General features: G+C 45.7%; 2 protein-coding genes, 1 long non-coding RNA gene and 2 other non-coding genes across 28 annotated transcripts; 4 read left to right on the top strand and 1 right to left on the bottom strand.

Moving 5' to 3' along the window:
• Positions 1-76,682: 76,682 nt before the first annotated feature.
• LOC144579058 (uncharacterized) lies at positions 76,683-79,920 on the top strand. Its single transcript, XR_013525888.1, has 2 exons — positions 76,683-76,761; positions 77,097-79,920. It is a non-coding gene; the product is annotated as an uncharacterized LOC144579058 (long non-coding RNA).
• A 41,401-nt stretch (positions 79,921-121,321) lies between these two features.
• Positions 121,322-509,690, top strand: ZBTB7C (zinc finger and BTB domain containing 7C). Of its 24 annotated transcripts, none has more exons than XM_035270996.3 (8): positions 121,322-121,479; positions 192,526-192,751; positions 276,658-276,795; positions 356,153-356,214; positions 376,285-376,410; positions 477,762-477,889; positions 495,948-497,174; positions 507,116-509,690. In XM_035270996.3, exons 7-8 carry the CDS (start codon positions 495,964-495,966, stop codon positions 507,765-507,767), a joined length of 1,863 nt encoding a protein of 620 aa, XP_035126887.1. In that variant the 5' UTR covers positions 121,322-121,479; positions 192,526-192,751; positions 276,658-276,795; positions 356,153-356,214; positions 376,285-376,410; positions 477,762-477,889; positions 495,948-495,963; the 3' UTR covers positions 507,768-509,690. The 24 variants fall into 24 exon arrangements, with proteins under 24 accessions (XP_035126887.1, XP_035126882.1, XP_078203069.1 ...); XM_035270991.3 differs by lacking the exon at positions 477,762-477,889 and adding an exon at positions 171,584-171,721; XM_078346943.1 differs by lacking the exon at positions 276,658-276,795.
• ZBTB7C-AS2 (ZBTB7C antisense RNA 2) lies at positions 276,139-276,655 on the bottom strand. Its single transcript, XM_035271001.2, is given in 4 exon segments — positions 276,139-276,294; positions 276,296-276,366; positions 276,369-276,532; positions 276,534-276,655. Coding segments are annotated over 4 exon segments (513 nt in total).
• LOC118147003 (U6 spliceosomal RNA) lies at positions 371,019-371,125 on the top strand. Its single transcript, XR_004733186.1, has one exon. It is a non-coding gene; the product is annotated as a U6 spliceosomal RNA (small nuclear RNA).
• Positions 509,691-557,650: 47,960 nt separating the features above from the next.
• LOC118147093 (U1 spliceosomal RNA) lies at positions 557,651-557,814 on the top strand. The gene has a single exon (XR_004733257.1). It is a non-coding gene; the product is annotated as a U1 spliceosomal RNA (small nuclear RNA).
• Positions 557,815-575,809: the final 17,995 nt, after the last annotated feature.

Genomic DNA, 575,809 nt, shown 5'->3' with positions numbered 1-575,809 from the left:
AGTGATTCTCCTGCCTCAGCCTCCTGAGTAGCTGGGACTACAGGCATGTGTCACCACGCCAGACAAATTTTTGTATTTTTAGTAGAGATGGGTTTCACTGTGTTAGCCAGGATGGTCTCCATTTCCTGACCTCGTGATCTGCCCACCTCAGCCTCCCAGAGTGCTGGGATTACAGGCATCAGCCACTGCGCCTGCTGACAACACTTTTGTCTTCTTATTGAGAACTCTCTTCAGTGGCCTCTGATGATGGGCGTTTCAGGCTGGAATGGAGATCTTTGGGAGGAAGGCCTTGTAGATCCCTCAGACCAGAGTTTCCCAGGTAGGAGGCCTGGAGGTTATGTGGCCCTTCGTCTGTTGTTCCTTCTCTGCTCTGGGACAGATTTTATGCCCAACCTGCAGGCTTGGGTTAGAAGAGCTGCTGGGTACAGAATGAAGGAACTGGAGATTCCTGAAGCAAATGACACTGGCATTGGTTTAATTGTCACAGATTTTGAGTGGCCAAGAGGAGGAGTTGCCCCTGTCTGCCTAGGAATGAAAAGTTAGAATGTTTCTCTTTGTTTTAAGGAGTTGCTTCACCTCATTCACACTTGCCTAAGATAGTAGCAAAAAACACTAGTTCTCCTTTCTTCCCAAGACTTCTCTCCACCCACCCTCATAGCGGTTCCAGGGAGAAGTTACTGGTCAGTCCACACGACTGAAGGCCTGGTGGGAGCCCACCAAGGTGCTGGGAGATAGAAGCTACTTACCTTCAGGAGCTGAGACCAGGCTAATGCCCAGCAGATAACAGGAAAATGAATGAAGTGCCCCAGTGTGTGTGAGTGGTGTCAAATGAACTAAGAGTTCCCAGTCAGAGAAGGCTTCTGGGAGGAAGGTGGGGCTGCATCCACGTGTGACTTCCCACTAGGAGACGGTCAGCAGTGGCTGAAATTCCTGTTATTCAGTGTTGGCCAGGGAGGTATTGCAGCACTAGTCACTTCGGTGGGATCTAGAGAGTGGCTTCATCATGCAGTGTGGAGGCCACTGAGCCCGCAGAAGGAAGGGAGTTGCCAGTCTAGTGTCTACACTCTGTTACCGTGGTGTTGGCCTGGAGAGATAATGGCTTGATAGAATCAGGTGAAATTTCACCCATGCCTCATCTCACCTTCCACTGCACAACCCCAAAGACCAACATCTGAAAGACACATGCAAAGTGATCCCCTAAGGTTGAAGTTGGTGGTGGAGAAGGGATGTGAGAACCATGAGCTTGAGAAAAGCAAAAGCGAAATATGAAGTAAAGCAATAAATATTGATTGGGAGCATGCTGTGCCTAAGGCGTGGCAGGGCAACTGGGGGAACACAGTGTGTGAAACAGGGTCCTGGGTCCCACCTGCCCCTCTCCTGCTCTGTGATGTTTCCTCTCTCTGGGCCTCAGTTTCCACACCAGTAAAATGAGAAGGTTGGCCTTGATGATCTCTAAGATCTTCTCCGCCCCTGAAATTCTCCCTTCAAGAATGTTACAGTCTCACTGGCAAAAGAAGCAAGAAAATTAAGTAGCCAAAAGGATACATTTTAAGCTGCTTAATTCCAGCAGAGCAGGAAAGGTTTGTAATATTTGTTAAACAAAGCCCTGAAGACCATGAGGGAATATAAAACAAGCAGATTTCCTTTCGCAAGATTTAAGGACATGGACTGATTCAATGTCAGCCCTCGAGTCCTCAGACATTCCTGGTATCTCCCAGAGTTCAAGGTCAGACCTTGTAGTCAGTGGCATGAGCACCACAGCCTTGTTCATGGTGAAGCCCTGGGCAAAGATACACCCCACATCTCTGCAAGAGACAAGCTTCCTTGTTTGCCCGTCTACACTCTAGAAAAACTGGGAGGGGCAGGCAACACTAGTAAGACAAGAGGTATACACCTGCTCTAAGGGACCCTAGACTAAGCTGGACTTGAGTGGCCCTGGCCACTCAAGTTCCTCCATCAGAGGAACTGAGCCAATCAGATTTCCTCTTGTAAGAATCTGAAATAACAGGCTGAGACACCTCTGCTCATTGGTGATGGCTGCTCAGATCAAGGCTTGTGTTTTAGGTGGGTCTGGTTCAAAATAAGTAAGCAGAGGAAGTGAGTGGAGTGGGGAAAGAGGAGGGAGAGGGAAAGAGATGTTTAGAGTAGCCTCAGTTCCTAACCTGTTCAGTTCTCCCTCGCTGGGTGCTAAGCTACGCCTCTCTTAGACTCCTGATACCTCTGTGATAATGTTTGGATCTGGGTTCCCTCTGAATCTCATGTGGAATTGTAATCCCCAGTGTTGGAGGTGGGGTCTCATGGGACGTGGTTGGATCATGGAGGTGGATTTCTCATGAATGGTTTGGCACCATTCCCTTGGTGCTTTCCTTACAATAGTGAGTGAGATCTGGTCATTTAAAAGTATATGGCACCTCCCCACCCCTCTCTCTCTTTCTTGCTTCTCCTTTCGCCATGTTACTTGAAAGCTCTCGTTTCACCTTGCCTGTAAGTAAAAGCTTCCTGAGGCCTCCCCAGAAGCAGATGTCAGCATTATGCTTCTTGTACATCCTGCAGACCCGTGAGCCAATTAAACCTCTTTTCTTATGAATTACTCAGTCTCAGATATTTATAGCGATGCAAGAACCGCCTACTACACTCCGTATTCTTGTAGTAATCCCCTTTAATTTGCACTAGGTTGAGTGACTTCTGATCTTTGTAGTTTGAAGACCCACATTTGGAGTGGCCTGAGAGACAGGAAGTGCAGACAGAGGAGTTATGCCATTGTGGTCCCTCTAGCTGGAACTGTCCCCCTCCGGCAGATGTCTTTCCGTTTTTTATCCTAGTGTCTCACTCTTCAGTCAGTTCATAAATTCTGTCTGCTCAAGTCTTATTCTGAAATAGCTGCAAAATAATTGCCCTTGAACCTTCCAGGATCCTAAGTTCCCTTTCAAAGAACAATAGCTACGATGTTAATTGAGCTATTACTATTTGCAGGGCAACAATCTAAACTTTTTTTTGTGCTTTGTCTCACTTAGCAAAGCAACTTTTACAGTGGAACAAACTGAGACGGGAAGGGGTGAAGTAAATTATCCAGGGGCACACAGCCAGTGGGTTGGTGGTGGTCCACCCAGAGCTGTGGGCCTCAGAGCCAGTGAGCTTAACCGCGCCCCTCCTCTCAAGACATTCGGATCCACTTTCCTTAAGACCCTGGCGAGTACCTGTACTCCTGCTGCAGGAAATATTGGAAACATCATTCTTCTTCAGTGCTGCATTTATAATACAGTATTGTTTTCTTTTAAATTGAGACTTCTGAGATGTGTATGTGTTCCTTTATGTTAATGATTAAAAGGGTCTTTTGCTCTTAGGGAAGCTTACTTTTTTGTCTATTTATAACATAAAAATAAATTTCAGTAAATATCACAATAATTTTTCAGGCACCCTGGTGGATCGTTTTGGGACCTACATAGTAGGGGGTCCACATACTATATTCTGGATTTTGAGTGTTTGTCACTTTCTCTAATTTGTTAATAAGAAAATGATTGTAGGAAATAATGAAGATGCAGTCACTAAATCTGAATGAGGTTCCATGCGTTTCTAGCCCTGTTTATTAACCTGTATGTTTTTATGTTTTACGTTTTCACCAAGCGTTTTATCATGTGTAGTTATAATAGTTGAGATAGCATTGCTTATGCATGTTTGCATGTTGCTTTTCTCATGTAATAAAATTAAATACATATTTTCTGTTACTAAAAAGTCTTTGTAGATAACATTTAAAAATTATTTAAATGACCCTTTTTACCATAGTATTTATTATATATAATGCATTTGTTTGAAGTTAAATATGAATGACCAGCACACACAAAAATGGACATTAATCTAGGCTTATGGAAACCCACAGTTGAGTTCAGATGACAGACACATTTTTAAACAGGAATAGCAATATAAGATTAAAATCTGCTGGGCGCGGTGGCTCATGCTTGTAATCCCAGCACTTTGAAAGTCTGAGGCAGGTGGATCACCTGAGGTCAGGAGTTTGAGACCAGCCTGGCCAATTAGCCTAGTGAAACTCTGTCTCTACTAAAAGACAAAACTTAGCTGGGGGTGGTGGCAGGTGCCTGTGATCCCAGCTACTTCGGAGGCTGAGACAGGAGAATCACTTGAACCTGGGAGGCAGAGGTTGAAGTGAGCCAAGATCGTGCTGTTGCACTCCAGCCTAGGCGACAGAGCTAGACTCCGTCTCAAAAAAAAAAAAAAAAAAAAAAAATTAAAATCCAAGGTGTGCCATACATGTAGTATAGACAGAGTGGTTGTTCAGAGAAAAGGCAATTCTTGAAAGCTAGAGCAGCAGAGAGAGATCCGAGGGAGAAATGGACCTGAGCCAGGCCTGAGTGTGATGAGATGGGACCAGGGCTGGAAATGGGGCTTTCCCAGTGATAGGCTGGTAGAACCTTAGAAGATGAAATTCACACTGGGGAGGGGCCGAGGAATGGGAAGGAGGAGACACGAAGACTAGAAACTTAGTTATATGTCATTGGTTCAAGGCTGGACTCAGGAGGCAGACACCAGGATTTGCATCCTGCCTTCACCTTTTATAACCACTTGACCTTGGGCAACTCTCAGCTTCTATTTCCTCTATAAAATAGGGAAATAATAGAACAGATCTTAGTAAGTCATTATAAGGATTAAAGGATATGATGTATGTAACACACTCCACCCATAGTAAGGGCTTATAATAAAGCTAGGTTTGATTTTTTTTGGTTATTATTGTTGTTATTTTTGCTGTTACCCCACGGTTAGGCTGTGTGGGACTAGGAAAAAAAGTTTTGACCAATTTGGACTTCATTCTATGACCCAAGAGGGTGAGATTAGATTTTGTTTTTCAGTTATAATTCAGGTAGACAGTGAAGTGTGGCTCAGACTGTGGGAGCCACTCCCAGCCTGACCCAAACTGTGAGATGCACTCCCGGCCTGCACCCTAATCCCAGTAATCCTCATCCTCATCTTCAGCAGGGCCTCTGAGGGTTCAGTGGAGCTTGCAGAATCAGGAGCTGTTCTTGTGGTTCTTCATGAGCTGACATTCTGTCCCTCTCTCTCATGCAGACATGCATATCCTTACCCCATCTCTTTTTCTGTTTTGACAATATTATCAGATTTACTTATACTCCACTCTTTCCAGAAAGAACTCAAGACAGCTTTTTAAATTCTAAAATGTAGCTACTAGTATATAAAAACAGGAATTTACACAAAAGACACTTTCTAAGATGGTTATCCCTTTTACAAAAGGAGTAACCATCATTTCTTTAAATAGCAGCACATCTGCTGCATGCAACGTCAGATCTGATTGACCAAATGTTGCCTCATCAGCAGCTTTCTGGAATGTGTCTTCAGTATCAGTGTGGTTCACAGCATTACTCCCCATTATTAACTTCACAGGAGTCAGCTGATTTTCATCAAGTTTGTGACTTGAACAAAGGCAAAGGGTATGGGAAGCCCTTGAATTTATTTTGTGCAGAGCTAAGTGATTGAATGGGATCTGGTCTAGAAAGCACCAAGCTGCCATTTGGTCAGCTTCCAAGAAATCCTGCTTGGAAGAGGTGGCAGAGGAGGTTTTCAGAAAAACAAGGGAATATGCCTATTAGCTGAGTGGACAGGGAGACCATCCCAGGGGAAGGGAGCAGTGTAGGGGAAATGCCAGGCTGCTGTGCTCCCTGTGGGGCAGTGGCAGAGGTGGCCAGGCAGCCTGGGACCTCAGACTAAGTCACAGAAGAGAGGAGAGCTGGTTGGTGACAGTTCACGTGTCCTCCCTCCTAGGAAACAATTTTGGCTTGACACAGAGATAAGATGTGAAACATTCTCTATTTGCTGTATCTATATTTTTAGGACTTAGCAATCATACCCTATGCTATAGTGAATGTGTCCCAATACATTAATCTAACACACTATTCTTTTTAACAAAAAGCATGTAGTGGGAACTTAATCCCTAATGCAACAGTGTGGGGTGAGGTGGGGAGGGCAGGTAGGGCCTAATAGGAGGTGTTTAAGTCATGGTGGCTCCACCCCATAATGAATTAATGCTGATTATGAAAGGGCTTGGGCCTGTGAGTTTGATCTCTTGCTCATATGTGCTGCCTTGTCCCTCCACCTTCCACTATGGGATGACACAGCAAGAAGGTCCTTGCAAGATGTAGACCCCGATACCTTAGATTTCCCAGCCTCCAGAAACGTAAGAAATAAATATCTTCTGTTCTTTATAAATTAGCCAGTCTCAGATATTCTGTTAGAGCAGCACAAAATGGACTAAGGCAACCTTTCAGTGGGTATGTTGCTGTGGCAACCTTAAAGTCACCGGAGGGCATCTATAATTGGTAGAAAATGGTATTAATTTAGTTACAGGTTTTTTTTTTTCTGGGGAGAGTTTTTTAGTCTTAGGCTACTTAAAGTACTTACATGTGATGTTTTTCCCTGAGCAGACTAATAATCAATCACCTTGTAATTTAATTACTAAGCCAGTGCCAGTGAGCTCTTCTCCTATCAATTGAGTTGTAATTTTGAATACCAGCTTCTTGGGCAGGGCCTATCTCTGGAAGCTGTGGTTATCCAGACACAAGTCATAACCAGTGCTGTGCTTTGTGAAAGCAGCCAACTGTGGATCGGCTGGAGGGATCATTGACAAATGCAAGTACGTTCTGAGTGGTTCACCTGTCAGCTATGACAGACATTCAGTGCTGCTAAAGAGCATCCTGGGTGGCCACACTGTCACTTCTCCATTCCCTACAATGGTCTACCACCGGATATGTTCCCGTTTCCCAGGTACAGAAAACTCCTAATCATGGTGGTTATTTTACAATTTTAAAATAGTAAACATCTTTTTATTTTTAAAAAATCATGGTAACATACACACGACCTAAAATGTACCATCTTAAGCATTTAAGTGTATGCTTACTGCACACTGAAAATTGGCATCAGAAAATTCACACTGTTGTGCTTCCATCACTAGCATTCATCAACAGAACTCTTCATCTTGCAAAACTAAAACTGTGTACTCATTAAAACACAACTCTCCATTCTCTTCTGTCCCCAGCCCACTAGTCTACATTTTGTTAATATGAATTCGGCTAATCTAAGTGCTTTATGTAAGTGGAGTCATGCAGTATTTGTCCTTTTGTGACTGGCTTACTTCACTGAATAATGTCCTCAAGGTTAATTCATGTTGTAGCATGTATCCGAATTTCATTTCTTTTTAAGGCTGAATAACATTCCATTGCATGTATATACCACATTTTGATTACCCACTTATGCATGGATGGACAGTTAGGTCACTTCTACTTTTTGACTGTTGTGAATCATGCTGTTATGAACATGGGTGTACAAATATCTCTTTGAGTCCTCACTTTCATTTCTTTTGAATATATACCCAGAAGTAAAATTGCTGGATTATATGATAATTCTACTTTTAGTTTTTAGAGGAAATACCACACTATTTTCCATAGTGGCTACACCATTTTATATTCCCACAACAGTGCACAAGTATTCCAGTTGCTCTGCTTCCTTGCCAACACTTGTTATTTTCCATTTGTTTGTTTGTTTTGGATAGTAGCCATTCTAATGGGTAAGTGATGCAATCACAGTTATTTTTTTAAGGGGTGGGCTTGTCTAATCTGACCATTTAATGGTAATATGACTTCCAAAAGCAATTATAGTAGCTAATATTAATTGAACACATAACATAGCATAGACATTCTATCTTGCCACATTTGATCCTCAAATCAACCCCATGAGTAATGTGCCATCATCATTCCCATTTTACAGATGAATAACCTGAGACCCAGAGAGTTTATATAATTTATGATTTATCCAAGGTCACTTAACTAGGTAATCATTCTGTACCACTGAATGTAGACACTGAGGAAGCTATAGGATTCCTCAGCACAGACCAAGACCTGCTTATGGGTGGACAGAACAACCTCTGGTAAGGCAGCTCTTTTCATATATTTCTAAAATTTGCTGCCTTTCCTGGTGATGACAACAAACAACTTTGAAGACAATAATGATGATGATGTTAAAAAAATGAAAAAGGAATTGAATATAAGCAAACATTCAGCTCTAATCTCCATTGTAAAAAAACCTAAAATCCTCAATATTTGAACATTGCACATTCATAGAGAACTAAATTAGTGGGTGATTATTCATATAATGGAATTATTTGCCTTATAGAAGGATCCACTGCATTATCCTTTTCTGTGACTAGCTTTCCCATCTAATTCATTTAAGATAGGAATTACTTTACAGCAGAGTGATGTATATGTAGTTTTCCCCAGAACACATCTATTGCTCAGCATGAAGCCAAATCAAGTTGCTAAAATGATTTTGATTACTGGATAATGATAGTGGGGAATATTTGCTCACTTCAGCATTTGAGGATTCCAACTAGAAGAGGATTTGTAGACCCAACTGTCAAACCACTATCCTTGGTGGAATTTAGAAGACCAGAAAAATGCCAAAAGATGGGCAATGTATTATTTAAAAAAAACAAAAGTTTGCAAGCACTTATGAAGAAGTAATCATATCAGGACTCCTTAACGGGACCTTAAAAAAAAAGATAGGCCAATCTTTTCTTATCATTGTAATGTTAATAGAAAATTAGAACACAAAGAGTCATATATTTGTTATGTATCTGATAATCTCATCTGACCTCATGAAAAAAAGAAGTAATGCTGATGGGTAAGAACACATGACTAGATGAGCAGTTACTTCTGGTTTTTTAGTGTGTTGGTGGAAGATTTCTGTCCAGTTAATCAGTACTCAGTAGCACATTCCCACTCTATCAGTCAGGAATTGCATTCAGCAGCTAATCACAGAGACACAAATTACAGTGACTTAAGGAAAGATTTCTCTCTACATTAAGAAAAATGGTACTGCCACTTTGGAAGACAGTTTGGCAGCTTCTTACAAAACTAAACACACTCTTACCATACAATAAAGCAGTATCTCTCCTTGGTATTCACCCAAATGAGTTGAAAACTTATGTCCACACAAAAACCTACACATAAATGTTTATAGCAGCTTTATGCATAATTGCCAAAGCTTGGGAACAACCAAGATGTCTTGCAATAGGTGAGTGGATAAACAAACTCTGGGACATTCAGACAATGGAAAATTATTCAGCGATGAAAAGGAAGAAGTTATCTAGCTACAAAGAGACATGGAAGAATCTGAAATGCGTGTTGCTAAGGAAAAGAAGCTAGTCTGAAAAGGCTACATAATGTATGATTCCAACTATATGATGCTATGGAAAAGTCAAAACTGCAAGAACGTAAAAAGATCAGTGGTTGCCATCTGAATAGCAGGGAGAGAGGGATGAACAGGCTGAGGATTTTTAGGCACGAAACTACTCTGTACTATATTACAATGGTGGATAAACGTCATCATGCCTTCATCAAGGCCTGTAGAATCTACACAAGAGTGAACCCTAAGGTAAACTATGGATTTTAGTTAACAATAACATATAATTGTTGGTTCATCAACTGTAAGAAACGTATCACACTCATTCATGATGTCAATACTAGGGGAAACTATGGGAGTGGTGTCAGGGATTTGGGAAGTCTGTACTTTCTGCCCAATTTTTCTGTAAACCTGAAACTTCTCTTAAGTTTAAAAAAATCCATTGATTAAAAAAAATATAAAAAGAAAGACTAAAGAAGAAAAAAGAGCAGAGTTAGGCAGTCTCATGTTGGTGTGATGGCTGCATGGCCATCAGGGTCCCAGCTCCTCCCGTCTTCCCACTTTACCTTCTCCAGTGTGTGGCTTCCCTGTCAAAGTTTGCTCATGGTCACAAAGTGGTCAGTTTGTGAAAGTGGGGACTTGGGTTCAGGCCATCTAAATATCCTATAACAGCAGAAAGAAAGGGGACACGGCAAAGGGCCATCTAGTTTTCTACCAAGTCAGTCCCCTTAAAGAGATTTCCCAATTGAACACAGACTGCATATTGGATGATATTAAGGAATTATTATTAATCTTGTTAGGTATGATATTGGTATTGTGGTTATGTTAAAAAAGAAAGTTTATCTCTTAGAGAGACACACTGAAATATTTATGGATGGAAATAATATAATGTCTTGTCTGTGCTTTAAAATAATCTAGAAAAAAAAAGACAAGTGGAAGGACAGATGCAACGAGAATGGCAAATGTTGATTCCTGCCATACCAAGTTGATAGTTGATAGCTATAAAACTGTGTCAAGAGTTCATGGAGGTTCTTGCACAATTTTCTGTACTTTTGCATATGTTTGGGCTTTTTTTTATTACAAAAAGTATTTTTAAAAAAAGATCAGGTGTAGTGGTTCATGCCTGCAATTCTAGTACTTTGGGAAGCTGAGGTGGGAGAATTGCTTCAGGCTAGAAGTTTGAGACCCTCCTGGGCAACACAGTCAGACCTCACCTCTACAAAAATAAAAATCAACAATTAGGCAGGTATAGTGGTGCATGCCTGTAGTCCTAGCTTCTCTGGAGGCTGTGGTGGGAAGATCACTTGAGCATGGGAGGTTGAGACTGCAGTGAGCCATGATCACTTTACTGCATTTCAGCCCGGGCAACACAGTGAGATCCTGTCTCAAAGCCAAAAGAGCTTTTTAAAAAATCTGCACACATTTCACTGTCCATCTCTGTTTGCTGGGGAGAGGCTGGGAAATGGATTTTTACCTGGGCATTTGTCATATTCAAGAACGTGGAGTCCTGTCGCTGAGGAAGAAGGAGCATGGATGTTTAGTAGACAGCCAGCATACCTGCCACACTCACTAAAGATAAGCCATCCAAAACTGCTGTTCTGGCATAGCCGTCATACCAGATGGACCCTGTTCACCAAATCGTATTTTCCTCATTATTGCCATGGTAGCCCATGGGTTGGGCTTGTCAGAAGACTTAATCCTGCCCTCTTTCCTACTACCTGGAACGTTCTCCCTGAGCCAGAATTCATTTCTTCCCTCTCTCCCATCCCTTCACTGGGCTTTACTCTCCTTGTTTTTAGGACTTGACTCACAACCTGTGTCCTCCAAAAGCTGCCTGCCTCCTCCTCGGCACCCCCATGGTGTTAAACTCTCTTCTGGGCTCCCACATCTCCTGTGTTTGCCCCTAGGACAGTATTTATACTTCAAATGTGGCATCCTCTTACTTATTTCCTTCCACCACCAAACTATAAATCTCTGAGGACAAGTACTAGATCATCTGTGCCTCAGTACCTCCCGTACCTGTCAAACTGAGACACAGCACAGAATGAAACTCGTGAGCTGGATTACAGCACTTACCCTTGGAATAGTAACATCAACATCATAGTAGCCAGCCTTTCTTCAGCATTTAATATGTGCCAAGTTTCATTCATACGTTATTTCATTGACTCCTCAGGACACCCTTGTGTGGTGGGCATCATTTCTGTTTCACAAAGGGGAAAACCGAGGTTCAGGGTGGTCATTAATATGTGGTTTTGTAAGAGGTGGGTCCTGGATTCCAACCTCCTCCCTGCACCAAATGCAAGTACCCATCACTCCCTTCGGCAGCAGCAGGCCCCAGGAGGCAGCATGTAATAGACCCAGGAAATATATGACCTTGGTGTGGGAGCATTTCCTTAATTGGTGATGGGGCTGGATCCTGGCACAGATGTGGCCCCACCCCCTGAGTAAGAACATAAAAGGTCAATTCCTGCCCCACCAAGTAGGTCCTTCAACTTGGCAAATTCATCCCTGTGTGTGGTGTGTGGTGTGGTCTGTGGTGACTAAGACCAGTGGCCACTGCACTCCAGGCACAGGTGTGTGAGAGGAGGCAGGGAGGCAGGAGGCTCACCTAGGGCATAGACTCTGCCACACCTTTGCCTTCTGGTTGGAGGTGGTGATCCTAGGGGTTGTGCCATTCAGTCCTGCAGGCTTGCCCTGGTGCAGGGCTTGCACAGATGGCAGTGCATAAGTGCAAGGCTCAGATGTGAGGCAGATTCTATTGTCAGTTCCTCATCATCCTCTGGCACGTGCTTCCTAAAGGAAATGGATGGCAGGCACCAAGGAGGAATTGTCTCCCACTTCTCTCACTCTGGGGAGCCTCTGTTGACCAACACTGGTGATGGAGGAGAGGAAGAGATAGCTGTAGAATTTCATGGTCTAACTACATCCTGTCTTCCATTTCATGTTCCAGCAATATCAAACAATCAATTCCCCCACCACCCTACACACATTTAATGATCTGGTTCTTGCCCCTGGTTCTCGTAAACCCTGGTTCACCCAGTTTCCTTTGCCTAAAATGCCATCCCCACCCCACCTCCAGCCCTCTGTTTATCCTACACTCAGTTGTCACTTCCTTCAGGAAGTCTTCTTGGGTTTCTTGCTCTGGACTCTCCAAAATACCCTGTCTGTATCTCTACATTGCAGTGGTAAAAATACTATGTAGGAGTTCTTGATGGATCTGCCCCTCCAATAGATTATGAGTCTCAATACCACACATTTACTTTTTCTCCTTCATATGCGCAGTGTGATGCCAGTCAAAAAATATGTAGGTATTCAATAAATATTGATAATTATGCCTCACTTTTTAATTTTTATTTTTTATTATTCATTATACTTTAAGTTCTGGGATACATGTGCAGGACGTGCAGGTTTGTTACATAGGTATACATGGGCCATGGTGGTTTGTCGTACCCATCAACCCATCATCTAGGTTTTAAGCCCCACATGTATTAGGTATTTGTCCTAATGCTATCCCTCCCCTAGCCCCCCACCCCTTGACAGGCCCTGGTGTGTGATGTTCCCCTCCCTGTGTCCATGTGTTGTTCTCATTGTTCAACTCCCACTTATGAGTGAGAACATGCAGTGTTTGGTTTTCTGTTCCTGTGTTAGTTTGTTGAGAATGATGGTTTCCTGCTTCTACCATGTCCCTGCAAAGGATATGAACTCATTCTTTTTTATGGCTGCATAGTATTCTATGGTGTGTATGTGTCACATTTTCTTTATCCAGTCTATCAGTGATGGGCATTTGGGTTGGTTCCAAGTCTTTGCTATTGTGAACAGTGCGGCAATAAACACACGTGTCTTCATAGTAGAATGATTTTTAATCCTTTGACTATATACCCAGTCGTGGCATTGCTGGGTCAAATGGTATTTCTGGTTCTAGATCCTTGAGGAATTGCCACACTGTCTTCCACAATGGTTGAACTAATTTACACTCCCATCAACAGTGTAAAAGTGTTTCTATTTCTCCACATCCTCTCCAGCATCTGTTGTTTCTTGACTTTTTAATGATGGCCATTCTAACTGGCATGAAAGGGTATCTCATTGTGCTTTTGATTTGCATTTCTCTAATGACTATGCCTCACTTTTATCTAGCATTTACCATGTACCAGGCAACATGCTAATAATTACCTGCAGTATGTCTTTTTGTTGTTGTTTTAAGACAGGGCATTGCTCTGTTGCCCAGCTAGAGTGCATTGGTTTGGTAATAGCTAACTGCAGCCTCAATCTCCTGGGCTCAAGTGATCCTCCCACCTCAGCTTCCCAAGTAGCTGGGAACACAGGTGGTTGCCACCATGCCCAGCTAATTTTTTAATTTTTTGTAGAGACAGAGTCTTCCTATATTGGTCTTGAACGCCTGAGCTCAAGTGATTCTCCTGCCTCAGCCTCCCAAAGTTCTGGGATTACAGGTGTGAGCCACCCCATCTGGCATGCAGTATGTATTTTAATCTTCATAGCAACTCAAGGCGCTAGGCACCAATGTTATCTTCATTTTACAGATGAGAAGCCCAAGACTCGAAAAGGTTAAATTACTTGCCCAAAGTAACTCAGGTAGCTAGGACTCAAAATCCAAGCAGAGGACTCCATAGTCTTATATACTGCAGGATACACCTTCCTCCAAGTACTTGTAGAATGTAGGGATAAATGCTTTTCATGGGCTGTATGTGCATTGCTAAAACTTAAATGTTTCTAGGGGCAAAAAAGAGGATAAAATAAGCCCAGAGATTCACATTTGGAGGCCAGGAAACATCTTATCTCCCAATATATTAGTAAATTCCACAAATATTTATGACTGGGTTTACCGTGAGCTCAGTACTGTGTTAATCCACTTGGGGAAGCAAAGCTAGACAAGTAGATGATGTGTTTCCTGCTTTGCAGACTTGCTAGTGTGACCGATAGACTCAGTGACATAAGGGCGAGGACAGAGCACAGCTCAATGTGGAGTCTGATGATAAGAGAGGACAGTCAGTGCTGCTAAGAGAGGACTGGAGTGGTTCTGGGTGAGGGGTGGTGGTCAGAAAGGAGTTCACAGAGCACAGAGCAGTCTTTGATGGTGAGACCTCCTGGCTTGGACTTCTCTGTAGGTCTTAACCAATGGAATTGGCTGGAAGGCACCTGATGTGATGCTGAATTTCTGCAGCAGTGCTCCCATCTTCATTTCTATGGCTAAGCAAGAAAGTTGGGGTTCTCTGGTTGGGCTGAGACAGGGAGGAAGGCTGTTCTCCCAGCCTCAAAGAGCTGCCTCTGTTGCCCCGTGTCCCTGTGACCTCCTGTGCTGTTTGGAGAAAGGAGGCTGTGTGAGTCTCCCCATAATGGAGCCTGAAGGGATGCTGGCCTTTGAAAGCCCTCACCTCTCCATTCTCTCCCCGGGGGAACTGGGGGATAATTGGGGATTATGTGCAGCCTCTAGGACACAGGGCCCTTTCAGCATGACTGTCCCCTGGGAGTGGCTGTATTTGTGTCGACTGCAATTTTCCCTGGGCAGGAGAAGGGAGCAGGTCAGGCCCTGTGCGGCCTTTTCAGAGCTGGGAATTGTACCTGGGTTTGGGGACTGCGGTAACATTGACAGTGATACAAAGCTGGTAACAGTGGAGGCTGCAACAATGACCACAGAGTGTAATCTTAGGACTAAACTACTTTCTTCTTCCCCTGGTAGAGGCTGTGCAAAATGAATGTGAACATGGTTGCCTGCCAGCACTGCACTCTGCTCTTGTAAAGTGGGGCACCCTTGACCACGGTTTCGCCACCCTGGGTACCTTCTTTCTCCTCTCCTTTTCCCAGACATCTGTCACCCTTGGACCTTCTCCCCATCCCTTCTCTACCAGAAGCTGCACTCAGGAAGAACATTGTCATCCATCCTTACAGCTGCACAGTAGAAGGTGACATTCTGAGCAGGAACCAAGGGGCTGAGGGTCTAGTGCTGGCCTTGGCTCTACCTGGCTTTATAAATGGGCAAATCCTGTCCCCCTTCTCTAATCCTCATCTCCTCCTGAATAAGTTCAAGGAGTGGGGGCAAGTAGGGATTACACCAGTGATTCTCAGTCTTAGCTGAACCATCTGGGGAGCTTTCAAACTGCCAATATCCAGGATCCATCACAGCCAGTTAAATTGTAATATTTGGGGGCAGAGCCAAGGCATCAGTGTATTTCAAAAGCCTCCCAAGTGGTTCTAATGTGAAGCCAGGCTTGAGAACCCCAGATGTGCTGATTTCTAGGATTGTGATTATAGATGACTTTTAGATTATAAATCCCTAGATTAGCCTTACCAATGATATCAGCATTTTATATATTATTTCTAATGGTGAAATTCAAATACAATTGACTCTTCTTTAAATTTTTTTTTTTTTTTTTTTTTTTGAAACAGAGTTTCGTTCTTGTGGCCCAGGCTGGAGTGCAATGGCGCGATCTCAGCTCACCACAACCTCTACCTCCCAAGTTCAAGCAATTCTCCAGCCCCAGCCTCCCAAGTATCTGGGATTACAGTCACGTGACACCACACCTGGCTAATTTTGTATTTTTAGTAGAGACAGGGTTTCTCCATGTTGGTCAGGCTGATCTCAAACTCCCAACCTCAGGTGATCTGCCCACCTCAGCCTCCCAAAGTGCTGAGATTACAGGTATGACTCACTGCGCCCGGCCTACAATTGACTATTTAATCATGTGGAGTTAGGGGTGCCAACCCCTTCAAGAAAATCTGCATATAACTTTTGTGTTTTGGGGGGCTTCTCTTTTTGAGATGGAGTGTTGCTCTGTCACTTAGACCGTAGCACGGTGGCATGATCACGGTTCACGGCAGCCTCAAGCACCAGGCTTAAGTGATTCCTCCACCTCAGCCTCCCAAACAGCTGTGACCACAGGCGCATGCCACCATGCCTGGCTAATAACTTTTGCTTCCTCAAAAACTTAAGTACTAATAGCCTACTGGTCAGTGGAAGCCTACTGATAACATAAACTAGCAACTAACACATATTTTATATGTTATAGGTATTATATACCATATTCTTACAATAAAGTAAGCTAGAGAAAAGAAGTGTTATTAAGAAAATCATACAGAAGAGAAAATTTATTCACTATTCATTAAGTGAAAGTAGATCATCAAAGAGGTCTTTATCCTCATCGTCTTCACATTGAGTGGCTGAAGGCAGGGAAGAAGAGGAGGGGTTGGTCCTGTTGTCTCAGGGGTGGTAGAGGTGGAAGAAACTCTGTGCATAACTGGACCTGCATAGTTCAAATCCATGTTATTCAAGGGTTAACTGTACTGATTTCTTTTGTAAGCATGGGGAAAGGTGGTATAATTTTTGTGAAGAGTCTTTCTAGTTATCTAAGAACTGTGATGTTCACAGAGTAGCCCTTTCACAGAGGCTCTGAATACAATCAGCCTCATCTAGCTTCAAAATTCCCAGTTGCATTCAGGGTAAGGAGAAAGGCATTCAGCATATTCCCCAAGATTGTCAGGCATGGAAAGGGAAGGCCTTACCTGAGGGCAATAGAGACACTCAGGCAAACAAAGATCATTAGTCACTTGATATTAATCAGCAAGTGATTCTCACACCATTTGACAAGAAAGATTTGGAAGTAGGTAATTTAAATATATATATATATATAATTTAGATATATACATATATAATTTAGATATATATATATATATCTAAATTATATATATGCAGAGAGTTTATTTGGGCCAAGTTTGAGGACATCAGCCTGGGAACATGGATTTATGTCCTGAATATATGCTCCCATAGGTAGATTTAATGGTGAGTGTGGGAAGTAGGAAATGGGTTTAGGGTATGACTCATTGCCCAGGCCGTGCTAGTCAAGGGATACACTGGTACAGAAGCTCTGAGCGGCTGGAAAGAGCGTCCTAGTACCTTAGAATAGCAAAATTCAGAGGGTCCTAGAGGGATGTTAAGATAGCGCCAAAGAAACATTCTATTTGTTTCCCTAAGGTCAGGCTCTGGGTGTAATCTCCTATAGGGTAACCTATGATTTTATTTTTTTGTTTTCTCATTAAATAAACATTTAGACAACTTGTGTGATGAGCTATGAGGGTCACACAGGTGTTTACCTTAAAGTCTAAGTCACCTGGTTTGACTCAGATCCATAATATCTTAGCTGGTTCTTCGATCGTTTTCTGTAGATTTGATTGTTTTCTGTAGATTTGTCCCTTTCCCCAGTGAGATTATCAGCTTTGTGCAGGCATCAATCTTCTATATTGCTTCTCAGGTACTAATTGGTGCCGAGCCCAGGATGCTTGATAAATGCTTATTTATTTACTTCATTATAGCCCCCAAATAGGAGCCTATATTCTGGACATAATAATCCAAAGCTCCTAATATGAACATTCATTCATTCAACAAATATTTATTGAGTCTTAGGAGCTGGACACTATACAACACTTAGGGAAGGGATGGATTCTTGTTATAATTTCAGGGTTGACACCCCCTTCAACTGAATGTTCTCATAGTCATGGATTGTATTGTATATTTCTTTGTATTCTTCACAAAACCTATGCTATAGGCTGTGAGGCATATAAGAAAAAGAATCGACGTGGAAGTCCTTAAGGAGTTTAAAATCTTATGGGGAGTTTGTCAGACCTTCATATGCATCACTCCAGATCGTCTAAGCTTTGCTGCCTCTTATTTTAGCCGTTACTATAGTAAGCTGTTCTAAGGGCCTCAGCCAGCTTCCTATGGGACCAACCTAACAGTGTGGCACCTCCAACTCATGCCCAATACCTGGTACCACCCTTAGATCCAGGCAAACAGGACCCACACATCGACCTGACCTTCAGGACCTACCTACCCCTCCCAACTCCTTCCTTGAAACTTCCTAAGTACTATTGAACCTGGACTGAGACCTGCATGGATCTAGGTTCCAATTTCTCCCATGGTATGCACACACACACACACACACACACACACACCACACATACAAACACACACACACACACACACACACACACACACACACACACACATGGGTGCATGTATCATGCAAGAAGTCAATCAGATGTTCCAAAGAGCTCCAGATGTCCCATATGGAGCCCGACTGTGGCTGGTTCCAAGGAGGCAATTATCTAGGAACGGCCCTTTCTGTCTCCTTCAAAGTCTTTTACAACTCTTGTTTCCCTAGCCAGTGGGCCCTTCTGATTGATGTGGTGACATCATGCTCTCCTGGTCAGTCTGCAGCCCAGTTGAGTGGATGAATGTTCCTTGTGGAAGCTGTTCTGCTCTTCTAGCTTTCCCCACAGGCCTTTCATCTATCCTCCATTTTGATGGTGGTGTGTGGAAGGCTCGGGTGAAATCAGCATTGAAATAGATCACATTCTAGGATGCAGTGATTATGGCCAAAGGGAAGACACGTCGTAGGGAAGACATGGTTGGAAGACATGCTGTTCAATATTTACATTACAAAATTCAGAGGGAAAATTTACCATGTATGTTCAGAAAAGAATTCTCATTCACATTCCCCTGCATACTATGAAGAAGACTTGCATTTGTAGTCATCATCAGTGAAGCACATAAATAATCTTTGAGAGAATCATTGGAAACAAGTATCCTATCCACAGGTAGCTCAAAAGATGATGCAGAATTATGGGTAATGATGTAAACAGCATTAAATACTTGGTATTAGGGACGTTCAGAGGGAAGACCTGTACTACTTCGATACAGATAGGTTCTAAAGAACCACAGCACTGTGAGTAATGACAGTCATTGCTACCTTTTTCTCAATGGAAGATATGATTAGTCAGGAATGAAGCATTTAACAGTAATGAGCAGGAAGGGAATACTTTATGGTCCTGAATAGGAAGAGATGAAGCCCAGACACTACAAAAAATCTTCACGTATGTTGATTGGACGACAAAGTCAGTACCTATTGCCTACCCATGACTCTAAAACTTCATTGACAAATCACTCTATCTCATGTAGGCCTATGAAATTTGTTATATATATGTACACTTACACACACACACACACCCACATATATATATATATATATATTTTTTTTTTTTTTTGAGATGGGGTCTCACTCTAGTCATGCAGGCTGGAGTGCAATGGTGTGATCTCAGCTCACTGCAACCTCCTCCTCCTGGATTTAAGCAATTCTCCTGCCTCAGCCTCCCGAATAGCTGGGATTACAGGCACACGCCACCATGCCTGGCTAATTTTTGTATTTTTAGTAGAGACAGGGTTTCATCACGTTGGCAAGTCTTGTCTCGAACTCCTGACCTTGGGTGGTCCACCTGCCTTAGCTTCCCAAAGTGCTAGGATTACAGGTGTGAGCCACCACATCCAGCTGAAATTTGTAATATATTTTTAAATCAGATTGCTTATATATAAAGAATATTTGTCTGAGGCGCTGTATTCCCTGAGGACGGCCCCGTATTCCCTGAGGACGGCCCCACTTGTACTGCTCACTTCCCGTTCTGAGGTTGCTCTGGCACTGCCAGGTGGGACTCATGGGAACACACTCAGTGCCCCTGCACACACAGGAAATGCAGATGAGTCAACACCCACCCCACAGAGCAAAACTGCCAGTGGTGGTTAGGAGCCAGTAAATAAGCACTTTCCTCCTTTTTCCCCAGGGGAAGATCCTGAATGTGTTTCATATGAGTTCTCAAATGGACCTGTGGGGACAGACAAGTAATCATCCATAAAAAGGACCGAGTCCACCCTGCATCCTTGTATTGGCTCTCCCTCTAGCTCAGCTTTTCTCCCCTGTCTTTTACTTTTACTCCCTGTAAGGGATCACTTTCTCCAATGAGATTCTCACACCCAAACCCTTCTCGCAGGTGCTGCTTTCTGGGAACCCAGGCTAAAGCAGGGAGACAAATCAAACAGCTTGAACTAAATAAATAAGCCAGATGATAAAGAAGTATGTCACAAGTGCTTAACTGTTTGTGTTAAACTGTATAGCTGTGCTTTTCAGCTTGGAGATGGTAAATCAAACTTGGGTAGGGAGTTTTGTCAAAGCATACTTGTCCTTCCTCCTAGATCTGATTCGTCACAGCTGGGGGATCACTTCTTATTGGAAACTGCTGTTTGTATGGGCTAGTGTGGGACAGAATTTTCTGGGTGGGTTTCCAGGGACTGCTGCTATAAGGATTTGTTTGTTTGTTAAAAAAAATTGGAGATCCTCATAATAGTAACCAAATACATTAGGATATTAAAAAAAGGTTTCATAGAGGAAATACGGCTTGTATTAATTTGCTGGGCTGCCATAACAAACTATCCTGATTGGGCGGCTTAAACAACCGAAATGTATTCTCCCATTGTTCTGGAGGCTGGAAGTCAGCAGGACTGGTTCCTTCTGAGGCCTCCCTCCTTGGCTTGCAGACAGCTGCCTTCTCACTGCATCCTCACGTGGCCTTTCTCTGCTCATGTGCATCCCTAGCACCTCTTCAAGCTCTGTGTACATGGACATCAGTCCTACTGGATAAGGGCCTTCCCACAGGACCTCATTTTAACCAAGTTACCTCTTTAGAGGTCCTTTCTCCAAATACAGTCACATTGAGAGGTGCTGGGGGTTAGAACTTCAACATATGAATTTGGGAGGATGCATTTCAGCCTATAACAGGGCTTGAGGGGCCTTAAGACACCAGATGCATTGGAGCAGGGCAAAGGACAAAGGGCAAAGGAGCCTTCCCCTCCAGCATCCTCATTGTGGTGTATTCAGATGCCCTTATGGAGATTCAATATCCTTTTTTCTCTTTTTCAGCCAGAAAAGGGCAGAGATTCACCCTGGTTGACCTCAGGAGCACGAATCCCCTCTGAGACAAGGAAAGTGCCTCTTATCCCAAATTACATCCCTATGCTGTGACCCTCTGGGTCCCCTTTGGGGCATTATACACCCTTCCTCCAGTGTGGATTAACCAGGCTGTTGTGCTTAAAAGTCCAAAGGAGAAGGTACCAGATAAGTAGCACAGCCCCCAGAAGACAACCCAGCCAGTTCCTCTGTGGGGCAATGGCTTCATCGGAGGTCATCCCACCCTGACCCTACAAGGCTGAATTGAATGCTGGTCCTGTGGTGCTAAAGTGTGTAAAAGGAGGAAAGAAGGATGGGAAGAGGCCTCAGGACTAGGTCAGAAGAAGCACCTAAAACAGAAGATCCAGCCCAGCAGTGACCACTCCACTGTGGGTCATAGGTTGAGCTGCCACATAACCATCACCTGGCACCTCTGGTGTTGGAGGACGGGGCTTGAGCTCTGTTCTCTGGGGACCTATCGGGGCATGCTGATGCACACGGTGCTGAAGGGAAGAGGGAAGACAGCACCTATCATTCCCACACGTCCACATTTCTCCCCCATGAATGGAGACAGCGCTTCCTCATCCTGGTGAACCCCCTTCAACCCCTCCCAATACCTTCCCCTCCCTCCCCATTGTCGTCCCCATCAACTTCCTGGTTGTAGCCAAAGCCTGACACACGACAGGTCAAACTTTCTGGGGAGGCTTCCTGGAAGAATGGGGTCATTTTCATATGTCAGGGAGATGCTCTGCTTCTGCTACAAAGCAGCGCTGCCTTCCCATCAGACCCAGCTCTGACAGCCTTTTGTCTGCTGCTTTCATTTCTGCCAAGTTTTTGCCACATCCTGCTGAGCCTGATTAAGAAATCTGGGGCCCACTTTTCGGTTTCTGACCAATAGAGAAAGCCCTGAGAGCCAGCAAGGATGTTGATGCTTTCTTGCCAATGGCGGCAGTGGCAGAGGCAGAGAATTCTCCAGCTGGGCGGTTTGGACTGGCGCGCGGCCTCATGCTGGGCCAGCTGCAGGTGTTCCAGATGGCCAGCCTGGAGTCTGCTCAGCTCCACAGCCAGCCTTTGTTCATGGCCCACTGTCCTCACCATCCCCATGAAATGCACATCGAGTATACTGGCACACCTAGAAGTACAGCAGAAGGCTTCTTGATGGCGCTATTTCAAGGCATGTTTATTTATTAGTTTATTTTTTTGAGACAGGTTCTCACTCTATCACCCAGCCTGGAGTGCAGTGGTGTGATCACAGCTCACTGCAGCCTGGGCTCAAGCAATCCTCCCACCTCAGCCTCCCAAGGAATGGGGACTAAAGATGTGCACCACCATGCCTGGCTATTTTTAATTTTATATAGAGAGGGTCTTGCTATGTTATGTTACTCAGGCTGGTCCTGAACTACTGGGTTCAAGGGATCCTCCTGCCTTGGCTTCCCAAAGTGTTGGGATTACACATATGAGTCACCACTCTCAGTCTCGTATTTCTTTTAAAAAGGAGAACAGATGAGAAAACTTTATTATGGAAGTGTTGCACACCAAAGGGAATTGGGTTATATAATGTCTGTTGACAGCATCCAGGTATTCCAATTAGGAACCCAATATTCTAAAAGTAAGCTTTATAACAACAACTTATTTGAGGTGAAGACTAACTCAGAACATCTGGAATGGATGGTCGCTTTTTCCAGAAATCATTCATTGGTTTGGCTAAAATGCCATGTGCCGTATGCTTTTTTTCATGTGGAGTTCATGAACAGACCAAAGTACTTGGGGTGAGAAAAGTCAGAATAGTGACTACCTATGAGAGAGTTGAACAGGAAGGGGTATGAAGAAATCTAGAAATTGCATCTTGATCTGGGTGGTGGTTATACAGGTATAGTCATATGTGGAGATTTATCAAGATACACAGTTAGGGCCGGGCGCGGTGGCTCAGGCCTGTAATCCCAGCACTTTGGAAGGCTGGGGCGGGTGGATCACGAGGTCAAGAGATTGAGACCATCCTGGTCAACATGTTGAAACCCCATCTCTACTCAAAATACAAAAAATTAGCTGGTCATGGTGGCACGTGCCTGTAATCCCAGCTACTCAGGGGGCTGAGGCAGGAGAATTGCCTAAACCCAGGAGGTGGAGGTTGTGGTGAGCCGAGATCGCGCCATTGCACTCCAGCCTGGGTAACAAGAGTGAAACTCCGTCTCAAAAAAAAAAAAAAAAAAAAAGATATACAGTTAAGATGAGTGTACTCATGTATGTGTGATAATCTTCCATGCAAATTAAAAAAATTTTTGGACTCCCTACTGTGTGCTGGGTACCGCATTAGGTACTTGGAGTACACATTCTTTCAGCAAAGACAGACAACCAGGCAAATACAGTATGGCGCATTAAGGGCAGGTTGGCAGGAACTACTGGCTGCTAGCCTGTCTCCATTCTCCCCTTTGGTAGTAACAGAAGCGTGGCTTTTAGCTGGGAATGTTGCCACCCAGGATAAAAATGACATCTCCCAGGTTTCTTTACCAAGGTGTGGTCCCCCGATTAGCTCCTGGCCATAAGATGTGAGTGGAAGTGCTCTAAAGGACATCAGGGAAGACTGCTTAAAATGAAGGCCAACTTTGTTACCTTTGGCCCCTTCTGGCGTCTGAAATGTGGATCAGAATGCAGCATTTCCAGCTGACATTTTGAATCATAAAGTGACCTTGATGATGAAAATCATGCAGCAAAGATGCTGGAGAAGAAAGAGGAGGATGGGTCCCTAATGACCTTGAGGAACTACCACACCAGCTTCAGGCTGTCTCCTTCCAGACGGTTTGTACATGACTGAGTGAACTTGGGTGCATTGAAGTCATTATGTTTCAGCAGGCTATTACTCACAGCCTAAGTAATCACATGTTAAGATAAAGTTAAACACAGGGTAGGATTCCATGGGAGACACAGTAAGGCACCAGCTCTGAGTGGGCAACAGGTTATCATCAAGACAATTTCTTAGACAAGGTGCCACTTGAGCTGAGTCTTGAAGGAGAAGTAAAATTTAGCTAGGAGATATAATGAGTCTTTTTTTTTTTTTTTTTGGTACAGAGTCTCACTCTGTCCCCCAGGCTGGAGTGCAGTAGCGTGACCTCAGCTAACTGCAACCTCCGCCTCTGGGTTCAAGCGATTCTTGTGTCTCAGTCTCCTGAGTAGCTGGGACTATAAGCACATACCACCATCCCTGGCTAATTTTTATATTTTAATAGAGACGGAGTTTCACCATGTTGGCCAGACTGGTCTCAAACTCCTGACCTCAAATGATCCACCCACCTCAGCCTTCCAAAGTGCTGGGATTACAGGCATGAGCCACCATGCCCAGCCATGATGAGTCTTTTTTTTTTCATAAGTTATTGGAATACAGGTGGTGTTTGGTTACATGAATAAGTTCTTTAGTGGTGATTTGGGAAATTTTGGTGCACCCATCACCCGAGCAGTCTACACAGCACCCTATTTGTAGACATTTATTTCTCGCCCCTTCTCACTCTTCCCTCCCATGCCCCCAAAGTTCATTGTATCATTCTTATGCCTTTGTGTAGCATAGCTTAGCCCCCACATATCAGTGAGAACATACAATGTTTGATTTTCCATTCCTGAGTTACTTCATTTAGAATAATAGTCTTTAATCTCATTCAGGTCACTGCAAATGCTGTTAATTCATTCCTTCTTATGGCTGGTAGTATTCCATCATATATATGTATCTATATAATATATATATAGATATAGATGTATATTCTCTCTATATATGTATGTGTGTGTGTGTGTGTGTGTGTGTGTGTGTATCACAGTTTCTTTATCCACTTGTTGATTGATGGGCATTTGGGTGGTTCCACAATTTTGCAATTGTAAATTGTGCTGCTAAAAATATGTGTGTGTATCTTTTTCGAATAATGACTTCTCTTCCTCTGGGTAGACACCCAGTAATGGCAGTTCTACTTTTAGTTCTTTAAGGAATCTCTACACTGTTTTCCATAGTGGCTGTACTAGTTTACATTCCCACCAGCAGTGTAGAGTGTCCCCTGTTCACTGCATTCACTCCAACATCTACTGTTTTTTTATTTTTTTGATTATGGCCATTCTTGCAGGAGTAAGATGGTATTGCATTGTGGTTTTGATTTGCATTTCCCTGATCATTAGTGATGTTGAGCACTTTTTCATATATTTGTTTGCCATTTGTATATTTGCTTTTGAGAACTGTCTATTCATGTCCTTAGCACACTTTTTGATGGGATTGTTTGTTTTCTACTTACTGATTTGTTTGAGTTCATTGTAGATTCTGGATGTTAGTAGTTTGTCAGATGTATAGATTGTGAAGATTTTCTCCCACTCTGTGGGTTGTCTGTGCATTCTGCTGACTGGTCCTTCTGCTGTGCAAAAGCTATTATTAGGTCCCAGCTGTTTATCTTAGTTTTTATTGCATTTGCTTTTGGGTTCTTGGTCATGAAATCCTTGCTGAAGCCAATGTCTAGAAGGGTTTTTCCAATGTTGTCTTCTAGAATTTTTAGTTTCAGGTCTTAGGTTTAAGTCCTTAATCCATCTTGAGTTGATTTTTGTATAAAGTGAGAGATGAGGATCAGTTTCATTCTCCTACATGTGTCTTGCCAATTATCCTCGCACCATATTTGTTGAAAAGGGTGTCCTTTCCCCACTTTATGTTTTTGTTTGCTTTGTCAAAGATCAGTTGGCTGTAAGTACTTGGGTTTATTTCTGGGTTGTCTATTCTGTTCCATTGGTCAATGTGCCTATTTTTATACCAGTGCCATGCTGTTTTGGTGACTATGGCTTATAGTATAGTTTAAAATCAGATAGTTTGATGCCTCCAGATTTGTTTGTTTTTGCTTAGTCTTGCTTTGGTTATGTAGGCTCTTTTTTGGTTTCATATGAGTTTTAGAATTGTTTTTTCTAATTCTGTGAAGAACGATGGTGGCATTTTGATGGGGATCGTATTAAATTTGTAGATCACTTTTGACAGTATGGTCATTTTTACAATATTAATTCTACCCCTCCATGAGCATGGGATGTGTTTCCATTTGTTTGTGTCATCTGTGATTTCTTTTAGCAGTGTGTTGTAGTTTTCCTTGTAGAGGTCTTTCAACTCCTTAGGTATATTCCTAAGTATTTTATTTTATTTTTTTGCAGCTATTGTAAAAGGGATTGGGGTCTTGATTTGGTTCTCTGCTTGGTTGCTGTTGGTGTATAGAAGAGCTACTGATTTGTGTACATTAATCTTGTATCCGGAAACTTTGCTGAATTCTTGTATCAGTTCTAGGAGCTTCCTGGAGGAGTCCTTAGGGTTCTCAAGGTAAATGATCATATCATTAGCAAACAGTGACAGTTTGACTTTCTCTTTACTGATTTGGAAGCCCTTTACTTATTTCTCTTGTCTGATTGCTCTGGCTAGAAGCAATATGTCCAGTAATATGTTGAAGAGGAGTGGTGAGAATGGGCATCCCTGTCTTGTTCCAGTTCTCAGAGGGAATGCTTTCCACTTTTCCCCATTCAGTATTATGTTGGCTGTGGGTTTGTCATAGATGGCTTTCATTACATTAAGGTATATATGTCCCTTGTATGCTGATTTTGCTGAAAGTTTTAATCATAAAGGGATACTGGATTTTTGTTGAATGCTTTTTCTGCATCTATTGAGATGATCGTGTGATTTTTGTTTTTAATTCTGTTTATGTGGTATATCACATTTATTGACATGCATATGTTAAACCATCCCCGCATCCCTGGTATAAAACCTACTTGATCATGGTGGATTATCTTTTAGATATGTTGTTGGATTCAGTTAGCTAGTATTAGGTTAAGGATTTTAGCATCTATGTTCATCAGGGATATCAGTCTGTCGTATTCTTTTTTGGTTTATGCCCTTTTCTGGTTTTGGCATTAGGGTGATGCTGGCTTCATAGAATGAATTGGTGAGGGTTTCTTCTTTCTCTATCTTGTGGAATAGCGTTAAAAGGATTGGTACCAATTCTTTGAATGTCTGATAGAATTCTGTTGTGAATCTATCTGGTCCTGGGCTTTTTTTTTTTCTTTTTTTCTTTTTCTGTTCAAGGGATAAATCCAAGAGGTCCTGGACTTTTTTTGTTGGTAATTTAAAAATTACTGTTTCAATCTCACTGCTTGTTATTGGTCTGTTCAGGGTATCTAATTCTTCCTGATTTAAGCTAGGAGGGTTGTATTTTTCCAGGAATTTGTCCATCTCTTCTAGGTTTTCTAGTTTATGTCCTTAAAGGTGTTCCTAGTAGCCTTGAATGATCTTTTGTATTTCAGTGTTGTCAATTGTAATATCTCCTGTTTCATTTCTTAGTGAGATCATTTGGATTTTCTCTTTTCTTTTCTTGGTTTATCTTGCTAATGGTCTATCAATTTTTTTATCTTTTCAGAGAACCAGCCTTTTGTTTCATTTACCTTTTGTTTGTTTGTTTCAATTTCATTTAGTTCTTGCTCTGATCTCCATTGTTTCCTTTCTTCTGCTGGGTTTGGATTTGATTTGTTCTTGTTTCTCTAGTCCTTGAGGTGTGGTCTTAGAACTTCAGTCTGTGCTCCTTCAGTCTTTTTGATGCAGGCATTTAGGTCTATGAACTCTTCTTTAGCACCACCTTTGCTGTATCCCAGAGGTTTTGATAGGTTGTGTCATTGTTGTTGTTCAGTTCCAAGACTTTTTAAATTTTCATCTTGATTTTGTTTTTGACCCAGTGCTCATTCAGGAGCAAGTCATTCAATTTCCATGTATTTGCATGGTTTTGAAAGTTCTTTTTGGAATTAATTTCCAGTTTTATCTCACTGTGGTCTGAGAGAGTGGTTGATATAGTTTCAATTTTCTTAAATTTATTGAGACTCATTTTGTGGCCTATTGTATGGTATATCCTGGAGAAACTTCCATGCATTGTTGAATAGAATGTGTAGTTCTTGGATGAAATATTTTGTATATATCTGTTAAGTCCATTTGTTCCAAGGTATGGTTTAAATCCATTGTTTCTTCATTGACTTTCTGTCTTGATGACCTCTCTAGTGGTGTCAGTGGAGTATTGGAGTCTCCCACTATTATTGCGTTGCTGTCTATCTCATTTCTTAGGTCTATTAGGAATTGTTTTTAAAAATTTGGGAGCTCCAGTGTTAGGTGCATATATATTTAGGATTGTGATGCTTTCCTGTTGAACAAGGTCTTTTGCCATTATATAATGTCCCTCTGTCTCTTTTAACTGCTGTTGCTTTAAAGTTTGCTTTGTCTGATATAAGAATAGCTACCTCTGGTCACTTTTGGCGTCCATTTGCATGAAATGCCTTTTTCCACTCCTTTACTTTAAGTTTATGTGAGTCCTTCTGTGTTAGAAGAGTCTCCTGAAAGCAACAGATAGTTGGTTTGTGAGTTCTTATACATTCTGCCAGTTCTGTATCTTTTAAGTGGAGCATTTAGGCCATTTACATTAGTAATTATGAATGTTAGTGTTGAAATGTGAGGTACTGTTACATTCATTGTGTTTTTTGTTGCCTGTGTACTTTGTTTTTTATTTTGTTTTGTTTTTGGTTTTTGGTTTTTAACTTGTATTTTTGTTCTATAGATCTTGTGTGATGTATACATTCTTTAATGTATACATTTTGTTTTGATGTGTTTTCAGGATTTGTTTAAAAATATAGAGCTCCTTTAGGCAGTTCTTCTTGTAGTAGTGGCTTGGTAATGGTGAATTCTCTCAGCATTCATTTGTCTGAAAATGACTATATTTTTCCTTCATATATGATGCTTAGTTTCACTGGATACAAAATTCTTGGCTGATAATTGTTTTGCTGAAACAAAGGCTGATGATGGGACTCCAAATCTCTTCTAGCTTGTAGGGTTTCTGCTGAGAAATATGATGTTAATCTGATAGATTTTCCTTTAAGGTTACCTGGCGCTTCTGTCTTATAGCTCTTAAGATTCTTTCCTTCATCTTAACTTTGGAGATAACCTGATGACGGTGTGTCCAGGCAAAGATCTTTTTGTGATTAATTTCCCAGGTGTTCTTTTTGCTTCTTGTATTTGGATGTCTAGGTCTCTAGTGAGGCTGGGGAAGTTTTCCTTGATTATTCCCCCCAAATAAGTTTTCTAAGCTCTTAGAATTCTCTTCTTCCTCAGTAACACTGATTATTCTTAGGTTTGGTTGTTTAATATAATCCCAGACTTCTTGGAGTCTTTGTTCACATTTTCTTATTCTTTTTAGTTTGTCTATGTTGGATTGGGTTAATTCAAAGTCCTGTCTTTGAGCTCTGAATTTCTTTCTTCTGCTTGTTCAATTCCACTGTGGGGACTTTCCAGAACATTTCACATTTCTAAAAGTGTGTACAAAGTTTCCTGAATTTTTGATTTTTTTTTCTTTAAGCTGTCTAGTTCCTTGAATATTTCTCTGTTCATTTTTTGTATTTCCTTGCATTGGGCTTCACCTTTCTCAGGTCCTTCCCTGATTAGCTTAGTAACTCACCCCCCCGAATTCTTTTTCAGGTAAATCAGGGATTTCTTCTTGGTTTGGATCCATTACTGGTGAACTCATGTGATTTTTGGGGGGTGTGGAAGAGCCTTGTTTTGTCATATTACCAGGGTTGTTTTTTTGGTTCCTTCTCATTTAGGCAGGCTCTGTCAGAGAGAAGCTCTAGGGCTGAAGGCTGTTCAGATTCTTTTGTCCCATGGGGTGTTCCCTTGATGTAGTACTCTTCCTCTTTTCCTATGGATGGGCTTCCTGTGAGCCAAACTTCAGTGATTATTTATTGTCTCTATTCTGGGTCTAGCCACCTAGTGAGTCTGTCTGGCTCCAGGCTGGTACTGGAATGTTGTCTGCACAGAGTCCTGTGATATGAGCCATCTATGGATCTCTTAGCTGTGGATACCAGCACCTGTTCTGGTGGAGGTGGCGGGAGGTTAGGGAGGGGGCTTGCAATGGACTCTGTAAGATTCCTTAGCTTTGGTGGTTTAATGCTCTATTTTTGTGCTGATTGGCCTCCTACCAGGAGGTAGCACTTTCCAGAAAGCATTAACTGTAGTACCATGGAGAGGGTTAGGTGGTGTGTGGGGCTCTAGAACTTCCAAGATTATATGCCCTTTGTCTTCAGCTACCAGGGTGGATAGGGAAGGTGGGGGCAGGGCTAGGTGTATCTGAGCTCAGACTCTCCTTGAATGGGTTTTGCTGTGGCTTTAGCTTCTCCATTGGGGGAGTGTGTTCAGGAAATGAGGGTCTCCCTTTCCCACTTCCAAAGTTGGGGCACTCACAGTATTTGAGGTGTCTCCTGGGTCCTACAGGAGCAGTCTGCTTCCTTCAGAGGTCTTTGTGTCCTTTCATAATGAGTCTTTTAAAATGCTGCTATGAGAGTCCTATCTGGGTATGAAAATCTGTTAAGTGTTGTTCAAATCCAGCCAAAGAGACACTCTTACCTTCACGAAGCTAGTAGTTTGATCTGCTTATTGGATAAGTAACAATTTTTATTGCCTTTCTTTTAGTGGTTTTGAATATTTATTGGTAAAATGGATGAGGGAAGCTTTATTTCTTTATGTGATTTGGAATCTACCCCATAGTAAATATAAAAGCCATATTTTATGGTCAAATGTCATTTTTTAACTCAAAACTTTATGGTGAATTACATGCAAGACCTCTATTCTAAATACTACAAAACATTGCTAAGACATATTAAAGAAGACCTAACTAAATATATTAAGTTGCTCAATATTGTTAAGATATCCATTTTCCCAAATTGATTTGTACATTTAATACCACCACTATCAAAATCCCAACTGTATTTTTGGAAGAAATTGAGAAGTTTATTTCAAAATTATATGGAAGTCCAAAGGACCTAGAATAACCTAAATAATCTTGAAGAAGAAGAATTGTGTTAGAAAACTTAAACCTCCCGATTTCAAGGGTTACTCATAAAGCTTATAAAATACTGAAAGATAGTGTGAGGTTGGCATAAAGATAGATATATAAGATCAATGGAATGGAATATAGATTCCAGAAATGTACCTAGACCTATATGGTCCATTGATTCTCAGCTAAGACACCACGGCAATTCAGTGGGAAAAAGGAAAATCTTTTCAACAAATGGTGATGAAACAACAAGATATCCATATGGAAAAAATGTAAATTTAGCCTCTACCTCATACCACATGCAAGAATTGACCCAAGATGGATCACAGAACTTAACAAAACAGGTAAATCCATAAAGCTTCTATAAGAAAATTTTTACTGCGAGAATATTTTTACTATTTATGGACAAAAATTTCTTAAGTGGGTGACAGAAAGACATTAAAATATTGTTAAATTAGACTTTATCAAAATTGAAAACCAGCACCCATCAAAGAAAAAAAGGATAGCATTAAGAAAATTGCTGGACAAGACACATACAGAAAGAATATATCTCAAAACAAAGACATAGGATTTGTATTCAGAATATTTAAAAAACTACTATAACAAAGTAATAAAAAAATGCTAATGACCCAATTAAGAAGACATAATGGCTTTAACAGATATTTCACAAAAGAAAATATATGAATGTCCAATATGCATGTAAAAAAAGTGTAAAAGTGTTCATTAGTCATCAGAGAAATGCAAAATAAAATTATAATGAGTACAATTGTGTACTCACACACTAGAATGGCTAAAATTTAAAAGACTTAACATGATTTTTTAGTGAAGATATGAAGTGACTGGAACTCCCATACATTGCTGATGGGAGGGTGAAATGGTAAAACCATTTAAAAAATAATTTGGATGTTTATCAAAAGTTAAACATACACCAGCCTCTAGTGGTTAACTTTAGAGGTCAATTTCAGTGGGATGAAAAATGGCCAGAGAGTTGGAAAAACATATTTCTGGGAGTATCTGTGAGGGGGTTTCTTGACAAGATTAACAGCTGACTCAGGAGACTGAGTAAAGTCACCAGTGTTGGTTGGCATGATCAACTCACCAATGTTGGTTGGCATAATCCAATCTGTTGAGGACCTGAATAAAACAAAAAGGCAGAAGAAGGGTAAATTTGTTTCCTGTTTGAGCTGTGCTGTTCATATTTTCCTGCCCTCAGACATGGAAGCTCCTGGTTCTCAGGCCTTCAGACTCAGATGGAATTATACCACCATCTTTCCTGGCTCCCCAGCTTGCAGATGGCAGATTGTAGGATTTCTGGGTGATAACTGTGTGAGCCAATTCCTATTGTAAATCTCCTCATGTGTACATCTATATTTCCTTATTGGTTCTGTTTATCTGGAGAATCCTGACTAATACACTACCCTATGACCTACCAATTCAAGTACTGTTCAAAATAAATGAAAGTATATGTCCACACCGATATCTGTAATCAAATGTTCATAGCAAATTTATTCATAATAGCCAAAACTGGGCTTGTGATATATCATTTGCAAATATAGTTATGTAGTACATAGCAATGTTTAGGTCAATGATGGATCATGTATATGACAGTAGTCCCATAATATTATAATACTCTATTTTGACTATGTTTAGATATGTTTAGTTATACAAATACTTATCATTGTATTAAAATAGTCTACAGTATTCAGGATAGCAACATTCTATACATGTTTAGAGTCTGGAAGCAATCAGCCACCCCATATAGCCATTATCTAGGTTTGTGTATAATGATGAAGCTGCCTGACACAGTTCTCGGAATGTATCCCTATTGTTAAGCAACACATGACTGTACTTTACCCTAGTGTGTGGCTTGTCTTTACATTTTCTTACCATTATCTTTTTAAGAACAGTTTCCAGTTTTGCTGAAGTCTAATTTGTCATTGTTTTCTTTTATGAGTCATACTTTTGATGTCATATACAAGAACTGTCACAAAGAGTTTTTCCTGTTTTCTTTTGGGACATATTATAATTATAGGTTTTACATTTAGTCTATTATCCATTTTGAGTTACTTTTTGTATAGAGTGCAAGTTATGGATCAAGATTAGTTGTTTTTTGTTTTGTTTTAACATATTAATATCCAAATGTTTCAGACCGTTGTTAAAAGACTTCATTCTTCATTGAGTTTTCTCTTTACCTTTGTTTATATTCAGCTCACTCTACATATGTGTGGGATTGTTTCTGAACTCTTTATTCTGTTCCACCGATCTATATGTCTGAAGTTTCTGAATACTACAGTATCTTAATTATAAGAGCTTTAGAATAAGACTTGAAATCAGGTAATGTGAGTCTTCCAATTTTGTTCTTTTTCATAATTATTTTTACTATTATAGATAGCCTTTCCAGATACATTTTAGAATCATTTTTTCTGCATCTACAATAAACTATGGTGACATTTTGATTGCAGTTGCATTTAATATAGAGATCAGTTTAGGGAAAATTGACATTTTAACAATACTGAGTCTGTAAATATGGCCTATTTCTCTATTTGTTAGGCCTTCTTTGGTTTCTTTGTCAGTGTTTTATAGTTTCCAGCATACAAATCCTGCATAGGTTTTGCAAGTTGTATACCTAAATACTTTTTAAAATTTTGGTGCTATTTTAAATGGTATAAAAATATTTTTGGAAGGTCAGGCACAGTGGCTTATGCCAGTAATTCCAGCATTTTGAGAGGCCAAGGTGGAAGGATCCACCTTGAGGCCAGGAGTTTGAGACCAGCCTAGGCAACATAGCAAGACCCTGTCTCTAAAAAAAAAAAAAATTCCTTTAATTAAAAAATTCAGTTCATTGCTAGTGTGTACAAATACATTTGATTTTTGTATATTGATCACATATCCTGAAACCTTGCTAAACTCACTTATTAGTTCTAGTAGCTTTTTTAATAGATTCAGATTTTCTGTACAGTCCATATCATGTGAGGATAAAATGCTATTTTTTTCTTTCCAAGCTGTAGACCTTTTATTTCTTTTTCTTGACTTATTGTACCAGCTGGACATTCCTTATGATGTAGAATAGGAGTGAAGCGTGTGAGAGTGGACATTCTTGCCTTGCTACTAATATTAAGTGGATATTAAGTTTTTTTCCATTAACTATAATGTACGCTGTGGGTTCTTTTGGTAGACATGCTTCATCAGATATGAAATTTCCTTTTATTCATAGTTTGCTAAGTGGTTTTTTGTTTTTCAAAATATTGAATGAATATTGAATTTTGTAAGATTTTTCTGCATCTATTGAGATGATCACGTGGATTTTCTTCTTTAATCTGCTGTTATGGTCAATTACTTTGATTAACTTAGCATTGAATCAACTGTGCATTTTTAGGATGCATTGTCCTTTTTATATATTGCTGGGTTTGATTCACTACTATTTTGTTGAGGATTTTGCATCCCTGCTCATAAAAGATACTGGTCTTTTCTTGTAGATTTTTTTCTGATTTTGATATCAGAGTAATGTTAAATTCATAAAATGAATTGGGAGGCACTCTTCTATTCTATATTCTGGAAAAGTTTGTGTAGAATTGGCATTTTTTTTTCTTTAATGTTTGGAAGAATTCACTGTAAGAAGCCATTTGGACCTAAAGGGTTTTTGGCTTAAACGTTTTAAACTATGAATTCAACTTCTTTAAAAGATGTAGAACTATCTGTATCATCTATTTTTTACAGTGAACTTTGATAGTTTATGTTTGTTAAGGACTTTGCCGTGTCATCTAAGTTGTTGCATTGATTGACCTATGGCCATGATCCTTTTAACATCTGTAGGTTCAGTAATGATGTCTCTCATTCCAGATATCGGTAGTTTGTGTTTTCTCTCTTTCTTTCTTTGTCAGGCTGGCTAGAAATTTATCAGGATTAGTGATCTTGTCAAAAAAAATCCATCATTAGTTTCATTTATTTTCTCTATTGTCTTCGGTTTTAAATTTCATTTATTTCTTCTTTGATTTTGTTTCCTTCCTTCTGTTCCCTTTGGGTTTAATTTTCTCTCTCACTTTTTAGTTTATCAACATGGAATCTTAGATTATTTATTTGAGACTTTATTTTCTAGTATAATCATTTAATTCTATAATTTCTAAGTTCTACTTTTGCTGGATTTCACAAATTTGATTTGCTTTGTTTTAATTTTCATTCCATTCAAAATATTGTTAATTCTCATGTGACTTCCTCTTTGACTTATAGGTTACTTGGAAGCATGGTACCTCATTTTCAGATATTTGGGGATTGTTCAGATATTTTTCTGTTACCTATTTCTGGTATAATTCCAATGTGGTCTCAGATCATACTTCCTATAATTTCAATTACTTTAAAATAGTTGGAAGTTTGTTTTCTGTATATTCCATATGTGCTCGTTTTTTTGTGTTTTGTTTTGTTTGAGACAGCACCTCCCTCTGTTGCCCAGGGAGAAGTGGCACAATCTCAGCTCACTGCAACCTCTACCTCTTGGGTTCAAATGATTCTCCTGCCTTAGCCTCTCAAAGAGCTGGAATGACAGGTGTGCACCATCACTCCTGGCTTTTTTTTTTTTTTTTTTTTTTTTTTTTTTTTTTTAGTAGAGATGTCATTTTGTCATGTTAGCCAGGCTGGTCTTGAACTCCTAGCTTCAAGTGGTCCACCTGCCTTAGACTCCCAAAGTGCTGGGATTATAAGTGTGAGCCACCATACTAGCCTTCCATATGTACTTGTAAAGAATGTGTATTACCTTGTTGTTTGGAAGATTCCATAAATTCAATCAGGTGAAGCTTGTTGATAATGTTGCTCAGGTCTAATACATTTTTACTCATTTTCCTTCTATTTGTCCTATTGTTTAGAGAGAGAGAAGTTTGGAAACTTCTCTCCAGCTATGTTGTGGATTTATCTATTTCTCCCCTCAGGTTGGTCAGTTTTTGTTTCAGTATTTTGAAGCTATTGTTAGGGACATACACATTTAGGAATGTTGAATTAAGATCTTTATCATTATATAATGTTTCTCTTTATTTTCAGTAATATTCTTTGTTCTGGAGTCTATTTTGTCAGGTATTATCATAGATACTCCAGCTTTTGTTTAATAAATGTCTGCATCGTATATATTTCCTGCTCTTTTCTTTTTACTTATCCATGTCTTTCTATTAAAGTGAGTTTTTAATATAGTCAGATCTACTTTTAAAATCAAATCTGACAATCTTCTTTTTAAACATTTTTATTTTGAAACACTTTTAGATTTACAGAACAATTGCAAAAATAGTACTGAAAGTTCCCATATATCTTTCACCTAGATTCTTCTCATGTTAACATCTCGCACAGTTGATAGTACAATGATCAAAACCAAGAAATGAACTCAGACTTTATTCAGATTTCACCAGTTTTTTTTTTTCACTAATATTTCTTTTCTGTTCGAGAATCCAGTCCAGGATTTCACATTGCATTTAGTCACAATGTCTGCTTAGTCTCTTCCAGTCTTTGATGGTTCCTAAGTTCTTCCTCGGCTCATAACCTTGACACTTTGGAAAGCAATGGTCAGTTATTTTGTAGCCTGTTGTGTAATTTGAGTTTACCTGATATTTTCTTATGATTAGATTGTGGGCATGTATTTTGGGCAAGAATACCACAACTGTAATATACTCTTCTTAGTATATCATATTAAGATAATGTTTCTGTTAATTGGTGAGGTTAGATGGTTTGCATTTAATTATATATATAATTGAATTAGAATCTAATATTTTGCTACTTGTGTTCTATTTATTCCATCTGTTCTTTGTTGTCATTTTACTCCTGTCTTTTTAAGAATTATTCTGTATTATTCAATTTATCTTCATTAGCTTATTATTTTTTCATCTTCTAAAAATCCTCTTGTTTTAGTGGTTGCCCTAGGGTTTACAATATACATCTTTGATTAAGCAATTTAACTTATCTCTATAACTTTGGATCATCAGTCTGCCTTCAGATACATTTTATCACTTCATATGTAGTATGAGAAGCTTACAGAAACATATTCTCAATTTCTCTCTCCTATTTTTTGCACTTTTATTGTCATATGTTACGTTTACATATGTTATAAACATACAGTGCTTTGCTACTATATTTGCTTGAAACTGTTCTCTACCTTTGAGAGTGATTATTTAAAAATAAAAAACTGAATATTACATTGTCTTTAGTTTAAACATTTTTGTATTTTTTTGTAGACTCACATTTCTAGTCTGATATTATATTCCTACTTTCTACAGAACTTCTTTTTGCATTTTTAATGATCTACTAGTAACGAATCCTTTCAGTTTTTATTTGTCTGAAAAAAATGTTTATCTTTCCTTCATTTTTGCCTGATTTTTTTGCTGGATATAAGTTTATTGTTTGACTTCTCTCCCACCCCTTTGGCCTATTAAAGATGTTGTATGGTTTGATAGTTTCTGATGAGAAATTTGCATTTTTCTTATCTTCATCTCTCTATATGCAGTGTGTGTGTGTGTGTGTGTGTGTGTGTGTGTTTTACTACCTTCGAGATTTTCTCTTTAAGTGGATTTTCAAAAATTTGAATATTATTTGTCTAGGCCTTTTTGGCAGGCAGAGTTGGTGGTATTTATCTTGCTTAGCATTCTCTGAGTTTCTTGGATCTGTGATTTGGTGTCTTATTGTTTTTGAAGTTTTCAGCCATTATATTGGACTGATGGGAACTATGGACCCCACAGGTCTTGGGTGTACTGTTTTATTGTTGTTGTTAAAACAAAACAAAACAAAACAAAAAAACCTTTTCAATCATTCTTCTCTTTAGCTTTCAGTTTGGGTAATTTCTTTTGACCTATCTTTACATTCACTAATTTCTTCCTCGGTTGTGTTTAATCTACTGGGAAGCCCATCAGAGATACCTTCTTATTCTCCTTAAGTATTTCACAACATCCTTTCTCATAGTTTCCCCCTCTCTACTGAAATTGCTCATACATGTTTTCCAGTTTTTCCACTGGATCTTTTAACATACTAATTCTAGTTATTTTACATTTTCTATATGATAGTTCCAACACCTAAGCCATTAAAAGTTTAGTTCTGTTGATTGTTCTGTTTCTGTACAATGGAGTGTTATTTCTTTCTTCTTTGTGTGCAGATTCCCCATGTCTGTGATTCCCAGGGGTTTTCTATTTTGTCCTAGCCCATATTTGGCTTTTAGAATTTGTTTTAATGGAGCTGATTTTTTAAAAACCCAGTTTTATGGAAGTCATATCTTTCTCCCACACTCTGCCCAGGTAGTTCAGTATTCACATCTTGTCTCTTCTTAGATGGTCCTTCCTTAGAGATTTCATGCTAGTTGGTTCTCTTGTAACATCAGATCTCTGAAGTGTGCACAAAAAGTTATAATTTTGTAGATTATCCAGTCTTTTTTATTGTTAGGGTGACAGTGATCTCTTTCTAACTTTCTACCTCTTCAGTAAACCCATGTTTATGGGTTTTGTTTTTGTTTTGACAGAGTCTCACTCTGTCACCCAGGCTGGAGTGCAGTGGTGCAATCTCAGCTCACTGCAACTGCCACCTCCTGGGTTCAAGTGATTCTCCTGACTCAGCCTTCCTACTAGCTGGGATTACAGGTGTCTGCCACCACACCTGGCTAATTTCTATATTTTTAGTAGAGATGGGGTTTCACTATGTTTGTCAGGCTGGTCTCGATCTCCTGACCTCAAGTGATCAGTTACCAGTCTGTGGTCCAGAAGTTGGGGTCTTCTGCTCTAGGGGCTGTCAAGTTGCTGCCCTTCCCCCAGTGGCTTAATGTCTTTCTTGGGATGGAAGGATATACGTGGAGTTTCATGCCTTTCCCATAGCTATATCTACTCCCTCCTTCTCCTCTGAACCATAGGGATAGCTTTTCTCTGTCCCTTACCCTACCCAGCCCTGTTTCATGAGTTCCTGATGGGGGCTTAGGGAGAACAGCTGCTGAGGTGTCTGAGCTCCCTGTATCTGCAAGTATTCTGTGGTCTCATACTAGCCCACTCTCAGCCTTTGTGATTCTTTACGCATTTTAGCTGGATGCTGCTTACTGGCTTGTATGCTGGCCCTGTCTTCCTCCTTTGCTCTGTTACAGGTGAACTGGTGCTCACATCCTGTCTATCTTTGGGAGAGATTGTCTTTCCTTAGATTTCGTGCTAGTTGGTGACATCGTGTACCCTGTGACATCAGTTTTTTATGGGTACAAGAAAAGTTATGCTTTGTAGGTTTTTTGGCTTTTTTTTTATTGTTGAGGCAGAAGTGACACTCTTCAGCTTTCTACATCCTTACTGGAAGCTAGATGTCAAAATATAGTTTTAGATAATTCACTTTTATCCTGAATCACTTTGGACTCTTTTCAAAAATCATATTTATCCTGAATGGATTAAAAACTTTCTGCCATAAATGATTCTGAGGAATATGTGCCTCAAGATTCATGGGACATTCCAAAAGCACAATTTCAAAAAAGTTTTTAGTAATGAGAATCATCTGATGATTTGATATCAAATTATGGTCTAGGACAGCAGTCCCTAACCTTTTGGCACCAGAGACAAGTTTTGTGGAAGACAATTTTTTCGTGGACCTGGAAGGGAATGGTTTCAGGAAGATTCAAGCGCATTACATTAATTGTGTACTTTGTTTATATTATTATTACATTGTAATATATAATGAAATTATTATACAACTTACCATAATGCAGAATCAGTGGGAGCCCTGAGCTTGTTTTCCTGCAACTAGGTAGTCCTATCTGGGGGGTGATGGGAGTCAGTGACAGATCATCAAACATTGGATTTGCATAAGGAGTGTGCAACCTAGATCCCTCACATGTGCAGGTTCGCCAAAGGGGTGCTGCCATGAGAATCTAATGCCTCCACTGATCTGACAGGAGGCAGGGCTCAAGGGGAGCCCAACCCTTCATATAGGTTCTCAAGATGAATGCTCCCACAAGGATATTCACCTGCACATTCAGTTTCTAATGGTTCTTTATAGGTTCATTACTGTATCGTCACAGGAAAATAAACATCTCCTAGATGTTGAGAAATTTAACTTCTCCAAGTCTCAGTTTCCTCGTCTGTAAAAATTAGAACAATAATAGTCTCCACACCATAGAATTCCAGTGAGCTGAACTGAACGCAGTCTAACAATAAGTACTGAAAGCTGTTCGGTGCCACTAACGTTGTTAAGAGCCACTAAAAATACAAGTATTTATCTCTGCGCTTATGAAAACAACCACCATAAAGTAATGAGATTCTAATCTCATGGCCTGTTCCCCAGTTGAAATGATTGATAACATCCCCTTTCATTTTCAGAAGTGTCCCGGACAATACATCACATATCACCTTGACAAGATCACAGTAAGTTGGGGCAACAGGGATTTGTATACAGGTCACTCTGAATCAGAACTATGGAAAACACAAATTTAAAAGTGAGAGCAACCTCTAGGGCAGAAGCCAAGAATTCTCTCTTCTCTTTAGCGCTCTGCACAGGCTTCATTTCAGGATGCTCTCCAGACCAGGAATAAAGGATCCAGTATATTCTGTATGCAGAAGGCCTCCTTGTCTTCTTATCGACTTCCTGTCTGTCCTCTTCTGTTTTGTTTTTTATTCTTTTCACTTTCTAATCTGAATAGTTTTCATTTTGATCCTTTCACAATGTCCTCATTTAGGATTTCACAGTTAGCATTTAAAAACAATATTGCTTCAGTTCAAAGAAGTACCCCCAGACCTTATAACACAAAAAATACTTAACTGAGAAGTGCATTTTAGCCTAGAAACTTCTAATCAACACAGGGGGAGTGAGGAAAGGCGTACAGTTGCACAGACATTGAGCGGCTGTCTCTGTGTCCTGTTCTCTTTCTCTTGACAACATGGTGAGCTTCCTCTGGGAGAAGCCCCTGCTTTGTTGGACCTGACCAGTCAGTGACTGTGAGGACTTGTGGATTGGGTCTGGTTACACCACCTGAACTGGTGAGATGTTCCAGGGCTTCCCTGGATGTGTTGGGATAGAGACATTCTCTTTCAGCCAGGGGAGACTGATGGGGAAAAGGGAAGCCTGGAGCTACTGGTGGTCATCTTTGCCCACTCCTGGGATGTGGGAAAAGAACAGAGAAATGATAGCCAAAGATGGAGGAAGTTGTCTCTATTCCCTGTAGCTGAAAGAGTCCTGATTACTACAAGCAATTCTCTAGGCAACTTAGTGACAGTGGGTTTGTCTGATGGATATTGTCCAAAAATATCTAAGAGTAACCCTATCTGCTATTTATTGAATGCCTGTTATCATAGACTTATCGCAATGACAGCTTCATTACTAACCTCCCAGTATCTATCTCATCCTGTGAACGTGCCTTTGCAGCACCTCCTAACGAGAGGTGGATCCTGTTTCCCCACTTCTTCAATCAGAGCTGGCTTATGACTTACTTTGAACACAAGAATGTGACAGTGTGCTAGTTCTAAGCCTAGGTCACTGCCATGGGGGAAAACCTGGGCTGGCCTGCTGGAAGATGAGAGATACCAGGTGGAGGAGAGCTGAAGCACCCCAGCTGTGTACCCAGACCACATCCCGTTAACTCACACAGCAGAGCCACCTAGCCAACCTGCCGCTGACCACAGAAGCATGAAGGACCCCGGCAGAGACTGGAAGAGTCATCCAGAAGAGCCTAGCTTAATTTGTTGGCCTACAGAATCATGGACTAAATAAATGGTGGTTGTCATAAACCACTAAGTTTTGAGATGATCTGTCTCCTAGCAGTTAGATAACTGATACTCCTCTTATGATGGAAGTACTGTATAAACATTAAGCATACGAGCTTTGAAGACGGATCTGATTTTGAGTCCTAGCTCCACAACTTACTAACTATGTGACCTGGGACAGTTTTTAAAAACTGTTCAGATTTCTCATCTATAAAATGGGTACAATAATATTACTTATGAAATTTTGCCCAGATAAATGAGATTATACATGTGAAGTAACTAGTATAGTGCCTGGCCTACAATAAGTCTTCCTGTATGGAGTGCATTATTACTATTACAAACAATACTCATGATCTGTCTTACAAAGTTGCAACTGTTGCACCTGTTTTACAGGAGAGGAGAGTGAAAGTCAGAAGGCTGACTTGATGATAGCTGCCATGCACAGAGGGCCCACAATATCCTGAAATTGTCATTTGCATCTTCCAGAATTGGGGCCACAGGACCTGTTGGTGCAGCACAACCTAGGTGAGCCTAGGTGAGCTGAGACCTGGCTAGCACCAGGGCAGGGAGAAAAGCCCACTCCCTTTCCCTCCTGGGGAGGAGAGTGATGGCTGGACCTGCAGACTTTCCAGATCAGTGTTCTCTGAGGGAGGAGCTGAGCCTGAGAGCGGGAGAGTAAGGAACGCCATCGGGAGGTGCCACTTCCTCCTCATTTTAGCTTTTACCAAATGCTGAGAGGAAAGGTGCTCTGACAGGTGTAATTCCCCAGTCACTTTCTCATTCTGCTTCCCACAATTGGGTCATCTGCTACTGAGCCCCACAGGGCACGTTATTGAGACTCTCTCCCGCCTCAGTCCAGACAAAGCCGGAATAATGAATTACAGAGTCACTAGGTCTTGGACTCTACGTTCTTCCAAAAGTCAGAACAATCCCATCCCATTTCATACCACCAAAATTGCACACATGTACATAAGTGGTATATTCACCCCCAGTTTCAACTCCCCCTTCCTCCCAGTCTTTCTCTCTCTGCGTGCTCTATCTCTACACATAAACACTTACACACATACAGACACACATTTGCACACACGATTTCTCTTACCACAGTAGTATTTAGACTTTGGGTTTTTGTTGTTTAGTTAACTTTTCACCACATTATTTATCGCTGCCTATTGTCATTTCCTATTTGTCTTCTTCAACTAAAATATAAACAGAATATCTGGGAGGGATATTTTATTTCTGATGTAGCCCCAATGTCTAGAACAGTGCCTAGCACATAGTGTGTACTAAATAAATCTTTTTTGAATTGAATGCATGAATGAATGAATCATACGTGTGTATGTGTCAGGGTGGGGGTGGGGAGGAATCGATGATAAGTGGAGAATCAAAATATCGTGTGTTTTTGAAGCATCAAGACCCAGACAGGTTGAGTGTCTAAGGTCCTAGAACCTGTCGATGGAGAGCTGAGACTAGCTCCCATGTTCTCCTGAAGTAGAGATGAAGAGCCAGAGCTTACTGATGATAAGCAGTCAAGAAATGTACTGCCATTTTCATTTCATTGATCATTTCTGTCTCTTCTTGTAGATGAACACCAATCCCCAAACTGACTTGCCCACACACCAAAGATAGGCCTCACTGTCCTGAACAGCTTTTTGTTTTCTTTTGCGCAGGACTTAGGAAGGGATCATCTCCTGTATGTGCTACCATATAAATCAGGGTGATGTGTTCCGCCTTCCGGGAGGCTTTTGGAATAGTGACAGCACAAGCTTACTATTTCATTTTCATATTTGAACAACTTTGAATGAGGTGTCTTGACTGGAGCTGTTTTTAGAAACACTAATAAGAATGCTTTCCCCTCCTTTTTCCCACTTTGTTGTTAAACTAGCCTTCCTCTCTCCCTCTTTTCCCTCCTCCACATTCTCTGGAAAGTGTTAGTTTCAATCTCCACCCAAATGCATATGGGAGCTTCAGCAGGGAGTGCAGAGTGATGATCTGAAAGTGTGGGGAACCTGAAGATTCCACTGACTCAGGCCTCAGCCAGACTGGATATGTGCCAGAGAACTTTCAAAAGAGAACACACAGACGGAGTTACAGTGTTTCCCCAAGTCATGATATGCTGGCACTTGTAAGTAATTTAGAAACCCAGATATGGGAATTTATTCATGTTGCCCTTGTAACATCTCATCTCTTCCATCCAAGGTTTAATCATCTATCTTTCAAGCTGTGAGGTTTATCAGAATTCTTGTATCGTTTTCATTCAATTCAATTCCTGTTTATTAAACAAAATGTAAAGGAAAACTTGAATTTGGCCAAGGTGTAACTTAACTGGAACAGTTAAATAACCAAACAATCTGGTGCATACACTTCTTGTTCTCGGTAGTAATTCCTAATGCCTACAATATTGCCTGACCCATGTTAGGGACTTTAATATTTGTTGAATGAATGAATGAATGAATGAATATGTGAAGTACCAAAAGGGGACAGTGCCTCCATTAGGCTTCTTAACGTCACCTTGGGTGACCGCAATATTTTCCCAATTGTCTCCCACCCTCTAGTTCTCTCCCAAACTAATCCATTCTCCACTTGACTGCCACTGTAAATTTTATAAGCTGAAAATTTGCATGTGTCATGCCCAGGTATAAAGGACTTTAACATTTCTTTATGACTCTCCAGTGCCCTCAGGACAAATTTTATTTATTTATTTTTATTTTTTGTTTTAATAAAGAATACGTATCTTTTAGATTTTTAAATTTCTAATTTTTATGGGTCCATAGCAGGTGTATATATCTATTGGTACATAGGATAAAGTTTATTTTATTTTTTTACCACTACAAGTCCACCCACTGTCAACTTGGTACCCACATGCATTTCTGTAAATCATGCTTTGTTGTTTTTAAAGGAAAGAAGAAAAGAAAGAAAAAAAGGAGTGAAGGAGAGGAAGAAAGAGGAAGAAAAAGAGGGAGAAAGAATGGGAATATTGATTTATTCTAAAAATGGGTATTAATAATGGCCGATCAATATTTTGTGTATTTAAAGTGGAGAATGTATATTTTGTGTATTTAAAGTGGAGAGCTCTATAAATATTTATTAAGTTTACTTGTTCCGGATCTGAGTTCAAGTCCTGGTTTTCCTCATCAATTTTCTGTCTCATTGAGTCTAAATCTCTTTATGTGTGTTATGTATCTGGGTGTTAGGATCGTTAGCTGTTATTGTTGCATTGATCCTTTTACCACTATATCTTTGTTGCTTTGAAATCTATTTTATCAGATGCGAGAATTGCAACTCCTGCTTTTGATTTATTTATTTATTTTTGCTCTCCATTTGGTTGGTAAGTCTTTCTCCCTCCCTTTGTTTTGAGTCTTTGTGTATCTTTGGATGTGAAATGGGTCTGGATGCAGCATACCATTAGGTTTTGGCTGTATCTTTTGATTGGGGGATTTAGTCGACTTAAATTTAGGGTTACTGCCATTTGATGTTAACTGGCTATTTTATCCATTCGTTGATATAAATTCTTCTTTATGTTGAAGCTCTTTACTTTTTGGTATATTTTTAGAAAGGCTAATGCTGGTTGTTCCTTTCTATGTATAATGCTTCTTTCAGACGCTTCTGCAAAGCAGGCCTGGTGGTAATAAAATCTCTGAGTACTTGCTTGTTCATAAAAGATTTTATTTTTTCTTCAATTGTGAAGCTTAGTTTGGCAGGATATGAAATTCTGGGCTGAAAGTTCTTTTCTTTAAGGATATTGAATATCGGCCCCCACTCTATTCTGGCTTGTAGGGTTTCTGCTGAGAGATCTGCTGTAAGTCTAATAGGCTTACCTTTGTGGGTAACCTGACCTTTCTCTCTGGCTGCTTAGTATTTTCTCCTTCATTTCAACCCTGGTGAATCTGACGATTATGTGCGTTGGGGTTGCTCTTCTTGAGGAATATCTTTGTGGTGTTCTCTGTATTACCAGGGGTTGAATATTGTCCTGCTTTGCTAGATTGGGAAAGTTTTCCTGAATAATATCCTGAAGAGTATTTTCCAGCTTGAATTCATTCTCTCCGTCACATTCAGGTACACCTATCAAACGTAAATTAGGTCTTTTGACATAGTCCCATATTTCTTGGAGACTTCGCTCATTTCTTTTAATCCTTATTTTCTCTATTCTTGTCTTCTCATTTTATTTCATTAAGTTGGTCTTCGACCTCTGATATCCCTTCTTCTGCTTGATCAATTCGGCTATTCAAACTTGTGCATATTTCGCTAAGTTCTTGTGTTGTGTTTTTCAACTCCATTAGTTCATTTATATTCCTCTCTATATTGTCTATTCTTGTTAGCATTTCATCAAACCTTTTTTCAAAGCTCTTAGTTTCTTTACATTGGGTTAGAACAGGTTCTTTTAACTCCCAGAAGTTTCTTATCCACCTTCTGAAGCCTACTTCTGTTAATGGGACACAGTCCTTCTCCATCAGGGCTTGTTCAGTTGCTGATGAGAAACTGTAATCCCCTGTAGAGGAAGAAGGGTTCTGATTTTGGGTATTCTCAGCCTTTTTAGGCTGGTTTCTTCCCTTTGTTATAAATTTATCCATCTGTCATCTTTACAGTTACCACCTTTCTAATTAGGTTTCTGAGTGGACGTCCACTTTATTGATTCCCAGCGCTGGAATCCGAGCAACCCACTGCGCCGGCCAAAACAGCAGCGATAAGACTGAGGGTACTCTTCTGCCCGGGAATCTCCAGTCTGGCTTTCTTCTTGAGTCCATAATAAGCGGCTCTGCCTTCCTGGAGCTCTAAACATTGATCAGAAGGGGAACCAATCCCGTTTACTCTGCACGAAGAGTTGCCACGCAGAGGCACTGGCAAAATCGCTGCACCAGCCACAAGAGTTGCGCTGGCGACCCGTGGGGCTCCTCCACTGGGAATCTTCTGGTCCGTGAATGACAAAAATTCGTCTGAAAGTGTGGCGTCCTCTCGTTCTCTGCGCTTTCACTGGGAGCTACAATCCTGAGCTGTTAGCGATCAGCCATCTTGGATTCAGTTTGTTATGAATAATATCTAGGATATTATTCATCTAGGATAAAGTTTATTATGTCATTTATTTATTCACTGAACTGAAGGTCTCCTGAGGAAAGGTCACCACTGAGCCTTGAGCAGAGATTCTCAATCTGCGGGCTGTGAGAACACACGATCAAATACCATCTTTTATTATTGAGTGCCCAATGCAGAGATTGAAATCTGCTGATCTAGAGAGAAACATATGGAAAAAGGGGGTATGACATTATAAAGGTATATGCATATAAGGGTATATGCAGCATGCAGGAGACAAAGCCTGCTTGTGAGAGGTAATGCTGGAAGTGAGCATTTCTTTTTTGAGAAGGCTACTCCAGGATAGGCTTCACCCAAGTGAGGGCTAAACTAACAGAGACAGAAGCCATGCCACTTCACCACTTAGTGTCATATCATCCTGCCCAGGGTGATGAAATTTCTCAGGCTAGGCTCCTGCTTTCTCCTGGTATTTCCATGTCACAATCTGGCTGATTTTTGCTTTGGCCAAGCCTCTCTTCTGGGGAAGTTGTTCAATGGAGCTTGCCTGGAGAAAACTGTATATTGCATTGTTGCATATCCAACCCAGGAGGGTCAAGAAGGGAAACCTCAGGCAGCATACCCAGAACTGAGTGGGTCAGGATATCAGAGTGGAGGTCTCCAAGAAAAGAGATATCTGAGAAAGATGTCTGATATTATTCTTGGTAATTAAGACATCTTAACAAGGGATTTAAGATGAACAATGCAAGATAATTAGCAATTTCAAAATTCTGTGCAAGAAAGGAGTAGTTCCTGGTACAAAGCTGACTTTCAGAAGCCAGCTCTCTGCTTGGGATGAAAAGTGTAAATACAGGCAAAGAGTTACCCAAACATACCATGTAGGACACGACTCCAGCTATGTCTCTCTTTTTCCACCTTGCTCAGGATCCTCTTCAGCCAGCAGGTTTTAGTTCTGTCCCCAGCACTCCTTGCTCATTGAGGTCTTTGGTGACCTCCTATTCTTGACAGCTCTTCCCCTAGGACATTTACAATCCCACCAACTCCTTAATGCCCAGACTATATTTCTCAAGAGGTCTCCCTGAACCATTTCACCCAACAGGGCTATCATTCTCTTCTGAAATTCATTAGCACTTATACTCTTAAGGAAGTTATCACTAACTAGTCAAGATTTTAAATAGTCTTTTCATGGGTATGTATCTTATGCAACCTTCCAAAGGGAAGGGATACCCCTCTTCTCAGGCACACCAGGGACCTAACAGAGGATGCTCAGTCAACATTTATCTGATGGTTGATGTTAATGCCTAAACCATGTGGCAGGGCCCCAAACATCACAGGCATTCCAGGAAGGAATGCAGAAGCTGCTAACCATGTTATCTCATCAAGTAAGCTCAAGATAATATAGAAAGCTGGGTGGAGGCCAGCCCTGGTCCAAATCTCTGTGAGTGCCCTCTTGTCTTTTAAGAAGGCTGTTCAAATCCTGACCTGGGTGACAAAATTTCTGAGGCTAAAGGCCTCCCCTCCCCTTGGAATTTCCAAGTCATAGTCTTGTTGATTTCTGCTCTGGCCAAGACCATCTCCTGTGGAAGGTGTTTGTGTGAAGCTGGCTGAGAGTGAATGTAGACCATGCTGTTGTATATAACAGCTCAGGCAGCAGCTGGCACAGGTGGCCCTGACTTGGCAGTGGGCTCTGAGTTGCTGCTGAAGTCCCCAGCTCCTTCCTGACTGTTGGCTGTTTATGTCTTCATTGAGTGCCTCTTAATTTCCTCAGTAGTGTAATTCTTTGTCATAGATTTAAGTCTTTGATTTCACAGGACAGGGGCAATACAAACTGGCTGGCTTCTCAGTGACCACATACTCCTAGTACCCCTGGGTTCTTGCCTTGGTCCTATCTGGGGAAACATTTTCCCTGACCCAGGGGAGCAACCTGGTTAGACTAGAATAGAGTCAAGCAGAGTAGGCCAACCTAAGTAAGCTGAATTGTTGTGGAGGAGGTGGTGGGTGATGGTGATGTAAGAGGCCTTAGCTGACATTTAGTTCAACCTTCTTGTCTTATGGATGAGGAAACTAGTGCTCAGTTTTAATTAATTTCCATGAGTAACAATATAGATTCACTAAATCTCAATGGTTAGAAAGACACTTAAAATTCTTGGGAGGAAGTCATGTCATTCAATAATTTATCTAATGCTCAGCTGAGCATAGGGGCTCACGCTTGTAATCCCAGCACTTTGGGAGGTGGAGGCAGGCGGATCACCTGAGATTAGGAGTTTGAGACCAACCTGGCCAACATGGTAAAACCCCATCTCTACTAAAAATGCAAAAATTAGTTGGGCTTGGTGGCGGGTGCCTGCAATCCTAGCTACTCTGGAGGTTGAGGCAGGAGAATCGCTTGAACCTGGGAGGCAGAGATTGCAGTGAGCCGAGATCGCACCATTGCACTCCAGCCTGGGCAACAAGAGCAATATTCCATCTCAAAAAAAAAAAAAAAAAATCATGCAATGCTTGAGTCCTTTCCACAGTGTCCTGGCCAAGTAGTTTTCTCAGTTGTGCTTGAATATCTCCAGTGACAGAAATCTTACTATCTGCTCATCACAATTTCAAACAACTTTGGTTATTTAAAAAGTGAGTTAAAGAGCTAGGACTAGACTCAAAAACTCCTGCATCTTTTCCCAGTATTCTCTCCATTCTACCAGGCTGATGCTCACTTCTTTTGAGGAAGCTTAAGGGATGGAGGCAGGAAAGATAGTTGCTTGCTTCTCAGGGGAGAGAGGCCAGAAAAACTCAGAGGGGAAGACTTTAGGCTGAGAGGGAAAAATCCCCTTCGTGAGCTCTGGTTTAGGTGGGGCACAGTTTTTCTAAAAGAGGAGAGAGACAAGGAGAAAAAAAAAAAAACCATTCAAATCATTCCCTTACTAATGATGTCTTAGAATGTAAGGAAAAACACTGTTTTAGTACTCTTTTAGGAGATTGTTTGGTGTGGTACTTAAAAACTAGAGAGAAACTCCAAAGTCAGAGGTCCTTGGGTGGGAATGTTGCAACCTTATCTCCTGCAATGGTGGAAAAAAATAAATGGTCAATGGACATTTATGGAATGTCTCATGGGTCCCAGATCTGTGCTAGTTACATAAATACCCTCCCACTTACTCCTCACAATAACCTTGTGATGTGGGGGACAATGAGGCTCTAAATCTAAGTACTTGCTTAAAGTTTTACAATAAGTGATTGAGGAAGGAATAAATCCAGACCTCAAGACTCAGTGCAGAGCAAAAGCTTTTCCTGCTCTGAGCTTTCTTTTTGTGGATCCTGGCATAGCCAGTGTGCTGGTAGAAAACACAGACTTGTGCTCCCATGACCTGTATTATGGGATTCCTGGAGTCAATGTGGAGGTGCGGAGAGCTGCTAGAGATTCCAAAAATGGAGACAGTCAACCTCTTTGGGGCAGGCTTTTAGAGGTGGCCATTATATTAGGGTAGAAACATGTGGTTGTCTTGGAAAGGGAAAGTCTTGTTACCTGAAAAGTATTGGAGAGCTATGGATTAGAGAGAGAGCAGGATGAGAAGGGAGGCTGCCTGAACCCTGAGAAGGAAGCTCTTTAAGTTTCCCAGGGTGAGAGGGTAAGGAAGGTCCCCAGACACACCCCTCTGTCATGGCCAGGGCTAACTGGTGACACAGTTTTGGAAACAGCTGTGTGCTGGTAGCTGAAGACAGCCAGGCCTTCTTGAGGCTGAGAAGGATGAGAAATCTATTCTTACAATCCCCACTTTGATTCATTAATTTGCTTGTTCATTCAACAAATACTTAACATCTATTATGACAGGCATCTATCAACCCTCTTTAGCCCATGGTACCCTGATGCATTCCTTTGATGTCTCAAAGCTGGTAACACTCATTCTCTGGATCTCTGGTTCAGGACTCATATCTGAGAATGAGTCTGGCTATCTACTGATGTAGCATACCACTCCCAAACTTAGTGACTTAAACCAGACAGTATTATCACTCATGATTTTGTTGGCTGGTTGGGCTCAGCTGGGTGGTTCTTACCCAAAAGTATTCCATTGTGTGTGTGTGTATATATATATATATATATATATATATATATATATACATTTTCTTTATTCACTTGTTGATGGTCACTTGGCTTGATTCTGTATCTTGACTATTGGGAATAGTGCAACAATACACATGGAGTGCAGATATCTCTTTCATATACTGGTTTTCTTTCCTTTGTAGGGGGATTACTGGATCATGTGGTATTTCTGTGTTTAGTTTTTTGAGGAACCACCACACTGTTTTCTGTAATGGCCATTTTAATTTATATTTGCAGCAACAGTGTATAAGACTTCCCCTTTCTCTGCATGCTTGTCAACACTCGTTATTTTATTTTTTTTTTTGTCTTTTTGATCTGGATATCTCATTGTGGTTTTGATTTGCATTTTCCTAATAAGTAGCAATGTTGAATATTTTTCATATACCTTTTGGCCATTTGTATTTCTTCTGTTGAGAAATGTCTATTTAGATCATTTGCCCTTTTATGTTTTTGAATATGGAGGTCTTGCTTTGTTGCCCAGGCTGTACTTGAACTACTGGGCTCAGACAACCATCTGCCTCAGCCTCCCAAGTAGCTGGGACTGCAGGCACACAACAACCAGCTCATGTGCTCATTTTAAAATCAGATTATTTGCTTTTTTGCTGTTGAGTTGTTTGAGTTCCATATGTCCTGCTTATTAATCCCTTGTTGGATGCTCAGTTTCAAATATTTTCTACCCTTCTTTTTTTTTTTGAGACGGAGTTTCACTCTTGTTACCCAGGCTGGAGTGCAAAGGTGCGATCTCGGCTCACCGCAACCTCTGCCTCCTGGGTTCAGGCAATTCTCCTGCCTCAGCCTCCTGAGCAGCTGGGATTACAGGCACATGCCACCATACCCAGCTAATTTTTTGTATCTTTAGTAGAGACAGGGTTTCACCATGTTGACCAAGATGGTCTCGATATCTCGACCTCATGATCCACCCACCTCGGCCTCCCAAAGTGCTGGGATTACAGGCTTGAGCCACCGCGCCCAGCCCTAGTTTCTACCCTTCTACAGGTTGTCGCTTTATTCATTGTTTCCTTTGCTGTGCAGAAGAGTTTTAGTTTGATAGAATCCCATTTATCTATTTTTGCTTTTGTTGCCTGTGTTTTTAAAAAACTTTGCCTGGACTAATATCAGAAAGCATTTCCCCATATTTCTAGTAGTTTCATAGTTTTGTGTCTTCGGATTAAAGTCTTTAATCCATTCTCAGTTGATATTTGTATATGGTGAGAGATAGGGGTCTAGTTTCATTCTTCTGCATACTTTCTTAGCACCGTTATTGTAGAGACTGTCCTTTCCCCAATGTATGTTCTTGGTGTCTTTGTCAAAAATCCATTGACTGTAAATACATTCATTTATTTCTTAATTTATTCTTTTCCATTGGTTTATGTATCTGTATTTAAGCTAGTACCATGCTGTTTTGGTTGCTATAGCTTTATAGTATATTTTTAAGTCAGGTAGTGTGATTATCTCCAGCTTGTTCTTTTGGCTCAGGATTGCTTTGACTATTCAGGGTCTTTTGTGGTTTCATATCAATTTTAGGGAAGAATGTTATTGGTATTTTGATAGAAATTGCATTGAATCTGTTTATCACTTTTGGCAGTATGGACATTTTAACAATATTAATATTCTAATCTGTTAACATCTTTTTATTTTTGTGTCCTCTTAAATTTCTTTCATCAGTATCTTATAGTTTTCATTGTAGGGATTTTTCATCTCTGGTTAAATTTACTTCTGGGTATTTTTTATTTCCTAACTATTGTAAACAGGATTACTTTCTTAGTTTCTTTTTCAAATTGTTCATTATTGGCAAATAGAAATGCTACTGCTTTTTGTATAATGAGTTTGTATCCTGCAACTTTGTTGAATTTGTTTATTAGTTCTAACAGTTTTTTGGTGGAGTTTTTAGGTTTTTCTAAATCACATTGTCTGTGAATGGGGACAGTTTGAATTCCTCCTTTCCAATTTGGATGCCCTTTATTTCTTTCTTTTGCTTAATTGCTCTGGCTAGGACTTGAAATACTATGCTGAATAACAGTGGCAAAAGTGGGTATCCTTGTCTTGTTCCAGATCTTAGAGGAAAAACTTTCAACATTTCCCCATTTGGTATAATATTAGTACTTATATGTTAGTTGTGGGTTTGTCATATATGGCCTTTATTGTTTTGATATATGTTGAGACCTAATTTGTTGAGATATTTTATCATGAAATAATGTTGTATTTTATGAAGCACTTTTTTATTAAAATGATCATGATTTTTTTTTTTTGAGACAGAGTTTCGCTGTTGTTACCCAGACTGGAGTGCAATGGCACGATCTCGGCTCACCACAACCTCCGCCTTCTGGGTTCAAGCAATTCTCCTGCCTCAGCCTCCCGAGTAGCTGGGACTACAGGCTCGCACCACCATGCCCAGCTAATTTTTGTATTTTTAGTAGAGACGGGTTTCACCTTGTTGACCAGGATGGTCTTGATCTCTTGACCTCGTGATCCACCCACCTCAGCCTCCCAAAGTGCTGGGATTATAGGCGTGAGCCACTGTGCCCGGCCAATCATATGATTTTTGTTCTTCATTCTGATGATGTGATTTATCACATTTAGTGATCTGCATAAGTTGAAATATCCTTGTATCCCGGGATAAATTCCACTTGATCATGGTATATAATCTTTGTGATATGCTGTTATATTCAATTCGCTAGTGTTTTGCTGAGACATTCTGCAGCTATGTTCATCAGAAATATTGGCCTATAGATCTACTTTTTGGTTGTATCCTGGTCTGATTTTGGCATCAGGTTAATGCTGGTCTTGTAGAATGAGTTTGGAAGAATTCCTTCTCATCAATTTTCTGGAATAGTTGGAGAAAAAAATAGTAGAACTTACCAGTGAAGCTAATCAGTCTAAATGGAGCAATTTTGAAGCCTTCTACAGATACTCTCAGATCCCACCTATGGCCACCTCTGCTGGCTTCGACCAAAACCTACCTCCTCTAAGTCAATTCTCCCTGATCCTCCTGAATTGTAGTGGGGAGTTGCTTCTCTCTACATATCCATAAAGGGATTTTACATGCAAAGATGACATTTTTGTTGCCCCTCCCTTACTTTCAAAGCGATTCCTGGTAGAGTTCAGAACATCTCAGCCCTGTCAACAGAGAAGAGGGTCTGCACAGTCCTTTGTGGAGTCTGCAGGGCTGTGCATGTGAACCACGTGGGGCCAAGGACACAAAATCCTAACTATGATCTGGTCTTCACTCCTCAGGAAATGGGGCCAACTCAGATTTTAGCCTGAGTCAAATAGATCTAAGTTTGAATTCTACTTCGGCCACCATCTAGCTGTATAATGTTGTGCCTCTTAATTTTTTGGAGCCTGATTTCCACATATGCAAAATAGGGATAACAACATGTATTTTGCAGGGTAGTTATGAGGCCTGAATGATCCAAATGACCATGCAGTGCACTAGCTGTGTTAAGCAAGTCATTTAACCTCTTCGTCCCTCTGTATGTATGGGTGTTAGGAGGTATGAGTGAGTTAATGTTTGCGAAAAGCACATGACTGTGCCTTGGGAATACGAAAGCATCACTTCGTGTTGACTATTGTTAATATTAAGGCATATAAACTGGCTGATGTGCAAAAGGCCTTCAATAAATATAGATTCTTTTATCTTCTCCTTCTCAAGCCCACAGGCTCTGGCTAGAGGAGTCTGGTTTCTCTGAGGCCACTATAGAGTTCCAGGCAGCCCGTTTATCTGTATTTGAGTAGTTTTAAGTAAGTGGCCTTGGTTCACCTTTGAGCACCCAAAAAATAAAGTAACAGAGACACCTAGTGGGAGCTGGTAGCAAGTGCTCCAGCAAGTTTGAGTGCCAGTGGCAGCCTGGGGTCAGGTGGAGACCTAGAGGATGGTACCGCTGTGGCCCGTGAGTGCACAATGAGACTACCAGGCTCTCTGGAGCCATGCCAATGCAGCCTTCACTAGTGGGAAGCCCTGCTCATCCACCCTGCAGCTGGGCCTTGTCTCCAAGGTTCTGTTCTGAACAACCTCCAGGGGCAAAGGGTCTGTTGCCGTATCAGCTCACACTAATGGACCTAGCCTCAGGTCGTGGTGGGGGATGTAGGAGAACAGACAGTTCCTGCTTTGAAGAGCTGGAAGAAATGATTGAGCTTAGCAGTTTTTTTGCTGTGTGACCTTGGATGAATCATTTAGCATCTCTGAGCTCCACTTTCCTGGTTTGCAAAAACAGAGTTAGTAATAGTGAGGATGGTTTAAAATGATGGATGTGGCCAGGTGTGGTGGCCCAAACCTGTAATCTCAGCACTTTGGGAGGCTGAGGCGGGCTGATCACCTGAGGTCAGAAGTTCAAGACCAGCCTGGCCAACAAGGTGAAACCCCATCTCTACTAAAAATACAAAAATTAGCTGGGCATGGTGGTGCATGCCTGTAATCTCAGCTATTTGGGAGGCTGAGGCAGAATAGCTTGAACCCAGGAGGTGGAGGTTGCAGTGAATCAAAATCATGCCGCTGCACTCCAGCCTGGGCAGCAGAGCAAGACTCCATCTCAAAAATAAATAAGTATGTAAGTAAATAAATAAATAAAATGATGGATGTAGAAAGTGAAGCACTGAGTCCACGGCCATACCTTCTTGAATGCACTCAAACTTGTCTAATCTCAGAAGCTAAGCAGGGTCGGGCCTGGTTAGTACTTGGGCGTGACAAAGTTAAGCACCATGTTGGCACACAGAAAGCACCCAAGAAATAGTAGATAGTGTTGTCATTGTTATTATTTTGTGGCAGATAGATGCACATGAAATAATTAGGGAATAAGTCCACACAATATTGAACCAAGTGAAAATCATCATAGTTTATAGCAGGTGAGACAGGGCTCATTCCGGAGCTGCAGTGGTTAAGTGAGGCCTCATGGAGGAGACCAGATCTCTGATGAGCCTCTGACTGCAGCACGAACAAATCATACTCCCATTGGCTGAAACAATTGTGGGGTGTGTTGGCTCATATAACTCGGTGAGACTTGATCCAGCACCTTGATGATTTCACGAGGACCCAATCTTTTCTTTTAAAAATATTCTTGTGACATAAAAACATTTGAAAACAACATAGCATTCCCCTTAGGAAATAAAATAGTAAATATAGTTGAGGCTTCCTGTTCCTTCTCCAGTTGCATTTCCCCTTCCCCTACCCTGCAAAGAGAACTACTCTCCTAAATTTGGTGTTTATACGTCCTGTGATGCATTTATGCTATTATCACATATGTGTGTGTTCCTAAACAACATATGGTAGAATCGCATGTTTTAAATCTTTCTATAAATACATCACAGAGTATGCATCTCTATTTGTCTGTTTGGGATACATAAAAAATACCATAGATTTGGTGGCTTAAACCACAGAAATTCATTTCTCACAGTTGTAGAGGCCAGGAAGTCCAAGCGCAAGGTGCCAGGCAGGGAGGTTTTATTCTGAGGACTGTTCTCTAGTCTTGCAGGCAGCCACTGTTTCTCTGGGTGCTCATATGACCTCTTCCTTGTGCTTGTGCAGGGAGAGAAAGAGAGAGAGCAAGTGATCCGATGTCTTCTCATAAGAGCCCCATCCCCAGGGCTCCATCTAAAGCTAATGATCTCCTAAAGACCCCATCTCCACATACATTCACATTTGGGGTAGAGTTTCAATATGTTGATTTGGGGGAGATACAGATATTTGGCTCATTTCATTCCAATTCTGCCCCCCACAAAGTTCATGTCCTTCTCACATGCAAATATATTCATTCCATTCCAGCCATCCCAAAAGTCTGAATTCATTCCAGCATAAACTCTAGTTTTAAAGTCCAAAATCTCAACTAAATATCACTGAAATTGGGTATGGATGAAAATCGAGGTACAATTCATTATGAGCAAAACTCGTCACCACCTATGAGCCTGTGAAACCAGACTAGTTACGTGTTTCCAAAATACAGTGGCAGAAAGGGCATAGGATGAACATTCCCATTCCAGATGGGAGAAATCAGAAGAAAGAAAGGGTGACAGGTCCCAAGCAAGTTCAATACATAGCAAGGCAAATTCCATTAGACCTTAGGGGTTGTAGTAAAAGAGAATGATCCCCTTTTACTCAGTGCTCTGTCCACCCCCTATCCCAGCCCATTGGAGTGGTAGCTCTGCCCCTCCACTCTCTGTGGCAACCTCACCTACACAGCTCTGTGATGGCCATCTGGTCCACTGAAACTAAGAAGAAACCAACATTGCTTCTTGGTTCTGCAGCCCTAATGATCTCTGAATTGCTTCCAAGGTCATTCTTGCCTTTTCTTGAAGGACAAAGCATATTTCTCAACTGAGAGGTTCTACCATCCTGCTCTGTAGAATTCCAATGTCTGACAATCTTTTTTCAACCTGTCTCACTCTCTCTGTCCCCTTTTGTTGAAACTGGCAGTGCCTAACTTCTATCCCTGGCTCCTACTGAGCTGGCCAGCTAAATCCATGAGTTGCACCCATGATGTCTTTATCAAATGGCTGACCAGCCACACCCTTAGTGTTCCCTGCAGAACCTTCTCCTCCTCCTCCTTCCCTCATCGTCCTCCTCCTCCTCCTTCTTCCCTCCTCCTCCTCTTTCTTCTTCTTCCCTCCTCCTCCTCCCCCTTCTTCTTCCCTCCTCCCTTCCTCCTTCTTCTTCTTCCCTCCTCCTCCTCTGTCTTCTTCTTCTTCCCTCATCATCCCATCCTCCTCCTCCTTTTCTCCTCCTCCTCCTTCTTCTTCCCTCCTCCTCCTCCTTCTTCCCTCAACCTCCTCCTTCTTCTTCCCTCCTCCCCTTCCTCCTTCTTCCCTCCTCCTCCTCCTTCTTCCCTCCTCCCTTCCTCCTTCTTCCCTCCTCCCTTCCTCCTTCTTCTTCCCTCCTCCTCCTCCTCCTTCTTCCCTCCTTCTCCTCCTTCTTCCCTCCTCCTCCTCCTCTTCCTCTTTCTTCTTCTTCTCCAATATGGACAGGCTGAGAATCTTCCAAATCTTCAAGCTCTGGGTCCTTTTTGATTAACCATTTTTTCAACTTATCTCTCTTCTCTTTCATTTTACTATAAGCAGTGAGGAGAAACCAAATGACTCCTTCAACATTTTGCTGAGCAATGCCCTCAGCTAAATATCCAGTTTCATTGCTTGTAAGTTCTACCTTCAGTAAAACACCAGAACACAGTTCAGCCAGGTTCTGTGCCACTTTGTAACAAGAATCGCCATTCCTCCCATTTCCAATAAACCGTTTCTCATTTTCAGCTGAAACCTCACCAGTGTTACGTTTAGCAACCGTGTTTCTATCAACAGTTCCTTTAAGGGAATCTAGGCTTTTCCTAGCACGCACCTCAAAACTCTTCCAACCTCTATGCATTACCCAGTTCCAAAGCCACTTCCGCATGTTTAGCATTGGTTATGGCAACTCCCCGCTTCTCAATACAAAAATCTGTTTTAGTCATCTTGGGGCATTATAATAAAATGCCACAGATTAAGTGGGCTAAGCAATAGAAATTAATTTTCTTACAGTTCTAGAGGCTGAAGTTTCAAGTTCCAGCTGATTCAGTTTCTGGTGAAGCCTCTCTTCCTGCCTCACAGATGGCCACCTTCTCACTGTGTCCTCACATGGACTTTCATATGTGTGTGTGTGTGTGTGTGTGTGTATGTGTGTGTGTGTGTATGTGTGTTTGTATGTGTGTGTGTATACAGAGAGAGAAAGAGAGAGAGAGAGAGAGAGAGAGCGAGCCAGAACACATCTCTAGTGTCTACTCTTTTAAGGACATTATTCCTATCAGATCAGGGCCACACCCTTATGACTTCATTTAACCTTAATTACTTCCTTAGAGACCCCATCTCCAAATGCAGCCATTCTGAAGGTTAGGCCTTCAACATATAAATTTAGGGAAACACACATTCATATCCAAACATGGATTTATACAGATTAAAGAGAAATTGTAAATGGTTTGATCAGATGGTCAGGTAGTTGGAAAGAATAGGACTGGAGGATTGGGGACAGGGAAGTCTGGGAGAGTTATGTGGATGGACCTCTCAGCATGGGCAGACTGAAAATTTTCATGTCCCATGGGATTGCTCATCAAAAGACATCCTTTGCAGATCAGAGGAGGCTTTCAATAGTCAGGAAGACCAAATGATATACTCTATCAGTGTCAGTCAGTATATTTTCCCAGCCACCCCAGGGCTTGTTCAATGGACTTATGGATAAACTGGTCATGGCAGTGGAGATAGAGCTGTACATAAGCCCAACAATGTGGATTTCCCCTTACCAAGGCTGACCTGGCTATAGCTAAGTGAATGCTTAACTTGCCAACAGCACAGATAAACACCAGTCCCCGATATGATACCATTCTCTGAGGGGACCGGTCAGCCACCCAGTGGTGGATTGATTACATTGGTGCTCTTCTATCCTGAAATTGGGCAGCGATTGTTCTCACTGGGATAGACACACATTCTGGACAAGGATTTCATTTCCCTGCCTGCAATGCTTGTGCCTGTCTCACCACCCATGGGCTCACAGAATGCCCCATCCATGTTCAGAGCATTCTCAAAGGCAGTCTGATCAAGGAATGTATCTCTCAGCCCAGGAAGTACAGCAGTGGGTTATTGCTCTTGGGATTCATTGGTACCTCCACATACCCTATCACCTGGAAATAATGGCCTTAATGAAAGGTGGAATTGCTTCTTGGAGACTCAGTTGCACCACCACTTGGAAGGCAGTGTCCTGAAGGCATGGGGTTCTGTGTCAGAAGGTGAAGTATGTCCTTGGAATCAGAAACCATTATATGGCATTGACTTCTCCATGGCAAGAATTCATGAGTCTGAAAATCAAAGGGCAGGAAGTGGAAGTTCCTCTCTCCCTTATACCTAGTCTCCCACTCACAGAATCTTTGCTTCCTGTCCTGGCAACTTGGAGCTTTGCTGGTTTGGAAGTCTTAGTTCCCAAGGGGAGAATGCTTGTATCAGGGGTCACATCAGTGTAGGGTCATTGATTGGGAGAATGCCATCCAGCTATTTTGGGCTCTTTGTATTATGGTTCTAGAAGAACAAGGGTTTTAGCTTTTGTTTTTTTCTATTAACAGGAGTGATTTATTCCAGTTACCAGAAGAAACTGGTTTGCAGCTACACAATGGGGCAAGGAGGGTTATGTGTGGAACTGAGGAAATTCTCTGGGGGAGGAGAGAGTTTGGGAGAGATGTGCCGGGACAGCACCCCAGATCATGGCTTGAGGCCACCTCTTCTGTTGACACCATGAATAACTCAAAATTAGGACTGTCTCTGTAGCCATTTCTTTGTCTCTTTGATATGAGCCGGGTTTCCTGCCTCCAGCCCCAGCCCCAGCCCAGCCCTTGGGCACCCTAGGTTTGGCCTTTGCCATGCTGCTTCCCAGGTGAATGTTGATGCTGCAGTGTTTACAGAGACCTCCTTCCCCAGGACCCTCCTCCCCTATGATCTATGCTTTCTCTTTCACTTACTCAAATCAAGCCCAGCTCAATGTTTTTTCTGTTTCCAGTAATTTTCCCTCAGACTGTGGCTCTTTCCTTCTGGAATGAATTGTTTGCCGGATATTCCTGAGACTCTCAGGAATTTAAAATGTTCCACCCTTTCCAGCCAGAGCCAGGCCCAGTTATCTTCACTGTGAGCCCCTGGGACTCTTCTCTGCTCAGGATGTGCTCAGCTCTGCTCAGGGTGTTGTCTTCTCCTTTTGGGGGTGAGAATTTGTGGGTGATTTTATCATTTTGTGGCCAAGTCCTGCTGTGGCTGGTTTGGCGTATTTGTCCATGTCCTCAGATTTGATAGGTCTTCTGTCACCTAATTTGGTTGAAAAGATTAGAGGTGGAATTTTTGTTGTTGTGGCTGGGGTAGTGGGTAGTTGGGGATATCTGGTCTACCTGGTTGTCCCGAGAGACTGTAGGGAGACTGGGAAACCCACTGCCACCACGACCTCATTGCCCTTGAGTTGGATTCTTAGTTGATTGATTTTCTTTCTAAGGCTCTGATATATATATTTTAAGGCTATGAATTGATCTCTAAATTCTGTTTTTTAGCTGAAGTCCATATATTTTGATAGATAAGGTTCTGATGTTGCTTTATTTTTAGTGATTGGTTCATTTCAGCTTTGGTTTCCTGTTAGACTCATGATATCTATTTTCTAGATTGTGTTTTCCTTGGAGGTAGAGACCTCATGGTCATATCTTTAGTAATGACGTAGTGTCGGAGCTGTAGAAAATGCTCAATAGTTTTTGTTCTTGAAATGGAATGAAAATAATTTTACACATTCCTGTTCTCTATTTGGTCCAGCATACAAATGAGAAGCAACAGGAAAGAAGGAGTATTTAACATAGTAGGTCTGGAGTTCTTGGATCAAAGTATGTTCTGATACTTCCAAATTAGAGTTAATTTGCCTAACTATTATCTTTTTGTAGTGGTAACTATCCCCCAGGGATATTGATTGCAACAATACATCTTTTTCTTCTTTCCTTATTTACTGAAACAGGGTTTCACTCTGTCACCCAGGCTGGAATGCAGTGGCACGATCTCAGCTCAATGCAACCTCTGTCTTCCGGGTTCAGGCCATTCTCCTGCCTCAGCCTCCCATGTAGCTGGGATTATAGAAGCCCGACACCACACCCTGCTGATTTTTATATTTTTTTGAGTAGAGATAGGCTTTCATCATGTTGGTCAGGCTGGTCTCAAACTTCTGACCTCAAGTGATCTGCCTGCCTCGGCCTCCCAAAGTATTGGGATTACAGGCATGAGCCACCGCTCCTGGCACGGCAATACATCTTTGAAGGAACAGCATATATTAATCAGATTGCCTTCCTTGTAGCCGAGAGTAACTTCACTGAGGTAATGAGAGTTTGGATGCCTATGAAAAAGAAATATTTTTGAAGCATGGTTCAAAGCTGGAGAGGGCTGACTTTAGGAGCAGGAGAGTCTAAAAATGTTTCTGAATCCTGACTACACCTTAGAATTCGTTGGAGGGGAGTGGTAGTTTATAAAATATTCTGGTCCTCAGGCCTATCCTAAAGGATTGTGATTTATTTGATCTCAGGTGGGGTCTGGATATAATAATTGAGAGGATGGAAGAAATTAGACAGCCTAGACTTAAGTGTATCCATTTTGCAGTTTTTTCGAAGAGCACTATGAAGACGGCGGCTGCCTGGTGCAGCACTGCGACCTACCCATGGAGCATCAGAAAACATGGCAATGCATTCCTGCAGGTGCATGGGAAACTGAGTGGCAGGAAAGGGGGCTACTGGAGGAAGATGGTTGGATAACACTGTGGACTGGGCAGGAGTGCTGAGCAGGTGGGTGGGACAAGAAGAGGCTTGCTGCAGTAGTCCAGGCAGAGACAGCTTCAGCCACAAGCGCCCTGGGTTAGATTTTCTCCCCTTCTGTGACCTAGCATAGCTCCCCTTCATGCTGTTCTCAGGCCTGGGATAGCAGTGGCTCGGGCTGTTGTAATAAAGCACCACAAACTGGGTGGCATCAGTGAAGAAATGTATTGTCTCACAGCTCTGGAGCTAGAAGTCTGAAGTCACTGTGTGGGCTGGATTGGGGTTCCTCCTGAGGGCTGAGGGAAGGCTGTGTCCCAGGCCGTTTCTGTGGCTTGTCAGGGGCCATCTCCTCTCTGGGTCTCTTCACATCATTTTCCTTGCCACATATTTTTGTCCAGATACCACCCCCCACACACTTTTTAATCTTTTTTTGATATAGGTCTTGCTCTGTTGCCCAGGCTGCAGTGCAGTGGCACGATCTCAGCTCACTGCAACCTCTGCCTCCCAGGTTCAAGGGATTCTCTTGCCCCAGGCTCCTGTATAGCCAGGATTAAAGGCATGCTCTACCATGCTCAGCTAATTTTTGTATTTTTTGGTAGGGATGGGGTTTCATCATGTTGGCCAGGCTGGTCTTGAATGCCTGACCTCAAGGAATCCACCTGCCCCGGCCTCCCAAAGTGCTGGGATTACAAGCATAAGCCACTGGCCCAGATTCTCCCTTTTTATAGGGACACCAGTTCTATGGGATGAGAGCCCATCCTAATGACCTCATTTTAACTTGATTCCCTTGTAAAGATCATGTCTCCAAATAAGTCACATTCTGAGGTAATGGGAGTTCAGAACTGAACATATGAATTTGAGCAGGACAGAGTTTATCTCATAAGAGCTGACAAAGCCAGGTTTCTTCATTTCTTTGGTAGTACCTACAAATCACCAACCCAAAATGGCTGCGTCCCTTCCCTAGGAGTTTGGACTGGGTCCTCCTGATTGACTTTCTGCTCTCCACGGGTGGCTCTCCATTGATGCTTTCTCCGAGTGCTGCCAAAATGTGTCCTGTAACCATTTCCAGTGTGGTCACATCATTCTTTCTTTCATTATGCTCAACAGCTAAGTGACCTGGATGGTCCAAAAATTCCCCTGAGCTCGTGTGACCCAGCCATGCAACGCAGCTGGCAACTGCCCACCCTGGGAAATCTTGTCATTCCAGGCTGCTTTATCTGAATCCTAGTTCATACACTTGTATGACTATCTATGCCTGGAATTGCCCTTAGAGACTAAATATCCTAGAGGTGTTCAACCAGTTTTCACAAATACACTGTTTTTGGAGGCAGGGTCTCACTGTTTCCCAGGCTGTAATGCAGTGATGTGACAGCTCACTGCAGCGTGGAACTCCTGGTCTCAAGCAATCCTCTCACCTCAGTCTCCTGAGTAGCTGGGATAGCTGGGACTACAGGTGCACACCATGACACCTGACTAACTTTTTAATGTTTTGTAGAGGCAGGGTCTTGCTATGTTTCTTAATGTGGTCTTGAACTCCTGGCCTCAGGTGATTCTCCTGCTTTTGGCCTCCCCAAATTTTGGGATTACAGTCATGAGCCACCAAGTCCGGTTCAAATAATCCCTTTTATTCAAATGAAATCTTTGGTAAATCCTCAATGTAAAACAGGTAAAAAGAAATAAATGGATTAGAAGTTCTCATTTTTGTAATTTGTGGATGTTGCATCACTGTCATAGACCCCACAGAGTCCTGCCGTGGAGCCCCCAGTTTCTCTGTCTCAGAGAAAATCACAGATCTCTCCAAACTCCTCGGTTTGCAGGTAAGGAAATGGACCCCAAAGAAGTGAAAAGAACTAACCAAAAGCACACATACAGTGGAAGATCCAATTGGGAAGTCTAGTATCTTGAGACCTAGATTAGTGCTATCACAAGGGCCTGTCCTCCGGTAGCCAGGACCTTAAAAAGAGTGAGTTTACCATTGTTTTAGGAAGTTTTTCTCAAGTGAGTTCTGGACAGCATCTTGTAAGTAGGTATGATTCCCAAATAAATTCTGGAAAAGCTGTTCTATAATTCTGTCTAGCTAACTCTCATAGCACATTAGTGTAATTAAGGCTCAAAGATATCCTGCAGCATAGAAAGCCATTTATCTTTGCTTATTCCGAATTTTCCAAAATTCTTAAAAAAAAAAAAAAAGGTGTTGCCATTTCCTAGGACTGCTTGTACTCTGCTTTGGAGCCCAGAAGAGGCTTTTCTCAAGGAGTTAATCTCTACCGGGAGCAACTCAGACATGCTAACAGTGGGTGTGAGATTTCAGGTATCATGACCTGCACCATTTCCTTAGCCTGGGAGTTGTTGGCCAGCATCTGTGGCAGGTGCAAGGATGGAGGCAGATGAGCAGGGAATTGCAGCGTGGTAGAACTGCACGTGCTGTCTTCAAATTGCCCCACGAAGTTTTCTACTTCTTGTATCTTTCATGAGAAGAATAGCCTTCAATAGCTGGCCGTGGCCAGTGGTCTGGAGATATTTCCTAGCCAATTCTTTCATTGTGTTGCCTCCTTCCTGTAATGTACACTTACTTCCAAATCTTCCCTTGAAATGCTTGCTCCTCTCCATTCCTGCCAACACCTTTCTGAGGCTCTCATCATTCTCCTATGACCTCCAGGCAGGTCACTCTGAGGTCAGTCACCCTTATCTTCCCTGGTCAGTCGGTGTATGTAAATGTGATTACCAGAATCTTCTGCAAGGGTGAAGTTCCAATGCTCCAGCGTGAGAATTTCCATAATGCCTTTAGAGTCTAGGAATAAATGGACCCAATTAAATTCACAGCCACCACCAGAGGGCGCAGCGAGACTCATACAGGAGTAAAGGATGTTGAATAGAGACTGCAAAAACTTACCCTGCAAATGCTTTTATTTATTTATTTATTTATTTATTTCTGTTCATAGCTGGTTCACACAGTCTTAGAAACAGGCAACGTTTGGCCAGGCACAGTGACTCACGCCTGTAATCCCAGCACTTTGGGAGGCCGAGGCAGGTGGATCATGAGGTCAGGACATCAAGACCATCCTGGCTGACACAGTGAAACCCCATCTCTACTAAAAATGCAAAAACTTGGCTGGGTGTAGTGGCACCTCCTTGTAGTCCCAATTACTCAGGAGGCTGAGGCAGGAGAATGGCTTGAACCTGGCAGGTGGAGGTTACAGTGAGCTGAGATCACGCCACTGCACTCCAGCCTGGTGACAGAGCAAGACTCCGGCTCAAAAAACAAACAAACAAACAAACAAAAAGAAAATAAAGAGACAAAATTTGAAAAGTTTGAATCTAAAAACTGCGGAGTGAAATAGTGAAATACTGTAGCTTTGGTTACTATTTGTGACTTCTTCATTGCCTTTATTCCAAATTCAGTAGAATTCTCTTATAACTAGACTCATGCCACACCATTTCAGTTGTGCTCTGGACCTAATCCCTGCCTTTCAAAGATGTGCAGGCAGAGTGTTTGTAAGAGGCTTCCAGCCTTGTTCTCACAAACATGAATGCGAAGGGGGACTCCTTTATAATTAAGACGTTCAATCATAAAGCAGGGCTGGGGAAAAACAAGGTGTATAGTAGAGGCTGTTCTGGGTTGACCTTCAAGAAAATGGGACTCTGACCCCAGCTCTGATGTGATTAACCATGTGAGTCTATGATGTAACAATGAGAGCGATGTTCACTGAGAACCTACCATATGCCACCTACTGTGTGCCAGCCTGGCACATTATAAATATTATTGCTCATTCTTATGATAAACCTGTTATCAGGTTTGTTAAACCCTTTATTTAAACAAATACAAAAACTGATGCTCAGATATGTTAAATGATGTGCTTAAAGACACACAGCCAGCAAGTGATGGAACCATGAAGCCATTTCTAGGTGTGTTTGGCCACAAACCAGGTGATTTTTCATTTCCACTTTTTGATGTTTCAGTTTTGGTACATACTTTGTCATAAAATTCACTTGTCTTCCTGCTTTATTTAGGCTTGGCTGTTGCCACAATCTCAAACTCTGAGTGGTTGAATAAGATAAAAACCTTTCTTGTTTATGTACATGTCCAATGCAAGTCAGATAGGGGCTTCTGCTCCAGGCAGTCATTCAGGCACCCAGGTTCCTTCCATCTTTTGGAGCTGCCATCTTCAGAATGTGGCCTTCAAGGTCTCCATAGATCAGAAGGGAGAGTCATTCATGAGAGATTTGTATGTGCCAGGCCTGGAAGTGGCACACATCACTTTCCATTTGTCTGAACTACGTAATCCAGTCCTAACCTGTCTGCAGAGAAGTTGGGAAATAATATTGAGCCCTGTGCCCAGGAAGAAGAGAAAATGGAAATTGATGAGCCTGTCCCTCTCCACATCCTTATCTCATGAGATTGTGGTAAAGAGAAAATAAAATAATATCTGTCAGAGTACTTTACCAACAAGAGAGGTGTGGCAGTGTAAGCCTGCAGGGAAGGAGCTGTCCGAGAGATTGCAGATGGGGATCTAGATGAACACGGATTACCATGGCCCAGTAAAGGGCTTGTTCTATGTCCTGAGTTGAGGAATAAGGACAAAGAGAGTAGAGAAGCTTTACTCATCTTCCCAAATTTATGTAAGCCTTTCAATCTCTGGCTCACACTCTTATTTCTAGTATTCATTCATTTATTCTCCAACGAATTGTTACAATACCCTAGGCATTGTGTCATGTGCTAGTGTGTGTGTGTGTGTGTGTGTGTGTGTGTGTAATGTATCACACTAAAGAAAATCTCTTTCTGGAGCTGGCTTCAATTCTAGGAAAGATGCATTGCTGCCTGCTCTAACACGGAAGCTTTCCAGTGTAATTGACTTGTCACCAGTTTGCTAGCTGGTGGATGTGATGAATGATGCCACTTCAAGGACTCAGCAATGGTCTTTTTTGGTAGCAGGTTGGGTACTCAGCAATCACAGTAATAAGTCAGAGTCCCTGTCTGGGGACTTTTGTAACCTGTGTTTTTGTTACCTTGACCACTCTCTTCATAGACACATTGAAGAAATACTGAGATACCTGAGGGAAGAGATCGAAGGACAAACTCACAGGACAGGCCACCCTGTCCAGATGGTGGCTGAGAACCTCAAATATGTATATGGTCTTTGGTGAGCACTAATGTGTGACCCAAAGATCTATCCATGAACTTCCATAGGTCTGTCTGAATTCCACTTCCCCAGATTTCCTCAAATCTCATCTTCCAGTCTGCTCCTTCCAGGCCATTAGCCAGCTGGCTGAGCCATCTAATCCTGCCACGGAGAAGTATACATCCATGTCTCAGGCCACATCCTCCTTCCATATACAGTATATGATCAAGTGTACTGGTTCCAGCTTGTCCCATTGGAAGAGCAACCTATGGTTGTTCTCACCAACAACGATGGTAAACATCATCCTCCAGGGTCACTTTTGATTGGGGCAACCATGCAGCAGCAATCCCATTAAATCAACACCAAGCTCAGTGAGATGTCGGGTGCTCCCAGGAGGCTATGAGTGTGGATCAAGTGGGAGTCAACAGTATAGCAGAGATGGGTGAAATGGGAGTCTGAACCATTCATTTATATAATTTACTTAATATTTCTGGACCTGCTACAGGTTAGATCCAAATGTACCACTTCTGTTGCATGATAGATTGTTGTTACATGCGTCCAAAAGTAGGGCTCCGTAGGTTAGATAACACCAAATCACAATGGAAATCAGCTGACAGGGTGCCCATGTTCAGCTGCTCTGTCTCCACTAGGGTCCAGTAGTATACCAGGAGCACTTTCCAAACAAGATCGTTCTCTCCTGTTGCATGGCCTTGTTTCAGAATCCAAGGTCTCTGTGCTATGACTCTTCTATTTAAGACTGCCACATCCTTATCTATCACAGATGCCCCTAGCACCCCTGGATCTATTTGTTACATGGCCCAAGAGACAGAATACCTGGAACTGCAACTTGGATTTGCTGTCCACACTCAACACTGGTGGTTTTCTGAGGCAACAGGAAACTGGGAGAGAAGTTTATACTATGTCATTTTCAAAAATCCAAAGAAACTACAGTATGATGTCTCCTTTTCTTTTTTTTAAGTGAGACAGAGTCCCTGGGCTGGAGTGCAGTGGGGCAATCTCAGCTCACTGCAACCTTTGTCTCCTAGGTTCAAGTGATTCTTCTGCCTCAGCCTCCCAAGTAGCTGGGATTATAGGTGTTTGCCACCAGGCCCAGCTAATTTTCTGTATTTTTAGTAGAGACAGAGTATCACTATATTGGCCAGGCTGGTCTCGAACCAGCCTGCCTTGGCCTTCCAAAGTGCTGGGATTACAGGTGTGAGCCACTGCACCCAACCTGATGTCTCTTTTTTTTAAAAAAATCATAGTTAACTGTTCGAATGATGTATAAGATAGTGTTATGGATTAGTATCTCTCAAATAAAAGAATATGGCCTCTCTTTTTAAATTTATTATTTTAAAAAAATGTTATTTTAGGTTCAGGGATACATGTGCATATTTACTATAAAGATAAACTGTGTATGTTTGCCATGAGAATTTGATGTACAGATAATTTTATCATGTGGATAATAAACATAGTACCCAATACTAGGTACTTTTATCTGATAAGTATTTTTTTCTGCTCCTCTCCCTCCTTCCACCCTCCATCCTCAAGTAAACCCAGTGTCTATTGTTCCCCTCCTGGTATCCATGTGTTCTTGTCATTTAGCTCCCACTTTTAAGTGAGAACACAGCATAATATCTCTTTCTTGGCATTATGAGATGCAAGGTGCAGCATATGTCCTTTACCTTAGAGGGGTGTCCCAACATATCCCAGACAGATGGACTCTGAAAAGCTTACCAATGTAGCATGTTTCTTAATCTTTGTGGGGTTTATTTTTTACTTCCTGGCGTGCATGTATCTTTTTTTTTTTTTTTGAGACCAAGTTTCACTCTTGTTACCCAGGCTGGAGTGCAATGGCGCAATCTCGGCTCACTGCAACCTCTGCCTCCTGGGTTCAGGCAATTCTCCTGCCTCAGCCTCCTGAGTAGCTGGGATTACAGGCACGCACCACCGTGCCCAGCTAATTTTTTGTATTTTTAGTAGAGACGGGGTTTCACCATGTTGACCAGGATGGTCTCCTTCTCTTGACCTCGTGATCCACCCGCCTCGGCCTCCCAAAGTGTGCATGTATCTTATGAGTGCCTTGAGGACACTTGCTAGTTACTGATTACTAATTCCAATTAGCATGTTCATTACTATAGTGGATCAACATGATGTTCTGCTATATCATGACAGAGAGCAAGAAGGTTAACATGGCCTTGAGGCAAAACAGTAAATGTGTACTGCCGTCCCTGCTAAGTAAAGGTAAACTTTTTTGGTCCTACTCTACTGATGGATTGCCTGAGGCTGTGTTGATCTGCCCCAGTAAAGATCCATAGTCAGTGGCATGTGCCTAGTAGTCCCAGCTACTTGGAAAGTGAGAGAAGCACTTGACCGAGAAGTCCAAGAGTTCAAGTCCAGCCCAGGTAACAGTGAGACCCCATCTCTAAAAAAGTAAGAAGTAAAAAATTTATATCTTGACCAGCAGCTTAAATGGAGTATTAAGCTTGCAGTGTCCACTGTCAGAGGTGAACTGATTGGTAATACAACAGGGACCAACACTTTCATCTCTCAAATCTTGAATGGTGATGCTAATCTCTAAAATTCCTCCCAAAATGTGGCATTGCTTCTGATTTTTCTTGGAAGCTAGTTTTGGGGATAGGAAAATGTCAAGAGCTTCCACTTGGCCTTTCAAGGGCTTCCATTTCTTCTCATAATGATTCTCACTCCACAAATCAGGCCACTAATGTGAGGGATCCACCAGCTCATAAGTATATGCTAACTACATCTATCCTAACTATGTACTTGGGCACTGGGGAAATAGCCACAGGGTGGGTTTGTAGATGCACTGGATCTTCTGTGAGGCTGATTTTTACCAGCACTTATGGTTCTAGAATTCCATTCTTAATGGGCTATGGGTCTGCAAACTGACTTTGAGGAGTAGGCCTCAATTTTCCTTTTCAGTGGTTAATGTCAGCCTTTCATTTGCCAGATCGAGATATTTTCTTGTTTGTATAAATCCAATAGCACCCTAATTGGTTTTCTATGCAACTCACTCCTTGGACTCTGTAATCTATTAATTACTGTCATAGAGCCCTGTGAACCAAGGCACTCTGACTGAACCTAGCACTCTGGCTTGCTGCCTATCAAGTAATTGTGTTTGTGGTGTGTGCCTTTGAAAGCCACCATTGAGCATCTCCAAGATGCTGGTATCTTGCTCACCAATGTGCTTTCTACTGTCAGTGAAAAGTATGTATCTTATGTTTCTAGATGCTTATGTTCTTGGTCCAAACATAAGAAATCCCTGTATAATATTTATACAGGCTCAGTTCTCTGAGCCTTCTATTCTTTTCTTCAACACTATGCCCAGGTATTTCTGTGGTCTCCACTTTGTTTTCTGTAGTTCCTTGTGGAGTCAAGGCCTCATATTCATCCCACCAAACTATCCATGTGTTCTTGATACAAAATTAAATTATGAGTTATCCCATGTCAATGAACACCCCAGTATCCAGCTCTGTATCTGCCCCCCTCTTTGGGCTCAATATTCACTTTATGTTCAGCAGTTCTTGCCGGGGTTTGTAACCTTTTTCTTATCTAGACAATTTCACACTGAAACAGGATTTTGCATGTGTGCCTGAGCTTGCCGAGACCTGCCTCTGGCTCTGGGTCTGGAGACAATGAGAGGTGGTGGAGGTTGGACGTCATCTTGGGAAGCCACTGTGTCTGGTGAGATTATTATACTCTACAGCCAGCAAGTAGAATCTAGTCTTCTCTGGCAAAGGTGAAGGTGTCATGTCTTTGGGGAACGAGGACTTACAGGAATGTGGAGTTTCTAGATGCTCAGTTTTATCCACCTAAATGTCTCCATCCCAAGTCTGAGATTTCTACACTTTCCCTATCAAGACCCTGACTTGACATAGAATACTTGCTAAGGCTACACATTTCATCTTCATGGAAGCCCCAAAACTCTTAGAATCAGATTCTGAACCTGATATTCACACTTTCCCCTGATGTTGCAGGAAATAAAGACCTTCTTTAATATTGCCATAGAAGTCATCTGGCTTTTAGAGCCATAAATCAACTTCCCTGACCGATTACTTATTTAAATGTCTTTAGTGCGGCCATAAGTAGCCATCCTCGTTTAAAAGTCTCGTTGGTAACATTACTTCTGTATTAGTCTGTTTTCATGGTCCTGATAAAGACATACCCGAGACTGGGAAGTTTACGGAAAAAAAAAGAGGTTTAATCAACTTACAGTTCCACGTAGCTGAGGAGGCCTCACAGTCATGGCGGAAGGTGAAAGGCATGTTTCACATGGTGGCAGACAAGCGAAGATGGCTTGTGCAGAAAAACTCTGTTTTTTAAAACCATCAGATTTCATGAGACTTATTCAGTATTGTGAGAACAGCATGGGAAAGACCTGCCCCCATGATTTAATTACCTCCCACTGGGCCCCTCTCACAGCACGTGGGAATTCAAGATGAGATTTGGGTGGGGACACAGCCAAACGACCTCAGCTTCTATACTGGTTGGAGGTCATAGCCACTTCATCTTTCAGTGCCTTGGCTTATGCCTGACCTGCACTTTATCCCAATTAACTACAGTGAAACTTGAGAAAATAAAGAGTCTACCAAATGCCAAGGAGTTGTTACTAGCCATGTACTACCAGCAATGGAGTACCTATTACCTTAAGACAAATGGGACATTCAAGTCATAATCTCATCCTGAGAATTGTGTTCTAGAATCACTTTTGGACAATTGTTTTAGCCTATGTCTTCTAGAATGCAGAGCTTTAAGCAAAGATTAAAGTGCTGACACTGTATTTGCAAGGTATAAGGACGGGGAGATAAGGGTGGAAAAAAATGGGAAGTGAGGCAAAGATACATGTAAAACAATGCAGTGTGTTACTGTGCTGGCCACTGCTTCACGATTAACCACGAGGAGACATGCAAGTCAATTGGCATGTGTGTTCATGCTGCATGCTGGATTTTCTCCTAAATTTCAAGGGAAAGCCAGTCCTCAGAGTTATCCACAGAAAAGGAAATGAAGAGACATGTATTTTGTAGCTCTCTTTTGTTTTCCATTTCCTAGAAGACACTAACACCCTTATCTTACATTATTTGGTGCTATAGCAACTGGTTAGAAAGCTAGATGCCATGGTCTAGGTATAGCAATGTAGCCAAGTCTAGGAACAGAGGAAAACTTGGTGTGGCAAATGGTATGGTTGGTCATGTAGGCTTGGGCCTAATCTAGATTCTTGCCAGCCTGGACAAGTTGTTACAAGCAGTGGCAGCAGCATTGTTCAGGCAGAAACTTGGGAAGGATGCCAGGGATGGTGACCCCAGAAAGCCAAAGTCTGTGTCAGACACATGATGCTTCAGGATAACAGGGACAAAGCAGGTGCATGTTACTCAATAAGTCTTGCCTCAGAGACTATCTAGCCAGCTCCGATTTTGGGCTCTACACATTATAAACTAGAACGTAAGTGTGCTGACACTGTTCATGCAAGCATCCATGTGTACCCAGTTTCATGTAATAGCTCTGGTCCTGAAAAGTATGGAAGAGCTCCGTATTTCAAGAAGTCTGGTAGAAAACCCTTTTGTAAAAGTGTGGATTTCTTTGCCAATGTGAATTTAGCAATAAGGAGAGTTCAGTTTCAACATAATAGATTTGAGGTTTCACACAACCCAATGTATCCTGATCTAAAAAGTCGAATTTCGGCAGGGCACCATAACTCACGCATGTAATCCCAGCACTTTGTGTGGGCTGAGGCAGATGGATTACTTCAGGTCAAAAGTTCGAGACCAGCTTGGCCAACATGGTAAAACCCCATGTCTACTAAAAATTAGCCAGGCGTGCTGTTGGGCATCTGTAATCCAGCTACTCCGGAGGCTGAGGGAGGAGAATCACTTGAACCTGGGAGGCGGAGGTTGGAGTGAGCCGAGATCACGCCATTGCACTCCAGCCTGGGTGACAGAGGGAGACTCCATCTCAATAAATTAAAAAAAAAAAACCAAAAAGTCTAATTTATTATTTGCCTCAGCCAGATTAAATTTTACTTACTAGGGATAAAGCTAATGGCTTCCAGATATAATGCATTCTCAAGCGAAGTTGAAGGGCATGGACTTTTCTCATGAGATGGTTCCTGGCTTGAAGTTCTGTACTGGGGTTTGTGGAGCTCCTCAGGCCAGGAAAGTGACAGCAAGTTTCTTAACCTCTCTGGCTCTCAAGTGACTCTTCATCTTATTTCCTAGAACAAATAAGGAAATACATGGAAAGTGCTAATCAAAAAGGCCAAGGTGCGTCTTATTATTTTGTTGTTGAGATAGTCTTGCTCTGTCACTCAAGCTGGAGTGCAAAAGCACAATCATAACTCACTGCAGCCTTCGCTCCTGGACTCCAGTGAGCCTTCCCGCCTCAGCCTCCCAAATCGTTGGGATTATAGGCATGAGCTATCACACCCAGCATTTTGTTTTCTTTCTTTTTTTTTGAGATGATGGTCTTGCTGTGTTGCCCAGCCTGGTCTAGAACTCCCGGGCTCAAGCTATCCTCCTGCCTCTGCCTTTTGAGTAGGTGGAATCACAAGCCTGCACCACCACGCTTCGCCCTGGTACAGATTATTATTCAATATCACTTCTCCAGTGTCGCTTCACTCTCAGTAGACTCAGGAGCTGGGCCAGGTAGTAACAGCCAACACCCACTAAGCACTTACTCTGTGCAAAGCACCATGCTCAGTGCCATAGCAGCTAAGCCCCTTTGAATCCATGAGCTTCGCATTTTTATTTACTCGTGTCAGAGCACGAGTGATGGGCTCTAAGTATGGTCTTTGGGATTCCAACATTCTCTTTCCACCCACTGTGCTGCTTTGCGGGACCTTAGAGGGTCTCCCCACTCCCCATTGACTTTAGCACACCTTGTGATGTGAGAAGAGGGGAGGCAAGAGGCTACTGGAGGGGCACTGGGGTGAGGGGCCAGGTGTAAAGATTGCCTGCAACTCAGTTCCCACAGCCTGGGGGTCAGCCGAAAGGAAACCCACAAAGTATGTGTCAGTGTTTGGCCAGGGGCTCTGTTTTGGGCTGACAGGGAGCTGCCCTGCTGGTGGCCCTGGGATTATTCCTACACGGTCATTTGAAGGAGGTTTCCAGCAACGACACTCAAAGCTAACAGGGTGTGTAATACCCAGATGTTACGGTTTATCAGAAAATTCCACTCCCTCAGCACCCTCTTCACAGTAGAGGTGTATTCAAAGGCTGCTCAGTGCAGTGGGCGTCTGACTCGTCAAGCCCGCCCCTCTAACCAGTGCCAGTCCTTGTCTCTCAGACAGCACAGGAGGCTTCTGCCTTCCTCTGGATCAGGAGCCAGGGCATTGGCCTCTCTGGGGGTGACCATCCTCTTCTGCATTGGCTTGTGTTTATTGTGGGGAGGAGGCTGAAGGAAGGGCCTGGGCCATGGGAGCCTGTGCCTTGGGATATGATATTTGCCCCTGTCCTGAACATTCTCCCTTCTCCCTAATGAGCCAGTGTATCATCAGTCATACAGACGCAGAGCCCACTCCCTGGACCCACAAACCAGCAACTCACTCAGCCTCTCTGTGCTTCAGTTTCCTCCTCTGTAAAACAGAAGTCACCACAGGACCGACTTCTTAGAATGGTGAGGATTGAATGAGCTAGCAGAGAATCTTTAGGTGTGTCTGGCAAGTGAGCAGGGCTGCATGCCTTTAGCTACTCTCATGCTGTACCTTGGGGTCCTTCAGAGTGCTGAGAACAAGAGGTAGAAAGAAAAGCCACACCCCTAAAGAGAGGTCTAGAATCTTAGAGAGCTAGAGCTGCAGGTGACCCGGTCCAAGCTCTGAGGCTTGGTGCTGTGTTAGCAAGTGTTCCAGCATGAAGATCCCAACTCTCATTTCTGGTCTTTCTCTATGGCACCTTCATCTACTGAACCCCAAATCTGGCTCACATAGGGAGCTACATTCTGTCGGAGGCTCCCCTCATGCAGTGCTGTCCCCAGCCATTGTGAGAGGAGTTCCGGGGTGAGTCATACTTGTGACGGCTTTTGGGTAGCCCGGAAGCCTGTGCCCAAGGAGGGCTCCCACAGGTGAGTGGGGCTGTCCCACCCTCTGCTGCCTGCTTTTCCCCCTGGGCAGGGCACCCTCAATAGGCTCTTTGTTCTCGGGACTCGCCCCTGCTCCTCCTAGTCTTTAACTGTCCCACAATCTGGGCTCAGGGCTTTACTTAAACCACCAAGCCCTTGCATCAAACCACAAGAAGAAAACCACACGCCTTTGGAATTGCTCAGTGCTCTCTTGTTTTTTTCCCTTCCTTTCTTCTTCCCTCCCTCTTCCCTCGCTTCCCCACTCCAGCACACACACACACACACACACACACACACACACACACACAGAGCAGTTTTCCCATCAATCAACTGTTTCCTGGTGTCATGAGACAGGCTGCCCAGGACTTGTTTTAGGAACGTGTGACCATGGGGGTACCCACAGCCCTTAGGACACTCAGGGGACCAGCCACCCCCCTCCCTTGGGCCTGGGGCCCTCACCTCAGCTGCAGTTGGTGCTGTCCTGAAGTGCAGCAGAGCTGGGATGGGAGCTGCCCTGCATTTGTAGGCTCTCTGGACTAAGTGGCAGTGGCCCAGCCTTGAGCCCAGTGATCTCAGTCAAGGCCAGGCCTTGTGGACTTCTGGGTCCACTGAAGATCACGAGGTCAATGCTGGCAGCCCGGCCCCTTTGAGCTGCCCACACACAGTGGACTTCTGGCCCTGGGAACACAGGCTCCCTTGTCGGGGACTGTGGAGTCTTCGGCAGGGTGGGAAGCGGGAGGCAAAGTTGGGTGAAGTGAGGAAAGGCTAAGAGTCCTATCTGTTTTTCTGGGCCCTCAACCTGATTTCTCAGTGCCGATGAGGCGACCCCAAAGTGCCTTCCAAGGGAAAGAAGATGAAGCACCTTCAAAACACAGGTGTCCTAAGGCATCAGCCCTAACATCACAGTGAGGGCGAGAGATGGGCTCTTACGGGGTCACAGATTCTAATGCTTTCCAGGGCAGACAGGTAATTAAACATTAAAAAGGCCAAACATTGGGTACACATTAGGAAAGACATTTAACTTAAATTAAAATGTTTTAATTTTAAAAACATTATTTTAGGGCTGGGCATAGCACTTTGGGAGGCCGAGGCAGGACAATGACTGGAGGCCAGGGGTTTGTGACCAGCCTGGGCAACATAGCAAGACTCCACCCCTACAAAAAACAAAAAAACAAAGAACAAACCCACACACAATAAAACATTCTTTTAGCTAAATGAAATGTATTTTTGATCAGATGCAGCGCCGTGGCTGTGAGTTTCCAACCCTCTTCTCTACAATCCACAGTTCTAAATGGCAGAAAGGTTCATAAAGAAAACTACTGGAGTCCGTTAAGGGCTTCTTAAAACAGCGCTGGCTTGTGCGCTGGCAGAGCCGTGGTTAAAAGCACAGGCTTTGGTGTCCAGCTCTGATAAGCATTCCTCACTGGCTTCATTTTAGCTGCATGAGTATTAGACAGGTTATTAAACCGTGTTAAGTTTCAGTTTCCTCCTCTGAAAAATAGGGAGTCTATCTTCTAGCATAGTGAGCTGCCTCACATAGTGGATGACGCTTCATAAATGATCACTGTGATGTGCCCCATGCAAGGAGCTGGATGCCTTATGCTCAACAGCAGTGGTTTGGTGGACTGAGGGTTAATGCTTCTGTGGCTCTGCTCTGTGGCAAGACGGGGTGGAAGTCAGAGCCAAGGTCAGATCTTCACAGGCCATTTCCCTGTGAACACAGAACAAATTTTCTCTTTGCAGTTGGGCTGTCCGTTTTAAATTCAGCAAGGGAGGGCTGGTTGGGGAAGTTTTGCCTTGGAGTCTTGGAATTTCTCACCAGATCTCTCGCGCTCACTTCCAGCTGCTCCCACTTTTCCTACCTTTGTATGCAGTGGACAATTTGCCCTTGATTTTAGCAGAAGAAGCAGATCTACCCAACACCATGGTGTCTGGGGGTTTGGGAACCCATCCTTCGCAGCGCTTTGGAGGCATTTGAGAGAGGTGCTGGGTTAGGCTTCATGAAATCACCTTCTCCCACAGGGCTGTGCACCTGAACTTGCAAACTCCTTGAAGGTGGAAGCTACCTGGTCTGTCTGGATCGCCACGACTCTGAGCATCAGCAGTATTGGATAAATCATGTGCTTAATGGATACTGGACTAAATCTATGAAATCTAGACTTGAAAGAAGAAAAATGGGAAAAGAATCTTCACTTTTTTTTTTTTTGAGACAGTCTTGCTCTGTCGCCCAGGCTGGAGTGGCGCAATCTCAGTTTACTGCAACCTCTGCCTCCCAGGTTCAAGTGATTCTCCTGCCTCAGCCTTCTGAGTAGTTGGGACTAAAAGCATGTGCCACCATGCCCGGCTAACTTTTTGTATTTTTAGTAGAGACAGGGTGTGTCTGTATTATCCAGGATGGTCTCCATCTCCTGACCTCATGTTCTGCCCTCCTCAGCCTCCCAAAGTGCTGGGATTACAGGCGTGAGCCACTATGCCTGGCCAGAACCTTCACTTTTTAAAAAAGAAATGTTCATTTAACAAAACATTTTCCCACTGAAGCCCTTAAATAGAAACTTCCTTAGTTACCTAAAATGAGCTATTGAGTAGCTCAAACCTAATCTGATGAGCTGATTGCCCTGTACTGTCCCTGGCTCCTTCCTTTCCCCACCTCTTTAAATTCAGTCCCATCCACCGTCAAGCACAGTGAGTATTGTTGAGACTTGCTTTACAGACACCCTGCTAGGTGCTGTCAACATGATCTCATTCCATCATCATGGCCACAGCATGGCCAGATACATTATTTTCCTTCTTTTATAGATGAGAAAACAGGCTGGGAGAATTCAAAACTACTTGTTCAGAGGAGTAGCAGACTCAAGACCCAAAAACCCAGCCTCAGGGCCAAACCAGGGCTCAGAAACATCTCTAAGGAAACTCTAGCTTCACAAAGGCCTTCCTGACCTTCCCCACCTCTCCTCAACAGACAGGAATGTCCTGTCTCTCTGGCTCCCGGTGCTCTCCTGGTCTCCTGGAACCTCATGTTCTGCCCTGGGGGCAGCCACCTGGGTGTTTGCTGCTTCAGCCTCCTGCCACCCTTCCTCCCCAACCGCTCACACTGTACTGGAATTGCCTGGAGAGTGAGCAATGGGTCTGAGTCCTTTTTGCATTCCCAGCAGTGCCAGGCTCAGTGCCAGCCCCCGGGGGCTCTCTGGGTATTTCAGTTCATTTGACATATTATTTGTCCCTGAAGAAGGCACTGAGGGTCTCCAAGGAAGAGCCTGACAGGCTTCAGAGGACCCCAGAGGTCTCTGGGGGAGATCAGGCTGTTCTGGTCTAGCCTGGGCAACCCTGGAAGCTGCCCCCTCAGGGCTGTTCTACCCCTAAGAAGATCTAGGAACAGGCAGGGAGGCTCTCAGATTGCCTCATGGTCCCCTAGCCTCCAGCATGTTCCACCTGCCTGGGCCCTGAGAGGCTGAGGCCCCAGACAGCCACTTGGGCATGATCCTGGCCACTGGCCATCCCCCTCGCTGCCCTCTCTCAGCCAGTGGCTCTCATTCTTCTGGGATGTGGGCCTGATACTTCTTCCTGCTTGCAGACCTGCTGAAATAGAATGAACAGATTCCAGCCAGGCCTCAGTCTGATCACAGCAGGCCTGTCTGAGCATGTGACGTCTCTTCTTCCCCTTTCTTCGTCAGTCAAGCAGAGGTAATAACAATAATTAACCTGGAGCCTCTGATGGCTCCTCCTGGACCTTGCACCCAACTTCTCCCTGGATTATGCTAACAGTCCCAAGTAGAAAATCAAGGTTATTATTATCATTCCCATTGTACACCCAAAGGAACCGAGGCTCAATCTAGGTAAAGACAGAGACACAGAGGCAGCCTGGAGCATCCCCGGAGACAGAGACCTGGGGTGGAGAGAGAGCTTGCCTGGGCTAAGAGCTAGGAGTGTCTGGTACCCAGGCTGGCAGTGTAGGGTTTTGTGCCCTGTCTTTGCAGCCACCAGAGCACTCCTGGAAGAGGGAGAGGTGGCAGGGAGGAAGCTACTGGGCTGGGACGAAGGTGTTCCTGCCTGATCACCTGCCCCAGAACCTACCTAGGGGACCCCCTATTATATGCAAGGCATGGGAGGTAAATGACTCCCCCAGCTCTGCCCCAGACCAGCTCGCAGCTGCTGTCTGGACTGGATGAGCTTGGCAGCCAGTCCCCAGAGGGGTCTCTTGCCAGCAGCACCTGTATCATCTGTTGGACCTAAAGGCACATTCCTGCAGAGTGCAGACTGAAGACAGACATCTGAGCTGCTGCCTTGACTTTCCTCTTCTGTCTGTGTCTCTTTTCTCACTTTGTTGTGGCGAAGGGTGTGAACAGAAGGAAGGGACACTGTTATGCTTCTCTCTGCAGTTGCTGCCCTGCATTTGGACTATTCCCAGTGATATGGGAGGAGGGCAGGGAAGTGCTGGGAAGGGAACAGCATGGTCCCTGGCAAGGGCTCCATCCCTGGGCCTGTGCCAATGGACCTAGGTGAGGACAGACATTTCTGTTTTTATGCCCAAATGTTGGATTTCCCAAGACCACCCTGGCCTGCTGCACCCCCATTATGTGTCTATAAAACCCCCCAAGACCCTAGTGGGCAGAGACACAAGCAGCTGGATGTCGAGAGAAGAGGAAGAACATACCAACAGGCACTAGCAGACATGGACAGGCCGTCGACCAGCAGAACAACGCAGAGTTCCACCAAGTGCAGTCGGAAGAGAGCCTGGCCGCTGATCAGCCTGACTCCAGGGAAAACCACCTTCCCACTCAGTCTCCCTTCTGGCTCCCCTATCTGGTGAGAAATACTCCTACTCAGTAAAACCTTGCACTCATTCTCCAAGCCCATGTGTGATCCAATTCTTCCCATACACCAAGGCAAGAAATCCCAGGATACAGAAAGCCCTCTGTCCTTGCAATAAGGCGGGGGGTCTAACTGAGCTGATGGGCACAAGCTGCCTATGGATGGCAAAACTGAAAGAGCATCCTGTAACACATACCCACTGGGCTTCAGCTGTAAACATTCACCCCCAGATGCTGCCGTGAGGTTGGAGCTGCCCCACAGCCTTCCTGCCTGCATGCTTCTCCTAGAGGTCTGAGCAGCAGGGCACTGAAGAAGCGAGCCACACCCCCATTGCACGCCCTGCGAGGGGGACCAGGGAACTTTTCCCGTTTCACCAGTTCAGAGTACCCATGGATCAGATGCTCCAGGAGAAATGAAATTTTACAACTCTGGGAACCCACTGCCCACCAAGAGAGATGAACCTTGTGGGGCCTCTGCACAGCCCGGCCCATGCTCTGAATTAGGCACCCCCTTTCCTGAAGACCCTGGTCCTTCCCAGATGCCACTGTGCCCATCCATCCTTACATGAGTCATTTGTCAACCATGAGGGGCTGTGCTGGACTCCTCCCAGCTTAGCTACATGGAGACGACTCTCACTGTACATCTTGGGTGTGACAGGCCTTTGGTGGCTGTCTGAATTTAGACTCCTTTCTTAGGCTGCAGAATCTAGCCTAGCCGGTGGGGCCATTTTTTCTTAGGGCCCCTCCTGCATACATTTTCCCTAAACCCAGGGTCTTGGATGTCCCAGTCTTGTGGGCTATGGAATACTAATTAGTAGGTGTGAGATATTCAGTTCTATCCAACCTGTATTTATGAGGAGTCTGCCACTGTGCTGGGATCTGAGGATGTAAAGATGATCCCTGCATAGGTATATGACTGGGGCAGACCCAGAAGCCAGGCAACAGGCATACCCTCTCTGTTATGCCTCTGGGTGGCCTTTCCTGTAATTAACCAGGATTAACTATGAGAACCCCACCAGGGGACTGAACCACAGGAAAGGGCTGATAGGATCTTAACCAGTCACTCCTCCTGATACTTTCTGAATTGGTTCAATTTTGAGAACCCAACTCAAAAGGAATGGATGCCTTCCTACCATTCATTTCTTTAGCCAGCAAGTAGTTAGAGAGTGCTAAATCTGAGAGGTATTGGTAAAGGGACAAAGGAGTATGGACCACGGCTCGGTACATCTAGGATATTGCATTCTAGTAGGGAAAATTCCTTTATTCTCTACAGATTGACTGAGGACCCACCATGGTCTAGGCATTGTGCTGGACACAGGGAATATAGCAGTGACCCAGACCAACAAGTGGTCCTCCCCTCCCAATGTGTTAGACCTGGTGAGGGACACAAACATGTTGCAGCTGGCTGCACTGACTGTGGCCACTGTGGCTTCATGGCTGGAGCACAGTGGGGAGTCGGAGCACACAGAAAAGCTTCCAGCTCCTGGCCAGAGCAGGTGTCTCTGTGCCCACATAAACACTCAAAGCTGGTGACCGCTCAGTATCACCCAGGGGTGCGATTAGTGCAGTAGGAACTGAGAAGGGGAGATCCCCTCCAGCTGTGGAGAAGGCTTCCTGGAAGAAGTAGGCATGGTTGAGCATTCATTGAATTGAGCTTCCTGAGTGACTGTAACCTACCCAAGTCTGGAACTGATGAGGCACTCCCAGCCGGTCTCATCTAGTTAACTCATTTGTTTATGCTGTGACCACATAATTGTGCTCCATTCTGCTCTGCTCTGTTGCCTGTGTCCCTTATCCCCCTTAGCATCATAACCCTCTTGAAGCCTCTGGGGACTGAGGCTTCCTGTGTCCCTTTGGATCAGCTTGGTGCTGGGGAGCAGACAAAGTGCACTGTCTGGGAGGCTGGGTCCACAAGCAGACGTTCCTCAATGCCCTTTTATGTTCCTCTTCAGGACACACTGTGTCCAAGGAAAATCAGTGCAGTTTCTTGAGGCAGGGATTTTTAAGTGGATTTGGTAAAAGCAGAGTCCAGGCTCTGCCCCAGAAGGGTCTTTAAATAGAGGAGAGAAACACTGTCAGGAGAGAATTCGTTTATGCTTTATATTATTCACTTATATTGGGAACATTAACAGAATTAAGCTTTGAATAAAAAGGACTCTATTTTCAGAGTAGTCTTGAGGACAATTAAAGGGCAGCATTTCCCTCCAGAGAGCTGCCATCAAACCATGTGACTCCATTTTGGAAGCCACCAAGTGTTCAAGTAATGCGATGTAGAAATAAAAAGTGAAAAGAGGCACTCCTGTCTGCAGCAGGAGAACTCAGGCTGGTCACCCAGCCTCTTGTGACTTCATCCTGCCTGGGGCAAATTTCCAGGTCCCTGGAGGGAGGAAGGTGGGCAGCGCGGGTACGGGGAGTCCAGAGTGCTGTCTCCCTTACTGGAGGTCTTTTAGATGGTGCCTCCCGTTTTTGGGTTAAGAGATGTCTTTCCTGGATGTTCCTTGCTAAAATAATTTCCTCTGTTAGGCAAGCCAGCATCCTTTACAGATCCACACAGATTTTGAGCACCTATTTTGCGCCCAACAGAGTTCCAGGAGCTGGGGACACAGCAGGGAGCAAAACACAGCCCCTGTTTACATCACACATAGGGAGGCGGACAGTGAACCAAGTCAAATCTGCATGTGTGGTTTAGTGATGGCGGGCCATTAAGAAACATCAAGCAAACCAGGGGCTAGAGTGTGCTGGGTAGTGTTCTGTCACCTGCAGGGAAGTTAGGGAAAGCCCCTCTCATCATGAGACCTTTGGGCAGAAGCCTGAAGGAGGCAAGGCTGACCAGGCAGCTCTGAGGGAAGTGCTCCCAGCCAAGGGAACAGCAAAGGCAAAGGCCCTGTATTAGTCTGTTCTCACGCTGCTATAAAGAACCACCAGAGACTGGGTGATTTATGAAGAGGTGTAATTGACACACAGTTCTGCAGGCCTTAGGGGAAGCATGACTGGGAGGCCTCAGGAAACTTACAATCACGGTGGAAGGAGGGGGGGAAGAAAATATGTCTTACCATGGCAAAGCTGGAGAGAGAGTGAAGAGGGAATTGCCACACTTTCAAACAACTCTTTCTTGTGAGAACTCCTTCACACTATCACCAGATTGACAGGGGAAGTTGGCCTCCATAATCCAATCACCTCTCACCATACCCCTCCTCCCCACCCCGCATATGGGGATTACAATTCAAGGTGAGGTTTGGGTGGGGACACAGAGCCAAAGCATATCAGGCCTTGTTACAATTCAAGGTGAGGTTTGGGTGGGGACACAGAGCCAAAGCATATCAGGCCCTGAGGCAGGCGAGGGCTGGCATCCTGGAGGCAGCTGAGGCAGGGAGCTGGGAGCAGTGACTGAGGTGCTGGGGAGGGTGTGGGGCCGAGGCAGTAGGAGCTGAGGTCAGGCTGTAGGACCTGGCAGCCTGTGCAGAGGACCTTGGACTTTACTCTCAGTGGCATGGGAAGCCTTTGGAAGGCTCTGAGCAGAGGAGGGACGTGATCTGATGGGTGCTTTACAACATCACTCATCAGCCATCATCATCTTGGGTCTTGCACGAAATGAGGCCTGAGTGAAGGGCAGGGGCTGAGGCATGAAGGGCATTATAGGCCAGGTGAGGGAGATGGGCCTTTAGCATGAGGTCAATGGGGAGCCATGGAGAAGTTTAGAGGAAGGAGTTAGTCCTCATCCTCATCTTAGAGCAGAAAGCTCTAAGCACAGAGAAGTGAGGTCACCCTTCTTGGAACACACAGCCGGATAGGGTGGTGCTGGGATGGAAAGCGAGGTCTTCAGATTCCTATCCCAGTTAGTATGAGCGTTCTCCTGAATAACAACAGGAACATTTACTGAGCATTTTCTCAGGTACCAATCCACTTAATTTTCAAAACAACCCAGGAGGTCGGCAATATTATGACTCTCATCTTAAAGACAAGAACCCCAAGGCACGAAGCGGTCAAGTAACTTGTCTGAGGTTACGTGGTTAGTAAGTGGTAGAGCCGGGATTGGAACCCAGGAAGCCCGGATCAGGAGTCCATGGAGTCAACCAGTGTGCTCCAGGGCCTTGCTAAGTCCTCCAGCCACGTGAGGAATTGGGTGGGAGAACCGGAACCAGTTTCTATGGTGCTTCCGGAGCCGAGCCAGCTCTGGACTCAGAACCCCGTACTTTAGCGAACACCATCCTTAATCCTTTCCCACTGAGATCCCCACTGCAAGAGACACTGAAGGAACAAGAATAGGAGCGGAAAAGTAGGCCCGAAGAATTGCCTCCCCAGGAAGAAAATTCAAAGCTGTTTGTTAACCTGTCGGACCCCCAGATCCCTCAGATCTCCAGTGCCCTGGGGGGCTGCCGTGCCCTCTTGGCCATAAGCAGAACGCAGAACGCCGGCCTCTTGTGCGGTTTGATCATGTGAACCACCCGGTTGAAAAAACGAAGGGTATCGAATTAGGAATGAAAATGATTCCTTCCCCAAGCTCTGAATGCACTCCAGATTCCCTAAAGGGAGGCTTGGGTTTGTGTTGGCAGAGGAGGAGCGAGTGGAAATGTCTGTAACTCAGTCTCACGCTTCCCCCTTCTCCCTGACTGATTGCCTTAACAGGCGCCGAGGCTCTCCAGCCGACAGGCCACCAGAGGGCACCCACAGACTAAGCCGGCAGTCTCTCGGGCGGACAGGCGGGTTAGCGTCCTCTGAGAATGCCGGGGTTGGATGTCGTGGCACTGCAGAGGGAAAAGCGTACACAGAGGCTGAAACACACTGAGCAGGCCCAAGATATGAGAACGTGGATCTGGAGCCACACCCAGCCCGTGGCTTTCCCATACAATAGCTGTGACAACTCTTCGGTTCTGTGGCGTATGCACCAAAACAATACCTGTAGGCTCTGGCTCAGTGACAAACGGACTATGTGTGTCTGTTTCCAAGATTAATTTGAAAAAGGTGGCTGGGCATGGTGGCTCAAACCTATAATCCTAGCACTTTGGGAGGCTGAAGCAGGAGGATCCCTTGAGCCCAGGAGTTTGGGCCCAGCCTGGACAACATAGGGAGACCCTGTCTCTATAAAAAATTGTTTTTTTAATTTTAAAAAATAATTTTAAAAAAGAAAAAGGCAAGTCCTCTATAGATGTGTAAAGACCATGGCTGGAAGTTACTACAGATCCTACTTCATTTACCACCGTGAGGGTGGTTAATTATCTGAATCCTGGTGACATTGGCTAGTGATGGTTTTAGCCCAAACACACACATATGTCCCCACATCTCCCAGGTGCTTCTCACACTGAATGAGAATTACCTGCTTATTTACACGGGCACCTTAAGACAGGAACCATGTCCTATGAATCTCAGTTCCCAGTTGAACTAGAATGTATGTCAAACATACATAGAACATTTCGTTCTGTTTCTCCAGCAAAGCCTGGAAGACAAGAAACATGATGCCTTCTTGGATTCAAAGTAGAGAAAACTATCTGGTTCTGTGGCCTGGGATCATTTCCAAGTAGGCTGGTCCATGATTTTAGGACAGAGGTCAGCAAGCTACGTACCTAGGCTGTATCTGGTCCGTTGCCCATTTTTGTAAGTAAAGTTTTATTGGAACACAGCCATGCCCATTTATTTACTTACTAGCTCTGTCTGCTTTTGTGCGACAGCAGCAGGGTAAAGCAGTTTCAACAGAGACCATATTGCCCACCTACTCTGAAATATTTGCTATCTGGCCCTTTACAGAACAGTCTGCTGACCCCCGCTAGAGGAGAACACAATAGCAGCCTTGGGATGTGGCTGGGAGGAGGGCTCCTCCCTGCTTCACTGTGGGACACAGGGATGATGGTGGGGCCAGCAGGGCCTTCGAGGGCTGCTAGCTGTGCCCTGGGTGTGCTATGGGTGTGTGAAATCTGGTGGGGACAGCCTTGCTGAGAAGCCAAGGGTCCTGCACGAGTCCATCCAGTTCCTGATATCCAGCTGTGATGCTGGCATACCCTAGCCCAGCCTGGGAGGGTCTGGACATCTTAGATCAGCTTCATTCTCTCTCTCTGTCTCTAAACATTGTAAAAAACCATTTTATTGAGATACAATCCACATATTTAAAGTGTAAAATTCAATCCCTTATGTCTTAACCTACTTGTCTCGTGACGCTTTCTCCTTTCATTTCCTTAAGCTACACCTGTATAAACTTGTTCTCTGCGAATATTTCAGTGATTGTATTCACAATCAGGTGTAAGTGAAGAATAATAGTATAACTAGACTGTCAGGATGACCCATCTCATGTGGTAGGCTTTTGTCTCAGGTGGAGTTTTCCCCAAGTAGATACTGAGCTGGAGTTTGGGCTACAGAAGACGTCAAACAGTGAGGCAGACCCAACAAAGCCTGAGCCAGCCTAGCTCTTGCCTACATGTCCAGGATTCTGTGCTTGTCCAGACCTCTCTCTGTCACCAGTTGCAAGTGCCCCTGGAGAGGAGGCTCCCTGCAGGGGAGGCCAACTCTGAAGAGCTGACCCTGGAGGCTGTCTGCCATCATACTCCCCATAGCTGGATAGTGAGTCCTTCTCTGAAGGGGATCTAGGAGCTGTGTTTCCATGTGCACCTCACTGTTTTAAAGGATCCCCTAACTCAGTGACTCTCCAGCCCCCCCAACTGAGAGAAGGACTCTCCCAGGACCAGGGCATCCTCTTTCTACAGAGGCAGCCCATCCTCATTTCACAAGGTGCTGGGCTTCCCTCTGCTGAGCTAAAACCTGCACTCCTAAAAGGCAGGAGCGCTAGTCTAGGTTCTGCCTAGCCCAATCCCCTTCCGGTCTCTCCATTCATTCCCCATGTGACACGCGTCCGTGATCTCTGTCCAGATAGTTGCTGTTTAGTCCAAATCCCCCTGACATATGGTTCCGGTTCTGAGTGCAGCTCTCTAGGGGGCCTGCTCAGTGCTGAGACTATGTCCTTCTTGCTCTGAAGGACACAGTCAAAGCACGGTGTTGACTCAACTGAAGTTTACCAAAATCCTCAGCCACCAGCTACTGCTGATCCAAACAGCCCCAGACTGTCCGGCTGTAATTGACTTCTCAGACACAAGTAAAGAATTTTATATTTGTCTCAGTTTTTTTCCAATTTTTAGCCCCTTACCAAGGAAATTTGCATTTTAACAGACAAGGATGAATATCTGAGAAGGGATTCCTGGATGGATCAAAAGATGAATTTTCAGCTCTGGAAACTCACTGTTCCTGCAGGCAGCCACAGATTAGTGCTTCTTAAACCGGTTTCAGGGGTATGCACAGTTCATTACAGGAAGCTCAAACAGTTTTAGCAAGAAGCGCCCTCTCAGAGGGTCACTTTATCCTAAGATTTGGGGACAAAAATTTCTATGTTAAGTCAGTAATAAATAGAAAAGAATGCAAAATATACGTGAATTTCTAAGGGAAATTATCAATGTTAAAGACATTTCATATCTCTTTCTGTATGCCTTAGGCCCACCCCAGGCCTCCCTGGATGAGGGCCACATAGTCACTCTCTAGTTATGGGGTGCTTGATGTAGATAATGATGCTGTCCAACCTGGGCCAAAATGGCCATGCATGGGCCAAGACACACACAAGAACACCAGCGAAATGAGAACCAAACCCACATGCTCCCTGCCAGTCTAGACGATGCAGTTTTTGAGGTAGAGGGTCCCTCATAGATAGCCAGTCTGATTTTATTTTGTTTTACAAAGATACTAACACCAAGAGCCAGAGAATAGAAATCATTTGCTCAAGGTCACAGATGGGGCAGATTTGTGGTCCCCTGAGTCTGAGACTCATGCATGGCTTTCCTATGGGTCATGCCAGGGACCTGAAATTGGCAGGCTGTGAGTCTAAAACAGGGCAGGTAGACTTCTCGGGTTGCTGTTCCAGGTGCTCATGGGGCGGTGGGCATAGGTGCAGCTAGGTGTTTCCGGCAGGATAGCTGCAGGAGAATTCCCATGCTTGATGTGCTGGGCGGCTCCCTGTGGGTTGAATCAGCCTAGGTCAGCTACCAGGGATTCACCTTGGATCCATTCTCTTACATGTGAAGCTGACATCAGAACCACCTTCTATGACTCCAAGAGAAAACCACACTTCTTTGTCAACAGTTATTTCAGACATTGACTTTTTTTCCCCCTGGTTGTTTCTTATGGAAAACAAGACTGCTCTCCCCCAAGTCCCAAGTGACTGCCTTCTTTGATCCTGCCCCTAGGGCTATGTGTGTGACACCATCATTTGGCAAACAGTGAGAAAACAAAAGAGAAAACCCAGAAGGGTTGGGGTTTCTAAGATCTAAGGCACAATCCATCCCTTGAGAAGCAGCAAGTGATCTAGCTGAGAGAGTGAAGACCAACATGAATTTGAAAAGAGAATTTGAAGGGTGGTTCAGGCTGTGATTGAGGGAACAGCTCTTAGGGGGGAGGGGTAAGTGGGGACAGGAGTGATCACGGAAACCTTCCTGGAACTGCCATCTCTTGTACTAGGTTTTGGGGCACCAGCACAAGAGTACTAGACTGGGAGGTGAGGATGCATGTTTAAATTTGAGTTCACCTAAATAAATTTTGTAAGTGGGCCCATCTCCAGTTCCTCCTAAGTCCCCTCCCATGGTGTCCTCCATGCCCAGTGATTGTATAAATCTCTAAAGTCAGGAAAAGACTATCTCATCAGCATGCATTTTCTCAGATTGGCTCTGCTCTGTGGCTTTTTCTCTAGTTGTCTCTGCCGCTTCCCTTAGCCTCAGTTTCCCCATATGCAAAAGAAAAGGAGATTTGTTCTTCTGCTCCTCTCTAAGAAGGTTGGGAAGATAAATGGCATCACAAGCTAGATCAACTCAACACAAGCCCAGTGAAATATTGTGCTGGGAAGTTTCATTCAAACTGTTCTCCAATCTGTTAAGCATCACTATAAAGACAGTGGGAGGAAGAATTTCTGATGGGGAGAGGGGCAGGGAAAGGGGCAGAAGCCTTTGTATTCATTCATTTATTCCACAAAAGCAAATATTTTTGGGTTCCAAGAAATGGAGGGAGCATAGGACCAGGCAAGTGTGCAAGGGGGCTGCCTTGTCACCTTTCCTGAGTGTCCTGGGCCGGAGCAGCTGGTGGAGGACGTGGCACTTGGAACCCGCTCAGCTGCAAGGGCAAACCACAACCAAACCAGTAACTGCTTTTCCAGACGCTGCAAACAGCTTTGCCGGGCTGGAGAGTGTGAAGCAGCTGAGAGACGGAGAAGGGCCTGCAGTTTCCAGCGCTCTGACCGGTGTCAGAAATCCTCGGAAGATTGATGGGCCCTTTCCAAAGAGGAGGCCAGAGCACTTCCAGGATGAGAGTCCGGGAGGAGCCAGGCTTTGGAGAACTTGGCACAGAGCTGCCTTTTGCCCCCAGGGACCTGGATCTGAGCGTGGTCTTAGAGTCTTGGCAGAGGTTGTGTTTCAGTTGGCATCCTCTGCCGCAGTGGAGGAAGCCGACCACAGCCGGACATCCTGTGCCAGTTTGGGAGGGTTGGGAGTGCCTTTCAGAGAAGTCCCAAAACCCTGAGCACACACAGTCACACTGCATGCATTCAGCACACAAGTGCTGTTTCTAAGGTCAGCAGCAGATGTGACTTTAAAAGTGTACAAAAGGAACACAGATTTCAACAAACGGAATCCTGCCTGGCTTTAAGCTTTAATGGAACAGCCCTCACAGGCCAACCTGGGAGGGTTTAAATTCATTTAAGCCACCTTCCTGATAGAGGGCTCTGACTGCAGAGAACTCAGCCAAGGGCTTGGAGCATTTCTTCCTGTAGTTAGATTTGGTGGAGGACTGGTAGGGCCGAGTCCTCAGTCCCATTGAGCAATGAATTGGGACTTGTTTCCCTGAGACCAGGGGTGATGGGGACGGGGTAAGTTTGTGGCAAGGTCTCTGGATTGGAATCAGGCATTCTGGAATTGAGTCCTTTCTAGGACTTTAACTAGCATGTGATTGCAGGCAGTCAGTCTCCTCACTGTCCAATTCTGATTCCCCCAGTTTGAAAATTCTAAATGGGAGTGTTCCAAGTGCAAGCGAAGATTAGATTTTTAATGTGAGTGGAGGGTTCCTCATAGCCTCCAGGTAAAGGAAAGAGTTTTCTAAGTCCACAGACTTTTGATTTCCCTTAAATTAGTATGTTAGTAGCAGATGTAAAGACAGTTCTAGTTGGAGTCAGGTAGATTGGAAGAACTGAAATTCATTCAACTCAGTTTACGAGGCCAGGCATGATGGCTCATACCTGTGATCCCAGCACTTAAGGAGGCCAAGGCGGGTGGATCATGAGGTCAAAAGATCGAGACCGTCTTGGCCAACATGGTGAAACCACATCTTTACTAAAAATACAAAAATTAGCTGGGTGTGGTGGCACATGCCAGTAATCTCAGCTACTTGGGAGGCTTAGGCAGGAGAATTACTTGAATTGGGAGGTGGAGGTTGTGGTGAGCCAAGATCGTGCCACTGCACTCCAGCCTGGCGACAGAGCAAGACTGTCTCAAGAAAAGAAAAAACAAAACAAAAAAAAACAGGTTTAAGAAAAAGGGAGTTTATTGGTTTCCATGAAACCTAAGATCAGGGTGTGTCTTGCAGGAGCTGAAGCTGGAAGCTGGAAAGTTTTCTGGAATGGAGATGGCCTCTCTGCTTCATTCTCTTTTTCTGTCCGTTATGAGTTTCCTTTGTTTACCCAGAGTCCCTGTCACTCATAAATGTCACAAGCCTTTGTCTTGCCACGGTACTGACTTCTCCCTCCCTCTTCTCTTCCTTAAAAGCTCACCACTAGTGAACACAGCCTTGGGTCAGGTGCCCATCCTTGGTCTAATCAGCCTCTGTGATGTGGTACCTGTGTACTGGGTGGTTTCCCTAGAGAGGGCTGGGCTGGGAAGAGGCAGGTGCAAAAGCTATGTAGGACAAGAACATCTTGACCACCTGAGCACCCTCTACTCTAATCATTCTCTCTCCATTTGGGTCCAGGGACTCCACATCCCATAGTACTTCTCTTTCTCTGGTGATTACTTTGACAACTTCTCTGATGGTCTTTTTTTGCTGCCTACCCCTTTAGTTTTGATGTTCCCAAAGTCCTGTTCTTGATCATCTTTGCTTTATTCGTTTCTCAATAATCCAGGTCCTTACTCCAGACACTAAGCATACAATGGAGAACAAGACAGCCTCCATCGTCATAGGATTCATAGCCTAAAGAGCAAACAAGTGGTTTCAACCTCTCATGACAAGCTCTGTGATGGGAAGTGGGGAGAGGGTCTTGAGAGCACATATCAGGGGACTTAATTCCATCCACCGAGGATTCCCCAAGTATGTTTCTGGCTCCAATTCTCCTTTAACCTGTATTTGTCACTGTATTTATTTGACATCTCCATCTACAAGTTCTGTAGCAGTGTTAGATCTAAAATATCCATAATGGAAACAATTGTCACCCACCTAGAGCTGCTAAACCTATATTACTGATAGCTATTAACACTGGCACATCCTTCAAAGCTCTAAGGCTGGATACCCGAGAGTCCATTGACATCTCTTTTCTCTGATCATCAAAATCCAGTGAGTTGCTAGGTCTTGTCAAGTTGCCCTTAGTGATGTCTGCAGGACCCGGTCTTCCCCTACATCCCCACCACCATTTCTGGTTCAAACACACGTCTTCTCTTCTCCTTGGTGTTGCAATAGCCTCCAGTTGTTTCCCTTGGCTTGATTCTCACCTCCCCCTCCTCAGTCTGTCAACAACACAGCACCCACAGTGAAGCTTAATTTGTCTGGAAAAAAGAAACAAACATTTTTTTCCCTTCTTACTATGTACTTTCAGAACACAGAATGCTTTCCCTGTGGTCACCAAAATGTGTGTGGGGTTTTCCCCATCAAGCAATCAATCCTCTAGCCACATCAGCTAGGTGTCCTGTAATTTAACTCAGTTCTGACACTTCCTGGAGACAGCATCAGATCCCACAGGTTAGGGCTTGGTCGCACAAGACTGCGCCTTACCTTGAGGGGGCAGACGTAAGCCCCAGATTGTGATCTGTGCTCCTGACCGACTGGTTATAAATCCCACTACCCCCTCCTTGGGTTCAATTAATTTGCTAGGATGACTCACAGAACTCGAGGAAACACGTGACTTAGGTTAACCCATTTATTATACAGGGTGAACAGCCAGATGGAAGAGATGTATGGAGCAAGGTACGTGGGAAGGGGCATAGAGCTTCCATGCCCTTTCCGGGGATGCCACCACCCTCAAGACACCGCCACGTGCTCAACTATCCAGAAGCTCTCTGAACCCTGTTCTTTTGGGTTTTCAATCAAGGCTTCATTACATAGGCATGATTGATTAAATCAAGTTGGTGATCAACTTAACCTTCAGCCCCATTCCCCTCTCTGGAGGTTTGCGGGGTGGGACAGAAAGTTCCAACCCTCTAATCACATGGTTGGTTCCCCTGGCAACCAGTCCCCATCCTAAGGCCATCCAAGAGCCCATCAAGTGTTGCCTCATTAGAACAAAAGATGCTCCTATCACCCACGAAATTTCAAGGGATTTAGGAGCACTATGTCGATGCTCCTGCCACTCAGGAAATTACAAAGGTCTTAGGAGTTCTGTGTCAGAAATCATGGTCAAAGACCAATTATTAGAACAACAGATTTTTCTAGTGCTCTATCTGCAAGGGTTTTAGGAGCTGTGTACCAGGAATCAGGGGCAGAGAATAAATGTATATTTCTTATTATATCACAATATCAAATTTTGCTTTTCTGTTTTTACTTAGGTCTTAGTCTGTCCAGGCAGCTATAACAAAATACCATAGACCAGGTGGCTCATAAACTGCATAGACGATGTACCAGTATTAACAGGTAGAAGGATTACTGGATTTATTTCTCACAGTTTTGGAGGACAGGTGGTCTAAGATTAAGACACTAGCAGATTTGGTATCTGATGAGGGGCCACTTCCTGGCTCATTGCCTTCTTGCTGTGTCCTTACATGGTGGAAGGGAGTAACTAGCTCTTGGGGCCCTCTGTTGTGAGGGCGCTGATCCCAATCATGAGCCCTTGTGGTCTAGTCACCTCCCAAAGCCCCCACCTCCTAACGCCATCACCGGGGGCTTGAAGATTTCAACATAGGAATTTGGAGAACGACACAAATATTCAGACCATTGCAACCTAACTCTCATTCAGCTTCTAAAATCTGGAATCTTAGTATTTGCTATTTGTTTTCACTTCTCCCTTAAAAAACAGAATAGAACATTAGAGATAACACGAATGTGTCCTTTTAGATAACCAGTCATCCCAAACCCATTTGTTTACAGCAGGTGCTTTCTTAGTGTTTGCCACATTTTGGGGCCCCATCCCTGTGTTGGGGTGTCTTTGGGGCCTCTATTTGATTGTATTGGTGTGCTGCTTTCTTCCATGCCAATACCATACTTAATTAATACATTTTTTTTTCTACAAAATCTTACTAGCTGGTGAAGCAAGGCCTCTGCTATTTTATGATACAATTGTCTTGGCTATTCTTGTCTCTGTGTGCATGTGAGCGTGTGTGCATGTGTGTGTGTGTGTGTGTGTGTGTAGCATGAATGTTTCCTCAATTTTAGAGCAAGTTATGCACAATTTGGAAGATGGAGCATATATGACAGAGGTGTGACATTTCAAAATATCAACCAGATGATAAATTCTGACCTGCACATTGTTCCTGTGCTTCATTAGCCAACAAATACCTTTTACTTGTGTGGCAATTTATAATTTCTCAAACCCAGTAGAGTGGTAAGAGGCAGCATTATTGCCACCATTTAATTATTTCTTAATTTTATGTTAAAAGTTTTATATTTCAATCAAAGCTATATGTGTGCATAGTCAGACCCGTTTAGAAGCTTCCATGTGAAAAAGCAGTCTCCTGCCTTTCCTTCCACTTCTTCCTTCCCAGGGGCAACCATTTCAACTCTGATTATTTTGGTAATTACAGTCACACACCACATAATGTCAATGATAAGCCACAATGATAGCGGTACCATAAGATTAATAAACTATTTTTGTTGTGCCTTTTCTATGTTTAGATACACAAAGACTTACCACTTATTACACTTGCCTACAGTATTCAGTACAGTAACATGCTGTACAGGTATGTAGCCTGGGAGCAATAGGCCGGAACATGTGGCCTAGGTATAGTAAGTTGTGCCACCTAGGTTTGTGTAAGCACACTCTATAATATTTACCAGTAATTATATCATTTAACCACACATTTCTCAGAATGTATTCCCGTTGTTAAGCAACCCTTGACTGTATTTCCATGTCCCTGAATAATATATTTAAACTTGCCTTGCTGCCTGTTAAGATTTCAGTTGTAAGCTTTAAGGTTTATTTTTTTGTTGTTTATTTATTTTGAGATGGAGTCTTGCTCTGTCACTCAGGCTGGAATGCAAACTCTGCTCACTGCAACCTCTGCCTCCCAGGCTCAAGCGATTTTGGTGCCTCAGCCTCCTGAGTAGCTGAGACTACAGGTGCATGCCACCACATCCATCTAATTTTTGTGTTTTTAGTAGAGACAGGGTTTCACCATGATGGCCAGGCTGGTCTTGAACTCCTGGCCTCAAGCAATCTGCCTGCCTTGGCCTCCCAAAATGCTGGGATTACAGGAGTGAGCCACTGAGCCTGCTAGCTTTAAGCTTTAAATGTTAATCTACTGTGGATTTCTCTGCCCCTCCCACCCATGTGTACCCTTCCCTTTCTCCATTCTGGCTATCTGGTTATGTCGCAATTTCAGTTAGATCAAGCTTTGGGGTTTACGTGCACACAACTGCATAAAAGCCCTGTTTACAGCCAAACCATATAGTGAACCACGATGACTTTTCTTTATCCACATAACTTTTTGTTCCTCCTGGAGGTAATGATCACCTGCTTTTTTGTTTGCTTGGTTCCAATTTAGTTTACACATATCTTATTCAATTTTGAGGCCTTCATCAATTGTCTAATTCCTCCCTTTGCAATCATCTGGTGCCAATTTCATCTTCTGGGACATCTCCCCTGGAGATTTCTGATGTGCTCCAACATGGACTGGAAGTCTCTGTGCTGAGTGCGCAGCTGTCACCCTGGGCCTGTCATCCATTAGCAAATCTCTTTCATGTTGGATCTCTGTGTCACGATTGTGTTACCTTCTAGCTCTGGGGACACTTGTCTTTAAGGAGCTTCTGGGAAAGGGGTGCATGGGAGGGAAATATTTTGAGACCTTCTATGTATAAAAATATCTATCTTCCCTTTTCTTGATTAATTGGAACTTTAGAGGATTATGGAATCTCAGACTGGAAGGATTTAAGCTTCAGAATTTTTAAGGTATTGACCAACATCTTCAAGTTTCCGACATGTGATTGAAAAGCCCAAGGCCTTTTTGAACTTTGAAAACTTGTAAGACTTTTTTTTCTTTGCACGCTTAAAATTTTAAAAGCATTCTAAAAACAATGTTTTAAAATTTTAGTGTTCTAAAACTTTATCGTGTTATTTCATCCATCATGCTGGGCACTTACATGGTAGGTCCTTAAATCTGTAAACTCAAGTCCTTCCATCTTCCTTCCTTTTCTCCTTCCTTCCTTCCTGCAATTCTTCTCATCTATTTTCTGTTGTTTCTTCCTGGAGCTCCTATAGTTTGTATATTGCAACTCCTGAACTAGTCTTCTGATTTTCTTTCTTCTTTTTTTTTTTTTTTTTTTATTGAGATGGAATTTCGCTCTTGTTACCCAGGCTGGAGTGCAATGGCATGATTTCGACTCACTGCAACCTCTGCCTCCTGGATTCAGGCAATTCTCCTGCCTCAGCCTCCTGAGTAGCTGGGATTACAGGCACATGCCACCATGCCCAGCTATTTTTTTGTATTTTTAGTAGAGACGGGGTTTCAATATGTTGACCAGGATGGTCTCGATCTCTTGACTTCGTGATCCACCTGCCTCAGCCTCCCAAAGTGCTGGGATTACAGGTATGAGCCACCATACCCGGCCCCTAGTCTTCTGATTTTCTTATCTTGACTTTTCTATTTTTCATTTCTTTTTCTTTGCCCTCTTTCATCAACTTTGTCTTCTACAAAGTCTGAGATTCCCATTCTTCTCCTGGAAAGGGTCTCTGGTCCCCTCTCGGGAGGAGACAAGTCCCACTGCCTTGTTGCAGTGGTCTTAGGGTAAGGAATTGGGACCCGCCCAGTGTGACAGATAAACCCAGACTATCAGCAATTTGGGCAGAAAGGATCCTCACATGCCGTGGTGACCAGGTAACTCTGTGCACAGACCAAGGTAAGAAATGTCATGGGGGTGACAGAGTTTCCTTGGTGGTCAGGATAAAAGCAAGAAATCTCCAGTAAGGGGGGTTGAGCCTCTAGAGAAAGGAAAGGCAAGAAATCTATAGGACAAGAGATTGATCCTCAGGTCAAATCTCCAGGATGGGAAATACCCAAAGTCTCAACTCCTCAGAGAAGAATCAGATCCCTACTCCCAAACAGGCCACTAGCTTATGGGATCCTGTAGACCACCTTGTCCTGCTTAATACCCCTGATCTTAACCTCGCTCCCTCTTAGACAACCACTACCACCCTAGACCCTGCCCCAGATCCTGCCCCAGATCCTTCCCCTCCTCCTTACAACCCTGACTTTTGGGAATCCTAAGTACCCTTCCCTAGAAAGCAGAGGCTGACTTCTTTGCCTCCTTACCCCTAGTTACGGTAAACAACCTTCCAGCCATTTCCAATCTGTAACCCACATCCATTCCCAATCTGTAAACTACATCTGTTCCCAATTGGTAACCCAATCTGTTCCTTATTTGGAACCAATGCTGTATCCACAGGTGGAAGGAGGGAAGGGGCAGACTCATACATTTAATCTCTTTATAAGGCACTAATTCATTCAGTGCCTTATGAAGGTGTTCTGATCACCTTTAAAAGGCCCCATGTCTTCGCTGGGTGAAGTGGCTCATGCCTGTAATCCTAGCAATTTGGGAGGCCAAGGTGGGCAGATCACTTGAGCTCAGGAGTTCCAGACCGGACTGGCCGATATGGTGAAACCTCATCTGTACTAAGAATACAAAAATTAGCAGCCAGGAATGGTGGCACTCACCTGTAATCCCAGCTACTCAGGAGGCTGAGGCAGGAGAATCATTTGAACCTGGGAGGTGGAGGTTGCAGTGAGCTGAGACTGTGCCACTGCATTCTAGTTTGGGTGACAGAGCAAGAAAAAGAAAAGCCCCATGAAGGCCCCATGTCTGAATACATCGTTTTGTTTGTTTTTTGAGACAGTCTCACTCTGTCACCCAGGCTAGAATGCAATGGTGTGATCTTGGCTCACTGAAACCTCTGCCTCCTGGGTTCAAGTGATTCTCCTGTCTCCGCCTCCCTAGTAGCTGGGATTACAGGCACAGACTGCCATGCCCAGCTAATTTTTGTATTTTTAGTAGAGATGGGGTTTCACCATGTTGCCCAGGCTGGTCTTGAACTCCTGAACTCAAGAGATCCACCTACGTCAGTCTCCCAAAGTGTTGGGATTATAGGCATGAGCCACTGCGCCGGGCCTGCATACATCTTAATATGGTTGCATTGAGGATTAAGTTTCAACATGAATTTTGGAGGGGACAAAACATTCAAACCCTGGCCTCACCCAGGATGGCTTGCAGCTTCTGCTTTTGCCTCTTGAAACTCTTGCTACACGGTTACAGAAGGCAGCCCAACCAACAGTCAGTACCAGCCACCAGATATGTGAGCGACGCCATCTTAGGTCACACAGCCCATCGAGACGACAAGTAACTGCAGTTGCATGAGTGAGCTGGGTGACACCAGCAAAAAAAAAAAAAAAATCCCAGCTAAGCCTGGACCAGATTGCTGACCTGCAGGAACATGACCAGATAAAATGGTTGTTGTTTCAGGCCGCAAAGTTTTAGGGTGGTTCGTTCCACAGCAATGGAGAACTGCTATGATGTGCACATTGATTTGTGAATCGCTTGTGCATATTTCCCTTGTCAAATGTAGTTCTATTTTCCTTCTAAATTGGATTGCGCTAATGAATGGGCTCTTTTTCTCTACTAAATTTTGTAATTGTCAATTACCAATTTGTAGAAATGCACTAATTTTTATATTATTGCATTTCTACAAATTGGTAATTGACAATTACAAAATTTAGTAAAGAAAAAAATATAAAATTTAGTAGAGAAACTTGCTTTTAAATAGCAAGTTTCCTGAATGAAATTTCTTATTTTCATACTTTGATAGATTTTGCCTTGTTAACAAATCCTCTACAATTCCTAGTTTGCCAAGGCTTCTTTTTATATATTATGAATTTAAAACACCAAAGAATATTTGATGTTTATTTAATGGTTTTTCTGCATTGACATGAGCATAACAGTTTTCTCCTGTAATTAGCTAATATGGTGTAGTTCATTAAAAGATTTCCTGATGATAAGTCAGCCTTGCATTCCTGGATTAAAGCCTACTTGGTGATGTTATATTTTTCTTTATACACTGATATATTCAATTCGTTAACGCAGTTAATTCAGAACTATTGTGTCCAAGTTAATACATGAGCCCGATCTTTGCTTTTCATTCTTTGTATTGTCCTGCTTTTGGAATGAAGATCATATTAACCTCATATGATGAATTAGTTGGTTTTCTTACATTTTCAATGCCCTGAACGAGTTTATACATGATGGTAATAATGTATTTCTGCAAGTTTAATAAAATTTATGTAAAACCACTTGGGCTTGTCATTGTCTCTTCCTCCTTCTCCTCCTTTATTTTGAAATAATTTTTAGACTAATGGAAAAATTGCAAAATGTTGCAGAGAATTCCCATAGACTCTTCACCCAAGCTGAGTCAGAGTTTTTCCACAGAACTCTCGAGTCCCACCACACTGCCCGAGGGAGCAGTGTCCAGCCGGTTGCTTTAAGGAGCTTATTTCCTCCATCCTCAGGAGTCTTTAGATCTTCCTAATCCCACCCAACATTTTTAGAGACTGTGCTAACATGCAAGTAGCTGGTAAAACAAACAAACAAAAAAGCCCAGCACATTATTGAGTGTTCCCGGAGCAGCCTTCATGGCCCTGATACTACTGGGCTCTGTGTTGGCTGCAATGAGGACCAGACACAGTCCCCAGCTTCAAGGAATCTGCCCTCTCCCTTTTGGAAGGCAGACCTGCACTCAATGATAATATGGAGTGGAGTTCAAACTCTGTTACCTGAAAAGAGCAGATCAGTGCTAATATGATCAGGGACGACATATTAGCAGAGCTGCCGGGAAGCTTTCATGGAACAGGGGGTTATTGGTGGGAGAAGGAGTAGGACCATGAGGCAGGAGAGTGGAGAAAGACTCAGGTCTGTGGCAGGCAGGTAGGATCCCAGAGGAAAGTGTGGATATATCAGAGGACAGAATGCCAGGGTAGGAGGGGTGTGTGTGTGCGTGTGTGTGTGTGCGTGTGTGTGTGTGTGTGTGTGTGCGCGCGCGCGCGCTGCAGGGGTAGGAGAGCGGGGATGGAGAGGATGATGAAATGGAGCAAGTGACAGCAATGAACACAAACTTTCCTGCTGCACAGTTTTGCCCAGGGCCAGCCCTGGGCCTGTGAGCCATCTGGCAGGACCTGCAATTCTACATGCATAAAATTGTCTACTTTCCCTTCCCTTCCCTTCCCTTCCTTACTACAACCCATGGGTGTATGTGTGATTGCAAAATGCAGTTTACAAAATTAGAGAATTCTCTCTGACCCCACCCTGTGCCACCCTCCTGGTGGCCTTGTGATTTCATGGGTGATATGTTTGCCAAGCCCACGCAATGCTGAGAGATGGCAGGGCCTTCAGAGCTGGAAACCCACAAGAGTTACGGATTCTTTTCCCTCTCTCTCCATAACCTCGCTTGTGCATATTTCCCTTGTCAAATGTAGTTCTAGTTTCCTTCTAAATTGGATTGTGCTAATAAATTGGCTCTTTTTCTCTACTAAATTTTACAATTGTCAATTACCAATTTGTAGAAATGCACTAATTTTTATATTATTGCATTTCTACAAATTGGTAATTGACAATTACAAAATTTAGTAAAGAAAAAATATAAAATTTAGTAGAGAAAAAGAGTAATCTCAGCAAGCATTTTATTGAGCACTGAGTGTGTGCAAGGTACTAGCCAGGTGTCGGAAGGAGATAATGGGGATAAAAGAGGTAGATAAGAAGATGAACAAGATCTGATCCCTGTCCTCAGTGTTCTCCTGGCCTTGCTTTTCTTTTCTTTTTTTTTGTTTTTTTGAGATGGAGTGTCACCACTCTGTTGCCCAGGCTGGAGCGCGGTGGCACAATCTCAGCTCACTGCAACCTCCACCTCCGGGGTTCAAGCCATTCTCCAGCCTCAGCCTCCTGAATAGCTGGGACTACAGGTGCCTGCCACCATGCCTGGCTAATTTTATATTTTTAGTAGACATGGGGTTTCACTATGTTGGTCAGGCTGGTCTCAAACTCCTGACTTCAAGTGATCTGCCCTTCTCAGCCTCCCAAAGTGCTGGGATTACAGGTGTAAGCCACCACACCTGACCTGGCCTTTGTTGATAAAGAAAGGGGTCATGTGTGTAGGGCACTTTGCAGTTTACAAAGCACTTCCTTTTTGAACTTTACAATATTCCTGGGAAGGAGGCAGGGAGGGTTTTACTGATCCCATTTTACAGGTGAGGAAAGCAAACAATATAGTCAATGTCATGTTGCTGGCAAGCAGGAGGCTCAGGGAAGAACTGGAGCTCCGAGTTCAGAACAGAGAGCTACGGTGTCCCAGGCAGGAAGAACTGGTCAGATTGCAGCCTCCAAGGCTATTCACAATCCACCATGTCAATCTGGTAAAATACTGCACTTCTTCCATCTCACAATCAGTTTGAAGTATTTTTTAGAAAAAGGAATTGAAAAGGCCCAGAAATGAAAGATATAAATAAGGGGTGATGAGCACTAGGAAAACAACCATGTGCCTCTTTCTCTCTCTGATTTTGTACCTTCCCTAGTTTTTCCACATCCAGCGTTTCCTGCAACCTGCGATATTATAGCCAACATTTAGTGAGCTCCTACTCTCTGGCAGCCACTGCTTGACCTGACTCACTCATATTACTTCAATTCATTTTCATTGGCCCTGTAAGGAAGGCACTTTATTATCCCCATTTTATAGTTGAGGAAACAGATAAGTTGTGCCACTTGCTCAAGGCCACACAGCTACTAGGCAGGGGAATCAGAATTTGAAACCCAGGTGGTCTTCCCTGGAGCCCAAGCCTGCAACACCATGTTGGCAAGGGAGGTAGTCCCAATGCACAGCAAGGTGAAAGGACTTGCTCGAGACCCCATTATTAGCCCTGAATTGAGACTTCGCCTAGTCTTTGCAGGCTGAGCTTCTTTCCTTTCCTTCCCACTACACCATGGCCAGAGGGAGAGGGTGCAGTGTGGGCAAGCTCTTGCTCCAGCTTCGTGAGATGGGGAAGGTGGCTGGCTGAGAAGCATCATGAGGAACAATGCAAAGTGGGTGGGGGGAGAGATGGAAAGCAAATTGGACAGGTGGGCAGCTCTGCTGCTGCTGTGGTGGGTTCTGGGCTCTGCTAACATGGATGGGCAATCAGGGGGCCATCTGACTCAGAGATCCAGCATTCCAACAGCTGTTACACTCCTTGGTGTGTGATTGTGTTATTGCTGCTGTGTAGCCTGGCTGGATAACTCATGCTTCAGCTCCATGCGAACTCTAGAATCAATAAAATGAACTTGCATGCTTGTGCAAGAGAAGTAGAGATTTCTTCTTGAATAAATTTTAGATTTATAGAAAATCTTCCCAAAGAAATACTTTTCACCTTTTTTTTTTTTTTTTTTTTTTTTTTGAGAAAGGGTCTTGTTCTATCACCCAATCTGGAATGCACTGGTGCAATCAGAGCTCACTGCAGCCTTGATTTCCCAGACTCAAGTGATCCTCCTGCCTCAGCCTCCCCAGTAGCTGCTACCACAGGTACATGCCACCACAGCCAGCTAATTTACTTTACATTTATAGAGATGGGTCTCACTATATTGTCCAGAATGGCCTTGAATTCCTGAGCTAAAGTGATTCTTCCACCTTGGCCTCCCAAAGTGCTGGGATTAAGAGCATGAGCCACCACACTCACCTCTAGTAATTTTGAATTAGTTAATTTTATCTAAAAATAGAGAGCTTGGAGGAACAGAGAGAAGAAACAAGATGCCAGGATCCTGTTGCTATTGAACACCTGTTGCTATTGAAGTCTTCTGATTCCAGGATATGTCAGACAGAATGAGGCTCATTCCATGGGGGAAAACCCTTCCGGATGAGGATAACCATTTTCCAGATGAAGATAAGCATGGAGCAGTTTATTCACTAGAGCTAATGTTAACTAGCTTATGAGACCAGGGCAAAAAAAAAAAAAAATGAGTGAACTACCAGAGCATTTTCACTGGTACAAGAAAACCTGGGTTTTGGCAATAGATGTGGTCCGGCAAACTCAATCTTGGGAAAGAAAATGTATTTTAAATGTATGAAGGAATCTTGATGATATGGTTAGGCTTTGTGTCTCCACTCAAATCTCATCTTGGATTATAATCTCCATTATCCCCACGTGCCAAGGGAGAGACCAGGTGGAGGTAATTGAATCATGACGGTGGTTTCTCCCATGCTGTTCTCATGATGGTGAGTGAGTTCTCAGGAGACCTGATGGTTTTACAAGTGTTTGGTACTTCTTCCTGCATTCATTCTCCTTCCTGCCACCCTGTGAAGAAGGTGCCTGCTTCTCCTTTGCCTTCCACCATGATTGTAAGTTTCCCAAGGTCTCCCCTGCCAGGCAGAACTGTGAGTCAATTAAACCTCATTCCTTTATAAATGACCCAGTCTCAGACAGTTCTTTATAGCAGTGTGAAAATGAACTAATACACTTGATTTCTAAAGGACTCTTGCAGACAAATTATTTGCAAGGGAGCTCTCTGTAAAAAATACTTTGCAAAGCAAAGTGTCTTTGTGTGTGTGTGTGTGTGTGTGTGTGTGTGTGTGTTTGTGTGTCTATGTCTGTATGTTCTTCAACTGGGGCCCCTGTCTTTTAATCAGTCCTCAGAACATTTTTGAGGTGAAGAATTTGCCTTCAGGGTTTCTCCTCCTCTATTGTGTTGTCCTGACTTTCCCTCTATGCCTGGGTGTCCCTTCTGTCACCTCCCATTTTTCTTTCGGTGGACTGACTGGGATGATTGGGGTTGGGGAGACAAAATCATTAGATAATAACAACCTAAGTATGACCTTGACCAGGAGCACTTTGATTTTTATGGTGCCTCTTCACAAAATGGAAACTCTTTGAAGATCACTTAATAGAGGCTTTTGATTAATTTCTGCCACACACTGCTCCTTGTATTAGTATTTTGATCTGGGGGATGTTCTGCCTATGGCTCAAGGTGACCCAGAGAACTTACCTGCTTCTTTGTGTACTGATTTTACAAGTTTAACCCTTAGGGAGGAACTGTCTCCACCTTCTTGGATCCTGAAGTGGATTGAATGGTGGCCCATAAAGATAGGTCTACCCAGAACCTGTGACTATGGCTCTATTTGGGAAAAGGTCTTTGAAGATATAATTAAGGTAAAAGGATCTCAAGATGAGATCATCCTGGATTGGTATAGGCCTGAAGTCCAACGACAAGTGTCCTTAGAAGAGGAGAGAAGGGGAAAAGTCACAGAGGGCAAAGGCAATGTGAGGATGGAGACAGGGCTTAGAAATGCATCTGAAGCCAAAGAATGCCGATGACTAGCCACTGGAAGGGAGGAGAGAGGAAAGACTCTTGCTCAGAGCCTCCATACGAAACCAGTGCTGCTGACACCTTGATTTTAACTTCTGGCCTCCAGAACTATGAAAGAATAAATTTTTGTTTGTGTTAATTTGCTATGGCAGCTGCAGGAAACTAATGAAGGTCCCCGAATTTGTAGCCTCACTTATAAATGGCAAGAATAAGAACCAAACTGCATGCATGTATCATAGTTGGCACCCAGAGGGGGTCCCCTGCTAAAAATGAGTCATTTCTCCCACTCATTATCACATGTGCCCCCAAGTCTACAGTGAGACCACCCTGATGTAGGTAGCCAACAGAACCGTATATGCATGTGCACACGCAAGAATGTTCACAGCAGCCTTTTTTTTTGTCTGTTTGTTTTTGTAATCACCCTGAATGACTATCCATGGTAGAATAGGTAGGTACACTGCAGTATATCCATACAATGGAGCACGACACAGCACAAATTAAGGAACTGCACCCTGTGCAGCATATAGGTGAATCTCAACAAACACTGTTGACTTAAAGAAGTCACACTTCAAAGAATATATATTAAATAAGTGCATTTATATCAAGTTCAAAAGAAGGCAAAGTTATTGATGGTTTTAGAAGTCAGGATAGTGGCTAGGGAAGGATAGATGAGAAAACATGCACTGTGGCTTTATACCCTAACGGGGAAAAATAGACCATAAGAATAAGCATCATAAATGAGTGATTTAGACAATGTGTTCGAAGCTGATAAATGCCCTAAGAACAGAGCATGGTCTTGGTGGGATAAGAGGGCGTTTTTGTTTTGTTTTGTTTTGTTTTTTTGAGACAGAGTTTCACTCTTGTTACCCAGGTTGGAGTGCAATGGCGTGATCTCGGCTCACTGCAATCTCCGCCTCCTGGGCTCAGGCAATTCTCCTGCCTCAGCCTCCTGAGTAGCTGGGATTACAGGCACACGCCACCATGCCCAGCTAATTTTTTGTATTTTTAGTAGAGACGGGGTTTCACCATGTTGACCAGGATGGTCCCGATCTCTTGACCTCATGATCCACCTGCCTTGGCCTCCCAAAGTGCTGGGATTACAGGTGTGAGCCACCGCGGCCGGCCGGGCGTTGTATTTTTAAATGGAATGGTCAGATCAGGCCTTGCTGAGGCATCAATTCCCAATTAAATGACCTGCAGTTGGGTCCTTGTCTGCAGGTATGATTTGGGGGGAAATCAAACTAACGGAGTCTAATACACGTCTGTTCACGGAAAATGAACCCAGGTAGAACCCAGCTCTGGGGAAGTGTAAGCTGACTTTTGCACACATTGTGTTTGAGACACTTGTGCACTATACGAGTGTAATGTCAGCCAGAACCATAACGTTGACGGTGAATACCACATCTTCACCTTCATTTCCTCTTCTCCTGTCCCTCCTTGAGCTGAAGACCCACTCATCTTTTCCCTCCTCCAGGGCACACATACCTCTAGGAGGAGAAGGAATAGGATAAAGAGACCAGGGCACAGGTCAGCATTCCCACCTGTACTTTTTTATTGTAGTGACATAAATTTTACCATTTTAACAATTTTGAAGTGTACAGTTAGTGACATTAAGCACATTCACAATATTGTAAACCACTGGTACTACCCATTTCCAGAACCTTTTTTTATCATCCATAGAAAACACTGTACTCATTAAACAATAACTCTCCATTTCTTACTTTCCTTGGCCCCTGGGAACCACTCATTTGGCTGGATTTGACTCTGAATTAGACTACCGTAGGTCCCTTATCTAAGTGGGATCATACAGTGTGTGTCCTTTTGCATGTGGTTTCTTTCACTTAGCATAATGTCTTCAAGGTTCATTCATGCTTTGTAGCATTTTCAAGATTTCATTCTGTTCTGTGGGTAACCACCCATATAGGCACCGAGGAACAAAAGCTAAGTAGAATGCTGGCACAGTTAGGGCTTGAAGAATATCTCACTTTACAGTGTTACTACTCAGCAATTGCCTTTTATATAATCCTTTGTACAGTCATATATTAGTTTATAGAATCAGGGCTTGAAGAATCCCCTTATATAATCCTCTATATATAAAATCATATAATAGTTGATAGTATAAGTGCCTAAATATTTCCGTACATATATATATATAATTATATCTTAGTTCATAATCGGAGGAATGCCTAGAGTGGACACAGTACAGAGCATGAATTAAGGAATAAGCAGCTTGTAATCGGAGGGATGCCTAGAGCAGACACAGTGCAGAGCATGACTTAAGGGAAAAACAGTTATACCCTGACAAGAATCCATGGCCCAGGCAGCAGCTTCAGTATTGTAAAGATACCCGCTGTATGGCAGGCTTGGGGCAAGAGCCACTCCTCCTGATAAAGGAGCGGTAGGACCTTGCTCCAGTTCTTGTGGAAGGCTGCCCTCAGAACGGCAATCCACCTTGGTGACTGTGAACTTTATCAGCTCTTGCTACTACTGTGCTGCTCAAAAAGCATCTTCCCATAGAACTCATTGGAAGCTGCCAGAAGGTGGCGGTAACCTTGACAGCTCTGTCATTGCTATGTGACTTAAAGCATCCTCCTATAAATCTTCTTAGAAGTAGTTTGCCCATAGGTAGAAGTATTGCACACTGCACTCTCTTCACTGCGCACAGCCCACCTTCAAGCCTCGGTGACCTAATGGGGGTGGACCCCTTACTGCACATGGCCCTTGCCTTCATGAGAACGGGCCCCTTGCTGTGCACTGTCCACCTCCTGGTCTAGGTGACCTAATGGGGGTGAACCCCATGTTTTATTGCTCATGACCCTATCACTATCCTTAAAGATGATTTCACTAACCTATTCACAATAAATACTCACGGTTCTGGACATTCGGGGCCTTGCCTGACTCCACTTATACGTGGCATGGCCCCTCGAGCCCAGCTGCGTTTTCCTTGTACTTCTGTGTCCTGTTTATTTCTTGGATCCTGCGCCTCAGCACAGCATAAGGCTCACCCCATGACCTTGTGGGGCCTTCAGCCCTACGTGTTCAAGGTTGAATAATATTCCATTGTATGAATAGACCACATTTAGTTTATCCATTATTCATCCATGGCTGGCCATTTGCATTGCCTACCTGTTCTTTTTGAAGTGTTTCTGGATAACTCATTTTGAATCCAGGAGAGAGAAAAAATTAATGTCAGACCTCCAGGTGGACGGGATCTCCTCCCAACTCAGTAGTGACCTAAACCAGCAGGAACCAGCAGGAAGCAGGGGGCATGGGAGTAGTCTTTGGGGGCTACAGGATGAAAGAGAAGGGGCGGACAAAGGCGACCTTCAAAGGGAAGGGAGTGGGTGGGGAATGGCGGGAGTGGGGTGGGGCGGGCGCGAAGAAGAAGGCTGTGGGAGGGGCTCTGTGAAAGGGGACGGGCGAAGAAGGAGATGAAAGGCTCTCCAGGAAAGTAAACGGAGAGACTGATAGCTCCTCTCTTGCTCTTGATTAAGGAAAAGAAAGGCAGGCGGGAAGAACAGGGAAGGAGGAGAAACTGGAGGGAAAAGGAGCGAGCATATGTATGGAGGGTGGTGAGTGTGGAGGCTGAGGAGGCAACCAGCGCGCAGGAACTGTGATGTTGATGGACAGCGAGGACCCAGCTGGCTGCGGAGTGGGCGGTGTCAGCGCCAAATGACAACCCAGGGGCGAAATGACGTTAAAGGTACTCAAATACAAAGCTCTTTTCCTTCTGTAATCTCTCCCAATTTATGAGTTTTTGAAAACGTTGCTATTGTGATTATAAGTAACGAAAAATAAAACGCAAATTATTAGCATGAATTTTGCCATTTATCTTTATACTGTGCCATTGATTCATTGATTGATTAATCACAGTAAAACACCCATAACATAAAATTTACCACTTTAGCCATGTTCAAGCGTATGGTTTCAAGTGCATGGCTGGAAGTACTTTCACCCTGTTGTGCAATCGGCACCACTCAAGAACTTTTCATCTTTCCAAAGTGAATCCTCTGTCCCCATTAAGCACCAACTCCCGAGTCTCCCCTGCACCCATACCAGGCTGCCACCCTTCGACTTTCTATCTAAGAGTTTCACTGCTCTAGGCACCTCGCTCATCCCTAGATGGACATCTGGGTTATTTCCTCCTTTGGCACAAGCAATGCCAATTTTAAGTGCAAATGTGAAGGCATTTAACTCATCTTTAAAATCACCAAAATTACACAATTCGTGTTTCATACCCTACATATTCATACGTGATTTCTTTTCTTTTTTTTTTTCTTTGAGATGGAGTCTCGCCCTGTACCCAGGCTGGAGTGCAGTGGCACGATCTCGGCTCACTGCAACCTCTGCCTCCCAGGTCCCGGTTCAAGCAATTCTCCTACCTCAGCCTCCCAAGTAGCTGGAATTACAGGCATGAGCCACCATGCCCAGCTAATTTTTGTATTTTTTAGTAGAGATGGCATTTCACCATATTGGCCAGTCTGGTTTTGAACTCCTGACCTTGTGTTCTGCCTGTCTCAGCCTCCCAAAGTGCTGGGATTACAGGTGTGAGCCACCTCTCCCGGCCCATATGTGTTTTATTCTTATCACAATAAGGGAGATGCTGGACAAAAGCAACTCAACCATGTTTATTTCATGTTTTGATACATTCCACCTCTACCTTCAGTTCACTGACAAGGAAGGAAGGACTTACAGGATGAAGAGCTTGGTCTGCCTGTCTTTTCCTTTCTTTGGATGTCACCATTTTCAGTATAAGTGTCTGGCTAACACAGAGAAGCAACATTAGTAAAAAAGGAAATGATAAGATTCCTTGGTCATTTGTGCTTCTTAGAATGTCATTGTCATCTTTCTAAACTGGAGGCAAGCTCTGGTTTGAATGGAAAGCTGGCTTCTAGGGGCTGTCAGTTCCCTGCTCACTCAGTTGTAGATGAGCAAATATGGAACATAAGCACAGAACTCTTGTGGGCTCATGATACGTGGGAGTCCAGAAGACTCAAAGGGAGGGCCTGGTAAGGGTGTCATGGAAGCAGCACAGTGGGCACAGCAGGCACTATGTGTGAGCAGGGCAGCCAAGAGCAGATGATACAGAGTAACTCTCCTCTGCTCCATCGTCCCATGGGACTTCACATATAAAACACAAATCCCAAAATGAGATTATTATTAGGAATTTCAAGGTGGGGAGTGCTGGCTGCCCAGTGTAATCCTGGCACTTTGGAAGGGTGAGGTGGTCAGATCACTTGAAGCCAGGAGTTGGAGACCAGCCTGGGTAACATGGTGAAAACCTGTCTCTACTAAAAATGCAAAAATTAGCCAGGTGTGGTGGCAGGTGCCTGTAATCCTAGCTACTAGGGAGGCTGAGGCAGGAGAATTGCTTGAACTTGGGAGGCGGAGGTTGCAATGAGCCAAGACTGTGCCACTGCACTGCAGCTTGGGCGACAGAGTGAGATTCTGTCTCAAAAAAAAAAAAAAAAAAAAAAAAAAAAAAAAAAAAAGAGGCCGGGCGCGGTGGCTCAAGCCTGTAATCCCAGAACTTTGGGAGGCCGAGACGGGTGGATCACGAGGTCGAGAGATCGAGACCATCCTGGTCAACATGGTGAAACCCCGTCTCAACTAAAAATACAAAAAATTAGCTGGGCATGGTGGTGCGTGCCTGTAATCCCAGCTACTCAGGAGGCTGAGGCAGGAGAATTGCCTGAATCCAGGAGGTGGAGGTTGCGGTGAGCCGAGATCGCGCCATTGCACTCCAGCCTGGGTAACAAGAGCGAAACTCCGTCTCAAAAAAAAAAAAAAAGAAAAAAATTTCCAGACAGCCACAGCAGAGTATTAAAGCAAGTGTAGGGCCCTCCTGAGTGTGGGGTGGGGCGGGGTTGGGGCTTGACCGCACAGCTTTTATGTTCATGTGTTTATGGAGCTGATTCAATAGATGACCTTAGTAGAGGAAAGGAAGCAGAAAAAAGCACAGAGCTTTACCCAAAATGGCCCTTTTGAAGAATACTGGGTGGAAACAGAAAAGAGGAAAAAACAAAAAATAAAAAACCAGGACGACCAGCAAAATGAAGAAATGACAGTCCAGCCAACAGTCTGTAGCAAGAATGGTGGGTATGCAATATGTTTTAGGACATTTTCTTTCTAATATATAAATAACATGTATATATTATAAGTTCTGATATCTTAAGGTTAAGTTTTAAATTTCTAGAAAATCTGCTTCCATGGCATAGCACACAAATGAGATGCTGTTACAGCTTTGACAGCCCATGAATACGTTTAAAGCTCTAGGCAATTATAGAGCTCAATACTTGGAGGGCATGGGTTGTGTATTCTATCGCTTTTGTATCACTGTTGATACTCGGCTAAAGCACATGTTAGATTGTTGGTAAATTCTTGTTGAAATTCTTGTGCGTGGGTGGGAGAGGGATTTAAAATCCAGTGAACCTGAGTTGGGGGATCCTGCTAGTTCTGCCAACAGTTAAGGCTGGTTTTGTCTAGCAGATCACAAAATGTAAACTAGATATCAAAACTCTAAGAAGTATGGTTTACTCTGTGTTCTTCCAAAAATTATCTGTAATACATTGTTTTTATTATTTTACTTTAAAATACTATCATTGAATGAATGAATGAATGAAATGGAGAAGGAGATAGCAACTCTGTCAATTATGAGTCTCAGTTTATTCATCTGTTAAGTGTTTTAAACTGTATGACACATTATGAAAAAATTCTATGATTAGATTAATATTTAGAAATTGAATTAAGATCATCACTGTTTGCTAAGAAGAAATCAGATACATTTATGTAGCATGGGAATCCATTTGCTACCAGATATTAAACCTAATGAAGAGTGTTTGAAAACAGAAGAGCAAATGACAACTGGAGAGTCAGAAGACAACACATTTATTCATTTAGCCAGGAATGGTTAAGTGCCTCTGGGTGTCAACACACTGGGCACAGTGTAAGTTAGAGGAGAAGCTACCATTGCTAACCTCAAGTCATTAATTTGGAGATATACAAATAAAGCTATAAAAATACATGGTCAGACAACATATCATCAGGAATAAGATTACAAGAGAGACGACAAGTATCCAGAGAAGGAGGGGCCTCTCTGTGGTAGGGCTCAGGGAGGCATGGCTGAAGAAAGTGGAGTTTGCATAATTTCTACTTGTCAATGGTTAGGCCACATGCATCTGCTTCTCATGCTATGAGAAGTATTATGGGGTCCTTTAACCAAACATTCATTCGGCAAAATATTTCCTGCACACTAAGTGCCAGGCACTATGCAGGGTCCTGGAGATACGAAAGTGAAGAAATGCAGTCCTGTCCCCAAATTACTCATATGGTTATTGGCGGTTGGTGGTGGTGGGCAGTTGAAGTAACCAAGGGCAGTGCAGTGAGGAAGTATGGGGAGGTAGCCACGTGGTACCTGGCCGTGACCACTGCAGCTGTCTTTTCTACCAGGTGGTGACAAGACTTCCTGCTGTGCCTACATGTGGCCTCAGCTCTTTTCTTGAGACAGCTACCAGATAATCACTACCCATAAATCAGGCCTGGCACAGAAAAATAGAATGTATTTGCTTTCCAGGTAGCAAGGGCTAGAATAACACTATACACATTTGCTGTGGGAATTCACAGTGCTTTTCTGTGGATTTTGGTTGTATTGGGTCTGTTCTTACTCTGCTAATAAAGGCAAGACTGGCACTGTGTAATTTATTGAAAAGAGAGGTTTAATTGACTCACAGTTCCACATGGCTGGGGAGGCCTCACAATCATGGTGGAATGTAAATGAGGAGCAAAGTCACATCCTACATGGCAAGAGAGAGCATGTTCAGGGGAATTCCCCTTTATAAAACCATCAGATCTAATAGGACTTATTCGCTATCACGAGAACAGCATGGGAAAAACCCGCTCCCATGATCCAGTTACCTCCCATCAGGTTCCTCCGACAACACGTGGGGATTATTACAATTCAAGGTAAGATTTGGTTGGGGACACAGAGCCAAAGCACATCATTGGGAAAAGGCACAGGTAGATGCACAATTAACTGGACCCCAATGGATGGATAGATTTCTGTATGTCAGAAACTTCCAGGTACCCTTTCACTCCCTGTGCTGTTGCTGCTTTACTTGCAGCTTGGAGAGAAGGTCATGGTTCTTGGGAAACACAACTTCCTTTTGGTAACCATGGACTCTGCTCACGAGTTCCCAGATAGAGGACCCAGTAGGAGTAACAGACCCCAGGGAGGACAGGGCATACAGGTGTGGTAGTGGAGCTGGGCCAGCGTTTTGGAGGAAGTCCAGGTCATTAGCCCAGCCTCCGGGTTTTCTTTGGCTGAAAGAAGAAGGCACATGAGCTCACAGTGTTCCATGAGTCCTGGCACTGGAGACTGGGGTGGAGGGAGGTAGATGGCTGGGGTGGCTGCAATGGCTCCAGGTCTGCAGCACACAGGGCACCAGGCCAAAGAGACAGGAAATATTCTGGGCTTTCAGACATTGTGTCATATGATTGTTTATTTAAGAAGAGGAAGCCACCCAGGGAGCACTGGTGCCCATCACCACTTCTTGAGAGAGAAATTCATCAGTGCTTGTGTCACCCTATTCACCCACACATGCCTATGGGCACAGACACACACAGGAGCACGTGTCCTCATCCCTTGCCCCACCACCCCTTAACCCCCTGCACACACATCAGGCAAGCTCATGATACTCAAAAAGGAGCAACAGAGCTCCAGAGCCCTGCCCCCTACAACTCTGCCAGGTTCTGCAATAGGGACCTAGCTCTCCTATTACTCTTGGGAAAGTCGCTGAGTTCCAGAACCCCAGTCTCTCCACCTGTAAAATGAAGAAAGGAAAACTCCTTCAATATTTCATGTGGGGAACCAGATGGAGAAGAGCTGGAAGAACAGAATAACATCTGTAGCTATACGATAAGAAATTTCTGTCCTCCTAAGAACTCATGCATGAGAGTTAGTCACCTCTGATTCCCTCTTTCCCCTCCATATTCAGTTGTTCTCCGAGGCCTGCTGACCCCCTCCTCCAGATCTCTAGCAAACCTCCTCTCTGGCCCCACTGCTACCATCCTGAGTCAGACTCAAGGCGCCTTCACCTGAGCCACTGCAGTGACCTTCTCACATCTCTGCCTCATGCAGCCAGCTCCCATCTGCTCTCAAGCTGCCAATGGTGTCATCAGCAGACTGGATGGCTCTGGTTGGATGCTTCTTCCCAAACTCCTCAGGTCTCCTCCTTGCCTACAGATTGAAATTCTAAATTTCAAATTCCTCTCTGTTCTGAACTCACCTACATAGAAAATTGTATTTTCTATTTCCTCACATGATATAACCGTACTAGATCCCTATTTCTTGAACTAACTTGGCAAATCCTTGCCTTTGTGAATTTTTCTGTTCTATTTCCTTATTCTGAGGTGTGCTTTTGTTCAATATTCATCATATCTACATCGCAATTCAGAAAAATAGAGTAAGTTCCTTACCTCAAATAATACTCTACATAAGTTCCAGATTAATTCCAGATTTAAATGTGGAAAAACAGATGAAATCATAAACACACTGGAAGAAAATATGGGTGGGTATTAACATACCTTGGGGCGAGGTCTAATATGACACCAGTCATAGAGTGGATGACATCTCAACCAAGCTTCAAGAGACGAATAACTTAACCAAGTGAAGTTTAAAATGTTTGTGCATCGGGAGGAATCTTAATAGAAATACATGGAATACGGGTTGGGAAGCAGTCAGTAAACTGTGAAAAGCAGTTATCTCTAAGGAGAATAGGAAAATTCTTGTGTTTTGTAAGTGTTAAAGGGAACTTAATTCTTTTTTTTTTGCCACAGGAGTTTCACTCTGTCACCCAGGCTGGAGTGCAGTGGCATGATCTTGACTCACTGCAACCACTGCCTCCCAAGTTCAAGTGATTCTCCTGCCTCAGCCTCCCGAGTAGCTGGGATTACAGGCGCATATCACCATGTCTGGCTAATTTTTGTATTTTCAGTAAAGACAGCATTTTACCATGTTGCCCAGGCTCGCCTCGAACTCCTGACCTGAGATGATCTGCCCACCTCAGCCTCCCAAGTGCTGGGATTACAAGTGTGAGCCACCGTGCCTGGCCGGAACTTAATTCTCCTAACCTGATATACTTATATATTATTAGAAATTTATAGAGATAACACATTACTCATACAATTTAGAATTTTAGAGACACCAATAAGAACAAAATATAAAAGCTAATAGCAAAGCGATAAAAAATAGTTGTAATATATGTGACAGTTAAAGGGTTAATATCCTCACCATGTGAAGAGTTCTTACAGGTAAGTAAGAAAAAAAAAGGAACAACCCATTAGAAAATGGGCAAAGGACACAAGCAAGCAATTACAGAAAAAAAAAAAAGAAATATTAATGGCCAGAAATCTTTTTAAAAATATCAGCCTCATTAATGATTTTAAAATGTGAATTAAGACAAAAAGTTTGGCAAAGACATCTTCCAACATTTGGCTGTCACCCACACCCTGAATAGACTCCAAGTCACTGGTCAGGCTGGCCTCTGCAGGTGGCTATTTCTTCTGATGACTTTGAGACCACTGTTCCACAACACCTATGAGTCTTTCTCTTCAGTGTCCTCTTTTGCCTCCAACTGATATGGTGCTGGCATGTTTTTCCAGGTGAGTCTTATTCTATGCTGGATCAAGGATGGACATTCCTTCTCACTGTATCCATGGGTTCCTGGCCCATCCTTCCCATCCACTCTGTAGAAAGCCAGGTGTGTTCATTTCCTAGGGCTGCTACAACAAATTACTACTCACTTGGTGTCTAAACAGAACAAAGCTTTGTTCTCTCTCAGTCCTGGAGGCCAAAAGTTCAAAATCAAGGTGTCAGCAGGACCACTTCCTTATGGAGGCTCTGAGTTAGAATCTGGTCCATGTTTCTGTTCCAGCTTCTGTTGGTTGCCAGCAATCCTTGGTGATTCTTGGTGTGTAGACACATCACTCCAATAGCTGCCTGTGTCTTCACTTGGCATGTCTCCTGTGTGTCTCTGTGTTTCCAAATTTTCTTCTGATAAGGATACCACTGTTTGGGTTTAGGCATGCCCTCCCCCCACTCTCCCACATCCTGTGTAACCTTACCTTAACTTGATACATCTATAAAGATCAAATATTTCCAAATAAGGTTACATTTGGTATAACCTTATCCTAACTTGATACAGCTATAAAGACCAAATATTTCCAACTAAGGTTACATTTGCAGGTTGCAGGTGGATATGAGTTTTGGGAAAACACTGTACAACCCAGTACATGGAGGTTGGGTCAACATGAAAAGAGACCACATTCTAGAAACATAGTGACTATAGCCTAAAGACCTTAAGAGAAGACAGAGGTAGCAGATATACAGTTTTATATTTATTTTACATAACTCCAAATGTTAAATTTATCATGAACAGAGATTAAACCATTGGCGACCTCTTTCTGCATACTCTGGCTAAGATTTGCATTTGAGGTTCTCATCTGCAAAGCACAGTCTTTGAGAGTCATCAGAAGCCAGTATTCATGGACTGCTGGATGTATGATGCAGCGTCATGAGTAATTGGTAGTTGGAAACTGCAGAGGTAAGGAGAGCTATATTGTTTCAATACAAACAGGTTCCAAAGAGCCATGGCATTATGAATAATAACAGTGTTACTACTTTTTCTCAAGGTAGGAGATATGAAATTAATGAAGAATAGTGCATTTGATAACACTAAACACGGAAAAAAAAGGAAAAACGGGTTCTAAATTGGAACAGGAAGAGAAAGTGCCTGGACATTACAAAGCCACTGGCCAGGAGTGGTGGCTTATGCCTGTAATCCCAGCACTTTGGGAGGCTGAGGTGAGTGGGTCACCTGAGGTCAGGAGTTTGAGACTAGCCCGGGCAACATGGTGAAACCCCATCTCTACTAAAAATACAAGAATTAGCTGGGCATGGTGGTGCACACCTGGAATCTTATCTACTTGGGAGACTGAGGCAGGAGAATCGCTTAAACCCAGGAGCTGGAGGTTGCAGTGAGCCTAGATCACACCATTGCACACAAGCCTGGGTGACAGAGTGAGACTGTCTCAGAAAAAAAAAATCTTTACTACAAATTGGTGTTATTGACATAAATACATATGTAAATATATCTTTTCTACTCATTCTTCTTCTAAATGTTCACTGTTAAATCATGATACTTCACATGAGCCATGAACTTTATGACACATTTTAAAATCAAATTGTTTATATAGGTAGGTACTCTGCAACAAATATTTGCCTGGTGCCCTGTACATCCTGAATAAAAGCGCCCTATTCTCCTTCCACACAGCCTCTGAGTGCGGCCAGGCCTCTCTGCTGAAGGTCTAATCACATCCTCATCCTTGCACAGCTCTGACAGGGTGCTTGGCTGACCAAGGGCAACCCCAGTGGGTCCCTATCTCAGTGATTTTCATTCTTCATTCTCGCAGGAGGAGTGGAGAGGGGCAATTAGACAATATAAATTCCAGGGAGGGAAGACGAAGGCAAGGGACTAACATGGTTGCATTTTGCAAAAGTTGAGATAATTAACAAATTGTTTCTCTGATCCTCATAGACTTAGACTGAGTCATCTCCATCTCTGTAGATTTGTCTTTGGAAGGAGTGTGTTGAAGGGTACATGTGTAGACACTTGGTTCCTGAATAGTTGTTAGAATACGGGCATATGTATAACTCAAACTGCTGGGGCGGTCTTGAAGTGGGCTGGACTTCCCTGCAGACCCAACTTTCCCTGGCTGGCTTAGCTGCTCAGCTATACTGGGGATGCCAATGATCATCATTAACATTGGTGTTGGTGACCAGCCGACTATCCCAGAGTGTTTCTTTAGGTGGCTAGATGACTGAAGCTTGGGAAATGCATGTTTGAAGGTGTAAGGAGAGGGATCCCAGGGAAAGTCCTTTTCTGAGATTAGGGATTGGTTCTCCTGTGGAGTCATGTCAAAAGGTCGATGAATTGCCTGTGAGGCAAGATCTCCTGAAAGCTGGGGAGTCAGGTTAGAAGCAGGGGTGTACCATCAAGTGATCCTGTATGGAGAGTTGAACCCCTGGGTGCTCTTCCCTGGAATATGAGGGAAGTCATATCTCATGCACATCTTCAAGTTGTCCAGTGTTACATTCTAATTCCCTCAAGCTACAACCCCTTTGTGAAATCTGTTATCCAGTAGAGCCTTTGTAGGCCCCAGTCTGGCAAACAAAAGAACAGGTGTATAGAAGAGGCCCGGCCTGTTCCCACCAGCTTCTTCATGGGGGCCGTTGGGGACGCAGCATTTTCTTGAGGGAGGTCATAACTGGAGTCTAGGGTGGAGAGCAAAAGGGTGAGGTGGGTTATGGCCAAGTTAGGGACAGCAGGATCATGCTGGACACTGAGGAAGAACTTCAGGAGGAACAGAGAGTAGAACTTCCATATCCTTGGTATTTTCTAGGGGAAGCTGGCCCCTGGAAGGGCATGGTAGTTGTATGGTTGGATTACACATGTATATTTTTAAAAAGTGATTAATATTGGTTATAGCTGCTGAGTAATTACAATTGAGTTTTGATATTTCTATATTTTCTTTGGCCCTTCATAAAAATTACCCTGACACATATTAAAGGGGTAGGGAAATGGTAGACTTTATTAAAGACTATTGTAATCGAAGTGTTGCAGTTGGGGGAGAGAGAGCTCAACAAGGGGAAGTGGGGATTAATAGTCAAGGAATAGAGTAAAAGGGTTGGTGGATGGAAAATGACTAAGAGGAGACATTAAGGGTAGGTGGATTGCTAGACTAAACTAACAGGATTCTTGCTAAAGGCAGGCCAGGGTGATTGGAGATCAAGGGTCAGGGGAGTTCTCACTAAATGGACTTAGCAAGATTTTTTTTCTATGACTGCACTAGGCTAGCTGAAGAGAGGACCCAAGGGTGAGAGCCTAGTGGAAATGAAGGCTCAAAGGAGCCTGCCTCAAGTGTAGTCAAGGAGAAAGTCTTTGTCATCCCATATGGGCCATAAATGTATGGCCACTAACATGAGAAACAAATATTAATAAAATAAAAAATACTCTCTCAAGAGATATAAGTGAATGCAATATACAATCCTGAATTGAAACCTGACTAGAGTTTACTTATTTTTCATTTTTGCTACTAGTGAGACAGTTGGTGAAATTTAAATATAGCTCAGGCTAGAAAATAGTGCTGTATTGATGGTTAAATCTGGATTTTGATTACGTAAGAATGTCCTCATTGTTAGAAAACACTCACTGAATAATTTTTCAGTAAAGGAACATCGTATCTTCAGCTTATGCTCAAATGGTTTAGGAAAAAAGTATATACAGAAAAACAGCAGGGTAGGCAAACATGGGCAAATGTTGGCACATGGAGATTCTGGGTGAAGATATATGATGATTCTTTATACTATCTTTTAACTTTTCTGTGAATCTGAAATTGTTTCAAAATAAAATTTAAAAAAATTAACAAAAAATTTTAAAAATCATGCAAGCTTAACTACTAAGTCCAGTGCTACCTTTTCCAGGAAGGCACTTCAACCAATCTGCCTTAAGGTAGGTAACACAGACCATGATTTCCTTGAATTTCTCTTCCGCTCTGATTTCTTCAAAGCTTCTTCTTCCGTTCTCCTCTAGAGGCAGCATAGCAGGAGAGGATGATTGTGAACTTCTGAACTCACAAACCTGGATCCAAATGCTGTCCCAGCCACTACCCACTGGTGGGAACATGGTCATCACAGCCTCTATTAATGTCAGATTTTTTAATCTATACAATGGTCACAACAAAATATATTGCATACAGTTGTCATGAGAAACATAAGCATACCATAAGTTCTGATCTAGAAGGAGCTCTTAATTTCCCTCTTTTCTCTTTTCTTGAATCAGTCTCTCAACCTCCTTGGGACATAGGTAAAAATTTGATAACGATTCTCAGAAAATTTCTTTAGAATTTATCACCATAATTAATATTGACAATTTACAATGTACTCTACAGTGCTTGATACATAGTAGCCCCTTTGCAAATGTTGTTCATGGGGCAACACTTGCCCTCACGTTTTCTCACCTGACCATTCCAGCATCCCTATGGAGTAGAAAGGGACCTATTATTATCTCCGTTTTTACAGATTTGGAAATGGAGCCCCTAAAGAGTTGAATGACATGCTTTACTTCTAGGATACCTGTCTGACAACTGGTAAAGTCTGGAAGTAAATTTTATTAATTATTGCAAAGTCAAGTTTACCACTGCACTTACATCCAAACTAGAACATGGCAAATAAATCTTACAGCCTCCATTAGATGCATGAATCCACTGGATCTCCTCCATCCTTTCCAAGCTATTCCACAAACTAAAGCTATGGAACATCTACTTTGAGCCAGAGAAGAGAGGAGAAACTTTCCAATTCAGACCCATGTTTATATTAGTGTCTATTTACTATTTGCTAGCCATCCCTCTTTTCTCAATCCAAATGTCCTTTTCATGGCTGTAGCTGCCCTCACTCCCAGAACTACATTTCTATCTCCTGCAGGTGTCTGGGCATCATGGGGCACAGCCAGACTTACAGCTTGGAAGCTGGACCATATCAGCTGAGTCCGCAGCATTCCAAATTGCTGAAGACCCTTTAATAAAAGGAAGCAAAACGGGCTACTTAATTTAACAGAGAAACAGACAAACCTAATTTGGGAGGGCAGTGGCTCCCAGAGCTGCTGAAAGCGGGATATATTATTTTGCCATTCTGGAAGCTTTAGCAACTTGGAAATCTAGCATCTTGAGCCTGAACATACCTGAGTTTTCATGATAGACTATCTTAGATTTACATGCGCTTTTGAATAGTTTGGATAAGATGGTTGTCCAAACTGTTCACTTAGTGACATTTACTTAGTTGGAAAAACCAGACCTCTTTGGCTAATTAAACATGACATAATCGTACCCAAACCCTACGTTTCAGATCCCTCTGTTCATACCTACTGTCCACTGGGATAGGTACATACCTAGTGTCCACTCTGGGATAGGTACAGCCTTGTTTTCACTACTCCCCAAAGTACTATCTTGCAATATGCGTTTTTACACGAATGAAGGAAATGATTTTAAAAATCCCAATGAGTGATATTAGGAAGAAGTACCAAAAGTTCACCAACTTATTTTTGTGAATTCTGTAAAGGATGTCATCCAGTTTCTTCAGCATTGAAGGACATTACGCAACAGCAGCAGCCCCATTGCCCTTTTATTAACCTGTAGCCAGAATGGGACTAGGCGGCTGGGATTCGCCTGCTCGCCTCTCCTGGGCGCCCGGTGCAGCTCAGATTAAGCGCAGCAGGGTAGGAGTTTGAGGACGGCAAACCTTCCTGCATCCGAGGGAGGAGTCCCGGAGAGGACCCCCTAGGGTGCAGCCTCCGATGTAGTACCAAGGAGGGCCAGGGTTCCTGTGTCTGCCTGGAGCGCAGAGGACGGGACTGCAAAAAGGTAGGAGGCAAAGCCAGCTCGAGTGTGCCACGGCCCAAGTGTCGCCTCGTCGGCGAATGCTCACGCCCACTCCAGGGCCGAGACCCCTCCTCCTCCTTTCGCTTGAGCCCTTCGTGGCTTCCAGCACCACCGCGCGCTCCTAGTCCCAGCGAGACTCTCCAGCCGGGACAGACTCTGAGGGAGCGGGACCCGGCAGGATGGGCGGGGCCAAGCCCTTCCCGGGCCCGCCCCTTGGCAGTGCGGCGCGGTGACTGGACGCGTCGGAAGACTGCCTTCCAGGTCGTCCCCGAGAGTGACAGGCGGCCCGCCGCTGCTCCCGGGCGCGCGGGGTGCTGAGTGCGGGGCAAAGGGCCCAGAAGGATGGGGATCCCGGTCCGCAGCGCGGCCGGCTGGGAGTGCCCGTTGGGATTTGGGTACCCTGGAGCACGGCAAGCTTGCGGTTTCTGATGCCGGCTAGGCGTCTTGCTGCGCTCGCTGGAGTGCCAAGAGCATTTGGGAAACTAACTTCTCGCCCCCACTCCTTGCTCCCGACTTTCGGGTGGAAAAGCAGTTGCCGAATTATTTTATTTCCTCCCCCATCGGACTTTGCAAAAATAGCCGTGCGCCGGGGCGGCCGAGTCCGTCTCTGCCGCACCGCTGCCCCGGGTCGGGTGTGGACCTAAAAATACCCGGCGGTCCCGAGCCTGCGCTGGGGGTGCAGGTGGGTCCGGCCGGGCCGCAGAGGGCGTCTGGAGACCAGAGAAACGGCGGCCGCCTGGCCCCTCGCCTCGGCCGGGGCTGTCCCTTTAAATCCTGGAGGAGGCAGAGAGAAAAAAGCAAAGAAAGAGAAAAGACGCGGAGACCCGAGAGGCTGGCAGCGGTGCCCGACCCCCCACTCCGCCCCCGCGCCGGGGCCCGACTCCCGCCCGCCGCCTCCGTGGGTCCCGGGCGCCCCCCGCGGCGCCGCCCACTCGCCACAGTTACTGTCAAAATAGAAATTAGCGGAGCTGGAGGGGGCTGGGGCGCAGCAAGTGCATGTGTGGCGGGGAGGCGGCAGGCGCGAGTGACAGGCGACCGCAGACATCCGGGCCCTTTAGCCCCGTGCGATCCCCGAGCAGGCGGCGCGGGCGCGGGGCTCCGGGCGCAGGGCGCGGGGCTGACAGCCGCGGCGCGGGAGGCGGGGCGCGGGGAGGGCGGAGGCGCGGCGCGGGGAGGGAGGAGCTGCCCGCGCGCCCGCCGCCGCTGCTCGGCTCCACACCCGCCGGCGCAGCCCCGCCACGAGACTCTGACAGCGGCGCGGCCGGCGCTGCTCCGGCGCGCAGGGACCGGCGGACCCCGGCGGAGAAGGAGGACGCGAGGACCGCGGCTCGGGGCCAAGTGCGGGAGGCGAGCAGGGCCGGAGGCGCGCGGAGGTGAGCGGCTTCGCGTGTTTGACTCGGGCTCCGGCTGCCAGAGTCGCGGTCTCCCTTGCACCTCGGCAGCCGAGGAGGGTCGGGAGGTCGTGGGGCGCCGGGAGGGTAGCTTTGCCACGGCCACGCAGGAAAGCGGTCGCGGGGGCGGTTGCTAGGAGGCCGGCGGTCCGCGCTTTCCGGGGCGCAGGCGGGGCAGGGGCGCCCTCCGCGCGGCGGGCAGGAGGCGGGGGGCTGCGGTGGCTATTCAGGGGCTCCGTGCGGCAGCCATGCAACCGAGGAGGCGGGAGGAGGGAGGGAGGGAAGGAGGGAGGGGAGAGCCAGCGGAGAGCGAGCCAGCGAGCGGGCGCCGTGCCTCCTGGCTGGCACCGCGGCCCGGAGCGAAGTGGCGCGCGGGGCTGGAAAGGAACTTATGCGGGCGCGTGCGGTCCGGGGCTCCGCGGCGCCTCCGGGCCCGAGCGGGGCGGGCCGGTTGGCAGCCACAGGTGGTTAGTGCCAAAAGTTTTACCGCACTTCTGCCGGGAAAGCGTGGGAGCGTTTTGGTGAGTGATGTTTTCCTGGGAGTTTGGCAACCGCACTTCACGCTGTCTTTTCTTCAAAATTGGAAACTGAGCTGGAAAGGCTGGGATCCCGCACCTCGCGATGAGATCTGAGCACCGAGTAGCGGTCCCTGCCCAAGGCGGCGCTCAAACGGGACTCAAAGATCTTTGCTGCTGTCAAATTGTGAAGCTGGCGGAAATGGGCGCGCACACACAGCTCCTCCAAGCCTTGGACAAGTGAAGCAGAGCCCGGCCCAGTACCTGTCAGCCGCGCAGGGTAGTGCGGGGTCTAGTCCCAGCGACACGCAGGAGAACTGCGCGCGTCTTCACTCAAGGTGTGCACGTCTCTTGCTCCGTTGAAAGCGAATTGTCTCCGCCGCTGTGGTGCTTTGTTTTTCCGGCTGTTTGTCTGATTTTACTAGGATGAAGGCCAGGAGGAGCCAAAGAAAAGCGAACCTGCAGCTCTCCTTATCTTTGCAATTTGCAAAGCTGTGGAGGCTGGTACCCAAGCTTTCGCAGCGCGGGCGCAAGGCGGAGGGGAGCTGGGGGTGAGTGGTATGCGCTGCCTGTCTAGGAAGCCTCGCCGGACCATGTGCAAGGCTAGAGCTGGAGTTTCTAGTGCTTCTAGGACGGAAAGAGGGGTGGGAGTGGGAAGGGAAGACCCCTTAATGGAGGAAGATATACTGTGCCCAGCCCTGGGAGAGAGGCTCCGAGAAGTCCTGTGGCTTGGCCCTGTTCCTCATTGACGGGGTCGAGGAATCCAAGGCAGCCAGATAGAACCACCTCGGTAGGTCGTCCTGGTCTAAAAGACATCATTATTCCCAGAGCGTCCGATACCCGGGTGTTGCAAGTACATACAAAACTGCTTGAGAGGTGGAAACTCTCAGTCCTTCGTTCTCCTTGGTCCAGCAGCTCCCGCTCCCTGCTCCCTGCCCCCTGCCCCCACGAGTACACGAGCAAAAACCATTGCTCTTTGCTTTATAGAGGCCACAGGATTTTGAAGTTGAAAGTCACCCTAGAGATATTAGGAGCATTCATTTTACAGATGAGCAAACTCAGGCCCAAGGAAGGAAAGTGACCTGCTGCAGTGGCTAGAGACCCAGTGAGACCAGAAATGACATCAGCCTTCCAGGCAAGGGTGGAGAGACTTCCCTGGGCAAGGCCTGGTAGGGCTTGAGACCAGAAATGCCATCCCCATACCCCAAGCCCATCATGGACTCATTATCTGGTACTTTCTAAATCCATGCTTGCCAGCTAATGTGATATATTTCCTGTCCCCTGCCCTTGCCTTATAAAAAGCAGGACTGTCACTGCAAAGTCCAGTCTGATACTATCCCAACTTTTCTTGCTCCCTCATTATCCCAAATTCCTCAAGCTCCTTTTGTAACATAATGCAGCTTGATTAGCCAAGAAGTGTTTGCAACCTTTTTCACTGAAGCCCCACTTTCCATAGGATGCCAGAACTCTGTTTTCCTGGTAATTAGATTTTACAGATATTTTTGAAAGGGAGCCCAATTTTGGATCAATTACACTTGGACACAAATGCTGTGCTGTTGTGGATACCGAATGAGAAAGACGAGCAGTTATCTGGGGGTGCTGGAATAAATGTTGTTACGGGTATTTGACACAGCCATTAAACATCAATGAATGGGTTTTCAGTAAATGTTTTTTACTCTGCATTTTATTGAGCAAACAAAAGCGTCTAAATTAAAAAGAACTCCAAGTTGGCCACTTCGATTTTAGCCACTTATTTTGTACCAGTGTGTATGAGTAGGAAGGAATTGAATGATAAACAGAGTGATTATTACATGAACTTTTTACTTCCAAACTATAATATTCTAGGGTGATGCTAGATTTCAGTCTATAATGTCATCTACAGTCCAGCAGAAGTTTATTAAAATAAGCTGGATGCAGTGTGTGTCAATCTGTATTAGTCAGAAATGACTTGCAAGAGAGAATATTTTTGTAAGTTAGATTGCTTTCAAGGACATGCAGTATCAAGAATTCAAGGCTAGCGCAGAGCTGCCGGGTAAAATTCTTCTGCTCTCATGAACAGATAAGAATCAGTGCCCTCCCCCCCGCCCCCTGCATCTCCACATCTCCTGTGTTTACCGGTTCTACAGAAGAAATTAAGATCTGATAACCCGATGATAATACAGTGTTATAATGCTTTTCACTTTCATTGCATGCTAATTACATCAGCATTCCCACAAGATAGATAGTTCAGCTATTTGTTCATATCACAGAGGGAGAAACTGAGGCAGAAAGATGGGGAGAGTATTATTCCTATAACTTTTCCCACTGAATTAACATTCTGAGCACCTTTGGGCTTTCTGGGCTGACCAGGGTATAAGAGACCCCCTAGTAATGTTGCCGGCCCCTCAGCCCTCTCCAGCATGGGTGGCGTGGAGGGGGTATGAAGGAATGGTGGGGTTGTAGTTACAGTTCACTGGAGGCTGTCACTAGGGCATTCTTGTTCCCTGCCCCCGGCTGAGGGTGGGCAGTTGTCCTCCCTCTCATAGCAGGCTGTGGGAACTTGGGCGCGGAAGGACCAGCTGGCTGAGGCTGGGGCGGGGGTGTGGGATCTGTGCCTGTGTAGGGCTGAAGGAGTCCAGGCTATTTATAACCCCTCCTCCCCTCCTGGGAAGAAGAGACTCAAGGGTCTGAAACCATCTGCAGCACTGACTTCTCCCAGGATGGCTGTGTCCCACTGGAAGGAAACCTATCTACTAACCACATGGACAGAGGACACCTGGGTCAACCCCTACCTGTGTGTGGTGTCCTGCAGGGCTTCTTGGAGTGCCAGTTGCCCTGGGGGAATTCAGGATACAAGGATTTTCCACACTTGATCTTATCCAGAAGGCTGAGAAATGATGGGTTACAAGGATTTTCTAGAGCCACTGTGTGTACTTTTTGTCAGATACTAATCTCCCATTTGCACAAAGTGAGCTACACCTCAGAAATCTCATAGGGGAGAACTCAAGAACTCATTAACACAAGGGTAGTTGGCTTTTCTAAATAATGACAACTGATTTTTATGCAGGAGATTTTGTAAGTGGCGAATTAGCTGTGGTTCCCTCTGACTCCAAGCTGAGTCATTTCTGTGTGGGGCTGGTCGAGGAGGTTTGAGGCATGCATTCAAAGCTCTTTCCTTCCTCCCCTGACTGCCCCAGATAGGTTCCCGATGGCCCCTCACCCACCCACTCTTCAAACCAGCACCAAAGTCCTCCCTCCTTTGTCTGGAATAAATAGTACCTGCCATGCCATCAGTTACAACTTCATTTCTGAGGCCAAACAGATTTTTTTCCCTGGGTTGGTGGAGAGAGGAATGAGGTTGGGGTGGAGTGGAGGAAGCTGGCAAGGCACTGAGCTTGTCTTTCTGTTTAACCCTTTGGTGTGAATTGATCCGCCCATCGGAACTGTTTCAGGGGCTCACAGCAGGTTTTATCAGGGTGAACTTTAGTAGAAGGCTGTGGATGGAGAGGTCAGGGCAGGACAGCTGTGGCTGTGGGTGGCACCTGGCCAGCTTTTCACAGGCCTCATATGCTGAAGTGTTTGAGGGCAGGGCTGGCATGTTGCTTGTCTTCGTGTCCTCAGCATCAGCAAGGCCTGGACATGGAAAACGTTTGCTGAATGAATGCTTCGGGCTGGGCATGCATGGATGGGTGGACAGCAATTGGATTTGCATCTTCTTTGCTGTACTCCATGGCAAGGTGAAGGGGGTGTTGGGAAGTACTAACCCCCTTCTAAAGTAATAGAAGCGGAATGTAGATAAGAAGAGATGGGGTTCCTATAGGCATTGTGAGAGCCCTGAGGCCGAGCTGATTAGCCTCTCCGTACCTCTTAACCCCAGTGGATGTTGGGGAGCATCCATTCATCAGTTCAACAGGTAGTGATGAAATCCTTCTCTATAGGCTGTCATGGCACATTCCAGTCTCACAAAGCAGGCAGAGTGAATTTCCTTTAGAAAGGCAGACCAGGCCACTCCCTTTCGTAACCAACCATGGGCATGAGGGATCTGGTCCCTGCCTGCATCTCTGACCTCCCCTTCACTCCCTGTTCTCACCCTTCTGTCTCTTTTTTGATTCTTAAACATATTGAACTCATGTGTTTCTGGCTCGCCTGTTCTCTTTGTCTGGAATGTTCTTCCTTCAGATTTTCCCATAACTGCCTTCTCCACTGACACATCACCCTGGACTATATTCTTTACAGCATCTGACACTATCTGGGATATAAACTGTCTTTTTTAAAGGCTTAACATCATTTTTTATTTGACAATGCTTCCCTTATAATTTAACATACCAAGTAGGCCTGTTTATCAGCTTTCTTTTGGATGCTTCAGGGGCCCTTTTTAATTTTTTTATTTCGTAGGTTTTTGGGGAACAGGTAGTATTTGGTTACATGATTAAGTTCTTTAGTGGTGCTTACTGAGATTTTGGTGTACCCATCACTAGAGCAGTGTACACTGTACCCAGTATGCAGTCTTTTATTGGATATAATCTTAATTCTCCTTTTGTTTATTGTCTGTCTTCCCCTACTAGAGTGTAAGCTCCCTGAGGACAGGCACCTTGTCTGTTTTGCAACCTGTTGGTCTCCTCCTGGGCTATCCCTGGGCATATTCATTTACCAACTACGTGCTCAGACACTGTTATGTGCTAGGCACAGCAGAACAGTGCCTAGCACACAACAGTGTCTGAGCACGTAGTTGGTAAATGAATATGCCAATCAGTGCTGTTGGGGTATATGAACATGAGTCAGCCCAAGGCCCTGCCTTCTGGATCTTTTCAACCTAGAGGCAGAAATGAAGCTTGTTCTTACGTACACTCATGTAGGCAGGGAAGGAAGGTAACACTCAAGAGGTATAGCCCAGGAGGGCCATTGCTGAGAAGTGTTAGCCCTGATTTGACAAGGTGGTTGGCTTAGGTAGTTGGGGTCTTCTTTCAGATGTTCTGTTGGGAGTGTTGGAGCTCTGGCAGCTGACTCACCTCCAGGGCTGGAGTTCCTCTAGCTTGACTGGCCACCACCTCTCTCTCTGTTTATTTAATTCTTTGGTGGGCAAGAGCTCCAAGCATAATGCCATCCTTGGAGAGTCAGGAATGTTGTGTTTTTCCACCCGCTTCATTCATTGGCAGCCTCCTCAGAACAGCTGTGGACAGCTGTCTGCCAGCGTGGATGTAGGGAGGGTTTCTCTTTTGGGCCAGGGGCACACTCAGCTCTGCAGGAGCAGGGAATTCATTCGTGGTTCACACCCTACTGATTTCCAAACCCCACTGAACTGGTGCCTGTAAAAACAGATTCATGAGCAAATTAAAAAACTATTAGCATTCAGTTTACTGCTTATTTTCTGATTATGAAAGCAATAAGACTCATAATAGAAAATTTGGAATATATGGAAAAGAATAAAATCAAAACAAAAACCTGCTACAACACCCACAGTTTGATGTATTTCCTTCCAGTCTTTTTTTCTGGAACCACCAACACACACGCACATACGCATAAATACACACATAAAATATAATCTGGAAAACATTGTTTTCCAAAACTGTTAAAACTCATGCCGTCTTTTACTAAACAGAAAGTTTCCTTTCTCTCGAGAGCCTGATATTCGCATTACCACTGTAAATCACTGATACTTAGAGGAAAATGCCAAGGTTCTTCACTGACTAAGAATATTTTAGCAAGCTTTGCTTCTGTACTTTGGATAAGGAAAAAAGTTGTCCCTGCCCCTTCCAACACATTGTGGATGTGCTTAGAAACATGCCTCTCAAGCTCACCTGTCTCTGTCAGTGTATTAAGGAGTGTGGGTGTCTGATGTTGCAAGTTATCCCCTTAGTGAGCATTTGATCATATTACCAAGTCATTATGTTCCTTAGAAACTACTCGTAATGGATGTGTAGTATTTTTTTTTTTTTTTTTTTTGCCAATCAGTTTGAGCTTATGAGGTTGCTCAGGTTAGCCTTGAACTGATGACCTCGCCTTCGCGAGCGCCATGACCTCTGGCGGGAGCCACTTTGGACCCCAGTATTCTTTAAAGTAATGTAACATACCTTATTTAACCATGACAAGAAAAGAATCAGTGCCCATTAACTAATCTTTCTTTGACCTAAAATAAGAGAGCAAGAGGAACTCGAGAAATACGAACCCGCATTATCGTATTCATGTGTTTAGGGCATCACCAGGTGGGGGACATCTTCACTCCTGCAGGAGCCCCAGGACTTTGTTGCTTGCATTGCTCTGTTCCCAGAGGAATGTGCCTAGAGAAGCATAGGACTCAGAAACTATTTTGCTCAATGAATACAGAATTCTGCCTGTGGGAGATGAGACCCTGATTAAATTCATGGAGGCTTCTTTTGAAGGGCGTGTTTGGGGCCTTGGGGGCTTGAAGGGTTGGAGCATGTTGCATCCTGGGAAGAAGAGCAGGAATTGGCAGCATGGGATAGTTGATTGCGAAATAGTTCTCTGACTTATGAATTTTGGTGGGTTTTTGGAGGAGCCGAGGCTTAGGGGGAATCTTGATTTAGGGGACTAGAAGCACTTAACTCCCTGGAGACAGAAACTGGAGAGACCCAGGCAGGAGGGTGGCATGGGTGGAGCCTCACAGAGTCATGCCTGGGACCAGGGGTTGCAGCCTAAGCCAGGGAATGGCAAGAGATGGGGACTCTTCAAACTGGAACCTCCTCAGGGCCCAGAACCTAGTCCCATGGGAGAACGGGTCCTTGGGGATTGTGAGGCCCCTCCCTGCCTCCAGGCATATACTATCCCCATACTGCAGATGGGGAAACTGAGGCTCTTGAAGTGAAGGAATGATGAGGAGCATAGGTTTTGGGGTTGGTCAGAGCTGAGTCCCATAGCTTAGAGGCTACCCTGCTTCAGCTTGGGCACACCACATAAGCGCTCTGGGCATTGATTTCCTCACCTATGCAATGGTGTTAATAGCAACTTGATAGAGTGGTTGGGAAAATGAGATGAGATAATCCATACAGAGCGCTTAAAATATCTCTAGGCAAAGAATGAGGGGATCCGTACAGGGAAGCCACTGTTATTTATGTTTTGTAAATTTCTACTCCTAACATGAAGGGAGAGATGAGAAAAGATAGGATCGGTGCCAAAAAATGAGAAACAGTTAAGGCTTTGTTGTCTTGCTTCTCCTCCCTAAGCAGCTACCCTATTTCAGGGAGTGAAATCCCAGCCTACAAGACTTTGGACTCCTGGGTGTCACGAACTCACACGCAGGTGGAATTAATGCTACCTGAGGGGTGCTAGGATCCCTCCCTCCTTCCCGAATGGAAGGAGAGATGCGCTTGTTAAAATCATGCTATGGCTTCAGAAGCTCAATCCAGATGTCACTGCTGGGGGCACTCTCCTTACTCAGCGCCTGGGCATGGATTGGTCTTTGTAGTGGATAATGTCTGGCCACACAAAGCTGGGGCACGGGGCGGGTCAGTTTTGCTGACTGGGAGCTGAGTGGGTAAGCAGCATATGACCTGGCACAGTGTAGCATAATAGAAATATAGCAAGAGTCACCTATGTAACTTTAAGTTTCCTAACAGCTACCTTTCTAAAAAGTAAAAAGAAGTATGTAGAATTAATTTTAATCGTATATTTTATTTAACTCAATGTATCCAAGATATTATCATTTTAATATGTGACACTAGTCATACTTCAAGTGCTCAGTAGCCCCACAGGGCTAGTGGCTGCCTATCAGACAATGCAGTGAGGCCGGGACACAGGTTGTAGGGGCCACCCCAGGGGAGGCTGTGGCTACTGGGGGACTCTGCATTGGAAGGGAGATCAGCAGGGCCTCTGGGTGGGGACACATCAAAAGCAAGCGAAGTAGAGAAACAGCAGAGGGGCCTGAGACAGGGCTTTTGTCCTGGACCACTGATAAGCGTATAGTATATTCCCCAGGGAGCCATTCCTCTTTTATGGGCCTCGGTTTCCCCGTTTGTAGCATGAGGCTCTCTTTAAGAGCCATTTCAGCTCTGATGTTCTTTAATTCCTCAGAGAAAGACACAGGAAGCAAATTTAGTCCCTTCCCAAGTTTGAGGAGGTGGCTGTAGAGCTTGGAGAGAAAGTGTGGGACACAGAGAGGACGGAGAGGACCGCTGGCCCTGTGTCTGAAAGGATGCCTTACAGAGTTCTGCCTGGACCATTTTTACAGTAGGTCTCTCTGAGAACTGACAGTGTCCAGCCATCACCATGAGTTGCCTTTTTCAAACAATGTGTTTTGGAGATGGGGTGGGGGCATTGTTACTTTTGAAAGGTGACATGGTTTGATTGTTTCAGTTCTGAAGCTTCCTCTGGTTTGTGGGTCATCCCAGATGGCTGTGAATAGCAGCCATAAAAGAGGGGCGGGGCCCTACAGGAAATATTGGAACAAAAAAGGACATTTTTCAGCTCTGTCATAAATGGGCACTTGGCCTGTCAAGAGAGGATGTGGGAAGAGGGAGGAAAAAGCAGCAGGTGTGTTTGGGGGGAAGGGTGTGTCCCTGAATGTATTTTAAGCTCCCGAAGTCAGTGGCACTGGTGTCATTGGACTCTGGTGAGTTGGGATTTGGGGTTTTAATCTCCCCGCCACCAACTTCTGCAGGGAAAGAAGCCTTCTCTTCTTTTGCGGAGTGTCTCCTTTTATAAAAATGAGATTGTCACTAAGTAACTGGCTTGTGTCTACCTGACGACCCCCAACTCCCAGACAGTAAAGGGGCTTGCATGCTCTAAGAGCTGCCTCAGATGAGGCCCAGGAAGGCTACCTTGCTCTCAAATCCCTCCGGAAGGCAGCCGAGGTGCCCAGGGCCAGAACCTGCTGCCACCCGCCTCCCCTTCGGCCAGCCCTTCCGCAGCCACTGTGCCTCCTCAGTTTTTCTCCTGCAGCTAACAGATGACGCAACAGGCTGCCTTGAACTGTTTTTAAATGAGGATTTCTCTTTTATGTTTTTCTAAAGCAGATTTTTTATTACTTTTCCACACATTGTTTGCTTTGAATTTTTAATTTAATTTTTCCGAATAGGTCAACACCTCCATGGTTTAAAATTCAAAAGGTACAAAAGGGGTTTTAAAGTGAAACATCTTTCTTTCACTGCTGTTTCCTTACCCTGAGGCAACCACTATGAATGGTTTCTTCGGTTTAAAGATGTTTTATGCAATACGTGTGTGTGTCCATCTATGTGCATGTGTAGTTTTAAAAAATTTCTCTACTCGAATGGGAACTTATCACACACACTGTATCTCACTTTGCACTGAACGTCTTGGAAAAAGCTGACTGTCCAGCAATTGTATCTTGACTTATTGAACTCACATTCCTATATGGATGTTTTGGTTGTTTTCAGTCTTTTGCTGTTACAATACCCAGTGATTTTTGTATGAAAGTGATCCTTGATTTTTCTGAATACAGGAAAATTTATAGCACTCTAAGAATAATTTTGCTGAGTTATTGTTCACAAGATACTTCAAAGAAGTTGCTTAATTGTTTAAGGACTAAGGTAGAATAAATCATTTTTGGCTGAACTTCTTAAAAATGAATCTTGCATTCAACACTGATTTATTTTTTTATTTTTTATTTTTTTTGAGACGGAGTCTTGCCCTGTCACCCAGGCTGGAGTGTGAGGGCGTAATCTTGGCTCACTGCAACCTCCACCTCCCGGGTTCAAGCAATTCTCCTGCCTCAGACTCCCAAGTAGCTGGGATTACAGGCATGTGCTGCTTCACCTGGCTAATTTTTTGCATCTTTAGTAGAGATGGGGTTTCACCATGTTGCCAGGCTGGTCTTGAACTTCTGACTTTGTGATCTGCCTGCCTCAATCTCCCAAAGTGCTGAGATTACAGGTGTGAGCCACTGTACCAAGCCAACACTGATTTATTAAACCAATGTTTGGAGAGTTCCCATTATGCGCTGGATGCTAGGCCAGGCAATGGGTGGGGGTGGGGGAACAAAGAAAAGGGTGTGAAGGATGGTGCTCACGTCGTGGGGGTGGAGAGGAGGTGGGGTTTGAGATAAGCTGGTGACTTTGATTGGAAAAGAGAACAGATGCAGCTTCATACTGGGGAGAGCAGGTTAAGGCAGCATCAGGCATAGCCTTGACAAAGGCAAATGGAAGCCACAGAGGTCGTGTTGAGCCCTTTGACTTGGGGTGTGGTGCAGGGCATCAGGAAAGGGGCTCTGGGCTAATTGGCTGTGTGGGAGCTGCAGGCTTTCCTGACCCCAGTCTGTGGCACCATGTCCTTGGTCTCCCTACCTCAAGGTCACTGCCCATCTGCAGAGTCCTCCAAAGGGCAGCGTCTTCTGACCTTATGGGCCTTTGAAGTCCCTCTGGCTTCAGAGTCTGAGCAAAAGCTCAGTGAGCAAAGCTCTTTCTCTCAGGCTAATCCCTTCACAGCAAACAGGCAGCAATGGCTGAGCAGCCCTGTGGACAGAGGGGGCTGTGGACACTGGGGAGAAATCATCCTTGCTGTGTGTAAGAAGGCACACTTTGTCTGCCTGACCTGCAGATCCCAGGACCTGTTCCTGTGTCTACATAGCTCCATGTTCCCCTCTGAGTTGAGGGAGATCTGCTTCTAATGAATGCTGTCCCTAATCCAGGCAGCCTGCTTTTTGGGGGGGCTCAGGATGCTTTTGGAAACAGACTGCAGACTGAGAGTACAGACCTCTATCAGCAGGCTTGAAGGCAACAAGCTAAAATTGCTGAATAGTTGTGGATTGGCCCTGGAAATGACTGGTCACACAGAAGCTTTGCTGCTTTTGTGTGTGCGCAGGTAGGGACACTGCAATCCCATGGGGAATACAAGGAGCGTTAGGATTCTGATGGGGTCTTTAGTCCTGGTTGAGGTTCTGCAGGGGATTAGGAGACACTCAAGACATGGTCTTGCCTTCAAGGATGCAAAAATCTATTTGGGAAGATGAGGATATATGCAAGACATAGACAAGCTTATGCTGAAGAGCTAAATGACATAGTATACCTTGTAAGATTTTAAAGAAGAGTCCTAGAATCTATGTGCTTAGAGTTGGCAGGCTGTGAGACTTGCGATGAACTTGGCAAAGAGAGCTGGTAGGCAGATGAGAACTGACATTACTGAGCAGCCACAACTAGCACTTCTTATGTGTGACATAGCCACTAATTCTCACAGCCACTTTCGATTAAGTGTTATTATTCCAAGTTAGCAGATGATGAACTGTGGCTTGGAATGTTTAGGTTAACTTGTTTGAGAGGACGTGGAAGAGCTCTGATTCTAGAGCCTAAATTCTCTCCACTGCACCTAAATTAACCCACAAGTTCCCAAAGGGTATTCAGGTGGGGCAATGGCCTGTATGAAGTAATGGCAGTGGGACCAACATGACGGGGGCCAAGCTCAGTGAAGAACTCTGTGGGTATGTGCAGGAAAAAGGAGGAAATGCATTTGGTTAAGGGGGTCAGGCATGGGGAATTAATTGCAGCAAATCTTAACTCCCAGGCTGGTTCCCTGCTCTGTGCAGTTCACATCTGGCTTTCTGCCTAGTTTAACTGAATATACTTCTGGAAATGGCATAATTTCCATGTTAGCCTTAAACAATGAGAATTTAGGAAGAGATAATCCACTTGATACCAAGTACTAAAACCATTTATTTTAGTCCAGTGCCAAACTGGAATGATTTTTATTCATTGACCAATATCTCTTCATAGGGCATTTCAGGAAATTGCTTTTGGAGCCACCTAAAGCACTGTTGTAAAAATGCAACTACCAGCACCAAGAAATATCAGATCACTAAATTCAGGTGCTAAGACAACCAGAGGTAGGCGTCCACCCATGCTTTATAATTCTATAGATGGATACTTCTATATTTCAACTTCTATGAGAGCCATGTGACTTGCTGACAACCACCGCTGTGGCTCGTGGTTCAGCATAAGAATTCCTCTTGTATTATATTCACTCTCTGTGTGATGTGGGCCAAGTAATATGTGTTGTTAGGGGTGATGAGTGGACAGGCAGAGAGGGAAGGATTTGAAGGCTAACAGATCTTGTGTAATGATTAGGCCGTAAAATGTGGCAAGGAGATTCAAGGACCTTATTCAAAGGCTCACGTTTGCATATACTTCCTTCAGTGGATTTATTATCCATCTTTGTAATCTCAAGGTTTCTCTGTCCTAGTCTAGCTTACAAATAAATATAAACCACTTAAACAAACAAACAAAAAAGCCCTCCTATTTTTCTGTGTGTCTTTAGCCCTTGAGAACCTGTGCCTTAATGAAGTATGAGTAGGTGGTGGATCGGGAGCTTGCCTGATGAGGTTTTGTTCGTGTCAGGCTTCTTGTCTCGGCTCTTGCAGAGTATTTATTGAAAGCTCCCTGAAGGCAGCGAAGGTGCTTCCGATTTCTCGTTTAGCTCCGATGTTACATGTGCGTGTGCTTGTTTTGCAGACCATCTCCTAATCTGGATAATTTCCAAGAACTCAGAAATCTTGCATATAAGCTGGGTAGCACAATGACAAAGCAGAGGGCAGCATCCTAGTTCCTGTTCTTGCCCACCATTGGAAAATAGGTGTGCCCTTGCCTCTGTCTCTACCTGGAGTACTTGGATGTCTTTCTAAACTGCTTTGAGTGGTGGGTAGGGATGGAGAGAAATGTTGTAAAAGTGAATTATTTGATAAAATATTTCTGTTTACTTTACAGAAAGCTAAATCATGCTATATTCTACCCCTGTTGCTTTGCCGGAATTTCTTGTGACAGATTCTAATGCAACAGATTCCACTACCTCCCTGAGAGTCACCTATTTGTAGAAGTCATTATAAGCCATTGTTTAATTAACGGCTTTTTTCTTTTCCTTCCTTACAATTTTTAAGACCCTGCATCTTTATAGACCTGACTCACCAACTTTCTAAGTTTGGGAATTTTTTGCCTCTTCTCAGATTCTGGATCATACTTCCCTAATCTCCTGTTCTTTGTTTAGAAATGGCTGAGACCAGCCCAGACTTTGGCTTTAGGTGGGAAGCAGTCTCACCACAAAAGGACATAATTTTGTATGAGGCCTCTGCTCCCAGTTCCTGGGTACCTGGAGACTGAGCTCGCCTTCCTGCCTGCTTCATGGGCAGACTAACATTTTTACCAATGTCAACTGTTACATTGCCTGAAAAAGTAGCCATTTGTCAGTGTAGTAAAGCATTCGAATAGAACACATGTGCACACATCCACTGTCATACACCTCACCCCCACACATGCATTTAAATAGAGCATTTGAATAGAACACATGTGCATACCTCCACATTCATACCCATTGCCCCTAACCCTCTGACACTCTCTCTCTCTTGCGCTCTTTCTCTCTCTCTCTCTCTCTCTCTCCCTCTCCCTCTCCTCCCTTAAATAAGATCATGGATGGAAGGCACCTGGCACAGTGACTGTGACAGAGGCCAGAACTCAGTAAATATGATTGACAGTCACTAATGTTATAATGATCATGCCCAGGAGGAAAATAGAGCCCCCAGACCCTTTGTTGTCACGCTGGAGATTCAGAAGCCACTCTTCCTTAGCTTAGTGACCCTTCCTGATGCTTTTTTATACTCTATCCTTCACACACACACAGCACATTAAGAGTCAGTTCATTCTTGGATGTGTGCAAAATTCCAATTCCTGTCAGGAGAATTTATGTGTGGTTTTAGAGGGGATAATCGACCAGTTAGTATGTGCGCGCTGATTTTATACACATACGCGTCGCCGTTTACAGCACACATTATAACATCTTCAGTCTCTGCCAAGAACGTGTATTTCTTAGCCCCGTGCATTTGCATATTATGGGTTCATAATTTCAAATAGCTGTAAAGATCTCTATAGAAAAATGTAGTCACTGTACTCTAATGTTCTAAATCTCAATATAGTAGTAGAACCTGGCTAATTTTTACCCCTGCTAATGTCCTAGCCTTGTAATTTTTATACACATACGCACACACGTAGACACACACAGATCTCTGACGTTACCCTACTTCTAAGCAAGGATTTAATAGCAGGGAGCTGAGTTACACTGCCTACTCCCCAGACTTCATTACCTTTCCAAAATATATCATACACATGGTGCAATGTACTGCGGTCTTATTACAGATTATTACAAAGAAAAGATTTGTCAAAATGAATGAACCCATTGCATCTGATCTTTCCCTGGTTCAGGTCCCTCACCCCAACCCTTCAGCTTGAGTCATCTGCCGAACCTGTGGCTTAGCTGAGCTAAGCTGATGAGGCAAAGAGCTCTTCAAAAATTGTTCTTTCAAGCTAACATCACCAGAAAACCCAGCTACCTACACCCTACCCTCTAATCAATCGTTAGAGAATCTGCCAGAAGCAGCACTTGATTTGACCAAACAAAATAGAGCAGCAGGACAAAAATAAACTTCTGAGACATTTCTTAAGGTCTTGCAGGTACAATGCACCTGCATTTTAAAAATGGTTACATTTTTGGAAGTTTAGAAAAAAAAATTATGCCAACTTGAAATCTAGTCTATTCTACCCCATTTCAGTGTAGGGAGAATTAAATAGCTGAGCCATGGAAGTTTTCAAGTGCAATAGCTATGATAGAAATACTGCAAAATCCACTGTAGCATTGCCGACCTCAGGCCACGGAGACTGGAGACTGGAGACTGGCCAGGGCTGGGAAGGGGAGCTGGTGGCTGCTTCGTTGTGTCCTCTGCTTTGCTCTTTTGATGCTCAATCAGAAAGCAAATGCTGCAAAAGGCACCTTGAAGATTAGGAGCTCTATGTCTCTTTGGGTATCTGGGAGGGTCTTGGTTTTCTGAAAGCAAAGAAGCATTATTTTTCAGTGGCTAAAGCAGCACGGTTCCTGACGCTGGTGCCTGAGGCTGATGACTTCGGCTTAGTTATGATTATCTTGGTACCTCTCAGATTTTGCCCTTTGTGGTTTATTTTTAATTAGGGATGATTGCTGTAGTCCTGTGTGTGTGTGTGTGTGTGTGTGTGTGTGTGCTCACATATGTGCATATGTGTTACCATTTGGAAGGTGTCCTGACCGAAATGACTTTAGTTTTGATTCAGAGCTTAACCAGAGAAGAATCAAATGAAATATTTACGTTAAGACATTCTTCTAACACTGTTAACAGCTATATTGAAGAATGATTTATGTGCCATAGAATACACTTTTAGGTGAATTTAGAGTGACCGACTTTAGAGTGAGAGACAGGGAGAGAGGGTATCGGTGAGGCCAGAAAGGGGAAGAAAAGGGAAAGGAGTCTCTTCGTTCCAGGCCTGTGCAAGTGCGTTGTCTTGCATCACCTTCCCTGCAGAAGGGAGCCAAGGGAGTGGCTTGGACTTTTGCACTTGGACTATGGTGGCTGGAGCAGGCCCAGTGGGATGGCAGGGGTTGGAGGTGCAGAGGTGGGGGTGGGGATGTTGGGGGCAGCAATACTCTGGGCCGGGCCCCTCGTGATTCCACTCAGCTCCCACCATGGCAGGTGGGCTCTTCAGGGCTTGGACAAACATTTCCTCCCTGGTTACCTGGCACAAATGCCAGGTATTGTCACATCAGAAAGCATACTTATCAGCACATTTGGTAAAAACCACTTCCAGTTCTCACTAACAGACAAAGCTGAAGGGAATTTCTGAGGTCATCCGGGCCAGTTTCCTCTATATCCACACAACCAACCACTGTCCCTGGAGCTGAAGTAAGAGGTCTAGGGACACTCACTGGTCAGCAGTAGAGCTGAGCCTGGATGATGATCTCCCAGTTTTCCAGGCCCTTTTCACCACACTGTCCTGCCAGAATGACCCTAGTGTGGGCATTGGAGGAAGAGGGCAGAAAGGCAACATGGAGGTCACCAAATACTCATTTGTCTTTTTTGTAGGTTTCTTGCAAAGCACTTCCCTCCCTCAGCTCCTGAGCAATTATTCGCTGCCCACAGCAATCTCAGCAAAGTTGCTCTGCTTTCCCAGTCTGATCTCTTCATTGTTTGTGGGATGGGGGAGAGATTTTGGTAAAAACTGGAAAAACTGCTAGATGAGTTCTAAAAGAGCTGTAACACTCCCAGACTGATTTTCAAGCGGCTCTTACCATTTAGCAGCCCTGAAAGGATTGGAGCTCAAGCATGGAACTTCCTCGCTTTGGCCTTTACCCAGTAAGCAGCAATCTTGATTATACCTAATAACTCCAAGCAAGAAATGAGGCCAAGCAGAGAAACACAGCCATAGCTTGCACTTGGACTTCTGGGCAGAAACCACAATTCTAAATCCCAGTTACATTCTTTTGGGGTGTGTCTGTGTGTTTTGAAAGAAAGTTCTGAAAAACTATATTTTGGGACAAAAAAAAGAGCATTTCATCTTTAAGAATTCAAAGCTTTAAAAAAAAGTTGGTGAAGAAACCAATTGTATGTATATGCAAGTATTTGTTAGACATCCAGTGTGGTGGGAAGGGAAGATCTTGTGCTTTGAAAGGGGACCAGTCTTTCCCTCTGATTTAAGGGACGGGCACAGGGAATTCACCCTGCTGTGATTCTTACTTAGAGCCTTTCCTTTCAGCCTTTGCCAGCTGGTGTGGAGCAGAAAGCCAACGAATGGGGCAGAAAGCCAAGCTCTTCCTTGCACTGAGTGCCAGAGAGAGGAGAAATAGGTAGCAGACCCTAAACAGAGGCGCAGTCCTCACAGTGGCCGATGGCAGTTGTGAGGCATCTTACAACTGAAAAGCTGTAAGAATTTTAACTCCTTGAGGAGATAGCTAGAGGTCTTAGAGCTTTCCTTGAGCTCTAAGACCTCTAGCTTAGAGGTTGGATGAGCCAAAGAGACAAGAGTGCTTAAGAGTGGTTTTCTAGGCAGGGCCCTAGACTACGCCAGCATCTGCTGGGATCTTGTGAGAGATGGGCATTTTGGGGTCCCACCCTACCCAGACCACCTGAATCAGAAACTCTAGGGGTTGACCCAGCCATGTGTAGTTCAACAAGCCTTCTGGGAGGTTCTGATAAACTCTCAAGTTTAAAAACCACAGCTGTATCAAGAAGGAGGGTTCAGTTCAGCAGTGATTGTTAACAGCTGAAGATCAGAATACTGATTTTGTATTATTTTTGTGAACATGGTAATTTGTTAAGCTGTGTCTGGTTAATTTAATAAAAGATTTGATTATTCTGTAGAAAATATAGTTGACTGACTTGCATATCAAACATTCAATGAACTCCACTCAGAAAGAGAATAAAAGAAACGTTGGGAGTCAGATAGATTGGGCTTTCAACCCTGGCTCTGCCACTGGACCATTTCAAGTTGAACATGTTACTTCAGATTTCTGAGCTTCATTTTTCTCCTTGAGTTAAGATCAGAGTAACAATGACAACTTCATGGAGTTCTGAACAGTAAAGGAGAGACATCTTCTAGGCAGAACCTAGCTCGGTACTCGAGCCCACCGGGCTTATAGAGAGGACATCCCTTCACTTGGCTGGCTCAGTTCTGAGGGTGCTGCATCACGTGGCAGCACCTCACTGCACAGGAATGTGGTTTCAGCTAGGCTCTTCAGTGATGAGCAGGCTGGGGTTTGGGCTTAGGGTAGCCTGGACGGAGGTGAGGCTATGAGCCTACCCTGGGGAACACCCAAGAAAAATTCTGCCCATTATAACTGATGTTTTCCTACATCAGGCACTGGGCTTACGCATATTTTTTCCTATATCAGGCACTGGGCTTACACATATTTTCAGTCTCTACAAGGACCCTTTAAAGGCAAAAAATAAAATAAAATAAAAATCCAAGAGTCACAAAAGTAAAAGGCCTGGCTCTGGGTCATACCTCTAGGAAGTAGCAGAGTCAGGAATTGAATCCACTTTTTTGTCTATCTTTGAAGCTCTCTGTCTCCACCCTGTTCTTCTATAACCCCATCTACAGGGTGGTGTAGACCCTCAGGTGCTCACAAGACCTAATACGCATGCACGCACGCACGCATGCGTGCACTCATGCACACGTGCGTGCAAGAAGGGGAGGGGGGGAGAGAGAGAGAGAGAGAGAGAGCGAGAGCAAGCGCGAGCGCGAGTTTGTTAAAGGGCTCTGAACATCACTCCATGAATAAATGACGGAATGTGGTTTTGCAGCCTGCTACTCCCAGCCTGAAGCCTCCACATTAGTTCAGACTGCAGGGCAATTATTTAGAAAGTGTGATGACTCAGACAGGGTTGGGCTGCAGTGGAACCTGGTCCAAATAAAGACTCGGGGGCAGAGGAGAGGTCAACTTAATCCTGTAAACAAGACAATACAGAACAAGGGGAGTGCAGTCTTTGAACTCTTAAGAACATAGTACTGATATTTACTTCTAAGGAATCTCTTTGTCCCTACTTGTTCTAGATCAATCAACTATCCACATACTACCAATTACTTCCATATAAGATGGTCTGAATTGCACAAATATCTCTCTTCCAGCTCCAGCTTCGATGATACTAGTGTTTGCCAGTTTATTTTTATTTTTTTTCTCTGTTGCCCAGGCTGGAGGGCAGTGATGCATAGCTTTGACCTCCTGGGTTCAAGCAGTCCTCCTGCCTCAGCCTCCCAAGTAGCTGGGACCACAGGCATGTACTACCGCTCCTGGCTGTCAGTTTAAATAAAAGAAGATATTTCAAAATCAGTTTGCTAAAGCCAACTTCTCTCAGGATTTCCCATTATAAAAATGAGAGCAAAGATAAGCACTGCTATCTTTTAAAAATATTTTCAAACAATCAGTTATTCAATAACAGTTTATTCCATTCTTTCTATATACCCATACACTGCTGTGTGCTGTGGGGAAGTCTGTGGGAAACCTGGGACATAATTCCTGCCCTTAAGGAACATGTTCTTTCACTAGGGAGAAGAAGTGAATATCCATTGAGACAAAATGAAAAAAAAAATGCAAGATAGATTTGTATTTATATTTGGCATTGAGATTAAGTGGCAGACTGGTCTTGAGGATGTTCGGGAGAGGGACACCAGAGAGGGCAGGGATACTTAGGGTGGTTTTGTGGCTCAAGTGAGTTTTAAAGTATGGCTGGGATTTCAATTGGAGGGAGGCAAACAGGCTTATAAAACAAACCTACAGGGGCCAGGTGCAAGTGGCTCAAGCCTGTAATCCCAGCACTTTGGGAGGCTGAGGCGGATGGATCACTTAAGGTCAGGAGTTTGAGACCGGCCTGGCTAACGTGGTAAAACCCCATCTCTATAAAAAATACAAAAATTAGCTGGGCATGATGATGGGTGTCTGTAATCTCAGATAACCTGGAGGCTGTGACAGGAGAATGGCTTGAACCCAAGAGGCGAAGGTTGCAGTGAGCTGAGATGGGGCCACTCCACTGCAGCCTGGGTGACAGAGCAAGACCCTGTCTCTAAAAAATAAATTAATTAAATAAACAAACAAGACAAAGTAAAAAAACCTACATAGCCAACTAGACCAGCATAGAAGCCGAAAACCAGGCGTTCTGTTAAATGGTACCGTTCATTCTGTTTTGCTGTCAGCTGGTTGGCCTCTTCTGATAAAGCTAGCCCTTGCTGTGTGCATGCAGGTGGTTATAGTGCCCAGGCTCGTATTTTCTCTTTTTGCTGCCCCTCCTCTCTGGCCCATCTTCATGTTAGTTTCTCTGTCTCAAAGGAAGATAGAGGTAAAGAGACGTGAAGGTCAAACTCATCTATTTTGCAACTTAGTGAAGTTCACGGAAGAGATTCATGGTAGGAGGCAGCTAGCTGTAAGTGATGATAAAAATGAGACCTGGGAGTTATCTGTGTATTTCAGATGACCGCGTTTTCCAGTAGTCTCCATTACAACTGCCTCTTCGAAATAAAACCCCATTCATTTTGAGTATCTATTAAAGTGGAAGCTGGTTTGGTAGATTAATGCAATACATTCCTTACTGGACTCTTCTTTTCTAATCTGCCCAATGGGGCTTCCTGGAATGCTGTTTGGCACCCTTTACCTTTCTACCAAAAAAACCTTCTGATGAGTTCAGAAATCTGACCTCCAAATCCACTCTTGACCAGGCTTTGACTGCCTCTCTAGTCTCATTGTCTCTGCATCTTTGCATACTCTGACCCCAGCTACTTTGCTGTTACTGAACATGACACGATATGTCATTCCCTGTCCTGGTTTTTACTAATTGCAGCCCCTTAGCCTGAAATTTCCTTACTGTATTTCTGTTGAAATCCAACTCATCTTTTGAAATTCACCACACGTGCCTCCTACTCCGAGAAGCCTCCCTAGATTATTCCACTGAAACTAATTACTTTGACAGCACTGTGGAGTGAAAAAGCAGAGCAACAACAGAGAAGCTGCCTGCTGGGCATCTGGGAAGGTTTGGAAGATTTGGCGAAGGACAGACTCCGGAGAGGTGTGGGAGACTTGGGATGATACAAAGGGCAATTTGAGTGATATTTCTATTGGTTATCAAGTGGTATCTGATAACATTCTTTGAGATGAAGCAAAATAAGGCTAGAGTTTCTTTTCAATTACCTTAGGTTGCTAGACTTTGAGTCATTGATGGAGAGTCCTTGCAGACTCTGGACAGTGTGCGGCTCTTGAATTTATTCACGTAACCAATTGCATTCTCCCAGCACATCTGTATACATGGCTACATCCCATCATCTTACACTCAAGGTTGTTTTTGTATATTTCCTGCTATTCTATGACCTGGATTTTCCAGAACCACACATCAGGCTCTGATGTGTGGTTTGAAAAATATGGTCACTGTGGGTAAACCCAGCCTCCTCAGCTTGGATTGCTTTCATCTCTTTGGCAAGTATCAGTACACTTCGTTGGCATCTGCTCAATGGCTAGGATGGGCACTGTACTTGCTGAGTGGATGCAAGCAGTAGGCTTAGCATCCGAGTTCACCTGGATCTTGGACTGGTGCATGTTCATCCCCTGTGGATGTTCAACATTTGGCCTCTGCTCTTCTCTATTTTTTCCACCTTTCAGCATCTGACCTAGAAGATTCTTGTTATTAGTGCTGGTTGAACAGGGGTTTGCAGGGGCCAGGGAGAAGGGCAGGTTTTCCTGAGTCAAGCACAACAGCACTGATATCCTTGGGATGGATGGAGAAGCCTTTTTTGACAATCAGAGTTCAGCCTACAGTGTGCTAACCAAAGAGAGCAGCCTATTCTTAGTAGACAGTCTTCCTGATTGCAGTCGACAGGGGGTGGGATGGAGGATAATGGGTAAGGAGCCAGCAAAGGTGGAGATTAGGTGTCTCAGACCCCTGCTTTCTAGTTCATCTATCCTGTAATGTCTGTAACTAAACCATAAAGGGTTAAAAGTGAGTGGATTTGTTGGGAGGGGGAGAATCTCTCCATCATGGAATCAGGGCAGCTGAAAAGGCCACTCTGAGGGAGCTTTGTAGAGACACATGGGCCGTGTGTCTGCCACCCTGGCTGCCAGCAGCACGTCGTGTGGGCTGGCGAGGAGTGAGGAGCAGGCAGCCTTGTGCATGTTTGAAACCACAAATCACGACTCGGCAAATATCGAGGGTTTCCTGTGTATTTCTAAACCGCTAGCTGGAAGAGGTTAAAGGGGCCTTTTGTGTGCTTCGGTTATTTCTCTGCATATGTCTATCTCTTCCCTGCTACCTTGCACTCTGAATGGTGTGTGCATTCTGGGCAGACCTGCCTTTGTGTAGGGCACGTTTGCCCACTTTACAATAGCACGTGCATTTAGACTTGCAAGGCGGGTGACTTTCTGTGATGCCACCCATCCTCTCCAGCTGTACCCCCAAATGAAATCTGTGATTGCTGAGCTGGGCATAACCAGTTGGCTGGGACAGGAACTGAAACTTGTTCTCATCAGTGACCCCCATCAGCCTCAGCAGAGGTCACTGCCGGCTTCCTGATTGCCACACAGTGCACGATATTGTAGGTGCTGTGGTGTGTGTGGCCTATAAAAATACTTGAGGCCCAAACAGAAAAATATTGACTCCAAATTGAAAAAAGAGCTAAAGACCAGAAAGTAGTAAAGACTGAATAATGTATATTCAAAATATCATGTCAGGCCCTGCTGCTCACCTCAACGCCAAGGCCATCGTAGTCACCCCATTTGAAGGATGTGGGTGCGTTTAGGTATGTCAGCTGTGACATGAGATTGCACCTAGCAGCATGAGTCATCATCTCACATGACTTTCTGCTACTTAGGGGTGTCCAATCTTTTGGTTTTGCTGCGCCACAGTGGAAGAATTGTCTTAGGCCACACATGAAATACACTAACACTGGTTGGGCGCAGTCGTTGATGCCTGTAATCCCAGCACTTTGGGAGGCTGAGGCAGGTGGATCGCTAGAGGTCAGGAGTTCGAGACCAACCTGGCCAACATGGTGAAACTTTGTTTCTACTAAAAATACAAAAACTAGCTGCACGTGGTAGTGGATGCCTATAATCTTGCTACGCGGGAGGCTGAGGCATGTGAGGCAGAGGTTGCCGTCAGATGAGATTGTGCCATTGCACTCCAGCCTGGGTGACAGAGCGAGACTCAGTGTCAAAAAAAAAATACACTAACACTAATGGTAGCTGATAAACTAAAAAAAATGGCAAAAAAAATCATAACGTTTTGAGAAAGTTTGCAAATTTTCAAAGTGCATGCAGCCCACAGGTCTTGGGTTGGGCAAACTTGTACTACATCTCACCAATCCTTCTCCCATCTTTCTAACCACACCTTCCAGTCTCAAGTAGCCTCTATTCTGGGAGTGTAGTGACAGGGAGAAGGGGCAGATTGCTCTTTCAAAAACAAGTCTCTTCCTGCCTCTCTTGCCTCACCAGTCGTGTTCTCAATCCCTCTGTTCCCAGTGCAGTGGGAGCCCCAGGAGGCAATCTGGCTCCTAGGTATGAATGCAGGTGGATTTATCTTAAAGCTGTGCTTGCCAAGTGCACTTCAGAAGACTGGACAAAGCGCCTTCTGCCTTATTAGAGGCTGTCTTGGGATGGAGACTAAACCCTAAGCTGACCCTTGCTCAAGCCTTGTATCTTATTTCCATCCTTCTTCCCTTCACCTTCATCACTGAAGCAGTTCCCTACTCTTGTTGATTTGACCCCCTGAGTATCTTCTGACTTCTTCCCACTGGCTCCACTGTTGTTGTTACTGCTGTAGTTCAGGCTCCTGTGATTTCAAATGGGGCAATACACAAATGAACAAGAACACAGAGTCTGTCCCCACTAGTTCTGACCCCTATAATTATTCCATCCCCAGGATTATCTTTCTAATACCCATGCTTAGGTCCAGACTCCATCACAGTCATGAGGCTCTTTCCAGCCTGGCTTCCAGAGCTCCCTTCCAGCCTTACCTAGGCACCACGACCTCAATCACACTCTGCCATGTGCTGTTTCTACAACATGCCAGACTCTTACATGCCTTTCTCCCCGCTCCATCTTTTTTGATACTTAAAATATTTAACCTAATTTTAGACAATCCAAACATCAAAAAGTATGAAAAGAAATGTAGTGAAAAGTATTCTCCTATCCTTAAGCTCCATCAGTTTGAGAAAGATTATAATTGGCCAGGCACGGTGGCTCACATGCCTGTAATCCCAGCACTTTGGGAGGCCCAGGTGCGTAGATCACTTGAGGTCAGGAGTTCGAGACCAGCCTGGCCAACATGGTGAAACCCTGTCTCTACTAAAAATACAAAAATGTGTTGGGTGTAGTGGTGTTTGCCTGTGATCCTGGTTACTTGCAAGGCTGAAGCAAGAGGATCACTTGAACCTGAGAGGTGGAGGCTGCAGTGAGCTGAGATCATGCCACTGCACTCCATCCTGAGTGACAGAGTGAGTGAAACCCTGTCTCAAATAAATAAATAAATAAATAATTATAATTGAATTAGTTTCCTACATAAGTTCTTGTTTTTTGTGAGGGGGATTCTATAAGGGTCTATTAATGAAGGGGAATTCTGTATTGACCTAGGCGGGTAGGCTGGTGGGTCTGAGGGTGGACAGGCTGACAACTGGACTTGTGGTCTTCTGAGGCTAAGATGCTATTACTTTGAGTTCTGCTCAGGGTAAGGAAGCAGGCAGAGATCACATGTGGCCTGGTGAAATTAAGGAGAAAAGATCAGGACAAATTTGAGTTCCTATTATTCAGCAATCAAAATGTTGACCTTGCCTGTCATTTTTAGACTTTTCAAGATGCAGGTGATACCTTGAGAGTATAGAAGGCGAAAACGAATGTTAACTCATGATTGGCTGCTTATGTTATATCATTTTAGGTGATTTTTTTGACTTCTAAGCTGTGCTATTCCATGGGCCATTAGTATACTTTGTCCTAACTTAATCTGTGTACAGGCAGAGAATTTAAATGTTAACTGGAGTTATGCATATTAGTAGGGCAAATTTTCTGCACAGCAATAATATAAAGTCATTTGTGTGACTTTTGAGTTATATTCTATTAGGGTTTCTGCATCATCAACCTTCTTTTGTGGCTTGGATAATACAGAATTGACTGAGTAAAGGAAAATATTTAGCTTTCTGTTGTATAGGAAGCAGGTCGTCACCGAGGATGTGTGACACTAAGTGGTGGGTTTTGAAGGAACGTTGTGATAATACTAGCTATAGATGACTTCACTTTCTTTGTTTTAAATTAAAGAAATTTATATATTAATACTTCTTACTATCAAAACAGTGTAGAAAGTAGTCATGGCATAGTGAAGTTTAGCAATATTGGCTTGGCCTTGTTATTTGTCTTTTTTTTTTTTTTGAGATGGAGTCTCGCTCTGTCACTCAGGCTGCAGTGCAGTGGTGTGATCTTGGCTCACTGCAACTTCTGCCTCACGGGTTCAAGCAATTCCCTACCTCAGCTTCCCTAGTAGCTAGGATTACAGGCACCCACCACCATGCCCGGCTAACTTTCATATTTCGAGTAGAGACAGGTTTCACCATCTTGGCCAGGCTGGTCTTGAACTCCTGACCTTGTGCTCCACCCGCCTTGGCCTCCCAAAGTGCTGGGATTACAGCGTGAGACATCGTGCCCAGTCTATTATTTGTCATTTTTAAGTAATTCTTAGTAAATGGTTTTTTAAAACTTATGGAAGAACAATAATCCCTTGCTTCCCTAGCCTATCTCCATCTTCAGAAGCTACTGTTTTCCTTCTTTCTCCTGAATTTTTGTGCATGTAGGCATTTATACATGTGATTTAGAAATGTGGCTATAAGCATAACTTGATTTTTCAGTTTTAGGCACTGGTTTCCCACTAGTATTGGCTTCCTACTAGTGGACGGTGAGAATTTAGCTCTCTTTTTTGGTGCCTACAACCACCTTGCACCACAGTACACATATGGATTAATCAATTGTATTGTTGTTTCCAATTGATTTGTTGCCCTTATCAATGGATAACAGGCCTTTTCCATAGTTATGTGACTTTCGTCCCTATGGAGGGAATAATTGACACTGAGCCTGGTCATGTGATTACTTGGTCAGTGGCATGTGAGTGGCACTGATATATGCCACTTCTGATCAGAAACTTAAAAGCCTTTATGTGATCAGGTTAAGTTACTCTTTTCACTCTGTCAAGAAAATGGACATTTCCAAAGAGTGGTGGGTTCTTCTGCCTAGATCCTAGAGTGAAGAAGACACATGTAGCAGCAACAGCCGACTCCCAGCTCTCTTTTAGTGTTACATGAGTGAGAAATACTTTTATTCTTGTAAGTTATTGTGATTTCTTTTATTACTGCAGTATAAGCTAGCAAAAACTGATCCATTACCTCCCTCATCCTCCCAACATATTTATGTCATAATTTTGGTGAAATAAATATTGAGTAGTTACATTGCTATGACTATGTATATAGTCTTCCCAGGTAAGCCATCTAGTATCTCTGTGATTCTGTCCCTTTCTTGAATTACTCTTTGTTTTCCCTAGAGTTGATCATTGCATTATTTTATTTGCTTATGATTCCATCTACTTATTACTGCTTCCATTTCTGGATCTCTACCAGTTATCTGATTCTCTTCTTAAAATGTTCAGATTTTTTACAGACATTTCTCTGTGTCTCTGATGTGCTCCAATCTGGACTGATTGATACCTATGCCTGGCTATCATCTTGGGGATGCCTTTTACCGTCATACCTGGGATTCTTTGATTCTCTCCTGTGTTGGATCTTCTGTTTCATATATCTTATGGCCTCTTCTTTCTTGGTTATCCCTCTGTATTTGTGGAGCATATCCTCCAGAAGCTTCCTAAGAAGGAGTATATGGAATGTCCATTATTTGGAACTTTGAATGTCTTCAAGTATCTTTATTCTAGCATCATACTTGATTGATAGTTTGGTTGGATATAGAATTCTAGCTTGGACATAATTTTCCTTCATAATTTTAGATTTTACTGAGAAATCTGGAGCTATTCTGATACTTGATTCTCTGTACATGCTGTGCTTTTTCACTCCAAAAGATCGTAGGAGTTTTTTTTTTTTTTTTTTTTTTTTTTTTGAATAACCTATTTTAGAATAGTTACAGGTTTAGAGAAATATTGTGATGATAGTTTGGAGAGCTTTCCCAACCTTCATACCGAGTTGCCCTATTATTCTATTAGTATGGTACTCAGTCACAACAAATACTGACATGTTACCATTAACGAAATTTCATTCTTTATTCAGGTTTTCTTAGTTTTCCCCTAATGTTCTTTCTTGTTTCAGGATCGCTTCAGGATGCCACATTACATTTAGTGGTCATATCTCCTTAGACTCTTCTTGGCTGTGACTGTCTCAGACTTTCCTTGTTTTTGCTGACTGACTGATTCGAGGAGTACTGATTATGTGTTTTGTGGAATATATCCCTCAACTGGGATATATGAAATGTTTCTCTCATGATTAGACTGTATTTTCGGAAGAAAATCACAGAGGTAAAGTGCCATGGTCATTACATCATATCAAAGGTAAATACTATCAATGGGACTTGTTGTTGCTGATGGTAACGTTGCTGATGGTAATGTTGCTGATGGTAACACTATCTCACCTGGCTTGAGATAGTGTTTGTTAGATTACTCTACTTCAAATTCATGATCTTCCCCTCCATTTCCATAATTTTCTCTTTGAAAGAAATCGCTGTGCTTAGCAATGTTGTCCATTCTTAAGGAATGGGAGTTATCTTCTACCTCCTTAACAATGGAGCATCTATGTAAATTATTTGGAATTCTTCTTCATGGGAGATTTGTCTGTTCTCTCCCATTTGTTTTACCTATTCAATGATTTCTATTACCACAGACTCATGAATATTCATTTTATACTATGATTTATAATCCAATATGATTTTATTAACTTTTTTGCTTAAGTTGTCCCAGATGAGGCCACTGGCAGATCTTTGAGTTGGCTCCTGTGTTGCTTTGACATAACCCTCTAATTATGTATGTGCATGTGTATGTGTGTGTCAGCCCTTTTCAACTTTCCGACACTGCTAGATTATCTGGGCTTATCTTGCATATTTCCTGCTCCAGTGCTGGAATCACCTGGTTCTCCAGGGAGCACTGATTCTTTTGATTTAGAATGGTATTAGAACAATAATTAGATATGCTCATTGCTACTGGGATGTCATTCCTTCTAGGCCCTCTCAGATAACAGAACACAGATATATATGTGTGTGTACTAAGCGCTGTAAATATGCATGTCTGTAAATATTTTATATGTAACCATCTGTATTTGTGTTCAGGTAAACATGAGTTCATACTGACATCTCCAACACTAATCCATCACCACATGGATTGTTTTAGTCTCCTCTCTTTGCTTATTTGTAACTTCCCATTCCAACAGTGAGAAACCTGGCTCCCACCATCTGTCATCCATTTACTTAATATTCAATTCCCATATATGCATGTAGCCATTTCAGAATTGTGAACCTATATCCTCATGGGAAAAAACTCTATCAAACTAGAGTACTGTTCCTTTTGCCTTTAGTCTTATATATTCCGCCTATCTCCAAAGCTAATACTGTCTGTACCTTATTCCCTGACCTCCTCAGTGAGTTTGTTTTGTATTTTTCTAATACATTTAGACTTTTTGTCAAATTATGCATTCCATCCTGGAATTCCTCCACCTCCTAAATGATTTAAAAACACTTTTCATACATTATGGTTTACTCTTTGTGCTATTAAGTTCTGTGGGTTTTGACAAACCCTTATTCTCTGTCTTATACTCACTGTTACAGTATCATACAGAATAGTTTCATGACCTGAATAGCTTACAGGTGTGTCGTAGTATTTTATTGTTTAAATGTGCAATTTCCTCACCAAAATTATGTTGCACATCTTTTCAAGTACTTATTCGCTATCTGTATGTTTTCTTGATGAGGAGTCTGTTTGGATCTTTACCCATTTCTTAATTGGGGCATTTGTTTTCTTATTGCTGAGTTTTAAGAATTGTTTGTGTATTTTAGATACACGTCTTTTTTCGATGTGTGTGTTGCACATATTCTCTTTTAGTCTGGGCCTTGTCTTTTTTATTCTCTTAACAGTGTCTTTCATAGATCTGAAGTTTTTTATTTTAATAAAGTCCACCTTACCGATGTTTTTTCTGTTAAAAACCTGTGCATTTTCAATACCTTAGATAAAAATAGAAGCACAACTGATAAAAATAGATCCCTGTGAGGCAATGCACAAGCATCATGACGTTTCAGAACACTGGTTAAAAAACAAAAACAAAACATGTTTATGGATTGGAAGACTCCACATTAAGATATTGGTTCTTCCTGATTTTATCTATAGAGTCAACACAATCTCAGTCAAAATCCACGAAAGCTAATTTGTAGATATTGGCAAAGTAATTCTAAACTTTATATTGAAAAGCAAATATCTGGAATAGCCAATACAATCATGAAAAAGAACAAAGTTGAAGAACTTGGCCAGGTGCAGTGGCTCATGCCTGTAATCCCAACCTTTGGGAGGCTGAGGCTGGGGGATCACGAGATTAGGAGTTTGAGGCCAGCCTGGCCAGCATGGTGAAACCCCTAAAACACAAAAATACTGAAATTAGCCAGGCATGGTGGTGGGTGCCTGTAATCCCAGCTACTCAGGAGGCTGAGGCAGGAGAATTGCTTGAACCCAGGAGGCAGAGGTTGCAGTGAGCCGAGACTGCACCATTGCCCTCCAGTCTGGGCGACAGAGCGAGACTCTGCCCAGTTCCCAGGCTAATTTAGGCTATGGTAATCAAGAGAGGTGGTATTAGCAAAAGAATGGACAAATAGGTCTATAGAACAGAATAGAGAACCCAAAAATAAGCCACACAAATGTAGTCAACTGATCTTTGACAAAGGAGCAAAGACAACTGAATGGAGAAAAGATAGTCTTGTTAACAAATGGTGCTGTAATGGTTTAATGCTCTACAGATGCTCCTTAATTTACCATAGGATTATGTCCCAATAAACTCATCATAAGTTGAAAACGCATTTTTGAAAAGCTACCGAACACAATTATAGCTTAGCCTCGCCTACCCTAAACATGCTTAGAACACTTACATTGGCCTCTAGTTTTATTGACTGTTTTCTCCTCTTTTCCATCTCTTCATCTTTTTGCTTTACTTTCTGGAAGATTTCCTCAGTTTTATGTTCCAACGCCCAACTGAGTACTTCATTTATTATATTTTTAGTTTACAAGAATTTTCTATTCTCTTCACATTCCGTTTAGAGCCTTCTGTTCTTGTTTCGTGATTGCATGTTGTCTGTCTGAGGAAATTAATGGGAAATTTTTCAAGTATTTTTTTTTTCCTGCAGTTTCTCTTCTTGCCAAGTTGTTTGTTTTGGTCTCTGTTGTTTGATTTTGAAGCTTCCTTCAGTTGTTCAGTTATTCTTGTTTATCTGCATATATTTAAAAGTCTCATAGTGCAGGTGGGATTTGATGACAATGGGTTTTTTGGAGAAGCATCTGGTTGGGCCTTTTTCTCGTGGAATCTTCAATGTCAGTATCTTAAAGTCTTTTAGCTGGGTTGGGATCTTCAGAGAAGGCTCATCCATCTTCTGCCTGGAGGGTAATGTGCTGAGAGTTGGTGCTCTGAGCACCTAGTAGTTGAAGACTGGAGCCTCAGTAATGGGAATTCACATGGGTGTTCTTTAATCCCTCTGTTTTCAGTGTGGCAGATCTCTCCTCAATTCTGCCTGGTGTTTCACAGTCCAGAAAGCCTCTATTTATCCTTTCCAAAGAATAAAACTCCATCTTCTGCTGGACTGGGCAAGGGGCAGTCACTATTCAGAGAAGAAACTCTAACTGCTTCCTAAACAGACTGCTAACCAACCTTCCTTTTTTTTTCTTTCCCCAAAAGTTTCATTCTTGTTGCCCAGGCTGTGATCTTGGCTCACTGCAACCTCTGCCTCCCAGGTTTAAGAGATTCTCCTGCCTCAGCCTCCAGAGTAGCTGGGATTACAGGTGCATGCCATCACACACAGCTAATTTTGTATTTTTAGTAGAGACAGGGTTTTACCATGTTGGCCAAGCTGGTCTTGAACTTCTGACCTCAGGTGATCTGCCCATCTCAGCCTCCCAAAGTACTGGGATTACAGGTGTGAGCCACCGTGCCAGGCCTGAACTTCTTTATTTTACCTCTGTTCTTTTTTACTCTTGCTTTCAAGAAGGATTGGTACCACCAATTTCTGAGCTGTTAAGAGGATTTTAGAGTATAAATGGGGGTGGTTCTCAGCTTCTTCCACTGTTGGCTTAGAGTTCAGCATTTTGGGATTTCTAAGCCATTTACCACTTGTCCATCTGATCTCCAGCCTCCAAAACTGGTATGACTGTGTTTCACCTCCATTTCTTCCCATTCTTGTGTATTTATGCTTAGTTTTTAAATACCGTCATTGTAAAAGGGTTTGGGGAGGAAGTAAAAGCAGTTGAACATGTTTAGTCTTATTTAATCAGCTTCTGTTCTGGTAGGGCCCAGCATGGGCCTTAGTACTTGTTAAACATGTTTTCTCTTATTTGTCCTTTAGGTCCAGTTCAAATGTCACCTCCTCTGTGATGCTCTCTCTTCCTTCTCCCACCCTCCTCCCCAAGCAGAGATAACGCTCTCCTGAGCTCACATAGACTCTGCATTCATTTCCCTCACTGCATTTTTGATGATAATTCATACAGCTCTCTCCCTGTGTTAGATCAGGAGATTTTGGGGGCCACCTCTTGTTCATCTTTAGATCTCTAGCACCTGACCTAATACCCAGACTGGAATAGACTCTTAATAAATATTTGCAGCGTGAACAAACAACAAACAAGGTGCTCTGTGGGGGGTGGGGTAAGCTTCCCAGGGGCATCCCCTCCCCCATCCTCTGGAATCTGCATGAGGCCTGGTGTGGGGGCCCAATCTGGGTCCCTGTGGACTTGATCTCAGCCCTGCTTTCAGCTTCTGGATTCTTTTGGGAACCTGCTTTCTCAGTCTAGACCTTCTCCCTGAAGACCTTGTCCACGTGCTTGTGTTTGTGATTGGAAATATTGAGACTATGGTGGGGGTGCAGGTGTTACAACCTAACAATGTCTGCCCTCTTCGAGTTTCTTTGCACTGGAGGCAGAAGGCTCTGTTGGGTGGAGACAGGTGAGAAGCTGAGGAGGAGGGTGTCATTACTCTGTAACTGATGCCTAGGGTAGCTCTCTTCCCTGAGGCAAGGCCCAGAGCATCAGCAGAATGACAGCAGCATTTACAGAGCTTGGCCACCTGGCTGGGCAGGCCTTTCAGCCACAGAAAAGCAGGAAGTGAAGCAGAGAGGGCTTGTACACCCAGACTGCAGAGCCACTGCAGAGTGACCGCCTCCAGGCTGTAGGCCCTGGGGTCTGCTGGCCACTCTAGGCAGGAGGCTGCTCTCTAGGGCCCTGAGAGAAGTGGGCGGAAGGGGACTAAGAATGTCACCGGCTGACTGACAGTCATGCTTCCAGCAATAGGGCCTGGACATGGGCTGATTTTAGGCAACCAGGGGCCTTCCCTTGGCCTCAGACAGTGTGCCCCAAAATGGTAATTAACCAACTGCAGCTGAGTCACGTGGGAAGCTGGTTTTTCAAATGATCTGCTTTTTAGAGAGTATCTACACAGCGCGGCTGGAGAGGCCCAAAAACTCTTCCTTCTGAATCATCTTTTCTGTTGCAGACTCTAGGGCTCTTTTTTGCCCAACTTAGAAGTGGATGATTGCATTAGGTTAAGATACTATTCTCTTTAAAAAGCAAATAGCCATTAAGAAGAGCACATCAAAAAAGTATCAGTCACAAAACTCAATATGGATTCATTTAAAATACTTATTAAACCGTTAGAACTGGAAAGAGTTCTTAGATTGCCTCTGCTTCTCAAAGTATGGTCCCAGGACCAGCAGCATCCACATCACCTGGGAGCTGGTGAGAAATGCATATTCTCCAGTCCCACCCCAGAACTGCTGAATCAGAAACTTTGGCTATCTGTGTTTTACAAGCCTTCCAGGCAATTCTGATGCACACTGCCCTTTGAGAAGCACTGCTCTTAAAGACCAGGAGGCAGAAAAACACAGAGGGTAGATGACTTGCCTAAGGTCTCCAAGCTAGTAGTCGATGGCAGAATTGGGACCAGAAGCCAAGTCTTCAGGTTCCTAGTGTGTCATTTTCAAATGACAACTGCTTGCCAGGATCTGGGAATTCACGTTTATGGAGTGCCCTCTCCATGCAAATCTCACAGCAGGAGCTTTGTCTTATTTAATTCTCACCACAGTTCTGTAAATTATCTCCAGTTTGCAGAGGAGGAAGTTGAGGGTCAGTGTGGTTAAATATTACCCAGACAGAGACGGCATTTCAACCCAATCTCACTTTTTCTCTGCCACTCCTACCTGCAATTGCTGTGTGTATGCATGTGTACACACACAGAACATGGAGAACTACATCCAGAAGCTGCCCAGAAAGGACTTGGTCATGGCAGCCTTCTGAAAGCTCTCTTCTCTTGAGGAGGCAGGGAACTGGAAGGTTCTCTTCCACCCACCAGCTTCCCAGTGTTGCTAGAGGGAGAGACCCACCCAGCTTTTCTTCCCACTGTATATCTAGCTCAGCCTGGGAATTGAATTTCCTGGTTGAGCTCATGCTTCCAAGTGTCCTTGCTGCCCAAGGGAGAGCCAGAGCTTTGCCAAATGTGGCCAGCACACCAGGCAGGAGAGACTGTGGGTGGGTTTCCCCTACATCTGGGTTGGGAAGTAGCTCTGCTTTGCAGTTGTGCCCAAGGGCACAAAAGACTGTAAGTAGGGTGGGTGGGGGGAGTGCACACAGCAAAACAGAAGAGGAAATTAAAGAGAGGCTAGAGTCTCCTTCTAGCTTCCTTCCAGCTTGTGTTGCTGCATTTTTGGCAGGGATTGGCAAAGCTGTCCTGTAACTTTCCAGTCTGCCTGCTCATTGTCTTGCCCAGAAATACCAGATAAAAGAAACCGTGGAATGAGGAATGAAGAGCTTGGGTCCTACCCTCAGGATATTCTGCCAGTATGAACTCTCTTCCAGGCCAGCACCCTGCCTGCTGCCTGTTGAGTTCTAGCTGTCCTCACAGTTCTTGTGTCTCCTATGTGATGGGTGGTGGGAGAGGTAGGTACAGGGAAGGCATGTCTCCAGAGAACCCCTCACCACTGACCAGATGTCTGTCCCACTGCCTGTTTGTTGGCTAAAACCCCCCATTGGCACCAGTCCATGGAGTCTTAGTGGCCCTGTATTAAGGTAAAATACCCAAGGAAGGGTATTATCAGACTGGTGTACACCTTATCAGATCTTGGTTAAACAGATAAGAGGCTCAGTGGAAATGAGCCAGGAACTCTTAAGTGGAGTTTTCTGAGGAAGAGAGGGACCAAAAGAGAAGCAGGGAAAACGGCAGAGGCAGCCTTGCCAGCGCTCAAAGCTGCACCACTCGGTGCTGGGAGGGACCCCGGAGATGACGAAGAAGGAACTGCCTCACCCAGGAACACAGAGCCCATGGCAGACAGAGCTGGCCAGATCAGAATAAAGCATTTTCTAGAGCCCAGTGGAATGATGGATCATTTTGTTCCTCCCCTGAAGCCTCCTCCTTTTGTGGAGAGATCCTGCAACTTGACTGCCTCTCTCCTTCCAGAAGAGGTGGCCTTCTCCAGAAAGTGGGCTCTATTTGTGTGATCATAAACATCCTCTGATGGCCTCTAAGAACTGGACACTGAGGTGGGCTGTATGAGGCCATGCTTGCATTTCTATAAAGAAATACCTGACACTGGGTAAGTTGTAAGAAAAGAGGTTTAATTGGCTCATGGTTCTTCGGCTGTACAGGAAGCATGGCACCAGAATCTGCTTCTGGGAGGCCTCAGGAAGCTTTTACTCCTGGTGGAAGGCGAAGTGGGAGCAGGCACTTCACATAGCGAGAACAGGGGCAAGAGAGAGAGTTTTAAATGACCAGATCGCATGTGGACTCAGAGTGAGAGCTCACTTACCAGCAAGGGGATGGTCTAAGCCATTCATGAGGGACTTGCCTCATGATCCAAACACCTCCCACCAGGCCCATCCTCCAGTGTGGGGATTGCAATTCAACATGAGATTTGGGCAGGGACAAATATCCAAACTATATCATTCTGCCCTGGACCCTCTAAACTCCTAAAATACCTGAGACTGGGTAATTTATCAAGAAAAGAGGTTTAATTAGCTTATGGTTTTTCGGGCTTTACAGGAAGCATGGTGCTGGCCTCTGCTCAGCTTCTGGTGAAGCCTCAGGAAGTTTGCCATCACGGCGGAAGGTAAAGGAGGAGTAGGAACATCACATGGCAAAAACAGGAGGAAGAGGGGTCACTTTTAAATGACCAGATCTTATGAGAACTCACTATCACAAAGATAGTACCAAGCCGTGAGGGATCTGCCCCTGTGATCAAAAACTTCCCACGAGGTCCCACCTTCCGCCTGGGGATGAGATTTAGTTGGGGACAAATATCCAAATGATATCATAGGATTTGGGGACATAAAGAGGAGGAAAACACTGTCCTTGCTTGTGCAAAATTTACAACTCAGTGGGTAACACAAAAAGTAAAACAAATAAGCTACAATGCAGTGTGAAGGAATCTCTTGGAGCTCTTGGTGCCTGTGGTCAGGAGGAAAGGCCCCAGCATGTCCAGGAAGGGTGGGAGGTGGAGACATGTGAGCTGGGTATTGAAGAACGATTGGGAGTTTGCCAAACACATAGATGAGATGGCAGTAGGGAGAGGTAAAGGCATTCCATGTAGAGGGGACCTCTCAGGTGGGATGGGGCATGGTGCCTCCAGGACCTGCCTATAGGATCAAATCATGATTATTGACAGGGTGTATTTAAGGAAGCGAAACGGCCAGGAGACAGGCCAGAGAGGGGGCTGGGGCAGATCGTTAACGGCCTTGACCATGGCCATGTTGAGGAGTTTGGTGCTTCTCATATCCTGAGGGCAGTGGGGTGCCACTGTAAAGTTTTGTTAGTCAATCAGTGCTAAGTGTCCAGTAAGCAGCTCCTAACATTTTAACAGCTTAATCCCCGTTAATGTTTAATTTTACTTCTGTGAGGTCTGATGAGACCTCTAGAGTCACAGTGGCAGGGAAAGAGAAAGATGGAGAAGGCACTTCAGCTCTTAACTTCCTCAGCCTGGAAGTGACACAGTTCCACTCATAGCCTATTGGCCAGAACTGGTCACATGGCCCTGCCTAACCACAGAGGAGGCTAGGAAACGTCAGGAGGCACATGCACACTTGTTGACACTGACTTTAGGTTTTAGTCAGAAAAATAAATGATCTGATGTGTGATTTGGGATGTTCCTGTGTCAGTGCAGTGTAGAATGAATTAGAGGGCTTCAAGCATGGAGGCAGAGAGGCCAGGCAGAGGCTCTTCCTATTGTCCAGTGAGGGTTCTTCAGGCTCCAAAATTCTCTTCAGACTGCAGCCAGGTGAGCACTGGGGCTTTGGAGAAGCCATAGCTTGAGATGGCAGTGAGGGAGGGAATAGCCCTGGGTGAGGGAAGGTTGGTGAAGGGTCAGTGTGTCCAGTAGGTGGTCAGACACAGGGCTGTCGGTGCACCTGGGCAGAGCTGCAGGTAGATGTTACTGGCATCTTTAGAGTTCAGGAGGGACCGTGTCTCCTGGCTTCCATGCCCTGGCACTCAGTAGGTCCTTGGTTAACATATGTGGTGTGAGTGATCAGTTGGTGGTTGCAGCCATGGATGCTGGGGGCAGGACAGAAACCTCTCTGGGAAACAGCGGCAATTAATAGCCTATCTTCCAGGGTAGTGAAATCTCTGTAGGGTGTCTAACATTCACTATCACCTATTTGCGTCTCTTAGAAATGATGAAAGCTGCCACATCAGAAATACTGCCCGGCAGTTTCAGGGAAACCTTTTGCTCATTAATGTCTGCATATCTGTCCTATTTTAATCTGGTGCCTGGCCCTGCTCTAACTGAGCTCTTCCCCTGGCAATCATGTGGTGTGGAAGTGCTCCTGCCCAGCTCCTGCCCCCTTCCTGGTAATCCTGCCCAGTGTTGGGCTCTTATGTCAGGCTAAGGGACAAATGTCCCCAAACCAGCAGCCAGGAGGATGAGATCTGAGCTCTGGTTTAAATTTTGCTAACTGTCTGACTGATCGTGGGAAGTCATCCTGTGTCCCCGGGCCTCAGTTTCTTCTTCTATAAGTTGTGTGGGCATAGGCATTTTAAATGAGATGATCTTCAAGCTAGTTTCCAGCCCTGACATTTCCAGTTCCACAGGTTAGAAACAAAATATGATGAGGGCCCAGCAGTCTTCAGAGCAGTATTTTTTCAGCTGGGGACAGGAGCACCAGGAGCCTTATGAGGAGTTTCTAGAAGGTGGCCTGCAGCTTGATGAAGCTGGTCAGTTGTTCCTGGGGCTGCAGAAACTATAGGTTTTGAGTATCAAGTGTAGGCCTCTTCCTCTCCCCTCTTTAGGAAATGAACCCTCTTGAGAGATAAGTGAAAGCCACATACTTTCTCTCCAGAAAAACTTGAGACATACACAGAACCACGTATCACACACCTACCGTTTTGTACACTTACTTTCAGGGGCTTTGTGTCCTTCCACAAATGCATCTTGAATCTCCTCCTGCCTTGTGCTTGCTTTTCTCTCCTTAGTGGGTTTTGGGTTTCTTTTACAAATTCAGTGATTGTTGCTGAGCCACAATGTGGAAGATACTGAAGAGGCCAAGTGAAAGATCTCAAAGGTGCTTTCTCTGACCTTACAGGAAACTAGATGAGGTCTCTCCAAAGAGAAACAGAAAAATCACAACAGACTTAAAAATCGGTGCAAATGTGTATGGTGACTGCTGAAGGACCTCGGAGGGCGTGAGTGTGTGTGTTTTGGCAGTATTACCTTGTTACCTTGATCAACACATCTTCTGGGAGGGATTCTTTACTTTTTTAAATTAAGATTATTATTTTGCAGTAATTGTAGATTTGCATGCAGTTGTAAAAAAATAATACAGAGGGATCTTGTGTACTTTTAACCCAGTTTCTCCCAATGCAATATCTTGTGCAGCTATAGTACAATATCACACCCAGGATATTGACGTGAATATTGCCAAGATGAAGAACATTTTTTTTTTTTGAGACTGAGTTTCGCTCTTGTTACCCAGGCTGGAGTGCAATGGCATGATCTTGCCTCATCTCAACCTCTGCCTCCTGGGTTCAGGCAATTCTCCTGCCTCAGCCTCCTGAGTAGCTGGGATTACAGGCACGCGCCATCATGCCCAGTTAATTTTTTGTATTTTTAGTAGAGACGGGGTTTCACCATGTTGACCAGGATGGTCTCAATCTCTTGACCTCGTGATCCACCTGCCTCGGCCTCCCAAAGTGCTGGGATTACAGGCTTAAGCCACTGCGCCCGGTGATGAAGAACATTTTTATCACTACAAGGATTCTTTCCTGTTGCCCTTTTATAGCTACCTATTCCCCTCTTGCCTTCATTCCCTGCTTTACCCTGTAAACCTGTTCTTCATTTCTATAATTTTGTCATCTCAAGAATGTTATAAATAAATGGAATCATGTAATACATATGTAATTCTTTCAGATTGGATTTTCTTCACTCAGCTTAATTCCCTGAAGATTTGTCCAGGTTGATACATGTATCAATAGTTCTTTTTTATTGCTAAGTAATATTCCATAGTATGTAGGTCCATAGTTTGTTTAACCATTCACCTGTTGAAGGACATCTGGATTCCTCTTTGGCCCGTGGATTGTTCAGAAGTATTTTGCTTTGGTTCTAAGTATTTGGAAGTTTTCCTATTATCTTGCTATTATTGATTTCCAGTTGATTCATTCCATTGAAGTCTGAGAACACACTGTGTAATTTTAATTTTTTTCAATTTGTTGAGGTTTGTTTTATGGCCCAGGGTATGATCAGTCTTGGTAGACATCCTGGGGCCACCTGAGAATAATGCGTATTCTGCTGTTGTTGGGTTGAGTGTTCTATAAATGTTGATTAGATTCTATTGGTTGATGGTGTTGTTGGGTTATTCTGTATGCTTGCTGATTGCCTCGTTGTTTTATTAACTGTTGTGAGTGTAGTATTGAAATCTGAACATACAGTTGTGGATTTGTGCATTTTTCTCTTTAGCTCTATTGGGTTTTGCTTCACATATTTTGCAACTCTGTTGTTTAGTACATATACATTTACAATTGCTATATATTCTTAGTGGATTGAGATTTTTATCATTATGTAATATCCCTCTCTGTCTCTCATAAGTCTAAATTATCTCATTTATCTTCTCACTTCTATTTTCTTTTAATGTTTGCATGACATACGGTTGTTTTTTCATCTTTTCACTTGTAACCTGCCTATATTGTTATTTTTGAAGTGAATTTTCTATAGAGTCATGTTTTTTAACTGGTATCTTTAGATTATTTACATATACTGTAATTATTGATATGTTAGGTATCAATTTAATTTTTTGTTATCTATTTTCTCTGTCTTTAATTTGTTTCCTTTTTCTTGCCTTTTGTGGGTTACTTAAGCATTTTTTAGAATTTCACTTTGATTTATGTATATATTTTTTAGTTTATTTTTGTATAGTTTTTTAGTAGATACTCTACATATTACATTATGTGTACATTATCATAGTGTACTGGTGTCATGATTTTACAACTTGAGTAAATGTAGAAACTTTACTGCCTCTTACATTTCTTTACCCTCCCCCATTTATGTAATTGTCTTTTATGTATATTTTACATACGTTTAGAATGACATCAGACAATATTATGATTTTTGCTTCAACTGCCAAATATAATTTAGAAACTCAAGAGGACAAATAAAGTCTATTGTACTTGCCTGTGCTTCTGCTTACTGTGCTTCTTCCTTCCTGTTGTCCTAAGGTTACTTCTTTTATCTTACCTTAGGTTTAAAGACCTTACTTTAGCCATTTTTCTCCAGGGGATGGGGAGGGAAGTGAGTCTGTTGGTGACAAATTCTCTTAGCTTTCCTTCTTTTCAGAATAACTTGATTTCCTCTTCATTCCTGAAGGGTCTTTTCATTGGAAATAGGATCCTGAGTGGATAATTCTTTTCTGTCTTTTCACACTTGAAAACTGTTGTGCTACTTCCTTTTCATCTCCATGGTTTCTGAGGAGAAACCTGCTGCCCTCCTAATTGTCTTTCCCCTAATAGCTAAGATTTTATTTCTCTCTGAATGTTTTCAAGACTTTTTGTCTTTAATTTTCAGAAGTTTGACTGTGATATTTCTTGGCATGGGATTTCTTTGAGTTTGTACTGTTTGAAATTTTCTCAGCTTCTTGAATCTGTAGGTTTATATCTTTTTCCAAATATGGAGGTTTTCCACTATTGAGCACCTTTTCAACTTCACCCTTTTTCTCCTTTTTTTGAGACCCCAGTGACAGAAATGTTAGAACTTTTGTTATAGTACCACAAGTCCCTGAGGCTTTTATTTCCCCTAGTCTATTTCTGTTTTTTTGTTTTTGTTTTTTCAGATTGGGTAACTTTTGTTTTTCTATCTATCAGTTACTGATTCTTTCCTCTGTCTCCTCTATTTAGCTATTGAGCTCCTCATTGAGTTGAGTTTTATGTTTTGGTTATTGCATTGTGTAAGTTCTAAAGTTTCCATGTGGTTCTTCTTTATATTTGATTTTTTTTTTCTACTAGGCTTTCTTCCTTTTCATTTGTTTCAACATGTTCGGGGTTTCTGGCTTAAGCATTTTTTGTGGTGGCTACTTTAATATCTTTGTCAGATAATTTTAACATGTCTGTCATATTGGAGTTGGTACCTATTGATTGCCTCTGCTCATTCAGTCTGGGATCTCCCTGGTTCTTGGTATGATAAGTAATTTTTTACTGAAACCTGGACATTTTTGGTATTATGTTTTGAGGCTGTGGACTGTACTTAAACCTTCTATTTTAGCTGTTTCTTTTTTTTTCTCCAGCAGGAGGCTGGGGGCACTGTGTTATTACTGCCAGGTGAGGGTTGAAGTCTAGGTTTCCTAGTCTCCCTCCAAGGATACCTTCCTTAAAGGAATTGGAGTCCTTCATTACCACTCCTCCTGTGATCTCCACTGACACCACATGGGGTTGGGGTGGTCTCCTTACTGCTGAGTGGCAGTGAACATCCTGACTCTATTAGGCCTCCTCTGACACCAGCCCAGCAGGGAGTGCTGGATTGGAGTGGAGGTCTAGGCTCCCCATTTGACCTTTGCTGGCATGGAGAGGGTGGGCTGCAGTTTTTCCTGGGGTGTTTAGCTGGACAGAAGAGTTATTGTCTAACAGTTTTGTCTTTTTAGGCTGCCTCTTTCCTAGTTATTTGGCTGGAGAGAGCAGGCTTTTATTAGGGTTTTTCTTATCTGTGCCCATTTATATTTCTAGGTTGCTGACTTCTTCAGCTCCAAACCTGGGATAAATGAGGCCAAAAGAAGACTCAGGAAACTCACCATCCTGCAGTCCCTGCCCCAGGTCACACAATCCCTAGCCAGTAGCCTTCTTCTCGTTACCTTTTAGAATGTTCTTATGTTCGTGTTTTTGTATCACATCCCTCTATATATGTTTATTTATTTTGTACTTGGGGAGAACAGGGGAAAGCATGTCTACTCCATCTTCCCAGAAGGGGAAGCCCTCCCTACTTCCTTTTCTTTATTATTTTTTAAAATTGCTGAAGACATCATAAATACACTGGGAAAAATTTAAATAGTACAAAAGGGACATAGCAGTGAAAAATGTCCTTTCCACTCCTGTGCAGGGGCAGTAGTCACACGGTTCCTTTAGCAGAGGCAGTTTCTGTCACCAGTGCTCTGTGTCCTTCTCAAGAGAGTTCATGTGTATATTCACATGTCAGCATGCACATGAATATGTGTGTGTCCCCTTTCACGTAGTTGGTAGTGGCACTGATTTAAACTCCACCAGCCACAGATAAGAATTGTTATATACTCGCTGGTTTAGAAAGCACTTAAATTTATTGATGTTTGCCAACCTGATATATGAAAAACTGGATCTCCTTGTAGTTTTAATGTCCTGTATTGTGTGAGCATGAGCACAATTTCAAATGTTGAAAATGCATTTATGTTTCCTGTTTTGTAGATGGACAATTTCTTCTTTATTTTACATTTCCCTTTTGGGTTGCTGGCCTTTCTTATGGACTAGTACATGTTTGTACATGCACAGTATTTACATAGCAAGGAAATTAGTCCACTGGCTGCCATGTATGTTGCAAATATTTTTTCCTATTTTTGTCATTTATCTTTTGGCTTTATCTTATTTTCCAGTGTTGTATATTTTAAAATTATTGAACTCAGATGTAGCTCATTGTTTAAAAAAAGGATATGTGGGCTTTGGTTATGCTTTGAACGTCCTTCCTACTTGAATATTACATATATTCGCTCACATTTTTCTTCTAGTTATTTCTATAGTTTCCTTTTTCGTTTAGGTCTTTGATACATGTCATCCAAACTTTTTTCAGGTAATTCCTGAGTTGTCTCAACACAGTTAGTTGAAAAGTCTATCTCTTCCCCACTGGTTTGAAATATCACCTTGATTTATTATGAGTCTTCTCTATGTGGGTGCTAATCTGCCTTGTCAGCAAACTGCAGACAGCAGCTGGTGGCCTGGGTAGGCTGCACCAAGGTAATCTCAGAACCATCTACAAGGGAAGGTACACTTTTAAAGAGGAACAAGGTGGAAGAATATCAGTTTCTCCACCTTTTAGACTGCTGTGTGATGTAATCTTATGAAAATGTATTGAACCTGTTTCAGGGACATTGGCCAACAGTCTTGCCCCTGATAATAGGAAGCCCCTGTCTACTCCTCCATGAACCTGCAGGACCTGTTCTCTACTGAAATATCTCCTACATCTTCTCCCTTATCCCTGTTACCCTCTTCTGCCCCTGTTCACGTCAGGCTTTCACTATTATGGCCTAGTTTTTGAGCACTCTCCTAAGTGTTTGTTTTTGTTATCCGTGGCTGCCTAACAAATCACCACAGATGTAGCTGCTTAAACTAACACATTTGTTATCTCATGAAGTTTTTTTTTTTTCTGTGGGCTAGGAGTCCCAGCATGGCATAGTTGGGTCCTGTGCTTTAGGATTCCTCATAAGACTGTGATCTAAGTGTCAACCTGGGCTGGGTTCTCATCTAGAGGCTCAACTGGGGAAAGGTCCACTTTTCTATTCTCATGGTTATTGGTGACATTCAGCTCCTTTGGCTGTAGGATTCATGGCAGCTTGCTTCTCAAAGCCAGAAAGGGAGAAAGAGAGTCTCTAGTGCCAGTCTACTAGCCAGACAGAGTCTTATATAACATGACATAATCACAGAGTGACATCCCATTACCTTTGCTATATTGTATTGGAAGTCATTCACAGGTCCCACTCACATTCAAAGGATGCAGTTTCTCAAAGGTATGTCCCCCAGGATGTAGGATTCAAAGGCCTCTTATTGTTTGTCTTCTATGGGGTTTCTGCTCCGTAGGCTCTCCTCACTCTAGTTCACACGTCACCTGGAGCTAGATTAATGTTCATAAAGCATATCCTTGTCCTTACCAGTTTTCTGCTCAAAACCCTGTATTACTTAAAATTCAAAAGTCCTATGTTAGCATTAGGCTCCCCCCAAGAGCTATCTGGCAGTATCTGTCAAAATTGCTAGTGCACATACTCTTTGATCCAGCCTTTATCCCAGATCTCTACTTCCACATGAGTTGGAATAATGAATGCACCAGTATAATCCCTGCAGAACTGCTTGAAACAGTAAAAGATTGAAAACAACCGAAATGGTAGAGACAGACTAAACATATCACTGTATATGCAAACGATGGACTACTACACAGCCGTGAAGATGAGTAACTGTGGCTCCTTGTAAATCCATGTAGCATGATGTATATCAGGGTTCTCAAAGGGTGATTCCTGGACCAGCAATACCAGCATCACATGGGAACTTGTTGAGAATACACATTCTCAGGCCCCACTCTACCTCTGCTGAATCAGAGACTTTGGTGTGGGGCCCAGCAAACTGTGTTTAGTAAGCTGGCCGGGTAATTCTGATGCATGCTCCATTTTGAAAACTATGGGTTTATAATTTCTGTAATTCCATGGAAAAAGGCAGAACAATGTATTATGTGTATGGTATGGTACCATTTGTGCACACAAAGTAAAAGAGGTATGTATTTACTTGTGTTTGCATGCAGTATCTCTGGAAAGATATGCAAGAAATGAGTAACATTGGAAATAGGAAAGCTGGGGGACAGGGATGGCAGGGTGACTTTTCACTGTATCCCTTTGTATCTTTTGAATTTGAACCATTTAACATGTTACTTATTTTAAAAATTAAAATGCAAAAGCCTCATCAATCTGACTTCAGCCTTTCTCATTAGCTTTCCTCCTCACCTCCTATATGTCCTTTTCATGCCAGTCAGACTGGTCTCTTCAGTGTCGCTGGGATTTGGGTCACATTTCCCGGCCACAAGCCTTTGCTTAATTCTGTGCTCCCATCTGGAATCCCCTGTACTCTTTGCATAATCAAGCCCACTCACCCTCAAAGGTCAGGCCCACATGCTGCCTCCTGTGGGAGGATTTTCCTGATCCTCTCTCTGCATGGGTGAGCCAGCCCTTCTTTGCTCCCACAGCTTGTCCCTCTGCTGTGACCCACTGTTCCTTTGCTTGCTGTACATCTGTGTTCTTTATTGAACTGTCAGCTCTCTGAGGGCAGGGATTTGACCTTCCATTCTTTGTGTCTTCAGCACCCCCTGCAACCTGCACTTTGGCATCTAGGAATCTTTTAATAACTGAGCAGACAAGTAAGTGTTGGACACAAAGACAGGGACACAAGGATACAAGATGGCCTGGAGAGGAACAAATGTGAGAGTGGTCATTGCCCCAGAGGAGAATGAATGGGCAAGCAAGGTGGGGAAAGGCTGTAGGAGAAGCTGCTGGTAGCTGGTCTTTCTCCTGGGTGGGATTGGTTTTGGGCTGAGCCATCATTGGTGCCCTGAGGGGTGGAGTGGGTGTGGGAGGGCACCCTTCATCTGGGAGGCTGTGGGATTTTGTTTAATTAAGGGGAGAGAGTTTTTTTTAAAAAGACAGATGTGCTTTGTGATTGAGGGGTGGGATGTTTAAAAAGATACGACGTAGGCTGGCAGAAAGGCAGGTTTCCCTATCAATGAGGTTTTTCTGATTAAACCCGAGTCAGGGTGGAGTTGTTTTTTAATATTAAAAAGAATACACCCCCAATGGCCATGCTGTCCCTAACCTCCCTCCATCTCGGTAAAGCATCTGACATTTCCTGCACATTTTAACTTTCTAACCAAATAATGAAATAATCATATTGGCTCCTCAGTCACAGGATTCATTTTATCTCTTTCCTGGGCTTCAAAATTCATCTCATATTTTAATCTGTTTTGAGCTCTTTTCAATTGCCTTGGAGGTAGAGCCAAAGGTTCCCTGAACTCATGTTGCCAGGAGTTGTTTGGTTTAGGTTCCTGTGGGGTATTTTCTTTAATAACGTGGTCTATCCTGCAGCAGCAGCAGGAATTCTAGCGGGGTGGGGGGGGGCTGGGGCTGGGCCTCACACTTCGTGGCTCCCTGACAGTAAATTAATGTCCGCATTCCAACTCTGGGGCTTCTCATTTTCTGTCTTCCTCCTGGATAGTGGCCTCCCTTCTCAACTGTATTCATTCTTAAAAGGCCAGCTCCCTATAGAAACACTCTCCAAACTGCTCTAGGCCTGAGACTCCTGCCCTCCCTAGAGCAGCAACAACACAAGACCCCCAACAGCAGCAGCACTAGCCTTAGTGAGCCTCGGGGTCTTCAAGCTACATTCTAGGAACTTTACATGGATTCATTCATACGATCTCACACTACCCTATAAGGTGCTGCTCTTCATGTCCCCATTGTTTTGATAAGGATGTTGAGGTACAGAGAGACTAAATAACTTGCCCACGAGCCGGAATGTACCTAAGGTTGGCTTCATCCAGTTTACCTGTTCCTTATGTGCATGTCATAGTTTCCCAGCTGGGCAGTGGGCCCTGAGGTGTGATGGCCATCCCTTCTTGGTATTGCTTAGGTGCTCAGTTGCATCCTGGTAAATATTTGTGGGTAATTGAAGCTCCTTGTCTCATGAGAGACCAGAGAGGGTGTTACTTTTCAGTAGGAGGTAAGAAACCTCTGCTTCTTTCTTAGAGCCAAAAGACTGGTTTTGAGTGTGTGTGGAGTTACCTTAGAACTAACCCATGCGTCTTGTTTCATAAAGTGACAAATGGCCACAGCAATGCAGGTGACAAGGACTTCCCCAGGGAAGCTTTGTCTTTGTCAGTTTAGGCAGCTATAATAAAATGCCATAAACAGATTGGGTGCTTATAAACAACAGAAACTGATTGTTTATGGTTCTGGATGCTGGGAAGTCCAATACCAAGGCAGACTGGGTGTCTGGTGAGGGCCTGTTTCTCGATTCATAGAATGGTACCTTCTAGCTGTGCCCTCACATATGGAAAGGGATAATTCTGGTCTCTTCAGCCCATTATAAGGGCACTAATCCCATTCATGAAAGTTCCACCCTCATGACCTAATCACCCCCCAAAGTTAGAGCCTCCTCTAACTCCTCTGCTCTGTCCCCAGTAGGGTTACAAATTCTCTCTTTCATGCTATTGCTCTCAAGTCTGAAGTGCAAGGAGGTGCAAACACCCACCTCCTAACACCATCACATCGGGAATTAGGTTTCAGCATAGGAATTTTGGGGAGACAGACACAAACATTTAGACCATGGGAGGCATGAAACCATGTTTGCTTTGAGATTGTTGGGAGAAAAGGGACTGTCAGGCCACTGACAGATGCCCTGCTGCAGGAAGGCTTTGGCAACTGAGGAACCTGAGACAGCTCTATCCTGGCGGCTCTGCTCTGGGAGTGAGGTCTTGTCTTCTAGTTGACTGTCTATAACGATGGCCAGGCTTGGGGCTGGAGTTTCCTGTCTTTAGCCTCAGTCACTTCATCTGCTAGGAGATGTACCCAAACCTGCATTCCCCGTGGAGGTGCTATTGGGAAGATGGAACCACAGCTCACCTGGGAGAGTCACACACTTCCTGGCAGGTAACACTGGAGTTACACAAGGGGGAGGCAGGTCCCCTCGTCTCCTCCTGCCATTCTGGCTGGAGGGCTGTGTGTCTGACCATACTCGCTGAATCTGCACAGCCTCTGCCCCTTCCTCTCCCTGGATTATCCCATGAGCCTTCGGGGTTGTCTTTTTCTCTGCCTCAGGCTTCTGAGTCCTCTCTGAGCAGCTGAATACCCTGAAAGCTTCTGATGCCTGGGTCCCAGCCTCAGAGATTCTGGTCCCATAGGCTGGTGTGCAGTCTGGACTTAATATTTCTTTCAAGGTTTCCCAAGAGATTCCAATGTGCCCCCAGGGTTGAGACCTACTGTCCTCTCAATAGGGCACCAGGGGAGAGAGGAGAGAAGACCCATTAGAATTTCCAGAGCAGCATAGGTACGTAGGAGCACATTTAGGAAGCATGTTTATTAGATGCTATATGTTTTAGGCCTGATCATGGGTATATTTTGCAATGTCAGATGAAACAGTACATTAGATTTCTATGTTTAGCAAAAGACTATACAGAAGAGTCAGCACCAGCCTCCTCTGGGCTCTAAGACTCTGTGATGAGGCTCTGTGTCTCTGGGGCTGCTACCTACCCTCTCTAAACTCAGCTTCCTCATCTGTCAAACTGGAACGTTAGTGCCTGTCTTATAGAATCATTGTGAGGAAGAAGTGAGATCATGCATAAAAACATTTTAAGAAGCCAAGACTTCCACACAAATGAAAATATTGCATAAAGCAGTTGCGTTCTCTATTCTGTCACCTGTGACTCTCTGGACACCAAGCCTTGTGAATTTGGCCTGAAGCAAGGAGATGAGGTGCCCGTAGTTCTGGATGCCACCCAGGTTACCCCACCATGCTCATTTCAGACCCTGGCCATCCTGGCACCATTAATTAGCCTTCTTCCCTCCTGAGCCCCTGTCTTCAAATTCCATCTCCCTCCACTGGCATCTTCCCCAGGACAGAAACATGCTCATCATACCCCCAGGAAAAGCAAAACACACCTGTGACCCTTGGCTGCCCTAGCTTTCATCTTTCTGTCTTTACCTAACAACAGCTTTCAGGGACACATAACCCACAAGGAGACCTCCCTCCCTTTCCTTACCCCTCTGCCAGCTACTCACTGCCACCAGCTGCTGCATGTTATCTACCCGGGGTCTCTGCTGTATGCATCCTTCATGACACACTCTCCTTCCTTGGGCTCCTCCATGTTCTTCCTTCTCCTCACCCTCACCCCTACCTTTGGCTGGTCACTTGGTCTAGGGATTCTACTTCTTCAGTACTCAAACCTGCAGGCTCCCTTCAGTGCCCATCACTATTTTGGATCAGTCCTTCGTCTCTCACCTGGGCTATTGATCAGCCCCTTCCAATGTTCTCTCCCTCCCCCTGCTCCCTCTGACCTCCTGGGTCAACTCCAACTCAAAGCCCCTAGTACTCTGGCCCTGGCCTGCCCCTCTAGCTGCATCTCTTCCAGCTCTTCTCTCATACTTGCATTTATTCCTCAAATCTGTCATGGCATGTCATGGCTCTGTGGTTTTTCACATGCCAGAACTTTCCCCTAGAACCCTCCATGCCTACCACCACCCCAACCTCATACTGGAGAAATAGTCATTTGCTAAATCCCAGCTCAACTGTTGACTCTCTACAGGAGCCTCCTTGACTTCCCATGCTCTGTCCCCAGTGGGGATGGTTATGCATGCTCTCTTTCATACTGTTGCGCTCAAGTCTGAAGTGCAAGGAGATGCAAATGTTTATGGAATTGAACTGAATTGGTCCATTTAGTGTCATATTGCTATAGTAGTCTAGTGCCTGCAAATGCAAAGTAGTTATCCTTGCATGGGATCTACTGCTAATTCACAGATAGTGAGAGTCAACATTTCCAGACTGGCCATGTTCTGACTTCAGCAGACAGCAGGAAGCTTCCTCTTTGAAGGGTCTATTCATGAAGAATTCTAGATTCACACACATCCAAGAATGCATTGGCTGGGCCTATGGAAGCAACTAGAACACTGCAGCTCTGAGCCACAGAGAAACCCCAACGTGCTTTATGCTTTTCTGGAGCCTTTTTCTGAGTCAAAATTCTCCCAAATCCCCACAGATGTTAAGCACCCCTAGAAGGGCAGGGGTCTTCAGCCTCTGGCTTCCCCTCCTCCTGTCTGTACTGCCCTGCCCCAGCCCTGGCCTCAGCACAGATGACTTCTTGTTCCTCTTTTGTACCATCCATGGCTTCCTTTCCAAGTTCTCTCTCACTCTTCTCTTTCTGGGCAAAAGGAAAAAGATAGCCTGTTACAGCCACAAAGTCTCATCGCAGAACTAACTCCACCATCTTTTGATGGGCTTTCAAGGGGACATTCTTGCAAAGCAGGCCTTCTCTGGCCTCCGTTCATTCACTTGATCTGTTGGAAGGTCCAGCAGCTATTAAACTCATTCTTGAAATTTTCCTTGTACATCTGGCTTGTCTGTCTCACTGTCAAGGTGGCGTTGTACCTGTCATGTTGCCATTACTATATAAACTTTGTTATGTTTTATATTAGAGTGTTGTTACATATAAGATTGCTATGCTACATATTATAATAGTGTCCTCTGTTATTTTCTTTGAAAATTGTGTCTTGATCATCTTCATAGTTTCCTCTTTCTAAACCTGCTCTGAAAGCTTTCCTTCATCCTAGGGTAAAAAATGACGGAGAAGAAATTTTGCCTTCTCATGGGGGATGAAGGAAGGTCAGGCCCCAGCTCTGGGGGGCTGTGTGTGGGTTCATGGAGGTGGTGGCCACCAGCTAGTCCTCTGTCATCTGACCCTTGGCAGGATTATCCTTCCTGTGTACTTTGTTGGGGGGGTCACAGGATACATTCTGGGCAGGAAGTTGTGAGTGAAGCATGGGTTTCACTTCCGGGTCAGAGCACCTTGTTGCCAGTGCAAGGCCCTCCAGAGCTCACAGGATATCAGGAAGCACTGGAGACAGGGGCTGCTGCATCAGCCCAAATCCTGACTGATTCCAGCAACAAGCTCCTGTGGACCTGTGATCAACACCAGCCAGGCATAAGGGAGGAGGAATCCGGGACTGACTTTTAATAGCTTTATTGAGATAAAATTCATGCCTCTTATTTATTGAGATAAAGTTCATCCCTCTAAGTGTATAATGCAATGGTTTTTAGTATTTTCACAGGGTTGTGTCACCACTCTCTAATTTTAAAACATTTTCATCCCTCCAGAAAGAAGCCCTATATTCATTAGCATAAGCCTGCAGTGTTCTCAGCTACTGCAATCTGGAAATTTGTTGTTACTGCAGCATGGACCAGCCTATCCTGACTGGCACAGAAGTCAAGTCCATGCCTGAAAGAGTTGTGCTGGTATGTGAGGCTGTTTTTTGGATTGCTATAAAGAAATGCCTGAGGCTGGGTCATTTATAAAGAAAGGGGGTTTAATTGGCTCACAATTCTGCTGGCTGTACAAGCATGGCTCCAGCATCTGCTTTTGGTGAGGCCCCAGGAAGCTTCCAATCACTGTGGAAGGCAAAAGGAGAGCAGGCAGAGTCACAGGGTGAGGGTATGAGCAAGAGAGACTGGGCGGAGGTGTCACCTATGTCACATACTTTTTTTTTGTTTTGAAGTGGAATCTCATTCGGTTACCCAGTCTGGAGTGCAGTGGTGCCATCTCAGCTCACTGCAACCTCTGCCTTCCAGGTTCAAGCCATTCTCCTGCCTCAGCTGCCCAAGTAGCTGGGATTACAGGGGCCTGCCACCATGCCTGGCTATTTTTTGTAGATACGCAGTTTCACCATTGTTGGCTAGGCTGGTCTCGAGCTCTTGACCTCAAGTGATCCACTGGGCTCTGCCTTCCAAAATGTTGGGATTATAGGCCGACATGCCCAGCCCTTGCCATACACTTTTAAACAACCAGATTGCACGTGAACTCAGAGGGATAACTCATTATCACCAAGGGAATGGCACTTAGCCATTCATGAAGTATCCACCTTCATGATCCGAGCACTCTCACTGGCCTCACTGCCAACACTAGGGGGTTACATTTCAACCTGAGATTCGGAGGGGACAAGCATCCAAACTTTATCTGCTGTGTAACAAGAACTTCTGCTCTGTGCCATTAATGTAGGCTAAATTTGAAGATGAAAAGGCTGGAATGAGGAGAAATGGTGGACATGTCCTATGAGCGTGAAATCTACTTTTGTTGTCTCAGGCCACTCGAATTTCAGGGAGTTTGCTATTACCAGTCTACATGACTAGCTGGGGGAAGCAGGAGGGCCTCGTCAGGGTGAGGTGGGGCAAAGTTTGAATACCAGTGAGACCTTCCAGGAGTTCCCCAAAGCTCATCACCTTGGCAGTCACCTCCCATGCTGCTGGGGAAAGCCAAACTGAGGAGTCCTACCCTGCCTGGGGCACCTGGGGAGAATTGGCGCTATTCTTTGTCTCTGTTTCATTGTTACCTTTCCTATGTGTAAGGGAAGGGCTCCTGAGAGAGAGAGGCGAGGAAGTGTGAGCTCTGTGCCCAGTTCCCAGCTGTGTTTCTCCCGGGGCTGGCTGAGCAGAATCAACAGGAAGGTGCAGTTTGTCTTCGTGACACTCCTCCCTCCCCCTTCCCAGCCTTCAACCAGGAGCACCAGCACGGGCTTCTTCCTTCTCCTGGTCATCCCTGACCCCCCACCCGCTATTCTGCAGGTGGCTGTCTGCTTCCCCTCAGAATCTGTATGTTTTCTCACCCCTCTGGGACAAACCTTCCAGTGTGTTTCAAGGTGACAATCTGGTGATCTGATAGATTAATCTTAGCACATATGCTCATGGAGAGTGCAGGCTGCCTCAGGGGATGGTTCATTACTCAGATAAGTTTTAAAGGCTTCCCTCTGCCCTGAACTGAGCATAGTACTGTGGGTGGAGTCCTGGCTCGGGTCTGGTCCTGTCTCTAGTCCCTTCTAGTTTGGTGGGGGGGAAAGCAGGGCCACATAGGGCAGTGTTTAGAAGTGTAGTGTAGAATTATGTGTGTTAGGAACTGTGAGTGGGACCCAGGTGGTGGATGCTGTGGGGGTTTAGAGGGTGGAGAGAATGCCCTGTGGCCTGGCATGGTCAGGGAGTGCCAGTCACTCACTTTCTTGGCCTCAGTTCCCCCATCTGTCAGATAATGCACGTGGGCTCATTGATCGTTTCTCGTATTGCCCGATGATAAGAATGCCAGGGAGACTCAGTCAACATCTGGATCCCCAGGTGCTCCTAGCAACTCTGATTCTGTGAGTCCAGAGCTGCGCTGGGATCTGGCTCTTTATATCCGGTCTGACTTCCCTTCCTTATTCAGTTCTGCCCTAGGAGATGGGATGCTGGGCACTTTAGCCTGGGCAGGCTGTGAAAAGCTGTGGGGACCTGGAGGAGGGCCTTCCCGATGCTGAGTCCCTGAACACTGCCCTGCTTTGTGTTGGAAAAGCCTGTACCACAGTTGGGGTGAATCACTTGGTTGGGAGACAGGGACACTGTTAAACCCTACTTGGTTGCTAATAATGTAACCACCCAGCCAGCAGGGCCCGGGCAAGGCTTGTTGAACAGGAGGGCCCTTTGGAGGAGCGCTGAAGGCATCCTAGCTGCTCTGCACTTTTCACGGGCAACCTTGTCATAATAGCACATTGCAGGCTGCATGGAGGCTTTCTGAGCGAGTTCACATGGATATGTCTGAGAACCAACATGGGAATTGGGTCTCTGGAACAGTCTGACAAGATGATGCCTGCCCCTTTCCTAGCTGGAAAACCCTGTTCTGTAAAACCAAAAAGAACGTGTTGAGGATCGAGTAACTCAGTGGGTCTCAAGCCTCGCGCGTATCAGAGTTGCCTGGCAGGTTTGCTAAAACAGGGTGCTGGGCCCCACCACCAGAGCATCTGATTCAAGACCTCTGGGGCAGGGCCCCAGAATGTGCATTTCTAGCAAGTTCCCTGTTGCTGCTGTGGATGCTGGCCCAGGATCACAGTTGAAAGTTAACACTAACTTCTCAACCTGCTGACCTGGGGTGAGAGGTCTCAGGACCCAGTCACTGCCCCCAGGGCACTTGTGCTCTGACTGGAGACCTACCCTCACACACTCAGATCAAGACAATGTGAAGTAGGGCGTGTCCAGTGCCTGAAGTGAGCCACAGGTTCTAGGCACCAAGGAATTTGAGGAGACAGAAGTTGTGGGGGCACGTGGGAGACTTCCTAAAGTGCAGGCTGTGGATGGGGCAGCACATGGATTGCTGTGCCAAACACTGCATACACACAGCCTGGCATGAGCACAGCATCCCCTGCAGTTGTGCAGTTCAGTGGTGATGGTGAAGGAGGACGTCCTTGGACCTGGGCTAGTGTATAAGGCTGGGAAGCCCCGAGCAGGTCTGCGGGATAGTGCAGAAGCCAATGGCCAAGTGGGGTTCCTAAGAGGGGCAGGAAGGAGAGCAGGCTTTATGGGAGCCAGAGCATGGAAGGTTTGAAGTGCTTGGGTGAGGAGTTCAGACTTTATTCCGTGATGAACTGGGAACGAATCAACAGCAGTTTGGCTCCCCTAAGCAGACATCTGGAAATCAACTCTTACATTTTGAAAAACAGATTTCCAGTAGTAGCTCATGGCTGGTCCGTGTGACATTGCTGCATCTCAGAGATTTCTCAGTTCCCCCATTACTGTCCCCAGCCTCACTGGATTTCTCCCCCTACAGTCCTTGAAATTTCACAATGAGAAATTATTTCCTTTTGTTCAAAACACCACCCTCTCCAAGAAGCTCATGTTATAAACCAGAGATGCCCAAGAAGGAAGTAGCTAACCTTAATGCACCATGCTGGCTCACTGCAGAGGCGATTGGCATGTCTGTCTTCTCCAGGGGCCAGTGGGCTTTGATGAGGCTGGAGGCAGAGCAGGGAAAGGATGTCTGGCAGAGGTGGAGTACCACCATGTAGGGTCAGAGAGGAAGCAGGAAGACAGAGTTTGTTCTGGGAAAGCCCTCCTCTGAGGTCTGGGCAACAAGAATGTTCTAGAGTGGTGTGAGGCCAGGAGGCCTGGAAGCTGAGGGGTGTAGGAGGGCATTAGCCTGCTTGGTGGGCGCCCAATAGCAGAGCCCAGTTTATTTAGTCCCCTTTGTCTCCCTTCCTCTGCTGCAGAAGTTGACTCAAGTATAACACTGGGTTCAGACCAGCCTTGACATACCGGCTCTCTCCTCCCTGCCTAACTGGCCACAGGGACTGGAATTGCTGCTGGGTTTGCTTCCAGGAAGAAGGAAATAGCCATGTCTCTCAAGCTATGTTCCTGAGTCTAGTAGATGGATATGTTCTGAAACAATAGAGAAGCTCTATTCATGTGGTGCAAAGCTGGGATCTTACCTTGATGCCCCTTGAGTCATTTTTGGGGATGGTGATGTAAAAGGAGATCTGGGGTGAATCCTTTTACCAGGTGATTAATCACCTCCCTATTTCCTGTTTCCAAGTGAAGTTTGTCCATATCGGATGGTGTGTGGGAACAATGTTCGTGCATGTAAAGACTCCAGCAGGAGACTATTATGAGCAAGTTCCTTAACTGTGTTGGTCTTGAGATTGATAATGTCACCCTAAGAAACCTATTTGTAAAGCACCTGTCATCGCTGCTACTGTGGAGTCTGAGGAAGTAGGATCCCTTGAGCCCAGGAGTTTGAGGCCAGCCTGGGCAACATAGGAAGAACCCATCTCTTACAAAAGAAAACCTGTTTGTTTGGGCCTCGAAGAAAGATGGAGTTTTGTGTGCAGATGTGAATTACAGGTGTACTCCCAAGCAGTGGCACCTCCAAAGGATGCCCTTGTTGAATGAGGATCCGAGAAGCTGGAGGCTGATATCTGCTACCAATTGAGTGTATTTTGCTCCACATAGTTCATTGAAGTAAGGACAATATGGCAACCCCAGGAGGTGGTTTGGAGTTGAGGCAAAGCCTCCATCTCCCTCTCCTCTTCCTGCTGCAGTGGAAATGCAGGATGGTCCTTTAGACCCCACCTCCAGGGCCTCAGTCTTGGTGCTACCACTTCCAGGCTATGTGAGGATGGTGGCCAGCTCCTGCAACCCTTCAGTTGCTCATCTGTGTGAGTATCAACCACAAGATTATCATGAGAAAAATGTGTGGGGTTCCTGGAACCTAGTGGGTGCCATTGCAACCAGGCCAGCCCCATCCTGCTCTGGGTGCTGTCACAAAGGACTGCCCCAGTCACCCCCAGGAAGGCCCTGAGAACCTTTTTTTGGAAATGCTAAGATCAGGGTCATTAAGAGGTTTTAACATCAGATGGGATTGGAGAAAACTGGGGTACAGGGACTCTTCCTAAGCCCCACAATGGATAAGAGGCTGAGCCAAGGCTGCAGCCTGGTTTCTTGTCCTCAGATAAAAACTCTGACCACAAACTTCCTCAAACAGTGCCATGACATAGAGACCAGGGAAGCTCATTTGTCAATCAGCAAATCCACGGATGGATTGAAGAAGTAGGACGAATCAACAAATCCATAGAAAGACTGAAGAATAAGGAGGGTTTTCTGTACAGCCAGAGCTCGAGATTTTAGACAACGGAGGGCACATCTTGGTGTAGTAAACAGAACACTCTATTTCAAGTAGAAAACCTGGACACAGCTGTCAGCTCTGCCCCTTGTTACTGGTGTGATTCTGGGCTGGAACTATCTGTTCTTCAGTTTTCACATCTGTAAATTGAGTATGCATATCCATACCTATCTCCCAGAGTTGTTTTGAGGGTTGTGGGATACTGGACAGGAAAGCCCTATGAGGGCTGCAAAACACTATGAAAAAGCAAACGATGATTGTTGTAACAGCTTCTATTTCTATATTGCTTTTAGGCTTCTAGAGAATTTTCTTATCTCCTTTCTGATTTAAAGTAAGGTAGTAGTTGTGCAAGGTGGTCAGGGCAGATGGTGATCCTCATATTCAGATATCTAAGGTTGATGGCCTGGCCAAGGCTATCAACAGGTGCAGAGGTGGGAGACTGTGGGCCCCAGCCCTCCTGACACAGTGAACACTGTGCTTTCCACAGGGCTGCCCCCTGCGCCTTTCAGCTCACCTCCAACCTGGACATCATTTGCTCACCTGCTCGCACATCTCTTCTGTCCTGAACTTAGCTCAGTTCTGCTCTTCTTAGGGTTTTGTTCATGTGTAAAGTTGGGATCTTACCTGGATGCCCCTTGAGGCCTATTTTCATCTTCTGGACCCAGTGCCCCAGGCTGCTCATGGACTGCCCACCACAGTGCCTCCTCCAGCTTGCTTGCCCCAGTCAGCACCCTGGGTCCTAGATCTGTCCTTCCCCTGAGCCCCATCCCTGGCTGGCCAAGCAGATGAAGAGGACCATAGGGTGAGAGTGTACCTCCTCTTGGGGATGGGGACTTTCTGGAGATGCTGCTTTGCTAAAAGAATGGATTCAAACAGTGGGCCTTTGGGACCTGGGTGGCATTTTAGGACAAGAAGCCCTGTTGGAACCCTGCAGATGCCCCCAGGGCAAAGCCCAGTGGTTAGCAGCCAGCAGGGCTGTGAGCATTTGAATAAGCTGGCAGGTGACACTGGCAGGGCAGGTAGGCGCTCTGTACCCTGAGCTCAGGTTCCTCTGCCTTCCAGACACTTGCTGAGAGCTTAGTGGGCATCAAGCTTGGTACCATGTGCTGCCCTCAGAATGCTCACAGTCAAGTGGCTGCCATGTCAGGTGACAGGCAAGTCTTCAGGGTCAAAGGTGTGAGGATGGGGTAAAGTACAAATGCTCTATGCACAGGTTGTATAAAGGCACCTGGGAGTCCTGGCCTGTGGGGTCAGGGAAGGCTTCCTGGAAGAGGGAACCCTTGAGCTGACCTTGGGAGACCAGGCAGAGGCCAAATAGAGGTGAGGAAGGGGGCTGGGCAGAGGGTAGGCACCTCTAGTTTCTGTCCTCAAGGCTCTCAGGCTCACCTGCTGGGACTTAGCACTCTCTTCTCTCTGCCGTAGATTCTGGGCTTGCCTAGCTGCCAAGGAGGGGCCAACGGTGCTGGTGGGTGAGGGAATGAGCACTCTTTGGGCTCTGTAGGCCTGGCACTGGCTGCTGTGAAATCTTAATCAGTCACTGCCATCAAAGGCTTCCTGTCTTTCTGAATGAGTGATTTAACTTATCTTTTAGATTGCAGTTGACTTCAACACATAAAAGCCTCCTTCAGGTTGAAGCAGCATCTCCACCAGGAATGGATTAAGAGCAGGAAAATGGCATCTTTCTTAACACAGGTGCCGTTGGGCCACTGGAAACCCAAATGCACTTGTCATCTTTTCTTGCAGCACATCCATGGTGAGAGGCCCTCCTTTTAGACAGTGGTGGTATACCTTCCCCATTGGGGAAACCAGTTGGCTTGCAAGCCTGTAGAATATCCATGAGGGAGGAGCAGTTTGCTGGTTGAGATACCCAAAGCCACTAGTCTTTTAACACTTTTGAACTTGGGCCGTCCTTTGCTGGCTGCTGGCTTTGTCCTCCTTTCCAGTCCTGCCCCATCACCAACAAGAGTCCAGCAAATTGTGAGCGGCAGCAATCCTCAGGGGCTCCCTGGGTTCATCCCTGGAATAAACATGGGGGCAGTGGGGAGGAGTAAGGAAGAGGTGTGAGCTGTGGCTTCTCTGCCAAAAAGGGCTTCCATCTCACACCCACACATGGCTTAGGGTGGGAGTGCATGTGTACATTAGTTCAGTTCTATGGAGGGCAATTCAACAGTAGCTGGGGAATTTTGATGCACATGTCCTTTGACCCATGAGTTCTACTTATATGAATTTATTCTACAAACATCCAGGCACATACAGGAAATGATATACATACAAGATTGTTCACTGCAGTGTTGTAGGCAAGAGCAAAAGATTATAAACAACTTAAGTGTCCATCAGCAGGAGACTAGATTAATCAACTATAGCGCATCCACACAGTGGAAGGGTATGCAGCCATTAAAAAGATCAAGGATGCTTTTATATGCAGATCCAGGACAATCTCAAGGGCGTTATGATAAAAGCAAGATGGAGAACAGTATTATGGTACTGTACCATTGGTATAAAAATAATACATACTGCTGTTGCTTTATGTTGGCATAAAACCTCTTGGGATAGAAACACAAGGAAATGTTAACACAGAGGGGAACTGGGTGGTGGGTGACAGGGGCAGAAGGGCACCTTTTCACTCTGTAGCCTTTTATGCCATTTGGGTTTTGAACAATGTGAATGTATTTGTTATTTGTGGTTGGCAGGATATGGCCTTCCCAATGTCCACACTTTAATCCCCAGAACCTGTGAGTATGTTGCCTTATGTGACACAGGGGCTTGGCAGATGGGATTAAGGTTATAGATATTGAGATGGGGAAATTATCCTGGTTTATCCAGATGGGCTCAATCTAATCACATAAGCTCTTAAAAGCAGGAACCTTCCCTGGCTGTGGTCAGAGAAGGAGACATAACTATGGAAGAACTTTCAGAGAGATGCTATGCTGCTAGCTTTGACGATGGAGGAAGGTGCACTAGCCAAGGAATGCAGGCGGCCCCTGGAGGCTTGAAAAGGCAAAGAAATGTTCCTCCCCAGGGCCTCCAGGAAGGAAGGCACCTCGATTTTAGCCCAGTGAGACCCACGTCAGACTTCAACCTCCAGAACTATAAGATAATGAATTCATGCTGTGTAAACCACGAAGTGTGGCCATTTGTTACAGCAGTAATAGAAAGCTAATATTCTACTCAAAACACTAAATCAAACAGTTTTTTAGTATATGTGCTGCTGAAGCGAGCACAAGAAAACAGTTTTTAAGAGTCACAGTCTAGTTAGAGTGGGACTCACAGCACATGCACCAAGGAAACACACTTTCAGTGCAGGGCTGTGTGGGACAGCAGACTGTCAATGCTGGGGGACACAGCCCCGTTTATGAAGGACAGGCAGAGTGCCTATTACAGGCCAGACACTGTGCAAGGTGCACAGGCCACTAAATGAAAATGATGTAGACTCCACCCTGGGCTGAGTTTTGCAATCTCTCTCTTTCTCCCTTTAAAACTGGCTTCCAGGATGCCAGTACCGTGTACCCCCACTCCATGGCCCCTGTTACATGTGGAATTTCTTGGCCCTTTGCCATCTTGGACCCCAATGGACCAGACTTTGGCTCATTCCCCTGCATGTGGCTAGCCAACCAGCCTGAGTGATGGTAGGGCTGGAGGACCTACCACCTCTGAAGAAGCTTGATTCTGCTTTAAACTTTCCTTCTCCAGTGTTTAGCCTGGGCACCATTCATTTCAGCATCACTCCAAGATTGGGTGATTCAGGGTCTCTGCCTTTGGAACTGTGTGCCCAGCCTCCCTTCACAAGACCACACACTCCCTTATGTGGGGACCTGCTTTATTCATTTGTCACCTACCTGTCATCTCAACAGGACAGAACATATTGTAGGGACTTCTAAAACATGTGCAACTTCTATAGTTTGCGTCTGGTGGTACTAGGTGGGCATTATGCAAGAAACTAATCAAAAAAAGATGCAGACTTGAACTTGGTCTTCTCGATGTAAAAAGAATATTTATATTTGCTCTTCTCTGCCATTTCCATCATCCTTGCCTATTTTATATTGGAAAATATACTGAGGGGGATAAAGATTTTTTTCTTTAGTCCTCCCTCCCCTGATGGATATGGCCAGGATGCTGTGACCCTTCGATTTGAAGGAGCCACTGAGCAAGCTGCTAATAGGTGTGTCTCAAGTTCTGCCAGCCAAGAGCCAGCCAGCACCATGCCTAGGGCTGCATTAAAGCCCCCTTGACCCTGTGGCCCCTGCTGTGCTCTTCTGCCACCTCACTGTTCCTATCCCTTCTGTGCCTCCCATCTGTCCCTCAGGGTTTTTTTTCTCTTGGTGAGATGCATGTGTGTGTGAGAGCAGAGGGGCAACAGACACAGCCAGGTGATGCGTGTCCACTTAGGAACTCTTGGAAACTGGCCCTCCTACAGGAACGATCTTGCTGGCACTGTCTTAGCCTCTATGGCAGATCTGGAGCAGTGTTTTTTGTTTGTTTGTTTTTGAGGTGGAGTCTAGCTTTGTCACCCAGGCTGGAGTGTAATGGCACAATCTTGGCTCACTGCAACCTCTGCCTCCCAGGTTCAAGCGATTCTCCTGCCTCAGCCTCCCAAGTAGTGGGGATTACAGGCATGTGATGATGATCACGTTGGGGTCACCACCTGAGATGTTGATCGCCACCTGTAGGGGTCTGTGCTGCAAACCCTGACTCCATGACAGATTAATAAATACACTCAACACACAAAGTACAGTGAATGAGTGGGCTAGGGAGGTTGTCAGCTTCTCTCAGAGGGTGATTGCAGCTACCCAACTGCCACAAGCTGTTTTTCCTCATATTCATTCAGTATAGATTTAATGACAGAAGTTCTAAGTCAACACACTTGTGGATGATTAACATGGTTAAAGGAGTGGTTTTACCAATGATAAAAGGATTGGTTCTGAGGTCCAGCACAAACACCATTAATGGGTAATCCCCCTTCCACCTCCTCCTGAGAGGACCATCCAGCACAAAGTTTACATGAGTAAATAAATAGAGACAAAGGAATGTGGGATAAACAAACTTAACTGGGGAAGCTACTATTATTCTTAATCTTCACCCTATGACCTAATGCTCTAAGGTAGGAACTGGCTGCCTTCAGCCTGTTTCATTATTACAAGTTAATGAAAACCTTTCAGCCTTCCAAAAGGTTTGAGACTATATCTTATAACTTTCCCTAATATTTCCCTTAATATTTTGCCAGCCACCCTGAGTGAACTCCAACACAGGCATGTGCCACCATGCCTGGCTAATTTTTGTATTCTTAATAGAGATGGGGTTTCACCACGTTGGTTAGGCTAAACTTGCACACCTGACCTTAGTGGCCCACCCACCTTGGCCTCCCAAAGTGCTGGGATTACAGGTGTGAGCCACCATGCCTGGCCTAGAGCAGCGTTTTTATTGATGAGACGGCAGGGTCCTCTGGAACAAAACAGCCAGGCAGCCTTGGGTCCTTGCCCTAGTGGGGAACTGTGGTCTGCAGGGAAGTGTGGCAGTGAAGCAGGTGCACTTTGGAATCAGGTAAGTGAGGATTTGAATCCAGACTCTGCCTTCATAAGCTGCGTGACCTTGGCTGCTCACCCATTGTAAGCCTCAGTTTACTCCTCTGTAAATCTGAGAGCTAGACTCGGACCTGGATGACCCCAGGGATGTATAAGGCTGGGGTTGAATTCTGAATCTAAGCTTGCCTTCTAGTCTGGCTCCTACGGTGATGTCAACTCCTAAGAGTGTATAACATCGCCACTCCTGCATCCCCCAGGTGGCAAAGCAGAAGTAGATGCCAATTCATGGGCAGGGTTGTTGTGATGACTGCAATAAATTAGCCTTGGAAAATGCCTGGCTCTTGGTGGTTATTATTTTGCAAAGTTCATGCTATTTTACAGTCTTGGCTCATGTCTTTGCTACCATGCTGCTCCCTGGGCCAGGCCAACAGGCTGTGGGCTTGCAGAGGCCTCTGCACCTGCCTCCCAGGCCTACTCAGCCCTGATTTCCGCTTTTTTGCATGATGACCTCAGCATCTTGCAAACCATCTCCCACCCTGGTCTCAAAGTGATTTTGCTATTTCATCCCCAGAACCTTCCCCTGGAGCCTGGACTTTTCATAGGTATTAACATCACTCAGAATGGCCCACCTCCCTGCTTGAAAACTCCCATTCTCTTTTGTAACCACAACCTCCAGGCTCTTTGCTGGTTCCATCCCTGATCAGGGAGTTCAGATGTTTCAGTGGAGTCTTGGTAAGGTTAGTGAGAAAGCAGAGGTTGGCTGGGTCAGGTGAGGGAAGAGGCTGCTTACCCCATAGCATGTGGAGCCTTGGCGGAAGCTGGGCCTGCCTGCTTAAGGGACCAAGACAGAGGCGGTGGGATGAGGATTTGTGCTGTTTGACCGGGAGAGGAGGGAGTAGGGGCACACGTGTTGCTCTGCCTGTTGGTTCTGGGTCTGGGAAAGCCTGCCTCTAACCTCCTGCCTCTAGAGAGCTTCCTAGGAGAAATGAGAAAAAGAAAGACTCAACTGAGGAATTATGGTATCTTTTATTGGAAAAAGCAATCAGCAAGAGCATATTGAAATTTGGGGATCATGGCCAGGAGCAGTGGCTCATGCCTATAATCCCAGCACTTTCAGAGGCTGAGGTGGGCAGATACTTGAGGTCAGGAGTTTGAGACCAGACTGGCCCACTTGGTGTAATGCAGTCTTTACTAAAAACAAAAATTAACAGGGCATGGTGGTGCATACCTGTAGTCCCAGCTACTTGGGAGGCTGAGGCAGGAGAATGACTTGAACCCAGGGGGCAGAGGTTGCCATGAGCCTAGGTGACAGACCAAGACTCCATCTCAAAAAAAAAAAAAAAGAAATGGAAATCACTCTGTGGAAAAGGGTGATGCTAGGGATGAGAGAGTTGAAGTGAAATTCTAAATCTGAGTTCACTTTCTCCTCTGTCCTCCATGGTCAGTTAGCCCCGCTCTGGGAAAACCAGCCATTGAGACAGGAGGCAGCTGTCTAGTGACACTCCACTTATCCAGAGACCAGCCTGCAAGCAACCTCCCCTATCCAGAACACAGACAGATGGCAAAGTCAGGTAAAAGGGCCTCTGGTTAGCAAAAATGGCTAAAGCCTGGCACTTTATTTCCATGAACACCCCTGCCCCCACCCTCACTCAGAACCCCGGGGTTGCCCAGCCTTAAGCAAACCCATTTTCTTCATTAGAGGTACAGGAAGTGGCTTGAGACAGGCATTCCCAACTGGGATATGATCCGTGGGAGGCTGACCACGGGGAAAAGGCAGATAGAAGAAGAAAAGCAGAGAGGCAGAGACAAGTGCTCAGCATGGCAGAGAGCCTCGTGTTGGTGGCAGAGGGTCCGCAAGACAAGGCTCAGTCGTGTTCAGCATCTCAGTCCTTCAAGTGCTTTGTGGAGTGAGGCTAGGGCAGAAGGTACACAAATTTTAGGGTTTATATCCTTTGCCACAAAAGGAAAAGAAGCATGTAAACATTAAAAAGTACTTTATGCAGTAGGGTTAAAAATAAAATCCATTTTGTGGCTTAAGGAGGCAATGTTCAGTTGTTACAAAATGGCTGTTTGTGAATATCTCACCTGTGTGACTAGGTACATGGTTGTTTCCACAGGCATCATAGAATATGAGAGCCAGATAGGACCAAGAGATCCCATAAACCCATTTTAACATTTTTCTAGATCATGTAATTGAAGTTCAGAGATGGGAAGTGATTTGCCCGAGGTACCACAGCCAGATGGCAGCGGAGCTGGGCCTTGTACTTGGTTTGCCAGAGTGCAGCATGGATCCAGGAACCGGGCAGCCGGGTTGGGTCCAGACACTGTACCTCAGCCAGGATCAGCCAGACTGGGGCTGGGACCCCCTCCAGCCTCGCAGAGGTCAGAGCCAAGGCTTAGCTGGTGCACTGGGGGACCTGAAATACCTGCTGAGGAGCATGCTGAAGAGATAGAATGAGATGGAGGTCTGAGAATGTGGGGGGCAGCGCTGGTATGGTAGGAGAGCTCAGCAGGAGTGCACAGGGCACCTTGGGGGGTGGGGGCTGGGAGTGGGGTGAGCATGCCCAATTCCTAAGTGAACTCTGAGGCTGCTGTTCTAGAACAGTACACCTCTATGCACGTCAGAAACCAGTTTGAAAGGTAGCTTATAGCCCTGAAACAGGAAACAAAGAAGAAAATGCCAGGCACTCCTAGTAATCCTGCAGGAACCAGCTTCTGCAGTCTGATTTTTGCTATTTCCTGTAAGAAAGGGCTCCAAACCCAGGCTGTCCAGGGCACACCTACGGCAGCTTCTTACTGAACAGCTATCCACAGCCTTCCTATTTTTACCCTTAATAACTGTAAGCTCGGGGTTACCAAGGTCTTCCTGTTGCTATAGTGAGAGGTGATAGCACCAGCCTTCCGAAGCGCTGGACCCTTGGCTTAGAGGAAAAACAGAATCTGGGTTGCTTTATTTTTGGGTTTGACTGAGAAGATTTAATGCACCATTTTCCAGCCTTTGCAACAATGGCAGTTTGTGCTTAAAATACAGAAAACCTCCATAACAAAGAATTACGCGATTTTGAGGAGTGGACATCGGAAAGTAGATAGAAGATACATTTTAAATTACAAAAATGATAAAACTTCATCAACAAAACCCAGAAAATGACAGACAAATAAAAACACATGTTGTTACATCACCATAGCACAGCCTTCACGGTGCCCGTGAATCATTGCCCTGCTATCAGCCTTTCTAAACGTGCATTTGGCAGTGTTGAAGACATAGTATCCATATAATTGGTAGTCTGCTATTTGAGTTAATATGCCATAAGCATTCTTCTGTGTTGCTGCATTATCTCAATAAGCATTATTTTTATTGGTTGGCTAATGTCATAATTTCATAAAGCATTCTCCTACTTTTCCTCTTTGTCTCTCGAATCCACACTTGGTCTCCATCATCCATCTCTATCAAAATTCTACTGCTTCTCTGATTTGGATAACTGGCCAGCCTTTCTCTCTCCCCCTCCCCCCACCCCTCCCCATACACATGCCAGGACTTCCTCCACTCTGCAGCCTGGTGAATCAGAAGGTGATTCCAGACCAGTAGCATGGGCATCCCCTGGGAGCTTGCTAGAAATGCAGGCTCTTGACTCCACCTGAGACCATTGAACAGCACTTCCACTGGGACAAGATCCCGGGTGATTCATAAGCACGTAGAATTTTGACAAGCCCTGATCTAAAACACTCTTCCCAGCCACGTGTGTTGGCTCATGCCTATAATCCCAGCACTTTGGGAGATTGAGGTGGGTGGATCACTTGAGGTCAGGCTTTCAAGACCAGCCTGGGCAGCAAGATGAAATCCTGTCTCTACTAAAAATACAAAAATTAACTGGGTGTGAAAGCATGTGCTTGTAATACTAGCAACTCAGAAGGCTGAGGCAGGAGAATCACTTGAACCTGGGAAGCGAAGATTGCAGTGAGCAGAGATAATGCCACTGCACTCCAGCCTGGGCGACAAAGCCAGACTCCATCTCAAAAATCAATTTAAAGAAATATGTAAATAAATCACACATCCCCATGGTTCCAGGGTAGAAGCCCCACTCCTAGCCAGGTGCACAGCCTGCTGAGTAGAGACCAAAGGGGGCGGGGGGAGGGAGTGCAGAGGGAAGAGGCTAGGCCAGTAAGACAATCTGCAGGTGGTAGGCAGCTGTGGGCCAGGAACTTTAGGGAGGTTGGGGGAGGGGAGGAGGCCTGTTAAGGAAGTTCCAAAATCCATTTCTGCAGGTGATACAAGAATGAAAACTGGGGGCCCAACAGGCTCACAGGGGGAGGAGTGTGGGCTTAGGCAGCACAACCACCACTTCTGACTCACTCTTGTTTTATAGAGGAAGAAGCTGAGCACAGAGAAATTAAGTTGCTTACCCAAGGTCACACAGGTAGTAGGTGGTGGAGCTGGGATACAAACCTGATTCCACAGCCCACACTTCTTAACCAGCTGGCAGTGCAGACTCCAGAGTGTGGGCTAAGTAGAGGAGGAAGAAAGGAATAAAAAGATGTGAAGTTCCTACAATGAGCAAGTACCTTTTTATTTTATCGCGTTTAGTATTTACAACAGCCTTTGGGCGTGGGTGTTCTTACCCTGCATTATAGATGAGGCGGTGAGCAAGTTACTGGAGTTCACACAGTTACTAACAGCCAAAGCGAGGATTCGAACCCAGTACATTTTAGGTACCGAATTGATGCGCTTTCTACTTTGCACCCTTCATCAGCAAGGAGTAGAGTGGGTCTCTGCCTCTCAGAACAGCTTCTGTCCTTCCTACCTGCCCCCTAATTTTAAGACCCTACCTCTAAGATTTGCCCTGTGTTTGTCCCCACCATGAACAGATTGAAGGAATTTGCCCAGGGACAAATTTCCCCTCACTGTTCATGGTGGGGACAAACTCAGGGCAAATCTTAGATGTTTTTCCTCAATCCTTAAAATTAGGAAATACTAGGACTAGAAGGTATCTAAAGGTACGTTCTGTAAAATGATGCAGTGAGATCTAGTACCCTCTAGTACTAGAAGGTACCTGGCTTAACATTTAATCTAACTGTATCATTTTACAGTTAAGGCAACTGAGGCCCGGAGAGCACAAGCAACTTACCTGAGGTCACACAGCCAGCTGGTTACAGAGCCAAGGTTGATAGATTCAGTGCTCTTTTCTTGATGCTGGGCTGTGTTTGTACCTGGTGGCCTGAGTGTACTGGGTCTCCTGGGTGCACTGCCTGGCCAGCCAGCAGGTACTGTCAGGTCACTAAGTCATCACTTAAGCACAGGCTAGAGAATGCAAAGGATAAAACTCCATTAAAAATCACGGTGGTTCACGCCTGTAATCGCAGCACTTTGGGAGGCCAAGGCGGGTGGATCACAAGGTCAAGAGACCGAGACCATCCTGGTCAACATGATAAAACCCCGTCTCTACTGAAAAAAATAAATAAATAAATAGCTGGGCATGGTGGCGCGTGCCTATAGTCCCAGCTACTCAGGAGGCTGAGGGAGGAGAATTGCCTGAACCCAGGAGGCGGAGGTTGCGGTGAGCCGAGGTCGCGCCATTGCACTCCAGCCTGGGTAACAAGAGTGAAACTCCGTCTCAAAAAACAAACAAAAAAAAGCAATGAACTTATATTATATCTGCTTGCTGTTAAAAATCCAAACAGTGTAGAAGTGTGTCGGAACACTTGAAAGCACCTCCCTCCCTCTCGGCCCTCCCCATTCCACTCCCCAGGGGTAGCCACTTAACAGTGCTTTCTCCAACGGCTCCTTAATTTTCCTGCCATCAGTTAGGTTGTGTAGGACCCATGCCACAGCAAGGCTATTTTTAACAAGCATCCCAGGCTTCAGGGGGTTGAGGAGAGGGGAAGAAAAAAAATATTCCATTTGTATATTCTTAATCCGTGCACATTTGAGCAGGCAGTGGCTTTCCCGTCCCTCCTGCAAAGGGTTGTAGGCAATTGATTAGACTCTCTAGGTGCAGGGTAATCCTTTTTCTTCCCCTAACAAGGCTGGAGGGCCAGGGAGGGGTTTGGGGATGTTTCCGGGGATAATGGCTGTCTCAGCTGGCTGCCTCCTGATCCTGCCTGCCCCCAGCCTTCTCCCTCCTGGCAGCCTCAAAAATCCTGGCTGGGTCTCTGTGGCAGAGAAGGCCTGGGAACCTGACTCTTTGTGCCAAGCTCATATTTAGAAATGTCTCCAGCCAGACGTTGGCCTGGGTCCCACTTGGGTTCTGGGCAGGGGGTGCAGTCACATGTGCTGCCTTTGAGTGGGCAGCTTCTGAGTGGGCAGCAGCCCACTTTGAATATAAACACAATTCCTTTATGCAGACCAGCTGGCATGGGACCCTGTGCTCCTGGGCACTGGAGGGGGCAAGCTCTGGTAGATGGATGGACAGTAGGGAGAGGGAAAAAAGATGTCACAAGGCTTAGACTGGGAAAAAATGGTGGTGGGGGGCACCCGGTTCCCTGATCCCATCAGCCCCTATCCATTTTCTCCACCTCTTTCCTGAGTGCCCAGGGCACTGTTCCTGCCTGAATAGGGGGCCTGCAGCCTCACAATGGCCCTCATCGACCCTTATTTTCCTTCCCACCTCATGTGTTCCCCAGTCTGTGGGACAAGAGTGAGGCCTCAGAGGGAGGACCCCATGGCAGGGTCTTGCTCCATCTCTCCCTCAGTATCTCTGGATCACACTTGTAAAATGTGGCTCTGGGTGTCACCATCTCCGAGGGCTCATTCAGCGTTGACAGTGAACCATTCCACAATTTCTTGTTCACCCCGTGCTCTTTTCCATGACAATGCATGATGATGGCTGAATTAGACCAACTGATCCCAGCTTTAAATAGTAGGCCCCTAAGGTAACACGCGTCATGCTGCAGCCCTGTGAAGACTCTCCTTTTGCTTACAACAGTTCTTTTAAGGAGAGTCATTTACTCATGATATTTAATGAGCACCTACCAAGGGCAGGCCCTGTGCTGTCACCAGCCCTATAGTGGCAAATAAGACCATCTCACTGATGGGTGATGGGGTGGGAGCCTGTCCGCTCTCCTCACATCACACCTCTGCAGGTCTTCCCTGGGGACTGAAGTGGCTTGCTCACTCACTTTGGCTCTCTGGAGAGGAGGCTGCTTTCCTGCAGCTAAATCTTCAGAGAGAATCCAAATGCAGCCACAGGACTTGCCTCCTACAGCCGGAGACTGAGCCAGGCTGCGTCCTCCGGCCCCTGGCAGCTCCACCCCTCCCTGTCCTGTCCTTCCTTCCTCTGCCCACATCTCTGGGGGAAAAGAGCTCCAAGAAGTGGTCAAGAAGGCTGAACAGATATTTTCTTTGTATCTCCTGGGAACAAAATGATAGATACAAAATCACAGACTGGCTGGCTGGCTGGGTAAATAAACAAGTGAGCAAATGAATGAAGGAACAAATGGAAACTCGGTTCCTGCTCCAAAGGCACTGAAAATTCAGATGAAAAGAAATGGCTTGTAGAATGGTGGCACTGTAGGACTGAAGGGGGCCCTTGGGAATAGACTCACCTTTTACAGGAAAGGAACTGCAGGCTCGGAGGAGGGGGGCTGCGGTAATGCCTGCCACAGAGCGCAGAGGTCAGAGGATGGTGAGATCACTAGGGTGGTGAGATCCAAAAGTGAGTGCAAGGGTTCCCTAAGTGTCCCTCGTCCTTGGGAAAAATTGCCTTTTCATATGGTTGGGAGTGGACGGTGCAATTTTTCTTCGAGGGTTAATTGTTTTGCTGACAGCACAGATAATTAGGAATGAGAATCCCGCAGTGAGGGTGACAGCACCATCTGCTGTGAATATGTTTCAACCCCACCTTGCAGGAGAGCTTGGAAATGCACCTATCCTTACCCTCCCCACCCCAACAGAAATGAATGTGCTGTAGCTGTTTGCTTCTGGGGCCACAGCTGCCAGGTGACCTGCAGCCAGTGGGGGTGGGATGGTAACCGGCCTCTTAAGGGTATCGTTTCCTCTCCTTCCCCCATGGCATCTACTGCATGTAGCAGGGCTCACTAGGCTGAATGAGTATGCATGGACAGCCTGGGACAAAAAATGATGATGCCAACAGGCAGATTTTCTCATCCTCCCTGAGCCTGAAGTCTAGTCCTCTGTTGACTAGAGGTGTGCACGTGGGCTGCACTGAGCTACATGCCTGCCGTTACAATTCGGGGTGATTTTCCTGTCAAACTCTATGGATTTGCCACCTACCCTGGGTTTCCTGGCCTTTGGCCTATGCTACTTGTTCCAGAAGGAGGTTGGCCCTGCCTTTCCTTGCTAGGTAGGAATGTCCTAGGTTGTGAGTTTCTCTATCTCAAGAAAAGAGCTGCCTTGGAATCAAGCAGATAATCCCATTGTCCAGGAGCAGCTGAGATCTTTTGTCAAATGGGCAGACTTTTATGTTTCTTTTTCATTTGTATTACTTAAGAATATATTCCCATACATAAAGAGTATATGAAATGTATGTGTGCCTTTTGAAGATAATAATAATTGTTTTTCTCTTTCAAAGGGGCTTTAACCTCTGTTGCTTTGCACAGAAGCGACTTGGAGCCTGAGTTGTAGAGGGCCAAGTTGCTGGGAGGCTCAAGGTCAGCCTGGCCTCTCCCAAAGCAGTGGCTGTTTATCTCGGCCAATTTTTTTGTGCCTGAGCTGCTCCTGTTAACTAGAAGGCTCTGCATTCTTGTCTTTCTTATTAATCACTCCGTTATCTCTGTGCTTTCTCCTCTTACACTCTCCTATCAGGGAAGAAACCAAAAGCATGATTGTTCTCCCCTTCTCCCCATCCCTCATGGCAGGGCAAGCCAGCCAGTGTCCCCATCTCCTTCCCATTCCCACTCATCCCCCACCCTCCAGGTGACTTGGAAGGAAGATGAAATGAACCGAGGACCAAAGAGCTAGCTGGAAAGAATGATGATTGACTGTTTCACTTACTTACTGTGTGACCTTTAGCAACCTTCTCGACCTCTCTGTGCATCTGTTTCCTAATCTTTCAAACACCCCTTAACAGAACTACTGAGAAACTAAATGGATCCAATGGATGCAAAAGCCGCTTGAAGAGTCTATAATTATTATATATGTGTCCCTTCCTTCTTCTGCCACTGTCATTCCTGTCCCTGGGGCGTCCTCTTGTCTGCAATGCTTGGCATCCTGGTGGAGGTTCTTTGTCTGCCATAGCCTCTTCTCAGCAATGGGCACACAGAGGCCAAGAGGAGCCTGTGGTTGGGGTGGAGCTGAGACTCACAGCCAGGTGGGCAGCCCAGGAGCCCATCCCTTTCACCCCCAAGAGCTGGAGGCTGTGCCTGGTCAGAGGTGCAGGGCTGTAGCCAGCTTGGACTTGTCCAGAGATGGGCAGACCTCCAGGCTGGGGCAGGCTGCTTCAGCCAGAAGTACTCTGGCCCCTCATGATGGAGCATAAGCCACAATCTTGCCTAGGAAATGTGATGGCTCCGTGGAGCCGGTGTCTCTGTTCCTCATCCCTGCAAGGTTTGTGTCTCCACTTCTGTCTCTCACTCTGGGATAAAGAGCTGTGAAAAGATGGTCGTCATCACACATAGGTGCAGTATCCTACCTGGAGCCCCCCAGAGTGTAGAACACCAGAAGCCTCACTTGGAGGACCTGGGCTAGAAAAGTTGCGGAAGTTTCCACATAGATGTGTCTTTGCACTTCTATGTACATCTCACAGCTGGAGTGAGAACATCCGCTTCCTTTCTCTTTCCTGGGGTGATGGAACAGTGTGAGTTTCTGTTGGTCAATCTGGGCTAAACTCTGAACGACGTCTAGGGTTTGGATGCAGGATTAGAAGTGAGTCTTTCAGGCAGATGAGAGGAAATATGAAGAGGAAGGAAAGGAATGAAGGGCATATGTGTGCATGTGTGTACGGTGGGTGTGTGTGTTGAGGCCTGAGCCTGGGTTGGTGGGCAGGACACCGTCAGTGAAAACCCTGGATGAGATAGAGTTGGTATAGTCATAAAGAACTGTATATAGGCTCTAATAATAAAGAGAAAGAGGAGGATGGCTAGAATTTGCAAGAACAGCTAAAACCTGGACATGTATTTCTGGCCCTGGTAGATGATGGAGGCCTCTGTTCTTCCTGCAGATCCCCTCTGAAGCAGCTGGGAGCTCAGAAGCTCTCTCCGTCCCTGAGGAGTGGGTTAGCCATAAGAGCAAGAAGTGATGGAGTAGAGTCCACCCAGCGCCTGAGGCATGAGCAGAATCCACACCCATTAGACCAAGAGCCTCACACTGGGAGGCTGCACTGCTGGGGAGATCCAAGAAGAATCAATACTTTGGCCCTTGGCGACATGTACATGGTGTAATGACAGGTAATGAACCTGAGGCTCGTCTATCCTTTATGAATGATATGGCAGGTAGGAGAATATATCAGCTTGCAGTAAGCATAAAATGTCAACCCATGGGAAGATAACTATGCAAACAAAGCACACTAAGTCCTGATAAGATGATAGATGGAAGCTTTATAGTTATTAGTTTCTGCCCCATATTCTTGCTGGAGCCAAGCACCAGAAGATTTAGCATCAGATGGGTTCACTTCCTATGCCTTATGGGAAGGTCTGATGCCTTTATGGATGTAGCATGTCGTATTTGAGGAACTTGGAGTAGCAAATCAAGAAGTCATTATTCCCCATCAGCTTCTGTGGGAAACAGTGTTCATGCCAGTGGAGAAACAGAGACAGCAAGAAGTAAAGAAGCTCTTTCATTGCATCCATGGGGTGTGAGGGATAGATCTGGAGACCTCAGTGGTTGGGAGGCCTTCAGGTCTGGTTCGGATGTCTCAAATGACAGGTGTGGTGATGGGTGGGTGAGTCCTGCCAGTAAAAAAAAAAGGCTTTGTGTCTTCCATTCTTTCAAGAATGCCTGGGCAAGTAGCAGATGATCAAAGGTGGCTGAGGTCATGAGTAGGGGTCTGTAGAGGACAGCAGGGGCCTGTCAGATTCCTTGGGTCTAGCAGTTGATGGAAGTCAGGCAAGCCTGGAAGCATCAAGCAAGTGTCTAGGGCCTAGAAGGCAGGGCCTCGAGACTAGAAGGACAGGGCCAGCCATTAAGCTAGAGACCCTAAGGGTGAGTTCTGATCCAGTGGCAGAGCCTATTCCTATGGATTTTCCGCTTTCCACTGTGTGCATCATATGAGGTACCACCCTGGCAGCTTCCACTGTGGGAAAAATGGTAGGCTGGGGTGGAGGCAAAAGTAGCTTGGGGCCTTGAGAAACTGACCGGGGCAAGGGGAGAAGGGCCAGTGGTCTGGGGCAGGATGCCCAAGAGGGTGTGGTAAATTCCATTTCAGTGCAGGCCAGTGTCAGGGTCCCCAGGGTCAGAGCCAAGGGATGGAGAGGGGCAGAACATTAGGACTTCTGGGTGGCCTTGTTCTAAATTAGGCAGAAAGAGTAAGTTGAAGAAGGAATCTAGAAAGCTGAGCCCAGCTCTAGGAAGTGGATCAACCACAGGCACTAGGTGGGCTCACAACTGGACTCCTGTCTATATAAGGAAATGGAGGAAGAATTGAGCTCCAGGGTCTCTGGCCAGGGATGGTCAGGGAATGGCTATGCCTCGAGGGGCTGAGCTAGGGAGCTGGTAGCTCCACAGGGGCCTGAGTCTAAATATGACCTGTATGTACTGGCCCTGGGCTATCTTTAGACCCCACCTCCGTGGGCAGGGCCGAACCTGGGGAGCATCATGGTGGGAGGTGATGGGGGACTGGGTAGGGGCAGAAAATATCCAATCCTGGAGGTAGGTGGGTGAGGACTTTCAAGTTTGTAGTCTTAGGAGGCTGAGGGGCAACATACCTCCTGATGAAGGCCAGAAAGAGCCAAGGACTGGGTCTGTTTTAACGCTCTTCTTTTATGTTACCAATGTTAACTGAGTACCTGTTGTGCCCTGAGCACTGTACTTGTTGCCGGAAATGCAGAGAATGAGCTGCGGTCTGCTCCCAGGGGAGGGAGTGTAGAGCCCGGCCCAGGTCTTTGGAGGCTTCAAGCTTCTAATCTCATTCATAGTCCAGTGGGGAGAATTAAAGAAAATAAAACATGTCACACACTTAGCACAGCAGCTGGCACCACAATAAGTGATCAATACGTTTAGTTTGTTTCCACGATTCTGCTTTTGGAGAAGCTCACAATCTGGTGGGGGCGAGAGCCAGGAAGGCTGAGAGAAGCACCTTTTAACTTCCAGGGATTCTGACTGCTGACAGGGTCGGGGGCCTGGGCTTTGAAAACCTGGTTATCAGAATTTCTCTGGGCACAGAAAATGTGGTTTAAAGTGGACCCTACCACTCGGAAATGGTGACTGCATTTAAGTGCTTTGGCAGTCGCTGGGCACACAGGGAGACTGGAGGCAAGAGGGGTGGGTCCAGGAATTTAGAGAAGTGTTGAGAAAAGAGGACATTCTCCGAATGCTTGGAGAGTCTTGACTCCTCGTCTTCCAACTCAGAGGGAGGGATGTGTAGAAGCCAAGGCAAGACTTGTGCCCCGGAGCGGGCGGCCCAATAGCCATTGGGGGCGGGGCTCAGATGCAAGCCTTGTGTGTCATTTTAAATGTTCCGGTAGCAGCATTTAAAAAAGTAAAAATAAGCAAGTGAAATTAATTTTAATGATAGATTTCATTTAACTTAGTATCATTTTAACATGTAATCAGTCTAAGAATTATGAATGAGATATTTTACATTCTTTTCATACAAAGTCTTTGAAGTCTACAGTGTATTTTATACTTACAGCACCATCTCCAGTTTGGACCAGGCACATTTCGAGTTGGCTAATGGCAACTGTGTTGGATAGCACAGATCTAGACTCTCGAATATCTTGCCAAGGAGCACCCAGGGGCCAGGGCTCTCCTGAGCTAGACAGCAGGATTTACTATTATGTTCCCTTCTTATGAAATGTCTGTAATGACTCTCTGGGGACATTCTGTTGAATAATAAGAGATGTCTTGAATCACTTGTTCTAGATGGTGACTTGTGTTCTCTGGAACCAGCTCTGACTGCAGGTCTCAGAAGCTGGGTTTAGGACTCTGCCACTTGCTGGATGTGGGACGTTCAGGCAGTTCCTGAAGGTCCCTGAGCCTCAGAAGCTTCCCTGAAATGGAACTAGTAAATTCTATCTTACTAGGTAACGATGAGGACTAAATAAAATAATGAATAATTGCTCTGTGACACTCAATTTCAAGAAATAATTCTTTTTATTTTCCTAAATCAAATGAAAACAAGTTTGAGTTTTCCTGTTGGCTAAGTTCAGCAGAAAGTTTCCTAATTGGCATTTCTGTAGTTCTTTCTCCATTCTTCCTTTGCATGAGAACAGGGCCGCTTTGAAGGTCAGCAAAAATAGGGCGGGGTGAGGCCTGGGCCTTAGCCCCAGGGGGTGACAGTTACTTCTGGTGCCCCTTTATCCAGACCTGTGTGGTCAGCTGGAGGAGGCAGGCCCCTGCAGCCAGCTGGCGCTCCATCTATGCCAGCTTGCCACAGGGGAAACTGGAGGGCGCAGGACCCTATTTCTAGGGGGGCGATGGCACCCAGGCACTGAACTCCAGTGGAGTGAGGGTTGCCAGCCACTCCAGGTCCTAATTCACCCCAATTCTCTAAAAGAATTAGAGGTGAATTATTCTCTAAAAGCTCCATGTCCTTTATGCCTCTCTTTCCTGCTTCCCAGCCTCAGTCTTTGAAACAAAGTCCTGTTCCTACCTTACCATATCCCCTTTCTTTTCCCAAAAAGAAAAATTCAGATAACTTCCCCTTAGGGTAGGGAGCCCAGATCATATTGTCACAAAATATGGCTGTTCTTTCTGGAACTGGAAGGAGTACACATTTTATTATCTTGTGAATGGCTGCTCTGGCCGCTGATCCCCAACGACAGCAGAAAGCAGTAATCGCTATACAGAGTCACTGACATGGCGCCCTGACACATGTAGCTGGCACCTGGCTGGTGGCCACGAGACCAGATTCCCCTATGCCCAGCCCCATCTGAAGAATGAGTTAAATATTTCCTGCTGTCTGGGGTTTTCCTGAGCCTCCTGTGAGATAGTGTATGTGAAGGTCCTTTGTAAAGTTATCAAATGTTATTGAGACTCTTAGTTTCCTACCTGGGGCTGCTTTCTGGTCTGGGAGCTGAGTTTGAGGCTGTAGATTGGATTTAAAAGATGCCCCTTCTCCTGGCATCTCATGGCAGATGGTGCTGCCATAGAACTCAACTAGGTGCTTCCATGAGGTGCTCCTCCAGGTGCTCTATCCGCCAGATGCACACCTCTGAATTAACCCCTTTCCTCTTGTTCTCCTTTGGGAGAGGGGAAGGATCAGGGTGTTAGTGGCAGCAGTAGCATTTCCTGACATCTTTACTTCCCTCAGCCTATTGTGTGTGTGGGGTCTCTAGCCAGTCCTCCTGAGTTTGGAATCCACCCAGAATTGTGAAAGCTCATAGTCCATCCTTCCTGGGATTGGGAGCAAGCTGTGGATCTAAGTAAGTCCTGTAGCTCCTCCTTGTCTCCCTGGTATGGGTCTGGTGAGGACTCTGCGATAGGGAATGGGGGATCCAGGCAAATCCCATGTCCCCTGGGCCAGGCATGGAGGGAGTAGGATCAGGAGGTGCAGGTGGGTGACATGAAGAGTAACTGGGCTTAAGCTGCACTGGAATCAGGGCAAAAGTCTGCAGGACAAATGGAAATTCTCCAGGCCCGGCATTGAGACAGCATTTTCAAGGCTGGGTCCACATTCAACTGTGTGTGGTTGGGTTAATGCGCCTTTGATACTCTCCGCAGTGGTATTTGGGTCACTGGTGTTACTGCCTCTCTGGACTAAAGAGCCCCGCCCCCTTTAGCAGCTGGCTGCCGCTTCCTGCTGGCTCTCCTGGGGCCTGAGCTCTCAAGGCTGTCACGAATCCTAAAAGAGTCCTTCAAACCAGTGTCACTGTGACTTAACATCTATTTCAAAAGATGAGCTGTGGTACATTTGGGGGACAGTGCAGGGGTGTGTGTCACAAACTCAAGCACATTTGGATAAGGTTATCGACCTGGCGTTTTCTTAGTTTGCTATGTGACCCAGTGCAGGTCTTTTAAGTTCCCCAGACCTCAATGTTCCCCTCTATTAAATGGGCATGAGAGCCTGTACTGCAATGCTTTAATCCTGTTTGCCGGTATACACGCACTCTACAAGTAAAAGGAGCTGTGGATCTTACTTGCCAAAGATTCGAGATAATTCTGGCAGCACTCTTTCCTCACTGAAAATTAGTCTCTTTATTGCTTCCTGGGAGTCCAGAGGGAGCAGCTTCTGTTATATCACCTTAGATTTTGCAGCAGGGAGAGGAAGAAAGCGACATTGCCCTTGACTGACAACCTTCATATAAGTATTTAACCATTTTAATTTTTCATGATTCTTCTGATAAAAATAGTACCTGACTAAAAACAAATACATTTGTATTTTCCATCTCCTTAATTAGTTTCTAATTTGGGGGTTCTTATTAGCTTAAAACCATCTTGCCGAAATGGTCCTTGGATGAAAAAAATGTGAAAACCACAATCAATTCTAGAGAGATCTTACTATTTAATTATGCTGATTGGAGCACTAGAGACCCCTGGTAAAACGAACCTCTCAGAATAAGCTTGATTTGCGTAATTTGGTTTTTAAAAATTGGGGATGCATATTTATCACATTCAACTATGTGTTGTTATTCTCCTTGAGATTCTGACTTGTCTTCTAAGAGACAAGGAAGAGACAAGGGGGAGGAAGCCATGGACTGTTGGGACTTTAGCTCACCCCATAGAGTCACCAGTAGGGGCTGGCCAGGAGGGAACATGAGGTCCTGGCTCGCCTGCTAATTGGAAAATGGCTTTTCTAAAAACAACAAACAAAGGAGAGGTAAAAGGTCACCAGAAAACAGACTAGGAAAGGGTAGCCTGATAGAATTTTGGGGCTGAATGGTAGGAGAGCATCTTCCATGAGATCTTAGAAAATTAGCAAATCCTGGGTTAGAGATGTGTTTAGAACCAAATTCTAGAATATAATACAACTTTGGAGACACTAGGAAGACCCAGTTGCTCAAAAAGATGTGCCTTCCACCATCCAAACCCACAAATCAATATATGCTCTGCTACAAGAGGGACAGCCAGCTGCCACATGAAAGAAAGGACACTGCACCCACCATAATGTTTTCTTGCCATGAAGCTAAAGCAATGCTGATGAAGCCATAGCTCTAACCACCAATTTATACAAGAGCCAAGGACTTGTGGAGGCCATCACCAAGCTCAGGCCAGGAGAAACTTCACAGGACCAATAACCTTATTTATCTAACATGGCTGATGTTCAGTGGGGAAAGGGGATGGGGAAGAGGGAATTGTTATAAATTGAGAGAATCTTAAGAGATACACCAACCAAATGCAATCTATGAGTCTCATTTGAATCCTGATTCAAGTCAACCTACTGTAGAAGGACATGTTAGAGAGAATTCCATCAAATATTAAGGAATTACTGTTCATTTTTTAGGATACTGTAGCAATGTCATATGCTGAAATAAATTCAGACAACATATGTCTAGAATTTTCTTTAAAATATTTCAGGCCGGGCGCGGTGGCTCAAGCCTGTAATCCCAGCACTTTGGGAGGCCGAGGCGGGTGGATCACGAGGTCAAGAGATCGAGACCATCCTGGTCAACATGATGAAACCCCGTCTCTACTAAAAATACAAAGAAAATTAGCTGGACATGGTGGCACGTGCCTGTAATCCCAGCTACTCAGGAGGCTGAGGCAGGAGAATTGCCTGAACCCAGGAGGCGGACGTTGCGGTGCGCCGAGATCGCGCCATTGCACTCCAGCCTGGGTAACAAGGGCAAAACTCCGTCTCAAAAAAAAAATAATAAAATATTTCAGAAAAAAATTTCAGAATAAAAGATTTTAGAGAACAACATACACAAACATTTTGTGTCTGTTTGAACATTTCAGTGATTAAAAAAAGAGTAGTGGAAATGTTCTTACTAGCTGGCTGAGCCCTGAAATTTAACCATTAGAGCTTTGTTTATGTAGCTTAAGCCTTTCTCTGCCAATAATGTATAGCTTGTCCTGGGAGCATGGTTTACCCTTCAGGAAAGTGAGAGTAGAGGAGAATATTTCCTCAGTACAGAATGCAGTAGGGTCCCATGCAAAAGGGAGAAGGCTGCACTGAACTAAGCCAAAAAGATTTCTTCAGAGTCTTGGTGATGCTAATATACACTGTACCTCTTATACGGGATGGGCTATCGTAATGCAGCATATCCCAAAATTATCTGCTATGTGCTTCAAAGGAGATGGAAACTTTAAGTCCCTCCAAGGAAAATCAGAGTAAAGTTAAAAGCCTGGGTTCCAGAACTGTTTCTGGTTACTCACTAGTCATTGGTCAGTCACTCAGATTTCATGCTGTGTGAGCCTCGGTGTTTCTATCTGTAAAATGAACTTTCTATCACTTGTCACCTACCTTACAAAAATGTGACATGGCTTTGTACAGCATAAAGCCTAAGATCGAAGGATAAGTTGTGTGATTGTTATCTGGTGCCATTTCCTGAGACTCTGGTCCATAAACATTTCCTCAAGGCTCATGCAGCTTGGCTCTGTCTACAGGGTGTCGTCTAAGACACAGAGGCGGTAAGACAAGTTCTCTGTCCTTTGGGAACTCATGGTGGAATTGGAGAAGCAATGAAAATACATAGGGATAGGGGCGAGCAAAGCCATCTAGCCCACGGGACAAATGAGCAGTTCAGGTTCAGAGGAAAGGGGGCTCACTCTTGGCTGGGGTGGTGTGCTAAGGCTACCGGGAGGTGGTAACCCTTGACCTGGAAGTCTGGGGCAGATTTAGATGGGCTCTCCCTTTGCTATGGATCACTCAGTTGGAAAACTGCCCTCGCCTCCCCACGCCCACGTTCTGCAGCTGAGCACATAAACCTTGTTTGGATTTTGGTGTTATCTGACTTGTGGGCCCAAGTCCTCCCTATCCAGAGCTGGGGTAGATGCTCCCCCTGCCCAGCCCTCACAGCCACTCCCATCTTCTCTTCCATTCTCTCTCCACCTCATTTTCTTCTTCCCACCAGGACCCAGCAAGGCTGGGATTACTCATCCTGCCCACACTCACTCACTCCTGCCCTCTCTTTTAAGTTAAAAAGAAATAGAAACCACTGGGACAAAGCAACAAAATATGACTCAGACACCCAAGCCTTCATGTGGAAATGTTTATCATCATCATCATCATCATCATCATCATCACTCCTAAGGGCAGTGAGAGACGACAGACCCTAGTGGAAACATTGGAAAAGGCTGGCAGTGGTGACTTGAGCAGAGGTGAGGGGATCTGAGGCACTCCAGGAAGCTGGCCCCATTTCTTGGGTGCAAATTGCTGTTTGGGGGCACTGACTCACCTCACTGAGTATGCATGGAGTTGTTCAGGATTTGAATAGCAGGCATGAGCTCTTGCTACGTAAAAGCCCACATTGACCTTGAATTTGCATAGCAGAAATGAAAGGGAAGGCCCTAGAAAAGGATGGACCTCAACCAAGTACATCCCATGCCCAGGTACCCTGCTCTAGGCCATGCCAGGATTTAAAGACATGCTGGGCCATGTCCTGTTCTCAAGAGCCCTAGACAGAGCCTAGTTCCCTCCGAGCTTGTTAGAAGGCTATGCATAAGCTATTGCCAGTGTTGATATTCTGGGAAAGGACTTACTCAGTGCCTGGCAAAGAGGTGACCCCCACTGTGGACTTGCACAGCAACCACAGAACCTCAGCTTTGATGTTGAGTTCTGGCTCTGCCACTTGGGGTTGGTGACACAGTCTCCCTGAGCCTCACCGTCCTCAAGTGTAACGTGGGGAAATCCCATCTCCCTCCTGGGATTGTTGTAGGTATGAAATGTGATGATGTAGACAGCTCTTGATGCCAGTGAGCCCTCAACAATTTTTAGTTTTTGTCCCTCCCCACTCTGCCACTGAGGAGTAATAAGACATGGGATGAGATGCGCTGAACCTCAGCTTCCTCATCTATTAAATGGAAATAGACTGCCTGTTCTACTGACGCTAAAGCAAGACGCTAATGGACAGTGTTGGTACAGATACTTCAAGGAGTACCAAGAATCAAACACTAAAGATACGCGCATGTGTATTCATATGTACAAACCCACATAACCCACATACACAAACTGCACCCAGATGACAAAAATCTCAGGGCAGCAAAATGTGTTTGCATCGTGGTGCCGGTGGTCTGGGAGGGCGACAGGTCTCCGCACTGACTCTAGACTGGCTGGGGTTGTACTTTTGGTTGTTTTACTTTCCCAGAAGCTGTTTGTTTGTGGCATGGGGGCAGCAGCAGCGCCTACCTCTGCCAGTCAGCCTTGCACACCCCTGAACATGTCACTAACCACCTCCACAGACACAAAAATGAAGGTTAAAAAATACCAGCAACAGGGCACAGGGGATCCAACAGGATGATGAGTTAAAGCCTTTCTGTGTTGCAAAGTGGTGGTCAAATGGAAGCTGGGCCGTCCAAGCTCCGTGGAATAAGAGGTTAAATAATGCTTGTTAATTGATCAATGTGTTCCCTGCCATTTTGGCTGCCTTTTGAGGAGATGGTGGTGATTATTTTTATATTACAGAGAGACTTCTTAAAGAAGCCTTCCCTGACCCTGCGTTGTTTTTATGATTTAGAGAATGTATCTTCTCCCAGCCCTGGTGGATAACAGTCAGGTGGCCACTGGGACTGAGACCAGCCATCCATTTACCCACTTATTCTAATTAGTTTTGTAACTCAGCACTCACTCTGGGCTTTGATTTACGGTTAATGGTTCATCTTTAAATGAACACTTGTCTGGAATCTTCCATCAGTCAATGGTTGACTTTTAGGAAGTGGTGGTATTGACCTGGCAGCCATGTAATGAGTCCTGCAAAGTGAAATCTAGTTTTTTTTGTGGGGGGTGATATTTCCACTGCTTTTTCCCTCCCAGGAACATCAGCAACCTCCATCCCCCAAATATATGCTCATTTTAAGGCCACGCGGTACATGGAAAGAGCACAAGGCTATGAGTTCCAGCCCAGCTTTGCCGTGAACTCACTGCGTCCTCCCAACTAAGAAAGTCACCACACCTTCCTGGGCCTCAGGTCCCCATCTGATGGATGGGGCAGGGTTGGGAGGGGAGTTCCTCCCCTGAGGCTCTGAGTTACTTTGAACACCAATTTGGGCCAGCACAACCAGGTGTATAGTAGGTATGCAGTCAATTTGAAAGATCTTTGTTCAAATTACAAAAATAATAACTGCTTTGTATAAGAAAAAAATAACACCATAGAAGTATTTAATTTCTATGAGAGAGTGAAGGAACTTGTGATGACACCCCCCGTCACCACAGATCATCACTGTCTACAATTTAGGAAATTGCCATATCCACATCCATGTCACTGTCTGTATCCACACTGTTACCATGGGTCTGGAAAACAGATGCATATTAAACACAAATGGGATTAGACTAAATATGATGTTCTTCAACTTGTGTTTTCACTTAATATATTTAAAAAAAAAATGCTCATATATATGGCCGTAATTCTTTATAACATGGTTTTCTATAATATGGACATAATTTATTAATCAGACAGAATTAATTTGACCTCATTTATGGACATCTGGGTGGTAGCAGTAACTTTGAATGTATTTGCTGTTTGGCTGCCCCCCTCCCTCTCAGGAAGGGATCAGAGAAGAGATAGGGAGGGGAAGAACATGTTCGCACAGCCAAAGCCTCCATCCCCAGCTGAGGGCCCTGAGCTCTCACATGTCCAGCGATTCTTCTCTAAGTACTGTGGCTAAGCAATACCAGGGTCTGGGGCATTGCACCCCCAGAATTTTGGCACGAGGGCCAAAGCTGGGAAGGAGACTGGGAACACAGTGAGGAAGATCCTGGGAGGGTGGGATGGGCTGTGGATCAAGTGTGCTGGGTAGGTAGGGGCCTGAGAATTTGAACACTGTGCTTGGTACAGTATGGTCGTTCCTGGAACCACAGGGTATCAGGAGCTGGGATGATGATGATTCAGGGGTGGGTCATAGAGCAGACATAGGCATAGCCCTCCAGAGAAGGGCAGGCCTTGAGTGGAACTGGCCTGGTTCAGGTCCCAGGCCATCCAGCCTTCCTGATCTTTGCCACAAAGAGACAGAGAGGCCAGGCCACTGTGACCCTGGGCAGACTGCCTGGCTGGCCAGGCTTTCTCTGAGCTCTGTTCCTTCCTCCTCCAGGCCAGAGGCTGCTGACTGACCCTCCACTTTCTGGGCTGATGTGAGGGTGGAATCCCAGGAATGGCACCACTTGCATCTGTTTTTCTGAGAAGGCAGAAGGGAGCAATATTTGGCTCTTGCATCTGCAATAATTTGTGTTATTATTGCATTTCCTCTTGTGTTTAGTTGGATCACAATTTTTGAATAGGCAAAGCATTAAAATCTAATTCTTTTACAGAGGTATACGCTAAGATTTCTTACCCTCACCTCTGCCCTTTTCCATCTCTGCCCTTGTTGCTTCCATAGGTAACCCTTTATTTTACTTTTGAGTTTATTCTTCCAGAGTTTATTTGTGCTAAAACCCAGAAATTTAAGTATGTATTCTTAGTTTTCGATTTTACCCTATAAAATGTAGCCTATTGTATATACCGCACTTTGCTTTTTTATTTCCTTAACTATGTATCCTAGAAATAGCTCCATATTTGTACAACATTTCTTTAGTTTTCTTTCTTTCTTTTTTTTTAAACTGCTCTGTAGTATTCCACTATATGCATGAACAGAGTTTCTTTTTTTTTTTTTGAGAAGGACTCTTGTTCTATCGCCAGGCTGGAGTGCAGTGGCGAGATCCCAGCTCATTGCAACTTCCATTTTCTGGTTTCAAGCAATTCTCCCTCCTCAACCTCCTGAGTAGCTGGGACTCCAGGCATGCACCACCAAGCCCGGCTAATTTTTTGTATTTTTAGTAGAGACAGGGTTTCACTATGTTAGCCAGGATGGTCTCAATCTCCTGACTTTGTGATCTGCCCGCCTCGGTCTCCCAAAGTGCTGGGGTTACAGGAGTGAGCCATTGCACCCGGCCAAACAGAGTTTCTTTAACTAGCCCCCTATGGAGGGACAGTTGAGTCATTTCTAGTTTGTTTGCTATTAAAAACAATTCTGCAGTCTGATGTCAGTCTGTACATGTGTGTTTTTAATTACAGGGCACCCCCAATTTTTTTTAGAAATAGGTAGAGGCTGGGTGTGGTGGCTTAGGCCTATAATCCCAGCACTTTGGGAGGCCAAGATGGACAGATCACTTGAGGTCAGAAGTTCAAGACCAGCCTGGCCAACATGGTAAAACCCTGTCTCTACTAAAAATACAAAAATTAGCTGGGCATAGTAGCGTGTACCTGTAATCTCAGCTACTTGGGAGGCTGAAGCAGAAGACTTGCTTGAATCCGGGAGGTTGCAGTGAGCCAGGGTCCCACCACTATACTCCAGCCTGGGTGACAGAGCAAAACTCTGTCTCAAAAAAAAAAGGGTAGAATATGTGTCATCTATAAACAGTGAACAAGTCTTTGTTCCCAGATTCTTATGCTCTGCCCCCCAGCACTTTAACGGAAACGCTTGCCAAGATACAGTGTCCTTTGCTTGCCTTCCTGGGCTGTTAGAAATAGTCTTGCTGTGATTTCCTACTGAGGTTTTGGTGAAGACTTATGGGTTCTGAATCCCGTGGTAGGAGTGGCTGTGGCCAGGACTAGTCAAAGGATGGATTCTAGTCCCTGATCTGCTGCTGGCAAACTAGGTGACCCTACACAAACCATTGTCACACAGGTGAGCTGCATGACCTGAGATACTTTCCCACGCTGACATTCCGTGGTTCTAGAAGCAACCAAATGGTGTTTTGCACGCTGTTTAAATCCTCAGGCCTTGGGTATCAAATCAAAAGTCACTTTCCCAACTTGGGGCCTTGTGCTGGCGTTTCCTTACCTCCCTGGGGAGCTGGAGCCGTTTCTTCAGTGTGAAATCAAGGCTTTGATGAAGCTGGCATCATAAAATGATGCCCATGTGCACATTCCTATTACTCACTAAGTACATTCACTTGGCTGCAGATTTGTGAAGGTCTTTCATTGCTGGTGCATGAAAAAGGGGTATTTCACACATGTTTCACATTAGTCCTGTGATTTAGCTCCTCAGTGAATAAGAATCAATGCAATGGCCAACTGCCACCCGAGATCCCATTTATATTGCATTGCAGGCTGCTGTGGCCCCACCTTTGACTCTGATCTTGTCAGATCTGATAAGGTAATAGTAATAATAACTTAGATTTCCATTATGTGGCTTCTTTCCCTTCAAGGCATTCCTGTTGCAGTGTGCCTTCTTTGTTTTTCATCTGTGCTTGTCTAGAGTGGATCTGAGCCTGTCAGGGTCCTCAAAGTGAGTTTCATCTTAGAAAGAGGTCTCAGGATCACTTATCAATTAATCAATTAGTGACAGTCATTCAATCCCATGCTGCCATGCATAGCACCCTTCAAACTCATTGTGGCCAAAGGGAGCTCCTGACGTAGTCCCGACAGCCCTGGGGACTGACTCTGTCCTGTAAGCTGCTCTGTTGTCCTTCTGTCCGCCAGCCCTGCTTCCACGCACTCTCTCGCATCACATCCGCATCCAGAGCTCTGACCGCTTTGTATGTTCATGCCTCTGGACTCTGCCACTTCTCTCTGTTCCTGAGTCATCCTGTGGTCCAGCTCACCACCACCTCCCCTGGACCAGCCCAGACGGGTCCGCCTGCGTTTCATACCACCATCCCCAGCCCAACTTAGTCTTCACACAGCACTCAGGAACTGTTCTGCTAAGTATGCTGATCTGAGCATGCTGTTCTCTTATTTAAACCCTCTCGTAGGTTCTTCTTGCTTTTAGGATATAGGCAAGAAATTCTTATCAGGGCCCAAAATGTCCTGCTCCCCTCATCTGCCTCCTCTAGCATCCTCTTCCCTTTTGGTTTCTCTGCCCTTAGGAACCTCCCAAAGGCCCTAATACCGTCACTTGAGGAATTAGGGTTTCACCATGTGAGTTTGGGGGTATACACACCTTCAAACCATAACATCACCATTGTAAACAAATGTCTCATTTATTTACAGTTGCAAATAGATGTTTAATATCTGCATCCTCACTGGAGGGTAAACTCCGTGCCTCACTGACACCTGAGCCCCCAGATACTGGCTCAGCACATAGCACTCTTTCCTGTCTTAGGGTGGTGTGCACACTACTCTCTTGGGGTGATGGCTTCCCTCACCTTCTCAGGGTTGACTCCTGCTCACCCATTAGAGAGTAGCTAGATGGTCCCTTCGCTGGTCCTCTGGGCTGGGTTGGGCCCCCATTTACATGTGTCTTAGTCTGTTTGGGCAGTGGTAACAATACCATAGACTGAGAGTTCACAGACAACACATTTGCTGCTTGTGGTTCTGAAACTGGGAGGTCCAAGATCAAGGTGCCAGCAGATTCGGTATCTGCTGAGGACCCACTTTCTCATAGATGGTGCCTTCCCATATGTCTTCACATGGTGGAAGGGTCAAGGTGGCTCTCTAGGGCCTCTTTTATAAAGGCACTAATTCTATTCATAAGGCTCTGCCCTTATGACCTTATCACCTCCCAAAGGCCCAAATCCCATCACCTTCAGGATGGTGGTTTCAGCATAGGAGTTTTGGGGCTATACCCTCATTCAGACCATAGCATCATAAGTAGATGTTTAATATCTGCCTCTTCACTGGAGGGCAAACTCTGTACCTCATTAACAGCTGAATCCCCCAATCCTGGCACAGTGCATAGCCCACAGTAGGAGCATGTTAAATCATTGGGTGAAGGAAAGTGTGAGCAAGCCGTGTCCTAAGGGGAGGGAAATACAAAGAATACAGGACCCCCAGTGAACCTGCATTTTAGCAAAATCAAAAGAATGGAGAAGTCATAGAACTGCAGAGGACTTTGGAGGTCATCTCAGGCCCACCCCCTGCTTTAAGGGAGGGAGTGCAGGCCGTGGATCAGACCCACATGGGTGAGACCGTGGGCTCTGAAGTCAAACCGCTTTGTCTTGCTGTGTGCTCCTGAGCAAGTTGCCTAACTTCTCCCAGGCTCAATTTCTCCAGCTGTAAAATAGGCACAAAGCCTTCCCCAGAGGACTGTGAGGATTATATAAGAAAATCCACAGAAGGCACTTAGCACAGTGCCAGCCCTGGACAAATATTGGCCAGAGGGTGACATTGAAGCCCAGAGATGTTAGCCCTCCTTACAGCACCATACGGTTCTTTAATGTGGAGCTTGACTTTCTTTTTTTTAAATGGATATTTTATTTTAATTTTTTGTTTCCATAAGCTTTTGGGGAATAGGTGGTGTTTGGTTAAATAAGTTCTTTGGTGGTGATTTATGAGATTTTGGTGCACCCTAGCAGTATACACTGAATGCAGTTTGTAGTCTTTAATCCCTCATCCCCTCCCACCCTTTCCCCTGAATCCCCAACATCCATTGTATCATTCTTATGCCTTTGCATCCCTCTAGCTTAGTTCCCACTTATGAGAGAGAAAATACCATGTCTGGTTTTCCATTCCTAAGTTACTTCACTTAGAATAATGGTCTCCAATCCCATCCAGGTTGTTGCAGATGCTGTTAATTTATTCCTTTTTCTGGCTCAGTAGTATTCCATGCGTGTGTGTGTGTGTTTATGTGTGTATGTGTGTGTATGCTTGTGTGTGACCGCGCATGTGTGTGTATGTGTGTGTGTCCATGCACACATGCACGTGTGTATGTGTATGTGTGTGTGCACGTGCACACGCGTGTGTGTGTATGTGCATGCCACAGTTTCTTTATCCACTCATGAATTGGCAGGTATTTGGGTTGGTTCCACATTTTTGCAGTTGTGAACTATGCTGCTATAAACATACGAGTGCAAATGTCTTTTTCGAATGACTTCTCTTCCTTGGGGTAGATACCTGGTAGTGGGACTCCTGGATCAAATGGTAGATCTACTGTTAATTTTTTAAGAAATCTCCACACGGTTTCCTATTGTGGTTGCACTAGTTTACATTCCCACCAACAGTATACAAGTCTTCTCTTTTCAGGGCATCCATGCCAACATCTATTATTTTTTGATTATCAGAGCTTGGCTTTCTGAACTGGTCACCAACTGAGCTGTCTCTCGGAAGTGCTGACATGGTCCTTGCCCTCCAGAGGTTTCCAGTCATATTGCTATAGCACAGTGTTTCTTAGCCAGGGTAATTTTGCCTACCCTCTTCCAGAGGACATTTGGTTATCCCAGACTGGGAAGGGGAGTGCTGCTGCCATCGAGTAGGTGAAGGTCAGGGATACCGCTAGACATCCTGCAGTGCCTGAGACAGCCTCCTTTCCTCTCCTCACCTGACACAGCAACCCAGAGTCTCAGTGCTGAGATTGAGAAATCCTGCCTAGGGTTTATAGGAGGGCTATGGGCAAGCCAAGTCCACTGGAACCTAATCTGATAAAGGCCATCATCTCTAAGGAGGGCAGGAGGCAGCTAGGAAGCCTTTATCTAGGGAAAGCGACTTCTCTTGTTTGGGGCTGTGCAGGGATGGAGGCCTGGAGACAGAACTTAGAAGCAAGTGTGAATTAAAGGAGCTGCTTGGAGGAAAGAGAAAATATAATAGGGGCAGCCTGATCCGATATGAATGGGGTCTGGGGAATAAGGGTAATTTCTCTGAGTGTTGGCTTTGCCAGAACCTTATAGGCATCAGCATTTGCCAAATGGGCCTCCAGCTCATTGGAGATTGAGATGGGGGTGCTTATGCAGAGATGCTGCTCTCGGCTGGGCAGATCAGCACACAGCCTGTGTGGCTCTGTGAGCAGGCTGCCAAGGCCGGCTGCCCTTGGGAGGTGTGAGGATGCAGGGGAAGTGTAAATCACACTCTATCCAGTTTCCCCACCCCTAGCCCAGCACCATTTTCACCTAGGAAAAGTCTAATAAAAATGCATCCCAAGTCCTAGTCCTGAAGTAGCAAGGATGGGGATGGGGAGGAGTGGGGGAGGGAAAGCAGTCCAGCACAGCCTTGATTACATGTATCTGAGCTACAGGGCTTTTCTGGCCTTAGGAAGCAGCCTAGGGAAGCTGGTGGTCCTGGGTATGCACTCAACTCTCCAGGCTGCAAGGTGGCCCTGCAAAAAGTCCCCACTTCCTAGCCCATCATGTGAGGTAGGTGGGTGCTTGCTCTACCCAGCACAGTGCCTGCCAGCATGGGTACAGTCAGCTCATCTCAGGGCTGAGTAAACTCTGCACAGGTGCCTCACGTCGGTGGAGGGTGAACCAGCCGGCTTTGTCTGGGACAGCAAGTGGCTGAAAGGAGGCTTGTGGCATGAAGCACCTACAAGGGAGAGGGACAGGGGAGCTAGACCAGGCCACCCTGGATTGTATGTTAGAATCACCTAGAAGCTTTGAGAAAATTCCAGTGCCAAGGCTGTATGCCATCCCTATTATAAAGTGTCAGAGGCTGTGAGACTCAGGCACCAACGATTTATGAATTTCTCTAGGTGATTTCAATGGGCAGTCAGGGTAGAGAATTACCAACATAAAACCTAAACCTTTCTGGGCTCTGACAGGGTGGCCACAATGAGGCTTATAATGAGGACACAACAGGACCCCTGGTTGGAGCTCAGGGAGGCAGTCATGGGGGCTGGCAGACCCTTGGTGGAGAAGGACAGTCAGCCCCCTGGCTGCACAGATGATTAGGGTTTCTGGTCAGGCTGGCTGGAGCAGGACTTGGGAAGGAGCGTGCAGACTCAGAGATGGTGGCTGCCTGAGCTAGGGTCTGAGGAGCAGGGCCGCAGCTGCCAGCACACTTCCTGCAGCTGGCAGGTGCCCTTCAGAGCTGCAAGGGAGGGAAGCAGACAGGAAGTGCTCACTGGGCTTGGCCTCTGATGTAGCATTTAGGGTAGATTTTGTATCGCGTGTCTGGCCTTGGCTGTCAGCCTGGCAGCCCCCAGGAGAGCAGCAGCTGTGTCATGATATCCAGGGTTTGGACACTTCTCACCTCCTCCACTGTCATCTCTCAGGTGCTGGCAGCTGTCACCTCTCTCACCTGGATTAGTACAATAGCCTTCTGCTGGGCCTTCCAGCCTCCACCCCCACTTCTCCTAGCACCTTGGCCAGCAGGATCCTCTAGCATGTGTCAGATACTTCCTGCCTTGCTTAGGACCTTCCAGTGCCCCTCCCCACGGTATCACTCAGTCAATGCAAGTCCACACAGCAGCCTGTAAGAACCAAACAGCCTGCTCCATCTTCCCCCTTGCTCTACCCCCTCCCCACTGACCCCCTGTGCTAGGCCCCTCTTGGGTCAGGGCCTTGGCCTGGGATGTGCCCTCTGCCTGGAAGCTCGGCCTCCACTCCAGAAACCCTCACAACCCTCTCCGTCTCCTTCTCGGCTTCACCTGCGCGTCCCTTTCTCGGTAAAGCCTTCTCTCTCTACTTCCTGTCTCCTGAATCTTCCTCATTTCTCTTCCTAACACACTTGATATCAACACTTTATCTTTTGCTTACTCTTGTCTCCCTGCACTGGAAGGTGAGCTCCCAGAAGGCGGGGATTTTTTTCTGTTCTATTCACTGATGTAAACCCAGAGCCCAGAGAGTTTCTCGCCTGCATCAGTCGCTCTGTGTATTTGTTTCTGGTTTCCCTGCTTTTGAACTACTGGTATCTGACCACAATATTTGGCACGTGACAGTCTCTGTATTGCTCTGTGCGTGGGCTGCCTTTATTTAATTATGTATTTACTTGGTTGTTTTTATTAATGTAATAAGCACCCAAGAGCCCATTGCCCAGAACAAAGCTAGGATTTGACAAAAGCCTACACCCAAATATTCCTGGGCCTCCCAGGTAACCATTTTCCTCAAGCCCATATTTACATTCCCTTGCTTTTCTTTTTATCTAATTTCATTCCACTTAGGTATGTATTCCTAAAAATATACGTTTCATTACCATTACCTTTAGCCTTACTCAAAGCCTGTTGTGCTCTATATAATCACTGCAACCTTTTTCACTTAATAATGTATTCAGATCCACCTATACTGTTGTATGTGCCATGGTTCTTTCCTTTTGACTACAAAAAACATCTGTGAAATAATATTTAGCTTTACCTCCCCCCATACCGCCAAGGTCATAATAATAGCTAACATCAATTAAGTACTTTCTCTGTGTGAGGCACTTTGCTAAGTGTTTCATTAACCCCATTTAACAGATGGGAAAACTGAGACACAAAAGGTGAGCAGTTGGCTGAGGAGCACACCCATATGGCTTAAAGGGGCAGAGGCAGGATTTGAAACACATAGTATGTGTGGCTCCAGAAAACTTGCTTCTAACCTTGTACTGCACTGTCTCTCTAAATAAACACCTCAATGAGCTCACACACACACTTACCTAGACCACCAGCACCAGAGGAAGCCCCACTGATTTGCTTACAAATCAAGGTTACACACACATGCACGCGCGTGCGCGCGCGCACACACGCACACACACACACACAGGCATTCTGGCATTGTTCATGAATACTCATTAACTGACACAAAATCTATGGTAGGAGAAATCGGCCTTACTCTCTGATGCTGGCTAAGATCTTTCTGTTTGTCTCCCATCGCAATGCAGCTGGGCCTTGTGCTCACTACCTACTCCAGCAGCTGAGCCCTTTGGCTTGGTTGCCAGGGTAGGGGAACAGGCTGGAACCTGTGACATGTTGGCTTTGGGAAGAAGGGGCCTGCTCTGGGCCCCTCCACACCAGGGCCCCAGAAGACGGCAGGGGCCTCACTCGGGAGTGCCTTTGTGGGGGAGAGACTCTTTGAATATCAGCAACCAATGAAAGGGATGGGAAGCCTGAGGACTGGGCACAGGATTCAGCGACAATAGATGCTGTTGAGAACGACTGCCCCTGCCCCAGGGGGTGCATGCAGCAAGGCCCAGTTCGGGCAAATGTGTGAACGCTGTGGTGGCTTTGGGCCCAAGCCCAGTGTTGAGCACCTGTGAGCTAGGCTGGACCAGAGGGAGGACGTGGGCTGCAGATGTGACCCTCCTAGTGTGAGGAACAGCCTGTCGCCATGCCAGCACTGATTCAAAGCCTGTAAGAGCGTGGGTCAGCATGTGGAACTTGCCTCCCTGACCAGCCAGGAAGGCAGAAGGGACTCTCCAGGAAGCCAGACGCCCGAGAACCAAGCAGGTGGGCCTCTAGCCCAGCGGCTTCATCTGGAGGAATGGGGGAAATGGGGTGGGGGGGAGGACTCATGACAGGGTTGGTTCCCAACCAGTCCTATGGGAGGAAGAGAGGAAGAAAACAGAGTCGAGTTTGTTTGTTTTTTTTTTTTTTTTTCCAGCATGTGACATGTTCTCCTAGCATCAGTAGGGGGTGGCAGAGAGCAGAAGACAAACATCTGGGCCTCCACTGGTCACAAGTCTACCTCAGCCCTTAGTTTCCTTATCCAGAGGGTCTGGAAGCCTTGGAGCTGAGGGCACGTGTGGCGACTGAAGGGCTGGGCCTAGAGCTAGTGAGCATGCGCTTCAGCAGGGCCCAGGGACAGGCAGGGGGTGAGGAGGGAGGCAGGCGTCCTCCAGAAGAGGAGGAAGGACTGCTGAATGTGGGGCGAGCTGTCTCAACCCAGGCTGCATGTTAGAATGACTCTGGGAGCTTCTGAAATTCTGATGCCCTGGCCCACCCCAGACCTACAGGGTCAGACTCTCTGGGGATGGATCTGGGATCTGTATATTTCAAAGCTTCCCCAGGTGATTCTTTTCGTCAGCCAGGATTGAGAACCACTGGCTCTGCCCTCAGTAGCTATAGGACCTGGGGCATTGCGTGGTATCGCCTATAAGCTGGAGGTGGTAATAGTATGTGTCACATGGAGCTGCTATGAGGATTCACTGAAATGCCGTGTGTAAAGCTGGGCACTTGGCAGCCACTTAGGAGGAATCTATCCAATCAGCCCCAAACACTGGAGCCTCCGTGTACCTTTTAACAAGCTCTCGACCTGGCATCCTCAGAGCAGGGGCTGCAGGGTCATCAGGACACAGAACATTTGGGGAGATGTTTTGTTTCTGGAATCAGATCTGGGTGAGGCTGGCCTAGGAACCTGGGTCAAAATAGTAGGCACTGCCTTGTGCCAGAGACTGGGGTTGGGGCTGAGCGGAGGCACAAGTTGAAGATCCTGCTTCACCCAAGGCTTTAGCTTTAGCTGCGATGTCTTGCTAGGAACAGAGTTTAGCCAAACCTGCTGAAAGGGCCACATTTGTTGAGTGTCTTTTTTTTTTTGAGAAAGAGTTTTGCTCTTGTCACCCAGGCTGGACTGCAGTGGTGCCATCTCGGCTCACTGCAATCTCCGCCTCCCGGGTTCAAGTGATTCTCCTGCCTCAGCCTCCCAAGTAGCTGGGATTACGGGCGTGTGCCATTACACTGGTTAATTTTTTAATTTTTAGTAAAGAAGGGGTTTTACCATGTTGGCCAAGGCTGGTCTTGAACTCTTGACCTCAGGTGATCTACCTGCCTTGGCCTCCCAAAGTGTTGGGATTACAGGCATGAGCCACTGCACCTGGCTTGTTGAGTGTCTTCTATGTGCAAGACACATGGTCACATGTATTATTTCATACAATTCTCACAGCAGCCATGTGTGATGGATACACATATCCCCATTTTACAGGAGTGGAGACTGCAGCCCAGAGAGGTGTGGCAACTTGCTCGTCATCACACAGAACAGGGTCTCTTCCTTGTCTTCTCTGTTAGTCCTATAAAGCAATAATTGAGGCTGGGGAATTTACAAAAAGACTGATTTGGCTCTCAGTTCTGCAGGCTGTGCAAGCATGGCACCAGGATCTGCTTGGCTTATGGTGAAGCCTCACAAAGCTTTTACTTATGGCAGGCAAGGGGAGCTGGCACATCAGAGGGCAAGAGAGGGAGCAAAAGTGTCCAGGTTCTTTGAAACAACCAGCTTTCCTGTGACCTATAGTACAAGTCACTCAGTCTCAGGAATGGCACCAAGCCATTCATGAGAAATCCACTCCCATGATCCAACACCTCCCACTAGACCCCACTTCCAAGGCTGGGGCTCACATTTCAACATAAGGTTTGAAGGGGATAAACATCCAGATGATATCATCCCCATGCTGCAGCAGCCTCCCTGCTATCATCACAGCCTGTGTTTTCCTGCTTAGGCTGGGGCTGGGGGTGGAGAAGGAGGGGTGGGGAGATGGGGTCTGGGCTCTGTAGACAGCCGTGACTCCAATTCAGGCAGCTCCTACTCCCAAACCCATACATAGAAGAATCATTCTTTTCAAAATCCTGTAAAACGAAAACAAAACAAATCCCCTCCTGTTAATTTTCCATGAAGATTTTTAGTAACATTCTTTTGAAACTTCCAGTTCTATTTTGTCTGTAAGGAAGGGAAAACATGAGGAAGGGAGTGTACTTTTGAGGCCCAGGAGGAGCTGGGGGTCCAGGTGGTTGATGGTGTGAGCCAGGGTCTGGGTGGGGGAGTGGGAAGCCTGTTGCCAGATCTCTAGGGCTGCAGAGTTGATGCTGGGGCTCTCTGAAGACAAAAGGCGTGGGGACAGTGAAAATGGCTAATTCTTTCTTGGGGACAGTGAAAATGGCTGATCCTTTCTTACGGGAACTGGGTGCTTCCCAGGCTGAGGTAGACCTGAAGGGCTATTTTCTACCTACAGAGCCTCTCCAAGGCCTTGATTATAAATCTTTACAGTTGAGTTATGCTTTAGCAGTAGGGGGCAAGAAGCGAATTGAGATGCCTAAGTATCATAAGAGCAGGTCAGGTTCATTGAGTTCACCCAGCCTAGAGATTCTCTCAACAGCTGGATGGGGTGGGGATGGGAGTGGATCACAATTGCGCAGCCTTCTGGAGAGGCTGATCTATCCATGTCCAGGAGGAGCTGCCCTTCCTACTGGGAGTGTGGGATTCACAGCTGAACACAGGTGCCAGTCTACCTCCTTACCTCCCACTTTGCCTAAAATGAGGAAACTGAGGCCCAATGTGGGAGGTGCTTCTTGAGCGGTCCCCAGACTGGTAGCTGGCAAAGCTGGGGCCTCCTGAGTACCAGGCCAGTGCTCTTTGCACTCAAACCAGGCAGGGGTTGCAGGGAGCGGGAGTAGAAACTGACAACCTTGGACATCATGAGTCCCTGTGGGGAGGACCTTCACTCCATTGCGAATCCAAATACGTGATCCTGCAGGTTTGCTTTCCTCACTAGACCGCAGAAAACCTTCTGCCATTTCCCTGTGTCCTGTTGGGGTTTTGAATTTTTAAAACTCCCGGAGCCCTGTGAGCCTCATCCAGCACTGGTGTGCCAATTTACCCCCAGCAGACTCCAGCCGTTGCTGAGCTTCTCTCAACTGGTACCCCTCTCAAGGTCAGCTCTCCAGGTACCTGCTTTATGCAGAAGTTGCTGTGTTCCGAGTGTCTAGACTCCACTGGCTTCTGAAATCACACACATTTTGTCCCAGCTCTAATTGGCACTCTTGGAGGCATTCACCAGGCAGATTGGGGTAGGCTTTGACAGCCCAGAGGACAGAGGCTGCCATGCCCATGGTCACCATGCCCTCTGCAGAGGGCTCCTTTCATCCAAAGGGGCTGTGCAGACCCCAGGCGAGGAGGGCGAGCTGAGAGAAACCCATTAACAGCTGGCTCAGGACTCCCCTGCTGGCGGCAAACAATGCCTGCCTGCCTGCTAGTGAAGCACTTGGAAATGGCTCATTAAAAACAAAAGCCAGGGTCGGGGCGGGCACCTCGGGTGGCCTGTAGCCTGCACCCTTCTCCCAGCTGTCAGCAGTCTCTAGGGGATGGGCTGGCCTTGAAGGGTGGGGGCAACTGTGGGCTCTTCCTCCTCCCCTGGTCTCCAAAGAAGCTCAACTGAAGAGCCCTTGCTGAAGGGGATTTCTGGAAGAGGCTGCCGTGTCTTGCGGCTGATTGGGGATACAGTATTGCTCATACCTGCCACCTCCCATCATCCTGTGCACTAGTCCCAGCAGCTCTTGGCCACTGTGTGCAGTGACCCCACCCTTCTGTCTCCTCTCTGGGCTCTCCTGCCCTTTTCCTCCTTCCCTGGACACTTGAACTTCAGATAAGCAATAAAAAGTTTAGTAAATGTATATCCCACATATTGCATGGAACATACTAAAACATTATTTGTTGTTTATTTGAAATTCAAATGTAACTCAGCATCCTCTACTTTCGTTCACTGAAACTGGTAACCTCATTGTGTTAGTTTGTTCTTGCATTACTACAAAGGAATACCTGAGACAGGGTAATTTATAAAGAAATAGGTTTAATTGGCTTATAGTTTTGCAGCCTGTACAGGAAGCACGGTGATGGATGGCGTCTGCTTCTGGTGCTTACAACTGTGGTGGAAGGTGACAGGGAGCCATCATGTCATGTGGCGAAAGCTGGAGCAAGAGAGAGAAGAAGCGATTCCAGACTCTTAACCAGATCTCACGTGAACTGAGAACTCACTCATCACCAAGGGGGTGCTGCTAAGCTGTTCGTGATCTGCCCATGATCCAGTACCTCCCACCGGGCCCCACCTCCAACATTGGGAATCCCATTTCAACATGAGATTTGGAGGGGACATACATCCAAACCACGTTACTCACCCACAGAGGAATCTCCCCACAATAGCGCTGAGCCCAAGTGGGATGACATCTGTATTCTTTGGCTTCTGTCCTCTGCAAGACCAGCTTTACCCACCCATACCCTGGAGTTTGCAATTAAAACAGGCAGGTTTTGACTCATGTTGATATGGGGCAGGGCAGACATTCTACATTTCTAACAAGCTCCCAGTCCAGTACTAATAAGCTCTTAACAAGGCCTGTGCTGCTGGTCCAGGGACCATACTTTGAGTAACAAGGAACTAGAGCAGTTATTGCAGGCTGAACATCAGGACTGTTGGGGAATAGGGGAGAGGGGTTTAAAAACGCTGCTGCCTGACCCCAACAATCCGGATCTAATTTGTCTGGACAGAGCCCTAAGCACCAAGGTGATCTAATTCCCAGGCAGGCTTGGGAGCCACTGCCCTAGGCTCACTCTTAGCAACTTCTGACTGCACCTGCTGGCCTGAGGCCTCTGGGTTTTCTTGATACTGCACAGATCCACTCCCAACTCCAGGGGGTCCATTTCCTATGAATGATCCCCCTGGAGCTGAGCATGACAGCCACAACTGGCTTGGAAAGCAGAAATTCTGGCTTTGAATCCATCCATTGAATACTGTGTCATCTTGGATAAGTCACTTAATCTCTCTGAGCCTTAGGTCCATACTTATAAAGAGATGAGGGGAGTGATAGTTATAACAAAAGGAGGATCAGATGAACAGGACCTGATGCAAGAGTTTCTTGGGTCCATAAACAGGCACAGGACTATCAGATGAGATGATGGCAATAGGAATCCGGTGAAGAAACTATTAGTTTTAGCATCAGCCTCGGTGGTCAAGAAGGTTCACATGGAATCAGTTATTATGTATTGACATCCCTGCTCCCTAGCATCGTGGAAGAGCTTGTCCTATTCCCACAAGGCCAGGACATAACTCAGTACTCACATTGTGGCTGACGCACAGTAGGCACTCAAAACACTCTGCTGAACCAACGGTTGAGATACTGTTTCAGAAGCCTGGAACAGCTGGGCGCCTCGGAACATAGCATGTGACATGACCCGCCTTGACTCCTATGGAGTAGTTACTGGGTGCCAGGGACCCCGGTAAGCTGGCTAATTCTCACAGCGTTGCTGTGAGGTAGGTGCTAGTATTATCTCTGTTCTTCACATGAGGCACAGTGAATTAAGTAGCTTGTCCAAGTTTTCGTAGCTGGAAAGCAGCAGAGCTGGGATTTGAACCCGGGCAATCTGACTCTAGAAATCATGCTGGTGAACACTGCCCTTTACTGCCTCTTAGAAATTAACAGCCAATGAGTATGAAACCATGGTAGAAGGGTCTTCACTTGGATACTTGCGGCAGATGTAAAATAGTGTCCTGACACAAGGGATGATATGACTCATTGTAGTGCTGTGGGGTGGCCAGGAAAGGCCAGGAGGGGAGCATGACAAGCCTTTGGGGGCTCAGGGTAGGTAGTGCTGAGTGGGTGGGATAAACAAAAATGCCAGCTGCCTGGATGGCCTCAAGAAGACCTCTGTGGGCTGGAAACCATGGGAAGTCGGTCAGCTGGTAGCAAGGCCCAGGACGGGACTGGATTACCAAGATGTGGCTGAAGCCCAGGCATGTGAGCTCAGCACATGGGCACTGCCGGACACCCCCTTTCAGGCTCCCTGAGCAGGTACAGCCTGCATGTGTAAATGAAAATCAGGTATTGGCTCCCTTCTATGGGGGTCAGATCTAGCTTCATAGAGGAGGAAGCCCTCCCTCTGTCCCTGAGAGATGAATAGAAACTGGATAAGCAGATGGCAGGCCAAAGATGTCCTAAGTAGGTGGGACAATAGCAGAAGTATAGAGGTTCTCGCCTTTACCTGGAAGAGAATCTAACTGAGGAATTTCAGGAATCAAAGCAGGCTTGTTGAGAAGAAATATTTGGTCTAACGTGGCTGCTTTTCCCACTTGTCTTTATCTTACTGATGAAGAAAAATCAAATAAAAGCAAATTTTTAATGGAATAACTTTGAGATCTTTACTATCAGCCATGCATGCCTTTGGGATCCCCACTGGTCCTAGGACTTCCCTTTGAGGTGCCAGGTAGGGCCACAGATTTGCTGCCTAGCCACTGAATAGCTGTGTTATTGGGCGCATTGCTTTGCCGCTTTGAACCTCAGTTTTCTCATCTATTGTATCAGGACTGTCATGCGCACTGTAGGGTACTGAGCAGCGTCCTGGGCCTCTTACCCATCAGATGCCAGTTGCAACCCCCTTTTACCAAGTTAGTGACAACCAAAAATGTCTCCAGACATTGCCAAATATCCCTTGGGAGACAAATTGCCTGTCATTGAGAGTGACTGTAATAGACCCTGGCTTCCTCTTACGCAGTACTGGCTAACTTTCATTCATTCATTTTCTAATTCCTTCAGTCAGCAGCTATTTACTAAGCACCTGGTATGGTACTGTGTGCTGGGCACTGGGAGATTTGGTGCTGAATAAGACAAGTCATGTGCCCTCAAGCAGCTCACCAAGGGGTGGGGTGGAGCGGGGTGAGAAAGACAAGAGAACAGACATCTGCCGCATCTTGGGATCTGCTGCCTTGGGAAGCAGATGTTACTGTGGGAACAGAGGAAGAGATGCCTACCCCTGGGTTTTGTTGGAGGAGTGGGGAATCTGGATCACAGAGTATCAACTGGCAGGGGCCAGAAATCACTGCATTTCTGTTGTTGATCAAGTAAATCTGGGAATAGTGAGCAAAGACTGCACATGACATAATTTGACCAAATCAGCTGAAAAGATGTGCACATATCTGTCACATAGAGGGGCAGTTACTTCGTGTTGACATTCGGAGCCAGGCAGCCAGGGGCCTGCTGATGTGTCTCCTTGGAAGACCAAAATGTAGAGGACAAGTGGGTCGATAGGTCACCCACAAAGAGAATGCTATTGCTGCCAGCCTGAGTTGCCAAGTGGAATGGGCTCCTATCTCAGACTCCCCAGAGCATGGGACAGCTGAGCTCGGGGAGGCCAGGGGACTAGAAAGCCCTGGGCTTTGAGGCACATGTGCTCCCAAATACGTTCTGAATGAAAATCCAGGGAAGCAGTTTGCCTTTCCAGGCCTGTGCACTTGGGTGACAGCGCCTTCCCTCAGCATTCGGAAGTAAGGCTGCTTGCCATCCTCTGGAGACATACACACACACACACACACACACACAGAAAAAAGTCTTTCTCTCACGGCCCTTTTAAGCACAAGGAAAGACAGAAAGGCTGTTTGTTCCAACAGTAGCCTTTCTTTGGAAGTCTTGGACGTAGCTGTTCTTTTAACCTGAATCCACTACTTATATTTCTGGTTTTAAAATCCAGACTTGGATTTTAACGCCCTGCCTGGAAAACGGGAAGCGGAAATGATTGTTTTCACTTGCTTAGGAGGGCTGAGAAAGGAAAGCTCCTCAATAACCTGTTAATAATAATAGTGATTTTTAAAATTTGATAATGAAAACAACCACCAATTTTTGAGGGCCTGCTGTGTGCCAGGCACTCGACATTTGCAGCTCTTACCAGATTGCTGCAACTAGAGCTCCTAGTACCAGTTCCTCAGGGAGAAACTACCGAAGCTTGAAGTACCCAACTAGGGTGTTTGGTGCAGCCAGGATTCAGATCTTGGGTCTGAAAACAAATGAGAAAAATAAGATAATGTATTACATGTTTTAAATAAGATTCAGTTTATCTCTCTTAAAAGGATTGTCCTTTATTCTGAGATTTACATTCTTCCAACATTTTTGGCACTAAGACGTGCTCTCTTTTATGAGAGTTATGGAGAAGAGTAGACATTGGTAACATGGCAATTTGGTACCCTGTTTCCTTTTAAAAACGTATTTTATAGGTCTGTGAAATTCCCTCACGAATGAGATGCTCATGTAGCAGCCTCGTCAAGAGCAACCCCTGCTGCCACTATCCCCGCTCCTGTGCTCTTCAGCACTTTTTACACTTCCTGCTCAGGGTTGTGGATCTGCCAGAGAGGGAGAATGAGGAGGAGGAGGAGAGAGCAGGAAAAATGATAAGTGACAACCCTTAGGGCAGCAGTAGCTTTTAAAGAAAAGATTGTAATTCTGTTGAAAATTGCTGGAGAAGAGTGTGCAGTCCAAGTAGGCATATGCAAATTATATGCAAATCACACCCAGCCCTCCTATTTCATAACCTGGATGTAGCCCTTGGGAAAATGCTAATGGAGACTAGTGGTCTCCGGCAAGCCTCCCTTGGTGATCTCCAAGACTCTGGCCCTAATTAAAGAGTATTTTTCCAGCAGTGTGGGGCTCTAGTGATTTTTTTTTTACACCCTCTTTTTCTCTCCCTCATCTCCGCAGGCCTGTGGCCAAGCCTCAGAGGGTTGGCCTCTTCTCATTTCAGGGGTTAGGACCATGGCCAGAGACCTGACCTGGAATGTTCTAAATCTTCAGATAAACCTCACCTTCTGTAGGGCTCCTGGGGTCCCAGCCCAGCCTCACCCTGAGGGGAGCGTCTGCTTGAAGCATTAGTTCTCTGACATAAGCGTGCATCAGACTCACACAGAGGGCTTTGTAAGAAGACACAGCTTACTGGGTCCCACCCCAGAGTTTCAGATTCAGGAGGTCTGGGGTGGGGCTCGAGAATGTATCCCATCAAGTTCCCAGGTGATGCCGATACTGCTGGTCCTGAGACCATAATTTAAGAACCAGTGACCTAGAATGAACAGGACTACTCAGGTGTGGTCCACTGGTACTGTTTGTTACCAGCCTGTGACACAAATACAGACATTGACAGTGCACGCTTAGAAACTCTTACTGAAGTTTGGCAATACCACGACATCTAAGCACGTGACTATTTTTCTATCAGTTCATTTTCATTGTATTTTACAAACATATCGGTCCAGTTGGGAACTCTGACTGAGAGGACCCAGCCTAGTAATGGCCAGAGTTCAGGGCATCCCGCAGGCTGACAGGAGACTCGGGATGCCCATTAAGAAAACAAAGCAGAATGATTCTGGCCACCTTGGGCATGTGGTGGGCTGACCACCAAAAGTGGAAAGGTGGGAGGGAGAGGCAAGAGCAAGAGGTCGTCCTGCCCTAAATGCCAATAGAATCACCCTTTGAGGAACAATAGCTGGGGAAGGGCAGAGCTAAGAAGCTGGCCTAACTCCAAACCCCTACCTTTCCTCTGAGATGGGGGATCTGGAGGCAGGGAGTAGAAAGGGCACTGGTCAGACTGGCTCAACCAAAGTCCCCTTGTCTGTACACACCTAACCGTGTGTGTGTGTGTGTGTTTGTGTGTATTTATGGCCTTGCATGGCTGACATGGGAACATGCGTGGCCATAATATAGCTGGTGTCTTTTGGGTGCCCCGTCCTTTATGTAAAGTGAGTATACAAAAGACCAATTTAGAAAAGGGATAGATTGCATAGTCCTGTGAGGTTAATTCATTTTAAAAAACATTAACTGTAGGAGTCCCTACCACCAGGCTGAAGTGCAATGGCACGATCTTGGCTCAATGAAATCTCCTCCTCCCAGGTTCAAGCGATTCTCCTGCCTCAGCCTCCTGAATAGCTGGGATTGCAGGCATATGCCAACACACCCAGCTAATTTGCATTTTAGTAGAGATGGAGTTTCACCATGTTAGCCAGCATGGTCTCAATCTCCTGATCACTTGATCCATCCACCTCGGTGTTCCAAAGTGCTGGGATTACAGGCCTGAGCCGTCGTGCCTGGCCAAAGATGTGATTTTAAACAGCATTGTACATTGCTTAGAAGGCTTAGCCAGCAATCAATACCACAATCATAAGCTGTCTAGCTGGAAGCACTCTGGCCTAAGAGTCTGGGACTTGGTGTCCTGTTTCAGCATGGGCCCTCACCAACCCCTGGCCTAGGTAAGTAAATTCTCTTCAGTTAGGAAAGTTCTGATTCTGACTCGATGTCTTTGTAGACAAAGTTTTGACAGTTTATGGTGACAGTGTGAGAAGTGATTAGTTGTCTCGTGTCTTTGGGCATGTGAGGAGGCTACTGGCTCTTCAAGCTCAGAGACATAGAACATGGAGCCAGGAAGGGGACATAGCATTCATCAGCCCTTCATTTTATAGTGGTAGAAACTGAGGCCCTGGAGGCCCTGGAATCTGCTCCAAGTCAAGCTTGTATTAAGGCAGGCAGCCTGGCCTATTGTTGGAGGCTTACCATGTAATTAATGGGATTTGGAGCAATTACAGGGACAGTAAAGCCCCTCGTTTGTTTCTCATGCCAGGCAAGAGATTCCTTAGGAGGGTGGAGTGGGAGAGTAGAGGGAAGGTGGTAAGGAGGTGGCACATAGTTGGCAGATCATCTCTTGCCAGGCCTGCTCTGTAGAATACTGGCTCACAGTTTTACCCTGTGTGCCTCAGAGTAATTCCGATGCAAAGGGCATATCTGTTTGAAGTACCCACCTATTTTTCCTTTGGGGATAATTCTTGTTGGGTTTTAATGCTAGGCTGTAAAGAACCTGCTTTTTTGGTTTGTTTTGCTGTCAGCACCACGTAAAAGGCAGGCATCGTTCTAGGTAGGGATGGCTGGGCTCTGACCCCATACCTGGGGGCAGTTGAGCTCTGCTACATATTCACTTGTAGGAGGAGAGGAGAGGAAAGAAGATTTGGGCTGTGATAAGGAGGTAAGCATAGCGGTCAGACGACTGACTTCTCTATGGAATACTGTGTCAGAGCCTAGTAACTTCTAGGTACCTGAATATTGGACTTCATTAATTCAACAAATACTTATTGAGCACCTAATATTTCTTACTGTGCTAACTGGAAATACAAAATGTTTTGGTAACTAGTGGGGATGATGATTGCACAACACTGTGAATATACCTAATGTCACTAAACTGTACACTTGCATATGGTTAAAGTGATTCGATGTTGTGTTTATTTACCACAGGCACACACAAAAGGTAGCGAACGAGAATTGGGGCCCTGCTTCTAGGAAGCAGCTGGCGTTCTGCAAACTCTCCCTAACTGAGGCTGAGCCTGGAGCGTGGATAACATGGGGAAATATTATGTAATGTCTGTTTGGTGTTGATGGTTGTGGTGGGGGTCAAGAGGAAACGTTACCCAGAACAGGCTGAGGAGAGATCGCCTACCCTCAGCCCATTTAAGTAGGTGTCTACACCGCAGTGGGTGCTGACTCTCACATTTCTTGGTAAAATGTGATTTTGAGATGTTGCCCACACAGGGAGTGTGCTCAGGTTTGAATTTCTGTTTGGAACTCGTGTTTGTTGACAGACATTTGCAGGTATAAAAACCTTGCCGTTGCAATCATGTTGACACCCTGAGCTCAGCTCTTTTTTTTCTTTCTTCCCAGGATATTTCTGAGGATTTCTCTTGCAAAAATTTGGTGAACTGAGGCTATGCAGCATAATCCTTGGGCTCCTTAATGCTTCCTGTGGGCTAGTCTTTAATGCACATGCCCCCCTTGGGGCTGAGGGGAGGGGGCAAGTGACTTGAGCTCCCTGAGCCTTGGTTTCTCTGTCCATACCAGCTCCGTAGGAGGTCTGAGCACACATGATGGAGGGCACAGGGAGTATTTATTCATGAGTCCGATGTTCATCCGCTCTCCCTGTCAGCTTGGAGTATTTCCACTCCTTCTGGCATTAGCACATCCTGTCTTACAAGTAATAATGCATTATTACATAACATTTCCCATGTTACCATTCTCTCCACTTGGATTCCATAGCACCCAGGACAGGTATCACCTCCTGGTACGTCTGGCGTGTCTCACGCAGTGCTGGGTACTTGGTAGGTGCTCAGCAGATACTCAGTGATTATGCAGAGTGTGTTCACAAAACTACAGTCTGGGCAGTATTTCCCACGATAGACCTTTAGCTTGCCCTCAGTCTGGGCAGCATTTCCCAGGATAGACCTTTAGCTTGCCCGCAGCGAAGCCCAACTCCAGGTCCCTGAGCGGGAACCAAACCGGGAACCGTCAGTCCCATGTGAATCGCAGATTCCTAGTAGCTATTTTCACCTCTTTGTTTTGGAACCATAGCTCTGGCCTCTTCAGATGGTCTCAGGTATGGATGGCCGGGTCACCCAGCAACAGCCACACAGATAATTACACGAGTTTCAAATTGTTCCCCACTTTATGTCCTCAAAGCAATTTCAGAATCAATCTGAGGTCTGACAGGGAGCAGTGGAGGTCTCGCAGGCCTGGAATGGCGTGCTGGGCCGGCTTAGCCCTCGTTATAATTCCAGTGGCAGGCCCTGTGCACCTGGGGAGCAGAGGCGCCGTCCTCTCTTGCAACTCAGGAAGAAAATCAATCAATCAATCAATGAGCACAGCTAATTAAAGGTAACAAAGGCTCTAGGCACCTCAGCCCTCCCTGCAGAGTTAGGCCTGTACAGCACTAGTAGGAAAACCAGCCTTGTCTCAAACAGAATTAAAATGAAGTCAGGGTGTCAGAAATCAAATCTAACAAGGCTATCTTTTTTAACAACAGGTGTGTACCCCACGCTGGTGTGAAGAACGCCTTCCCAGTGCAGTCTTGAAATGGATTTAGGCAGTTACTTCGGTCTCAGCAGAGTACTACAATAGGAAAAAAGCTCTTGAGACTATTCCCATTTTGTGACTGAGGATATACCAGGCACAATGTACCCCTCAAAAATGGGATCAGAACATTAGAAGCAGGCAGCTGGGCTTGTGCCCTGTGTCTGGGGTCCCTGCACATAGAGAGGCCACGGAGGGTGATGATCAAGGTGTGGGCTCTGGCCCAGACCCCCTGGGTTTACACCTGGCTTTGTCATCCACCTGCTAGGGACCCTGGGCTGGTTGCCACAAGGTCTATCATCTGCAAGATGGGGGTGGTCATAGCTCCCGCCTCTGGAATCTTTGGAAGGGTTGCATGAGTCAGCGCTTGTTGAAGGTTTACCACAGCACTCAGTAAAGTCTCGCTACTCATCACAGAACCATGTCCCTAACAAGGGAACTGGTAAAACTGTCCTTGACGTTGCAAGAAGTGAGATAAGTTTATTTTTGGTTTTACCTCGAAAAAGGGATATGGAGACCCAGAGGAGTAAGTTAACCTAAGTTCACAGAGCAAAGTGGAAGTGGGGCCAAGCCTGGATCAAGGCCCTATCACTGCCTGGGCCATGTGCCATCTGAGTTGTGGAGCTTGTCCTTGGCCTACCTGGCCTCTGCCCAGCCTATTGCTCCCCTCCACCCAGCACCCCAGGCTCCAACCTTCTTCCAAGCCCTGCTCTGAGGTCTTCCACAGCTACTTCTATTGTTATGGCCACAATAAGCTCAAAGCCTCATCTTTTGTGAAGTAGTTTGTATTTGACAGTATTAATACCTTGTGCTAAAGGAATGAACTTATAGTGCCAGGAACCTGCTCACAAGTTGGGGAGGTATCTCGGGAGGCAGAGAAAGTCCTAGGGCCTTGCTGTCACACCATATAGCATTTGGCCTACTTCCCACTGACCCTGTCTTGTAGATTCTGGAGATAAAAAGGAGCCCCCGAGTCTCATCAGAGGGAGGCTGGGGAGTCGTGGTGATTCTTAGGGATCACTACCCGCTTCAGCTCTTTGCCTTCTGTTTTAAGAACCTTCGACTGTTATGACTGGCTTACCTCCTTCTGCTCCCCCACTCTCATGAGAGACCAAGGGGCAAGACTGAAACAGTGAGGTCACTGGCCACTGAGGGGCACAGAAGTCAAGAAATTCCAAGCTGCATCCTCCACAGTGGTTGCAAATTGTTCTTCTTGCACGGGTGCACATTAAGCACTCCCAGTAATAGGGCAGGGAGGGAGGGGAGACAGAAGCTTTGGCAGCCTGACCTGCTGGAACTGCTGGTGCAATGCTGCCTCCGTCCCCCTGTCCCACATCATTCCTAGCACTGTGTATACTAATGGGACTAAAAGCTTAAAAAACCAGAGACTGCACTTGGAGTGTGGACCCTGGGGTTGCAAAGTGGGGCTGGTTCCTGATGACCCGAGCCAGAGGATGCAGTGGCACAGATCTGCAAAGAAGTGGTTTGCAGACACCTGCCGGCTCCTGGTTTCCCAGGACTTGCTTAGCCGCCAGCAAGACTGGAGTCAACTATGGACTGTGACTTTTGGGGGAAAGTCCTTTGTAGAGGAATATTATGAAAACCCACATGAGAGGTTCAAGTTCAGACTCCAGTATCCAACTTCAGCCGATCTGTGCAGGTTCACCACATAGAGTGGACATCGATCCGGCCTGACTTAGCCAGCTCTCTATTGAACATGCTGTGCAATGAGAAAAATTGTTTTACCTGCTTGTGCTAGTGTTCTCTGAGGGGAGGGACTACTTTCATTTAAGAACTACCTCGATAGGTCATTTGGGTGAGAAATGAGGCCTTGAGGGCATGAGTAGAAAGAGAAAACAGTATTTATGTATAGGGAGAGCGCTTCTGTGTCAATCTGTGCAGGAATTGTGGTAAAAAGGGAGAGAAGGTGGGCTTGGTTGAAGCCTGGGATTGAGTCAGTGGAAGTGGCCAAGGGAAGTCAAGGAGCAGGAGCCGTCAGCTGTTCATTCGAAAGCTCCTGACAGTCCTCTTCTCTCCTGAAGCTGGACTCCCGGGGCGTCCACTCTCCTCACTGGCCTGTGTGCCCCTTGCTGGGGGACAGGGAGGAACCTGGCAGAAGAGACTGAGGCTTCTACACAGGGGATTACAGGGCAGAGCTAAAAGGGCCGCATCAACTCCTGGATAAGGGAAGGGGAATTCCGCAGAATCCAGAATCCAGAGGTCATGAGAAATACACCCCCCTGAGAATTTGCAGGCATCGTGGGGCTGGGTGTGGGCTTTCCCAAAAGCTGGGGGCTGGCAGTTGTTGCCCATCTACTAGGTGGGAAAGGAGCTGGTTTCCAGACGCTTCCTAAAGACTCTTGCCTTTATGCCCCTGAGGTCTATCCATCAGAGCGTTGCTCTAGCTGACGTGGCCTGCTGGCTGGTCTCCAGGCTGGGGCTGTGGCCTTCCTCACCCTGGGGAGCTATGGTGAGAACCTCCCCTTACTGCCTTATCCCCAGTTCCTTCAAGGCAGCAAAGACTTTGCAATTAAAAGTAGAGACTCACCAAGAAAAGTCGACACAATCTGGTGTCTGGCAGAGGACCCTCAATGCCTCTCATCTGACTGTGCATCTCATCAGTCATTTTCGGTAGTGTCCATGACAGACAGCCACTAGCCTTGCTTAAATATTCCCAGTGCCCGCGGGCTCACTGTGTTGGCTAGTGACAATGCCACTCTCAACTGGGTTGGGAGGTTCTGAGATGGAGCCACAGTCTGTACCCATGCCCCCACTCCCTGCGCTGTCCCCTGTTCAGCTACTTACCATGGCTTTTAATTTTTATTTATTTATTTTTTGAGATGGAGTCTCACTCTGTCACCCAGGCTAGAGTGCAGTGGTGTAATCTCATCTCACTGCAACCTCTGCTCCTGGATTCAAGCAATTCTTCTGCTTCAGCCTTCTGAGAAGCTGGGATTACAGGCATGTGCCACCACACCTGGCTAATTTTTTGTATTTTTTGTAGAGATAGGGTTTCACCATGTTGACCAGGCTGGTCTCGAACTCCTGAGCTCAAGCAATCTGCCCCCCTCAGCCTCCTAAAGTGCTGGGATTAGAGACCATGGATTTTTGCTCTGGCTCCTTTTCCTGCACAGCAAATAGCCCTCCTGGAGTGCCTGTTGCCACCTTTTTTATCTTTGAGTCCTCTTCTGGGTGAACATCTCCTGTCTCTCCCCATCATGGGTGCCGGGGTGCCCGATGACAGACTGGTAATGGCATTCCTCGCTCATGACAAGTAACTCACCCTTACTGTCCTCAGAGGGCATTTTCAGTGGAAGGTCAAATAAATAGGCAGTGTCTTTTATTTTCTGAAAACCTCCTAGAAGCCAGGCCCAGCTGTGCCTGCCTACATCCTCTTGGAGGTACATTCTTAGCCCAGGAAGGCCTTTGCTTTGCAGCGAAGCTCTCCTGTAGGCTCCTGATGTGCTGCCCTGGCAGTGTCCCTCTCGTCCCCTTGCCGTGCTCCTGGCCAGCCCTGCCTGTCTGCTGCTTTGCAGCCTCTTCCAGGCATGTCTGTTGTGTGATCAGTGCAGCCACTGCCTACTTGTGGGGGTTTGAAAGGAACAGGGGCTCGCCTCTTCTGCCTTTCCCCCCAGCATTTTTTCACGACCCATTTCCTATTTGCTTGTCTTTTGTTGCTTGCACCTCCTCCTGGCCTGACCCCTCTAGCCCTTCCTTTTCTAAGGAGCCTCCCTGCTTGGTATCTGCAGAGAGAGTTGAAAAAAAAAAAAAAAGCACCTGGCTGGGGCCAAGGACCCTTGCCAGCTGTGTGGGCTCCAGAACTGTTTCCCCAGCTGCAAAATGAGGGTGGAATCGGATGCCCAGCTCCGACAGCGCATGGTTTCTACTTTGGACAGAAACTTCCGTCTTCCTATTCCAGAGGCTGCAAACTCCCTGCCAGTAAAGCTCTGTTTCACAAGGGAGACTGCATTCACAACTTATTTGCCTGGGGGAGATGATTGATATAATCTGGAACTCATGGAAAACCTAGGCAAGTGTTCCTACCTCTGGCCTTACCTTCAGATCACCTAGGGAGCTTTGAAAACATACCATTGCTGGATCCCTGCCCCAGGGAGTCTGATTCAGGTGGACGGGGGTGGGGCTCAGGCATCTCTGTGATCCTAATACAGAGTAAAGTTAGAACCTCGGCTCCACAGCTCTGTCACCAGCTTGGCTGTGTGAAGTGTGGTTCACAATGCGGCAACAGCAGAAATGCAGAATCTTAGGCTTCACCCCAGACCTCCCAATTAAATCATGCCTACTAACAAGACCCTAGGGGATTCCTGTGCCATTTAACATTTGGGGAGCACTGCCCTATAAGCGGTTTTTGAGGATTCCCTTAGCCTATACTGTTTCTCATAAGCAACCACAAATCCATTTTGGGAGTAAATGTGGCATAAAAAATTGTATCCAATATCAAATGACATTAACATGAAGGAAAATAGATGTCACATCTATGCACTAGCCATTTTCACTTCACTTCCATGAGCTCTCTCTCCCCACAGGGCCTTTGCATGTGCTGTGCTCTGCCTGGTGAGTTCCCATCCTCCTTCAGCTTCCTCACCCTCCCTTTCCTCTGGCTGTTTCCTACTCACCCACAGCTGCACTGTCCTCTGGAAACTGGTTTTTGTCCAGTCTGCATACTTTGCGACCCTCATCTCCTATCTACAACTCCCTGTGTCTCCCTTTCCTTGGCCCAGGTGAGGTGGAGGCAAGAACCAAGTTGAGTCGTGAGGAGATCCAACTGCAAAGTTCAGTTTCTCTCTTCACTTACTGTACTACTTCCCCTCATTTTCCTCATGTTTATGCAAGAAGAGGCCAAGAATATACCTTTCCTGTCCACCCCTCGGTGGATATTGTGATCAAATGGATGAAACAGATGCCTCCTGAAGTATGAAGAATCCACAGAATGTCATGATGATTGTAATCAGTGCTGAAGGCAGGAGAGGGAGTTGCAAGGATGTCATGGGTACGAGGACAGCATGGCCCTCTTTCCCAGTGACCCTGAAGATAGGTTTCTTTCCCTGCATGAGTGCTGAGCATTAAATGTGCAGAAAGAGCCATAGCTCCTAGACCCGGGAGTACCTTCCCCTCTCCTCCAGGCCTCTCCCTCTGGTTCTCATTACCAAGTGACGCCCTCCCATTTCACCCTCTTCTGCTCCTGATGCTGCCCTGAGCCCGTACTTTCTACTCCATCAGGATCAGGACCTCTGGGAGTGCCTCTTTGAGGTAGGACAGGACTGGACACTCATGTCTGTGCCTTAGAGAAGAATATGGTGGGGCTATGTCAGGGGACCTGGAAGGCCTCTGTGCAGTTGACTGCTGCTTAATTCTAAAGTCCCTGGACAGGCAACAAAGACAGATGCAACGCAAAAGTGCACACATGCCCGGATTGCTGTTGTGCTCTGCTGTTCTTCATTCCATAGGCAGCTTCTGATGAGAGCCCAGGTGCTCCAGGATGGATCTGCAGAGCCCAGAGGAGACTTTGGACCAGGTTACAAGCAGAGAAGGGGGTCAGAACAGGGCCAGACACTGGCCTACCCTGCGGAGGGAGACTATACCTCAGAGGGCTCTGGGTGTGGGGGTCGGCCTGCTGGTCACCCTGAGCCACTGGCCGCCGGGCTCCCATTTCAGTTGCCTTGGTTGGAAATGTTGAATGTGGGGCTGGGACTATCGCCAAAGTGCCCCCAGCTCTGAGTTGCTGAGAAGCACTACTGGATGTGTCCCTGTGTGGAGGTGGGTGTCAAGATGGGGCAGCGTCAAACAGCCAGGTATGGCACTGGATGGCCTCCAGAGCCCAGCCCACCCCGTGAGTGGCCACTGCCATCTCTCTCAACCAGAAAAGACCTGTACCCTCAATGGGAAGGACAAGGGGCAGGTCTCTCCCCAGCAAGATGAGTAAGGCAGCCATCAACTCACATTTTTACCTTGGTATTAGGACACTCAGTGACTGTGCAGATGACAGGTGGAGTTTGCATTTTGTAGCCACTGTAGGCATAAAATGTGTGACTCGGGCCATACCCAAATGAAGGCACGCAGGACTGCCTTGGAGGCAGCAAAAAGCCTGACCCAACACAAGTAACATTTTATCCTCTTAATGAGCGTGTAAACAGAAGGAGAATTCATGAAGTTCACGTTTCTGCCTTCCTGCAGGGACATTAGCAGGCATTGATTTTTTGCTGTGATGTATGGCACTTCTGACTGAAGGGGACAATGCCGTTTGGGAGTCTGTGAGGTTTAAGACATTTTGCAGTTGCCCGGCACCGCAGCAATGCCGAGCCCTGCTCTAATAGCACCTAATTTGTTAGGGTAACGGAAATGGCTGTGATGCCTACCATCTCCCAGACAAACGAACACGGCACATCCCACCCAGCACCATTTCCCTTTGGGTGGAAGTGGAATGCAGGAGAGGGAGAGACAAGTAGAAAAGTCAGAGACGATAAACAGCCGATTCGTGATAGAGCCTCTCTCCAGGGAAGGCAGTGGGGAAGGGGACCAGAAAGGGGCCCTCGGGGGCCTCTACCATGTCTGTAACAGTTTATTTTTAAAAACAAAATCCAAAGGCAACCACAGCATAATACTAAGATATGATGATGCTGGGTGGGGTTCAAGGATGGCTGTTCTATGAGTCATTGTATGTTCATACTTTCGAAATATTTTATAATTAAACAACAACGTAAAATTTGAAAAAACAAGGTCCAGAGCATTTTGTGTAGTAAGCCACTCTTTGTATAGGATAGAGAACACTCTGGAACGTGTGAACATATATGCTGTGTGTCTCTAGACCAGCAGCCCCTAACCTTTTTGGCACCAGGGACTGGTTTCATGGAAGACAAGTTTTTCATGGATGGGATGGCATGGGGGGAAACCATTCCACCTCAGATCAGCAGGCATCAGCTAGATTCTTAGCTGGGACTATAGGTGTGTTTTACCATGCCTGGATAATTTTTATATTTCTAGTAGAGATGGGGTTTGGCCGTGCTACCTAGTCTGGTCTCGAACTGGACTCAAGCAGTCTGCTCACATGCGTGGTTCACAATAGGGTTAGTGTTCCTATGAGACTCTCTTGCCTCTGCTGATCTGAAAGGAGGCAGAACTCAGGCAGTAATGCTGGCTCCACCCTCTGCTCACCTCCTGCTTGTGGCCTGGCACCTAATAGGCCATGGACCACTACCAGACTGCGGCCTCGGAGGCTCGGAACCTCTGCTCTAGACAGACTGAAAGGACATGTGTGTCATAGAACACAGCATTGGGGGGCACCCAAGATTTGGGAACATGTTGTGGGAGAGAAGCTCCTTTTCACTATGTGGTCTTGAAGGCTTTTGGGTGCTTTACCATGTGCCGGTATTACCTAATTTTAAAAAATAATGTAATTAGTTTCCCAGACTTCCAAAAAGACAGAGAGGGGAGAGGAAAACAAAAGGAGACCCATCGATAATAATAATAATAAAGGAGATGAGGAAATAAGAGCCTCTTCAAATGCTGGGACTCTGCCTTGGGCTTGGTGGTGTGTTAGCAGGGAACACTTGAGGCTCCTGAGCGCAGAGCCCTTTCTGGAAGTGGCTTTCTGAGGGCACAGAAAGGGAGCCTAGAGGAGGAGGCTGCCCCCCTGCACAGCACAAGGGTCCTTGGGAAGCCCCCTCACATCCTGCATGAGGAGCAGCTCGGGACTGCCTGGCAGCCATCCAGGGGGCCTGAGCAGGTGGTGGGGGTGGTGAGAGGTTGGGCAGGTGCTGAGACCCAGGCTCATGGGAATGGCAGATGATTGGTGAAGCCCATGCCACAGGCCCTCTACAGGAGGAGGTGCAGCCCCAGGAGGGAACCCTCTGGCCTAGAGTTGGCTCCCCTGTTGGGCACTGACTATGAGGTACAAGTGGAGGGGAGGGAGTTTTGCTAAGGAGACGATAGAGCCTGGGAACCCAGGCTAATTGGGCCAAAGCAAAACTCCACCCTGGCATTGCCCAGATATTTGGAAAACATGTCTTTGTGTCTTTGGGGTGGACGCCCCACCTAACCCCTATCTCTCCCCTACCCACCCACCTGCCACTCCCCAGCTCCTGCTGCTGCTGGGCAGAGGGGGGAAAAGCCAGTGCAGACAGTGAGGGGCTCTTTCTTCTGCATTGTCTCAGGCCGGCCCCCTAGAGTTTCAGCTCCTCATGAATTCCAGGCTGCTCTAGGCCTCTGAAATCATTCCAGCCCCCAAAGTGGGCCAGGCCAGTAGAATGAGCTTTGGAAAGTTTTGTTGAATTGAATTTGATCACCAAGAGCTGCTTCTGTGTGGCAGCAGGTGGGTCCATTGTGCCTGATTTCCTCAGCTAAGTAAAAGCTTAGCCTGAGTCCTCCTGGGCTTGGGTTCTGGAAGGCCAGGGGCTCTGGGGCTGCCAGGGAGGGAGGGGCTTCTAGTGCCCATCACCATTGGATCCCACCTTCCTCACATGACACAGAGGAAACATTCTGAAAGGAGCACCCGACAAAGAGGCCACCAGGGACTACTGCCTCTACTGCCACAAAATCGTGCTATGTAAGCTGGAAACATCATCGGCATAAGCCTCAGAGAATGGTGTTCCAGGTATCTGGAGCCTCGTTTCTCAAGTGTGGCCCCTGGGACACAGCAGCGTTACCTGGGGACTCATTAGAATGCATATTCCCAGGCCCGCCCTGGACCTATTGAAGACTCTGGGGCAAGGCTGGGTGCTCTGCGTTTAACAAAATGTTGCTTGCAGGTGATGCTGGTGTATACAGAGATTGAGTCCTGGGCTTCTTCTGTGTGGAGGAGAAAGAGACAGGCAAGTGCAGTCAGAGAGCTTCCGGAGTGGCCCTGACTTCGTGCCCAGCCCTGGTGTGTGCCCTCACGTCTCCTATTTTTCAAGCAGAAGCAGGGTGCCCCGAGCAGGGAAATATTTTCTCCAGTGTCCTGCAGCTGGCTTGTAGTAGGCAGAAATCAGGGCTCACACTTTCTATTTCCTATTCAGTTGCTGAAGTTGTATAAATGAAAAAGAGGAGGCCAAGTGACAGGGCAGCAGATGCAGGGAAGGTATAGATTGAAATTTCGGGAACTAATAACTCAGTTAGCTGACTAGGGGAGCCAAGATAACCTTCCCTGCCACAGCCTTGGGGCTTCGTGAGATCAGCTGGAATAACTTTCTTGCTGGTGCTGGGGGAAGGGTGAAGCCCTTTGCGTGGGGACAAGCAGTGACCAGGAAGCAGGTGGAAGGGGGTGGTTGGAGGGGGTGGGAGCAGGTCAACAGCAGGCAGGACATGATGTGGGGACCTTGCCTTGTGTGCAGGTGGAGGGCAGCTGAGTGCGGTCCATCTCAGCTGCTAAAGAGCATGGCAAATCCTCACAAATGGCCTTGCTCTGGGCTGCACCCAGCATTGCAAGAGCGGCAGGGACAGCTGGGAACTGCACTTCCTTCCCATCACTGGCTCCAGAGGAGCTGGCCTGGGGCACCTGTCAAGGGGATCAACGTTTGGAGGCTTGTGTTATAATGGGAGCCAAGCTAGAAACAGAAAAACTCACCTAGGAACGGGGCCTGGGAGTGGGGGTGGGGGTGTGCAGGATTAATTTAATTAAGCCCCGCTTTGGGGACCAGGCTAAATTTAGCAGCTGCTTTGGCTGCTGGTTAGACTCCTTTCCCACAACTCCCTCCCATCTGCCCATGGTGCCTTCCGCAGGTGATTAATTTCGAATTCCAGGCTGGCATGTGCACGCGCACCTGCTGATTGCCTAGTCCGCTCTCCAAGCCTTTGCTAATGTGCTCTCTGGGCTCCCAGGGGAAGGTACATGCTGAACCACGCCAGCAGGCTGCTCGCCCTTCACCAGGGAGGTAAACACCACATTCGTGCTAATGACTCTCTCGGTGGTCAGAGCAGGCCCAGGCCCCAACACCTCACCCAGGAAACACGGCCACAGCAGGCCTGGTCTCCAGCTTGTTTCATTTCATTGTTCTAAGTGAAATTTAAACAAAAGATTGAAAGGCCAGACATGGTGGCTTATGCTGGTCACACCAGCACCTCGAGAGGCTGAGGCTGGAGGACTGCTTGAAGCCAGGAATTTGAGACCAGCCTGGCCAACATAGCAAGGCCCCATCTTCATAATTTTATTTTCTTAAAAGTTGAAAAGTGTGTTGGTGTTCTGGACTGAAGTGGCTGAGACTACTAGACTTTATGCCTGTGCCTCACAGGAACGAGGGGAGAGGATTCTCTTCCCTCAATTTTTGTTTCAATTCTACACTCTTCTCCTCTGATGATTCATATTTGGTCTGGTCGATCTTTAGACTGCTTTTTCTTCTAATTACCATCCCCCCATCTGGGGGGCCATTTTGAAGTTTGTTCGTATCTCTACCAGATTTAAATTGTGTCAAAAAGAGAAAGGAATTGGGTGGGAGAGGCTGTAAACAGTACTAAACGCCAGATGATGATTTGTGGGTGCCATGGTCTGAATGTTTGTGTCCCCTCAAAATTCCTATGTTGAAACCCTAATTCTGAATGTGATGATATTTGGGGGTGGAGCCTTTGAGAGGTGATTAGAGTCAGATGAGGTCATTAGGGTAGGGTTCTCATGAATGTCCTTATAGAAAGAGGAAGAGACTGGAGATACCTCTTTGTGTGCATGCAGCAAGGAAGGCCAAGTGAGGACGTGACCAGGAACCGAAATCAGCCAGCACCTTGGTCCTGGGCTTCCCAGTCTTCAGAACTAGGAGCAATCCTTTTTTTTGAGACGGAATCTCACTCTGTCACCCAGGTTGGAGTACAATGGCAAGATCTCGGCTCACTGCAACCTCTACCTCCCGGGTTCAAATGATTCTCCTGCCTCAGCCTCCTGAGTAGCTGGGATTACAGGCATGCGCGCCACCATGCCCGGCTAACTTTTGTATTTTTTTAGTAGAGATGGGGATTCACTATGTTGGTTACACTGGTCTCAAACTCCTGACCTTGTGATCTGCCCACCTCGGCCTTCCAAAGTGCTGGGATTACAGGTGTGAGCCACTGCTCCTGGCCTACGTGTCTATTTTTTAAGCTATCCAGTCTTTGGTGTTTTTGTTATGGCAGCCCAGATGGACTAAGACATTGATTTAGAACACTCATTTATCAAATGTTGATTGAATATTTCCAGTGGGCCAGACATGGTGCCAGCAGAAGCTGTAACACTGAGTGAGACACACTTCCTGTCTCAAGGAGCTGGTCTCCTAAGGGGGTGAGAGACAAGCAAAGTTCACCATGGCAGGGGAGAGGTGTCATCACAGTGCTTGCCACTGACTGAGGGCTCAGTGAATAGCAGCAGTAGTAATAGTAGATTTCAGTGCTTTATGCCAGGAGCTGGGCTCAGTGAGTGAGAGCACGAAGGAGCTTTCTTTTTCTCACCTTGCTGTTTTCCATACCAATCCAAGAATTCTTCTTTACAGCTCCTGAATCAAATCCAGCTTTTCTTGTCACCCCCAGGTATTGAGGAATGGTTTTTTTTTCAGGCATTGAAAGTCTAGCCCACTTTTAAGCTTGATCCTCAATCTTTCATCCAGTTTTCAATTTCTGCCTCCTTCTCTACCCCATGTCCCTGCCCAGGTTTACTACCTGCAGCAGAAGAGCATGGGGCACAGATGGCATCTCTTCTCTCTGCTTGCTCCTGTGTTTCTCTCTTGCCAGCTGCTGCTTCTAGCCTCTCCAGGTTGTTAGTGCTAGTGGGTCTGGGCACCTTGGAGGTCAGAGAGGCCATGAGTCATAGTGAAAAGCTTTGGAGTCGCACAGGCCTAAGTTCGAACCTTGCTCTATCCTTAGTAGTGATAGGACTTTGGGCAAGTGACTTAACCTCTTGATTCCTCAGTTGTCCCCACTATAGAATGGAATGATAGCATTTGCTTCAAAGAGGAATTATGGAAATTCATAATAATGTATGTACAGTGCCAATATGTAAGTACTTAGAAGACGGTAGCAGTTTTTTTTTTTTTTGAAATAGAGTCTCACTCTGTCACCCAGGCTAGAGTTCAGCAGCGCCATCTCAGCTCACTGTAACCTCTGCCTCCCAGGTTCAAGCAATTCTCCTGTCCCAGCCTCCTAAGTAGCTGAGATTACAGGAGCCTACCACCACACCTGGCTAATTTTTGTATTTTTAGTAGAGATAAGGTTTCACCGTGATGGCCAGGCTGGTCTTGAACTCCTGACCTTAGGTGATTCACCTGCCTTGGCATCCCAAAGTGCCAAGGCATGAGCCCATGCCCGGCTGATGGTAGCAGTTTTTAACAGGCTCACCTTGCTGTTTTCCACACCACTCCATGGGCGTATTGGAGTCTCTCCTAGCAGAGGTCTGGTGTTCTGCACAGTGTGAGTTAGCCCTGCCTCCAAACTCCAAAAGGCTTGGCCAGTCTAAACTGCCGTGTTCACTTCCCACCCAACCCCTGCTACCACCACCATGGTGACAGCACTCCTTGGCGGAGAGCACTGGAATGACTGCTGTGACCCTAATGGCTGTGGCTATGGATGGGTGCAATATTTTGATTAATTACAAGTCTAGGAATATGAATGATTTTAAGGCACTTTCCATACTGGCAGTGCCACATAAACACTCAGACGGTTTTTGTAATAACCAAGTCTGGTGCTGCCTGCCCTGGTGGAGAAGCAGGCCTGGGGCCCCTGTGGGTTTCAAGAGCACAGCTCCCAGGAAGGTTTCTCCTTTGCTGCTTTGCTCCTTTGCTGTTGCTACCTTATCACCACGGAGTTTCCCTTAGATTTTAATCCCCCAGGGGAGGAAACACCTTTTTGGGAATAGTTTTTGTTACTGATTCATTGAATCCAGGCCAGCTAGGTAGAGGAAGATAGCTAGGTAGACTGTCATTCTTTTCTATCCCCAGAGGTGGTTCCCAAATGTCCCCCCTCACCACCACCCTCTCTAAGTTTGTGGAACCACGAACACAAGATGAGAGGCCTGGGATGGGAAGCCCATTGCCATAAATGTTTGGCTGATTCATGGCTAAAGGCTGCTCTTAGTGGTGGTGCATTCTTAGCAAGATGACAGTGCATTTGAAGGATTATGTCCCCACAGCAGAAAGTTCTGTGGTGCCTAAGGTGGAGTTAGGGCTAGGGTGATGATACGACGCACCCAACTCTTTGTACTTTCCAAACTTTTAAGTATGACTTGAGGAGCCTCTTATTTTATAGGCTCTAGAGAATGTTCTTTCCACAAATCCTAGCAAGAGATTAGTACTTGATATATTGGCTTGGGGCCAGCAATTTTAACTTTCAGCCACTGTCTCCTCACATAGCACCTATGTGGATGAGGAGGAGGGCACTCTTGGGCTAGGGAGGTGGCAGGAGGGGTGGTTTTGCCGGGGCTGTCCTGGCTACAGCCACCTAAGCATAGTGGGAGAGTGTCTGGCCAGCCAAATACCCGCTAAAGTGAGATGGTGAGGTCTTGCAGGGAAGAGAGTGTAGGCCCAGGATGGGAGCCTGCGGCACAGAGCTGACTAATGGTCCAACTCCAACAATAGAGCCTGATGCCTGCCCAGGGAAGGAAATGCAGTCTGTCCCCAATGCCCAAACTCTTAATGACCCTCAAAAACACCACAGGGAGCAGTTCTGCTCAGCTCCCCAGGATAATTAGGTCTGCCCTGCAGCAAGCATATAGAAGAGCAGGGCATATCAGCCCCTGGCACTGCAGCTACCTGGCTGGAAGACTACAAACCTCTTTGCCTTACAGAAGCCATTGCCCACCCTCTCCCCTCACACAGTCCTGCTACCACTCAGGAGCTGGAGCAGCCCTGAAGGGGAGCTCTCCTAGTACCTCTGGGACTGGGACCCAGACTGGGAAGGAGGTTGGACTGAGGGTGGGGGACTTGGTTTTCGGACCTTGGAGCTAACAGCCCCAGCCAGAAGCTACAGGCATGGCCTGGAGTAACAGGGACCATCACGGAGCCATCCATGGTCCTGTGGGTGGTTGAGGTCTCCTTCCTTCCTTTTGTAAAACATATTAGTAGCTATCACTGATTGAGCATGCACTAGGTGCTACATGTTATGAATGAATTATCTCTTTCAAGCTACACAAGAACCCTATAAAGAAGGTACTAGCATAACTATTGTAATCTCCATTTTAACAAGTATGGACACAGCCTTAGCAAGATTAGGGGCCCAAAGCACTTAAAGTACCCATCCACATTGCTACACAGACATCAAATTCATTGATTTTCACTGCTATACGGTATTTCATTGTGTGAGAATCTAGATTGTATCCGTCTCAGATGGTAACTACTATCATCACCCATCCACATTGCTACATAGACATCAAATTCATTGATTTTCCCTGCTATATTGCTATATTGTATTTCATTGTATAAGAATCTATGCTGTATATGTCTCAGATGGTAACTACTATCATGACTAACATGCACCCTTCTAGGACTTTTCAGAGTGCAGAGTGCTAACCATTATACCGTAGAACCATCACCTTCTAGGATTTTTCTATGCCCAGACACGTACCTGCGTCCAAATAAGGCCCAAAGGTCCATGTCTATGTGTGGTTGTATGTGCCCTAGACTGTAAATCCATGGGGGTAGGAATTATTTTTATCTTTTGACCCCTGTTGGATCCCCAGCACTTAAGCATGCCTGGCACATAATAGGTTCTTGACAAATATGTATAGAATGAATATATATAATTATGCTTTGTGGAGTTAAAAAAATCATACCATATTTATTTTTGGTAGGTGTTTGGTTTTCTTTGCTTAACCTAATTCCTTTTCATGTCAGTACATTTAGATCTGCCTCATTGTTTTTCATCATTGCATAATATTCCACAGATCATCCAACCATTCTCTTGCTGATGAGCATTAGGTTGTGTCTAATTCCTTTGCTGTTACAACTCTGAGATTACTGTCCTTGAACTTGTCTCCTGGCACGTAAGTGTGAGAGACTAGATGGGAAGAACATGCCTGAAAGCAAATTTGCTAGGTATTAAAAAACATGCTATTATTATTAGTTTTATATTGCCCAATTACTCTCCAAGATTTAAAAAGTTCATTTACATTCCTGGAAGGAGTGTGTGAGCAGTCACATATATCCAATCAATGCCTGAGCCTGTCTGGCGATGGGAAGTGGTTTTGTCTGGTGCATAACTTTGCGTTTTCCTGATTGGTCATTGAAGTTCAGGCAACAATTTTTACTTTTGATTTCAGTAAATGTATATTCTTCTAGTTCTAAATATCTATTATTAAAGTACTTTATTAGGGTTTTTACAGGTGTATAACAATATCATTGGCTTTTATATGGATGTTTGTCTTAGTCTACTCAGGCTGCTCTAACAAAATACCATAAACTGAGTGGTTCATAAACAACAGAAATTTACTTCTCACACTTCTGGAGGCTGGGAAGTTGAAGATCAGGGCACCAGCAGATTTGATGTCTGGTGAGGGGTTTCTGGTTCAGAAATAGCTCCTTCTCACTTTATCCTCACAGAGTGGAAGAAGCCACTAAACACCCTCTGACTTCTTTTATTTTTAATCAATCAATTAATTAATTAATTAATTAAGAGATGGAGTTTCACTTTTGTTTCTGAAGCTGGAGTGCAATGGCACAATCTCAGCTCACTGTAACATTTGCCTCCTAGGTTCAAGTGATTCTCCTGCCTCAGTCTCCCAAGTAGCTGGGATTATAGGCACCAGCCACCACACTTAGCTAATTTTTATTTTTTTGTACTTTATTAGAGATGGGATTTCACCATTTTGGGCAGGCTTGTCTTGAAATCCTGACCTCAGGCGATCTACCCACCTCAGCCTCCCAAAGGCTTGGGATTAGAGGTGTGAGCCACAGTGCCCAGCCCTCTGGCCAGCCGTATAAGGGAATTCATTTAATTCATGATGGTTCTGCCTCCATGACCTAATCACTTCCCAAAGGCCCCATCTTCTAACACAATTGCCTTGGAGGCTAGGATTTCATCTGATGAATTGTGAAGGCTCATAAACATTCAGTCCATTGTAATAATGTAACTAGCAATCTTCGTATACTTATTCTAACACATTGCTATGCATTCTTCTAGATTTGTATAGATTATATCATATTCAAATCATGTCAGTTTCATTTTTTTCTTCTTTTCTTTCTTTATTTTTTCTTTCTTTCCCTCCTTCCCTCCCTCCCTCTCTTCCTTCCTTCCTTTCCTTCCCCTCCCTCCTTTTCCTTCCTTCCTTCTTCCTTCCTTTCTTTCCTTCTGTTTCCTTCCCCTTCCTTCCTTCCCTCCCTCCTTCCTTCCTTCTTTCCTTCCTTTCTCTCTCCTTCTCTCTCCTCTCCTTATTTCTTTCCTTCCCTTCTTTCCCTCCCTCCCTTCCCTTCCCCTTTCTCCCTTCCTCCCTTTCTCTTTTTCTTTCTTTTCTTACCTTAATTGACTGGCTAAGAATATCCAATACAGAGTTGAGTAGCAGAGATAGTGGACAGCCTTGTGCTGTTGCTGATATTAAAGAGACTGCTTCCAGTGAGTCACTGTTAAGTTTTACAGTAGCTGCGCATTACGTGAGCTTCTCAGGTTAGGGAAGTTCCATTCAGTTCTTGGTTTGCTAGGAGCTTAATCAGGAATAAGAGTTACATTTTATCAGGTATCTCCCTTACCCTCCTCTGAGATGACAGTATGATTAGTCTCTTTTCATTCATTATGCTGGTGAATTACACTGGCAGGTTTTCTAATGTTAAGCCATTTTTTTTCAATTCCTTAGGAGAATTCAACTTGATAATGATAATCTATTTTAAATATATTTTTGTATTTGGTCTATTAATTATTTTTCAGCCTTTTTTGCATCTCTTTGCATGAGTGAGATTGGCCTGTAATTTTCCTTCTTGAGATTTCACTGGCCTGAAATTTTTATTCACGTTGCAAAATGGGTTACCAAATAGTCTTTCTTTTCTTATGCTCTAGGAAGATGATATATGAGATTACATAAGAAATGGTTTACTCATTGCACGTCTGACAGAACTTTCCTGTAAAACCATTTGGGCCTCTTGTTGTCACTGTGGAATGATTTTTAAATTACTGATTCAGTGTATTTAATGATTGGAAGACTCTTCAGGTTTTCTATTTGTCCTAAAATCCACTTTTACAAATTATAGTCTTCCAGGAATTTGTCTATTTCATTTAAGTTTTCTAACAAATTGGCATAAAGTTAATAAAGCAAATAAAAAATATTATAGAATAAAAAGATAGAAATTATTTTCATTATCATTCAGTACTAAGTATTTTAAACATCTATTATGATTTTAGTCTCTGATCAGTATTTTTAAATGTACAAATATAACTTGTCTTTGTTTTTTAGTTACCATCTGTTATTGATTTCAAATTTAATTACACTAAGATCAAAGAATATGGACTGCTTTACTCTTTGGAGTTTTCTGAAACTGCTCTATATCTTTTGGTCCATTTTTTGGTGTGGTTTATTTTTCTTTTCTGCCTTCTAGAGTCAAGCAGTCTCCCACCTCAGCCTCCTGAGTAGTTGGGACTACAGGTATGCAGCACCATGCCTGGCTAATTTTTGTATTTTTTGTTGAGAGGGGGTTTTTGCCACATTGCCCTGGCTGGTCTCAAAGTCCTGAGCTCAAGTGATCCACCTGCCTTAGCCTGCCAAAGTGCTGGGGATTACAGGCATGAGCCACCATGCCTGGCCTCTTCTGGTCCGTTTTAAAACATGTTCTATGTGTTCTCTAATTTGATGTGCAAGTCTTTGTGTTAAACACACCAAGTATTCAAAACTTCAAGTTTAAAACATATGTCCTTGTTTATTGTATCTGTTTGACAAGAGTTTCTAAATTTTCCACCCAAATACTGTACTGGCCCATTTCTCTTTATATTTTTATCAACTTTTTCTTAACATATTTCGAGGCTACTTTATTGTGAACATATTTAGAATTATTATTATATTTTCCTGGTAAGTTAAATATTTTGTCGTTAAGTAGTAATCTGTTTATATTTTAGAAATACTTTCATTGATATCTTTATAAGTGGTGCTCTGTCTCACTTTCAGTTAATCTGGTAATATTTTCTTTTATTCTCCTTCTTAAAAGATGATTTTTCTGATTTTATACTTCTGAGTTGTCAATTATTTCTGCACGTTCAAAATATTTTCTATCTTTATTCCATTTTTAAATTTCTAGTTAGCAAGATGATTCCAGCTGACAAATAACTAATATATACCCCCAACACATACACACACACGCACACCCCTTCTCTGACCAAGATGATTAGGATAACAACAATCACACCCTGACAAAATGATATTTCAAGGCTGGACTGCAAACAAAGAGAAGAATATTGTCAGTTTCCTGGAGGGACTAAAAGTCTGAGCATAGTGGGAGCTGAAGCCAAAGACCTCGCATATATGGGAACCTGATCAAATGCATGTAGACTGAGGTTCCAAATCCCTCAAGGGGAAGGGAGCTCATGTATAGGTTCCTGTGTTTGGGAAGCCAATGGCATTATTCCATGAAGGGCACTTTCTTCTGTAAAATGAGAACCATAAACTCTAGTCATCAGCCTGGGGAATTCACAAGGAATCTCCATCTTCCAAGGATCAGGAGCAAAAAACAAAAACAAAAATTAAAAAATTGCCCATGAGAAATGGAACCCCAAGCTGATGTTATAACCAAAACAGATAAAACTCTCCCCTAAAGACAGAAACTGTTTTGTGGAAAAAAAAATGTTTTAGGGCAGAAGATTCAGGTATATGCTATTTGTAAGAATCATATACACAATTTAGTGACAGAAAAAGATGAAAGTTGGCTTGGCATGGTGGCTCATGCATGTAATCCTAGCACTTTGAGAGGCTGAGGCAGGAGGATTGCTTGAGCTCAGTAGCTCAAGACTAGCCTGAGCAACATAGGGAGACCTCGTTTCTACAGAAAAGTTACTAAATAAAGAAGAAAAATATGAAAGCCAAGGGTTGGAAGAGAATACACCATGCAGATACCAAAGTGAAGCTGGTATTGCAATACTGTTAGCAATGTAGAATATAAGAAGGAAAGTATAAATAAACAGAATAAAAGCTGATAAAAGGTACAGTCTGCTAGGACATACAATAGTCATAAATCTTTATGTGCCTAACAACATAGCCTCAAAATAAGGGAAGCAGAAATTGAAAGAATTGAAAGGTACAAAAGACAAATTCACAATTACTGTAAGAGATTTTAAATATGCCTTTTGTAAACAGATAGGTCAAGGAGATACAAACTAGTAAAGCTATAAAAGGTTCAAACAAGACAAGTAACAAACATGAGCCAATAGATCTGTATATAACCCTGTACCCTACAAATGGAAACTCTACCTTCTTCTGAGGCATACATTTATTGAAACTAACCATGAACAAGACCACTAAGGAAGTCTCAGCAAGTGTTAAGGAATCAACGTCAGGCAGCCCACATTCTCTACCATCATGTAACCAGAATTTGATGATAAAAAGAACTTCCCTCTGCCTTTAACCATTAGCCACTCTGCCTTTGATGCTGGACAAGAGCAAGGTTCAGGGGAGGATGAGATAACCATTAAGACTGAAGAACACTGGGGGGGATGTTTCTGATGTTTTTCTTTTCTTTCTTTTGAGACCAAATCTCACTCTGTCTCCCAGGCTGGAGGGCAGTGGTACAATCTTGGCTCACTGCACCCTCTGCCTCCTGGGTTCAAGCAATTCTTGATTACAGACATGTAATTCTGGGATTACACGTGTGTACCACCATATCCAGTTTTTTATATTTTTAGTAGAGAAAGGGTTTTACTATTTTGGCTAGGTTGGTTTCAAACTCCTGTGCTCAAGTGGTCCACTCTCCTCAGCCTCCCAAAGTGCTGGAATCACAGGCATGAGCCACCACACTCAGCCAGGATGATGTTTCTTAGTAGAACTTGAGTGCATGTTATGTGCCCCTGCCTCCCTCCCTTCCTCCCTTCTTCCCTTCCTCCCTCTCTTTCCCTCTCTCTTTCTTAATAGACTCTCACTCTGTCACTCAGGCTGGAGTGCAGTGGCATGATCATGACTCACTTAAGTCTTGACCTCCTGGGATCAAGTGATCCTTCCATCTCAGCCTCCCAAGTAGCTAGGATTATAGGCACACACCACCATGCCAGGCTAATTTTTATTTTTTATAGAGACAAGATCTATATTGCCCAAGCTGATCTCGAACTCAGCAGTCCTCCTGCCTTGGCCTCCCAAAGTGCTAGGATTACAGGCATGAGCCACTGCACCCAGTCCCCTTTTGTTGTTGTTGTTCTTCCTCCTCCTCCTCCTCTTCTTCTTCTTTTTTTTTTTGAGACAGACTCTCTGTTGCCGAGGCTGGAGTACAGTGGTGTAATCTCAGTTTACTTCAATCTCTGCTTCCCAGGCTCAACTGATTCTTGTGTCTCAGCCTCCTGAATAACTGGGACTACAGGCATGTGCCACCATGTCCAGCTAATTTCTATAATTTTAGTAAAGATAGGATTCTGCCATGTTGTCCAGTCTAGTCTTGAACTCCTGACCTCTGGTGATCTGCCCTCCTCAGCCTCCCAAAGTGCTGGGATTACAAGCATGAGCCACTGTGCCTGGCCCTTTTTTGTTCTTGGCATGAATGTAACGATCGTGCTATTTATAACCTATGTCTTCAGAACATGCTCAGTTGAGTCTCCTTTTCAGTTGACTGTCACCTCAGAGTGAGGTAGGCAGGAGAGCTCTCACACTTATTTTACAGATGAAGGAACTGACGAATAGAGGAGCTCACCTGCCAAGGTGCTGAAAAAGTTTCACTGGGAGAATTGAGATTCAAATGCATGTATTTTGACGTCACATTGGTTGTTCGTCCTATTGCATCAGCAGTGGGAATAATTCTCACTGAACTTTATATGTGTCTGAATTACGGTTCTGAGAGGAGGCCCTAAGCCATGCCCGTTACTCCCTCCAAAGTACTGCCTGGCAACGGAAGTTTGAGGACATGTTTGTTGAATGAATGCCAAGTTCAGTTTTTAATTTCTGCTACGGTGTTTGCATTTATTTATTTCTAAATAACTCTTTTCTCATAACAAAGGTGATGCCTGTTCATTGCAGGGAATTTGGAAAAAACAGAAAGTAGAAAAAAGAAATTTAAATCTCCCATAATCTTCTCATTAAATATTTTATAAAATGCATTTTAGTGGCTGCACAATAGGTGTACATGTGCTCAACATTTAGGCTATTTCCAAATTTACCCTGTTATAAATAATTCTGTGACAACTGCCACTGCACCCCCATTATTTCCTGAAGATAAATTTCTGGAGCTGGAATTACTAGGTCAAGGATATGAAATTTTTCAAGGTTTTGATAAATATTGCCAAATTCCCTTTCTTAAAGCTTTACTAATTTGCATTCCCCAATGTAAGAAAGTATTAATTTCTCTGCACCCTCATCAATTTTTTCTTTTTCCATTTTTAAACTTTTTTTTGAAATATTAGCTACATAGATGTACACATCATAGACATATGGCTCAATGAATTTTCACACATTGAATATACTCACGAACCCAGCATCTAGCTCATGATATAGAAGATTCTCAGCACCCCATAAGCCACCCTTGTGCCCCATTTTAGTCATCGTCACATTCCCAAGGGTAACCATTGTCCTGACTTTTAATATCATGGCTTAATCTTGCCTGTGTTTGAGCTTTATCGGTGTCTGCCTTATTTTCATCAACACTAGGTTTGGGAATGCATTCATTTTGCTATGTGTAGCTGTAGTGCATGTGTTCTCACATTCGTACTGCATTTTATTGTGTGACTATACCACAATGTCTGCATTTTATTGTAGGTGGGCTTTTAGATTGGGACTATTAGAACCAATGCTACATTCTTGTACCTATCTCCTGATAAATTATTATAAACATTTATGTTAGCTATATATTCCTAGAACTGGAATTGCCAGGTCACAACACTATTTTTAATTTAAAAAAATTATAGCCAGGTGCGATGGTTCACGCCTGTAATCCCAGCACTTTGGGAGGCTGGGGCAGGTGGATCACCTGTGTCAGGAGTTCGAGACCAGCCTGGCCAACATGGCGAAACCCTGTTTCTACTAAAAACTACAAACATTAGCCAGGCATGGTTGGCCCATGCCTGTAGTTCCAGCTACTCAGGATGCTGAGTCAGGAGACTCGCTTGAGCCTGGGAGGTGGAGGTTACAGTGAGCAGAGATGGTGTCACTGCACTCCAGCCTGGGCGACAGAGCAAGACTCTGTCTCAAAAAAAAAAAAAAAATTATTTATCTAGGATAGCTGGTGCTTAAATCAAGGAATAATAGCTAATTGAAGATTTTGGACCAGTAGGCTACTGAGTGTTAGTTGGGACCTGGGGCCTTTCCCTGGATTTCTCAAGTCATGCCTTGTTGGGGACTCTGGCTCCATAGAGGCCATGTGAATATAAAGACCCTTGTGTCTGGGATTTATATGTAGAAATGGAGACATTCTCAAATATATATGTAAATGTGGTCAGAGTTGGGGGTGGGGCTAGTCACAGGGCTGTACAGATGACTGTGAGCAGGGATTGGGGGTTCCTTTGTGGGCACCTTTTGTTCTAGGTGTGCTGAGATGGGTTGGGGCAGACTGTGCAGGGCTTGAGAAGCCAGGCCAGGATGTTGGGACGTTTATTCTGTCAATGGTGGATTGTCATTGGAGACTGTTGAGCAGGTTAATGCCTTCAGGGAAGCAATGTTTTTAGAAACATCAATGGGAATGTAGCCTGAATCCAGTGAATGCTGGATGCAGTGGCCCTGACATAGAACATGGGAGTCCCGGGAGGGGTCCAGGAGTGCCCTCAGTTACGGGTGAAGTCTCGGAAGCTGGTGAACCCCACAGGGCCACGCTGCAGTGTGCTGCCACTTTCTCCAGCCTCCATGGTGCCTTTCCTGCCCACCTCTCCTTCTCTGATGCACTGGCTCTACCCAGCACCCTCCAATACATGCTCCTTGGCTGTGCTCCTGCCTACAGCACTGACCACACAATATTCTAATTGGGGGGGGTGGGCTTCTTGGGGCAAGAACCACATGTGTCTTATTTGCCATTCTGTCTCCAGCACCTAGCACAGTGCCTGGCACATAGTAGATGCTCAATAAACATTTGTGGAATGATGAATATTTTTTGGCATCATACCAACCTCTTTTGAATGACCCCCTTCGACTCATCTTGGCTTTTAGCCGCTGCCTTGTGATTTCTCCATCCCCTTTCTTCAAGGCTGTTGAATCCTGCATACAGGTGAAGGTGTCAAGGCAAACTCATTGCAGAGGCAGGTTCAGTGCTCCCCCTGCTCTCTGTTTCTGTGAACATGGAGCTGATGTGTAGCCTGGACAGTTCAGGGCTGAAGAAGCCTGCTTTGGGCAGCTTCCACCATGAGGCTTCAGTGGGGAAGCTACCTGAGGCTCAAGACTGGGGGTGTCTTTATTTTAGCACCAGCCAAGTGCAGGCCATTTTGGGGGGAATTGTCCCTTGTCTGCTTCCCACCCTGCAAAAGCCAGGCTGTGTTGATATCAGAAGACAGAACCACCACGCCAGGCCCGTGCGGTCCTTTGTGTTCATTTTGTTCGGGTGGTTATTTTCCCACTGGAGTTTGGACATGATTCATGGTGATAAAGCCTGCCACATCTTGCTGGATCTGCCTGAAGCCAAATGTGAGAGGACACCAGCCCTGCCCGAAGCTTTGTGTGGAATAAGCGTGGCCTCTTTTGCCTCCCCCCTGCCTTTTTTTTGCCATGCTGACCATGAAGTGACTGCAGGGAGCTAGGGAGCCTGGAGAATCCAGGCAGGTGGATCTGCCAGCCTATCACTTCAGAGTGGAGAGAGACCAAGGCCTTGTGAGTACTGGATGTACTGATTTCCTTTGAGGGCATTCTGTTTTAACAATGGAGCAGGAGCAGCTTGCTCACAGAATAGTCAGTGGTCTGTGTTCTGAGGAGTGGGGGTGCCGGGGGCAGTATCTCCATGGTGCTGCCCTCTGGGTCCTGGGGTGGGCCGGTTCCATGGGTTTTTCCCTTCTACGCATGTGTGGCACAGGTGTGACAGTGTGCCTAGCATACCAATTCCCCTGCCAGGCATGTTTAAGGGCTTCGTCAGTCTCAAATCAGTTTTCACTGTCTCCAGCAAGATTCTCCAATTGATGAATTGGAAAAAAAAAAAAAAAAAAAAAAAAAAGCAAAACAACACAGAAAAATCCAGAAACAAAATCAAAACACAAACCCATTGCAGTCCCTCAGGGGACAGGCTGTGAGGAGCTAGTTGACGGCAGAGAGCAGGTAGGTGTTGTTTCCGCTGTTTATTGCCGCATAGCAAACCAGCCCTAAATATAGTAGCTTAAAGCAACTATTTGCTCATGATCCTATGGGTCAGAATTTGGGGAGGATGGCTGGGCCCGGTGACTCACGCCTGTAATCCCAGCACTCTGGGAGGCCAAGGCGGGCAGTTCACAAGGTCAGGAGTTTGAGACCAGGCTGGCCAACGTGGTGGAACCCCGTCTCTACTAAAAATACAAAAATTAACTGGGTATGGTGGCAGGTGCCTGTAATTCCAACTACTCTGGAGGCTGAGGCAGGAGAATTGTTTGAACCCAGGAGGCAGAGGTTGCAGTGAGCTTAGATGGAGCCATGGCACTCCAGCCTGGATGACAGGGTGAGACTGTCTCTTTTCTCTCTTCCACTTGGGTTACTCAACTGGAAATAGAGGATCCAAGATGGTGCCACTCCCATGTCTGGGGCCTCGGCGCTGCTCTTGGCTGGGAAACTCAGTCCTTCTCCACATAGCCTAGTCCTCTTTGAGTGGCCCCTGATTCTCTGGGTCCTCTCTCTCTTGTGGCTTCTCTCTGTAGCAGAACAGCCTGTTTTCTCTGCATGTGACAGGAACCTGCCTCTGCAAAGTAGAAGCTGCAAGGCCATGTCAAGCCCAGAAAGTCATTGGTGCCACAGTCTATTGGTCAGAACAAACCTCATGGCCAGTCCAGATTCAGGGGAAGGGAAACACATCCCATCTCTTGATAGGAGATTGTTGTGACCATCGTTGGAAATAATCTATCACAGGAAATAATCCGTTACCTCCATTGCTGGTTTTCCTCTTACCATTGTCACCTCTGAGCCTGTCCCTCTTTACCTCTCCCCACCCCCACTCCAGCTCCTCCCCCTCACATCCTGAAAGAGAGGGGCTGCTACCTGGCACAAAGGAAGGAGGTCATTTTTTTTTTTTTAAACAAAGCTCATGTGCTGTTTTTGTGGCTAGAGATGATGAATCCTAGAACTCTGTTGTTCCTTATAAACCTGCTATGTTTGTCTACAAATTCAGCATTGGAGGGAATGCTTTCTGATTTCTGCTGTGGAAGCCTCCAGTGTGGCTGTGCAGCTGGGCTGAACCCAGGTGCCCCTTGCCCACATTTTGGTGTGTGCTCACCAACCGGGGTTGCCCTCCATGATGCAGCCATAAAATATGCACCTTGCACATGAGTAAGTAGCTTATCAGTTGTTTTAGCCTTCCTTAGAATAGCTGTGCAGTTTAAAATCTCAAAATCTAAGTGAAATAGCTATTTATTTTGTACTTTTATTTGGGACAGAAAAATCTTCGAGTAAGCTTAGGAACACACCTGCAGCCTGGTGATGGCTATTTACAGAGCTGGAAAACAAGAAAATGAGAACAGGAATGAAGAGGGTTGTTTTTCATGAGGTACAGGAAGAAATTTTACCATAGGAGATCCTGGAGACCACTCCAGGTTGTAAAATCTGAGGCCGTTTTACTGTCTCACTGGCCTCTTACCCCGTGGCAGTTGCTGCTGTCTTTGTCATCTGCCCTGTCCTCCTCCAGCTCCTCACATCCCGTCAGCCTTTCTCCCCTCCTCCCTCTGTATCCTGAGTCCATTTCGAGGATCCCATGCCTAAGATGTTTCCAAAAGCAAATTTCCAAAATCACATTTGCCTTTGGGAGAAAACAAGTCTGTAGTTGATCGGTTCCTGTTGCTTAATGCCCTCACTGTAATGCTGCTTAGCAGATGATTAGAATTTAAAGAGCTTCTGTTTTTCATTGATTTTAAATGGGGTATCATTAAGAGCTGAGAGAAGAAAGACGAAGCTCACCAACGTGCACTTGAAAACGGCTCTGTGCCTTTTACCCTCTTCCTGAAGAATAGGCTAAGCAGTCGTTTCAGGTCCCTTAATGCTACAAAAATACAAATGCAGGGGAAAAGTATTGAATGCACATGGTTTCTCTTTGCATACTTAAAGTAGTGTGGATTGAAGGTTAGGAGACCTGAGTATGATGATCCCAGCTCTGCCAAAAGTGGACCCTGTGGTTTAGGGCAAGTCTCTCTCTGGGCTGTGGCATCTGCATCTCTCAGTCAGGGATCTGGACTCAATTCAGTCTATCAGACTCTGGGTCAGGCACTGTACTGGTCACTGGGATTAAAGACTGAGCTAGGCTGTGTCCTGCCCACAAGGAACTCAGTGTAACAAATGATCTCTGAGGTTCTATGATAATTGAAATTTGCTGACAGATGCACGTCCCAATCCTAGGCATAGGAACGCAGCAGCGCTGGCTTCTGCAGAGGGAAAAGCCACATCGATGATAGTCTGCTGCCTTCTGGTAAACCATAGGTAGAGGAAGAATCTACAGCCGGTCATTAACATGCATATACACTTTCTCAAGGTTTGTTTAGGTAAGTGATCTGCCAGTTCAGCTAAGCTGAGTTTGGTATCTATTAAGTAATTCATCCATTAATTTTCCATTGCTAGTGATCAGACTTTTCTTTTAATTAAGTTGTTGTTTTGCTCACTTGTGACTGTTTTCCAGCAAAGTACTTCATATAATTAGGAAAAATAACTTTGGCTTCAAGTTGGAGATGACAGGGCCCCCAGAGTAAGTCTCTATGAAAGCAAAGGCCAGTGATTAGCAGCCTATGACCAGGACTGGGTGTATGTTGTACAGGGAGGGAGGAGGAGTATCGAGGACACCTTTGCAAATCGCTCCTCAGCCAGGACAAGAGCAGGTGCTCATTGACTTCACAGACACCCCTCACATGAGAGCCAGGGCCCTGGCCTGCAGACCAGCTTCCTGCCCTTGGACTTCCTGTGAAAGGTTCAATGATTGTGGGAAAGGGAAGGTAGCCTGGACCAGGCACTGAAAAGATAATGGAGACAGGTGATGGAACTGAGATGTATTTTACAGCCAGACTCAGCAGAATTTGGTTCCAACAGAACAGAGTGGATGGAGGCTGGAGAGGAAGGGGATGAGTCAGGTGTGACTCCCACATTTCTGGATTGAGCTACTGTGTGGATCAATGCAGCATTTATGAAAATAGGGGTGACTGGGAGGAGCGAGTTTGGGAGAAATAGAAACAGCTTAGCTTTGGTAGTGCTGAGTTTGGGACACCTGCTGAGTCATCCTGGTAGAGATGGCAGAAACCAGCAGCTGGGTGCCACTCTTCTAAGACAGGTGAGGGTGGACATTGCATGTTTGTGAACCTTTGACGCTAACGTGCTGTCATAATGCTGTCCCTATTAAAAAAAAAAAAGATTCAAGTTCAGACTATCTGATTTAACACATAAGCCACGCAGCACAACCATTTGGAAAGTGGGAGGCAGCTGCACACATTTATACCGAAGACCTTTGGGGTATTAAGAAGTAAAAAAAGCATGAGATTAAGGATTCTCAAAGACTAGTGCTTGGCCCAGTTCCATTGCTAATAATCTTGTATAACTAGAGCAAAAAGTGTCTGATACATTGCTTACCTCCTTTACACATGTATCATGAAAAAGATGGCCAGGCGCGGTGGCTCACGCCTGTAATCCCAGCATTTTGGGAGGCCGAGGTGGGTGGATCACCAGGTCAAGAGATCAAGACCATCCTGGTCAACATGGTGAAACCCCATCTCTACTAAAAATACAAAAATTAGCTGGGCATGGTGGCGCTTGCCTGTAATCCCAGCTACTCAGGAGGCTGAGGCAGAATTGCCTGAACCCAGGAGGCAGAGGTTGCGTTGAGCCCAGATCACGCCATTGCACTCCAGCCTGGGTAAAAGAACAAAACTCTTGTCTCAAAAAAAAAAAAAGAAAAAAGAAAGAAAAGGAAAAGATGAGTAGAAGTGTTGTGGAAAGTATACATGCTATGAAGTTCACAAAAATTATCATTTTATTTGCATTACAATGTGAGTTTTTCAATGGGATAGCAGAAAGAAAGGGGTAGTTACTTTCCCTTTTGATAGTTTTAATGTTCTCTTTTCTTAGCAAAATAACACCTGCTATTGTTTTTTTAAAAAGGAAAATATAGAAAAATAAAAATCACCCATATTTTCACTACTCTAAGAAAACCACTTAATATTTTGGCATATTTCTCGTGGCAATATTTTTGTGGAAGTTTAAACATTAGAGATTCTTTCAAACATGTCAAAGTGCACAGAGAAATCATGTAACTATTATCCATATGCTATGAGCCATAATTAATCAATCTTAACATTTCTGCCTTATTTTATTCTGATCCTTTCTATTTTAGAATTAAAAGTAGATGTCATTGAATCTCCCTCCACCCTTCCTCTTCCCTTTCAATTATCTTCCCTTTCTTCTAAAATACAACTGTTATGTAGTTTTTACTATGCTGACTGTAAAATATTTCAATATTTTAAACTTCATTGAAGTAACTATTTTTTCCATTTTTGTATACATTTATTAGTCTACTCTTTTCCTATTGATTTATAATGCCAAGTTTTCCATATAGCAACTTTATGTTTGAGTTTCTTTCTAGGATTAGTATTTTTTTGGTTAATTATCTCTATGATAATAACATATAAGTCTTACGAGTTTTTAAATAAATCTTAATCTATAATAGAGCAAGTCTCTCCAGCACTTTTTTTTTTCCCAAAATTATCTTAGCAATTCTTGGCTCTTTCTACTTCCATATGAGTTTTATAATCAGTGTCAAGTAAAGCAAAAAACCTCGATGAAAATTTTTTTAAAATTGAGATACAATTTACATACCATAAATTTCATACTTTTAAAGTGTACAATTCAGTGTTTTTTAATATATTCACACAGTTCTGCAACCATTAATACTAATTCCAGAAAATTTTCATCATCTCCAAAAGAAAACCTAAACCCATTAGCCATCAGTTCCCATTCCCTTCTTTTTCTAGCCCCTGGAAACCACTAATCTACTTTTGTTTCCATGGATTTGCCTGTCCTCTATGTTTCATGTAAATAGAATCATACAATATGTAGCCTTTGGTGTCTGGCTTATTTCACTTAGCATAATGTTTTCAAGATTCATCCACGTCCTAGCATAAATTAGTGCCTCATTCATTTTTTATGGCTAAATGACATATCATTGTTTGGATATACCATATTTTGTTTACCCATCTGTTGATAGACATTTGCATGTTTCCATCGTTTGATTATTATCAAAAATGCTGCTATGAACATGTGTGTGCAAATTTTTTGTGAAGGCAGTTATTCTCATTCTCTGGGATATATACCTAGGAGTGAAATTGCTAGGTCCTTTGGAAACTTACGTTTAACCTTTTGAGAAACTCTTGACTATTTCCCACTGGGACTGCACCATTGTGCATTCTAGTATATGTGAAGTGTAACCTGCATGCATTTTTACTGAAGCCGCATTGGCTTTCAGATTGGTTTTGGGAGGTTAGCACCTCAGTATTGAGTCTTCTCTCCATATGAAATACATCTTTCCACTTCATCAGATCTTTTATGCCCTTCCTGTCATCTTGCTGCATTCCTTTATTATTTTAGCTTTAAGTGTGTTCTAGGGTTCTAAAGAAACAGAGAAACAGAGCCAACAGGATATACATACATATATGGAAAGACATTTGTTATAAGGGATTGGCTCATATGATTATGGCAGCTAAGAAGTCACATATTCTGTCATTTGCAAGCTGGAGGCCAGGAAAGCCAGTGGTGTAGTCCCAGTTCAAGCTTGAAGGCCAGAGAACCACGGGAGCCAAGGGTTAAGTCTCAGTTCAAGGCCAAAGGCCTAAGAACCAGGAGCTCCAGTGTCTAAGAGCAAGAGAAGTTGCATGTCCCAGCTCAGGCAGAAAACAAACTCACCCTTCCTCCACCCTTCTGTTTTACTTTGTCCAGCAAAGCATTGGATAATGCCCACCCACATTAGAGACGGTGATCATCTTTACCCAGTCTACTGATTCAAATGCGAATTTCTTCTGGAACCATCCTTACAGACACACCTGACACACCCAGAAGTAGTATTTAGCAGCTATCTGGGCATCGCTCAGCCCAGTCAAGTAGAGGCATAAAAAATTAACCGTCACAGGTGCATCATGAACAATGATATCATTTGCAACTAATGAGAATGTTGTTTCTTTTTTTCCAATTATTACACTTTGTTTATATTGTCTTATTGCACTGGATAGGACTTTGAATTCAGTGATGAATAATTTAGGTGATGGTGGCATAATTTAGGGTCCTGAATTTAATGAAAATACATCTAAATTTTCATTATTACATATGATGTTTGTCATTAGTTTTTAATAAATATCTTCACCAAATTAAAGTTGTTTTCTATTTCTAATTTACCAAGTTATCGTGACTAAGTATGGAATTTCATCAAATGCTTTTTCTTCAGCATTTATTAAGCTGATCATATTTATTTGTTTTCCTTAACCTGATAATGTGACACATTATATTAACACATTATCTGATGAAGAACATTTTACATTTCTAGTATAAATGGAAAATTGTAATTGATAAGCTGTATGAAATATTTATTTGATACATATATCAAATTTACTTGTATGCATATGATACATTTATTTGATATATGTATCATATGCATACATATTTATTGATCTATGTACTGAATATTTAATATACATATAAAGTAAGTGACAAATTCTAGTTGATCATGATATAATTTTGATGCATTGCTAAATTTGATTTGAGACTTTTAAAAATAGGATTTTTGTATCTCTTGTCATAAGTGAGCCTAGTCAACAACTTTCTTTGATTTTACTCTCTGTGTGACATTATCAAGGTTACACCAGACTCATGAAATTATTTTGCTAGTTTTCCTTCTTAGTCTTTTCTCTGAGAAAGTTTGCTTTAGGTAGAGATTAACCACTCCATAAAGGTTTGGCAAAACTTGCTTATGAAGTCTTCTTGGTCTAGTACCTTTGAGGAGGGAGGTATGGATTTTTATCAGCTTGGTTTTGTTTGTGGTTATTAATGTATGCAAGTTTTTGTTTCTTCTTGAGAAACTTATGGTCATTTATACATGTATATGTAGTTTTAAATAAAATTTTTTTTCTGTCTTGGTTCATAGTTTCTCTTTTGATTTAAGAAATACCTACTGTTTTGTCAAATTCCCATTTAAATCCTATTACTATTTTTCTGACCCATGTTACTTTTCCTATTTTTCAATCTTGCTACAGATTTGTGTTCTAAGAACTAGGTTTAGGTTTCAGTAATTAGTTTTCTCTTTTGTTGATGTGTACTCTCATATCTAGTGTCTTAGCTCTTCTGCTTTTTTTGTGTTTAGTGTTGCCTGACTAACTCCTTGAGGTGAACATTAACTGATTTATATTTATTCTTTCTCTCTCTCTCCCTTGTCTGACCCTGATAGTGTTACATCAGTTATCTTGTCATTATTTGCCTGGAATGTCTTTTTCCATTACTTTATTTTCAGCCTCTTTAGATTATTTTGTTTTTGATGTGTTTATAATAATACTTAGCTGGCTTTTCTTCCCTGTGTTTAATCTGAGAATTTGTCACTTAATAGGTTATTTTAATTCTGTTCTGTACCAAGCTAGTGAATCTCCAGTGTGGACTAGAGACATCTAAGAAAGTGGCTCAGAAGAAGATCACCAAGGAATAAAACATTTGTGACTTCTTTCTACCGTTGAGTTGTGGGCTTCCTCCCCTCAGCTCCCAGGAGTCTCCTGAGAATCTTTAAATATGGTCCCAGGTTTCACCGTCATCTCAGATATTCTTATAATTTGAGTTTAACATTCCTTCAGGTGGTGCATTTCACTTTGAGCATGGTGCTTTGGTCTGCCCACTCAATATCAGCACATGAGGGAGAAAAGCTCCTGATGTTGAACTTTCTAAACAGGGGCTTTTTCTTCTCCACCACTTCATCCCCAGCTTCCAGTATGGTGCCTGATTATATGTGCTGTGGTCTGACTGTTGATGTCCCCCACAAAATCATGTGGTAAAGCCCAACCTCCAAGGTGATACTGTTAAGAGGTGTGGCTTTTGGATGGTGATTAGGTCATGAGGATCGAACCCGTATGAATGTAATTAGTGCTTATGTATCAAAGGCCTGCGTGGTGTGGTGGCTTACAACTGTAATCCCAGCACTTTGGGAGGTGGAGGTGGGCAGATCACAAGATTAAGAGATCGAGACCAGCCTGGCCAACATGATGAAACCCTGTCTCTACTAAAAATACAAAAAAAATAACTGAGTGTGGTGGCAGGCACCTGTAATCCCAGCTACTCGGGAGGCTGAGGCAGGAGAATTGATTGAATCCCAGAGGCGGAGGTTGGCAGTGAGCCAAGACCACACCACTGCACTCCAGCCTGGGTGAAAGAGTGAGACTCTGTCTAAAATATACATATATATGTATATAAAAGGCCTGAGGGAGCCTGGTCTTTCCTTTAGCGATGCGAGGACACAGGGAGAAGACACCATCTTTGAAACAGAGCAGGGCAGGCATGGCAGCTCATACCTGTAATCCCAGCACTTTGGGAGGCTGAGATGGGTGGATCACTTGAGGCCAGGAGTTTGAGACCAGCCTGGCCAAAAGCCAAAAACCTGTCTCTACTAAAAATACCAAAAAAGTTAGCCGGTCATGGTGGCACATGCCTGTGGTCACAGCTACTTGGGAGGCTGAGGCATGAGAATCACTTGAATCTGGGAGGCAGAGGTTGCAGTGAGCCAAGATTATACCACTGCACACCAACCTGGGCAGTAGAGCAAGACCCTTCCAAAAAAAAAAAAAAGTAAGAAAAGAAAAGAAAAAAGAAAGAGAGCAAGCCCTTCCTAGATACCAAATCTGCTGGTGCTTTGATCTTGGACTTCCCAGCTACTAAAATTGTGAGCAATAAATTTCAGTTGCCGACAGATTAACCAGTCTAAGATATTTTGTTATGGCATCACAATGGACTAGTACAATATGCATATGTATATAGATGCATAGAGAGATATATCTACATCTACCTTTGTATCTACACCCACATTTACATGTATATGTCTTGACAAGGATGCTTTCCTTGACAAACTTTAGTCAGGCTCCTCTAAACCTCCTTCTAGCCTAAGCTTTGACTATGGCCAGCTGAGCCCAGTTTTAGCAAAGAATTCTGCTGAGCCAGTTTATTGAGAATCACCCCCAACCTGATATATGATTACCCTTGATATCTAATCCACTTCCTTATCCCTCACCCTTGATATAAGCCCTCAACTTGCCTTTAGCAAGAATCCTGTTAGGCCAGTTTAGCAAGAATACCCTGCCCTTGATGTCTAATCAAGTTCTTAGTTATTTCCACCCACTGACCCCCTCACTTTGCTCCTTGGCTATAAATCCCCAGCTGCCTCTGCTATATTCAAAGTTGAGCTCAGTTCTGTGCCAAAGTCTCTCTCTCCTAATGTGACAACTTGAATAAAATTTGTCTTGCCATTTTAAACAAGTGTCCCATGCAAAGACTCTTTCATAGTCTTCTCTGTCTGTATAGTGAATAAATTAATACATGAATGATATGGGGCAACAGAAGTGCTTGTAATTGTGAAAAGTTGGACTTTGAAACGCAACACTTAAACAAGCGTATAGCTTGCTGTTTCCAAAGATGTCACCTCAAACTTGTTCTCATTTGCCTGTGGAAACTATGTTTGCTAAATATTGTGCCCAGCTGCCAAAATGGCTGATAGATCTTGAATACTGGCTTATGGAGAATGCTCGCAATTCATATCTCTGAGATAGAGACATTTAGAAGCTAGAAATCTGAAAGGCCTTTTGCCTTTGGCCATTTGGGCTGCTGTCACAGAATACCATAAACTGGGGGACTTACCAACAAAAGACATGCATTTCTCACCATTCTAGAAGCTGGAAGTCCAAGATCGAGGTGCCAGCAGATTTGGTGTCTGGTGGGGGCTGCATCCTAGCTGACAAACAGCTGTTTTTTTTGCTGTGTCATCACATGGTATAAGGGTTGAAGGACCCAGAGGTCTCTTTTATGAGAGTTCTAATCCCATTCAGGAATGATTCACCCTCATGACCTAATCACCTCCCAAAGGCTCCACTACCTTCTAACACCACGTCTTTGGGAGTTAGGATATCAACATGTGAGATTGGTGGAGACACATGTTGGTGTGTCTTTCAACCTGCAAACCAGAACATGATGTGCTCAGAGGAGCCCTTCAGGAGAAGCCAGGTGAGTGAGAGTGGGAAGGAGAATGTGGGTTTCCTTTATTTCTCTGGCCTTGGCTACCATATTAACATCAGTGAAGACCCAGCCATGAAAAGACTTTGCTGCCAGACGAAAATGCATTTCACTTTGTGCAAACTCCAGCTGAGAGTGTGGTGCCAAGCCACTCTTTATACCTGCCCATCAATTTTAGTCAAATAGAACTGTTGAGAGGTTTTGCTGTCAAGCAGTGAGCACATGCATTATCTGATGCCAGATGAATTGTTGCCAGGGACTGGTCAGTATTGACAGTGGGAAGGCCTGGACAAGAAATGGAAAAGAAAACTCTTCTGTTATGTAGTTTTCTGTGGTGCTGAGGGGGATATCTGATGAGCAATGGAGGAGGCTGGGCTAGAAGAAGATGACCTCATGCATTGATCTAACTTGACCTACAGCCGAAGCTAATCATGAGTCAAAGAGGGCAGATATCAGGATGTTCACTGCAGCCATATTTGCAGCAGTGAACATGGAAATGAACATCAAGTGACCTCAGTGTCTATCAGTAGAGGAATGGTTGAGTTATAGAGTATTATGTAATCCTTTAAAAGAATGGGGTGGAGCCTGTTGGGGTGGAGCCTGTTAGGGTGTATGTCCCATTGAAGACCCAGTGTCCTTTTTTGTAATAACACGTATCTTATAATACTCCTTTTTACTAGACTGAAATAAGACTCATAAATACATGTAAACCTACCTACACATAAAACTAAAAAAAAACCCATTCTATGTAGCTACCTGTAACATTAAACAGATGTAAAAGGAAAGTAACTTGTAATAAAACTGTGTGTATTTCACTCTGTCAGTGCTTAGGCAGGAGTAGACTAAGAGACATAATGAAGTGGTCTGAAGTGTGCCCCTATGCCTGGAGCCACTGATTTGGTACGAATGCTAGGGGAGGTTATGTGGACAGCTCAGGTGCTAAGAGCAGCACTGCTATTGTGGTGAGATTTCTTTTACAATGGTGAGTAACTCCTGCTGAAATTATGAACAAAACCAAGTCTGGTTTCTCTACAGTGCTAGAATGCAGACCAAGTCTTGGCTGGGTGGGATTGTGGAGGCACTGCAGGTTATTTGGCACCTTTGTTTCCAACATCTGGGGTGTAGTGTTGCCTGTGTTAAGAACCTCAGGCTCAGCTGGCACAGTGGCTCATGCCTGTCATCCCAGCATTTGGGAGGCTGAGGGAGGGGGATCACCTGAGGTCGGGAGTTTGTGACCAGCCTAACAAACATGGAGAAACCCCGTTTCTACTAAAAATACAAAATTAGCCTGGCGCAGTGGCACATGCCTGTAATCCCAGCTACTCATGAGGCTGAGGCAGGAGAATAGCTTGAACCTGGGAGGCGGAGGTTGCGGTGAGCTGAGATCGGGCCATTGAACTCCAACCTGGGCGACAGAGTGAGACTGGGGGCCGGAACCCAAGACCTTGCAATACTACTTCTCAGTTGCCTCCTGGATGCCTCCCCCCAGACCGAGGAGTCAGTGGGAAGAGCACTTGTGGGATCGGAGGCCTGGGTGTTGGTGGGTCCTAGCTCCATTGACCACTTAAACCTCTCTGAGCATCAGCTTTATTTCATTTTAAAATTACTTTTGAATTTTTAAAATTTTGAAGCAATCTCAAACCTACAGAAAAGGCACAAATGCAGTACAAGGAGCCTTCCCTCACCCCTGAACCATTTGCAATTAGATTGCCAGCCCGACTACTCCATTATCCCAGAATATTATTTAGTGTGCATTTCCTATGAATGAGAACATTCTCCTATAGAACCACACCACAGCCATCAAAACCAGGAAATTCACACTGATTTGCTGCTACTTCATGATCCTCAGATCCTCATTAAGTTGTACAAGTGTCTCAATGATGTCCTTTCATCAAAAGGGCCCAGTGCACAATCACACAGTGCAGCATCATACAGTGCAGCGAATTGGCGTGTGTCTTTAGTCTCCTGCACTCTGTGAGCAGTTTCTCAGTCTTTCCCTGACTCCCATGGCCTGAATGCTATTTTGCAGAATACCGGCCAGTTATTTTGTAAGTGCCCCTCATTGAAGGTTGGTCTGATGTTGGCATGATTCTATTCCAGAGGTACCTCTTTGACAGGATGGCTGCAGGAGCAATGCCATGTCCTTTCCCTTGTGAGTTTTATTTTCAGTGTGATTATAAGAAAGACTGGTCTCATTTATTGCACCCTCCCCACAGGCCAGCACTGGGCTCAGCACTTTACCTGTATGATCTCATTTAGTTCTCCTCTGGGGTATGTTCTGTTACAATCCCTGTTCTAGAGATGAGCAAACTGGCTCAGAGAGCATAAATAACTCGCCCAGTTTAAGTGAAAATCAGAGATGAACCAAGACTTGAACTCCTGTGCTCTAGCTTCTGAATTGCTGAACGTATTGACTATTGGGAAAGAAAACCACAGCCAGACACTAAAGTGGTAAAGACAGATTTTAATTGGAAACTATTGCAGTAAAAGAAAAGAGACTTCAGCATAGAGAATCCCAAACACAACAAGGACAATTGGGGACTTCCAGTTAAAGAGCAGAGTTGCAGGAGCAGAGTTAGGAAATTACTAATGGAGAGTAGAGGGATTCTTGCCAAACAGTCTTAACAGGATTCTTGCCAAAGGCAGGTGATTAGATAACAATGATGGGGTTGATTCTTGCTAAAACTAGGCTTTTCAGTTCCAGTGGAGACCTCCCTGGCACTGCCAGGACTAGAAGGCAGGTCCCTTCTCTCTCCGCATCTCCACCCACTGTCTCTCTCCCAGAGAGGTAGGTCTCACTTCCCCATGAGCTTTCCAGGTGGCTTAACCGTTCTTTCACTTTCTCATCTGCAGCCAAGGACTTGGGCCCCCCGTCCTTCCACTTCGCTTTCGGTGGTGGGGGTTGATTGAGACAACAGATGGAAAAGAGCTTTGCAAAGTGCCCTGTGAAGGCAGAAGATTCTACAGGCTGCCCTTTTGGCTGGCTCCCAGGCACAGTCCATGGGGGAGTGTCTGCCAAAGGAAGATGTAGTTAGTCACCACCCCCCATGTGAGCAGACCAGTTGGTGGGGGCTGGCTGGGTTAGGGGGAGGGTGATGCCAGGGAGGCTGTTGCCATGGTGACTTGGTGGTAGCCCTTCTCAGCCTCCCTTAACCAAACCCCTGCAGCCAGGTTTCCGAAGCACTGCTTTCCAGCACATGGGGAAGCTATTTTCCACCTCTGCAAAATCTGGATCGTGTCTGACAGCTGAATCCCAGCCCCTCAGAAGACCCCAGACGGTCCCTCGTCAAGCCAAGCCTGGGGAGTGGGGCTTTGGCATCCCAGAGCAGGCGGGCGAGCCTGGCTGCATCTGTGAGGATGGGCTGTGACACAGAGCCAGCTGTGGGGAGTGACATGCGGCGAGTGCTCCTTTCTTTGTTTCTCTCTGATTTATCCCAGTTGTGCTCATAAAGGTGATTTGATTCTGTGGTCATTTTAAACAGCAGCTCAGTCTTACTCCCCTCATGATTACCTCTCAGCTTCTGACTGTAATTGATGTTAGCCAGGCTGGCTAATGTAATATCTTATGAAGATTGGCTCATTAATTGACTATAGAGATGTCACCCACACACTGGAGGTATTAGCAATCACAGGCCTTAGGTAGTGCTGACTCAGCAATGGCAGGACTGCAGATTTCTGTTCCTTCTTTTAGGATGAAGTCCCAGTAGTAGGATTACAGGTTAATGGGTACAGATATCTTTATGGGTCTTGGTGTGTTTTGCAAAATATTTTACCCAAATGTTGTACCAGATTTTAATGTCACTAGCCATTTATGAATGTTCTCACTTGTCTACAGTCCTACCAGCATTTGATTTATTAACTCCCTTTTGGGGGCTAATTTATAGCTATAAATTGGTATAATATTATTGCCTTACTTTGCATTTGTGGGGCTTAAGTGGTTTAATTTGCATATCTTTGATTGCTAATCTATTACTAACTATTTAATATGTTGGTTTATGGTTTGTTTTTCCTCCTATGTATTGTCTGTTTATATCCTTGGCTTTTTTCTTTTTCTTTTTTTTAATTGTACTTTAGGTTCTGGGGTACATGTGCAGATCATGCAGGATTGTTGCATAGGTACACACATGGCAGTGTGGTTTGCTGCCTTCATCCCCCAGTCACCTACATCTGGCATTTCTCCCCATGTTATCCCTCCTCGACCTCCCCACCCTCCCTGCTGTCACTCCCTTGGCCCCCACCAACAGACCCCTGTGTGGTGTTCCCCTCCCTGTGTCCATATGTTCTCATTGTTCAACACCCACCTGTGAGTGAGAACATGCGATATTTGATTTTCTGTTCTTGTGTTAGTTTGCTGAGAATGATGGTTTCCAGATTCATCCATGTCCCTACAAAGGATACAAACTCATCATTTTTTATGGCTGCATAGTATTCCATGGTGTACATGTGCCACATTTTCCTTGTCCAATCTATCGTTGATGGGCATTTGGGTTGGTTCCAGGTCTTTGCTATTGTAAACAGTGCCACTATGAACATAAGTGTACATGTGTCTTTATAATAGAATGATTTATAATCCTTTGGATATATACCCAGTAATGGGATTGCTGGGTCAAATGGAATTTCTATTTCTAGGTCCTTGAGGAAGCACCACACTATCTTCTACAATGGTTGAACTAGTTTACACTCCCACCAACAGTGTAAAAGTGTTACTTTTTCTCCACATCCTCTCCAGCATCTGTTGTCTCCAGATTTTTTTTTAATGATTGCCATTCTAACTGGCATGAGGTGGTATCTCAATGTGGTTTTGATTTGTGTTTCTCTAATAATCAGTGATAATGAGCATTTTTTCATGTGTTTGTTGGCCTCATATATGTCTTCTTTTGAAAAGTGACTGTTCATATCTTTTGCCCAGTTTTGGATGGGTTTGTTTGTTTTTTTCTTGTAAATCTGTTTTAGTTCTTTGTAGATTCTGGATATTAGCCCTTTGTCAGATGGGTAGATTGCAAAAATTTTTTCCCATTCTGTTAGTTGCTGGTTCACTCTAATAATTGTTTCTTTTGCTGTACAGAAGCTCTGGAGTTTAAGTAGGTCCCATTTGTCTATTTCAGCTTTTGTTGCCAATGTTTTTGGTGTTTTAGTCATGAAGTCCTTGCCTATGCCTATGTCCTGAATGGTTTTGCCTATGTTTTCATCTGGGGTTACATCTGGTGTTTCATTATGGTGTTAGGTCTTATGTTTAAGTCTTTAATCCATCTGGAGTTAATTTTAGTGTAAGGTGTCAGGAAGGGGTCCAGTTTCTGCTTTCTGCACACTGGTAGCCAATTTTCCCAACACTATTTATTAAACAGGGAATCCTTTCCCCATTGCTTTTTTTTTTTTTTTGGTCTGGTTTGTCAAAGATCAGATGGTTGTAGAAGTGTGGTGTTGCCTCTGAGGCCTCTCTTCTGTTCCACTGGTCTATATCTCTGTTTTGGTACCAGTACCATGCTGTTTTGATTACTATAGCCTTGTAGTATAGTTCAAAATCAGGTAATGTGATGCCTCCAGCTTTGTTCTTTTTGCTTAGGATTGTCTTGGCTATGTGGGCTCTTTTTTGGTTCCATATGAAGTTTAAGGTGGTTTTTTCCAGTTCCATGAAGAAGGTCATTGGTAGCTTGATGGTGATAGCATTGAATCTATATATTACTTTGGGGCAGTATGGCCATTTTCATGATATTGATTCTTCCTAACCATGAGCATGGAATGTTTCTCCATCTGTTTGTGTCTTCTCTTATTTCCTTGAGCAATGGTTTGTAGTTCTCCTTGAAGAGGTCCTTTACATCCTTTGTTAGTTGTATTCCTAGGTATTTTATTCTCTTTGTAGCAATTGTGAATGGCAGTTCATTCTTGATTTGGCTCTCTTTAAGTCTGTTATTGGTGTATGTGAATGCTTGTGATTTCTGCACATTGATTTTGTATCCTGAGACTTTGCTGAAGTTGCTTATCAGTTTAAGAAGATTTTGGGCTGAGATGATAGGGTCTTCTAAATCTACAATCATGTCATCTGCAAATAAAGACAATTTGACCTCCTCCTTTCCTAATTGAATACCCTTTATTTTTTTTTCTTGCCTAATTGGTCTGGCTAGAACTTCCATACTATATTGAATAGGAGCGGTGAGAGAGGGCATCCTTGTCTAGTACTGGATTTCAAAGGGAATGCTTCCAGTTTTTGTCCATTCAGTATGATATTGGCTGTAGGTTTGTCATAAATAGCTTTTATTGTTTTGAGATACATTCCTTCATTACCTAGTTTATTGAGAATTTGTAACATAAAAAACTGTTGAATTTTGTTGAAGGCCTTCTCTGCATCTATTGAAATAATCATGTGGTTTTTGTCTTTGGTTCTGTTTATGTGGTGGATTATGTTTATAGACTTGCATATGTTGAACCAGCCTTGCATCCCTGGAATGAAGCCTACTTGATCGTGATGGATAAGCTTTTTGATGTGCTATTACAATCAGTTTGCTAGTATTTTATTGAAGATTTTTGCATCTATGTTCATCATGAATATTGGCCTGAAGTTTTCTTTTCTTGTTGAGTCTCTGCCAGGTTTTGTTATCAGGATGATGTTGGTCTCATAAAATGATTTGGGATGGATTCCCTCTTTTTGTATTGTTTTGAATAGTTTCAGAAGGAATGGTACCAGTTCTTCTTTGTATGTCTGGTAGAATTCGGCTGTGAACCCGTTGGGACCTGAGCTTTTTTTGGTTGGTAGGCTATTAATTGCTGCCTCAACTTCAGCCCTTGTTATTGGTCTATTCAAGATTTCAATTTCTTCCTGGTTTAGGCTTGGGAGGGTGTAAGTGTCCAGGAATTTATCCATTTCTTCTAGGTTTACTGGTTTATGTGCATAGAGTTGTTTGTAGTAATCTCTGATTGTAGTTTATATTTCTGTGGAACCTGTGGTGATATCTCCTTTATTGTTTTTTTATTTCATCTATTTGATTCTTCTCTCTTTTCATTTTTATTAATCTGGCTAGTGGTCTATTGTTGATTTTTTCAAAAAACCAGCTCCTGGATTTATTAATTTTTTGAAGGGTTTTTTTTTGTGTCTCTTTCTCCTTCAGTTCTGCTCTGATCTCAGTTATTTCTTGTCTTCTGCTAGCTTTTGAGGTTTTTTTTGATCTTGCTCCTCTAGCTCTTTTAATTTTGATGATAGGGTGTCAATTTTAGATCTTTCCTTGCTTATCATATAGGCATTTATTGCTATAAATTTTCCTGTAGACACTGCTTTAAATGTGTTTCAGAGATTCTGGTACGTTGTGTCTTCATTCTCATTGGTTTCAAAGAACATCTTTATTTCTGCCTTCATTTCATTGTTTATCCAGTTGACATTCAGCAGCCAGTTGTTCCATTTCCCTGAAGCTGTGTGGTTCTGAGTTAGTTTCTGAATCCTGAGTTCTAATTTGTTTGCACTGTGGTCTGAGAGACTGTTTGTTATGATTTTATTTCTTTTCATTTGCTGAGAAGTGATTTACTTCCTATTATGTGGTCAATTTTAGAGTAGGTGTGATGTGGTACTGAGAAGAATGTATATTCTGTGGATTTGGGGTAGAGAGTTCTGTAGATGTCTATTAGGTCCACTTGGTCCAGATCTGAGTTCAAGTCCTGGATATCCTTGTTAATTTTCTGTCTCATTGATCTGTCTAATATTGACAGTGGAGTGTTAAAGTCTCCCACTGTTATTGTGTGGGAGTCTACGTCTCTTCGTCCTTGGCTTTTTTCTGCTGAGTTTGTTTTTTTAGCAGCTTTTTTGTCACCAAGGAGCCATGGGGACATGAATAGACAGAGTTCCTAGTGTCAAGAGCGAGATAGCTCACCCCCTCAGGACTCTGCTGTGAAAGGTTGTTGAGAGAGGCAGGAAGGAGGTCAGGAAGGTCATTTTCAGGACACAAGAGAGCTCAGCTGCATGCATTCATTAAGTCAGTTTTGAGGATCCTCTATTCCTTCGTCTGAGAAAAAGAAGAGACAGTTCCGTGTACTCTAATCCTTAACTCCAGTGTCTGGGGGAGTGGCTGCAGAATGGATGCAGAGAGAGCACAGTGTGATACTGCCCTCAGGTTGCTGATAATCACGAGGAAGCCACACCATCATCTCCCTGCCAACATGAGCAGCTTGTGCCGGTGCCACGTGAGTGATGCTACTTGCAAGTGTACTGGGAACCCAGAGGACAGAAAGATCGATGTGGGCTGAGGCAGTCAGGGTGTGGGGGATGGTTTAGCCAGAAGGAGAGGCATGAAGGCCTTGCTAGGTGGGGGAAAGTGTCTTCCAAGCACTGGGGATAGGAACTTTTATGGTGGTTGTGGGACAGTGAGGAGTTTAATCAGGCTGGAGCCCATGGTTCCCATGGGAGCTGGGACCACTCTAGGCCAGGGAGGAATAGTGGCTCATGCTGTGAGCAACCTGGGACAGGCCAGGTGCAGGTTGTGCTGAGTGGGCACAGAAGGTATTCTGGTGGTGGGAGCATGAGAAGACAGAGTGGATACAAGGTAAACAGCTCTGCAGCAAGGCCCAGCCGGTGCTCTCGGCTCACAGGTTCTGCATCCAGTGATTCTGGCTGCTGGGCACTGTCAGGCTCTATGACTGGTCTGGGGGATGCTCTGTAGGTTGGTCTTGGTAGGACCAGAAACTGCCTCCATCTGGCCACATAGCCCTAAAGACAAAACATAGCAACATGGAGTGACAGGGACATGCTGTCTTCTCAAACTTAAATTGGGTTAATGGTTGTGTGTTAACAGATTCTTATCTGTTGTGTATGTCACACAGGAAAGAAAGGCTGAGCAACATTTCTGTGACTGCTGATAATTTCCTTTTTTATAAAGTAAGTCTGTAGGGTTAACTCTAAGATGAGGCCACTCTATACTGGTGCTGTTTTCTGAGCATTTCCACATCATCTGTATGAGCCTTGATTTCATATAGTACCTGGTGTTTGTCTTGGAGGATTTCTTATGGGTAGGCCTCATCTCCTTAGTGAGACAGCAAGCTCTCTGAGGACAGGGAAGTAGTAGGTTTCTTCCAGTATCCCAGCAGGGCAAGACAACATGGCATGGACACCATAAGTGGTCAAGATACCCCTGTTGCTTGGTTATGGGCCACTGTCCAAGTATTCCATCCTTCAACTTCACTGAACTCTCCTGAGACAGGAAGCATGGTGCGCCAGGGTGGGCTGTGAGCCAGAGAGCTTGGGTTCACATCCATCTCTGCCATGCTCTTGCTGTGCAGTCTTGAGCCAGTCATTTTACTCCCTTGTGCCTCAGTTTCCTCAGCTGTACATACAATGAGACAGCCATTGTAAAATGGGAGTAAGGATATCTCAGTATCTTTTCCATGTTCATGTTTTCTTCACATACTCCTGTGACTTTCTAGGGATGTGAATCCTAGCCCTGTGACTAGATACACTGGAATGTCTCAGAGGATAGGCAAGAGGACCTCCGTCCCCTCTACACCTTTCTTCTGACTCTTCTGTTCTGCCTGCATCCATAGACGCTAAGATGACACCAGTTCAAGACATTCTGTGCAAGGAATGCAAAGGCTGGGCCTACCTCTCCCATTTGGTGCAGAAAATAGATCTTAATGATGATGTGGAAGATTCCGAGTGCTCACATCCCCCAAATGCCTTTCTGTGACCACCATGTCCTGCTTAATGGGGTGTTTGGGGAGCCCACAGAGCCTGAGCTGATGCTACCTGGCACTTGCTTCGTAAAGAGCAGGGACAGTGAGAGCTTAGGGTCTATTTGGTAGCCTAGTGTCCATGCCCTGAAGATGCTCTGTGATGCATGGAGTGGCTCCGAGGAGAGGCCTCCAGGCACAGCTGTTGGGTGGGGGTGTAGGGTGGTAATCCGGGGAATCCTTCAGATGAACTCTTATTTCGCACAGCATCATCCCGTGAGAACAACTCTCTCTGGAGCCAGTGACTTAGGGCAGTCTTTCCCACATAGTTCTGGCAGCACCAAGCCATTATTATGCACCACGGCAATAATCATCACCATGATAATAACAACAGTCCATTTGTTCAGTCTCTTAACTTGGAAATAAATAAGATAGCTGATCCAGTGTGAGCTCCAGCTGTAGTCTATCTGCCCCATCATCACTTAATAATAATCACGGAGCCCCTGTGGGCACACGGCGCCCTGCCCGGCACTTGAGATATTAAATCCACCTAGAAGCAGGGTATAATAATGCTGACCCTGCAGGGATGTTCCAAGAATTAATTCCTGTGGGCTCTCCATTCCGCTTTTCTCCAACACATTCAATCTTAGGGACCCAAGAGTTGGTGACGTTTATCCCATGAATTAAAACATTCCGCTGTTGCCCCTGGAACTCTTCATTACAATCCTGAGTCAATCAATGGCAGAGAGGAATACTATTTATTAGTTAAGTGGCTGCTATTGAATTCTTAATTTAAGTGGCTTTTAATTCAGTGTTTTTCTTGCTGCCCTTCATTTTGCCCTTGCTCATACAAATTTGCCCGTTAAAGCCTGGTGTGGGGCCATGCTGATGCCTTTTATAGTGATTTTTATTTTTTATTTTTTTATTTTCTGGAGAACAGTTTTCAGTGGTGGAGAAGGCAAGATGCTTGGAGTAGACAGGGAGGCCAGATCACCAGGCCTAGGGCAGGCTTCGCTGGCATCTGCTGGGAGGAAGTGGGTGGGCTGGAAGGAGTGAGTGCGTCAAATTGGCTTTTCAGATAAGGTCTTATGGTGAACATGGCCTTCACTGGTGTCTTGTGCTTTGGATTTGCCAACTCAAAAACTTTACTACAGTTCTCCCACCCAGATATGAGTCACAGAGCTGGTAGGTGAGATGCGTAGAACATCTCCCTGACCGGCAGGGGGCTCCGGAGTGGTGGCTGTTGCAGTCTGCCTTGATCTGCAGCATCTCCAGGAGGATACCCAGGCTGATCACAGCCACTTCTTGCTGTAGCACATGTTGTTTTCAACAGCTTTATTGGGCTATCACTGAATATCTCAATTGTTAAGTGGACGATTTGATAAGTTTAGACTTATGCATACACCTGTGACATCATCACCACATCAAAATAATGGACATATCCTTCACCCCCAAAATTTCCTTATGTCCCCTTGTGATCATACCCTCCACTCCTTCCCACCCCGGGGGAAGGGGATGCTTGGTAGCAGATCTTCTGTTATTCCCGATTATTTGCATTTTCCAGAATTTTATATAAATTGGCACATACAGCATGTAATCTTTTTTAATGCAGTTTCTCTCACTCAACCTAGTGATTTCGAGATGAATACAGTTTGTTGCATGTATCAGTAGTTCATTCATTTTTATTGCTGAGTAGTATTCCATGGTTCTTTATCCATTTGCCTGTTGATGGACATTTGGGCTGTTTCCAGCTTGAGGGTATTACAAATAAAGTTGCTATGAACATTCATGTATGAGTCTGTGTGGATGTGTTTTCATTTCTCTTGGACACCTACCTAGGAAGGGAATGACTGGACTGTGTGGTAGTGTATGTTTAACTTATTAAGAAAATGCCAAACTACTTACGAAAATAGTTGTGCCATTTTCTACTCCTATCAGTGACCCAGGAGAGTTCAAGTTCATCTGTATCATCTTCAACATTTGGTATTCAGTCTTCTTGTGTTCACCATTCTAATTGTTGAGGAGGGATATATCGTTGTGGTTTTGATTTTCATGGCCCTTATAACTAATGATACAGAACATTTTTCACTTGCTTACTTGCCATTCTTTTTTTTTTTTTTTTTTTGGTAAAGTTCTGTTCAAATATTTTGCCCATTTTGGGGAGAGTTGTTTGATTTCTTCTTATTGAGCTTTGGGAGTTATATACTTTGGATACAAGTTCTCTATCAGACATGTGGGTCACCAGGCTGGAGTGCAGTGGCACGATCTCGGCTCACTGCAACCTCTGCCTCCCAGATTCAAGTGATTCTCCTGCCTCAGCCTCCTGAGCAGCTGGGACTACAGACATGTGCTACCATGCCCAGCTGATTTTTTGTATTTTTAGTAGAGATGGGGTTTCACCATGTTGGCCAGGATGGTCTCGATCTCTTGACCTCACGATCCACCCACCTCAGCCCCCCAAAGTGCATGAGCCACCGTGCCTGGCCCCACCTCGTATCATTTTCATTGTGCTTGAAGAATGTCATTTAACACTTCTTATAATATGGGCCTTCTATTTTTTTTTTTAGCTTTTTTATGTATGAAAAAGTCTTTGTTTTACCTTTGCTCTAGAAAGGCATTTTCACTGTGTAGAAAATTCCAGGTTGACAATTTTTTCTGTCAGTATATTAAAGATATTTCTCCACTGTGTTTTTGCCCACATTATTTTGAAGGAGAAATCTGCTGTAATTCCTATACTTTTTTCTGCATATAATATATCTTCCCCCTGCACTCACCCCAGTTGCTTTTAAGATTTTGTCTTTATTATTGGTTTTGAACAATTTGACTATAACATGTCTTGGTATGCTTTCTTCATATTTCTTATTTTCAGTTATTGAGCTTCTGGGAACTTTGGGTTCATAGTTTGTTTTTTTTTTTTTTTAAATCAACTTTAGCCAGGCACAGTGGCTCATGCCTGTAATCCCAGCACTTTGGGAGGCTGAGGCGGGAGGATCACGAGGTCAAGAGATCGGGACCATCCTAGCCAACATAGTGAGAACCCATCTCCACTAAAATACAAAAATTAGCTGAGCGTGGTGGTGCACACCTGTAGTTCTAGCTGCTTGGGAGGCTGAGGCAGGAGAATTGCTTGAACCTGGGAGATGGAGGTTGCAGTGAGCTGAGATCGCACCATTGCACTCTAACCTGGAGCCTGGTGACAAAATGAGACTCTGTCTCAAAAAAAAAAAAAAATCAACTTTAGTAATTTTCTGGCTAGTATCTTTTCAAATACTTTTTCCTATCTTCCAACTCTCTCCTTTCCCCTGGAGACTTTAGTTATGCATAGAACAAGCTGCTTGAAGTTATCCCCACAGTGCACTTTTGCTCTGTACATTTTTAAAATTCTTTTTTTCTCTATGTGTTTCTTTTTGGATAACCTTTATTGCTATGTATTCAAATTCCTTATTCTTTTTTGGAAAATAGGGGAGGGTGGAGGGAACAAAATCTTATCTGCTGTTATTGGATTCTATCCAGCGTATTTTTCATCTGAAAAAAAAAGACAAAATTACAACACATCTGAGTTAAAGATGTTAATTGGCATTTATTTGCAATCTGGAATTGGGCAGCACTTCATTCTACAAAATAGAATGAGTGTTCTGATGAGCTGAGCAGAGGACGTTGGCTGTATAGACAGAAGGGCCAAAAAAGAGAACAGAATAACAAAAGCAAATTGGACATTTCAAAGTTACTTTTCCTGTAAAGGTTAAAGCAGAGAGGACTTCCTTATCATGCTAGCTAAAACTTCCCTATTTGGAGATTTGACTATGATCCCTCTCTTTTTCTCTTAATTTCTTGGCAGGTTAGACAAACAATGTAGTTTCAGCTTGGTGGTGTGGAACTTCAGTCTGAATGACTCCATTTTGATTTGGTCTGCTGGGCCTAATGCAGGAACTCGGTCTAAACCAATGACCTCTTAGAAATGTTATTAACCACATTCTAAATATTGTAGTTTTTATCTCTAGAAGTTTGATTTAGTCATTTATATCTTACTTTCTATATCTTAACTTTTTGAACATATGAAATAGAGTTATAATAACTTTTTCATTGTCTTTCTCTGCTAATTCTAATTTCCCTATTAGTTCTGGGTCAGTTTGGATTGATTGGCATTTTCTCCTTAGTATGGGCCATATTTTGCAGCTCCTTTGTGTATCTGGTAACTTTGTATTGGATGTCAGACACTGTGAATTTTACCCTGTGTCCTGGACATTTTTGTATTCCTTTAAATTTTCTTGAGCTTTATTAAAGGGCTCAATTAAGATATTTGAAATAGATCGATGCTGCTGGACCTTGCTCCTGAGGTTTGCTAGGTGAGACTAGATTCATGTATAGTCTAGGACAGTATTAAGAGCTTTCTCAGTACTTTAGCCCTGTGAACTGTGAGGTTTTCAAGTCTGCCCAGTGGGAACAGCATTGTTTTTGATCCATGTGAGCATCATGAACAAACCATAATAGGTTCATTATCTGATGTGCATGACAAATCAGTACACTGAGATACTGGATTGTAGCAGAGAAAGGTTTAATCATAGGGCTGCTAAATGAAGAGCTGGGAGGAAACCTCAAATGTACCTCCCCAAGAAGTTTAGGACTAGGGTTTTTAAGGGCTTTGGAATGGGCTGAAGCGTGGAGATTGTTGATTGGCCAAAGTATGCAAGGTGAAGTGGAAGCAGCACATCGTTGTCTGGGGTAAATACCTGGGGTTCGTAGTCAAGAAGATTACAACATGGACACACAGACATGGAGTGGGTTAAGGAGCAGAAAGTTTAATAGAATAAAAGAGAGAGGCAAGTAGCTCCCTCTCCCTTGTGAAAGAGGTGTCAGAAAAAGGCAAAAGCAGTGGATCACAGAAGATTTTATAGGCAGGCTTGCGGAGGCAGACCCTTATTTACATAGGGCCTACAGACTGGTTCAACCAGGTGTGATGTTTATATAGAGTGGTGAGGGTGGGGAAAGGCTGGTTACCTCACCTTAATCTTAGTATGCAAATGGGCTTTCAATTTAGCTGGGGCCATCTTGTCTGCTCCTTACAGTATACATAGCTGACAAAGAAAGAAGGGAAGATGGAGCCGCCATTTTGAACATGCCTCTTCCTAGCCGGCATTCACCCGTGCAAGCTTCCAGCTTGCTTGTCTACACCTGCAGCTTGATTTTACAGGCTGCTCTGTTAGAAAATTGTTAGGGGGCTGCTTTTCATTAAAAGGGAAAACCTAACCAAGGAATCCGGTACCCTCACTATCTGCCTGAGTAATTTCTTCTTAACTCCTATATCAAAGTCATGGGACAAGGTGATGAAGACAGTGTATTCTCATGAGATTCACGTCTTCTATGGGGGTCTTCAAACTGGTTGACATCAGCTGTTTTGCCGGAATTTGGGATCCAAAAAACAAGCAATTTTTGAGATGCCACCTATTGGAACAATGGGGATGCAAATGGTCAGTATCTAGTGCTACCGTGACTTTCAGTTACAAGGAAGTGGGCCAAAGTACAGCTTGATTAATGCTTAATTATAAATTTCTGTTCAAAATTCTTGTTAACTCTATGAGGACCACTTCAATACTATTTCTTTTAACCCTTTTTGGGTGGTTCTTTTCTGGCCTTGAATCTTTTCCTGACATGTTTGCACTAATCCGTATTCGGATGATTGCTTGAGATGAGCCCTCTACACATCTCTGAGGTTCTCTCTCTTTTTTCTGGTGCTGTGTCCCGTGATCTTTTACTGCCTTGATATCCCGGGATGCTCCGCTCTGCCTCAGGGAGATTGCTAGTGCTTCAGCTCTCCCTTCCTGCTCTGTGGCCCGGACACTCTGTCAAGGGTATAGTTCGGGCAATTGCAGTGCTCGCATTATTTTTTTCTCATCTCTCAGGCCTCACTGTCTTTCAGTGCCTCAGTCTGGTGTCTTGAAAACTGTTGTTTTACATATATTGTCTAGTATTTTTATTGTTTCAGGCCGGAGGTAAATCCAGTCTTTGTTTCTCCACCTTGGCTGAAAGCAGAGGTCTGCCCTGGATCTTTATTTTTTTTAAGTATTTTTTAAGGTATGTATTTCACCTTGACTGGATCCCTGGCACATGAGGGTATTTTTTTCCCCTCTTTTTCTCTCTTTTTTTAAAATCCCTCTTCCCCCACAACCCCATCAGTGTTGGAGCCCTGGAAGGCTCTGCCTATTCACCCACAAGGATCTGAGTGAATCCTATCTGTCCTTAAAGGGCCAGCTCAGGGCACTGCTCCAGCAACCTTTGCACTACTGTAAGTCCAAGCACATCTCTTGCCCCTCCTCTCTACTCTGTGGGTCTGGAATTTATCTAGCACTTAGCATACAGTCTTTTCAATATTGACTTTGTATATGTTTGTCTTTCTCTAAGCTGGATGGATCTTTAAGGAAAACACTGGGGTTCATCATCTCCCTATATATTACCTTAAGAGGCAGTCACCCCAAATCTCTACATTCATCACAGAAACAGAAATTCCACTAATAAATGTCAGGGACTGCCTCCTTAACCTTGGTGCTCTTTTTCCCTCCCACTTTTAGCATTCTGGCTTATTCCACGGGTGGAGAAGGAAGCAAGGTTGGCTGGGTGGGAAGGGAATGGCATCAGTGTGAAGTCACGCCACATCGTCCAGAATGCCAGCTCCACACCGAGGTGACACAAATGCAGGATTGAGCGATGCAGCTGGAGGAAAGAGAAAGAGACCCACGTGGCTCAGACTACATACAAAAGCCAGGACCTGGAGGGAAGTGGCAGGTACACCTGGGTGCACACCACCAGTGACTGCAGAGAGCGAAGGCAGGGAGGGAAGAGCCATGCCCCATGAGGGATTTTTTTCAAGTCCTACTTTAAGAACAAGGAAACAGGCTAGAGAGAGGAAGTAACTTTTCCAGTTACAAAAAGAGTCAGTGGCAAGAGGGAGAACTAAGATATTTTTAGGCCCTAATGTACTTGCCATTGTGTTACACTCACTGTACAAGTTGTCTCAACTCAGAATACCTTAACAATACACTATTCTCTCCATAGTGCTATGAAGAAATGGAAGCTCAGGAAGGTGGATAAACTTTCCCAAAGCCACGCAGCTCAAAACATGTTTCAACCCCTCGGTTGTGTCCAAAGCCAGTAGTGCTTTACAACGCAGCCTCCCAGTTCTTCTAGCTTATAGTAAGTGCGCTCTTTTCAGTTCTTTTTAAAAGTTTATTTGTTCTTTCATTAATTTATTCTCTTAACAAACATTTATTGATTACTTTTTCTATATCAGTCACGATATTAAGTGCTGGATAAAAATATGGACAAAAACAAATGAAGCAGTGTCATTGTCTGGGGTAAATACCCAAGGTTCATCATCTCACACCAGGGAAATTGAGGGCGTGGACACACAAGAAGTGAGTTTAAGAGCAGAGGTTTAATAGACGAAAGAAAGAGAAAAGAGAAGAGCTCTCCCTCCTGCAGAGAGAGAGAGGAACGCCTTAATGAGTCTTCCAGTTCCATGGTGAAATGCACAGGGTTTTATGAATGTGCTTGAGGAGGTGGTATCTGATTCACATAGGTCCCGAGAGGTTGGTCAGAAGAGGTGTGATGTTTGCATAGTCAGTGAAGAAGCTGTCCATCCCACCCTGATCTTTTAGTATGCAGTTGGGTTCTCTACCTGGCCAGTGCCATATTGTCTGTTCCTTACTGTACAAAGAAAAAGAAAGATGGAGCCACAATGTTGAACATGCCTAGCCCCAGGTAGCCTTTTCCTGTTGGCACAGCTGCTGGCATTCACCTGTGCAAGATTCTAGCTTGCTTTTTCAGGCTGCTCTTTGTTAGAAATGATTTGGGGGCTGCTTTTTGTTAAAAGGAAAGGCTTACCGAGGACTCTTTTACCCACACTATCTGCCTAAATAATTTCTGTTTAGATCCTGCATCACAAGTGGTCCTTACTTCCCAGGGTCCCTTCCCTAGTATGAATATTAGAACTAAGAATACAAGTAAATGCTATCAACTATTTTATATGCTATAACAGGTTTGCTTGTTGTTTCAAACATTTTGTTTTCTTTTCTTTTATTTCCTTATTTTGGGGGAACAGGTTCTTGCTCTCTCATCCAGGCTGGAATGCAGTGGTGTGATCATGGCTCACTGCAGCCATATCCACCTGAGCTCAAGTGATCATCCCGCTCCAGTCTCTTGAGTAGCCAGGACTACACAATCATGCCCAGCTAATTTATTTTTATGTTTATTTTTAGTAGACACAAGGTCTTTTTTTTTTTTTTTTAAATTGAGATTTAATGAATATAACTATAAATTATAATATATCAAGCAACTAGTAACTATATTCGATACGTGCATTTTTCCAGTTTTTCAGGACACAGATATTTCTGCCATTTTAGAGATTACAGATTTTGAGTTACTTTAGTATTTGGGATTATATCGTACTTCTCAAAGTTATTAAAATGTAGTTAAAATCTGTTCTCACAATGTTAAAACTCAAAAAAAATTTTTGATATAATCTTTTTTCCTCTTGTTAAATGCCGTGATTGAATTTGCTGTGGAATTAGAGAAATTTAATTTTCTCAGTTTGGGATAGGGTACTTAATGAACGATTAATGATGGAACTAAGTTGTTAAATTTTCTTTCTTTCTTTTTTTTTTTTTTTTTTAATTTTTTATTGGATTATAGGTTTTGGGGTACATGAGCAGAGCATGCAAGACAGTTGCGTAGGTACACACATGGCAGTGTGCTTTGCTTTTCTTCTCCCCTTCACCCATATTTGGCATTTCTCCCCAGGCTATCCCTCCCCACCTCCCCCTCCCACTGGCCCTCCCCTTTTCCCCCCAATAGACCCCAGTGTTTAGTACTCCCCTTTCTGTGTCCATGTGTTCTCATTTTCATCACCCACCTATGAGTGAGAATATACGGTGTTTCATTTTCTGTTCTTGTGTCAGTTTGCTGAGGATGATGTTTTCCAGGTTCATCCATGTCCCTACAAACGACACGAACTCATCATTTCTGATTGCTGCATAATATTCCATGGTGTATATGTGCCACATTTTTCCAATCCAGTCTATTATCAATGGGCATTTGGGTTGATTCCAGGTCTTTGCTATTGTAAACAGTGCTGCAATGAACATTCGTGTACATGTGTCCTTATAGTAGAACGATTTATAGTCTTTTGGATATATACCCAGTAACGGGATTGCTGGGTCAAATGGAATTTCTATTTCTAAGGCCTTGAGGAATCGCCACACCGTCTTCCACAATGGTTGAACTAATTTACACTCCCACCAACAGTGTAAAAGTGTTCCTTTTTCTCCACATCCTCTCCAGCATCTGTTGTCTCCAGATTTTTTAATGATCGCCATTCTAACTGGCGTGAGATGGTATCTCAATGTGGTTTTGATTTGCATCTCTCTGATGACCAGAGACGATGAGCATTTTTTCATATGATTGTTGGCCTCATATATGTCTTCTTTCATAAAGTATCTGTTCATATCCTTTGCCCACTTTTGAATGGGGTTGTTTGTTTTTTTCCTGTAAATCTGCTTGAGTTGTTTGTAAATTCTGGATATCAGCCCTTTGTCAGATGGGTAGACTGCGAAAATTTTTTCCCATTCTGTTGGTTGCCGATCCACTCTAGTGACTGTTTCTTTTGCCGTGCAGAAGTGTGGAGTTTCATTAGGTCCCATTTGTCTATTTTGGCTTTTGTTGCCAATGCTCTTGGTGTTTTGTTCATGAAGTCCTTGCCTACTCCTATGTCCTGGATAGTTTTGCCTAGATTTCCTTCTAGGGTTTTTATGGTGCCAGGTCTTATGTTTAAGTCTTTAATCCATCTGGAGTTAATTTTAATGTAAGGTGTCAGGAAGGGGTCCAGTTTCTGCTTTCTGCACATGGCTAGCCAGTTTTCCCAACACCATTTGTTAAACATGGAATCCTTGCCCCATTGCTTGTTTTTGTCAGGTTTATCAAAGATTGTATAGTTGTATGTATGTTGTGTTGCCTCCGGTGCCTCTGTTTTGTTCCATTGGTCTATATCTCTGTTTTGGTACCAGTACCATGCTGTTTTGATTACTGTAGCCTTGTAGTATAGTTTGAAATCCGGTAGTGTGATGCCCCCCGCTGTGTTCTTTTTGCTTAGAATTGACTTGGCTATGCGGGCTCTCTTTTGGTTCCATATGAAGTTCATGGTGTTTTTTTCCAGTTCTGTGAAGAAAGTCAATGGTAGCTTGATGGGGATAGTGTTGATTCTGTAAATTACTTTGGGCAGTATAGCCATTTTCACGATATTAATTCTTCCTAACCATGAACATGGAATGTTTCTCCATCTGTTTGTGTCCTCTCTGATTTCGTTGAGCAGTGGTTTGTAGTTCTCCTTGAAGAGGTCCCTTATGTTCCTTGTGAGTTGTATTCCAAGGTATTTTATTCTTTTTGTAGCAATTGCGAATGGCAGTTCGCTCTTGATTTGGATTTCTTTAAGTCTGTTATTGGTGTAGACGAATGCTTGTGATTTTTGCACATTGATTTTATATCCTGAGACTTTGCTGAAGTTGTTTATCAGTTTCAGGAGTTTTTGGGCTGAGGCGATGGGGTCTTCTAGGTATACTATCATGTCGTCTGCAAATAGAGACAATTTGGCTTCCACCTTTCCTATTTGAATACCCTTTATTTCTTTTTCTTGCCTGATTGCTCTGGCTAGAACTTCCAGTACTATATTGAATAGGAGTGGTGAGAGAGGGCATCCTTGTCTAGTACCAGATTTCAAAGGGAATGCTTCCAGTTTTTGCCCATTCAGTATGATATTGGCTGTTGGTTTGTCATAAATAGCTTTTATTACTTTGATATACGTTCCATCAATACCGAGTTTATTGAGGGTTTTTAGCATAAAGGGCTGTTGAATTTTGTCAAATGCCTTCTCTGCGTCAATTGAGATAATCATGTGGTTTTTGTTTTTGGTTCTGTTTATGTGGTGAATTACGTTTATAGACTTGCATATGTTGAACCAGCCTTGCATCCCTGGGATGAATCCTACTTGATCATGATGAATAAGTTTTTTGATTTGCTGTTGCAATCGGCTTGCCAATATTTTATTGAAGATTTTTGCATCTATGTTCATCATGGATATTGGCCTGAAGTTTTCTTTTCTTGTTGGGTCTCTGCCGGGTTTTGGTATCAGGATGATGTTGGTCTCATAAAATGATTTGGGAAGGATTCCCTCTTTTTGGATTGTTTGAAATAGTTTTAGAAGGAATGGTACCAGCTCCTCCTTGTGTGTCTGGTAGAATTCGGCTGTGAACCCGTCTGGACCTGGGCTTTTTTTGTGAGGTAGGCTCTTAATTGCTGCCTCAACTTCAGACCTTGTTATTGGTCTATTCATAGTTTCAGCTTCCTCCTGGTTTAGGCTTGGGAGGACACAGGAGTCCAGGAATTTATCCATTTCTTCCAGGTTTACTAGTTTATGTGCATAGAGTTGTTTGTAATATTCCCTGATGATGGTTTGAATTTCTGTGGAATCTGTGGTGATTTCCCCTTTATCATTTTTTATTGCATCTATTTGGTTGTTCTCTCTTTTCTTTTTAATCAATCTGGCTAGTGGTCTGTCTATTTTGTTGATCTTTTCAAAAAACCAGCTCTTGGATTTATTGATTTTTTGAAGGGTTTTTTGTGTCTCAATCTCCTTCAGCTCAGCTCTGATCTTAGTAATTTCTTGTCTTCTGCTGGGTTTTGAGTTTTTTTGATCTTGCTCCTCTAGCTCTTTCAATTTTGACGATAGGGTGTCAATTTTGGATCTCTCCATTCTCCTCATATGGGCACTTATTGCTATATACTTTCCTCTAGAGACTGCTTTAAATGTGTCCCAGAGGTTCTGGCACGTTGTGTCTTCGTTCTCATTGGTTTCGAAGAACTTCTTTATTTCTGCCTTCATTTCGTTGTTTACCCAGTCAACATTCAAGAGCCAGTTGTTCAGTTTCCATGAAGCTGTGCGGTTCTGGGTTGGTTTCTGAATTCTGAGTTCTAACTTGATTGCACTATGGTCTGAGAGGCTGTTTGTTATGATTTCAGTTGTTTTTCATTTGTTGAGCAGTGCTTTACTTCCAATTATGTGGTCAATTTTAAAGTAGGTGTGATGTGGTGCTGAGAAGAATGTGTATTCTGTGGATTTGGGGTGGAGAGTTCTGTATATGTCCACCAGGTTTGCTTGCTCCAGGTCTGAGTTCAAGCCCTGGGTATCCTTGTTAATTTTCTGTCTGGTTGATCTGTCTAGTATTGACAGTGGAGTGTTAAAGTCTCCCACTATTATTGTGTGGGAGTCTAAGTCCTTCTGTAAGTCATTAAGAACTTGCCTTATGTATCTGGGTGCTCCTGTGTTGGGTCCATATATGTTTAGGATCGTTAGCTCTTCTTGTTGTATCGATCCTTTTACCATTATGTAATGGCCTTCTTTGTCTCTTTTGATCTTTGTTGCTTTAAAGTCTATTTTATCAGAGATGAGAATTGCAACTCCTGCTTTTTTTTGCTTTCCATTAGCTTGGTAAATCTTCCTTCATCCTTTTATTTTGAGCCTTTGTGTATCCTTGCATGTGAGATGGGTTTCCTGGATACAGCACACTGATGGGTTTTGGATTTTTATCCAATTTGCCAGTCTGTGTCTTTTGATTGGTGCATTTAGTCCATTTACATTTAGGGTTAATATTGTTATGTGTGAATTTGATACTGCCATTTTGATGCTAAGTGGCTGTTTTGCCTGTTAGTTGTTGTAGATTCTTCATTATGTTGAAGCTCTTTAGCATTCAGTGTGATTTTGAAATGGCTGGTACTGATTGATCCTTTCTATGTGTAGTGCCTCTTTTAGGAGCTCTTGTAAAGCAGGCCTGGTGGTGACAAAAATCTCTGAGTACTTGCTTGTTCGCAAAGGATTTTATTCTTCCTTCACTTCTGAAGCTCAGTTTGGCTGGATATGAAATTCTGGGTTGAAAGTTCTTTTCTTTAAGAATGTTGAATATTGGCCCCCACTCTCTTCTGGCTTGTAGTGTTTCTGCCGAGAGATCTGCTGTGAGTCTGATGGGCTTCCCTTTGTGGGTGACCCGACCTTTCTCTCTGGCTGCCCTTAGTATTCTCTCCTTTATTTCAACCCTGTTGAATCTGACGATTATGTGCCTTGGGGTTGCTCTTCTTGCGGAATATCTTTGTGGTGTTCTCTGTATTTCCTGCAATTGAGTGTTGGCTTGTCTTGCTAGGTGGGGGAAATTTTCCTGGATGATGTCCTGAAGAGTATTTTCCAGCTTGGATTCATTCTCTTCGTCCCCTTCTGGTACACCTATCAAACGTAGGTTAGGTCTTTTCACATAGTCCCACATTTCTTGGAGACTTTGTTCATTCCTTTTTGCGCTTTTTTCTCTGATCTTGGTTTCTCGTTTTATTTCATTGAGTTGGTCTTCGACTTCAGATATTCTTTCTTCTGCTTGGTCAATTCGGCTATTGAAACTTGCGTTTGCTTCGCGAAGTTCTCGTATTGTGTTTTTCAGCTCCTTTAATTCATTCATATTCCTCTCTAAGGTATCCATTCTTGTTATCATTTCCTCGAATCTTTTTTCAAGGTTCTTAGTTTCTTTGCATTGATTTAATACATGATCTTTTAGCTCACAAAAGTTTCTCATTATCCATCTTCTGAAGTCTAATTCCGTCATTTCATCACAGTCATTCTCCGTCCAGCTTTGTTCCCTTGCTGGTGAGGAGTTTTGGTCCTTTCTAGGAGGCGATGTGTTCTGGTTTCGGGTGTTTTCCTCCTTTTTGCGCTGGTTTCTTCCCATCTTTGTGGACTGTGTAGTTGCTGACTTTTCGTTTGGGTCTCTGAGTGGACACCCAGAATGTTGATGATGAAGTATTTCTGTTGCTTGGTTTTCCTTCTACCAGTCTAGCCCCTTCGCTGTACGACTGTTGAGGTCCGCTCCAGACCCTGCTTGTCTGGGGTGCACCTCTAGTAGCCGTGGCACAGCGAGGGATGCTACCAGTTTCTTTTTCTGCTCTCTTTGTCTCAGGATGATGCCTGCCTAATGACAGTCTTTTGGATATAGAGGGGTCAAGGAGCTGCTTGAGGAGACAGTTTGTACTTTATAGGGGTTTAATTGCTGAGCTGTGCACTCTGTTGTTCATTCAGGGCTGTTAGGCTGCTATGTTTGATTCTGCTGCAACACAGCTCATTAAACAACCCTTTTTTTTTTCTCAAATGCTCTGTGTTGAGGGGTTTGGGCTTTATTTTTGGATGTCCGATCAGGTGTCCTGCCCAGCTCGAAGGCAGACTAGCCACTGTTTGGCTGCCGAGGCTCCGCCCTGCTGTTGTGTGATTCGCGCTGTTCCTGCTGGCTCTGCTGTGGTCTCCGCCACGCCCTGCGGCGGAGTCTCTTCGTTGTAGCGTGTTGCCTCAGCAACGGCAGGCTGCGTCAGCAGTGGGCGTGTATCTCAGTAGGGACGGGTTGCCTCGGCAATGGCTGGCTGCGTCAGCAGTGGGCGTGTATCTCAGTTGGGGCGGGTTGCCTCGGCAACGGCTGGCTGCGTCAGCAGTGGGCGTGTATATCAGTTGGGGCAGGTTGCCTCCGTTAGTGGTGGACGCCCCTCCCCCACAGAGCGTCTCGGACTGTCTGCCCGGGATAGTTTGAAATCGCGGTTTTGTTCGTCCCACTGGGTATCCCAAACGATCTGTCCCTGCAATCCCCTGGGCTGGGTTACTGTGCAAGTCTCGTTCAGTCTCAAGTCCAGCCCTCTCAAGTCTCAGGCTGCCGGTTCAACAAGGCACCCGGACAAGCGCGCCCTGTGGGGATTGCTGGGTAGGGCCGGCCGCCGCCGCCCTGGCTGCCGGCTTCGCCAGGCAGACCTACTGCCTGGCGTCCCATGTCTTTTTATACTTGGGAGTTTCCCCGTTCTGTGGGCAACAAAGATCAGTCTGGAAATGCAGCACTGACTCACCGTTTGCTGATTCAACGCGGGCTCCAATCCTGGGTTGTTCTCACAGCGCCATCTTGAGTCCCCTCCGACACAAGGTCTTGATATGTTACTCAGGCTGGTCTTGAACTCCTGGGCTCAAAGGATCCTCCCACCTCAGCCTCCCAAAGTGTTATGATTATAGGCATGAGCCACTATGCCTGGCCAGATATTTTACTTTTAAACACATGTCAAAGTTTAACCTCAAGCGAGTAACAAGAATAGAAGCGTTAGTGGATTAATTCAGAGATTGTCTTCTATAGAAAATTTTTATAGAAAAACAGGATGATTGGGTAATCACTGTTAGACTGGATACAATTTTTTAAAAAAAGGATTTTTTCAAGATCATTAGATCCTGACTGACAGTCAGCTGAGTGGGTGGGTATCTGGCTTCCCAGAAGAGGTCTTAATCTCATTAAAGATTATCAGAAAATTGCTTAAGTATTTTATCAATGCTAATTTCTTCCCAGAAAGAGGTTGGAAATTACATCATGCAAAAAGGTTCTGTCCCATTCCAAGTTTGGGATGGGCGCATAATCCAGTGGAGCAGAAGAGTGATCAGGTCAATTCCACCACAAAGACAACAGTTAGTGATAATTGCTAGTTAGTGATAACTAGCATCATTTGAGTGTTATATGGCTGGCACCGTTCTTTTCACTTGACAGATATTAACTCATTATTGCTCCCATAGTGCTATGAGGTAGGGGCTTCTTTTTAATCCCCTTTTCTATAGTGGAGGAAAATGAGGCACAGAGAGTTAACTAATTTGCTCAAGGTCTCCCAGCTAGGATCTAGCAGAAAGATCAGGAAGGTAACACAAGGAAGGTGGGAGAATCTGTTCCCCAAGGGGATGATGGGGAGGAAAATACTCTGGGAAGACTGCACCCCCAACCCCATTCTATGCTATAAAGCTATGCTTGTTTTCAGAGATGTGGGGGGTTCTGGATCAGTGGAACAACTTGTCCCCCACATATGTCACTGGGGAAATCCATTTGGGCTTGTGCCTGGGTTTTAGAGTGTGGCCAACTCAAGTCCCAGCTGTGTTTCTAGACTATATGATCTGGTTTGGGCAAAGTGGAGAATCCCCTCCACCTAACAGCTTTCAGACATATGAGCAAAACTTCCAGCCAAGGCAAAAACACAGTAGCTCTGCCAGCCATGCACAGGTGGCTGGAGGGCTTCCAGGGTAATTTTCACTCTAGCCTTAGTGTTCCATCTCATTTTGTTTGCTTCTTCCTTTATTTGACATGTTTCTGCATTGCCTTTAAACTCCACAGCAGAGGGATTGTTAAAAGTGGTGGCAAGAAGAGTCTTGCTATTGTGTAAATAAAAGTAAAGATGATAAAGTTTTACAGGGCCAGGTACAAACTGATAGTTGGTGCAGTATTATTTCAGGCACAGGAAGAGCCTGCAGAATCTAACCTGTTAGAAATTGCAAGAGCTCCTGTGTGAAAATTTAAAGGGAACATTTAAAAAATAATATTTTCTATGTCACCTATAAAATTCCACTAAACCCAATCCAACTATTATATTATTTTTCCATATTATCTCTTTTAAATGTAATACATGCTGAGAGTGTTATCTGTGGGGTATGCCCACTATTTTGTATTCTGCTTATTTTCCATGACCAGTGGATCATAAACATTTTTCATGTTTCTGCATAATTATCATTTTAATGGTCACATAATATTCCATTGTGCAGAGGTACTGTAATTTATTAAACCATTCCCCTTAATGTTGGCCATTTACGTGTTTTCAGTTTGGGGCTTTTATAGATAACACTGTGGTGAGCATCTTCTTCCAAATAGCTTTTTGCTGCTGTTGAATTTCCATAGGAATAATTTCTAATAGAGGCATTACTAGTAAAGGACACAGACATGTATATAGCTCTTTCTCTGTATTACTGAATTGCTTTGCAAAAATATTATTTAATACAGTGTCATCACTCAAGAATTAATCTACTAGCTTTTTCTCAGCTTCAGTTGCAGTTAGCAAAACTTTTTTTCTAATTTGACAGATAAAATAATATTTCAGCTTGCTTTAATTTACATACCTTTATTTACTAGTGAAGATTACTATTTCTCCATGTATTTGTTTATATTCTATATGATCTATGAATTATCTGTTTGTTTATTGTGGTCTTGGTATTCTTATAAATTTAAATGTACTCTTTGTAGGTGATCTTATAAATTTAAATGCACTTTTTATAGGTGATAGCTATTAATCTGTTTTGTTTATTCAAATATTTTGTTGTCCTTTTTAATTATTTTTCTTTTTTTTTTTTTTTTTTGAGATGGAGTTTCGCTCTTGTTACTCAGGCTGGAGTGCAATGACTCCATCTCGGCTCACCGCAACCTCCACCTCCTGGGTTCAGGCAATTCTCCTGCCTCAGCCTCCTGAGTAGCTGGGACTACAGGCGTGCACCACCATGCCCAGCTAATTTTTTGTATTTTTAGTAGAGACTGGGTTTCATCTTGTTGACCAGGATGGTCTCAATCTCTTGACCTCATGATCCACCCGCCTCGGCCTCCCAAAGTGCTGGGATTACAGGCGTGAGCCACCGCGCCCGGCCTAATTTTTATTTTTATTATAGAAAAGCTTTATATTGTTATGTATGGGAATTGTCAATCGCTTAATCTGTGAGTACTTCTTATTTTTCTGAAGAAGAGACAGTAATCTTTGAATGTATCTTTTGTTTTATATGTCTTTCATTTAATCATTTATTCAACATAGAGTTACCAGGTGCCTTTCGTGGGCTAGATATTTTTCTAGGTTCTGAGAATCTAAAATTTTCATCTTCGTGGAGATTACATTTTATTGAGAAGAGAGACAATGAGCAAAAACATAACTAATATGCAAGGCAGCAATAAATCTTATAAAGAAAAAAATAAAGCATAACCAGAGTAAAAACAATGACCAGGGAAAAATTCAGTGTTCAGGAAAGACCACTGACAAAGTGACATTTCAGATAGGGAAAACAGAGAGGGCCACTATCAAAAGGTATGATTCAAGCAGACCTGGATAAGATGACAGAGGGAACAGAAAGTGCAAAGGCCCTAAGATGGGAACATACATGGCTTGCTGAGTGTATTAGTTTGTTCTCACACTGCTATAAAGAACTGCCTGAGACTGGATAATTTGTAAAGAAAAGAGGTTAAATTGACTCACAGTTTGCGTGGCTGAGGAGGCCTTATGAAACTTACAATCGTGGTGGAAGGCATCTGTTTTAGTCTGTTCTCATGCTGCTAATAAAGACATACCTGAGACTGGGTAATTTATAAAGGAAAGAGGTTTAATGGACTACAGTTCCACATGGCTGGGGAGATGTCACAATCATGGCACAAAGTGAGGGAGGAACAAAGTCACGTCTTACATGGTGGCAGGCATGAGAGCATGTGCAGGGGAACTCCCATTTATAAAGCCATCAGATCTCGTGAGACTTCTTCACTACCACAAAAATAGTATGGGGGAAACCACCCCATGATTCAGTTATCTCCACCTGGTCCCACCCTTGACACATGGGGATTGTTATAACTCAAGGTGAGATTTGGGTGAGGACACAGCCAAACCATATCAGCACCTCTTCACAAGTCAACAGGAGAGAGAATGAATGCAGGAGAAACTATCAAACACAAAAAACCATCAGATCTCAGATCTTGTGAGAACTCACTATCATGAGAACAACATGAGGGAAACCACCCCTATAATCCAGCTACCTCCACCTGGTTTCTCTCTTAACATGTGGGGATTATGGGGATTAAATTCAAAATGACATTTGGGTGGGGACACAAAACCTTACCATATCACTGACAAACAGGGAAAGTCATATGTTTGGAGTGGAGCAGAAGTGGTAGAGAATGGGAGAAAACAAGGTTGTTACCAGATGGTGTGGGACCAAAGACACTGGATTTAATCTGAGGGAGATGAGAAGCTACTAAGTTGAGAGGGCTTGAAACAGACATCTGACTTACAGTTTAATAGGATCACTAGATATTTTTATATTTGAATCAATTTGGTTGATTTAACTCTCCAGATATGTAATCACATCATATACAGGAGACATTTTTGACTCTTCTTTTTCAATATTTTTCTTGTACGGTCTTTATCTTTTTTGTTGATGTTGTTTTTAAAAACTTTAAAGACAATGTTAAATAATTATATTTTTGTTAATGATTTCAATGACAATGATAATAGTAGGTATCTTTGTATATTCCAAATTTAGAGGAATTATTGCTAATTTAATTTAAATATGGATGCTCCATGCTGTTAACAGGAATTCTTTTTAATTCTAGTTCTTAAATTTTTATTAGGAATGGTTGTTGATTTCTATAAAATACCTGTTAAGTATGCATTAAAATTATAAGATGCTTTTCCTGCTTAGTGTCATGATATGGTGTAGCTTATTAATAGAAGCTCTTATATGAGGCAATACTCGCTTGCAATTCTGGGGTAATCCCCCTTTGTCATGGTATAATTTTAGTGTACATATCATTGAACACACTGCTATTCTTTTATGACTGTCCTATCTGTGCTCATGGTCAGCTCAGCCTAACCTCCTCTATCCCTGACTTGATCCTGTCCTGACTGTGGTTCAGAGAGCCATGGGGCATAGGTGACCAGGCATATGCCAGGGTGTATGTGCATGTGGTGGTTGTTGGGGAAGTGGGATGGGGACTGCCAAAGCACCTGATGATTTCACCATCATCACAGCCTCAAGCAGGATATGATGTCTCATCCTTTTAATTTAAGTTTTAGTTTTATCAAGATATGTATGCCTATAATTTAAATAATCAGAGAGTTTAAAGTTATTGCAGAAAATAGCAGTCCTTTTTCCACCCTACCTTATTTTCTATTTACCAGAGACACTACTTTTTTCTTTTCTAGCTGTGTTTCTATTTTCTTTAACTCTAAGGAACATGCTTATACAATTATTTGTCATTTTTCTATTTTAAGCTTTTTATTAACTGACTTCCTACTATGGAAGATGACAGTTTAGCTCCCTTTACCCCATATTCACCCTAGAAACACAGTCCCATATTTCCTCTTTATGCCACAATTGTGATAAGATCCAAATTTAGTGTTTACAGAATATTATTGTGAAAATGTACTTTGGTCACACCTGAGCTATATGATTCCTTTTAGGCACAATTTTTGTTTTCTGGAATTAGTAATTGTTTTTTGTTTGTATGTCTGATGCTTAGTTTTCTATGTATTTATCAATAATTCCATCTCCAACATTCCTTAATTGGATAAATACCTTCCCAATCCTTTCAAATACATCAGGCAATCTGTCAGTTTCATCTCCTTGTTGAAATCTCTCTGGATACTTCTGACCTACTCCATTTTTGTCTGATTACTTTCTGGAGCACAGTTCTCAGCCTAGGCTCAACTGGCTCTGGCATTCTAGGAATTCCCCCTTCCTCTCTTCCATTTGGATGTCCTGTTTCCTGAATCTGAAATCTGTTTCTTTCTTAGTGTGCCTCCTTGTTTTGATGGAATGCATCCTTCGATAACTTTATGAAAAAAGATGCTTGAGATACTTTCTTCTTCTTTTCCTCTATTCCTTTAAAATTTTTTAAAACTCTTGAACATATGTAACGTAGAAAAAGCTTATCTTCCACTTATGAGTGAGGATATACAATGTTTTGTTTTCCATTCCTGAGTTACTTCACTCACATAATGGTCTCCAACTCCATCCAGGTTGCCATGAATGCCATTATTTAATTTCTTTTTTTGGCTGAGTAGTATTCTATGGTATATATATGTACTACATTTTCTTTTTCTGCTTGTTGATTGATGGGCATTTGGGCTGGTTCCATATTTTTACAATTATGAATTGTGCTCCTCAGGGGAAATGCTCTCAACTTTTCCCCGTTCAATATAATATTGGCTGTGTGTTTGTCATAGATGGCTTTTATTACCTTAAGACATGTTCTTCCTATGCTGATTTTGCTGAGGGTTTTAGTCGTAAAGGGATACTAGATGTTGTCAAATGCTTTTTTCTGCATCTATTGAGATGATCATGCAATTTTTGTTTTTGGTTCTGTTTATGTAGTATATCACATTTATTGACTTGCATATGTTAAACCCTTCCTCCATCCCAGGTATGAAATCCACTCAATCATGACATATTATCTTTTTGATATGCTGTTGGATTTGGTTAGCTGGTGTCTTGTTGCATCTATATTTTTTGCATCTGTATTTTGTTGCATCTATACTTGTGCATCTATATTAATCTGAGATATTGTTCTATAGTTTTCTTTCTTTTTTTTGTTACGTCCTTTCCTGATTTTCATATTAGGGTGATACTGGCTTCATTGGATTATTTAGGGAGGATTCCCTCTTTCTCCATCTTTTGGAATAGTTTCAATAGGATTAAACCAATTCTTGTTTTAATATCTGATTGAATTCAGCTGTGGATCTATCCGGTCCTGGATTTTTTTGTTGACAGTTTTTTTTTTTTTTAATAACCATTTCAATTTCACTGCTTCTTATTAGACTGTTCAGATTTTCTATTTCTTGCTGGTTTAATATAGGAGGGTTGTGTATTTCCAGGATCTTATCCATTTCCTCTAGGTTTTCCGGTTTGTGCACATAAACATGTTCATAGCAGCCTCGAATGATCTTTTGTATTTCTGTGGTATTTCATTTCTAATTGAGCCTATTTGGATCTTCTCTCTTCTTTTCTTGGTTAATCTTGCTAATGGTCTATCAATTTTGTTTATCTTTTCAGAGAACCAGATTTTAGTTTCATTTATCTTTTGTATTTTTAAAATTTCATTTAGTTCTGCTCTAATCTTGGTTATTTCTTTTCTTCTGAGTTTGGATTCGGTTTGTTCTTGTTTTTCTAGTTCCTTGGGGTTTGACCTTAGATTGTCCATTTGTGCTCTTTCTGACTCTTTGATGTAGGCATTTAATGCTATGAACTTTCCTCTTAGCACTGCTTTTGCTGTATCCCAGAGGTTTTGATAAGTGGTATAACTATCATTGTTCAGTTCAAAGAATTTTTAAATTTCCATCTTGATTTCATTGTTGAACCAATGATCATTCAGGAGAAGATTGTTTAATTTCCATGTCTTTGTATAGTTTTGAGGGTTCCTTTTGGAGTTGATTGCCAATTTTATTCTACTGTGGTCTGAGAGAGTACTTGATATAATTTCTGTTTTCTTAAATTTATTGAGACGTGTTTTATGGCCTATTATATGGTCTATCTTGGAAAATGTTCCATATGCTGATGAATACAATACATACTCTGCAGTTGTTGGGTAGAATGTTCTGTGAATATCTGTTAAGTCCATTTATTCTAGGGTATAGTTTCAGTCCATTGTTTCTTTGTTGACTTTACGTCTTGATGACTTGTCTAGTGCTGTCAGTGGAGTATTCAAGTCTCCCACTATTACTGTGTTGCCATCTATTTCATTTCTCAGATCTAGCAATAATTGTTTTATAAATTTGAGAGCTCTAGGGTTAGGTGCATATATATTTAGGATTGTAATATTTTCCTGTTTAGTCTTTTTATCATTATATACTGTCCCTCTTTGTCTTTTTTTAACTATTGTCACTTTTTTTTCCTTGAGACTGAGTCTCGCTTTGTTGCCCAGGCTGGAGTGCAGTGGCAAGATCTTGGCTCACTGCAACCTCTGCCTCCTGGGTTCAAGCAATTCTCCTGCTTTAGCCTCCTGAGTAGCTGGGATTACAGGCATGTACCACCATGCCAGGCTAATTTTTTTGTATTTTTAATAGAGGCAGGGTTTCACAATGTTGGTCAGACTGGTCTCGAACTCCTGACCTCATGATCTGCCCTCCTCAGCCTCCCAAAGTGCCAGGATTACAGGTGTGAGCCACCACACCTGGCCAACTGTTGATACTTTAAAGGCTGTCTTGTCTGATAAAAGAATAGCTACTCCTGCTCATTTTTGATGTCCACTTGCATGGAATATCTTTTTTCACCCCTTTACCTTAAGTTTATGTGAGTCCTTCTGTGTTAGGTGAGTCTCTTGAAGACAGCAGATGGTTGGTGAATTCTTATCCATTCTGCCATTCTGTATTTTTTAAGTGGAGCATTTAGACAGTTTACATTCAATGTTAGTGTTGAAATGTGAGGTGCTACTCTATTAATCATGCTAGTTGTAGCCTGAATATCTTGTTTTTTATTTCATTGTGTTATTGTTTTATAGATTTATGCTTTAAGGAGGTTCTATTTTGGTGTGTTTCTATGTTTTTGTTACAAGATTTAGAACTCTTTTGAGCAGTTCTTGTAGTGCTGGCTTGGGGTAGTGAATTCTCTCAGCATTTTTTTGTCTGAAACAGACTTTATTTTTCAGCTTAGTTTTGCTGGATACAAAATTCTTGGCTGATCATTGTTTTGTTTAAAGAGGCTAAAGATAGGACCTTAATCCCTTCTAGCCTGTAAGCTTTCTGCTGAGAAATCTGTGGTTAATCTGATAGGTTTTCTTTTATAGGTTATCTGATACCTTTGCCTCACTGCTCTTAAGATTATTTTCTTCATCTTGACTTTAGATAACCTGATGTCTATGTGCCTAGGTAATGATCTTTTTGTGATGAATTGCCTGGGTGTTCTTTGATCTTCTTGTATTTGGATTTCTAGATCTCTAGCAAGGCAAGGGATATATTACTCGATTATTCCTTCAAATAAGCTTTCCAAACTTTTAGATTTCTCTTCTTCCTCAGGAACACCAATTATCCTTAGATTTGGTAATTCAATGTAATTCTAAACTTCGGGGAGGCTTTGTTCATTTAAAATGTTTTTTCTTTGTTGGATTGGGTTAATTCAAAAGCCTAGTCTTTGAGCTGTGAAGTTTTTTCTTCTACTTGTTTGATTCTATTGTTGAAACTTTCAGGTGTGTTTTGCATTTCTCTGAGTGTGTCTTTCATTTCCAAAGTTGTGATTGTTTTTTATTTATGGTATCTATTTCTCTGGAGATTTTTTGTCCATATTTTATACTATTTTTTAAATTTCTTTAACTTGGTTTTCACTTTCTCAGGTGCCTCCTTGAGCAGCTTAATAACCTTCTCTATTATTTTTCTGAAATTCAGAGATTTCTTCTTTATTTGGATCCATTGCTGGTGAGCTAGTGTGATACTTTGGTGGTGTTAAAGAGCCTCGTTTTGTCATATTACGAGAATCATTTTTCTGATTTCTTATCATTTGGGTAGACAATGTTAGAGAAAAGATCTGGGTCTCAAGGGCTACTGTTCAGATTCATTTGTCCCACAGAGTGATCCCTTGATGTGGTGCTCTCCCCCTTCCTCTAGGGTTGGGGCTTCCTGAGAGCCAGACTACAGTGATCATTTTTGTTGTTGTTGTTTGTTTGTTTGTTTTTTGACACGGAGTCTTACTTTGCCACCAGGCTGGAGTACAGTGCTCACTATTTCTCTTCTGGGTCTAACCATCCAGCAGACCTACTGGGTTCTGGGCTGGTAGTGGGGAGTGTCTGTAGAGTCCCATGATGTGATTCCTCCCCAGATCTGTCAGCATGGATACAAGCGCCTACTCCAGTGGAGGTAGCAGGGGAGTGAAGAGGACTCTGTGAGGGTCCTTAGTTGTAGTCTTGTTTAGTGCGCTGGCTTTGTCGAATGCTGGTTGTGCTAGCAGTTGATTGGCCTGCAGTCAGGAGGTGGTTCTTTCAAGGGAGCATCAGCTGATACAAGCTTGCCCTAAAGTCTCCTAAATAAGTATTCGGGTTTCTTAGGTGATGGGTGGAGCCATAGAGCTCCAAATAAATTATTTCTTTTGTCTTCAGTTACCAGGGAGGGTAGAGAACAACCCTTAAGTGGGGGCGGAATTAGGTGTTTCTGAGCTCAGACTCTCCTTGAGTGGGGCTTGCTGTAGCCATTGTGTGGGATGAGGGGTGGTTCTCAGGCCAATGGAGTTATTTTTCTAGGGAGATGATGGCTGCCTCTGCTATGTCATACAGGTCACCAGGGAAGTGGAGGAAAGCCATCTGACAGGCTTCGCCAAGTTCCCACACAGCCACCGAGACCCACCCCTCCCCTCCTGCTGCAGCTTCTGCGCTGGTGTCTGCACTTCCTGTTCACACCTCACCCCCATTCTGCCCAGGAAAACTTTGCATTCAGTTGAAATTATTACAAAGTTCAGCTGGAAGTCTCCTTCTCCCTGTGATCCTTCCCTTATGCCACTGGCAGCCCTGCCAAGGAACCCTATGAGATAAAGTCAGAAATGGCTTCCCTGGCGACCAGGAGTGCCTACAGGGATCTTCTTGTTGCTTCTACTTTTATATTTCATTCGGCTCTCTAAATTAATTTCAGCTCTAGGTAAAGTTAAAATCCTTCTCCCATGATCTGGATTTTCAGGTTCTCCAGTGAGGATATGTTTTCGGAGGCAGACTTTTTCCCTCACATACTTTGGGCACTCACAGTTTTGGGGCTGTCTCACAGAGTTTGTGGCAGCAAGTTGCTTCCTTCAAAGGGCCTTTGAATTCTTTTGGTTTTCCTGGTATGTTCCTGTGGTAGTTTTTGAGGCAAAAGTTCACAATGGGAGTCTTCACGTGCTGTTCTATTTATCTGAGTGGGAGCTGCAAGTTAGTCCTACCTACTGTCTCCCATTATTGTTCAGAAAAGTGCATAACACTTATATGTATAGTTTAACAAATGTTAATAGTTATAATGCAAACACCCAAGTGACTACCACCAACTTTAAGAAAAGGGACATTATCAGAATTGCTGGAAACTCTTTCCCCCTTCAGAGATAACCATTATCCTTATTTTTATGGTAATAATCCCCTTGCTTTTCTCTTGCCAACTGTGTTTTCATTATTTTTAAATTTAGACTTTCCTAGTTTTGAATCTAATAAAAATGGAATCATTATATGTGTATTCTTTTAGGTCATGTGCTTTACTCAACATTGTGTTTGTAAGAATCGTTCATTTGGTTGTTTTTATTACTATATTCAATTGTATAAATAAGTGAGATATACACTAATTTAAAAAATTATTTTCATTGTTGATTTGATATTTGGTTATTTTCAGTTTGGGGCAAATATAAACAATGCTGCTCTAAATCTTCTTGGCCTATTTCATGGTTATCATGTGCACACATCTTGATAGCATATATATCTAGGATGCAATTATCTATCATAGAATACATCTACGTTTCTTTTTACTGACTAACGTGAATATTCTTCTTTTCTTCAAAGTGGTTATATCAAACTATGCTCCCACAAGGAAGCAAAGAATATAGTAAATTACATTACCCATTGTCTCATCTTCTTGTCAATACTTAGTATTGTCAGAGCTTTCAGTTTTTGCCATTCTATGTATATATGTATGGTTTTAATTTTCTTTTCCCTGATGTCCAAGGTTGAGCATCTTTTCTTATATTTATTGGCCTTTTGGATTTTTGTACCTTTTCCATTGCTCCTTCCTTTTGGTTGCTTCTATGGTTGGGAGTCTCAGCTCCACACATTTGAACTGTTTTCTAGGTTCCCCAGCTGTTCTCTTTGCTCCCAGCCTCCATTCTTCTCCTCACAGTGGTTCTTCCTTGATGGGGCCCACACTTGTAATTTGCTTATCTGCTCTTTGTACCATTTCCTCTGATCTCTGCTCTGTGCTGTACTGTAGAAGAATGATCCTTTCAAATTTCATCCCCAAGTTTTCCTGATTAACTGGATTTTGGCTAAGTTTGGCCAATGGAAGACATTAAAGGAGACTGGAGTTTTAGGAGGGGAGAAGCCAGAATATTGCTCCCCGCCCGCCTGCTCTGGACAGCATTTCCAGCAATGACTGTGGATTTTCCAGGTCCTCAGTCCTAACTCCAGCAACACTTCCAGCCTCTGAGCGCCGGTAACACCACCCTTGTCCTTTCACTTCCCATTCCTCAGAATGGTTGCCATTGCTAATCTGTGAATTGCTCCATCATCCACTGTTTGGTTTTTCAGTCCTTCTAACACTTTTATAACAAATTCCCATATTAAATTTTCTCTGCAAAGCTACCTGGCATGGACTTTGTTTTTCTGCTTAGACCCTGACTGAAACAGTTTCTTTGGGCCAAACGTTTCAATCAAGAAACCGTCAGATTCTTGTTGCAAATAGGATAAAGTGGAAATCCTCTTACTTAACACCTTCAAACTCTGATTTCACCTTAAATTTTCACAGTTAACCCTCACTATTCACACATCCTACTTACTGTTCTTATTAACTGGTCTTTTCCTTCCCACCTCAATCTTCTGCTCTAGGAGGGTCTGCCAATGAAAACCCGCCTCCTTTCACAGTAACATTCTGTTCATATTTCAAGGTCCAATTTAAGTGTTATTTCTTCTATGAAGTCTTCCTCCAACTCAAACAAAATTCTGAACTTCTCTTCCCTAAGGCTCAAGTGGGTTTTAAGTGGTGCCTTTGTTGATTTCTTGAACTATAAGTTTATCTGTTTCCTTAGGGTTCATTCACTTGTTCAACAGAGACTTGTCAAATACCTCTCGTGGGCAAAACCCTGTTCCAAGTTTGTGAGAATAGGTATCCATTTATGAACATAAAAGACTTCTAGAAGATTTGCCATTGGCCTTACAGCAAAGTGTGGGTTAACTTAGATTGATTTTCTACTAGAATCTAGATAAACTTGGACATAGGGAATGAGAGTTGGATGGGAAGTATGGGAAAATATAGATTTGGTTGTAAAGAGATTTAAGGAACTAACAAGTAAATATGAAAAAAGTATTCAGAATACAGAATAGAGAAACAAAAAGTTAAGAAAATACCAGAGTGTGAAGAGACAGAGAAGGCTGAATAGGAAGGTTTAACACATGTCTAATTCTTCAAGGTAAAAGAGTAGTGAGAATGAGAAAGAGGCAATCCTCAGAGAAAATGGTTGAGGATTTTTCAGAATTGATGAAAAATTTAAATTCTCAAATTAGGGGAGTAAAATGGATCTCATGAAGATAGATGAAAAGAAACACACATTTAGAAACTTGAAAGTGAAACTGTATGATGTTAATGACAGATATGAAATCAGCCAAGGAGGGAAGATGGATGTCTTGCAAAGGACAACAAAACTGGGAAAACAGCTGGCTTCTCAGTAGCAGCTGTGGTAGCTAGACGACATCTTCAAAATGCTGGGGGGAGGATGGGGAATGTATCAAGGGAATTTTATGTGTTTATAAATAATAATACAAAATTTGGACAAGCAAAAACTCAGAGAATTCACACTAAAGGAGAGTCACCAAAGGAACTCTTAAAATATGTATTTAAGAAAGAAGGAAACTCTTTGCAGAAGGAGGATCTAAGATGCAAAAACCTTGGTAAACAGATGGGTAAATATAAACAAATGTTAATTTAACAAAAACACCAATAATACTGATTAATTATGGGATGAAAGAATGAGATAGATCTAAAATTTAAATATGTAACATAGAATGAAATAAGTACAAAGTGCTCTACAGTCCTTGATTTGGTGAAGAAAAGAGTAGTGGTATTAATTTTGGACTTCAAGGTAAGTATTCATGTTAAAACGTTTAAGAGTAAGCACTAAAACGTAGAAATGGAGTGTGTAATTTCTAAAACAGAAGAGGAAATAATTTAAAACCCTCAGTTATTTCTCAAGAAGTTTATAAATGAGAAAAAATGGTAGAGACATGGTGAATTAAAAAGTGCCATATAAAATGGTAAAATAAATTTATATATATATATATATATATTAGTAATTACAATAAATATAAATAGGTTTAACTTACCAGTTAAAAAAGAGAGACTGGTCAGATTGGATTAACAAAAACTCAAGTCCAGTCCTCCTATCTGCAGTTTTATGAGACAAAAAAATTGAAAGTAAATGGGTGGATAAAGATATATTGGGCAAACACTGGCCAAAAGAAAGCTAGTATAGTTATATTAATATCACAAAAATAAAATTTTTAAAGCAAGAATTATTATTAGAGCTAACAAAGTTCACAGCATAATAATAAATTTTCAGTTTTCTCTAGGAAGATATCACTTCTAAATTTATATGCACTTAGTTTCAAAATATACAAAACAAAGACAAAAGTACAGGGGAAAATGGACAAATTCACTTTTATGAACAGGAGATTTAAACACACCTTTCTCAGTCATTGATAAAAAAAACTATTCCCATAAAACTAGTAAACAGAAGATTTGAAAAAGTCAATGAAGATGCTTAAGGTAATGGCCATTTGTCCAATTGAGAGTACGTATTCTTCTCAGGCACACATGAGCAGTTCCCAAAACCAACTTAGTATGAGGTCACAAAGCAAGGCTTAATCATTAAAAAGCAAGATGTGGAGAGAGTGCATGGTGTGCTGTGAATTGTATTGTACTTCAGCAGGTAAACACAAACACACACACACAGGTACACACACACAGACACACACAGGCACACAGGCACATACCCACTTATATAGGCATAAAGTGTTTCTGGAACACTAAACAAGAAACCAGTAACAGAAGTTTCTTCTTCTGGTTAGGGTTAGACAGAAACCTATTTTTTATCATACATTTTTGTTTTTTAATTTTTTTGCCATCAGTGTGTCTTATTTTTTATTAAAATTATAAATAAAAATATATTTAGGTGGCTATAAATAGTTTAAGACAATAGATAGTCTAAAACATCTATGAATATTATATGATATATAATAACCCATTGTAAACTTAGAGAGAAACCAGTCTTCTTGTGGACTATAGAGTTGCAGAAGACTTGAGGAAGAAGGAATTGTTTTTTGCTGGGTCTTGAGAGTCATGTGTGATTGAGATTGGGAGAAAAGGGGAGGGCATTCTAAACCTCTGGGACCAATTCCACTGAGGCTCTTGGGCTATGATCAGTGGCCTTGGAGGTTGATATGTGGGAAAGGACTGGAAAGTTTAGTATTGGAAGGAATTGAGTGGAGATAATGACTGATGCAGATGGAACTGACCCAACCACCCTCAAAGGAGAGGCCATCGCCACCTTGAGAGGCTCTGAGGTGGCAAGGTTGAAATTTTATAAATGCATTGCTAGGATTTCTTGGCCTTTGGGCTTTTCCACAAGCAGCCACTCACCTCCCTGCAGTAGCTGACATAATTTAGCTAAACATTTCCCTTTACTAAAAAAATATGAATATGGGACCTCTCCCACACACCGTGAACACCCATGTAAAAACAACATGGCTCTCCACACACAGACCTTGATTTTCAAAAGTGCTATCAATTTGGCTTATGTTATAGCTGTGTTTCTGAGTACAGGTGTTTTCCCAAGTATCCTGGAAAGCTGGGGAAAGCAGGTGGCAACCAGTCAACTAGAATGGGAGTGGTAATGTAGGCAGTAAGATAGCACTGACTTATTCTAGCTCACTGGTCTTCCTGTTAGGATATCCACTGTTATGTATGGTCTTTGTATTCTGGCTTTTCAGCCTGACATTTAAATCCTTTTACAATCTGAATTCACCTCATCTTAGTCCGTTTTGTGCTTTGATAAGAGAATACCAGAGACGGGATCCATTATACAGAAAAATTTATTTCTTTCAGTTCTGAAGGCTGGCAAGTCCAATATCAAGGTGCTGGCATCTTGCAAGGGCCTTCTTGCTGTGACATCTCATGGAGAAAAGTGGGGGGTGGAGGAGGAGAGAGTGAGAGAGAGCATAAATTTGTCATTTTATAATGAACCCACTCCCGCAATCATGGCATTAGTCCATTCATGAGAGTGGAACCCTTATTGGCCTAACTACCTCTCATTAGACCCTACCTGCCTATGCTACATTAGGAATTAAATTTCTAATATATGCTTTTGTGGGGAACACATTGAAGCCATTACATGCCTCTCCCATTCAACATCCCTACTCCCCGCTCACCTCAAAACCTGTACTCTTATATACCCTTTCACCTACATGCCCTGCTTGTTTCTGTTATTTTGCTGTTACTTATAGCCTTCATCTCCAACACTCCACCAGGGGGTTAGTGTTGATGGTAGCATCAAGATGGCATGCCATTTATCTGTTCTCAGTGAATTGTACATCTTAACTAGGATAAAACTTATGAGATGTATGCAAATGAAATTGCCAAGAATAATAACTGGCTTATGAGCAGGAGAAACCATGGAAGAGTGGAAAGTCCTACTGAATTAACTAGGAGGCAGAAGAGCTAAATTTTAGTTCCAGTTCAGTCACTGACTTACTGTGTGTATCTTTCAATTGCTGCCAAACTAATTATCCCAAAATTTTATGGCTTAAAATAACAATCCATTTTATTACGTATCATGATTTTGTGGATCAGGAATTTGGACAGATGATTCTTCTGTTCCAGGTGACCTTAACTGAGGTCATGTGGTGGTACTTAGCCAGCAGATGGGCTGGTCTAGAGGGTCTAGGATAGTATCACTCACAAGTCTGACATCTTGGTGGATGTGTTAGTTTCTCAGGGCTGCCATAATAAAGTATGACAAACTAGGTGACTTAAATCAACAAAAATGTATTTTCTGACAGTTTTAGAGGCTAGAAGTCTGAAATCAAGGTATTAGCTGGAGTCCCTCTTAAGATTCTAGGGAAGACTCTTTCCTCTTCTAGCTTCTGGTGATTACTGTCATTCTTCAGTGTTCTTTGGCTGATGGATGCACCACTCTAGTGCCTCTATCTTCACATTGTCTCAGGATCCTTGGGGTGTTATTTTTTTGGGTAGAAACCTCTGTGGCTGGTAGTGCCTTTGCCTGAGTTTTGCTCAGGCTTGCTGGGCTCATTCCACCCATTCAGCCTGGAGTCTGTGCCCAGCTAGAACTACTAGACTGGATCCCATGCCTGCCAAGAATGAGCCAGGTATGGAACAGCAAGGGGTATGTAAGCAAATAAGCATGGGGTCCAGCCACTGTACACAACTAGGCATGCCAGCTGTGGCAGGGTGGGCAGCATCAGGCACTAGCACAGGTACCAGCTCCCTGCAAGGCAGTGGCTAGACCAGGCATACCACAGGCATCTTCCATGGCTGGCACTGGGGAACGTGGTGGGAAGTTTGGAGATGCCAGGAACTGCAGAACACTAAAGAGGGTGTCACAGCCCTGGCTCAGGGAGCTCCTAGGTGTGGGCTTCCCAAAGGGCTGCAGCTCTTCTCTCCTTCTCTCCTTTTTATTGCCCACAATCTAGTGAGCAAGGGGCATGTTTCAGCCCTGTTTGTGTATGGCCCTTTCAGCCCCACCATCAGTGGGTCTTCAGTTCTTGTCCTGCATCCAGGAAGAATGAAATATATGGACAAGTGGAGGGACAATGGAGGGCAAAAAGGTGCCCTATTAATCAACAGAGCAGCTCAGAGAAAACCCACAGTAGCTATCCTCCCCAGTCAGGCCATCCCATTGTCTTCTCAGCTCTCAGCAGAAAGAAGACCCATAGTGGGTAGCTCCTCTCCACAGGCAAATTGTCCTGTTGCCTATCTGAGTCTGGCTGGGTCTAGGGTTTTTATGGGCTTCAGAGGGGAGAGAGTGCATGCTGATTGGTCTATGGGAGCCCATGGGAGGGTCCAGAAAAAGTGCCATTAGTTCTCACTCTGGTCTGCTGAAATAGCAACCTGGCCCCCAGGCGTCAGGCTGTTCCTGGCCTGAAGGTGGGGTTTCACTGGGGACCTGCACCTTTCCACCCAGGAGCCTGTCTGTTTCCTGCTGCCATTAACCTGTCACCCACAGTGCCCAAGGTGCCCAGACTGTTCGTGCTAAGGGTGCCTGCAAGCCCATACCAAGCCATCCTTAGCATCCCTTCAGACTCCTTCCCATGCTCCTCAACACTCAAAGTCCAGAGGGGCCTGAGGCAGCAGGGGTCTGGCATGTCAATTCTGCCCTGAGCATGCACACACCTGGCTGGGTCATGACAGCTCCCAGGTTTGGCCACAATTTTGCTGCAAAATCAGAATGGGCACCATGAGCAGGGAGAGGCCAGACAGTGGGAGCAGGCACTTTCCAGCCTGTGGAGGCAGGGGACTTTTTAGACCCCAGAGAGTGCAGAGATGCCTGGGTCTGCAGCCATGGCTGGGTGGCTGCAGCTGCGCCCAGGAGGGTGGGGCTCCTGCACCTCCAACTAGGAAGGGTTCCGAGCTTCCATCTGTTCCTGATTTCCACCGGCTCTGTGGAGCACATACCTTGGCCATGCCTCCCCCACTGCAGCCTGTGTAATGGCAGCAGCTGCTCCAGATGGGCTGCCACTGCCATCAACATGGCTTTCTCCCCTGTGTGTCTTTGTCTCTGTGTCCAATTTTCCTCTTCTTGTAGGAATAGTCATATTGGATTACCTTAATCCAGTATGACCTCATCTTCATTTGACTACATCTACAAAACCCTATTTCCAAATGAACTCATGGTCACTGATTGTAAGTAGACATGAATTTTGGAGGATACTGTTTATCCAGTTCAGCAGAGTTGGCTGAAAGGTTGAACTTAGCACCTTTTTATGGCCTCTCCAGCTTGGGAATCTCGGGGTAGCTGTAGTTCCTAGGTAGTGGCTCAGGGCTTTCAAGAAGGTATCTTAAGAGACCCACTTGAAAGCTGTAAGCCTTCTTATGAAGTGGCCTAAGAAGTCATAGAATGTTATTTCTGCCTCATCGGTTGGTCAAGCACACCACAAGACCAGCTGATATTCAAGGGAAGGGGATTAGATTTCACTTTTGATGCAAGAAATGTCCAAGAGTTTGTAGTCTCTTAACCTGCTACACTGTGTTCTATGTACCATGATAGAAGGTTTCATACTTATTTGCTCATTTAACCTTCCTTACCATCCTGGGTCTGATTATGCTTACTCTTCATGGGGGAAAACCTAGGCTCAGAGAGGTCAAGTAAATTGTTCAGAGCCACACAGCTAGTGAACTGTGGGGCTAGGATTCGAACCCATGGCTATCTCATTCTAAAGCATGTTCCTTCTAGGACACCAGCATAGAAAGAAAAGAGCCAGTTCCTTATTGGTACGAGAGATCTAGAAGTTCTCCAGCAACCCTGGGGTGCCATAAATGCAAGACCTCTGTGCCCATGCCATTATGTGCAGTCAGGGATTGTTGTAACCAATTTTCCTGGACCTAGACTTCTCCACCAGGAACATCATTTGACTGCCAAGTACTTCTTTCCTCGGTCAGCAGCCGGGGGCTCAGATGTACTCACTGGTATAGCGCCTGGCATTACCAGCTGTGCCTACTTCTGCAGGGGAACTGGCTGCCTGCTGTCTACAGAAGATAAGGCTAGACGCTGAGCCTCCTCCAGTTGCTCCTTCTGCATGTCATGTCCCCTGCTTACCTTCCTCTAGCAGCATTTCCTAACTCTTCCTCTATGGCCTGCATCTAGATGAGGTCACTCCAGAGATGGGACCTGTAGAGGTGGACACACTCTTAGTGTGAGGTTGGAGGCGCCATGCTGCTGGCCTTAGGCTGCCCTTTCCCCTTGGACTATCAATAGCTGCACAGCCCCACCCGCTGGTAGCTAACATCCTTGCACCAGATGAGATGATGTCTTCACCTCTCCCCATCCTATATCCACCCACTTCCAGCATGTTCAATTTCATTCTCTTCAACAAACATGAGCTGAACACCAGTTATGGCCAAAAATCTATCCCAGGCATGGGAGCAGCATACCTGTCATATGCTGGGAAACTAGGAAGACCCCTTAGGCATCATTTTAGTTCAGTGGCTTTATTTTTTATTTTTATTTTTTGAGACGGAGTTTCGCTCTTGTTACCCAGACTGGAGTGCAATGGCATGATCTCGGCTTACCGCAGCCTCCGCCTTCTGGGTTCAAGCAATTCTCCTGCCTCAGCCTCCTGAGTAGCTGGGACTACAGGTGCGCACTGCCATGCCCAGCTAATTTTTGTATTTTTAGTACAGACGGGGTTTCACCTTGTTGACCAGGATGGTCTCAATCTCTTGACCTTGTGATCCGCCCGCCTTGGCCTCCCAAAGTGCTGGGATTATAGGCGTGAGCCACCACACCCGGCCTGGCTTTATTTTTTAGGGGAAGCGGAGGAGCAAGGAGAAGGAATACACAGGGATTCAGTCTGAGAGCTGTGTTTAAGCCCAGCTGTCCTGTTTAGTCCCAACCAATTTCCCACTGGGTTGCTTTCATCCCAGTGGGAATGTCCCGGTTGGGGCAGACATCCCACAAACACTGCTGAACCTAGTCAGCAGGAGTCCCTGACCAGGGGATCAACCTCATTTTATTGGGGAGAGGGCTGGTGGACGAAGCTTTCAAGCCTTCTTCAGGGGAGTGTTGTTTGATGAGCCTGTAAGAAGGAATGTTGATTCTTGCGCTTAGTTTCTCTTTATTGCTAATCTGCACAAAGAAACGTTAATGATTTTAATTATGGGGCTGGGTTAATACATCATGTAAATGATTTTATTTAGAAAATGCAAACTAATCCCCTCTGCAGAAAGGCTCTGCATCAGGGCATCCCACCTGCTTCCCTGGCAGGGCAGAAGGGAGGGAGGTGGGCATGGCTGCCTCTCAGGCAGACCCCTGCTTCCTGGGAGACAGAGCCTGCCAGACAACCTGCAGGGCACATTCTGCACCACGTGGAGGCCAAAACGAAAGGCTGGTTCTCCCTTGGCCACCCCCTTAGTGCCCCACACCTGCCCTGTTCCTCGGACTGAGGGCCTAGAGGGAGATGGATGGTCACGAAGGCTGCCCAGCTCCCCCACGTCTTCCCTGGGCCTCCCTGCAGACTCTTCGACCATTCCCGCCAACAGAGCTGATTATTCCCCAGTTTGTTCCAACCTGAAAATAAAGACAGATAAAGTGAAAATATTCCGGGAACAATGCCAAGCCAAAGGCATTAAATTATTAAGCGATCTCTATCTGAGTAATGGATTTATGCCCTTTAACAACTTTAAAAGAAATATAATGTTTTTCAATACCCTCTTTTAGGGGACTTCTTATAAATGAACTGTCCATTTTATTAGTATTAAAGGAAATGGGGGATTGAATCAGAGCTTCTAGGGTGGGTGATTATCTGCAGATTTCTCCTTAGAGCTGGGAAAATTAACAACATAGAATTATCCACACATTTTTTTAAAGGGCACTTTACAAGATATTGTACAGTAAATTGGAAAATGTGTAACTATCCATCAAGGTAAATCTTGGGAACAAAATAATTAGAAACCACACAACCATGGCCAGGGAAGATTAGAGCTAAAATCAGATGTTGTATTGCTGTTTTTTGAAGTCACCAGAGTGGGTGCTGGTGGGGGATGGGGCAGGAAGGCTGGTGATGCACAGCTCAGGTAGAATGTCGGGGTCTGGGGCACACTGCCTGGGCAGGCACATGGAGGCTGTTGGGAGAATCTTGGTGTTTTGATGAGATTTAAGCAGGATAAACATGCTGTTTTGACTGGAATCTGGCACCATCTTGTTTTTCCTCCTCCCTTCCTGTGACCCTGGCTATCTTCACCTCCAGCCTCGCACAATCTGCCGTGCTTGTGTTTCCAGATGGTTCTAGGCTCTGTGGCTGCCACTGGAGAGCCAGATGGAGTCCTTTTGTGTGGTCAGGGGAAGAGAAAAGGGACAGAAATATCCTTGATGTTAAAGTCTAGAGTGAGGGTGTGTATATGAGAGGGTGCGCACACCTGCACAAGTGGGGGTGTAGGGGTGCGTGTGGGTGTGTTCATGTACAAGAGTGTATGAGCGTGTGTGTGTGTGTGATGTCCTCTGCACTGAAAGGCCGCTCAGAGCCTCCTGACTCCTGGCAAGCAGGGAAGGGTTGTGGGCAGGCAGGGGGGTGGCAACCACAGTGGGCAAGGGCTGCTTCCCTTCTTCCTGGGGCAGCCTCCACCCTTGGAAGCCACTCTCAGGCTGGCGGGTGGAGCAGTGAGAAGGGGTCCTACTCGGGGGGTGGAGGCAGGGGTGAGAGACAGAGAGGCCCAAGAGGCTGAGCCCCACCCATCAGCAGCAAGGCTAGCAGTGCCATAACGTTGTCTCATGGCAAGGACCCAGTACTATCTGTGCCAGAAAGATGGCAACATCCTCCTGGCCAGACACAGACTTGGGAAGGGATTTCCTCTCAGAACTGACCCTTAACAAAATCATGTGTCATCAGAACCATCAATCTCTTGGAAATCTTGTAGTCTGTCTCTCCCATGAGGAAACTGAACCCTGCACAGGTGAAATGTGAGGATGTGAGCAGAGAACTGTTGGTTATCAGTCTTGTGGCTGCTATTTATTTGCTGCGGTCATACTTTCCAGCTAGGTCCTGTCTCCCCAGCTCAGGAGCCCAGCTGCTGAGAGTGCTTCCTGCCCCATCTACCATGCTTAATGGCAACTTGTTCATTCAGGAAGACTTTGGAAACATCTTCCAGGTGGGGCTGGCCTCCCCACCAGCTTTTTGCCCCACTCATGTATCTCTCTTTGGTGTCCATCACTTTCCTCCCATTGTCCATCACTTTTTCTCCCTTACAGAAACCCCTGCATTGGACTTTTCATATGGAATAAGAAGTTATACCCTTTAATGTACCCTTGTCATGATGTTTCACCCGGACTCCTGCCCTCTCAGTCTGAGAGGGAGAGAAGGAGAGGACAAGGGGATCCTCTATGTCTGCAAAAATTATGATACCTTTGAGGCAGCCTATAATTTTCTTTTCTTAATTTCTCAGTGTTTCCCCTTTGCTTGCTAGAAGGAAAAGACTAGTCCAGCAATCTCCAATGAAAAGTTCTGTGGTAAGGCAGAGTCCTAAACAAGTTAGTTCTTTCAGGTCCTAAACAAGAGGACTTCTGTTTAGGACCTGAAAGAATTAGCAAAACTCTAAAAGGTGGTCGGTTTATTCCCTGTTCACTATAGGCTTCAGGCCATTACAATAATGACAGTGTGAATAGTTGTTGGCACTTTTAGGATCATTTGAAATTCCTGTGGCAAAGGAAATACTAAGCAAATAGAAGGATGAGACTTGAAGGTAACCCACAGTGTTGGGTGGAGGCTGGCCCAAGTAAGACAAAGGCGCATCCTTCTCCTTAGTGATGTGAGAATGGCTGAAAGGAAGAGGGTGGAGCAGCTTGCTCAGCTGCAAACCCCCAGATATGTACCTGCTCGGAAGGATGGAGTGAGAATTCAATGGGAGGAGGCTTGTGAAGGTGCCCTCTGAACTGCCAAGCCGTACAAATGTAAATCAGCTGCAGCAGCAGCAGAGCGGCATTCCTGGTGGACACAGTGGCATCTTTTTCATCGCGCTCTATAAACAGAATACACTGGTTTTTCAGTTCATGGATGCTTGTCTAAGCCCTCCTGGCCCAGACAGCCTTGTCAGGGCCTGACTGGCTCTCCTTGGGGTTCAAGAGAGGAAGGGTGGTCGGAGAGGCTGCACCTGTGCGTTAGGGCTGAACAGTAACTAACTCTTAGCAATACGATGCTCAAACTCAATCTGGTGGCCAGCTGGCTAGACAGTCATGCTCTCAGTGAACATGTAGTGCCACCCACCATGAGTGACACCTCATGTGACTCCTGGAGGTTGCAAAGGTGTGTGCCATGCATATTTTACCCCCAGGTGCTTGCAACGCGGTCATGCACATGCACTCTAAAATCCCTGGCCTTTGGTTTTCTCATTTTTCAAGAAGGAAATTGGCCTTAGATACTTCTACAGTCCATTCATTCCAGCCCTACCATTGTTTAAAGGCCTCAGCTCCTCAACATAGCACCTTGCTATGTGTGTGTATGGTTGACTGTGATTGATTGTTAAGGACTAAGAATTGGGGGAAAGTAAAAACTAAAATGAGGAAAGAAGGTAGCCGTTTGAGGTTGTCATTGTATGCCAGCGTGAGACAGCTTAGAGGACACCTGGAGATATTTCCTGAATGGAGGGATCTACCTGTATCAGTTGCCTATTGCTATGTAATAAACAGCCCCACACTTCGTGGCCTGAAACAGTAATCACGTACGTGTTTACTATTGTGGTCCCCAGCTTGGGCTGGGCTCCATTTGGTGCTGCTTGGCTTGCTCACATGTCTGGGCTCAGCTGGGGCAGTCTGAGATGACTGGGCTTCTCTTTTCATGTCTCTCCCATTCTTAAGGAAGTGTTTCTTCACATGACGGTGACATTCGAAGAGGGAGAGAACAGAAGCTTCAAGACCTCTGGAGCCCTGGGCCCAGAAATTACAGAGTCACTTCCTCCATATTCTGCTGGCCAAAGCAAGTCATAAGGCCAGCCTATATTCAAGTGCTGAAATAATAAGTGCTACCATCTGATCGGGATACAGCAAGGTCACATTATAAGAAGGCTTGTGTATATGGATGGAAGGAATTACCAAAAGCACAATTAAATAACCAGCCATGCTACCCAAAGCAGACCTGCTTTCCTTATTGTCTGTAATGCAGTAGGCAGTTTCCATAGGTCTTGGGTCACTGTGCTTGTTCATTCTCTTCCTCTCTCTTACCCTTTCCTCTTCCTCTCCCTTTCCTCTTTCTTTACATTCTCTCCCCCTCTCCTTCCCCTTCCCCTCTCTCTCTCCCTTTCCTTTCCCTCTTTTACCTCTTCTCCCTCCCATTTCTAAAACTTCAGTAATGCCAGGTAAGCCCATCAGATGAGGTAGTGATAAGTGTAGTGGGGTACAGTGGTAAAAGCCAGTTGTGGAAGGGGAATATTTATGCTCAGGCATGCACGTGTATGTAACAGAGCAAAGGCATAGGTTTATACAGCAGACACCAAGCCACCTGGATTACCTGCACTGGGAATAGGGCCATCAGAAATATTACAAAGAGAATTTTGCAACCAATGGATAAATTGATATTTAACTGCAAGTTTACTGATGGATAAATTTAAGTCACCAAAATGTTCTAGCAGTTTGGATGGAAATGTATATTACATAGAGACAGAGAGAGAGCTATATAAAATAAAAGTAGTTGCTGGAGTTAATGGAATATATAGAACCCAGTTTAATGATTTCATTATAATTGCCTTTACTCTGTAGAATATGTTTAAGCTGCTTAGCTATTATTAATCGGGTGTTTACCTCGTGCTGACAGCTGTGCAAAATGTGTAGTTTTGTATACATCCTCTGCTCGACAACTCTGAAAGATAACTATGACTCTGCCTAATTTGTGGAATTGGGAAAAAGTTCTAACGAGGTTAATTGGCTTGCCCATGGCTAGTAAATGGTGGTTTTGGTGTTTGAATGTACATCTGTCAGACAGAACCCCTCATATCAGCACCCCGTACTGGAACAGAGTTCTGGAAAACTGTTCTTACCATGGTTTGCTGTTAATGAAGGACAGGGATGCCCTGGGGCTCTGAGATGGTGTGTGGAGCTAGGCTGGGGCCCCCAGCATGTCTGCTGTCCTCACTGGCTTCCCTTCCCTTGGTGGAGGGACCTCCCTGCCCTCAAGAGCCTCTGCTCGTGCCTCCCTGTGTCCCACAGACCTTCCTCTGCTCCTTGTGCTCATTGCAGCTCTTTTCTCCCATGCTTTCAGCTCTGTTTGGTGTTATGAATCAGATCTTGTGCTTCAAAGTTTCTTCACTGGTTCTAGATTTGGGACCTTCATTGACTTCTCTGGAGTTGATGGCTGAGGATGCTGGACTATGAGTGTGGATGTATAGGTTATTGGTATAGATACATGCAGGCCCTGAACAACTTAGAAATTGGGTTCAGCTGCCAATAACAGAGACCACTGACAACTGTGACTTCAACAATTTCAAAGTTCTTTTCTTTCCTTATGTACAGGAACCCTGTAGGTAGACAGTTCAAAGCCAGTATGAAATATCTACAGTCATCTGGGACTTCTGTACTCTGTTCCACCATCTTTAGCATCTCTGTAGTCCAAGATGGCTGCTGGAGGTCTAGCTATCACAACTTTTATAAAGCCTTTTGAAGGTCCTGCCCCAAACTGCCACACACATCCTGTGAGCCACTTCTGTCTCCCAGGTTGTCTGGGAAATGTAATTTTCCCATTAAGTAAGTCACCTAGGTTTCTAAATCATAAGCGGGGAATGGTTATTAGGTAAGAAAACAGCAAGCTCTTAAACAGATCCTTTTCCTGAGTCTCGCTTGTTTGGATGAGCTGGCAATTCTCCCATTTCATACGTACAGAATATCAGGTTAAAGGACGTTAAGTGACTTGCTCATAGTCATAGTAGCAGAACTGGAATTGAGACCTGGGACTCCTGGCCACCTCTTTGTATGGCCAACCCATTGAAGAAGTAAGATGGACACCGTCCTCACCCCTCCTACACACACTCCCTGCCTACGTGTGCACACGTGACTAGGGTCTACCAGCCAAAAAGCCCATTGCAAGGTGCTCCAGTAGAATAAATATTTTGGATCCCATAAGTTTCCTTCTCTGCAACCTTGCTTCCTGTGAAGGCCAGTTAATTAAGGTGTCTCTGTTAAACATGTGTGATCTATTAGCCTGCTGAGAGAGATGAGGGGAGGTTAGGGCGCTAAAGCCCTCAGGTTTCTAGGATATGTTTCTAGAATATGATGATTAGAATAAAAGGCATGGGGGAAATTTTCACTTCTATCCGGATACTTCTGCCTTATCTGGGGACCTTTACTGGGACAAATCTGTCTCCCACAGGTCAGGAACCAGGACTCCACACATCTGGGTCTCCAGGCCACCTGTATCTGCACCTTGACTGTTTCCCACTGCCTCTGCAAACCACAGTGTAAATCCATCCCCAGCTCTTCCCTAAGGATGCTGAGCAACTCTGTGTGGGGGGCACACTGTGTAATCACATGCGGTTACTGGGCTGGGGTTGTGCTGTTAATTTAGTCTTCAGGATTTATTGGTGTTTGTTAGAAAAGGCTGCTGGCCCAGAGCCTGGGCCTGGGGATTGGTGTCTCAGAATGCAGATCAGGGCTGCACACCTCCAGGGGCATGGACTTCCTGGGCCTACAGGATTTAGCTTCACCTCTGCCTGTTCCCCTCCCCTCTTCAGATTTCTTGCTGCTTCCTTGGACTTTCATTGGGTACAGAGCAGAGGAAGCAAGGTTTCCAGAGCTGGTGGCCTGCAGGTCTGGTAGAGTGATCAGAAAGCTGGATACTCTTTCTCATGCCCTCTTGGAGGAAGGGGCCTGCTTGTAAATTGTGATAATGGTTCCATATCAGTCACAGATACACATTTTAAGGCAAGAAGAGCCTCCTGCCCTGTGTCTGTGTAGAAAGCTTCTCACCCTCTTTCCAGAAATGTGGCATGATGGGAATTATCCTGGGGCTGGTATCCAGGAGCAGATTTTGGAGGCAGCAGGCAAGTCCCCAGCTTTCATGAGTCTTAATTTTCTCAACTGATGAATGTGGATGAGACCACTGCTCCCTTAAAGAACTAGACAGTATAGAGGGAGAGATTTGAAATGCTTTTGAAATATAGAGGACTATTGTACAAATATTGTCTTGCTCTCAACACAAGGCTGTGGTTCCTCTCTTCTCCTTGGTCACAATTGCTCATTGGGCAGCCCTCTCACATGTCATGTGCATTGGCTGAGCTCCAAGATGATGCAGGATGCAGGATGCAGCTGGTGGAGAGCAGGGAGCACACCTTAGCTGTGTCAGTTTCATAGGCAGATTTCCCAGCATCCACGTTGACAGGATGCTTTCCTAGGCAAGAGGGTGGAGGCTGGGGGCTTATAGGGTGAGGCTAGGGATGGTACAGCAGGGAGACCAGGGATAGGATAGATGGGAGGCTAGAGACAATAAAGACAGGAGACGAGGACAGTAAACAGGGGAGATTAGGAAAGTATAGAGGAGACTAGGACAGTATAGAGAAGACTAGGTCAGTATAGAGGGAGACTAGGACAGTATAGAGGAGACTAGGACAGTATAGAGTAGACTAGGCCAGTATGGAGGAGACTAGGCCAGTATAGAGGGAGACTAGGACAGTATAGAGGGAGACTAGGACAGTATAGAAGAGACCAGACCCATATAGAGGGAGACTAGGACAGTATAGAGGAGACCAGGACAGTATGGAGGTGACTAGGACAGTATAGAGGAGACTAGGCCAGTATAGAGGGAGACTAGGAGAGTATAGAGAAGACTAGGACAGTATGGAGGTGACTAGGACAGTATAGAGGGAGACTAAGACAGTATAGAGGAGACCAGACCCGTATAGAGGGAGACTAGGACAGTATAGAGGAGACTAGGACAGTATGGAGGTGACTAGGACAGTATAGAGGAGACTAGGCCAGTATAGAGGGAGACTAGGAGAGTATAGAGGAGACTAGGACAGTATAGAGGGAGAAGAGGACAGTATAGAGGTGACTAGGAGAGTATAGAGGAGACTAGGACAGTAAAGAGGGAGACTAGGTCAGTATAGAGGGAGACTAGGACAGTATAGAGGGTAACTAGAACAGTATAGAGGAGACTAGGACAGTATAGAGGGAGAGCAGGAGAATATAGAGGAGACTAGGACAGTATAGAGGGAGAGTAGGACAGTATAGAGGAGACTAGGCCAGTATAGAAGAGACTAGGACAGTATAGAGGGAGACTAGGCCAGTATAGAAGAGACTAGCACAGTATAGAGGAGACTAGGACAGTATAGAGAAAGGCTAGGACAGTATAAAGGAAGACTAGGACAGTATATAGGGAGACTAGGTCAGTATAGTGGAGACTAGGACAGTATAGAGGGAGACTAGGATAGAATAGAGGGAGAGTAGGACAGTATAGAGGAGACTAGGCCAGTATAGAAGAGACTAGGTCAGTATAGAGGAGACTAGGACAGTATAGAGGGAGAGTAGGACAGTATAGAGGATACTAGGACAGTATAGAGGGTGACTAGGACTGTATAGAGGAGACTAGGACAGTATGGAGGGAGAGCAGGACAGTATAGAGGAGAATAGGACAGTATGGAGGTGACTAGGACTGTACGGAGGAGACTAGGACTATATAGAGGATACTAGGACAGTATAGAGGGAGTCTAGGACAGTAAAGCGTCGAGATTAGGAATACTATATAGGCAAGTCTGGGGACAATGTAGAGGAGACTAGGACAGCAGGGAGTGTGCAGGATAGAGTGACTTGACCCCTCTGTGCATCTGTTTTCTCTGCTGAACAATGGAGTTTATAGTATTTGCTTCACTGGACTCTTTCTATTAAGTGAATCAATGTATGTAAGGCACTTACAAAGTACTTGACATGAGCGACGTTTTAACCATCTTCATTGCCACCTGTGGGTTGATTTAGTTATTTCTCATGGGATTGGGCAGAAACCCTGCTTATCCGGTTCAATGCTGGATTGTCTGTAGAAGCCAAATGCTGCTATTCTGGGCACCTGGCATGTCATGCCATCATGTCGGAGAAAATTTGAGTGTCATGGGCTGTGGCCTTGGCAATTTTGATTCTAAGTTCCAACTCTGCCCCCAGCACCATGCCTGGCACTTAGGTGCTCAATCAGTATTTGTTTCTTAGAGGCAGCCTTACTGCCTTGGCATCTGTTGGGGAAGATGAGGCCTGGTCACTGTTTGAGACTTAGCCCAGCATCTCTGAGAAGCTCCAAGGCTCCCACCCAAGATGCCAGCACTGGCACTGCAGCGCCAACAAAGTGGCACTTGGCTGAGCTGCATTCATTCATCCCCTCTGCATCCTGGGTCTGTGCCTGATTTAAACAGGATCTCAACTGCTCTATGGGCCAAACTGGACTGTGAGTGAACTGAACTGTGCTCTGACTTCAGAGGGAGCTGGGGCTGGTGCCTTCAAGTTTCTGAGTGTGTGAACTTGGGGTCTGAGATCTCTGGTCCCGGAGCAGATGTTGTTGGGTTCTCCAGACCCCTCAGCATCAGAGGATGGGTCTGATGAGCAGGCCAGTGGGCTCTGTGCCACATCTGTGGATGACAGAAGCTGATGGGACAAATGTTGGCCAGTACCCCAGTGTCAGGCCATCTTTTGGGAGAAGCCATAACAGGACACATGGGGGCCTCCTTTTTATCCACTGCCTCAGCTTTAGTACAGCTCTGTTGCAATTACCTCCCAAGCTGTCTCTCGGCCTCCATCCCTCTCTATCCATTTCACTCTCTGCTCTGACACCAGTGATCCAAATAGGGACCTACCTGACTGACTCACTCCACTGCCCCAACACCCTAAACCCCTCTGGCCAAAGGTGCAGGATACAGAGTGCAAGACTTCTTGCTCGGAGATCTCTCTTCGTCCCTCCTGCCACCTGCCCACCTTGCTACCATGTGACTCTTTTTGTAAATGAAGGCATTGCCCCATGTTGAAATGCAGCCCCTCTAAGTCTTTGTGTGCTGTCAATGCCTGAGTGTGACTTTGTGCATAGAACTCTGACATCTGCTGCCTAGGCCTGAATCCTTTCTTCACTATTTACAGGCTGTGTGACCTGGGAAGGTACTTAAGCTGTGCACCTCCGTGTCCCCTCCTGGAATGTGGGAATGATACAGTATTTGCCTCATTGGAATACATTAGAGAGTAAATGAATTAATGTGCGCAGATGCTTAGAACAAGGCCCTGCACGATGTCGGTTCTCATTAGATGTTAGTGTTGTTGTCGTCATTACTGTTGTTTTACCTAACTAGCTGAGGCCAGATCTTGCGAGGAGGGTGAGCCGAGGGCAGTGTCTGAGAGGGCAGGACCTGTCAGCGTATGTGGTGTGGGAGGAGGGATTGACTCGGGGGCTCAGGAGTAGGTCCTGACATAGTTCTGCTGCCATGGGTGGGTGGCTCCCCCTGGCACTGCTCTGGCTCTGCTCACGCTTTGGCTGCTGCATCTATAAAACAGAGACAACAGGAGGCCTTACCCAGCATGCCTCAGTCCAGTCCCAGGCCTGAAGGTCAAATGTGACAATAGATGGGAAGGGCCTTGTGAAGGGGTCTGCTGTCATTATAAAATTGGGAAGGGGCCGGTTGGCAGACAAGCTGCAGTAAACACACGCAAATAGGGTGAGGGCCCTGTGTGCAGCGGCTTGGGGCCTCTCTAGGGAGAGCCTCTAAGGGGATCTCTGCCACAGGCCTTTTGCTGAGAGCTGCCTGGGACAGAGGGAACTTCACTCTTGGCCCCTGGGTGGCTGTCTTCCAAGTGTAGGCTGTTACTGCCTTGGCAGACATGAGGGCTGGTGGTGGATGGAGCTGTAGCAGGGCGGGCCTGTAGGTGGGGAGCCCAACATGCAAAGTGTGGACGTCAGCCAGTCGGCAGTGGTACAGAAGGCTTCAGGTGAATGAAAGGGAAGTTCTTTGGCCAAGGAGAGCAGAGTCCAGGATGAAAAGGCTACAACAACATACCTAATGGAAATAAAGGGGAAAGGCACTTGTGGTTTAAAAATTAACAAATACCACCTCAGATCCACTGAAAGCAGGCCCCGCCTTTCGAGCATCTCACCAGGCAGGCCCTGTGTGTGCTGTATAGAGAGCTCTGGACCAGGCAAACCCCACGCCGTCCCCTGTGTGCGCACACCTTTACTCTTTCCACAAGCGTGTGTGGAAGACCTGCCTTTGGCCTCACCCTGTACTGGGTCCTCTGCTCTGGAGAAGCTTTCATTCTAGGAGGGAATACCTGGGGGCAGAGGTGGTACGTCCCGGGAGAGAGCAGCGTGACCAGCCAGGGCCTCTCGAGCCAGCTGGGCCTCAGTCACATTCCTTTAGATTCAGCGGCCCTTTCCAGCAGCATCTTCTGCAGAGCACTGGGATACTATAGGGAATGGGCTGTCACCCTGACTCTGCAGGCCTGGGATGAGGGTGGCAGGGGACTACCACATGTACTGAAGGCCACAGGAGAAGCTGAACATGGAGACTGCCACCCCGTAACCCTGGCGTTCAATGTTGACTTTGGACCAGGCGCGCTGGACATGCAGGTGCAGGTGGGGCTCCATAACCTTTTCCATGGTGCTGGTGTGGCGGTCTCCCTGAATGGGGCAGCAGGCAACCCAGTGTTGCCTTGGCCTTTGCTGAGATCTGTCTACTATGGTGCACTGAGCTGATGCAGTGGGGCTCATTCCAGGGCCCCCTGTAGGATGGTGATGTAAGCACATTGTTGTCTATTCTGGAAGGACTGCCATGGACAGATATGCTGAGAGGAGCCACAAGGAGATAAGCCAGTGTCCCCTGGCCACTTAAGGCCACCACCCTCTAGTCAGGCCAGGAGGTAAGGGCCCTGAGATAATGAGACACGGCCAAGTGACAGGGCCCTGTGGGACGGGGCAGTGGGGTTAGTGCCATGATGGACAGGATCGCACGGGGAATGTGGCTCTCTGGGGGCTTTTGTCCTCCAGGAAGAAATGGGGCTTTTCAGGTGGACAAGAAGATCTTCACAGAGATCCACAGGTGAGTGAGGGACAACAGGCCCCATAGGAGACTGCAAAGACTTCAGGGTGGTTGGCTTGGGATGTGTAGAGCAGAAGAGGGAGAGGAGGAGAAGGAGGGGAACTCAAAGGGCCTCAGTGGTCAGATGGTGGCTGGCTTATGTCCAGTTGGCCAACTTCAAAATCCCCTGTGTTCACATGGCAGAAGAGGCCTCCATGAGTTTTAAGTGAGGGAGTGACAGGGTCAGATCTATGTGTTAGTAGTACTTCTGATGGTTGTATGTGGGCTGCTTGGGGACAGGAAGGACAGGAGGGTTTGAAGGCAGAGCGTTCAGGTCTACCAAAGAAGGTTGGGGAGAAATGGTGTTTTTGCTTGCTCAGCACATGCTGAGTGGCTGAGGTCACAGGAATTGATTGTCTCACAGCTCTGCAGGCCAGGTGACTGAGAATAAGGTGTCAGCAGGGTTGGCTCCTCCTGAGGCTGAGGGGAACCTCCTGAGGCTGAGGGGAACCTCTGCCAGCTTCTGGAGGGCTGCTGGCTGCCTGTGGCGCTCCTTGGCTTCAGCTACATCACCCTGAGCTCTGCCTTCCCATCACATGGGCATCTCCCTGCGTGTGCAAGAGTCCAAACCTCACCTTTTTATAAGGATACCAGTCAGGCTAGATTAGAGACCTAGCCTCATCCAGTATGACCTCATCCTAATTAATTAAATCTGCAGTGTTCTTATTGCCAAATAAGGTACTTGAGGGTAGGACCTCACCATGTGAATTCAGGGTGGACATAGTTTGACCCACAACAAATGATGAGAGTCTGGTGGCTGTGGGGGCCGTAGGATGGAGAGGAGGGGTGGATTCCACAGACACTTGGGAGATGGACTGAGAAGGCACAGGATGCACAGAATATGGGCTGCTGGAGGGGTTTTTAGGATGACCCCTGGCTTCTGATGAGAAGCCATCAGCAGGAGGAAGCAGGAAAAAATTTCTACTTGCTTTGGAAAATCAGAAAGGAGCTTGAGGAGGAGTCCATCCTGGACACCCGGGTTTGGGGCTCATCAGCGTATGCCACCTTGGTTAAACTCATGCCCTTCACTCCCCAGGGAGTGAATGCCCAGAAGCCAGTCATGTAGATCTCTCTTCCCTCAGCTCCTAGCAACTGGATTGCCCTCGCTGCCCATTTTGCCTCGTGATTCTACACGATCCTGCAACTACTTCCATTGTGTCTGCAGCGCTCTCTCCACCAGCCTGTGAGCCTCCCAGATCATCGATGTTATTTTCTACCCACTCCGGCTTCTCTGATGCCCAATAAGTCCACAGAATACCTTTTCCTCCTCACTGGTGAGCTGGAGAAAACAAATTTCTCTTCAGCACAATAAAGAACTTGAAAACAAGAAAAGCTGCCCACCATAAAGTCAGCTGCCGGCTAGGGTACTGAGTGCCCCGTGGCTGGTGTACACCACAAATGAAATTCTAAGTCCCCCACTGACTGAATGGACTCCTCCTGTCAGCCAGGGGGATTCCACAGAAACCTGAAAAATGAGTTCAGGCCATGATGGGAAGAGAGGGTTGGACTTGCCTTCTTATCCTCTCTTCCTTTTGGAATTCAGGCACGATTAACCAGCATTGATATTAAAACAGAGATGTGGCTGGAAGCCATGGCTCACACCTGTAATTCCAGCACTTTGGGAGGCTGAAGAGGGTGAATCACAAGGTCAAGAGATCAAGACCATGCTGGCCAACATGGTGAAACCCCATTTCTACTAAAAACATACATATATGTGTGTATATATATATAATTAGCTGGGCGTGGTGGCACATGCCTGTAGTCCCAGCTACTCGGGAGGCTGAGACAGGAGAATCAATTGAACTGGGAAGTGGAGGTTGCAGTGAGCCGAGATCACTTCACTGCACTCCAGCCTCCAGCCTGACAACAGAGTGAGACTCTGTCTAAACAAACAAAAACAGAGATGTTAAGACTGACAAGACTAACTCTTTGTAGCAGTAAGACACCAACCTGACTCTAGTATAGTATCGCATGACAGATACCAGCCCTGAAGGAAAATCAAAGCATTTTACCCCACAATATATTTATTTGACATGTTTTGAAATATGTCAAAAAAAATCTGAAAATATGCCCTGAAAATCTGTCTACTGTGGGGGAAATTTACATTCTATAGAGAATCCTTTTCCATTTCCAGGTCTTTTTCTGATCCTAAAGAGATTAGCTGAGAGTCCAGCCCCTTTTAAAGGTCTAAATGGGAAACATTTACCATCTATTGCCTCTAAGGGTGGCCACTTCATTTACATAACAGGAACCTTGGTCTTGACAGCCCCTTACCAGACACTCCTTTCTATTGATTCCAGATTTTTAAATAATAACTCTTTCAACTAAGTACCCATCAGAAAATCTTTGAATCCACCAATGATCTGTAAGTCACTGCTTCAAGTTTTCCCATGTTTCTGGACTGAACCAATGTATACCTCTCCTGTATTGATTGATGTCTTATGACTTCCTAAAACATATAAAACCAAGCTGTAACCCAACCACCTTGGACACATGTTCCCAGGACCTCCTGAGGCTGTGTCATGGGTCATAGTCTTCACATTTAGCTCAGACTAAATCTCCAAATATTTCACAGAGTTTGGCTTTTTGGGTCAACACTGGAAGTAAGCCTACCAAGCTGGGGATGCCATGGAGAGGTATCTGCCCCAAGTGGACAGTTGGCTTCTGAGTCCTCTAAGAGTCTGCTAACGTCAAGATTGAATAATGAGGGTGAGCAGGTTCCATGAGCAGGACTGTTGGAACTGGTCTTTTTAACCTAGAACCTGGAGATGTATTCATTAACCAAGGTATTAATTTATCATTTTATGCTGCACCCACTTCAAAACAGGACTGGTGACATTGTGAGTTTTAAAAATACATATATGCAACAGGGTGGCTAACAAAAAATTGAAGACCATATGATCCAGCAATCCAACTTCTAGATATAAACCCAAAGGAATTGGAAGGGACTCAGACAGATCCTTATACACTTATGTCCATAGCAGCATTATTCACAAGAGCCAAAATGTAGAGGCAACCAGGTGTTCATTGATGGATGAGTGGATAAACAAACTGTGATATATACATAAAATGGAATATTATTTAGTCTTAAAAAGTAGGGAATTTTGACACATGCTACTACCTGTGTCACAGGGTGAACCTCAAAACTGGGATTCAGCCTGGGAAGCCACATAGATTCTTGGCTTTACGCAGGAAGACATTCAAGAGCGAGCTAACAGAGTGAAGTGAATGCAAGTGTATTAAGAAAGTAAAGGAATAAAAGGATTGCTACTGTCATGGCAAATTGGTGGGAATTTCCTTTAGCATGCTGATGTATTATAATTAGCATATAAGGAGCAGGGAGGGCAGCCATCTTGGTTTCAGTAGGTTTTGACCAGCTTCTTTACTGCATCCTGTTTTATCAGCAGGGACTTCGTGACCCGTATCTTTTGAAACCAGTCCTGCCAAACTCTTATCTTACATGTTTGAATCTTGAGGACATTATGTTATGTGAAATAAACCAAATGTGGAAGGACAAATGCTGCATGATTCCATCATATGAGGGACCTAGCATAGTCACATTTCTAGAGACAGAGAGTAGAATGGTGTGGTTGCCAGCAGCTGGGAGGAGAATGGGAAATTTATGTTTATTAGAGGCAGAGCTTCACTTTGGGAAAATGAAAAATGTTCTGGGGATGGATGTTGGGGATGGTTGCCCAAAATGTGAATGTGTTTAATGTCACTGAACTGTACACTTCAAATGATTAAAATGGTAAACTTTTATGTTACATGTATTTTACTACAATTTTAAAAAATTGACTTGGAGAAAAAGAAGCCGCCAGCCTTTCCAAGCCTACCCTGTGTTGTGGCACCAAGAAGCACACAGTGGCCCCTGAGCAGCCCCTGCGCATAGTGTCCGCTCTCACTGCAGAGCAGGCTGATGTGTGTCCAAGCACATTTGACTCACTTCACCCTTCATTTGCCACACACGTTGCCACAGCTGTGCAACCAGAGGCCATTTTTCATCCCAGCCCTACATTTTGACAACTCCATGGAACCAGCACACGAAAGCTCAGCCCAGAGAGGGGCTCCTTTGCTCTGACATTGCCCATTTGCTGGTTCTCTTCTTACCTTAGTGCCCGGTCCCATCCCTGCCCAAATTTTCCAGCATGCCCTTTAGCCCAATGAAGTCTCTGCATTGGGGTCAGAACAGTCAGAAACAGTACCCAAATAAAAAGGTAATATATCTGAATAAAGCACATGCTGTCTGTGCCCGGTCCTCTTTACTGCTGTCTAAAATGTAGCTGCTTTCTTTTCAGATTTGATCTAGAATAAGGTGTTTGCTTCATTAATGTCAAGAGTAATGAGATGCCAACAAATGCAGGTATTCCAGTAACACAGATCTGTTATCAGGGGTATACAGTAGGAGCTGTTTAATCTCTAGCACACACAGGAGAAGCCATTGAAGACGAGAAGTCCCAGGGCAAGAGGGGGACCCAACCAAAGCAAGTGCAGGACCCTCTGGTTGTAACTGTGAAAACCAGCTCAAGAATGGCCAGGATATCACTAAAGGTTCTGCAGCACGCTACCCTGGTCACGTTAATTTCCAGACGCTGGAAGGTTTGGGGATAGAAAAACTAAAGTAAAGGCACCTGTGTAGTCAAAAACAAATCCCTGGTGATTGAGAAGGTTCAGGGACAGCAGGACTGAGGATTGTGTCTAGGGCAAAAAGCCATTCTGGACCACATCTTGTTCCTTTAGTGCACCAGCCTCATTCCTTCCAAAAGGTCTGTATCCTGGCTTCCCACTCTGTGAGAGCTCCAGGAAGAACTGGCCCCCCTGAAACCAGGAGCCAGGCAAAGGAGTGTAAGCTGGGGGAGTTGCAGAACAGATTCTCTCACCGGTCTCTGGCTGGAGGAAAGGCCTTCCCTTTGTGGGTCTAAGCCAGACTTTGCATGTGGCTGCACTTGTGTTTGAGGGGTTTTGTAGCCCCTACATGTAGCAGTCCAGGCTGGCCAGGCAGAAGAGCGTTTTCAGGATTCTGTGAACTTGGCTTATATTCTCCTTCCCTACATCTGTAACTGCAAATTCTTATCCTACTGCAAGACCCAGCCCCATCCCCGCTAGTCTGATATGGGCGGTCTCTTAACTTAGACCTGCCTTTCCTGCCATAGCCACTCAGCTATGAATGAACAAACTAACTGGTCCCTTCTCTTCTCTTGGCTTAGATATTTTTTATTAATAAAATTTATTTTTCACAGCAGTTTTGGGTTCACAGCAAAATTGAGTGGAAAGTACAGAGAGTTCCCTTATGCCCCCTGTCCCCATTCGTGCACAGCCTCCCACATCATTTACATCCATCCCTCAACCCCAAGAGTGGTGCATTTGTTACCATCAGTGAACCTACAGTGACATATCATTACCACCCAGAGGCCATAGTTGACATTAGGGTTCACTTTTAGTGTGGTATATTCTGTAGGTTTGGACACATGTATAATGACATGTATCCATCATGACAGTAACATACAGAACAGTGTCACTGCCTTAAACATCCTCAATGCTCCACCTATTCATCCCACCAACCCCTGGCAACCACTTATCATTTTATTGTCTCCTACTTTGATCTTTTCCAGAGTGCCATATAGTTAGGATCATATAGTATGTAGCCTTTTCCAGAGTGGCTTCTTTTTTTAAAAAAATATATATTTTAAATTATTTGTAGAGACAGGGTCTTGCTCTGTTGGTCAGGCTGGTCTCAAACTCATGGGCTCAAGTGATCCTCCTGCTTTGGCCTCCCAAAGTGCTGGGATTACAGGCATGATCCGCTGCACCTGGCCAGACTGATTTGTTTTACTTGGTAATAGACATTTACATTTCATCCATATCTCTTCATAGCTTAATAGCTCATGTCTTTTTAGTATGTCTGTGTGTTCCATGGTTTATTTAGCCATTCACCTACTAAAGGACATCTTGGTCACTTCCAGAGTTTGACAATCATGAATAAAGCTGCTATAAACATTCATGGACAGGTTTTTGTGTAGACATAAGTTTTTAATTCATTTAGGTAAATGTCAAGGAATGTGATTGCTGGATCATTTGGTAAGATTATGTTAAGTTTTATAAGAAACTGCCACCCTATCTTCCCCACTCTCTTCTAGCTTGTAGGGTTTCCGTTGAGAGATCTGCTGTAAGCCTAATAGGCTTACCTTTATGGGTAACTTGATCTTTCTCTCTGGCTGCCCTTAATATTTTCTCCTTCGTTTCGATCTTGGTGAATCTAACGATTATGTGCCTTGGGGTTGGTCTTCTTGAGGAATATCTTTGTGGTGTTCTCTGTATTGCCTGGGGTTGAATAGTGTCCTGCTTTGCTAAATTAGAAAAATTTTCCTGGATAATGTTCTGGAGAGTATTTTCCAGCTTGAATTCATTCTCTCCGTCACATTCAGGTACACCAATCAAGCGTATATTAGGTCTTTTCACATAGTCCCATATTTCTTGGAGACTTTGCTCATTCCTTTTTATCCTTTTTTCTCTATTCTTGTCTTGTCGTTTTGTTTCATTAAGTTGGTCTTCGACCTCTAATACCCTTTCTTCTGCTTGATCCATTCGGCTGTTTAAGCTTGTACATATTTCACTCGGTTCTCGTGTTGTATTTTTCAACTCCATAAGTTCATTTGTATTCCTCTCTATATTGTCTATTCTTTTCAACATTTCATCGAACCTTTTTTCCAAGTTCTTAGTTTCTTTACATTGGGTTAGAACAAGTTCCTTTAACTCCCAATATACTTAAAGAACAAAACTTTCAGCCCAGAATTTCATATCCTGCCAATTTAAGCTTTACATTTGAAGGAAAAATAAAATCTTTTAGGAACAAGCAAGTACTCAGAGATTTTATTACCACCAGGCCTGCTTTACAAGAACTTCTAAAAGAAGCATTATACACAGAAAGGAACAACCAGTATGATCCTTTCTAAAAATACACCAAAAAGTAAAGAGCGTTAACATAAAGAAGAATTTTTATCAACAAAAGGACAAAATAGCCAGTTAATATCAAATGGCAGCAACCCTAAAGTTAAATCAACCAAATCTCCCAATCAAAAGATACAGACAAAATCCAACGGTATATCCAAAGATATACATAGACTCAAAATAAAGGGTTGGAAAAAAAAAAGTACCAACCAAATGGAGAGCAAAAATAAATAAATAAAAAGCAGGAGTTGCAATTTTCACATTTGACAAAATAGATTTCAAAGCTATAAGGATACAAGGGTAAAAGGATTAATGTAACAGTAAGAGATCTTAACACCCAGATACATAAGACACATAGATTTAGATTCAACGAGACAACAAATTGATAACGATATCCAGGATTTGAACTCAGAGCCAGAACAAATAAACACAATAGAGGTCTCCATTTTAAACACATAAAATATGCATTAACCACTTTAAACACTCAAAATATTGATCGGCCATTATTGAAACCCATTTTAGGAATGAAGTAATATTCCTTTTTCCCTCTTTTTTTTTTCCCCCTTCTTTTTCTCTTTTTCCCTAAAAAAAAAAAAAAAAAAAAAAAAAAATAAGAAACTGCCACCCTATCTTCCAAAGTGGCTGTATCATTTTGCTTTCCCACCAGCAATGAATGAGAGTTCCTGTTGTTCCACATCCTCACTAGCATTTGGTGGTGTCAGTGATTTGGGTTTTGGGCATTCTAATAGGTGTGCAGTAGTGTCTCCTTGTTTTAATTTGCAATTCCCTAGTGACATATGATGTTGAACATCTTTTCATATGCTTACTTGCCATCGGCATATCTTCTTTGGTGAGGTGTCTGTTCAAATCATTTGTCTACTTTTTAGTCAAATTTCTTATTTTGAATTTTAACAGTTCTTTGTGTGTTTTGGATGCCAGTTCTTTATTGAACATATTTCTCCTACTCTGTGGCATGTCTTCTCATTCTCTTGACATGTTTTTTGCAGGCAAAAGATTTCTATTTTAATGAGGTTCAGCTTATCAATTCTTTCTTTTATGGGTTGTGCCTTTGGTGTTATATCTAAAAAGTCACCATCATACCTAAGGTCATCTAGGTTTTCTCCTATGTTATCTTGCAGGAGTTTTATAGTTTCACATTTTACATTTAGGTCTATGATTCATCCATTTGAGTTATTTTTGTGAAGGATGTGAGGCCTACGTATAGATTAATTTTTTGCATATGGATATTCAGTTGTTCTAACACAATTTATTGAAAAGATTATTTTTGCACCATTGCACTGCCTTTGCTTTTTTGTCAAAGATCAATTGACCATATTTCTGTGGGTTTGTTTCTAAGCTGTCATTGTCCCGCTGATCTATTTGTCTATTATTTCACCAATATCATACTGTTTTAATTAGCATAATTTTATAGTAACTCTTGAAGTCAGTCCTCTGAATACTTTGTTTTCTTCTTCAATATTGAGTTGGCTATTCTGAGTCATTTGTCTCTCCATATTAACTTTATGGAATTTTTTAAAAAGCAGATTAATTGATATATAATTTATATATCATGGAATTCACCCATTTAAAGTATATCATTTAATAGTTTTTAGGACATTCATGGAGTTGTGCAACCATCTCTTTTTGTTTTTTGAGACGGAGTCTTGTTCTGCCACCTAGGCTAGAGTATGATCTCAGCTCCCTGAAACCTCCGCCTCCTGGGTTCAAGCTATTCTCCTACCTCAGCCTCCCAAGTAACTGGGACTGCAGGCGCATGCCACCATATCCAGCTAATTTTTTGTATTTTTAGTAGAGAGGGGTTTTCATTGTGTTAGCCAGGATAGTCTCAATCTCCTGACCTCATGATCTGCCTGCCTTGGCCTCCCAAAGTGCTGGGATTACAGGTGTGAGCCACTGCCCCGGCAGCAACCATCTCTTCTAATTCCAGAACATTTTTACCACCCCTAGAAGAAACCCCATACCCATTAGCAGTCACTCCCCAGTCTTCCCTTCCTCACCCCATAACAACCCCTTAATCTGCTTTTTGTCTCTAATGATTTGCCTATGCTGAACATTTCATTTAAATGGAAGGATATAATATGTGGTCTTTCGTGGCTGGCTTCTTTCACTTTGCATGGTATTTTCAAGGTTCATCCACTTTGCAGCATTTATCAGAACTTCGTTTCTTTTTAAGGCTGGATTATATTTCATTGTGTGGATATACTCCCTTTATCTATTCATTTATTCATTCATCAATTGATGAACACTTGTTTCCACTTTGGGCTATTTTGAATAATTCTGCTGTGAATGTTCATGTATAAGCTTATATGTGGATATATGTTTTTATTTCTTTGGGGTATATATTTAGGAGTGAAATTTCTGGATCATATGGTAATTCTATATTTAACTTTTTGAGTAACTGCCAGACTGTTTTCCAAAGTGGTTGTGCCATTTTGCATTCCTACCAGCAGTATGTGAAAGCTAGTTTCTCCATATCATTGCCCACACTTGTTCTTCACTGAGTTTTTTATTCTAGCCATTCTAATGAGAGGCTAGTGACATCTTATTATGGTTTTCATTTGCATTTCCCTGGTGGCAATGATATTCAGCTTCTCATGTACTTGTTGGCTATTTGCATATTCTATTTGAAGATAGGTCTATTCAGGTCCTTTGACCATGTTTTAAATATTAGGTTATCTTTATATTTTTGAGTTCTGAGAGTTCCTTAAGTAGTCTAGACTCAAGTCCCTTATCAGGTATATGATTTGCAAATATTTTCTCCCAAGTGTGGGTTGCTTTTCACTTTATTGATGGTGTCCATTAAAACCTAAAAGTTTTAAGTTTTGATAAAGTCTCATTTATGTTCTATTTTGTCACATGTCCTTTTGGTATCCTATGACTTGGATTTTTTTTTTTTTTTAAGACAGGGTCTTGTTCTGTTGCCCAGGTAGGAGTTTAGTGGCACATTCATGACCTCCTGGGCTCAAGCAGTCCTCCCACTTCAGCCTCTAGAGTAGCTGGGACTACAAGTGTGTACCACCATGCCCTGGCTAATAGTTTTTTATTTTTCGTAGAGACGAGTCTCACTATGTTGCCTGGGCTGGTCTTGAACTCAGAGCCTCAAGCAGTCCTCCCAAAGTGCTGGGATTACAGGGGTGAGCCACCATGCTCAGCCAGTGACTTGAATTTTAAAATAAATTTTATTGTTGACTTTTGATAACTTTGTGTCTTGCTAGCTCAGCTAAATTTTAAGTTTGTCAAAAGCAGAATTCATGTGAAATTCATTATTGTATCTGCTCCAATGTCTGGACTTGTTAGCTTGATTTGGATCCGACCTGTACCTGGGTCAGGATGCAGACACTCATCTCATGGAAGTTCCTAGACACCAGCTGCCTCTTTGGACTCCTTTGACCTGCTATTCCCATTTGGAGCCAGAGGGTTGAATAGCAGGTCCCAACTTGGAGCATCCATTGTCTCCTCAGCATCAGAAAGGGTTAAATGATACTGCATTGGCTGAGACCCCTTTTCTCTCCTCTTTTCTCTCTCACTCTGTTATATTCATTTCTCTATAAACATATCCAGGGGAATATTCTCTATTTTGCCTTATGGGCAACAGCTGCTGTTTTTGCCAGGCTGTCATCTATTTAGTTGTTACTTTTTCGACTTTATTTTTAAACAGTATAACATAGAGTACAGCAACAGTGAGCACGGGACAGATGGAGAACAAATCCAAATAACAGACTTCCAGAGCCACCTAATATAAGTGACTGGGGTAGGGTGGGAGAATAAAACCAGATTGCTGGATTGCTAAAAGCAAACAAATATCAATAAATCACAAATTAAGTCAGGAAAGGGAGAGCAAATAAGGAAGCGGCACACCTTAGCCATCCTTCTGCCATGCAGAGTCTGAGATGCTGGAGAGATGAGTGAGCTGAAGTTGACAGGGGCTTCTGAGCCAGGCCAAGGAGCAGGATCAGTGGTGGAGGTGAGAAGAGAAGAAAGGCTGACAAAGCCCTCCTGGGGCAGGCAACACATTTAGTGGGTGGAAGTCTTGAGGAGCCTGCGGGAGTTAAATGATATGTAAAGCAACACCTCTCTTATCTGGGTAAGGCTCCAGGCTCTGTGCCCACTAAGATATTCCCCCAGCCCCTTTCCCTCCTGGGGCATAAGTAGAAGTTAGAGATGTGAGTTCAAAGATCTGGGTTTTTAAAAAGGAAGAAAATAAAACCAGTTTTATTAATTTCTTCTAGAACAGCCAGCACTTGATGCAAATCAGGGGTGGGGACAGAGGCCTCTGTGGTCTCCAGGGACTGCACTGGTGGACAGTCCCTAGGCGGCAGCTTAACTTCCTGATTCACACTCCAAAAGTGGAGGACCGACTCTCACTTATTTGTCCTTTCAAAGTGGACTAGGGGCTGGTAAAAGGTGCCTTTTTATCCTCAGTGTTGACCCTTGATGCATTAACCTTTTTACTGGAACAGCTGCTCTGTCCCCCAAGCCTCCTGGGCACAGGGAAGGTCACCAAGGACAACTCTAAGCCCTCATTATACCTTGTCTGGCTATGGCTTATTCTCTTCGTGTCTTCTGATCAGTCCTGTCTTCCACCACTGCCCCCACTACACACCCTCCTACCTTTTTAGTAAAGTGCCCAAACCTTAAACACACAGCTTGATGAATTTTCACATAGGTAAGCACTCTTGTAATCACACCATGATCATGTTCTAGAACATTCCCAGCACTCTGAGTTGCTCCCTCTTAAACTTCCCTCCAGGTGGAATTCCCTCAGCACTAACCACCATCCTGACTTGTATCATTGCCCAGCAGTTTTGCTGTTTTGAGATTTATATAATTGGAATCATGCCATAATCACTGTTTTCTTCATTTCACTTAACAATATATCTATGGCCTGGTGTGGTGGCCCATGCCTATAATTCCAACACTTTGGGAGGCCTAGGTGGGAGGATCATTTGAGAGCAGGAGTTCAAGACCAGCCTGGGCAACATAGGGATATCCAGTCTCTATATAATATATTTAAGATAGATAGATAGATAGGTAATAGTTAGATGATAGGCAATAGATGATAGATAGATGATAGGTATAATCTGAGGTTTATTCATGTTGTAGACTATTCAGAAGTTTATTCTTTTTTGTAGCTATATAGTATTCATGTAGTAACTACACCACACTTTTTTTTAACCCATTTTATTATTGATGGATATTTTGATCATTTCTAGTTTGAGACTATCTTTTTAAACACTCCTGTGAATATTCTTACTGAGGTTTTTTTTTGGTGTACATAACTATCTTTTCTGGTGGATACATACCTAACAGTGAAATTGCTGGATTGTGTTGTATATCCATATTTAGCTCTAAGAGATACTGCTAAACACTCTTCTGAAGTAATTGTATCAATCTACACTCTTGACGGTCATTAAGTGAGCCCCAGTTGTTACGCATCTTCACCATCGCTTGATGGTTTGCTTCAGCCCTTTTGGTTGCTGCAGTGCTACGTCCCTGTGGTCTTTTTAGATTGTGTTTGCACGATCTTATATGTTTATTCACCATTTTGATATCTCTTTTGTGAAGTGCCTATTCAAATATTTTCCTATTTTGTAATTGGTAAGTCTGTATGCTCTTTTCTTATTTGTTGTCTTTCGTTATATGTTTTGGACGTGAGTTCTCTGGTATATATCTTCTCTCATTCTACAGCTTGCCTTTTTACTCTCTTAATGGTGTCTTTTGGTAAAGAGAAGTTCTGAATTTTAACAAATTCCCATTTATCAGTCTTTTCATTTCTGGTCAGTGCTTTTTCTGTCCTGTTTGAGGAAGTTCTTTGCCTAACCAAGATCATGAAGATATATTCTCCAGAGTTTGCATTCCGCAGCTTTGCTGTCTTAGCGTTATGTTTAGGTTGATGATCCATTCGAAATTACTTTAGTGGGAAGTAGTGGTCAACTTTATTTATTTATTTATTTATTTATTTATCCTGCTCTGTCACCCAAGCTGGAGTGCAGTGATGAGATCACAGTCACTGCATCCTCAACCTCCTCAACTTAAGCGATCCTCCCACTTCAACCTCTGGAGTGGCTGGGACCACAGGCATGCACCACCATCCCCAGCTAATTTTTAAATTTTTTTTGTAGAGATGGGGTTTCACCATGTTGCCCAGACTGGTCTCTGACTCCTGGGCTCAAGCAATCTGTCCACATCAGCATCCCAAAGTGCTGGGAAACATTTATTTTGATATAGCTATCCAGTTGACTCAGCACCATGTATTGTAAGCACCATTCTTTTCCAGCTAAATGCAGTAGACCCTTTGTCATAGTGACCATAAGTGAATATGTCTGTTCCTGACTCTTCTCTTCCATTGGCTTCTTTGTGTATATTTGAACCTATATACTATACCACTCTGCTTTCTACTGTAGCTTTATGGTAGAAGTTTTGATATCATGTAGTGTGATTTCTCCTTGTTCTTCTTCATTATTAATGGTTATCATAGGTCATTTGCATTTCCATATAATTTTGGAATCGCTTCTCAGTTTCTACACGTGTGTGGAACTGCGGCAATTTTGACTGGACTTGCATTGACTCTATAGTCTCCTCTGGGCCCACTGGCAATTCTCATTTGGCTGCTGTCTGACTTCTCTTGGCCACTAAGCAAAGAGGTAAGCATTACTTTTAATAGTGGCAAGGGACAGCTTGGGGGTGGGGTGGAGCAACCTTGAGAGAGGTGATACCTGCCTAGAGACTAATGAACAGGGATCCCCAGGGCCCTGGGGACACTCTTCTTAACCTCCCTTGCTAAGTAATTGTACTGATCTAGTGGTTATTTAAGAGAGCCCCAGTTGTTATACATCCTTGCCCACACTTGATGTTTTATTTCAGCCATTCTGGTTGGTACAGAATGTGGTCTTTTTATTTTGCATTTGCATTATCTTTTAAGTTTACTGACCACAGATGAATAAATATGTAAGACTTAAAGAAATGGAAGTACTATGTTCATGAATTGAAAGAATCAATAGTGTTAAGATGTCTATTTCCTTCCTACAGGAAATCAACTTTGTTATTAATACTGTCTATTTCCTTCCCACAGAAAATAGACCTGTTAACACTATTGATTCTTCCAACTCATGAACATATAGTACCTCCATTTCTTTAAGTCTTTGATTTTCCTCCACGTTGTACTTCTCAGTGTAGAGGTTGTGCCCATATTTCACTGGTTTTATTTCTTAGGTATTTCATCTGTTAATTGTAATTTGTATTTAAAAATTTTGTCTTCTACATGTTGTCACTAGTCTACAATTGATTTTTTTTATTATTGACCCTGTGTCTAGCAACCTTGCTAGATTCATTTATTCATTCTAGTCTTGTCTGAACCAAACTGTAAACTAACTGGGAAGATGTCCTCTACCCGCTTCTGCAGAGTGCTAGGCCTCAATAATTACCTCCCGGTGACCCTGTAAATCCTCCTACAGTGAAGGGAGGCGAAAGAAGAGTGTCCCCAGGGCCCTGGGGATCCCTGGTCATTAGTCTCTAGGCAGGTATAACCTCTCTCAGTGATGCTCCACCCCCACCCCCAAGCTGGGCTGCTTTTTTCATTGCTCACTGTCCCTTGCCACTGTTAAAATTAATGCTTACCTCTTTGCTTAGTGGCCAAGAGAATTCAGACAGCAGCCAAATGAGAATTGCCAGTGGGCCCAGAGAGGAAGAAATTTATATACTCCCTCTCTCTGAGCTCCTGGCTGAGTTTCCATGGGAGTCTCTGGCTGCAGGGGTATAGCTGGGATGTGTTGGGAGAGAGGGTGGAACTGGTGCTGAGGAGGGTGGAATTGGCATGAGGAATGGGTCTCTGGAGGTGATCTTAGGCCATGGAACACATAACACAACATTTGTCAAATATTTGCGAAGGTCTTTTGCTTGATCCTCGAGAGACATGGTCTTGTCCGTAGGAATCCTGCTGTAGATAAGGAGGCAAAGCTTAAGCTACATGAAGGGAGGGATCTTTTAAGAGCCCAGAGACCTGGGTTTAAGTTCTGGCTCTATCAGTAATGGGCTCCAAGCTTTCCAACATGTACCTTCCCTTCCTGCATGGGTCTTGTCTCCCAGTGAGATAATAAAAGGGCATTAGTCATCCTCTCCCGTTCCATCTGGCTCTGAGGCTCTCCCTTGGAAGCAGCCCAGAAGGCCAAGGAAGAGGAGGAGCTGATAAGTGCAGTGAGTATCAAGGTAAAAAGATCCATGTGGGATGGGGCGGGTAGGTTCACACGGGAGGCTGGAGTAAGAGACTGGGCTTGGGCAGAGTTGAGTAGGTGGAGAGGAGGAGGCCAGTTCCTCCCAGTGTGTCTGCTGTCTTTATGAGGACCCTCTCCAGGCACATTCTATTCATCTCCCACCACTGCAAGCAGTATGACCTGATGGAATGGCCAAGGTATAGATCAGAAGTGGAAGGAATGAAAAATGAGGGAGGCGCTGCAGAGAGAAGGGGTGAGGGCCCTCCCAGGCGTGGAGGAGCAAGGAGGAAGGCACTGCAGCAAGAAGGGGTGAGGGCCCTCCCAGGCGTGGAGGAGCAAGGAGGAAGGCACTGCAGCAAGAAGGGGTGAGGGCCCTCCCAGGCGTGGAGGAGCAAGGAGGAAGGCACTGCAGCAAGAAGGGGTGAGGGCCCTCCCAGGCGTGGAGGAGCAAGGAGGAAGGCACTGCAGCAAGAAGGGGTGAGGGCCCTCCCAGGCGTGGAGGAGCAAGGAGGAAGGCACTGCAGCAAGAAGGGGTGAGGGCCCTCCCAGGTGTGGAGGAGTGGCTTCGCACTTGCTGATAGGTGGACCACCTGGTTCAGAGTCAGAGACTCATGCAGAATGGTCAAGGATGACTTAAAAATGACTAAAAAATCCTCGGGGAAATTACAGGTAAAGGAGGCACCCTCTCTTCAGAGCCTCTCCTCTCCACCCTGTACTGCAAAGACTGCTTGGTGGGGTGGGAGGCTGCCTGTGCCTTACACTTCTCAAGCAACTCCCTTGTGCCTGGCTCTGGGCTGGGTGCTGGGGATGTAAAGATGAGGGGCACACAGCTTCTGCTTCAGGAATCCTCCACAGAGTGGTGGGACTGGTGCCATGGTGGAGCTCAGAGTGGGACCACGGGAACACCCAACCCAAGGGGTAGGGCACTGGGAGCCCATGTTCCCACTTTTGAGGGAAGGTGGCCCCCAAAGGTTTAGCCCTAAGAAGGTCACAAAGAAATGAAGCAACCTGAAGCCAGTTTCAAGGGGCTGCTGTCCCTGTTGTTGACATTTCTAGAATATGGGTCTAGAATCAGAAGGAAAAGAGGAAGTCCATTCTTCTGCACCTCAGAGCATTCCTACAGTGGACCCAAGCTGTTTTGTCCTTCTCAGCAGCCTTAGGGTTTCTGCGCATAGGGTGAGTTCAGGAAAGATCCCTGTAGCAGAGTCTGCCAGCTTTCTGCCCAGGCCAGCCATGTCCCTGGCCACCTGAGTCCAGCGGTGCCACCTCCCACATCTCCTGCCACCACCTGGAGCTGTGGCTCTGTTGACTTAGTACTGTGCTTGGAGCCACACTGTGTGTTGCTGTGAGTGCTTAGGACTTGGTGCATGAAGTCCTGGAGTATGGGCTCTGCTGGGAAAGTGTGGAAGATGCAGGCAGTGAGGCCCCGGCAGAAAACGGAGAAGACTCTCATGGCAGAGGCACCAAGGCTAGGTGTCTGGGCCTCCATCTTCTTGCTTGGCAGAGGGCCTGACATTCCATGCTGGGAGGTGTCGACACCTCAGAGGGGTTGTGGCTGGGTGAGGGTGAGAAGCGGGGATGTTGGGGCTGCTGGATGAGTGGCAGGCAGGGAAGAGGGCAAGACTAGGAGCGTGGGTGGGGAGGAAGGAGGTGATCTCCAGCCTGGAGACTCTGGTAGGGGCCGGGGAAGGCCATGCCCCACTCCTGAGCCCCTCCTCTGCCCAGGACCGTGGATGCCAGCTGCCATGGGACTCCTGGCTGCATGGACACCCTTTGTCTCCTGGGCTGAAGCTGCAGGAGAGGGCACCCAGCGCATCATGTTCCTCCTCTGCTCAGGCTATGCCAGTGTCAATAGCACTGGCCTTCTCTGTCCTCCCATGGCCTGCGTGCATGTGGCGGGGATGGGGTGGGGAGGAAGCAGTCACAAAGAGCTTTGCCCACAGCCTCCCCTACTGAGGATCTGAGCAGAGCACAGTGGGATACTCAGGACAGCTGGACGGGCATAGGTGGGGTGCCTTCACATGTTTAACTTCCACACCCACCCTCTCAGCCCACTGCCACCAAGACCCTGCCCAGCTGGCTTCATCCTGCCAGCTGCCCCTGGCCTCCAGCCTGATTTTGTCCCACTTCTCTGTCCTGCCCAGCCTCCTGCTTCACTTTCTCTCACCTGGAAGGTTCCAGCATGTCCCTCGCTCCCTCCTCCCTCCCTCAGTCCTACCCATTCTCTGAGTTCCATCTCTAATCCTTCATGGCCTCCCTGGGCCTCAGCAGCCCCTGCTTTGCTCCACAGGCAGATACTCCGGAGTCCAGCCCTACCCATGAGGCTTTGGGCTGCCTCTCTGTATGTGTCTGTTGTCTCCAAAAGACTATAAGGCTGTGGAAGGTAGTGTCCATGTCCTGCCTACTCCCAGCCCCCACACCGTTCCTGGTGCACAGAATGACCTAGTGCCTGAGCGTAGGCAGGAAGCACTGTGGTCCCGCCCAGCGGCATCACCCAGGCAAAGTCCCTGCTCCAACACTCAGCTCTCCGCTGACCTGCCCATGTGGCTTTTAACTAGGTGGGAACCTTCAGCAAGCCAGTTCCCCTCTGGGATTGGGAAGCAGTCAAATCATAAAGGAAGAAGACGGGCTGGTGGGTGGAAGGGAGCTTCATGCAGCCACAAAGTGTAGTGAAAAAATTAATACAGTGGAGTCCAGATGACAGCTGGTTATGCCTTGGATTTATGCAGCTCTCTGGGTTTTTTCTGAGGGAGACTGGAACAAAGGCTGCTAGGAATTGTGGTGTCAGAGGGATGCATACCTCAGATTAGAAAAGGCTGCTTTTTATTTATGTAGCTGGGTGGTGGGTGCACAGGTGTTCATTTTAGTATTTTTTTGGTCTTTTTGTATGTCTGAAATATTTCATAACAAATTTTTAAAAGCAAGAGGTACCTGGGGCCAAGATAAAGGAGGTGGCTCTGGAAAAAATGGAGGGAAAGAGGCAGGAGGAAAGACAGGACGCCTGGAGTATAGGTAGAAGGAGGGGCGGGCCCCAGAAAGTGGGGAAGATGTGTGGAAACCCCAACTTCATGAATCAATGGCCTCCCTCAAGAGCTTGTCAGAGCATGGGACAAGAACTGTGCTGTGCGGGCCCAGAGCCAGGGTGATGTCATCACAGGAATGGACAGCAGATGAGCCCTGATCAGGCTCATGAAGAGCCAAAGACTCCCCTGATGGGGGCTACCCGGCCCCTGGATTGACATCCTGGGCTGTGCCTTTGCTTCCTGGCATTCATACATGCCTGTCAGGGAAGGGTTTAATTGTTGATGTTGACATTTTTTAAACAATAATTCTAAAGTAGGTTATTCTCCTTCTTAGCATGCCTGGTGTTCACTCTGAGCATCTGAAGAGCAGATCAACTGTATGTATCATGGAGAGGGGGAAGCCGTGGAGGGGGATAATTCACTTTACAAAAATGACTTTGTACTTACATAGCCATGCCTTTAGGGGCCTAAAGTGAGATTTGGGGTGTGGGGATGTTATCTTATATGGAAAGTGGAATTCACGTGCACGGGTGTGATGCCCACGCGCTGCTGTTAGATGTTCTGCACCTGCCTAGGGCTCCAAGGGGGTGGTGCCCAGGCTGGCCTGCTTCACCCTGACCAGGGCCAGGTGGGAGCCACACACCTCAGCTTCTCCCCACAGTGAATGGGACCATGTCTGTTGTTTTTCAAGAAGCAGGCAGGGACCTGAGCCAAATGCTGGCTTCCCTACAGAAAGCCGATCTACTTTCTGCTCTGCCAGAGGCTGCTTGGCCTAAAGGGCCTGAGTTTAGATACTGTTGTGTGGAGACTGAGCTGGGATGACGGCGGAAGGCTGATGGCCACCTTGTGCTGCGCCATGCTTCTGTGGAGGCTCAGAATGTGTGTGGTTTATCTGAGGTGGCTCTGAATACAAGGACCCATTTCCTATTAATGGGCATCCATCTGCTAGAAAACTGTATCCTCATGACTAGGTGGATTTTCATATTATTTGTGAGAAAACTGCGATAACAGGTTAGCAACTGGCCTCTGGATCTCGATTGCACACCTGCTGATTCTTGTGGTATGAGATATTTCATGCCTGTCCTGCTTGTGTTTGGTGAGGTATTGTGTCAATGAGCCCAATGTGGACTGAGTCTGTCTCCAGACAGGGGTTAGATTTGCCCTCCTTGTCCTTCCCTGGTCTGGCCTGTGCTACAAACACCAGCCACAAGGGCCCTTTGCCAAGGCAAAATATGGAGTGTGGGTCACTAAATATGTCTGGGTGAGGTTTTCTGACATGTGAACCTGAAAGAGGCATGACCAGGTGGGAGATGCAGATGATTTGGGGTCACTGTGCCTACTACAGAAGGGCTTCTTGCTGGCTCTTCACAGTTAATTCCCTCTTTAGAGTCCCTTGGGAAATACCAGTGTTGTGCAATTCTGAAGTAGGGTGTTGTACACTGGGCTCCAAGAATGCTGGCAGCCAGGGTCTACTCTCCAGGAAGGGTGGCTGAGGGCTCCTTTGCAAGCAAACTGACTGGCCCAAGAGAAAAAACAATCACACACACACACACACACACACACACACACCACACACACACACGCTCTCTCGCTCTCTCTCTCTCTTCTGAAACTCTCACCCAGAGTAGAGAAGTGCTACAAGAGTCACCACTCTGCGTGCAGTTTTGAATACCTCCTTTCGTTCTGAGTATAGTGCTCAAACTTGCCCTCAGCTGTAAGCAGTGTCTCCAAGTCTGGAACTTCTTGGATCATATCCTCTGGAAAATGACCAGATTTCTACCTAATCATCCATAGAGAAATCATCAACTTTTTAGTGTCTTACTCTTAAATATAAATGATGGTCAAGCATCAGCTGGTATCTGTAGAAAGGAAAACTCTAATATGAGACAGAGAGAAATGTGGTGTGGTGGGGAGGAGGAGGAAGAGGAATTCAACAACAGAAAAGGAGCTGGAGGGAATAGAGCCAAGCCCAGGAGTGGAAGAAAACTTCAATAAAACTGTCGTTGATGTCCTCAGAGAGATAAGAGGAGATAATGCATCTATAAAATGAGAATAGAAGGTTATAAAAAAGAAACAGCCAAGGAATAAGGAATTAAACATATAATAGCAGAAATTTAAAATTCAATAGAATATTTGAGGGAGAAAAATGAAGGACTTTCTCAGAATGTGGGGAAAGAATGATTTAGAAAGGAGGATTTGAAAAAATTAAGGAAATTAGAAGCTTAATCTAGGAGGGTCAGCAGTAGGAGTTCTAGAAATGGAGAATAAAAACCCTAGAAGAGGAAAGTAGCAGAGAAGTTATGCAAAAGCTTCTAGACTTCAAGAATGAATGGCCCAAGCCCACACGGGGCACATCATTGCAGACTCTCAGAATACTAGGGATAAAGAAATAAGTTATAAACCTTCAGAGAGAAAAAAAGGAGGTTGCCTGCAAAAATCGGAACACAGAATGGTGTTAGACTTTCTACCAGTGTCCCTGGAATCTAGAAGATACTGGGACAGTCCCTTCAGCCTTCCAAGGGACAGTGGTTTCCAGCTTTGCTTTCTATTCCCTGCCAGTCAAGAGTGAGAGGAATAAAGTCATTTCAGGTAGGCATGGGCTCAGATGATGTGCCTCTGATGCAGCCTTTCTCAGGAAGGTGCCAGAGGAGCATTCATGCCACTGAAACCAGAGTAAACCAAAAATAAGCATGGCATGTATGGTAGACAAGATAATGGACTCCCAAAGATGTCCACATCCTAATCCCCAGCGCCTGTGAAAGCATTAGGTTAAATGGCAAAAGGGATTGAAAATTGCAGATGGAATGAAAGCTGTGAATCAGCTGGCCCTGAGATGGGGAGATGGTTATGGGTGATCAGGATGTGCTGGATCGAATTGTAGAAGTCCTTATATGTGAAAGGGGGACATGGAAGAGGGATCACAGTGAGGCAATATGGGAAGGGCTTGCCTGAGGTTGCAAGCTTTGAAGATGAAGGAAGGGAGTTCTGAGCTATGGAACATAGTAGCGTCTAGAAGCTAGAAAGGGGAGGAAACAGATTCTTCTTGAGAGTCTCCAGAAGGAATGCAACCCTGCCAACACATTGGTTTTAGCACTCAGAGACCCATTCCCAACTGCCAACTTCCAGAACTCTAAAATAAGAAATCTATGTTGCCATTATGCCACGTGGTTTGTAGAAATTTGTTAGAGCAGCACTAGAAACTGATGCAGTGTGTCTGGAGGTCCAATGCAAGAATCCAGGTGACAGCTATGCACCAGGCTTTGGAGCACTTTGTCCAGCCTGGATTTGGAGGATGCAGAACTGTAGATGGGATGATTCTAGGAAAAAATTAAAAAGGAATTGACAGATTCCTAACTTGCTGAACAGTCTAGGAAGTGATTTTAACAGCCCTGGCAGTCAGTTTTATGTGTAAATAAGAGTTAGGTGCATATAAAGCCATTGTTTTTAACACTAGAGAAAGTACAATGTTATGCAAGAAAGGAAATCGTATCATGGTCATCCATGAATCATATCTACCTCATCAGAATACTGCAAACACTGACAATTGATTTCACTAAAAATGATGGTATCAGAAAGATACATGGAACAGAAACGTGTGTTCAAAGGGAGATAAAACCTCGTTTCCATTATGAAACACTAATAGATAATATCTAAAGTAGAAAATCTAGAAATGTGCTATGAACTGAATTGTGTCCCTTTGTAATTCATATGATGAATCCTAGTTTCCAGTATGGCTGTATTTGGAATAAGGAAGTAACTAAGATTAAAGAAGGTCATAAAGGTGGAGCCCTGATCCCATGGGATTAGTGTCCTTATAAGAAGAGACACCAGAGAGTGTATTCTCTCTGGCATGTGAGGACACAGTGAGAAGGTAGTGTCTAAAACCAAGAACCGAGCTCTCAGCAGAAGCTCAACTGGCTGGCACCTTGACCTTGAACTTTCCCAACCTCCAGAATGGTAACAAATTGGTTGTTAAAGCCACACAGTTTAGGACTTTTTTTTCCTTTTTTGAGATGGAGTCTTGCTCTGTCGCTCAGGCTGGAGGGCAATGGCACAATCTCGTTTCACTGCAACCTCAGTCTCCCGGGTTCAAGTAATTTTCCTGCCTCAGGCTCCTGAGTAGGTGGGATTATAGGTGTCCACCACCACGCCCAGCTAATTTTTTGTATTTTAGTTGAGACTGGGTTTCACCATGTTGGTCAGGCTGGTCTCGAACTCCTGACCTCATGATCTGCCCACCTCAGCCTCCCAACATGCCGGGATTACAGATGTGAGCCACTGCACCCTGCCAGTTTATGACATTTTTATAACACCAGCCCTAGCTGACCAATACAGCATTTTATTTAGAAATAAGTCAGTGAAGTGGACCGACTCAAGATGGCGTGGTGAGAAACAACCCAGGATTGAAGCTCTAGGTGAACGCATGGAGGGTGAGTCAGGGGATCTTTGTTGCCCACAGAATGGGGAAATTCCCAGGTATAAGAGAGATGTGGGACACCAGCGCAGCGGTTTTGGCTGGTGCAGCCAGCGGCCGGCGCTGCAGCACAGCGGCGCTCCACAGTGCTCCACACAAAGCGCACTGGTCTGGGTGCCCTGTTGAACCAGCAGTCTGAGACTTGAGAGGGCAGATTGGCATATCCATCTGATTGAACGGGACTTGGACAGTGAGCCAGGCCAGGAGATTCCAGGGAAACGGCGTTTGGGCCAGGGCAGTGGGACAAACAAAATGGCGATTCCAAACGCTCCGGGTGGAGAGTTTCACTGCAGGCATAGCTGAACCCAGGACAGTGAAGCTCGGTGGGGGAGGGGCGTTTGCCATTACTGAGGCAACCTGCCCCTACTGAGGTACACTCCCATTGTGATGCAGCCTGCCGTTGCCGAAGCAACCCGCCACAAAAGAGACAATCCACTGCAGGGCATAGCCCGTGGCAGCAGGGCGGAGGCCGCAGCAGCCAGGCAGAGCCTGCAGCAACAGGGTGGACCTCACACCAGCAGGGCAGAGCCTTGGCAGGCAAATAGTGACTAGACTGCCTCCTAGCTGGGCAGGACAGCACAACGGACACTCACAAAGAAAACCCCAACTCCCCAAGTCAGAGCATCTGAGAAAAAAAGCGTTTTTTTTTTTATGTGTTCTGCTGCAGCAGAATTAAATGTAGCAGCCTAACAGCCCTGAATGAACAACAGAGCTTACAGATCAGCACTTGAGCTCCTATAAAGTACAGACTGTCTCCTCAAGCAGCTCCCTGACCCCTCTATATCCAGAAGACTGACATTTGGCAGGCATCATTCTGGGACAAAGATAGCAGAAAAAGAAACGGGTAGCATCCCTCACTGTTCCGCAGTTGCTATAGGTGCACCCCAGACAAGCAGGGCCTGGAGTGACCTCAGCAGTCATACAGTGGAGGGGCTAGACTGGTAGAAGGAAAACCAAGTAACAGAAATACTTCATCATCAACAATCTGGGCATCCACTCAGAGACCCAATCGAAAAGTCAGCAACTACTCAGATGACAGGTGGATAAATCCACAAAGATAGGAAGAAACCAGTGCAAAAAGGAGGAAAACACCCGAAACCAGAACACCTCAACTCCTACAAAGGACCAAAACTCCTCACCAGCAAGGGAGCAAAGCTGGACGGAGAATGACTGTGACAAAATGATGGAATTAGACTTCAGAAGGTGTATAATGAGAAACTTTTGTGAGCTAAAAGAACATGTTTTAAATCAATGCAAAGAAACTAAGAACCTTGAAAAAAGATTCGAGGAAATGATAACAAGAATGGATAACTTAGAGAGGAATATGAATGAATTGAAGGAGCTGAAAAACACAATACGAGAACTTCGCAAAGCATGCACAAGTTTCAACAGCCGAATTGACCAAGCAGAAGAAAGAATATCAGAAGTCGAAGATCAACTCAATGAAATAAAACGAGAAACCAAGATTAGAGAAAAAAGCACAAAAAGGAATGAACAAAGTCTCCAAGAAATGTGGGACTATGTGAAGAGACCTAACCTACGTTTGATAGGTGTACCAGAATGTGATGAAGAGAATGAATCCAAGCTGGAAAATACTCTTCAGGATATTATCCAGGAAAATTTCCCCCACCTAGCAAGGCAGGCCAACACTCAAATATAGGAAATACAGAGAACACCACAAAGATATTCCACAAGAAGAGCAACCCCAAGGCACATAATCGTCACATTCACCAGGGTTGAAATAAAGGAGAAAATACTAAGGGCAGCCAGAGAGAAAGATTGGGTCACCCACAAAGGGAAGCCCATCAGACTCACAGCAGATCTCTCAGCAGAAACTCTACAAGCCAGAAGAGAATGGGGGCCAATATTCAACAACCTTAAAGAAAAGAACTTTCAACCCAGAATTTCATATCCAGCCAAACTGAGCTTCATAAGTGAAGGAAAAATAAAATCCTTTGTGAACAAGCAAATACTCAGAGATTTTGTCACCACCAGGCCTGCTTTACAAGAGCTCCTGAAAGAGGCACTACGCATAGAAAGGATCAACCAGTACCAGCCATTCCAAAATCACACTAAATGCTAAAGAGCATCAACATAATGAAGAATCTACATCAACTAACGGGCAAAGCAGCCAACTAGCATCAAAATGGCAGTATCAAATTCACACATAACAATATTAACCCTAAATGTAAATGGACTAAATGCACCAATCAAAAGACACAGACTAGCAAATTGGATAAAAAAACAAAACCCATCAGTGTGCTGTATCCAGGAAACCCATCTCACATGCAAGGATACAAAAAGGCTCAAAATAAAGGGACGGAGGAAGATTTACCAAATGGAGAGCAAAAAAAAGCAGGAGTCAGTGGCTCAAGCCTATAATCCCAGCACTCTGGGAGGCCAAGGCAGGTGGATCATGAGGTCAAGAGATTGAGACCTTCTTGGTCAACATGGTGAGACCCCGTCTCTACTAAAAATACAAAAAATTAGCTGGGCATGGTGGCACGTGCCTGTAATCCCAGCTACTTGGGAGGCTGAGGCAGGAGAACTGCTTGAACCCAAGAGGCGGAGGTGGTGGTGAGCCAAGATTGCACCATTGCACTCCAGCCTGGGTCAGAAGAGCGAAACTCAGTCGCAAAAAAAAAAAAAAAAAAAAAGCAGGAGTTGCAATTCTCATCTCGGATAAAATAGACTTTAAAGCAACAAAGATCAAAAGAGACAAAGAAGGCCATTACATAATGGTAAAAGGATCAATACAACAAGAAGAGCTAACAGTCCTAAACATATATGGACCCAATACAGGAGCACCCAGATACATAAGGCAAGTTCTTAATGACTTAGAAAGAGACTTAGACTCCCACACAATAGTAGTGGGAGATTTTAACACTCCACTGTCAATAATAGATCAACCAGACAGAAAATCAACAAGGATATCCAGGGCTTGAACTCAGACCTGGAGCAAGCAAACCTGATAGGCATTTACAGAACTCTCCACCCCAAATCCACAGAATATACATTCTTCTCAGCAACACATCACATCTACTCTAAAATTGACCACATAATTGGAAGTAAAGCACTCCTCAGCAAATGCAAAACAACTGAAATCATAACAAACAGTCTCTCAGACCATAGTGCAATCAAGTTAGAACTCAGAATTCAGAAACCAACCCAGAACCACACAGCTTCATGGAAACTGAACAACTGGCTCTTGAATGTTGACTGGATAAACAATGAAATGAAGGCAGAAATAAAGAAGTTCTTCGAAACCAATGAGAATGAAGACACAACATGCCAGAATCTCTGGGACACATTTAAAGCAGTCTCTAGTGGAAAATATATAGCAATAAGTGCCCATACGAGGAGAATGGAGAGATCCAAAATTGACACCCTATCATCAAAATTGAAAGTGCTAGAGGAGCAAGATCAAAAAACTCAAAACCTAGCAGAAGACTAGAAATAACTAAGATCAGAGCTGAACTGAAGGAGATTGAGACACGAAAAACCCGTCAAAAAATCAATAAATCCAAGAGCTGGTTTTTGAAAAGATCAACAAAATAGACAGACCACTAGCCAGATTGATTAAAAATAAAAGAGAGAACAACCAAATAGATGCAATAAAAAATGATAAAGGGGAAATCACCACAGATTCCACAGAAATTCAAACCATCATCAGAGAATATTACAAACAACTCTATGCACATAAACTAGTAAACCTGGAAGAAATGAATAAATTCCTGGACTCCTGTGTCCTCCCAAGCCTAAACCAGGAGGAAGCTGAAACTATGAATAGACCAATAACAAGGTCAGAAGTCGAAGCAGCAATTGAGAGCCTACCACACAAAAAAAGCCCAGGTCCAGCTGCGTTCACAGCCGAATTCTACCAGACACATGAAGAGGAGCTGGTGCCATTCCTTCTGAAACTATTCCAAATAATCCAAAAAGAGGGAATCCTTCCCAAATCATTTTATGAGACCAACATCATCCTGATACCAAAACCCGGCAGAGACCCAACAAGAAAAGAAAACTTCAGGCCAATATCCATGATGAACATAGATGCAAAAATCTTCAATAAAATACTGGCAAGCCAATTGCAACAGCAAATCAAAAAACTTATCCATCATGATCAAGTAGGATTCATCCCAGGGATGCAAGGCTGGTTCAACATATGCAAGTCTATAAACGTAATTCACCACATAAACAGAACCAAAAACAAAAACCACATGATTATCTCAATTGACGCAGGGAAGGCATTTGACAAAATTCAACAGCCCTTTATGCTAAAAACCTTCAATAAACTCTGTATCAGTGGAACGTATCTCAAAGTAATAAAAGCTATTTACGACAAACCAACAGCCAATATCATACTGAATGGGCAAAACCTGGAAGCATTCCCTTTGAAATTCGGCACTAGACAAGGATGCCCTCTTTCACCACTCCTATTCAATATAGTACCAGAAGTTCTAGCCAGAGCAATCAGGCAAGAAAAAGAAATAAAGGGTATTCAAATAGCAAAGGTGGAAGCCAAATTGTCTCTATTTGCAGACAAGATGATAGTATACCTAGAAGACCCCATTGCCTCAGCCCAAAAACTCCTGAAACTGATAAGCAGCTTCAGCAAAGTCTCAGGATACAAAATTAATGTGCAAAAATCACAAGCATTCCTCTACACCATAGACTTCAAGAGAGCTAAATCAAGAACGAACTGCCATTCACAATTGCTACAAACAGAATAAAATACCTAGGAACACAACTCACAAGGAATGTAAGGGACCTCTTCAAGGAAAACTACAAACCACTGCTCAATGAAATAAGAGAGGACACAAACACATGGAGAAACATTCCATGTTCATGGTTAGGAAGAATTAGTATCATGAAAATGGCTATACTGCCCAAAGTAATTTACCGAATCAATGCTATCCCCATCAAGCTACCATTGACTTTCTTCACAGAACTGGAAAAAACCACCATGAATTTCATATGGAACCAAAAGAGAGCCCGCATAGCCAAGTCAATTCTAAGCAAAAAGAATACAGTGGGGGGCATCACACTACCAGATTTCAAACTATATTACAAGCCTACAGTAATTAAAACAGCATGGTACTGGTACCAAAACAGAGATATAGACCAATGGAACAAAACAGAGGCATCGGAGGCAACACAACATATCTACAACCATACAATCTTTGATAAACCTGACAAAAACAAGCATTGGGGAAAGGATTCCCTGTTTAATAAATGGTGTTGGGAAAACTGGCTAGCCGTGTGCAGAAAGCAGAAACTGGACCCCTTCCTGACACCTTACACTAAAATTAACTCCAGATGGATTAAACACTTAAGCATAAGACCTGGCACCATAAAAACCCTAGAAGAAAATTTAGGCAAAACTATCCAGGACATAGGAGTAGGCAAGGACTTCATGAACAAAACACCAAAAGCATTGGCAACAAAAGCCAAAATAGACAAATGGGACCTAATCAAACTCCACAGCTTCTGCACGGCAAAAGAAACAGTCACTAGAGTGAATCGGCAACCAACAGAATGGGAAAAATTTTTTGCAGTTTACCCATCTGACAAAGGGCTGATATCCAGAATTTACAAAGAACTCAAACAGATTTACAGGAAAAAAACAAACAAGCCCATTCAAAAATGGGCAAAGGATATGAACAGACACTTTACAAAAGAAGACATATATGAGGCCAACAATCATATGAAAAAATGCTCATCATCACTGGTCATTAGAGAGATGCAAATCAAAACCACATTGAGATACCATCTCACGCCAGTTAGAATGGCGATCATTAAAAAATCTGGAGACAACAGATGCTGGAGAGGATGTGGAGAAATAGGAACACTTTTACACTGTTGGTGGGAGTGTAAATTAGTTCAACCATTGTGGAAGACAGTGTGCAATTCCTCAAGGCCTTAGAAATAGAAATTTCATTTGACCCAGCAATCCCATTACTGGGTATATATCCAAAGGACTATAAATCGTTCTACTATAAGGACACATGCACACGAATGTTCATTGCAGCACTGTTTACAATAGCAAAGACCTGGAACCAACCCAAATGCCCATTGATGATAGACTGGATTGGGAAAATGTGGTACATATACACCATGGAATATTATGCAGCAATCAGAAATGATGAGTTCGTGTCATTTGTAGGGACATGGATGAATCTGGAGAACATCATTCTCAGCAAACTGACACAAGAACAGAAAATGAAATACTGCATATTCTCACTCATAGGCGGGTGATGAAAAATGAGAACACATGGACACAGGGAGGGGAGTACTAAACACTGGGGTCTATTGGGGGGAAACGGGGAGGGCCAGCGGGGGGTGGGAGCTGGGGAGGGATAGCCTGGGGAGAAATACCAAATGTGGGTGAAGGGGAGAAAGGAAGCAAAACACACTGCCATGTGTGTACCTATGCAACTGTCTTGCATGTTCTGCACATGTACCCTAAAACCTAAAATGCAATAAAAAATTTAAAAAAAAAAGAAATATGTCAGTGAAGAACAGGAGAAAATCAAGAGCTGTTATCTCTGGGAATTGGGACTCAGTGTGGAGAGGGCTGGAGCAGGGGCTGCTATTTTTCATTGCTGGGCTTTTATTATTTTAGATTTTTTTAAACCATGTATATTTATCAGTTTTATTTTTAAAAGTTAGCCAATTAAAAACAATAAAAATAATGTATTGGCTTAGGTAAATGAAAGTTTAGAGGCAGGATGATCTTCAGGAGCGGTTTGATCTGGTCGCTGGTTCCATTTTCAGCTCAGCACTGCTCACCAGACTTCTTATGGTAACAAAACAGCTATAGCAGCTCCAGGCCTTGCATGCACCTTCCACATCTCCAATGATGAACCATCTTCCCTGGAAGTCCCCAGCAAACAACTCCTTGCATCTTATGTGACAGAATTTGGTCTAGTTACCATGGCCAGGGAAGAGAGCTGAGCTGATTGGCTTAGCTCAACCATGACCCACCCCTGAAACACATCGGCTGTGGGGAGCAGGTAGTAATCTGAAAGGAAGTTAGCTTTCTCTTACCAAGAGGAAGGCTGAATGGATGGTGGATGGTTCAAAATGGCAAATGTTCACTACAAATATGTTCTTCTGAAGGGCATTTTCCTTCTTCTCTTCATGAGTTGCAGATGCCTGCTAACACTGTACTTATGATTGGTTGGTTGGTTGGTTTGATGACATTTGGGTTAAATGTTCACTTTTGCTGTATGTGACCCATCGGGCTGGGTCTAGAAAAAAAAAAGTTTCAGAAGGGAATTTAAAAGAGGAGAGCATCCCACACAACATAAAGGATTTTGTAACGTGAAGAATGAGAGTTGGGTCCACGGCCATGTTTTCTTAGGGGGACATGTGCACAGCTGTGACACAATTGGACATAAATCTAGGCTCAGGAAGATGGTGTGATTGAGAGATTCCTTGACGTGGCTCTGACCCCCAAATCCTTCCCCAAGCAACCTACTGCAGATGCTTGAAATTACATCATTAGAAATTCACCTCTGTAAGAAGTTTCTGTCACCTCTAGGAGAGTGGTGCCTTTGGCTATTGTCTGCTACTAAAGCTGTAAAGTTAGTTTGCCAAATCCTTCCTAGGTAGCTGCAATGGGAGGAAGTCTTAGGCGGGGATGCAGGGAAGGGAACTGTATCTGGAGAGGTACAGCCCACTCCTCACAGGGTGGACTAGGGAAGCAGCAGCTCCAGGGGACCAAAGTGGGCATGCCAGCATCAGGTCTTTAGTCTCTGGAGAAGTAACCCTCCTAGCTCTGGATAAGGGGGGCCCTTAAACTGCAATTAACTGTCTCGCCAAATTTACCAGCTTTCCCCATTCCCTCTGACTGATACTCACAGCTAGAGAAACACTTGGGACAGGAAGGCTTCTGTCCAAAATGTCCACCATGCCTGCTCCCACCAGCTGAGCAAAATGCTTTCCTGGAGGCAGCTGGGCTTTGTTCCCAAACCTGTTTATGCCAGTGGACCTTGCTATTGTAATTACGCAATTTAATTAAACATTATACAAGCCAATTAAATACTGTTGCAAAGAAAAGAAGAAAGTATTTCTATGAAAACTAAGTTGAAGCTTTGGAAAGACTCACAGAAACATTTTTGAGTCATTTCGAGACATTTTTTTAAATGCTGTTGAGTTAGGTGTGGGTGAAACAACTACGGAAGGTTGGGGAAATATTAAAAAAATCTAGAGAGACTTTCTACACTGAAATTATTTTGTAAACATATTTAATTTGTCATTCAACTGGAAAAAAATCCCTGAAACTAAGAATTGTAGGCAATTGCCATATGTATTAGTCTGTTCTCACACTGCTAGTAAAGATATATCCAAGACTTGGAATTTATAAAGAAAAAGGTTTAATGGACTCACAGTTCCACATGGCTGGGGAGGCCCCACAATCATGGCAGAAGGCAGAGTAATGTCATACATGGCAGCAGATAAGAGAACGCGTACAGGGGAACCCCCGTTTATAAAACCATCAGATCTCATGAGACGTATTCACTATCATGAGAGCAGCAGCAGGGGAAATCCACCCCCAGGTTCAATTGCCTCCCACCAGGTCCCCCCACGGCATGTGGAGATTATGGGAGCTACAGTTCAAGATGAAATTTGGGAGGGGACACAGTCAAACCCTATTACCATATGAGTATGATTTATGTTAGAAATAAAAATAGAAACAATTTACCAAAAGATAGAAAGTTAAAATACCTTAATGTTACATCGAAAGTTTGGTGAATGAATATACAAGTATATATTAAAGGTTAAAATCTTCCAGTTAGCTAACTAGTCCAGTCAGCTAAGAGGACCTCTACCATAGTATGTTTGCTGGGGCTTTAGCTCCTAGAAACTCACTCCCACATTTCTCCAAATCAGAGTCTGGTGTGCAGAGATTACATTTTTGGGCCACGGATGCTTAGTTGGCTGGATTTCCCAGAGCTGGCAAAATTGGGAGTAGCCAAGGGGAAGCAGGGATGGGGATGACTTCAGCCTGAGCCAGTCCCTCTGCCCCCTCCCAGATGTGTCTCTGCAGGCCCTGAACAAAATGCTGCACTTCAGCCCCCTCTCACCCTCCCCTGTTCTCCATTCCCTGCAGCTATCCAAAGACTCAAGCCCAGAGTCAGCTGGCAGGTGTTTAGGGTTCCTCAGCTGCCCTCCTGGCAGCATTTCCTGGTCCTCTCCGCACATGCCATCCGTTCCAGCCAGACCTGGTGACTTGCTGCCCTGGTGATGCTGGGCCTGTTCCTGCCTCTGCAGCATTGCTAAGAGTCTCCCCTTTCTAGAGTGCCCTTCACCCCTATCTCTCAAGGAAATCCTCCCCATCCCTCAAGCCTCTGCTTACTCTGCTGCCCCCAGGAGCCCTCTCTAATGATCTCCTGAGCTCACTGGGCATGATCACCTTGCTGCGCTTAGTTCTCAGTAGGGTTCACTGACCTAAGCACTCCTCCCCCAGCTAAGAAAATAGAGTCCTTCTTTAGCCCCTTTCTAGATTTTAGACAACCCCACCCAGTATCACCACTCAGCATGGTTGCATGGATTTCACTTCAGATTTCTCCTGCAATGGACAGAGAGCTGCAGGATGACTTATAAGCTGATATGAGAGACCCTGGCTGTCTGGTCAGGGGGTGGGGTGGGGAAGGAGAAGGAAGTGGGGGATGGGAGGTGGGGCTGGCCAGCATCACCTTCTCAGTAGCTGTCTGCTGGCAGCCCTTGCTCACATTCGCCCAGCCCCAGGAATACTTCCCTGAGTCTAGAAAAAATAGTGTTTGTGAGTGAGCAGAGGGCCCAGATTGGGCAGCCAGAGGAGGGAGATGAGGCCTTTGTTCCTTGGGCAGGCCCATCTGCCCTCCCCTCCCCTGGCCCAGGCCCCACTGTTGGCCTTGGCTCTGGACTCAGCCCTCCCTCTTTCTCAGGGCTATTTTAAGATTCTAGGCCAAGGTCACAGAAATGTGGACTTCTAAGGGGCTGTCACCCCAGAGCAATAACTGAAGGAGGATTCCATTCTCCCAGCCACACAGACACACCCTCACTGAATCTCTCTGAATCACACCATGGCTTCATATCCTGCTGGCTAGGTGGCATGGAGTAGACACCACCTGACCCTCCATAAATGCTTGCTGGGCTTCCCAGAGGCACTCCCATGATGGGTCCCTAGATAAAGGGGCTTCGTTCTGCTTCCGTCTCCATGCTGATGAGGCAGGATGCTCAGAGATGACCCATACACCTGCCACCTCATTTCAGTGGATCCTGGCCTCTCCACTGCTGTTCCCTGCAGGAGCTGGTGAGTGTCCCTCCTGCTGGGGAGGAGAGCAGAGCAGAGCAGGTACAGCCAGAGGAGCTGCCTCTGAGATACCCTCTCACAGCTGCGCTAAGTGTCCCTATTACAAACACAAGGTCTCTCCTCTGGCCTGTTCCTTCTACCTGAATTCTGCTATTCATTTTGTTCATCAAGCACCCTGTTGGGAGGTTGGGTAAGGGACGTATAATCAGATTTGTTTGATAGGGGAGCAAGAGCCATGCAAATAATTACTATTTAATTCAATACTTGTTTATTGAACACCTACTATGTCTGGTGTTGGGAGTGTAGGGGATAGGAAAAGGCTGGGCAGAGTCTAGCTTCTAGGCCTGCAAGGAGGGAACTAAATCTATTATAGACCCCACTTCTGGAAGTCAGGGAGGGTGTGCCTGGCCAGGGGTGGATGCTCAGAAAGAGAGAATTAAGACTAGAATCACTGCCCAATTGCCAGAGGCATCCAGGTTGTTGGGGTGGGGTGCCCAGCCCTGTTTGCACCACCAGCTGGAGGCCCTACTGGCCTCGCCACTCGACTTTCTCACACTGTCTCTAACATTTTGGCCAGACACCATTACACTTCAAGTTGGAAGGATGACACAGGTCTCACAGTCTTCCTCCAAGTCCCCAGCATGGGTCCTGGGAGTCCAGTGGGGACTTGGTGATACCCTGTACTGATTGGCCCTGAGCATTGTGTTTTAAAATGGTTGATTTTTTTTTTTTTAATTAAGAAACTTTGCTTTTTAGAGCAGTTTTAACTTTATAGAGAAATTGAGCAGAAAGTACAAAGAGTCCTTACAACATATCCCTTTGCAGTACTGTTCCTCACCCTGTTTCTCCTATGATTGCCACCTGGCACTAATGTGGCACATAATCAATGAAGCAACATTGATATATTGTTATGAACTAAAGTCCATCATCCACTGGGTGCAGTGGCTCCCACCTGTAATCCCAGCACTTTGGGAGGCCAAGGCGGATCACGTGAGGTCAGGAGTTCATGACCAGCCTGGCCAATATGGTGAAACCCCGTCTCTACTAAAAATACAAAAATTAGCCAGGTGTGGTAGTGCATGCCTATAGTCCTAGCTACTTAGGAGGCTGAGGCAGGAGAATTGCTTGAACCCAGAAGATAGAGGTTGCAGTGAGCTGGTATTGCGCTATTGCACTCCAGCCTGGGTGACAAAGCAAGACTCCATCTCAAAAAATAAAAAATGAAAGTCCATCATCTACCGTTTACACTAGAGTTCACTCTCCGTATTGTACCATTTTATGGGTTTTGACAAATGCATAATGTCATCTCTGCACCTTTACAGTGTCATGCAGAATAGTTCCACTGCCTTCAAAATCCTCTGTGCTCTGTCTATTCATCCCTTCCTCCCCCTACCCCTGGCAACCACTGATCTTTTTACTGTTGCCATACTTGTGCCTTTCCCAGAATGTCATATAGTTGGAATCAGACGGTATGTAGCCTTTTGAAGTGCCTTCTTTCACTTGCTTTCATGTTCTTTAGTAATATGAGTTTAAGTTTCCTCCATGTCTTTCTGTGGCTTGATAGCTCCTTTCTTTTTATTGCTGAATTATATTCTGTTGTCTGGATGTTCCACCATTTATTTATCCACTCAGCTACTGAAGGACAGCCTGGTTCCTTCTGGTCATTGGCAATTAAGAATAAAGCTGCTATAAACATTTGTATGCAGGTGTTCGTGGGGATATAAGTTTTCGGATTGCTTGGTAAATGCCTGAGAGTGTGACTGCTGAAGTCTATGTAAGCTTGCGTTTAGCTTCGTAGAGAACTGCCAAACCGTCTTCCACAGTGGCTACACCGTTTTGCCTTCCCAGGGTGGTTGATGTTAATATTGGTGATAAAGCAAACCGCAACTCATCACAGAGAGCCTCTGAAGGATCCTGGGTGGAGCATCTACTGCCTCCCCGTCACTGCAGACTCTCTGCTGACCTAGGGAGGCCTCTCAGGATGGAGGCTGGCCCGCCTGCTCTGAAAGCTCAGCACAGCAGGCCTCTTCTCACCAAGCGCTGGGCTCCTGCTAGCCCCAGAAATACTTTCCCCAGGAACGCGGTCAGCTCTCGTGTATGTGCCAGCCCCATGCGAGGCACTGAGGACTGAACAGCAAGCTTAGTGCTCAGTGTCCTTACCTGCCACCATGTAGCTCACCTCCCAGGGAAAAGCCAGCCTTGCTGGCCCCAGATGAGGTCCTGCACCAAGTGTCTCTCCTTGTTCTCTTACTTAATTATTGCTTCAACCTTGTGAAGTAGGAAGTAGGTTGCATTATTATGCCTCTTTTGCTGGTAAAAATCTGATGCAGAGAGAAGTTAAGTCACTCACCCAATGTCACACAGCTGGTCAATGGCAGGGCAAGGCTGGCTCTGAACCACCAGGCATTATGGCCTCCTGGGAGCTACAGACTCTGCCACAGGGCCCATGACCTGGCCGTCCTCTCAGCCACAGCCACTCACTTCAAGGCGGCCATGTGCTCATCTTCCAGCAGGTGGAAGATGAGTGTAGGGGCATGAGTGTTTGTGGCCACACATTCACAGACAGATACTGCACTCCTACCTTCCCAGAGTCTTCCCACACCCAAGGCAGAGAGAAGGATTGATGACAGGGAGAGAAAGGGATGTCGGGAAAAGCCTTGGCCCACAACCCTCTGGCCAGGGTGCGTTTCTTCCCCACAACAGCAGGCTTGAGCCAGAGCCCCTCCACTCTACTCCCTGAATGCTGCTTCTGTTTCTCACCTTCGGGAAGAGCCAGGAGCATCTGTCTCGCAGAGGCCAGCCCCTGACAGACAGCACCGGCTGGTCACCGAGCCAGAGACTGGAGAGACAGAGCTTGGATGATGCCCTCCTGCCCTTTTCCAGCCATTTTTGGAGATTGAAGAAAACAAGTCATTAGTCTTGAGTATTCCTTAATGATCTAATGAGAGCAAGGCAAGCCACGTAGTCGGGTTTGAGAGCACCCAGGTCAGGGCCTGGGAAGGCACCTGAAATGATTAAGAACCTTGTTCTGGCTGCAGAGGCGTGAACTCGTGCTGTATCTGTCCAGAGGTGAGGGGCACCTGAAAGGTTGGGTGGGGGAGAGGCAGTCACTGCTAACTTGGAAGGTCACTAGCTAATTTCATATTCTTAAAATCGAATCATAATTTTCTTTTTCTAAGTTGGAAGAACCTCTGAGACTACTCCCTTGTTTTGCAGATGGGAAGACAGAGGGATGAGGCTTATTCAGAGCTGCTGTCAGTCTCCTCCTATCTCCCAGGCCTGAAGTTTTTCTTCTTTTTTAATTTTAACATTATTTTTTGAAGCTTAAAGTACAATCCAAGAAAAAAAATCCAGGACATAGAAAAAAATTACCCGTGCTATTTATTCACTCTCACTTGGAGAAGCTGTTAGCTCTAATGACCTTTCCGAATTAATAAAATCTGTAAATGCTCAATTGTTTATTGCACATATTGAGTTATACCTCTAAGTGACTGGAAGAAACTGAACATCTGCCTGGAATATTTAGCTCCAGGGCTCTGCAGCCAGCAGTCATGCTTTGTGCCCTGGGCAGGGGAGCTATGGTTAGAATTCCCTGAGAAAGGAGGCAAGGCAATCCGGCAGCCATGGTGTACTCAGCCCTGAGGTAGAGCCTGTGGTAGACAAAAAATGTTAGCAATAATCGTTGCTCAGGGTTCATTTCAGGGACTTATTAGGAGAGGCCAGATTTTCAGACAGGAACATAAGATGGTACGTAAGCAAGTGACTGATTACCGGCTGCGGCATTTAGAGAAAGTACAAGTGGGAGGGATCTGGAGGCTTAATGAGGGAGGTGGACTTTGATGTGGACCCAGTATAAAGAGTAAGATTAGGTCAGATGCTGGGCATAGGAAGGGGCTTTCTAGACCGGGGGCATGAAGTGAACAAAGGGTAACAATGAGAGTGTCATAGGAGTCCAGGTTCCTGGTGGAGAGAGCAGGCAGGGGACACAGGGATAGGTCTGGTTAAGTGGAAGGAGGCTGAGCTCTGGAAGGTGATGATGGTTTGACTTCAAGAGGCAGGAACAGGAGAATCATGTCTCTCAGTGCTCAGACCCCTCTGTCTGAAGCCACATTGCACAAACATCATGCTTATGAGCCATGGGCTCTGATATAATTTGGCTTTCCCCACTGAAATCTCATCTTGAATTGTAACCCCCATAATTTCCATGTTCTTTGGGAGGGACCCAGTGGGAGATAATTGAACTATGGGGCTGATTTCCCCCATATCATTCTTGTGGTGGCAGGTGAGTTCTCATGAGATCTGATGGTTTTATAAGGGGCTTTTCCTCCTCTTTGCTCTACACTTCTCCTTGCTGCCACTATGTGAAGAAGGACATGTTTGCTTCCCCTTCCACCACGATTGTAAGTTTCCTGAGGCCTCTCCAGCCATGCAGCACTGTGAGTCAGTTAAACCTCTCTCCTTTATAAATTACCCAGTCTCGGGTCTGTCTTTATGAGCAGTGTGAGAACATACCAATACAGGCTTCCTGGCCATCACACTGTTCAGTATATACATCCTTGGGTCCTAGTGAGTCTCCTTGTCAGCTTGTGAATGACACAGGTCACTCTGACTTCTAACATGAAGATGGACAGAAGTCTTCCAGAGAAACAGTGTGGAGGTGTATGCTGTGCTATTGTTGCAGGGGGATTTTTATTTTAACCATCTGTTAAGTGTGTAATTCACTGACATTAAGTGCATTCACACTGTTGTGCAATCATTACCACCATCCATCCTAGAACTTCTTCATCTTCTCAAACGAAACTCTGTCCCCATTAAGCAATAACTACTCATTCTCCTCTCCCCACCCAGCCCCTGGCAACTGCCATTTTACTTCCTGTCTTTATGGATTTGACTTCTCTAGGTAACTCATATAAGTGGAATCATACAGTATTTGTCTTTTGTGACTGGCTTATTTCACTTAGCATGATGTTCTGGAGGTTCATCCATGCTGTAGTGTGTATCTGAATTCCCTTCCACTTTAAGGCTAAATAAAATTCTGCTGTATGTATATACCATGTTTGTTTATCCATTCCTCTCCCAATGGACATTTGGGTTGCCTCCGCCTTTTGGCTGTTGTGAACAATGCTGCTATGAATGTGGATGTACAGATATCTGCCCCAGAGCCTTGCAGGAGGATTGAGCTTTAAAAAAAAAAAAGTGCTTCCAGCTTTCAAATGCTGTGGGCTGATCTGCCGGCCCTCGCTGCTGTAGCTCCACAAGGAACAGCTTGCCAGCTTGCCACTGCCCGCGTGCTGAGACCCCCCTCCCTCAAGCAGAGCTGCACAGTACCCTCTGCCAGGGACACAGATCGAAGCTGGCCTCTCGCACCCACTGCCTTTCCCCATTCCGAGCTAAGCTGCTCAGTCTGTGCTTCAGCCAGTGTCAAGGCCTCTTTGCCTTCACTTCTTATCCTGAAGTGCATCAGTCATGTCGAATTTGTCCCTCGCTGAGGTAGCAAATGCTTTGTCCTCTTGCTTGGTCAGTTCTTTCCCCCACCTTCGAAAATGTATTTAGCCACGATTGTAAAAGCCAAGTAAAGTCACTCACGAGTAGTCTCTCTTCCTGTCTAAGGATCTTCCTACTTCCCTACTCCCTCCAAATATCCACGTATGCATCAGCAGAACTAAAGGGCATCCTGTCTTGAAACATCACTGCCTCTGGGCATTAATTGCCCAGACTCACATTACAACGCATTACAGCGGTGACACACTCAGGCGAAATGCAGGAGAATTCACAGTTCAGGTTAGCGTTGTCATTAACTCAAGTCTTTGGTGTCAACTCTCTCTCCCCCCAAACGTTCCTGCCTGGCCTTACAGTCAACCTCCACGATGCATTTTCTGGCCTTTGTTGGTTTGTGTCAGCTCTTGAACATTATTTAAATGTAGTTTGGGGTCCATGAATGCAATTACCATTGTGTTATTATTCAGAGCCAGATTGTTAAGATGCAGGCAGCTGTACAAGGAGATGCCCTGTGCAGTGAGGTCCAATTTAGGAAGGCCTTCCGAGCTGCACGCGCAGGGTTGCTAGGCAACCCCATGCTACAGAAGTGGAGGCCTCACTCCGGAGTGGGAAGAAGCCAGGGCGCCTTCAGGGAATTGGAGGCAGTGGTCAATCTGAGACTGGCACAGCGCCGGGGAGGGAGAGGGAGGCAGCGTGGGCCAAGCCCATGGGCCTGGAGGGGTGGGATCCTGCGAGGAGCGAGGGGCGCCCACCCAACTAGCACGCGGTGTGCCGAGGGAGGGGAAAGCACTGCGGGGAATGAGAACACAGAGAAGGTTCAGAAGCCTGAGGTCAGCCAGGAAACCGCTGAGGATACCCAGAGCAGATGCTAATATGATTCTCTGTCCCTTTCTTCTCTTTGCAGGAAATGAGCAGATTTGCAGAAAAACTGGTGTCCTGAAATTTAAGACTAAGGCATCGGTGCTTGTGAGTATGAATTTTGCTTTTTTAGTTCTGTGGCTTAACAATGTTCCTGGGAAGTGGGTGGATTTCCCCGTTAGGGGAAAATAACATGACCTGGATGGGATCGGCTTTTCGTTCTTCTTCTGGAGGGTTCCTCCCTCAGGGTGGGGCTGAACCCAGGAATGTAAGGCATTGAGTTGAAGGAGGGTAGTTTGAACCCTGGCTCTGCCCTCTAAGAGGAGAATGTTCCTACTGGCTCATGAAACAGTCACTCCCTTGACTTGATTGCTGTGTAGGAGAGGAGGACTCCTCTAGAAAAAAGAGAGATGTGCATTTTTTTTTATTTGGGTCCACAAACAGTTTGTACAATTCTAAGTTTCCTGCTAGGTTGACCCCCTATTCAGAACAGTAAATTCTCATAGAGGCCGTTTAACAATGAGTTAAACTAAGTGCAATCACAGGAACCAATCTATTAATCCATCTGAGAATGTTATTAATCACCAGGTGCCAGGCATCACAGAGGCTCTGGGAAATCCACGAGAAGGAGCAGGCATAGGCTCTGTTTTGGAGCAGCTTTTAGTCCAGTGTAGGAAGAGAAGACACCTGCACATGAGACAAAGAACTTTATGACAAGGTGTATGCACCAGCTCTGGCTGGCATGGCCTGGGCAGAAATGCTAGGGATGGGAAATGGTTAGGGAAGACTTCCTGGAGAAGGAGAGGTCTGAACTGGGCTGATGGAGAAGGGAAGCCATTGCAGGGAGGAAGGAACAGGGCACATGCCCATGGGGAGGATGGCATAGGCATGGGTCTGAGGGCAGGAGGGGAGAAGATGCTGGTGAGGTTGGACACGGCCAGGTGCTGGAGGGTTTGGCATGACTTCAGGAATGGTCCAGATGCAAAGAATCAGGGTGGAATAAAGGATTCTTCATCTATGTTAATAAAATTTAGTTTCGGCCAGTTTGTCAGCTACTACATGACATGAAAATGGCTGCCTGAATTTTTCACCCAACTTGAGGTTGTATTTGAGATCAGTCTATACACTGAGTAGATTACAGGAAATTTACATTGGAAATCTTCCCTTTGTCTCAGAGAGAGTGAGGGAGACACAAAGAGAAACAGAATGACAGAGAGAGGGGAACCTTCTCCAGACAGCTGTAGTCAAGGGCTACCAGAGCCTTGTGAGGCCCGTAATTGGGTCACATTCTGAGCTCCTGGTGGACAGTCACCAGTACAGCACTCCCAACGACCCACCTGCTTTTTCCCAGAGCCGTTTCTCACACAGGGAGCTCTGAATACTGTGCTCAGGATGAGGGGTGGCTGGGACTTATTTATTTAATGATGATTAATTAATATATGTTCCAAGCAAGCAGGAGAAGTAGCTAGTTCTAAATCTCCATCACAACAGCCAGTATGCACATAGCATGACCAGTTCACAGCACACTTGATGGTATTACCTCAGAGGTGCTTTACAAAGGCTCTGTCAGGTATTCCCATTTTGCAGATGAAGAAACTGAAGCCCAGAACCATTCAATATTTGCTCTAGTCTGCTCTGCTAGTAAGTGGTAGAGTTACCTAAGAAGTTCACACTGACTCCGCTGCACATAACCGGACATCGCTCTGATGATGCAACAGGCCTTTTTGGCTCAGCCCCTGCCTCCTGCTTATTCATCCTGGGGAAGAAGAGTAATTGTTGTGCTGTTCCACGAGGTCTGGTTGTCGGAACCCTGTTTGTTCTGGATGTTCGTGTTTTGCTATTGCTGGCTCTTGTGGGCTGTATGATGTCAGACTGGTGGTCTTCAGTAAGGCAGGAAGGTGGTTAAGGTGCCTTCAAGGAGGAAGGCACCTGGGGCTTGTAGCTCCTGGGACAACCCTCTGAAAAGATGCTGGAGGGTTTCATTTGTGCTACTGGCAACTGACTTAGGTTGGGCTTGCTAGAAGCAGAGCCTGAGACAGGTGTCAGTGGCATGTGATGCAGCCTGGGAAAGCTCTCAGGAAACGCTTGTCAAGGAGGGAGGGAAGCAGGATGGAGAAGCAGGAGCTGAGTGAGAATGTGGTCTCAGGGCAGGTCTCCTTGGATCTGGTCCATGTCAGCTGCACTGCAGTGATGTCTGACTTGGAGGCTGGGGACAGGGCTTGTGCATCCCCTTATTTGGTCAGGAGCTTCCCCAGAGTGTTGCTGGTCGTCCTGCCTCCAAGGCATCACCTCAACCAAGAACAAGGACCCAAGAATGTCATGAGTGAAAACTGTGTGCTACGCTCAGCAGCTGGGGAGTGGGTACCCCCAGCAGGTACAGAGACCTGGGCAGGGCATCAATTGCATTTATTCTCATGCCTGCGATGCCACCATTGTAAAGACAGCCAAATGTCATTTTCACTGACCTGGCAGTAATTCTCATTGCAGTAAGGTTGTATTTTGGGAGTATAGGTATTAAAATGGAAATGAGTGCCAAAGTCTGGTTTTCTCAGTGGAGTGTTTAAAATGCATAAGAACTTTACAAACGTTTTCAAACTCTTTAGAGTTGCTATATAAACAATTGATATGAGAATTGTAAATTATTTTTACTTCTAATTGCAAATAATAATTATTATTTAAAGCAAATTACAGTTTGAGGAACTGCACGACAGCCCCTGGAATTCCCAAATATTTAAAATAACTTAAAATGTCACTAACTTCACTATTTAGTGCAAATGATTGAGGTCTCCTTGCATGTGTTACCTGAGGTGATTTGCATATTATTTAATGACTTACTGAAATATATATTGTTTCCAAAGTGCACTTAGATTTCCCGAATTGTCAGCACCATGTGAGTTTTCACTGTGGTTTCCTTTTATGAAATGATTTGACTAGGATTTGGAGGTACTTTCTCAACACAGGATCTGGTCCAAGACAGAATGGGTTCTTTTGGTGGTAAGTCCCCTCTGGTAGAAGGGGCTGAAACAGTAGCTAGGTCATCTGTCAGCACAGTTACACAGCTGATCCACCCTGCCTGACAGCAGGCTTAGAAGACATCTAAGGTCCTGTCATAGCTGAGTCGCCTCTGTACATCTTCGGTATCATGATGGCCTTTATAGGCCATTTACCTCACTTGAAATCCAGGCGGCGGGGCTCACACTGGGCACTTAACTTCTGAAGTTTGGTCTTGAAGGCTTTGTTCAATGCCTGTATACATTTTCCAAATTGAGCTTATTTTGTAATCTTGTAGGCCTGGAAGATATGTTTTTCTCTTGCAAGCAAGCTCCCTTCTTCCCATTCTCCTTCATGTTTACACTCTTTCTTGGAGGTTACAAGGAAATCTTCCAACTTGTTCATGACCTGTTCCAGCCCCAAGACAGATTTTGGTGGCACCCCCATGAGGCAATGAAAAAAAAATCTCATTTCTGTTCAAGAAATAGAATCATTATCTTGATTGAAATAATATCTTTCCTCAACCTGCAACCAGATAAAGCATCAAATTGGTGGAGTTTCCTTATCACTGCACAGAGTTTACAGGACACAGAATAATGGCCTGTCAGCTGCCTCTCATGGGGTGGGTTCTGTAATACAGGCCCACAGCTCCTGGCCTGGTTTGGATTATGCTGTGTCTGGTGCAATGTAAAATAATTCAATTAATGACAAATATCATTATATTAAAAAAGAAGGTAGCATAGAACCTAAAACAGAATAAGTAACATTGTTTTTATTAGCCGCATCTAACATGCATAGGCAATTGTGGGGGTGACTGAAGGCTACAGATGTTTATATCCTTTTAGGATGTGAGCAGTAAACCCCTAGGCCTGAGCTTCCAAGGCTTTGTGGGGGGAAGGGGGTGACTGGGCTTGAGCAGGTGGACCAGCTCCTGGTTTTGATAGCAAACAGGACAGCCAGAGGCCAGCAAGCCGATATGTTTGGGAAGAAGGCTGAAAGCGCTGTGGGTAGGGAGGCAGGGGGTCTGGATTACAGTCCTGATTCACCGTCACCGTCATGCAGCTTTGGGCTCTTCGAGTCTCAGTCTCCTCTTTGTTCAGAAAGGACAACATGGAGTATGAGGAGAAGAAGGTGAGGCAATGTTTGTGCAAAGCCCATAATACCAGCTGTAACTTTGATCCTTCCTGTCCCTCGTCCACTGAGTGGGGAGGCTCTGCTCCAGCCCAGGCAGGTCTGCCAGGTGGTAATATGCTGACTCCCACAAACATTCTTTTCTTAGGCACCGCTTAGCTCACAACACTCCTGTTTGGAAGGTTTCCTTAGCCTTAGAGAGCAAGGAGGTAGAGTGGAATACGGAACAGCATTAGCTCAGACTCCAGTCCAGTCCAGTCCTCACTATCTGCTTGCCCCATGGCTTGGCCTCAGTTCCCTCTTTTGTGAAAATAAAGGGGTGACTCAGGGATCTCAGGGGCTTACCTTTCTAGGCAGCTACTCTGTGACAGGCACTATTTCAGCCATTTTACAATTATTAATTAACATAATCCCACAACAATCCTGTGCATTAGAAACTTATACTATCTGCTTTTTACAAGGGAAAGTAACAGAGAGGTTAAGTAACTTGTTCAGAGTCACACAGCCAGTAAGTGCTAGAATTAGAATCTGAAGCCCAGCAATCTGGTTAGAAAACTTAAAATGGACTGCATCAGGACTAAATAATACAGGTCAAACAGCCTGGGCTTTCATCAGACCCTAAACCATAATCCTATATTACAGAGAAATAGTAATAATTGCATCTTTGTAATGTTCTAAGAGGCCATAGAGGTTGTTCCTATGCTAGGTGGGAGATTGAATGACATTCTGACCAAGACATGTGATCCTGGTAGCTCAGATCTCTTGCCTTGAATCCCACAAAACTGTGGCTAGCTGTATATACACTGTAGAACATCAAGGTATGCAGGCCCTACCCCCCCACTTACTTGCCCTCATCTGGCCTACCCCCCATCTCCTGGCAGGGCCCTCCTGGGCCCTTGGGGCTGTGCTGTCTGCCAAGACTTCCCCAGAGAAGGAAACCATCCCTTCCAAACACCGCCCATGCCTGCTTCACTTCCCTCTCTCCCCAGTGGTGGTGTAAGTGACATAAAAGCTTCTATCTCCAGAACTTTGTCTTCAAGAGGAGTGCTGGCCTGTCAGTGAGCGTGCCTGATTACCATGGTAATCACCAGCAAATGGTGTGATTTTATAATACATTTCCATCTGAAATGTGAACAGGTGTGCTGGGGAAATCAACATTTATCAACAAGATAGGTCTAGGGAGATTAATATTGAATTTAGGATTGCTCAAGGAAACAAAAGGAAGGAAGAAAAAATTAAATACCTTTCTTGCAGTCCAGGGCCTTCCAGCCTGACTCCTGACCATTTCCCCAACAGATCCTCCTTTTCTGTCCCTCCTGAGATTGTCTTCTGCCCTGGCTTCCAAGCTTGTCATTCACATTCCTCCCGGCCCTTCCCTTTCCTCTCTCCTTCTCAGTGCTTATCCACCTGTCCAATCTCACCAGCCCTGAGAAGCCCTCCTTTGTCCACTCAGCCCCAAGGAATCTGCCTCCTTGACCACCTGCAGCCTCCACATTCCCCATATCCAGTGTTGGAGTCTTTCTCTGCAGCTGGCTGGGAGGCCCCCCAAGTGACGTCCATTCATCTGCTGTATAACTCGGCCACCAGGCACAAGCCTTGCTCAGCCATTCAGGATCACTTATTAGTTGGGGACTCTGGTCCCATCCCCAGTCCTCAGAAAAGACAAGCCTCCACTGAGCTAAGAGCCTCTCTGGTTACCTAGGGGCCCAATTGAAAACATCACCAGGACACCTCTGGGTGGCTCTAGAGCAGAGTGCCACAGCCAGATTGCTTTTTTCCCACTGGAGAAACAATTCTCTGCATTCTTTCCCAAAGTAAAGGCAGCAGGGGCATCCAAGGAAACGGCAAGGCAGTTTTGATCTTTAAGCCTCAGGGTCCCTGGCATTGTCCCCTCTGCCAGCTTCAAAATCACTCCTAGCTCTGGGTATGAGAAGCCACACTCCTGGGACCAGGAGGGGTCTTCCTGCTGCTCCAGGGGCACCCTTGGAGAGGGAGAGGTAGGGCCCAGGCAGGGGAAGCCTTGCCCAGAGGGCCCTGGCACAATGGTGCTCATGATTGGCTCCACTGCTTTGTCCTGGATCTGTCAGTGTCTCACAGAGCAAGAGGAGAACAGAATGGACCTGATAGAGGCTTCCACATGAAAGACCTCCGTCTTCACTTTCAAGTAGACAATGCATCAGGGAAGTTGCCAGACCCGCTCCGATGATACGACAGGCATCAGCTAATATTCTGATTTTAATAGAATGAATAATAAAGAGCCCCAAGTGTCTCTCAGAACTAATTTTGAAGAACATATTCTGCCACATGTCCCTCTAGTTGGATCAGGCTCCCAAAGAGATCATAACAAAAGGTTTAAACCAAAAAAAGAAAGAAAGAAAGGTGTTCCTCCATCCACTTTTCTCTCCTTTAATTTCCTTCTTGCAATGCTTCTCACAGAACAGTAACTTATGAAGAGATGAAATGAAGTTAAACAAGAAGCCCCAGGCAGAAGAGGCCCGACATGGTAGCCCTTGCTTTTGTTCTGCAGTGCGAATGGCTTCATGGCAGATGCCCTCCCTGAGCATGGCAATCTGAAGCCTTCCTTGCAGACAGTACCAAATACATTTAAGGGAGAGGGCACTGCCTTCTGCCACAGGGGTCCACATGAACCAGGGGCCTGGCAGGAAATAGGTGGCAAACTCCAATTCATAGATAATTTGGAGAGTTGAGTCCAAAGGCCACTGCAAGGTATAGGAAACTCACAAGACCCAGAGCAGTACCCCAGGGCTGTGAACACCAGGGAGCTGTTACACCCACAGGCACTAACGGGGCAAGGAGAGGGAGGGGCTGCTTTAAGCTGAGACAGTGAGGGTGGGGTGGAGGAGCCACCTTACTGGGCCTGTGACCTCTGGTCCAGGGATACAACCGCTCTGAGGCCTCCCTGAAGAAAGGGATACAAGGCATTAAACATCCCAACCTCAACCTCCCTTCCTCCAGTCTCGACCTGGGGCCCTACAGGCTGAGCTGAGAGGAGGCCAGAGGCAAGGGAGCCCATTACTGTGTCTGCAGGGGTTGGATTCCAGGGGCACAAGAAGAGTAGAGAGTGGGGCAAGAGGGGCAAGTGGAAGACCATAGTACAAGCCTCAGCCCCAAGATGAACCCAAGTTCTCAACAGGCCAGGCCTGACCTGAGGGCTGATTTCAGGCCCTCCAAGAAAGTCCATAGCTCACAGACACACATGCACACATGCACACACATTCACATACCCTCCTGGTGATCAGGGATTATAGTTCCTTTTGCCAGGAACACAGGAATGATGTCATTGTCACAGAAGTTTCCCCTGGAAGAGGAGAGATGGGGCCATAAATGAATCCATACTGAAATGCTACCTTGGGTCCCTTACTCAGAGAAGGAGCTGAAGAAGGGGACTAGAATAGTTCTAGCAGGGTGCCCCAGGAGTCACCAGGAGGGGGCCTTGAAGAAGTGCCAGCCAAAGGCAAGTGATCAAGGCAGAGAGCAGGAGGGCCTGAGTTCTAGAAGCTAAGTCTGAGAGTGAAGCAGGAGGGTGAGGGCGGCCACTTGGCTGGTGGAAGCCACCCTCCAGCTGGCCCTGCTCATCCTTGGCTCCTGGTCGTGCTCAAGGCCACAAGTGGCTCTTGGAAATGTAGACAGCTCTCAACTCTGTGCCCTGAAGGGGTTTATGCCGATGAAAACACCAGCAGTGAAGTGATGGATCCAGTAGATCCAACCCACCCTATGTGGGGCCCAGGCCAAGCACTTGCAGGCATCATCTCTCTTCATTGTCCCAAGACCATGAGGTGGGTATGGCCCCAGAGAAGGGAGCAGAGGCGCGAGAGATCAAGGCCACACACTGAACCCAAATGGGTTTGATTAGGAACTCCTCCCTGGCCTGGCTCCCTGCTGGCAGTCCCCTGGCTGAGGTGAGTCCCCTCCTACAGAGAAGAGAGCATCTTTCAAATGTTGGAACATATATTTACATTTTTTATTTGGGAAAAAGTTTAAATTATAGAGAACTACAAACATAAGAAGAATCCAAAGAATACCCTTATATTCTTATATCTCAGATTCACCCGCTGTTCACATTTACAGCACTTGCTTTATCATTTCTGTTCTCTCTTACACACACACACACACACACACACACACACACACACACACACACACACAGGTGTTAATGGTAAATTCCCCCCTACGTACTTCAGCATGTGTTTCCCAAGGATAGGCATATTCTCTGACATAATTATAGCGTGGTTGATCGATACATTTAACATGTACACAACACTTTTACCTAATCCATCCTTCATATCCCGATTTCGTCAGTTAACTTCATACTGTTCTCCCCAGCATTCCTCCCTCCGGTAGATCTCATCTAGGGTCGGATATTGCATTTAGTTGTATCTCTTTGTCTCCTTTAATCTGGAACCTTTCACAGCCTTTCTTTGTCTTTTATGACATGGACATTTTTGAAGAATACAGTGCCCTCCACTTATTTGTAAGACAGTATTCCTCATGTTGAATTTGTCTGATGTCTCCTCGTGATTAGACCCAAGTTATGTATTCTTGGCCAGAACCCTGAATAAGCCCTCTTGCTTCTTCTCAGGGAAGAATCTTCATCATCAGGAGGCCCTCTTCGGTGGTGTTCATTTTGATCTCCCAGTCCAGGCAGTGTCTGATTTCTCCATTATAGCATGACTGGGTTTTTTCTCCCTTGGAACTAGCCAGTGGTCTATGGGGAGACATTTTAAAACCATGCAGTACCCTGCTCCTCACTGCTCTCTCTCTCTTGATGACCCATTGATGACTCCTGGCTCATCCACCCATTAACGTGAGGTTGCAGAATGATGCATTTCCAGCTCCAGCACTGCCTCCATGCTTGCCGGTAAGCCCTTGGCCTTCTACTCTAAGCAACAGAATGCATTTATTCATTATCTTCATAGAATGAGGAACTCTGGTTTTTCCAATGATTTCGTATTTGACACACCACTATCCCTATTTTGAGTATGTTCTTACTTTCTGGTATGAGAAGAGGTTTCCAGGCTTATCTTGTACCTACCTTGCACCAGTGCTGGAATCAGTCATTTCTCTGAGGGGCTCTGGTTCCTTTTAGTGGGGAATGGTATTAGACTCCCAGAACCGGATTTGCTCATTGCTGTATGTCTTTGCACCTTGGCCCTTTCAGGGGACAAAACTAGGTAATATATGCATCTATACACCTATACATCCACATGCTATTCATCCACACACATACACATGCACATACACTTACATATTCATATTTTAGAAATCATGAATCCACACCAATACCTCCAATTCCAAACCACCTCAACAGGGTTGTTTCCTGCCTTCCCCATCTCATAATTACTTGTCCTTCTTCAGCAGTAAAACCTGGGCTCCCCAAACTGTCAACACAGTTCACTCATTTGCTCATCCTGTATTACATCTAAAATATTTTCAGAATTGTTTCACCCAAATCACTACAACCAACAAACCTCCTTCCCCTCATCCTCACCTTACTGTGCCATGTTCATAAATTACTAGAATAATTTATGAACTTTCTTTCCTGATTTTTTCTGTCCTTCGGTATGGTTTTAGTATTTATTTGAACTACAGTTAGGTTCCTTTTTATTTTCAGTTTGAGGGAGTTTTTTTCCTTCTCATTTTTATTAATTTAATTTTTAAAAATGTGTAGGATATTAACATGCTTTCAGAAGTCAAAACTATATAGAAAAGTATGGTTGGAGATATGTCACTCTACTCTGTAGCCCATTGCTTCCTTATAGGTAACCAATTCAATTGTTTTCTGCTTACACATTTATTTATTTGTGTAAAGAGAGCAAAATTATATGTTGTCTTATTTCCCCTTCTTTCTTACAGAAAAGGTAGCATTCTATATATAGATAGGTCGGTAGATAAAGATTTAGACATATTTACATTTAACTTTATTCATTCAATAATATATTCTGGCAGTCACTTCATATCAGTCCATAGAGGTCTTCCTCACTCTTTTTTACAGCAGTATAATACTCCATGGTGTGTCCGTATTATGGTTTATTCACTTGATCTCTTACAGATGACCAAGTAGGCAGCTTCTCATATTTTGCAATTACAAATAATGCTACAATGTTTGTGCATGTGTGTTTCATGTGGTTGAGGTTCTAAAAATGGGCTTTTCAAGTTGAAGAGGATGTAGTTTTGTTAGTTGTTGCCAGATTCCCCTCCATGGGGTTGTGTCAGCTTGAGATCCTGTTTTCCCACAACCTTGCCAATAGACGCTATTGTCAAGTTTTTGAATTCTTGCCAATTTCATTGGTGAGAAATGGTATCTCGGTGTAATTTTGTTTTCATTTATTTTATTATGAGTGAAGCTGAACATTTTTTCATATGTTTAATGATCTTTGTAATGTCGCTTTTTGTAAATTGTCTGTTTATGTCTTTTGTCCATTTTCTATTGGGTTTTTGGTTCTTTGTCCCTCAATTTTTAAGACTCTTTTATATATTAGTGATATTAGCTCTTTGTCTATGATATATGTGACAAATGTTTTCTCCCAGCTTATCATTTGCTGTGACTTTACTTATGGGATTTGTCATATGAATTCGTTTGTATAGTCAAACTACCCAGTCTTTTCTTCTTACAGCCAGGTTATAGAAGAATTCACTCATGTGGAAACATAATTTTTATGGCTATACAATGCTAAACCATAATTTTAATATAGATTCTCAAAGATGAATTGGAATCCCAGGCTGATGGGATAAAGGACAGAGGAGGGCAGAGGGGCAGCCCATTTAGAAGTTGGAGCAAGCCCTGTTGATTTTAGGATGGGGAAAGGGGACAACTGGTCTCTGCCCTGTAGTGATAGACATTCACACGAGGCATCAAGACCAGTCCTTGTGACACAGTGCAGTGACAGGACCCACAGGGAGGGCTGTGGACTTTGGAGGAGGGAGAGGTCCTTTGGGTTGGGCATTGAGACTCTGGGGCAGGGCCAGGACTAGGATGAGGCAAGTGAGGCACTCAGTGTAAAATTTAAGGAGGTGCTCACTCTCAGGGGCATGCAAGTGTAGGCCTGGCACCTGACAGCAAGTGCATCCTTAAGTGTGCTGCCCTAGGGCCTCACCTGCTTCCCGCTGCTGCCTACTCTTCCTTGGGGTGAAGAAGGATTTGCCAGGCCTTGGAAAGATACAAGTTGAATGGATGGGAAGGCGGAGCATATCACAGACGCTGAGACTGTGAGTGGGAGAAGCAGTCCATCCATGAGGGGACTGGCCCAGTCAGGAGTGGTGTGGTACTAGAAAGGTGGGATGGGAGGAGTTTGGATTTTATCCTGAAGGTCCTGGGAAACCACTGCAGGACTTTAAGAAATGATGACCAACTGAGGGAAATGGGGATGATAACAGCCACTTCCCAGAGTTGATGTCCAGATTAAATGAGATCATCTGTGTAAACCTTTTCAGTTGGCGTGGGGCCTGGTGTGGAGTGGAAGCCTAATCGTCATGGGTTTCCTGGGCTTCGAGGGGATCTACTGATTTTCCCAATCAGGCTTTGGGTCTAACATCCTAAACAAAGCAGGACTGTTCAAATTACAATGTAGGAATAGAAAGCTAACAAAACTTAGAGTAGATGAACTGTCCACTCCTATCTGGAAGCATCTTGGGAGGAGGAAGAGGGCATGTTCAAGGACTAGAGGAAAGTCGGAGCTCGCAGTTTCTCCAAGGCCTCCATTCACAGAACAGAAACCGAGGCCTGGGAAGGCTCTGCAGTGGGTTCCTGGCTCACAGTGAGTTCATGGCTGTGCCGGAGGCTCCTCTCCTGCCCCACTCCCCTCCCACCACCTCCTAGACAGCGCCTGTGCTCCTCTGTCTCTGCAACAGGCCTTCCCCACAGTCTGTGTTGTCCCCGAAAGTAGAAAAAGCGAGAAGCAGACAGGGCCAGGCGGCCCTTCCCACCCCCACTGTGGCAGGCTGGCCTGGGATAGAGCAGCAAGTCCAAGGCCCTTTCAACCCAGGCCAGCTCCCTGAGGGAGGGGCTGCCCAAGGACCTGAGGGCTGTCATTGCCCTCGGCTCCCAGCCCAGTGAAGGACATTCCCTGTGCCCCCATGGGTCACGCCAGTCGAGTGTGTGAGGAAATAAGTGTGCATTCTTCAGAGCTCACTGGTCTGCCTCTTCTCTGGCTTTTGCTGATAGAGGCCAGGAGGTCACCTGAGTCTCCCAGACACACTCATGGAGGCAGGGCATGAAGACTCTGCTCCAGCTCCCAACCCCCACCCCCCTCACCCCCTTCAGGCCGGCAGCTCCTGCTGAGAAACCTAATGGGTCCTGGGCAAATTCCCAGCCACCAGCCCTTCCTGCACCCCTGCCTGCTCCACCAGGCTGTACAAGTGGCTGCTGGACAGGCCATCATGACATTTAAGGGCACTGGGAAGCCCCTGATGCAGACTCATCTTACCAACAGACGGTGCTGCTTAAAATCCATCCTCAACACATCCTCAGCCTCACCATCCACTGCTACCTCTTCCCACATACTTTTCTCAAACTCCAGAGGAAGACTGACCTTCTCCCTCTGCCTGCAGCCTACACAGTAGGTTTCAACTTTATGGACAGGTCTTGCCACATCTGTTTTTTGTCCCAGGTAGCTGTGAACGAAACTGTCTGCCTCTTTCAATATGAACTACCCAAGAGCTAGAGCTACTTCTTATTCTGCTTTGAAATCCCCATATATGTGGATTGAGTGACTGACGTGAAAATGGAAAGATCAGTCTTCAGAGACTGGAATGAGTAAGCTTAGAGTCTGGCGTGATACTTGCCAAGTGGCCTCAGGGAAGCCACTTAAATTGTCTGAGCCTCTATTTTCTCATCCATTCAATGGGATAATGGTATCTACCTTGCCAGGCTGTTGCCCCACATAAAGCAGTCAGAGTACCTGGCCCAGGACCTGGGACCCAGCAGGTACCTGTTGCTTCATTCACAGATGCCTACTATGTGCCTGCTCTGGGCCAGCCTCCAGGGCAGCCAGGGGGTCAGCAAGTTAAGACTGTAGCACAGTTCCAGAAGCCTCTGTTGAGAGCCCTCTGGGTTGTGCTGGCACTGGGGCTCCAGGGATGGGTACAGCAGCTCTTCCCTCCAGGCACTAATGGTCATTCCCATTACGGGCACAGTGGATTTTCCAGGCTCCTTCCAGCCATGTAGTTGCTGAGATCAGCTCCTAGAATTTGGTGATGGATGATTCCTGGGATATTCTTCCCAGAGTGAAGGGCCTGGCCTAGGTAAGGGAAGTGAGGGCTGGAAGTGGAGATGAATTCAAAAGAAACAGAGGGCTGAGCTCCTGACCTCAAAGAGTACCTGGTATGGCATGCCTATTGCTCTCTAGGAGGGGCTGAGATGGCCAAAGCCAGCCTGGGTTCCTCCTGTCGGGAAAAGAGGTGTCAGCCAGCTCTCGGGAAAATCAAGAGCTGGGCTTTGTCCTCTTGTTTAACTTGGGGCCAGGCCTGGGAGCACTGGACAGAGCTCTAGGGCTCAGGCAGGGCCAGAGAAAGACTTAAGTGAGACCTGGTGCCTTCTTCTACTGCCAAGGGAGTTTCTGGGTCCGGGCCTAGCAGACTGGGACCTGCCAACCTCAGGTTCCAGATTCTAATGCCCCATTTTCAGGTAAGCAGCTGGTAAGAGACAGTTGAGTATAGGCTATAGGCAGAACCCAGGGCACAGCTCCTTATGGGATCAGAAAGTGAGGGGTCCCTGCCCTATGGGGCAGAGGGAGGGCTAGTCCTGGGGAAGGCACCACACTCCCATGAAAGGCCTGGACAACAACCAGAGAGGCCTCTGCAGTCATACATGGGTGCGGGGGAAGGGTCTCTGTCATCTGTCAGTGCATAGGGGATGGGTGCAGAGGAGTGGGGTGGGCCTAGTGAGGTAAGTGAACTGAGGAAGAGGCAAGTGAGGTAAGTGAAGCTGGGAGAGGCACCTGTGGGACCCCAGGGTTTGAATGACTTCAGAGGTGGGGCGGGGGGTGGCTCTCCCAAGAGTACCTGCTTACTCTGTTAAGAATTCAGTGGCTCTTTTTCTTCTCCCAGCCACCTCTAAAGGTCTGAGGACCAGTGGGAGGGCTGGTCCCATCTAATCCAATATCCCAGCCATGCCTTCCTGAACATGTTTGAAAATGCTCATCCCTGAGGCTGCCCCCTGGGTGGGGAGTTTCTCTGTGCTCATGATGCCTCTCTGCCTCCTCTCAAATCCACCATTTCTCCAGATGGGTGGATCTCAGAACCCCCAGCTCTTATCTCAGCCTGCGTATCCTTCTGTGGAGAGGCAGCCAGGCCCCCCAGGAGCTGTGATGGATGAGTCCCTGTTCAGACCTAGATGCCCCACTGCAGAATAGGGAAGCTGGATACTAGTTAGCCAGTGGGGTGTGGGTAGAGGGCTTCTTTGGCACAGGCCTGGCAAGCAGGTGTCCATTATTATCCAGCACATTAAGAATGTTGAGGCAGGGTCTTTGGTCCACTTGCTGGTGATACAGTGGAAAGCAGTTAAGCAGCTGGGAACCCTGTCACCCTATTGGACAGGCATGAGAGCACCCTTGAGGCATATTTTGATGGGGGAAGGTGGCCTTTTCAGGGAGTGCAGTTCAAGTGTGGCTTTCAATGGATAGATAATGAAATGACATTTTAATTGTGTTTCTGGCAAGTCAGGAGAGGTGAGGGGTGGGAGAGTAGATGGAGTCAGAGAAACACAGAGACCTTCGCTCCACTCTTGTCATAACAGAGAGAACAGACTTTATCATCAAAAATGGGACATGTTTGTACTCGCTTCGGAAGCACATATACTAGAATAGGAATGACACAGGGAAGATTAGCATGGTCCCTTCGCAAGGATGACACACAAATTCGTGAAGCAGTCCATATTATTTTCTTCTTTGAGACAGAGTCTTGCTCTGTAGCCCAGGCTGGAGTGCAGTGGCATGATTTCTGCTCACTGCAACATCCACCTCCTGGATTCAAGTGATTCTCCTGCCTCAGCCTCCCAAGTAGCTGGGACTACAGGTGTGTGCCACCATGCCCAGCTAATTTTTGTATTTTTAATAGAGATAGGGTTTCACCATGTTGGCCAGGATGGTCTCGATCTGTTGACCTCGTGATCTGCCCACGTTGGCCTCCCAAAGTGCTGGGATTACAGGTGTGAGCCACTGCGCCCAGCCTAGCAGTCTATATTTTAAAGAAAAAACAACAACAAAGGGACACTTCTGATAGTGGAAGTGGGTGTTATTATAATCATAAGGGAAAACAGGTGTAAAATGGGACCTTCCCTGGTAAACATGAGACTTCATGAGCCAGGATGCTTGGCTATGTTTTCTTCTCTCCATTTGCCCATGATAAAGAAGAAAGTGGACTGCACAGTGCTTGCCAGGTGTTCATGGGCCATATAGCCTGTAACAGGACACTGTGCCTTTCTGACCCTCGGCTCTGTCATCCATAGTTTCCTTCATTCATTCTGTAGATATTATTTTGTACCTTCCATGTGCAACACAGTGTGCCAGGTACTGTGAATTCAAAAGTGAAGATGGCAGGGCCCCAGTGCTGTCAGCTCCCTGGGGTCCCTGACCTCTCCAGGGACACAGCTCTAGCCCATGATGTCATGTGATCTAGTCTGGTGAGGTGAAACCATTAAGTAACAGCAGAGTAAGGCTGTCTCTGGATTATGTCCAATTGAGTGGTAAGAACAATGGCAAGGCAAGGGAACTGAGAGGTGAGGAGTACTGTGCTCATTTTATGGAAGAGGAACCCAGAATGCAAAAAGATAGGATAAAGCACACAGCAGCGTGCAGTAGGTGGAGATGGAATGCCAACCCAAGGTTTCCTGAAAATAAAGTCAGTACACTTTCTTACATCTCATCTTTCTCTTGAGTAGCCCTTGCCTGCTCCCCATACCCCCTGCAGCCATCTGGACAGCAGACCCTGTGGTTCACATAGACCTGCTTTGGGACAGGGCAAGTGCCCTGGACCAGTTGCAACATTCACCAAGGGCTTCTGGGCATATCTTACCTCAGCCACTTCCCTTCCATTTGCTCAGATTTCACAGCTGAGAAGTTGATCCAATAAATCTTTTGCTTCTAATCTTCCAGAGGGGTGAGGGTCAAGGAGAAAGGTGTGATAAGTGTTCTGAGCTGCTCTGAGGAAGGGGACAGGTAAAGAAGACATGTTTATGCCTGATGCAAGAGACACAACACCAATATTATCCTTTGTGCAACTTCCACTAAAATATAAAATAGAAAATTGTCCCAAAAATGGAAGACGATTTGCTGAGTTTTACAGGACAGGTGATAAGCCCTCAAGTCTTCTAGCTCTTTAATCTAGTGTCCCTCATCTACAAGATCTGCCTTCCCATTTCTTCATCCTCTAAGAATTGGTGTTTCTATTTTATTAATAAAATTCATTGGTGAGATTGAGCAATTTAAATCATTTATATTTCATGTACTTCCTTATTGATGTACATTATACATTTAATACATTGTATTATAAATTTAAACCTATGTCTATAACATATAATGCAGTGTTTTCTCCCAGTCTGTTTTTAACGTGGACTGTGGTATTTTTGTAATCAAATTAATCACTTTCCCCCTTATACTTGTGGTTTTTGTGTCATGTTTAGAAAAACCTGCACATCAACCACATATTTGTCAACAAAAATTTGTGTTTCCAGATCTGAAAACTTTGGTGCAGGGATCCCAGGAGGTTGTCTTGCAGCAAGTAAGCCTTTTCCAAGGACCTCTTTGCGGGGAGCCTCTGACTAAAAGGCCCAGGACAGCTTAATCAGCCTGGGCCTCACCATGAACCCTCACACAGACCTGGGCTCTTGCCAAGCTCTGCCCTTTGCTCCCCATGAGTTGGAGCCTGATAATAAGCTCAGTGAAGTGAATATTGACTGTGGCACCCTCAGAATGTGTTGTCCTGGTCACCAAGGCCAAATCAAAGCCTGTGGACTTGTTTTTCTTTTTGGTAGTCCTTTTCCCTCCCTTGTCTCTTCCCCACACTCTGAAAGGGATCTGAAATCCTACTCAAAGTGTTTTATGTGGGCAGCACCTTTAACCGACTGTTGCTGCTCTTATGCAAAACTTCTCACAGATCCGAATACAGAAAGCGATCTTTTCAAACACACTGTTCAGTGTCATTTTATAAGCTCTGCACTCATTGCCCTAGCATCTTCTCAAAGAAACCTGGAAACCCTGTGGCTGCTGTGTTCCACAAGAAACAAGAGACAAACTCGGGTAATCAGAAAAGGACTATTAATCCTGTTTGGGCTCATCCTCACTAATTCATTGTTTCTGGCAAGGGGGAGAAAGATTGCTTTGAAAAGCTTCTTAAAAGGACCTTGGCGCACACGCGCGCGCGCGCGCGCGCGCGCACACACACACACACACACACACACACACACGACCTAGCAATGCAGTGGCCTGCATTTAACATTTCCAAATAGGTTACTCAAGTGTTAGGTCTGTGTTGAGTCTGGTTGCCTTTGATGTCCCCCAGAACTTAGTGCCACAGGCTTTCAGGGTACATTTTCTTTGTTGGGGTACAGGGCTGAGTAACAGTTAACTCCAAAGAGAAAAGGCAAGAGATGGAGGCCCAAGCACAGGAGTAGCTGGAAGGAGGAAAGTGCTGGGCCAAGGCTCAGAATAGCTGAGTTCTAGAGCCAAAGGGTGAAAAGGGCAGAGGAAATGGGTAGGCTGGGGCCTGTGGGAGGGGCAGGTTGGACTGAGAGGGGAAGTGAGGGCGGCTGTGGCCTGGAGAGATCACTTGTCTGTGGAAAGCTTTCAAAGTGGAGATTCAGGAGTGGGCGGGAGGCCTGGAAGGGTACAGGGAGGGTTTGGACGTTGCCTCCGGCCAAGGAAGGACCAGACACAGGACTACCTCCAGATGGCCATTGTGCAGAGAACCAGCACAGACAGCTCAGGTATAAGGGTGGCACAAGGTTCTGAGGACCAGAGAGGGGCAGGGCTGCGCAGGCTCTGCTGTGTGCTTTCAGCTGAGATTGAGGTCAGAGGAAGAGGAAAAGGCCTTTTCCTGGGGCTTGGGGCTGCGATGGGGGAAACAGCCTCAAGAGCTTCCCTCCCATCCAGTAAGGACATAACAACTGATCCACCTTCTAGCTCAGGAGGTGCCCGATAGGTACCAGAGCCTTGTTCCAGTGTGGACAACAGCTTCCAGGCCCACTTCAGCAAAACCGTCACCAAATGTGCCCAATATGGTCCATCCATGGCTCGCCCCTGGCTGCCTGTGGCAGTGTAGTGCCCAGGCCCTGGACGCTTTGGGGTTCACTCCCTGACCCACCTCCCTGCTGGAAACTTCTTTTGCTTTCTCCCTAAATTGCTTCTTCATTGGTCCTGTTGGTAATGCTCAAGACTAGGCCAGGTGCTTCTACCTGCATGTGACCAGGACCCTGAGCTTCCGCAGGACTGGCCCTCCCTGCAATGACATCACTCATGTCAGGACTCCTACCCCCATGGCATCCCCAGGAGGGAGGTGGGGAGAAACCAAGGGTCTGAGAAGCAGAGGAGTCCAGCTTCCTGGTGAAGAGAATTGGCTCTGCAGACACAAAGGGCAGCAAGAAATTGTGTGCTGCCTCTTCTATGAAGCATCTATGATACACAGGTTTCTCCTACGCAGGGTTCTTATTTCTTCAAAAATAAACAAATAAATAAATAGAAGCATCAAATTCTCAGAGATGAAAAGTAGATTAGCAGTTACCAAGATTCAGAGGAGGGGAATGTTGGAAAGTTATTGCTTAACAGTTAAGGTTTTGTTTGGGTTAATGAAAAAGTTTTGGAAATAGTGGTGATAGTTGTATAATACTGTGAATGTACTTAATGCCACTGAATTTTGCCTTAAAATGGTTAAAATAGCAACATTTATGTTATACATATATAAGTATAAACATTTACCACAATTAAAAAAAATTATTCTCCTATAAAGAAGCAATCACAGAGTTCAGTCAAAAAAATCTGGGAAAAATGTATTATGCAGTGTGCAGTGTGCCAGACAGGCATGCCATACTAATTTTTTTATTTTTTTTGAGATGCAGTCTGGCTCTGTTGCCCAGGCTGGAGTGCAGTGGCGTGATCTGGGCTCACTGCAACTTCTTCCTCTCAGGTTCAAGCGATTCTCCAGCCTCAACCTCCTCAGTAGCTGGGATTACAGGTGTGTGCCACCAAGCCCGGCTAATTTTTATATTTTTAGTAGAAACAGGATTTCACCATATTGGCCAGGCTGGTCTCGAACTCCTGGCCTCAAGTGATATGCCCACCTTGGCCTCCCAAAGTGCTGGGATTACAGGCGTGAGCCATCGAGCCCGGCCAGCATGCTATACTATTAATAAGAATAGTTGGTCATTTTAAAAAGAGGAAAGAAAGATCCAACTTTGAATCCAGGCCCTACTTGCTTGGCCTCCAGGCCTCTTACCACCCTTTACCTGAGTTTCCTCATCCGGAAAATGAGGCTTATGTGGCAGGGAATATGTGTGCTTGTGACAGAGCTGTGCAAACCCTGCAAAGAGGGGCTGTCATGGTTACAATGTTCAAGTTCCCCATTCCTATTAAGCAGCTCAAGTTCTCAGAGCCAGGGAGGAGATTCTTGTTGGCTAGAGTCCAGGGCTCTATTTTGAAGTTAACCTTGAGGGCATGGCATTTGGTAGTGGGAGAGGTGTGGAAGGAGCAGAGAAGGGGGGGTGGGCAGTGAGGGGCAGGGGCTTTCAAAAGCTCATAGCACAACAGGAACAGAGTGACAAGCTTTGTCTTTGAAGGTGTCCCAGCAGTTTAAGACAAGGACAAGACCAGGTGCTGATGAGGCCAAAGTTTGAGGGTCTGATCCCTAACAAGGCCAGGTCTGCTCACTCTGCCTAAGTTTGCTCTGTTAATATAGAGGAGGACCTGGGCCATAGAGTATGGGCAGCTCTGCAGGGCAATTCTTGTTCATCACCGGACACTCATCGTCTCTGAAGGACGGGCCATGTCAGAGTGTTTTCTTAAATCTGGATGCACGAGGAACTGGAATAATCAGTAACATTTCTCACAGGCAGAGCTTCTCTGAGCTGTGGGCCACAGGAGGCCAGGAGCTCTCCTCTAAATTGCTTTGTGACCTTGGACAAGAACCCTCCCCTTCCTGGACTGCAAACTTCCTCCTCCGTAAAATGAAGGGTTGGTGAGTGTCCCTTCCACCTGTAATGCTGGGATTTTGCACCCATACTTGTTGGTGGGAATGTGTTCAAGCAGAACGTGATCCACCTCTTGATCGGCAACAGAATGTATAGAATTTTTTTGTTTTAAGATTTCCTAAGAAGTAATCTTCACTTGCTCCCTTTGCCAGCTGGGCAACCTGGGCAAGCTACTTGACCTTTCTATGTCTCTCTATTTTCATTTGTAAAATAAGAACAACAGCAATCCCAGCTTGGTTGGATATGGGGGGTTGGGGCCCGTGGTGAGGACTAAATGGGTTAATACGTCTAAAGTCACCTGAACAGTATCTAGCACACAGTAGGTGCTTAATAAATGTCTGGAGCTCCTTCCAAGTGCCCAGCACTTAAAAATTCTTCACACTCTAGATTATACTGAGTTTTCCGAGAGATCCAGAGAAGGCAAGGAAGCCCATTCTCTGTATTCAAGGGGCTTACTAGCCTTTACTTAGAGATGCAAAAAGGTGCTTATGAAACAACAGCCAACAAGAAAGTAGCATCTTCCACATGCTGGAGGGGTCCTGGTGGGTTAAAGAAGGAGGATCAGGAGGAGGAGGAGGAGGAGGAGGAGGGCACTTGATCCAAACCATGGGTAGGCAGGGAGAGAGAAGGGAATTCTAACAGATGAATACATATGGGTACGTATATGTGTGTGTGTGAGTGTGAGGGGTGTTGTGACTGTGTATGGGTGAGTGTGGGCATGTGTATGTGCATGTTTGCCAAAAGAGCATGAACAAAGGCTTACCCTGGATGAGAAGTCTGAGTCTTCAACTCCCCTACACAGCACCACACTGTGTGATTGTGTTGCAGTCACATGTTCCTCTCCTGCTCAGTGCTGGGACCAGGAACGTGCCTGCCTGTGAGTCCAGGAGCAAGCCCTTGTGCATAACCCAGGGTGTGATTAATTTAATTATTTCAAAAGCCCCTTTGGTATTTCACGAGGGTCATGCCCCTGGCTGTGGGCTTGAATACAACTGCCGCAGGTTTCAATAAAATCAATTAATTTAATTTGATTTGGTTTTATGTACTTGGAGCTGGTGCCTCTTGAACTCAGTGTGAAAATTATTGTAGAATAAAAATGCATATTAGTGCCCAGAGCCCAGTGTCCTTGGACTGTCTTCATGGAGCCTGCAGTGCTGATCACAAAGGCAAATCCCCTCTAACCAGGCAGGAGCAGCTGCCAACTGCCCACCTAGTTAACCCCTCAAGCTTCAGACAGTGTTTATGGGCTGCTTGGAGCATTCTTCTCACTTCCCAAAGAACTTGCTTATCTGGTAGTGAAGCTAAGGGATTTCCATTTTGCTTTCATGAAATGGACTCAAAGAGACTTTAGTTGGCCTTGGTCACCAGCTTACTGCTTTTTTGTCACTGTTAATGAAATTAATTGACGCAAGATGGTGCAGTGGATTGAAAGGCAGCTCTGCCTCTTAAGAGACACATGAAGTTGGACAAGTCCTTTCACTTCTCTGGGCCTTGTTTCTTTGTAAGTAAGAGGGCTGGACATCTGCTGGATGGGCTGATTCCAGCTCTCAGAGTCACACACATTCAGTGGGGCAGCTGGTCTTCCTGGGCTGCTTGGGGGAGCCTGTCCCACTGTTAAGCCTCACTCCATTTCCATTTCATTCAAGAGGGCACCCAGCATGTTAGTGGAATGGGTGATGGGATTGATGATGGGCCCTGCACCCTCCACGTGTGGCTTCTCCCCAACATTCCTATGGATCAGAGCAAGCATTGCTTTGAAGAAGGGAGGCGCTCAGGGGCCTAGAAAGCATCTGGCCAGGCCATTATTTTACACATGAGGGAACCCAGCTTCAGAGTCACACAGCCACAGTCCAGGACTGTGCTCATGCCCCACCACACTCACAGTCATTATAAAGGGAGGAGATTTTGCTCAGGGCTCATTTCCCAACTGTCCTTTTCATTCCTTTCTCCTATCAGGATGGGAGGGAGATGGCCAAGCCATCTTTGGGGCCTCTCCAATGAAGCAGATGGTGACATCAGTCATTCCAGCACCCCTATGTCCCTTCTCAGGCCCAGTGGCTGCTGCTTCATCAAGGACCCACGGGCCCCATTAGGAAACATCCCCCCCAGTGCCTGAGATCCCACTCTTAGCATTTTCAGTCTCCTAGACCGTCAGCCCTTCCCACTGACTTCATGCTCAGCACTGAACGTTCATCCTCCTCAGTGGCATTTTTCTCCCATAGGTCTTACCTCCCCAGAGCTCTTCTGTAGCAGAAACTGAGCCTGTCCTCTCCGTCTTGTGTCTCTTATTTACTGAGAGGCACTATTGTGTGCTGAGAACTGCCCTGGATACTGTACATTCTCATTCAATCCAGCATTGGCCCTGGAAGATGGGCATGATGGTCCCTACTGTGGGGGAGCTTCAGCTGGGAGAGGAGAAAGACCTTTTACAAGGTCACACCCAGCTAAGAAGTGAAAGGGCCAGGATTCAACCCCACATCTAACTCCAAGACTCTTGCATCACACCAAGTGACCTCTCTTGCGCATAGGAGGTGCTTAACAGTCCTTCATGACCAAGCAGCCTAGACAGCCCTCTGCCAAACTCCAGAGGTTGGGAAAGAGGCAATAATTATAACTACTATCTATGAAGTCCCTATTATGTGCCAGGCACCAAAATGAAACACTCAATGAGGCAAATACTATTATTATCTCAATTTTACAGATGCAACAACTGAGGCCTAGAGAAGTCATTTGCCCAAGGTCATCCAGCAGGGAGTGAGCTGGGCTTCAGTGCGGCCCTGCCTCTGAGGTGGAACCCCTGCCTCCCTCTTTCTGCTGGATTCCTCTTTTAGCTCCCCGTGGCTTTGTTTCCCGTAGAAGGTAGAAGGCTGCCAGGGAAGGAGGCTGGGGCCTGGGGTGGTGTTTGCGTCTCCGGGACGCCTGCAGCAGGCACTGCCCTCCACCCAGCTGATAGCTGCAGCCTGGCCTGGCACGAAGCCCTGCCTGGGGGTGGGTGGACGGCCGGCGGCGGCGGGGGGCCGCCTCTGCGTTCACCCCTCTCAACACCGCCTCGCCCCCTGTGGGGCCAGGGCGGTCCCGCCCGCTGGAGGAGGCGCCAGCCTCTCTGGCGGTAACCGGGTAACAGTGGGTAGAAGCGGCGCAGCGCCGGGCCACGGCCTCCCCGGGAGGCGAGTGAGTGGGGATGTCAGGCTGGAGCGGTGTGAGAATGCGGAGGAGAGGCCCGGGAAACAGGCTGCGGCCGCCAGGAGGGGCGCGCGGAGGGAGGGGTGCAGGCTGGGGTGCCCGGGAGGAGGGCGGGAGCGCCCGGGAGGAGGGCGAGGGCTCCGCGGGAGGAGAGAGAGGCCACTGGGGCACTGAGGGGAGGGAGCGGGCGGGGCGCCAGGGGTGGGCGGGGCTAGAGGCAGGGCACCCGGGAAGGGGGCTGCGGGCAGGCAGGGAGTGTGGGGCGCTTGTGGCCCGGCAGAGCGGCTGTGGTTGTTTTATGTCCCGGATTCTGCTTTCTCAGAGATCAGGAGAGCGAGGCTGGCAGGATGGGAAAGGTGGGCGAACCAGTCTGAACAGGCTGGGTAACTGGAGAAACATGGGCTTAGCGAACTGGGGTACTGCCCAGCACCCTCTACCCTCACCACGCTCGGGAATTTTTCGTGAATCCACCCCGTTGGTTTTACAGTTTCCTCTCATCCCGGCCCCACCCTGTCTCCTGACCTACCCTCCCTTCCTCTGCTGGCTGAGCTGGCTCTTCCAAGGCATCAGTTAGCCAAAGGGAGGCACCGGCTCTTGCCCTGGTCTCTCCCACTCCCAGCCTCATGGAGAACTCAAATCTTGCACGTGCTCTCTCTTTGTCTTTCCTTGCCCCCTTCCCCCAAACCCTCTGGGACTTGGTAAAGGAGTTCTTGAGTCAGCCCAGGAGACCCTCATCCCCCTAGCTCCCTTTAGGGTCCCTTCTGGGTCCCACCCTCCTCCAGCCTCTGGGACCCAGGGCCCACAGGTTGCCAGGCCCCTGCTGGCAGGCAGGGAAGACCCAGACAACCTTAAAAGGGTGGGAACCACACCCTTCTCATGGCTGTGTGCATTTAGCTTGAAGGTGTCTGCAATCAAAGCCCCCGCCCCAACCTCCCGTGGGGGCGGTTGGGGGGAACCGTTTTGTTTCAAATGGTAGAATTCCAGATGCAGGACCCCAGATTATGGGGAGTGGGTGGGGAGAAATATTTGGGGCAGGGGAGGCCTTTCAAGGATCCCTCATATCACATCAAGAAGGCCACCTGGCCCCCCTCAGACTGCCACTGCCCTTCCAGGTGACTCTCCCTGCAGCCAGTTCAGCTTCTCACTCATCCTGAGGCTGTGAGTTCTTCCATTTTCGGGTAGCAAACAGGAGCCAAAGGGGAGATTGTTAGGTTGTTAAGCTTATGCTTTCTACAAGCTTGGAGCTCTTTGACCAAGATTGCTACTATTCATACATCAGGGATGTTATTTAATAGATTAAATAACTGGGATCTTTAACAACTGGACCATAGGCATCCTCAGCCCAGCCCTGGGTTTGCTAGATGAGGCCCTTGAGACCCAGAGATGACGACCTGCCCAAGGTCACACTACTTGTTAATGGCAGAGCCACAACTCTGACCAGCCTCCTAGCTCCTCATCCCAGTGTGCCTGCTATTACCCTGGGCTTTAAGTTTAAAGTAGCTCCGTGTTAGGGACCTAGCATAACACCTGTGTGGCACAGAGTAGTTGCTCAATTAATACTGAGGAAATGAATGAACATGCCTTCAACAAGAGGTCTGGATTAATACATCTTTTGGAAGAAGTGAGGCTTCCATGGTGCTTGGGATTCTAGCTCCTTCCCACTGAGTGTGCTAGCGAAATGTTTCTCCAGGGTAGTTGCCAACAGTGAGCCCCATTGGAGCCTGGCATCATCTTTGGTCACTTCAAGCCCAGTCATTGTATGGGAGGAGATTGTGGGTCTGGAAGTGGGTCCAAGCATGAGCCAAATTGGCAACTCAAGATAAGAGCGATTAATGCTATGACTCTTTTCCATTCATAACCCTCAACCAGTATCTGAACAGGTTGCAAAAGACCAAGACATGTCTGTTCCTGCAGGGGTTCTTGTCATCCTGCAACCCTGCCAGGCATTGTGTGAAGAGGCCACAGCCCCACGGATCCAGCATCTCTTGGGGTGGGAGGCCCCTAGGCTCTGGGCTGCCCAGAGCTCTGTGAACCAAATGTTCATGTCTCTGGGGTACTGCCTGCTGGGCATTGGCTGTCTGTGAACACTGCTATGGCATGTGGGAGGGGGGCAGCTCTTTGGTAAAAAGTGAAAGGAGGCATCCAGGTCATTCTGGCTACTATTACCAATTTTAATAAAGTATTTGGAGAAGAAAGAGGCTGAAATGAATGATTAAAATGGTATTTTGCATATAGTAGAAGTTCAGGAACCTCACTGACTTGAAACTGAGGAGAGTTGAGCTTGGTTTGGTAAATTGATCTTTGCACCATCTGTGAACACAGAGCTGATGAATAAATTAATGCAGACGTGATGTGTAGTAGCAAGAAAGGAATATGCATGTGACTTTCTTGTGATGATGAATTTTGGGCAGAAGCAATTTAGCTCCATTCATCTTGGTAAGCCTTTTCATTGGCCACCTTCCAGGTGCCAGGCCCTGTGCTAAATGTCCTATAAGTATTGCTTTATTGAATCCTCATAAGATCCCTATGAGGTAGGAATTATCATTCTTCCCATTTTAAAGACAAGGAAACGGAGGTCAGATGAGTGGAAGACCACTGGGATTCACACCAGAGCAGTCTGACTCTAGGGTCAGTGTGCTTAGCCACCACATGTGCAGGTATTTTATGTGCATAAAATAGAATAGGGAAAAAATAGAAAAGGAGTAGAATAGAAATAGAAAAATAGAATAGGAATAGGAAAGGAAAACGATAAGCCATGACCCCTACTCTTCCAGATCCTTCTGATCTCTTTGGGAAAGGAAAGCACAGAATGTGGCTGTGCTCCTCGAGGCCAGGAGTGGGCCTGACTCTCTCAGCACTCCCTGCCCCTCTGAGAAAGGGCCTAAGAAAGATGCAAGTGGAGCAGTTGGCCAGGCCTTCATCCCTTCCCATACACTGTAACTCCCCAGCCCCTGCCCTCTTCTGGGGAGCTCCCTGTGTGTGGGGAGACCCAGGAACTTGCCATCAGCTTCATGCCCCACTGTAGCCTGTCCCCTCCCCCAGCAGCTTTATGCCCACCCCAGGTTATCAGTAAAACTAGGTGCCTTCAAAACCTCGAGATGGATGGACAGGGCTGTGAGGTGAAGAAGGCTACGCCTGACATGCTCCACTTGCCATCCTCTTCTTTTGGAGTCTATCTTCTGTTTCCACCAGGGCTGGGCCAGGGACATAGGACACTCTACTGCACTGCCAGATCAATAATCAAAACTGAGTCTTGCAGACAAGGGCCTAGGAGCTAGGAGAAGGTAGGCGCACCCAACAGCCATTCAGAATTCTGCAGCTCTGGCCCCAGAATGCTTCCTCCAGACTCACAGATGTGAGCCAAAAAGGTCTTTCAAGTTTATCATCCCCACCCTACCCCTCCAAGCCCCTCATTTTGCTGAGGAGAACAGTAAGAACCAGGGAGGGAGAAGTATTTGCCCTAGAACACACAGCCCCATAGAGACAAGGCTGGACTCAAAGCTGGACTCCTGTCTCCCAGCCCCAGCTCCTGTGTGTATGTGCCTGTGGCTTCGGGAAGCAACATTCCGACCCATGGTCATCCTGTAGCCTGCAGGAGCCAGAGTCATGAGAAAGGTAACTTGTTTGCCTGACATCTTCACAGCCCTGCCCAAAAGCAAACCACCCATTGTTCCTGATGGGCACCTTTGACAGCCACCAAAACAAATCCACCAAAAGCAAAGAGAAAAGAGAAATAGGGCTGGAAGCCAATGTTTGCCCCTGGTGGTAACCTGGACATATTTAACTTGTCAGTTTGTCCAGGCCAGATACCGTTTTGTTCCTGCTTGAAACAGATTTATCCAGCCTATGTGTTCCTTCTTGGCAAAAGAGAGAGGAGGAAGGGACGGTACCCAGGGCATCTAGGATGTTTGCCAAGTACCTGCTCCCCACCTGCCTTAAGCCCTATCCCCTCTTTCCACCCCCAAATGACCACCCTTAGTTGATACTGAGTGGGATTTGAATTTCTCCCGCAGGGTGGGGCACACACGTGGCATTTTGCCATTGGTCTACTTTGGCTTGGGAGTTGCAGAGGCGGGCACTAGTTGATGTGTTTATTTTAGCATGCTTATGTGGCACCTGATATACGTCAGCGGCTGTTCTGAGCACTTTACAGATACTGGCTCAGGTAATCTACTCAGCTTTTACAGATGAGGAAACTGAGGCAGAGAGAGTCTAAAAAATTTAGTCTAAAACTAAATGAGATGTTTTAGTCTCGTCACATCACACAGTGAGATGGCAGAACCAGGATGCAGAGTCTGCCTTGGAGTCCCTGCTGTTAAGTGCTGCCTTTCTGCTGGGACTGCCAGGTTCTTGCTACTTTGACAAGTAATGTAACCAACTGGGTCTCTGTTTCCTCATCTGTAAAACGGGGAGAATAATATTAACCTTCAAATGGTCACAAGAAGCACAAAGGGCTCTGCATACAGGAGGACCACTTCTTACCTGACCGTGTTCCCAGTTGGGGTTGGTTCGTCTCCCTGTTTCCTCATCTCTCCATGGTCAGTGGGCTCTGGTGGCTCTTATTGCCTCATGGGACCAGTGAGTTCCTGAGGAGATTTCTGGACCCCTTTCCCCATAGCAACCTTCCCATGTTCAGTCCCAAACCAAACCTATTGTCTATATTAGTCTTTGTTATTTCTATGCTATTTATGTTGCTGTGTTATTTATATGTTTCTTCTTGCTGTTAATGCTTTTATTTATTGAAAAGCTCTTCTCAGAGAGAACCCCCAGGTTATAGGCAAAAGTTACATAGAGGCAGCTGGGCTAAGGTCACCTGCAGAGCTCTGCTTGGCCAGAGTTGGTTCTACTCCCTTCCACCCTTTGGAATCGCAGCTTGCCTACCCTGGACCACTGGTTCACTCTCAATGAAAATTCTGGCCTGTGTTCAGAAGATGCCTTATTCCACCCCTAACACTGAAGGTTGGGGAAAGCCTCTGAGTGCCAGGCAGGGTCAGTGCCTGCCAATCTGCAGCGAGAGATTCCCCTAATGGGGGCCACTCTCCCTTTCCAATCCTGGTCTCTTCTCTCTGTTATCGAACATCACTCACTCTTGGGGGGGAAAAAACAAATATTCTAAGGGAGACTTAAACTTTACTTAAATTTGACATTCCCTGCTGTTTTTTGCTAAGTACCTTAATTTTTCCCAATTGAGACAAAGAAAGAGAAAAAGGTGTAATGATGGAAATGGATGGAATTTGAACACAGAAGTATCATGAGACTTCCCATTGTTTGGCCAGTGTTTGATGTTCTTAAGAATGTATACAGATTTAACTTTGACCAACGATAGTAGCTTAAATCTCGTGGCTCCATCAGCCGATGGAAAGTGAGTAGTATTTTATACATTGCAAAAACACAGCCGAGGAACTGAGATGGTAAATTGTGTGTGTGTCCCACTTTACTTTTCAAGTGCTTTCCTTCACAGACAAGCTCTAACCGGATCCTCACAGAGATCCTACAAGGCAGGATTTGCCCATTTGACAGACTGGAAAATTGATGCCCAGAAAGAAAAGGGGCGTATTGTGGGTTAACGACAAGACCTAAAGAACAAGAAAGCAGAGCCCCACGGGGCTGGCACATTTGGCCCTCCTCTCGGCTGCCAGCGTATTAGTACTAAGTCTGTAGCCATGCTGTGTTATGTGCACAGGTCTTGTTGGCGTTCATCTTGAATGAGGCCCGAATCCTGGCTCCATCTTCCCTCTTACTTTTCCCTTGCCTCATTTTTCTTCCTTAGTTTTTATGTGTGTTTACCTTGCACTATAGGCACATTTGTAAGCTGGCTCAAATCCTTTTGGGAACAGGGTGGGTTATAAATGCACACGTTCCTACACAGGATGTTATTAGTCATTTCATAAGGTCTCTTGTGAAGGAGATTAGCCAATAGCTTCTTTTGTAACCTTGGGCACGCCCTCCTTCCATAGGGGTCAAGTGAGAGTGTGGGTCTGTAGGGTCTGTGAGGACCCCAGCAACTTTGATAGTCTGAATATCTTCTATTCCAGCCTGGTTAGAGTCATACCATCCAGTCTGAGATAAAGTAAGATGTAAAAATCTGGTTTTTCTAGTCTAACTCTAGATTGGTTTGCACTAAACCAGTGGTAGTTCTCAGCCTTCCAGAGGAGTGAAGTATAGAATGTAGGCACATCCCCTTCCTGCGGCAAGATGACCACACCACACAAATGTTACAGCACTGAGAAGGAAACCATGTACATTTCAAATAAACAAAACCCTATATAACATATAAAGAATATAGTGTTACAGGGAATCCTCATTTATTTGGCAACCTCCTGTATCTGGAACAGAGCCAAGAACCTGAGAGAAAAAATAATTTTGGACCAAAAAAAGAGATGAGAGAATACATGCACTAACACATTCCCTTGGGGCCCGTGTCACAGGGGGCCTATTTACTCCTGTTTTATGCACAATTTTAACATTGAGTTTTCTAGATTCCAAGCCTACGTGGGACCAGATGGCAAATGAGAACATCAGGTAGGGGACTGCTAATGAGAATTCAGTTATGCACCAGCTCTTCCCACATTTGGTGGCTCTAGGAGGCAGCACTGGGTGAGGATTGGCATTGCCAGTGAGAGTTTCTCTGGGTTCCTATTATGCAGACTTGACTGCTTCAGATCTTTTAAACAATTCCCATAAAGAGACTAGGATTGAGCATTTAGCAGTGGCAATATAACTCAGAGTGTGACTCATTTAATCAGAGGACACAGATGCCAGAGGCACTTGCAGGTAAGACTTGAAATGAGGCAGTGGGAAACATCGGGATGGAGGATGAGGGCAAGTGCATTATGGGATGATGCTGACTATGAAATGGCTAGTAAAGAACACATGGTGGAAAAGCTGCCTTTACAATAGAGTCCTAGACACATCAAGTTTTCCACAAGATGTCTATATTGCTTTCAAGTCTTAAGAAGCACAAAGCTTTATTTTCTAAAATGAAAGGAAACGCCAGTCCCAAGTTGAGTCAGGAGAGGGAACCCTTAAAGAATTGAACAGGGCTGATTTTGGAGACTGCCATGAAAGAAAGGCAGCTGTAGGCTTGGCCTGGCTTTCGGGATGCAGTCAATGGCTACAGGCCTCTGGGGTTCCCCTGCTCTCCCTGGTTACAGCTCAGACCTTGTCCTGTGCCAGAGAACAGCCCCAGGGCTCTGCCCCTACCTGCACAGAAGGCCAAAGGAACAGCCAACTCCAAGGACAGCGTCAGGAAGTGACTAGTGGACAGGGCGATGGCTGTGGCTCAGGGTCATGGCTGGGAAACTCTGAAAGGGAAGACTCTGAAAGCCATGTCAAGTCCAAAGGCCAAAGCTGGATGCAGAGTCTGAGAGGTCTTTGGCAGCGGAAGGTATCCCTAAGATCTCCCACTATCCTGCTTGGGTGTCCTTAAGGCTCCCGGGTCATTTGTGAGAACTGGGGTCTATCCTCAGACTGCTATCTCTTCCTCCTCCTACCTCTCAACTGACCTCCTGGCCATTCAGATGGACTCCTGACCCTTGGTCATGCTTACCTGTCAGGACTGCAGGTGACAGGGCCGCATGCCCAGGATTGTGCCCTGCCGTAACCCCTGCTTGCTTACTGGGAACACTGGGAACCCCTGCTTGCTTACTGCTGCCAAAGGCCTCTCAGACTCGGCATCCAGCTTTGGCCCTTGGGCTTGACACAGCTTTCAGAGTCCTCCCTTTCAGAGTTTCCCAACCATGACCCTGAGCCATAGCTATCACTCTGTACACTAGTCACTTCCTGACCTTGTCCTCCGAGTTGGCTGTTCCTACGGCCTCCTGTGCTTCATGCCTCTTGGGCCCTAGGGCTTCCAGAACCAAATTCAAAACCCTGAGCGGGGAAGGATGGAGGGAAGCACCATTTTCATGGAGTGTGTGTGCTCCCATATTTACTTGAACTTCTCAAGAACATTTCATGAGGCCAGGAGCTTTGACTTCAAAGAACAGAGCCAAATTCCAGAAAGACATGGTCATCCCTCTGAGTATATCCTGGAGTGAGTGGCTCAGGGTGGACTAATTCACAGTCCTATGGCCAGTGGCCAGTGCCCCTCTTTTGTAAGACTTTTGAAATTGTAGCAGTAGATTTGGATCATTCATCAACATCTTGGTACTACCTGACATATAGCCCACATTTCAAAATCCATGTTTTCTTTTCTTCCCTTCTTCCTTCCTTCTCTTCTTTCCTTTGGATCATGGCGGCAAGCTCCCTGGGTCTTTTCTCATGCCCTAATCATCATGGAGGCCCCAACAGGGAAACCATCTCCTTGTACCTTTGTGCCCTGTATTACCCAGGGAGGGGCAGAGAAGCAGAAAGAGGGTGGGGTGCAATCTAGCTCCCCTCCCTCTACTAGCTGACTTTACGCAGTTTCCCTAAACCTCCTTGTACCTCAGTACCCCATTTGTAAAATGGGCATCCTGATCCTCACACTAAAATCTTGTGGTAAGGGTGAAATTAGGAAACTGACTACAAAACCTTTTATATGTTATCTGGCTTATATTATTAGATGCTCAGTAACATCTAATGAACAATCAGCCTGGATAATTTCAAGTGCATATGCTTCACTATACCTTTAAAGGCAAAGGGAAGAGAGAGTTTTGATATTCAGAGTCCAGCCCTTTTGCGGAAGACAAAGTTGGAGTTGATTCTGACATTACAATATCACTGCTCTGAAAGGCCAGGTACCAGAAGCCCCAACCAGGAACCCACCCTGCCTGGTTTCAGATACCCATTGTTCCTCTCACAGCTGTTTGCTTTGGGGAGAGTGACTTAACATCCCTGGGCCTGCATTTCCTCCCTTGTGAAATGGCAGTTATAGCACTTCCCAAACCACCAGGTGAGAAGTAAACAAGACAATACTTGCAAAGCGCTTAGAACAGTGCCCGACACCCACTAAGTGTTCAATAAGGGCTCACCATGATTATTTTCAAATGTGTCCCATCTTATGCAAGACACAGCTCTGGAAAAGTTGTGAAACCAAATCCCGTTTTCCCACTAACTGACTTCATCACTACGCTAAGACTTTATCTTTGCCTCTGATCATCTGTGGAGAGCAGTGACTCTGAACACCTCAGCACCAGGCTTCCTGCCTCCTCCCAGCTCCGTCTCCTTCTCATGCAGTGGAAAATAAGAAATGTAGGTGGCGTGAATGATGATGCTTTATGGTATTTATTTGTTAAATGTAGATTTGTCTGTTCCATTCATATATCCATCATCTGCTCTATCAATCATCTATTTGAGAAATGCCACCTATAATTATTTCCTCTTTCCCTACCATGGGTAAAACAATATATAACTGATAAAACAAACTGACTATAGTCCTACCAGTCAACAACCTGCCTTTCACCTGAGGTGGTTTTTTTTTTCAACATTTTAGAGGTCATAAACTTTCTTGAAAATCTGATGAATACTAGTGGGCTGTCTCCCCAGAAAAAGAACATGCTTACATACTTGTACAGTTCTGCATGTGGTTTAGCTGGGGATTTAAGGGTTCTCTGAAGCCCACCAGAGACCCCGTGAAGGACCCTGTGGAAGCCAGAGCCCAGCTCTCCTATGTAAATACCCTGCGTTGCAGGATAGCACATGGCAGGGTGGGTGTGCACTGATGCCCTCCCCACCATATTTGGACCCCTAAGTCTGGCAAGCCAACTCAGCCCCTCACCCACTGCCAGCTGGTCCCACCCACCCTCCTACGGTATCCTCCCTCCTGTGACAGGGCTGGCTGGCCTGTGTCCCTCCCCTTGGTTGTCACCTTATCTTTGTCCCACTGCTTTCCCACCCACATATCTGCATCTGACCCACAGTGCGAGTATGGAATGACCTCCTCTGACTGATCAGAGCAGGGCTCATGGAGGATGCGGAGCTCGAGCAGAGAGAAGAGAGGCTCAGTTTTCAAGGCAGAGAAACCACAGAAAGCACAGAAACATGAGCTGCAGGTGCAGCTGAAGTCAGAGCTGTCAGGGAGATTGGAGCAGAGACTGAAACGGTGTTCCAAGCTTGATTTTTTCTGTCCCATCTGATCGGAGATTGAAGAAGTCAGCAGTGGCAAAATGCCTGGCTCATGAACCAGAACTGCCTGGGTTCTTGGTCTCAGTTCTCACATTGACTAGGTGTGTAGCTCTGGGCAGGTCACAGGTCGCTTCAGCAATCCAGCATCCATTTCCTCATCCTTAGAGTCGGGAGACTGAAATGCTGGTGGCACTGGGGTGAGATGGACTCTCTTGAACAGTGCAGGTGTCAGCCCAAGTGGAAAATGCAATTGAGCATGCCATGTTGGGCATCCTGACCATGTTCATACCCCCTTTCATCCTTCTGAGAATCTCATCTAAGGCAGTCATTCAAAATACGAGGGCATATGTCTAAGGATGTTCATCCTGATGTTAGCTCTAATATGGAAAAGGCCCCAGTGTCCCAGAGTAGAGGAGTGGTTAAGTATGTCATGTTATGTCTGCCGGTGGCATTTTATGCAGCTATTAGAAATGATCAATGTGGTGAACATGCTTCCGATACAATCCAGCAATCAAAAACCTCCTCCTGCTCCCATCCTCCAGCGACGACACACCTGAAGGAGGGCACCAATTCTCAACCAGGGGACACTATCCAGCAAGGCCACGCCAATCAGTTACCAATCGTCACTGCTTCTTCCACTTCAGCAGCATACATCCTTAGAGATCTATGAAAAACGCAGGTGTGGAGTTTAGGATTCTGACTCAGTGGCCCTGAGCTGGGGAGTCTGCATTGTAAGCATCTGTCCAGGAAATTCTAGCAGAGGATCAAAATCCATGTACTGAGAAACACCACCTTGCTTCAGTTCTAGCACAGCATATCCTTAGATGGCACAATCCAGGCTGTCACACCTCTTCTCTTCATCAGTGAGATATAAAGCCTCTATCAGGGACTTCAGATCTGCATCTGTCCTAGAACTCACTGCTAGGTAAATCTGCTAACTATGTGAGACAGAAGGCTGCTTAATGTCTGCTTGATTCCCCAGAACAGCATCCACAGCCTCAGACAAGGCCCTAGTCTGTTTGACCCCTATCAGTTTAACAGGTTGTACCTTCTGCCTTGCACTGGTTTCTCCTACTGCATTTTTTTTTTTTTTTTTTTTTTTTTGAAGTGGAGTCTTGCTGTGTCTCTGAGGCTGGAGTGAAGTGGCACAATCTCAGCTCACTGCAATCTCCGCCTCCCGGGTTCAAGCAATTCTCTTACCTCAGCCTCCCGAGTAGCTGGGATTACATGTGTGTGCCATCACACGCAGCTAATTTTTGTATTTTTAGTAGAGCCAGGGTTTTGCTATGTTGGCCAGGCTGGTCACAAACTCCTGACCTCAGGTGATCTGCCCACCCTGGCCCCACAAAGTGCTGGGATTATAGGTGTGAGCCACTGTGCCAGCCTCTTCTACAGCATTTGAAATCCAAAACTATTCTGAGCCACGTTATGCAGTTTCCCAAGATTTAAAGTGATTTTTACAGGCAGTAAATGTGACCTGAGTTCAGATCCTGGCTCTGAGCTGCCATTCTATAAAAAAAGAATAATAATATACTTACTTTATAAAATTGTTGTTAAGAGTAAAAAGAAATAATGCCTGCAAAGTTCTTAGCACAATGCTTGCCACCATTATGATTATTTTCCTGTTCTTGGGGGTGAACAGTGGGTCTTTTCTTTGATGTGGTCTTTGCAGGAGGCCAAGCTCATTGTTTTGATGTATATAGGGGCCATTTAGTTCTGCCCTGTTCCCCCATCCATCCTACAAGCTTAACCTTGGCCTGTTGACAAGACAGACAGTCCTTGTCTCACTGGCCTTGCAGTGGGGTGAAGGCCATTGTGCTCACCCACTACCCTGATGATTTGTCTTGGCCTGCATTGCTAGATGAGGAAGGGCTGTATGTTGGGACAGCCATACTATCTCCCCGCAGTAGCATGCTGACTAGCACAATGGGTGAGGCCAACCTCTGCCTCAGTATGCTGGAGCCAGCTGGAGAAGATGCTTTTCTGGAAGGTGTCAGAGCCCTGTTTGGTGTTGAAACAACAACAAAAAAAAACTGCTGTATTTACCCCTTCCCCATCTAGCAATCAGCCACTTGGCCCAGCTTCTGGTCCTTCCACTCACTGTGACTCTTCACACATTACACCCACGTGAGGATATTTGCATAGACATGCATGTATGCACATACACATGCACATGGGCACACATGAACCTGCCCTCATCTTCCCCATCCCTGTTACTACTCTTCCTCCTCCAGGTTAAATACCAGCAAAGGGAAAAGTGGGCACTGACAAAATGTGTAAGCTGGCAGGATCAAGTCTAAGTTACAGGTGGATAACAAAACCTTATAGCCAATGAGCAGGACTGGAATCTGATAACCCACAAGAGTGTGCTATGGTTTTCTGTTGAGATTTCTATAGAATTTCTCCGCACAACCACTCTTCTTTTCGGTCAAAGATAATTAAAGTAAGATTATTCTTCTTTACAAAATAAATCTGGTCTTATTACCATTGGTCTTAATTTCTTATGTAAGTGCAGAAAGAATGATAATTGATCACATAGGCCTTTTTAAGTTTGCTTTGCTGGAACTTTTCATGAGAAATCTCAGATTGTACTTTTGAAAGCTATGAAACCAGAGCAAGAACTAATCATCAGATTTTGCCTATAGTACCTACAGATTTGGATGGATCTTCTCTTTCTGAAGTTCCCAAAATATGCTAAGCCTCCTGGGCCTGGCAGGAAGTGACCATCTTTTCTCATCTGTAATGCCAGGGACACTGTAAGCCAGGCACCAGGCTGGTTTTCCCTAGAAGGTATTGTAAGCACTGGGTCCATCAAGTCCACTTCAATTCCTTAAGACTGTCTGGTCATATCTGATGCATCATTTTCAAATGTTCCAGTCAAAGCCTTGGTTATATTACCATTATTTCCTATCATGTCCTGTTACAAGGAGGACAGATTCTTAGTGAACTTGTGCAAATACATATATTCCATGAAGATGAGAACATTCAATAAGAATTTGGGGCTGGGCATGGTGGCTCATGCCTGTAATCCCAGCACTTTGGGAGGCTGAGGTAGGCAGATCATCTGAGGTCAGGAGTTCGAGACCATCCTGGCCAGCATGGTGAAACCCCTGTCTCTACTAAAAATATGAAGAAGAGAAAAAAAACAATTAGTTAGTGGATATGGTACCACTGCACTTCAGCCTAGGTGACAGAGTAAGACTCTGTCTCAAAAAAAATAAATTGATAAAAATTTTTAAAAAGTAAAAATTACTAAAGCAACTCCATCAGAAGCTTGTACCCAGACAACCTGACACAGTCCCTGTTTGTTGAAGACAAAATATTCTGATGGCAAACATGGTCAGAGAAGAATCAGAATAAAATAAAAACTATCAGTGGATGACAAGAGACTTAAAATGGCCATAGTTAAAGATGTGATGAGAGTGCATTTGACAAGGAAATTTGGCAACTTCTGTGGCACGTGTGTTTTAAACAATAACCAAAATTATGACTGATAACGTTATACCAGGACACATCATCAACAGCAAGTATACTGACAATTTTCTTGGAAGTTTATACAATTTCTGAAATATTTATGCAAATAATATTTACCCACACAAGAGTAATATATAATATACTTATAAACATATATGGTATACGTGCATCTACCCCATACAAATATAGCATAAGGAAAGTTAAGCGTCTCTTTTTTAGACAATACTTTCCATGCAATTCAACATATCAAATAAACCTATTTTTTTTTAATATCTCTTTTTGCAGGTGAAAAAAAAATTCTTTTGAGATTTCCCAGAGGCGTTCTAGGAAATCTAAAAGTCAGTTCTAGATCAAGATTTTACATAGAATGTGAAGTAGGCACTAGCAAATTGTCTGTCACATATCAGTATTATCTAACAGACTAGCAAATTTTACGAATATATCATTTCATGTTTTATCGGTACATATTGTTTCATAGTACAGTTCTTCGTGTGGCAAAAAAAAAAAAATATTAACATGCCCAAACATATGTAGCCTCTCTGTACTATATAAAAATATGTAGTCAAGAGTATATAAACTTAAACTTAATGCTTAGTAATTAATGTTACAGTAATTTATTTAGCAATGGTCTAGTAATGAATATCTGTTGCTTAATTTAACCTGACATAGGTCTAAGGTTGCAAATTACAAAAAAAATTTGAAACTATTTTTAGTCAGATATTATGAAACATAATTATTATTGAAATGTCCATTCATAAAACTTTTATCTCACATTAAACTAATGCACATGTTCTTAACATATAGTATCCTTGGGTTGTTGATCAGAATTTCAAAATGCACTAGACAAAGGTAGCCATCACCTCAAATTATTTTCCTGTTAACTATTTTTACAACGTATCCATTTTAGGCAAGTATCTAAACAAAAAAAAAATCACAAAAATAAAAAAACCTAGGAAAATAGTTAAATACGAAATGTATAATTATAATATACTCAATGCTGATAAATCAAAAGATACAGCTGTTTTTATTAAACCAACAATATTCAATTATTCTTACTTTCCAATGGTTTACCTAAATCACATGAACTTGAAAAACATTTGGATTGGCTTCTATATTTCTGATATTTTAAGGAATATTTAATTTAAGCCAATTTGAATAGAGGTCTCATAAAAGATTTTATAAATTAATTTGGTAATGCTATTCGAAGGTGGAAAAATATCACATATGCATACATATGTGCACACATAAACATACAGACATACACAAATAAAGACTATCTATTTCACTTTTTATTCTGAAATTTTAGCCATGAATTATGTAAACACAGTAATACAAAGCTCACTGGCCTACATCTATATCATCACTGGCTCTTGTCATTGCTCCACTTCCTGTTTTTATCTGAATTGCATTTTGACACATGGGACAAGTTAAGGTTACCTGCTCAACATGAAAGCTAAAGCTTTTTACAAATATTTGTGGAGGAGACTTTTAAGATTTTCTTTTGCCCTGATACGCAGTTGCCTAGCAGGGATCCCTGAATACCTTGAGACCCACAGTCAGGACAGGGGTCTAAAGTTCCCATGACTGTAGGGAATTGAGGGGCTGGAGTGTCGGTGGTGGGCAGAGAGATGGAAAAGGGGACATGCTAAAGGATCCAGGGAGCTGAAGGGAAGATGAAGGTGGTAAGAGGAGGAGAAAGGAGCAAAAGCAATAGGAAGGGACAGGCCTTTGAGGGGCCAGCTGTAAGTCACTGAAGTTCTAGGTTATCCTGAGTAAATCATGCCAGCAAGAAAGGAAGCAGACAGAGTTAGTGCCATTATTGTGGGGTGTATAGTCAGCTGGGCTTCCAGAAGAGGGTTTTCAGTCCACTGAGAAGCTCCCACATTATTAACTAATGACTTCTCCCAACAAAGACACCTGGAACTCTAACCCAGCCACAGTTTGCCTGAGTCTCTAATCCAGATTATTCTAGAGTAGAAGCCTCCCCAAAGAACCAGGAATGCCTCCTCTCAAGGGTCAGGGAGTGATTCTCTACTGAAAAGAGCCAAGAAGACATCCATCCAGGAAGATTCTTTCTCAAATAAGTACCTTTCTACCTAAGAAAGCTAGTACTGTAACCCAGCCTCAGAGAGCACACTCAGAACCTTCTGAGTCAAAATGTGTCTTTCAGTGGACTACCATCTGGAGCACTGGGTTGCGTCAGGAATAGAACTCACCCATGGACTTCCCAGTCCCTCAGTTGGAGTGAAGACAAAGTCTTCAAAGACACACACTTGGAGTCCTGAGTGAGAGGCTGAGGATGCAGTCATAAATCTGAGGCTGCCCAAGCCGCAACACAGTAACTTTTTTTTCTATGTCAGAGCACTGTAAATATTAAAGACAAAATTGGCCTGGTGCGGTGTATTTTGGGAGGCTGAGGCAAGCAGATGGCTTGAGCTCAGGAGTTTGTGACCAACCTGCGTAACTTAACAAAACCTGTCTCTACAAAAAAATACAAAAATTAGCCAGGTGTGCACCTGTAGTCCCAGCTACTCGGAAGGCCGAAGTGGGAGGATTACTTGAGCCTGGGAGGTTGAGGCTGCAGTGAGCCCTGTTTGTGCCACTGTACTCCAGCCTGGGTGACAAAGTGAGACCCTGTCTCAAAAAAAAAAAAAAGAAAAAGTTATTCATGTAGTTGTTAAGATGGTAAAGAAAAGTTTCTTTTTCTTTTCTTAGAAGGTGTCTCTGTTGCCCAGGCTGGAGTGCATTGGAGCAATCTTGGCTCACTGCAAGCTTTGCCTCTCAGCTTCAAGTGATTCTCCTGCCTCAGCCTCCCGAGTAGCTGAGATTACAGGCATGTGCCACCACGTCCAGCTAATTGTTGTATTTTTACTAGAGACAGGTATTTCACCATGTTGGCCAGGCTGGTCTCGAACTCATGACCTGAAGTGATCCGCCCACCTCAGCCTCCTAAATGCTGAGATTATAGGTGTGAGCCTCTGCTCCTGGTCTTTAGACTTTATTCAGGACTATTGCAGTAGGGGTACTCCCACTTGTCCTTTGGATATTCGGAGTTGAGCTAGATTGCAATCAGGGAGAGGGATCGGGTTCAACACCAAATACAAGGACAACTATCGATTTATAGCCAAGGTGCAGAGGGTGGTGAGTGGATGGAAAATTACCAAGAGGAGACATCAAAGGTAGGGGGATCCTCGCTGAACTGACTTAACAGGATTCTTGCTGAAGGTAGGCCAGAAGGTCAAGATGATTAGATATCAAGGGATGGGGGATTCTCGCTAACCTGACTTGGCAGCATTTTTGTTAAAACTGGACTAGGCAGGCCAAACATAGAGCCCGAGGACAAGAGCTAAGAAAAGGGGGCTCAGAGGAACCTGTGTCATGTTTATTGAAAGAGAGAATCTTTGTTGCTCTTAGGGGATATTTGTTATGCCAAAGAGCCCCAATTAACTGGTTTGATAATGGGGCTCTCACAGACTCATGGACCAGGAAGGGAAGGACAGCCCAATTTTCACTGTTTACCAAAGGGAATGTGGGTCCCAGTCAGAGTTTGCAGCTGGTGTAGCCAGACCTCAGCTTCTGGGGCTGCACAGACTCTCAGGGATCCTGGCTTACACACAGTTACTGCTAATTTAATATAAGGCAGGTGAATTAGTGGTTTGTCCTACGGTGAGGTTCTTTGTTCATTTTTTTCTTAGTTTTCTATGCATAAATGTTCTCTTAAAAACAGAAAGTGTCTTTAAAAGCACAGAATTAAATCGTCCCCCTGCTTTGGAGGTAAGTGCAAGTGACCCTGCTGGAGGAAGAGAGCTGGTGTCGAGAGCAATTCCCCTGGGAGGCAGGCAGCCAAGGTTCCACTGCAGCAGCTCCACCTGTGCTCCCAGTGTCACCTCGGCCAAGTCACCTCCCCACCCTCAACCCCACTTCCTGACTGTAGATGGAAGCTATAACGCTGCTCCTGGCCCCTGAGGGTGGGAAGCAAATGAGGTGAGAGGCTGCTGGACATGGAAAAGTGGTTTGCCTAAGGATGGGGCTGAATGATCTGGACTCACCCACCTGAGTTCATGATAGATGTTTATCTGTTTATTATCTTTCCCCTACTAGAAGAAGGTCAGCTCTGTGAGGGTAGAAGCCACGTGGATTGTTCACCACTTTATAGCCACAGCCCGGAGTAGTGTGGGGCACTACTGTTGGCACTTACCGGCAGTTTGCCAGACTCCATCGGTCTCCTCCACTTCTTCAAGAACATAATGGTGATCCAGAGAAATGGAGTCCTTTGGCCTTCTGGCCTTTGGCTGCCCTGTTCTGTGGGGGCTGGAAGGCAAGGGCAAGGAGCTGTGGCCCCAGAGGGAGGACTGGGTGCCAGCAGAGCCTGACTCCCATTAGGAGTGCTGGGAGACCTTCAATCTCCTTCAATTCTGTAATTCTGTGCTGGAGCACAGAATAGGCAGCACATACCTGTGAAAGGAAGGAAGGGAGAGGAGCAAAAGGAGGAAGGGAGAAAGAAGGTGAACAGGAAGGAAGAGTCAGGAAGGGAGAGAGGGAGGAGGGAAGGAAGGAGGGAGGAAGGAAGGCAAGAGGAAATCTGTCTCCCCTAGCTAGTGGTACCACCCCCTTTCCTGCCACTACCCCACCTTGGCCAAGTTCTGACCAAGCCCTACTCCTCCCCAGACTCTCAGCTGGGCTCTGGGATCCTTGGTGACAGGCCCAGCCACCTCCAACTCCTCCCCACAAGCCCTCCCCTCCTCTCACAATGGGTGCCTGATGGTGTCACCTGATACAATCTGGGAGAAGGGTGAGGCCCTGGCAGCCCTGGGGCCCTCAGGCTGTGAGCAGAGGGCTGGGACCCTGCACAGCCAACTGTGCAGCCAGCCAGGCTGGGAGCCCTGCCCTGTGCCCCAGCCTTGCAGGGTACTTTCCCGCAGAGAGAACAACCCAGCACTCTGTACTTGGCCCACACCTCCCCCTCGGAGGCTCCCGAGGGCCCCGGACAAGCACCAGCTGGTCTCCCAGCACACCTAAATGGGAGGCAGGCTCTGCCGGGACCCAGTCCTCCCTCTGGGGCCATAGCGCCTTGCCCTTGCCTTCCGGCCCCTGCAGGACTGGTAAGGCCAAAGGACTCCATTTCTCTGGATCACCATTATGTTCTTGAAGAATTGGAAGAGTTTGATGGAGTTTGACAAACTGCCTGTAGGTTCCAAATGGCTGGGTCAACCCCAAAACACAGTGGCAGAAATACATGTAGCCTAGGCAACTAACAGATATGGGTAAACTCAGTGACTATTAAAGTGTAGCTTAGCTTCCATTCGTGGCTCCCTGACTGTTCTCGATGCTAAACAGCAATGCATTGTTATTTCAAATTGGCATGTAATATCTTTCAATGAAATCCGATCTGTGGATGAAAGTGACAGAGCCATGCCATGACAATCCACAGGTGCTAATACACAGACAGTGGACTTCAGAACAGTGAGATCTTGGCCTGGCATCGGACAGGAAGCCAGAGGGGCCACCAAGGAAGAGGCTTGGTATGCCCCCCTCCCTTGAGCTGGTTGCATTTTCTTTCAGTTTTCCTCAAAATTTAATTAAGCATCTGTTGAGCACCAAGAAGTACAAGGAGGAATGACAGGTGGAGCCCGTGTTAAATGCAGTATGAAATGTTCACTCCAGCAAGAGACAGAAAGACTGACCCACTGCCCACACCACCATGATGCCATAAATATTAGCCTATCTGGTGTGATGAGATTCTGGGTTACTTCCCCCGCTGGTTCACAAATTTTCTCTAAAAGGGCAGGATTTCATCAAGACAAGATCCAGTCCTTCTGCTTCCCAGATCTAGGATTCTCTCAATAAATGCCTGTTCCACCTATGACGTACCAGGCATGATACAGTAAAAAAAGATGCATGGGTACTTGCCCTCGAGTAGCCTACATTCTAGTGGGAGGGACAGTCAAATAATAGAATCAGTGCAAGCATGAATGCTTTGATCAAGGGTATGAAATAGAGGCACGAGGTCCTGATTTATCTATGCGGTCAGGAAAAGCCTTTCTGAGGTGACACTCCTGCAAGACCCAAAGTTGGGGGAATTTCAGACTGAGGAATTTACACAAGCCGGGTCTCACTCCAGGAAGAAGGAAGGAAGGGTGCCTGTCTGTGATTGGAGTATGGGGTGCGGGGAGTTTGGAGGGAGAAGGGCCTTGTGGGCCATGGTGCACAGTCTAAAGTGCATGTAAGTGCCCTATGACAGGACGACATGCCTGTTTTAAGTGGATTGCTTTGGCAGTTGTATGGTGTTGGGCTGAAGGAGCAGGACAGGAATGAGGCAGAGAGACCAGTTAGGAGGTGCCTGCAGAAGTCCAGGTGAGGGGGGATAGAAACTCCACCAAGGGCAGCAGTGGCGGAGGTGGCAGGAAGAGGGCAGATTCAAGATCTATTTTGGAGACAGACTGACTGATGGATGGTTTGGCTGGGGCCGGGGATGGGGGCCAGGAAGAAGAGGGAGGCAGCAAGGGTGGTGCTGAGTTTCCGGCTTGAGTACCACACATTCCCGTGTCTGTGCATCCTCTAGAAAGACTTGCTTCAGCACTGTACCGAAGTCCAACCTCCATCTCAGCCTCCTCCTGCCTAACAATATCCTCTCGGGTTCAGGAAGAGTCATTACCCTGTTTGTTCAGATAGAGAAACTGAGGCATGCATCAGCAAAGCACACTGCCCCTTAGGCAAACAATTGTATGAAACAAAAAGCCAGAGCTTGAACCGCAGGGCTGCCTTGAGTCGCCAAAGTGGCAAAGATGGAGGGTGATGTCCAGTTCTATGATCTGTCAGATGGTGTGACCTTAAACAAGTTGTAAAACGCTCTGAGCCCGTTTCCTTATCAGTAAGATGGAAGAAATAACATACTGCTTCATAGCGTGGTTGCGAGGATTAACTGAGGGCACAGGCCCTCCACAGATATTAGTACTACTCTGCAGATCACAGAGCTCAAACATGCGTCCGCCTCTTTATGCATGTGTGTGCAGACACCGTATCTGTGTGTGCTTGTATGCACAAAGCTGTTTGTGTGCCTACATCACAGCCACAGCCGATGACTAGTCCCTGCTGAGGTTTCAGGTTAAGACAGTAGCATGTTTGCTTACGTGCTTCTGTTTAGCCTCCTGAGCCATGTTTGCTGGTTGAAGTAAGAGCTTTTGTCCTCACTGGAACACGAGTGAGTTGTTGAGTTTGGAGCCAGCTGTGAAAGGCAGGTGGGGGCCAAGAAGGCTAGGGCTGGGGGAAGGGAGCTGAGGAGGTAGAGGAGGAGGAGGCCAAAGAGGGCCTAGGAAGGAACCAGGGCCCAAAAGGAAATGCACACTCAGATCTGGAGTCTGGTGCACTCAAAGCCCCTTCTGTGGGTGGCTATGGGAGCCTCTCCCAGCCCCCTCTCCACACCCACTTCACTGAGACTGCTTTATGTTCCTGTTCCCAGGAGGCAGCTGGCACCAAGGGAGGCTGGAGGGGTGGTGGGGCGGGGCTCCCCACTTTGTGCCCAGAGCCATTCGAAGGGTGTGTCCCAGCAGGGCACACACACACACAGTGATTAGGGGGAGGGAGGAGTGGCATTCACTGTCCACTGCAGGACCCAGCCGGTGGGCTGGACAACAGCCAGCTCTTCCCAGGCTCTTGGCTGCAATATCATTGGCCCTGGCACCGCCCATAGCCTACCCAGACACTCCTTCCAGTCCAGAGGCTGGAGCCCTGCTCAGAGGAGCTGCCTGGGGGCAGGCTGGGCTGGGCACCTCAACTCTGTGCACCCCTCCCTCCAGCTCCCTCCCACACCCTGCTCCAGCTGGGTTTGAAAAGGTGCTCCCATCCTTCCTCTTCTCCAAAGCAGGCCCTGCCCTGTACTCTTTCAGCCAGAAGCTGCACCCATAAACTGGCCCTATCCTGTAGACCCCCACCTGTTGTCTTACCCTCCTAACCAGGCCAGCTGCCAGCTTTCCCCAGGGACTCCCCCTCCTGCCTCCACTTCCCCACCTGACACTCCATCCTCTCCTGCTCCCCACAGGACCTTCCAGGCCTGCCCAGCCCCATTCCTCCTGGAGCCCTGTCCCTGTGAGCCTACCTTACTAACTGCTCTGCAGAAGCACTGCCCTGTTCCTTGTGGACCCATAGGGTGCTGGATGCACCTTGCCCCACTGTCCAGTCCACCTGTGCTTTATCTCCCCAACAAGATGAGAGGCCCCGAGGTTGGCACTCCATGGCACCCACCCCACCGCCACCCAGGCTGTTTAGGCAAACCCTTTATGGGCACACTGCAAACACTTCTGGATTCATACTGATTCCATCCAGGTCATGTGTTGGCACCTTTACCTCCTGAGTCTGTGAGTAGAGTGTGGAGTTATGCTTCATTGGATATTTAACTAGTGCCTTTGTGGACAAAGGGATTTGACTTCTCTGTCTTTGGCTTGGGTGTTCCGGGAGTACCTCGTTTTTGATAAAAAGCTATGGAGTCATCGGTCTTGGAAACTGTCCACCTGCTCTGATGAAGCACTCTCATTTCTTCCCTTCAGCACCCAATTCCCTGACGTCGCAGCTTCTCCCCACCACATCCTGGCCACCCAGCCTCTCTCTACCCTCACGCAGCAGTCCACTGCCCTCTTTCCACAGCATGGAGGGTCTGATGGACTCATTCTACCCCTGCCCGCAGGAGTAGGTATTTACAGTTCAAAGGGAACCACAGAGAGAGACCTGACCCTTCCTGCCTTCCTGAAGCAAGTTTGCCTGCCTGTCTGGGGCAGGCTCCCTGAAGGTCATTCCCCAAGAAGAAATGAATCATTAACATTGGGATTTCAGGCAAGGGGCCCCTGTTGGAGGAGATAGTTTTGCCTGAACCATCTTTCTGGGGCTCTGCAAATCACAGCCTCATCCCTGGGCCTTCACGGCCAATGTACCTTTGAGATTTATTTCTGGTTTCAGGATGCTTTAAAGCTCATGGCCTGCCCTGGGAAGAGTGGCAGAGGCCACGGAAGGCCAAGCACCTCGCTGGACTCCTTGGTTTTGTCCTTGTTTCCCATGGCACCAGGGGAAGATGATCAGCAGGGAAGATTCACTCCCCTGACTCTTCCACCATTTCTGAGAACAGCCAGCTGAGAGTTATCAAGGCATTAGTGGTTATTTCCCCCAGGTGACCAGACAGTTCCAGGGGGAAAGAGGCCTGATAGCCCCCAGCTGGCCAGAACCTCCCAGGTGGCAGTTTTCAAAAAGGCCATGGTGTGTGGTTTGAAGGGCCTGCGAGAGGGTGTTTAGCCACACCTCTGTGATTGGTGGCAGGCCCACCCCAATGTGAACTGCTGGAATCTCCGGTTGGCATTTCTGAGTCAGCCTGCGTGATATGTGTATTTATTTGAGGGGAAGGGGTGTCCGTGGGTCCCACCCACAAGGTCTCATGACCCCCAGTGGAGGAGGGAGCTGCAGTTCTGTGGTTGCTTCCTGCACTCCCTCTTTTGCTGTTACTTGAAGGATTGCGCTGCAGTGTTTGATTTGGTTAAGTTACACTCACGACCCTGTAAGGAGAAAACATGTAATTCTGGTAATTTTATTGGGCTCAGGTTTCAGGCAAATGGAAATAAAATTGCCTCTAAAAAGACAGACACGCTGAATTGAATAAAACAACAGTAATAATAATAAAAAGCCTCTCTTGCTTTGAGATAAGTGATAAGTCGTTTTGTGAAGTACTAGAGAAAGAGGGGGGAAAACCCCACAAAAACAAAAAACAAAACAAAAAAACGGAGGAACCCAGGAGAAAAGAAAAGCTCCTCCGCCGCCTTTGCCTTTATTTCTGCTTTACCTTTTCCAAAGAGCTTAATTTGGTGTCATAAAGTGAAGCGTAACGCGCGAGTGGTGAGATCGCCCTGTCCTGCGCTTGACAGTACAGGTGGACCAAAGGGGCTGCCGGCCAAATACTTCTGGTTGGAGGGAGGGGTGGGAGTGCTCGCTCAAAACCACTCCTGGAATGGCTTAACTCGCCCAGCACGAATCAATGACAACCTCCCGCCGGCTGCGGCAGGCTCCCCCGAGCAGCGCGGCCGCGTGGATTCCCAGCCCGGGACCCTGGCGGCGCTCAGGACACGGCCCGAGCACGAGCGCAGCGTACCCCAGGCGGCCAGGTGGGTCTGCGGCGGCCTCGGCCCCCCTCGGGGCTGGGATCCCGGCTGTGGCGAGCCCAGAGGCCGGGCCGTGGGGAGGGGGTGGGGAGGAAGCTTTTCCGGACGGCCGGGAGAGCTCCGCGGGCGCTGCGGGCATTCTCGCTCCGCGCCGCGGGGACCCTGTGGCCGGGTGGCGCTTCAGGGGCCGCGGGGCCGCTCCAGCTGGCTCTCGCTAGCGCGGGTGGCGGCGTCCGCAAGGCGTTCAATCCCTCGCCTCGCGGGAGCTCCTGCGGGGCGTGGAGCCACGCACCTCCCCCGAAATAGGAGCGAGGATCTGGAACTCTGCAGAAAGCAACTCTCGCAGCTGCTCCATCGCCGCCGGCCCTATCCAGCGGGCTCCTTTGGGGCAAGGGGCCCACGGAAGGAACGTCAGGCCACTCTGAGAGGGAGGTGCGGATGCACATTGGTAGTTTAAATTGTCTCCCCCAAGAATGCTTTGGGCTTCCGAGCGTCAGATGCAAAACTTGGGGGCGGGAGGGAGGGGGACAAAAGCCTTGGCAACTTGGCAAAAGTCGAGGTCCGGAGATACGCGCAGAAATTAAAGGAGCGATTGGCACAAGTCCAGCTAGGCGCGCGGCGGGATCCCCTCAGGTCCTTGGGCTCGGATCGCCGGCTGAGCTGGGTGGGTGGGGGGCCCTACCTGGGCGCCAACCTGGGGGTGAGTGTATGGGAGCACTCCCACCCGGGCGGACAACTCAGGCTGTAGTCTCCGAGCTCCGGAGGCCGCCAGGTGTGGGTTGCGCAAAAGGACTGACCCCGCGCGTCCCCACTCAGGCGGGCTCCTGGGACCGCGTCACCCTCTGGAACGCCTGGGTCCCTGCAGGCGGGCGCAGCGGCCGCGGGGCTGGCCGGGAAGGCGAATGGAGAGAACTTCCCCCAGCCCCGCACCCACGGCTCCCGCCGCCCACCCCGCATGGAGCATCGAGCGTGGGGTGCACCACTCCATGCTCTGTGGTGAGGGCTCTGGGGTCGTTCCATTCTGTTCCTGGCTTCCGTTGTGCGGGCTGTGTCTGTGCGGGCAGGCGGGTGGGCAGGGTGGCTGCCTTCTTTCTTTTAATAGTTGGCACCCAGCTCTGCGCAGAGGGAAGCCCCACTCCAGCGACTTATTGGTCAGCTAGGGGCAGACCACTTCCAATCCCTCTAAATGCGGGATTTTGAAAATGGAAAGGAAGTGATTGAAACAATCGGGCAGTTTTCTCCGGATGAGATAGAAGATTTTTTGGAAGGGGGAGGGGCGCACTGGCTTGAAGGTGGTAAAGGCTCTGCCAGGTTCAAGTTTCAGCTCCACTCCCTCTGTCCCCCTGCTTACACCTTTCTCTGGGCTTAGAAAGGCTCAGGACCCCCCCCCCGCCCCCACGCTGGGTGAAACTCCAGGAAATAAAAGTAGCCCCAGTGGCGTCCTCACCAGTTAAGGCACAACCTAGGCTGCATAGAAAAAGAACCCACTCTCCCCAAAAAGACTCATATTAGGTCACATCAGATATGAATCATTAGCCCCACTTTGTAGATGAGGAAACAGGCTCAAATGGGTTAAGTACATTGTCCAGTTAGTAGCAGCGGCAGGATTCAAAGCCACTCATTATACTTCACATCTTTTAGAATCTTACACTTTAATTGGGGAGACAGGAAGAGCCTTGGTATAATTGTAGTATAACAGAAAATAGTATGTATTACAGTTAATATTAACTTTTTAAAACGTCCTTTTCTTCCCAATCAGTCATTTATTCAACACTGTTGTGTTGTTTACGGCATGTGTCCAGGTACCATGCTAAGTACCAGGCATACATCAGTAAGTGAAATTAGACCAGATTTCTGGCTTCTATCAGTGGGAATAGTAATAGTACAGTAACAGTGCAACCCTCAAAGGGTTGGATGAAGTGAGATGGAGCCTGGGAAGGAGCCTGGGAAGCATTGCTGTTGAGAAGCAGCAGCAGGAGGCCTGGATGAAGAGGGGAGGGAGAAGGAAGGAGAGGAAGGAGCAGAGAAGTGAGAATGACCAGAGTCTCCATACTCCACCAGGGACTTGTGCCTGGTTCAAGGGGATGCAGTGGAGTGCACACAGCACAGTCAGCCTCTGTCCCAAGTGCCCAGGAAGCTGTTTGAGCCTCTGCTGTTCAGATTCTCTGTTTAGGGGTTACAACTGCGGGTTTTGAAAAGAGTCTGCAGTTTGGGCACGTGCCAGTTGGAGATGACAAGAAGAGGTCGAAACAGTCTCTGAGAGGCCTGGCATCTCTCTGAATCAGTGTCAGCCAGGCTGAGAACTGTCCCACGGTGTCACCCTCCTGATGCATCTGCTGACTTCCTCAGGAAGGATGGCCAGGATGGCATTTTCATAGGTAACTCATAGGTAACTTCATAGCTAAACTCAAGTTTCTGCCCTTACCCTTGGGAAAGGAAGCTTGTCCACACTCACAGGACTTGTTGGTAGCAAAGCCAAAACTAGACCCCAAGTCTCTAGACCATACACGGTTCTCAGAGCAGCTCACCTTGGCTTTGCAGTAACTCATAGGTAACTTCATAGCTAAACTCAAGTGCCTGCCCTTACCCTTGGGAAAGGAAGCTTGTCCACACTCACAGGACTTGTTGGTAGCAAAGCCAAAACTAGACCCCAAGTCTCTAGACCATACACGGTTCTCAGAGCAGCTCACCTTGGCTTTGCAGGGTTCTTTTAGGGCTCAATTGAAAGACCCTTCTCCATCCACTTACCTCTCCACTTACAATGCCATTTCCTGAGAATCCTGTCCTTTCTTTCAGCTGACCGGACTTATCTGTCCTAATAGAATGGTGTTGGATGGATGTGTGAGACAGAGCAGCCATAAATATTCTGGGACGTTTGGCCTGTTAACTTTCCTTCCATCCTGAGTGGTGTAATAGGTGTAAGATAACTGCCTTTAAAATTAACTATCACTTTTGTGAGGAAGGTGAACTGATAAATCTTGCCTTGAAGCTATTACCCACCTGAGTGATGCTCTGGGACTTTCCTTCCCCAGAATTGTTACTAACTCTTGCTAGAATGTTAGTTTTGTTCTTTCTTTTCTAAAAAAAAAAAAAAAAAAAAAATTCTGGGTTTGAGGTCACAAGATCATATTGCATACTACCTTGATGTCATGCTGCCAGAATAAAGCCATTTTCCCCTAATATTGAGATTATCAGCTTGATAAGGGCAGTGAGCACCCGGCTGGCTGTCCCAGTGTTTATAGCAATTACACAGGTGTATAATTGCATGGGGATGTTTGTTTGCTCAGCCTTGCTCAGCCGGGCAGCACTACAGGTTGGGCCAGGGAGAGAGCTGTTCAGTTTATTTTCCTTTGGCTGGGAACTGTGGAGATGAATAGAGGGAGGGGAATTGGGTTGAGAGATTGTTGCCAAGAGCAATTTGGAGTCTCCTCCATATTAGTCAGAGATTGTGTTTTTCCTTTCTAAAGCCGCCTGTTTCATAGTAACTTCCATGGAGGATTTCTTTTCCATCGTGTGTGTGTGTGTGTGTATGTGTGCATGTGTGCATGCTTGTTAATTTTTGTTTTGATTTTTAACTTGCTGCACTTCTCATGACTTAGCAAGGAAAAAAAATGGCATGGGGAATGGGTGATGAAACAGGCCCCTTATATCATACATTCTGCATGTCCTTGCTTAATAAATTTGAATACTGATAGACCCTGAGGTACCAGGATAGAGTGAAATGAGTAATTCCTTTGAAGGGAGAGTTTATCTTCAGTAGATGACTGTCAGAATTGCAGCATAATTTCACTTTCCCGCTGTACATTTTGATCCTGTGTTTAGATAAATAGAAATGCTTTCTCTCTTCTGTCATTTTCCCTTTTGTTCCATTTGGAAGGCCCCCCTCCATCTGGGCCTTGCTTGGAAGGGGATCAGCTAGAGTGGGCCTCCTTCCACCTCATTCTTACCCATGCACCTCCCTCCTCCATGCTGGAGGCCAGCTAGTGAGAAGGAGTTTTCCCCTGTGGAATAAGAGCTGTCCCCCAATGGTGGCTTGGCTTGTGTGTGCATGGAACACAGAACAGGAAAGCTTGCATGACCACAGGCTGCCCCTCCTAGGGCAGGAATCCTGGAGCAAGCTGTAATTCATCTGTCAGCAACGGAGTCCATCCACTGGACAAATTGAGTGGAGTAACTCCGAGACTCCAAATTTGAAAAATTACCTAATAATATGGTACACAATCTATGTTGGCTTTTTCAAATTAGATGTAAACCAGATGCAAATGTACACGTGACCCTTCCGAATGATATCATATAACTGGACTTGGCCTTCAGGAAAATCTGTGCTGCCTACACATATGCGTTGTACACGTACATGCAGGGCTGTTGTTTTCTTGACTATGGATTCTGGCTGACAATTCTGTTCAATCATTTCTGGAGACAACAGGTTGATCCATTGGTCTTTCTGGAGCCACTGGGAGAGGCCACTGGAGAGGTGACAGTGGTCTCAGTTCCTGTTGACACTTGCCATCCATAAGCCCTAGGGAAATCTAGCAGAGGCTGCCTCTATTAAGCAGAACCTAAGCAATAGAAACTTTTCTAATGCTTGTTTTGTTTCTGTGTTTCTGTTTTTCTTTCTTTTTTTTTTAGACAGAGTCTTGCTCTGTTGGCAGGCTGGAGTGCAGTGACACGATCTCGGCTCACTGCAACGTCTGCCTCAGCCTCCCAAGTAGCTGGGACTACAGGCGTGCACCACTATGCCCAGCTAATTTTTGTATTTTTAGTAGAGATGGGATTTCACCAGGTTGGCCAGTATGGTCTCTATCTCTTGACCTCGTGATCTGCCCATCTGGCCTCCCAAAGTGCTGGGATTACAGGTGTGAGCCACCATGCCTGGCCATTTCTTTTTTTCTTAATAAGACAATAAATAAGATTTATTGAGATGTAATTCATGTGGCATACAATCCACCCACTTAAAGTGTAAATTCAGTGGTGTTTTAGCATATTTGGAGGGCTGTGTAACCATTACCATAATCTGTTTTATGGTATTTTGATGACTCCAAAGGAAATACTGTACCCATTAGCAGTCACTACCCATTTCATCCCAAGCCCCTGTCCTAGGTTACCAATAATCTGCCTTCTGTCTATATAGATCTGCCTATTCTGGACCTTTCATATAAATTGAATCAGATAATATGTGGTCTTTTGTGACTAGTGTCTTTCAACTAACCTAACACTTTCGAGTCATTCATCAGTACTTCATGTCTCTTTATTGCTGAATGATATTCCTTGTGTAGATGTACCACATTTTATTTACCCATTCATACTGATATTTACCCATGATGGATATTTAGGTTGTTTCCATATTTGACTTTTGTAAATAATGCTGTTTTGAATAATCATTTGCAAGTTTTTGTGTGGACCTAGGTTTTCATTTCTCTGAGGTGTATATCTAGAAATAGAATTGCTGGGTCCTATGGTAACTTAATGTTTAAACCTTGGGAAATGAGCAGTGTTTTCACAGTGGCCGGACCATTTTACATTTGCACCAGCAGGTGTGTGATGGTTCCAGTTTCTCCATATCTTCACCAACACTTGTTAATAATATGTCCTTTTTATTATAGCCATTCTACTTTTAAGGGTTTATATGTGCAAGGGAACAGTACCCAGGAAATATTCGGGGATCAGCTCAGTCATGTTTGCTTTCTATAGGTAGAGTGAGAGCCATTCAGACCTCTTGAGCATCCTGCACACCCTGGTGTTTCCTCTGCATGTCCCAGAGCTCTATACTGAGCTTTTCCTCTGTGTTCCTATAGGACAATCACTTTTTATGGCTGGGTACTCTATTTCATGCTGATATTTCAGCTCCACAGTGGAATAATTTTGTCCCAGTGTTATGCCTACAGGACTCAACAGGATCACTAACAGTCTTCACAAACAGAAATTTGAGCCAAGTGGTATGAGGGGACTCACCTAGTTTGAAGACTACCAAATATTACCAAAAAAAAACCTGTCTTTTCATCAGCACATCCTAAGTCCTGGTCATTAGCCATTCTGTGGCCTCATATTCAGTGCAGCCAAACCTGAGGGCCAGAAATTAATTCCAGTGCTTCTTGGAAGTTATTGTGATGGAGTTTGGGTTGTATGACTCAAGAGCAGTGTGGACTACGCTCTGCTATCAATGGACTCTCCACCATCAAATAGTGCTTAGTCCAGCAGTTCCTCAACCTGAGGACATGTACAATCACCTATAAGGTCTTTTAAAAGATTATAGGCCAAGCACCATTGCTCACACCTGTAATCCCAACACTTTGGGATGCCGAGGCAGGTGGATCACTTGAGGTCAAGAGTCCAAGACCTGCCTGGCCAACATGGTGAAATGCCATCTCTACTAAAAATACAAAAATTAGATAGGCATGGTGCTGTGCACCTGTAATCCCAGCTACTAGGGAGGCCAAGGCAGAACTGCTTGAACCCAGGAGGTGGGGGTTGCAGTGAGCCGAGCTGGGACCACCGCACTCCAGCCTAGGTGACAGAGCAAGACTCTATCTCAAAAAAATAAATAATAATAAAAGATGATAGATGCCCATGTCTACCCAAGAAGTACAGAAGTTGAATTTCAATAGAGGCCACCAGGTTCCTGGAGGTGTAGGCACAGAACACTGTAGTGTTCTGTGGTGTAGTCCAAGAACACTTTTTAACCTCCATGTGCCTCTGTTTCCTTACTTGAAATGGGCAGTTGGATGGATTACTCTGTTCTCTGCAGAGATTCACACAGCTGGTTCAAGCACAGCAGATCTGTGTGGGTCTGGTTTTGTACAAAATGTTATTTGTAAAAGGCTTCTGCTGCTGAAGATGATTCAGAGAGCCCTTGAGTAGATGGTTTCTGAAGTTCAGCTTTGACCATTCTGAGCACTGAGGACGATTGTCCCAACTTCTCGGAGGAGGATTAACAGAATCATACAAATGGCAGTTACTGGGTAAGACATTCATGCTCTTCAAGGGCAAGAACCAGATCACCCATGTTGTTGCCCTGGCTAGCTGTGTGCACAGCTGTGATATGGTAAGATTGACCTAACATCACTTTCTTCTCCCTCCATGCTCAGGCTCATCCCTGCCTGCTTCCCTTGAAGCCCCCAGAGCCTTACTCCTCTTCTTCTATTATTATTTCTAATAGCAGCCCAGAGTGTCATTCATTCATTCAACCAACATTTCCCAAACACCTCCTGTAGATGACAAATTCACTAAAGCTCCACTTCTGTCTCAAATAATGCACCAGCACATTTTAAGCAGAGAAGCAGCCTGAAGTTAATCTGTAGAGGGGCAACTTCAGGGCTCCTTGATTGGGATGGAGGAGGATTTTGGGAGGGGCCTGCATTCACAGCACGTAGGTAAGGCAACTCCACCCCAACCCTGTCTGCAAGCTCTGCTCCCTTACCCTCCCCCACTGGGGCTCTGCCATCAGCAGAATGCTCAGAAAATGCTTCTGTCATCCCTGGTCTCAGCCAGAGACTGCCTTCCTCCTCAACCTCCCACCTGCTAGGGAGCAGGCAGGCAGAGGAGGGAAAGGGAGGGCTAGTTTATTCGGAGATCTGAGCTCCACACTCCAGCCCTTGGCTCCCACCCCATAAGCCTGACTGGACAATTCACGGGACAGCTGTGCTGTAAGGACTGAAATAATCACCATTTATTAAAGCTTTGCGGGGGGGAGTGGGGAATGGAGGAGGGACCAAGGGTCGCATTTCTGCCTTTCAACAAGACAGAGGCCAGGTGAGGAAACTTGAGGCCAGGCCTCAATGCAGTGGCGTGCTTGGAGCCTCTCCCTCCCTTCCTGGCAAATGCACACACCAGTGACATTAGAGCCATGGCTTTAGGGTGTTTTGAGAGTTTTTTGTTTTTTTTTTTTTTTAAATAGAAGGAAAAATCCTTGAAGGTTCATTTGAATAGGGATTAATGTCTCTGTGGCCTGGACCTGCAGAGAAGGAGAAATTCTAGAAGGGTGGAAGTTACGATGAAAGGAAAGGGTCTGATCTGCCTCTGACTGATCAGGGAGGCCTCCTCAGTGGTCAGCTTTAAAGAAGCATGTTTGGGGTAAGTTTTCTGGGCATTGCTGTGTTTTTCTTTGGACTCTCTCTGGGTGTGTGTGTGTGTGTGTGTGTCCTCAGTTAATACCTAGACTTTGATTCTAACCAGGAGATGGGGACATGGGGAGGTTGTGAAGCTACCTGAGTGTGTCTTTGACCTCTGGTTTCTCCCCTTGGGCAGGTTTTTGCAGTGAAATGGGCATTTGCAGCACAGTCTTTTTTTTTTCCTGATGTCTTCATACTTTTCCTACACTGCTCACATTCCTCTACCCACCCGCTGAGACCCACCCATACCGGAATCTGTGTTCCAAAATCACCCCATCTAAGCTCTCAGCACCGTTTCAAGCCCCTCCCTTCATCCCCTCGTTCTGATGATCAAATCTAGTTATGAGGAAAAGCCAGTTCTTGGCATGAATTCACATTAAGGTGTGGAAGAGACACTCACTACTACATGGTCTCCTTCTCAGGGTGCCTGTATTTGTAAGAGGAGGCTTACCAGCACACAATTCTTTCTTTTTTAAAAAATGTATTTTTTTTATTTCAATAGCTTTCGGGGTACAAGTGGTTTTTTGGTATATGGATGAATGCTGTAGTGGTGAATTCTGAGATTTTAGTGCACCCCTTACCTGAGTACTGTACATCGTACACAATGTGTAGTTTTGTATCACACCCCTTCCTACCCTCCTCCTTCTGAGTCTCCAGTGTCCATTATCCCACTCCGATTGCTTTGCACACCCATCGCTTAGCTCCCACTTATAAGTGAGAACATATGGAATTTGGTTTCCACTCCTGAGTTACTTAGAATAATGGCCTCCAGCTCCATCCAAGTTGCTATAAAAGACATTATTTTGTTCCTTTTTATGGCTGAGTCATACTCCATGGAGCATATATGCCACATTTTCTTTACCTGCTTGTTGGGCGATGGGTGCTTAGGTTGGTCCTGTGTCTTTACAATTGTGAACTGGCCAGCACACGTTTCTAATGGTGGGACTCAGGCACGAGGAAAAAGCAGTCAGGCCCTCTGGACAGTGCATGGGGCCAGTTGTTTATTCGGGGAAGAGGACGTCCTAGACCCCTTTAATCACGCCACATTGCTAGCTGTTTGTGAGGCCAGTGCATGGGAACACCTGGCAGGCAGCTGGGTGGAGAGGAGGATGAAGGGCCAGACTGAGAGCACCTTGGGGGGAATGGTCAGTTTGGGACACTGCAGGGAGAACCAGGGGCTTCCCAAAGGTCAAGCAGAACTGGACAGGCCAGAGGCTGATGTTCAAGCAGGCACGAGTAATTTCCCTTCCTGCAGGCCTGTGGATCTCTTCAAGGTGACAGTAGGTGTGACCCAGGGATGGTGGGAGAACAAATGCAGCAAACACAAAGATGGAGCTTAAGGGGTCCTCCAGATGACTCAGGCCTTGGGGAGGAGGCTCTTTGGCTGGGCTGGGCAGCCTCTGGCTAGGCCTGTGGACACACAGCTGTGGGGTTCTCAAATCCGCTGCCTCTTTCTCCCTGTCTTCTCCTGCCACTGCTCCCTGCTAAAGGGACAGCTTCTTTCCACGTTCCCTCCCGTCCCTCCTCTCCCACTCCCGTAGTGCACCCTCTGAGTGAACCTGGCCTCCAACTCTTGGAAGCTTTTCCAAAAACACAGTGGTGAACTCTCTGCAGCCCCAGGCAGAGGAGAGAAGCTTGAGCATCAGCCAACCCCAGAGCCCACGCTGGGATGAAAGGCCGAGTGAGCCTCATGTCGGGGTAGCCAAGAGGAGAACCGTGGGGCCCTCAGGGGAGAAACACTGGCCCACAAAGCCTTCCCCAAAACCAGTGGGGAGCATCGAAGGTGAGGCCTCATTAGCAAGGACAAAGCAGCACCTATTGTGTGTGGACCCCATGCTGACCCCTGCAGGACGCCTGTGCAGATCTTTGACCCCTGCTGTCATCCATTTAGCCAGGTAAGACCCAACTAAAAATGAAGCCAGATCCTACACCTCAGGCCTGATATGCAGCTGAGTGGTACAGAGACCGGTGCTGCTCAGCGTCAGAGCAGGGGGATGAGGTCTCAACTGAGGGCTCAGAGGTGCCTTCAGGGATGTGCTCTGAGCTGGGACCAATGATGAAGTGGCATAGCACAGCCTCTTAGCACATAGGCTTGGAAATTAGGGCCTGGTTCATGTCCTACCTCTGTCATCTGCAGGCTCCGTGGCCTTGAACTAGTTAATTAACCTCTCTGTGCTACAGTTTCCCCATTTGCAAAATGGGGATGGAGCCTCCTCGGGTGGATGTGAAGACTGAATGAGGAAAGGCATCAGTGCTTGGCCTGTTGTGCACACTGCATAAGTGGTAGCCATCACTATTTGCACAGAACCTTCACTGAGCCATGCACATCTTCCTTCATTGCTCTTGCCCTTGAACCTTAATGGTTCTCTCTCCCCTCCTGCTTTCCTCCTCCCTCTCCCATCTCTATTTCTCTTGCTTCCCCTCCTTTTCTGCCCTAAGGCTGCATTCTGTCCTGGGCCCAGGTAGAAAGGTAGAAGACACTTTCTCTGTTTCCTGAGGCCAGCAGGACTATAGGTCCTCCACACACTTGCTCAGCCTTATGAGGAACTCCAAGAGGATTGCTCCTACCAGGTTGAAGAACTCCACAAACTCAGCATAGAGCTCTGGTCTTCCTACCTTTCTCCCAGCACACACCCTTCTTAGAGGGATTGCTGAAACCCAAAGCAATGGAAGTGTCACATGACACTCAAATAACAAGGCAGGTTCATCACAGTGGCCCACGGCAAGCAGGTATCCCCATGTAATGAGAAGCCCATGAGGGCACCTCCCCTGGGAAGCTAGAATGGGCTGAAATTTTTAAAACCAGCTAAGCAACACACTCTGGAAGGCAGGGCAGTCTGGAGTCCACAGTCAGTTCCAGGTGATTGGATTGAAGAGCCCCTGGGGGTCACACTGTCTAGGGCCATCCCCGCTCTGATAAGGACAGAGGGGAGTAGTGCCCAGGGCTGTCTTCAAGCCCCAGGGTATCAGAGGACATATTAAAGACACAGGTGTTCTGATGTGATTAATAAAACCCTCCTTAGACCTGTCTATGACAAAATCCGGGTCTGCTCTTAGACTGAATCATTTACTAATGGTAGTGAAAAATGATCTCCTAATGGATTTTTTAAAGTAATTATTACCAGGGATTGAGAACAAGGGGGAAAGTCAGTGCGAGAGGTAATAAAGGAAGTAGAAAATACCTGGATGTAAATATTTGAAATTCTATCCTTTGAAGAAATCCAGTGATATAAAAAATGATGTATCCCTGAAGAATAGTCCTGGCCAAACGGGCAGCACTCCCCGAGAGTCTGACTGCCTGGTGGGCAGTGCCTCCCTCCGGACCCTGCTGCCAGCATGCCACCTCCCCTTGTCTTGGCAGGGCCCTTCCAGGATCACTTGTCCAAAGTACACCAGGTAAAGAGAGTTGCACAATGATATCTTGCATTCTTAGAATGTATGGCTAGCACCCTCAGTACAGCCACACCACACCACAGGGCATCTGCTGGGCATTGTCTCCCGGGCTGCCCAGGCAGGGCTCTTGCCCTGGATCACCTTGTCTACTGAGGCCACCCCATGATGGGCAAGGCAGACAACATCAGGACGTCAGAAGCCCTCCTGGTCTAAAAGTTTTTCCCCAGTGGATGCTGGACCCAGAATATGGATCTGTCGGAACCCCAAGACCACGCTGTCTCCACAGCACTTCACAGCCTCTCCAGCCGTCATATTGGAGCCCAGCACCTCCATCATCCTTCCCCTGCCTGCTGTGGTCTGGGGAGCAGGGTTAGCAGAATCCTAAACAAGTTGCCATTTACACCATAACACAGAGGGCTGTCCATGCACCCCAGGAAGGGGGTTCCCTGGCAAGGCAGCCAGCCACCAGTGGCTCAAGGCTGCAAAAACAGATGTCTGTGAGGCAGCCAGAGGGAGACCCACCTTTCAGGGTTGGGGCCCCCTTCTTCCTGGGGACACTGTCTAGTCCAGAATTCCTTTCAGGAGTGAGATCCCTGCCACGCTTCCACAGCAGGAAGCCTTTACTGTATAAGAATCCACTTAGATCTGGGTTCCAGCCTCAGTTCACCCACTTTCTAACTGAGTCACTGAAGTCTTCCTGGAACTTCTGAGTCTCAGGTTGTTTATCTGTTCAGTGGGATAATCATAGCTGTCCTCTGAGCTGATGAGAAGATCAAAAAGATAAATTATGCAATATATCTAACATACAGTAGCTTTAATTTTGAAAGTAGTTTTTGACTCAGAGCTCACTTGCAGCAAACCTCTGCTTCTCCCCTGCTTCCCAGTGGCTCCTGCATTCTGCCTGTGACCTTGGCATTTCTCCTGCCACAGCTGATGAAAGCTGAGGGTTGGCTCAGCAGTTGCTGCTCCTGCCTTGACCTGGCACTAGAGTCCATCCTGGCTGTCCCCACTAGCCACTGCTGCTGTCCTCAGAGCAGAGAGGTGGAGAGAGGGAACACTGCAAGGGGCTTTCTCCCAACCAGTGTGTTAAACTTCTGCCTGTCCACTTCCCAAAAGCTGTTCTTGATTTCCTGCTTTCTCACCTAATCCTGCTTTTTGAGGAACTGGAGCCCCCTGGGCTGGCTCAGATAGCGCTTCACAGACCACCAAAAATGCCAGCCAGCAACCTATGAGGGAGGATTCCCGGGTCTCAGCTACCTGAGGGTGAGTGCTCAGCCTGAATCCCGAGGTGCTGGAACCATCAGCCCACGGTCTCCAGTCTCCAAACCCCAAACCCCTGCAGTGCCCAGAGACCCTGTTAATCCTCACATAGGCCGGAACAGCATGGGGGGCACATGCAGATTCATTCCACCCTCTTCCAGCTGGCTCCTATGTAGTGATAATGAACTTAATATGCAATCAACAATAACTCAGTAGTAAACGTTTGTGCAAAAGGTAATTAGTAACAAAACACTTTGGTTCCCAAAGGTGGTTGCTTGCATTTAGCTTGGCTCTAAGGACTCTGGTGCAGATTCTATTCCACATTGTGCTGTTGGCTTCCGGAAAAGGCACCTGCTACTCAGTGTCTCCTAACACACTCACCTGAGAAACCCATTCCCACCTCCTCCCATCCCAGGCTTGCCCGAGGGTTGCAGTCAGGCAGACTTCAGGCTTTGCTTGGCTTTTTTATCAGCCCCAGAGAATCCAACATTTCTAGGTAGAGGTCACCATGCCCCAAAGTAACTGATGCCAATTAAAGGGGCCCAGCCTGCCTGGAGAGTTGGGGAGATAGTGCCCAGCCTGTGATCCCCAGGTTGTGGGGTTAACGTGACAACTGAAATAATTCCTCACAGAGAGCTTTGCCTTAATTGGCATTTTTCCTGGCTGGCTGAGCCCTGCAGGAAAGAAACCATCTCACTGTCCCCAGGCTACATCACCTCCTGTCCATCAGGGACCCCAGAGCTGAGCATCGAACATAAAATATGCGAGAAACAAACCTTCATATTAATAAAAAGATTGTAATGTACATGTTTGTGTTACAATCTCATTAATAAAATTAATCTGATTAGTAAAAAAATACATGACCATTTCTAAGGAGAGCTATATTAGAAGGATGCATCCTGCAGCAGGTATTTCTATATTCACCATTCTTACAGTGTTCAAAGCTCCAACTACAGAATTAACCTTGAATGTTACCGTGTGACTGACTTTTCAGTATCATCTTCCCTGTTTCTGAAAGGCCAGGTTCTCGGGACAGTCGACCAGGAAGCAGTTAAGCATGCAGGATATTTGTTAGGAGCGTCCAGGGGATCAGCTCCTGCAAGAGGCAGGGGAGGGAGGGAGATGCTGCAGCAATGCCAGCACCACCACTTATGCCAAACCTCTGGAGCTAAAATGGCCTCTTCATTTGGTCCCAGCTTGGGCCAAAATGCCCAGGCCTCTGATGCCCTGCGTAGTCATCGAATGTGGGTGTTTCCTGGAGGGTGTGACTTTGGGCCAGGTGGCTCGGCAACCCTGATGGTGTTGTCCTGAGCTGAGGGCTGAATGCTGACCTTGCTCCCAGCAGCTGGGGTCACCATCTGGGTGGCTCATCTCTGTGCCCTCCGCAGCCTGGATATGGCTCATTTTTCTCATTCATTTGTAAGCTTCCTAGAGGGAGGAAGTGTATCATATATTGCTTTCTCTGTCCCCCTTTCAACTCCTAGCATGGAGCTGAGCACTTGATGGACGATCTCAAAGCAATCAGTGATCCATGTGGAGGTACACCCAGAAGCATCAGACTTGCTTGCTCTCTCTGTCTGGGGGCAGATCACCCAGGTGCCCACAGCTGCCAGGAGAGAGATGCTACAGCCCAGGGTGTCAGGCCCCTCCTGACAGAGCCCCAAGGACAGGTTCAGCCAGTTTCGTAAATCCACATCCCCTCCTGCAAGGAGTCAGGGTCCAAGAGGGAATATTTAAACTTTCTTGTGTGTGTGTGTTGGGAGTGAGGGGTGGTTAGAATGCGTGCAGTACATAAGCAGCTCCCATTCGATCTGTTCCTTCACTCATCTGCTCATTCATTCGTTTGCTGAGTAGCTACCATAATGCTAATACAGTACCATTGAGGCTCAGGTGTGGGCAGCTCTTCTTCCTCCTGGGGTGGACTGAATGCACAGCAGGGCAGGAATCCTCAAACCTTCCACACCACCCCTACCACCTACCCAGGGAGTACTTGCTTGAATCACTTGACCTCTCGCTCCCATAAGCCCAGAGTAGCTGGTTTGTTCACTGGGAAGGCCCCTCCCCACCACCTGAACACCAACCCTTGTATTTTGCTGCCCATTTCAGATACTTCACCAGAGCATGTTGTAACATATTAGATCAGTAATCACAGGAATTACTGTGACCCCAGGCCTTGCCAGCCTCAGCTGCTCTGGGCCTTCTCAGAAGAGTTGGCTGCAACCATCTGGCACCCCGCATTTAATGGTGCCTCTTGCTTGGAGGCGCCTCATACAGGGAGCTTGCACGTAGGCAGAACAGCACAGATAGTCTCTGCCCTCCACCTCCCACACACCATACATCCAGCATCTGTATGCCTCTAAAATAAAGATGAAACAACTATATCTTCATAACAAAAGAGAAAAGAGTTATCAACGTTCAGTAGCCAAAAGTAGGAAAATGGTAATATCAATTGTTGACCATCCATTCAGTAGAATATTATACGCCATTCAAAGGACAGATCCAGACACTGTACAGCCACATGGACTGGGTTCTGAAGCCCTGAAGAACTGTGCTCTCCCACCTCTGTGCCTAACTGGGCTGTGCTGGCATTGCTGTCAGTCCAAGAAGATCTGTTTCCACAGCATCTGAGAGGTTTGGTCATGACAACATGAACAGCCAGATCTAGGTGGCTCCAATCTCAGCTGGCCCAGCTGCAGGAGTCTGGCACCTCCTCCCCTCACTCGTGGGAAGCCTCCCGTTATACTGTAAGTCAGCAGGGACTGTAGCATGTCACTGAGCCCCAGACACAGGTCAGCTCAGGCCTCAATGCTGCATCCTCCACATCTGTGGGTCTCTGCTGCTGTCTGGTGAGAACAATGTCTCCTCTAAAGCCATCCTGAGCCCAGCATAGCCTTGCCCTCTCCCTGCACCCACTTTGCCATCAGGGCCCAGGTGCCCCGCAGTGCTCAGCCTCTCTTCTAAGCCCTTATTTCACAGATAGTAACCTGCCTCTCAGGCCAGATGATGACTCCCACCATCAGTCTTACTGTCTTCTACCTTATCCAGCCTCTTTCATTCAATCCAAAAGCCTTCATGCAAATTGCTGCCCATCAGTTTCACATTGCAGCTAAATCCAGAATCCCATGTGCCCTAGGGAGACACCCTCCTAGAGCCACTGTTACTGCAGGTATGTACAAATGGAAGGCACCTCATCCAGGCTCAGAGAGAGCTAAGAAGTGGATACAGGGGTGGTAAAGTGTGCAGGCTGGGAGTAGTTCTAGCCTGTGCATTGCTTAAATTGCCCTTTAATATTTTTGTACAATAAAGAGTATTAGAGTATTAAGCCAACTTGAAAAGAGTTGTAGAAGTTTCAAGACACACACACAAGAGCAGCTGGGATGGCATTCTGTCCCTGGGTTCTGATGACAGTGGAGGGACACAGGCTAACTGTGAGACATGACCACGTGCTTCCTGAAAGTTGCTTATGCAATGGTTTTGCCACCAGATGGGTGTTCTACCCCCTCTTCCTCCTCCACCCACCATTCCTGGATTATGGCCTGCTGATGGCCTGGATCTCTGTCTTCAAGGGACAGCTTTCTTTCAACTGGAGTAGAAGCCTGGGAAGAACCATGCTCATGGGCACAGCTCTCCAGGGAGCACAGGCATAGGCGTGAGAAGTAGCTGGCTTTCCGAAGACCAGGGGCAGCTCTGGAGTCCTGGCAGAGACTCCTGAGGCACCCACTTACTCTCTTGGTGCCTCCCAAAAATCAGTCGGCCTCCTGAGGCCATGCTCCATCCCTTCAGGGATGAAAGTGTGCAAACTGACCTTGCTCCTTCCTGGCACCCTCTGCAGGAGAAGCAGGCAAGGCCTGGAGCTCTGATTGTAAGAATGATGCCAAAGGAGCCGCTTCATTTAGTCTCCAAGTGAATGGGATTGTGCAGACCTACCTTCTGGGCATCAGGTTAGACCTACCTGCTTCTGCTCGGAGACTTCCCACACACTTTTCCTAGAGTCATCTTTTAAATCATAAGTAGGATCTGTCGTTCCGCTACTTCCAACTCCTCAGTGGTTCCCCATTGTAATTAGATTGGATTTCAAATTCTTTACTGTTGCCCTTACTGTCCCTTTGCTTCCCACCTTCCCTCCTCCCCCAGTGTCCACCAGTTCCTATGCACATCCCTGACCTGACCACTTTTTTTTTTGAGATGGAGTCTCATTCTATTGCCCAGGCTGGAGTGCAATGGCGTGATCTCAGCTCACTGCAACCTCCACCTCTTCGAGTGATTCTCCTGCCTCAGCCTCCTAAGTAGCTGGGACTACAGGTGCTTGCCACCCAATTTTTATATTATTGGTAGAGATAGGGTTTTGCCATGTTGGCCGGGTTAGTCTCGAACTCCTGACCTCAAGTGATTTGCCCACCTCAGCCTCCCAAAGTGCTGGGATTGCAGGTTCACACCTGCACCCAGCCATTACCTGACCACTTCTTTCACCTCTGAGGTCGAGTGTTCTCAGCTCCCACCTCAACTCCTGTCTCCCTGCTTCTGCTTGGAGTCTTCCCACACACTTTTCCTAGAGGCATCTTTTAAATCATAAGTAGGATCTGTCATTCCGCTACTTCCAACTCCTCAGTGGTTCCTCATTGCAATTAGATTGGATTTCAAATTCCTTACTGTCACCCAAGGTCTTGCTAGTCAGAGGGCTGTCCCCAGGGAGCAGGAGCTTGGGCTCCACCTGGAAATGTAGCATTTCAGACCCACCCCAGACCTACTGAATCAAAATCCCTGGGGTGGTGTGCACATTACAGTCTGAGAAACGCCAGCCTAAGGGACCCTCTACATTCTGTCTACCCAGTCCCTTCAACCTCATGTTGACCAACACACTCCAGACTCAAAGGGACTTTTTGTGACCCCCACTATTGAAGTACCCCTCCCCAAGCCACTTACAATTTCATTCCTGTTTCATTTTCTCTGAAGGGCTCATCGCCATCAATGAGATTGTTAGTTATGTTTGTATGTCCTCACCATAGTGTCTTCCAGGCCTATCGCAGTCCTGGAGCTCAGGGGAGACCCAAGCAAACCAACACACATTTGCCAGGCACCCAGCTTCGGCCTCTGCAAGCTGCCTGGGCCCACCAGGAATTCCTGTCACATGTGAACTATGATTCAAAATGTAGATACATAGTCTTCAATGAATAATAACATTAACAAAAGACAAAAAGTAGGTATACACTTTGAATGAGAATACAAATGAGAAATACCATTATTCCCCAAAGTGTACTTGGCTGGAAAAAGAGATAGAAAGGGAGGTGCCTGGTGGTTTCAGGGAAGGAATGTGTGGAACACAAGTCTTCCATGAGCATGGGGCTGGCAGTAGGAACAGACTCACCCGCATTGGGCTTGCGGTGATGTCCTGGCTCCTTCTCACCTGGTAGAAACAATTCATCAGTCTTAAAAGGTTACAAAGATCAGGTGCCATTGTTTTTCATCTCATCAACCTGGGTGCAAACAAAGGAATGGGAGGAATAATACCCTTCAGTGTGGAGTCTTGGTTCTCAAAAGTGTGTCCCCTGGACCAACGGCACCAGCATCACCTGGGAACTTGCCGGAAATGGAGAGTCTTAGACCCCACTGTGAACCTACTGAATCAGAAACTCGGGATAGGACACAGTGATCTGTGCTTTAACAAGCCATGCAGGTGATTCTGATGAATCACCTGAAGTTTGAGATTGATGTGCTAATTTTTTTGTTATAAAATTATTTATTATAGAAAATTTAGAAAATCCGAAAAGTAAAAGATTAAAGCATCAGTAATTCTACCACTCAGAATAAGCTCCTTAGGAATCCACATCAGGCAGAAAGAAAAAAAGAAAGAACTCCAATCGATATTGGTCATGTTTTGATGTAGCTTCTCAACCTTGCAAAAAATATGTATAATTTTCTTTGCTTTACAAAATTGAGGTTATTCTGGACATTATGCCACTTTATCACTTAGCATTTTATCTGAGCATTTCCTAATCATTCATAGAAAATCTCATGTTAATTTAGGCTGCATACTATTCACTTATGTTAATGTACTACATTAGCTCTATATTTGGGTAATTTTCTATTTCCTCTAACATAAATGGCCCTAGAGTGAATATTCTGGCTCAGAAACCCTGCTTGTTTTCTTAGGATAAGAGAGAGGAAGGACAAGTCAAAGACTAAATATTTCAGGTTTCTTAATTAAATTTTTACTATTAAAAAAGTTTTAAAACACAGGTATGTATTTATAACACATATGGCAAAAAAGTTAACATATTAACCCTATAAAAAGAGCTTTCATTTCCTTAAAAGAAAGGAATACATCTCAGTGGCACAAAAGGGGAAAAGGAAATGACAGCTGAGGAATACAGGATTGCCTATGGCAAATGATCAGTTCACATATAAGAAAAGATTAGGCTAGGGGCAGTGGCTCACGCCTGTAATCCCAGCACTTTTGGAGGCTGAGATGGGTGGATCACTTGAGGTCAGGAGTTTGGGACCAGCCTGGCCAATGTGGCGAAATCTCCTCTCTACTAAAAATACAAAAGTTTTCTGGGCGTCATGGTGTGTGCCTGTAGTCCCAACTACTTGGGAGGCTGAGGCAGGAGAATTGCTTGAACCCAGGAGATAGAGGTTGCAGTGAGCCAAGATCATGCCACTGCACTCCAGCCTGGGTGACAGAGTGAGACTGCCTCAATAAAAAAAAAAAAAAAATTTTTTTTAAAAGAGAGGAAAAGAAAAAAAATGATTGGTCATCATTATTAGTCAAAATACTCAGAAGCTCCAAGATCCTTTTTTTAAACTCATCAATTTCACAAAGCTTTGTAAAAACATTAGAATAGCCAGGGCTGGCAAGTAAAGGTACAGTGAAGTGGAGGTACAGTGAAGTGGAGGTACAGTGAAGTGGATATGCCCACCCATCTCTTCTGGAAGAAGTAGAAATTGGTGCCATCTTTCTAGGGAGCTGTTTGGTATGTTTTACTAAAGATTCGTTCTGCTGGAGTAGCTCCTTAGATGCCATAAAGGCTCATCCCAGAGCAATGTTCTGTGCGATGGAACACGGGTTTTGTTGTCTAGTAAGAAGAGCTACCTCTGACTGAGGGCATAGGATACTCCAGGCCCTGTTTTCAGTGCTTCACTTGTGTTAACTTACTGAACCCTTACAACCATCCAGTGAAGGGCTGTTCATTATTCCCATTCTACAGATGAGAAAAGGAGGCCAGAGAGGTCAAGTAACCTGCCTACGGTCACATAGCAGGAAAGTGGCTGAGCTAGTACTTCAACCCGTGGTCTCTCTCTAACACTCTTGCTCTAACCTCTATGGCAGGCTACCTCTGAATATGGCAGAAACTGAGACAGTGAGATTAAGTGACCCTCCTGAGCCATCCAAGACTTCCACTTGTCCCTCCGCTCAGCATTTATTCACGCCTTTCTATTAGCCCCCATCTGCCTACCTCGGCTGTAGATTCTAGTCTATCCTGCCTCCAAAACACTCTCTTCATTTTGAGGCATCTAAATTTCAGATAATGATAGGAAAGACACATGGTTAATAAAGAACAGAAACCTTGCTTTGTCCATGGAGGACTGGTATGTTCTGGTATATCCAGTTTTGCTTGAAAATATGTGTGGTTTCTTTGGTTGTTGGGTCCTTGGGGGTGGCTGGGGGTGGGCAGCAGGTGCCAGCATATACAGCTGTAACCATGCCCAGCCCAGCTACATTGCCAGAACCTTCAGAGAGGTAAAAATGAAGTCCATTCTCAGATCATAGCTTGCCCTTAAGATGCCCAGGTGTATGCTAAGTGCTGAGGGAGCCAGGAAAGAATTATAACATAGAGCCCCTGCCCTTGAGGAATATAATGCCCTTATGCACAGAGCAGACCTATACTCACAGCACGACAGGAGAACTAGCTGGCCTGCATGATGCAGGTCCTGTGCTTTCTCCATTTGGTCTCAAGGCTTCTGGTGGGGTTAACCAGGCCTTGAAAGATTTCAACAGCAGTAGATGAGGAATGACAGAGAGGTCCCAGGGCTAGGCAAGCAGTGGCCAGGACAACCAGCAGAGCTGAGGAGGCCCCAAGCGGGTGGCAGGGTGATAGAAGAGCTGTGGGTGCAGAGGGAGGGGCAGATAAGCCCGGGTAGCCATAGGAAAACCATTGGCTTATAGACTAGATATGGCATTGACGGAAAGCAGCAACCTCAGCAGAGGCTGCCCTGAGGACTGCAGAGAGAAGGCAGCCTCCAGCCTTTGGTGATGGCTACCTCCAAAGGCCATCGCTGGTAGGTCCTGGGAACAGTCTGCTGATTAATATTGATACATTCATCTATTCATTGAGCAAGCGTACATGGAGCAGGCACTATTTACCAGGGAGTATTAGTGACTGGAGTCAAAAGATAAGTTAGGTTTCATTGCCATCCCAAGAAGCTTGAATACCAACAGGAGAGGCAGCCTGAGACACCCACAGGGAGTCTGGGCTCGAGCCTTGCCTTCAGCACAGTGAGGAGTCTCCCTCTGACAGGGACATATGGCACCAGGGAGCATTTGCGCCACTGCCCTTGGGGGAAGGGAAGTGTGTAGAGGAATGGATTAACTTTCTTTTTCTTACATTTTTCTCTTTTTTTAATGTAGCACTTGATACATGCAAAAGAATATCTGCAATATGTATATATAGGTGTGAAGGATAATAACATAAGCCCCTGTGAACCCCTCTCTCAGTTTAAGAAATAGAACCCAAAGTGCTAAATAGTCACTTAAAGCCCCTTGGTCTCCTTCCTCCTCCATGGTATGCCCCTGCCTTTCTTCCATATATATCACTATCCTGAATTACGTGGGCAGATTCTCTGGCTTTTTCCTGGTGGTCTTATTGCTTATTTAGGACTAAAAACTTTTGTGGTTCCCCAGAAAGTAAAACACAGAATTGCCATGTGACCCAGCAATTCCACCCCTACGTATATTTCATTCCTAGGTATGTACCCCAAAGGATTGAAAACAGGCACTGAAACAGATACCTGTATGTGAATGTTCATCACAGCACTATTCCCAATAGGCAAAAGGTAGAAACAACTCCAGTGTCCAGTAACAGATGAACCAATAAGCAAGGGGTGTGTGTGTGTGTGTGTGTGTGTGTGTGTGTGTGTGTGTGTGTGTGTGTGTTTATAAGTCATTCTTAAAAAGAGTGAAGTTTTCATACAGGCTTAACATGCAACAACCTTGAAAACCCTGTACTAAGTGAAAGAAGCCAGTCACAAAAGAGCAAATGTGGTATGGTTTTACTTGTATGAAATATCTAGAATAGGCAAATTCATAGAGACAAAGTAGGTTAGAGGTTACCAGGGGCTGGATGGAAGGGAGAATGGGGGAATCATTGCTTATGAATAGTTTCTGTTTGGGGTGATAAACATTTTTGGAAATAGATAGTGGTAATGATTGTACAACATTGGGATTTAATTAATGCCACAGAATTATATATTTAAGCATGGTTAAAATGGCAAATTTCATGTTATATACATATTTTCCCATAAAAAGTAATCCAGAAAAAATTGCTAGTCATTTTGACAGTATTTGAACTTTACAGAAATGAAGTCAAACTGGATGTGTTCTTCTGCAGCTTGCTTTTCTCACTCAATGTTACGTTTCAACAATTCATCCACATTGAAGCAGCTGGCTGCAGTTCATTCCTTTTCACCACTGAATAGTATTCCATGATCCCCATGAATACACCATGATGTACTTATCCATTTTTTGGTCAGTGACATGGGAAATGTTTGTAAGTTTTCTTTACACATTTTCTTTTCTAATCCTTCTGAGACCTTTTTTTTTTTTTTTTGAGACAGAATCTTGCTCTGTTGCCCAGGCTAGAGTATAGTGGTGTGATCTTGGCTCACTGCTACCTGCACCTCCCAGGTTCAAGCAATTCTTCTGCCTCAGCCTCCTGAGTAGCTGGGATTATAGGTGTGCACCACCGTGTCCAGGTATATTTTGTATTTTTAGTAGAGATTAGTCTCACCATGTTGGCCAGCCTGGTCTCGAACTCCTGACCTCATATCAAATGAGGCACCTGCCTATGTCTACCAAAGTGCTGGGATTATAGGCATGAGCCACCGTGCCTGGCCGAAAACGTTCTTTTATATGTCTCCTGGAGCTCATGTCTGAGAGTAGAATTTTTGGGTCAGAGGGTATGTATGTGTTCAACTTCATAAAATAATGCCACATAGTATTCCCAGGGATTGTAACCATTTTCACTCTCCCGCCCATCCATCAGTTTCCAGTAGCCTCACATCCTCACCTATAGTGATGGGTATTTTCTTGAGTTCCATGTCTGCCCTGTTCTTGTGGCCATCTGTAAATGGAGTTTGAACCCCCCCATGAAGATGACCACTTTGGAGGGCCGAAGTACTGCCTCTAGGACACCATTGGCCCCCAGGACCTCGAAAGTGAAAGGGCCTTTCATGAGATACCACCACCCTCCTATTTCAGACAAGTAGATGGAGACCCAGAGTGAATGGGAATTAGGCCAACATTTCACAGCAGGCCCCAGGCCCCTGGCACAGCAGTGTTTTCACAGCCACTGTGTGCACTAGGATGCAACCTGCTTCCTGGAGTGTGCTCTGCCTGTGGTGGGACAGGCGCACACCTCACACACAGAGCAGCAGGGCTATTGTTACTGATAATAGCTGGGACTCTGCTGACTCTGCCGTCAGCCAGAAAGCTCCCTGAGATGGAATCTGTGTTGAGGGCTTGGTTTGAGGATAAAATGAGTTCATCGTTTGCACATGTTTCATTCCTAAGACCCTGGAAGAAATACAACACCTGTGGATTTTCTTGGCTTTCCCCTGGACTTGAAGAGGAATGAAAATGGCCATACCCTAGGCCAGAAGGTAGCCCCAGATGAGGGTGAGTGGCCTGGGCCGGCCAGGGCACCTCCTGGCCTTTGCCTCTGGCTAGCCCTTTTAACAGAGTGAGTTCCAAGGGAGGGGCTCCAGCCCAGCCTGGTTCAGAAACCAATTCAACTCCAATTATCGTTTTTTTGAGTTTATCTTCCTTTTCTCTTTTTTGTCTTTCCCAGTAACTAACCATGATGGTTTTCCCTTGTAATGGGGGTAGTTTCACTTGTTCATGTATATCCATAACCATATAAGAAAAACAGACCATGGAATATTGTCTCCAATTCACAGATGAGATAACAGGCTTAGAAGGGATTACTACAGTTAGTTGGTGTCATGGATGAATCTACTGGCCAGCAGGTTCAGGGACTTTCCTCTTTGTCCTGCTCCTGTCCACAACAAAATGCCCATTTGCATGACAACAGGAAGGGCAACCTCAAAGATTCCTCAAAAAATATCACCCCGTCAGCTTACTGGTCTTGTATGAGCAGATTTTCCTACGATGAGGACATCCTCAGAGATTCCTTAAGAAATATCACCCCATCAATTTACTAGTCTTGTTTGGGCAGATTTTCCTATGATAAGGACATCCTCAAAGATTCCTCAAGAAATAGCAGCCTATCGACTTACTGGTCTTGTATGGGCAGATTTTCCTATGATAGGTAATCACAGTTGATTCTCCACACCATATGTACTGAGCCTGGTGTTGTCTACACAGGCAACCTTGTGTTACTTTTCTCTGATGCACTGAATCTACTTCAAACACTAAGCGTTTGAGAGACCACACAATTGCTGAATTTAAACTCTTTAACACTGAAATATTCATTTTATAAAGAAAAATTTAAACAAGAAAAGAGGGAAATAATCCCACCAGTTGGAATGTGATCTTCAACTCTCTTCTGTTAGGTGGTCTTAGTATTTTCCTCATCTTTCCTCCCAGTATATACAAACACAGCCCATGGACTTACCACACATACACTTTGTGTTTTTTCTCAACCACCTATGATGGAAAAAGCACATAATTTTAAACTTTTTAAAAATGGTAAAAGTAGGCCAGGCATGGTGGCTCACACGTATAATCCCAGCACTTTGGGAGGCCAAGACAGTTGGATCACTTGAGGTCAGGAGTTCAAGACCAGCCTGGCCAAATGGAGAAACCCCGTCTTTACTAAAAATACAAAAATTAGCTGGGCATGGTGGCACATACCTGTAGTCCCAGCTACTTGAGAGGCTGAGGCAGGAGAATCACTTGAACCCAGGAAGCAGAGGTGGCAGTGAACGGAGATCATGCCACTGCACTCCATCCTGGGCAACATGAGACTCCATCTCAAAAAAAAAAAAAATGGTAAAAGTAAATCATGGTCATTATATAGAGAAAGGAAGGATGGTTGGGTGGGAGGGAGGGAGAGAAAGAAGGAATGAGAAAAATAGAAAAAAAATTAAACTACTGGAATTATCCCACTAAGTCTTGTTACTATATGTATTGTTACTAATATGTATTACTTGTCTTGTCACTAATATGTATTACTCCACACATTTTTCTATGAACATATATTTTATTAAACAAATTGGGATCATTCTGTACAACTATTTGTACACATCACAACATAGCATATTTCCAAGACAGGGCCAGCTGGTGCAGGTGAACCCAGTCTTCATACTAGGCAGTGGCTGCTGGTACCCTCAGGTCTGGGCAGAAGGAAGGGCTGCTTGGCAAGATGTAGCAATTCCCCCCATCACCCTGGAGAAGCAGCATTCAGAACTGTGTATTCTAGGAAGGCCAAATGATGAAGCGAATTAAATCTCAGGGGCTCTGATGGAAAAAGGAGTGATTAAGAATCGTAATTAATAATTTGACGCCAACCACGAGCCTGCCATCGAGGAACCGCCTAGCACAATTGTTTCATAGTTTTTGCCTTATTATCAGCCTCATAACTTAAGCTTTCCTCTAGTGCACTAATTAGGTAATTAGCTCCCTAAAGATCATGCCTCTTAAGAATGCAGAGCAGGCTGGCTAAAAGGTGCCTGAGAAGAAGGGGCTTTTAGAGCACAGTTCTTTGAACCAGGTGAGGGGTAGGGCAGGGCCAGAGTACGGACAGCAAACACATGTGGTCAGGGAGTGGCACGACGTCCTTACTCCGGGTGTGCCACCCTCGGGTCAGCGTGGTGTGGTCTGTGATGAGGCCCAAAGACTGGGAAATACACAAAATGATTTTTCCATCTGTAAGAAGACAATACTGTGCCTTGTCTGGGCACAACAGATGATGATAATGGTCATAATCATCATCATCATAAATTCAATAAAGTGCATACAGAGTAGAAAAGAATGCCGAGCTGAATTTAAGGATCCTGGGTCTCTCCAATCCCTACCTGCCCATGGGCCTGTGGTTAAGTCACTCCACCTCTCTGTGCCTCAGTCTCAGACCACCTTTGCTGCTGGTCAGGCCCATGGAACGTCCAGGGCATGGGAAGAAGCCAGGCTTTCTTTGCCTGGGAGTGCGAGGAAATATCTGTGGGGAGGGTGGCTGCAGTGGTTCAACACCATGTCTGCACAAGAAGGTGCCTTTTTGTCTTTTTTGAAGAGCATCTCAGCACCTGAGCCAAGCTTGTACCTGAGCTCCAGGGGTGACTCCAGATTGTTACTTGACAAATAACCCCGCAGCAGGGAAGGGCAGGTTGTCCAGGGAGGTTCCCATTTGCTGTCTGGAAGCACCTGAGTGGGCTGCAATAAGGCCAGCCCTCCCCTGCCCACCACCAGTTTTCTGCCCAGAGGCCACCTCTGGCCTCCATCCAAGCCTTCTTATCTCCACTTTCTTATCACCAGAAACATCTCTAGGTTCCTTTTCCCTCCAGGTTACCTAGAGATGTGGTGACCTCCAGAAATCTTCTCTCCAGCCTGCCGTGTGCCTGGCAGTGCTTTCAGTGTCTGTCCCCTGGCTGCTCCCAGCCCTCCTCCCTCTCCTCTTCCTCTTCTTCCTTCTTTCTTCCTCCTGGGCCTTTCTCCTACCTCTCCTCTCCTCCCCTCCTTCTGGACCCTGCTTTTTCAGCCCTCCCCCCATTGCCTTTCACCCTCCTCCCATCCCCTCCTCAATCTTCTCCTATCCCTGCCCTCTCCTCCCTTCCTCCTTAACCTTCCTCATTCCTCCTCTACCTTCTCCCCTCTTTCTCAATCCTCCTCCCTCCCAACCTCCCTTCCTCCTTCTCCTTAAGGTTTTGACCTTCTCTCCAATATCTCTCCCCACATTCTCCACCTCCCCTCTCTCCTCTCCTCCCTCCTGTCCTCCCTCTCTCCTATCCCTTTGGTAAACTTCGCATCCTGATATTTAAACCTCCACTTGTTTCCTGGTTCAGCCGAGGCTCTGATTCCAATTATATCACCTTCATCCTTGCAAAGAGACAATTCCCGGCAGCCTGAGCTTGCTGAGCTCGGTGTATAGAACCTCCTTTCCCCCGTCTTTCCGCCCCTTCCCTGCAGTTTACAGGTGGGAAGCCAAAGAGGCCCCATACCCCACCCCATTCCCCACCTGCTGCAGACGCCCCCTTCCCTCGTCCTTCCCAATGCTAGGATGGTTTTATTCCAAGCTGGTGGCTCTCTATGAATTGAGCCAAATATCCATGTTCACGGTTTGCCTGAGATATATTTTTTAGCAGCTTTATTGAGGTATGATTGATGTAGAATAAACCTCTCATATTTAGAGTACAGTTTGATAGGTTTTGACACTTGTAGATACTCATGAAACCATTACCACAATTAGATAGTGAACAAATACAGCACCCCTCAAGTTACCTCCTGCCCTCCCCAGAATCCTCACCCACAATATGGGGAACAGTTTTAAATACTCTTCTCCTTCCGAGTTTTGGATTTTTTGGCTTGTACCATCTTCTCTACTAACTCTCATTCATTATAATAGGGTTCGGGTCCCTTACATTGTTTTACAGCTGCCTCCAGCTTGTGCACATGTCTGGGATTCTTTCAGTTAAATATTGCCCTCTTCCTGCCCCCACCTTTTTTTTATGCCACTTTTGGAAATGCACATTCCCCTAAGAGGAGGCAAACATTAAGTCTATATCACTGGGGCTGAAGGAGCTTGTCAGGCTTGCTGAAGATGAGACACTGGGAGGAGGAGGCGGGTCATGCAGAAGGAAGGAGAATGCTAGCAGGGAATTGCTGAAGCCAGAATTGTTCAGCTCCTCCCAGTGTGGTGCAGGGACAGCTACCAAGGCCAGGGCGGAGTTTGGGGAGCAGGCAGCTTCCTGCCATCTGCATTCTTCCTGCCTGGCATTAACACATCAGGATTGCCATTCCATGAAATGTTTCCCATTTCTTTGTAGCCTGCTTCAGGTCATAGGACGGGTTATCAGAGTTTGTAGTGGTAGTAGCATTATTTGGTTCTACAACATGAGACCACTGAAAGACTAGTCCGACAGTATTCTTCATGTAGTGTACCTTTTAAAATTAGCATTTGGAGTTGTATATTAAGACGCAAGGTGTCAGGCCCTGGTATGCGGGAGCCAGGTCATACCAGCTTGCGAGTGCAATAGCAATAGCAAGTTGTTACATTTCAGTTTGTGAACCAGTTTTCGACACAGCCATCCTTGAAATCAGCAGTATTGGGAGTATTTACACCGTGGAATTCAGCACATTCTACACACCAGGCAGGGCTTTCCCTCTCTCAGTGCCCCTCCTTGCACCCACCTACCTTTTTTTTTTTTTTTTAACTTGGTTGTTAGGTTTTCACCAGCACACCACTAATCAGAACTAGAAGAAACCTCTGAGATCACCAGGGGCAATGCCATGCCCCTCACTCCCTGGAGCAGTGCCCCCTCCAGGGACATTTGGAGAGTATGTTGACTAGGGGGCTCATCTGGAGTAGTCCCACCACTGGGAAGCACTACTGGTATTAATCATGTCAGGGCCTGGTATGATCCGACATGCCCCAAGATTATTGCACCTGAGATGCAACAGTGCCTCTGTTGAGAAGCACTGAGATTCTTTGCCTAGCTCCTGGCATTGTAAATGAGGTTCAGAGAGTCTGATTCAGTTCAGTCAAAGTATATCAGGCACGAACAGGAATGACACTTAGTTTTACCTTCCCACGGGCCTGAAGTCACTCTGCTATTTGAAGGTCTGCAGTGGGCACAGGAACCAAGGTTGCCCATATTCTAAATCCTATTCCTGACTCTTCCCACATTGGCAGAATTGGGGGGCAGTGATTAATGGAGTGGCTTGTCTTCTGAGGAAAGGACAAAAATTAAAGGACTGGAGCATAGAGCCTTTGCAAAGACTCTGGACAGGGTTTAACCCTGTGTGGGCAGCTGTCCTGTTGGAAGACATCTCTTGCAGAACCACAGAGGCAGGGATCGGAACGTTTCCAATGGTGAGCACTGTGGGAGTTTGCCTTTAGGAGAGGTCAGTGTGGCATTATCCGGAAACAACTGGGAATAGGCCATTCTTTTTTTTTTTTTTTTTTTTAAGAAAAAAAATGAAAGAAAGAGAGAAATAAAGAAAAAAAGAATAAAAGAGAGAAAGAAAGAGGAAGAAAAAGAGGGAGAGAGAACGGGAGTCTTGCTTTATTGCCCAGGCTAGAATGCAGTCTAAACATGGGTATTGAAAACCTCTTTTATGCCAATAATTGTGCTTAACAATGGAGACAGGAAGGAAAAAGGGAGGAAAATAACAAACAAGCAGCCAACCAGTATTTCATTTAAAACTGTGAAATGCTATGCAATTACTGAGGAGTGATTTACTTCCAATTATGTGGTCACTTTTAGAGTAGGTGAGATGTGGTACTGATAAGAATGTATGTTTTGTGTATTTGGGGTAGAGAGTTCTATAAATGTTTATTAAGTTTACTTGTTCTGGGTCTGAGTTCAAGTCCTGGATATCCTTGTTAATTTTCTGTCTCATTGATCTGTCTAATATTGACAATGTGATGTTAAAGTCTCCCACTATTAATGGGAGTCTAAATCTCTTTATAAGTCATTATGAACTTGTCTTATGTATCTGGATGCTCCTGTATTGGGTGCATGTATATTTAGGATCATTAGCTCTTCTTGTTGCATTGATCCTTTTACCATTATGTAATGTCCTTCTTTGCCTCTTTTGATCTTTGTTGCTTTAAAGTCTATTTTGTCAGAGGTGAGAATTGCAACTCCTGCTTTTTATTTATTTATTTATTTTTGCTCTCCATTTGGTTGGTAAATCTTCCTCCATCCCTCTGAGTCTTTGTGTATCCTTGCATGTGAGATGGGTCTGGATGCAGTTTACCAATGGGTTTTGACTTTTTATCCAATTTGCCTGTCAGCATCTTTTGATTGGGGGATTTAGTCAATTTAAATTTAGGATTAATAATAATATATGTGAGTTTAATACTGCCATTTGATGCTAGCTGGCTGTTTTGCCCATTAGTTGATGTAAATTCTTCATTATGTTGATGCTCTTTACCTTTTGGTATATTTTTGGAAAGGCTGATACTGGTTGTTACTTTCTATGTGTAGTGCTTCTTTCAGAAGCTCTTGTAAAGCAAGCCTGGTGGTGATGAAATCTCTGAGTACTTGCTTGTTCACAAAAGCTTTTATTTTTCCTTCGCTTATGAAGCTTAGTTTGGCTGAATATGAAATTCTGGGTTGAAAATTCTTTTCTTTAAGGATGTTGAATATTGGCCCCCACTCTCTTCTGGCTTGTAGGGTTTCTGCTGAGAGATCTGCTGTGAGTCTGATAGGCTTCCCTTTGTAGATAACCTGACCTTTCCCTCTGGCTGCCCTTAGCATTTTCTCCTTCATTTCAACCCTGGTGAATCTGACAATTATGTGCCTTGGGGTTGCTCTTCTTGAGGAATATCTTTGTGGTGTTCTCTGTATTACCTGGAGTTGAATATTGACCTGCCTTGCTAGGTTGGGTAAGTTTTCCTGAATAATATCCTGAAGAATATTTTCCAGCTTGGATTCATTCTCTTTGTCACATTCAGTTACACCTATCAAATGTATATTAGGTCTTTTCACATAGTCCCATATTTCTTGGAGACTTTGCTCATTCCTTTTTATCCTTTTTTCTCTAGTCTTATCTACTCGTTTTATTTCATTGAGTTGGTCTTTGACCTCTGATATCCTTTCTTCTGTTTGATCAATTCGACTGTTAAAACTTGTGCATACTTTGCAAAGTTCTTGTGTTGTGTTTTTCAAACTCCATTAATTCACTTATATTCCTCTCTGAATTGTCTATTCTCATTAGCCTTTCATCAAACATTTTTTCAAGGTTCTTAGTTTCTTTGCATTGGGTTAGAACATGTTCTTTTAGTTCACAGAACCACCTTCTGAAGTCTGATTCTGACAATTCATCACACTCATTCTCCATCAGGCCTTGTTCCCTTGCTGATGAGGAGTTGCGATCCCCTGAAGAAGGAGAGGCATTCTGATTTTGAATGCTTTCAGCCTTTTTGCACTGGTTTCTTCCCATCTTTGTGGAATTATCCACCTGTCGTCTTTGTAATTGCTAACTCTCAGATTGGGTCTCTGAGTGGACATCCAGATTGTTGGTGGTGGTGTTATTTCTGTTTCTTTGTTTTCCTTCAGCAGGCACCCCTCCCCCACAGAGCTAGACCTTCCTGGGTTCAGCTGTGCTTGCTGTGAAACTCTCAACCATCAGCATTTCCAATTGCTGTTTTTTTGTGGGGTAAGGGACCAGCCAAGCCCAATCACCTGGCTCCCTGCCTCGGAGCCCCCTTTTTTTCCTTTCCTAATTGAATGGTCAATTCTCTCCAGGTGCCCCAGTCACCCGCCAAAAAGGCACCAGGATCTATGCAATTTCCTGTGCGGTGACCGTGCCAACTGAAACAGCAACGCTGAGATTCGTGGTGCTTTTCTGCCCAGGAATCTCCCAGTCTGGCTCCCAGCTTCAGTCCCCCTCTCAGTCAGCTGAATGGGTGACTCTGCCTTCTCAGACCTCCAAACGCCAACTAAAAGGGCACCCAGTCCTGCATACTCCTCACTGAGAACTGCCACACAGGGACACTGGCAAAACAGCCATGCTGGCCAAGAGAGTCGTGCTGGTGACCCGTGGGGCTCCTCTGCTGGGAATCTCCTGGTCCATAGGCAACAAAAATTTGTCTGGAAGTCTGGCGTCCACTCACTCCCTGCGCCTTCACTGGGAGCTGCAATCCTCAGCTGCTGCTAGATGGCCATCTTGGATCTCTCTCCCGAGTGGGCCATTCCTATATAAGGCCCACACAGCCACCTGGCCCTTCAGGGCTTGCATGCTGAGGACTTGGGAGGCACTGCAGGTGTGTCCTGGCACTGCACAATGCTGGCTTGACTGCCTGTTCTTTGTACCCCTACGTGTCCTGCTTGGGGGATGGACCACCCAGTGAAACCTGGAGCTTGCTACCTGATGGGAGAATCTGGCTTAGGAGGGCATTTGGGTTCTCCTGTTGCTTTCTTCTTTTGCAACCTCATAGCAAAGAAGAAGAGAAGAACATCTTCTATTACAGCTAACAACTACCAAATGCCTTCTATATGCCTTGTACATGCCAGGCACTGGCTGGGAGGGAGGGAGGGAGAGATGGATCGATGGATGGATGGATGGATGGATGGATGGATGGATGGATAAATACATACATGCATACATACATACATAGATCTTTACTGAGTTATAATTCACAAAATGTCTTAGTCCATTTGCATTGCTATAAAGGAATGTGTGAAGCTAGATAATTTATAAAGAAAAAAGGTTTATTTAGCTCATAGTTCTACAAGCTGTGCAAGGAGCATGGTGCCATCATCTACTTCTGAGGAGAGTCTCAGGAAACTTCCACTCATGGTGGAAGAGAAAGGATAGTTGGCATCACATGATGAGAGGAGGGAAGCAGGAGAGAGAGAGGAGAGGGAGGCACCAGGCTCTTTTTAACAATCAGATATTGAGGAAACGAATAGAGTGAGAACTCACTCATTACCTAAAAGACAGCACTAAGCCATTGGTGAAGGATCTATCCCCATCACCCAAATGTCTCATACCAAGCCCCACTTCCAACATTGGGATCAAATTTCAACATGAGATTTAGAGGGGCCAGATATCCAAACTCTATCACATACCATGCAACCCACTCATTAAAAGTGTACCATTCAAAGTTTTTAGTATATTCAGAGTTTGCAGCCATGCACACAATCATTTTTAGGACATATTCATCACCTTGAAAAGAAAGCCCATACCCATTAGCAGTTGCTCCCCATTTCCCTCTACCCCTGGCTCCCTCAACCCCTGGCAACCATTAGTCAACTTTATGTCTCTATAGATTGGCCTATTCTGTATATTTCATAAAAGTTGAATCATAGAATATGTGGTCCTTGGTGCCTGGCCTCTTTCACTCATAGTGATTTCAGGGTTCCACCGTGTTGTAGTGTGGAACACTGCTTCATTCCTTCTTATTGCCAAATAATATTCTGCTGTATGGATCTACCATATTTTGTTTATCCATTCACCAGTTGATAGTTACTTGAGTTGTTTCTACTTTGGGCTCTTATGAATAATGCTGCTGTAAACATTTGTGTACAGATTTGTATGTGGATGTGTTTTCATTTCTCCTGGGCGTGCACCTAGGAGTGAAATTGCTGGTCATATGATAATTCTACCTTATATATATTTTTATCAATTTTTCCCAAGTTGCCAAAGCAGCTGTCTTTGTCTCTGAAAGGTGAAGAAATGTATGTTTCTGGGGATGGTTGAAACCCCTGTTGTGAAACTCCCTCCTATGCCACCGTCTCTGTCCTACTCTAGGTCAGAATCTTCGGAATCTTGGAGGATCAATATTAACTTGGCCTTCAGCCTTCTTTTCTCTCAACTCAACAATTTGTGATCCTTTTGTCTTTGCCAGAGCTGTTGGTTGTTGATTTTCCCTGAATCTTTGTCTTCCTGGTGGGGCCAGACCTGACCTTTCTCTTACTGGGAATGTGATTCTCTGAACTTTGTATGTCTTGGGCTGGTCTGTGACCCCCTAGGACCCCATTCATTTTTTCATATATATGTGTGTATATGCATATATGTGTGTATGCATGTGTATATATGTAATATATATAATATACATATATATTTTATATTTATTATATATAGCAATAGCAAGTTATTAAATTTCAGTTTTGTGAACCAGTTGTTTGACACAGCCATCCTTGAAATCAGCAATATTGGGAGTACTTAAACCATGGAATTCAGCCCATTCCTACACACCAGGCAGGCAGGGCTTTCCCCCTCTCAGTGCCCCTCCCCATTCCCACCTACTTTTTTTTTTTTTTAAGACTTGGTTGTTAGGTTTTTACCAGGTAAGGTTTTTATATGTAATATTAATTTATATATTATTATTAATAATGTATATATAATAATATATATTATATATTCATGTCTTTTCTTTTCTTTTTTTTTTTTCAGACGGAGTTTTGCTCTTGTTACCCAGGCTGGAGTGCAATGGCGCAATCTCGGCTCACCGCAACCTCTGCCTCCTGGGTTCAGGCAATTCTCCTGCCTCAGCCTCCTTAGTAGCCAGGATTACAGGCATGCACCACCATGCCCAGCTAATTTTTTGTATTTTTAGTAGAGACGGGGTTTCACCATGTTGACCAGGTTGGTCTCGATCTCTCGACCTCGTGATCCACCGGCCTTGGCCTCCCAAAGTGCTGGGATTACAGGCTTGAGCCACCGTGCCCGGCCCCATGTCTTTTCTATCTTATATTTGCCTTTCCTGCCTCTCTTATTATAAATTTCATCAGTTGAACTGAATTCCGAAAAAGTGGAAAACCAAGCAATAGTGTTGTGAATTTGGACTCCCTGTTTGAAAGGCTGGTTTCCCCTCTCCACATGCCCCTTCTCTATGTATTTTTGCAAATCTAGTGAGGGTTGTTGACTACACCTGTATGAGATATAAATGCAATGTAGCCACAGGCCCTCACATTTATTCCCTTCCTGCCTTCATCCTCCACCTTGAGCCATTGCTCTCCTTGGATGTAAACCTCTGTCTACTTAGGGCAACCTCATCTCATCTCCTGGTTTTGATAACCATTCTCCATTTTGTCAAGCATAAAATAGTTACCATGGATTACTCTTACATAGTTCAGCAAGCCCTGTCTACTTTCTCCAAGAAGACTAGGTTAGTTAATTATTATTATTCTTTTTTTTTTCTTTTTTTGAGGGTAGGTCTCACCCAGCCTGGAGTGCCATGGAGCAATCACGGCTCACTAAAACCTCAAAGTTGTGTGCTCAAGTGATCTTCCCACCTCAGCCTTTTGAGTAGCTGGAACTACAGATGTGCACTACCACACTAGGCTAATTTTTTATATTTTTGTAGATACTAGGGTCTAGCTATGTTGCCCAGGCTGGTCTCGAACTCTTGGTCTTAAGCAATCCTGCCACCTTGGCCTCCCAAAGTTCTGGGACTACAGGTGCAAGCCACTGCACGCTGCCATTATGTTAACTAATTCTTTCAGCCAGTATTTACTGAGTGTCTCCCAGGCTAGAATGGTTGTGCCTGTGACATGAGTGTGTCGATGTATGGCATTTTGATGATGACATGACAGTAACTGTGATGATGACCAATTCCTGTTGCTACTTATACTTTTTTAGAATTAGCAGCTGATTTTAGGATGACCTCCTTCAGTGCCTCAATGTCAGAAATTGTTGGTGTCAGAAGCTTTTTTTTTAACCAGTTTGTTCTTAAAGCCTATTTTTTTAAGACTAGTCTGTTGATTTTTTTTTTCTTTTTTCAAAATAAAGAGTACATGTTGGCATGTCTGCCTATTTAAGAAGGATCTCTTGATGTTAGATAGGCAGCTTGGTTACCTGGGACTTCCATGGCCAGAGATGTCAGTCATGCAGAGAGAGTGAACAAGCCACCCTGGTCTGGTGGGGGTCTTGTCAACATATTTACATTTGCCAGGTCATCTAGGGCATATTGTACTTAGAATGAATGAGAGGCCAGAGGGTTAGACCTCCAATATATGCTGATCCCATTCCTACATTGTACCCATTTTGGGTGGCAGCACTTACAAGCTCTGCAACTTCAAACAAGTTACTTAACCTTTGCTTCGGTTTCCTCAACTGTAAACCAAGCATAATAGTATCTACCTGATGGGAATGCTGGGATTGTTAAATGAAAAGTACATCTAACCGCTTAGCACGGTGCCTGGTACAGTCTGAGTGTTCTACAGCAGCTGCTTAGAACCTCAGAGCCTCGCTGAGCACTGGAAACGCGGCCAGTCCCAATCAAGATGAGCTGTACGATGTGTTGTGCAAAAAAAGAATGTCAAATGCCTCACTAACCATTTTTAAAATGTTGATTACATATTGAGATGATCATATTTTTTAAATTCACCTGTTTACTTTTACTATTAAGTGTGGCTGCTAGAACATTTATGCATGTGGCTCACATTCTATTTCTTTTGGAAAGTACTGGTCTGGATCAGTAAGGAGGAGCAAACAATGATTGGCAAAATCTTGATCATTCAGCCTGAGAACGCCAAGCATAGAATCAGGTGCCACGCAGGCGGCTCTGAGAATGCTTTCAGGAAGCCAGAGGAAGGTGGAAAACGGTTGGGTGCCTGGTGAGGGGAGGGTTCCGGAGAGGCCAGGGACTGGGCTGGGCCTGTGGACTGGCTCCTTCCCAGGCAGCAAGGAGGAGTCAGAGAGGGAGGAGGATGAGGCCACCCTGCACAGTAGTGTGGCGATGGATCAGAAAGCTGCACAGTGACACACGAGGAGCCCAGATCACCCTGCAACCTGCCTTCCCTGGTCCCCACTAGGACACGGGGTTTCCAGTCCCCCTCCGCCCGACAGGCAGGGCCCTCCTCCCTCTTAGGTTCCCAGACAGGCTCTCATCTGCATCCCCCTTCCCGGGCTCAGGCTTGATTTGCGACCTTGTTTTCCAAAGGCAAGGCTGCCTCCCCCTCCCCTATTCCCCAGGGGGTTGCTTCAGCCTCCATTACCAAACCCTGTGACAAGCAATGCAGCCCCCTTATTAAAATAATGTAATGTCTAACTAAAATAGAAACCCCGGATAACAGTTTTTGATGTTTTAATGACTGGGCTCATTAGACAGACTTCCCACTTAAAGTGTCTGTCTAGCAATTAAGGCTAAAAAAATCATAAATGATGACCACACCTTTTGTGGCTTAATGGTTACTCTGAAGGCTGGTCTTATTATCTCGGCGATACAGTCTGTGATAAAAAAGAATTTAAGATACTCTCCCAAGATTTATTTCCCCATTAGCAAGCTGGAGGAGGAAGGTTAAGAGTACTCTTAAGGTCAGAACTGGAAAGGGAGCAGGAGAATAATAAGATGCCTAGAATTTTCCTCTGGCAGAACCAGCCTCCTCCTCACCCGGTGGGGAGGTCCTGCTCACTGAGGGGCTTAACTTTTGCCTGTCACAGGCAAGTCTGAATCGTTACTCCAAGTGACCTCAAGCAGTTTATTTAGTTAATTGTCAAGCATGCAGGGCTGAACTATAGAATCACCTGCTTCCACTAAATTATTTCCAATTCTAATCTGCTGACGATACAGGAAAGTAGAAAAGGGAGCTCTTGATGAGAACAACCTGGGAGAATGCATCCAACTCCTCCAAACCAAATGTCCAGGAGAGGGGGTGTTGACGGAGAACAGTGAAGAAAAGCACACCCCAATCATCTGCTGCTGCCAGAGAAGTGGGGGTGTGGGTACCCCACTCCAGAAGCAGCTCTGGGCTCAGGCTGCTAAGGAGGTCACTGTGAAGGCTCCAGCCCAGCAGGTTAAAGGAGACACAACTAATTTAAAAGGAAACTGTGTTCAGAAATGCGTCTTGCGGAGGCACTTTGAGCTTTTTATTAGGTTTGTCTTAAGTGATAAATGGTATTTGGACAACTGAGGCCATTAACAGAGCCTTTGTACCTGTCCTGATGGGTGGGGAAAGGCTGCCAGCTGCCTGGGGATGGATGGGTGATAACCCACCTCCTTGTCTGAGGGGCCAATTGAGAACTAGCTAGTGCTGCCTGACTCCCCGTGCCCACCCCAGCCAGCAGGAGCCATTGGTGGGGGCTGCACCCTTCCAGTTCATTGTCAGGAGTCACACTTAAGTACCAAACTTGCCAGTCCCTCTCCCTGCAACCTCTCCCATTCCCCTGTTAGAGCAGGTGGGCCTGGAGGTTTCAAAGGTATGCATGAGGGAGTGGGCGCTGGGTGGTTGCAGAGTCTAAAGCCAAAGTGAGAGTAGAAACCCACTTAAATGCTAGCCAGAGACTGGGGAAAGCCTGCAGAGTCAGTGATAAGCTATTGGAAGTGTGCTGTTTCAGTAACTTTCAGCACTTGCCTGTCTCTTTTCTGTGCCAGACATTGGGTGCTAAGATAAATTGTGTGAAAGATGAGACAACATGCGTTACATTTTTTTTCCCTTTGGAGAACACTGATGCCCCTTCCTAAAACCACTTGTCAGAATGGTGTTATTTACCACTAAGGCCTGCTTAGCAGTGAATAAAGCATTTTACAGGCACTCACGTATTCCTGGCAACAGTTCTTTGCAAAGGATAACTACTGTGAATCCTATTTTATTGATAAGGCAGCTGAGGCATTAATAGTGTAATACTTAGGATTTGGGAGATGCAAATGAGAACCCATGCCAACTGGCTTAAGCAACATAGAATGTGTACTGGCTGCTTAGTGCAATGATCTGTGGATAGGGTCAGACTCGGGTGCCGCTGCCTCCACTCAGCAAACTCAGGACTCAGGTTTCTTTGTCTCCTGGCTTTGCTCTCCACATCGATTGGCTTCATTTTCTGGTCTACAAAGTGGCAAAATGGCAGCAGCAGGAACAGCCTCATGGCCTCTCCAATTTCAGTGCAGCGGGAAAGAGAACATCTCTTGCTGGTTGTGTAAGATCAAGCCTTAGGATTTGCTGTGATTGAGCCTGATTTGTCTGTTCTATGTCATATGTCCATCCCCAAACCAATCCCTGTAACCAGAGCATGGAACTCATTGATTCGTTTGTGCCTGGTCACATGCTTCTTCCCAGGAACCAGATATGAAATCCTTCCCATACCACAGGGACCAGGATGGAAGCAGGAAATCAGGCAGGTAGGATGGATTGTAGGAAGCCAAAGCACAATACCATTCACTAGAGAGGGTACACTGGTGACAAAACCAGTCCTGGAAACGGAGACCCTCCAAGCCACTTGGCTGTTCTCCAGACCCCACAGAGACCTGGGAGGCAGAGGAAGAGCAAGCATCCCAGCTCTAGCCACGGCCAACTTTTGGCTTTGTTTAGTGTCCCATCTAGAGCATCCTAAACAACCACAATGACAGTAGTCTCTGAGACCCACTGTCAGCTGGGTGAAGTGTGATTAGAAAGACACCAAGAGTGCTGGATCCATCCCCATACAGGGACTTGGCCCACAGAGGCTGCTGGCATCTCCCTCGAGTACATCTTGTACATCTCTGCCTGGGGAAAATCCACTCATTGTTCAAGTCCATGTTGAAAAGGTCCCATCAGAGTGAATCACTCCCTCTCATGTTCTCCTATTGTACTCTTGTACTCTCACCCATCACAGATGTTAGGCTTGCCAATAGTTTGTGGGGGGTTTGTTTGTTTTTGCCAATAGATTTTTAGTTTGTCTGCTAACTTGGTTCAATTGGTAGTGACTGCCAGGTGATGAATTCTGAGTCTTAGCAGAAAGACTGCTGTGATTGATTAGTGATGCCTGCTGAGAGAGGCTGGGTGGTAATACAGGAATTGTATGAGTGAAGACATTTTGTAAGTAAAAAAAAAAAAAAAGATGCTTGTAAGTAAAGACAGACAACTCAAGCTAGCTTAAGCTGAAAATACCATTTATTATAAGGATACAGAGGTTTGTTACAGGTCTTAAAAGCAGAAAATATGCTACAGCCAGATCTTGTGAGAGACTGGAACTAGGAAAGCTATGAGCGAGCAATTAGATCCTCAGTAGTTGCCTATCCAAGCTGGGCACCGTAGCTCACTCCTGTAATCCCAAGACTTTGGGAGGACAAGGTGGGTGGATTACCTGAGGTCAGAAGTTCAAGACCAGCCTGGCCAACATGGTGAAGCCCAGTCTCTACTAAAAATACATAAAATTAGCTGGGCATGGTGGCACATCCCTGTAGTCCCAGCTACTCGGGAGACTGAGGTAGGAGAATCGTTTGAACCTGGGAGACGGAGGTTGCAGTAAACCAAGATCGCACCATTGCATTCTAGCCTGGGTGACAGAGCAAGACTCTGCTAAATAATAATAATAATATTTTAAAATAGTTGTCTATCCCGCTGGGACCATATGCTCTCTCATCTTGGCTTCTCTCTGTACAACTGATTATTGACTTCCTATCTACAGTCTAGCTCTCTTTGATTTTCCTTGCACAGGATAGAAGATGGTTACACAAGATCCATATTCATTAGGTCCATCAGTCACATGTAGAGAAGATCTCAGCTAGCCGAGCTTAAGTCAGTTACCTACTGCAGATCCAATCAACCATGTTCAGTGAGTGGGGCTCCTTTATAACTAGAGGAACCCTATGTAAGAAAAGAGGAGACAGTTTTCAAGAAAAGAGGATTGTGAAGGGCTAGGCAGATACTCTAAATGGAGCCTTCTTTCTAATTATTCCATGTATTTGCTGACTGCCTTGAGCATAGTAGCAGTGGCCACAGGAGTCATAGCAGTAGCAATGGTGGTGATGATGGTGGCAGGAGCAAAGATAGAGAAATTTTAAAAACTCAGACTTCCCTTTCTGGACTTGCAACCTAAGAGAAGAAAATGACTTAGACCCAATACAACTTTGATAACCATCGAAAAGAAGTTTCTAGCAGGGGCAGGATCATTGCGTCAAATCAGCGCACCACGCTTCTTTGCTTTCTCTTCACCATTCCTCTCAAATTCTACACAAGATGGGACAGAACTTATTCATAAGCCTCATGATCATGTGGAAATTCAGCCTTATGACCGAAAGCGAGAGCATCGTTTAGCCTGTCCCCTCCCGCTGTGACTCCCAGCCCTCCACAGCAGTGGAGCAGTTGCCCCAGCAACAGCTTGGAGCAGAGCATGTCAGCTCGAAAGCCAGCCAGCCCCTGCCCTCTCTTTTTGCCATCTCCCCATCAAACATTGTCACGTCCTGGTAATTATTTTAAAATAAAAGAAAAACCATAAGGACAAAGTCATGCTGGAGCACAGGAAGCAATCAGTGGCCACTCTGATGTCGTCAGAATCCCCATTTCCTTTCCCACTAAGTAACCTGCCCAGAAAGCGCATTAAGAATCATAGAATGGTGCCCTGAGCATTTCAGAGTTTTCATAAAAATTGACAGCTTAGCTGTGATCAGGCCTGTGATTCCATTTTCTTTCTCTCTTGCTTGCATTTTTACTCTCTTAAAAAGCCAACATGCCTATTTTTTTGGTTTTCTAATCAGATGCCACAATTGGCACTTTCCTCTTTTTCTTTTTCCTTCTAAACATAACTGTGTTTACTTGCCTGAACTAAAGGTAATCGGAGGACCAGGATCCCAAGCCCCTGATAAAGGCAGAGCTGCAGGGGCCATAGCTCAGGGACAGAAATTTCCAGAAGAAAGGGCAGCTTCGAGGAGAGGTTGGTGACGGCTGTCACTGCCTTCTTGCAGCCCACTTGCCTGATTGAAATATGGCCTTCCATACGTTACTGGGTTCTGCGTAAGAGGTTGCCAGCTGTTTATCAGCTCACAAGCCAGGGGATTTTGCCCCTCTGGCTTCTCAGGGGAATCGAGGGTAGGAGATAGCCATCTGTCCCTCAGCTGTGGGCTTACAGGGGAACCCTTCAACAAGACCATCATTCAAACATTCCCTCACCCAATAATCATTTTTTATTTTCTATGTTTGTTATTGATTGATTGATTGATTGAGACAGAGTCTCACTCTGTCACCCAGGCTAGAGTGCAATGGTGTGATCTCAGTTCACTGCAACCTCCAACTCCTGGGTTCAAGTGATTCTCCTGCCTCAGCGTCTGGAGTAGCTAGGATGACGGTTGTCTACCACACGGGGCTAATGTTTATATTTTTAGTAGAGATAGGTTTTATCATGTTGGCCAGGCTGGTCTTGAACCCCTGACTTCAGGTGATCCACCTGCCTCAGCCTCCCAAAGTGCTGGGATTAATTACATGGGTGGCATGAGCCACCGTGCCCAGCCCAAGAATCATTTATTGGCATCCCTGCTGGCCAACCCTGCTCCAGGGCTTTCCTCTCAAATAGGCAGTTTGCCCTCTCTTGCTCTGACCACCAGACCTCTGGCTTGAAAGACAGTTTAGGTCTATAACTGGCCTTGATCTTGCAGACCTCTGTTCCCACCTCTGTGTAAAATGGCAATCATGCTTGCCATGGAACTGCCTCAAAGCGGCCATGAGAAGTCAAGGACTCCAGACCTAAGAATGTGTCTGAGGCCGGGCGCGGTGGCTCAAGCCTGTAATCCCAGCACTTTGGGAGGCCGAGGCGGGTGGATCACGAGGTCAACAGATCGAGACCATCCTGGTCAACATGGTGAAACCCCGTCTCTACTAAAAATTACAAAAAATTAGCTGGGCACGGTGGTGCGTGCCTGTAATCCCAGCTACTCGGGAGGCTGAGGCAGGAGAATTGCCTGAACCCAGGGGGCGGAGGTTGCGGTGAGCCGAGATTGCGCCATTGCACTCCAGCCTGGGTAACAAGAGCGAAACTCCGTCTCAAAAAAAAAAAAAAAAAAGAATGTGTCTGAGTTCTGATGCATGGCATTTGGGAAGTATTAAGATCGTCTGTTACATTGCTTGGCCAGTCAAAGTTCAAATTCCCACCTAGTTACGACCAGGAGGGAACTGGGGGAGATTTTTGCAGCAAATTCACCTGCCCCAGAGTGAGAAGAATAACCCAGAAATGCCTTGCCAGGTTGAAAAGTGCTATGAAGTGTGGTTGAAAACACAATTACTGTCTCCCAGGCAGGGCAGCTAATATACGAGCACGGTCGGATGCTGCCTTTTATCACCTTGACTGCTGTTTCCCCAGAGCTGCATCCAGGTAGAACCATTCAACTCCATGCTCCCTTTTTCGTTTCAAAGTGTTCCATTTTAATGAAACAGATATGAGGTCAGGGAACAGAAGTCACTTAAGAAGTGAATGCATATGCAAACCACTGTGTAACTCACTGCAATTGAAAATGCAGTAAAACCTTGATTAAGTGTACCCCAAGTAACCAGAACTCTCAATTAACTAGGATTTATTTCTTAGAATTCTGCTTTTAGGGAAAAAGCATATGATGAAGGGGAGAAAAAAAATCTCCTCTCAGAATTTTTTTAGACTACTTCCAAGGTCTGCCTGAACTCAATCTACCTTCTATCTAATCTCCCTTTCCTTCTTCAACTGAAAACCTACAGGATGAAAGCTGTTGTCCAGAGCCATGATCCTAACATGTATAATGTCTATTTGACTGTCTCGTTTTATGGAAGAGGACCTGAGATCAAGAGGTGCAGTGACTTGACTTTCCCTAAGACACCCAGCTGGGGGGGAACCAGAAGCAAAGTCCCTTAGGTGCTCGTCAAATGCTACAACTGTGTCATGCCACTACCCCCAACATTAGTTGCCCAATCTTGATAGTCACCAAGAATAGCTGCAAGTGAACTAAAACCCGGAGGAGAAATAACAAGAGGGACCCAGCCAGATGGTATCGTTATCCAGGCAGCTGTGACCACATTGCCCATCAGGTCAGTACCATCTGACTTTGGGACAGCAGTTGGACAGTAGCCACAATAAAGTGCAGTGGCCATTTAAATTAGCCCCCTTTGGATTTTGGTGATGATAAACAAGAAGGCTATTAACCTGTAAAAAATTTTAAAATCCAAGATGCTGCCGGGCATGGCCTCCAAGTGAAGACTTTTCTGACTTTCCTGGGCCATTTGTTGCCTCTTCTGTGAACTTCTATGTTTACATCAAGATGAATCTCTGTACATGTTTTTTTCTGAGAGCTGCCCTTAAGGCTTGCCTTAGAATAGGCAGTCACTTACATAGCTGGATTGTGGGCCACCAGGAGGCCAGCCCTCTCTGCTCTGGCCTCAAATAGTCATTTTTCCTTGCTCAGCCTTAGAGATGTCTTAAATTCCACTCTGAGTCATTCCTAGGAACTTTTTGCAATTCAGGAGATCTGGGCCAGTCCTGAGCCTGCTTACCCTCAGATGCCCTCAGATGTCTTCCCTGCTCTGCATCCTGGGGGCTGCCCTGCCAGCTGCATTGTCAGTGGGCTTCTGGCTAGGCTTGACCAGGGGGAGGGCTGGAGAGAGCTTGAGGCAGGAGGGCAGGAAGAAGAGAGAAACTGGGTATCTTCCCCCCACCACCAAGTTGGGCAGCATCTCCACTGTGGCTGAGTCTGCTCTGTGGGTCCAGTTCCCTCACCCTAGTTCTGGCAGCAGCCCGAAAGTCCAGAGTCAATGCTCTGTTAACCCAATCTCCCCACTCCTATTCTCGAAGCTTTCTGTTGTTAATTGTGAGTTCCCTCACATGAGTCCCCCACATTAAATTCTCCCTGTTGAATTACCTGGTCCTGACTGGCCCCTGGCCACTTGCAGGATCCCTGCTGAAATGCAAAACCCCTGTATACCTGCATCCTCAGTGTCTAGTGGAGACCAGAGTAAATCCTGGCTTTCCTCCAGCAAGCAAGGCTTAGCAAAAGTTTGACCCATCAACCTTTATCTACCTGATAAGAACCTATGGTTTAATCAGTCAGCCAAAAAGCCAGTTAAAGCAGGGTCAGAAACCAAAGCTACACGAATAACTTACAAATTTTGTTTTGACTTAGCACATAGAAATACACACTTCTTCACCAGTCTTCTGAGGTGGGTCAAGGCCTTTCATTGCATATGAGTCTAGTGGTTAGGATTCCGCTCTATTCTTCTGGCATAAACCATCCCCATAGGAAATCTGTGGTTTCTAGAACGATTTATTAAAGTGGGTATGAGAACTTCAAGACAGATGCAAAGCATATTTGAGTGCAAAATCCTTCTAGGTTTCCAGTTTGCTTTCCCATATTGTATTATCACCGTCACACCCAATTCAACAGTATTTTTTTAGGTGACTCGCCTTTGAGTCTATCAGTTTAGTTTGCATGAAAATTTCAACGTGCTTTCTTTTCGTACTTTGATTCCATCAGTTTATATGATATGTAAGTTGCGGAAGAACAGTAACCAGTACAACTGGCATAAACAGGCTTGGCCCAGTGCAGCTGCTCGTTACCAGGCATGTAGCCCAGCTGATGGGCGCAGGGGTGTTGGGGCTACCAGAGCAAGGCTGGTAGCCTCCAGGGTTCACGACATGTTCACTTCATCACGTTTGCTGAGGGGATGGGGAATGCTGACTAATGCTGTGGGCCTAGTAAATGAAGGTGGCACTCCTCCTGTAATTTCCGCCAAGGCTCTGTGCTGAAAGTGTGGCCCCATCATGGAGAAATAAGCACTTGGGCTGATTGGATGGGTAGTGCCCTTATTATTGCAATATCAGCATGTTAATGATTCTCAGAATGACTTCTGCTGCCACAAATTCTGTGATTGATGTCCACACCCTGCATCTTTGCCAAGGTTCCTTCTTCCTGTGTCCTCATCTCTCCACCACTTGACCTGGGACTGGAGGAGTTGGGTGTGAAGAGAGGCACTGGCCATGTGTGAATACACAGAGCACTGGACTCAGCCACATGGGATAAATGGAGGCCACTGAGTGGCCTCTGAAGGTATCATTGGACAATGATGAAGTGGCACCTTTCTTAAGGACCCACGATGGGTGAGATGGGCAGAGTCTTCCAGCACAGAACTCAAAAAGGGTCGCTGGGGTCCTGTTGGAGATTAGAGCTCTGGCCTGCTAGACTCTGCCTCGCTGGCTGAAGCCATTTCCTCACCTGCATAGTGAAGGAGCTGGGCCAAGCAGGTCCTAAGATTTGCCCCAGCTATGCAGCCAATGTGTCTAGAAGCTCTAATAAATGAGGCCTGCCCTGGAAATGCTTCCAGTCCAGGGCAATCCAATGCAATAACCATGAGCTGCCTGTAGATATCAAGTACTTGAAATCTGAACACCTCAAGTTCAGATGCACTATGAATGTGAAATACACACTGGATTTCAAAAACTTCATTTAAAAAAAGAACATAATATGTCTCATTATTGATATATCTCAAAACAATATTTAGGGCCAGGCATGGTAGCTCATGCCTACAATCCCAGCACATTGGGAGGCCAAGGTGGGATGATCACTTGAGACCAGGGGTTTGAGACTAGCCTGGGAAATTAACAAGACCCTGTCTCTAAAAAAAAAAAAGAATTATCTGAGCATGGTGGCACATGCCTGTAGTCCTAGCTACTTGGGAGGCTGAGGTGGGAGGATCATTTGGGCCCAGGAGTTTGAGGCTGCAGTGAGCTATGATCACATCCCTGTACTCCACCCTGGGTGACAAAGCAAGACCCTGTCTCTTAAACAAAACAAAACAAAAACAATATTTGGCATATATTGGATATAAAATATATTGTTAAAATTCATTTACCTTTTTTTCTTTTTTACTTTTTAACAAGGTTACCAGACTATTTTAAATTGCATAGGTGGCTCACATTGTATTTCTATTGACAGCTCTGCTCCAGAGAGAAGCCACACAAAGAGAGAACTGGCACTCAGGCCACCTCTGCCTCAGGAGTTCAGAGAGGAAAGGGCACTGTGGGCTGCAGTCTTCCGACAAGGGGGTAGAGGCGGTGGAACTGGAAGGTAGATGGGTCTGACTCTGATAAGAGAGGCAAGGGGTGGGTCTGTCTGTCACAGTGGGGAGCAGGATCCCATCCTGCAGCCAAGTGCCCGGCCGGCCAACTTTTCTGGAAGTGAAGGCTTTGGTAGGGACCATGGGAAGCTAAGGCTGGACAGATAGGCCTCAGTAATGCAGAGCATTCAAGGGCTCAGCCTCTGTTCGCTTCCCTGGGACTCAGCCCCAGTCCTCTACTCCTCTCTTTTTTGGTGCTGATGCTCAGCCCAGCTAGGGGCCCACCGCAGGGAGAAGTAGCTGAAGGAGGACTTGGTTTGTTCCTCCTGCCTTGCTTGTCTGTAAGGCCTGAGGAGAGCAATTGTTCAGGGAAGTGCAGGATCGCACCTGCAACTCTGTAGGTGTCCTTGCAAAGGACTTTTTAACTCCCTGGGCAAGAATTCCCTTTGATAGCAATTGGAACCTCAGGATTAAGCAGGGTAGTTGAGCACCAAAGCCCACTGGCAGAGCTCTGCCGTTGAACACACACGCTGCCCCCTGTTCCCGGCACTCACACCTCATTTGTCGTTGGTACACAGCCACAGTCCTTGTGACTGGCTGAGTGCCTGCTGCCCTCTCGCTTTCCCCTTTTATAAACTGAGAAAATCCGGGGGCTCCTAGGAAAAAGCACATGCTGTCTCTGGCTCTGGGTATTTTCCTGGCACTTCCCACGATGGGTCCCACCTTATGGGAACCTTCCTGAGCACTGGCATCTGGCCAAGGAAGGGAAGGGCATGGGACTGCCCACTCACTGCCCTGCCACTGGCCACACCCCCGCCGCTTGCACCCAGTTCTGAATCCTGGAACTATCCTTGCTGGTTTTGGGAAGAGAGGAACACTATGGAGGGCCAGTGTCAACCCTGCCTGATCGGCGGACTCACCCAGTGGGCTTTTAAACCATGTCCAGGACTGACCCCATCTCCAGAGTCTGATTAGTTAAGCCACAGCAGCCAGTCTGGGTTTTTTTAGGCTTTCTATCATGGAGAACACTGTTTAGGTTTAGGACAAAACCTTATCATACCTCAAAGTGTGGCCCTTGAACCAGAAGCATTTGTTGTGACCCGAAAGCTGATGAGAAATGCAGACTCTTAAGCTCTGCCCCATACATACCTCTTGAGTCAGCATCCACATTTTAGTGAGAGCTCCAGGGGAGCAGTGTGCTTAGTGCCATGTCAGAAACTCCACCGAGTGGACACCAGAATCGCCTGGGGAGTTGGAGCAACTGGAAATCTAGGGCCCCACTTTCTGAACCTGACTCTATTTTTTTTTGAGACGAAGTCTCTCTCTGTCACCAAGGCTGGAGTGCGGTGGCATGATCTCAGCTTCCTCCACCCTCTGCCTCCCAGATTCAAGTGATTCTCCTGTCTCAGTCTCCTAACCAGCTGGTATTACAGGCCCCTGCCACCATGCCCTGCTAATTTTTTTGTATTGTTACCAGAGGTGAGGTTTCACCATGTTGGCCAGGCTGGTTTCGAACTCCTAACCTCAAGTGATCCGCCCACCTCGGCCTTCCACAGTGCTAGGATTATAGGCATGAGCCACTGCCCCCGGCCTGAACCTGACTCTAAGTCCAGGGTGGGGAGCTAGAAGCCTCACTAAATCGGCAATTCAGAATTTTCTAATTAATTAGAATAATGAGTTTAGGGCTTTCTCATTTTAAAGTACTTTTCTCTCCTGTGTGATCAGTAAACCGGGCTCAGGGAGGGTGCATGCACACTGCCACCAGGCAAGCTGTGGTTTCAACTCAGCATCTTGCATCCAAGTATCTTCAGTGGCTGCCCATTGCCTACCAAATTAAGGTCAAATTCTCTAGCTTGGTATTGAGGAAGCTCCATCGTTTGACCTCCTGCCCACTGCCAAGTCCACGCCTATAGTTTCCTCCTTTTTTTTTTTTTTTTTTTCCTTGAGACAGAGTTGTGCTCTGTCACCCAGGCTGGAGTGCAGTAGCATCATCTTGGCTCACTGCAACCTCCGCCTCCCAGGTTTGAGCAATTTTCGTGCCTCAGCCTCCTGAGTAGCTGGGTATTTTTAGTAGATACAGGGTTTTGCCATGTCAGCCAGGCCTGAACTCCTGACCTCAAGTGATCCACCCACCTTAGCCTCCCAAAGTGCTGGGATTATAGGTGTGAGCCACCAGGCCTGGCCAATGTCCTTCTATTAATGTAGCCCACCAACCATGATGGAACCACTTGATCAGCTGAGCACATTGTCTTTATCCGTTTTTTTGTTCCTTTGTTTATACAGCTGTGTTTTTTTGTTTCCTTAATTAGAATGGGTATCCTTCTCCTTCTCTGCCTAAAACTTATCCATACCTAAATACTGTTCATACCTCAAGTCCTATTTCTTTGACAGCCCAGACTCAGAGCAATGTGTCCTTCCTTTGAGCTCCTCAAAGGCCAACTGAAGACTCTGTCGTTTGGTTTGTGGGGGCCAAGGTAGCTGGAGTCTGTGGAGTCCTTGCTTATTTCAGGAGCCTGAGTTCTTTCTCCCCTGTCAGACTGTGACGCTAAACAAAGGCACAGACCAAAGCTTTATGCTTTTATTGTGACAGTGCTGTCTTCCTGACCCTCTCTAGCACTGTGGCCTGTGCCTGGTCAGGAATTTGTTGATATTTGATTGGAGATGGATATGGAGAATAAAATTTGGGTTGCAAGGATGTTAGTGTGATCCCGATCACATGCACTTGTGTATTAAATGTACTGTTTTAGTCTTTTGAAAAGTAAGCAGTAGCTTTAAAGAATGAAAGGAAAGAAAGGTTAAATGGAGGAAAAAGCTAAAGCATCTCAGGAAGAAATTAGAAAAATGTGGAAAAATGCCCCCCCTTAAAAGTAAGTGATCATGCTTTATTTTTCACTTATTTTAGAGATGGGGTCTCATTCTGTTGCCCAGGTGAGGCTGGAGTGCAGTGGGGCAGTCACAGCTCACTGCAGCCTCAAACTCTTGGGCTCAAGAGGTCTTCCTGCCTCAGCCTCCTAAGTAGCAGGACTGCAGGTACATGCCACTGTGCCCAGCCAATTTTTTTTCTTTTGAATTTTTTTCTAGAGATGGGGTTTTGCTTTGTTTCAGTGGCTGGTCTCAAACTCCTAGCTTCAGGGGATTCTCCTGCCTCAACCTCCCAAAGTGCTGGGATTACTATAAGAGTGAGCTACCATGCCTGGTCATAAATACCTCCTTTCGCCTCTGCCAGTTCCTTGTCCTGTGACCAAGGTCACAGCTCTGATCACTTGGAATCAAATCTGAGAAATGGGAGAGTAATGAATGAGCATAAGAACATAGCTTATTGGGAATGCAAAAGGTCTATAAGTCTCCCTGGCCCTAGCCAGCAGGAATTGTGTTTTAAGGGAGCACTGTCTTCAACATTTTTACATTCTCATAGGAACTCCAGTGTCTTACTTGTCACGTGACCACACCGGAGCTTTCCTGCCTCTTGCCTTTGTTCATAGAATTCAGATGTCCTCCTTGCCTTTAGATGCCCTCATTGCTTTCTCCAGGCCTGGGAGCACAGTGAGCACTCAAGACCAGGCAGCCAAAGCTGAGGGGCCAGTGCTGGAATACTTGAAGTCAGTTTCAACCTCTCCTACTAACTATGTACACAGTCCTGGGCAGATCACCTCGCATTTCAGTATTCTCATCTGGAAAATGAGAATCATTATAGTTACTTCTCAGAATCGCTGGGAAGAGTTACTGAAAAAAATATGTTAACCCTTTAGCACAGTGCCTTGTAGGAAGTAAGCACTCAACAAATGGTGGTTATTATTATTTGCAAAGTGGGAATAACAATGCCCACTCCAGCACAGAGCTGGATTAAATAAATTGTATTAAATTTAAATAAGATGGCAAACATTCAAGTGTTTGCAAATTTAAAGCCTATTGTACATCACATATTCATTCATTTAACAAATACCAGTAAGCCTGCTCAGCCTGCTGCAAGGAGATCAAGGACACATAAGACAAAGCCCTCAGAATCCAGGAAGGGAGATAAAATTCACATACATGTCCAAGGCTGCAGAGAGGGAAAGATGACTTCCTGTACGGGCAGTGCTTTTTAGTCATTGGTGCTATGTGAACCCTGAAGTGTGAGCTCTATTGTGGTGGATGAGACAGGACGCTGGAGATGAGAGTAGGAAGGCATTCCAGGCAACAGAGAGACTCATGTGAGCAATGGGAGCATACACAGGGTGTTAGGGGAACAGAAAATGATCTAGATTATGGAACATGGGGTGCCGCTTTATGGGACAGTAGGTAGAAATGCAGGGTCTGGAGCCTGCCTTCTGAAATTCAGTCCCAACTCTACTATCTCCTAGCTGTGTGACCTTAAGTATATTTCTTAACCTTTCTGTGCTTCAATGTCCTCAATTATAAAATGGAGATGATAATAATAGTATCTACCTTATGAAATTGGTGTGAGGATTAAATGAGATAATACATACTCTTGGAGCTGTGCAGTGGGGCACAGTCTAAGAGCTTAGTGATTTCTTCCTGTGGTTGGGGGGAAGAGCAGAAAGAAAAAGAAAAGCTCAGAAATCAGGCAGGGGCAGAATGAATGCCAGGTTCAGAAATTGTCCTTCGTGATATGGGTGGGGACCTGTCAAAGGTAATTGAACAAGAGAGTGACATGATCCAAGTTTCTTGCTTAGAGGATGAGTCAGCCAGCAATGTTCAGAGTAAGCCAGCCCAGAGAAAGAGGAGAGGTGGCTCCGCTGCACCGCCTGTGGCTGAGATGGCCTAGGCACGGTCAGGCAGGGATCCTGGAGAAGGGGCCAGAGCCCCTCAGAGGCCTCCCACCAGGCCACAGTCACTGAACCTGCTGCTGGAGCCAGGCAGTGAGGGGCCTCTGAAGAGCCCAGATATTCATTCATCCCAGAGTCTCTGTGGCCACCATTTTTTACAGTGAGCCTAAAGCCCAGTTCTTCATGACCAACACTCAGTTTTCCCCTGAAGATATTTACTATTAGATAATAATGATAGCTAATGTTTATTGAGTACTTCCTGCCAGCCAGGAATTGTTCTAAGTACTCACAGTATTAACTCTTTTAATCCTTGCAACAACCCTAGGAGGTAGAATTGACTCTTATACTCCCCACTTGACAGAGGAGGAAACTGAGGCACAGACGTTCAGTCACTTGCTCAGAGTTACACAGCTAATGAGTAGCAGAGCAGGGATCTAAACCCTGGTCTAAGGCTGCCTTTTCATGTCTTCTACTCCTTGTCAGTTCATGTTTGTCAGGCAGAAAAAAAATCTTGTCTAATGTTACCCTGCGATGAATGTCTCTACTGAGGAGACTTCTCTCCTGGGAGAGAGGTCATGAGCCCCCCTGGGCAGGCATCACAAGGTAAACATGCTTGGGTGAGGAAATGGGGCCTTTCCCTCCCTCCTGCTTACCTTCCCTTCTCCAGTACACTCCCAACTCTACCTCCAAAGTCTGCTCTGAGGACAGAGCCTGAGGCCCCTGGAAAGCAAGGTCTGTGTCTTCTTCACCCCTTTATCCACCCCCCACCTGCCCTTCCATAATGCCCAGCAGAAGACCAGGTTCAAGGTAGGGCCTTAAGTTCAGCTGAGTTGATTTGAATGAACTCATCTATCCTGAGATGTAATTGACTGATAAGATGTTAATGATACCACTCCCGGGGGCTGGGCATTTTAATATGGGCTAAAGTACAGGTTTGGCTTGCCCCAAAAGAATGAAGGTTTGATTGTGGAATGATGGGCCTCAGTCAGCAGGGAGGCTTCAGGGGTCAGTAGGAAAGGGGTTCGGGTGACAGAGGCCCTCTCTGGCTCCCAGATACCATACCCCACCTAAGCAGCCACCATTCTATCTCTGCCTTGCCAAGTGCTTCAAACTCAACATACTTCTCTGGTCCTAATACACATGAGACCCGTGCTAGCCCCTGAGGAGGCCAGGAAGTTGGTAGAAAGGCCCAGCACTGGCCCAGAGAGTTGTGGAAGCTAGGCTGGGCCACACTGGGTCTGAATCTGTGTAAACACCATGGGGTAGGGATGATCGGGCGAGTGGGGCCTGAGTCATTCACTCCTCCATGGCTCACAGGCACACTGTGGGCTCTAGGTTCATGCTGGATGCCCCAGGAAAGTGCAGGCATGTCCCAGTGGAGTCAGCTCAGAGGAGCCGAAGAGCTGCAGGGGACCTCGGGAACCACCTGCCACCACTCCTGTGAATCAACCCAGAGATGAAGGTGTCTGCTTCCTAACATGGACAATGAAATGAAACAGTATGACATGAAACCTACTCAAAACAACAGGGGGAAAAGACGTAAGCCCCCATCATGGGGAGGGGACAGCACATCATCTGAGGACCTCATTTCTGCAGGCCCCTGACCTTTGCTCCCCACTGCCACACCTTCCTCTGACCCAGGGTGAGGCCTCCACAGCTGAGCCTTCCCTGAGATCTTTCGTTCCTCTTTTTAGTTGTTCTGGGGCTAGGGGACATGCCCGGCTGCTTCCTTCTTCCACACCACACTTCAGCACAGCGAGACATCCACCCAGGGGTAACGAACAAGGAAGCTGGGGGCTGAGGAGGCCTCATGCCCACAGAAGATTCTAGAAGGCTCCTTAGCTGTGAAGACTTTCCGTAGACACAAGAGAAAAGGCTGTCCCTGCAATGACCCTGGAGAGTTGGCCTCAGGTCGTGTTTAAAGGCCTGCTTCAGCCAATAGGATTCAAAGTTCACCAGATATAATTGGGACATGTCTGGCTCCCCATCCTAGGCCCACTGAAGCCCTTCCTTTCTTCAGGGACAAGATAGGAGAGGAAAGTAGGTTCCTAATATGGGCTGCTAAAGTAAGGCCCTTTATAACCTCATAATCAGAAGGAACAAAGGAATTTCCTTATACAGCCACCATTTACAGTCAGGGGAATTTCTTTAATTTCATTTTTTTCAGGGCACTGAAATGGATTTTGCTGCTGTATGGAGCAGTAAAGCCCCATTATGACAAATTCCATTACAGAGAAGCGTTCAGTGATAATAGAGAGATTTCCATGTCCTGGCAGACGGCCTATGGAAACAGGGCTCCGTGAGTGGGGTCGGACGCAAACCTTGCACTGCAACCTCTTCTAGTCCCTCTCTCTGCCTCCAGCATACCTTACGTCCCTTCAAAGGAGAGAAATGCTTTGTGCTTGCTTTGCTGCCTCTGTATGAGGAGGTGTGGGGTGGACGAGGAGGTGCGGGGTGGGCGAGGAGGTGCGGGGTGGGTGAGGAGGTGTGGGGTGGGTGAGGATGGGCAGGGGACAAGGGGCTAAAGAGAGAGAAACAAAGGAATACTGTGTGGGGAAGAAAGCTGGTCTGGAACTGAGGCTTACAGATTGTTTGGCATCAGTAACAGCCCCTCGGGACCTTAGTTCTAGAGGGCTACTTGGAAATCAATCATTTAGGGCAGTGATTTTCAAACTGCAAATGATGCTCTGTTATGGGTCATTTGATTAATCTAGTAGGTCACACCTCTGGCTTTTTAAAATCAGAAAAATGAATAGAAAATAACATGCATCATATGTAGTTAGAGTATTGTTCAATATGACTTTTATTTCAGGTTTTCACAGGCAGATGTATATCCTGGTCATGAAGGAAAATGTCATCGCAGGTTACAGTTGGGAAACTTTGGGGAATACTGGCCTTGTCTCTCAATGCCTGCATTTTCATTTTAAGAACACTGAGGTACAGAGAGGGAAAGCCACTTGTCCAAAGTCAACCAACTCATGGAACACATCCAGGACATGAGGCCTGACTTCCAGGCCAGACCTCATTCGCCCAGCAGTTTCCCACATCAGATCCTTCCTGCAGAGGGCCACTGAAGTGTACATGACACTCTCCATCAAAGCAACCTGCTCTAGGCCTTGGGGAGAGTGACTTAACCCTAAGACTCTCGTTTTCTCAACTCTAAAATGGGCTCATATCCACCCAGCAAGGTCATTATGAGGATAGTGAGTGAGATTACATAAAACTCACGCCAGGCACATGGGAGGTACTCAGAGTGTGCTGTTTGTCTTACTTTATCCTTCCCAGATACCTGGATCGTCTCCCTTTACCTGGGGTAAAATACATAGATATATATTACAATTCCCCTAACCTGTGCCTCGACACAAGCAAACATCCCAGAGAGAAGACAGTGACCTCTGCCTGTCTGCACGCACTTCCTACCTTGTCAGTCATGTTCCAGCATTGCTTTGAGCCTGCTGCTTCCCTGCTGAGGCTCTGAGTGACAGCTTCAACTCATCTTGGGTTCCTGCAGATAAGGAATGGGATTACTGGTAATGTAGGTGGGTTGAAAATACCCAAAATGACTAACAATTTGATCACTCCCTGGCACCATTGTGGAAGTTGTGCCTGTATTTTTACCTGCAGAGAAAAATGATGGCTCAGATCTCATGCCCAAAATCTTCTCACATTCTATGACCCTATGCTAAGGCTCTGTGTGTTGGAATCTTCTCCAAGTAGGCTATGCAAGGGGATGGTGCATAATTTTGTGAAAAACAAATGCTTTATAGGGACTGTTTTAATTTCAACTCACTTGGAACACCCCAAACCATTGTGATGAGGACCCGTTTTCTTCCCCTGGCTTCCTCTAATGTATAGACCAACACTGTCCTATAGGAATATCACGCCAGCCACAAACTGACTTTAAAATTTTCCTCATAGTCACATGACAAAAATAAAAAGAAATAGTTAACATTAATCTTTGCGATACATTTTAACTCAGTAGATCAAACATATCATTTCAGCATGTAACTCATATAAAAAGTATTAATGCTATATCTATCTCTTTTTTTTTTTTTTTGGTAGTAAGTCTTTAAAATCCAGTGTCTGTCTTCCACTCACAGTTCTTCTCAGTTTGAGCAGCCACATTTCAAGGGCTTAATAGCCTCAGTGGCTGATGGCTTCCAGGTCGCATAGCACAAGCAGAGTTTTCTGCACATGGTAGGAGTTCAAAACATTTTGTGGAACTTAATTTGATGCTGGGTCCCCGTTGAACTTCAGGAGGCACGTTGAGATCTGAGGATTGGGGACTGAAGAAAAAGATGGGAGACAGGTTTGATGATGGTATTGTAAAGAAGTCACTCAGAATGGGCAAAACCACAGCCTTTAAAACAGCCCAGAACTGCTTCCCCTTCACGGGCTACCTCAGACTTGTCTGTTGGTCCTGACATGGATAGTTCAACAGGTGTCTGGAACCAGAAAACCTGAGTGCAGGGAGCAGACTCAATGCCCCGTGCTGAATGGTCATGGGGCCAGTTGCAGGACTTGAGCCATGCTAAGCCTCCCTGGAAGATTGACTGTTGACTGGTTGGGGACAGAGATGGCCTCCTGATGTCTCATTTTCATCATAGGTAGGGTTTCCACTCCCCTTCTTAAAAATTTGCATCAAGAAGAACCAAATTTTAGGTTTTATTGTTCATCCATTGCAAGGAATATACCTTAGGTAATGGGAGAAGCTCCATGGTGTCTTTGCAGGGAAAGCTATATGGCCGCCCAGTGTCAGGCTCCCAGGGAAATTTCAGTGATGCTTGATGAGAGAGGTTAAACCAGGGGCGAATGAGGAAAGAATGCACAAATCTCGAGTGGGGAAAAGAAGCAGGAAGCACGTGGGCTCGCCTGGGCTCTCTAGAGTGGCGGGGGCAGAGGGAGAAAGATGAGCAGGTGGGCAGCCAGGCCCAGGAGAAGCCTAGGGCCCTGGGGTTGCCTGGCCTCGTGGGCGCTGGAGGCTTGCCCAGGCCTCACTGTGTGCAGCCCTGGCCGGACCAGCCAAGCTCACGGTGGCTGGTATGTCAGGACAACTCAATTCACATCACGTGGTGCCACATCAGCCACAAACCCACGTAATATATCCCGTGTGAGGACACTTCAGAGCTTGAAGGGAAAGTACAGAGACCATTCCTTCCTTTACATATGCAGAAACGTAGGCCCACAGAGGTGAAACAGCTTGTCAAGGCCAGGCAAGGAGAGACGGGTTCGATGGGAAACAGAACGATGCCTGGGAATTGGCGATTCCAGGTGCCTGCTCCTTCTGTCATGTATATTCATTAGAGTGCTGTTTGTGGCTCTCTTAGCTTCACCTTAATGAGAGTCAGTACATGAAAAATATGGGCTTACACTGGGACCTACAGAGAAATAAGAATGTGAAATGGAAGGGTGCAAGTGAACACCCAAATGCCGTGTTGCTTGCGGGTGACTTGAACCTGGCAGGGTGCTGTCTGCGCTCAGACATCTAGAGTCACACACAGATCTGTCCAGGTACTAGAGGGGTTGGAAACAGGAATCAGAAGGGCTGAGGTGCCTGAAGTGTTAAGGGTAACAGCAGGCTGGCTCAGAAGCCCTTGTACCTCATGCAGGGCTGATCCCATTGGGGCTGTCATCCCCCAGCTGATGGAGACACTGAATGTCACTCCACCACCAGGTATGCCCCAAAGGCCCCATTCTACTGTCAGGGCCTTGCCAGTGTGTGGTAAGGTCAGATCCCTGTGCCTGAGAAGCAGTGGCATCGTTAGCACAGCCTCGTGTGCTGCTGTCAGAGAAGTGGAAGGCTGAGGAGGTGGCTCCCCATGCCCTGTGGTCCCTGGGCACTCATCCACTGGCCCACAGACTAGCCATTCTTGTCTGCTGAGGTGCCACTGCTCAGTCCCCCAGGAAGTGGAACCATGTCCCCCTTCCCCAGCTCCCCTGTAGCAGCACAGGAAGCAGGTCCTGGAGGCCACATCATGCCCCACGAAGTGGAATGGCGGCACCCCAAGAGCCCAAGGGTACCACTGATCTGTCAAGTGGGCTGGAGCCTTCCCTTTCCCCTTTGTGAGGGCAGTTTCACTGAGAGTGTGGGTCCGGAGGGGCTCTGAGGGGTGAGCTGGCTGCCTTCTCCTTGGGCCATTGTGGCCCCTAAAGCCCAGCCAGCTTCATACTCTGTGCTTTGGTGAGGAGGCGCTGACACAGCAAGGAGGGGACGGGTTAGGAAGTGAGGTGCCCAGCACCCCATGATCCCACTGCAGTTGAGTTTGTCTCCTTCAAGGAGGTGGACTCTGGACCCATTTATTCTGACCCTTTGTTCCGTAAGATTCTTTGAATCTCTGAGATGGGATCATGGGTGCCTCCCTATCCAGAATGGGTACTACTTCAAAAAATTGGGTATAAATGTTTTATTTCACGTATTCAACAAATACTTGGTGCCTACTATGTGTAAGAGACACTGTGTTGGGTACGGTGGACCCCACAATAAGGGTGATGAATCATGACTTACCTGTGGTTGAAATGAAAAACTCCACTTGCACCTTGGCATCTGGCTATATTTCATATCTTGACACTTGTGTGATCCCAAGCAGGGCAGATAGCATTCTGAGGCCTCAGTTTCCCTATCTGTAAAATTGGAATAATTAATATTAAGTTCACTTCAGTTCTAGAAGTTCTATAATTCCCTGTAGCAATTCCACTCCTAGGCGTATACCCAAAATAATGAAAATGGGTTCTCCAACAAATGCTTTTACATCAACATACACAGCAGCACTATTCACAATAGTCAAAACCAAACCAAATGTCCATCAGTGAATGAAGGAATGAACAAATTGCGATAGATGCAGTCGATGGAATATTATTCAGCCATTAAAAAGGAATGAAGCACTAATATATGCTATAACATTGATGTACCTGGAAAACATCATGCTAGTGAAAGAAGCCAGACACAAAAGGTTACATGTTGTATAATTTCATGGGCTCCATGGATCAAGAGGACAAAGTCCATCATTTAGTTAAACTAAGCTCCTGCCAAGCCCAGAGCCCCTCACCCTGTGGCCTGCATAAGGGATTCTTGCACCTTCTCTGCTTTGGAAATTAGTGGCTCTCTCTACCACTCTGGTGTGAGAATGCAGGTTCTCCTGTAGCTTTCACTTGGTTGGGGCAGTGCTCATCACAACACTTAGAGCCCCTGAGCATCCCACGACTGCGCCCTGGTATACCCAACTCGCTCTTCTCATGCTGGGCCTGCTGCACCGATGCCCTCAAAGCTGACCTGCTGCTGCCCATGGAGTGGGGACCAAGATGCAAGTACCAAGGTTGAGGGTGCCCTGCCTACCCCTAAGACATGCCCCTAGGGGCAGCAGAGGTGGGACCACACCATGTTTTCTGCAGAGTCAGACAGCTGTACTTTTCCACCTTTGTGCTTCCACCAAAGGGGCCTTGCATGTGTGTCTAAAAGATGTTAGAAACACAGAAACTTTGGATTTTCCTGGGCTCTCTCCCAGTAGGATCCCTTCCATTGTCTAAGCCCTGATTGCAGGAGTTTGAGAATTATGTATTGTGTAACTGAATGAGTAAATGAATGAATGACTATTGGAATTACACAAGATAAGCCAGAGGGTCATCTTAGTGACAAAATCCAGCTATCCCCAAATCTCCCATCACCTCCAGCCCTGAGGGGTCTGAGGCTCTAGCTTCTGGCCTTCAACTCCCATCTGCCTTGGGGAGAGTCATGGTGTGGGGACAGCTTGCTCCTTCTTGCAACAGATGATTGGCTGCCTGCCCCCGAGACTCTCCCTGATGTGCCCTGGCCCTGTAATTTAATTCTACGTAGACATAGCTTAAACTCAAGCTGGAGCCCAGCCGGTGAGCTGGGGAGTCTAATGGACTGAAAGAGCCTCGTGGTGGGTCCTCCCCAGCATCTTACCCCCATAACCAGGGAGCCAGTGGGCCTGAGTCCTGCCCCTGCCTGCTGAGAGGTGGTGATGATAAGACCCAACTCAGATGGTGAGGACGAGGTGACACAAAGCCTGGGCACTCATGGAGTGTTCATCAAATGTCACTGCCACCACATTCAGTGGTTGTACCTTTGGGGGTTCACTTCCTCCAACTTCCGCTTGTGCATCTATGACCGGGAGCAGCTATCCTCTTTGGGGACCTTCTGTGTGCCCTGACTGTACTTTGTCACTTCACTTCTCTGTTCATTCATTCAACATGTGTCTTAAGCAGCTGCTCCATGCCAGGCCCTATACTAAGCTCAGACTCACCAAGTTGGGTGGGGTGTGCCCCACACGCCCTTCCTCCATCCCTGGTTTTATGTGTTTATTGCAGGGATTCTCAATGACAGGGAGTTTGGGGTGTGAGCATATTGGGGGAGTTCCATGTTGAATCACCACCAGTAGGGTGTTTTTAAGCACCACCCCCATCTCACCCTCTTCACTGCCACCTCCACTCACATAGTTACCTTGTGTATGTGTGGAGAATATTTAAGTTTCAAGTATATCATACATTATTATTTTATAGTCACCACAATCTTTATTAGGTCTCCAGAACTTACTCATAACTGGAAATTTGTACCCTCTAGCCAACATCTTATTTCCTTCACCCCACCCCACAGGATTTCTGATTTTTTTTAAGAGAGCCTGTATTGCCTTTAGAAGAAGAAAAAACAGTAGAGGAGGAAATGCTTTTTTTTCCCCATGTAACAATATTTCATGCATTTCTTTCTATTCTGTTCCTGTGACCTTAGCTGGAAGGAACTTAGGTGCTGTCTTAGCCAAGTTCAGAAACATGTAGGAAGTTAAGGAGAGGTGTTCAAGCCAGGTTAGTACTTAATTGAAGCTTCTTCCTTGATGTAATTAGATTTGTTGGAAAAGGGATCATGGTCAGGGCCTTGAACAGGGCGTAGGGACTACATTCTCCTGCAATCCCATGAGTTCTCAGCAGAGCAGTGCATTTTGGGACCCCTGGCTCCAACATGCAAGTCCAGAGGGTTCCCCACAGAGCCATTGTAGTAGCTGTCCCAAGGGCTCCGTGGACCAAGAGGACAAAGCCCATCAGTAATTTGAACTAGGCTCCTGCCAAGCCCCTTACCCCTCACCCTGCTCCCTGCCTATGGGGTTCTTACATCCTCTCTGCTCTGGAAATTAGTCATGTGGGCAACTACTCAACCACAATCTCGGGCTGACAAGGTGCTTGGAAAGCAGAGAATATTTGGGGTCAGTGCAGTGGATATTTAAAAATTGCTTTTCTATTTGGGATCAGTGTCCTAGATATAGCCTGGATATAGAGCTGCTGGTGGCCTTCTGCCCACTGGAAACCCCCCCTCCCCTCCTCTGGGCACCCAGCACTTCCCGATTTCCTTTTCTAGGTTCTTCCCACATTAAACCTTGTTGTTATTTATAAAGAACCCGTTGCAGCTCTAAGACTGTCAATGCCTTTCTTCACTCTTTGAGTTTCAGTCTCCTCATAAATACATTTAAAAGACTGATTAGCTGCCACCTAGCATTGCTGTGAAAACTAAAGTCAGGTCACAGGAGTAAAGTGCCTCACAAGGCACTAAGAACATAGAAGCTCATTAGTGGGGCCCCATTATCCTCTGCCTTGGGGACAAGATACAAGTTTATTTTTCATTCCTGTAGCACCTTGCCCAGAGCCCGTCCCATAGAAGGCGTTCATTCCATAGGCATTTGCCGAATTTGCCTGAGCAGGCGCTGGGGAGGAACGAGTTAAGGGAGGGTGAAGTGAGAAAGCAAACATTTCTTTGGCACCCAGTACTGCGTGCCAAGAGGCGCTCCCTTAGGTGCACGTAGATGGATTATATGTTCAGCCGGAGAGCGGGTTTGGGAGGATGGGACGTCTTCAGCTGGTGTTTCTGATTTCTGCACGTGCTGGGAGATTAGCTGACAGAGCAGGTGGGGCCTCTTAAGGCCCCTCTGTTTAACCTGAACACTCTCCCTTTCAGCTGCAGGGAGGACTACACTGACCTGTGTCGGGTCATTTCTACCTTTCCACCTGGGGAGAGGGAGAAAGGAGTCACCTACCCCTCCTCCACCCGGAAACAGGCCTGAAGGTTCTTGCTCTTCTGCAGCTTCAGGGGAAGCCCTCAGATGCCATCCTGGGAGTGGGGAGGCAGGAGGGGGAATCAATCAACCCAAAACTGTAATCGCTGAGCCGATGATCTCAGCCAAGCCCACAGTGAGGGACGAAGGCCCACTCTGTGCTTCCTGGGACTCCAGGCATCAAACAGGTCCCGTGGAGGTTCTAGCGTGCTCCTCCTCTCCAGGCTGGCTCTTGCCATTTCCGTCTGGCTTCTCCTCGTTGGGCACTGGGCTTGAAGCTCTCTCTTGCATCACCAGCCTCTCCGGGTAGGAGTGGGAAGAGCTGCAGCTAGGACTGGAGAGCTTGTGTTCTTTCTCTCCCATGGAACAGGAAGGGCATTTGGGAGGGGAGAAGTGGCCAGGTGGCAGCCAGTATGTCTTGAGGAGCTCTTGGGCAGTGTCATCTCCCCAGCACATGGATGGAGCTCAAATGCATACCTCGTCATGCTAATGCCGGTAGCACTGGGGGTGGGAGAGGCAGAATTGAGAAAACACAGGGAAGCTTGTCTCCTGGGGATGTTGTCAGATGCCTCTTTTCTCTCCCTGTACCTTGTGCCACCTCCCTCTTCTCTATGCCCTTCAATAGATGACCTATTTCAATGCTGGCAAAGATGCGAGTTCAATTAACTAGAGGAGTCAAAGGATCAAGGGAAATTTAAGAATTCAAAAACAAAAGGTGCCAGTATGTTAATAAGTATGTGACCCTTCACAAAAACAGCACTGAATGGAAGGGACCCTGGACAGCAGGAGAGCCGGGTGTCCGTTCCTTTGAGCTAAGCATCCTTGATCCTGCTATTTTCCCTCTATGTTTGCCAGGCTATAGAGCTCTGGAACCATCCAGCTAAAAAGTGCTTTGATTTCTGTTTTCTATGTTGGCCGTTGAGAGCACCTTTGAGAAGAGGCCCTTACTCTTCTCTTCGTCCTGTCACTGGAGAGCTTGTAGGGGCTGGAAACACTGGGTCACTCGGTCCCAGGGTTCTGTCTGCAGTTGGCCTGGGGATATCATGAAAGTCCTCCTTTCCACACAAGAAAGGTGCAAGGATGCAGCCTTGGCACACAGCTGCCCACACAGGGCTGCGTGGTTCTGAGCTGCTGGGCTCTCTCTGATGGGTCCCTTGGTGCCTAGTGGTGCTCATTATTCCTCTGATAGTTTCCTGCTGAGCATCTGCTGTGTGCCAGACCCAAGGGCCTCGGACACAGGGGAGGTCCCTGCTCCTCACATGCGAAGGGCTGTGTTATGTGAAGGAAAAAGCAATATCTCAGGAATGACCGCACCCCCACCCCCGGGTGGAGGGTGACCTTAGAAAAAGTCATAATGGGCCAGGCATGGTGGCTCATGCCTGTAATCCCAGAACTTTGGGAGGCTGAGGTGGTGGATCACCTGAGGTCAGGAGTTCGAGACCAGCCTGACCAATGTGGTGAAACCCTGTCTCTACTAAAAATACAAATATTAGCCAGACATGGTGGTGGGTGCCTGTAGTCCCAGCTACTCAGGAGGCTGAGGCAGGAGAATTGCTTGAACCCAGAAGGTGAAGATAACAGTGAGCAGAGATCATGCCACTGCAGTCCAGCCTGGGCAATAGAGTGGGACTCCTTCTCAAAAAAGAAAAGCTTGTAATGAGGACTGAATACCCACTGCAGGCCCAGCTGGGACCTGAGGGGCAAGAACAGGGTCTTTGCCCTGAGGAATTATATCTTTGGGGGAGTCTACAGGAGACAAATCAGAGTGAGGAGAGAAAAGGGAGAACTGAGGAGAGGGGATACGGCCTTATGCAGGAAATCAGGGAGCAAGGGCTGAAATGCCCACCCCAGGCCTCTGCTGGTAGCCGCCAGCCACAGGACAGCCTGGCCCTTAAAGAGAGGGGTTGGGGAGCCTGGGCGGAGGCCAGCCAGCCAGCCACAGCCAGACTTAGCCCTGGAAATAAGGAATGGTGAGGTGTCCTTGGGTGGGGGGAGAGGGAGGGCAGGGGAAGGAGAAGAAGAGGCCGAGGGAGGAGCAGAGCCTTCTCCCTGTTCAGACTCAGGGCCTGTTTTAATCCTTTGGCCCAGAAGAGCAGCTGCTGGGAGCCTGTCCATACCTGCCCACAGCCCTGCGCCTGTCCCAGCCCCGGGGACTCTTCGGTTCGCATTGTTTCCTGCACCCCACACCCAAGCCCATGAATAAAGACCGCCACCCCCTGCCCACCGCTGCCCGCCCTCCCCGCCTGGGTGACTCAGGCTGGGCGCCTAGTGGCAGCGGCTCTGCTCGCCTGGCCCCGCTCCGCTGCCTACATCTGTTCCTGATTTGCCGAGCACAGCCAGTAGCCCTTTATGTCTCTGTGACCTAAATGAGGGTGGGGTTTCTTTCCCCTAGACTTAAAAAAATAATCTGCACACCCCCTGCGGTGTACGGATTATTATAGTGTCTGCTTGCTTAGAGGGGACAAGAAAGAGAGGGAAGTCGGACAAGTCCAGTTTAATTGCGACGTGCAGCTGCCGAGGTCTCCTGTCCACTCTGGCCTGTTCTGAGCCAAACCAGTTTTCCAGGGCCAAACTGGGCCTGGTTTCCACATTGGTTCCTGTCAGGAAGCTCCTCCGCCCAGTATGTGCTGTTAAATAGGATCCCGTTCATTCCTTTTCCTCTTATAAACTTCCCTTTCAGGTCATCCTAAGGGAGAGTGGGGCTGTGGCCTGGAGGGGGAAGGGAACTCCAGGCTGCATTTCCAAAAGGGAAGTGGCTCTGTGAGGGAGGCCAGCAGGGGGCTGGCCAGGGTCAAACATCTGGGGTCCCAGCCCAAGGACAAAGCGGAGAGCGGCTTCCCCCTCCCCAGCAGTGCCGGCTGCCTCCCCCATCACAGGCGGTTCTCAGTGCCACCTTTCCTCCGTTCCCCACAGGGAGATGGGATTGAAGGAGCAATGGGAAAAGCATCCCATCCTAAAAATATCTCCCACCTTCTCCCCTCCTAAAAATATCTCCGCCACAAACTTCCCACAGAGCGTGAAACTCTACCTTCCCCATTTCAGTCTTTGCTTGTTTGCTTGTTGGAAGCGCCGGGGGGAGACACTGTGAAGCTTGGCCTGCTGCCCCTGTGTTTGTCTGTTGAGTCTCAGGGAGCTGGCGGCCCTCCTTCAGGAGCAGAACATGGAAAGGAGGCTGCAGATCGGCCTGGGAAAGGTGAGCTGGGGTTGGCACCTGAGGCCAACCTGGCCAATGGATGCAGCCACCCAGGGAGAAGCGGGGAAGGGTGAAAGGTCGGAGGAGTCTTCTGGCCCTGGGCTCCAGGCTTCATAGGCATCATCTCATTTAACCTGTGACTCCCTTTTGTAGCATGGATATTTTTATCTCCGTTTGGGGTCCTCTTACCCCATTTTACAGATGATAGACTTGAAATTCAGAGAAGCAAAGTGTCAACTCTGTTTCACACAGCTAGGACTAGAAATTATGTTTGTCAGTTTCCAATAGTCAAATGCCTTCCTCATACCCCATGCAGCCTCAAAGAGACAGTCATGCCTCATCCATCCATTCATTCATTCATTTGTGGTAAAATTATACATAACACAAGATTCACCATTTAGATATATAATTCAGTAACATTAAGTGTATGTTCACAGTATAATACAAACATCACCACTAGCCATCTCCAGAACTTCTTTAGTATCCCAAATGAAACTTTGTTCCCATTAAATACGAACTCCCCACACCTCCCTCCCCCTGTTTATGGGTAACCGCCATTCTACAATCTCTGTGAATTGGACTATTCCAGGTACTTCACGTAAGCGGAATCAGTGTTTGTCCTTTTATACCTGACACGTCTGATATCCTCCAGGTTCACCCATGTGGTAGCAGGTATTAGAATATCCTTCCTTTTAAGGCCGAATAATGTTCTATTGTGTGTACACATCTCCTTTGGTTTCCCCATTCGTCCACTGATGGACTTTGGGTTGTTTCCATCTTTGAGCTAGTATAACTAATGCTATGAATATGGTTGTACAAATATCTGTTTGAGTCCTTGCTTCTAATTTATTTTGGTTATGTACTCAAACATAGAATTGCTGGATCATATGGTAATCCCATGTCTAATTTTTTGAGGAACCTCCCTAGTGTTTGCCACAGCAGCTGCAGCATTTTATATTCCTACCAGCAGGGCACAAGGGTTCCAGTTTCTCTACATCCTCAGCAATGCTTGTTATGTAGTTCCTTTGAGAGTAGCCATCCTAATGGATATGAGATGGTATTTCATTGTAGTTTTGATTTACACTTCCCTAATAGTTAGTGATGTTGAGTATCTGTTCATGTGCTTACTGGCCATCTGTATGTCTTCTTTAGAGAAATGTCTGTTGAAGTGCTTTACCCAGTTTTGAGTTGAGTTGTTGGGGTTTTTCTGTTGTTGAGTTATTGATGCTTCTTTACTCAAAATTACAAATGACTAGAAGTTTTTTAGAGACTAATGTCATCATTATGTTCCTAAAGAGGACCCCTGGGTAATCACAATACCCCCTGGATCTGCTAAATAGTACCTGTGGTGGTAGTGCCTTTGTGTAAAGTATGTTTTATTGCATCTGAAGTCTCTGGAAATCCGTAGCTGTCGTGAAACTGTCATTCATCATACACATATTAACTTCCTACTATGTACTAGGCACTGTGCTATAGATAATGAAAAGCAGCATGGCATGCTCCTTCCCCTTCAGAACCTTAGACTCTGCTGGGGAAAAGTGGATACAACCTGAAGTGATTTCTGAACCTGAGATCTCAATGTGTGATCTGATGGGAATTTTTGCTGCATTGGGCTGGGTTTTGAGATTGGCTGGGACAACAGGGGCCGGTTAGTGGGGAAAGGAGGGGAAACCCAGCCTCAAAAGGAAGCTAAGGAAAAGATCAGAGCAGAAACATGGGAAGGGCAGGATGGGGTGGGCTGGATCTATAGTTTCTTCTTGTACTAAAGAATGGCATGTTTGCACTCCCTCCCCCAACATGCACAGATGCCTATCACTCTTGGTGGCTTCACTGGGCTTCTAGTCCCTGCAGATGTTTGAGGGAGCAATGAATGGGGAGTATAGATGCAAACCATGGCCTCCTTGGCACTATTTCAGATGGGGGATTTCCCTTCTCTAGGAGAACCCTGTGCTGGAAAAGGTGTGGCACTCACAGTGAAATGGAGCAAGCTCTTCCCAGCTTTGCTGAGGCCCTTAGCAAATATCCACTGAGATGAGGGCAGTCTTCTTCCCCTTCTTTCTCCTGCTCCTCTTGACCTGGACCAGCAAGGTAGCACCAATCCTTTTCTCCAGATGGCACCATTGGATGGCAGTATCTGAATGGCTTTCATAGCTGAAAGCCAGAGACCAGCCTACAGCTGGGATTCAGGGTACAAAGCTTTGGTGAGGATGACTACAGACAGGGCAGGCAGTCACCCTCCAGGATGCCATGGTCTAAAGCATTTCACTCCTCAGTCACTAGGCTGTGAAGTCATTGTGCCTGACACTTTTATTCTCTGCTATGTGTTTAGCAATGCCGGGCATGCAGACCAGCTTAACATGCTTTTACTGAGTGAGTGAAGGGATAAGTCCCTTTCTGCCTTTTTGACACTCACTTTGGTGCCGCTCGAGGTCACAGAGACCTACACTTGACTTCTGGCTCTGCCACACAAAAGCACGGATGCTTGAGGTGAGTTACTTCAGCTCTGTGAGCCTCAGTTGCCTCACCTGTGAAACAGGCTGGTGATTCCAGGAATCTTGCCAGGCCCCATGGACAGCATGTGCATAAAGAGCCTAGCCCTTCCCTCTCCTCCCTCTCCAGGGGCCAGGCCTGACTCCCCTGAAGCCATTTCCATACCATTTTACTCCCTAAGCCTGTTACCAGATCTTCTTTCTGATCTACCACCGTGGCTCAAATCCTGCCCTTCATCCTTGCCTTCCTTTGTCAAAGATGAAAATACCCTTCCTCTGTTCCACTCACAGTGCAGTGAGGAGGCTTTTACTCCAGCGGTTAAGAGCATAACCCTGCAATTGGTAGGAATAGGTCTAATGATGTAGGTATAGCGCAAGGCCTTGCTCTTGGTAATAGGGGCTCCGAATACATGGCAAGGCGGCGGGAGAGGATAGAGGAGCCCGACTTGCTTTCTTGGGCTTCTGTTGAACCACAAAGCACAGATGTCTTGGGAATGCTCTGTGAGCTCTCAAGCTCTCACAGCTTCCTGCCATGTGCCCAGCCTGTCCTCTGTCTGCTCACAGTCTAGGGGAAGACACAGAAGAAAGGGAGAAATAACTCAAGAACCACGTCAGGCAGCTCTCTGGGCTTGACTGTAAATCCGGTCAGGAGCAGTGATAAGAGACAGCAGAGGGAAGAGAAGCATCGAGAGATCTTTCAAAGGGAGAGGGTGTCAGCTGGACCATGGAGAATGCCTAGGAGATGAAACAACAAGGAAGGGAAGGGCATTTTCCAATTGTGGTGAGAATTGAGAAAGGTGAGAGGTGTGCCACCCACAGGAACACCTGGGCAAGGGTGGGTCCAGTGACTGTGGGACACTGTGCTCATTGATGCAGTCAATCTGGAAACAGAAATGCATGAGTACCTACTCTGTGCCCTGCCCTGGCTGCCATGGGCCAGGGATACCAAGGTGGTGGGAGGCCACATGTACCCTCCAGGAGTGGAAGCGGCCTACCTGGCAGGTGCTGCGTGCCCTTAGTGGAGACTGGGAGGATGCTGAGTTCATCTTGCTCTGGAAAGAGCTTGTTCTCTTCCCAAATCACGAGGCCCTGCTGGTTTCTCCCGCTGAGATGTCCTTGGCCCCCTCCTGAGAGGAGATAGTATATTCTGGCCCCCAAATTCTGACCATAATGCTGTGCACATTGTAAAGGTGAAAAGGGCCTTGAGAGATGGTCCATGCTCAGAACGCTCAAACTTTAGAGAGCAGCTGATCAGTGTGCTGGGGAGCTTGTTAAGTCTGGAGATGCCAGGAGCCTACCCAAAGGTTCTGATTCGTACGTCCTGGGTGGGACCAGGGAATTTGCATTTCTAGTAAGCTCCAAAGTGACTTGTTTCCTCTGGGCAGCCATGCTCCTCAGCCTGGGTTGCACATGCGGAGGCTCTGGGGAGTTTTTAAACACTTATGCTCAGGCTGCATGCCCAGAGAGTCTAATTCAACTTGTCTGGGGTTGTGGTCTAGATGCTGGTGGTTTTGTTGTTGTTTTTTTTTAACAGCTCATGAGGTGTCTGATGTGCAGCCTGGGTTAAGACTCACAAGGCTCAAGGTTGAGTGCCACTGACTTCATCTAACCAAGTTGTGTTAGTCAGATTTCTCCAGAGAAGCAGAACCAATAGGATGGAGAGGTGGGAAGGTGGAGAGAGAGAGAGAGAGAGAGAGAGAGAGAGATTGATTTTACAGAATTGGCTCATGCTATTATAAGGGCTGGCAAGCCCAAAATCTACAGGGCAGGCTAGCAGATTAAAGACCTAGGGGAGAGTTGATGATGCAGCCTGGGTCTTGGGACAGAGTTACCTCTTCCTCTGGGGACCTCAGTCGTCTTCTCTTAAGGCCTTCAACTGATTGGATGAGGCCCACCTACATTCTGAAAGGTAATCTGCTTTACTGAAAGTCTACTGATTTAAATGTTAATATTCTCTAAAGGTAATTGACAACTCCCTCTGTTTCTACTTGACCCAGTATCTGGATACCATGTTGATATGTAAGCCAAGTTGATATGTGAGATTAACCAAAGATAACCAGTCTTTGGTTTATCATTTTCAGAGCCCCAGGCACCTTCTTGCATGTCTGTTCTTTCCTCCTTATCTGTGTAGGCCCTGAGTTTACTTCTCCACCCGCTTGTCCTTCTATATACCCTTTAGTCTTCACTTTTTTTTTTTTTTTTTTATGCAATAGCAGTCTCGCTTTTGTTGCCTAGACTGGAGTGCAGTGGGGCTGTCTGGCTCACTGCAACCTCTGCCTTCTGGGTTCAGGTGATTCTCTTGCCTCAGCCTCCTGTGCAGCTGGGATTACAGGCATGCGCCACCACACCCAGCTAATTTTGTATTTTTAGAAGAGACAGGGTTTCTCCGTGTTGGTCAGGATGGTCTCGAACTCTCAACTTCAGGTAATCACCCACTTCAGCCTCCCAAAGTGCTGGGATTACAGGCATGAGCCTGTAAAAAGTGAAGGCCAACGCTTCACTTTTGTCCCACAGTCAGAGCAGCTGTCATTTTCTCTATTCCAGGCAGTTTTTCTGAGCATTTAAGCACTGTTGCACCCTAGTAGTCTGTTAAGCCATTCTTGATGGAAAGCCCAGTCTGGGAGACAGTCTCGAGAAAAAAAAAAGAAGATGAACCATTGTACCCCTATTTACAAATAAGGAAAGTAGAGAAGTGGTCAACAACTCATCTGGAGTTTCATAGCTGGTTCCTCCATTGCAGTTTTATTTATATAATTTACTTGTAAATTATAAAACCATGGAGGGATCCTTCACTTACAGAAGGAAGCTGTGACTCCAGGGGGCTAACCACCTTTCCCAAATCGTGCGTTTGGGCGGGGAGTAGAGCTCGGTCTTCAACCCAAGACTCCTGACATCTAGTGGAACGTCTCTCCACTCTACTCCAAACAGCAGCACAGTGAGAACTTAAGGAGAAGTGTCTTTTCCTGAACCTGTGAACATGCCCAGCACTGCTCAGGCCTGTAGACTTGCATTTGAAGATCTCAGGAACAGGGGAGGGGGAAGCTATAAATTGACTCGGCCTCTAAGTAGAGGGCAGAGTTGGGAGGCCTCCCAGCAGCTGCTGGCTCCCTGGATTTCTATCCAGGTCCTGTTGTTATCTATAATTTTGTGGCTGCTTCATCTATGCTTGCATTTGCACACTTAATGCCATAATCTACAGATATGGTCTTATGGTCTCTGCACACTCGCCTCTTGCTTAGCATTAAATATGGCTCGTGAAATAGATTTTGCTTTAAATCAAAGCCTCGTTATAATGGTTGATCTTGTTAGAAACACATCACCCCCACCTCCACCCCCCAGGGCTTGGCAGCACCCACATCCATGGAGTGTACAGATCCTCCGAAAAATGCATGTGATGTTAGCCAGAGATTGTGATCCAAAGAGTCTGGTTGAGGCAGGCTGCGGGCAGATGGGGGCTCTGGAGACAGGGCCACAAACCAAGGCTGGTGGAGCCAAGGTGGGCACTAGCCCAGGCCGCAGGGATGCCAGCAAGGATTATGGGGCCTCAGGAGGTGAACAGCATGGAAGCTGAAGGTTAGGAGATGCTGCCCGGCTGGCAGATGAAGGAGAGAGCAGATACCATATGGCAGAGACAGAAGACCTCCAAATGGGTGGGCTTTCTCATACAAGAAGCTTCCATGCACTGCCTACTGGGGCTGGATCCAGAACTTGTTGGGAAGGAGGAAGAGGGGCGAGCAGTGGGCAGAGCTGGCAAGGCCCAACCCTGAGCTAATTCCAGGGAGAGGGGTGGATTGGAAGATGAGCTGCCCCTCTCTGCCCCCTCATTTCTGTTAACAGAAAGCAGGCATCGTCTGCTAAGAGCACTTCTCCAAGGGCCCTAGCGGGAAACTGTGTGGTATAGCCGAAGCGGCCCTGGGATGCCACAGCTACCTGTGTGACCTCATGGAGACTGCTTCACACCAGAGCCAAGGAAAGAGGTCAGACCTCCAGGCTTATATCCCAGAGGGCTCTGTCCTCTGGTCCAGAGCTTCCCACCAATGGCTTTGCCTCTTTACCCCTCTTGTCAACTGAACAGCCCAGCACCCTCCTGAGAGCCCTCCAGTTCCTTTGTGCCATGAAAATATTGTTTCTCTGCAAATTCCATGACTGAAAAAGTTTGGAAAGCATGGCTCTACCCCAGTGTTCCCTGAAGGTGTGCTTGCCACACCAGTTCTGCAGGATATTAAAAGGTGTTAGGCAAAGCAGAGAGATTAAACAAGTTCGAGAAATGCAGAGTTCAACAAAGTTAAACAGGTTTCATTACTATGGGCTTCCTCAGGCACATGCGTGTGTGCGTGTGTGTGTGTGTGTGTGAGAGAGAGAGAGAGAGAGAGAGAAAGAGAGAGAAAGAGAAAGAGAGTGTGTCAGAGACAGAGAGAGACTGATTCATTGTGAATCTCCGGCAGGGCCCTGGTATTCAGATACACAAACATTTATGTCATTCAAAGTGCATAGTTGCAAATAAGCAACACAAACTGCTGCTGTCACTCACTTAAGATTCAAGGTGCTGGCAGCAGGGTCCAGCCAGCTGGGCCTAGCGCTGTGTGCAGATGTGCTCACTGCCGGGGGTGGGAATGGAAGGAGGCCCCTCTTCCTCAGTGGGAGGCAGAGTCCCGCTTCCTACCATCAGACTCTCCCCACGGGCCTCTCCAAACCAAAAGGACGTGTTAGACGTTTGGCAGTTAAAGTCTATGACTGCAGAGTCCTTTCCTTGAGTGGAGCAGTGGGAGCTTAGGGGCACCCTGAAGAAGGGAGGCAGTGTTTCCAGAAGCCATCTGTGGGCTTTGTTGCTTTGTTCCAGGCCATCGCCTGCCATTTTCCACTAGAGCAGAACTTCTAGTTTCCACCTTAGCTTACAATCCTTCTCCCAGGGGGACCTTCCCTGCCTTGGGACCACCTTCTTTCTTCTCCCTGTTCCTATTACCATTCTTCTTGTTTTATTTTATTTTTTGAGATAGTCTCGCTAATGCCACCCAGCTTCCCCTAATGGGAATTCCCGGTGGTTGGAATGGTGAGCTGGGTGGCATCACATCAGGTTGGTGGAAGAGATATACTTTGGCATGGGCAGAGCTTAGTGGAGTACCCTCCAGTAACCCCATCCAGCAGCTGCCTATGCATGGAGCCAACCCCACTTCTGTTTTGCGGTGGACTGGGGCCGCCTTCTCATTCTTAATGGCCATATTGCTCAAATTTCCAAGATAATTATCCAACTTTGTGTTGACAATGACTTGGAAAGACCTGCTTAGGAGGAGGACTGGATTGCCAGAGATCAATATCATTATTGTCACTGTCCTTATTAATAAGCATTTAATAACCTGCCATGCACAAGATATCATGGAAGTTCATGGTAAATAAAAAGCATTTATCATGATTTCTGCAATGGACGCTCTTACATTCCAGTCCTATAAGCTTTAGTTTTCTCAACATCTGCAAAGTAAGGATTAACTGCATAATCCCCGCAGCCCCATACAACTCGTGAGACATCTCTGCCCAGAGAGCATCTGTTGAAAACCTGGACCACTTCTTGTTGAGGAAGCCGGCCATGGTGATTGGCCATTGTTTTATTTGTATAACTCATACTGTCACCTCTCCTCCTCCTCTCCTCTCTCTACAACTTCCTTTTCCCTGCTTCCCTTTCCTCCCTTTTCTCCCTGTTTAAATCTCATTAACTTCCCCTCCTGCCTTTCTTCCCGGTTCTGTTACGTTCTGTCTCCCTACCTTCTGCTCCTCCTTGCCCTGGATCCCTCTGGGAGCCCCGGGAGAGAGGGCTGCCCCCTCACAGGAGAAATACGAAGGTGCCCAGGTTGAGCAATCCCTGATGACAACAGGAACTCTTCCTCTGGCATTGAATGGGGCAGGGCAAGACCTCAAGGGTGTGGGCTAGGGGAAAAAGCCCCTGCGCTGTTTGTCTAGTGGAGCTGGGATCACATGATCCTTAAGGGCAGCAAAGGTGGGTGGTGCATACAAGGAGGTGGAGATGAACTAGGGTGACCAACCATCCCAGCTTGCCAGAGACGGAGGGGGTTCCCGGAACGCAGGACTTTCAGTGCTTTAAACAGGGAAGTCCTGGGAAAACCGAGACATGTTGGTCTCACCTTTTGGCTTGGGTGATGGGAAGGAGGGAGGATAACCTCAGGGGTGAGAATAGTGTCTCTGTAGTCCCTTCTGTGGTGCTGACTGGCAGAGTCACAGACTTTTCCCACCCACTGATGCCGGGGCCTCCAGCCTGAGTGGAGAGCTGAGTGGGTGAAGGCAAAATATGGGTCCCAGCACAGTCACTGTGGCTCCCGGAGCCAGCACAAGCATTCTGGCCATGCCTAAGAACTCAAGCTGTGCTTTCTGCCACAACCAGGTAGACATTTGGACATCTCTGTGCCTCAGCATCCTCAACCATGAAAGGTCCTGTCCATCCCTGGCATCCTAAGGCCTTCTTCAGATATGTGCAGACAACATTCCTAGCTCTGCCACCCATGAATTATCCTAGTTTTCAGACTTCAGATGCTCTCAGATGTTCTAGAATGGAACATGCCACTGACTTACTGCAGTCCTGAGACATGTGACTTGGCCACTCCTGGTCTTAGTCTCCTGCTAGGAAAATGAATGTAAAACTAATCATTTCATAAGGCTGGTATAAGGATCAAATGAGGTATTCAGTGTAAAAGACCCCAGCTCAATACCTGGCACACAGTAGGTGCTTAAGAAAGGTTGCATGGAATTAAAGCAACTCTGGACGTGCCTTGACATGCTCAGTGTCCAGGGGTTCTGACTGCGACAGGATCTCGTGTTGAGAGCAGAAGTAATTCAGTGAACCAACAGCATGAAAATCGAGTATGACTTCCAGCTAATCCAGGTCCTCCTGGAGAGAGGGAGAGGGAAGTGCTCTCCTCTCCCCTCCTGGGGATCAAGCCCCTTCAAGGGGTTCCCCTCACCTGTCACATGATGAACCCTCAGGAATACAATGGCACGCTTCACTGTGGCTGTCTTTGTTATGTTTTGAAGTTATAGCAATACAGAAGCAATATTGGGCCAAAGGTTTTCAGAGGAAATCCTTTTTATCCTGATTTATAAATTGTGTAATCAGAAGAAATAAGACTCTCTCATGCTTTCCTTGGGAGATTTAGCTCACGTAAATTTTCTGATTTAGCACTTTGCCCTCCGTGCCACACATGACCAGAGGGGCACTCTGTGCCCAGGCCCTTGGCGCACACACCAGCACTTGCTATCTATTGAGGGCTTTGCCATTCTTTATTACTTATGGCCCCAGGTCATTTCCTCCTTTCGAAAGTAGAGGTGGTACTGACTATTTAGAGATAAATAGGCCCCTGTGTGCTCAAAAAGTCACTCAACAAACATTATACCAAATGCCTGGTGATATGAAACTCCAGGCTCCACTCTGTGGAAGGTGCAGAGAAGCAACTCATTCCCAATCTCAAGGAACTTACATGCCCGTCCTGTGTGCTCCATGCTTTTGACAATAAGCATCATTTTTGGAGCTGAAAATATGTCGTGGGACCCTGTTTGGCTGTACCCCTGCCCTGGGTGATGCAGTAATGACTTTGCCTCCATTTGTGTCGAATCAATTCCAGGCCCATCTGCTTCTGAGAGCTGGCCATACTTGTGTGTGTGAAATTAGTTGTTGAGCATACCGGTGGAAATGGGGGTGCTTGTGACCCTGAAGGCCTCCTGCTCTGTCTCCAACTGCCTGAGGGGCTCGGTGAGTGTTTGGGACTAGTGGGAGGAGAAGAGGGACTCAAGGGTAGAGGAATGAGAGCATCCCTGACCAAGGAAAGACAAGACCAAACACTGCAGGTGGGAGCACACCAGGTGGGTGCCCCTCAGTGCACAAACCGCAGTGAGTGCTGGGGTGAAGGTGTAAAGGAAGAGTGACATTTTCCTGGGGGAATGTGTAAATGATCCAGCCTTTCAAGCAGCTGGGTTTGGATGAGACTGGGTTTCTCTCCATCCCTGGCAGCCCCTCTCACTCCACAGGCTGCGGGCATGCCCGATCCCCCAACACTCATCCTGCAGCACATGCTGCGGTCTGCTAACCCTACCCTAGCTCCTTACATCCCAGACTTATTTCTCCTCCTTTCCCCAGGCCCATCACAATAGCACCCATTTTCCATGTACATCTCCATGTGGTAAGGACTAGGAGACAGGGAAGGATGGGAACATGAAAGACAGGTATCTAATTCAGGGAGGCTTCCTGGAGGAGGTGACACCTGCACCAAGTCTTAAAGTATGAGCAAGAGTTCACCCAATGAAGGTGGGGTCAGGTGAGGAGGTTGGGATGGCATTTTAGCTGAGGTGGCGGAATGGGCAAGGCCAGGCTGGTGGGAGTTGGGCACACCAGTGACATCTTCTAGTTACTGGAAGGTCAAGGGAACCAGCAGGAGGCAGGCAGGAGAAGCAGAGGGGGTGTGCCCTGGGAACCCACAGTGAAGGCTGATTCACTGAGTCAGGAGCAAGGAAGAGGGAGACCTTAGTCTCCACCAAGGTTTGGGAGCTAGATGGCTACCTTGGAAAGAGGGGCTCAGTTGGCGGAAGTGAAAGGCGGACATCCCTGTCCCCGCTTCCTGCACACCCAGCCTTTCCTTTCTTCCAGAGAACTGTAGCATGTTTGTTAATTCCTTCCCTCCTCCTTCTCCCCTCTGCTTCCCCTGCTGGCACAAACTCCCCAGAAAAGCTAAAAATTCCTCTCATTTGACCCAAATCAGAGGGTGGATGAGCTGGGCTTTATTACACCCTGGTTAAAATGGGTCGTGTGGGAGAGGATGGGCTATGTTATAATTGTATCTTTGGTCACCTCCACCCACCCGGCCGAAAAAAATGGTGGAACTGCCTCTGTTTAGACCATTTTACAAAGGCGCTCCCCTCTTCCCTTCCACTGGTGTTCATTGGTCTTGAAAAATAAGCCTGTCTGCCTGGGAAAGAGGGGGAGGAAGGAGAAGCCTGGGAAGGGTCGTGCCCTCCCACCATCTCCCTGTAGGGAAACAGTCTGGGTGGCTGAGGCGAGGGACCTCTGGGGACTGGGGACCAGGAGGCGGCTGGGCTCCAGAGAGACTGGGGCGGGGGCTGTTTTCAAAGGAGCAGCAACAGCTCCCTCGGCAGTATTTTTCTTTATGATTCTTTAGCTCCTAAATTGTTCTATGGGGTTAAGCGTACCATGTATTTGGAATTGAGCATCAGGAAAGCTGAAAGGGAGACTGTCGCTCTGAGTTTGAAAGAAATATCTTTGAAAAGGGTGTGGGACCAGTAAGTAAATCTCCAGTAGCAGTGTAGTAAGAAGTGACAGCCTTCTCCAGGCCCTCCTGCCCCTCCTTCCAGGAGACCCCTGGCAATGGGTTGTGAGTCAGACACACCATGGGATATTTGAGAATGCTGGCATTTGAGTGCTCCAGTGTGCCAGTGAGTTCTGGGTCTCAGGTGGGGAGGTTGCAGGTATTGTGTGTGAGTTGTCTGCATACTTATGAGGGCACCAGCCAAACCAGAAGCTTTGTGCATGTGTGTGCTGGCACTTGTTAGTTAAGCCCTCTGCCTTCTCTTCGCAAATAGGAAGCTGGTGAATCACTCTGGATTCTCCTTCTGTTCCCAACCCCCGGTAACCGTGATGGGAGATACAGGGGAATTATAGACCACAGCTGTTTACTATTTTGTTGGAGATACAAGATGACACACACAAAAGTTCAGAAAAGAATAAATGGACAAAGGTCAAAGTGTATGTCCTGCTTCCCAAAGGAGTTAATTAACATACATTAGTTAGCTGTTGCTGTGTAACAAAATGCCCCCAAACCATAGCAGCTTAAAACAACAATAAATATCTCTTATCCTCATTTTATAGTCAGGAATCTGGGAGCAGCTTAGCTGAAGAGTTCTGGCTGAGGGATTCCCATGTGGTTGTAGTCCTGAAGGTGACTGGGACTGCTTGATGGGGACAGAAGGACCTACTTCCAAGGTGGCTCACTCACATCACTGGCAAGTTGGTGCTGGTTGTTGATGGGAGGCCTCAGTCCCTCCTCATATGGACCTCTCCTTGGGCTGCTGAACTGCCTCTCAACATGACAATGGTTTCCCCCACAGCAAAAGTTCCAGGAGAGCAAGGTGAAAGTGGCAACATCTCTTATAGCCTCGCCATGGCAGGCACATGCCATTGTCTGTAGGTACACACACCGGCACTGATACAATGCAGGAGGGGACTGTCTGGGTCATGAATACCATGAGGGAGCCATTCCGATGGAGCTGGCTGCCATCCTCTGAAAAGTCACCTAGGTTAGAGAAGGTGTCAGGGAAGAAGTGAAACTGACTCACATGGGGTCTTAAAGACCCTGGGATGACAAGAGAGGTAGGACTAGAGGTGTGAGCAGCTCAGAGGAACAGGCACCAATGCAGAAATAAGCATGGTGTGTTCAGAGGCAGTTCAGAGACCAGCTTTAAAGAGAGCCCAGGTCAGAGAGAACTGGGAAATTAGATCCAGAACAGACTGTGAGGGACCACAAAAGGCAGACTGAGATGGCAGTGTCCTGCAAAGGGAATCATCAAAAATCCCAGAGTAGGGAAATGACAGCGTCCAAGTGGAGGAGCTCAGCCCCTTACTGGCTGGGCCCCTTGAGTGGGTTCAACTCTTTAGAGCTCATTGGCCATATGTTTAAAACAAGGATAACAAATGAGTTATTATACGTGAAATAGGTGGTTAGCTGAAAGCAGTAAGATTTTCATTATTGTGATTATCATCATTTGCAGCCATACTCTTGAAGCTCAGATAGTGCTGAAATAACATCACAGCTCTTCCTAGCACCTGTGTCCTTGGTGCGACATAGGAAATGTTGAACTAACAAATAATGGAGTCATGTATTCTTCCACCACTGGAGAACCCAGCTGTGATACACAGCTTGCCTATGTGGCCACAGGGACATTGGCAAGCAGTAGACAGGTGCTGGGCAGAACACAGGCCACCTCTAATGTCCTGCAGTTGAATCTGACGGCAGCCAAAGCCTGTTTTCATCCAGTTCTCCCTTGAGCCTCACAGCCACCCATGAGACAGCCAGCCACTGTAATTAATTCTGTTTTACAGATTAAAAAATTGAGACAGCTAGCTAAAGGCCCAGAACAAATCAGTAGGCATCAGACATTACAAAAAATGTCAAAGACAATTTAGGAGGTTGTAAAAGGAAGAAAATATAAATCAGCATTTTTAATAATAATGGCTTTAAGGTTCAAATAGTATCAAAGAGTATACAGAAGAAATTAAATCTGCCTTCTACCCCTCACTGGCAGCCTTCCACCCTCTAACATTTTAATTCATGTGTCTACAAACTAGTATGTACACATGGTCTTTTATTCTTTCTAAACCTGGTAACCATGCAGCATAGCGATAAATCTTAGACATAGTTCTCTATGTATCCATATATAGATAAGCCTCATCCTTTTTAATGGCTGCATAGTACTCCATAATGTATCTAGCAAGCTTCCACTGATGAACATACTGTTTACTTCCAGTTGTTAGCTACAGAATCGATGCCACAGAGATATTAATATATATAAGTTAGACATATGCAATAGTGAAATTGCAAGATATAGATCTATAAAGGAAATTGCTGATTATCAGAATTTATTTTTGGCCCATCTGATAAATGAAACTTGAAATTTATTTAATTTTTATATATTTAATGCTGAGTGGTGAGCATTTTTCATACATTTAAAAACTATTTGTATTTATTTTGCTATGATCTTCCTGGTTTTTTGCCAGTTTTTCTAATATAGACCTTTTCCTGGTTTAACACAAGCGCTCTCTCTATATAAAGGGAATTGGCCCTTCATCATGTTTCAAATATTTTCTTCAGTTTGTTTGTATCTTGATTTTGTTATGGAATTTTGGATGCACATAAATGTTTAAATCATTAGACAAATTTATCAAATCTTTTATGACTTCTGGGTTTTCGATCTTAACATTTTCCTTTGCAATTATAAAATAATTCTTCAATATTTTCTTTTCATAATTTTTTTTAACTTTTAAAGCTTTGATGCATGTATCATTTGTTTTGGTGTAAGGAGTGACGAAGGGATTCAAGTTTTATTTTGTTTTGTTTCCTACATGGCTACCCAGTTGTTCTAATCTCATTTATGGAAAAATCCATTTTAAAATAAAAATTGAAATTCCACCTTTATTGCATGCTGAATTCATACCTAAATGAATTTGTGTGAGTCTGTGGACTGCCCTTGACTCTATATTGGTCTCTCTTCCTGTTCATGATCTGGTACCAAATATTTTATTTTTATAGCTTTCTAATATGTTTTCATATCTGGTAGGGCTGGTCCCCCTGCTCCTGTTACTCATCTGTTTCTTGGCTATTCCTAAATGCTTATTTTTCTATATGAACTTCAGAATCACCTTATCTAATTTCAGTAGAAATTCTGATATTTTTATTGGGATTGTATTGCACTTATTATTTAGGGGAAATTGGCATCTTTACAGTATTATGACTCCCTGTTCAAGTACGAGGTGTATCTTTCCATTAATTTAAGTCTTAGGAAGTGCTTCAGTCATGTTTAAAACACGTGTATGGATCTTACACGTTTCTTGAGAACTTATTCTTAGGTGTTGTTTCTATTTTTGTTGCCAAGTCAGTGGGGTCCCTACCATGTTTTTGAACTTGTCTGTTATTTGCATAGGAAAGTATCCAATCATATCATCCACAAATAATTTTTTTGCCAACTCCTTTTCACTTTTTAACCTCTTATTTCTTATTCATCATTTCTGATCTTGAGACTTCAAATGGGAAGCCAGCCATCTAGGTGTGAGGAAATTCCTGAGCCCATCCTAGCTCAGCAATGGATCTGCCAAGTTTCCTCAGTCGGGGTTGGGGTTGGGGATGGGGATGGGAAGATTCTCCTGCCTTGAGAATGTTTTCGCTCTAATTTATGATGGTCTGGAAACCAAAAGTCTCAGACCAAGAGGATGAGCAGTGGTAGCTGAAGTAGAGTTGAGTTGGGGTGGAGGGAGAGGGTATTCTATAAGGTACTGAATCAGGTGAACTGTTCTTCCTGTAGGTTGGTAAAGTCTAGTGCTGAGCTCCTGTGGCTGGGAACATGTGTTGGCAGAGGGAAGGCAGGCTCCTGCGTCCTAAGATTTGCATTAAGCACAAAAGGGAGGGCTGGATTCCCAGGCTACATTCAAAAGCAGGCACTTGTGATGCACTGTTGTACACCTTTCCATGATGCCTTCCCTGCCCAGACACCCAGCTCTGACTTGCTGGCTTTCATATTCCTAATCATAGCACCCAGTCCATACTTGGTTCTTCATACTTGGTTCTGGTTTTTTGTTTTTTTTTTAAGACTGAGTCTCTGTCATCCTGGCTGGAGTGCAGTGGTGTAATCTTGGCTCACTGCACTCCACCTCCTGGGTTCCAGTGATTCTCCTGCCTCAGCCTTTGAAGTAGCTGGGATTACAGGCACCCACAGCCATATCCAGCTAATTTTTGTGTTTTTAGTAGAGATGGGATTTCACCATGCTGGCCAGGCCGGTCTTGAACTCCTGACTTTAAATGATCCTCCCCTGCCTTGGCCTCCCAAAGTGCTGGGATTACAGGTGTGAGCCACTGTGCCCGGCCTCACACTAGGTTCTTTATTGGTTCCTACTTCTTTGTAACATTTTGCTGTGGGTTACTCTTACCTGCCCAGTGACGCCAGAAGCCCCTCTAAAGCAGATGTTTTGTATGGTCTTACACAGCATGAAGCCCCGTCAGGCACATGGTAAGTGATCAATAACATGTGTTAATTGACTGATATTCCACGAGTCAACCACTCAGGATGAATGAGTTTCCATCTCACATCCTAATTGCCCTTTCTTTGGAAAGGGAACCAAATAGCCGTCAGCTTCTGCAGTGGGCAAGGGAGGAAATGATAGCAGAGGAGAGACTGGGCTCAAGTATAAATAGGAAAAGCAAACGCTTGGGCTTTCTCAGTGCAATAAAAGTTCTATATAATAATATTATACGTAACTGTGCAATTAAGCCTGGAAATTGCAAGCTTCCAGTTTGTTCTTTCCCAGCCAAATGCCAGGCGGTTCTCGTGGTGGATGGTATTTGCTTAGAAGAAAAGTGCAAGTTCTGAGGCAAAGCTGAGGTTTGGCTTCCTTTGGAAAACACAGGCAGGGCCGGGATCCTTGAGGCCATCCGGCTGGACCTCGTCTCCAAATTGAGGCGGACAACAGCAGGGAGGCAGGAGTGTTTGTCAAGGGCTGAGGCATGACGAGGGCATCTAACACCTGTGATGCATCCTCGGCATGTGACTGTCCTCTTTCCTCCCACAGGAGCCCCTCCCTGGCCAGATCCCACATAAAGGTCTGGGGTAGAGAAGGGCGGGGGAGTGGCTGTGAATAATGCAGAGTAGCTCCATGGGTCAGGAGATACAATCTCCTAACTAGCTCCCGCCGCCCTTCCCACCCTGTGCCAGGACTGCTTCTTGCTGACACCTTCCTCAAATGCAGCGCCAAGCAGATTCTTCTCCCATCCAGAACCTTCCCTGACTTCCTTCACAGAAGGATTCCAGTGTTCGTGAGGCCCCTGCCTCAGTGTCCCACCCATGCCCAAGACTCCCACATGGTGGGCTGCTCTTCCCTGCTCTGCCTCCCAGAGTAGCCTGTCTCTAAACTCATTGAACTTCTGTTTTTGAACCCAGCACCCCAAACTCCCTACATTCCTGTCTGCATGTGCCATGCTCACTCAGCCTCTGCACCTCCCTTAGCACATGCTGTTACCTTTGTCAAATAAATGTCTCTTTCCCCTGCCCCACATCCTTGGCTGCTTAGGGGCCTCACTTCGCTGGAGGAGTCCCATTTTTGAGCCCAGGAGAGTCCCCACCTTCTGACCCCAGGCGCCCCATCCGCCTCCAGGAACCAGCGCTTAGCACTCATTTTAGCTCTTGTCTTTATTGTCTCTCCCACTCTTCTGTGGCTTAAGACCAGGAGCTCCATCCTCTTCATCCCTGTTTCTCCAGCACATAGCAAAATGAGTAAATACTGTAGCAGCTGAGAGGGACGGTTGCCGATGGCTTAGGAAACCTGGAATGTGACTACTTAGGTTCAGGCCTCAGCTCAACCTCAGTTTCCCTACTTGAAAAATGGGGTGATAATGACAGTAGCTACCTCATGGGGTTTTTGAGAGGATGAAATGAGAGAATCCATGTAAAATATTTAGGACAGCAACTCGTACCTAATGGGCACCCAGAGTACATCTTAGTGACTCCAATTCAGTGAAAGGTGAGAGAATCTCAGAATTGGTCCTTCTGCCGCCTGTATACAGTGTCTCTGCCCAGCATACCTGAAGTCACCATTATGGGAGAATGAGTTGTGTTCCTGTTCGTTCTTCAACTTGTGCAAGCAGGGCCTGTGGGGTGTCTGTAATGAGTCGGTGCACATTCTGTGGAAGTGGCCGCCCCCGGCTCCATGCCAATTCTTGGCCACTGTTGGAGTAGTGGGGAGACAGATATGGAAGCTACCTCCTCACTTTTCCTCTGGGGCAGGGGGAGGGGATGCATCAAGCACTTTTACCAACCTGTTGAGTCATCGTCACTCTACCTATTGTAGTCAAATAGTAACCCCACCCTTTGGGAGGCCCAGGCAGATAGATCATGATGTCAGGAGTTCGAGACCAACCTAGCCAGTAGGGTAAAACCCTGTCTCTACTAAAAATACAAAAATTACCCAGGCATGGTGGCATGTGCCTATAGTCCCAGCTACTCACTCGGGAGGCTGAGACAGAAGAATCACTTGAATCCAGAGGTGGAGGTTGCAGTGAGCTAAGATCATATCACTTTACTCCAGCCTGGGTGACAGAAAGAGACTCTGTCACATAAATAAATAACCCCACCGTAAGCTGGTAGAATTCATCATCGGAATGCCCAATATGTGTTCACATGTATTTTCCTGTGTAATTTAGCAGGGTCCCAAAGAGACCTACAGTGAAGGGGTTGGGAGGAGAAAGAGGGCAAAGTCAAGGTCACGGGAAACCCAAGGTGAGGTGCAGCAGCCCCAGGACATCTGAAGCTGAGCTGCACATGACCTCGGAATCCAACAATCTATCCTGGAACCAAAATATTGAAATGGATTAGTGCATGATTAGCAAGGGACATTCACACTCACGCAGTCTTATACAAAAGAAGAAACTGAAGCTCAAATAGGGACCTGGCTGCTTCAAGGTCACATCATGAAGCAATTGCAGAGCAGAGCTAGGATTTTACCTGTAATTCCTCCCCCAGAGGGTCTGGCCTGCACTCTGCTGACCACACACCAGGGTACTTCCCAGCCTTTGCTTCTCACGCTCTCAGCCTTTCTCCACTCCAACTATGGCCCCCTCCCTTGACGTCTGCTTTTCTTTCTGCCTGATGTAAAGTCCCCAGGGCCAAGAGCAATGGACTCAGCTTCCAGAGCCCTGCCCTGGGCATGTGGGTAGAAGAGGCATGCAGATGGCACACTCAGAGGCTAGCCAGCTGTGTAGCACCTTAATGTCTTCTAGAACAGATGTCAAAATATCCCCAGGAAGGGTCAAAATATGGTACCACTTAGCTCAGGTATCCAAACACAACCTCTTCAATAACTAGTAAAATCTAGACCATTTCCACTCCACTATAGGGGATGGCCCCTTTGGGCAGAAATGCTAAGAATAGTGCTCTCATGGGCTGATGTGCGTCCCACCCTTCCACCCCAGCCCCGCCCTCCAGGGAGCCACCCAACACCAGCAGGGGACATCTCCTGTAAAGGCAGCCCTAGGCCGTTGGGAGTATGAAACTCAGCAGTGCGTGGCTGAGTGCTGTTTATGGGAGACAAATGATTTATTTTATTATCTAAATTTTCAGTGGTTTAATAAGGTTTAATAAGCCTCCCAAGGAGTTTTCTGGCTCAGGAAATCACTTGTAATAAACACAGGTAGTAAATCTTTTATTTTGAACATGAAAGAGGTGCGCAGTTTTTCTTGAAAGAAAGCAAGTCTCCCCCTCCCCCCCTTAGTAAATAAAGAATGAAAAAAATAATTAAAGAACAACAGCTTGAAGGGACACCATTTGATTTGCCTGCTCCAGATTCCCGTGGCCAACCTGGCCTGGGTGCCAGCCATTTGCAGCGGTGCCTCTCTCCATTGGTGTGCCCAGCCAGCTCTTGACCTTCTAGTCGCACCCCCTGCAAAGCCAGCAAACTGGAATGAGCCCTCACTTTGTGACTGAGGCCAGGCAGCCCCATAGGGAGCCCAGTTTTTCTGTCTTTCCCGCAAATCCCCTGCCTGATGCAGTAGCAAAAGCAGTGGCCTCAGGGAAGATGCCAGCTCCCCTCTGTCGTCCCATCACCTTGCTTTGTCACGTTAGCCTAACTTCACTTTAGTTTCCTCATCTGTAAATAGGCATGATTCCACCTGGCCTGCCACCAAGGAGGTGAAAGTGCTTTGAAAGGTAAAAGGCTCCAAGCCACCCCTTGGGTGAGGGGATAGGGGCAGTAGTCCTGGTGCATCCACCTCAGATTCCCCCAGAGGCCTCAGGCAGCCTCTACATGGAAGAAGGGGGTCCTCTGGGTGCGACTGAGCAGCTCTGTCAGCTGAAGCTCTGACACAGCTGACACTCATGCGCCCCAGCCTCACTCCCACACTCACTCCCACACTCACTTCCATCCCCAAAACCCAGGTGTGAGGCTTCCCCTCATTCTTCCTCACCCATCTGCCCACTCCTTGGGCTACCCTCTTAGGTACCCTTCAGATCTGGCCAAGAGAAGCCCAACCTGGCTTTCGCCCTACTCTAACCCCCCATGGAGATCTTAGACCTCGTTCTGATAAAATCAAACCAATGCTGGTGTAGAGGAGGTGGAGGAAGGGTTGAAGAGGCAGCAGTGATGATGGGGCTGGAGGTCAACAGGAGATACAGCCTCATACAGGGGGCAGAGCCCAGGTCACCAGCCAGGAGGTTTGGGACCTCTGTCACTTAGTTCTGTGACCTTGGGTAAATCAATTCACCAGCAGGAATTTAGGTTTCTCATCAGCAAAATGGGTAAAATAATTCCTTGTGTACACAAACTCCTAGGAAAGCATATGAAGAAAAATCCCTCTGAACAAGCTTTCCTAAAAGTAAAGCTCAACAGGCGTGTGGTATCGTTAACCCAGGGAGTTTCAGCAGAGAACTGTGAAGCAGGGACTTGAGTGGCTAGTTGCAGAAAACGACCCAGACCCTTAGATGTAGGGGCAGGGAAAATCTGCCTGTGACTGGGGTGAAAACCCAGGGGTGCCTGCTTCCTGGTTCTGGCCTCTACTGGGCCCTCGCTCATCTTGTCAAGGGGGCTGGACACTGCAGGGAAAGAGGAGAGGGGTACACAATTGTGTGGGGTGGGAAGGGCCTGCATTCCAGCTCTAAGGGAACACCTGAATGGCCAGTGCCCTTGGCAGAGGAAGAAAGCTCAGAGCGAATTGCACAGAAACCCTGAGGGGCTTAGTGGGCCCCGATCAGTTGGGGACTGCGGGCTCCAGGCATGTCCTGGCAGGGTGGCAGAGCAGGTGGGGCCAGCTTCACCCAATGTGGGCGTTCTGCCTAGGGTGCTTGTGGTGGGCAGGGAACAGGCTGGAAGTTGAAGTAGCCTTGCCCAGCCTCCCAGCCCACATGTCTGGTTCCAGCCTCCGGGGCAGCCAAGGCCCAGGGGCATTCCAGGGCCAAGGGGTGTGACTGCCTTGCTTGAGGAAACTGCCAAGGGCTGGGTGGGCGTGCCCTGCAGAGATCTGGGACTGGCCAGCTGCTTGGGCCCAGTCTCCCACCCTTTAGCCTGCCCTAACCCACCACCCCTTTGTGGATTTCAGTGCCTACAGACCACAGGGAGTAAAGACCTGCTCAAAACACACAGGTAGCTGCTACCCAGCCTCATTCCCAGATCTGGAGAGGAAGTCCACATCCCTGCTCACCCTGTGCCACACACCTCCCTCCCCGACCAGAGCCACTAATTCCACCAGGTGGCTGTGAAGCTCCAGGCTTGGACATGGGAGGAGCTGGAGGCTGGAGACTGGGTGGGGCCAGCTTCCGGGATAGTGGGAGTCTGCTGGCTGGGGCCAGCTTGCCCTGGGGATTTGGCAGATGGAATCACCATCCTGAGCCCAGATTTGCTGAGCTGAGCAGGATTCAGGGAGGCGCCGGACCTGTGGATCATAGCAATGAACTGCACCAACAGTTCTATTCTTGAAGGGCAAGAAAGTAATGGGACTCAAGCAGAAATCCAGTTCCCACCCTGCTGTTTTCTAGCTGTGTGACTTGGAGTAGGCCACTTAGCATCTCTGATTTCCATAACAGGGATCATAATACCAGCAGAAGAATAAAATGAATCAATATAAGCACATTATGAATGATAGGGCTCTGTTCAAATGTCAGGTGTCCCCATGGCAGAGGGCTGGGGCCATCCCACTGCCTTGTGTGATTTCAAAGCTATCCCCTTTGTTTATTTGAGCCAATCTATTCATTCAGTGTCTACCATGTTCCTACTTGCTGGCATCCTGGGAGTAATACAGACATACAAGAAATAGACCCTGCCTTGGAGCAGGTCATCTCACTGGGGGAATGGGACCTACAAATAACCCAAATGTGCCTGGCACCTCAGGCTGACTCATTCCACTCACATACCACTCAGCGAGATTCACACAACTACTTTCCCATTTCCCAGATAAGGAAACTGAGGCAGCAGAAGTGTATCATTTGCCTATACCAGCACTTCATGTTCCTAGTAACACTGAGACTAGAACATGAGTCCTTTACTGGCCAGGCAGCCTTGCACCTAGTTGGGGGCACTGTGGTTTAACGGAGGGGGCACAGGCTTAGGCATTAACCCATTTATGCCAGAGGTTGCAAATTTTTTTGTGAAAAATCAGACCTTGGCGCTGACCTTGAGCAGTTGGATATAAATAACGTCCACAAGCTTAGCCTTCCAATAATGGATTAAAACATTCTAGTTCTAATTCTAGCTTCAACACTGATTCACTATGTGGCCTGGGGCATGGGCTTCATTCTGTGCCTAATTTTTTCTAAAATGGACATAAAATTTGTGCCAGCCTTGCCGAGCTCGTTGGGTTAGAAGTACCTGAAACAAGGAAGTATGAAAAAACCTTGAAAGATTATGATGCCCTATGCATGCCAGGGGATAGCCCTGGGGGCCTGTAAGGACCCTTCTCAGAAAGTGTCTTCAATAGTGTAGATCTCTGCAAAACTGTGCACAAGGCAAGTAGGTTTCTGATATGGCCCCATCCCTGCAAAAACACCCATTAGGGGTCTGTATCCTTCCTGGGCTTTGCAGTTGCTGGCACTGGTTGAGCACTACCTAGGTATCAGGAGGCAATTTGTGTGTATTACCTCATCTGATTCCCATAGCAACTCATCCCCATTGTACAGATGAGGAAACCGAGCTCAAGGAGGGTAATTACCAAGTCCCACAGGTCATGGTGGTGAAGCATGGATGTCAGCCCGGGCTATCTGAGAGCAGGGCCCTCACCTCAACCTCCTCAGTCAACTCCAGGCACAGTGTCAGCGCCAGCTGAGAACAACTTCTGTTTGATCCCAATTGGGGAATCCAAGTTAAGCCTGTTTTCAAAGGATTATGGAAACCCAGAGCTTTCCAGATCCATTGCTGATACAAATGATTGATGTAGGTCATGTTCTTCCTGCCCCTTCTGCCCAACGAAATTCTTTCTACTCTTCACAGCTCAGACAAGGCCCCTGTTTCCAGAAGACTTCCCTGACCCCCAGCCCACAAGGATCCGGTGCCTTTCTGTCCATCCCTCTCATTTGCACTCCATACTGAGCCTCTTCCTCCTTAGTCACCTGGCAACCTTGGGTCTCAGCCCCCTCTGCTCATGCCTCTAGCCTGGCTCCGATCAAACCCCTAGACTAAGAATCAGCCTCTGAAGGGAAGGTTCCAAACCCCCTGCCCTTGAATTGGACTTTGCAGGGGGCAGCATAGTGAAGGGGAACAAATAAGAGCTTTTGCATCAAACGCAGCTGGGTTCAAATCCTGGCTCAGACACTGACTGACTGGGTGACAATGGGCAAGCCACCTGCCCTCTCCATACCTGTTTCTTTATCTGTAAATTGGAGGTGCTAATAAAAATCTGTATCTTTCAGAGTTGTATTGGTTGAGAAAGGACTGGAGGTATAATGACATGTGACAAGTGGCATTCAATAAATGGTAGCTATTATTGCAAAGGCACACTAGCTTGCTGGCCCCTTGGTAAGAAGAGAGGGGAGCGGTCTCTGATGCTCATTTTACAGTTGAACAAACTGAGGCCCAGAGATGGGAAGTGCCACCTCGTCAGACAGGGTTTCTTGGACATACCTGGGTTCTAGAACCTCCCACTGAAGGCAGAGGCCCAGGGGATGTTCTTTGGAATAGTGGCCACACCTAAGAAGGTTTCAACCTCCCTGCATTCTTCTTTAACCTCTTTCTTCCATTTCTGAGCTCATCTCCTCTTCCCATCTTTCCCCTTTATTTTTAACTCTGTATTTTTTCTAGCTCCTTTCTACCAGAGGTTCATATTTTGCATCAAGCCCCTTCTAGCTTTTGAGTGTTTTGTTTTGTTTCTCCCACGTGCATGCACGTGTGTGTGTGTGTGTGTATGTGTATTTTTTTCCCTGTGCATGTTATTCTTGGAGACAGAACTGCCTTCGCTTAGATGATGGGATGGAAGGCATGGGGACAGAGGCATGACATCCCCTTTGGGACACTGCTGTCTCCTGGCTCACCAGGGCATGGGAATCTTAGGGTAGGTCACCAGGGAAGCTCCCAGTGTGCAGGGCAGGGACACTTCTTCCCAAAGAGACAATGAAACAGCAAGTGACAGCCCTCACCTCCTGACCGCAGCTTACCTCTCCCACTCCCTGCCACCAAAGTTAGTCTCCTGCCTGGAAAAACAGCCTTGAGCTACCATGGTTATATCTGTTTCTCCAGGAATGCATCAGTGACCACAGACCAAGGCACAGTGAGAAGTCACTGCTGGGAAGACCAGCCTTCAAGTCCAGGGTCACAGAGTGGCTCATCCCTTCCCCATCGCCAGATCCACTTTGCGCTTCTGGCTTCTCATGGTCATGATGTGTGTTACCAGATTTCTCGTGACCATCCTATCACATGATGAGGAAACAGAAGTCCAGAGAAGTGGAGAGGCCTCCCAAAGTCACACAGCTGTGGTTTCCCAATTCTGAATCACAAGTAGACATTGCTCCCAAAGCACAGAAGATCTGCACTTAGCATAGGACAACCACGCACCATTCCTCAGAGTGCTCAGACACATTTAACACAGTGGGACGCTGATCACCAACACGTGGTCTAATGGGTTTCAGCTCTTCTATTTAAAAAGGCAGAGAAAAGCTTAAGGAATGGTGAGAATTCTCCCTGAAAAGCATTTTAAAACATTTTCATCTCTAAAGGAATAAGCCCTTACCAAGAAAGAAAACTTGACTTTCCATAAAAATCTAATTTCCTGGGGTTTCACTGACTTTGGCTTTTTACTTAACAGTGAAAGGGTCATTTCATTTACACACAGTCTTTTCAAATGAGAAGGCCCCTTTGGGGGTCAGAACCCTGCTGCCTACAGGGTGGCTTTGTGGGAATTAGAAAACGGTGTCACTTCCTCAATACATTTACTTCCATCTATCAAAACATTGTTGTAATACATGGATTTCATTAAGTTGAGACATTTAACTGCCATCTGCCAGAAAATTATCATGATAAATATCACAAAACTATAATTTCTATGAAATAGCATCCCTGGATTATCATCTATTGCTGCGTAACAATGCAAAAACATAGTGGCTTAAAATGAGAATAAACATTTGTTGCCTCCCAGTTTCTGTGGATCAGGAATTTGGGAGAAGCCCAACTGAGCAGTCCTGGTTCAGTGTCTTTCATGAGGTTGCAGTCAAGATGTCAGCCAGGACTGCTGTCATCAGAAGGCCTGACTGGGGCTGAAAGATCCACTCTCAAGGTGGCTCACCCATTCAACTAGCAAGTTGGCATTGGCTGCTGGCAGAAGGCCTCAGTCCTCTGCCATTGGGACCTCTCCCTAGGGCTGCTTGAGCACCCTCACAACATGGCAGCTGGCTTCCCCAGAATGAGTGAGCCAAGAGAAAGCAAGGTGGAAGCAGCAATGTCTTTTATGACCTCACCTCTGAGGTCATGTCTCTTGACTTCCATAGATCTTATTGGTTAGGCAGGTAAGCCTTATTTATGTGGGAAGGGATGAAATCATGCCACCAAGAGGCAAGAGTTACTGAGAGCCATGTCTGAACCTTCTACCACAGCCCACTTAGATGTAGTGCCGTTATACAGTAAAAAAGTTGCACAACAGTAATTTCAGGCCAGCTAAGGACAGCCGTTGCCATAGACCTTCCACCAACTTTGTTCCAGGACTGTGCTAAGCACTTAATGATATTATCTGCCCTCAAGCAGCTTACAATCTAGCAGATACACCAATCATTACAGTTCAAGGCAGAGTCAAATAAATGACGAGTCAAATAGGAGACCAAAGGCTGGAGAGACTAAGCCTCTAAATTGAGGGATGGGGAAAGGGTTGTCTAAGTGGGCCCTGGAAGTGTGGATGGGATGTGGACCCCTAGAAGTGCAAGATGTTGGGTGTTCTCAAGCCAAGAAAGCAGCATGAACAAAGGCATGGCAGCTGAGAACAGGGTGTATGTTTAGGGTGTGGCGAGTAGGGGCTGCGAAGGTACATTTGGGTCACATTGGAGGGGAATGTTGCAGCCACTCAGTCCATCTAGGTGACCACCCACTCTCAGGTATGCTCAGAAGGTGGAATGGGAAAAGCTGATTGAGCCACAGCTCTATTTTCTCCTCTCCCCTTCTCTTCTTGCCCTAGCAGAAGAGAAACCACCACCAAAACTTACACAGAGTAGGGGAGGCTGTCCGGGGAGCAAGGGAGAGGAATCCCTCCCAAGACTCTTAAGAAAGGCAGTAGCCTGGGGCTGGGGCCCTCTCCACTTTATTACAGTTGTTATGTCCCTTTAAGTTGTTAGGGCACAGACATTCTTGATTTGTTCTCTGTGCATCCCCAAAGTCCAGTACAGAGCCTGACACAGGAAGAAACCCCAATAATATTTAGTGAATGAATGCATGGACTGGCAGGGTCTCTGGCCCTTTTAAAGATGAGAAGGTGGGAAAGCAGTGAGGCCCTAGCTCTGGGAAGCCTCCCAAGCCTCTTGGGGCATGGCAGAGAAGTCTAATTCCAGGTACCTGGCCAGTGAGATTGCTTAGGGAAGGCCTGGGCTGCCCCATGGTGGAGGAGAAGGTGAGGGCAGGGGAGGAGCACCCAGCACCCTCCATGCCCGCCACCTCCCCAGTGCCTCCAGGCCCCACTCACATTTCATGAGCTGGCACTTCTCACTCCTCCCCACCCCCTGCCTCTGCCTTCCCAGGGAAAAACATCCAGAAGATAAATGTGTAAGGATCTCCAGAGCGCTTCCTGCTGAGGCGTGGGGCTTTAGGGTTTTTCTTTTTTGTTTTCTCCCCACTTTATTGTTATCTTGGTACAAGCCGCTGGGCCAGGACGTTGCTAAGATTTATCTAGATGGGCCATGCTGAAACTTTGCTGCAAGTAGAAGAGCCCTATCAAGCTCGTCCAACCCGCCTTATTTTATTGCTGTTGTTATGTTTTGTTTTTAGACTTTCACCAGCCTGAAGCCATGGTTTTTAGTTTCTGTCTCTAGTGATAAGTGGAAAAGAGGGATGAGGAAGGGGCTTTACTGGCCCAAGCAGAAATAGAAACTAACAACCCATGACCGTATTCTCTCCTTGGGACACCCCTACCTGCTCTGGCACATACCACATTTTGTCCTGGTTGACTCTGTTCACCCGTGCTGTGAGCTGTACTTCCTGAAAGGAAGCGATGCCAGTTGTCCTCTGTCATGCCCTGCTTTCTCCTGGCAGCTGCGACTGGCCATACTTTATGTATAACATGTATAATGATAAGGTGTCTCAGAAGAGGCTTCTCACCACAGGGGTTATTTTCATGAGGCTAACAGAATACAGATATGAAAAAAGTAACAATGTACTTGCATTTATATTTATATTGCATGTATATTTATATTGAATATTGCATTTATATTTGTATTGAATTTAAATATTTATAGGTGAAATGGCTCTCAGATATACATATATAGGATGTTAGTTTTTTTTAATAAAAAGATCAAGAATTACAAATGGAAGAAAACTTCAACTACAGTGAATGAGTAAAGTCGGGAAGCAAAACACTCCACGAGGCCCCCATTCACTTGCTGAAAATGGGCCACAAAATTTGTTTTAAGCTTCCCAGTAGCCAGTGCAAAGTGTGAGTCTGTTACAGAGTCAGAGGATTTGTGAGACAAACCAGAGCCGCTTCTCAGCAGAAGCAGTGAGAGGTCCTTGCCGCACAGAGGTGGGTCCTGTTCCTGTAGTCAAGGCAACAGCTGGGTTTGTGTGGCTTCTCATCCTGCCATTGTATTCTGCAACTGCATGTTGGCAAAGTGGAATTCAGTAAAACCAAGCCTGCGAGAAGCCTTGCAGGCTTTGCCGAGTACCTGACACCAGCTGCCCAGTGAGAAACCTAACTCCAAGAGTCTTAGGGGTCGAGAGAAAAGCCCCATCTTGTAAGCCACGCTGTGAATTGCAGGTGAGATTTGGCAAAGCTGAGAGGCAGGAGGACCAGCCTTGCAGTGGACAGGGAGCCCTTATGCAAAGGAGGTGGCTCACTGAGTCCTAACCCAGTCTTCTCTGTGTGTCTCTGCAGGGCTCTGGCTGAGAACATGGCCAATGACATTGACGAGCTCATTGGCATTCCCTTCCCCAACCACAGCAGTGAAGTCCTGTGCAGCCTCAATGAGCAGCGGCACGATGGCCTGCTGTGCGACGTGCTCCTGGTGGTGCAGGAGCAGGAGTATCGGACCCACCGCTCTGTCCTGGCTGCCTGCAGCAAGTACTTCAAGAAGCTCTTCACCGCCGGCACCCTAGCCAGCCAGCCTTACGTCTACGAGATTGACTTTGTGCAGCCTGAGGCTCTAGCCGCTATCCTGGAGTTCGCCTATACCTCCACGCTCACCATTACCGCCGGCAACGTCAAGCACATCCTCAATGCCGCCAGGATGCTGGAGATCCAGTGCATCGTGAACGTGTGCCTGGAGATCATGGAGCCTGGGGGGGACGGCGGGGAGGAGGATGACAAGGAGGACGACGATGACGACGAAGATGATGATGATGAGGAGGACGAAGAGGAGGAGGAAGAGGAAGAGGAAGAGGATGACGATGATGACACAGAGGATTTTGCTGACCAAGAAAACTTGCCTGACCCCCAGGACATCAACTGCCACCAAAGCCCTTCCAAGACGGACCATCTCACGGAGAAGGCCTATTCAGACACCCCCAGGGACTTCCCTGACTCCTTCCAGGCTGGCAGTCCTGGCCATCTGGGGGTGATCCGGGACTTCTCCATTGAATCTCTGCTGAGGGAGAACCTGTACCCCAAAGCCAACATCCCCGACAGGAGACCCTCCTTGTCTCCATTTGCCCCAGACTTCTTCCCACACCTCTGGCCAGGGGACTTTGGTGCCTTTGCCCAGCTGCCTGAGCAGCCCATGGACAGTGGGCCACTGGATCTGGTCATCAAGAACCGGAAGATCAAGGAGGAGGAGAAGGAGGAGCTGCCCCCACCCCCACCACCACCCTTCCCTAACGACTTCTTCAAGGACATGTTCCCTGACCTGCCTGGGGGGCCTCTGGGCCCCATCAAGGCAGAGAACGACTACGGTGCCTATCTCAACTTCCTGAGTGCCACCCACCTGGGGGGCCTCTTCCCACCCTGGCCCTTGGTGGAAGAGCGCAAGCTGAAGCCCAAGGCCTCTCAGCAGTGCCCCATTTGCCACAAAGTCATCATGGGGGCCGGGAAACTGCCGCGGCACATGAGGACCCACACCGGGGAGAAGCCATACATGTGCACCATCTGCGAGGTCCGCTTCACCAGGTGCGCATTGCAGCCTCGGGTGTGGGGGACAGGGCCGGAGGCCATGGGGGACAGCGGAGTTGGGCAGGGAAGCTGGGGATGGTGACAGAGACCCAGAAAGATCCCAGACACATGCAGGTTCGTGGCTAGCAGGGGTGCTAGGCGTTACCTGGTACTGTGACTTTCAAACCCTTTTTAGGAGCTGCAGTATTTTCTCAGATAAAATATATGGAAACCCATGACATAAAACAGCTAAGAGCAGGACTGTTTTGGTTGGGACAGAAGTGAGGCGCCTCAAGCATCTTGGTTGCTTGGCTTCCCCATCCTCTTCCAGCTGTAAATTCATGGAGCCCAGCTGGGATGGATGGCACTCCCAGATGGAGTGCTGCCCCTTCATTTTATTTGGAGAAGCAGCTGCTGACCTTTATGAAGCATGTTCTACATGCCAGGGGCCTTCCTAGGCACCATAAACATACTCTCACCACAGCCAGGCCCTGGGAAGATGGGAAGATGGGGAGACATGGTGGACTTCGTTTACGATACACCTCCTCGTAGCTAGCTGACCACGAGTGTGCACTGGAAAATGGCAGAACTGGGACTGGCATCCCAGTCCCTGTGTGACAGCCAAGTCTGTGACCAGGAGACTGCAGAGGTGCCTGTAGGTCCTTCCCATCATTTTGGGATCAGACCTAAAGGTTGGGCCTCTTTTTATGTTCCCCTTTGCCTTTCCATGTTAGGAAGGGGGACAGCTCTATGCTGTTATAAAATTCGAAATTTGAAATCAATACGTTATAAGCCAGTCATCTTTCACAGACCCTGTCCCATTCAGCAAGAGTATGTTATATGCCTACTCCGCACAGCAACTTTTGCAGTCAAAACTGATGAGTGGGTTGATGTGGGGTCAGATCTGTCCACTGCCAGCTTTGGAGAGGGCTCACTTTTGAAAAATACAGGCTGTTGGTGCTCTCTATGGTTCCTGGCGGGAGGCTGATCTTCTCAGCCCTATCCACAAATGCGGAGGATTCTAGTGGGTGGCCTGGCATTGGGGCTTCGTCATTTCAGTGTGTCCTGTGTGCACAGAGCCTGGCGATGTCTACCCTGTGACCACGACTTACTAGACCAGGTTCCTTCCCCACACTGCCACTTTCCCTCTCAACTCACCTGGAGAGACCCACGCTTATTCCAGTGGTGCTGCTCCTGCCCCACTTCCCCCGTTGGAGATGTATCTTTGGGAATTGCTGGCAGCTCATTCTTTTGATTTTCCTCAGTGGGCCCAAAGCTTTGGCCTGAGGATGCAGCACAAGTTTGTGAATGAGGGTGGATATCAAATCAGGGACTATGCTTTTCCAGAAAAAAAAAGATGAGTCCTCTCAAGTCATGAGACCGGTTCTCTTGGGTGGCTTGGAAACTAACGTTGGCAGAGAAGAGTTTCAGAAATTCGTTCAGTGGACCCTGTTGTGTCTGAAATTGCTCTGCTGGCTCCTCTGATGACTGCTTTGAAGGACAACACTGATTGTTTCCAAGGCAGCCTTAGGGTCCTACTCACAGCTGCTTCTGTGAGGAGAACCCCAGATAGCATCTGTCCCGGATGCTTCCAGTGACAGTAGAGGGAGAAGCTGCAGGAGCAGAGGGGCAGGGCCTCACAGACCCAGGATGTGTCTTCCTTGCCCTTAGCAGTGAGCTAAGCCAGCCACCCGGCAATGCCGATGGCAGGGCGCCCTGCTCCTGTTAGCCCCCAGAGCAGGCAGACCCAAAGTTCCCGAGATTTGCCTCCCCTTGGATGTCCCTCAGTGACAGCCCTGCCACCCCAGTGCCACTGTGGTTGATGTTGCCCCCTGCCTCCTCCTGAATTCACCTTAGCCCCATGGAGCCAGGCAGAACACCTGAACAGGCCTTGGCAAAAGCACAGAAACCACCGAGGGAGATAAATCAGAGCACCATGTGAAAGCCAAATTCGGGTACAGCTCACACATCTTCAAGGGGAGTCTGACTTCAGCCCGAGTCCCAGCCCTTGCCTATGACTTTAAGATTGCCAGGAAGCTCTGCACAGGCCCAATCAGGAAAGCCAGCCGCGTTATCAGCCCAGAGCATCCTCTCCTGCTAACACAGGCTCCACCTCCCTCACTGCCCATGGCTGTCCCCTTGGCAGATGGCTGACAGGAGCACCTCTCCCGTCACGGGAGACTGAGGCTGGTGACTCCAATTCCAAAGGGGTCTGTGTCTCAGGGTACCACTGTGGCCCTCCTGGCACCTGAGCCGCCACCTCCCTTCCTTCCCCACTCCCTTTTCTCTGGCCCACACACAGCCTTCTGTGAGGTCCATGCCAGGTCTGGATGGTCTGTGTGCCCTGTTTTTTTTTGTTTTTGTTTTTGTTTTTTGAGACAATTTCACTCCCGTCACCCAGGCTGGAGTACAATCACATGATCTCAGCTCATTGTAACCTCTGCCCTCTGGGTACAAGTGATTATCCTGCTCCAGCCTCCCAAGTAGCTGGGATTACAGTTGTGTGCCACCACACCCAGCTAATTTTTGTATTTTTAGTAGAGATGGGGTTTCATTATATTGGCCAGGCTGGTCTCGAACTCTTGACCTCAGGCGATCCACCCATCTCAGCCTACCAAAGTGCTGGGATTACAGGTGTGAGACACTACGCCCGGCTTGTGTGTCCTGTTTTAAGGGAAAGTTTTAACCTTGCACAGTCACTGCTGACAGACTCTTCACCCTCTGGACCCTGGGACATTCTCTGGGAGTAGGCCTCCTGATTGGGGCAGCAGTGCTGTGTTGTATAGGAGGGTGACATGCCAGATTCCTCCCTCCAGCACATTCCTGATGGTCACTCAGGATGGTCTCTGTGTCTGCAGTCCCCACTCCCGGCCAGGTCTGTGGTAGGGGGCAGCTCTGGTCATCCAGCCATCTGGCCTTGTGCTCCTCCTGCTCCAGAATGGCAGCTATCTGGCCCCAGGCCTGTCTCCAGCTGAAGCCAATGCATTCCAGCCCCCTAGGCACCCCCACCACTTATCCCTGCTGGGCTCTGACCCTCCCAAAACAGATCAGACAAGCTCTTGAGTCTCTCTCTTACCAGGAGGGAAGAAACCCCGGGCTAGGGGAAGGCAGGGTGGAGAGATGACTCCTCCTCACTTCAGAGGCTTTATTGCTCACCGTGGGCTGTGGCTGCCCTTGTGGGGCACTCCCCATTCTCCTCCCTCACATTCTTCAGAATCACTGGGCCTTTGCTTCTCACCCTGTCTCTGGACCTGCCTGGCAAGGATTCTTTTCAGTGCTTGAAAAGCATGGACTGTCCAGGTTGAAGTTTTCCTGTAATTCTCCCTGTGGCCAAAGCTCCCTGCAGGCTTTCCACGGGGACCTTCTTTTTGGCTGAATTCCCTGTTGCGATTCCTAACACCTGCTCCTTCCACCTGGAATCTCTTCAGCAGCCACTTAGAGCGGCAACAGCCAGCTGCCTTATTGACATAGAATTCCCAGACTCCCTTCCAAGGCCACGCCACTGAGACTGGGCCCTGTAGTGTCCCTCTTGTCCCCCAACAAGGACCCAGACATGCTGCCCTCAAGCCTTCCTCTTGGAAATGATTTCCTCTTCTGGAACCCAAGTCTTTCCTTCAGCACAGCTGAGCTTCTGCCCTGGCAAAGTCCCATTTCCTACCTCCTTGATGCTGGGAAGAGCTCAGGGTCCTGTGACACTCCTGTGGGGTGCTGGAGAAGCCTGCCCTTCCGCCACATGGTGGCCCATCAGCCCAGGCTCTGAGTCACAGCATCCCAGATGCCAACTCCCAGAATGTCCACACCCCATGGGGACGTCACTCCTAATGACCTCAGCAGCCACAACCAAGGTGGAGGGCATGGGGACCCTTCCAGCAAAGCCCCTCAACCCCTAAGGCCCTGTCCACTACTGTCATTCTGTGGGTCTGGAGAGGAGGGACAGAGTCCCCCCCACACACAATGGTATTGTCTGTTCTTTGGTGTCAGAAACCTCACCTCTGAGATAGCTCTAGATTTCAGCCAGTCCTACAAGTTGTCCCACCACTGATCTGTTCCAAATATGAAATATCCCTAGGCAGGGCCTTAAAGGCATCAACCAAACTGTTTCTTTGGCCCCATGCTGTCCTTTCCTAGCTCTGGTTACCCCATAACCACTGGGGTTCCCTTTGCCTGTGCACTCCCTTGGCTCAGTTCAAGGGCACTGTTTTCTTCCTGGGAAAGGGTCGTGCTGGCCAGAGAGGCAGCTCCTGTCCCTTCCAGGTCCTACTTGAGACAGAAACAGCTCCAGGTCATAGGGCAGAGGCAGTCTAGACCAGGATTACCTCAGATCCTCTTCATCAGGGGTCCTTTCCCTTCTCTTCCCAGAAAGCTGGGAAGCTAGGAGCCAAAGGTTAGAATGGCAGAGTTCTGCCAGAGGTGACACCTAGGTCGAGCCTAGAAGAACAGGAGCCATGTGATCTTGGGAAGATAAAGCATTTGTCTTCATGCATAGCGACACTGCCGAGCTTGGTGGGTATTTTCTCTGTCCACAGACATCCCAGGTGGCCCCCCGCACACCTTTTTGCCCCCTTTGCAGCCATCACTGCCACTGGGCCTGGCCCTGGCCCTGTGAAAGCCTCTACACCTTCCTCCTCTTTATTCCCGCCACATGGGTCCTTGATTGCAGGCCACAGGGACTTTCCTCCCACCTCCCCCAGCCCTTCTGTTAGGACCGCCTAGAGAGCACGGCTGGCTGATCTCCCTCCTGAAGCCCCTGCATCCTGTGGAAGCCTGGCTCCCAGTGGTGCCCCAGCCATGCTTGATGGGGTCAGTAGTGAAGGCAAGAAACTGCAAAATGAGAAGAGACTGGCCCAAAGACAGCAGAGGTCCCGTGGAGGGCACACAGTCCTGGGCGGGGATAGGCGACCCCTGCAGCACAGTCACTCTGACAAGCCACGCTTTCCAGTTCCCGCTGAACCCTGAAGGCTGCACCTTTCCGTCTCCACCACCCTCCTCCAGTGCCAGCCAAATGCTGACCAGCCCTGTCCCCCACGGCTGCCTGCTCTCCAGACAAGCCAGCAATCTGCCTTTTGTTTTCCCTCTGTTTTCTTTGTAGTCCTCCCACTCCTGGCAGCTCTGGGAACCTTATTAAGATAATGTAATGGCATTAGCAGTGGTAGCAGGAAGTGTGTGTCTCAAACCATCAGGTTACAAGAAGTCCAGTGGAGGCTGCTGGGAAAGCATTATCCTGATTGGGAGACTTTCTGGAGGCCACAGACCTCAGGCCAAGACCCCACAGCCCTTTTCTTTGATTCTGGGAATGAGCTCATGAGGACTTACACATCTTTCCCAACAATGGGCTCTCCAGGCTGGAAGGGAGCATGTAGACAGAGGCTTGGGTGTGTATGTCCTTCACTGTCCCTGATGCAGAGAAATGGAATGAGATGACAGACAAGGGGACCAGGGCCAGAGGAAAGCATGTTGGATTTGGAATTGGGCACCTCTGAAATTGGCCCCACTAGTCAGTCACCAAACATGTGATGAGCTTCCTCTCTATCTACATTCAGTGCCGTGCAGAGTATAAAAGAGCATCCCACAGGTTCTCATCAAAGCAGATACCAGACCCTCCATGACACATGCAGGGAGGAAGAAGGCTAGGCCGAGGAAGGGGCACCCTGGCTCTGCACTTGGCCTTCTAGGAAGGCCCTAAGGATGGAGCATCGGTGTCCAAGCACAAGACATGCACACAAGGGAAGGAGCCAGGGTTTACCGGGCATCCACCCTATCATGTGATGGGCTGTGCACTGGGGGACCAGCAGTCCCATTTATACTGGCATGATAGGGCCAGCCTCTTCTCATTCTGCAGTCCTTGTAGGCCACAGGTGTTCAAAGATGCAGAGTTGGCCACAGTGTGGGGCAGTGCACCATGGGGGACAGTCAGGAAGCTGGCAGAGTAGATGGGAGTGAGCTTGAAAAGAGCCCAGAAAGCTATGCTAAGGGGTATGTGAGTACATACGCCACTGGACAAGGGAGGCCTCAGGAAATTTTAAGTGGAATCTCCAGACCTCCATTTCTACAGAGAAGTAACTAAGAGCTCAGCTCCCGAGATTCAGGCTAGAACATATTCCCACTAAACACACACTGCTTCCACAAGCAGACTGAATTTGTAAAGGAGCAAGGAAGCCAGCCAGCCAAACAGACTCCAGAAAGAAATTTAGTAGACACCCATTACCCAGATGCAAACACTCATGGAGCACGAGCTGTCCCAAGGATGCAGCCCAACCCCCATTTAGAGATTAGGAAACTGAGTCCAGACCAGAGAAAGGACCTGGTCCAGTTTTTGGAGCATGCCCAGCACCACCTCCAGCACCAATGCACATGTCATAGTATCCACAGGAAAGGTCAGTGTAAAGGAGGAGGCTGTGTGGCCCCTGAACACCATTCCCTCTTTGGTCCTTGCTTTCCTTATCTTGGAATTAATTAGATCCATGTTTTCAAGGTCGTGAGAAATGTAGTGCTAATGGTGTGGCTTACTGGGCCCACTGACTCAAGCAGTGAATCAAATGTAGTAAAGTGTGCCTGGTAAACTAGATGATCCTCTGAAGTTTTTTCCAGAACTGGCTTATCATGAGCTTTGCACACTCTTCCCACCCCTTACCCCCACTCCCCCAAAATGTCTCCGTTAAGGAAAGACAGCTCCTGCGCAGCTCCATTGGCACACCCCAGTCTTGTGGCCACAGAGGCAGAAAGCTGGCTACTGGTGCCCTCTCGTGATTGTTCTGGTCTGCCCTTTCTGCAGCAGTCCTTGCAGGCCACAGGTTGGGAGTCCCTCATGTGAAAATCTATCCTTCCTCATCCCCAGAATAGCTTACAAACAAACCACAGCCAGGTAGCCCCTCAGGTTTCTTTGCCCCTCACCAGCTGGATAGCTTTGGGAAGCGCTGGACTTCTTCGAGCCTCCTTTCTGCCTATGTCCAAGTGAGGAAATTATACCAAGTGTGTTGAATCCAGCTCGCTCAAACCCAGATTCTCTCCATCTGCCCTGGACAATGGGAAGTGATGTCTGGTGCTAGGTTTAGCTCTGCACAGAGAGGTTAAATAACTTGCCTGAGGCCACCCAGCAAGTTGGTGGTGGGTCTGGAGCTACAGCTGGGACTCCCAGACTCCTAGAGGGGCCCTACCTCTACACCATACCTTGCCTCTGAATAATGAATTCCCAGGGTCAATGAAGTCACATACTTACTTCCCCATAGCATGTGTTCAATAAAAGGACATTGTAGGCACCTTCTCCATGCTTCTTACATATGTAGACCAATTGTCACAAAAATGGGACTTATTTTAGATACACTAATGAGAAGTTTGGGAGACATTTGAAAATTTGCCACTTACATTGTCCATTGTTTGAGAGTGACCTCAAGGGTCAGTACTACTAATTATGTGTAATAGTGACTTTAAAAAAAAAAAAAAAACCTACCTCAGCCAGGCATAGTGGCTCGTGCCTATAATCCCAACACTTTGGGAGGCCAAAGCAGGCAGATCTCAAGGTCAGGAGTTCGAAACCAGCCTGATCAACGTGGTGAAACCCCATCTCTACTAAAAATACAAAACTTAGCCAGGCACGGTAGCACATGCCTGTAATCCAGCTACTCAGGAGTCTGAGGCAGGAGAATCACTTGAACCTGGGAGGCAAATGTTGCGATAAGCCAAGATCACACCATGGCACTGCAGCCTGGGCAACAGAATGAGACTCCGACTCAAAAAAAAAAAAAAAATCTACCTCATAGGTCGTGGTGAGGAGTAATGAGATGATGCATTTTTAAATGAGATGATGCCCCACTCAGCTGATTCTGAGCCCTCTACCAGGCCTGGTGATGGAGCCCATCCGATCACCTAGCATCAGTGTTTCCATCAGAGCCTGGATGAATTTGTGAAGGCCCAAGACATATCCCTCAGGACTGGGAAACTGCATCACTCCAGATGGTACAGATGGCCCTGGGTACCCGACACTTCCATTTTCACAGCCACAGTGCCACAGTGAGAACAGAGGCCTTGACTCTCAGGCCTGCCGTGACCCTCTAGGTGAGCTTGGCAAGTTTCCTAGCTCAGCCTGTTTGCCCACCTACATGGTAGAGGCTTTGCCTGGACTGGTGGTTCTCAATGTGGGGTCCACGGACCACCACCACCAGCAGCATCTGGCAACCGGTTAGAAATGCAAATCCTGTCCCTCTCCGTACCCAGACCTACTGCTCAGAATCTCTGGGAATAGGGCTCAGCACTGTTTTACTGAGTTCTGATCATGATTCAGATGCATCCTTAAGTTTGAGACCTACTGGCCTAAATGGTCTCTGAGGTTCCCTTCCTCCTCAAAAATCCAATCATCTAGTCTAGGTGAAATCTGGGTTACAGAGACCACAGTATGCTGGTAGGGGGTGGGATATCACAGTAGGTTACTGTGTAGCCTGGGGGTGGCAGGTGGGTTGTAGAAGAAGCAGGAGCAGTGGGATGTGGAAGGGAGGAGGGACCCCACTTTCCTTCCTCCCCCTCCCAGGGCCTCTCCAGCCTTCCTGTGAGCACCGGTGGGAGGACTGGATCTGTCCTCTCTGATCCTCCTCCCACAGTGCCTGCCAGTGTTCATGGGAATGTCCTTTTCTCTCCTGCTCTGCCTCTGGAGAACCGGTTTGAAATGAGAGTTGGTGAGACCTCTAGTGGTCAGGGGACACCAGGAGCCTAGGACCTGCACCTGCTGTCCTGGGATTATGTTAAACTGGGTTTCAATCTGGCCATGTTAGGGAGGACACCTGGACTCCACATCTGCTCTGACCTCAAAGCAGAGCCTGAAATTATAGGCAGATGCTCCACCCAAGCCACACCTGCAGGGAGGAGGTGGGAAACTAAACACAGAGCTTCCTGGCCCATATGGTCCCGTTGGGGAAGGCTGCAAATTATCCCAAGAGGAATTCCTACAGCCCAGCTGCCTAAACCTGAGCCACCTTAAGCTGGTTTACCCAGTGCTCAGTCTTTATGAAAACAACCCCCTGATGTCAGTTTTCCCGTCAGGCCACCAGGAGGTGCGTGGAATTTCGTTCACACCAATCCAGATGCTTTCCATCAGCCCTAGACAATGAGAATGGATGTCTGGCTCCAGGTTCAGCTGTGCAGTGAGGTTAAGTAACTTGCCTGAGGTCACCAGCAAGTTAGTTGTGGGTCTGCAGCTGGAGCAGAGGCTCCCAGACCCCCAGTTGGTACCCCACCCTACATCATACCTTACCTGTGAATAATACCACTTAAACTCTGAAAAGTTTTGCCCTAGATTAGGCTGCATTCTTGTCGCACCTGGCTCTTTTGTAAAACCCTGAAATTGTCTACAAAGAGGAGAGCCCAAGGCTTAGGATTAGAAACCAGTATGCAGGAGGTTTGAATGAGGTGTGCCCAAGCTTCTATAGCCTCCCAGATTAGTGCCAAACACAGGCAGATCTCAACAGCTCAGGGGCTGGGATGGGACCACGGGCTTTGGGCCAAAGCATATGGATGAACTGGAGGGAAAGCATACCGTTGCCTAGAAGAGTGGGTGTGAGATTAAAGTGCAATCCAGTATCAGCAGAAGTCACTGCACTGTTCTAGGACCAAGGTCAGAATGCTGACTTCTGGCAAAGTATCTACCTAGCAAGTCCATTTTCCAGTATGTGAGATAAACTCCTAATAGAGTGGGAGTTTTGTCACTCTAAGCTCGGGTATAAAAGGAGTTCGGGGAGTGGGGCTTTCAGGACACTGCTCCTTCCCCATCCCTTTAATCCAGGTGAGTAACCATATCTGTCTAAGGTGGGACAGCAGTTGAGGGTAGATCTAGCATAAGATCTATCTCTAGTAGGGAGCCTAGATCTATCGCCAGTAGGGAGCCTCCGCTGGTTCTGGAGGAAGGGGAGCCGAAGGTTAGGAGTGGCTCCTAGTGTTCCCTGCGGGACTGACCACCAGTCTCTGCATTGCAGGCAGGACAAGCTGAAGATCCACATGCGGAAGCACACGGGCGAGCGGCCCTACCTGTGCATCCACTGCAACGCCAAGTTCGTGCACAACTACGACCTCAAGAACCACATGCGCATCCACACGGGCGTGCGGCCCTACCAGTGCGAGTTCTGCTACAAGAGCTTCACGCGCTCCGACCACCTGCACCGCCACATCAAGCGCCAGAGCTGCCGCATGGCGCGGCCCCGGCGCGGCCGCAAGCCCGCTGCATGGAGGGCAGCCAGCCTGCTCTTCGGGCCCGGTGGTCCGGCCCCCGACAAGGCGGCCTTCGTGATGCCGCCCGCGCTGGGCGAGGTGGGCGGCCACCTGGGCGGCGCCGCCATGTGCCTCCCGGGCCCCAGCCCCGCCAAGCACTTCCTGGCGGCGCCCAAGGGCACCCTGAGTCTGCAGGAGCTGGAGCGGCAGTTCGAGGAGACGCAGATGAAGCTGTTCGGGCGCTCGCAGCTGGAGGCTGAGAGGAACGCGGGGGGCCTCCTGGCCTTCGCGCTGGCAGAGAATGTGGCGGCGGCGCGGCCCTACTTCCCACTGCCCGACCCGTGGGCCGCGGGCCTGGCCGGCCTCCCTGGGCTCGCCGGCCTCAACCACGTGGCCTCCATGTCGGAAGCCAACAACTAGGCGGGTCCCTGTCGACTCCAGCCCTCCAGCCCTCCAGGCCGCTGTACCCCACCCCATGGATCTGGACTTTTCATTTTAAAAACCCAAAGGGAAAAATGAAAAAAAAAAAAAAATACTAGCAGTGATGGCATTTTCCTGGGCTCCTAAAGCAGCTGCCTCCTTTTGCTGGTGTCTGAGAGGGGAATCTCTTCCCAAAGAGCCTGGAGCCTGGAGCCCGCGCCTCCCCCCCCCACCCCTCCCAATCCCCCACCCCCCTCGGCTGTCTCTCTGGCTCTCACATAGAAACTTGCACTGGCCTTTGCCACACGGAGCTGGGTGCCCAGCAGCACTTAGGAGCTGGGTGAGTTCGGAGGGCTCAGGGGCAGTTGGCCTGGTGCCCAGCCAGGCAGAGCAGGAGGAGGGTAGGGGCTGGGCATGCACCTTGGTTAAGCCCCACCCCCTGTGGTAGAGTCTCTGCCAACACTCCTCTGAGGGCTCATTTTCCAGTCTCCAGTGGCCCCGGGGTCCTTTTGAGAACTAGCCACCTGCCTCCTAGAAAGAAATGCTCTTTGGCAGGGAGGCCTCCTGGAGTCAGAAACCAGGCTCTGGGAGGCCAGGGCCATTTTTCCCTTACCTGTCCTGTGACCTTGACAGGTCGGCCCTCTGTAGCTCAGTGTCACCTGGCTGTGGAAGGGGCTGGTAACTTAGGTTCCCTTCCTCTGCCCCTAAACACATATACATCTATCTCCCCAGAGAATCCTGGAGAGGACAGGAGCTTTGTACTCCCCAGGTCCATGGGGAAACAGTTTATCTTTCTGGACTTATTACCATAAGCTCTCTATTACCATATTTGCGTAGGTGAGAACTATGGCCAGCCTAGACAGAGGTCACAGGAGACAGGGGAGCTTCAGAGCGTCACTGAAGCCCACAGGCAGCTCTGGGAACTCCCGATGCCACCCTACTTTCTCTGCAGGCGGCTGTTGACATCTGGACCCCTGGGGGCACTATTTAGTGTTTACCCCATCTCCAATGCCCCCTCCAAGGCTGAGCAGTGTCTTGGGGCTCTCAGGGCCAACATCGAAGAGACGGGGCCACCTCTCAACACCTAGCAACTGTCTCTCCTCACCCCAATTCCTGAAAACAGACAGAATGCCTGCTTTTCTCGGGTTTATCTGTTTGCTTTTGAGTTATAGGTTCCTCAGGGCCATGGCATGGCTAATGATGGTCCCCTTTGTTGTGCAAGAACCCCCTCCACCCCTTCATCCTCCCTGTGGGGGTGAAGTGGGAGTATTTGGGTTCCCTTTTTTGGCAAAAGGGCTCAGTGCAGGGAGGCGGAAGCCTCTGAGGTTTGAAGGGCACTATGACTTAGGGCTGTCACATGTTCTCCTGGTTCGTGAGTTTGAAGCAGGTCCTGAAAAGGAAGGCTGTGCTGGCCCCATGCCTTCCTGACCTTCTCTCCCCCCCTCTCTTTTCTTGCCAAGTTTGCTTTGGTTTCTCAGCAGCCCAGAGAGGAGGAGGATTCATCCCCAGGGAGCCCAGGGCTGGATCCCCAGTCCCTCTGCCATGGGCACAAAGAGACTTCAGCTCTTCCTGTTGCCTTGGCTTTTTCCTGAGCAAACACACAACAAACAAAAAGGCCGAGAGGAGCACAGACTCTGTCCCTGTCACAGTGCTCCAGAAGAGACCCCTCTGGTTCTTTGTACCACCGGATGCCGCTCCAGCTGGCAGGATTGCTACACACACCCTCTGTCCTCAGAAGTCATCTGCCTGGGCAGCCGCCTCTCAGATTCCTGTCTTCGTTTCAGACACTTGCCTCTGAAGCATGCCCATATCCACCAGCCAACGTGCCCGTGTCCCCTCCTTCCCCAATCAGCCAAGCGATTGGGGCCAAACCAAACTTTAAAAGAAAAAGAAAGGAGAAGTGAATAAATTGGATTCCAGTGGTGTTGGGGCTTTTGTTTTTATTTTGTAAAGGTAATGACTTCTTATAAACTCAATTTTTCAGATGACTAGTTAGTTCTTTTGTTTTTTCTTAGCTGCAGTTTGGAGTTGTACATTGTAAAATACCCAAAGATGTTGAGTACTGTATGATCAAGAACTTGAAGCAAATGGGTTGTGGGGGGAGGGGTGCTTGTGTTTTTAGTTTGCTTCCATTTTTTTTTTTTTTTTTTAATGTTTCAATTTCCCTGTCTGTCTGTGGGAGAACTTTGGAATTTTTTCTATTTATAACTCCTTTTTTATGTGATTGCTCTATGTAAAATGACACTCAACAAAGTTTGCCTTAGTGATTCAAGGGACAATCTTCCATAACTTTGGTCGCACGCCGCATCCTGCCGAGAACAACTCTCAGCTAATTTTTCTGGCCTATTTATTAAACAGTATTAATTGACTTGATTAAATTATATTGAGAGTCGCACTTCTGTGAGCTGTGACTTCTGGAAGTTCACAGGACAGCAACAAGCCAATCATAAGGTTTTTGGCTGGTGGGTGTCAAACTTAAAATAATGTCAAAGACACCTTTACGAAACAAACAAAAGCCTTTGACCCTTACTTAATACTTTAAAGGACAGTGTTTTGAGTAAAAGTGAGCTATGGTTGATTAATGTCCTGGTAAGATGCATTCCCCCTTCCAGTTGCCATCTCAGTTCCCCGGGGTGTTGCATGGTAGGGAGGGCAGAACTCAACTCTCAGCAGTCTCTTCCATTCCAGTTCTGCAAAGCATGGTTGGATCTTAAGGTTTGGGGCATCTGTCGGCCTAAGTGCAAGGTGTGCATGTGTGTATGCATGTGCGTGTGTGTGCATGTGTGTATGCGTGTGTATGCATATGTGTGTGTATGCATGTGTGTGTTCACACACGTGTACAGCTGCAGCCCCGGGTGTGTGAGCAAAGGATGTCTACCAATCCCCCAGCCTGGCATGTGGAGTGGGCTCCCACTGGCCCTGCTGCCGTCTGTGCCTGCTTCCTCTCACTTCCTGGCACTGGAGTTGGGCTTCTCCTCCCTTCTTCACCTGAGCCCCTTCCCCAAAAAACATTAGATCCTAAAAGAACCTACGGTAAGGGAAGATACTTCTGTTATTGGACGGGGTCAACTCTACTTCAAACCCACAGCCCAGACTCTTGGTAACACTGTTTTCTAACTGTGTTTCTGGACAACCAAGCGTCAGCCCAGAGCCTCGTTTCTGTTTTGATTCCTTTCTTGCCATAGTAGGCACCTTCTGTGTAGCGTTTCTTGGTACAAAGAAAAGGACAGATCTGGGATTCCAATCTGGACTCCTCCAAGCTGTGTGACCTCAGTCTAATCACCCTTCCACTCTGGTCCCCACTTCCCTCACCTCTAGTAATAAAGGAAATGGAGTCATCAGAGCTTCTCGAAGTTCTCCATCTAAACATCCCTCAGCAAAGGGGGCCAGCTGGTTGGCAAATTGGGGGCAGAACCCTAAAGAAATAGCCCTAAGTAACCTATCTGTAGTGTACAACTCCTTTGGGAAGGGAGTCTCCTGTTTTGGTTTGAAATTCATGCTTCTGCATTCTGTTACATAACATATACTCATCTGTCTGAATATGAAAACATTGTGTTGATCAACTTGCCACTTAAGTGACTTACCTTTTCCCCAGAACCTTCTAGTGAAGTTAGAGTGTTCTTTGGTCACCCTACAGCTTTGGGAAGCCCCAGCCCGTGGCTGAGGCCTCGGGGGTAAGCATAGCCCACTGCAAGAAACATAAGGCCAGATGCTCAAGAGTTTGCTCAGCTCGGCCATTCTAGGATCATGTGGTCCTCATTCTGGGGGTCAGTTTCCACTAAGTGGTGAAGTAGGTGAAGATGGAGAAGGGGTAAGGAACTGGGCCCAGTTGACCCTGACCCCTGGTTGCTCCTGGATCTCCTGTGAGTAAAATCTCCTTCTAGCCCTGGTCAGGTGGGAAACCCATGGACCCCGGCCATGTGTGGCCTGCTCCCTGGGGTCTCAAGGTGCTAAGGGAGGTGGGGTCCTGACAGCTAAGGAGTCCTTAGTGGAGGGAAGAGGGAGTGAAGGAAGGAGGATGAGGCCTCTGAAGATAGGCCAAAGAAACATGTGCCACTTACCTAGAGAAGAAGGCTTAAGTGATACATTCAAACAGGCATTGGGACTTCTACAGGTGTGTTGGGGAGCGGAAGCTTTCACCAGAAATTTGGCCAACCCCAGCCAATAGAAGAGGGATCCCAGAAGGCAACTGGGTGCCCAAAAAGTGGAACAGAACTTTCTAACACCTGGAGTTGTCCTAAAGAGGAACGAGGTCCCTCGTGAAGCAGTGAGCGCTCAGTCAGGGCGAGAGTTCAACACTGCCTTTCAAGAATGCTGGAAACCAGGTGCGGTGGCTCAGGCCTGTAATCCAGCAGTCTGGGAGGTTGAGAAGGGAGGACTGGATTCCTTGAAGCCTGGAGTTTGAGATTACAGTGAGCTGTGATCACACCACTGTGCTCTAGTTGGGTGACAGAGCGATATTTAGAAAAAAAAAAAAAAAAGATTACTGGAGAAGACAGTCTCCAGGGTGCCTTCCATATAGTTTGTGAAAAGGTGAATACACATCCCCATATGACTGTGGAAGAAGAACCAGGCCAGAGGGAGTCGGGAGGGGAGCGGGGAGGTGAGTGAAAAATCAGCACTGGGCAGGTTCACAAAACTCAGTTTGGTGGCCCAGGGCTGCCAGCCCCCATTTCCCCACCAGTCACCTATAGCAAGTTGGGGCCAGAGAAGGGGACTCCATAGAAAAACCCTGGTTCTTATTTAGAGCCCCCAAACACGTGACAAGAGAACAGCCATGACCCGACGGGAAGTAAAAACCTCGTCTCAGGCCTTCATCTGAGCCGGGGCCTGCCCCTTCCTGAACGAGGACAGATCCCTTTACCCACCCCACTCCTCCTTTCCTGGAGCCTGGACAGCTTTTCCTCCCCGAGGGACCTCTGAGCTCACTGCAGAACGGGCAACCAGCACATCAGGGGCTCTTCCAGAACAGGGCACAGCCAGGTGTCCCTTACATGCCCTTACCCCCCTGAGAGAAGGCGAAGTTAGGGCTTCATAAAGGCAAATGAGTGCAGGGTCAGGCCCCAGCTGGAAGCAGGAGCCAGCGGGGGTGGGGGCCTTATAGGAGGGAAGTGCCAGGCAACTCACATGCAGAGGGACCTCCAGGGACCTGGGACATCCTGGGACAAATTCCAGAATGAGGAGGTTTGTATCCAGTGAACCCCTCTAACTCCCCCATGTCCTCCTTTTTTCTGTTCCCAGTCCCTCTTCCTAACACAACTACCCCTCTGGGTGTAGACACCCTTCCCTTCTCTCTGTCCAAACCTGCCCTGAAAGGAGTCACCAAATGTGAACGTGACTCAATGGCTCCCTCTCCTGGCCTTTGCCGCCCCTGCTTCTCAGTCAGGTGGAAAGAAAGGCCCCTCAGCAAAGCACTGTCAGATCACCAGCAGCACACAAGCCTGTTTTCTCCGGACAGAGGAGCCTTGAAATTGCAGCCTTGAACAGTCAGCGACCTCGCGGCTCCCACCCATCCCTCCCTCACCCCACTTCCCCGCTCAGAAAGGGATGCGGAATGCGGGAAGCAAGCAACTAACCTTCCGCTCCTTTCAGGTCTGAAGGCTGAGGACTGAGTCAGACAAGCATTTCCATACATTGTTGGAAAGAGGATTCCCTGGTGAGATCCTGCTCCTTTTCCCTCCTTGGCACACCCTGGGTAGGGGCTGCTGTGACCTTGAATGGCAATGCCCACGTGGCCTAAACCTAAACATATGGGCCCAGAAAGGGCCTGACATATAAAAATAAAACATCTCAAATTTGCCCTGGAAAACCTGGAACCTGATTACTTTATCTGCAGACAGACAGACAGACAGACAGACACACACACACACACACACACACACCCACTCGGTCACCACACAAATGGTGCACAGGCTGATGTCATCCCTCCTTGTAACAATAGGAGACACGACAGTGCATGAGCAAGACCCAGCAAAGCCATTGTCCCCACAAGCCTCCCTGCTGGAATATGTATACTGCACACTCAGATTGTCATCCTTGCAGCTCCTGTCTTTAACCATCAACTCTGACCCCAGCAACAAAATCAAAAGAACAAATAGGTTTCCAGAATAAGGAAGGAAGGTAGAGTGAATCAGACCACTTTCCCGTGTTTCTCTCACAATTAATAAATGAAACATGAGCGCTCTGAGTAACGTAGGTGCCTTCTGCCTTCTGGGAGACTTTTGCCTTCATGAATCTTCTGGTTTCCACCCAGGAAGCAGGTATCAGCATCCCTATTCATAACAATCGAAGTTTGTCCTCAAACACTGGAAGCCACTTCAGCTAGCTTAAGTACAAAAGGCATTTATTACAGGAAATTAAGTCTCTTTCAGAATTTTCACAAGAGTCAGAAGAAAGTCAGGCTGGCTGAGCTACCAAGATCAGTTGTCCAGGTTGCAAACCGCACAACACCATTACATTTAGAGGCTGCCATTGATTCGGACATTTGTATACTAAACAATTGTCCAGCAGAGGGCAGTAAAGCATCTTGAAGCCGTGCCTAATTGTCTAATTTGCACGAAGTCACCAAATGGACTAGGGGCAGAACATGGCCTGGAAACCAGGAAGCCAATAATTACCCAAGCCACACTGTGTCAGATTGCTGCAGCTCAAGCCCTGGATGTGGGGACTCTGTACTGTGGCCCATTCTCCACCAATATCTCCCGGGAAAATGGGCGCCACGCTCTGCACTCCCTCACACTGCTCTCTGCGACATGAAGTCTAGCGCTGGTGCATCTGATTGGGAGAGCCCAAGACCCATGCCTCCCTCTGATGGCAGCAGCCTGGGAAAGCAAGTGCCTGGCTCCATCGGCCTGAGAAGGAAAGAGTCATGATGTACATTCTCCAGCAGAAGAGGAGCTTTGTTAATGCTGGGTGGCCTCAACACATGATATGTCCACACCATATTCTGCAATGAGAAGCCTGAAGCTCCAAGTGGCAAAATGGCGAGGATAAGGTCACCAAGCATGCCCTAGCAGAGCCAGGACTGGAACCCAGAGCCACTAACCCCTGACCACGGTACCACTCTGACCCCTTCAAAGTGGAGGGCCAGGAGGCGGCCCATGGTTCCCACCAGGATAAGCAGTCTGTTTAGACAAAGCACATTCCAGCAGTTTTCCTCCCGATGCCTCAGCCCTTTACAGATCTTGGTAAATTCTCCTTCACAGCATCACCCACCCCAAGTCTAGGGAGCACTCAAAACTGCCTTCCTCACTGGAAGCGCAGGTTAGCATGGTTCACCAGCTTGGGTGATCCAGGTCCCCTCTCCCCTCAGCAGCAAGAACAGCCAGAGGGGCTTGCTGGTCACATTCAGAGCCCAGGAACCCTTTAATCCACCTCCCTGCTGCTGCTGAGTGGTCAGCTCTGTGCTGAACCCCCCTACCCAAAATGGGGTTTCAGAATTCCAGCAGCACAGCAGAATCAGGTGTGTCTTGTAATTAAAATGTTTGTTTTTTTTTTTTTTTGCAATTCTGCCACTTCAACATCCTTCTGATAGGAGCCACACTCTGAAATGCAAAAGAGCATTTTCATTTCCAAGTGGCTAGAACTCCCAAGCAGGTGGGCCTCTGTGGTGCAGGACATAGCGCAATATGCCACTGCACACATGTGGACACCCAGGGAACACAGGGGTTCATTGCTTGACATCCTCCTCCAGACCCAGAGTTCATCAGCTAGAAAGGATTTGGGAGGCTCCCCCACTCCAGTCTCAATTCAGGTTTAGCCGTCTGCACTGGGGGCGCTGGCAGACTGAACCAGTGCCTCTCTCAGGGAAAGGGTCCCTGTGTCACTCATCATCCTGGCTTAGCTTCTTCTTCACTCATAAAAAGGAGGTGACAACACCTACCTGGAAAGTCCCTGAGGAGTTTGAGTGGGATGTGTGCAACTGAGTTCCTGCCACTCAGTAGGTGCCTGAAAGTGTGTCTTTTCCTTTTTACCATCAATACCATCTAAAGTAATTATGCTTATTGATGTTTCCTTCCCTTTTTCCTTTGCTTTTCCTGTATTCTTAAAATTGAAAAAAGAAGAAGAAAGGGAAGGAGGGGAGGAAAGAGGAAGGAAGGGAGGAGCGGGGGAAGGGGAGGAAGGGGGGAGGAGGGGAGGGGAGGAGGGAAGGAGGAGAGAAGGGGAGTTGGAGTGGAAGGGAGGAGAGGAGGGAGAGCAGGGGGAGAGTTGGGGTGGAAGGAAGGAGAGGAGGGAGGGGAGGGGAGAGTTGGGGTGGAGAGGAGAAAGGGGAGGTGGTGAGCTGGGGTGGAAGTAGGGAGAGGAGGGAGGGGAGGAGGGGAGTCAGTGGATGGGGGAGGAGAGGAAGAAGGAGAGGAAGGAGGAGAAGAGGGGAGTTGGGTTAGAAGGGAGGAGAGAATGGAGGGGAGGAGGAGAGTTGGGGTGAAATGGTGGAGAGAAAGGGGAGGAGGGGAGTTGTGGTGGAAGGGAGGAGAGGAGGTAGGGGAGGAGGGGAGTTGGGGGAGGAGGGGAGTCAGGGTAGAAAGGAGGAGACCAGGGAGGAGAGGAGGAAGGAGAGGAGGGGAGTTGGGGTAGAAGAAAGGAGAGGAGGGAGGAGAGGAGGAGAGTAGGGGTGGAAGGGAGGAGAGAAAAAAGGGGAGAAAGGGAGTTGGGGTGGAAGGAAGGAGAGGAGGGAGAGGAGGGGAGAGTTGGCATTGAAGGGTGGAGAGGAGAAAGGGGAGGTGGTAAGCTGGGATGGAAGGGTGGAGAGGAGGGAGGGGAGGAGGGGAAGGATGGTGGGGAGGAGGGGAGCTAGGGAGGGAGGGGAGGAGGGGAGTTAGGGAGGGAGTCAGGGAAAGAGGGAGGAGAGGAGGAAGAAGAAGAGGGGAGTTGGGATGGAAGGGTGGAGAGGAGGGAGGGGAGGAGGGGAGGAGAGGGAGGACGGAGGGGAGGAGGGGAGCTAGGGAGGGAGGAGAGGAGGGAGGAGAGGAGGGAGGAGAGGAGGAAGGAGAGGAGGAAGGAGAGGAGGGGAGTTGGGATGGAAGGGTGGAGAGGAGGGAGGGGAGGAGGGGAGTTGGGGTTGAAGGTTGGAGAGGAGGGAGGGGAGAAGGAAGCCTGCTTCCAGTGCACCTGTAGGGACCTCTTCCCCAGCTCCTGCTCCTGAGGGCAGACTGCTACTGGAGCCTTCAACCCTAAGCTGAGGCAAAGCCAAGGGTGGCTGTTTGCTGGGGATGTACAGAATGAAGCCACGGGTGGGGAGAGAAGAGGGTGGCTGCAGGCTAAGGGTTAGGGTTGTAGACTGGCACCACTCCCCCACCGCCAACCACCCCCCCCCAATTACTTTCTAGCACAGAATTCTGAGGACCCTAAAGACTGGAACTAGAACCTGACTTTCTAGGTCTTTCTGAAGGTCTGCTTGCCAAGGTAGAAGAACAGAACACAGTTCAATGAACAGCTTGTTATCTTGGCTTGTATGTTTAAATATTTAGACATGTGATATGTGACCTCTGGTATTCTTGCCCAGGCCCTGCAAGTGTTAGTGAAGGACTGAAACTGGACCCACGCCCCAGAGGTTCCGTGAGTTCTATTTTGGAAAGATGTGAAGCATGGAAGTCTGGCTGGAGGTAGGGTGGGCTGCATTTGCATTTGCATTTTGATTTCCTGTGAGTAAAGGAGCTGACCTCTGTAGGGTGCCAGCAAGAAGTATCCTCATTTTCCCACCATTTCCCTTCACCCCACTCTGCTGGATCTCCCTTCTCCAGGTCTCTATGCTTCTAGATGATTCCATACCTTTTCAAGTCACATGCAGATATAAGAAAAGCTTCACTTACAGTTACTTAAACAGCTTGGCCCAGTCTAATATCCAATCTTCCATCTCCCCCCATCACCACATTTCCACTCTATGCTCTTTAGGGCAGCTCAGGCCTGGAGCAGGCTCAGGCAGGTGCAGCAGGGACAGAGGTCGGGTCTCCTTCTACTCTATACCAGGTCCTTGTACACACAGGCTGCTCTGAGGGCCAGCATAGAGGAGGGATTCAGGAGGACAAGGTCATACCTGCAGGCAGGCAGGGCATCTGAGGGGCAGGTGTCCAAACACTGGTTTGTTCCCTTCCCATTGGGTCCCCCAGCCCTATCCTGTCCCCTCAGGCTGATTTCCTATAATACCTGTGGAATCCCCATAAACCAACCTGGGTCCTGATGTCAATTACATGGGGGAGGATGGTCAAGCCCCTTCCTGTGCCACTGGGAGCTGCACTAAACATCCTCCTGCTTGAAGATGGGTCTCGTCAATTGTATAACTAGCCCTGGGCCGTAGCATTGGTTCCTCCTTGAATGGGGACCTACAACAGAAGAGATGCTTGTACCCTGCAGACGTGTTAAGGCAGGCTCCACTGGGTAACCAGCTGGACATTGAGACACTCTGACCTTTAAAATTCCTTTCCCTGGAGCAAGGCTGTAGGTCCCGGGGAATTTAATTATAGTCTCCAACTTCATTTGATTTGGGCATCAAAGGCAAGCATCTCTCTAATCTTGATAGTGAGCCTTATGTAACAAAGAGAGCCCAGCAAAGGCACTACATGCAGAGACTTGTAGAGAGTATTCATTCTTCCAATGCCTCCACCAAGGATCTTGTATCCAAGTGAGGAGAGACCAGCTCTTAAGCAGAAAGGGAATTTCTTTAAAGGCTGCTGCAGCTCAAAAAACTGACAGGGAGTTGGAGAGCCAGCCTCAGGAAGCAGGCAGGACTGGCCAGGCACAGTGGCTCATGCCTATAATCCCAGCATTTTGGGAGGCTGAGGCAGGAGGATCACTGGATCCCAAGAGTTCAAGATCAACCTGGCAATATAGTGAGACCCCATCTCTACCCAAAAGTTAAAAATTATCATGCACCTGTAGTCATCCCAGCTACTTGGGAGGCTGAGGTGGGAGGACTGCTTGAGCCTGGGAGTTCATCAAGGCTGCAGTGAGCCAAGATTGTGCCACTGCACTCCAGCCTAGACAACAGAGTGAGACACTGCCCCCTCCCCAGAAAAGAGGCAGGACATTAATGAAAATGGGTCAAGGTCATGCCCCAAGAATAGTCTTGCTAGGAAGCTACCCCTGGCTCCTCCACCAGCAGCACTAGAAGCTGTCATTTCATGGCTATTGTGTCATCTGCACCACTCTCTCCAGATGCAAAGTCCCAGATATGAACATCCTAATGGCCAAGGCCAAGACACAGGGCCCCCAACTTTAGCTGCCAAGAGAATGGAAAAGGATGTTCCTGACCCCCGTAGCTTCTGCCTCACACTAGTACCTAATGGGTGTGTCTTCACAAACAGAAGTGTGGGCGAATGCAGAATAACCCAAAAGTGACACCAGTTGAGTATACTGTTCAGGGTATACAGGGTATACAGTTTGGAGTATATGCTGTGCTTTACCCGAGAAAAATGGTCACATCCCATTACTCTCATCTGCTTGTATGAGAAAGAGACAACATTATGGCTTCTCATGCCAATAACAGGATCTAACCATTGGTTAAAGTTTTGTATTTCAAAGCTTCTTATTATGATTTGGGGATTTTGAAAATTCCCTTCATCATCCATTATTTTCAATCCCTTTTTATCATTACTAAGGTTAGACTGAGGGGGTCAGAAATTAGGAGGCTGTTTTTCAAGACTTCCTTGGCCACTGATCCTCTGTGCAACCTCGAGAAAGTTCCCTCCACTCTCCAAGCCTGCACTTCATGATGTGGAAAATGAGGGGGTGAACAAGACGATCTCCAATATTTCTTTCCACTCTCACACTGCAAGATTCCATGCTTCTGCTCCAAGGAACATTTGAAAGAAGCTAATTTCCTAATCAAAGACCATCCTCATCTCTTTCCGGGATTGAAGTCGCCCAGTAGGCAGGATGTCCAGGACCCAAGGTTGCTTGATGTAAACATTGTTGAGAATGACTACACTCCAGGACCAAAATAACACACTGGAAAGGCCATTCAAGCCATATTACCAAATGAACCCAGATTTGTTTCCACTTTTGTCTTTCCTGTACAGGCGAGCTTGCTAAATATTCTTTTCTCTTATGCACACACATGCATGCAGGCAGACATGCACTCACACACCTTCATCATTATCACTGAGGCTTGGAGTTTGCATATGCAGAGCTCTGGGTAAAAAGCTTTCTCTTTCATGGATTTTGCCTTAATTGCAGATACAGAGCAAGTTTGTGGGCCTTCTTTGAGTTCACACTTCATTTTTCACTTTTTTCTGCATGTTGGATAGATTATCTGTCTGTATACATGTCCAGTTTATGTCCATATACAGAACAGAATCTGGCTAGGAATGTCCAAATACTGGGTTTCTCTGGGGTGCCCATCCTCTCCACACTCAACTGGAGGGGTGGGAAGGAGGAGGAATGAGGGTGAGAGTGCCATCTAATGAAAAGTGCTTTTGAAGTGAACACTTGAGGGGCATCAGTAGATATACGTGTCTGGTTCCAAGTTTTGCCTGAAGATAAATTAAATTTCCATGACCAGCCACAATGTTGTACCTTGATTTATGAAGCGAGGCAGCTTCCCAGAAACTCTGACAGTGCCATGGAAATAGTGATGCTGAGGAGTGTGGCTGGATAAGGAGAAGACAGTAGATCTGGGGTGTGTGAGCCTGGAGAGTGACCCCAGTGTCTCCTCTCAGGACCACTTACCGACCAAGTCCAGAAACAGAATTCCTAGCAAGAATATCTTGGACTAACTCTTCCATTGAAATCATTTAGAAATTCTGGAAAAATATATTTACAAAAAACATAACTGCTTGAAGGCATCAGAAAGCAATTGAGGAAGCAAGAACTTGGGGGGAATAATCCAGAAGTAAGCCATGAAAGGTGAGCCAGAAATGCGGGACCACTTTACCCCTTGACTGATGCATCAGAAGGGGAGCCAGGAATTTGGGACCAAATTCCCCTAAGTAAGTTGTCAAGAGACTGAGAAACTGAGCAGAGCATCTCACAGTCTCAAGAGGCTCAGGACATACAAGTGAAGTTTAGAGACAATTTAAAAGGATAGCTCTTGGCCAGGTGCAATGGCTCACACCTGTAATCCCCTTGGGAAGCCAAGGCAGGTAGATCACTTGAGGCCAGGAGTTCAAGACCAGCCTGGCCAATGTGGTAAAACCCCATCTCTACTAAAAATACAAAAATCAGGTGGGCATGGTGGTGTGTGCCTACAGTCTCAGCTACTTGGGAGGCTGAGGCAGGAGAATCGTTTGAACCTGGGAAGCAGAGGTTGCAATGAGCCAAGACTATGCCACTGCACTCCAGCCTGGGTAATAGAGTGAGACTGTGTCTTGGAGGGGAAAAAAAGATAGGTCTTGATTTAAAAACCCAGGCTTTTGGTTTAAATACAAAACGGCTACACCCTAGTGGTATGAGTGAACAGAAAATAGGCCAGTACTCATGATGACTAAAGTCCTACTGACTCCTGAATGAATTAGGGTAAATTGCTCTTAGCCTTAAGCTGGCAGGAAGTAAAAGCAAATCCTCTCTGAAGGAAGATAGCATTGTTCAGAATTTCAAATTGATTTCTGCTGTTTTTCATTTATGACATCCAGCAAAACCAACAGGCCTGCCAAAAGATAAGATCCAAACAAAAGCCAAGAGAAAAAATAGACAATAGAAATGAACTCACAGTCACTATGACAGATAAGTTAATTTGCTTCACTATAATCATTTTACTATCTGTATGTATGCCATAATATGTTACAAACCTCAAATATATACAATAAAATATCTTTTAAAACTAATAAAAATTTTAAAAAGAATAGTAGCTTACAGAATATCCAAATCTGAAAATTAGTAGAAACAGATTTTAAAATACCCATAATTGATAAATCCATGGAGTTAAATAATAAGATAAAGAATTCTGGCAGAAACCAGAAACTATATAAAAAGAACAAATGTTAAATTTTTAACTAAAACCACAATATATGAAGTTAAGAATTTGACAGCTGCATTTAAAAACAAATTACATTCAGTTGAAAAGAAGATGTAGTGAACTGGAAGATGGAAGAAAATTTCCAACTGAAAGACAGAATCAAAAGGACAGAAAATGAAGAAAAGAGCAGAAGAGAAAAAAATATATGTGACAAAAAGGTCTATTATATATGTAACCAGTATACCAGCATGAGAAGAGAAAGAGAATAGATCAGAAGTAGATTGTAAGGGATAAACATTGGGAATTGTCCAAAACTAATTAAAGAAATCAAGTTACAGATTCTAGAAGCTCTGGGTACCCCCCAAGAAGGATACACACACACACACACACACACACACACACACACACACACACACACACGTAGGCATGATAAACCAAAACTGTTGAAAACCAAAGACAAAGATAAAATCCTAAAAACATCTAGAGAAAACAGACATGTCTTAAATGAAGCAACCATAAGACAGACAGCTGACTTCACAGAAATAAAGCAGCCAGAAGCCAACACTAGTATCTTCACAATGCTGTAAGAATATAACAACCAACTTAGAATTCTATACTCAGTAAAATACCTTTCAAAAATGAATCAGATTAATTCATCATTCAGACATCAAAATCAGAGATAATTTGTCACCAGTAGAACCACATTAAGAAATGCTAAAGGATGATAAAAATGATCAGATAGAATCACAGACATGCAAGAAGAAGTATAGAGACCCAGAAAAATTATATATGTAGAAAAATCTAAATGATTATTGGTGATATAAAATAATGTCAGTAACACTTTCTAATGTGCTTTAAAATATACATTAAAATGTATCACAATACACAAAAACAGAATAAATGAAATTAAAGTGTTCTAAGATCATTGTGTTGCCTGGACATGGTGAAATACCAATTTACATTAGACTTATGGATGTATGTTTTTAGCTCTAAGAAAACCAATCAAAATAGAATAATGCATAATTAACAAACTACTAATGGAGAATATGGGATAACAACAAATCCAAAGACAGCAATAGACTGATGGTAGGAATGAAGGGCTTTAAAGTAAAATAAGGTCAGTTACAGAAAATTTGTAAAGTTAGGATTTTTGCACATTTAAATCTTGGCAAGTAAATGTTGACTCTCATCTTTCACACCAGTAAACAGGGAATTGCATTAAAGTGTGATAAGTACAGTATGGGCAAATTTAGGAGGAGTCCTCCACAAAAGCTTTCCAGAAGTCATTTCCAAACATTCACCTTGGTCTTTCCACCATATCCACCACCTCTTCCCTGAGCCAGCTCTTCCCCTTCCAATGGTAGCTCCCCTCACTGTCCTGAGAGACCACTCAGCTGCATAGGCCCAAGCCCAGGGCAATGGGCACCAACACCAAGCCTGCAAGAAACCCACCTTCTGTGCCTCAATAGGCCATCTGCTCGGCTTCCATCAGATCCTGCCTGGCTTCCTTCACGACCTGGCCCTGGATGCTAACTATGGTGATGTCAAAGGGACATTGCAGCCAGGAAAGTAGGCTGCACAACCACAGTATGTTTCACCCCGAAGTGCAGGGATTTGTCACTGTGTCCCTCCTGTCCTTCCTGTCTCTCCATAAAACCTTTCCCCATCCCCCTGACCTTCTCTAGCCTTCTTGGAAGGACCAAGATGGAGGCAGCAGCTGCAAGCTCACTTTCCTGTCCCCATCCCATTTCCCCACCTCCCCACCTCCCCACCTCCCCACCTCCCCACCTCCCCACCTCCCCACCCCATCTGTTGCCTCCCTAGCCTTTACTCAAGACACCTGCATTCCAGGGGCTTCAGTGGCAAAGTTTATTGTCAAACCTACCTGGCCTCCTACCAAGTGGAGCTAGCTCCTGGCAAGGACCTTGTTACCAGGACCCCTAGAAGCCAGGACCCTGCTGCAATTGCAGAAAATTGAAACATGCAGCTAGGACAGCCTCAGCACAGCAGATGGAGGACCCTGCCCAAGCCACATATTTTAGAGGACTACACTTGGTCCCTCCTCCTGCTGTCTTGCTCCCCACAGGTCAGGAGTCCAATGGGCAGAGTTGGCAGATAAAATACAGGATACCCAATTAAATTTAAATTTCAGATAAACAAATAATTTTGGGGGTATAAGTATGCATTTGAGACATACTTCTATTAAAATGGTGTTTGTTAATTATTGATATGGTTTTGCTGTATCTCCACCCAAATCTCATCTTGAATTCCCACATGTTGTAGGAGGGGACCAGCAGAAGATAATGAAATCATAGGGACAGGATTTTGTGTGCTATTCTTGTGATAGCGAATAAGTCTCGCCAGATCTGATGGTTTTAAAAAGAGGAGTTTCCCTACACAAACTCTGTCTGCTGCCATCCATGTAAGACATGACTTGCTCCTCCTTGCCTTCTGCCATGATTGTGAGGTTTCCCCAGCCTTGTGGAACTGTAAGTCCATTAAGCCTCTTTCTTTTGTAAATTGCCCAGTCTCAGCTATGTCTTATCAGCAACAAGAAAACAGACTAATACAGTTATCTAAAATTCAAATTTAAATGGGTGTTCTGTGTTTTAATTCAGTAGTCCCCAACTTTTTTGGCACCATGGGCCAGTTTCATGGAAGACAACTTTTCTGCCAACTGGGGCAGGGGATTGGTTTCAGGATGAAACTGTTCCACCTCAGATCATCAGGCATTAGTTAGATTCTCATGAGGAGCAGGCAACCTAGATCCCTTGCCTTTGCAGTTCATTATAGAGTTCGAGCTCCCATGAGAATCTAAGGCCTGATGATCTGACAGGAGGTGGAGCTCAGGTGGTAATGCTCACACACCTGCTGTTCACCACCTGCTATGCAGCCCAGTTCCTAACAGACCAGGATGGGTCCATGTCTAGGGGTTGGGGACCCCTGTTTTAATTTATTAAATCTGTTAACCCTAGCACAAGGTCAAGGGACATGCCCACCCCGAGTTCATGTCCTCCCTTTTGGATCATGCTCCAGGTACACGGGGCCCTGCCCAGAGGTCCCGGGGTCCACTTTAGAGCATCTGCAGGTCTTTCTTCTTGCAGCCACCTGCTCTCACCAGGGTGCACACTCCTGGGCCTGGGTATCAGCTTGGGGGTGTTTGGCTCTGGGATGGGAATGGAGCTTGGGCTGCAGGCTGGGTGCCCATAAATACTCTGCAAGTTCCTTACAGAGAAGTCGGAGCCTGGGTTGGGGAAAGGAAGGGGCAGACCACTGGTCAGAGCTTCCATCTGTACTTCACCCGCCTAGAAATGTTTCAGCAGCCCTGGTAGCAGGCACAAATGGTTCCTCCCAGAAGCTAAGCAAGGCAGTCCACACCTGTCACTCCTTCCCCACTTCCCACCTGCAGTAGTGTCCAGGTAGAGCAGTGGAGTCCCCTGAGAGAGGCTGTTTGCTGGCCAGGATGGGGCAGCGCTGTGGTCATGCCATCACTGGCTCCGTTTTTCAAGAGTGTATCCCAGGTAGGAGTGCAGGAAACCTGGAAGCTGATTGGAATTTAGTGGCTCTCCTACCTGGAAGCCGACAGGGCCCTGGCAACATCCCTGAGCCTCAATGTCTTCAAGGACAAAAGGAAGAGTTCCTACCTCTTGGATGGTTGTGAAAATAAGGTATGAGTCCATACAATGATGGAGACAGTAAAAAAAGCAATAGTTGCCAGGGGTTGGTAAGAGAGGGTTGAACAGTCTGAGCACAGAGGATTTCTAGAGCAGTGAAAACGCTATGTGATACGAGAATGACATGGCCTTACACATGTGCTATGCCTGGAGTATACAGCACCAAGGGTGAACCCTAAAGAAAACTGTGGATTTCGGGTGACCCTAACGTGGCAGTGTAGGCTCACGACGGCAACCAATGCACGCCCTGGTTGGAAGGTCGAGTAGCGAAGGGTATGCGGGGATGGGTACAGGGGGTAAATGAAACTCCCTGTACGTTTGGCTCAATTTTGTGAACCTAAAATTGCTAGAAAAAATAACATCCATTAACTTTTAAAAATGAGGTATGGTAAAGAGTGGACGAGCGCCTACACACAGTCATTCAACAGACATTTATTTAGTGCCTACGACGCGTCTGTAAGTCAGATGATCACTGTGCGTGAAGCAGGTAGAGTGAGACTTAGGAACCCGGGGGTTAGCCGGGCATCTCCTCCTGGATAAAAACCGCCCCTGGAGGGCGAGCCACGGGTGCGCGGTGTAGATGCTGGCAGGCGGTCGGCGGAGGAGGTCCCGGCGCCCATCTCTGGAGCGGAGGCAGGCAGCAACCCGGCGCAACGGACAAGCGGGCTGGGCTGGCCGCGGGGTGCTCGGAGGCGACTCAGAGGTTGCGGCGAAGCCCGAGTCCAGCCTGCCCGCACGCGGGGGCGGGGGGCGGGGGAGTCAGAGAGGAGCGGGGAGGAGCGGGGAGGAGCGGGGAGGAGCGGGGAGGGCGCGCGCCCCGCCTCGGCCCAGCGCCCCGGGTGGCTGCCGCGCGCAGTGCGCCGCGCAGGGAACAAAGCCCGCGGCGGGGCGGGGTTGGCTCAGCTGCCGGGTCTGGGAACCGGGATTCCCCGAAGGACCTAAGCCCCAAATGAAAGCAGCTATGTTTCTAGGCACGCTGCTGGCGATTAATCGGAGGGTCGCAAGCTAGGAGGGAAGGAGGCGCTGTGACACCCCTTCCCATTGGCAAAGGTTACCTCCCCAGCCCCGGAAGCTCCAGTCTGAGCGCTGGCCTGGCAGAGACCCGACTCCCGGCCGAGGTAGACGGAGAGGGAAGAGCACACGGCTAGGGAGCACCCTACAAGGTCCCGCAGAGCAGTGCTTGAGGAAAGCCAGAGGGGATGACCCCAGACGCCCCACCCTCGGAGGCTGAGATGTGGACTGAAGTTAGCAGGGGGCAGAGAAGCACATGGGGGAGCGTGCGGTCCCCCAGGCTCACGGACCTGCAGTCAGCTGGAGAGGGTCAGAACAAGGGAGTCTCTCGGTTCCGAGACCCCTCACCACCCCTCACTCTGCTGGTCCCTGCCACCTCCTGCCCGCAGAGGATACCTTTGCTCAGCACCAACCTCCTCATGGGTGGGGAGGAGATGCCACTTTCCCCTATAAAACAACCCAGAGCTGCCCACGGTGGCAAAGGAAGGACACCCTAGTGAGGACAAGCCATAGGTACTGCCACTCCTGCTTCGGTGTCCATGCCCAGAGCTAAGCATGGGCCTCAGCCTGAACCCAGGTGCTCAGCTGAGACCCGGCTGGAGCATCCACTGACACCTCAACAAGGGTCTAGAATGTTGGGAGGAAACAGAGGCAGATCCTCCTGAATCCAGACCAAGCTTGTCCAATCCATGAGGCCCAGGATGGCTCTGAATGCAGCCCAAAACAAATTCATGAACTTTCTTCAAACAGTATGAGGGTTGTTTTTTGTTTTTGCGATTTTTTTTTAAGACAGAGTCTTGCTCAATCGCCAGGCTGGAGTGCAGTGGTGCAATCTCGGCTCACTGCAGCCTGCACCTCCCGGGTTCAAGTGATACTCCTACCTCAGACTCCCAAGTACCTGGGACTACAGGCGCACACCAGCCACCACGCCCGGCTTTTTCATATTTTTAGTATTTTTTGCATTTTCACTGTGTTGCCCAGGCTGGTCTGGAACTTCTGAGCTCAGGCAGTCTGCCCGCCTTGGCCTCCCAAAGTGCTAGGATTACAGGAGTGAGCCACCACACCCGACCTCCTACTCCCACTTCTAACCTCAGACACAAGCTTCTTCCTCTGGTGGTGGTTTTCTCAAAATTACTACCCATGCCCCTGTATCTGCTGAGGCTGCAACTTCAGAGCTTTGAAGGAAGCTTGGACAGGGATCATTTGTACCCCAAACCTCAGCATCATCCCGTATGGCCATGTAACAAACCTGCACATACACCCTCTGAATCTAAAGGTTAGAATTATTAAAAATAATTATAAAGAAAATAAAGAACTCACCTTCCTGATGACTTGCTTTCTTGAGGAAATCCAGTTTGATGTAAATATTCCAGACTATGGCAAATGTTCTTGTAAAGGGCCAGAGAGGAAACATGACAGGCTTTGTGGGCCATACAGTTTCTGTTGCAACTAGTCAACTCTCCCATTGTGGTAAGAGCAGCCATAGATCATATGTAAATGAATGGGCATGGCTGTTCCAATAAAACTTTATTTACAAAAACAAGCACTGTTGAGAAATGCTGAGCGAATGATAAAATATACTGTTTACTAAGAACAGCCGCAAGAAAAATCTTGCTGCCCCACACCAAGTGGAAAACTACTTGAGGCTTTCTAAAGTAGCAAGACAGTAGATGTATATCATACACCGGTTAAAACAATTATTTAAGCACGGGATACATGACCCTGCCCCCCTGGCTCCCTCGTGGAGAATACTTTCTGATTTGTCCTTGATCAGTGGTAAGCAGGCACCAGCTGCCTACCTAGTTTATCTTGGTTCTATGAGAAGACACCAAACACCTGTTTGTTAATGATAATCACCTGTTTAGACAAAATAACTGCATGGGTCAGAGTCTGCTCAAGGCCCTCAGCCTGGAATGCTGTCAACTCCTGAGGCTCTCAGCTTGGAAGGCTGTTGGCCGCTGGAGAGTCCCACTTTGCTGTTCTGTCTGGGTGTCTGCTTTTTGTTTGTTTGTTTCTTTGTTTGTTTGAGAGAATCTTGCTCTGTCGCCAGGCTGGAGTGCAGTGGTATGATCTCGGCTCACTGCAATCTCTGCCCCCCAGGTTCAAGTGATTCTCCTGCCTCAGCCTCCTGAGTAGATGGGACTACAGGTGTCCACCAACATGCCTGGCTAATTTTTGTATTTTAAGAAGAGACTGGGTTTCACCATGTTGGCCAGGATGGTCTCGATCTCTTGACCTCGTGATCGGCCTGCCTCAGCCTCCCAAAGTGCTAGGATTACAGGTGTGAGCCACCGCACCCAGCTCTGGGTGTCTGCTTCTTAATGCCTTCAGTGCCACCTGGGTGGGGGTCTCGGTAAAGCACTGAGCTAGATTTGAAGCAGGCTGTTAGTTACCTATCCCTGATTGGACTGTAATATGTATTTTGGCATCATGACTTAACAGATAAGTGAGTGAAAAATACCTTAACTTGGCCTCAACTTTTAGGTGGCAAGACCAGGCCTGTGTCTCATAGCTGGGTAAGCCCTGAGTCTGTTTCCTCACCTGAAGATGGGGGTAATCATGAATATAGCAGGTAATGATGATCACTCTAGATACCCCTTTCTATAAGCCTCTGATGTGGGATGAAATTAACCATGTGAGTTTAACACTGCAGGGCACCTTTATAAACTCCAGCTGCTCTGCCCTTATAATCTCCCAGTGTGAGTCGAGGACCATCCCCAGGCTAAGTCATCTGGGGAGAAGGCAAAGGGTCCTGGTGGGACAGGCCTGGACGCGCCCGTGCTTGACCTATAACTTCTCACAAAAGCTGGACCCTTGGGAATATGATCACTTGCTTTCTCGCGTTTTTTCGAAACACGGTCAGCAAGCTGATGATCTTTTTCAGCTCTTTAATTGCTTTATTACTGCAGTTTCCACTCTTTCAGCTCCAGCTGGGCTGCCCGCAGCTGCAGGGCAGAAACTCTTCCCAGAGCCTGAGCACAGCAAGAGCCCCTGTGATGTGGCTGGCCTCAGACACTGGACCCAACACTTCCTCCCCGGCTTAAACATTTGCGTCACTCCATCTTACTGCACCATGAGGCGATCAGGAGGACAGGGACGGGGCTGTCTTTTTGTGCCATTCCAGTTGGGGCCCAGGACCTAAGCAGGCTCTTCAAAGGGGCCCCATTGGTACCAGCTCTTCTGAGGAGCAGATGGGACTACTGCCCTCCCTTTCCCAGGGGCCAGTCTCTCAGAGCTGCAGGGTTCAGGCCTACGTGAGCACTTGGGCACCACTCCAAGGGCTTCTGTGTCATTTCCTGGTGACCTTCAAGCAACAGAGATTGTTAGGTGGGGCAGGTTTTTAAAGACCCAACCTCACTGGGGACCTGATAGTAGCATCCAAGGAAAGGTATCAGCCTTCTGCTCTAGAATTTGTGTTCTCATGGGTTTGCCTCTAGCTTCAGAGGGCTCTGCACTCCCAGCAAATTAAGAGCCTCGTTTCTAGACCAACACACCCATTTTATAGATAAGGAAACTGAGACTGAGAGAAGGGAGGAATGAGCCATGCCAATGAGCAACACTAGTTCTAGACTCTGGGCCTCTCCCAGGCGGCCTGGCTCAGACCAAGCTTCTTACATCGGCATTAATTATTTTATTTATTGCTTCCCCTTCCCTACTCTTCCACACCCCTCTTTATCAACAGAGCAGCTGCTTGGACCCTCCTGGAGGAGGACACCCTAGGGCAGGGTCTCAGAGCTGTTGCCAGAGCCTTGGGGAGCTGGGGCTCCCTGGCATGAAGGTGAAGGTTCTGCCCTCTCCTCAAAGGGGCTGGGAGGGGGCCCACAGTGAAGCAAAAGAAGAGAAAAGCAGCCTGCTCGTTCTGCCTGTCCGAAGGGAGGTGGTGGGAAGTAGCAGCCATGGAGGGAGCTGCAGGATCTGGCCCTCAGAGCCCGGCACGATGACCTCATCAGGCATTTCCAGCTTTTATGATCTGCCAGCAAGGCCACAAGTGACACAGACACCTCCCCTGGCAGCCTGTTCTCCAGGGCGATGGGTGGTGATCTCACCCTGGCTGGAATGCCACTGCCATCTGCATGCCCCTGACCGGGTCACAGGCCACAAGACCCAGGCCCAAGCACTGAGCAGAGGCCAGAGGGAGTGGAGTGGCCTAGATGAGGAGAAGGAGTCAGCAGGTGAGCTGAGGATGCCACCCAGGAGGCCTGAAATGGGCTGGGAGGCTGAGAGAGCTCAGCCCTAGGGAAGCAAGAGAGGGCTTGACATGCATTCAAGTCAGCAGGACAGCTACTCCTGGGCCCTCCCACTTGGAATCCCCAAACTGGGCCGCATGGGGCACCTTCAGCTGCTGCTCACTCTGTGCTCACCTTCCTCAGCTCAGAGATTAGAGATCTCTCTCTCTCTCTCTCTCACTCGCGCGCACGTGCACACACACACACACACACACACACACACACGGCGTCTGGGTAAGAAATCACTAGTATTGAGTTCAAATCTTGGATTGGACACTTGATAATGGAATGACCTTGGGCAAGTTACTTTTCCTCTGTGTGCCTCAGTTTCCTTGCAAAAGGGGAATCACAGCAATAGTGTTTTCTTCCTAGGGCTACAGTGAGCCAGTGTAGTGTCTGGGACATGCTCATAAAGGGGTAGTTATCACTGTTGCTGAGTAACAAGAGCAGGCTAGAAGAGAATATTCATAGCCCTTACCTCCACCTTTGCCCCCACGGCAGTAAGCAGCGCCTCCAGGCAAGGAGCCATCTCAGAAGTGCTGGACCCCCCACACCCAAGGACTCCAAGTGTGACTGATATAAAGAGCAGCAACGTAGATTTTAAGGCATTGTCTGTCTACACCACTGGACTTCGAAGACTTCAAGTAATTATTATCTCTGTTATAATAACGCAATTGAGGTTCAGAGAGTGTACATGGCTATTCAAAGTGTCACAGCCAGTAGATCACAAAATCAAGGTTCACACACAGTACTTCACCAGCCAAAGCCTCACAAATCACTGACCGCTGGTGTTCTGGCAGGTTTTTATGTTTTTGTTTTTGTTTTTTGAGACGTAGTCTTGCTCTGTCGCCCAAGCTGAAGTGTAGTGGTGCGATCTCCACTCACTGCAACCTCCGCCTCCTGGGTTCAAGCAATTCTCCTGCCTCAGCCTCCTGAGTAGCTGGGACTACAGGCATGTACCCCCATGCCTGGCTAATTTTTGTATTATTAGTAGAGATGGAGTTTTGACATGTCGGCCAGGCTGGTCTCAAACTTCTGACCTCAAGCTTTCCCACCCACCCTGGCTCCCGAAGTGCTGGGATTATAGGTGTAAGCCACCACGCCCAGCCTGTTCTAGTGTTTTGGACTCAGTTATACAGATTTGTACTAATTCCGCACGTATGAACTGAACACTTAGTCTCTACCCAACCCTGATCTAGATATTGTCTACATGCAAGAGAGGAAGAGATGGTTAGGAAGATCAGCTGACAGAAAACCACTTATATAAATGTAGAAAACAGAATACATAACAAGCCACTTTCTCTCTGGGTATAGTAATTAGGACATTGGCTAAGTTGCTGTAACAGAAACTCATCACCACAGTGGCTTAAGGAAGATTTGTTTATTTCTCTTTGATAATAAATAGTCTAGAGGTGAGCGGCCCAGACTGGCAGGGCAGCTCTGTTCCATTAAAACATTCAGGGATCCAAGTCCTGTCCACCGTTTCTCTGTCCCATCCCCTAAGGCAGCAGCCCCCAACCTTTTGGGCACCAGGGACCAGGTTTGGGACATAGCCCACACCAGCAGCCTTGGCCCATGGACATTCTAAATGGAGGCAGCCCCAGTTTTGTGGAAGACAATTTTTCCATGGTCCAGAGGGTGGGAGAATGGTGGTTTGGGGATGATTCAAGTGCATTACGTTTATTGTGCACTTTATTTTTATTATTATATTGTTATATATGATGAAAAGTATAAAAATTCTATAACTTACCATAATGTAGAATCAATGGCAGCCCTGAGCTTGTTTTCCTGCAACTAGACAGTTTCATCTGAGGGTGATGGGAGACAGTGACAGATCATCAGGCATTACATTCTCATAAGGAGCATGCAACCTAGGTCCCTCACATGCACAGTTCACAGTGGGGCTCACGCTCCTGTGAGAATCTAATGCCATAGCTGATCTGACAGGAGGCGGAGCTCCAGTGGTAACGTGAGCGAAGGGGAGCGGCAGTAAATACAGATGAAGCTTCGCTTGCTTGCCTGCTGCTTACCTTCTGCTGTGCAGCCTGGTTCCTAACAGGCCATGGACCAGCCCCTGTTAGGGGCTGAGGACTCCTGCCCTAAGCAAGGGTTCTCAACCTGGAGTCCATAGATAGAAATCAAGGGGTTTGTGAACTTAAATAGAAAAAATTATGTCTGCATTTACAAAAACTTTTAGATAAAATGTAGCATTTCCTTCAATTATGCAAACAGCAATAAGCCTCTGAAATACTAGCAAGATCAAGGACTTTGTGGCCAAGAGAAATCATGAAGATTTTTCACTCACACAACAGTGTTGAAGATATCTCAAACTATCACTTAATGTTTATTACTATTTTAAAGTTACAGTTGCCGGGTGCAGTGGCTCGTGCCTGTAATCCCCGCACTTTGGGAGGCTGAGGTGGGTGGATCACGAGGTCAAGAGATCGAGACCATCCTGGTCAACATGGTGAAACCCCGTCTCTACTAAAAATACAAAAAATTAGCTGAGCATGGTGGTGCACGCCTGTAATCCCGGCTACTCAGGAGGATGAGGCAGGAGAATTGCCTGAACCCAGGAGGTGGAGGTTGCAGTGAGCCGAGATCGCACCATTGCACTCCAGCCTGGGTAACAAGAGCGAAACTCCGTTTCAAAAAAAAAAAGTTACAGTTGTTATCAGCCCTGCTGCTGGACTCTATTACTTAATGTGAATAATACTGTGTCACAAATTTAGGTGTACTTCTGTGTGAACTTGTGTCTCAGTTATTTTAATATCTGTATTTCAATACAATTGGGTTCTTTTGTAATCTTCTGTATTTTATTTTATGCATTAAAATAAATGCATATGGCGTGGTAAAGTCCATAGGCTTCACCGTACTGTCAAGGGAGTCCATGTCACGAAAAAGAGACCCCTGGCCCAGGCTGCTGTCCCCACAGGCATGGTCCAAGTTTACTCACTGTCCATTTGCAATCCAGCACATGGGAGTCCAGAAGAAGAAAAGGAAAGGACAGTATTTCCTCCTAAGTGAGTGACGCAAAACTTGACCCTGTCACTCCAGGCATTTTCTGTTGGTGAGAACGTGGTCACATGGCCACACTGAAATAGCTGCAAGGAAAACAGGGAAATAAGGTGTTCCACATGGGGCCCATTTGCCAAAACTCTGTTACATGGAAGGAAGGAAGGGAGGAACCAAGGAAAGCAGGAGGAATTTTCAGGTCTAAACAAGAGTTGGGGTTTTCTTATCTGTAAAAGCAGGAGATGGAAATAGACCAGATGTTTTTCATATTTTTGATCAGTTAACATCTTGTTTCAAAGGAAGTCACATCCTACAGATGGAAGCAGAGCATCTTGTTCAAGTGGCAGCAAAAGACTCAGGACTCTTTCAACACTGTCTCCCCTTTCCTGACCCTTTCCCCAAGGGGGCTCCCTGAAGCACCACCCAGCAACCCTGGGCCAAGGAGAAGTATGCCGTCTGTGTTACTCCATTTTCACACTGCTGATAAAGACATACCCAAGACTGGATAATTTGTAAAGAATAAGACGTTTAGTGGACTCACAGTGCCACATGGCTGGGGAGGCCTCACAATCATGGCAGCAAAAGGAAAAGCAAAGGCAGGTCTTAACGTCATGGCAGGTAAGAGAGAATGAGAGCCAAGCAAACACGGTTTCCCTGATAAAACCATCAGATCTCGTGAGACTTATTCACTACCACGAGAACAGTATGGGAGAAACTGCCTCCATGATTCAAGTATCTCCCACTAGGTCCCACCCACAACACGTGGGGATTATGGGAGTACAATTCAAGATGAGATTTGCATGGGGACAGAGCCAAACCATATCACCATCCAGGTCTGGGTAGCATCTGGGCCTCTTTCATTCCTGTCCTCTCCTAATGACACTGCAAGTATGAGAGCTCCCAAAACAGGGAGACTCGCCTTTGTATGTAAAGGTGAAGGGGCAGGGAAGACTTTGGGGGAAAGGTATGTCCTGAAGAAAAAGCACTGAAAGTAGCCCAAAGTGAGGTGGAGAATGGAATTCTGGGAGGGGAGAATGGCAGGGGAAAGCTCTAGGATGGGAACACAGAAGCCTACTAGTGAGCAAATGAGGGGTCTGCCTAACTGCTGTGGGCCACAGGACAGATCCTGGAGAGGCCTGGCAGGGCCGACACAGCCCACACCAATAGCCTTGGCCCACAGGCCTTCTAAATGGAGGCAGCCCCAGAAACATAACTTCTTTCTGGAGCTTCCTTTTATATTGGTTGGAAAACCTGGAATGTTCATCATTTGGAGGGAATATTCAGGCCAAGTTTAATACTCATTTTTTATTTCACTATTATTGATTAAGCTTCTACTTTGTACCAAGCACTAAGAGAGACAGTCAATATACAAATAAATGTATAACCAATATATAAATAAGCAAGGAATAATGACTTTGCTATTGACATAAAACTATAACAAGCATCAGATAGATGCTAAAAATTCCCAGCGTTAGTCTGAGGAATACCAGAAAATGCAATGTTCTATAAACACTGCTTTTTTTTAGTTTTGCTCTTATCTACCAGCCTGAAGTACAATGCCATGATCTCGGCTCACTGTGACCTCTACCTCCTGGGTTCAAGCAATTCTCCTGCTTCAGCCTCCTGAGTAGCTGGGATTATGAGCACATGCCACTACACCTGTCTAATCTTTGTATTTTTGGTAGAGACTAGGTTTCACCATGTTGGCTAGGCTGGTCTGGAACTCCCGACCTCAGGTGAACTGCCTGCCTTGGCCTCCCAAAGTGCTGGGATTACAGGCATGAGCCACCATGCCTGGCCTAAACACTGCTTTTAAGAGGCAGAATTTTAAAGTCAGATCACACTTATTTCAAATCTTAACTCTCCCACTCCCAGTTACATGTAACTTTGTGCACATCACCCCTCTGCCTCAGTTTTCTCATCTATAAAATGTATCCACCTGATAAAGTGTCTGTGAATATTCAATAAGATATTGCATTAAGTATTTAATATAGAATCTGGCATATAGTCAGTATATAGTTTTTTAATACTATTATAATTATTAGCTAAAGATAGGGGCCTTAGCTAAATAAAGCTTTCAAAGTTATGTATAACATATTTAATTCAGAACTATTGAGGACTTCAGCTGTGATTCTTCTGTGTGTATTTATAAATATGTGTTTTCATGGGTATAGGCTACTATCCCTTGTGACCAGCTTTGAGTAAAGGCCACATTTATGGTTCAATATAATTAAATGAGCAGTTGCTGCCCAAAGTAACAGAAAAATCCCACACACTCCTCCGGAGACCTTTTGTTTTACCCAGAACTACCCAGGATTTATTTATTCCAAAGTCAGTCCAGATTGCAAATAACAGCTAGAGAGAGCTCCCAAGTGTGTTCGACTGAGTATTTGTGCTGCTTCCACTGCAGCCACATGGGGGCGCTGCTGGTCACTATTTCTGCACCACCGGGTTGTTACATATCCGTGCTTACAAGTATGGCTGACAGTAATCAGCACTGTCAGAGATCACAGACCCGACATCCTGGGCTGTGCTCCAAGGGTGATGCTTTTTCTCTCACACTCTCCTAAGCTCAGCTGTTGTTTTTGCAGCACGACCTTCTATGCCAAGGAACCGGGGTCAGGAGGGCTTTCCAGTGACAGCATTCCCTATAGTCTCTAGGCTCAAGTGATGGGGTGAGTCACCAGTCTCTCCCTTTCCTCCAGCTCAGTTCCCTTGACTCCTATGCAGTCCTGCCTCCCTCCCTAGCCACCAACTAGCCTGCTAGGAAGTATCAGGAGCAGACAGATCCAGCCACAAAAGATCTTACAAGCTCTTGCCCAGGGCAATTGGTGCCTTTGTGACTTTAGATATTTGTATGCAAGTAACAGCCCCTGCAAGATGACTTTCTGCCTCAACTTAAACCAAGAATTAACTAGCATTCTCTCAGATAATAATAAATAGAAGAAGAAATAAGGAGGAGGAGAAGGAAAAGAAGAAGAAGAAGAAACTAGCTAATATGTACTGAAAGCCAAGTGCCAACCCCTCTGCCACCTCACCCTGACCCATGTGGTAGGTCCTGTTGCTGACTCCATGCTACAGATGAGGCAATGAGACTTTATCATTTACCCATGTTACACGCACTTGAGTTGTTTTTCTCACCCTCCTGCGCATACACCTCTGCCTCTGTAATATCCCACCTAGGAAAGACAAGTAGTCAAATTATTGATGCTACTTTTTTGGTCTTGTTACTTATGTTAATTTTTTTCTGTTGCTCGAAGTTAAGTAAACTTAGAAAAATGCTAGAGTAACCAATGGCAACTAGTAAGTAAAATGGTATTGAACGAAAAGTTGGAGACCTGGGTTCTAATCCTAGCTCTGCCAATATTTTGACCCATGAAATCAGAAAAAAAATCATATGACCTCTCTGAGCTGTGGTTTCCTCTTCTGCAAAATGACAGATGGACTAAACGCCAATTAGGTCACTTCTAACTCTAAAGTTCTGTAATTCCGTAAAACAGTCACACTTTAAATCCAAAATCAATGAGGCATGACAACATATATGCTCACCCATGTATAAAACATTGCAGGAGTAACCACTTGGCTAAGCCATCCGTTTATTTATTCCTTCCAGAAGGCTTGAAGGGAACCTCTCAGAAAAGATTAACAGTTTGAAGCAAATGACTGTGAAATCCCCGGGAGAGCCAGATGCACTTAATCCAGGGCTGGTTATTGGATCACTTCTGATTCATCTCCCTTGTCTGGTCTTAATTTGCTTGTTAATAGCTTGTTCTTTTTCTCCTCCAGTTCCTGCTATTGTCCGTTCTTTGTTCCTTTCAGGAACTGTGATCACAAAATGTCAGTCTTCTATTGTGAGAGATGGTTCTGCCTGGTGGCTCTTTAGTCCTTTCTTCCCTGAGCACTGTTGGGTGCCACAGCTCCTCCCACCCTCTCTGCTTCAATCAAGACACTTACTTGTAGAAAGCATAGCTGACTGCAGCAGCTGCAATTTTTGTCACCTCCCTGGAAGCCAAATATTAAAGTATTTTAGTGGAACTTTGAAGTTCAGCAGGGCGGTACCTGCACTGATTGCCTGTCTTACACTTGAATGCTAGTCACTTTCTTGCCACATGACTCTTTCATTGTAATGTAAAAAAACAAAAGCAGAAAACAAACTGCCTCACTAATACATTTGAGGTTTAAAAACTTGTAAAACCCAGCGCGGGTAAGAGGGTGATGAAGGGGGAGCGTGCGAATGCTGCTGATGGGAGTGTGAACAGCAATGGGTTTTCTGGAAGGTAACTTGACACTACAAATCAAAAGTTTAAAAACATGCACACTTGTGCTTGCGCCAGTGTTTCCTATTAGACTATTAGACAACTGAATTCCAATAAATAATCATATTTAGCTATGAGGCCATATTTAGCTATGAGGCTGTTCAGCAGAGCATGTTTGTAATTTGAAAATGTGGGACACACATTTCCAAGAAGAGGAGATTCAATAAATAAATAATAATATATCTACATAAGGGAATACTCTTCACTTATTAGAAATTGTGTTGCAGAACATTTAATTACATAAATGTAATTACATGCAAGAATTGTGTTACAAAACAGTCTATGTAGGACAGCTCCATAAAACCTGTGTGAATGATTGTGTGTGTGTATACATGTCAAACAAAATAGAATAGAAGCCAACAGATTAATCGTGTTTATTTCTGCACAGTGGAACAATATACAATGTTTATTTTCTTTTATGTACCTCTAAAATTTAGCTTTATTAAACATAAAAATATTTATACATATATATAAGTTTTTTTAGACGGTGTCTCGCCCTGTTACCCAGGCTAGAGTGCAATGGCACCGTCTCGGCTTACTACAACCTCTGCCTCCCGAGTTCAAGCAATTCTCCTGCCTCAGCCTCCCAAGTAGCTGGGATTACGGGCACGCACCATCATGTCTGGCTAATTTTTTGTATCCTTAGTAGAGACGGGTTTCACCATGTTGGCCAGGCTGGTCTTGAACTCCTGACCTCGTGATCTGCCAACGTTGGCCTCACAAACTGCTGGGATTACAGGTGTGAGCCACCACTCCCACCTAATTTTTTTTTTTTTTTGAGACAAAGTCTCACTCTGTTGCCAGGCTGGAGTGCAGTGGCACGATCTTGGCTCACTGCAACCTCCGCCTCCTAGGTTCAAGCGATTCTCCTGCTTCAGCCTCCCCAGTAGAACAAAACATATGTAATAATTTTTTGTGACCCAGGTCAGCAGGCCTGACCTGCCAGGATGGGCAGCCAGGCCAGATCCATGTCTCCTCTCTCTTAGAGAAACAAACCAGTTATTTTCTTCCGGCCACTCAACTCCCTTACTTTCTGCTCTTCATTCTTCAAGTGAGAGGCCTCGGGACTTTCCACAGGGGTGAACAGCCCTTTCAGTCATTCCAGCCAGTGCGCCAAGCTAGCGGCCTGCTCCCCATCAGTAACCCTCTCCTCCATGATGTGCTGAAAGGGCACATTAGGCACATTTTCCTCAGTGTTCAGTAGCATCATATTGGTAGCTTGAAATTGGCCAGGATGGGAGTATTTACACCACAGAAATTGGAAAGACCTACAATCAGGGCTTCTTTTTTCCTTCCCTGGATAGCCACTTGGCTGCTTGAAACCACTGACACCTCCACAGCTTCCTGCTATGGCAGCCATTGTTGACGTAGTGGTGCAAAGGTTTCATGCTCTCTGCTTATCTCCAGAACTGCACGTCAGGCCCCTCAGCTTGGGTCATGCCGTGTTCTAGGCCAGTGGTTCTGAAAGTGTGGTCCCTGCCCCTGCAGCATTGGCATCTCTGGGAACTGACTAGATATGCCCACTCTTTGGCCCGATGCTAGACCTACTGAATCAGACACTCTCAGGTGGGTCCCAGCAATCTGCTTTAACAAGCCCCGCGGGTGACGCTGATGCTCACTCAAGTGTGCACTGTACAGGCCACTCCTAGTTCCCGGAAAGGATAATTTATACCCACAGGGAGATGGGCCGTGTTCTGGGCTATTTTTCTCTAGATCTGCCGTTGCCAAACAAACAACTCCTAAATCAACCGGCAAGAAAGTAAAATTCTTACCCAAATTACTAATATCCCATCCTCTCCCATTCTCCACCTTTCCATGGGGGCCAGGGTGTCTGAGATCATAAAAACCCCGCATCCTGAACAGAGGCTGCAGGCCACTCCGAGACAGACATCGGAATTCAAGTGATACAAAAGGAAGCCTACAGCATTCATGTTTTTCCACATGGAAGGAAGGAGACTGAATATCAAAAGTTTAGTAATTTTCTTCCACTTTTTTTTTAATCCTGCTTTTTTGTTTTTCTAAATAAATGCTTTGTCTGCCTCTAGCATGTGCTCAAGCCAGCAAGTCTTGCCACCAAGAAGTGGCATATATTTTCATTGAAGTCTCCCCAAAGCAAAGCTTGGCAGCTCAAGCTCTCCAGACACATGCTTTCTGCATATTCCAAGGAAGTGGTGAGGACAAAGGGTCTGTTTTGACACCAGCCACTTGCCTAGGGGCAGCTGTTGAGGAGCTGCAACACAAAGACAGACAATTCTGGCCTTGATCTGATATGCCACAGGCGGGATGGGACTTTGGGACACGCAGTTGACCACTGTTCCAGAGGGGAGGGCAGCCACAAAGCAAATACCGCCCCTTGCCAATCAGGACACAGGCATTTGTTTCCCTCCAAAGCTGAGGTAGGCTGGGTCATCTTGGGATCCGTTAGTCTCCCAGCAGTCACCTCCTGGCTGTTTGTTTGACAGTGAGGAACCCATCGCCTTGACTTTCAAAAGCAGTCATCCTCCTATCAGCACCAATGGAAGAGAGCAATCACATAAATAACTTGCGTAAAAATAAAATCACTTACATTTGGCTCTGTCGTACACAGCATGTTTCAGGAACAGCAGATTTGTTCTAATTTGCTTTGGCTGCAATTAATATTAAAACGAGGTGGCAGGGAACAGGGACAGAGCCTGGCTTTAATGATGTGTTACAAGCAGAAAACGGAGAGCAGTCAGCAACTGGAATGGAGCCCTGTGACTGGGAATGGCTGGCTCAGCTGAAGCAAGACATTAATACCCTGGGCAGCCTCCCCCAACCAAATGCACTCCACACCCTTCCCAACCCAGGATCATGACACTACTCTTTGCAAGCTGGTTCTCAGTGAGATCTCGGTTTGCACCTGCCTGTGTGCAGAGGCGAGACCAGAGCTCGCAAAGGAGCACTGTCCCGCACAGTGGCAGCAGGTCCCATATGGGGAGAACTGCTCAGATCCATGCTGCATGGACCAGGGCAGGACTTGTGAACTGGGGTCCCATTGATCCTACTCTCCCTGGCTTAAAAGACGATCAGCATGGAAGTAAGGGAGAGAGATATTACTTTGAGATAAGCTGCCATAATGTATTTGGAAAAAAGAAATAATCTCCACACTTTAGCACAGACCCTTGCTTGGTTCCTCGGGTGACCAGCCCCCATCCTGAAGCTACCTAGGGGCCCTGCCAAGAGCCACCTCATTAGCATAGACTCAGATATGCTCAAAGAGGGCTCATTATAAATGATAAAAAGATGCTCCTGTCACTCAGGCGATTCCAAGAGTTTTAGGAATATCTATGCCAGGAATGGGGCAAAGACTGTGTGTGTGTGTGCGCGCGCATGTTTGAGATGTAGTCTCCCTCTATTGCCCAGGCTGGAGTGCAGTGGCACAATCTTGGCTCATTGCAACCCCCACCTCCTGGGTTCAAGCAATTCTCCTGCCTCAGCCTCCCAAGTAGCTGGGACTACAGGCCCGAGCCACCACACCCAGCTAGGTTTTGTATTTTTAGTAGAGATGGGATTTCACCCTATTGGCCAGGTATCATATTGGCCAGGCTGGTCTTAAACCCCTGATCTTGTGATCCACTCGCCTCGGCCTCCCAAAGTGCTGGGATTACAGGCATGAGCCACTGCACCAGACCCCAAATATATTTTTTATTTGACTATACTTGGCTTTCCCCAGCTCGCTGACTGGTGTCCACTGGATGCTCTTCTCTAAGAATTCATGTGCTCACAACTCCTCCTGCCAGGCATTCTCTTACCAGAAAACATAACCTAGGATAGCGGCTAAATGCAACCACTGCTTGCCAGCAATCTCAAGGCCTCACAGGGGCATTCATTAATTCAGTTATTCATCAATCACCCCGCCATTTAACAAAAATTTACTGAGGCACCAATAACGTGCTAGGCCCTGTACATGGAGTGGTAACCAAGATTCCTGCCCTCACAGGCCTTCTATTCTCACTGGGAGGACTGACAGTAACTAGTAACTGCTGTCTTGTTTGCTTGGTAATCATGAGATTATAGAGAGCTTGTGAGCCATGCTCAGGGCAATACAAAGCCATTAAAGGCTTTTCAAGTAGGGGACAGGGAGGGAGACTGGAGGCCACAATGTTGCAATTCACCACCTCTGGCTGGTGAATGGATGGTGTACTGAATGACAAGAGTGGACACAGCAGACCATCTAGAAGGCCCTCGCAGCGACCCAGGGCCCAGTGGATGGAGGCTGGGACTGAGCGAGTGACCATGTGTTGGGCAGAGATGGGAAAGGAGGAAAGGACCTATGGGGACTTGCTAACTCAGGAGACAAGAGCCCCTCGTGTAGAAGACAGTCCACCAGCACATATGTGTATAAGCACAGCCTAAACTCAGGCCTCCAAGGGCAGCTGGAGCTCAGGGATGGAGCTGATGAGCAGGGATAGGGCTGATGAGCCGGGCTGGGGTGGTCAGGGAAGGCTGCAAGGAAGAGGAGGACTTGAACACCTTTGAAGGGATGAAAAGCATTTGGATAGGCCCAAGGGCTTGCCCACACTGTCAAGATAGTGCACTGGGGTCAGGGTCTGCATCAGCAGAGGAGCAGGACTTGAGGTGATGTGCAGTTGAAGGCAGCCAAAAGTGTCCCTGGTGAGACTCCTTCATTTGGGAGGAGAGTCCTACTGGCAATCAGGGCTGACCTCATGGCTACAGCCCGATTTCCTCACATGCAGAGGCTATGAGCAGGGCAGAAAAAGACCACTCTGAAGCACTCCAAGGGTTTGTGACGTTTCTCCTTGAAAGGTGGGACTATCCTGGTCTGGCCACTGCTAGGAAGTATGTGGCTTACATGTCCAGGGATCAGAGCTCTTCGGCCAGTCGTTGGCATTGCCAGTACCCCGTGAGTGCTAATTCTGGTGTTGAATATCTGCTCCAAGTTCCCTTTTATCTCTGGGGAATCTGACAAAGTGCGTTTTAATTTTTCATCAGAGCTCAGTGTTTCAGTCAGGGGAAGAAGGGCTAAAAGAAGGGAGTATTTGCCCTGAAAAATGGACTCATGCAGTAGAGGGTCTGTGGAGGCTGATCTGACACCTGCTGTCCCCTGGGGCTGAGTCCCTCTGGCCACTGACAAACTCAGGGATGCATGCATGCCTCTCTCTGAGGCAGAAAAAGGGGTCTGAAGGCTGGGTGTCTGGGCCCCTTCGCCCCCATGCTGGCGCTCTGCTGTTAGAACCCCCTCACTCACACATTCAGCTCTCAGGTTACACAATCCAAGGATTTTCATTGCCAGACCCTGAAGTCCAGCTCACCTTGGGACTGGGCTTCAGAGATTCCCATTTACAAGTATTTGTTGAGCACTTGCTCTGGGCTTAGCTCTGGGATCGCGACTCTGGGATCAATCATTGCTTAGGACCTACTAAGACAGGCATCGAGCTCTCATTTTTCCTGATGCTCACAGCATCCCTATGAGGTAGGTGTTATAAACCCATTGCACAGGTGAGAAGAAACATTTACCTGCTCTGGCAGTTAAATGACATTCCCAAGGTCGCAGTCACAGTAGCACCATGATTTTAACCAGTCTGATCACAGACTCTTCTCTTCCTTCTTTCCCCTGTTGTGACCCATTCATTGGAGAGAGAAAACCCCTTAAGGTGCTTCCATCTCACTGGAGAGAGAAAATGACACATGTGAAACTGTGACTACACTGAAAAGTGGCAAAGCTACAATCACTCAAGATGAGAGCAGGAAGAAGGGAGCCAGCTCTGTGCCTGGAATTTCATATTTATCATCATATCGAATTCCCCGGCAACCCCATGAGAAAGGATCAATAATATCCTCTTTCTACCAGCACCATTTAATATAGTATTACATAAATATGTCACATAAATACAAATTGGCATTCATATAGATATGGCATTGTAGTGACATTATTTTAAGTTGAATTTTTTTTTTTTTTTTGAGATGGAGTTTTGCTCTTGTTACCCAGGCTGGAGTGCAATGGTGTGAACTCGGCTCACCGCAACCTCTGCCTCCTGGGTTCAGGCAATTCTCCTGCCTCGGCCTCCTGAGTAGCTGGGACTACAGGCACGCGCCACCATGCCCAGCTAATTTTTTGTATTTTTAGTAGAGATGGAGTTTCACCATGTTGACCAGGATGGTCTCGATTTCTTGACCTCATGATCCACCTGCCTCGGCCTCCCAAAGTGCTGGGATTACAGGCGTGAGCCACCGCGCCCGGCGAATTTTGGTATTTCTGTTGGAATACCGGCTCTTCTGGATTCTAGCTTGCCAGTCCACCTTGCAGATTGTGGACTTGTCAGCCTTCATAATCATGTGAATCAATTTCTTATAATACATCTCCTTCTATATATATTTTAAAGCCCATGCTCTTTCCTCTGGCATACAACTTGTAAAGAAGAGAAAGAGATCAGGCATGGTGATTCATGCCTGGAATCCTAGCACTTTAAAAGCCAAGGCCTGCAAATCCTTGAGACCAAACATTTGAGACCAGCCTGGGTAACACAGTGAGATTCTATGTCTATTAAAATATAAAAATTAGCTGTGCCTGTAATCCCAGTTACTCAAGAGGCTGAGGTGGGAGGATCACCTGAGCCCAGAGAGGTTGAGGCTTCAGTGAGCTTGATCGCACCACTACACTCCTGCCTGGGTGACAGAATGAGACCCTGTCTCAAAAAATAAAAATGGAAAAGAGAAAGAGCTATCCACATATCAGGCTGGTGGCTCATGGCCTTAACACTATTTCCAGGACCATCTCTCCCACCTCCACCAGCCACACCTTTCTGACTCCCATATACTCCCCAAATGGCTCAGCCCCCTAACTGTGTGGGCACCACTTTCTTCCTTCTGTAGGGCTGTGCATACCCTTGCACCAGATTTTCACCACTCTGTGGGCCCATGAATCCCATCACAGCCCCTTTCTCTTTAAAATCAGACATCCTTAACCAGCTTCTTTCTCCCGGCTTTCTTTGCTGTTGTTTTCTCAAAACACATCTCTCTTGTACTTGAGTTTTGTCCCTTCCTCCTTCTTTACCCTCCTTCTCTCTGTACCTTCCCCTCCCCTCCTTCCCCTTGTTGCTGTCTGTCTTAGTCCATTGCATTTGTAGCCTCCAAAGACCATCAGGTCAAGGATGATAACGTTAAGTGCTGTGCTAATAATACCCTACCTCTAGGGAAAGGCACGCGTAGGTTTCAAAGTGAGATTAGACAAGATAAAAAGTCAGAGCCATCAGACACTCAAGCCCTGGACAGCGCCCTGAAGTTTCCTTCTGCATATCTGTCCAGCTGCATCCTCTTCCGTGGAAAGTTAAGCCTGCTTGTCCTCGCTCACCTTCGTGGCATGCGCCAGAGTGCAGGGATGTGCAACACACAGCCCACTTCGGCTTTCTGACAGGATGAAATATCAGAAAGCTGCTTTCTTTCCACAATGCCCAGATACAGCATTTTGACCACTAAAAAGAAGAGGCAATTGGCAATTTCCCGTCAATAAGTTGGATAATTATATTTTAAATAATCTTCCCCATGAGATTCAATCAAGTTATTTTCATTTTGGATTGAAATGAAATGTAACGGCCAGGTGTGGTGGCTCACACCTGTAATTCTGGCACTTTAGGAGCTGAGGCAAGTGGATCACCTGAGATCAGGAGTTCAAGATCAGCCTGATCAACATGACAAAACCCTGTCTCTACTAAAAATACAAAAGTTAGCCAGAAATCACTTGAACCCAGGAGGCGGAGAGTCTGCAGTGAGCCAAGATCACACCACTGCACTCCAACCTGGGTGACAGAGCAAGACTGTCTCACAAAAAAGGAAAAAAAAGAAACGGAATGGCCAGGGACGGTGGCTCATGCCTGTAATCCCAGTACCTTGGGAGGCTGAGGCGGGTGGATCATGAGGTCAAGAGATCAAGACCATCCTGGTCAACATCGTGAAACCCCGTCTCTACTAAAAATACAAAAATTAGCTGGGCATAATCGCAGCTAATTTAATTAATTGAATTAATTAATTAGCTGCCTGTAATCCCAGCTACTCAGGAGGCTGAGGCAGGAGAATTGCCTGAACCCAGAAGGTGGAGGTTGCAGTGAGCCGAGATTGCGCCATTGCACTCCAGCCTGGGTAACAAGAGCGAAACTCCATCCCCAAAAAAAAAGAAAAAAAGAAAAGAAATGAAAATATGTAGCCCATTTTTTAAAACTGAATTGGCCCTCATGCCAAAAAAAGGAAAACACCTTGTTTACCACTGGTATTTGTTGTCACAGAGACTTTGATTAAACTCCTGCCTCTACTGTTTCCCAGCTGTGCAACCATAGATGAGGTATTTAAATGCTTTCTGCAAAATGGTCAGAATAACCAATTCAGGAGGCTGTAAATCAAGTATATGTCATGTGACACCTACTGTGATGGTTAATTTTATGCATTAACTTGGCTCAGCCAAGGGGTGCCCAAATATTTGTCAAACATTTTTCTGGGTGTTTCTGTAAGCTTGTTTTTGAAAGAGATTAACATTTCAATCAGTGGACTTTGAGTAAAGTCTATTTGCCTTCCTTTATGTGAGTGGGCCTCATCCAATCAGTTGAAGGGCCTGAATTTAACAAAAAGACCAGCCGTGCCCACCTAGCAAGAGAGAATTCTTCAACAGGCTGCCTTTGAACTTCACCTTCAACATCAGCTTTTCCTAGTTCTACAACCGTTGGGAATATTGGCTCTTCTGGCTTCAAGCCTGCCAGCCCGCCCTGCTGGTTTTGGATTTGCCAGCCTCCATAATCATGCCAATCAATTTCTCATAGGACAGCTCTTCCTATATATACAGACATCTTACTGGTTCTGCTTCTCCAGGTGGATGACTACAGAATGGTTCTGTTTCTCCAATATGATGACTAATATGATCTACCCTAGTTCAATGCCTATAGTTAAGCAAATACCTAACAGGACTCTGTAGTTTTCAGATTTTGAAATTTCATCCTCAGATTCATCTGGCGTTTGGTGGATTTCAGCTGAGCATAACTGGCAAACTCAGAAATAGATGATAAAATGATAAATCAGGAAGCTTAAACTGGAAAGTGGCATAGTATTTTGTGAGGCCAAAATTCCTACTCAATTCAGTATATGTAGCAGTTATTTTTCAACCTTTTAATTGTCAAAAGCACATAAATGTATAGCTTAACAAAATATTCTAAAGCAAACAGATGTGTAACCACCTCGAGGTCAAGAAATGGAACCTTGCCAGTGCCCCAGAAATCCTCAGTTCTGTCCCTGTGACTTTTTTTTTTTTTTTTTTTTTTTTTTTTTTGAGACGGAGTTCCGCTCTTGTTACCCAGGCTGGAGTGCAATGGCGCGATCTCGGCTCACCGCAACCTCCGCCTCCTGGGTTCAGGCAATTCTCCTGCCTCAGCCTCCCGAGTAGCTGGGATTACAGGCACGCGCCACCGTGCCCAGCTAATTTTTTGTATTTTTAGTGGGGACGGGGTTTCACCATGTTGACCAGGATGGTCTCGATCTCTTGACCTCGTGATCCACCCGCCTCGGCCTCCCAAAGTGCTGGGATTACAGGCTAGAGCCACCGCGCCCGGCCCCTGTGACTTTTATAATAATCCCCTCTCATGTTCCTTATGGCTTTCTCACCCAAGAACGCATTGCTGAATTATTACTATACATATCCTTGTGTATCTGACTTCCTTTCTTTCAACATTGCCTTTGTGAGATTCATCTACATTGTTGAGTGTGGCTGTAGTTTGCTTGGTGTTCAGTTTTATTCCTTTTTATTTTTTTTAAGAGTCATAGTCTCACTTCAAAGCACTGGGATTATAGGCATGAGCCATCATGCCCAGCCTAGTTTCATTCTTGTATACTATTCTATTATATGAATCAACTACACTTTATTTATCCATTCTGCCATTAACAGCATGAAAAAGATGACATAAGTGCAGAAAATTGGGTGTGTAACTGAGACACGGTATAATTGTAAGGATGTTGAGGCTGGGTGTGGTGGCTCATGCCTGTAATCCCAACACTTTGGGAGGCCAAGGTGGGCGGATCACCAGTTCAGGAGACGGAGACCATCCTGGTCAACATGGTAAAACCCCGTGTCTACTATAATACAAAAAATTAGCCAGGTGTGGTGGTACATGCCTGTAGTCCCAGTTATTCAGGAGGCTGAGGCAGGGGAATTGCTTGAACCCAGGAGGCAGAGGTTGCAGTGAGCCGAGATCATGCCATTGCACTCCAGCCTTGAGACAGAGCAAAACTCCGTCTCAAAAAAAAAAAGGATGTTGAAAGTTTATAACTGCATCTGAAAGTATTGATATAAAACTAACCAAAAAGATGATAAACTCTGATCTCTCAACAATGGATCAGTTGGATGTGACATGCTTCTGTTGCCATGAACCAGCTTCAAAACTCACCAAAAAATGTATATTGAAATGTAAAATATCAGGACAGCTTATTATGAAGGAAGTCACAGATGAACAAACACAAAACCATAATGAAGTCTAGTAAAGAGGCAATTTAGCAGCCAATGCAGCTGTGCTATAGATCATGTAACATTAAATCATCATTTTAGTACACCAGGCCCAGCATGGCTGAGCATTCATGGGAAACTCATTATGGGGTTCTCTGGGAGCAGGAGAAGGTATAAGGAACTGAGAGAAGACCTGATCATTCATGGCCATCTAAGCAGCGGTGGCTCCTTAGGGCAAACCCTGCCAGCCCCTCTATAGGGGGCAGAAAGATGTGGCAAATGGAGTTCAAGGCTGGGATGCACATTTTTGATCAGTTCCCCTATCTGCTTCATAACAGCCAAAAACATTTGTCCCAGATCAGCGGGCATAATTTGACATCTTCGCAGGCTTGAGGTCAAGGCTAACATGGCCCTTCTTCATCACTACTTTCCTTCCAAGCCTATGCTATTATGATAATAAATAAAAATCCTTTTTCATTAATAATTTTTGTTTGTCACTATTATTTTGTGCCAATATCTTTATTCATATGTAAATAAATAAAATAAATGTGTGTGTGTGTGTGTGTGTGTGTGTGTGTGTGTGTGTATCTTGGTGCATTATGAGCTAAGCAAGTTTTTATAGGTTAGTCTAGCAAGTTTTTATAGGTTAGTCTAGCTTTGTTTTTTTTTTTTTTTTGGAGACAGGGTCTCCGTCTGTCACCCAGGCTGGAGTGCAGTGGCATGATCTCGGCTTACTGCAACGTCTGCCTCCCGGGTTCAAGTGATTCTCCTGCCTCAGCCTCCTGAGTACCTGTGATTACAGGTACCCACCACCATGCCCAGCTAATTTTTGTATTTTTAGTAGAGATGGGGTTGCCGTCTGTTGCCCAGGCTGGTCTTGAACTCCTGGTCTCAACTGCCCACCTCAGCCTCCCAAAGTGCTGGGAATGCAGGCGTGAGCCACCCTGCCTGGCCAATCTGGCATTATTATTTATAAGTTTGGACTTGAGGTTTCAGGGTTTCAACAGTGTTTGCTGGGTTGGAACTGGGGCTTGTTTCTACATCACACCAGGAAAAAGGGAACTAGCATTTCATGAGCAATTGCTCAGTGTCCAGCGCATAAGTGAGCCACCTCATTTAATCTTCATAAACTACCAACCCCACCCAGTTCCTTTTCTGTTTTTGTTTTTTGAAGCAGGCTGAAGTACAGTGGCACGATCACGGCTCACTGCAGCCTAACCTCCCAGGCTAAGATCCTCCCACCTCAGCCTCTCTAGTAATTGGGACTATAGGCACATACCACTACACCCGTCTAAGTTTTTTGGAGTTTTTTTTTAAGAGATGGGGGTTTCACCTCATTGCCCAGGCTGCTCTCAAACTCCTGGGCTCAAGCGATCCATCTGCCTAGACCTCCCAAAGTGCTGAGATTATAGGTGTGAGCCACTACACCTGGCTCAGTTCTATATTTTTATCTGCATTTCACAGTTGAGGAGAGGGAGGCCTAGAGAGGTTAATAACTTGCTATGGTCACACAGCCCCGTTTTCTTCCCCAAAATGAGCCCATTCTCATTCTTCTGCCCTCAGAACACAGCACCATCTCCTCCTGCAGACCTCATCCCCTCCTTTTTAGTGTACGCATCCTTCCAGAAAAGCATCCCCTCCCTGACTCCAAAACACACCCGGGCCTCTCTACCTAGATTGCAGCATTTTGGACATCTCTGCTATTTCCTTTCCACCTTGCTGACTTTGGGCACGTTCAGAGCCCAGAAAGCTGCCAGCACTCCCCAACCCACCTTGAGCAATGCCTCCTCTGAATTCCCTCACTGCCTCAGCAAGTCCTGGCACTCACCCATGTGGCCTTACAACATGATGTGTGAAACTATCTTACCAACACACCTGCACAGGAGGCCAGAGACTGTGTCAGACTCATTTTTCTTTCCCTTACAGAGCTTAGAGCAGCATTGACTCCATAGTAAATACTCAATGTAAAGGTGGGGACAGATGAAGTATACCCGGCTTCAAGTTCTCAGCTTTCTATGCAACAAAGACACAAATTCTTTGATGACTAGCTGGAGTTGGGGGCATCACAGGGAAGCTAAGAGGTCCCCCTGGAAACAACAAATATTTATTATTATCATTCTTGACTGTTCCTTATCTTCAGAAGGATTAGAAGTGCTGAAGAACTCCCTCCCCATTTATGGTTTGTTTTCATCATTTGTGGTTTGCTTTCATTCTTAGGTGATCCATCCTTAGGCTGGTCTCACTAGAAGCAGAGCCTGAGGCAAGGATTCAGCACACACTATTGATAGGCATGTGTGCTCAGGAGTAAGGGGAGCAGGGCAGGCCAGGAAGTAGCTCAGTCAGGATGTGGTCTCCACTGAGGTCCAGTTTCAGCCTGATCTTATTGGGAGCTCTGGAAAACAAACTGCATGGCAGCATGAGGTAGAGGTAGGGTGGCCAACCATCCAGGTTTGCTTGGGACTGTCCTTCATCCCAGGAAACCTCTCAGTTCTGGGAAAGCACTTTGCAAGGGGCCCAGCTTTCATATTCCAAGTCAGCCAGCCCTTGCTTCACACTGCTTCCCAAGCAGGAGAGGAGCAAAGCAAGGTGGGGCTCATTCACTCCAAAGGGCAAGTCTCTGAGAAGAAGAATGAAATGCCAGCCTAGTAAAGGGGCTCTGAGTGGTGGAAACAAGGTCATTAGAGGGTCACTAATGACACACACTACACCAGACAGGCCCCCACAGAGTATTTCTGCCCCACTCTGCACAGCGGGACAGCCCTGAATGAGACAGGCCCGTCCCTGCCCCCACCCCTCCTCCTGCAGTTGGCCAGCATAGGCTAGCCTCAGCTCAGAACCTAACCCAGTCACTGGTTCTGAGAACACCTAATAGGTTTTCCACAAACTCTGTTGGCTTCCTCCTTGTTTGCAACTCAATTAAATTAACAAATTGGTCTCTTTGCCCAGAGTCTTTATGCCGCCTGTATTTTAGCATATGTCAGTCAGGGTGGCCCAGCGTCTCCAGATGGCTGTGAGTTTGCTGCACAAATCCAGAGCCAGCTCATCGCTGGGGACGTATGTGCTCGTGGAGAGGTCCAGAGACAGACGCAGAGCCATAGCAGGAAGAGAAGGAAAAAGGAAAGGGAGAAAAAGGAGAAAGGAGGAGGCAGAGAAAAGGGACAGGAGGCAAAGAAAAGGGACAGGAGGCAGGAGAGCCTTGATTCTTCCTCGTAGATGAAGCTGCTTCTTGCAGGGAGGGCTTTTACTCTCGAAAGTTGGGGAGGTGCGTAAAGAAGACTCTTTCAGCCTCAGGTTTCTCTGGGAGACAAAGATTGGTGGTTCTCAAAGTGTGTTCCCCAGTCCAGCATCACAGCTTGTTAGAAATGCAAATTATCAGACCTCACCGGATCCCTACTGAATCTCTGGGGGTGGGGTCCAGGAGTCTGTGTTTTAACAAGCCCCAGGTGGTTCCAATCCCCACTCAAGTTGGAGGGCCACCATCCTAACGTTCCAGGGTTCAACTCTTCTCCCAGGACAAGGAGGGGTTGAACCTGTTCTCAGACACAGCCATGGGGCTGTGTACTTCCAGAAGGAGTGAGGGGGACGGTCTTCAGAGTCAATCCATAATATAGCTCCAGACTTCAATTTAATGTAGGAATTGCAGAAGCAAGTGGAGGAGTCAAGGAAGAGGTGGGGAGGAGAGGAGGGGGAAGCAACCTGGGAAAAGAGTGCTTAAAAGGAGCCAAGCTTCACCTGGCCTGTGTAGTTTGTAAACAACAGGCCCTCAGCTCCTGTCCCAGAGGACCATGATGGAGAACAGGCACTGATTGAAATGCACCCTGATGCTAGCTTCATAATGGAAGGTCAGTTTGGGGATTAATTGTGGTTTCTGCTGGGGGAGACAAAGAAGGAGGAGGAAGAGGAAAGGGGAAGAAGGGGAAGGAAAGGGCAGGATGGGGAAGGCAGAAGGAGGTTGGAGAACAGGTGGCCTAGTCCTGCTCCAGACCTGGAGTTTCCAGACGATCATAACTGTTGTCTAGTGGAACCCTGCCTTTTTGGTTTTTGAAATGGTTTGGCTCTGTGTTCCCACCCAATTCTCATCTAGAACTGTGATCTCCAAGTATTGAGGGAGGGACCTGGTGGGAGGTGATTGGATCATGGGGGTGGCTTCCCTCATGCCGTTTTCGTGATAGTGAGTTATCATGAGATCTGATGGTTTTATAAAGGGCTCTTCCCCTTCCCAGTTTCGCTCTCTCTCTCTCTCTCCTTCTTCTTCCCTCCCTCTCCCTCCCCTTTACTCTCCCTCTCTTTCCTTCTGTCCCTCTCTCCCCATCCCTCTGTCCCTCTCTCTCTGTCCCTCTCTCCTACCACTTTGTGAAGAAGGTATCTGCTTCCCCTTCTGCCATGATTATAAGTTTCCTGAAGCCTCCTCAGCTATGATGAACTGTGAGTCAACCAAACCTTTTCCCTTCATAAATTACCCAGTCTCAGGTATGTCTTTATAGCCATGTGACTAATAAGATCCAAGATGACCAAATAGAAACAGCTCTGGAGTGCAGTTCCCAGCGAGAACTCAGAGGGTGACTGATCACTGCATTTCCAAATGAATTTTTACTGCCCACACACCAGAAGATTCCTGGGCAGAAAAGCACCATGAGTTTCCAGCATGGCTGTTTCAGCCTGCACAGTGGGTCTCCACACAAAAACTCACAAATCTGGGCAGCCATTTCAACTGGCACCTGGAATGCCTGGGAAACAGAGTTGTCCATTCAGCTGAAAAAAGACGGCTGAAACAGGGAGCCAGGTGATCTGGCTCGGTGGGTCCTACCTCCACAAAGACCAGCAATCTGAAACACTCTGGATTGAGAGTTTCACAGCAAGCACAGTTGGACCTGGCATGGTCAACCTTTGTGGGGGGATGGGCATCTGCCATTACCGAGGCAGTCCACCACTACTGAGGCAGTCCACCATTACCAAGGCAGTCCACCATTACAGAGACAGTCCGCCATTACCAAGGCAGTTCTAACTATACCTCTATAAACAAAACCACAGGGAAGTTCACACAACAGCTGGGCAGAGCCCACAGCAGCTCAGCAATGCCTCTGCTGGCAGACTGTGACTAGGCTACCTCCTCCCTGGGCAGGGCGGTTCTGAAAAAAGGCAGTAGCACATTGAGAACTTATAAATGAAGCCCCACCTTCCCAGGACAGAGCATCAGGGAAAAAAAAGTGGTTATGAGTTCTGCTGCAGCAGACATAAACATACCTGCCCAGCAGCTCTGAACAGAACAACAGAGCTCACAGCTCAGCACTTGAGCTCCATAAAGGACAGACTGTCTCCTCAGGCAGCTCCCTGGTCCCCATATATCCAAAGAGACACCTCATAAAGAAGAGCTCAGGCTGACATCTGGTGGGTATCCTTCTGGAACAAAGATAACAGAAGAAGAAATTGGCAGCAAGCCTTACTATTCTGTAGCCACTGTAGGTGATCCCCAGGCAAACAGGGTTTGGAGTGGACCTCCAGCAATCCAACAGCAGAGGGGCCTGACTGTTAGAAGAAAAACTAGAAAGCAGAAAGAAATAACTTTGTCATCAACAAAAAGGACCTCTACTCAGAGACCCCATCCAATAGTCACCAACTACAAAGACCACAGGTAGATAAATCCACAAAGATGGGAAGAAACCAGCACAAAAAGGAAGAAAACACCCAAAACCAGAATGCCTCTCCTCCAAGGGATCACAACGCCTCACCAGCAAGGGAACAAGGCTGGATGGAGAATGAGTCTGATGAATTGACTGAAACAGGCTTCAGAAAGTGGGTAATAACAAACTTCTCAGAGCTAAAAGAAATGTTTGAACCCAATGCAAAGAAACTAAGAACCTTGAAAAAAGTTTTGACGAAATCCTAATGAGAATAAACAGCTTAGAGAAGAATATAAATGAATAGATGGAGCTGAAAAACATAACACGAGAACTTTGCGAAGCATACACAAGTTTCAATAGCTGAATCAACCAAGAGAAGAAAGGATATTAGAGATTGAAGATCAACTCAATGAAATAAAATGAGAAGGCATGATTAGAGAAAAAAGAGTAAAAAGAAATGAACAAAGCCTCCAAGAAATATGGGATTATGTGAAAAGAGCTAATCTACATTTGATACGTGTACCTGAATGTGATGGAGAAAATGAATCCAAGCTGGAAAACACTCTTCAGGATATTATCCAGGAGAACTTCCCCAGCCTAGCAAGGCAGGTCAATATTCAAGTCCAGGAAATACAGAGAACCCCACAAAGTTATTTCTCAATGAGAGCAACCCCAAAGCACATAATCATCAGATTCACAGGGTTGAAATGAAGGAATAAATGCTAAGGGCAGCCAGAGAGAAAGCCCAAAAAAAGCAGGAGTTGCAATCCTGTAAAATAGACTTCCTTTCCACAAAGGGAAGTCCATCAGACTCACAGCAGATCTCTGCAGAAATCCTACAAGTCAGAAGAGAGTGGGGACCAATATTCAACATCCTTAAAGAAAAGAACTTTCAACCTAGAATTTCATATCCAGCCAAACTAAGCTTCATGAGCAAAGGAGAAATAAAATCCTTTACAAACAAGCAATTGCTGAGAGATTTCATCACTACCAGGCCTGCCTTACAAGAGCTCCTGAAAGAAACACTAAACATAGAAAGGATCAACCAGTACCAGCCACTCCAAAAATGTGCCAAATGGTAAAGAACGTCGACACAATGAAGAAACTGCATCAACTAATGGGCAAAACAGTCAGCTAGCATCAAAATGTTAGGATCAAATTCACACATACCAATATTAACCTTAAATGTAAATGGGCTAAATGCTCCAATCAAAAGACACAGATTGGCAAATTGGATAAAATGTCAAAACCCATCAGTGTGCTGTATGCAGGAAACCCATCTCACATGCAAGGATACACATAGACTCAAAATAAAGAGATGGAGAAAGGTTTACCAAGCAAATGGAGAGCAAAAAAAAGCAGGAGTTGCAATCCTACAAAATAGACTTCAGATCAACAAAGATCAAAAGAGACAAAGAAGGACATTACATAATGGTAAAAGGATCAATGCAACAAGTAGAGCTAATGATCCTAACTATGTACACACCTAATATAGGAGCATCCAGATACATAAAGCAAGTTCTTAACGACCTACAAAGAGACTTACACTCCCACACAATAATAGCAGGAGACTTTAACACCCCACTGTCAATATTAGACAGATAAACGAGACAGAAAATTAACAAGGATATCCAGGATTTGAACTCAGACCTGGACCAAGCAAACCCAATAGATATCTGCAGAACTCTCCACCCCAAATCCACAGAATATACATTCTTCTCATCGCCACATCACACCTACTCTAAAATTGACCACATAATTGGAAGTAAATCACTCCTCAGCAAATACAAAAGAATGGAAATCATAACAAGCAGTCTCTCAGACCACAGTGCCATCAAATTAGAACTCAGAATTCAGAAACTAACTCAGAACCACACAACTTCATGGAAACTGAACAATTGGCTCTTGAATGTTGACTGGATAAACAATGAAATGAAGGCAGAAATGAAGAGGCTCTTTGAAACCAGTGAGAACGAAGACATAATGTACCAGGATTTCTGGGACACATTTAAAGCAGTGTCTAGAGGAAAATTTATAGTAATAAATGCCCACATGAGAAGCAAGGAAAGATCTAAAATAGACACTCTATCATCAAAATTGAAAGAGCTAGAGGAGCAAGATCAAAAAAACTCAAAAGCTAGCAGAAGACAAGAAATAATTAAGATCAGAGCAGAACTAAAGGAAATAGAGACACAAAAAAACCCTTTAAAAAATAAATAAATCCAGGAGCTGGTTTTTCAAAAAGATCAACAAAATAGACCACTAGCCAGATTAATTAAAAAGAAAAGAGAGAAGAATCAAATAGATGCAATAAAAAACAATAAAGGGGATATCACCACAGATTTCACAGAAATACAAACTACCATCAGAGATTACTACAAACAGCTCTATGCACATAAACCAGTAAACCTGGAAGAAATGGATAAATTCCTGGACACTTGCACCCTTCTAAGCCTAAACCAGGAAGAAGTTGAAACCCTGAATAGACTCATAATAAGGGCTGAATTTGAGGCAGCAATTAACAACCTACCTACTAATAAAACCCCAGGTCCAAATAGGTTCATGGCTGAATTCTATCGGACATACAAAGAGGAGTTGATACCATTCCTTGTGAAACTATTCCAAACAATCCAAAAAGAGGGAATCCTTCCCAAATCATTTTATGAAACCAACATCATCCTGATACCAAAACCTGGCAGAGACTCAACCAGAAAAGAAAACTTCAGGCCAATATCCATGATGAACATAGATGAAAAAATCTTCAATAAAACACTGGCAAACTGATTGCAACAGCATATCAAAAAGCTTATCCACCATGATGAAGTAGGATTCATCCCAGGGATGCAAGGCTGGTTCAAATAAGCAAGTCTATAAACGTAATTCACCACATAAACAGAACCAAAGACAAAAATCACATGATTATCTCAATAGATGCAGAGAAGGCCTTTGACAAAATTCAACAGTTCTTTATGCTAAAATCTCTCAATAAACTAGGTATTGATGGAACGTATCTCAGAATAATAAAAGCTATTTACAGCAAACCCACAGCCAATATCATACTTAATGGACAAAAACTGGAAGCATTCCCTTTGAAATCTGGCACTAGACAAGGAGGTCCTCTCTCACCACTCCTATTCAACATAGTATTGGAAGTTCTAGCCAGAGCAATCAGGCAAGAAAAAGAAATTAAGGATATTCAATTAGGAAAGGAGGAAGTCAAATTGTCTCTGTTTGCAGACGACATGATTGTAGATTTAGAAGACCCCATCATCTCAGCCCAAAATCTCTTGAAACTGATAAGCAGCTTCAGTAAAGTCTCAGGATACAAAATCAATGTGCAGAAATCACAAGCATTCCTATACACCAATAACAGACTTAAAAAGAGCCAAATCAAGAATGAACTGCCATTCACAATTGCTACAAAGAGAATAAAATACCTAGGAATACAACTAACAAGGGATGTAAAGGACCTTTTCAAGGAGAACTACAAACCATTGCTCAAGGAAATAAGAGAGGACACAAACAGATGGAGAAACATTCCATGCTCATGGTTAGGAAGAATCAATATTGTGAAAATGGCCATAGTGTCCAAACAATTTATAGATTCAATTCTATCCCCATCAAGCTACTTATGACCCTCTTCACAGAACTGGAAAAAAAACACCTTAAACTTATACTTACCTGGCAGGGGAGATACCATGATCACGAAGGTGGTTTTCCCAGGGCTAGGCTCATCCATTACACTCCGGATGTGCTGACCCCTGCGATTTCCCCAAATGTGGGAAACTTGACTGCATAATTTGTGGTAGTGGGGGACTGCATTCGCGCTTTCCCAAAAAAAAAAAAAAAAAAACACCTTAAACTTCATGTTGAACCAAAATAGGGCCTGTATAGCCAAGTCAATTCTAAGCAAAAATAAAAAAGTGGAGGCATCATACTACCTGATTTCAAACTACACTACAAGACTACAGTAATCAAAACAGCATAGTATTGGTACCAAAACAGAGATATAAACCAATGGAACAGAACAGAGGCTTCAGAGGCAACACCACATATCTACAACCATCTGATCTTTGACAAACCTGGCAAAAACAAGCCATGGGGAAAGGATTCACTGTTTAATAAATGGTGTAGGGAAAACTGGTTAGCCATGTGCAGACAGCAGGAACTGGACCCCTTCCTGACACCTGACACTAAAATTAACTCCAGATGGATTAAAGACTTAATCATAAGACCTAACACCTTAAAAGTCCCAGAAGAAAACCTAGGCAAAACCATTCAGGACATAGGCATAGGCAAGGACTTCATGACTAAAACACCAAAAGCATTGGCAACAAAAGCCAAAATAGACAAATGGGATCTAATTAAACTCCAGAGCTTCTGTAAAGCAAAAGAAACAATCATTAGAGTGAACCACCAACCAACAGAATAGGAAAAAAATTTTGCAATCTACGCATCTGACAAAGGGCTTATATCCAGAATCTACAAAGAACTAAAAGAGATTTACAAGAAAAAATATCCATTCAAAAGTGGGCAAAGGATACGAACAGACACTTTTCAAAGGAAGACATATATGAGGCCAACAAACATATGAAAAAATGCTCATCATCACTGGTCATTAGAGAAATGCAAATGAAAACCACATTGAGATATCATCTCATGCCAGTTAGAATGGCGATCATTAAAAAATCTGGAGACAGCAGATGCTGGAGAGGATGTGGAGAAATAGGAATGCTTTTACACTGTTGGCGGGAGTGTAAATTAGTTCAACCATTGTGGAAGACAGTGTGGCAATTCCTCAAGGACCTAGAAATAGAAATTCCATTTGACTCAGCAATCCCATTACTGGGTATATACCCAAAGGATTATAAATTATTGTATTATAAAGACACATGCACACGTATGTTCACTGCAGCATTGTTTACAATAGCAAAGACCTGGGACCAAGCCAAATGCCCATCAATGATAGACTGGACAAGGAAAATGTGGCACATATACACCATGGAATACTATGTAGCCATAAAGAAACAATGAGTTTGTGTCCTTTGTAGGGACATGGATGAATCTGGAAACCATCATTCTCAGCAAACTGACACAAGAACAGAAAATCAAACACCGCATCTTCTCACTCATAGGTGGGTGTTGAACAATGAGCACACGTGGACACAGGGAGGGGACCATCTCACACTGGGGCCTATTGAGGGACAGCAACTGGTAGGGAGTTGGGAAGGGATAACATAGGGAGAAATTCCAGATATAGGTCATGGGGATGGAGGCAGCAAACCACATTGCCATGTATGTACCTATGCAACAATCCTGCATGTTCTTCACATGTACCCCAGAACGTAAAGTGCAATCAAATATATTTTAAAAAAGAAAAGAAAATGGACTAATAGAGTTTCTGAGGCTGGATGCCAGGGCAGACTGGCTTGGTGTGCCCCTTGGTGAGAGGCCTACTCTCATTTCAATAGGTATGAGTATTAAGTTTCATCTGTGTGCCTGGCATGGGATAGGATGGTCAGTGGCCTCAAACTCAAAGGTCTTCAGTGTCTGGACAGATAATCTAAGAGAGGAGAGCAGTTTGGTTGGAAGGGCAGATGTTGTGTGAACTCGAAGTGCAGGCTTCATGTAGCCTGTGCAGCAGCCTCCAGACTCCAGCCTGTTGGCAGCACCCAGAAACACCACGTTGACTGACTCCTCGAGACAAGCCCAAGATCCATATGGAAGTGTAAAGCCACCATGTCCTGCCAGAGGAGCTACAAGAAGCTCTCATTTCCTTAGGCAGAGATTCATCTGGACTGGAAGTGGACAATGGGGTTGTGAAGAGTCCAGGATGCCAGGACTCCATCCATCTAGCAGTGCTGGGGAGCAAGGAGGCATTTTACAGAGAAGACCACCATGAGCAGATCCCTCTAAGAATGGGTCTTGAATTTCCTCTGTATTCTCATCCCTGTTCCCTCTCTCCTCTCTCTGGGGCCTCCATCATGCTGGGCACTGCATGCATTCCTTCCATAAATCCACTGCCTTCCAGAATATAAAAATATGTATCTCCTCAGCCAGGAGGTGGGGGAGAGACAAGACAAGAATGTAATGGCTGTCTGGCTCCAGGGCTCCCTTCAAAGCTTTGTGTGGAGAGGAAGAGGCTATGGGAGCAAGCAGGGTGCTTCCCGGTCATGTGTTCATCAAGACCCCCTGTGACATTGGCCTTGAGTAGCAGCTTCTGCTCTTCTCACCATTGCCTCTTCCAAATGTCTTCAAATACTTCAGATTTATTTCTACTAGAAAACAGCAACAAATCAATGAACAAGTGTCAAGGAGGCAGCTCACCTTCCTCTATGAGGCTCAGAGGCCTAGTCCTCACTTTCCAGTTAGTATGTCTGGGCCTTAGGGTATCAGTCCACTGTAGTTTGAAAATCTGAGGTGTAAGGCAACCTGCAAATTATTAAAAGTGGTTTATTTTGTGTCTAGTTTTCAGTCGAAGAACCATGGTTCCTTTTGTTTCATGTATGCCTGTATGATTTTAGAATGTGTGTTTTTAAAAAAAAAAAAAAAAAAAAAAGAACAGGTGCATCCTCTTTTTTTTTTTTCTTTTTTGAGTCAGAGTCTCTCTCTGTCACCCAGGCTGGAGTGCAATGGCTCGATCTCAGCTCACTGCAGCCTCCACCTCCAGAGTTCAAGCGATCCTCCTGACTTAGCCTCCTGAGTAGCTGGGATTACAGGCACAAACCACCATACCTGGCTAATTTTTGCATTTTTAGTAGAGACAGGATTTCACCATGTTGGTCAGGCTGGTCTCAAACTCCTGACCTCATGATCTGCCCACCTTGTCCTCCCAAAGTGCTGGGATTACAGGCTTGAGCCACCACACCCAGCCAAGTGCATCCTTTTAATTTCTAAAAACAACAAAGAAAAAATAAAAGATGTCAAAAAATGCAGCTATTTGTACCATACTGTTGATTCTTTGCTTATTTTGGTTTCACTGGTGGTGGTGGTGGTGGTGGTACTAAACACTAACTGAATCGGGAGCAAATAAATGATTTTGTCGCCGGAGCTACTTGGAACACCCTTCTCAGAATTAACCCTTTTCTGGGAGGCTTCTCCTGGGAAGGCTGAAATCACTCTCGCTGAGCTTTGGCTGGTGAGCAGAGAACAATGATTGACCTCTTCATTTCAGTGATCAAATGAGGTGGGAGTGGAGATTAAGGTGGATTAAAGGATTACATTTAGGAATACTTCCTCCAATGCCAGGCATTTACAGAGTTGAATTTGAGATTGGGGTCATAGCATGTTCCTGTGAAACCAGGTAATTATTTTAGTGAGTACCTGTTTAATTCCGTGGGAAAACGGCTTCAGCTTACTAAGCACTTGTATGTGTCAATATCTTGAAAGCGGAATTGACAGGGACTGTTTTAGGAATGACCGTAGATGGGTTTTTTTTTTCAAGCCCCATCGATTAACTGGGTTTTCAACAATGTTTTCCTGTCTTTACTAAAGTTAAAAAAAAGGAAATGATATTCTGACATACATTTCCTTAAAGCACAGCCATTTATTAAAACAAAACAAGCAATTTGTCCAAAGTATGGGAGATGCAAAACCCCATGGTGATATGCAAAATATAAACAGGTTGTAGGCAGGCATGTGGCAAGGAATTGGAGTGCCCAAAATACTTTTTGTTAAAAAGCAAAGTAAATAGATCTTGTCTGATATAGAAGGACAGAGAAAGATGATAACCCGGATGGCATCTCCCCTCCTTTTGACCCCATTTCCTCACCCCCATCTCTACCTCCAGCACTTTACAGTTCATTTATCCTTGACAGTCCCTTTCCTAAGCAGGGCTTAAAGGGCCCTGCATCCCTAAGGGAGGTGTGGGGGGTGCCATGGGCTTGGGAAGATGGAGGCCAGGGAAGGTTGTCTCAGCTTGAGGTAATGGAGCTGGAGGGAGGAGGGAGACAAGGAGGAGGTCTCAAAGGGATGGAATTGCAGAAGCCCCCAGGACTGGATACAGGTCATGGAGGGCCAAAGCCTGGCTGGGTCTGTTCTTCTTTGGTAGTGTGAGGCTGGCCACGTTGGAAGTTCCTGAAGGGGAAACCAGTCTGATCACATGTTAGAGGCTGGCTGTGGCCTCGTGGGGGGTGAACTGGGTCAGGCGCCTGGCTTAGAGGCAAGGGACTCTCTTCTTCCCAGGGTGATGACATTGACTCATTTGGCATCAGGCAGCATCAGATGTCAGGTGAGCCTGGAAACGGCTGTGATAGACACCCCCAAGCCACTGCTGCAAGGGCTGGCAGAGGGGCAGTGCCAGGACAAATCCAGACCTGCTAGGAGATGGGAGGTGCTCTGACTCTGGGGAAGCTGGATGCGAGGTGGTACTTCTGAGAGAAGCAGTAGTATCGGAAGGCCCAGTGCTTCCATGGAGATTCAGATCCACTTGGTTTGAGGCACAGAATCCACTGTGGTAAAGAAGACTGTCAAGACTGGAGGAGACTGGGAAAGCGGGGGGCGAGTAGAGCCCACTATTGGGCTTACCTCTGAGGGCAGGGTTGTCAGATAACAGGCAGGGCACCCAATGAAGTTTGAACTAAAGATAAACAATGAGCAATTTTTAGTATGCGTATATCTCCCAAACATTGCATTGCTATTTTTCTTTGCTAAATCTGGCAAACCCTAGCTGAAGGAAAATTACAGGTGACTTTTATTTCCTCCTTTGACACTTTTCTGTATTTGCTAACTTATCTCACAAACAGGTATTATTTTGAAATTGAGGGGGATAATCCTAATACTACATGCTGTAATTCCCAAATAAATGGCTGTTTCCTTGTTGGGTCAGGTTCAGGATATGGAAAGTCTGGGAACAAGGAGGGTCCCTGGAGCAGCATGACGTCCCCAGTACCCATATGTAGGTCCAAGGGCCCCAGACTGCACAGCAGATTCCAGCCTTACCATCGTGTACCAATTCCTGTCACACCCAGGCTCCTGAAAACTCTATATTCCCTCCCCATCCTTCCTCAGTAAATCCATTAACAGCCTTTGCTTCTTGACTCCCCAAGCCTTACAGATCTTTCCTGTCCATCAAGCCTTTCCTGGGAGAAAAGGGGCCTCAGGGCCGTTGTCTGCTGATCTTACAGATTAAGCACTCACACATCTTTCCTGTCCGAGATGCTAATCTCTACCAAGAGGTTATTTGTCAAATCGTATGGACACCAAAATTCGTCATATTATTCCAATGTTTAACCTTTGCTTGTTTTTAGCCTATTTGAATATTTAATGAAATTCTGTTTAAAAAATACATATATACATATCCAAAGCATCTTAAAATATTTAAAATCTAGACTATTATCAGATCACTCATCTGAATCTCACTCTTTAGCACTAATTATAAACAGTGTAGTCTAGGTGTTGTCTTTAATGGTTTTATAAGTCCTAGGCTTGTCTTTCTAATTAGACTATAAATTCGTCTTTAGCTTCTCTAATATCTCTCAGAGCACCTGCTATAGAGTGGAGCATGCACAGTAACAGTTTAATGACGTGTCTGACTCCACTCAGCTTGGAGCTTCTATTTGCTCCTCCCCTTCTCCCTGCCTGAGTCCCTCCCCTCCCAGTCCAGTCCCCTCACTCACCGTTAAAGACAAGCTCAGTCTTCTTACCCATCATGTGAATGTCTATATTCCCTGATGGATAAGTTATATTATTTCAAGTTATTTGGTACATCATCCAGAATCACGTGTCTTTAGTTATTAAGTATGCCCAGAATAATCCTCCACTTATCTCAAAATGGGTGCAGGGGGCTGGAATAGTGAGCTCTTGCTGTCAGTGAGAGTATCTGTTTCAGGTGTATTCACTGATGTTGTTGTCAACAGAAACTTCTATACAATGTTGCCATATGATGTCATTTAAAAGAATAAAAATATATTTTCTTCTAAATACAGAAGCAATGCAAACTTTTAAAACAGGGAAAAGCAGGCCGGGCATGGTGGCCCACACCTGTAATCCCAACACTTTGCGAGGGCGAGGCGCACAGAAGCTTGAGCCCAGGAGTTAGAGACCAGCCTGGGCAAGATGGCAAAACCCTGTCTTTACCAAAAAAAAAAAAAATTAGCCAAATGTGGTGGTTCAAGCCTATAGTCCCAGCTACTAGGGAGGCTGAGGTGGGGAGGATAACTTGTGCCTGGGAGTTAGAGACTGCAGTGAGCCATGACCATGCCACCACACTACAGCCCGAGTGACAGAGTGAGAGAAAGAAAGAAAGGAAGGAAGAAGGAAGGAAGGAGGGAAAAGAAGGAAGGAGGGAGGAGGGAGAGATGGAGGGAGGGATGAAGAGAGAGAGGGAAAGAAGGAAGGAAAGAAAGAAAGAAAAGGAAAGAAGGAAGGAAAGGAAGGAAGGAAGGAGCACGGAGGCAAAAAACAAAAACCAGACTTAAATTCTTTTATATGGTAATCCTTTCATATGTATATTTCTAGTATTTTTATATACATATAGGTATACATATTTGTATGTATCTATATAAATATATATATATACACACACACATGTATTACAAAAGAAAGGCATATATCATTTTGTATCACTTTGCTCATTACGCAACATACAGTAAACCTTTTTCTGTGACCAGTCCCTTATTAATAAACTTTTTGGTTGTTTCCAGTCTTTCTGTTATAAATCATGCTGCGATAAAGTCCTTGTTTATTCACCTTGTGCTTGCTTGAAGTATTTCTTTAAGGAAAGAGTTCTTGACAGGAAATAGTTGGTAATGCATATCGGAAGGCTTTAAATATTTAGCTAACCCATCGCCCCACGAGGTTTCACTATTTACACCTCTGCCCTTGGGAATCTCAATGAGAAGAAAGTGGAGAGTTTGGGATACCTCCCTACTCCTACTTCCATTCATTTACTGGGGGGGCAACAACAGCTTGTTCTATGAGCTCCAAAATATTTCTGTATGTCTAGCCATCAAATCCCAGTTTAGTCTTCCTTTTAGGTGCATTCGTTCATTCATCCAACAAATATTTTTTGAGTACTTACTATGTGCCAGGCACTGTTCTCAGTGCTGGGGACATAGCAGTGAACAAAACTGAGAATTAGGAGCAACTTTCCCTACTTTTCCCACAGAAATTGTCTCTATCATTATTCCTTTATGGAATGGACCCTTATCACGGACTGGATGTCCAGTATGTAGCAGGTGCTGTGGGGCACAGATACAAGGTGGGCCTCCGCACTCAAGGCTATTTTTATCTCTTTGGAAGACACAAGCCCAAATCTCCCTCTCTCTCTCTCTCTCTCTCTCTCTCTCACACACACACACACACACACACACACACACCACACCACAAAACTAATCTTTAGGTGAGGATGTAATAATGGCAAGTGTTAAATCATTGGATAAGGTAATATAAACACAGTAGGAGTTCAGGAGAGGAGCTGTATTTGTTGGTAACTTTCCAGCTGCATCCAGAGATCCTTCAACAAGAGCCAGCCCAGCACCTTCGTTTGCTGGATGTGGATGCTGAGCCCCACTATGGGAAGGGAAAGCACAAGATGTGCAGCTTTGCATAGAGTGTATTAGTCTGTCCTCAAGCTGCTGATAAAGACATACCCGAGACTGAGTAACATATAAAGAAAATGGATTTACAGTTCCACATGGCTGGGGAGGCCTCACAATCATGGTAGAAGGTGGAAGGCGAAAGACACGTCTTACATGGCGGCAGAGAGAATTTGTGCAGGGAAATTACCCTTTATATAACCATCAGATCTTGTGAGTCTTATTCACTATCACGAGAACAGCACCCGTGAAAGACCTGACCCATGATTTTATTACCTCCCACCAGGCCCCCTCCCACAGCACATGGGAATTGTGGGAGCTACAAATCAAGATGAGATTTTGGCAGGGACACAGCCAAACCATATCATAGGAGCACATCTTTGTCTGAGGCAGGGATTTCCTAGAGACCAATCTCAACAGGGGGGATCAAGACAAGATAGGAAGCAGCGCAGGGAAAACATTTCTGAAATCTAAGAGAAGGGTAACAGTGTGGGTGCTACTTACCCCTCGGGGCTGAGTCCTTGACTGCAACTTCCTCCAGGCTGTACTGCAGCTCTGGTGTGCCAGGGCAGCTTTTCCCGTGGGGCCTGCCAGGTGAAGTCTCTGCAATTGCCTGAGGTCAGGCCTGAAAGGTCACACATAGGATTTTGCCTTTAATAAACGCAAGCGGGAAAAAAATGACAGCAACAACAGCTGCAGCAAAGCTGGTCTGAGTGTTTCCAGCCCACCTGGGCCTGCTGGGATCGGCCCTACTTGTATGTGAAAGGAAAAGAAAGAGTTACTATGCATTTGATACGTTAAAAAATTTTTTTTGTTAAGTTTCTATTTTTATTCAATATATACACAATATATTTTTTATAAAACCAAATACTTCTAGTATAATAGAAGATTATAGGCTCACACCTATAATCCCAGGACTTTGGGAGGCTGAGGCAGGTGGATCACGAGGTCAAGAGATCGAGACCATCCTGGTCAACAAGGTGAAACCCCGTCTCCACTAAAAATACAAAAATTAGCAGGGCATGGTGGTGCGCGCCTGTAGTCCCAGCTACTCGGGAGGCTGAGGCAGGAGAATTGCTTGAACCCAGGAGGCGGAGGTTGCAGTGTGTGGAGGTTGCGGTGAGCCAAGATCGTGCCATTGTACTCCAGTCTGGGTACCAACAGTGAAACTCCGTCTCAAAACAAAAAAAACAACCAAAAAAAAAAAAAAAAACGGCAGCCCATTTTTCACCACCTCTAATTTCTCTCTTCCCAGAAGCAACTATTTTATCCTTCTTTGTTGATTTTTTGGTATTTACATTTATCCCTTTAGATAATATCCCTGAGTTTTACTTTTTGCTTTTTCCTGTTTTAATCATCATTTAGGAATGTTCTATTGTAGATGACAGCACTTAGCTCTCTCCTCCCCGCTGTGCTGACAACATACAGGCTGTCTTCCCATCCCCCTCCTTCCCACTCCAATAACAATGTAATTTGGGTCAGATCAATACAGTTATCCCTCAATATCTGCAGGGGATTGGTTTTAGCATCCCTGAGGATTCCAAACACCGCAGATGTTTAACCCCTGATAGAAAATGGTGTAGTATTTGTGTATAACCTGTGCACATCTTTCTGTACAGTTTACATAAACTCTAGATTATCTACAATATCTAATACAAGGTAAATGCTATGTAAATAGTTGTTAAAATGTATTGGTTTTTATTTGGACTATTTTTTATCATTTTTTTTTTTTACTGTTTTTATTGCCAGATATTTTGGATCTGTAGTTGCTAAATCTGTGGATGCAGGGGATGGACTTTGTCCTTTACATAATTATGGTGAGACGAAAGCTGTCTATACCTGAGCCATGAACTAGATTGTGGTTACCTCTACTTTCCTGTACTTTTTGTTTTTCCAAGAATGGTTATCTTGTTTTCTCATTGACGTAATTGTCCAGGTTCCAGGAATGCAACCCCAAATTCTTGGCCAGTGACCTTCTTTCAAGAAGACTGTCAGTTTGTCTAGTGATTTAATCTTGCCGGAGAAACTGCTTCCAGGGCCTTCTTGCTGCTCTCTACCACCAGCGCCCACCATTCCTCCTGGCCTCTTCCTTCCCCATCATTTCAGGCTTCTCCACTGCACCCATCTTTTGAGGTGGCTCTCTGATTTCCTGCGTATGAGATTTGTCTTCCTCTAGGTTTACTCCTTCATTTTGGTGGAGCACATATCTACCAGCTTCCAGAAAGTAGTGTTTGGAAAATAAATTTTTCAGACTTCAATTCTGAGAATGTCTTGATTGGTTTAGCTGGATGGAGACTTCTTGCTCGGAGACAGTTTTCCTCCAGTATTTTGAGGATCTTGCTCCATTGCCTTCTATTTTTTGAGACAGAGTCTCACTCTGTCTCCCAGGCTGGAGTGCAGTGGTATGATCCTGGCTCACTGCAGCCTCAGCCAACCTCCACCTCAGCCTCCCAAGTAACTGGGACTACAGGCATGCGTCATCATGCCTCACTAATTTTTGTATGTTTTGTAGAGATAGGCTTTCACCATATTCCCCAGGCTAATCTGGAGCTCCTAGGCTCAAGCAATCCACCTGCTTCAGCCTCCCAAAGCACTGGGATCATAGTTGTGCAGCACCGCGCCAGCTTCTATTGCCTTCTTGCTTCTGCTGTTGCTGTTGAGTGACCTTCTGCTATTCTGATTCTCAATTACTTTACACCTGATTTTCTTCTCCTTGGAAATGGCAGGATCCACTTGAATCCAGTGTTTTGAAATTTCCAGTCATCTACCTCTGTGTGGGGCCATTTTGACACTCAAGGCAATTCTAATCCAGAAAATGTGTCATGTCTGGGAAATGTTATAGAATTACATCTTTGATTTCCTCTCCTCTATATTTTTCTTCCTCTCACTTTCTGGAGTTTCATGGTTATCAGAACTCCTGGACTCATTTAATTATCTGCTCTTTTCTGTCCAATTTTTTTACCCTTTTAACATTTTGCTTTGCTTTCTGGGAAATAGCCTCAATTTTAATTTCCAAGTTTCTGTTAGGTTTTTCAGATTTACTCTCATCTTTTAAATCTCCAGTAACTCTTTATGTATATGTGTATCTATGTATTAAATATACACACTTTAACATATTATGAATATCTATTTCCATATAAATATGTAGCTGTATTTATATGAATGAGGATGGCGGGTATTGGTTCTTGTTCTAAATAGCAGAGCCTCTAAGCAAGCTTATTTTCTATGTTTTGGTCTCTATTGCTCACATTAGAGGATTTCTTTAGATGTCTGGCAATCTGTAGCTCATCCACTTATCCATCTATAACAAAAACCTCTATAACTCCTACTATGTGCCAGACACTGTTTTAAGCAATTCACAAGCACCATTTCATTTCATCCTTATACCAATGTCCCTATACAATAGAAACATTGTTATCCCCATTTTAAGAAGTAGAGGTGTTGTTTGTGTTTAGGTCCAGAGGACAAATAATCTTATTGGAAGCTCTGGGCTGTTCTTGTTCTAAATAGCAGAGCCTCTAAGCAAGAGTTGATACATAAATGTATCAACTGCAAACTTCATCTTAGTGTGTTTGAATCTCTTCTTTGTGGAACTTACATATCAGTCTCTTTAGGTCTTTCTCTGGGGTGGGTCAGATGATTAAAGGGGACTCTACTGATCTCCTACCTAAAGGGTAGAAGTCTGGCCAACAGATCTGGGGGAGTGGGAACATGGTTTTTGGGGACTCCACCATCCTTGTTCTCTGCAGTACCTGCCTCTCCCAGACCAGAGACCCTTGGTGTTACTGTATCCCATCTTTGTCCAGAATCAGGGAGAACCTGGCTGCCTAGACTTGGAGAAGCAATGTGGAGATGTGACTGCTTCATAAACAGATTATCAACCAATTCTCCTAATTTTAGCAGCCCTTACTCTCACCTCCACTTCCACAAGTGCCTGATGCCGCCTCCTCTCGAGCCTTATGGGGGTTCTGGCTCACAAAGTGAGTTGGTTTCTCACATTCTGCACTGTTGGCTTAGGATTCCATTTTCTCTCCATTTTCTCAGGTCTGCTAAGTAAACTACCCCTTATCTAGCTGCTTTTCAGGTTTCAAGTGCTGTTGCTGTTTTCTACTCTCTCATTTCCCCATTGATGTGGGTCTGTGCCTTTAAAAATCCCTTTACTGGCATTCTCATGGGGTTTTGGGGGGAATTAAAGCAAATATTTGCATATTTATACAAGAATCCCTGCTGTTCAGATTCTCCCTCCCTTCTCCCATCTACTTATTCTTCTACCTAGAGATCACAATAGGATAGAGAACAGAAATACATAGCCTTAGTCATAGGCTACAAAGCCTTACAATTGGTGAGAGATACCAGAAAAGGAGCAAAGAGGGACAAGGACATAATTATAGTATGTATTAGACAAGTATGGTGAATGTAAGGCTGGTTGCCTCGCCGGGAGCTCAGACACGCCCATCCCTCTCCCCGCCTGAAAGTTACATCACCAGAATATGCCCATCATCTAGCTCTGCCTTGGAAATCCCGTCTGCACTCGGCACTCAACCCCACCCTTGGACATCCCCTCTGCACTCGGCACCTAGCCCGCCCTTGGAATGCCCTGCCAAAGCCTGCCCAATAGCACATTGCCCCATCAGGAAATCCCGCCTACCTACCTACCTATTGCAGCTTGCCACGTCCATGTCCTGTTTCTCCACAGCCAATCGGAACACCTTCCCTCCCTATAAAACCCCATGCCTGAGAGGAGTCGGGTGTGACTTCTCTGGTCTCTTTCTCCGACACCACAGAACCTCACCTGGGAGCCGAATAAATTGGCATTTAATCTTTTTGTGCTGGCCTCCGTTTCCTCATTTTTAAACTCGGCAATAAACCTCACAAGACAATAACCCTTACAGTGAACACCAACATATAATCTTGATCTTGGTAGTTTTATATTAAACATTTTAGAAAACAAAGCTGAATAGTCTTGGTTTATAAGGTTATACTGAAAATACAGCACTTCTTCCTTGGGGTTATACTCTACCAGGGACTTTATTTCAGAATATCCAGAAAAAGATGATGTTTTAATTTGAATCCAAAGGGGTGCATGAGTTATTACAAAGGTAGGGGGAGGGATACTGCATTAAAGGATTGGCCTAAGCAAACAGATGGCCTTAGTGGTGCACTGGATTTTGTCTGACAAGGCTGGAAAGCCTTTTGGCACAGGCCACTGGACTCTCAATTCTGAAGAGCTCAGTGCAAGCCTTTGGCTAGGTGTCTCGTAGGTATGCTTGTCTTTCTTTGCAAGCTTTCTGTAAATTACATTTGTATATTCTTTTTTATAATGTGGATTAAAATCAGATCATTTAGAACAATGTTCAGCAGCATCACCAGTGGAACTTAAAAAAATGAAGACTATAAGACCTCATATCAGTACTAGTAAATCAGACTTTAAATGGGCTTGAGAGCCACTGCTAGAGAGTAGCTCTGTGGATGGGATTCAGAGGACATATGACCCTCTGGAAATTCTAGGCAACACTGAATCCAATTTCTATTTTTTTTTTTTTTTTTAGAAAAGAACCATAACTTTTATCATATTCTCATAAGTCAACTTTATAGCACTTATCACTACCCTGCATCATGTATTACATTACATTATATAATTGTCTGCTTCCTGTTTTACCTGCCATAATAAAGGTAGAACATTTGTCTATCATGGAATCGACCCAAATGCCCATCAGTGATAGATTGGATAAAGTAAATGGAGTACATAGACACCATGGAATACGGTGCAGCCATAAAAAGGAAGGAGATCATGTTCTTTGTAGGGACATGAATGGATCTGGAAGCCATTATCCTCAGCAAACTAAAGCAGGAACAGAAAACCAAACACCACATGTTCTCACTTATAAGTGAGAGCTGAACAATGAGAACGCATGGACACAGGGAGGGGAACAGCACACACTGGCGCTTGTCAGGGACTGGGGTGGGAGGAGGGAAAGCATTAGGACAAAGAGCTAAAGCATGCTGGGCTTAACGCCTAGGTGATGGGTTGATAGGTGCAGCAAACCATCATGGCACACGTTTCCCCATATAATAAACCTGCACATCCTGCACATGTACCCCAGAACTTAAAAATTAAAATTAAAAAAATGTTTGTCTATTGTTAGTGTCCCAAGAACAGAAATAATTCCTTTTCCAGCATTAAATGATGTTGGTTGAATGGATGAAAGAATGGAGAAATAAATGAAAAGAATTCACAAGCTCCCGTCTCCCCCAAAGGCTAAAGTACTATCTATGACAAACTGCAATGGCAGCTCCAGATGGAAATTCGGTCTTTATTCAGAGTCCATAAGCACAGTGCTGGACTGGACACAAGGGGGTGAAAGGGTGGTGGTGGATATGGAGGTCAGTGACATCGTTCCTGGCCCTGGATCATTTGTGTACTGTCCCTCCACTCTCATTCAGGATGCTTCATCAATGAGGATTCTTTTTTTAATTTTTTATTGCATTTTAGGTTTGGGGGTACATGTGCAGAACATGCAAGACAGTTGCATAGGTACACACATGGCAGTGTGTTTTGCTTCCTTTCTCCCCTTCACCCACATTTGGCATTTCTCCCCAGGCTATCCCTCCCCGCCTCCCCCTCCCGCTGGCCCTCCCCTTTTCCCCCCAATAGACCCCAGTGTTTAATACTCCCTTCCCTGGGTCCATGTGTTCTCGTTTTTCATCACCCGCCTATGAGTGAGAATATGCGGTATTTCATTTTCTGTTCTTGTGTCATTTTGCTGAGAATGATGTTCTCCAGATTCATCCATGTCCCTACAAATGACACGAACTCATCATTTCTGATTGCTGCATAATATTCCATGGTGTATATGTGCCACATTTTCCCAATCCAGTCTATCATCGATAGGCATTTGGGTTGATTCCAGGTCTTTGCTATTGTAAACAGTGCTGCAATGAACATTCGTGTGCATGTGTCCTTATAGTAGAACGATTTATATTTTTTAACAAAGAAGAGTTCTGACTGCTGTTACAGTAGCTCACCCTGTCTTTATTTTTAGCTCTTCTGGTCTTATCAAATAATGGAAGGAACCTCTATCTCTTAAGCAACGAACAAACAGCTCTTCCACAACCCCTGACTCCATAACTGCTAAGTGGGGACTCGTCACTATAAGGCTTTGCCTCCTAGAAAAGCTTAGCTGACTTTGTCCCATGATATAGACAGAGCTGTTTTTTGCTTCAGCCCCGCACATTTTTTTACCTCCAAATTTGCAGGAATGATGTCTGGCACTGTGAAAGGGATGTAAGAAACAGTGGGGGGAAGTCAAAATAATTCATAAAAGAAGTACACTTTGATTATCAGCTTAATTGATGGTTATTCCATCATCTGATAATGTCATTCCAAGAGGCTGAAGCTCCCATTGGAGACACTTGAGAATGTCTCAGAAGGGCCAAGATGACATAAACTGGCACACTTCCTCTTTTTTCTTAGCTTCCTCTTGATGATATCACAGCTAACATAATCACTTACTGCCCTAATCAGCTCTCAATGACACTAATAACTTCAAGGGTACCCATCCCTGGTAGCCTGGATGGGAAGGCCACACAACTTGGGATGGAATTGCTCATGGCAGAATTGAGGCAGAGCATAAGGAATTGCAGTGGGTGGGTGGGGGTGGAGGAAGCAGGTGGCAAAGAGACTACAAAGGTTTTCTAAGACAAGTCAAGCCAGCATGTGTCACACCAAAGCGTGTTGATAGTGACTGGTTAGTAGTCACAAGGAGGTAGTGGAGGTGAGGAAGGAATAGCTTCTACCAGCTGCTGCTAATGAGAGACCTGAGGCTCCTATATGTACATGTGAGGATTACTCCTCTGTTCTTCCCTCCCCTCCCCTCCTCTACTCTACCCTTTTGTGACATTTTCTGCTTCAATGTTATTTCTCATGACTGGCAGAATTTTCAGTGGCCCTCAAGATTCCTGCCCCTTCCCTGACCACCTTGTATGTGCCTCACAAAGGTGAAGAGATTTGTAAATGCAATGAAGATCTCTCATCAGTTGACTGTCAGTTAGTTATTTGAAAGGGAGATCATTCTGAAGGGGCCTGACCTAATCAGGCAAGCCCTTCAAAAGACTATCCAGAAGTCAGAGGTGGAGAAGCCAGAGATTCAGAGCAGCAGAGATGCTCTTCTATTGACCTTGAAGAGGCAACTGCCAGACCTATAAGCACAAGGAACTGAATTCTGCCAACAAGCAGTGAGCTTGGAAGAGGACCCAAGCCTTGGATGAGATTGAAGCTCTAACTGCAGTTTGATATCAACCTGGCAAGACCTTGCAGAGAGGACCAAGCTAAAGCACATGTAGATTCCTGACCCAGGGAAGCTGTGACATGACACATCGTGTTAAGCTGCCACATTTGTGGTCATTTGCTACATGGCAATGGAAATCCAATATATCCTTAATGTTTATTTTAATTTAATATAACTGGTATTATGATCATGAGCATGGGCGTGGTGAGAAGGAGAGAAGCAATATATTGCACTTAAACTGAACTGCTGGTGCTTGAATCTAGATCTCTTTACCAGCCAAGAAAATATGGACAAGTTACTTAATCTGTCTGTGCTTCAATTTCCCCAGCAGGGATGATGACAATTACAGCAGCTTGCAGGTCACTGTGAGGAAGAAATGGTTCAATACCTACAAGACATTTAGGATATTGCCCAGCATATAGTAAGTGCCCTGTAAATGTCAATGTTGTGGTTAGTTTTGGGTCAGAGATGTGACAGGAACCTCAGGGAACACTAATAGTTATAGGGGAACAACCCCATATACAGCAGTCCCCAATCTTTTGGGCACTAGGGACCAGTTTCATGGAAGGCGGTTTTTCCGTAGACCCAGGCTGTGGGGGGATGGTTTTGGGGATGCCACTGTTCTACTTCAGATCATCGTCATAAGGAGTGTGCAACTCAGATCCCTCACATGCACGGTTCACAGTAGGGTTCACGTTCCTATGAGAATCTAATGCTGCCGCTGATCTGCCATGAGGTGGAACTCAGGTGGTAATGCTCCCTCACCCACCGCTCACCTCCTTCTGTGCCACCTGGTTTCTAACTGGCCATGGACGGGTACTAGTCCGTGGCCCGGGAGTTGGGGATATAAGATATACCATGTTGAGACCTTTTATTCTGGGCTCCTGAGCTTGCTGCTTCTCTCTTTTCATCGTAATCTTAACTGTCAGGTCTTAACTTTAAAAAGTCCTTTTGAAGAATGGTATTCATTGCCAAGAGCTTGGCTACTGACCCAAGTGGGAACTTCTCTTTTAAAACCAAAATACAGTAGCATGCTTGAGAGATCCAATGAGATAATCAAGTCTCAAAATAAATGCAAACATGATGAATTTCCAGTGTTCAAAGGTGGAATCGTTGCCTAGGTCCTTAACGGTTTTATTCTACTCCAGCCCTGAAACTGATGGATTTCTGACCTGTTAATACCAACACCACACGCTGGCTGGGCAACTGCAGGTTGTCCTAAATGAGGGAATTTTGCTGTCTGGTAACAAACTCATTAGAGAGAAAGAATTTTATTGTTGTTTTCTAAGAAAAAGAGAAATTAAAGCATTTGACTTAAAGAAGTTTTTAAAGTAGGGAAAAGTTGTGTTCTAATCCCATGTCAGTCCCTCATTACTGACCTGAAGACATCCTTTCTGAAGTTAGCTTCCTCATCTGTAAAACAAAAGGGTCCCCTTCTAGAGAGGGGGCTTCACAACTCCCCTTTGGCCAAAGAACAAAGGCCAAAACAAAGAAAAAAATATTCCACCATGATATTACTAGAGAATGGCCACAATCTCACACCGTATATTTAAAAGATATTCATTCATTCATACATACACATGTCATCCATTCAACAAATATTTACTGAGTGCCACTGAGGTGCCAGCACTGTTCTAGATGCCAGGAGCTTTAGTTGCCTGTTATAAAGAAATCTAATCCAAAAGAAAGGAGAGGACCAAGCCCTGACATCTTTTTCCTCTAATTCAAAGCAGGTACAGATTTAGAAATGTAAATCAAAGTGTTCATAGGGGATGTGTAGTAAAGGATGTAACCTTGCCCAAGAGAGGTCTCCTGTGTGCCCTCAGCTTCCGGGAGGTAATGTCTAAAGCCCTTGGAATGTCATGCCTGATAGGAATGTTTTTGTTTGTCTGAGCACCTTGGGTCACTCCAGATAGTATAACAATGTGATTTAGGGTGGGGACTTGTGTGGCATGGTATCAGCTCCAGCTCTGGAGGGGCTGGAGACTGAGATCTGTGACATGCTCC

The sequence above is a fragment of the Callithrix jacchus genome, chromosome 13, assembly GCF_049354715.1.
Source record: "Callithrix jacchus isolate 240 chromosome 13, calJac240_pri, whole genome shotgun sequence".
Classification (NCBI taxonomy): domain Eukaryota; kingdom Metazoa; phylum Chordata; class Mammalia; order Primates; family Cebidae; genus Callithrix; species Callithrix jacchus.
Note: the sequence above shows the minus strand (reverse complement) of the source record. Positions and strands in the feature narration are given on the sequence as shown.

Bases quoted from the DNA above. Each gene is read 5' to 3' on its own strand.
- ZBTB7C (XM_035270993.3), top strand. The intron at 497,175-507,115 runs GTGCGCATTGCA...TCTGCATTGCAG, and splicing joins TGCGAGGTCCGCTTCACCAG to GCAGGACAAGCTGAAGATCC.